General features: G+C 50.0%; 1 protein-coding gene across 6 annotated transcripts; it reads left to right on the forward strand.

The window, feature by feature from the left end:
* Positions 1–19,254: 19,254 nt before the first annotated feature.
* On the forward strand, positions 19,255–407,814 carry LOC138252618 (histone-lysine N-methyltransferase NSD2-like). 6 transcript variants are annotated; one of them, XM_069205757.1, is made up of 11 exons: positions 19,255–19,410; positions 50,365–50,489; positions 141,624–141,719; positions 143,064–143,132; positions 148,530–148,612; positions 150,565–150,834; positions 232,767–232,883; positions 269,781–269,922; positions 318,775–318,881; positions 376,243–376,435; positions 405,162–407,814. In XM_069205757.1, the coding sequence occupies exons 2-11, from the start codon at positions 50,408–50,410 to the stop codon at positions 405,413–405,415; spliced, it is 1,413 nt and encodes a 470-aa protein (XP_069061858.1). In that variant the 5' UTR covers positions 19,255–19,410; positions 50,365–50,407; the 3' UTR covers positions 405,416–407,814. The 6 variants fall into 6 exon arrangements, with proteins under 6 accessions (XP_069061858.1, XP_069061856.1, XP_069061854.1 ...); XM_069205755.1 differs by lacking the exon at positions 19,255–19,410 and adding an exon at positions 19,419–19,552; XM_069205753.1 differs by lacking the exon at positions 19,255–19,410 and adding an exon at positions 19,434–19,711.
* The last annotated feature ends 14,683 nt before the right edge of the window (positions 407,815–422,497 follow it).

Raw genomic sequence — 422,497 nt, forward strand, 5'->3', positions numbered from 1 at the left:
AAACATTGGCAGCGACGGGGTTAAACATTGGCAGCGAAGGGGTTAAACATTGGCAGCGACGGGGTTAAACACTGGCAGCGACGGGGTTAAACACTGGCAGCAAAGGGGTTAAACACTGGCAGCGACGGGGTTAAACACTGGCAGCGACGGGGTTAAACATTGGCAGCGACGGGGTTAAACATTGGCAGCGAAGGGGTTAAACATTGGCAGCGACGGGGTTAAACACTGGCAGCGACGGGGTTAAACATTGGCAGCGACGGGGTGAAACATTGGCAGCGACGGGGTTAAACATTGGCAGCGACGGGGTTAAACATTGGCAGCGACGGGGTTAAACACTGGCAGCGACGGGTGAAACATTGGCAGCGACTGGGTTAAACATTGGCAGCGACGGGGTTAAACACTGGCAGCGACGGGGTTAAACACTGGCAGCGACGGGGTTAAACACTGGCAGCGACGGGGTTAAACACTGGCAGCGACGGGTGAAACATTGGCAGCGACGGGGTTAAACATTGGCAGCGACGGGGGTTAAACACTGGCAGCGACGGGGTTAAACACTGGCAGCGACGGGGTTAAACACTGGCAGCGACGGGGTTAACATTGGCAGCGACGGGGTTAAACACTGGCAGCGACGGGGTTAAACACTGGCAGCGACGGGGTTAACATTGGCAGCGACGGGGTTAAACACTGGCAGCGACGGGGTTAAACATTGGCAGCGACGGGGTTAACATTGGCAGCGACGGGGTTAAACATTGGCAGCGACGGGGTTAAACATTGGCAGCGAAGGGGTTAAACACTGGCAGCGACGGGGTTAAACACTGGCAGCGACGGGGTTAAACACTGGCAGCGACGGGTGAAACATTGGCAGCGACGGGGTTAAACATTGGCAGCGACGGGGTTAAACACTGGCAGCGACGGGGTTAAACACTGGCAGCGACGGGGTTAAACACTGGCAGCGACGGGGTTAAACACTGGCAGCGACGGGGTTAACATTGGCAGCGACGGGGTTAAACACTGGCAGCGACGGGGTTAAACACTGGCAGCGACGGGGTTAACATTGGCAGCGACGGGGTTAAACACTGGCAGCGACGGGGTTAAACATTGGCAGCGACGGGGTTAACATTGGCAGCGAAGGGGTTAAACATTGGCAGCGAAGGGGTTAAACATTGGCAGCGACGGGGTGAAACATTGGCAGCGAAGGGGTTAAACATTGGCAGCGACGGGGTTAAACATTGGCAGCGAAGGGGTTAAACATTGGCAGCGAAGGGGTTAAACACTGGCAGCGACGGGGTTAAACACTGGCAGCGAAGGGGTTAAACACTGGCAGCGACGGGGTTAAACACTGGCAGCGACGGGTGAAACACTGGCAGCGACGGGTGAAACATTGGCAGCGACGGGGTTAAACACTGGCAGCGACGGGGTTAAACACTGGCAGCGACGGGGTTAAACACTGGCAGCGACGGGTGAAACATTGGCAGCGACGGGGTTAAACATTGGCAGCGACGGGGTTAAACACTGGCAGCGACGGGGTTAAACACTGGCAGCGACGGGGTTAAACATTGGCAGCGACGGGGTTAACATTGGCAGCGACGGGGTTAAACACTGGCAGCGACGGGGTTAAACACTGGCAGCGACGGGGTTAACATTGGCAGCGACGGGGTTAAACACTGGCAGCGAAGGGGTTAAACACTGGCAGCGACGGGGTTAAACACTGGCAGCGACGGGTGAAACATTGGCAGCGACGGGGTTAAACATTGGCAGCGACGGGGTTAAACACTGGCAGCGACGGGGTTAAACACTGGCAGCGACGGGGTTAAACACTGGCAGCGAAGGGGTTAACATTGGCAGCGACGGGGTTAAACACTGGCAGCGACGGGGTTAAACACTGGCAGCGACGGGGTTAACATTGGCAGCGACGGGGTTAAACACTGGCAGCGACGGGGTTAAACATTGGCAGCGACGGGGTTAACATTGGCAGCGAAGGGGTTAAACATTGGCAGCGAAGGGGTTAAACATTGGCAGCGACGGGGTTAAACACTGGCAGCGACGGGTGAAACATTGGCAGCGACGGGGTTAAACATTGGCAGCGACGGGGTGAAACATTGGCAGCGACGGGGTTAAACATTGGCAGCGAAGGGGTTAAACACTGGCAGCGACGGGGTTAAACAGTGGCAGCGACGGGTGAAACATTGGCAGCGACGGGGTTAAACATTGGCAGCGACGGGGTTAAACACTGGCAGCGACGGGGTTAAACACTGGCAGCGACGGGGTTAAACACTGGCAGCGACGGGGTTAAACACAGGCAGCGACGGGTGAAACATTGGCAGCGACGGGGAGCGACGGGGTTAAACATTGGCAGCGACGGGGTTAACATTGGCAGCGAAGGGGTTAAACATTGGCAGCGAAGGGGTGAAACATTGGCAGCGACGGGGTGAAACATTGGCAGCGAAGGGGTTAAACATTGGCAGCGAAGGGGTTAAACATTGGCAGCGAAGGGGTTAAACACTGGCAGCGACGGGGTTAAACACTGGCAGCGAAGGGGTTAAACACTGGCAGCGACGGGGTTAAACACTGGCAGCGACGGGTGAAACATTGGCAGCGACGGGGTTAAACACTGGCAGCGACGGGTGAAACATTGGCAGCGACGGGGTTAAACACTGGCAGCGACGGGGTTAAACACTGGCAGCGATGGGGTGAAACACTGGCAGCGAAGGGGTTAAACATTGGCAGCGACGGGGTTAAACACTGGCAGCGACGGGGTTAAACACTGGCAGCGAAGGGGTTAAACACTGGCAGCGAAGGGGTTAAACACTGGCAGCGACGGGGATAAACATTGGCAGCGACGGGGTTAAACATTGGCAGCGAAGGGGTTAAACATTGGCAGCGACGGGGTTAAACACTGGCAGCGACGGGGTTAAACACTGGCAGCGAAGGGGTTAAACACTGGCAGCGACGGGGTTAAACACTGGCAGCGACGGGGTTAAACATTGGCAGCGACGGGGTTAAACATTGGCAGCGAAGGGGTTAAACATTGGCAGCGACGGGGTTAAACACTGGCAGCGACGGGGTTAAACACTGGCATCGACGGGGTTAAACATTGGCAGCGACGGGGTGAAACATTGGCAGCGACGGGGTTAAACATTGGCAGCGACGGGGTTAAACATTGGCAGCGACGGGGTTAAACACTGGCAGCGACGGGTGAAACATTGGCAGCGACTGGGTTAAACATTGGCAGCGACGGGGTTAAACACTGGCAGCGACGGGGTTAAACACTGGCAGCGACGGGGTTAAACACTGGCAGCGACGGGGTTAAACACTGGCAGCGACGGGTGAAACATTGGCAGCGACGGGGTTAAACATTGGCAGCGACGGGGTTAAACACTGGCAGCGACGGGGTTAAACACTGGCAGCGACGGGGTTAACATTGGCAGCGACGGGGTTAAACACTGGCAGCGACGGGGTTAAACACTGGCAGCGACGGGGTTAACATTGGCAGCGACGGGGTTAAACACTGGCAGCGACGGGGTTAAACATTGGCAGCGACGGGGTTAACATTGGCAGCGACGGGGTTAAACATTGGCAGCGACGGGGTTAAACATTGGCAGCGAAGGGGTTAAACACTGGCAGCGACGGGGTTAAACACTGGCAGCGACGGGGTTAAACACTGGCAGCGACGGGTGAAACATTGGCAGCGACGGGGTTAAACATTGGCAGCGACGGGGTTAAACACTGGCAGCGACGGGGTTAAACACTGGCAGCGACGGGGTTAAACACTGGCAGCGACGGGGTTAACATTGGCAGCGACGGGGTTAAACACTGGCAGCGACGGGGTTAAACACTGGCAGCGACGGGGTTAACATTGGCAGCGACGGGGTTAAACACTGGCAGCGACGGGGTTAAACATTGGCAGCGACGGGGTTAACATTGGCAGCGAAGGGGTTAAACATTGGCAGCGAAGGGGTTAAACATTGGCAGCGACGGGGTGAAACATTGGCAGCGAAGGGGTTAAACATTGGCAGCGACGGGGGTTAAACATTGGCAGCGAAGGGGTTAAACATTGGCAGCGAAGGGGTTAAACACTGGCAGCGACGGGGTTAAACACTGGCAGCGAAGGGGTTAAACACTGGCAGCGACGGGGTTAAACACTGGCAGCGACGGGTGAAACATTGGCAGCGACGGGGTTAAACACTGGCAGCGACGGGGTTAAACACTGGCAGCGACGGGGTTAAACACTGGCAGCGACGGGTGAAACATTGGCAGCGACGGGGTTAAACACTGGCAGCGACGGGGTTAAACACTGGCAGCGACGGGGGTTAAACACTGGCAGCGACGGGGTTAAACATTGGCAGCGACGGGGTTAAACACTGGCAGCGACGGGGTTAACATTGGCAGCGACGGGGTTAAACACTGGCAGCGAAGGGGTTAAACACTGGCAGCGACGGGGTTAAACACTGGCAGCGACGGGGTGAAACATTGGCAGCGACGGGGTTAAACATTGGCAGCGACGGGGTTAAACACTGGCAGCGACGGGGTTAAACACTGGCAGCGACGGGGTTAAACACTGGCAGCGAAGGGGTTAACATTGGCAGCGACGGGGTTAAACACTGGCAGCGACGGGGTTAAACACTGGCAGCGACGGGGTTAACATTGGCAGCGACGGGGTTAAACACTGGCAGCGACGGGGTTAAACATTGGCAGCGACGGGGTTAACATTGGCAGCGAAGGGGTTAAACATTGGCAGCGAAGGGGTTAAACATTGGCAGCGACGGGGTTAAACACTGGCAGCGACGGGTGAAACATTGGCAGCGACGGGGTTAAACATTGGCAGCGACGGGGTGAAACATTGGCAGCGACGGGGTTAAACATTGGCAGCGAAGGGGTTAAACATTGGCAGCGAAGGGGTTAAACACTGGCAGCGACGGGGTTAAACATTGGCAGCGAAGGGGTTAAACATTGGCAGCGAAGGGGTTAAACACTGGCAGCGACGGGGTTAAACACTGGCAGCGAAGGGGTTAAACACTGGCAGCGACGGGGTTAAACACTGGCAGCGACGGGTGAAACATTGGCAGCGACGGGGTTAAACACTGGCAGCGACGGGGTTAAACACTGGCAGCGACGGGGTTAAACACTGGCAGCGACGGGTGAAACATTGGCAGCGACGGGGTTAAACATTGGCAGCGACGGGGTTAAACACTGGCAGCGACGGGGTTAAACACTGGCAGCGACGGGGTTAAACACTGGCAGCGAAGGGGGTTAAACATTGGCAGCGACAGGGTTAACATTGGCAGCGACGGGGTTAAACACTGGCAGCGACGGGGTTAAACACTGGCAGCGACGGGGTTAACATTGGCAGCGACGGGGTTTAAACACTGGCAGCGAAGGGGTTAAACACTGGCAGCGACGGGGTTAAACACTGGCAGCGACGGGTGAAACATTGGCAGCGACGGGGTTAAACATTGGCAGCGACGGGGTTAAACATTGGCAGCGAAGGGGTTAAACACTGGCAGCGACGGGGTTAAACACTGGCAGCGAAGGGGTTAACATTGGCAGCGACGGGATTAAACACTGGCAGCGACGGGGTTAACATTGGCAGCGACGGGGTTAAACACTGGGCAGCGACGGGGTTAAACACTGGCAGCGACGGGGTTAACATTGGCAGCGACGGGGTTAAACACTGGCAGCGACGGGGTTAACATTGGCAGTGACATTGGCAGCGACGGGGTTAACATTGGCAGCGAAGGGGTTAAACATTGGCAGCGAAGGGGTTAAACATTGGCAGCGACGGGGTTAAACACTGGCAGCGACGGGTGAAACATTGGCAGCGACGGGGTTAAACATTGGCAGCGACGGGGTGAAACATTGGCAGCGAAGGGGTTAAACACTGGCAGCGAAGGGGTTAAACACTGGCAGCGAAGGGGTTAAACATTGGCAGCGAAGGGGTTAAACATTGGCAGCGAAGGGGTTAAACACTGGCAGCGACGGGGTTAAACACTGGCAGCGACGGGGTTAAACACTGGCAGCGACGGGTTAAACACTGGCAGCGAAGGGGTTAAACACTGGCAGCGACGGGGTTAAACACTGGCAGCGACGGGGTTAAACACTGGCAGCGACGGGTTAAACACTGGCAGCGAAGGGGTTAAACACTGGCAGCGACGGGGTTAAACACTGGCAGCGAAGGGGTTTAAACACTGGCAGCGAAGGGGTTAAACACTGGCAGCGACGGGTGAAACATTGGCAGCGACGGGGTTAAACACTGGCAGCGACGGGGTTAAACACTGGCAGCGACGGGGTTAAACACTGGCAGCGACGGGTGAAACATTGGCAGCGACGGGGTTAAACATTGGCAGCGACGGGGTTAAACATTGGCAGCGACGGGGTTTAAACACTGGCAGCGACGGGGTTAAACACTGGCAGCGAAGGGGTTAAACATTGGCAGCGACAGGGTTAACATTGGCAGCGACGGGGTTAAACACTGGCAGCGACGGGGTTAAACACTGGCAGCGACGGGGTTAAACACTGGCAGCGACGGGGTTAAACACTGGCAGCGACGGGGTTAAACACTGGCAGCGACGGGGTTAAACATTGGCAGCGACGGGGTTAAACATTGGCAGCGAAGGGGTTAAACACTGGCAGCGACGGGGTTAAACACTGGCAGCGACGGGGTTAAACACTGGCAGCGACGGGGTTAAACACTGGCAGCGACGGGGTTAACATTGGCAGCGACGGGGTTAAACACTGGCAGCGACGGGGTTAAACACTGGCAGCGACGGGGTTAACATTGGCAGCGACGGGGGTTAAACACTGGCAGCGACGGGGTTAACATTGGCAGCGACGGGGTTAACATTGGCAGCGACGGGGTTAAACACTGGCAGCGACGGGGTTAAACATTGGCAGCGACGGGGTTAACATTGGCAGCGAAGGGGTTAAACATTGGCAGCGAAGGGGTTAAACATTGGCAGCGACGGGGTTAAACACTGGCAGCGACGGGTGAAACATTGGCAGCGACGGGGTGAAACATTGGCAGCGAAGGGGTTAAACATTGGCAGCGAAGGGGTTAAACATTGGCAGCGAAGGGGTTAAACACTGGCAGCGACGGGGTTAAACATTGGCAGCGACGGGGTTAAACACTGGCAGCGACGGGGTTAAACACTGGCAGCGACGGGGTTAAACACTGGCAGCGACGGGTTAAACACTGGCAGCGAAGGGGTTAAACACTGGCAGCGACGGGGTTAAACACTGGCAGCGAAGGGGTTAAACACTGGCAGCGACGGGGATAAACACTGGCAGCGAAGGGGTTAAACATTGGCAGCGACGGGGTTAAACACTGGCAGCGACGGGGTTAAACACTGGCAGCGACGGGTTAAACACTGGCAGCGAAGGGGTTAAACACTGGCGGCGACGGGGTTAAACACTGGCAGCGAAGGGGTTAAACACTGGCAGCGAAGGGGTTAAACACTGGCAGCGACGGGTGAAACATTGGCAGCGACGGGGTTAAACACTGGCAGCGACGGGGTTAAACACTGGCAGCGACGGGGTTAAACACTGGCAGCGACGGGTGAAACATTGGCAGCGACGGGGTTAAACATTGGCAGCGACGGGGTTAAACATTGGCAGCGACGGGGTTAAACACTGGCAGCGACGGGGTTAAACACTGGCAGCGAAGGGGTTAAACATTGGCAGCGACAGGGTTAACATTGGCAGCGACGGGGTTAAACACTGGCAGCGACGGGGTTAAACACTGGCAGCGACGGGGTTAACATTGGCAGCGACGGGGTTAAACACTGGCAGCGACGGGGTTAAACACTGGCAGCGACGGGGTTAAACACTGGCAGCGACGGGGTTAAACACTGGCAGCGACGGGTTAAACATTGGCAGCGACGGGGTTAAACATTGGCAGCGAAGGGGTTAAACATTGGCAGCGACGGGGTTAAACACTGGCAGCGACGGGGTTAAACACTGGCAGCGACGGGGTTAAACACTGGCAGCGACGGGGTTAACATTGGCAGCGACGGGGTTAAACACTGGCAGCGACGGGGTTAAACACTGGCAGCGACGGGGTTAACATTGGCAGCGACGGGGTTAAACACTGGCAGCGACGGGGTTAACATTGGCAGCGACGGGGTTAACATTGGCAGCGACGGGGTTAAACACTGGCAGCGACGGGGTTAAACATTGGCAGCGACGGGGTTAACATTGGCAGCGAAGGGGTTAAACATTGGCAGCGAAGGGGTTAAACATTGGCAGCGACGGGGTTAAACACTGGCAGCGACGGGTGAAACATTGGCAGCGACGGGGTTAAACACTGGCAGCGACGGGGTGAAACATTGGCAGCGAAGGGGTTAAACACTGGCAGCGAAGGGGTTAAACATTGGCAGCGAAGGGGTTAAACACTGGCAGCGACGGGGTTAAACATTGGCAGCGACGGGGTGAAACATTGGCAGCGAAGGGGTTAAACATTGGCAGCGAAGGGGTTAAACATTGGCAGCGAAGGGGTTAAACACTGGCAGCGACGGGGTTAAACATTGGCAGCGACGGGGTTAAACACTGGCAGCGACGGGGTTAAACACTGGCAGCGACGGGGTTAAACACTGGCAGCGACGGGTTAAACACTGGCAGCGAAGGGGTTAAACACTGGCAGCGACGGGGTTAAACACTGGCAGCGAAGGGGTTAAACACTGGCAGCGACGGGGATAAACACTGGCAGCGAAGGGGTTAAACATTGGCAGCGAAGGGGTTAAACACTGGCAGCGACGGGGTTAAACACTGGCAGCGAAGGGGTTAAACACTGGCAGCGACGGGGTTAAACACTGGCAGCGAAGGGGTTAAACACTGGCAGCGACGGGGTTAAACATTGGCAGCGAAGGGGTTAAACACTGGCAGCGAAGGGGTTAAACATTGGCAGCGAAGGGGTTAAACATTGGCAGCGAAGGGGTTAAACACTGGCAGCGAAGGGGTTAAACACTGGCAGCGACGGGGTTAAACACTGGCAGCGACGGGGTTAAACACTGGCAGCGACGGGGATAAACACTGGCAGCGACGGGGTTAAACACTGGCAGCGAAGGGGTTAAACACTGGCAGCGACGGGGTTAAACATTGGCAGCGACGGGGTTAAACATTGGCAGCGACGGGGTGAAACACTGGCAGCGACGGGGTGAAACACTGGCAGCGACGGGGTTAAACACTGGCAGCGAAGGGGTTAAACATTGGCAGCGACGGGGTTAAACACTGGCAGCGAAGGGGTTAAACACTGGCAGCGACGGGGTTAAACATTGGCAGCGAAGGGGTTAAACACTGGCAGCGACGGGGTTAAACACTGGCAGCGACGGGGTTAAACACTGGCAGCGACGGGGTGAAACACTGGCAGCGACGGGGTTAAACACTGGCAGCGACGGGGTTAAACATTGGCAGCGACGGGGTTAAACATTGGCAGCGACGGGGTGAAACACTGGCAGCGACGGGGTTAAACACTGGCAGCGACGGGGTTAAACATTGGCAGCGACGGGGTTTAACATTGGCAGCGAAGGGGTTAAACATTGGCAGCGAAGGGGTTAAACATTGGCAGCGAAGGGGTTAACATTGGCAGCGAAGGGGTTAAACATTGGCAGCGACGGGGTTAAACATTGGCAGTGAAGGGGTTAAACACTGGCAGCGACGGGGTGAAACACTGGCAGCGACGGGGTTAACATTGGCAGCGACGGGGTGAAACACTGGCAGCGACGGGGTGAAACATTGGCAGCGACGGGGTTAAACATTGGCAGCGACGGGGTTAAACATTGGCAGCGAAGGGGTTAAACACTGGCAGCGACGGGGTTAAACAGTGGCAGCGACGGGTGAAACATTGGCAGCGACGGGGTTAAACATTGGCAGCGACGGGGTTAAACACTGGCAGCGACGGGGTTAAACACTGGCAGCGACGGGGTTAAACACTGGCAGCGACGGGGTTAAACACAGGCAGCGACGGGTGAAACATTGGCAGCGACGGGGAGCGACGGGGTTAAACATTGGCAGCGACGGGGTTAACATTGGCAGCGAAGGGGTTAAACATTGGCAGCGAAGGGGTGAAACATTGGCAGCGACGGGGTGAAACATTGGCAGCGAAGGGGTTAAACATTGGCAGCGAAGGGGTTAAACATTGGCAGCGAAGGGGTTAAACACTGGCAGCGACGGGGTTAAACACTGGCAGCGAAGGGGTTAAACACTGGCAGCGACGGGGTTAAACACTGGCAGCGACGGGTGAAACATTGGCAGCGACGGGGTTAAACACTGGCAGCGACGGGTGAAACATTGGCAGCGACGGGGTTAAACACTGGCAGCGACGGGGTTAAACACTGGCAGCGATGGGGTGAAACACTGGCAGCGAAGGGGTTAAACATTGGCAGCGACGGGGTTAAACACTGGCAGCGACGGGGTTAAACACTGGCAGCGAAGGGGTTAAACACTGGCAGCGAAGGGGTTAAACACTGGCAGCGACGGGGATAAACATTGGCAGCGACGGGGTTAAACATTGGCAGCGAAGGGGTTAAACACTGGCAGCGACGGGGTTAAACACTGGCAGCGACGGGGTTAAACACTGGCAGCGAAGGGGTTAAACACTGGCAGCGACGGGGTTAAACACTGGCAGCGACGGGGTTAAACATTGGCAGCGACGGGGTTAAACATTGGCAGCGAAGGGGTTAAACATTGGCAGCGACGGGGTTAAACACTGGCAGCGACGGGGTTAAACACTGGCATCGACGGGGTTAAACATTGGCAGCGACGGGGTGAAACATTGGCAGCGACGGGGTTAAACATTGGCAGCGACGGGGTTAAACATTGGCAGCGACGGGGTTAAACACTGGCAGCGACGGGTGAAACATTGGCAGCGACTGGGTTAAACATTGGCAGCGACGGGGTTAAACACTGGCAGCGACGGGGTTAAACACTGGCAGCGACGGGGTTAAACACTGGCAGCGACGGGGTTAAACACTGGCAGCGACGGGTGAAACATTGGCAGCGACGGGGTTAAACATTGGCAGCGACGGGGTTAAACACTGGCAGCGACGGGGTTAAACACTGGCAGCGACGGGGTTAACATTGGCAGCGACGGGGTTAAACACTGGCAGCGACGGGGTTAAACACTGGCAGCGACGGGGTTAACATTGGCAGCGACGGGGTTAAACACTGGCAGCGACGGGGTTAAACATTGGCAGCGACGGGGTTAACATTGGCAGCGACGGGGTTAAACATTGGCAGCGACGGGGTTAAACATTGGCAGCGAAGGGGTTAAACACTGGCAGCGACGGGGTTAAACACTGGCAGCGACGGGGTTAAACACTGGCAGCGACGGGTGAAACATTGGCAGCGACGGGGTTAAACATTGGCAGCGACGGGGTTAAACACTGGCAGCGACGGGGTTAAACACTGGCAGCGACGGGGTTAAACACTGGCAGCGACGGGGTTAAACACTGGCAGCGACGGGGTTAACATTGGCAGCGACGGGGTTAAACACTGGCAGCGACGGGGTTAAACACTGGCAGCGACGGGGTTAACATTGGCAGCGACGGGGTTAAACACTGGCAGCGACGGGGTTAAACATTGGCAGCGACGGGGTTAACATTGGCAGCGAAGGGGTTAAACATTGGCAGCGAAGGGGTTAAACATTGGCAGCGACGGGGTGAAACATTGGCAGCGAAGGGGTTAAACATTGGCAGCGACGGGGTTAAACATTGGCAGCGAAGGGGTTAAACATTGGCAGCGACGGGGTTAAACACTGGCAGCGACGGGGTTAAACACTGGCAGCGACGGGGTTAAACACTGGCAGCGACGGGGTTAAACACTGGCAGCGACGGGTGAAACATTGGCAGCGACGGGGTTAAACACTGGCAGCGACGGGGTTAAACACTGGCAGCGACGGGGTTAAACACTGGCAGCGACGGGTGAAACATTGGCAGCGACGGGGTTAAACATTGGCAGCGACGGGGTTAAACACTGGCAGCGACGGGGTTAAACACTGGCAGCGACGGGGTTAAACATTGGCAGCGACGGGGTTAACATTGGCAGCGACGGGGTTAAACACTGGCAGCGACGGGGTTAAACACTGGCAGCGACGGGGTTAACATTGGCAGCGACGGGGTTAAACACTGGCAGCGAAGGGGTTAAACACTGGCAGCGACGGGGTTAAACACTGGCAGCGACGGGTGAAACATTGGCAGCGACGGGGTTAAACACTGGCAGCGACGGGGTTAAACACTGGCAGCGACGGGGTTAAACACTGGCAGCGACGGGGTTAAACACTGGCAGCGAAGGGGTTAACATTGGCAGCGACGGGGTTAAACACTGGCAGCGACGGGGTTAAACACTGGCAGCGACGGGGTTAACATTGGCAGCGACGGGGTTAAACACTGGCAGCGACGGGGTTAAACATTGGCAGCGACGGGGTTAACATTGGCAGCGAAGGGGTTAAACATTGGCAGCGAAGGGGTTAAACATTGGCAGCGACGGGGTTAAACACTGGCAGCGACGGGTGAAACATTGGCAGCGACGGGGTTAAACATTGGCAGCGACGGGGTTAAACATTGGCAGCGACGGGGTTAAACATTGGCAGCGAAGGGGTTAAACACTGGCAGCGACGGGGTTAAACATTGGCAGCGAAGGGGTTAAACATTGGCAGCGAAGGGGTTAAACACTGGCAGCGACGGGGTTAAACACTGGCAGCGAAGGGGTTAAACACTGGCAGCGACGGGGTTAAACACTGGCAGCGACGGGTGAAACATTGGCAGCGACGGGGTTAAACACTGGCAGCGACGGGGTTAAACACTGGCAGCGACGGGGTTAAACACTGGCAGCGACGGGTGAAACATTGGCAGCGACGGGGTTAAACATTGGCAGCGACGGGGTTAAACACTGGCAGCGACGGGGTTAAACACTGGCAGCGACGGGGTTAAACACTGGCAGCGAAGGGGTTAAACATTGGCAGCGACAGGGTTAACATTGGCAGCGACGGGGTTAAACACTGGCAGCGACGGGGTTAAACACTGGCAGCGACGGGGTTAACATTGGCAGCGACGGGGTTAAACACTGGCAGCGAAGGGGTTAAACACTGGCAGCGACGGGGTTAAACACTGGCAGCGACGGGTGAAACATTGGCAGCGACGGGGTTAAACATTGGCAGCGACGGGGTTAAACATTGGCAGCGAAGGGGTTAAACACTGGCAGCGACGGGGTTAAACACTGGCAGCGAAGGGGTTAACATTGGCAGCGACGGGGTTAAACACTGGCAGCGACGGGGTTAACATTGGCAGCGACGGGGTTAAACACTGGCAGCGACGGGGTTAAACACTGGCAGCGACGGGGTTAACATTGGCAGCGACGGGGTTAAACACTGGCAGCGACGGGGTTAACATTGGCAGCGACATTGGCAGCGACGGGGTTAACATTGGCAGCGAAGGGGTTAAACATTGGCAGCGAAGGGGTTAAACATTGGCAGCGACGGGGTTAAACACTGGCAGCGACGGGTGAAACATTGGCAGCGACGGGGTTAAACATTGGCAGCGACGGGGTGAAACATTGGCAGCGAAGGGGTTAAACACTGGCAGCGAAGGGGTTAAACACTGGCAGCGAAGGGGTTAAACATTGGCAGCGAAGGGGTTAAACATTGGCAGCGAAGGGGTTAAACACTGGCAGCGACGGGGTTAAACACTGGCAGCGACGGGGTTAAACACTGGCAGCGACGGGTTAAACACTGGCAGCGAAGGGGTTAAACACTGGCAGCGACGGGGTTAAACACTGGCAGCGACGGGGTTAAACACTGGCAGCGACGGGTTAAACACTGGCAGCGAAGGGGTTAAACACTGGCAGCGACGGGGTTAAACACTGGCAGCGAAGGGGTTAAACACTGGCAGCGAAGGGGTTAAACACTGGCAGCGACGGGTGAAACATTGGCAGCGACGGGGTTAAACACTGGCAGCGACGGGGTTAAACACTGGCAGCGACGGGGTTAAACACTGGCAGCGACGGGTGAAACATTGGCAGCGACGGGGTTAAACATTGGCAGCGACGGGGTTAAACATTGGCAGCGACGGGGTTAAACACTGGCAGCGACGGGGTTAAACACTGGCAGCGACAGGGTTAAACATTGGCAGCGACGGGGTTAACATTGGCAGCGACGGGGTTAAACACTGGCAGCGACGGGGTTAACATTGGCAGCGACGGGGTTAAACACTGGCAGCGACGGGGTTAAACACTGGCAGCGACGGGGTTAAACACTGGCAGCGACGGGGTTAAACATTGGCAGCGACGGGGTTAAACATTGGCAGCGAAGGGGTTAAACATTGGCAGCGACGGGGTTAAACACTGGCAGCGACGGGGTTAAACACTGGCAGCGACGGGGTTAAACACTGGCAGCGACGGGGTTAACATTGGCAGCGACGGGGTTAAACACTGGCAGCGACGGGGTTAAACACTGGCAGCGACGGGGTTAACATTGGCAGCGACGGGGTTAAACACTGGCAGCGACGGGGTTAACATTGGCAGCGACGGGGTTAACATTGGCAGCGACGGGGTTAAACACTGGCAGCGACGGGGTTAAACATTGGCAGCGACGGGGTTAACATTGGCAGCGAAGGGGTTAAACATTGGCAGCGAAGGGGTTAAACATTGGCAGCGACGGGGTTAAACACTGGCAGCGACGGGTGAAACATTGGCAGCGACGGGGTTAAACACTGGCAGCGACGGGGTGAAACATTGGCAGCGAAGGGGTTAAACACTGGCAGCGAAGGGGTTAAACATTGGCAGCGAAGGGGTTAAACACTGGCAGCGACGGGGTTAAACATTGGCAGCGACGGGGTGAAACATTGGCAGCGAAGGGGTTAAACATTGGCAGCGAAGGGGTTAAACATTGGCAGCGAAGGGGTTAAACACTGGCAGCGACGGGGTTAAACATTGGCAGCGACGGGGTTAAACACTGGCAGCGACGGGGTTAAACACTGGCAGCGACGGGGTTAAACACTGGCAGCGACGGGTTAAACACTGGCAGCGACGGGGTTAAACACTGGCAGCGAAGGGGTTAAACACTGGCAGCGACGGGGATAAACACTGGCAGCGAAGGGGTTAAACATTGGCAGCGAAGGGGTTAAACACTGGCAGCGACGGGGTTAAACACTGGCAGCGAAGGGGTTAAACACTGGCAGCGACGGGGTTAAACACTGGCAGCGAAGGGGTTAAACACTGGCAGCGACGGGGTTAAACACTGGCAGCGAAGGGGTTAAACACTGGCAGCGACGGGGTCAAACACTGGCAGCGAAGGGGTTAAACACTGGCAGCGACGGGTTAAACACTGGCAGCGACGGGGTTAAACACTGGCAGCGACGGGGTTAAACACTGGCAGCGACGGGGTTAACATTGGCAGCGACGGGGTTAAACACTGGCAGCGACGGGGTTAAACACTGGCAGCGACGGGGTTAAACATTGGCAGCGAAGGGGTTAAACATTGGGAGCGACGGGGTTAAACACTGGCAGCGACGGGGTTAACATTGGCAGCGACGGGGTTAAACACTGGCAGCGACGGGGTTAAACACTGGCAGCGACGGGGTTAACATTGGCAGCGACGGGGTTAAACACTGGCAGCGACGGGGTTAACATTGGCAGCGACGGGGTTAACATTGGCAGCGACGGGGTTAAACACTGGCAGCGACGGGGTTAAACATTGGCAGCGACGGGGTTAACATTGGCAGCGAAGGGGTTAAACATTGGCAGCGAAGGGGTTAAACATTGGCAGCGACGGGGTTAAACACTGGCAGCGACGGGTGAAACATTGGCAGCGACGGGGTTAAACATTGGCAGCGACGGGGTGAAACATTGGCAGCGAAGGGGTTAAACACTGGCAGCGAAGGGGTTAAACACTGGCAGCGACGGGGTTAAACATTGGCAGCGAAGGGGTTAAACATTGGCAGCGAAGGGGTTAAACACTGGCAGCGACGGGGTTAAACACTGGCAGCGACGGGGTTAAACACTGGCAGCGACGGGTTAAACACTGGCAGCGAAGGGGTTAAACACTGGCAGCGACGGGGTTAAACACTGGCAGCGACGGGGTTAAACACTGGCAGCGACGGGGTTAAACACTGGCAGCGAAGGGGTTAAACACTGGCAGCGACGGGGTTAAACACTGGCAGCGACGGGTTAAACACTGGCAGCGAAGGGGTTAAACACTGGCAGCGACGGGGTTAAACACTGGCAGCGAAGGGGTTAAACACTGGCAGCGACGGGGATAAACACTGGCAGCGAAGGGGTTAAACATTGGCAGCGAAGGGGTTAAACACTGGCAGCGACGGGGTTAAACACTGGCAGCGAAGGGGTTAAACACTGGCAGCGACGGGGTTAAACACTGGCAGCGAAGGGGTTAAACACTGGCAGCGACGGGGTTAAACACTGGCAGCGAAGGGGTTAAACACTGGCAGCGACGGGGTTAAACACTGGCAGCGAAGGGGTTAAACACTGGCAGCGACGGGTTAAACACTGGCAGCGACGGGGTTAAACACTGGCAGCGACGGGGTTAAACACTGGCAGCGACGGGGTTAACATTGGCAGCGACGGGGTTAAACACTGGCAGCGACGGGGTTAAACACTGGCAGCGACGGGGTTAAACATTGGCAGCGAAGGGGTTAAACATTGGGAGCGACGGGGTTAAACACTGGCAGCGACGGGGTTAACATTGGCAGCGACGGGGTTAAACACTGGCAGCGACGGGGTTAAACACTGGCAGCGACGGGGTTAACATTGGCAGCGACGGGGTTAAACACTGGCAGCGACGGGGTTAACATTGGCAGCGACGGGGTTAACATTGGCAGCGACGGGGTTAAACACTGGCAGCGACGGGGTTAAACATTGGCAGCGACGGGGTTAACATTGGCAGCGAAGGGGTTAAACATTGGCAGCGAAGGGGTTAAACATTGGCAGCGACGGGGTTAAACACTGGCAGCGACGGGTGAAACATTGGCAGCGACGGGGTTAAACATTGGCAGCGACGGGGTGAAACATTGGCAGCGAAGGGGTTAAACACTGGCAGCGAAGGGGTTAAACACTGGCAGCGACGGGGTTAAACATTGGCAGCGAAGGGGTTAAACATTGGCAGCGAAGGGGTTAAACACTGGCAGCGACGGGGTTAAACACTGGCAGCGACGGGTTAAACACTGGCAGCGAAGGGGTTAAACACTGGCAGCGACGGGGTTAAACACTGGCAGCGACGGGGTTAAACACTGGCAGCGACGGGTTAAACACTGGCAGCGAAGGGGTTAAACACTGGCAGCGACGGGGTTAAACACTGGCAGCGAAGGGGTTAAACACTGGCAGCGAAGGGGTTAAACACTGGCAGCGACGGGTGAAACATTGGCAGCGACGGGGTTAAACACTGGCAGCGACGGGGTTAAACACTGGCAGCGACGGGGTTAAACACTGGCAGCGACGGGTGAAACATTGGCAGCGACGGGGTTAAACACTGGCAGCGACGGGGTTAAACACTGGCAGCGACGGGGTTAAACACTGGCAGCGAAGGGGTTAAACATTGGCAGCGACAGGGTTAACATTGGCAGCGACGGGGTTAAACACTGGCAGCGACGGGGTTAAACACTGGCAGCGACGGGGTTAACATTGGCAGCGACGGGGTTAAACACTGGCAGCGAAGGGGTTAAACACTGGCAGCGACGGGTGAAACATTGGCAGCGACGGGGTTAAACATTGGCAGCGACGGGGTTAAACATTGGCAGCGAAGGGGTTAAACACTGGCAGCGACGGGGTTAAACACTGGCAGCGACGGGGTTAAACACTGGCAGCGAAGGGGTTAACATTGGCAGCGACGGGGTTAAACACTGGCAGCGACGGGGTTAACATTGGCAGCGACGGGGTTAAACACTGGCAGCGACGGGGTTAAACACTGGCAGCGACGGGGTTAACATTGGCAGCGACGGGGTTAAACACTGGCAGCGACGGGGTTAACATTGGCAGCGACGGGGTTAACATTGGCAGCGACGGGGTTAAACACTGGCAGCGACTGGGTTAAACATTGGCAGCGACGGGGTTAACATTGGCAGCGAAGGGGTTAAACATTGGCAGCGAAGGGGTTAAACATTGGCAGCGACGGGGTTAAACACTGGCAGCGACGGGTGAAACACTGGCAGCGACGGGGTTAAACACTGGCAGCGACGGGGTGAAACATTGGCAGCGAAGGGGTTAAACACTGGCAGCGAAGGGGTTAAACATTGGCAGCGAAGGGGTTAAACACTGGCAGCGACGGGGTTAAACATTGGCAGCGACGGGGTGAAACATTGGCAGCGAAGGGGTTAAACATTGGCAGCGAAGGGGTTAAACATTGGCAGCGAAGGGGTTAAACACTGGCAGCGACGGGGTTAAACATTGGCAGCGACGGGGTTAAACACTGGCAGCGACGGGGTTAAACACTGGCAGCGACGGGGTTAAACACTGGCAGCGACGGGTTAAACACTGGCAGCGAAGGGGTTAAACATTGGCAGCGACAGGGTTAACATTGGCAGCGACGGGGTTAAACACTGGCAGCGACGGGGTTAAACACTGGCAGCGACGGGGTTAAACACTGGCAGCGAAGGGGTTAAACACTGGCAGCGACGGGGTTAAACATTGGCAGCGAAGGGGTTAAACACTGGCAGCGACGGGGTTAAACATTGGCAGCGAAGGGGTTAAACACTGGCAGCGACGGGGTTAAACACTGGCAGCGAAGGGGTTAAACACTGGCAGCGACGGGGTTAAACACTGGCAGCGACGGGGTTAAACATTGACAGCGACGGGTGAAACATTGGCAGCGACGGGGTTAAACACTGGCAGCGACGGGGTTAAACACTGGCAGCGACGGGGTTAAACACTGGCAGCGACGGGTGAAACATTGGCAGCGACGGGGTTAAACATTGGCAGCGACGGGGTTAAACATTGGCAGCGACGGGGTTAAACACTGGCAGCGACGGGGTTAAACACTGGCAGCGAAGGGGTTAAACATTGGCAGCGACAGGGTTAACATTGGCAGCGACGGGGTTAAACACTGGCAGCGACGGGGTTAAACATTGGCAGCGAAGGGGTTAAACATTGGCAGCGACGGGGTTAAACACTGGCAGCGACGGGGTTAAACACTGGCAGCGACGGGGTTAAACACTGGCAGCGACGGGGTTAAACATTGGCAGCGACGGGGTTAAACACTGGCAGCGACGGGGTTAAACACTGGCAGCGACGGGGTTAAACATTGGCAGCGAAGGAATCTGTGCTGCTGTGAGCGCTCGCGCATGCGCAACATCGCGCTGGGGGAGCGGAGACGGGCACACGAGCTGAAACATTCAGGAAGGAGCTGACTGAACAAGCCCCCTCTGACGTAGGGGGTGCAGATTCGGAGGGGGGAGCGTCAAGTCAGAACACCGCCTGGTACGTAAAGATACGGACTGCCCCTAATGGAGACGTCTTCACTGGAGAGGGAGGTGTCATCACCAAGATGGCGTAGACCTCACTGGCCACGGTTGTGACCCTGTGGGAAAATGGCTCCTACGCTTACCCGTTCGGACGCCAGGTACGGAGTGGGCGCGTTCCCTCATCTAAAATGGCGGCTTTCAGTGCAGGGCGCAGCTGACTCCCGACTCAATATGGCGCAGACCCTTACCCAAGATGGCCGCCGCCGAGCTGGTATTCGCGAACGCGAAAGAAACAAAGAGCCGCGGCCGGGGCGCAGGTGAGAGGGGGCCGGGCGGGGAGGAGCGGAGCTGACGGTCGGGGTGCAGCCCCCGGGGGGGTCGGAGGAGGGTCTGCTCTTGTGCCGTGGGGGCCGGACAGGGGAGCTCCGCGGGACCCTCCCCTCAGTCCCCGGGGTCAGTGTACGGCGCCTCCTGCCGTCGGGGGGGGCAGGTGCCCCCCCCGGCTCGTGACCCCTGCGAGGGTTCCACACATGACGCGACCTCCTCGCGTCCCTCACGCGCCCCTGAAAGCGACGTCTTCACTGAAGACTGAGTGACGGCACTGAGCACACGAGAGATCTCATTCACTGAGTGACCCAGCGCCTCAGTCCCTGCTGTGCGGGGGCCGCGGGGAGAGGGGAGGAGCTCATTACACCGAGAGCAGAGGAGGCGAGAGGACGGTGCAGGGCAGTGGAGGGCGAGAGGACGGTGCAGGGCAGTGGAGGGTGAGAGGACGGGTGCAGGGCAGTGGAGGGTGAGAGGACGGTGCAGGGCAGTGGAGCGGGCGAGAGGACGGTGCAGGGCAGTGGAGGACGAGAGGACGGTGCAGGGCAGTGGAGGGTGAGAGGAGGCTGCAGGGCAGTGGAGGGTGAGAGGACGGTGCAGGGCAGTGGAGGGCGAGAGGACGGTGCAGGGCAGTGGAGGACGAGAGGACGGTGCAGGGCAGTGGAGGGTGAGAGGAGGCTGCAGGGCAGTGGAGGGTGAGAGGACGGTGCAGGGCAGTGGAGGGCGAGAGGACGGGTGCAGGGCAGTGGAGCGGGTGAGAGGACGGTGCAGGGCAGTGGAGGGCGAGAGGACGGTGCAGGGCAGTGGAGGGTGAGAGGACGGTGCAGGGCAGTGGAGGGTGAGAGGAGGCTGCAGGGCAGTGGAGGGCGAGAGGACGGTGCAGGGCAGTGGAGGACGAGAGGACGGTGCAGGGCAGCGGAGCGGGCGAGAGGACGGTGCAGGGCAGTGGAGCGGGCGAGAGGACGGTGCAGGGCAGTGGAGGGCGAGAGGACGGTGCAGGGCAGTGGAGCGGGCGAGAGGACGGTGCAGGGCAGCGGAGGGTGAGAGGACGGGTGCAGGGCAGTGGAGGGCGAGAGGACGGTGCAGGGCAGTGGAGGACGAGAGGACGGTGCAGGGCAGTGGAGGGTGAGAGGACGGTGCAGGGCAGTGGAGGGCGAGAGGACGGTGCAGGGCAGTGGAGGGCGAGAGGACGGTGCAGGGCAGTGGAGGGCGAGAGGACGGTGCAGGGCAGTGGAGCGGGCGAGAGGACGGTGCAGGGCAGTGGAGCGGGCGAGAGGACGGTGCAGGGCAGCGGAGCGGGCGAGAGGACGGTGCAGGGCAGTGGAGGGCGAGAGGACGGTGCAGGGCAGTGGAGCGGGCGAGAGGACGGTGCAGGGCAGCGGAGCGGGCGAGAGGACGGTGCAGGGCAGTGGAGGGTGAGAGGACGGTGCAGGGCAGTGGAGGGTGAGAGGACGGTGCAGGGCAGTGGAGGGTGAGAGGACGGTGCAGGGCAGTGGAGCGGGCGAGAGGACGGTGCAGGGCAGTGGAGGGCGAGAGGACGGTGCAGGGCAGTGGAGGGCGAGAGGAGGCTGCAGGGCAGTGGAGGGCGAGAGGACGGTGCAGGGCAGTGGAGGGCGAGAGGACGGTGCAGGGCAGTGGAGGGCGAGAGGACGGTGCAGGGCAGCGGAGCGGGCGAGAGGACGGTGCAGGGCAGCGGAGCGGGCGAGAGGACGGTGCAGGGCAGTGGAGCGGGCGAGAGGACGGTGCAGGGCAGCGGAGCGGGCGAGAGGACGGTGCAGGGCAGTGGAGCGGGCGAGAGGACGGTGCAGGGCAGTGGAGGGCGAGAGGACGGTGCAGGGCAGTGGAGGGCGAGAGGAGGCTGCAGGGCAGTGGAGGGCGAGAGGACGGTGCAGGGCAGTGGAGGGTGAGAGGACGGTGCAGGGCAGTGGAGGGTGAGAGGACGGTGCAGGGCAGTGGAGGGTGAGAGGACGGTGCAGGGCAGCGGAGCGGGCGAGAGGACGGTGCAGGGCAGTGGAGGGCGAGAGGAGGCTGCAGGGCAGTGGAGGGCGAGAGGAGGCTGCAGGGCAGTGGAGGGCGAGAGGAGGCTGCAGGGCAGTGGCGGGTGAGAGGACGGTGCAGGGCAGTGGAGGGTGAGAGGACGGTGCAGGGCAGCGGAGCGGGCGAGAGGACGGTGCAGGGCAGTGGAGGGCGAGAGGACGGTGCAGGGCAGTGGAGGGCGAGAGGACGGTGCAGGGCAGTGGAGCGGGCGAGAGGACGGTGCAGGGCAGTGGAGCGGGCGAGAGGACGGTGCAGGGCAGCGGAGCGGGCGAGAGGACGGTGCAGGGCAGTGGAGGGCGAGAGGACGGTGCAGGGCAGTGGAGCGGGCGAGAGGACGGTGCAGGGCAGCGGAGCGGGCGAGAGGACGGTGCAGGGCAGTGGAGGGTGAGAGGACGGTGCAGGGCAGTGGAGGGTGAGAGGACGGTGCAGGGCAGTGGAGCGGGCGAGAGGACGGTGCAGGGCAGTGGAGGGCGAGAGGACGGTGCAGGGCAGTGGAGGGCGAGAGGAGGCTGCAGGGCAGTGGAGGGCGAGAGGACGGTGCAGGGCAGTGGAGGGCGAGAGGACGGTGCAGGGCAGTGGAGGGCGAGAGGACGGTGCAGGGCAGTGGAGGGCGAGAGGACGGTGCAGGGCAGCGGAGCGGGCGAGAGGACGGTGCAGGGCAGTGGAGCGGGCGAGAGGACGGTGCAGGGCAGCGGAGCGGGCGAGAGGACGGTGCAGGGCAGTGGAGCGGGCGAGAGGACGGTGCAGGGCAGCGGAGCGGGCGAGAGGACGGTGCAGGGCAGCGGAGGGCGAGAGGACGGTGCAGGGCAGTGGAGGGTGAGAGGACGGTGCAGGGCAGTGGAGGGTGAGAGGACGGTGCAGGGCAGTGGAGGGTGAGAGGACGGTGCAGGGCAGCGGAGCGGGCGAGAGGACGGTGCAGGGCAGTGGAGGGCGAGAGGAGGCTGCAGGGCAGTGGAGGGCGAGAGGAGGCTGCAGGGCAGTGGAGGGCGAGAGGAGGCTGCAGGGCAGTGGCGGGTGAGAGGACGGTGCAGGGCAGTGGAGGGCGAGAGGACGGTGCAGGGCAGCGGAGCGGGCGAGAGGACGGTGCAGGGCAGCGGAGCGGGCGAGAGGACGGTGCAGGGCAGCGGAGCGGGCGAGAGGACGGTGCAGGGCAGCGGAGCGGGCGAGAGGACGGTGCAGGGCAGTGGAGCGGGCGAGAGGACGGTGCAGGGCAGCGGAGGGCGAGAGGACGGTGCAGGGCAGTGGAGGGCGAGAGGACGGTGCAGGGCAGTGGAGGGCGAGAGGACGGTGCAGGGCAGTGGAGGGTGAGAGGACGGTGCAGGGCAGTGGAGGGCGAGAGGACGGTGCAGGGCAGTGGAGCGGGCGAGAGGACGGTGCAGGGCAGTGGAGCGGGCGAGAGGACGGTGCAGGGCAGTGGAGGGTGAGAGGACGGTGCAGGGCAGTGGAGGGCGAGAGGACGGTGCAGGGCAGTGGAGGGCGAGAGGACGGTGCAGGGCAGTGGAGGGCGAGAGGACGGTGCAGGGCAGTGGAGGACGAGAGGACGGTGCAGGGCAGTGGAGGGTGAGAGGAGGCTGCAGGGCAGTGGAGGACGAGAGGACGGTGCAGGGCAGTGGAGCGGGCGAGAGGACGGTGCAGGGCAGTGGAGCGGGCGAGAGGACGGTGCAGGGCAGTGGAGCGGGCGAGAGGACGGTGCAGGGCAGTGGAGCGGGCGAGAGGACGGTGCAGGGCAGTGGAGCGGGCGAGAGGACGGTGCAGGGCAGTGGAGCGGGCGAGAGGACGGTGCAGGGCAGTGGAGGGTGAGAGGACGGTGCAGGGCAGTGGAGGGCGAGAGGACGGTGCAGGGCAGTGGAGGTGAGAGGACGGTGCAGGGCAGTGGAGGGCGAGAGGACGGTGCAGGGCAGTGGAGGACGAGAGGACGGTGCAGGGCAGTGGAGGACGAGAGGAGGCTGCAGGGCAGTGGAGGACGAGAGGACGGTGCAGGGCAGTGGAGCGGGCGAGAGGACGGTGCAGGGCAGTGGAGCGGGCGAGAGGACGGTGCAGGGCAGTGGAGCGGGCGAGAGGACGGTGCAGGGCAGTGGAGCGGGCGAGAGGACGGTGCAGGGCAGTGGAGGGTGAGAGGACGGTGCAGGGCAGTGGAGGACGAGAGGACGGTGCAGGGCAGTGGAGCGGGTGAGAGGACGGTGCAGGGCAGTGGAGGACGAGAGGACGGTGCAGGGCAGTGGAGCGGGTGAGAGGACGGTGCAGGGCAGTGGAGGGTGAGAGGACGGTGCAGGGCAGTGGAGAGGAGTAGAAGAGTGGAGCGGGCGAGAGGACGGGTACAGGGCTGTGGTGAGGGCAGAGCACTCTGAAAAGATAGACCATGACGAGAAGAGTCTCGACAGTGGAGAGGAGAAGAGCTGGGCAGTACGGGCAGTGTAAGATCGTTTGTTGACCTCTCCAGTTTCACTGCTCTCATACAGTAGCACTTCCTCACTATTAATAACTGCTAGGCAAGTGCAAATGCTTGTTTATTTGTGTGGGTCCATCAGCTGCCCATGCGCACTCTGAGATATCACTCAACTTTCAGTTTGTCAAGCGTTCAGTGTTATGGGGCCTGGAGCGGCACGTGGAGACGTGTCCACTGCCCACCACAGTCTGAGATGTTTATCAGCTTTCAGCCTGTCTCCTTGAGTTGTCAAGAGACTCTGGGAGGGCATGTGTGACCTCAGACATCCACCCTCTGTCATAGACTATCACCTGTCCATCCTGTGGCCACACACGTGCCCCCTGATGCGCAGGCGGGTATGTCATTGTGCCAGGGTGCAGGCTGGCACTTACTTGATGCCACCTCCCCTCCCGCAGCATTTGTGCCTAGCTCAGTGCCCGTGATGAGCTATACTGGAGCCTAGATGGTGCGGCGAGGCAGTGTCATGGAGGGGGACTGACACTCTGCCAGGGCAAGGGACAAGATGAGGATGGAGGGCTGGAATGGTTTCAAGGTTTAAAATGGAGAAAAAGATCAGAAGACCAGAGAAGCGATCATCAGTCAGTGGGTTGTGTCCAGGAGTCTTCTGATCTCGTTGTTTTTCTCTCCTTTGGAGGGGACATTGTCATCGGAATAAGGGAACCTTACTGAAATTATAATTCACAAGGATCACCACATAGTGTCATGAAATATGACGAGCCGTAATCGCTGTTCCTAAGATGTCGGTGGTCGCACAGGACCTGGGGCAGCAGTTCGAGTCCTCCTTGTGGACGTGGCCAGTACAGGCTGCCATGTCTCAGCTCCGATGGGTTGGCTTCTCTCTTGTCGGCAGATGCCCTCATCTCCTCCTGGGCAGCCGTGTTACACACCTGTACCTCTCAAGTGACCCAGGAAGAAAAGTCCTCTTGTGAATGAGGAGTTACACGTACGTTCAGGAAGATCCCCCAAGATCCGTTACGCAACTCTAAAAAAAAATGTGATTAAATGGGGTGAGTGACTACCTATCTCAAGGAATCATCTCACCCCCTGTCGGGGTGAACTCTTAAATTCACGAAATGTACTTGAGCTCAACCTGCTGGTAGCTTTGGCACAGCTGATAGTTTATATGTTTCCCGAAGTTAAGCCTATTTTTGCAGTATTAAAACAGTAATATAGCTGAGATACAATACAATAAAAATCGCAAACCTAATTACAAAAATAGAGTAACATTTTCTAAACAAAAAGAAAAACATCCAGTAAAGGAAACCGGAGATACAAATGTTTAAATAAAAATATCTCAATTGGACGCTGACCGAGATTGAGCGTGTGTCAGATACACCAATCGGATTTGTCCTGGTCAAAGATCTTACCGTGTGGCTTGAGTCCTTTATGCCGAAGTCCACCACAGGAATGCATTCTGAAGCCGCCAGGACCTCAGGAGACAAACCTAGAGATTCATAGGGTGTCAGAGAGGCCAACAGCCAGCCTGGGTCCAGCTGCCACTGGTCAGCTGAGGAGCTCCAGGAAAGACCTTTTGTCGCTTGTTACACCCCTGTAGCTTGACCCTTAGAGTTCACTTCTCTGTCCGAGGTACAGGAGAGAAGCTGCAGTCGCAGATTCAGTCTCTCACCTTCCGAAGGTCCAGCTTAACGTTCCATTTCTACAGGTCCAACCCTTAAATCCCCTGCTTGCCCTGTGGACAGTAAGGTCTACCTAGGAGTCACATAAATATGTAAAAGGAAGGTTTGAACCTGTCACAAGAGTTTGTTTTGACAGGTTGAATTTGCAGCTTTAAACGGCAGCAGCCAGGCTACAAACAGTCGAAGTCCAGGCATGTTTGCACTGAGCAGCGCAGTGGGTGCTGCAGTCCTCTAGTGACATTTAACTCGCAGGCTCTGGGTGGACGTAGAACCATTTTGTGCAACTTATATATGCCAGTTAGGGGTACGCAAATTTTACTGTGTTGAAAAGAGCTCAGGCACTTTGTCACTGGTTAGCAAGGGTTAATTGCACAGAGTTGTGCAGCCAGCAAAAACATAGGGTACAGTGAAAGGGGGCAGAATCCGGGGTGACCCTGCAGAAAGGACAAACTTCCTACACCGCCCCTGTAGGAAGTTGGCTCTGTATGTGCTATTTCAAAGTAAGGAATAGCATGCACAGAGTCCAAGGGTTCCCCTTAGAGGTAAAATAGTGGTAAAAAGAGATAATACTAATGCTCTATTTTGTGGTAGTGTGGTCGAGCAGTAGGCTTATCCAAGGAGTAGTGTTAAGCATTTGTTGTACATACACATAGACAATAAATGAGGTACACACACTCAGAGACAAATCCAGCCAATAGGTTTTGTTCTAGAAAAATATATTTTCTTAGTTTATTTTAAGAACCACAGGTTCAAATTTAACATGTAATATCTTGTTTGAAAGGTATTGCAGGTAAGTACTCTAGGAACTTTGAATCATTTCAATTGCATGTATACTTTTCAAGTTATTCACAAATGGCTATTTTAAAAGTGGACACTTTGTGCAATTTTCACAGTTCCTGGGGGAGGTAAGTTTTTGTTAGTTTTACCAGGTAAGTAAGACACTTACAGGGTTCAGTTCTTGGTCCAAGGTAGCCCACCGTTGGGGGTTCAGAGCAGCCCCAAAGTTACCACACCAGCAGCTCAGGGCCGGTCAGGTGCAGAGTTCAAAGTGGTGCCCAAAACGCATAGGCTTCAATGGAGAGAAGGGGGTGCCCCGGTTCCGGTCTGCTTGCAGGTAAGTACCCGCGTCTTCGGAGGGCAGACCAGGGGGGTTTTGTAGGGCACCGGGGGGGACACAAGCCCACACAGAAATTTCACCCTCAGCGGCGGCCGGGTGCAGTGTTAAAACAAGCGTCGGGTTCGCAATGGAAGTCAATGAGAGATCAAGGGATCTCTTCAGCGCTGTAGGCAGGCAAGGGGGGGGCTTCCTCGGGGAAACCTCCACTTGGGCAAGGGAGAGGGACTCCTGGGGGTCACTTCTGCAGTGAAAGTCCGGTCCTGGGGGCTGCGGGTGCAGGGTCTTTTCCAGGCGTCGGGACTTAGGTTTCAGAGAGTCGCGGTCAGGGGAAGCCTCGGGATTCCCTCTGCAGGCGGCGCTGTGGGGGCTCAGGGGGGACAGGTTTTGGTACTCACAGTCGTAGAGTAGTCCGGGGGTCCTCCCTGAGGTGTTGGTTCTCCACCAGCCGAGTCGGGGTCGCCGGGTGCAGTGTTGCAAGTCTCACGCTTCTTGCGGGGAGATTGCAGGGTCTTTAAAGCTGCTCCTTTGGATAAAGTTGCAGTCTTTTTGGAGCAGGTCCGCTGTCCTCTGGAGTTTCTTGTCGTCGTCGAAGCAGGGCAGTCCTCAGAGGATTCAGAGGTCGCTGGTCCCTTTGGAAGGCGTCGCTGGAGCAGAGTTCTTTGGAAGGCAGGAGACAGGCCGGTGAGTTTCTGGAGCCAAGGCAGTTGTTGTCTTCTGGTCTTCCTCTGCAGGGGTTTTCAGCTAGGCAGTCCTTCTTCTTGTTGTTGCAGGAATCTAAATCTTTAGGTTCAGGGAAGCCCTTAAATACTAAATTTAAGGGCGTGTTTAGGTCTGGGGGGTTAGTAGCCAATGGCTACTAGCCCTGAGGGTGGGTACACCCTCTTTGTGCCTCCTCCCAAGGGGAGGGGGTCACAATCCTAACCCTATTGGGGGAATCCTCCATCTGCAAGATGGAGGATTTCTAAAAGTTAGTCACCTCAGCTCAGGACACCTTAGGGGCTGTCCTGACTGGCCAGTGACTCCTCCTTGTTGCTTTCTTTGTTCCCTCCAGCCTTGCCGCCAAAAGTGGGGGCCGTGGCCGGAGGGGGCGGCCAACTCCACTAAGCTGGAGTGCCCTGCTGGGCTGTGACAAAGGGGTGAGCCTTTGAGGCTCACCGCCAGGTGTTACAGCTCCTGCCTGGGGGAGGTGTTAGCATCTCCACCCAGTGCAGGCTTTGTTACTGGCCTCAGAGTGACAAAGGCACTCTCCCCATGGGGCCAGCAACATGTCTCTGGTGTGGCAGGCTGCTGGAACTAGTCAGCCTACACAGACAGTCGGTTAAGTTTCAGGGGGCACCTCTAAGGTGCCCTCTGTGGTGTATTTTACAATAAAATGTACACTGGCATCAGTGTGCATTTATTGTGCTGAGAAGTTTGATACCAAACTTCCCAGTTTTCAGTGTAGCCATTATGGTGCTGTGGAGTTCGTGTTTGACAGACTCCCAGACCATATACTCTTATGGCTACCCTGCACTTACAATGTCTAAGGTTTGGCTTAGACACTGTAGGGGCACAGTGCTCATGAACTGGTGCCCTCACCTATGGTATAGTGCACCCTGCCTTAGGGCTGTAAGGCCTGCTAGAGGGGTGACTTATCTATACTGCATAGGCAGTGTGAGGTTGGCATGGCACCCTGAGGGGAGTGCCATGTCGACTTACTCGTTTTGTTCTCACTAGCACACACAGAAGTTGGCAAGCAGTGTGTCTGTGCTGAGTGAGGGGTCCCTAGGGTGGCATAAGACATGCTGCAGCCCTTAGAGACCTTCCCTGGCATCAGGGCCCTTGGTACCAGGGGTACCAGTTACAAGGGACTTACCTAGGTGCCAGGGTTGTGCCAATTGTAGAAACAATGGTACATTTTAGGTGAAAGAACACTGGTGCTGGGGCCTGGTTAGCAGGGTCCCAGCACACTTCTCAGTCAAGTCAGCATCAGTATCAGGCAAAAAGTGGGGGGGACTGCAACAGGGAGCCATTTCTTTACAAGGGGCATATTGCTCATGCAGCTATGCCCTCACCTGTGGTATAGTGCACCCTGCCTTAGGTAAGGCCTGCTAGAGGGGTGACTTACCTATGCCACAGGTAGCATTTTGTGGGCATGGCATCCTGAGGGGGATGGCATGTCGACTTTGCCTTTTTCTCCCCAACAACACACACAATCTACAATGGCAGTGTGCATGTGTTAGGTGAGGGGTCCCCACAACACATGCTGCAGCCCTTAGGGACCTTCCCTGGTCACAGGGCCCTTGGTACCACTGGTACCTTTTACAAGGGATTTATCTGTGTGACAATTGTGGAAACAATGGTACATTTTAAGTGAAAGAACACTGGTGCTGGGGCCTGGTTATCAGGATCCCAGCACACGTCTCAGTCAAGTCAGCATCAATATCGGGCAAAAAATGGGGGTAACTGCAACAAGGAGCCATTTTCCTACACCCAGTATAGATTTACAACTTAGGACAATTGTGAAAAACACATAGTTCATCACTTCATAGTTAGTCTGGTTGCTGTCAAAGTTGGAGGAGAGAGTGCAGGGGGCCTCAATGATTCCCATTTGGCTGATATTTTGTAAAACTCTCCAACTGAAACTTTGTATTTTAGCTGCACATAGCAAGTCAGGACATACACAGTAGATAGCAGTGAGGAGCAGGAGACCCATCGGAAGAGATGTCTGAATAACCTTCCCTCATTACAAAGGTTATTTCTATATGTAGCTCACTGTCAGCTCACAAGATGTTTCAAGGGTTCAGTCCCTGGTGTGAAGTAGACGGGCAACCAAGGTAGCGCTATTGTACAGCTGTCATCCTTGCCCATCTCTCCTGCCCCCTCCCCGAGTATGTATTCATGCAATTCACCTAAAGACACTTCTCAAGAGTAAAGCCTTATATCAGATCAAACAGTTAATCAGTGTCTCCAACCTGTGGTAGCAGACTGGCAAGGAACGTGTTTGTGTGATTCACCTATCAGCGGCTGTGAGAGGAGGTTTCAATAATAGTAATTCAGGGTCCCCTTAGGCAAGCGAAGAAAGCTTGCTTCAGGTGTCCCCGCATTAACCAGGGAGCAGAAGCAACTTGTGGGCCACATGGTGGCAGCCTCACTTGAGGATGTCCACTAGCCCCAGAGGCCTGTACGGAATAACCTTCTCCAAAATGATTTCCCCATCTGTGAAGCACAGTGGAGGGTCTAAGATCCTGACATCACCCCTTGATGATGCTCTGAGTGAAGCAGGTACCAATCATGCATGAATTACCAGGAAGTAGGCGACACATAATCTACTTCACTAAGTCTGAAGTGAAAGTCCTGTTGTGAAATACACACCTAGGAGACTTAACTGAATACATTTGTGTAAGTCTGTCTATATATTCACAGCCTTAAGGCTCGAGGACTTCCTCTTGACGACTGTGAGGCCCACACTCCAAGTGGCCTGTAACCCTCGCACTCTAGCCCCTGTGATGCATGACATTGACTGCATACTTCTAGCTCATATGAAAACATCCAGATCCATGTTACACTCATACTCATCACCCAAATTAAGTCTGCAGACTTCAGTACAGGTGTTGAAAGGTAGCCTCTTTCTAGCTTGGTTACCCCCGCGTCTGGCCTATTTGTCAGTGTGTTTCACTGTGTTCACTGGGATCCTGCTAACCAGGACCCCAGTGACTGTGCTCTCTCCTCTGAATTTGGTTACCACTAACTTTTTCTTCCCACAATCAGCATAGTGGTTCCTCCTTATAAGTCCCTAGTATATGGTACCTAGGTACAAAGGGCATTGGGGTTTCAGGTGAGCCCTATGGGCTGCATCAGTTATTCTGCCTCCCACAGGGAGCCCATACAAAGTGTTCTGCAGGCCTGCATTTTCCAGCCTGCGTGGAACTGGTGCATGCACCCGGTTTCAATACAGGTCACTACACTATGGTAGGCCCTCTTAGCCCAGATGGCAGGGTACAGGTACCTGTGTGTGAGGGCACCCCTTCACTTGCAAAGGTACCCCCTCAAACTCCAGCCCCATTTTACTGGACTTCGTGAGTGGGGGACGCCATTTTATATGTGTACTGGACATGGGTCACTACCTATGTCCAGCTACATAATGGTAACTCCAAACCTGGGCATGTTTGGTATCAAACATGTCAGAATAATACCCCAATACTGTTGTAAGCATTGGAAGTATGATTCCATGCACTCTGGGGGCTCCTGAGAGGACCCCAGCATTGCTACCACCAGTCTCACAAGGTTTGCCAGGCAGCCTGCGCTGCTGCTACCCCTCAGACAGGTTTCTGCCCTCCTGCTGCTTGAGCTGATCCAGCCCAAGAAAGGCAAAACAAAGGAGTCCCTTTGTGAGACCGAGGTAACACGGTCTCCCTTTGGAAATAGGTGTGACTGGCTTGGGAGGGGTAGCCTCCCCAAGCCACTGGTTTGCTTTTAAAGGGCACATTTGGTGCCCTCCATGCCTAAACCTGTCCACTCCAGTTCATGGACCTCCAGTCCCTGCTCTGGTGCGAAACTGGACAATGTAAAGGGGAGTGACCACCCTCCTATCCATCACCACCCAGGGTTGATGCCCAGAGCTCCTCCAGAAGGTCCCTGGGTTCTGCCATCTTGTTTCTAAGGATGGCAGGAACTCTGTGAGCATCTTAGTGGCCAGGCCAGCCAGGTGACGTCAGAGCCCCTTCCTGATAAGTGCTTACCTGGTTAAGTGACCAGTCCCCCTTTCAGGGCTATTTAGGGTTTCTCTTTTGGGTGGGTCCTCATATTCGGCTTGGAAGATTCCAGCAGGACTCTTCTGCAACCTACACTTCAACTTCTGGCCTCCGGAAGTGCGACTGGAACCTCCAGGACTTGACAAGCTGCTTCCAAGTAGAAAGAACTCTTCAGCAACATTGTTTCCAGGACTCCTGCCAGCTTTGCAAAATGTTATCGCCGTGCACCCTCAGAAGATTGCAACTCATCAGCCTGCACAAGAAGGAGTCTTCCTTGGAGTGAAGGAGTCACTCCCCTGCAACCGCAGGCACCTACGACAAGCGGTGACTGACTGCGTGGATCCCCTCACCTGCTGAGCTGCGTGGATCCTGCATCACAAGTGGTGGTCCAGAGTACTCCTCTAGGTCCTCCTTGCCAGCTATCCAACTTTGGTGGGTAAGCCTTTGCCTTCCCATGCAGGACAGCACCCCCATGCACTGCGTCTCTTGCAGCTGCCAAGGCTTGTTTGCATCTCCTCTAAGGGATCTTGAGGCGACGTGTAGCTCCAACCCCCAGCACTCCTTCCTGCAAAGCACAGCCTCCTGCGTAGTTCTGCTCCGGCGTGGGACCCAGTTTTGTAGTGCTGCGTGGGCTTCTTCTTTGCTTCTGTGTCCCCGTCCTGTGGGACTCCTGTGGGCGCTGCCTCTGATCCTGTGGACTCACTGCGATGCTGAGAGCCCTCTGTGACTCCCCCTGCTGGGTTGATTCCTCCTGGGCCTTGCTGGTCCCTGGCAGCACCTCTTTTCCACTAACCGTGAATTTGCCTTTGCCAAGGCTTGTTGGTGGAATTCCTGCACAGACACCCGTCTGCAATCTTCCTTCCAGCGTGGGACAACTTCTGCATCCATCTGGAACTCTTCACCGGCTCCAGGGCTGCAGTGCTGACCTGTTCTTCAGAACAGTCGACCAACTCCTGCATCCACAGCTGGGTGGGTAGTAGCTCCTACTCCTCCTGGACTCCACTGTGACTCTTGCACTTGGTCCCCTCCCTTCACAGGTCTTCTCCATCAGCAATCCACTTATTTTTTTATTTTTTATTTTTTTTGCAGTCTTGTCTGGGTGTCTTATTATTCTTCTTGTCCTCCTTTTGGGTGGTTTGGGGAAAGCCCAGTGTTTTACTCCAGCATTCCTGGTCGCTGGGGCATACTGCAGTACTTACCTTTGTGGTTCTCTAGTACTCCCAGCTCCCTTCTACATATTTTACTTAACTAGGTGGGGGTACCTTGTTCGCACTCAATTTTTCGTAGTATATGGTGTGTGCTCCCCCTAGGGTCACTATTTTTTCTTGCTATTTGCACTGTTTACTAACATTTTCTATGCCCATTTATGATTGCTAGTGTATATATTTAGTGTATTATTTACCTCCTAAGTGTGGGTCACCTGTCTTGTATTTTGTGGTGATTTGTGCCAAAAATAAGGTACCTTTTGTTTTTGTAACACTGTGTGGTTCCTTTCATGTGTGTGAGTACTGTGTGACTATAGTGGTATTGCATGAGCTTAGCATGTCTCCTAGTTAAGCCTTGGCTGCTCATCCACAGCTACCTCTAGACAGCCTGGCTTCTAGACACTGCGTACACTTAACTGAGAGGGGATACTAGGACCTGTATAAGGTGTAAGTACCATAGGTACCCACCACACACCAGGACAGCTTCCTACAACAGGAAACTGCTAAGGGGATGACTGGTTCAAATGTAAATTGTCTCAGATAGCTCAAACAAACCAGACACCCTTTGTAGGGTTTCCTCGGATGCAGGAGGCATTTATTGTTATTTTGGAGAGGTGTAGGGATTGAGCTGAAGGGGCTGAGTGTTTGGAATTAGGGCTGAGGTTGTTGATTGGGTTAAGCAGGGGCTGATTGTGCAGTGTTTGCCAGTAGGTATTGATGGCTCACTGATTGAACAGTGGTTGGCTGTAGTTATTAATCGGGTTCTGATTGTACAATATTTGGCTGTAGTTATTAATGGGGAGCTGATCCTGCAGTGTTTGTACTTATTAATGGGGAGCTGATCCTGCAGTGTTTGGTTGTACTTATGGGGCACTGATTGTGCAGTATTTGGCTGTAGTTATTAATGGGACGCTGATTGTGCAGTTTGTAGTTATTAATTGGACGGTGACTGTGCACTGTTTTGCTAAAGTTATTAATTGGGCACTGATTGTGCAATGGCTGGCTGTAGTTATTAGTAGGACACTGTGTAGTGGTTGGCTGTTTACAGTACCCCCCAGCGACCAGGAATGCAGGAGTAAAACGTTGGATTGCCCCAAAACCAACCCAAAGGATGAAAAGAAGAAAAAGACACCCAGAACAGCCTGCAAGGAACCAGCTGTGGATTACCGAAGATGGAGACCTGTGGAGAGAGCAGACCAAGTCCAGAAATGTCTTTGGAGTCCAGGGGGAGTAGGAGATAATACCCACCCAGAAGTACCTTCTGAAGTTGGTCGACGAAGAAGGAAGACAGGTCAGCACTGCAACACAGAAGCTGTAGAAGAGTTCATGATGCGTGCAAAAGATGTCCCACGCTGGAAGATGGATTGCAGAAGTGTGTCAGTGAAGGATTTCCACCAGCAAGCCTTGGCAAAGGCAAACTCACGGTTGAAGGAACAGAGGTGCTGCCGGGGACCAGCAAGGTCCAGGGGAAAACTAACCGGGAGTGAGAGTCACAGTGGACCCTCCACGTCACAGAAGGCCCACAAGAGCAGAGGCAGTACCCACAGGTGTCCCACAGGACGGACGCAGAAGTGGCTGAAGCATCCCATGCAGCACCACAGAAGATGCTCCCACGTCGCAGGAGGACCATGCAGAGGCCCAGAAGTTGCATGAGGGAGTGCTGGGGGCTGGAGCTACACGTTGCCTGAAGTTCCTGTTGGAGGTGAAGCAAACAAGCCTTGGCAGCTGCAAAGAACTCTGTGCACGGGGGTACTGTGTTGCGTGGAGTAGAAAGGACTTAACACCACCATAGTGTGACAGCTGGTAGAGAGGACCAAGGGGACAACTCTGGACCACCACCCATGATGCAGGATCCATGCCACTAAGGATGAGGGCAAACCCACACAGCTAGTCGTTGTTGCAGCCAGACACCCGCGGATGCCAGGGAGTGATGCCTTCACTGCAAGGGAGGTTCCTCCTTCTTCTGGTGCAAACTGAAGAGTTGCAGTCTTCTGAGCATGCACGGCCGGGGAAATGTTGCAAAGCTGACAGGAGCCGGAGAAACAAAGTTGCAGAAGAGTGTTCTTCAAAGTTAGCAGTGATGTCGGTTCCTGGAGGGTCCAGCCACAGCCAGTAGCCAAAAGTTGAAGTGGAGTTGCAGAGGAGTCCTGCTGGAGTCTTGCAAGCCGAATCTGAGGACCCACCCCAGAGGAAGACCCTATATAGCCCAAAGAGGGGGATTGGTCACCTAACCAGGTAACTATCTCTCAAGGGGTGCCTCTGACATCACCTGCCTGACCACTCAGATGGTCCTAGAGTTCCCTGCCAACCTTGGAATCAAGATGGCAGAACCCAGGGACCAACTGGAGGGGCTCTGGGCACCACCCGTGGGGTGGTGATGGACAGGAGAATGGTCACTTCCTTTTCTAATGTCCAGTTTTGTGCCAGAGCAAGGACTGGGGCTTCCTGAACCGGTGTGGACTGGTTTATGCATGGAGGGCACCATGTGCCCTTCAAAGCAAAACCAGTGTCTAGAGGAGGCTACCCCTCCCAAGCCAGCCACACCTATTTCCAAAGGGAGAGGATGTTACCTCCCTATCCCAAAGGAAATCCTTTGTTCTGCCTGTAGGAAGGTAGCCTCTTTCTAGCCTTGTTACCCCCACTTTTGGCCTGTTTGTGAGTATATGTCAGGGTGTTTTCACTGTCTCACTGGGATCCTGCCAGCCAGGGCCAGTGCTCATAGTGAAAACCCTATGTTGTCAGTGTGTTTGATATGTGTCACTGGGACCCTGCTAGTCAGGACCCCAGTGCTCATAGGTTTGGGACCTATATGTATGTGTTCCCTGTGTGGTGCCTAACTGTCTCACTGAGGCTCTGCTAACCAGAACCTCAGTGCTTATGCTCTCTCTGCTTTTAAAATTGTCACTGCAGGCTAGTGACTAATTTTACCATTTCTGATTGGCACACTGGAACACCCTTATAATTCCCTTGTATATGTTACCCAGGGTATTGGGGTTCCAGGCGATCCCTATGGGCTGCAGCATTTCTTTTGCCACACATAGGGAGCTCTGACAATTCTTACACAGGCCTGCCACTGCAGCCCGAGTGAAATAACGTCCACGTTATTTCACAGCCATTTTACACTGCACTTAAGTAACTTATAAGTCACTTATATGTCTAACCCTCACCTGGTGAAGGTTAGGTGCAAAGTTACTAAGTGTGAGGGCACCCTGGCACTAGCCAAGGTGCCCCCACATCGTTCAGGGCAATTTCCCTGAACTTTCCGAGTGCGGGGACATCATTACACGCGTGCACTACATATAGGTCAATACCTATATGTAGGGTCACAATGGTAACTCTGAACATGGCCATGTAACATGTCTAGGATCATGGAATTGTCACCCCAATACCATTCTGGTATAGGGGGGACAATTCCATGCATCCCCGGGTCTCTAGCACCGAACCCGGGTACTGCCAAACTAACTCTGGGGTTTTCTCTGCAGCTACCGCTGCTGCCAACCCTCAGACAGGTTTCTGCCCCCCTGGGGCCTGGGCAGCCCAGTCCCAGGAAGGCAGAACAAAGGACTTCCTCTGAGAGGGTGTGACACCCTCTCCCTTTGGAAATAAGTGTTAAGGGCCTGAGAGGATTAGCCTCGCCTGGCCTCTGGAAATGCTTTGAAGGGCACAGATGGTGCCCTCCTTGCATAAACCAGTCTACACCGGTTCAGGGATCCCCCAGCCCTGCTCTGGTGCGAAACTGGACAAAGGAAAGGGGAGTGACCACTCCCCTGACCTGCACCTCCCCTGGGAGGTGCCCAGAGCTCCTCCAGTGTGCTCCAGACCTCTGCCATCTTGAATGCAGAGGTGTGAGGGCACAATGGACTGCTCTGAGTGGCCAGTGCCAGCAGGTGACGTCAGAGACCCCTCCTGATAGGCTCTTACCTCTCTCTGTAGCCAGTCCTCCTCTGAGGGCTATTTAGGGTCTCTCCTGTGGGTTTCTCTTCAGATTCTGAATGCAAGAGCTCACCAGAGTACCTCTGCACTTCTCCTTTCGACTTCTGCCAAGGATCGACCGCTGACTGCTCCAGGACGCCTGCAAAACCGCAACAAAGTAGCAAGAAGACAACCACCAACATTGTAGCACCTAATCCTGCCGGCTTTCTCGACTGCTTCCTGGTGGTGCATGCCCTGGGGGCAGTCTGCCTTCACCCTGTACTGGAAGCCAAGAAGAAATCTCCTGTGGGTTGATGGAATCTTCCCCCTGCTACCGCAGGCACCAAACTTCTGCATCACTGGTCCTCTTGGTCCCCTCTCGTCTCGACGAGCATGGTCCCTTGAACACAGCAGCTGGATCCAAGTGACTCCCACAGTCCAGTGGTCCTTCTGCCTAAGTTTGGTGGAGGTAAGTCCTTGCCTCCCCACGCCAGACGACAATCCTGTGTACTGCGTGATCTGCAGCTGCTAGGGCTTCTGTGCACTCTTGCAAGGATTCCTTCGTGCGCAACCTAGCCCAGGTCCCCAGCACTCCGTCCTGCATTGCCCAAGTCGCTGAGTTGGACTCCGACGTCGTGGGACCCTCTTTTGCTGTTCTCAGTCGACCGTCGTCCTCAGATCTTCTAAGTGCCTGTTCAGTTGCTTCTGCGGGTGCTGCCTGCTTCTGCGTGGGCTCTCCGTCTTGCTGAGCGCCCCCTCTTTCTCCTCTTTGCAAGGGGCGACCTCCTGGTCCTTCCTGGGCCCTGGCAGCATCCAAAACCTTCAACCGTGACTCTTGTAGCTAGCAAGGCTTGTTTGCGGTCTTTCTACGTGGAAACAACTCTGCATCCTCCAGCACTTCGTGTGACATCTTCTGACCAAAGGAGAAGTTCCTGGCACCTTCCATTGTTGCAGAATCTTCGGCTTCTTCCACCCGGAGGCAGCCCTTTTGCACCTTCATCCGGGGTTTAGTGGGCTCCTGCCCCACCTGGACACTTTCGTGACTTTTGGACTTGGTCCCCTTCTTTTACAGGTCCTCAGGTCCAGGAATCAGTCTTCAGTGTGTTGCAGTCAGTTGTTGTTGTTGCAGAATCCCCTATCTCGACTTTACTGTCTTTCTGGGGTAGTAGGGTAACTTTACTCCTACTTTTCAGGATCTTGGCCCCCCATAGTGTTTTCTTACACTCCCAGTGACCCTCTACACACTACACTAGGCCTGGGGTCCATTCGTGGTTCGCATTCCACTTTTGGAGTGTATGGTTTGTTTTGCCCCTAGGCCTTTTGTCTCCTATTGCATTCTATTGTGTCCTACAGTGTTTGCTCTAACTTTCTAAGGGTTTTACTTACCTGATTTTGGTTTGTGTGTATATTTTGCGTATTTTACTTACCTCCTAAGGGAGTATATCCTCTGAGATACTTTTGGCATAATGTCACTAAAATAAAGTACCTTTATTTTTGGTAACTCGGAGTATTGTGTTTCTTATGATACAGTGCTATACGATATAAGTGGTATAGTAGGAGCTTTGCATGTCTACTAGTTCAGCCAAAGCTGTTCTGCTATATCTACCTCTATCAGCCTAAGCTGCTAGAACACCTCTAATCTACCCATAAGGGGTAACTGGACCTGGCACAGGGTGTACCCACTATAAGCCAGGCCAGCCTCCTACACTGCCTTCCTGGGCTTGATCAGATCAAGCAGCAGGAGGGCAGAAACCCATCTGAGGGGTGGCAGCAGCTGGGCTGCCCAGAAAACCGTGTAAGACTGGTGGTAGCAATGCTGGGGGTCCTCTAAGGAGTCCCCAGAGTGCATGGACTCATACTTCCAATACTTGCAACAGTATTGGGGTATGATTCTGACCCGTTTGATGCCAAACATGCCCAGGTTCGGAGTTACCATTATGTAGCTAGACGTAGGTAGTGGCCTATGTCCAGTACACATGTAAAATTATGTCACTCCATTCACGAAGTCCAGTAAAATGGTGCTGGAGTTTGTGGAGGTACCTCTGCTAGTGCAGGGGTGCCTGACACACTGGTACCTGCACCCTGCCCTCTGGGCTGAGAGAGTCTGCTATAGGGGTGACTTATAGTGACCTGGTGCAGTGACCTGTAGTGAAACCGGGTGCGTGCATCTGGTTCACGCACACAGCAATGGCAGGCCTGCAGAACCCTCTGCATGGGCTCCCTGTGAATGGCAGAATAACTGCTGCAGTCCATAGTGATCCCCTGGAACCCCAGTGTCCATGGTACCTAGGTACCATATACTAGGGACTTACATGGGGGACCAGTATACCAATTGTGGAAAGAAAAATGTACAATTTAGAGGAGAGAGCAAAACTGCTGGCAACAAACCTACATACCGCCATGACATACTGACAACAGGCAGAAAATGGAGGTAACCATGCCACGAAAGAGGGTACTTTCCTACAACCACTGATTGAGCAGTGTTTGGCTGTAGTTATTAATGGCGTGCGGATTGTGCAGTTGTAGGAAGTTGGCTCTGTATATACAATTTCAAAGTAAGAAATAGTGTGCACAGAGTCCAAGGGTTCCCCTTAGAGGTAAGATAGTGGCAAAATTAGATAATTCTAATGCTTTATTTTGTGGTAGTGTGGTCGAGCAGTAGGCTTATCAAAGGAGTAGTGTTAAGCATTTGTTGTACACTCACAGGCAATAAATGAGGAACACACACTCAAAGACTTACTCCAGGCTAATAGTTTTTTTGTATATTGAAAAATATATTTTCTTAGTTTATTTTATGAACCACAGGTTCAAGATTTACAGTAAATATTTTAAATGCAAGGTACTTCACTTAGATACTTTAGGAACTTTGAATAAAAGCAACATCATATACAGTCTTTGTGGGGGGGACACAAGTAGGCACACAAAACTCACCCTCCGCAGCACAGGGGCGGCCGGGTGCAGTGTGCAAAGCAGCCGTCGGGTTTCAGGTAGGAAACAATGGAGGGACCTGGGGGTCACTCTAGCGTGGCAGGCACGGGGGGCTTGTCGGGACAGCCACTATCTGGGCTAGGCAGAGGGTCGCCTGGGGGTCGCTCTTGCACTGAGGTTCGGTTCCTTCAGGTCCTGGAGGCTGCAGGGGGAACTGTGTTGGTTTACAGGCAGTCGCGGTAAGGGGAAGCCTCTGGATTCTCTCTGCAGGCGTTGCTGTGGGTGCTCAGGTGGGTCATCTCTGGTTACTCACGGGCTCGCAGTCGCCGAGGAGTCCTCCCTGTGGTGTTGGTTCTCTGAATCTCAAGCCGGGGGCGTCGGGTGCAGTTGTTGTCTTCCTCCTTCTCTGCAGGCTTGCAGGTCAGCAATCCTTGTTTCTTCAGGTTGCAGGATTCTGATTTCCTGGGTTCTGGGGTGCCCCTAAGTACTGAATTTAGGGGTGTGTTTAGGTCAGGAGGGCAGTAGACAATGGCTTCTGTCTTGGAGGGTGGCTACACCCCCTTTGTGCCTCCTCCCTGAGGGGAGGGGGGCACATCCCTAATCCTATTGGGGGAATCCTCCAAACGTAAGATGGAGAATTTTTAAAGGCAGGGGTCACCTCAGCTCAGGGCACCTTAGGAGCTATCCTGACTGGTGGGTGGCTCCTCCTTGTTTTTCTCACTATCTCCTCTGGACTTGCCGCAAAAAGTGGGGGCTGTGTCGAGGGGGCGGTCATCTCCACTAGCTGGAGTGCCCTGGAGCATTGTAATACGAAGCCTGAGCCTTTGAGGCTCACTGCTAGGTGTTACAGTTCCTGCAGGGGGGAGGTGTTAAGCATCTCCACCCAGTGCAGGCTTTGTTTCTGGTCTCATAGAACACAAAAGCTCTCACCCCAGGGGGCAGAAACTCGTCTCAGTGGCAGGGTGGCACTGACCAGTTAGTACTGCACTGAAGGATCAGGTAAATTACAGGGGACATCTTCAAAGAGGCCCTCTTTGTGCATTTTGTAATAAATCCAACACTGGCATAAGTGTGGGTTTATTATTCTGAGAAGTTTGATACCAAACTTCCCAGTATTCAGTGTAGCCATGATGGAGCTGTGGAGTTCGTTTTGACAAACTCCCAGACTATATACTTAATATGGCCACACTGTACTTACAATGTCTAAGAATAGACTTAGACACTGTAGGGGCATTTTGCTCATGCAGCTATGCCCTCACCTATGGTATAGTGCACCCTGCCTTAGGGCTGTAAGGCCTGCTAGAGGGGTGACTTACCTATGCCACAGGCAGCATTTTGTGTGCATGGCATCCTGAGGGGGATGCCATGTCGACTTTGCCTTTTCTCCCCACCAACACACAAAATCTGCAGTGGTAGTTTGCATGTGTTAGGTGAGGGGTCCCCTAGCGTGGCACAACATATGCTGCAGGCCTTAGGGACTTTCCCTGGTCACAGGGCCCTTTGTACCAGGGGTACCAGTTACAAGGGACTTACCTGGGTGCCAGGGTTGTGCCAATTGTGGAAACAATGGTACATTTTAGGTGAAAGAACACTGGTGCTGGGGCCTGGTTAGCAAGGTCCCGGCACACTTCAGTCAAGTCAGTATCAGGCAAAAAGTGGGGGGTAACTGCAACAGGGAGCCATTTTCCTACAGTGGGGCACTGATTGTGCAGTGTGTGGCTGTAGTTAATGGTTCACTAATTGTGCAATGTGTGGCTGTAGTTAATGGTTCACTGATTGTGCAGTGTGTGGCTGTAGTTAATGGTTCACTGATTGTGCAGTGTGTGGCTGTAGTTAATGATGGTTCGTTGATTTACAGTGTTTGGCAGTAGTTATTAATGGTTCACTGATTGTGCAGTGTGTGGCTGTAATTAATGGTTCACTGTAGGAAGTTGGCTCTGTATGTGCTATTTCAAAGTAAGGAATAGCATGCACAGAGTCCAAGGGTTCCCCTTAGAGGTAAAATAGTGGTAAAAATAGATAATACTAATGCTCTATTTTGTGGTAGTGTGGTCGAGCAGTAGGCTTATCCAAGGAGTAGTGTTAAGCATTTGTTGTACATACACATAGACAATAAATGAGGTACACACACTCAGAGACAAATCCAGCCAATAGGTTTTTATATAGAAAAATATCTTTTCTTAGTTTATTTTAAGAACCACAGGTTCAAATTCTACATGTAATATCTCATTCGAAAGGTATTGCAGGTAAGTACTTTAGGAACTTCAAATCATAAAAATTGCATGTATACTTTACAAGTTATTGACAAATAGCTGTTTTAAAAGTGGACACTTAGTGCAATTTTCACAGTTCCTGGGGGAGGTAAGTTTTTGTTAGTTTTACCAGGTAAGTAAGACACTTACAGGGCTTAGTTCTTGGTCCAAGGTAGCCCACCGTGGGGGGTTCAGAGCAACCCCAAAGTCACCACACCAGCAGCTCAGGGCCGGTCAGGTGCAGAGTTCGAAGTGGTGCCCAAAACACATAGGCTAGAATGGAGAGAAGGGGGTGCCCCGGTTCCGGTCTGCTTGCAGGTAAGTACCCGCGTCTTCGGAGGGCAGACCAGGGGGGTTTTGTAGGGCACCGGGGGGGACACAAGTCCACACAGAAATTTCACCCTCAGCGGCGCGGGGGCGGCCGGGTGCAGTGTAGAAACCAGCGTCGGGTTCGCAATGTTAGTCTATGAGAGATCTCGGGATCTCTTCAGCGCTGCAGGCAGGCAAGGGGGGGATTCCTCGGGGAAACCTCCACTTGGGCAAGGGAGAGGGACTCCTGGGGGTCACTTCTCCAGTGAAAGTCCGGTCCTTCAGGTCCTGGGGGCTGCGGGTGCAGGGTCTCTCCCAGGCGTCGGGACTTTAGGTTCAAAGAGTCGCGGTCAGGGGAAGCCTCGGGATTCCCTCTGCAGGCGGCGCTGTGGGGGCTCAGGGGGGACAGGTTTTGGTACTCACAGTATCAGAGTAGTCCTGGGGTCCCTCCTGAGGTGTTGGATCGCCACCAGCCGAGTCGGGGTCGCCGGGTGCAGTGTTGCAAGTCTCACGCTTCTTGCGGGGAGCTTGCAGGGTTCTTTAAAGCTGCTGGAAACAAAGTTGCAGCTTTTCTTGGAGCAGGTCCGCTGTCCTCGGGAGTTTCTTGTCTTTTCGAAGCAGGGGCAGTCCTCAGAGGATGTCGAGGTCGCTGGTCCCTTTGGAAGGCGTCGCTGGAGCAGGATCTTTGGAAGGCAGGAGACAGGCCGGTGAGTTTCTGGAGCCAAGGCAGTTGTCGTCTTCTGGTCTTCCGCTGCAGGGGTTTTCAGCTAGGCAGTCCTTCTTCTTGTAGTTGCAGGAATCTAATTTTCTAGGGTTCAGGGTAGCCCTTAAATACTAAATTTAAGGGCGTGTTTAGGTCTGGGGGGTTAGTAGCCAATGGCTACTAGCCCTGAGGGTGGGTACACCCTCTTTGTGCCTCCTCCCAAGGGGAGGGGGTCACATCCCTAATCCTATTGGGGGAATCCTCCTTCTACAAGATGGAGGATTTCTAAAAGTCAGAGTCACCTCAGCTCAGGACACCTTAGGGGCTGTCCTGACTGGCCAGTGACTCCTCCTTGTTTTTCTCATTATCTCTCCTGGACTTGCCGCCAAAAGTGGGGGCTGGGTCCAGGAGGCGGGCAACTCCACTAGCTGGAGTGCCCTGGGGCATTGTAACACGAAGCTTGAGCCTTTGAAGCTCACTGCTAGGGGTTACAGTTCCTGCAGGGGGGAGGTGTGAAGCACCTCCACCCAGAGCAGGCTTTGTTTCTGTCCTCAGAGAGCACAAAGGCTCTCACCGCATGAGGTCAGACACTCGTCTCTCAGCAGCAGGCTGGCACAGACCAGTCAGTCCTGCACTGAACAATTGGGTAAAATACAGGGGGTATCTCTAAGATGCCCTCTGTGTGCATTTTTTAATAAATCCAACACTGGCATCAGTGTGGGTTTATTATTCTGAGAAGTTTGATACTAAACTTCCCAGTATTCAGTGTAGCCATTATGGAGCTGTGGAGTTCGTTTTTGACAGACTCCCAGCCCATATACTCTTATGGCTACCCTGCACTTACAATGTCTAAGGTTTTGCTTAGACACTGTAGGGGCATAGTGCTCATGCACATATGCCCTCACCTGTGGTATAGTGCACCCTGCCTTAGGGCTGTAAGGCCTACTAGAGGGGTGACTTACCTATGCCACAGGCAGTGGGAGGTTGGCATGGCACCCTGAGGGGAGTGCCATGTTGACTTAGTCATTTTCTCCCCATCAGCACACACAAGCTGGCAAGCAGTGTGTCTGTGCTGAGTGAGGGGTCCCTAGGGTGGCATAAGACATGCTGCAGCCCTTAGAGACCTTCCCTGGCATCAGGGCCCTTGGTACCAGGGGTACCAGTTACAAGGGACTTACCTAGGTGCCAGGGTTGTGCCAATTGTGGAAACAATGGTACATTTTAGGTGAAAGAACACTGGTGCTGGGGCCTGGTTAGCAGGGTCCCAGCACACTTCTCAGTCAAGTCAGCATCAGTATCAGGCAAAAAGTGGGGGGTAACTGCAACAGGGAGCCATTTCTTTACACAAGCCCCCCCCAGCCCACAGGCCAGGAGACTCAGCCAAAGCTGGGAGAGTCTTCCTAGTCTGTCAGGCGAGGAAGAGTAGAGGAAATAGGCTGGTTTGTTGCAGGGCCTACTCTGCCTTACATCCTCCTGTTCAGGTCATTCCCTCTGGGGAACTGACCCACTTCCACAGTGATAGGACCTAGTCTGAACTGCCTCTTGTCTGTGCTTTTTATGTCTTCACCCATTCTCTCTATTTTGGGGTTAGAGGTATCCACCTCTGCTAATCTTATCTTAGCCAGGGTCACCCCTAGCTTACCCAAAGAGGTTACCCAGAGCTGGAGTAACCCCACCATGACCAACAGGGTCAGGGGGCCTAACTTGTTATTTGGCATGGGGTCAGACCACCATGCCAAGGATAGTGCAGCCATAAAGGCTAACACCCAGCAGAGGCCACTGACAGCTGTCAGTGCCCAGAACCACACCTTTAGCTCTTCACCTACAAGGGAAGGGGCTAAGTTACAGGCTTCTTTGGGTTCAGGGTGCCTGTCTGCTGTATTAGAGTGGGGGGTTACCACATCTTGTAGTAAACACCCTTCTTCCACTCTTTCTTCTGTTAGCTGAGGAGCCACCCACTCAGGCTTAACAGTTGCCTGACTAGCCAGGACTTCTTGTGGGTCAGGTTGGATTTTATCAGAGCCACTTTTGGAGTTCTCCCCCACTGGAGCAGAATCTCCTTGGCTTGCTGGAACCTTGGCTAAAGGTTGTCCACCTTTCCTACTCTGTTTCCTTTTCTTTTTCTTCTGGGGCCTACTTGCATTTACTGCAGAGGTAGGCACTCCAGACTCCTTGGGAGAGGACTGGCCCTGGACCAGTTCTTCTCTTAGGCTCTGACTAACCTCTGGGTAGTCATTTCCAAGGAGACAATCGAGGGGGAGGTCTGTACTGACTACCACCCTTCTCCAGCTAAAAGTTCCACCCACTTCTATGGGCACAAAAGCCACAGGCCTATTAGTGACCCTGTCTGGGCTAACTCTTACTCTGGCCATCTCACCTGGGATGTACTGGTTTGAGAACACCAGCCTGTCATGCACAATAGTGTGACTGGCACAAGTGTCTCTCAGGGCAGTGGCTGGGATTCCATTCACCTGTAGGTGGTGGAAGTGTCTACTTCCCTCTGGAATCTCCAACTCACCTGTTGGGCCCTTTTTCCAGTTGAAGGCTATGAAGACCTCCTCATCTGAGGAGTCATCCCCAATGGCTACACTGGTCACCCCTGGGATTTTGCTAGGGGGTTTGTTTTTGGGACAAGAAGTGTCCTTGGTGTGGTGCCCTGTCTGTTTACAGTTATGGCACCATGCCTTAGTGGCATCCCAGCTCTTACCCTGGTACCCACCTTGGTTTTGGGTTGTGTCTCTGGGCCCACCCACCTGGTCTGGTTTTTGGGGGCCTACAGGGGACTCTTTTTCTTTGTTTCTAGTGTCACCCACTTTCTCCTGGGGAGGCTTTGTAACCCCTTTCTTTTGGTCACCCCCAGTGGAAGTTTTGGTTACCCTAGTCTTGACCCAGTGGTCTGCCTTCTTTCCCAATTCTTGGGGAGAAATTGGACCTAGGTCTACCAGATACTGATGCAACTTTTCATTGAAGCAGTTACTTAAAATGTGTTCTTTCATAAACAAATTATAAAGCCCAACATAGTCATACACTACATTTCCAGTTACCCAACCATCCAGTGTTTTCACTGAGTAGTCAACATAATCAACCCAGGTCTGGCTCGAGGATTTTTGAGCCCCCCTGAATCTAATTCTATACTCCTCAGTGGAGAATCCAAAGCCCTCAATCAGGGTACCCTTCATGAGGTCATAGGATTCTGCATCTTTTCCAGAGAGTGTGAGGAGTCTATCCCTACACTTTCCAGTGAACATTTCCCAAAGGAGAGCACCCCAGTGAGATCTGTTCACTTTTCTGGTTACACAAGCCCTCTCAAAAGCTGTGAACCATTTGGTGATGTCATCACCATCTTCATATTTTGTTACAATCCCTTTGGGGATTTTTAGGATGTCAGGAGAATCTCTGACCCTATTTAAGTTGCTGCCACCATTGATGGGACCTAGGCCCATCTCTTTTCTTTCCCTTTCTATGGCTAGGAGCTGCTTTTCCAAAGCCAATCTTTTGACCATCCTGGCTAACAGGGGGTCATCTTCACTGAGAGCATCCTCCGTGATTTCAGAAATGCTGGACCCTCCTGTGAGGGAAGCAACATTTCTGACTATCATTTTTGGAGACAGGGCTTGAGAGGCCCTGGTCTCCCTATTTAGGACTGGAAGGGGGGAATTGCCCTCCAAGTCACTAATTTCTTCCTCTGTGAAGTCATCCTCAGAGGGGTTGGCTTTTTCAAACTCTGCCAACAGCTCCTGGAGCTGAATTTTGGTAGGTCTGGAGCCAATGGTTATTTTCTTTATATTACAGAGAGACCTTAGCTCCCTCATCTTAAGATGGAGGTAAGGTGTGGTGTCGAGTTCCACCACCTGCATCTCTGTATCAGACATTATTCTGCTAAGAGTTGGAATACTTTTTTAAGAATCTAAAACTGTTTCTAGAATCTAATTCAAACTTTTAACAAACTTTTAAACTCTAAAAGACAATGCTAAACAGGGACTTAACACACAAGGCCCTAGCAGGACTTTTAAGAATTTAGAAAAATTTCAAATTGCAAAAATGAATTTCTAATGACAATTTTGGAATTTGTCGTGTGATCAGGTATTGGCTGAGTAGTCCAGCAAATGCAAAGTCTTGTACCCCACCGCTGATCCACCAATGTAGGAAGTTGGCTCTGTATGTGCTATTTCAAAGTAAGGAATAGCATGCACAGAGTCCAAGGGTTCCCCTTAGAGGTAAAATAGTGGTAAAAATAGATAATACTAATGCTCTATTTTGTGGTAGTGTGGTCGAGCAGTAGGCTTATCCAAGGAGTAGTGTTAAGCATTTGTTGTACATACACATAGACAATAAATGAGGTACACACACTCAGAGACAAATCCAGCCAATAGGTTTTTATATAGAAAAATATCTTTTCTTAGTTTATTTTAAGAACCACAGGTTCAAATTCTACATGTAATATCTCATTCGAAAGGTATTGCAGGTAAGTACTTTAGGAACTTCAAATCATAAAAATTGCATGTATACTTTACAAGTTATTGACAAATAGCTGTTTTAAAAGTGGACACTTAGTGCAATTTTCACAGTTCCTGGGGGAGGTAAGTTTTTGTTAGTTTTACCAGGTAAGTAAGACACTTACAGGGCTTAGTTCTTGGTCCAAGGTAGCCCACCGTGGGGGGTTCAGAGCAACCCCAAAGTCACCACACCAGCAGCTCAGGGCCGGTCAGGTGCAGAGTTCGAAGTGGTGCCCAAAACACATAGGCTAGAATGGAGAGAAGGGGGTGCCCCGGTTCCGGTCTGCTTGCAGGTAAGTACCCGCGTCTTCGGAGGGCAGACCAGGGGGGTTTTGTAGGGCACCGGGGGGGACACAAGTCCACACAGAAATTTCACCCTCAGCGGCGCGGGGGCGGCCGGGTGCAGTGTAGAAACCAGCGTCGGGTTCGCAATGTTAGTCTATGAGAGATCTCGGGATCTCTTCAGCGCTGCAGGCAGGCAAGGGGGGGATTCCTCGGGGAAACCTCCACTTGGGCAAGGGAGAGGGACTCCTGGGGGTCACTTCTCCAGTGAAAGTCCGGTCCTTCAGGTCCTGGGGGCTGCGGGTGCAGGGTCTCTCCCAGGCGGTCAGGGGAAGCCTCGGGATTCCCTCTGCAGGCGGCGCTGTGGGGGCTCAGGGGGGACAGGTTTTGGTACTCACAGTATCAGAGTAGTCCTGGGGTCCCTCCTGAGGTGTTGGATCGCCACCAGCCGAGTCGGGGTCGCCGGGTGCAGTGTTGCAAGTCTCACGCTTCTTGCGGGGAGCTTGCAGGGTTCTTTAAAGCTGCTGGAAACAAAGTTGCAGCTTTTCTTGGAGCAGGTCCGCTGTCCTCGGGAGTTTCTTGTCTTTTCGAAGCAGGGGCAGTCCTCAGAGGATGTCGAGGTCGCTGGTCCCTTTGGAAGGCGTCGCTGGAGCAGGATCTTTGGAAGGCAGGAGACAGGCCGGTGAGTTTCTGGAGCCAAGGCAGTTGTCGTCTTCTGGTCTTCCGCTGCAGGGGTTTTCAGCTAGGCAGTCCTTCTTCTTGTAGTTGCAGGAATCTAATTTTCTAGGGTTCAGGGTAGCCCTTAAATACTAAATTTAAGGGCGTGTTTAGGTCTGGGGGGTTAGTAGCCAATGGCTACTAGCCCTGAGGGTGGGTACACCCTCTTTGTGCCTCCTCCCAAGGGGAGGGGGTCACATCCCTAATCCTATTGGGGGAATCCTCCTTCTACAAGATGGAGGATTTCTAAAAGTCAGAGTCACCTCAGCTCAGGACACCTTAGGGGCTGTCCTGACTGGCCAGTGACTCCTCCTTGTTTTTCTCATTATCTCTCCTGGACTTGCCGCCAAAAGTGGGGGCTGGGTCCAGGAGGCGGGCAACTCCACTAGCTGGAGTGCCCTGGGGCATTGTAACACGAAGCTTGAGCCTTTGAAGCTCACTGCTAGGGGTTACAGTTCCTGCAGGGGGGAGGTGTGAAGCACCTCCACCCAGAGCAGGCTTTGTTTCTGTCCTCAGAGAGCACAAAGGCTCTCACCGCATGAGGTCAGACACTCGTCTCTCAGCAGCAGGCTGGCACAGACCAGTCAGTCCTGCACTGAACAATTGGGTAAAATACAGGGGGTATCTCTAAGATGCCCTCTGTGTGCATTTTTTAATAAATCCAACACTGGCATCAGTGTGGGTTTATTATTCTGAGAAGTTTGATACTAAACTTCCCAGTATTCAGTGTAGCCATTATGGAGCTGTGGAGTTCGTTTTTGACAGACTCCCAGCCCATATACTCTTATGGCTACCCTGCACTTACAATGTCTAAGGTTTTGCTTAGACACTGTAGGGGCATAGTGCTCATGCACATATGCCATCACCTGTGGTATAGTGCACCCTGCCTTAGGGCTGTAAGGCCTACTAGAGGGGTGACTTACCTATGCCACAGGCAGTGGGAGGTTGGCATGGCACCCTGAGGGGAGTGCCATGTTGACTTAGTCATTTTCTCCCCATCAGCACACACAAGCTGGCAAGCAGTGTGTCTGTGCTGAGTGAGGGGTCCCTAGGGTGGCATAAGACATGCTGCAGCCCTTAGAGACCTTCCCTGGCATCAGGGCCCTTGGTACCAGGGGTACCAGTTACAAGGGACTTACCTAGGTGCCAGGGTTGTGCCAATTGTGGAAACAATGGTACATTTTAGGTGAAAGAACACTGGTGCTGGGGCCTGGTTAGCAGGGTCCCAGCACACTTCTCAGTCAAGTCAGCATCAGTATCAGGCAAAAAGTGGGGGGTAACTGCAACAGGGAGCCATTTCTTTACATTCACTATGCAGTGTTTGGCTGTAGTTAGATGGTTCACTGATTGTGCAGTGTGTGGCTATATTTAATGACGGTTCACTGATTGTGCAGTGTGTGGCTGTAGTTAATGATTCACTGTGCAGTGTTTGGCTGTAGTTACTGATGGTTCACTGATTGTGCAGTGTGTGGCTGTAGTTATTAATGGTTCACTGATTGTGCAGTGTTTGGCTGTAGTTATTAATGGTTCACTGATTGTGCAGTGTGTGGCTGTAGTTATTAGTGGTTCACTGATTGTGCAGTGTGTGGCTGTAGTTATTAGTGGTTCACTGATTGTGCAGTGTGTGGCTGTAGTTATTAGTGGTTCACTGATTGTGCAGTGTTTGGCTGTAGTTATTAGTGGTTCACTGATTGTGCAGTGTGTGGCTGTAGTTATTAGTGGTTCACTGATTGTGCAGTGTTTGGCTGTAGTTATTAATGGTGTCAGTGCTGCACTGATTATGGAGTGTGGTAGTAGAGGCTGCAGTCATTGATGCCGCTAACAAGTCTTTGAAGGTGCAATGGTTGGATCGAGGTATGTTTGTCGTTGCAGGTTCATGTGACTTTGGGCGCCGCGATCTCTTCTCAGCCACAAAATGGAACCTTTGAAAGAAAACCAAACGAGAACTTGTAAGAAACAAATGAAGAGCGACCGAGCCCTGAAGCTGCTGGTTAAAGGTTTGTTTGATTATTTCCATTGTATATGACTGGAGTGGGCAGTGTTGTAGTCGTGGAGGGAGGGGAAGGCACTGGTGTTCTTTGCACAGCTCTGTGCCGTTTGGAAATCCAACAAAGTCATGCCCTCGCAACCAAGTGTGCCCAGACTCCTATTTGTTTACTACAGAATTATTGACAGCTAGTCATAGGGAAACCCCCCTCCTAGGCAGGTATCCCGGCCCGAGCATTGAAAAGGATAAGATCATTCTTCCGGACTTTTTGTGTGTGTCGTCTCTCCATGAGACCCTCTCTTCTGGGCCCCCTCCCTGGGCTTATTATGCCTGTCCTGACCACCAGGTTTGCCTGCTCTTCCCGGGCCTGTTCTCCACCTGTCCCCGGACCTGTCGCACCTCTCCACCTGTCCCCGGACCTGTCGCACCTCTCCACCTGTCCCCGGACCTGTCGCACCTCTCCACCTCCTCTCTGTGGACCTGTCGCACCTCTCCACCTCCTCTCTGTGGACCTGTCGCACCTCTCCACCTCCTCTCTGTGGACCTGTCGCACCTCTCCACCTCCTCTCTGTGGACCTGTCGCACCTCTCCACCTCCTCTCTGTGGACCTGTCGCACCTCTCCACCTCCTCTCTGTGGACCTGTCGCACCTCTCCACCTCCTCTCTGTGGACCTGTCGCACCTCTCCACCTCCTCTCTGTGGACCTGTCGCACCTCTCCACCTCCTCTCTGTGGACCTGTCGCACCTCTCCACCTCCTCTCTGTGGACCTGTCGCACCTCTCCACCTCCTCTCTGTGGACCTGTCGCACCTCTCCACCTCCTCTCTGTGGACCTGTCGCACCTCTCCACCTCCTCTCTGTGGACCTGTCGCACCTCTCCACCTCCTCTCTGTGGACCTGTCGCACCTCTCCACCTCCTCTCCTCCACCCTCCTGTCCCCGGGCCTGTCGCACCTCTCCACCTCCTCTCCTCCACCCTCCTGTCCCCGGGCCTGTCGCACCTCTCCACCTCCTCCCCTCCACCCTCCTGTCCCCGGGCCTGTCGCACCCCTCCACCCTCCTGTCCCCGGGCCGGTCGCACCCCTCCACCCTCCTGTCCCCGGGCCGGTCGCACCCCTCCACCCTCCTGTCCCCGGGCCGGTCGCACCCCTCCACCCTCCTGTCCCCGGGCCGGTCGCACCCCTCCACCCTCCTGTCCCCGGGCCGGTCGCACCCCTCCACCCTCCTGTCCCCGGGCCGGTCGCACCCCTCCACCCTCCTGTCCCCGGGCCGGTCGCACCCCTCCACCCTCCTGTCCCCGGGCCGGTCGCACCCCTCCACCCTCCTGTCCCCGGGCCGGTCGCACCCCTCCACCCTCCTGTCCCCGGGCCGGTCGCACCCCTCCACCCTCCTGTCCCCGGGCCGGTCGCACCCCTCCACCCTCCTGTCCCCGGGCCGGTCGCACCCCTCCACCCTCCTGTCCCCGGGCCGGTCGCACCCCTCCACCCTCCTGTCCCCGGGCCGGTCGCACCCCTCCACCCTCCTGTCCCCGGGCCGGTCGCACCCCTCCACCCTCCTGTCCCCGGGCCGGTCGCACCCCTCCACCCGCCTGTCCCCGGGCCGGTCGCACCCCTCCACCCGCCTCCCCTCTCTGGACCGGTCGCACCCCTCCTCCCGCCTCCCCTCTCTGGACCGGTCGCACCCCTCCTCCCGCCTCCCCTCTCTGGACCGGTCGCACCCCTCCTCCCGCCTCCCCTCTCTGGACCGGTCGCACCCCTCCTCCCGCCTCCCCTCTCTGGACCGGTCGCACCCCTCCTCCCGCCTCCCCTCTCTGGACCGGTCGCACCCCTCCTCCCGCCTCCCCTCTCTGGACCGGTCGCACCCCTCCTCCCGCCTCCCCTCTCTGGACCGGTCGCACCCCTCCTCCCGCCTCCCCTCTCTGGACCGGTCGCACCCCTCCTCCCGCCTCCCCTCTCTGGACCGGTCGCACCCCTCCTCCCGCCTCCCCTCTCTGGACCGGTCGCACCCCTCCTCCCGCCTCCCCTCTCTGGACCGGTCGCACCCCTCCTCCCGCCTCCCCTCTCTGGACCGGTCGCACCCCTCCTCCCGCCTCCCCTCTCTGGACCGGTCGCACCCCTCCTCCCGCCTCCCCTCTCTGGACCGGTCGCACCCCTCCTCCCGCCTCCCCTCTCTGGACCGGTCGCACCCCTCCTCCCGCCTCCCCTCTCTGGACCGGTCGCACCCCTCCTCCCGCCTCCCCTCTCTGGACCGGTCGCACCCCTCCTCCCGCCTCCCCTCTCTGGACCGGTCGCACCCCTCCTCCCGCCTCCCCTCTCTGGACCGGTCGCACCCCTCCTCCCGCCTCCCCTCTCTGGACCGGTCGCACCCCTCCTCCCGCCTCCCCTCTCTGGACCGGTCGCACCCCTCCTCCCGCCTCCCCTCTCTGGACCTGTCGCACCTCTCCCGCCTCCTCTCTCTGGGCATGTGTAGGAGGCTGGACAGGCTTGTAGTGGGTACCAGAGGTACTTACACCTTGTGCCAGGTCCAGTTATCCCTTATTAGTGTAGAAGAGGTGTTTCTAGCAGCTTAGACTGATAGAAGGTAGATATAGCAGAGCAGCTTAGGCTGAACTAGGAGTCATGCAAAGCTCCAACTATACCACTGGTGCCATATGCACAATATCATAAGAAAACACAATACACAGATATACTAAAAATAAAGGTACTTTATTTTTATGACAATATGCCAAAGTATCTCAGTGAGTACCCTCAGTATGAGGATAGCAAATATACACAAGATATATGTACACAATACCAAAAATATGCAGTAATAGCAAAAGGAAGTAATGCAAGCAGTGTATAGTTACAATAGATTGCAATAGGAGCACATAGGGATAGGGGCAACACAAACCATATACTCCAGAAGTGGAATGGGAATAACGTATTGTAGGAAGTTGGCTCTGTATGTGCTATTTCAAAGAAAGGAATAGCATGCACAGAGTCCAAGGGTTCCCCTTAGAGGTAAAATAGTGGTAAAAAGAGATAATACTAATGCTCTATTTTGTGGTAGTGTGGTCGAGCAGTAGGCTTATCCAAGGAGTAGTGTTAAGCATTTGTTGTACATACACATAGACAATAAATGAGGTACACACACTCAGAGACAAATCCAGCCAATAGGTTTTGTTATAGAAAAATATCTTTTCTTAGTTTATTTTAAGAACCACAGGTTCAAATTTAACATGTAATATCTTGTTTGAAAGGTATTGCAGGTAAGTACATTAGGAACTTTGAATCATTTCAATTGCATGTATACTTTTCAAGTTATTCACAAATAGCTATTTCAAAAGTGGACACTTAGTGCAATTTTCACAGTTCCTGGGGGAGGTAAGTTTTTGTTAGTTTTACCAGGTAAGTAAGACACTTACAGGGTTCAGTTCTTGGTCCAAGGTAGCCCACCGTTGGGGGTTCAGAGCAACCCCAAAGTCACCACACCAGCAGCTCAGGGCCGGTCAGGTGCAGAGTTCAAAGTGGTGCCCAAAACGCATAGGCTTCAATGGAGAGAAGGGGGTGCCCCGGTTCCGGTCTGCTTGCAGGTAAGTACCCGCGTCTTCGGAGGGCAGACCAGGGGGGTTTTGTAGGGCACCGGGGGGGACACAAGCCCACACAGAAATTTCACCCTCAGCGGCGCAGGGGCGGCCGGGTGCAGTGTTAGAACAAGCGTCGGGTTCGCAATGTAAGTCAATGAGAGATCAAGGGATCTCTTCAGCGCTGCAGGCAGGCAAGGGGGGGCTTCCTCGGGGAAACCTCCACTTGGGCAAGGGAGAGGGACTCCTGGGGGTCACTTCTGCAGTGAAAGTCCGGTCCTTCAGGTCCTGGGGGCTGCGGGTGCAGGGTCTTTTCCAGGCGTCGGGACTTAGGTTTCAGAGAGTCGCGGTCAGGGGAAGCCTCGGGATTCCCTCTGCAGGCGGCGCTGTGGGGGCTCAGGGGGGACAGGTTTTGGTACACAGTCGTAGAGTAGTCCGGGGGTCCTCCCTGAGGTGTTGGTTCTCCACCAGCCGAGTCGGGGTCGCCGGGTGCAGTGTTGCAAGTCTCACGCTTCTTGCGGGGAGTTGCAGGGTTCTTTAAAGCTGTTTCTTGAAACAAAGTTGCAGTCTTTTTGGAGCAGGTCCGCTGTCCTCGGGAGTTTCTTGTCGTCGTCGAAGCAGGGCAGTCCTCAGAGGAGTCAGAGGTCGCTGGTCCCTTTGGAAGGCGTCGCTGGAGCAGAGTTCTTTGGAAGGCAGGAGACAGGCCGGTGAGTTTCTGGAGCCAAGGCAGTTGTTGTCTTCTGGTCTTCCTCTGCAGGGGTTTTCAGCTAGGCAGTCCTTCTTCTTGTTGTTGCAGGAATCTAATTTTCTAGGGTTCAGGGTAGCCCTTAAATACTAAATTTAAGGGCGTGTTTAGGTCTGGGGGGTTAGTAGCCAATGGCTACTAGCCCTGAGGGTGGGTACACCTTCTTTGTGCCTCCTCCCAAGGGGAGGGGGTCACAATCCTAACCCTATTGGGGGAATCCTCCATCTGCAAGATGGAGGATTTCTAAAAGTTAGAGTCACCTCAGCTCAGGACACCTTAGGGGCTGTCCTGACTGGCCAGTGACTCCTCCTTGTTGCTTTCTTTGTTCCCTCCAGCCTTGCCGCCAAAAGTGGGGGCCGTGGCCGGAGGGGGCGGGCAACTCCACTAAGCTGGAGTGCCCTGCTGGGCTGTGACAAAGGGGTGAGCCTTTGAGGCTCACCGCCAGGTGTTACAGCTCCTGCCTGGGGGAGGTGTTAGCATCTCCACCCAGTGCAGGCTTTGTTACTGGCCTCCGAGTGACAAAGGCACTCTCCCCATGGGGCCAGCAACATGTCTCTAGTGTGGCAGGCTGCTGGAACTAGTCAGCCTACACAGACAGTCGGTTAAGTTTCAGGGGGCACCTCTAAGGTGCCCTCTGTGGTGTATGTTACAATAAAATGTACACTGGCATCAGTGTGCATTTATTGTGCTGAGAAGTTTGATACCAAACTTCCCAGTTTTCAGTGTAGCCATTATGGTGCTGTGGAGTTCGTGTTTGACAAACTCCCAGACCATATACTCTTATGGCTACCCTGCACTTACAATGTCTAAGGTTTTGTTTAGACACTGTAGGGGTACCATGCTCATGCACTGGTACCCTCACCTATGGTATAGTGCACCCTGCCTTAGGGCTGTAAGGCCTGCTAGAGGGGTGACTGACCTATACTTGCATAGGCAGTGAGAGGCTGGCATGGCACCCTGAGGGGAGTGCCATGTCGACTTACTCGTTTTGTTCTCACTAGCACACACAAGCTGGCAAGCAGTGTGTCTGTGCTGAGTGAGAGGTCTCCAGGGTGGCATAAGACATGCTGCAGCCCTTAGAGACCTTCCTTGGCATCAGGGCCCTTGGTACTAGAAGTACCAGTTACAAGGGACTTATCTGGATGCCAGGGTCTGCCAATTGTGGATACAAAAGTACAGGTTAGGGAAAGAACACTGGTGCTGGGGCCTGGTTAGCAGGCCTCAGCACACTTTCAATTGTAAACATAGCATCAGCAAAGGCAAAAAGTCAGGGGGCAACCATGCCAAGGAGGCATTTCCTTACACAACCCCCCCCCCCCCAAACGAAAGAGGATGAGACTAACCTTTCCCAAGAGAGTCTTCATTTTCTAAGTGGAAGAACCTGGAAAGGCCATCTGCATTGGCATGGGCAGTCCCAGGTCTGTGTTCCACTATAAAGTCCATTCCCTGTAGGGAGATGGACCACCTCAACAGTTTAGGATTTTCACCTTTCATTTGCATCAGCCATTTGAGAGGTCTGTGGTCAGTTTGAACGAGGAAGTGAGTCCCAAAGAGGTATGGTCTCAGCTTCTTCAGGGACCAAACCACAGCAAAGGCCTCCCTCTCAATGGCACTCCAACGCTGCTCCCTGGGGAGTAACCTCCTGCTAATGAAAGCAACAGGCTGGTCAAGGCCATCATCATTTGTTTGGGACAAAACTGCCCCTATCCCATGTTCAGAGGCATCTGTCTGCACAATGAACTGCTTAGAATAATCTGGAGCTTTTAGAACTGGTGCTGCGCACATTGCTTGTTTCAGGGTGTCAAAGGCCTGTTGGCATTCCACAGTCCAGTTCACTTTCTTGGGCATTTTCTTGGAGGTGAGTTCGGTGAGGGCTGTCACAATGGATCCATATCCCTTCACAAACCTCCTGTAATACCCAGTTGTAAGGAAATGCCTCCTTGGCATGGTTGCCCCCTGACTTTTTGCCTTTGCTGATGCTATGTTTACAATTGAAAGTGTGCTGAGGCCTGCTAACCAGGCCCCAGCACCAGTGTTCTTTCCCTAACCTGTACTTTTGTATCCACAATTGGCAGACCCTGGCATCCAGATAAGTCCCTTGTAACTGGTACTTCTAGTACCAAGGGCCCTGATGCCAAGGAAGGTCTCTAAGGGCTGCAGCATGTCTTATGCCACCCTGGAGACCTCTCACTCAGCACAGACACCCTGCTTGCCAGCTTGTGTGTGCTAGTGAGGACAAAACGAGTAAGTCGACATGGCACTCCCCTCAGGGTGCCATGCCAGCCTCTCACTGCCTATGCAGTATAGGTAAGACACCCCTCTAGCAGGCCTTACAGCCCTAAGGCAGGGTGCACTATACCATGGGTGAGGGTACCAGTGCATGAGCATGGTACCCCTACAGTGTCTAAACAAAACCTTAGACATTGTAAGTGCAGGGTAGCCATAAGAGTATATGGTCTGGGAGTCTGTCAAACACGAACTCCACAGCACCATAATGGCTACACTGAAAACTGGGAAGTTTGGTATCAAACTTCTCAGCACAATAAATGCACACTGATGCCAGTGTACATTTTATTGAAAAATACACCACAGAGGGCACCTTAGAGGTGCCCCCTGAAACTTAACCGACTATCTGTGTAGGCTGACTAGTTTTAGCAGCCTGCCACAAACCGAGACATGTTGCTGGCCCCATGGGGAGAGTGCCTTTGTCACTCTGAGGCCAGTAACAAAGCCTGCACTGGGTGGAGATGCTAACACCTCTCCCAGGCAGGAATTGTCACACCTGGCGGTGAGCCTCAAAGGCTCACCTCCTTTGTGCCAACCCAGCAGGTCACTCCAGCTAGTGGAGTTGCCCGCCCCCTCCGGCCAGGCCCCACTTTTGGCGGCAAGGCCGGAGAAAATAATGAGAAAAACAAGGAGGAGTCACTGGCCAGTCAGGACAGCCCCTAAGGTGTCCTGAGCTGAAGTGACTCTAACTTTTAGAAATCCTCCATCTTGCAGATGGAGGATTCCCCCAATAGGGTTAGGATTGTGACCCCCTCCCCTTGGGAGGAGGCACAAAGAGGGTGTACCCACCCTCAGGGCTAGTAGCCATTGGCTACTAACCCCCCAGACCTAAACACGCCCTTAAATTTAGTATTTAAGGGCTACCCTGAACCCTAGAAAATTAGATTCCTGCAACTACAAGAAGAAGGACTGCCTAGCTGAAAACCCCTGCAGAGGAAGACCAGAAGACGACAACTGCCTTGGCTCCAGAAACTCACCGGCCTGTCTCCTGCCTTCCAAAGATCCTGCTCCAGCGACGCCTTCCAAAGGGACCAGCGACCTCGACATCCTCTGAGGACTGCCCCTGCTTCGAAAAGACAAGAAACTCCCGAGGACAGCGGACCTGCTCCAAGAAAAGCTGCAACTTTGTTTCCAGCAGCTTTAAAGAACCCTGCAAGCTCCCCGCAAGAAGCGTGAGACTTGCAACACTGCACCCGGCGACCCCGACTCGGCTGGTGGCGATCCAACACCTCAGGAGGGACCCCAGGACTACTCTGATACTGTGAGTACCAAAACCTGTCCCCCCTGAGCCCCCACCGCGCCGCCTGCAGAGGGAATCCCGAGGCTTCCCCTGACCGCGACTCTTTGAACCTAAAGTCCCGACGCCTGGGAGAGACCCTGCACCCGCAGCCCCCAGGACCTGAAGGACCGGACTTTCACTGGAGAAGTGACCCCCAGGAGTCCCTCTCCCTTGCCCAAGTGGAGGTTTCCCCGAGGAATCCCCCCCTTGCCTGCCTGCAGCGCTGAAGAGATCCCGAGATCTCTCATAGACTAACATTGCGAACCCGACGCTTGTTTCTACACTGCACCCGGCCGCCCCCGCGCCGCTGAGGGTGAAATTTCTGTGTGGACTTGTGTCCCCCCCGGTGCCCTACAAAACCCCCCTGGTCTGCCCTCCGAAGACGCGGGTACTTACCTGCAAGCAGACCGGAACCGGGGCACCCCCTTCTCTCCATTCTAGCCTATGTGTTTTGGGCACCACTTTGAACTCTGCACCTGACCGGCCCTGAGCTGCTGGTGTGGTGACTTTGGGGTTGCTCTGAACCCCCAACGGTGGGCTACCTTGGACCAAGAACTGAACCCTGTAAGTGTCTTACTTACCTGGTAAAACTAACCAAAACTTACCTCCCCTAGGAACTGTGAAAATTGCACTGTGTCCACTTTTAAAACAGCTATTTGTCAACAACTTGAAAAGTATACATGCAATTTTGATGATTTGAAGTTCCTAAAGTACTTACCTGCAATACCTTTCGAATGAGATATTACATGTAGAATTTGAACCTGTGGTTCTTAAAATAAACTAAGAAAATATATTTTTCTATAACAAAACCTATTGGCTGGATTTGTCTCTGAGTGTGTGTACCTCATTTATTGTCTATGTGTATGTACAACAAATGCTTAACACTACTCCTTGGATAAGCCTACTGCTCGACCACACTACCACAAAATAGAGCATTAGTATTATCTATTTTTACCACTATTTTACCTCTAAGGGGAACCCTTGGACTCTGTGCATGCTATTCCTTACTTTGAAATAGCACATACAGAGCCAACTTCCTACACCAGTCAAGCCAAGGAATGCCCTGACTTGAGTCTGGGTTTTTGGAGCTACCCAGTCCAGAATAGTCTGGATCTTGGGTTGGAGTGGCTGAACTTGGCCTCCACCTACAAGGTGTCCCAAGTAAACCACAGTTCCCTGCCCTATCTGGCATTTGGATGCCTTGATAGAGAGGCCTGCAGATTGCAGAGCCTTCAAAACCTTCTTCAGGTGGACCAGGTGATCCTGCCAGGTGGAGCTAAAGACAGCAATATCATCAAGATAAGCTGTGCTAAAGGACTCCAAGCCAGCAAGGACTTGATTTACCAACCTTTGGAAGGTGGCAGGGGCATTCTTTAAACCAAAGGGCATAACAGTAAACTGATAATGCCCATCAGGTGTGGAGAATGCTGTTTTCTCTTTTGCTCCAGGTGCCATTTTTATTTGCCAGTACCCTGCTGTCAAGTCAAAGGTACTTAAGAATTTGGCAGCACCTAATTTATCTATGAGCTCATCAGCTCTAGGAATTGGATGAGCATCTGTCTTGGTGACAGAATTGAGCCCTCTGTAGTCCACACAAAACCTCATCTCTTTCTTTCCATCTTTGGTGTGAGGTTTGGGGACTAAGACCACTGGGCTAGCCCAGGGGCTGTCAGAGCGCTCAATTACTCCCAATTCCAGCATCTTGTGGACTTCCACCTTAATGCTTTCCTTAACATGGTCAGACTGTCTAAAGATTTTGTTTTTGACAGGCATGCTGTCTCCTGTGTCCACATCATGGGTACACAGGTGTGTCTGACCAGGGGTTAGGGAGAAGAGTTCAGGAAACTGTTGTAGGACTCTCCTACAATCAGCTTGCTGTTGGCCAGAGAGGGTGTCTGAGTAGATCACTCCATCTACTGAGCCATCTTTTGGGTCTGATGACAGAAGATCAGGGAGAGGTTCACTCTCTGCCTCCTGATCCTCATCTGTTACCATCAACAGATTCACATCAGCCCTGTCATGGAAGAGCTTAAGGCGGTTCACATGGATCACCCTCTTGGGGCTCCTGCTTGTGCCCAGGTCCACCAGGTAGGTGACCTGACTCTTCCTTTCTAGCACTGGGTAAGGGCCACTCCATTTGTCCTGGAGTGCCCTGGGAGCCACAGGCTCCAGAACCCAGACTTTCTGCCCTGGTTGGAACTCAACCAGTGCAGCCTTTTGGTCATACCAAAACTTCTGGAGCTGTTGGCTGGCCTCAAGGTTTTTGGTTGCCTTTTCCATGTACTCTGCCATTCTAGAGCGAAGGCCAAGTACATAGTCCACTATGTCTTGTTTAGGCTCATGAAGAGGTCTCTCCCAGCCTTCTTTAACAAGAGCAAGTGGTCCCCTTACAGGGTGGCCAAACAGAAGTTCAAAGGGTGAGAATCCTACTCCCTTCTGTGGCACCTCTCTGTAAGCAAAAAGCAGACATGGCAAGAGGACATCCCATCTCCTTTTGAGTTTTTCTGGGAGCCCCATGATCATGCCTTTTAATGTCTTGTTGAATCTCTCAACTAAGCCATTAGTTTGTGGATGGTATGGTGTAGTGAATTTGTAAGTCACTCCACACTCATTCCACATGTGTTTTAGGTATGCTGACATGAAGTTGGTACCTCTGTCAGACACCACCTCCTTAGGGAAACCCACCCTGGTAAAGATACCAATGAGGGCCTTGGCTACTGCAGGGGCAGTAGTCGACCTAAGGGGAATAGCTTCAGGATACCTAGTAGCATGATCCACTACTACTAGGATGTACATATTTCCTGAGGCTGTGGGAGGTTCCAGTGGACCAACTATGTCCACACCCACTCTTTCAAAGGGGACCCCCACCACTGGAAGTGGAATGAGGGGGGCCTTTGGGTGCCCACCTGTCTTACCACTGGATTGACAGGTGGGGCAGGAGAGGCAAAACTCCTTAACCTTCTGGGACATATTGGGCCAGTAGAAGTGGTTGACTAACCTCTCCCACGTCTTGGTTTGTCCCAAATGCCCAGCAAGGGGAATATCATGGGCTAAGGTGAGAATAAACTCTCTGAACGACTGAGGCACTACCACTCTCCTAGTGGCACCAGGTTTGGGGTCTCTGGCCTCAGTGTACAGGAGTCCATCTTCCCAATAGACCCTATGTGTTCCATTTTTCTTGCCCTTGGACTCTTCAGCAGCTTGCTGCCTAAGGCCTTCAAGAGAGGGACAGGTTTCTTGTCCCTTACACAGCTCCTCCCTTGAGGGTCCCCCTGGGCCTAAGAGCTCAACCTGATAAGGTTCAAGTTCCAAAGGCTCAGTTCCCTCAGAGGGCAGAACTTCTTCCTGAGAAGAGAGGTTCTCTTTTTCTGACTGTGTTGCAGTTGGTTTCCCAACTGACTTTCCTTTTCTCTTGGTAGGCTGGGCCATTTTTCCAGACTCCAGCTCTACTTTTTCACCCTGTGCCTTGCATTGTGCTCTTGTTTTTACACACACCAGTTCAGGGATACCCAGCATGGCTGCATGGGTTTTTAGTTCTACCTCAGCCCATGCTGAGGACTCCAGGTCATTTCCAAGCAGACAGTCTACTGGGATGTTTGAGGAGACCACCACCTGTTTCAGGCCATTGACCCCTCCCCATTCTAAAGTTACCATTGCCATGGGATGTGCTTTAGTTTGATTGTCAGCGTTGGTGACTGTATAGGTTTTTCCAGTCAGGTATTGGCCAGGGGAAACCAGTTTCTCTGTCACCATGGTGACACTGGCACCTGTATCCCTCAGGCCCTCTACACTTGTCCCATTAATAAAGAGCTGCTGCCTGTATTTTTGCATGTTAGGCGGCCAGGCAGCTAGTGTGGCTAAATCCACCCCACCCTCAGAGACTAGAGTAGCTTCAGTGTGGACCCTGATTTGCTCTGGGCACACTGTTGATCCCACTTGGAGACTAGCCATACCAGTGTTACCTGGATTGGAGTTTGGAGTGGAACTTTTCTTGGGACAGGCCTGGTCTCCAGTTTGGTGTCCAGACTGACTACAGTTTCGACACCAGGCCTTTTTGGGATCAAAGTTTTTACCCTTGTACCCAGGATTGTTTTGTGAAGAGGCTCTGGGCCCACCCTCCTGTGCAGGTTTTTGGGGGCCTTTAGAAGACTCTTTACTATTTTTATTTTTGGCTGTCTCACCACCTTTCCCCTGGGGAGGTTTTGTGACCCCTTTCTTTTGGTCACCCCCTGTGGAAGTTTTGGACACCCTAGTCTTGACCCAATGGTCCGCCTTCTTTCCCATTTCTTGGGGAGAAATTGGTCCTAGGTCTACCAGATGCTGATGCAGTTTATCATTGAAACAATTACTTAACAGGTGTTCTTTCACAAATAAATTGTACAGCCCATCATAATTACTTACACCACTGCCTTGAATCCAACCATCTAGTGTTTTTACTGAGTAGTCTACAAAGTCAACCCAGGTCTGGCTCGAGGATTTTTGAGCCCCCCCTGAATCTAATCCTATACTCCTCAGTGGAGAATCCAAAGCCCTCAATCAGGGTACCCTTCATGAGGTCATAAGATTCTGCATCTTTTCCAGAGAGTGTGAGGAGTCTATCCCTACACTTTCCTGTGAACATTTCCCAAAGGAGAGCACCCCAGTGAGATCTGTTCACTTTTCTGGTTACACAAGCCCTCTCAAAAGCTGTGAACCATTTGGTGATGTCATCACCATCTTCATATTTAGTTACAATCCCTTTAGGGATTTTCAACATGTCAGGAGAATCTCTGACCCTATTTATGTTGCTGCCACCATTGATGGGTCCTAGGCCCATCTCTTGTCTTTCCCTCTCTATGGCTAGGATCTGTCTTTCCAAAGCCAATCTTTTGGCCATCCTGGCTAACTGGATGTCCTCTTCACTGGAGTTATCCTCAGTGATTTCAGAGTTGTTGGTCCCTCCTGTGAGGGAACCAGCATCTCTGACTATTATTTGTGGAGTCAGGGCTTGAGTAGCCCTGCTCTCCCTAAGTAGGACTGGAAGGGGGGAATTTCCCTCCAAGTCACTATCTTCATCCTCTGAGTTGCCACCCTCAGAGGGGTTGGCCTTTTCAAACTCTGCCAAAAGCTCCTGGAGCTGTACTTTGGTAGGTTTGGGGCCCATTGCTATTTTCTTTAGTTTACAGAGTGACCTTAGCTCTCTCATCTGTAGATGGAGGTAAGGTGTGGTGTCGAGTTCCACCACAGCCACATCTGTGCTAGACATTTTGCTTCTAAAAGTTGGAATACTTTTTAAGAATCTACAACTGGTTCTAGAATCTAATTCAAACTTTTACAAACTTTTAAACTCTAAAAGAAATGCTAAACAGGATCTAACACAAGGCCCTAGCAGGTCTTTTAAGAATTTAGAAAACTTTTCAAATTGCAAAAATCAATTTCTAATGACAATTTTGGAATTTGTCGTGTGATCAGGTATTGGCTGAGTAGTCCAGCAAATGCAAAGTCTTGTACCCCACCGCTGATCCACCAATGTAGGAAGTTGGCTCTGTATGTGCTATTTCAAAGTAAGGAATAGCATGCACAGAGTCTAAGGGTTCCCCTTAGAGGTAAAATAGTGGTAAAAAGAGATAATACTAATGCTCTATTTTGTGGTAGTGTGGTCGAGCAGTAGGCTTATCCAAGGAGTAGTGTTAAGCATTTGTTGTACATACACATAGACAATAAATGAGGTACACACACTCGGAGACAAATCCAGCCAATAGGTTTTGTTATAGAAAAATATCTTTTCTTAGTTTATTTTAAGAACCACAGGTTCAAATTTAACATGTAATATCTTGTTTGAAAGGTATTGCAGGTAAGTACATTAGGAACTTTGAATCATTTCAATTGCATGTATACTTTTCAAGTTATTCACAAATAGCTATTTCTAAAGTGGACACTTAGTGCAATTTTCACAGTTCCTGGGGGAGGTAAGTTTTTGTTAGTTTTACCAGGTAAGTAAGACACTTACAGGGTTCAGTTCTTGGTCCAAGGTAGCCCACCGTTGGGGGTTCAGAGCAACCCCAAAGTCACCACACCAGCAACTCAGGGCCGGTCAGGTGCAGAGTTCAAAGTGGTGCCCAAAACGCATAGGCTTCAATGGAGAGAAGGTGGTGCCCCGGTTCCGGTCTGCTTGCAGGTAAGTACCCGCGTCTTCGGAGGGCAGACCAGGGGGGTTTTGTAGGGCACCGGGGGACACACAAGCCCACACAGAAATTTCACCCTCAGCGGCCCGGGGGCGGCCGGGTGCAGTGTTAGAACAAGCTTCGGGTTCGCAATGTAAGTCAATGAGAGATCAAGGGATCTCTTCAGCGCTGCAGGCAGGCAAGGGGGGGCTTCCTCGGGGAAACCTCCACTTGGGCAAGGGAGAGGGACTCCTGGGGGTCACTTCTGCAGTGAAAGTCCGGTCCTGGGGGCTGCGGGTGCAGGGTCTTTTCCAGGCGTCGGGACTTAGGTTTCAGAGAGTCGCGGTCAGGGGAAGCCTCGGGATTCCCTCTGCAGGCGGCGCTGTGGGGGCTCAGGGGGGACAGGTTTTGGTACTCACAGTCGTAGAGTAGTCCGGGGGTCCTCCCTGAGGTGTTGGTTCTCCACCAGCCGAGTTGGGGTCGCCGGGTGCAGTGTTGCAAGTCTCACGCTTCTTGCGGGGAGTTGCAGGGTTCTTTAAAGCTGCTTCTTGAAACAAAGTTGCAGTCTTTTTGGAGCAGGTCCGCTGTCCTCGGGAGTTTCTTGTCGTCGTCGAAGCAGGGCAGTCCTCAGAGGAGTCAGAGGTCGCTGGTCCCTTTGGAAGGCGTCGCTGGAGCAGAGTTCTTTGGAAGGCAGGAGACAGGCCGGTGAGTTTCTGGAGCCAAGGCAGTTGTTGTCTTCTGGTCTTCCTCTGCAGGGGTTTTCAGCTAGGCAGTCCTTCTTCTTGTTGTTGCAGGAATCTAATTTTCTAGGGTTCAGGGTAGCCCTTAAATACTAAATTTAAGGGCGTGTTTAGGTCTGGGGGGGTTAGTAGCCAATGGCTACTAGCCCTGAGGGTGGGTACACCCTCTTTGTGCCTCCTCCCAAGGGGAGGGGGTCACAATCCTAACCCTATTGGGGGAATCCTCCATCTGCAAGATGGAGGATTTCTAAAAGTTAGTCACCTCAGCTCAGGACACCTTAGGGGCTGTCCTGACTGGCCAGTGACTCCTCCTTGTTGCTTTCTTTGTTCCCTCCAGCCTTGCCGCCAAAAGTGGGGGCCGTGGCCGGAGGGGGCGGGCAACTCCACTAAGCTGGAGTGCCCTGCTGGGCTGTGACAAAGGGGTGAGCCTTTGAGGCTCACCGCCAGGTGTTACAGCTCCTGCCTGGGGGAGGTGTTAGCATCTCCACCCAGTGCAGGCTTTGTTACTGGCCTCAGAGTGACAAAGGCACTCTCCCCATGGGGCCAGCAACATGTCTCTAGTGTGGCAGGCTGCTGGAACTAGTCAGCCTACACAGACAGTCGGTTAAGTTTCAGGGGGCACCTCTAAGGTGCCCTCTGTGGTGTATTTTACAATAAAATGTACACTGGCATCAGTGTGCATTTATTGTGCTGAGAAGTTTGATACCAAACTTCCCAGTTTTCAGTGTAGCCATTATGGTGCTGTGGAGTTCGTGTTTGACAAACTCCCAGACCATATACTCTTATGGCTACCCTGCACTTACAATGTCTAAGGTTTTGTTTAGACACTGTAGGGGTACCATGCTCATGCACTGGTACCCTCACCTATGGTATAGTGCACCCTGCCTTAGGGCTGTAAGGCCTGCTAGAGGGGTGACTGACCTATACTTGCATAGGCAGTGAGAGGCTGGCATGGCACCCTGAGGGGAGTGCCATGTCGACTTACTCGTTTTGTTCTCACTAGCACACACAAGCTGGCAAGCAGTGTGTCTGTGCTGAGTGAGAGGTCTCCAGGGTGGCATAAGACATGCTGCAGCCCTTAGAGACCTTCCTTGGCATCAGGGCCCTTGGTACTAGAAGTACCAGTTACAAGGGACTTATCTGGATGCCAGGGTCTGCCAATTGTGGATACAAAAGTACAGGTTAGGGAAAGAACACTGGTGCTGGGGCCTGGTTAGCAGGCCTCAGCACACTTTCAATTGTAAACATAGCATCAGCAAAGGCAAAAAGTCAGGGGGCAACCATGCCAAGGAGGCATTTCCTTACACAGAGACACTGACTGAGTTCAAGACTGATTTCTGACACATTTTCTAAAGGCTATGCAGGTGTGCAGAGTCCCAGATGTGAAGCTGATTTAAAAAAAAAAGAGGTCTGTACAGTTATATGGACTCAACTAACCAGGTTAGATTGAGAGCTTGTAGTTAGTAAAGCAAGTTTTATGAGCACTGACGGGAGCTGTAGAAACCCTTGCAATGTGAGGGTAAAGATACCACCAAGACGAGTCTTACCTCGATTGATGAGATTATGAAGAGAGCTGGGGCTGGTTCCTGAGGTGGGAGAAGTAGGGTTTCTGGTCCTAGTGATGTCCTGGCACGGATGGGTGCAGACCACCTTGCCTTTGGCTTGCTCGCTGTGCAGAAGCGTCCATTATGTACCCATCCTCAGAGGGTGTGTCTCTACAGAGCTGATTTGAAGTGCAGAAAGCAAGAAGTGGAAACATTGAAACCAAACTGGTGCTCCCTTGTCAGTGATACTACTAGGAAATTAATAAAAAAATAACACAAAACTGAGAAAGTTAAAAATAATAAACCTTAACACAGAGCAGCATGTCTTACGGGCGCTGCTAATGCCAAAGGTGGAGCCAGGCACCTCCGCAGCAAAGTACAAGTAAAGAAATGGAGGCTCATTGTTCCGGCTCAGAAACACTTACGGTATTACAGCAAACAAATCTTTAATGGGTGGAACGCTGGAGTTAATCTCAGGCCATGATGGTTGCTTCCAGCCCATCCTACCCCAGACATGAACCATCCACATGCAGACTCGCTCTAGTCCTGCTCCAGCTAGAAGAGTCCAGCCTGCTCGTCCAAGTCCAGCCCCTCTGGAGGGAAGAGGAGGGTTGAAGAGAGTGCGGTGGGCGGGGAGCAGAAGAACAGTTGGTTTCTTTTCCCTTGCTGTCATGTATGCCCCTCCCACCCCCCCTAATACCTCTACCCCTGGATAACGGTTGACAGGAAGTGCTGATGATTTTGGAATTTCTGCAGCAAATGAAAATTATAGATGAGTAAAAAGTGTTTTGTTATTTTATACTTCGCAGTGGCATCATAGATCACATGAGCTTTGTTCTTGTCGAATTGATGTCACTCAGAAATCCTAGATGACAAACTTCCCTGTTAGTCAAAGTTACCAATCTACAATAATGTTAATCTGTTTATTTATTTTGCCTCCAAAACATGTATATTTCACTCTGTTGGTGAAAAGCCCATTTTGAGTGACCGACCTTGAGTGTCTGTCATCAGGTTGGAAAGTTATTATGTACTCTGTCATGCCATCTACTGATTTTTTTTTTTTTCTACTACGTAGCCCCGTTCTAAATCCTTTTGATGGATGGTTGTGTAATGAGCGAAATGTCTGGGCGCAGTTTCCTGGCTTGTCTGGCGCTCTGGCTTCACAGGTGCTTCTACAGGTTATTCAGCTGCCTGTCCCTTAGGAATGGGCATTGGAGGAGGCGGAGCCGTCCTTTGAGGAGAGGGACAGAAGGGTGAGGTGTTGTAAGCGTCTTGCAAGAGTTTGCTTAAGACTGTAGTCTGTGACACGTCCAGCAGCACACAGGTGAGGCCAGCAGCAGTATATCCACAACTCACATACTTTTGCAGCACAAGTCTTTCCTGCATTCACATGCTGTACATTACTCTGCCATCTAGTGGTTGCCTGAAAGTCTCCTTGAAGACTCTTTGGCAACCACCAATAGGAAGAAAACAGCCCTGAGAAAACGTCGAAAAACAGAGGTCAAAAGACCAATGCAAGAAGACCATGTGGTCGAAGAATGCAGAAGGAGCATACCTTCTTTGTATTCTGCCCCAAGTACGCACCGAAGGACACACTCAAGGTCTGCAACATCAGCCGCGAGCGCAGAGTTCTTGCCCTAGACCATCAGGGCAAGGTAGAAGCAGAGGTGGACACACTACGCAATGGCATCGCCGCAGAGAAAGCAGGAGTCCTTAAAAGACCTGGCCTATCAAGCTATGCCAGAGACATCCTGGAGACAAAGGGCCAAGGGGAAGAGCTGGCAAGAATCACAGGAGAAAAGGTAATCCCTCGGAGCCCAAACACAGGCGAGCCGAAGACCTCGTACTCCAAGAATCTGGCATGGATTCAAAACTTTCAATGCCAGAGGACGGAGTGAAGCCCAAGTAGCCACAATGATCCAAGGCAAGTTACTCCAATGGAGTCAATTCCTTGAAACATACCTCGACCGAGGATCAACGGCATGGGAGGGAGATGGTGCAAACAAGCTTGATGCCATCCATGAAGACAGAAGCCATAGTGGCATCGAAGAGTCAATTGACATCTATGCTGAAGACCACAGAGGTGCACAACATCAAAAAGTTTACCAGCATAGACGTTGAAACCAACCGGCAAAGTGGAGCTCGACGTTCAAAGATCCATCAAAGGTCCATGATAATTAAGCAATCTACCCACCAGTCTTTTTTCAGCAACATAAAACTCAAGCTGGGAGAGCACATTTTAGGTTTTGCAGCTTGAAGAGGTTTCTGGATTCACATGCGACCCACCCACCTCCACCAGTAAAGGGGTATTTATAAACACAACTCAGGAGAATACTGTCAACCAGAGGAAGGAAAAATAATATGAACATGGTGGCTGCATCAGGGGATTTCCGGGCTGTAGGGAGCTGATCTGGTGTGAGGGGGACACCAATGGTGTTTGCATCTTATACCAGGTCCAGGCAACCCGTGTCTAGGAAGCCAGGGATCTTGTGGTAGCTGTGCTGAGCAGCCAGGACTTATCTGGGAAGAATGTAAAGCATTTTGAATACCACAGTAGTCACACAGCAACTTACCTCCCATGAAAGGAAGCACACAGTGTTATGAAAATAAAGACAGTTATAGGCAGACCCCCAACTGGAGGTATGTACTGTAGGAAGTTGGCTCTGTATGTGCTATTTCAAAGTAAGGAATAGCATGCACAGAGTCCAAGGGTTCCCCTTAGAGGTAAAATAGTGGTAAAAATAGATAATACTAATGCTCTATTTTGTGGTAGTGTGGTCGAGCAGTAGGCTTATCCAAGGAGTAGTGTTAAGCATTTGTTGTACATACACATAGACAATAAATGAGGTACACACACTCGGAGACAAATCCAGCCAATAGGTTTTGTTATAAAAAAATATATTTTCTTAGTTTATTTTAAGAACCACAGGTTCAAATTTAACATGTAATATCTTGTTTGAAAGGTATTGCAGGTAAGTACATTAGGAACTTTGAATCATTTCAATTGCATGTATACTTTTCAAGTTATTCACAAATAGTTACTTTAAAAGTGGACACTTAGTGCAATTTTCACAGTTCCTGGGGGAGGTAAGTGTAGGAAGTTGGCTCTGTATGTGCTATTTCAAAGTAAGGAATAGCATGCACAGAGTCCAAGGGTTCCCCTTAGAGGTAAAATAGTGGTAAAAATAGATAATACTAATGCTCTATTTTGTGGTAGTGTGGTCGAGCAGTAGGCTTATCCAAGGAGTAGTGTTAAGCATTTGTTGTACATACACATAGACAATAAATGAGGTACACACACTCAGAGACAAATCCAGCCAATAGGTTTTGTATAGAAAAATATCTTTTCTTAGTTTATTTTACGAACCACAGGTTCAAATTCTACATGTAATATCTCATTCGAAAGGTATTGCAGGTAAGTACTTTAGGAACTTTAAATCATAAAAATTGCATGTATACTTTTCAAGTTATTGACAAATAGCTGTTTTAAAAGTGGACACTTAGTGCAATTTTCACAGTTCCTGGGGGAGGTAAGTTTTTGTTAGTTTTACCAGGTAAGTACGACACTTACAGGGTTCAGTTCTTGGTCCAAGGTAGCCCACCGTTGGGGGTTCAGAGCAACCCCAAAGTCACCACACCAGCAGCTCAGGGCCGGTCAGGTGCAGAGTTCAAAGTGGTGCCCAAAACACATAGGCTAGAATGGAGAGAAGGGGGTGCCCCGGTTCTGGTCTGCTTGCAGGTAGGTACCCGCGTCTTCGGAGGGCAGACCAGGGGGGTTTTGTAGGGCACCGGGGGGGACACAAGCCCACACAGAAATTTCACCCTCAGCAGCGCGGGGGCGGCCTGGTGCAGTGTAGAAACAAGCGTCGGGTTCGTAAGGTTAGTCTATGAGAGATCTCGGGATCTCTTCAGCGCTGCAGGCAGGCAAGGGGGGGGGTTCCTCGGGGAAACCTCCACTTGGGCAAGGGAGAGGGACTCCTGGGGGTCACTTCTCCAGTGAAAGTCCGGTCCTTCAGGTCCTGGGGGCTGCGGGTGCAGGGTCTCTCCCAGGCGTCGGGACTTTGGATTCAAAGAGTCGCGGTCAGGGGAAGCCTCGGGATTCCCTCTGCAGGCGGCGCTGTGGGGGCTCAGGGGGGACAGGTTTTGGTACTCACAGTATCAGAGTAGTCCTGGGGTCCCTCCTGAGGTGTTGGGTCTCCACCAGCCGAGTCGGGGTCGCCGGGTGCAGTGTTGCAAGTCTCACGCTTCTTGCGGGGAGCTTGCAGGGTTCTTTCAAGGCTGCTGGAAACAAAGTTGCAGCCTTTCTTGGAGCAGGTCCGCTGTCCTCAGGAGTTTCTTGTCTTTTCGAAGCAGGGGCAGTCCTCAGAGGATGTCGAGGTCGCTGGTCCCTTTGGAAGGCGTCGCTGGAGCAGGATCTTTGGAAGGCAGGAGACAGGCCGGTGAGTTTCTGGAGCCAAGGCAGTTGTAGTCTTCTGGTCTTCCTCTGCAGGGGTTTTCAGCTAGGCAGTCCTTCTTCTTGTAGTTGCAGGAATCTAATTTTCTAGGGTTCAGGGTAGCCCTTAAATACTAAATTTAAGGGCGTGTTTAGGTCTGGGGGGTTAGTAGCCAATGGCTACTAGCCCTGAGGGTGGGTACACCCTCTTTGTGCCTCCTCCCAAGGGGAGGGGGTCACAATCCTAACCCTATTGGGGGAATCCTCCATCTGCAAGATGGAGGATTTCTAAAAGTCAGTCACCTCAGCTCAGGACACCTTAGGGGCTGTCCTGACTGGCCAGTGACTCCTCCTTGTTGCTTTCTTTGTTCCCTCCAGCCTTGCCGCCAAAAGTGGGGGCCGTGGCCGGAGGGGGCGGGCAACTCCACTAAGCTGGAGTGCCCTGCTGGGCTGTGACAAAGGGGTGAGCCTTTGAGGCTCACCGCCAGGTGTCACAGCTCCTGCCTGGGGGAGGTGTTAGCATCTCCACCCAGTGCAGGCTTTGTTACTGGCCTCAGAGTGACAAAGGCACTCTCCCCATGGGGCCAGCAACATGTCTCTAGTGTGGCAGGCTGCTGGAACTAGTCAGCCTACACAGACAGTCGGTTAAGTTTCAGGGGGCACCTCTAAGGTGCCCTCTGTGGTGTATTTTGCAATAAAATGTACACTGGCATCAGTGTGCATTTATTGTGCTGAGAAGTTTGATACCAAACTTCCCAGTTTTCAGTGTAGCCATTATGGTGCTGTGGAGTTCGTGTTTGACAGACTCCCAGACCATATACTCTTATGGCTACCCTGCACTTACAATGTCTAAGGTTTTGTTTAGACACTGTAGGGGTACCATGCTCATGCACTGGTACCCTCACCTATGGTATAGTGCACCCTGCCTTAGGGCTGTAAGGCCTGCTAGAGGGGTGTCTTACCTATACTGCATAGGCAGTGAGAGGCTGGCATGGCACCCTGAGGGGAGTGCCATGTCGACTTACTCGTTTTGTCCTCACTAGCACACACAAGCTGGCAAGCAGTGTGTCTGTGCTGAGTGAGAGGTCTCCAGGGTGGCATAAGACATGCTGCAGCCCTTAGAGACCTTCCTTGGCATCAGGGCCCTTGGTACTAGAAGTACCAGTTACAAGGGACTTATCTGGATGCCAGGGTCTGCCAATTGTGGATACAAAAGTACAGGTTAGGGAAAGAACACTGGTGCTGGGGCCTGGTTAGCAGGCCTCAGCACACTTTCAATTGTAAACATAGCATCAGCAAAGGCAAAAAGTCAGGGGGCAACCATGCCAAGGAGGCATTTCCTTACATGTACACACTATATATACACACACAGTAGGTACTAGAAATTAACATAGAAAAACAGCAAGCATTGGTAAAAAATAGCAGAAAATAGCTAGGGCTCTATGGGGGAGGGGGGTCAGACAGCATTCTACTATTTTAGTATGTGAAGTGAGGTTCCCCACCCAAGGGTGTGGAGTAGTTAGATGGGTGCCCTCACACACAGGGTCCTGCACCCTGCCCTTTGGCTCAAAGGGCTTACCATAGGAGTGACTTCCAGTGACCTGGTGCAGTTACCAGGGGTGAGAGGGTGCATGCACCGTTTCACGTAGGCTGCAATGGATGGTCTGCAGAGATAGTTTGCATGGGCTCCCATGGGTACATGCTGCAGCCCATGGGAGACCCTTGGTGTACGAATGCAGGAGTACCCGCTGGTGCGCGGCCGGTGAGCCGGCAGGAGTACCCGCTGGTGCGCGGCCGGTGAGCCGGCAGGAGTACCCGCTGGTGCGCGGCCGGTGAGCCGGCAGGAGTACCCGCTGGTGCGCGGCCGGTGAGCCGGCAGGAGTACCCGCTGGTGCGCGGCCGGTGAGCCGGCAGGAGTACCCGCTGGTGGCGGTCGGTGAGCCGGCAGAAGTAAGCTTTTTAATTGATATATTCTTCTATGTTGCTCCCAAAACGAATCCTAAACTCCAAGCCAGTCTTTGCAAAGACAAATATCTCCTTTAAGAACGAGCAGGTATAGAAAGTTGGGGGTGGTGAGGTGATTGGGTAAAGATTGATGTTAACATGGTGTGTGATAGGTTGGCTGGCTGAAAGGGGTCTCAGAGTGCCTTTCCTCAGAGGTCCAGGTCCCAGCAGGGTAGTCCATGCTTTCATATGCTCCTCGGAGTCCGGGTCCCAGCAGGATAGGCTGTTCTTTGACATGCTCCTCTGAGTACCTTTCATCAGAGGTCTAGGTTAAGCAGAGTAGTCTGCGCTTTCACATACTCCTTGGAGTACCAACTGTCGGGTTCAGGTCACATGCTTTGGCGGTCCGGGTACCAGCAGGGTAGTCTCTGCTTTCAAACACTACTCGGAGTACCTTTTCATCAGAGGTCCAAGTTAAGCAGAGTAGTCTGCGCTTTCACATACTCCTTGGAGTACCAACTGTCAGGGGTTCAGGTCACATGCTTTGGAGGTCCGGGTCCCAGAAGGGTAGTCTGTGCTTTTCAAATACTCCTCGGAGTACCTTTCTTCAGAGGTCCAGGACCCAGCAGCCTAGTCTTGGCTTTTGCATGCTCCTCAGAGTATCTTTCTTCAGAGGTCCGGGTCCCAGCAGGGTGGTCTATGCTTTCAAATACTCCTCAGAGTATCTTTCTTCAGAGGTCCGGGTCCCAGCAGGGTGGTCTATGCTTTCAAATACTCCTCCAGAGTATCTTTCTTCAGAGGTCCAGGTCCCATCAGGGTAGTCTGTGCTTTCACATTTCAGAAGCATTTGTTTGAGATCTCGGCGCACGCCACCTCCCTTCGGCTAGTAGTTTGGTGACTATGGAGACCAGTTTAGATAGATGGAGTCGCACACTTAAATCATCTGTTCCAGAATTGAGCTTCATATCCTTGTTCAAAAGAATTGTAATTTCCTGATCACTGATATCAAATGCAGTACAGAAATACTGCAAATCTGCAGGATTTGGGTTAAAAGTAGTTTTAGATACCAAGCAAGGCTTGTGTTCTGGCTTCCTAGAATCCTATTTCAAAGGAAATGTAAAGACAGTGACAAAATCGTCCCATTCACAGATTATCAACTACATCATTCCTGAGCTGATGCAGGGAGCACTGTGCGGTGTGCTGCAGGGAGCACTGTGCGGTGTGCTGCAGGGAGCACTGTGCGGTGTGCTGCAGGGAGCACTGTGCGGTGTGCTGCAGGGAGCACTGTGCGGTGTGCTGCAGGGAGCACTGTGCGGTGTGCTGCAGGGAGCACTGTGCGGTGCAATAGAGAAAGCTGGTGCTGTGTAATACAGTGTTGTGCTGTAGTACCAACCGTGGGGCTTCCTGCAAGCATAGTCCTAAAACTCTTAATGATGCATCCACACCAAAGTAACACACGTAGGATGAGTTGCGTCCTTTGTCTCTGCTGGAACTTGTCACAAATTATAAAGTCTAGAGCCTGTTCTTGTGTTCCATTTAGCTGAGTTTATGAAGAGTGCAGAAAAGCCCCTCCTCTTTCATCCATGATGTGGCCATGCACTGAACTGTCCAGTGTTCATGTCTTGTGCCTATCTCCTGCTCTTCCCATACAGGTGCCCAACACCTCCATGCACAGACTCCGAGCCCTGTCCCAGGAAGCCCTATGGACTACGTCCACCTCAGACACCCCAGCAGAGTCTGGCCTCGGGTGCCAAAGGGCCATGCTGTGGCGAGGCTGGTCATAGTGCCACCTGGTATGTAGCGTTTACTCTCTTTTGAGGTGGTACATATTAGAAACTCGTCACTGCAGTCAGGATCTAAAACAAAGCATGTCACTTCCAGGCTTTGCCGTACACATAGCTATTGAGTCTTCTATGAAGTGGGGTCAGCTACAACTATTGACGAAAATATCATGAAATAAAAAATGAAAAGAAGCTTAAAAGTAAAGTATGACCCCCAAGGTTTGCTCTCTTAGTACTAAGAACTGCCCAGGGTTCTTTAGTTTGGTGGGGTAAACTAATGGCCCACTTCGAGGGAGGGGAGTTTCCAGGAAATTGGCTTGAAGTAGGAGTTATGGTAAACAAAATAATATTTTTTAGTTACCTTTCTTTCCTCTGTTCCTGGCCCAAATGCACTCAGATTCCTGCCATCTGCTCCCATCCATGCAGACCTCATGTCAGTCTTTAGTTTCAACCTGTCCTCATTGTATTTGTGAAATGTCTTCTAGTGAATGGGTCTCGGGCAATAAAAGATTCATCTGAAGCATGTCCCTGGTGGAGACCTGTACACCCTGTATGTATGCGGCTACACAGCATTGTGTTAATAAGTAGTTATACGGCATTGGTCGCACCCAGGACCAGAATTCGGTAAAACTGTGGAAGAGCCCTTGTTGTGAAATTATTTTATGAATGTGCTCAAACTAATTACAGTGGTGAATTGTGTGTGACTTTCTATTTCCATAGTCCAGTGTGCTTTTTTCATAACTTGAGTATATTTCTGTTGAAATTTGTAAGGAAATGCCTCCTTGGCATGGTTGCCCCCTGACTTTTTGCCTTTGCTGATGCTATGTTTACAATTGAAAGTGTGCTGAGGCCTGCTAACCAGGCCCCAGCACCAGTGTTCTTTCCCTAACATGTACTTTTGTATCCACAATTGGCAGACCCTGGCATCCAGATAAGTCCCTTGTAACTGGTACTTCTAGTACCAAGGGCCCTGATGCCAAGGAAGGTCTCTAAGGGCTGCAGCATGTCTTATGCCACCCTGGAGACCTCTCACTCAGCACAGACACACTGCTTGCCAGCTTGTGTGTGCTAGTGAGAACAAAACGAGTAAGTCGACATGGCACTCCCCTCAGGGTGCCATGCCAGCCTCTCACTGCCTATGCAAGTATAGGTCAGCCACCCCTCTAGCAGGCCTTACAGCCCTAAGGCAGGGTCCACTATACCATAGGTGAGGGTACCAGTGCATGAGCATGGTACCCCTACAGTGTCTAAACAAAACCTTAGACATTGTAAGTGCAGGGTAGCCATAAGAGTATATGGTCTGGGAGTTTGTCAAACACGAACTCCACAGCACCATAATGGCTACACTGAAAACTGGGAAGTTTGGTATCAAACTTCTCAGCACAATAAATGCACACTGATGCCAGTGTACATTTTATTGCAAAATACACCCCAGAGGGCACCTTAGAGGTGCCCCCTGAAACTTAACCGACTGTCTGTGTAGGCTGACTAGTTCCAGCAGCCTGCCACACTAGAGACATGTTGCTGGCCTCATGGGGAGAGTGCCTTTGACACTCTGAGGCCAGTAACAAAGCCTGCACTGGGTGGAGATGCTAACACCTCCCCCAGGCAGGAGCTGTAACACCTGGCGGTGAGCCTCAAAGGCTCACCCCTTTGTCACAGCCCAGCAGGGCACTCCAGCTTAGTGGAGTTGCCCGCCCCCTCCGGCCACGGCCCCCACTTTTGGCGGCAAGGCTGGAGGGAACAAAGAAAGCAACAAGGAGGAGTCACTGGCCAGTCAGGACAGCCCCTAAGGTGTCCTGAGCTGAGGTGACTCTAACTTTTAGAAATCCTCCATCTTGCAGATGGAGGATTCCCCCAATAGGGTTAGGATTGTGACCCCCTCCCCTTGGGAGGAGGCACAAAGAGGGTGTACCCACCCTCAGGGCTAGTAGCCATTGGCTACTAACCCCCCAGACCTAAACACGCCCTTAAATTCAGTATTTAAGGGCTACCCTGAACCCTAGAAAATTAGATTCCTGCAACAACAAGAAGGACTGCCCAGCTGAAAACCCCTGCAGAGGAAGACCAGAAGACAACAACTGCCTTGGCTCCAGAAACTCACCGGCCTGTCTCCTGCCTTCCAAAGAACTCTGCTCCAGCGACGCCTTCCAAAGGGATCAGCGACCTCTGACTCCTCTGAGGACTGCCCTGCTTCGACAATGACAAGAAACTCCCGAGGACAGCGGACCTGCTCCAAAAAGACTGCAACTTTGTTTCAAGAAGCAGCTTTAAAGAACCCTGCAACTCCCCGCAAGAAGCGTGAGACTTGCAACACTGCACCCGGCGACCCCGACTCGGCTGGTGGAGAACCAACACCTCAGGGAGGACCCCCGGACTACTCTACGACTGTGAGTACCAAAACCTGTCCCCCCTGAGCCCCCACAGCGCCGCCTGCAGAGGGAATCCCGAGGCTTCCCCTGACCGCGACTCTCTGAAACCTAAGTCCCGACGCCAGGAAAAGACCCTGCACCCGCAGCCCCCAGGACCTGAAGGACCGGACTTTCGCTGCAGAAGTGACCCCCAGGAGTCCCTCTCCCTTGCCCAAGTGGAGGTTTCCCCGAGGAAGCCCCCCCCTTGCCTGCCTGCAGCGCTAAAGAGATCCCTTGATCTCTCATTGACTTACATTGTGAACCCGACGCTTGTTCTAACACTGCACCCGGCCGCCCCCGCGCCGCTGAGGGTGAAATTTCTGTGTGGGCTTGTGTCCCCCCCCGGTGCCCTACAAAACCCCCCTGGTCTGCCCTCCGAAGACGCGGGTACTTACCTGCAAGCAGACCGGAACCGGGGCACCCCCTTCTCTCCATTATAGCCTATGCGTTTTGGGCACCACTTTGAACTCTGCACCTGACCGGCCCTGAGCTGCTGGTGTGGTGACTTTGGGGTTGCTCTGAACCCCCAACGGTGGGCTACCTTGGACCAAGAACTGAACCCTGTAAGTGTCTTACTTACCTGGTAAAACTAACAAAAACTTACCTCCCCCAGGAACTGTGAAAATTGCACTGTGTCCACTTTTAAAATAGCTATTTGTGAATAACTTGAAAAGTATACATGCAATTGAAATGATTCAAAGTTCCTAATGTACTTACCTGCAATACCTTTCAAACAAGATATTACATGTTAAATTTGAACCTGTGGTTCTTAAAATAAACTAAGAAAATATATTTTTCTATAACAAAACCTATTGGCTGGATTTGTCTCCGAGTGTGTGTACCTCATTTATTGTCTGTGTATGTACAACAAATGCTTAACACTACTCCTTGGATAAGCCTACTGCTCAACCAAACTACCACAAAATAGAGCATTAGTATTATCTCTTTTTACCACTATTTTACCTCTAAGGGGAACCCTTGGACTCTGTGCATGCTATTCCTTACTTTGAAATAGCACATACAGAGCCAACTTCCTACATTGGTGGATCAGCGGTGGGGTTCAAGACTTTGCATTTGCTGGACTACTCAGCCAATACCTGATCACACGACAAATTCCAAAATTGTCATTAGAAATTGATTTTTGCAATTTGAAAAGTTTTCTAAATTCTTAAAAGACCTGCTAGGGCCTTGTGTTAGATCCTGTTTAGCATTTCTTTTAGAGTTTAAAAGTTTGTAAAAGTTTGAATTAGATTCTAGAACCAGTTGTAGATTCTTAAAAAGTATTCCAACTTTTAGAAGCAAAATGTCTAGCACAGATGTGACTGTGGTGGAACTCGACACCACACCTTACCTCCATCTACAGATGAGAGAGCTAAGGTCACACTGTAAACTAAAGAAAATAGCAATGGGCCCCAAACCTACCAAAATACAGCTCCAGGAGCTTTTGGCAGAGTTTGAAAAGGCCAACCCCTCTGAGGATGGCAACTCAGAGGATGAAGATAGTGACTTGGAGGGAAATTCCCCCCTACAGTCCTACTTAGGGAGAGCAGGGCTTCTCAAGCCCTGACTCCACAAATAATAGTCAGAGATGCTGGTTCCCTCACAGGAGGGACCAACAACTCTGAAATCACTGAGGATAACTCCAGTGAAGAGGACATCCAGTTAGCCAGGATGGCCAAAAGATTGGCTTTGGAAAGACAGATCCTAGCCATAGAGAGGGAAAGACAAGAGATGGGCCTAGGACCCATCAATGGTGGCAGCAACATAAATAGGGTCAGAGATTCTCCTGACATGTTGAAAATCCCTAAAGGGATTGTAACTAAATATGAAGATGGTGATGACATCACCAAATGGTTCACAGCTTTTGAGAGGGCTTGTGTAACCAGAAAAGTGAACAGATCTCACTGGGGTGCTCTCCTTTGGGAAATGTTCACAGGAAAGTGTAGGGATAGACTCCTCACACTCTCTGGAAAAGATGCAGAATCTTATGACCTCATGAAGGGTACCCTGATTGAGGGCTTTGGATTCTCCACTGAGGAGTATAGGATTAGATTCAGGGGGGCTCAGAAATCCTCGAGCCAGACCTGGGTTGACTTTGTAGACTACTCAGTAAAAACACTAGATGGTTGGATTCAAGGCAGTGGTGTAAGTAATTATGATGGGCTGTACAATTTATTTGTGAAAGAACACCTGTTAAGTAATTGTTTCAATGATAAACTGCATCAGCATCTGGTAGACCTAGGACCAATTTCTCCCCAAGAATTGGGAAAGAAGGCGGACCATTGGGTCAAGACTAGGGTGTCCAAAACTTCCACAGGGGGTGACCAAAAGAAAGGGGTCACAAAACCTCCCCAGGGGAAAGGTGGTGAGACAGCCAAAAATAAAAATAGTAAAGAGTCTTCTACAGGCCCCCAAAAACCTGCACAGGAGGGTGGGCCCAGAGCCTCTTCACAAAACAATCCTGGGTACAAGGGTAAAAACTTTGATCCCAAAAAGGCCTGGTGTCGAAACTGTAGTCAGTCTGGACACCAAACTGGAGACCAGGCCTGTCCCAAGAAAAGTTCCACTCCAAACTCCAATCCAGGTAACACTGGAATGGCTAGTGTAGGAAGTTGGCTCTGTATGCACTATTTCAAAGTGAGGAATAGTATGCACAGAGTCCAAGGGTTCCCCTTAGAGGTAAGATAGTGGCAAAAAGAGATAATACTAATGCTCTATTTTGTGGTAGTGTGGTCGAGCAGTAGGCTTATCCAAGGAGTAGTGTTAAGCATTTGTTGTACATACACACAGACAATAAATGAGGTACACACACTCAGAGACAAATCCAGCCAATAGGTTTTTATATAGAAAAATATCTTTTCTTAGTTTATTTTAAGAACCACAGGTTCAAATTCTACATGTAATATCTCATTCGAAAGGTATTGCAGGTAAGTACTTTAGGAACTTCAAATCATCAAAATTGCATGTATACTTTTCAAGTTATTCACAAATAGCTGTTTTAAAAGTGGACACTTAGTGCAATTTTCACAGTTCCTGGGGGAGGTAAGTTTTTGTTAGTTTTACCAGGTAAGTAAGACACTTACAGGGTTCAGTTCTTGGTCCAAGGTAGCCCACCGTTGGGGGTTCAGAGCAACCCCAAAGTCACCACACCAGCAGCTCAGGGCCGGTCAGGTGCAGAGTTCAAAGTGGTGCCCAAAACGCATAGGCTATAATGGAGAGAAGGGGGGTGCTCCGGTTCCGGTCTGCTTGCAGGTAAGTACCCGCGTCTTCGGAGGGCAGACCAGGGGGGTTTTGTAGGGCACCGAGGGGGACACAAGCCCACACAGAAATTTCACCCTCAGCAGCGCGGGGGCGGCCGGGTGCAGTGTAGAAACAAGCGTCGGGTTCGCAATGTTAGTCTATGAGAGATCTCGGGATCTCTTCAGCGCTGCAGGCAGGCAAGGGGGGGATTCCTCGGGGAAACCTCCACTTGGGCAAGGGAGAGGGACTCCTGGGGGTCACTTCTCCAGTGAAAGTCCGGTCCTTCAGGTCCTGGGGGCTGCGGGTGCAGGGTCTCTCCCAGGCGTCGGGACTTTAGGTTCAAAGAGTCGCGGTCAGGGGAAGCCTCGGGATTCCCTCTGCAGGCGGCGCTGTGGGGGCTCAGGGGGGACAGGTTTTGGTACTCACAGTATCAGAGTAGTCCTGGGGTCCCTCCTGAGGTGTTGGATCGCCACCAGCCGAGTCGGGGTCGCCGGGTGCAGTGTTGCAAGTCTCACGCTTCTTGCGGGGAGCTTGCAGGGTTCTTTAAAGCTGCTGGAAACAAAGTTGCAGCTTTTCTTGGAGCAGGTCCGCTGTCCTCGGGAGTTTCTTGTCTTTTCGAAGCAGGGGCAGTCCTCAGAGGATGTCGAGGTCGCTGGTCCCTTTGGAAGGCGTCGCTGGAGCAGGATCTTTGGAAGGCAGGAGACAGGCCGGTGAGTTTCTGGAGCCAAGGCAGTTGTCGTCTTCTGGTCTTCCTCTGCAGGGGTTTTCAGCTAGGCAGTCCTTCTTCTTGTAGTTGCAGGAATCTAATTTTCTAGGGTTCAGGGTAGCCCTTAAATACTAAATTTAAGGGCGTGTTTAGGTCTGGGGGGTTAGTAGCCAATGGCTACTAGCCCTGAGGGTGGGTACACCCTCTTTGTGCCTCCTCCCAGGGGGAGGGGGTCACAATCCTAACCCTATTGGGGGAATCCTCCATCTGCAAGATGGAGGATTTCTAAAAGTTAGAGTCACCTCAGCTCAGGACACCTTAGGGGCTGTCTTGACTGGCCAGTGACTCCTCCTTGTTTTTCTCATTATTTTCTCCGGCCTTGCCGCCAAAAGTGGGGCCTGGCCGGAGGGGGCGGGCAACTCCACTAGCTGGAGTGTCCTGCTGGGTTGGCACAAAGGAGGTGAGCCTTTGAGGCTCACCGCCAGGTGTGACAATTCCTGCCTGGGAGAGGTGTTAGCATCTCCACCCAGTGCAGGCTTTGTTACTGGCCTCAGAGTGACAAAGGCACTCTCCCCATGGGGCCAGCAACATGTCTCGGTTTGTGGCAGGCTGCTAAAACTAGTCAGCCTACACAGATAGTCGGTTAAGTTTCAGGGGGCACCTCTAAGGTGCCCTCTGGGGTGTGTTTTGCAATAAAATGTACACTGGCATCAGTGTGCATTTATTGTGCTGAGAAGTTTGATACCAAACTTCCCAGTTTTCAGTGTAGCCATTATGGTGCTGTGGAGTTCATGTTTGACAGACTCCCAGACCATATACTCTTATGGCTACCCTGCACTTACAATGTCTAAGGTTTTGTTTAGACACTGTAGGGGTACCATGCTCATGCACTGGTACCCTCACCTATGGTATAGTGCACCCTGCCTTAGGGCTGTAAGGCCTGCTAGAGGGGTGTCTTACCTATACTGCATAGGCAGTGAGAGGCTGGCATGGCACCCTGAGGGGAGTGCCATGTCGACTTACTCATTTTGTTCTCACTAGCACACACAGGCTTGTAAGCAGTGTGTCTGTGCTGAGTGAGGGGTCTCTAGGGTGGCATAAGACATGCTGCAGCCCTTAGAGACCTTCCTTGGCATCAGGGCCCTTGGTACTAGAAGTACCAGTTACCAGGGACTTATCTGAATGCCAGGGTGTGCCAATTGTGGATACAATGGTACATTTTAGGTGAAGGAACACTGGTGCTGGGGCCTGGTTAGCAGGGTCCCAGCACTCTTCTCAGTCAAGTCAGCATCAGTATCAGGCAAAAAGTGGGGGGTAACTGCAACAGGGAGCCATTTCTTTACACAAGCCCCCCCCAGCCCACGGGCCAGGAGACTCAGCCCAAGCTGGGAGAGTCTTCCTAGTCTGTCAGGCGAGGAAGAGTAGGAGAAATAGGCTGGTTAGTTGCAGGGCCTACTCTGCCTTACATCCTTCTGTTCAGGTCATTCCCTTTGGGGAACTGACCTACTTCCACAGTGATAGGACCTAGTCTGAATTGCCTCTTGTCTGCCTCTTCAATGTCTCCACCCATTCTTTCTATTTTGGTCTTAGAGGTATCCACCTCTGCTAACCTTATCTTGGCCAGGGTTACCCCTAGCTTACCCAGAGAGGTTACCCAGAGCTGGAGTAACCCCACCATGACCAATAGGGTCAGGGGGCCTAACTTGCTATTTGGCATGGGGTCAGACCACCATGCTAAGGATAGTGCAGCCATAAAGGCTAACACCCAGCAGAGGCCACTGACAGCTGTCAGTGCCCAGAACCACACCTTTAGCTCTTCACCTAAAAGGGAAGGGGCTAAGTTACAGGCCTCTTTGGGTTCAGGTTGCCTGTCTGCTGTATTAGAGTGGGGGGTTACCACATCTTGTAGTAAACACCCTTCTTCCACTCTTTCTTCTGTTAGCTGAGGAGCCACCCACTCAGGTTTAACAGTTGCCTGACTAGCCAGGACTTCTTGTGGGTCAGGTTGGACGTTATCAGGGCCATTTTTGGAGTTCTCCCCTACTGGAGCAGAATCTCCTTGGCTTGCTGTAACCTTGGCTAAAGGTTGTCCACCCTTCCTACTCTGTTTTCTTTTCTTCTTCTTCTGGGGCCTGCTTGCATTTACTGCAGAGGCAGGACTTCCAGAATCCTTGGGAGAGGACTGGCACTGGACCAGTTCCTCTCTTGGGCTCTGACTAACCTCTGGGTAGTCATTTCCAAGGAGACAATCAAGGGGGAGGTCTGTACTGACTACTACCCTTCTCCAGCTAAGAGTGCCACCCACTTCTATGGGCACTAAAGCCACAGGCCTCTTAGTGACCCTGTCTAGGCTAACTCTTACCCTGGCAGTCTCACCTGGGATGTACTGGTTTGAGAGCACCAGCCTGTCATGCACAATAGTGTGACTGGCACAAGTGTCTCTCAGGGCAGTGGTTTGGATTCCATTCACCAGTAGGTGGTGGAAGTGTCTACTTCCCTCTGGAATCTCCAACTCACCTGTTGGGCCCTGTTTCCAGTTGAAGGCTAGGAAGACCTCATCATCTGAGGAGTCATCTCCCATGGCTACACTGGTTACCCCAGGAATTTTGTTCTGGGGTTTGTTTTTGGGACAAGAAGTGTCCTTGGTGTGGTGCCCAGACTGTTTACAGTTGTGGCACCATGCCTTAGTTGCATCCCAGTTCTTACCCTGGTACCCACCTTTGTTTTGGGTTGTGTCTTGGGGCCCACCCACCTGTTCTGGTTTTTGGGGGCCTACAGAGGACTCTTTTTCTTTGTTTCTAGTGTTACCCACTTTCTCCTGGGGAGTTTTTGTAACCCCTTTCTTTTGGTCACCCCCAGTGGAAGTTTTGGTTACCCTAGTCTTGACCCAGTGGTCTGCCTTCTTTCCCAATTCTTGGGGAGAAATTGGACCTAGGTCTACCAGATACTGATGCAACTTTTCATTGAAGCAGTTACTTAAAATGTGTTCTTTCATAAACAAATTATAAAGCCCAACATAGTCACACACTTCATTTCCAGTTAACCAACCATCTAGTGTTTTTACTGAGTAGTCTACAAAATCAACCCAGGTCTGGCTCGAGGATTTTTGAGCCCCCCTGAATCTAATTCTATACTCCTCAGTGGAGAATCCAAAGCCCTCAATCAGGGTACCCTTCATGAGGTCATAAGATTCTGCATCTTTTCCAGAGAGTGTGAGGAGTCTATCCCTACACTTTCCAGTGAACATTTCCCAAAGGAGAGCACCCCAGTGAGATTTGTTCACTTTTCTGGTTACACAAGCCCTCTCAAAAGCTGTGAACCATTTGGTGATGTCATCACCATCTTCATATTTTGTTACAATCCCTTTGGGGATTTTTAGGATGTCAGGAGAATCTCTGACCCTATTTAAGTTGCTGCCACCATTGATGGGACCTAGGCCCATCTCTTTTCTTTCCCTTTCTATGGCTAGGAGCTGTCTCTCTAAAGCCAATCTTTTGGCCATCCTGGCTAACAGGAGGTCATCTTCACTGAGAGCATCCTCAGTGATTTCAGAAATGTGGGACCCTCCTGTGAGGGACTCACTAGTTCTGACTAACACAGTTGGAGACAGGACTTGAGGGGTCCTGTTCTCCCTATTTAGGACTGGAGGAGGGACATTGGCCTCCAAGTCACTCATTTCTTCCTCTGTGATGTCATCATCAGAGGGGTTGGCTTTTTCAAACTCTGCCAACAGCTCCTGGAGCTGAATTTTGGTAGGTCTGGAGCCAATGGTTATTTTCTTTATATTACAGAGAGACCTTAGCTCCCTCATCTTAAGATGGAGGTAAGGTGTGGTGTCGAGTTCCACCACATTCATCTCTGTATCAGACATTATTTTGCTAAAAGTTGGAAGACTTTTTAAAGAATCTAAAACTGTTTCTAGAATCTAATTTCAAACCTTTAACAAACTTTTAAACTCTAAAAGACAATGCTAAACAGGGACTTAACACACAAGGCCCTAGCAGGACTTTTAAGAATTTAGAAAAATTTCAAATTGCAAAAATGAATTTCTAATGACAATTTTGGAATTTGTCGTGTGATCAGGTATTGGCTGAGTAGTCCAGCAAATGCAAAGTCTTGTACCCCACCGCTGATCCACCAATGTAGGAAGTTGGCTCTGTATGCACTATTTCAAAGTGAGGAATAGTATGCACAGAGTCCAAGGGTTCCCCTTAGAGGTAAGATAGTGGCAAAAAGAGATAATACTAATGCTCTATTTTGTGGTAGTGTGGTCGAGCAGTAGGCTTATCCAAGGAGTAGTGTTAAGCATTTGTTGTACATACACACAGACAATAAATGAGGTACACACACTCAGAGACAAATCCAGCCAATAGGTTTTTATATAGAAAAATATCTTTTCTTAGTTTATTTTAAGAACCACAGGTTCAAATTCTACATGTAATATCTCATTCGAAAGGTATTGCAGGTAAGTACTTTAGGAACTTCAAATCATCAAAATTGCATGTATACTTTTCAAGTTATTCACAAATAGCTGTTTTAAAAGTGGACACTTAGTGCAATTTTCACAGTTCCTGGGGGAGGTAAGTTTTTGTTAGTTTTACCAGGTAAGTAAGACACTTACAGGGTTCAGTTCTTGGTCCAAGGTAGCCCACCGTTGGGGGTTCAGAGCAACCCCAAAGTCACCACACCAGCAGCTCAGGGCCGGTCAGGTGCAGAGTTCAAAGTGGTGCCCAAAACGCATAGGCTATAATGGAGAGAAGGGGGGTGCTCCGGTTCCGGTCTGCTTGCAGGTAAGTACCCGCGTCTTCGGAGGGCAGACCAGGGGGGTTTTGTAGGGCACCGAGGGGGACACAAGCCCACACAGAAATTTCACCCTCAGCAGCGCGGGGGCGGCCGGGTGCAGTGTAGAAACAAGCGTCGGGTTCGCAATGTTAGTCTATGAGAGATCTCGGGATCTCTTCAGCGCTGCAGGCAGGCAAGGGGGGGATTCCTCGGGGAAACCTCCACTTGGGCAAGGGAGAGGGACTCCTGGGGGTCACTTCTCCAGTGAAAGTCCGGTCCTTCAGGTCCTGGGGGCTGCGGGTGCAGGGTCTCTCCCAGGCGTCGGGACTTTAGGTTCAAAGAGTCGCGGTCAGGGGAAGCCTCGGGATTCCCTCTGCAGGCGGCGCTGTGGGGGCTCAGGGGGGACAGGTTTTGGTACTCACAGTATCAGAGTAGTCCTGGGGTCCCTCCTGAGGTGTTGGATCGCCACCAGCCGAGTCGGGGTCGCCGGGTGCAGTGTTGCAAGTCTCACGCTTCTTGCGGGGAGCTTGCAGGGTTCTTTAAAGCTGCTGGAAACAAAGTTGCAGCTTTTCTTGGAGCAGGTCCGCTGTCCTCGGGAGTTTCTTGTCTTTTCGAAGCAGGGGCAGTCCTCAGAGGATGTCGAGGTCACTGGTCCCTTTGGAAGGCGTCGCTGGAGCAGGATCTTTGGAAGGCAGGAGACAGGCCGGTGAGTTTCTGGAGCCAAGGCAGTTGTCGTCTTCTGGTCTTCCTCTGCAGGGGTTTTCAGCTAGGCAGTCCTTCTTCTTGTAGTTGCAGGAATCTAATTTTCTAGGGTTCAGGGTAGCCCTTAAATACTAAATTTAAGGGCGTGTTTAGGTCTGGGGGGTTAGTAGCCAATGGCTACTAGCCCTGAGGGTGGGTACACCCTCTTTGTGCCTCCTCCCAGGGGGAGGGGGTCACAATCCTAACCCTATTGGGGGAATCCTCCATCTGCAAGATGGAGGATTTCTAAAAGTTAGAGTCACCTCAGCTCAGGACACCTTAGGGGCTGTCTTGACTGGCCAGTGACTCCTCCTTGTTTTTCTCATTATTTTCTCCGGCCTTGCCGCCAAAAGTGGGGCCTGGCCGGAGGGGGCGGGCAACTCCACTAGCTGGAGTGTCCTGCTGGGTTGGCACAAAGGAGGTGAGCCTTTGAGGCTCACCGCCAGGTGTGACAATTCCTGCCTGGGAGAGGTGTTAGCATCTCCACCCAGTGCAGGCTTTGTTACTGGCCTCAGAGTGACAAAGGCACTCTCCCCATGGGGCCAGCAACATGTCTCGGTTTGTGGCAGGCTGCTAAAACTAGTCAGCCTACACAGATAGTCGGTTAAGTTTCAGGGGGCACCTCTAAGGTGCCCTCTGGGGTGTGTTTTGCAATAAAATGTACACTGGCATCAGTGTGCATTTATTGTGCTGAGAAGTTTGATACCAAACTTCCCAGTTTTCAGTGTAGCCATTATGGTGCTGTGGAGTTCGTGTTTGACAGACTCCCAGACCATATACTCTTATGGCTACCCTGCACTTACAATGTCTAAGGTTTTGTTTAGACACTGTAGGGGTACCATGCTCATGCACTGGTACCCTCACCTATGGTATAGTGCACCCTGCCTTAGGGCTGTAAGGCCTGCTAGAGGGGTGTCTTACCTATACTGCATAGGCAGTGAGAGGCTGGCATGGCACCCTGAGGGGAGTGCCATGTCGACTTACTCATTTTGTTCTCACTAGCACACACAGGCTTGTAAGCAGTGTGTCTGTGCTGAGTGAGGGGTCTCTAGGGTGGCATAAGACATGCTGCAGCCCTTAGAGACCTTCCTTGGCATCAGGGCCCTTGGTACTAGAAGTACCAGTTACCAGGGACTTATCTGAATGCCAGGGTGTGCCAATTGTGGATACAATGGTACATTTTAGGTGAAGGAACACTGGTGCTGGGGCCTGGTTAGCAGGGTCCCAGCACTCTTCTCAGTCAAGTCAGCATCAGTATCAGGCAAAAAGTGGGGGGTAACTGCAACAGGGAGCCATTTCTTTACAGCTAGTCTCCAAGTGGGATCAACAGTGTGCCCAGAGCAAATCAGGGTCCACACTGAAGCTACTCTAGTCTCTGAGGGTGGGGTGGATTTAGCCACACTAGCTGCCTGGCCGCCTAACATGCAAAAATACAGGCAGCAGCTCTTTATTAATGGGACAAGTGTAGAGGGCCTGAGGGATACAGGTGCCAGTGTCACCATGGTGACAGAGAAACTGTTTTCCCCTGGCCAATACCTGACTGGAAAAACTTATACAGCCACCAACGCTGACAATCAGACTAAAGCACATCCCATGGCAATGGTAACTTTAGAATGGGGAGGGGTCAATGGCCTGAAACAGGTGGTGGTCTCCTCAAACATCCCAGTAGACTGTCTGCTTGGAAATGACCTGGAGTCCTCAGCATGGGCTGAGGTAGAACTAAAAACCCATGCAGCCATGCTGGGTATCCCTGAACTGGTGTGTGTAAAAACAAGAGCACAATGCAAGGCACAGGGTGAAAAAGTAGAGCTGGAGTCTGGGAAAAATGGCCCAGCCTACCAAGAGAAAAGGAAAGTCAGTTGGGAAACCAACTGCAACACAGTCAGAAAAAGAGAACCTCTCTTCTCAGGAAGAAGTTCTGCCCTCTGAGGGAACTGAGCCTTTGGAGCTTGAACCTTATCAGGTTGAGCTCTTAGGCCCAGGGGGACCCTCAAGGGAAGAGCTGTGTAAGGGACAAGAAACCTGTCCCTCTCTTGAAGGCCTTAGGCAGCAAGCTGCTGAAGAGTCCAAGGGCAAGAAAAATGGAACACATAGGGTCTATTGGGAAGATGGACTCCTGTACACTGAGGCCAGAGACCCCAAACCTGGTGCCACTAGGAGAGTGGTAGTGCCTCAGTCGTTCAGAGAGTTTATTCTGACCTTAGCCCATGATATTCCCCTTGCTGGGCGTTTGGGACAAACCAAGACGTGGGAGAGGTTAGTCAACCACTTCTACTGGCCCAATATGTCCCAGAAGGTTAAGGAGTTTTGCCTCTCCTGCCCCACCTGTCAATCCAGTGGTAAGACAGGTGGGCACCCAAAGGCCCCCCTCATTCCACTTCCAGTGGTGGGGGTCCCCTTTGAAAGAGTGGGTGTGGACATAGTTGGTCCACTGGAACCTCCCACGGCCTCAGGAAATATGTACATCCTAGTAGTAGTGGATCATGCTACTAGGTATCCTGAAGCTATTCCCCTTAGGTCGACTACTGCCCCTGCAGTAGCCAAGGCCCTCATTGGTATTTTTACCAGAGTGGGTTTCCCTAAGGAGGTGGTGTCTGACAGAGGTACCAACTTCATGTCAGCATACCTAAAACACATGTGGAATGAGTGTGGAGTGACTTACAAATTCACTACACCATACCATCCACAAACTAATGGCTTAGTTGAGAGATTCAACAAGACATTAAAAGGCATGATCATGGGGCTCCCAGAAAAACTCAAAAGGAGATGGGATGTCCTCTTGCCATGTCTGCTTTTTGCTTACAGAGAGGTGCCACAGAAGGGAGTAGGATTCTCACCCTTTGAACTTCTGTTTGGTCACCCTGTAAGGGGACCACTTGCTCTTGTTAAAGAAGGCTGGGAGAGACCTCTTCATGAGCCTAAACAAGACATAGTGGACTATGTACTTGGCCTTCGCTCTAGAATGGCAGAGTACATGGAAAAGGCAACCAAAAACCTTGAGGCCAGCCAACAGCTCCAGAAGTTTTGGTATGACCAAAAGGCTGCAATGGTTGAGTTCCAACCAGGGCAGAAAGTCTGGGTTCTGGAGCCTGTGGCTCCCAGGGCACTCCAGGACAAATGGAGTGGCCCTTACCCAGTGCTAGAAAGGAAGAGTCAGGTCACCTACCTGGTGGACCTGGGCACAAGCAGGAGCCCCAAGAGGGTGATCCATGTGAACCGCCTTAAGCTCTTCCATGACAGGGCTGATGTAAATCTGTTGATGGTAACAGATGAGGATCAAGAGGCAGAGAGTGAACCTCTCCCTGATCTTCTGTCATCAGACCCAAAAGATGGCTCAGTAGATGGAGTGATCTACTCAGACACCCTCTCTGGCCAACAGCAAGCTGATTGTAGGAGAGTCCTACAGCAGTTTCCTGAACTCTTCTCCCTAACCCCTGGTCAGACACACCTGTGTACCCATGATGTGGACACAGGAGACAGCATGCCTGTCAAAAACAAAATTTTTAGACAGTCTGACCATGTTAAGGAAAGCATCAAGGTGGAAGTCCACAAGATGCTGGAATTGGGAGTAATTGAGCGCTCTGACAGCCCCTGGGCTAGCCCAGTGGTCTTAGTCCCCAAACCTCACACCAAAGATGGAAAGAAAGAGATGAGGTTTTGTGTGGACTACAGAGGGCTCAACTCTGTCACCAAGACAGACACCCATCCAATTCCTAGAGCTGATGAGCTCATAGACAAATTAGGTGCTGCCAAATTCTTAAGTACCTTTGACTTGACAGCAGGGTACTGGCAAATAAAAATGGCACCTGGAGCAAAAGAGAAAACAGCATTCTCAACACCTGATGGGCATTATCAGTTTACTGTTATGCCCTTTGGTTTAAAGAATGCCCCTGCCACCTTCCAAAGGTTGGTGAATCAAGTCCTTGCTGGCTTGGAGTCCTTTAGCACAGCTTATCTTGATGATATTGCTGTCTTTAGCTCCACCTGGCAGGATCACCTGGTCCACCTGAAGAAGGTTTTGAAGGCTCTGCAATCTGCAGGCCTCTCTATCAAGGCATCCAAATGCCAGATAGGGCAGGGAACTGTGGTTTACTTGGGCCACCTTGTAGGTGGAGGCCAAGTTCAGCCACTCCAACCCAAGATCCAGACTATTCTGGACTGGGTAGCTCCAAAATCCCAGACTCAAGTCAGGGCATTCCTTGGCTTGACTGGGTACTACAGGAGGTTTGTGAAGGGATATGGATCCATTGTGACAGCCCTCACTGAACTCACCTCCAAGAAAATGCCCAAGAAAGTGAACTGGACTGTGGAATGCCAACAGGCCTTTGACACCCTGAAACAAGCAATGTGCTCAGCACCAGTTCTAAAAGCTCCAGATTATTCTAAGCAGTTCATTGTGCAGACAGATGCCTCTGAACATGGGATAGGGGCAGTTTTGTCCCAAACAAATGATGATGGCCTTGACCAGCCTGTTGCTTTCATTAGCAGGAGGTTACTCCCCAGGGAGCAGCGTTGGAGTGCCATTGAGAGGGAGGCCTTTGCTGTAGTTTGGTCCCTGATGAAGCTGAGATCATACCTCTTTGGGACTCACTTCCTAGTTCAAACTGACCACAGACCTCTCAAATGGCTGATGCAAATGAAAGGTGAAAATCCCAAACTGTTGAGGTGGTCCATCTCCCTACAGGGAATGGACTTTATAGTGGAACACAGACCTGGGACTGCCCATGCCAATGCAGATGGCCTTTCCAGGTTCTTCCACTTAGAAAATGAAGACTCTCTTGGGAAAGGTTAGTCCCATCCTCTTTCGTTTGGGGGGGGGGTTGTGTAAGGAAATGCCTCCTTGGCATGGTTGCCCCCTGACTTTTTCCTTTGCTGATGCTATGTTTACAATTGAAAGTGTGCTGAGGCCTGCTAACCAGGCCCCAGCACCAGTGTTCTTTCCCTAACCTGTACTTTTGTATCCACAATTGGCAGACCCTGGCATCCAGATAAGTCCCTTGTAACTGGTACTTCTAGTACCAAGGGCCCTGATGCCAAGGAAGGTCTCTAAGGGCTGCAGCATGTCTTATGCCACCCTGGAGACCTCTCACTCAGCACAGACACACTGCTTGCCAGCTTGTGTGTGCTAGTGAGAACAAAACGAGTAAGTCGACATGGCACTCCCATCAGGGTGCCATGCCAGCCTCTCACTGCCTATGCAAGTATAGGTCAGCCACCCCTCTAGCAGGCCTTACAGCCCTAAGGCAGGGTGCACTATACCATAGGTGAGGGTACCAGTGCATGAGCATGGTACCCCTACAGTGTCTAAACAAAACCTTAGACATTGTAAGTGCAGGGTAGCCATAAGAGTATATGGTCTGGGAGTTTGTCAAACACGAACTCCACAGCATCATAATGGCTACACTGAAAACTGGGAAGTTTGGTATCAAACTTCTCAGCACAATAAATGCACACTGATGCCAGTGTACATTTTATTGTAAAATACACCACAGAGGGCCCCTTAGAGGTGCCCCCTGAAACTTAACCGACTGTCTGTGTAGGCTGACTAGTTCCAGCAGCCTGCCACACTAGAGACATGTTGCTGGCCCCATGGGGAGAGTGCCTTTGTCACTCTGAGGCCAGTAACAAAGCCTGCACTGGGTGGAGATGCTAACACCTCCCCCAGGCAGGAGCTTTAACACCTGGCGGTGAGCCTCAAAGGCTCACCCCTTTGTCACAGCCCAGCAGGGCACTCCAGCTTAGTGGAGTTGCCCGCCCCCTCCGGCCACGGCCCCCACTTTTGGCGGCAAGGCTGGAGGGAACAAAGAAAGCAACAAGGAGGAGTCACTGGCCAGTCAGGACAGCCCCTAAGGTGTCCTGAGCTGAGGTGACTCTAACTTTTAGAAATCCTCCATCTTGCAGATGGAGGATTCCCCCAATAGGGTTAGGATTGTGACCCCCTCCCCTTGGGAGGAGGCACAAAGAGGGTGTACCCACCCTCAGGGCTAGTAGCCATTGGCTACTAACCCCCCAGACCTAAACACGCCCTTAAATTCAGTATTTAAGGGCTACCCTGAACCCTAGAAAATTAGATTCCTGCAACAACAAGAAGAAGGACTGCCCAGCTGAAAACCCCTGCAGAGGAAGACCAGAAGACAACAACTGCCTTGGCTCCAGAAACTCACCGGCCTGTCTCCTGCCTTCCAAAGAACTCTGCTCCAGCGACGCCTTCCAAAGGGATCAGCGACCTCTGACTCCTCTGAGGACTGCCCTGCTTCGACAACGACAAGAAACTCCCGAGGACAGCGGACCTGCTCCAAAAAGACTGCAACTTTGTTTCAAGAAGCAGCTTTAAAGAACCCTGCAACTCCCCGCAAGAAGCGTGAGACTTGCAACACTGCACCCGGCGACCCCGACTCGGCTGGTGGAGAACCAACACCTCAGGGAGGACCCCCGGACTACTCTACGACTGTGAGTACCAAAACCTGTCCCCCCTGAGCCCCCACAGCGCCGCCTGCAGAGGGAATCCCGAGGCTTCCCCTGACCGCGACTCTCTGAAACCTAAGTCCCGACGCCTGGAAAAGACCCTGCACCCGCAGCCCCCAGGACCTGAAGGACCGGACTTTCACTGCAGAAGTGACCCCCAGGAGTCCCTCTCCCTTGCCCAAGTGGAGGTTTCCCCGAGGAAGCCCCCCCTTGCCTGCCTGCAGCGCTAAAGAGATCCCTTGATCTCTCATTGACTTACATTGCGATCCCGACGCTTGTTCTAACACTGCACCCGGCCGCCCCCCGCGCCGCTGAGGGTGAAATTTCTGTGTGGGCTTGTGTCCCCCCCGGTGCCCTACAAAACCCCCCTGGTCTGCCCTCCGAAGACGCGGGTACTTACCTGCAAGCAGACCGGAACCGGGGAACCCCCTTCTCTCCATTCTAGCCTATGCGTTTTGGGCACCACTTTGAACTCTGCACCTGACCGGCCCTGAGCTGCTGGTGTGGTGACTTTGGGGTTGCTCTGAACCCCCAACGGTGGGCTACCTTGGACCAATAACTGAACCCTGTAAGTGTCGTACTTACCTGGTAAAACTAACAAAAACTTACCTCCCCCAGGAACTGTGAAAATTGCACTGTCCACTTTTAAAGTAGCTATTTGTGAATAACTTGAAAAGTATACATGCAATTGAAATGATTCAAAGTTCCTAATGTACTTACCTGCAATACCTTTCAAACAAGATATTACATGTTAAATTTGAACCTGTGGTTCTTAAAATAAACTAAGAAAAGCTATTTTTCTATAACAAAACCTATTGGCTGGATTTGTCTCTGAGTGTGTGTACCTCATTTATTGTCTATGTGTATGTACAACAAATGCTTAACACTACTCCTTGGATAAGCCTACTGCTCGACCACACTACCACAAAATAGAGCATTAGTATTATCTCTTTTTACCACTATTTTACCTCTAAGGGGAACCCTTGGACTCTGTGCATGCTATTCCTTACTTTGAAATAGCACATACAGAGCCAACTTCCTACAAAATTCGAGTGTGTATTGCTCTGCAATGTCACTGTGGAAAGGCAAAAAAATAAATGCTGTGATTGTTGGGATGAAATGTTATGAAAAAAAGTGTGAAGACTTTATGGGGGCGATGACCCTCTGCTGCCTCTTGATATTCTCTGCATCTTTTAAAGTTGAATTTGGGAACATTTCATCCATGGCATAGTATAATCATATACTCTGCCCCTTGAATGGTTACGCCCATTGTAAGTGCGACCGATGCACTGATCAGTGTCCAGCACCCTGAAATACTTGGCCTGGTTTAAATCTGTAAAGCTTCACAGAGGTGTGGCAAGATTGGCCCACAGGCAATTTTCTTAAGTTTAGTGACTATAAACAGAGCTTATTGTATTTGGCAATGAAGGTGTATCTTTATTGTTTGAAATACTGACTTTTATCTTCAGATGACCCCCTTCAGCTAAGGTTGAAATCCTGTGGTTTGTATTGATTGCAGGAGGTTCTTTGAGACCCAAGTGACTGCTGTGAGTGGAAGTTTAATGCCCTCAAACCACTGCTCCCTTTGCGTTTTACCTCGAACAGTGACTTAGTGGTGGGAGTGGTGGTAATGACCCGTTTGGGTCACTGTAATGCCTTCTTCGCAAGGCTACCTTCAGACCCCCTGCACAGACTGCTGCACGTTCAGACATCGTTGTTCCTGTTGTCTGTAACATTCATAAAACAGATCTGTCTCACTGGCTCCTGGTGTCCACTCTTCAGTCTGGTCAAAACATAACTCTTGCTGCCTCCATATCCCTGCTGCAAGACCTCCTCCTGTTCGCCTCTTCAGCACAGACACCTGGGGGCCGACATGCTTTGAAAAAAACAAGGTTCACTCAAGTTTAGGCAGCCACTGTTTCTGGATGTAGAAACTCCACCTCTTGTCATAAAAAGCTGTAACTTCCTCCTAGGCTTCATCCTGAAACTGGGATGTTGGTTGGTTGGTTGATTGGTTGGGCATTAGGTAAGACCGGTAGCTATACCAGCACTATACTTGTAAAGCAGCAGATCATTGTGAACAGTGATGCAGTGAAAGTTCATCCCTGTGCAGTCATGAGTAGGATGAGACATGGTGTTTCTGGGGTGTGGAGCGGTTAATTACTTTGCTGCGATGTCTGTGCTTGAGAGCTCTGCCAGGTGAGCACCATGTCTGGTACAGTGTCGGCACATTGATATGTGCTTGCAAAGCATGGTGGAGAACTGATGTGAAGCATTCACTGGAGTCTGTGAAAGCACAATTCTGTGCAGCCGACATGCACTTTACAGGGGTATTCCCATAATCTACACATTTGACCATTCAAAAGTGGACAGTTTCATCTCAATCTGAACACTGAGCTAGGCACCCTATAGTGACCTGTTAATTTCTGGGGGTTGGGGGGGGGCTAGAAACAGAATGTTTGGTGGCATGTGTAGCTGCAGATACACATGCTGTGCATAGTCCGCCGTCTGGTGTTGGGTCGGAGTGTTACAAGTTGTTATTCTTCGAAAAAAGTCTTTTCGAGTCACGAGAGCGAGGGAGTCCTCCCACTTCGGTTCCATTGCGCATGGGCGTCGACTCCATCTTAGATTGGTTTTTTTCCGCCATCGGGTTCGGACGTGTTCCTTTTCGCTCCGTGTTTCGGGTCAGAAACAACGGAAAATTCGTCGGTATTGTTTCGTTCGGTATCGGGATAGTTAGGGCAAATCGACACCGAGCCTTAAAGAGCTCGGGTAACCCTTCGGGGTATTTTCGATCCCCCGTCGGGGCCTGGTCGGCCTGACCGCGTGCAACATCGAGACTGATGGAACGGACCCCGTTCCGATTCTGTCCTAAATGCCACAGTAAATATCCTTATACAGACCAACATTTGGTCTGTAACTTGTGCCTGTCCCCCGAGCACAAGGAAGAGTCGTGTGAGGCCTGTCGCGCGTTTCGGTCGAGAAAAACGCTCAGGGACCGAAGAGCCAGGAGGTTGCAGATGGCTTCCACGCCGACAGGACAACAAGGGTTCGAGGAGGAGGAGGAGGAAGAAGAAGAAACTTTCTCCATCCGCGAATCGGATTCCGAAGAATTCGACGTCGACGAGCAACCAACCGCGAGTAAGACGTCGAAAGAAAGATCACACGAAAAAACAGACAAAGCCCAGGGGACGCCACTGCCAACAGGCCATGGCATAACCCATAAAGTAGGTGACCGTCCATCGGCACCGAAAAAGGGCGAGCTGGTGCCGAAGTCGCCCGACTCAGGTCGAGACACAGGCACGCAACACTCTCGGGACCGAGAGAGTGGTGCAGAAAAGGCTCGACACAGAGACAGCAGCACCGAAGCTACTCGACACAGAGACAGCGGCACCGAAGCTACTCGACACAGAGACAGCGGCACCGAAGCTGCTCGGCACAGAGATAGCGGCACCGAAGATGGTCGGCACCGAGAGGCCAAGACACCGAAAAAGAGAAAGATCTCGTCGGAGCCGAAAACAACTAAAGACACGGTTTCGGTGCCAAAACACCCGGCAACCGAACCAAAAACCAGTTCCTACTCAGAGGAACAATCACTGTCCTCCCAACTAAAAAGACACCTGTAGGAAGTTGGCTCTGTATGTGCTATTTCAAAGTAAGGAATAGCATGCACAGAGTCCAAGGGTTCCCCTTAGAGGTAAAATAGTGGTAAAAAGAGATAATACTAATGCTCTATTTTGTGGTAGTGTGGTCGAGCAGTAGGCTTATCCAAGGAGTAGTGTTAAGCATTTGTTGTACATACACATAGACAATAAATGAGGTACACACACTCGGAGACAAATCCAGCCAATAGGTTTTGTTATAGAAAAATATATTTTCTTAGTTTATTTTAAGAACCACAGGTTCAAATTTAACATGTAATATCTTGTTTGAAAGGTATTGCAGGTAAGTACATTAGGAACTTTGAATCATGTCAATTGCATGTATACTTTTCAAGTTATTCACAAATAGCTACTTTAAAAGTGGACACTTAGTGCAATTTTCACAGTTCCTGGGGGAGGTAAGTTTTTGTTAGTTTTACCAGGTAAGTACGACACTTACAGGGTTCAGTTCTTGGTCCAAGGTAGCCCACCGTTGGGGGTTCAGAGCAACCCCAAAGTTACCACACCAGCAGCTCAGGGCCGGTCAGGTGCAGAGTTCAAAGTGGTGCCCAAAACGCATAGGCTATAATGGAGAGACGGGGGTGCCCCGGTTCCGGTCTGCCTGCAGGTAAGTACCCGCGTCTTCGGAGGGCAGACCAGGGGGGTTTTGTAGGGCACCGGGGGGGGACACAAGCCCACACAGAAATTTCACCCTCAGCGGGGCGGGGGCGGCCGGGTGCAGTGTTAGAACAAGCGTCGGGTTCGCAATGTTAGTCAATGAGAGATCAAGGGATCTCTTCAGCGCGGCAGGCAGGCAAGGGGGGGCTTCCTCGGGGAAACCTCCACTTGGGCAAGGGAGAGGGACTCCTGGGGGTCACTTCTGCAGTGAAAGTCCGGTCCTTCAGGTCCTGGGGGCTGCGGGTGCAGGGTCTTTTCCAGGCGTCGGGACTTAGGTTTCAGAGAGTCGCGGTCAGGGGAAGCCTCGGGATTCCCTCTGCAGGCGGCGCTGTGGGGGCTCAGGGGGGACAGTTTTTGGTACTCACAGTCGTAGAGTAGTCCGGGGGTCCTCCCTGAGGTGTTGGTTCTCCACCAGCCGAGTCGGGGTCGCCGGGTGCAGTGTTGCAAGTCTCACGCTTCTTGCGGGGAGTTGCAGGGTTCTTTAAAGCTGCTTCTTGAAACAAAGTTGCAGTCTTTTTGGAGCAGGTCCGCTGTCCTCGGGAGTTTCTTGTCGTCGTCGAAGCAGGGCAGTCCTCAGAGGATTCAGAGGTCGCTGGTCCCTTTGGAAGGCGTCGCTGGAGCAGAGTTCTTTGGAAGGCAGGAGACAGGCCGGTGAGTTTCTGGAGCCAAGGCAGTTGTAGTCTTCTGGTCTTCCTCTGCAGGGGTTTTCAGCTAGGCAGTCCTTCTTCTTGTTGTTGCAGGAATCTAATTTTCTAGGGTTCAGGGTAGCCCTTAAATACTAAATTTAAGGGCGTGTTTAGGTCTGGGGGGTTAGTAGCCAATGGCTACTAGCCCTGAGGGTGGGTACACCCTCTTTGTGCCTCCTCCCAAGGGGAGGGGGTCACAATCCTAACCCTATTGGGGGAATCCTCCATCTGCAAGAAGGAGGATTTCTAAAAGTTAGAGTCACCTCAGCTCAGGACACCTTAGGGGCTGTACTGACTGGCCAGTGACTCCTCCTTGTTGCTTTCTTTGTTCCCACCAGCCTTGCCGCCAAAAGTGGGGGCCGTGGCCGGAGGGGGCGGGCAACTCCACTAAGCTGGAGTGCCCTGCTGGGCTGTGACAAAGGGGTGAGCCTTTGAGGCTCACCGCCAGGTGTTAAAGCTCCTGCCTGGGGGAGGTGTTAGCATCTCCACCCAGTGCAGGCTTTGTTACTGGCCTCAGAGTGACAAAGGCACTCTCCCCATGGGGCCAGCAACATGTCTCTAGTGTGGCAGGCTGCTGGAACTAGTCAGCCTACACAGACAGTCGGTTAAGTTTCAGGGGGCACCTCTAAGGGGCCCTCTGTGGTGTATTTTACAATAAAATGTACACTGGCATCAGTGTGCATTTATTGTGCTGAGAAGTTTGATACCAAACTTCCCAGTTTTCAGTGTAGCCATTATGGTGCTGTGGAGTTCGTGTTTGACAAACTCCCAGACCATATACTCTTATGGCTACCCTGCACTTACAATGTCTAAGGTTTTGCTTAGACACTGTAGGGGTACCATGCTCATGCACTGGTACCCTCACCTATGGTATAGTGCACCCTGCCTTAGGGCTGTAAGGCCTGCTAGAGGGGTGACTGGCCTATACTTGCATAGGCAGTGAGAGGCTGGCATGGCACCCTGAGGGGAGTGCCATGTCGACTTACTCGTTTTGTCCTCACTAGCACACACAAGCTGGCAAGCAGTGTGTCTGTGCTGAGTGAGAGGTCTCCAGGGTGGCATAAGACATGCTGCAGCCCTTAGAGACCTTCCTTGGCATCAGGGCCCTTGGTACTAGAAGTACCAGTTACAAGGGACTTATCTGGATGGCAGGGTCTGCCAATTGTGGATACAAAAGTACAGGTTAGGGAAAGAACACTGGTGCTGGGGCCTGGTTAGCAGGCCTCAGCACACTTTCAATTGTAAACATAGCATCAGCAAAGGCAAAAAGTCAGGGGGCAACCATGCCAAGGAGGCATTTCCTTACACAACCCCCCCCCCCCCCCCCCCCCAAACGAAAGAGGATGAGACTAACCTTTCCCAAGAGAGTCTTCATTTTCTAAGTGGAAGAACCTGGAAAGGCCATCTGCATTGGCATGGGCAGTCCCAGGTCTGTGTTCCACTATAAAGTCCATTCCCTGTAGGGAGATGGACCACCTCAACAGTTTAGGATTTTCACCTTTCATTTGCATCAGCCATTTGAGAGGTCTGTGGTCAGTTTGAACTAGGAAGTGAGTCCCAAAGAGGTATGGTCTCAGCTTCTTCAGGGACCAAACCACAGCAAAGGCCTCCCTCTCAATGGCACTCCAACGCTGCTCCCTGGGGAGTAGCCTCCTGCTAATGAAAGCAACAGGCTGGTCAAGGCCATCATCATTTGTTTGGGACAAAACTGCCCCTATCCCATGTTCAGAGGCATCTGTCTGCACAATGAACTGCTTAGAATAATCTGGAGCTTTTAGAACTGGTGCTGAGCACATTGCTTGTTTCAGGGTGTCAAAGGCCTGTTGGCATTCCACAGTCCAGTTCACTTTCTTGGGCATTTTCTTGGAGGTGAGTTCAGTGAGGGCTGTCACAATGGATCCATATCCCTTCACAAACCTCCTGTAATACCCAGTCAAGCCAAGGAATGCCCTGACTTGAGTCTGGGTTTTTGGAGCTACCCAATCCAGAATAGTCTGGATCTTGGGTTGGAGTGGCTGAACTTGGCCTCCACCTACAAGGTGGCCCAAGTAAACCACAGTTCCCTGCCCTATCTGGCATTTGGATGCCTTGATAGAGAGGCCTGCAGATTGCAGAGCCTTCAAAACCTTCTTCAGGTGGACCAGGTGATCCTGCCAGGTGGAGCTAAAGACAGCAATATCATCAAGATAAGCTGTGCTAAAGGACTCCAAGCCAGCAAGGACTTGATTCACCAACCTTTGGAAGGTGGCAGGGGCATTCTTTAAACCAAAGGGCATAACAGTAAACTGATAATGCCCATCAGGTGTGGAGAATGCTGTTTTCTCTTTTGCTCCAGGTGCCATTTTTATTTGCCAGTACCCTGCTGTCAAGTCAAAGGTACTTAAGAATTTGGCAGCACCTAATTTATCTATGAGCTCATCAGCTCTAGGAATTGGATGAGCATCTGTCTTGGTGACAGAATTGAGCCCTCTGTAGTCCACACAAAACCTCATCTCTTTCTTTCCATCTTTGGTGTGAGGTTTGGGGACTAAGACCACTGGGCTAGCCCAGGGGCTGTCAGAGCGCTCAATTACTCCCAATTCCAGCATCTTGTGGACTTCCACCTTAATGCTTTCCTTAACATGGTCAGACTGTCTAAAGATTTTGTTTTTGACAGGCATGCTGTCTCCTGTGTCCACATCATGGGTACACAGGTGGGTCTGACCAGGGGTTAGGGAGAAGAGTTCAGGAAACTGTTGTAGGACTCTCCTACAATCAGCTTGCTGTTGGCCAGAGAGGGTGTCTGAGTAGATCACTCCATCTACTGAGCCATCTTTTGGGTCTGATGACAGAAGATCAGGTAGAGGTTCACTCTCTGCCTCCTGATCCTCATCTGTTACCATCAACAGATTCACATCAGCCCTGTCATGGAAGAGCTTAAGGCGGTTCACATGGATCACCCTCTTGGGGCTCCTGCTTGTGCCCAGGTCCACCAGGTAGGTGACCTGACTCTTCCTTTCTAGCACTGGGTAAGGGCCACTCCATTTGTCCTGGAGTGCCCTGGGAGCCACAGGCTCCAGAACCCAGACTTTCTGCCCTGGTTGGAACTCAACCAGTGCAGCCTTTTGGTCATACCAAAACTTCTGGAGCTGTTGGCTGGCCTCAAGGTTTTTGGTTGCCTTTTCCATGTACTCTGCCATTCTAGAGCGAAGGCCAAGTACATAGTCCACTATGTCTTGTTTAGGCTCATGAAGAGGTCTCTCCCAGCCTTCTTTAACAAGAGCAAGTGGTCCCCTTACAGGGTGGCCAAACAGAAGTTCAAAGGGTGAGAATCCTACTCCCTTCTGTGGCACCTCTCTGTAAGCAAAAAGCAGACATGGCAAGAGGACATCCCATCTCCTTTTGAGTTTTTCTGGGAGCCCCATGATCATGCCTTTTAATGTCTTGTTGAATCTCAACTAAGCCATTAGTTTGTGGATGGTATGGTGTAGTGAATTTGTAAGTCACTCCACACTCATTCCACATGTGTTTTAGGTATGCTGACATGAAGTTGGTACCTCTGTCAGACACCACCTCCTTAGGGAAACCCACTCTGGTAAAGATACCAATGAGGGCCTTGGCTACTGCAGGGGCAGTAGTCGACCTAAGGGGAATAGCTTCAGGATACCTAGTAGCATGATCCACTACTACTAGGATGTACATATTTCCTGAGGCTGTGGGAGGTTCCAGTGGACCAACTATGTCCACACCCACTCTTTCAAAGGGGACCCCCACCACTGGAAGTGGAATGAGGGGGGCCTTTGGGTGCCCACCTGTCTTACCACTGGATTGACAGGTGGGGCAGGAGAGGCAAAACTCCTTAACCTTCTGGGACATATTGGGCCAGTAGAAGTGGTTGACTAACCTCTCCCACGTCTTGGTTTGTCCCAAATGCCCAGCAAGGGGAATATCATGGGCTAAGGTCAGAATAAACTCTCTGAACGACTGAGGCACTACCACTCTCCTAGTGGCACCAGGTTTGGGGTCTCTGGCCTCAGTGTACAGGAGTCCATCTTCCCAATAGACCCTATGTGTTCCATTTTTCTTGCCCTTGGACTCTTCAGCAGCTTGCTGCCTAAGGCCTTCAAGAGAGGGACAGGTTTCTTGTCCCTTACACAGCTCCTCCCTTGAGGGTCCCCCTGGGCCTAAGAGCTCAACCTGATAAGGTTCAAGCTCCAAAGGCTCAGTTCCCTCAGAGGGCAGAACTTCTTCCTGAGAAGAGAGGTTCTCTTTTTCTGACTGTGTTGCAGTTGGTTTCCCAACTGACTTTCCTTTTCTCTTGGTAGGCTGGGCCATTTTTCCAGACTCCTGCTCTACTTTTTCACTCTGTGCCTTGCATTGTGCTCTTGTTTTTACACACACCAGTTCAGGGATACCCAGCATGGCTGCATGGGTTTTTAGTTCTACCTCAGCCCATGCTGAGGACTCCAGGTCATTTCCAAGCAGACAGTCTACTGGGATGTTTGAGGAGACCACCACCTGTTTCAGGCCATTGACCCCTCCCCATTCTAAAGTTACCATTGCCATGGGATGTGCTTTAGTCTGATTGTCAGCGTTGGTGACTGTATAGGTTTTTCCAGTCAGGTATTGGCCAGGGGAAACCAGTTTCTCTGTCACCATGGTGACACTGGCACCTGTATCCCTCAGGCCCTCTACACTTGTCCCATTAATAAAGAGCTGCTGCCTGTATTTTTGCATGTTAGGCGGCCAGGAAGCTAGTGTGGCTAAATCCACCCCACCCTCAGAGACTAGAGTAGCTTCAGTGTGGACCCTGATTTGCTCTGGGCACACTGTTGATCCCACTTGGAGACTAGCCATTCCAGTGTTACCTGGATTGGAGTTTGGAGTGGAACTTTTCTTGGGACAGGCCTTGTCTCCAGTTTGGTGTCCAGACTGACTACAGTTTTGACACCAGGCCTTTTTGGGATCAAAGTTTTTACCCTTGTACCCAGGATTGTTTTGTGAAGAGGCTCTGGGCCCACCCTCCTGTGCAGGTTTTTGGGGGCCTGTAGAAGACTCTTTACTATTTTTATTTTTGGCTGTCTCACCACCTTTCCCCTGGGGAGGTTTTGTGACCCCTTTCTTTTGGTCACCCCCTGTGGAAGTTTTGGACACCCTAGTCTTGACCCAATGGTCCGCCTTCTTTCCCAATTCTTGGGGAGAAATTGGTCCTAGGTCTACCAGATGCTGATGCAGTTTATCATTGAAACAATTACTTAACAGGTGTTCTTTCACAAATAAATTGTACAGCCCATCATAATTACTTACACCACTGCATTGAATCCAACCATCTAGTGTTTTTACTGAGTAGTCTACAAAGTCAACCCAGGTCTGGCTCGAGGATTTTTGAGCCCCCCTGAATCTAATCCTATACTCCTCAGTGGAGAATCCAAAGCCCTCAATCAGGGTACCCTTCATGAGGTCATAAGATTCTGCATCTTTTCCAGAGTGTGAGAGGAGTCTATCCCTACACTTTCCTGTGAACATTTCCCAAAGGAGAGCACCCCAGTGAGATCTGTTCACTTTTCTGGTTACACAAGCCCTCTCAAAAGCTGTGAACCATTTGGTGATGTCATCACCATCTTCATATTTAGTTACAATCCCTTTAGGGATTTTCAACATGTCAGGAGAATCTCTGACCCTATTTATGTTGCTGCCACCATTGATGGGTCCTAGGCCCATCTCTTGTCTTTCCCTCTCTATGGCTAGGATCTGTCTTTCCAAAGCCAATCTTTTGGCCATCCTGGCTAACTGGATGTCCTCTTCACTGGAGTTACCTTCAGTGATTTCAGAGTTGTTGGTCCCTCCTGTGAGGGAACCAGCATCTCTGACTATTATTTGTGGAGTCAGGGCTGGAGAAGCCCTGCTCTCCCTAAGTAGGACTGGAGGGGGGGAATTTTCCTCCAAGTCACTATCTTCATCCTCTGAGTTGCCATCCTCAGAGGGGTTGGCCTTTTCAAACTCTGCCAAAAGCTCCTGGAGCTGTACTTTGGTAGATTTGGGGCCCATTGCTATTTTCTTTAGTTTACAGAGTGACCTTAGCTCTCTCATCTGTAGATGGAGGTAAGGTGTGGTGTCGAGTTCCACCACATTCACATCTGTGCTAGACATTTTGCTTCTAAAAGTTGGAATACTTTTTAAGAAACTAAAACTGGTTCTAGAATCTAATTCAAACTTTTAACAAACTTTTAAACTCTAAAAGAAGTGCTAAACAGGATCTAACACAAGGCCCTAGCAGGTCTTTTAAGAATTTAGAAAACTTTTCAAATTGCAAAAATCAATTTCTAATGACAATTTTGGAATTTGTCGTGTGATCGGGTATTGGCTGAGTAGTCCAGCAAATGCAAAGTCTTGTACCCCACCGCTGATCCACCAATGTAGGAAGTTGGCTCTGTATGTGCTATTTCAAAGTAAGGAATAGCATGCACAGAGTCCAAGGGTTCCCCTTAGAGGTAAAATAGTGGTAAAAAGAGATAATACTAATGCTCTATTTTGTGGTAGTGTGGTCGAGCAGTAGGCTTATCCAAGGAGTAGTGTTAAGCATTTGTTGTACATACACATAGACAATAAATGAGGTACACACACTCAGAGACAAATCCAGCCAATAGGTTTTGTTATAGAAAAATATATTTTCTTAGTTTATTTTAAGAACCACAGGTTCAAATTTAACATGTAATATCTTGTTTGAAAGGTATTGCAGGTAAGTACATTAGGAACTTTGAATCATTTCAATTGCATGTATACTTTTCAAGTTATTCACAAATAGCTACTTTAAAAGTGGACACTTAGTGCAATTTTCACAGTTCCTGGGGGAGGTAAGTTTTTGTTAGTTTTACCAGGTAAGTACGACACTTACAGGGTTCAGTTCTTGGTCCAAGGTAGCCCACCGTTGGGGGTTCAGAGCAACCCCAAAGTTACCACACCAGCAGCTCAGGGCCGGTCAGGTGCAGAGTTCAAAGTGGTGCCCAAAACGCATAGGCTATAATGGAGAGAAGGGGGTGCCCCGGTTCCGGTCTGCCTGCAGGTAAGTACCCGCGTCTTCGGAGGGCAGACCAGGGGGGTTTTGTAGGGCACCGGGGGGGACACAAGCCCACACAGAAATTTCACCCTCAGCGGCGCGGGGGCGGCCGGGTGCAGTGTTAGAACAAGCGTCGGGTTCGCAATGTTAGTCAATGAGAGATCAAGGGATCTCTTCAGCGCGGCAGGCAGGCAAGGGGGGGCTTCCTCGGGGAAACCTCCACTTGGGCAAGGGAGAGGGACTCCTGGGGGTCACTTCTGCAGTGAAAGTCCGGTCCTTCAGGTCCTGGGGGCTGCGGGTGCAGGGTCTTTTCCAGGCGTCGGGACTTAGGTTTCAGAGAGTCGCGGTCAGGGGAAGCCTCGGGATTCCCTCTGCAGGCGGCGCTGTGGGGGTTCAGGGGGGACAGTTTTTGGTACTCAGTCGTAGAGTAGTCCGGGGGTCCTCCCTGAGGTGTTGGTTCTCCACCAGCCGAGTCGGGGTCGCCGGGTGCAGTGTTGCAAGTCTCACGCTTCTTGCGGGGAGTTGCAGGGTTCTTTAAAGCTGCTTCTTGAAACAAAGTTGCAGTCTTTTTGGAGCAGGTCCGCTGTCCTCAGGAGTTTCTTGTCGTCGTCGAAGCAGGGCAGTCCTCAGAGGATTCAGAGGTCGCTGGTCCCTTTGGAAGGCGTCGCTGGAGCAGAGTTCTTTGGAAGGCAGGAGACAGGCCGGTGAGTTTCTGGAGCCAAGGCAATTGTAGTCTTCTGGTCTTCCTCTGCAGGGGTTTTCAGCTAGGCAGTCCTTCTTCTTGTTGTTGCAGGAATCTCATTTTCTAGGGTTCAGGGTAGCCCTTAAATACTAAATTTAAGGGCGTGTTTAGGTCTGGGGGGTTAGTAGCCAATGGCTACTAGCCCTGAGGGTGGGTACACCCTCTTTGTGCCTCCTCCCAAGGGGAGGGGGACACAATCCTAACCCTATTGGGGGAATCCTCCATCTGCAAGATGGAGGATTTCTAAAAGTCAGAGTCACCTCAGCTCAGGACACCTTAGGGGCTGTCCTGACTGGCCAGTGACTCCTCCTTGTTGCTTTCTTTGTTCCCTCCAGCCTTGCCACCAAAAGTGGGGGCCGTGGCCGGAGGGGGCGGGCAACTCCACTAAGCTGGAGTGCCCTGCTGGGCTGTGACAAAGGGGTGAGCCTTTGAGGCTCACCGCCAGGTGTTACAGCTCCTGCCTGGGGGAGGTGTTAGCATCTCCACCCAGTGCAGGCTTTGTTACTGGCCTCAGAGTGTCAAAGGCACTCTCCCCATGGGGCCAGCAACATGTCTCTAGTGTGGCAGGCTGCTGGAACTAGTCAGCCTACACAGACAGTCGGTTAAGTTTCAGGGGGCACCTCTAAGGGGCCCTCTGTGGTGTATTTTACAATAAAATGTACACTGGCATCAGTGTGCATTTATTGTGCTGAGAAGTTTGATACCAAACTTCCCAGTTTTCAGTGTAGCCATTATGGTACTGTGGAGTTCGTGTTTGACAGACTCCCAGACCATATACTCTTATGGCTACCCTGCACTTACAATGTCTAAGGTTTTGCTTAGACACTGTAGGGGTACCATGCTCATGCACTGGTACCCTCACCTATGGTATAGTGCACCCTGCCTTAGGGCTGTAAGGCCTGCTAGAGGGGTGACTGGCCTATACTTGCATAGGCAGTGAGAGGCTGGCATGGCACCCTGAGGGGAGTGCCATGTCGACTTACTCGTTTTGTTCTCACTAGCACACACAAGCTGGCAAGCAGTGTGTCTGTGCTGAGTGAGAGGTCTCCAGGGTGGCATAAGACATGCTGCAGCCCTTAGAGACCTTCCTTGGCATCAGGGCCCTTGGTACTAGAAGTACCAGTTACAAGGGACTTATCTGGATGCCAGGGTCTGCCAATTGTGGATACAAAAGTACAGGTTAGGGAAAGAACACTGGTGCTGGGGCCTGGTTAGCAGGCCTCCGCACACTTTCAATTGTAAACATAGCATCAGCAAAGGCAAAAAGTCAGGGGGCAACCAAGCCAAGGAGGCATTTCCTTACCACACCGATTTGAGGAGGAATTACAAACTACAGAGGCAGATCACACGCAAAAGCAGATCTTTATCCAAAGGGGTACAGGGAAAATCAGCACTCTTCCCCCAATCAGAAGGAAAAGGAAACTTGACTTCCAACAAGACAAGCCACCACAAGCAAAGGTGGTAAAGAGGGTAACTCCACCACCCTTTCCACCACAGTCAACTCATGTATCACCGGCACAGACTCCACCACAATCACCAGCTCATACCACCATGAGCCAGGATGATCAGGAAGCATGGGACCTCTATGATGCTCCAGTATCGGACAATAGTCCAGAGTCGTACCCAACTAAACCCTCACCACCTGAGGACAGTACAGCATATGCACAGGTGGTAGCTAGGGCAGCCGAATTTCATAATGTATCTCTACATTCGGAGCCTATTGAGGATGACTTCCTCTTTAACACCCTGTCCTCCACCCACAGCCATTATCAAAGCCTTCCCATGCTCCCGGGAATGCTAAGGCACGCTAAACAGATTTTCAAGGAGCCTGTTAAAAGCAGAGCAATAACTCCAAGGGTGGAGAAAAAATACAAGGCACCGCCCACAGACCCTGCTTTTATTACATCACAACTGACACCAGATTCAATAGTCGTAGGAGCAGCTTGTAAAAGAGCCAACTCGCATACATCAGGGGACGCACCACCTCCGGACAAGGAGAGCCGCAAGTTTGATGCAGCTGGGAAAAGGGTTGCAGCACAAGCTGCAAATCAGTGGCGCATCGCCAACTCGCAAGCACTCCTAGCGCAATACGACAGGGCCCATTGGGACGAGATGCAGCATCTCATCGAGCACCTCCCCAAAGAATTCCAGAAACGAGCGAAACAAGTGGTTGAAGAGGGGCAAAATATCTCCAACAACCAAATACGTTCTTCTATGGATGCAGCAGATACAGCTGCAAGAACAATAAATACTGCTGTGACAATAAGGAGGCACGCATGGCTGCGCACATCTGGCTTCAAACCTGAGATACAACAGGCAGTGCTCAATATGCCGTTCAATGAACAGCAATTGTTTGGACCAGAAGTGGACACTGCAATTGAAAAATTAAAACAGGACACTGACACAGCCAAAGCCATGGGCGCACTCTATTCCCCGCAGGGCAGAGGCACATTTGGCACATTTCGCAAAACAACTTTCAGAGGAGGGTTTCGAGGTCAAGCCACAGAAGCCAGCACCTCACAAACAAGACCACCTACCTACCAGGGACAATATCAAAGGGGTGGCTTTCGAGGCCAATACAGAACCAAGAAACCGGGGAAAGTTTCAAAGTCCCAAAACCCCTCAAAATAAACAGTGACTCACAGGTCACACAACCCCTTCACACAACACCAGTGGGGGGAAGACTAAGCCAGTTCCACAAATCATGGGAGGAAATAACAACAGACACTTGGGTCTTAGCAATTATCCAACATGGTTTTTGCATAGAATTTCTCCAACTCCCTCCAAACGTCCCACCGAAAACACACAATATGTCAAAACAGCATATAGACCTTCTAGGACTAGAAGTTCAAGCATTACTGCAAAAAGACGCAATAGAATTAGTACCAAAAACACAAAAGAACACAGGAGTTTACTCACTGTACTTTCTAATACCGAAAAAGGACAAAAGTCTGAGACCAATATTAGATCTCAGAACACTAAACACCTACATCAAATCAGACCACTTTCACATGGTCACGTTACAAGATGTAATACCACTACTGAAACAGCAAGACTACATGACAACGTTAGATCTAAAAGACGCGTATTTCCATATACCGATACGTCCCTCGCACAGGAAATACCTAAGGTTCGTATTCAAAGGAATACATTACCAATTCAAAGTGTTGCCATTCGGAATAACAACAGCACCAAGAGTCTTTACAAAATGTCTAGCAGTAGTAGCTGCACATATCAGGAGGCAGCAAATACACGTGTTCCCGTACCTAGACGATTGGTTAATCAAAACCAACTCGCTAACAAAGTGTTCACACCACACAGATTATGTTATACAAACCCTTTACAAACTGGGTTTCTCCATCAACTATGCAAAGTCACACCTTTTGCCGTGTCAAACACAGCAATACTTAGGAGCGACAATCAACACAACAAAAGGGATAGCCACTCCAAGTCCACAAAGGGTTCAAAATTTTCACAAGGTGATACAAGCTATGTATCCAACACAAAAGATACACGCAAAGATGGTATTAAAACTCCTAGGCATGATGTCCTCATGCATAGCCATTGTCCCAAACGCAAGATTGCACATGCGGCCCTTACAACAGTGCCTAGCATCACAATGGTCACATGCACAGGGTCAACTTCTAGATCTGGTGTTGATAGACCGCCAAACATACATCTCGCTTCTATGGTGGAACAGTACAAATTTAAACAAAGGGCGGCCTTTCCAAGACCCAGTGCCACAATACGTGATAACAACAGATGCTTCCATGACAGGGTGGGGAGCACATCTCAATCAACACAGCATCCAAGGACAATGGGACGTACATCAAAGAAAGTTTCATATAAATCACCTGGAATTGTTAGCAGTATTTCTAGCGTTGAAAGCATTCCAGCCAATGATAACCCACAAATACATTCTTGTCAAAACAGACAACATGACGACAATGTATTATTTAAACAAACAGGGGGGAACACACTCGACACAGTTGTGTCTCCTAACACAAAAAATATGGCATTGGGCAATTCACAACCACATTCGCCTAATAGCACAGTTTATTCCAGGGATCCAGAACCAGCTAGCAGACAATCTCTCTCGGGATCACCAACAGGTCCACGAATGGGAAATTCACCCCCAAATCCTGAACACTTACTTCCAAATTTGGGGAACACCTCAAATAGATCTATTTGCAACAAAAGAAAACGCAAAATGCCAAAACTTCGCATCCAGGTACCCACACCGGCAATCTCAAGGCAATGCTCTATGGATGAATTGGTCAGGGATATTTGCGTACGCTTTTCCCCCTCTCCCTCTCCTTCCATATCTAGTAAACAGATTGAGCCAAAACAAACTCAAACTCATACTAATAGCACCAACATGGACAAGACAACCTTGGTATACCACACTACTAGACCTGTCAGTAGTACCTCATGTCAAACTACCCAACAGGCCAGATCTGTTAACACAACACAAACAACAGATCAGGCATCCAAACCCAGCATCACTGAATCTAGCAATTTGGCTCCTGAAATCCTAGAATTTGGACACTTAAACCTCACACAAGAGTGTATGGAGGTCATAAAACAAGCTAGAAGACCATCCACTAGACACTGCTATGCAAGAAAATTGAAAAGATTTGTTTGTTACTGCCATAATAATCAAGTCCAACCATTGCATGCATCTCCAAAAGATGTAGTAGGATATTTACTACATTTACAAAAATCAAATCTAGCTTTCTCTTCCATAAAAATACATCTCGCAGCAATATCTGCTTACCTGCAGATTACTCATTCAACTTCCCTATTTAGAATACCTGTCATTAAAGCGTTTATGGAGGGCCTAAAGAGAATTATACCACCAAGGACACCACCTGTTCCTTCATGGAACCTCAACATTGTCTTAACAAGGCTCATGGGTCCACCTTTCGAACCCATGCATTCTTGTGAAATGCAATACTTAACGTGGAAAGTTGCATTTCTCATCGCCATCACATCTCTAAGAAGAGTAAGTGAAATACAGGCGTTTACCATACAAGAACCATTTATTCAAATACACAAAAATAAGGTCGTTCTAAGAACAAATCCAAAATTCTTACCAAAGGTTATCTCACCGTTCCACTTAAACCAAACAGTGGAATTACCAGTGTTCTTCCCACAGCCAGATTCAATAGCTGAAAGAGCACTACATACATTAGACATCAAGAGAGCGCTAATGTACTACATTGACAGGACAAAAGAAATTAGGAAGACAAAACAACTATTTATTGCCTTCCAAAAACCTCATACAGGAAATCCAATTTCAAAACAAGGTATCGCCAGATGGATAGTAAAGTGCATCCAAACCTGCTATCTTAAAGCAAAGAGAGAACTGCCCATTACACCAAAGGCACACTCAACCAGAAAGAAAGGCGCTACCATGGCCTTCCTAGGGAATATTCCAATGCACGAAATATGTAAGGCAGCCACATGGTCTACGCCTCACACATTTACCAAGCACTACTGTGTAGACGTGCTATCTGCACAACAAGCCACAGTAGGTCAAGCCGTACTAAGAACTTTATTTCAGACTACTTCCACTCCTACAGGCTGAGCCACCGCTTTTGGGGAGATAACTGCTTACTAGTCTATGCACAGCATGTGTATCTGCAGCTACACATGCCACCGAACGGAAAATGTCACTTACCCAGTGTACATCTGTTCGTGGCATTAGTCGCTGCAGATTCACATGCGCCCACCCTCCTCCCCGGGAGCCTGTAGCCGGTTAGAAGTAGATCTTGAACATTTGTACATTTGTAAATATATTACATTAAACCTTCATTTTGTACATACGTATTCACTCCATTGCATGGGCACTATTATTAGCATACACAACTCCTACCTCACCCTCTGCGGGGAAAACAATCTAAGATGGAGTCGATGCCCATGCGCAATGGAACCGAAGTGGGAGGAGTCCCTCGGTCTCGTGACTCGAAAAGACTTCTTCGAAGAAAAACAACTTGTAACACTCCGACCCAACACCAGATGGCGGACTATGCACAGCATGTGAATCTGCAGCGACTAATGCCACGAACAGATGTACACTGGGTAAGTGACATTTTCCTTATCGGGCCCATTAGAATTACATCTCCTGGTGTTTCACAAAAATAAAGCATGCAAAACACTCTGAGAAAGCAATTAGAATCTTCGGATGAAACACAATGGGGAAAAATACAGGAATAGATGTGGAAACACAGACTTCTGTATGGTATTTCCCCAAATATTATCCACCTCCAGAATCACCAGGGCTCATTTAACGATAATTGCAAGGGAGGTGGGGGGAACACTTGGGATTCTGCTTGGATTCTAAGGAAGAATTGGACCTGAGCTTGGGAGTAATAAAGTCATGTAATGCCCTCTGTATTCACATAGTGCTTCTGCGGGTCTCCTGGTACCGTGCAGGTGTGTGTGGTGAGCCCTGGGAGCGTGGGGGCTGGGCTTACTCGATGACCCAGGTCTTAAACTGCTTGCAGAATTCAAGAAGAGAGGAGGTGGCTCTGATGTGTAGAGGGAGCTCGTGCCTCACTTTAGGAGTGATGTAAGCCAAGGGTCTGCGTTTGTGAATGTGAGGGACCCATTGTTGGTCTTGAATACGGTTGTTCAGGTTGGCGAGGCCTGTGTTGTGAAGTTTAAACTGGAGCTTCCTCAGCTGTGCTGTGATGTTAGACCACGCAGGAGGTCGAGGAGGAGTCGTCTGTCTGCTCTGTTATAGACTGGGGAAAGAAATTGTGGCCATTTCTTTATGAAAACAAAGTGCTCTTGTAGTTCAGAGCCCACAAAGTGATTTGCAAGTAGGGGTGAGCTAGGGAATAATTTGGATGGACTCCACAATCAACAAGAGAACAAGTCCTATGACATGAACAGATGTCTTTCTGTTCTTTGCTAAAAATCAGTGTTTGCTTCCAGGTGACGTGCAACAAGTCCCAGGGAGTGGTCTGGAACACCTCTGTTGCACTGGCTGGTCGGTCTTTTTGGTTGTTGAAATATACCTCTCTGTAGTATGGAATCAAACAATTTAGGAGTTAGGAGGCACTTGTCCACGAACGGCCTGGGTGTTAAATTCAACCTCTTGTTTGTTCAGGTAGCCCATACAGGATGGTCAGTCTGCAGGAAGCGATAGAGGGTCCCTGGGTTTAGTGGCTAGACCTGATTTGACAGTCATTGACAATAACAAGCTCTTCATCTAGCTGTGTTTGTGTCTTTGGCATTACATGACATGTTCATGTGTAATTTTTTATTTGACTTTGGGATTGGTGTACATTTGGTGCAACCCATCTTGAAACTACACACTGTTAGCGAAGCCACACAGATATTAATGAGGGTCAGGTATAGTTTAGTACCCAGTGATGTGCTACGGGTAATGATGGTAGGTGGGGGATGGTAGGCAGCCAGTTTTCTCCTTATGAAGGTAAACCATTTCACTGTTAATTTGAAAAACAATGGTTGAGTTTATCTAGTGGCGTTTTGTGTTTCTCAGTTTCATACACCACTGAGATGTAGCGAAGGATCTGTGCTCATGTCTGGCTGTGGCCCACATGATGTGCTGCTCTCTCTGGATGTTCATCAGTAAAAGGCAGTGAAGTCTCCATTTTTCGGTGTGAACTTAAACTGGACTGTAACCCAGTGAAGAGGTTATTCTGTTCCAGATTGGCACCTTTGCTTCCATGGAATGCAAGGATTAACAGAGAACCTTTAAGGCTGATTTAATTTAGTTGTGTCTGTGTTGGGTTAAACAAATGGTCTGCTTGGTTCTTTAATCATTGGAGCATCCTGTTTCCAAGTGATTATTGATGTACTAACCACTGAGTCTGTTTTGATGGGTGTCCATGTTGTACCCTTGAGACCATTGTACAAGTGAACATGGTGCAACGACAAGCTGAGCCATCCTCCTGTTTTTTCCTCTGTTGTGTTGGGTTGGCACACAACTCTCCGGTGAGGGTGTCCTGGTGCTGAGGCAGGAGCTGTGTGGGCTGAGACAGGGTTGGGGCTCGTTGAAGAGCTGCATGGGTGGCGCTGATGTGCAGGGACAGGTCATTTCAGGCTTTAGGAGTGAGGTAGTCGAAGGCACCACTGTCCGATCTCCTTCTGCCTATGTGGAAGGTGTGCCCCAGTAGGAGTCCGGCTGAGTGGAGGTGTCTGGTAGGTTTGTGGATGTCCATGGGATTGTTGAGGTACATAGGGCCAATGCTGTGTAAAGCTCTCTGTGTGCGTGAGAAGTTTGAGGAGCGCTTGTTTGAGGATTGGGAGCCAGTGGAGGTCTTTGAGGTGCAGGTGATGAGTGTGGGGTGTGAGCTTGAGGGTGAGCCTGGCTGCTGAGTTGTGTGGTCTGGGGACATCTGGCCATTTGAGGATTCGTTCCAGCATAATGTGCGTTGCCGCAGTCCCGCTTTCTGGTGAGGAGCTTGGGCGATGGTTCTGCAAATGTGGATGGGGCGCTATTTGAAAATTTTCTTGAACATCTTGAGTGTGTGGAAGTGGGAATCAAAGACTTTGTTCACTTTGCTGGCTGTGGTGAGCTGGTTGTAGATTACTGTTCCGAAGGTCTTTGTGTGGGTTGCAAGGTGGGGTGTGGGTCTGAGTTTGACACCAGGTGGAGTCCCATAACGAGGTGTCTTTGCTGAAGATTGCTACCTCCGTCATGTCTGTGTTGAGTTTGAGGCATTTGGTATTCATTCCACCTTGTGACTTTGGTCATTCACTTGAAGAAATTGGTCTGAGTCTTTAGTGTCTTGTCGAAGAGAGAGAGTATGAGCTGGGTATCGTAAGTATAGAACATGTTGATTCCATGGTCCTGGATGAGGCTGGCGAATGGGATTACTGCTTCTGTTCCAAGAGGTAGCAGTACAGTTGCTCAAAGCGTCTTGTTGAGGGTTTTTTGGAATGGAGAAGCAGCTCCAGGAAATGTATCATACCAGGATAGAAGACAATAAATCCTAACGTTTCTAGCTTGAGATCTGGGAAAAGACGCTGTTAAGGCTGTGACCAGCATCACCAGTATGGTGCTTTGCAGGTGTGAGAAACAAGATAATCTGTGTTGTCAGTCACTCCTTGTGCGTATTCATTCAGTGTCATTGCTGATCATGTTATCGAGGATACTGGATGTGGAACCCATGAGGGAACATAATAATTATTTTGTATGTGTCTATTACACTTGTATTGGAGCATTCGGTTTCTATGGTGTAAGGAAATGCCTCCTTGGCATGGTTGCCCCCTGACTTTTTGCCTTTGCTGATGCTATGTTTACAATTGAAAGTGTGCTGAGGCCTGCTAACCAGGCCCCAGCACCAGTGTTCTTTCCCTAACCTGTACTTTTGTATCCACAATTGGCAGACCCTGGCATCCAGATAAGTCCCTTGTAACTGGTACTTCTAGTACCAAGGGCCCTGATGCCAAGGAAGGTCTCTAAGGGCTGCAGCATGTCTTATGCCACCCTGGAGACCTCTCACTCAGCACAGACACACTGCTTGCCAGCTTGTGTGTGCTAGTGAGGACAAAACGAGTAAGTCGACATGGCACTCCCCTCAGGGTGCCATGCCAGCCTCTCACTGCCTATGCAGTATAGGTAAGACACCCCTCTAGCAGGCCTTACAGCCCTAAGGCAGGGTGCACTATACCATAGGTGAGGGTACCAGTGCATGAGCATGGTACCCCTACAGTGTCTAAACAAAACCTTAGACATTGTAAGTGCAGGGTAGCCATAAGAGTATATGGTCTGGGAGTCTGTCAAACACGAACTCCACAGCACCATAATGGCTACACTGAAAACTGGGAAGTTTGGTATCAAACTTCTCAGCACAATAAATGCACACTGATGCCAGTGTACATTTTATTGTAAAATACACCACAGAGGGCACCTTAGAGGTGCCCCCTGAAACTTAACCGACTATCTGTGTAGGCTGACTAGTTTTAGCAGCCTGCCACAAACCGAGACATGTTGCTGGCCCCATGGGGAGAGTGCCTTTGTCACTCTGAGGCCAGTAACAAAGCCTGCACTGGGTGGAGATGCTAACACCTCTCCCAGGCAGGAATTGTCACACCTGGCGGTGAGCCTCAAAGGCTCACCTCCTTTGTGCCAACCCAGCAGGACACTCCAGCTAGTGGAGTTGCCCGCCCCCTCCGGCCAGGCCCCACTTTTGGCGGCAAGGCCGGAGAAAATAATGAGAATAACAAGGAGGAGTCACTGGCCAGTCAGGACAGCCCCTAAGGTGTCCTGAGCTGAGGTGACTCTAACTTTTAGAAATCCTCCATCTTGCAGATGGAGGATTCCCCCAATAGGGTTAGGATTGTGACCCCCTCCCCTTGGGAGGAGGCACAAAGAGGGTGTACCCATCCTCAGGGCTAGTAGCCATTGGCTACTAACCCCCCAGACCTAAACACGCCCTTAAATTTAGTATTTAAGGGCTACCCTGAACCCTAGAAAATTGGATTCCTGCAACAAGAAGAAGGACTGCCCAGCTGAAAACCCCTGCAGCGGAAGACCAGAAGACGACAACTGCCTTGGCTCCAGAAACTCACCGGCCTGTCTCCTGCCTTCCAAAGATCCTGCTCCAGCGACGCCTTCCGAAGGGACCAGCGACCTCGACATCCTCTGAGGACTGCCCCTGCTTCGAAAAGACAAGAAACTCCCGAGGACAGCGGACCTGCTCCAAGAAAAGCTGCAACTTTGTTTCCAGCAGCTTTAAAGAACCCTGCAAGCTCCCCGCAAGAAGCGTGAGACTTGCAACACTGCACCCGGCGACCCCGACTCGGCTGGTGGCGATCCAACACCTCAGGAGGGACCCCAGGACTACTCTGATACTGTGAGTACCAAAACCTGTCCCCCCTGAGCCCCCACAGCGCCGCCTGCAGAGGGAATCCCGAGGCTTCCCCTGACCGCGACTCTTGGAATCCCAAGTCCCGACGCCTGGGAGAGACCCTGCACCCGCAGCCCCCAGGACCTGAAGGACCGGACTTTCACTGGAGAAGTGACCCCCAGGAGTCCCTCTCCCTTGCCCAAGTGGAGGTTTCCCCGAGGAATCCCCCCCTTGCCTGCCTGCAGCGCTGAAGAGATCCCGAGATCTCTCATAGACTAACATTGAAAACCCGACGCTTGTTTCTACACTGCACCCGGCCGCCCCCGCGCCGCTGAGGGTGAAATTTCTGTGTGGACTTGTGTCCCCCCCGGTGCCCTACAAAACCCCCCTGGTCTGCCCTCCGAAGACGCGGGTACTTACCTGCAAGCAGACCGGAACCGGGGCACCCCCTTCTCTCCATTCTAGCCTATGTGTTTTGGGCACCACTTTGAACTCTGCACCTGACCGGCCCTGAGCTGCTGGTGTGGTGACTTTGGGGTTGCTCTGAACCCCCAACGGTGGGCTACCTTGGACCAAGAACTGAACCCTGTAAGTGTCTTACTTACCTGGTAAAACTAACAAATACTTACCTCCCCTAGGAACTGTGAAAATTGCACTAAGTGTCCACTTTTAAAACAGCTATTTGTGAATAACTTGAAAAGTATACATGCAATTTTGATGATTTGAAGTTCCTAAAGTACTTACCTGCAATACCTTTCGAATGAGATATTACATGTGGAATTTGAACCTGTGGTTCTTAAAATAAACTAAGAAAAGATATTTTTCTATACAAAAACCTATTGGCTGGATTTGTCTCTGAGTGTGTGTACCTCATTTATTGTCTATGTACAACAAATGCTTAACACTACTCCTCGGATAAGCCTACTGCTCGACCACACTACCACAAAATAGAGCATTAGTATTATCTATTTTTACCACTATTTTACCTCTAAGGGGAACCCTTGGACTCTGTGCATGCTATTCCTTACTTTGAAATAGCACATACAGAGCCAACTTCCTACATTGGTGGATCAGCGGTGGGGTACAAGACTTTGCATTTGCTGGACTACTCAGCCAATACCTGATCACACGACAAATTCCAAAATTGTCATTAGAAATTGATTTTTGCAATTTGAAAAGTTTTCTAAATTCTTAAAAGACCTGCTAGGGCCTTGTGTTAGATCCTGTTTAGCATTTCTTTTAGAGTTTAAAAGTTTGTAAAAGTTTGAATTAGATTCTAGAACCAGTTGTAGATTCTTAAAAAGTATTCCAACTTTTAGAAGCAAAATGTCTAGCACAGATGTGACTGTGGTGGAACTCGACACCACACCTTACCTCCATCTTAAGATGAGGGAGCTAAGGTCACTCTGTAAAATAAAGAAAATAACAATGGGCCCCAAACCTACCAAAATACAGCTCCAGGAGCTTTTGGCAGAGTTTGAAAAGGCCAACCCCTCTGAGGATGGCAACTCAGAGGATGAAGATAGTGACTTGGAGGGAAATTCCCCCCCTCCAGTCCTACTTAGGGAGAGCAGGGCTTCTCAAGCCCTGACTCCACAAATAATAGTCAGGGATGCTGGTTCCCTCACAGGAGGGACCAACAACTCTGAAATCACTGAGGATAACTCCAGTGAAGAGGACATCCAGTTAGCCAGGATGGCCAAAAGGTTGGCTTTGGAAAGACAGATCCTAGCCATAGAGAGGGAAAGACAAGAGATGGGCCTAGGACCCATCAATGGTGGCAGCAACATAAATAGGGTCAGAGATTCTCCTGACATGTTGAAAATCCCCAAAGGGATTGTAACTAAATATGAAGATGGTGATGACATCACCAAATGGTTCACAGCTTTTGAGAGGGCTTGTGTAACCAGAAAAGTGAACAGATCTCACTGGGGTGCTCTCCTTTGGGAAATGTTCACAGGAAAGTGTAGGGATAGACTCCTCACACTCTCTGGACAAGATGCAGAATCTTATGACCTCATGAAGGGTACCCTGATTGAGGGCTTTGGATTCTCCACTGAGGAGTACAGGATTAGGTTCAGGGGGGCTCAAAAATCCTCGAGCCAGACCTGGGTTGACTTTGTTGACTACTCAGTGAAAACACTAGATGGTTGGATTCAAGGCAGTGGTGTAAGTAATTATGATGGGCTGTACAATTTATTTGTGAAAGAACACCTGTTAAGTAATTGTTTCAATGATAAACTGCATCAGCATCTGGTAGACCTAGGACCAATTTCTCCCCAAGAATTGGGAAAGAAGGCGGACCATTGGGTCAAGACAAGGGTGTCCAAGACTTCAACAGGGGGTGACCAAAAGAAAGGGGTCACAAAGACTCCCCAGCAGAAGGGTGATGAGACAACCAAAACTAAAAATAGTAAAGAGTCTTCTACAGGCCCCCAAAAACCTGCACAGGAGGGTGGGCCCAGAGCCTCTTCACAAAACAATGGGTACAAGGGTAAAAACTTTGATCCCAAAAAGGCCTGGTGTCATAGCTGTAAACAGCATGGACACCAAACTGGAGACAAGGCCTGTCCCAAGAAAGGTTCCACTCCAAACTCCCATCCAGGTAACACTGGTATGGCTAGTCTCCAAGTGGGATCAACAGTGTGCCCAGAGCAAATCAGGGTCCACACTGAAGCTACTCTAGTTTCTGAGGGTGGGGTGGATTTAGCCACACTAGCTGTCTGGCCGCCTAACATGCAAAAATACAGACAGCAACTCTTAATTAATGGGACTAGAATAGAGGGCCTGAGGGATACAGGTGCCAGTGTCACCATGGTGACAGAGAAACTGGTTTCCCCTGGCCAATACCTGACTGGAAAAACTTACACAGTCACCAACGCTGACAATCAGAGAAAAGTACATCCCATGGCAATGGTTACTTTAGAATGGGGAGGGGTCAATGGCCTGAAACAGGTGGTGGTCTCCTCAAATATCCCAGTGGACTGTCTGCTTGGAAATGACCTGGAGTCCTCAGCATGGGCTGAGGTAGAGCTAAAAACCCATGCAGCAATGCTGGGTATCCCTGAACTGGTGTGTGTGAAAACAAGAGCACAATGCAAGGCACAGGGTGAAAAAGTAGAGCTGGAGTCTGGAAAAATGGCCCAGCCTACCAAGAGAACAGGAAAGTCAGTTGGGAAACCAACTGCAACACAGCAAAAGAAAGGGAACCTCTCTTCTCAGGAAGAAGTTCTGCCCTCTGAGGGAACTGAGCCTTTGGGGCTTGAACCTTATCAGGTTGAGCTCTTAGGCCCAGGGGGACCCTCAAGGGAGGAGCTGTGTAAGGGACAAGAAACCTGTCCCTCTCTTGAAGGCCTTAGGCAGCAAGCTGCTGAAGAGTCCAAGGGCAAGAAAAATGGAACACATAGGGTCTATTGGGAAGATGGACTCCTGTACACTGAGGCCAGAGACCCCAAACCTGGTGCCACTAGGAGAGTGGTAGTGCCTCAGCTGTTCAGAGAGTTCATCCTAACATTGGCCCATGACATTCCCCTTGCTGGACATTTGGGACAAACCAAGACGTGGGAGAGGTTAGTCAACCACTTCTACTGGCCCAATATGTCCAACATGGTTAAGGAGTTTTGCCTCTCCTGCCCCACCTGTCAAGCCAGTGGTAAGACAGGTGGGCATCCAAAGGCCCCCCTCATTCCACTTCCAGTGGTGGGGGTTCCCTTTGAAAGAGTGGGTGTGGACATAGTTGGTCCACTGGAACCTCCCACAGCCTCAGGAAATATGTATATCCTGGTAGTAGTGGATCATGCTACCAGGTATCCTGAAGCTATTCCCCTTAGGTCAACTACTGCCCCTGCAGTAGCCAAGGCCCTCATTGGTATCTTTACCAGAGTGGGTTTCCCTAAGGAGGTGGTGTCTGACAGAGGTACCAACTTCATGTCAGCATACCTAAAGCACATGTGGAATGAGTGTGGAGTGACTTATAAATTCACTACACCTTACCATCCACAAACTAATGGCTTAGTTGAGAGATTCAACAAGACATTAAAAGGCATGATCATGGGGCTCCCAGAAAAACTCAAAAGGAGATGGGATGTCCTCCTGCCATGTCTGCTTTTCGCTTACAGGGAGGTACCACAGAAGGGAGTAGGGTTCTCACCCTTTGAACTTCTGTTTGGTCATCCTGTAAGGGGACCACTTGCCCTTGTTAAAGAAGGCTGGGAGAGACCTCTCCATGAGCCTAAACAGGACATAGTGGACTATGTACTTGGCCTTCGCTCTAGAATGGCAGAGTACATGGAAAAGGCAACCAAAAACCTTGAGGCCAGCCAACAGCTCCAGAAGTTTTGGTATGACCAAAAGGCTGCACTGGTTGAGTTCCAACCAGGGCAGAAAGTCTGGGTTCTGGAGCCTGTGGCTCCCAGGGCACTCCAGGACAAATGGAGTGGCCCTTACCCAGTACTAGAAAGGAAGAGTCAGGTCACCTACCTGGTGGACCTGGGCACAAGCAGGAGCCCCAAGAGGGTGATCCATGTGAACCGCCTTAAGCTCTTCCATGACAGGGCTGATGTGAATCTGTTGATGGTAACAGATGAGGATCAGGAGGCAGAGAGTGAACCTCTCCCTGATCTTCTGTCATCAGACCCAAAAGATGGTACAGTAGATGGAGTGATCTACTCAGACACCCTCTCTGGCCAACAGCAAGCTGATTGTAGGAGAGTCCTACAACAGTTTCCTGAACTCTTCTCCTTAACCCCTGGTCAGACACACCTGTGTACCCATGATGTGGACACAGGAGACAGCATGCCTGTCAAGAACAAAATCTTTAGACAGTCTGACCATGTTAAGGAAAGCATCAAGGTGGAAGTCCACAAGATGCTGGAATTGGGAGTCATTGAGCGCTCTGACAGCCCCTGGGCTAGCCCAGTGGTCTTAGTCCCCAAACCTCACACCACAGATGGAAAGAAAGAGATGAGGTTTTGTGTGGACTACAGAGGGCTCAATTCTGTCACCAAGACAGATGCTCATCCAATTCCAAGAGCTGATGAGCTCATTGATAAATTAGGTGCTGCCAAATTTCTAAGTACCTTTGACTTGACAGCAGGGTACTGGCAAATAAAAATGGCACCTGGAGCAAAAGAAAAGACAGCATTCTCCACACCTGATGGGCATTATCAGTTTACTGTTATGCCCTTTGGTTTAAAGAATGCCCCTGCCACCTTCCAAAGGTTGGTGAATCAAGTCCTTGCTGGCTTGGAGTCCTTTAGCACAGCTTATCTTGATGATATTGCTGTCTTTAGCTCCACCTGGCAGGATCACCTGGTCCACCTGAGGAAGGTTTTGAAGGCTCTGCAATCTGCAGGCCTCTCTATCAAGGCATCCAAATGCCAGATAGGGCAGGGAACTGTGGTTTACTTGGGACACCTTGTAGGTGGAGGCCAAGTTCAGCCACTCCAACCCAAGATCCAGACTATTCTGGACTGGGTAGCTCCAAAAACCCAGACTCAAGTCAGGGCATTCCTTGGCTTGACTGGGTACTACAGGAGGTTTGTGAAGGGATATGGATCCATTGTGACAGCCCTCACTGAGCTCACCTCCAAGAAAATGCCCAAGAAAGTGAACTGGACTGTGGACTGCCAACAGGCCTTTGACACCCTGAAACAGGCAATGTGCTCAGCACCAGTTCTCAAAGCTCCAGATTATTCTAAGCAGTTCATTGTGCAGACTGATGCCTCTGAACATGGGATAGGGGCAGTTTTGTCCCAAACAAATGATGATGGCCTTGACCAGCCTGTTGCTTTCATTAGCAGGAGGTTACTCCCCAGGGAGCAGCGTTGGAGTGCCATTGAGAGGGAGGCCTTTGCTGTGGTTTGGTCCCTGAAGAAGCTGAGACCATACCTCTTTGGGACTCACTTCCTAGTTCAAACTGACCACAGACCTCTCAAATGGCTGATGCAAATGAAAGGTGAAAATCCTAAACTGTTGAGGTGGTCCATCTCCCTACAGGGAATGGACTTTATAGTGGAACACAGACCTGGGACTGCCCATGCCAATGCAGATGGCCTTTCCAGGTTCTTCCACTTAGAAAATGAAGACTCTCTTGGGAAAGGTTAGTCTCATCCTCTTTCGTTTGGGGGGGGGTTGTGTAAGGAAATGCCTCCTTGGCATGGTTGCCCCCTGACTTTTTGCCTTTGCTGATGCTATGTTTACAATTGAAAGTGTGCTGAGGCCTGCTAACCAGGCCCCAGCACCAGTGTTCTTTCCCTAACCTGTACTTTTGTATCCACAATTGGCAGACCCTGGCATCCAGATAAGTCCCTTGTAACTGGTACTTCTAGTACCAAGGGCCCTGATGCCAAGGAAGGTCTCTAAGGGCTGCAGCATGTCTTATGCCATCCTGGAGACCTCTCACTCAGCACAGACACACTGCTTGCCAGCTTGTGTGTGCTAGTGAGGACAAAACGAGTAAGTCGACATGGCACTCCCCTCAGGGTGCCATGCCAGCCTCTCACTGCCTATGCAGTATAGGTAAGACACCCCTCTAGCAGGCCTTACAGCCCTAAGGCAGGGTGCACTATACCATAGGTGAGGGTACCAGTGCATGAGCATGGTACCCCTACAGTGTCTAAACAAAACCTTAGACATTGTAAGTGCAGGGTAGCCATAAGAGTATATGGTCTGGGAGTCTGTCAAACACGAACTCCACAGCACCATAATGGCTACACTGAAAACTGGGAAGTTTGGTATCAAACTTCTCAGCACAATAAATGCACACTGATGCCAGTGTACATTTTATTGTAAAATACACCACAGAGGGCACCTTAGAGGTGCCCCCTGAAACTTAACCGACTATCTGTGTAGGCTGACTAGTTTTAGCAGCCTGCTACAAACCGAGACATGTTGCTGGCCCCATGGGGAGAGTGCCTTTGTCACTCTGAGGCCAGTAACAAAGCCTGCACTGGGTGGAGATGCTAACACCTCTCCCAGGCAGGAATTGTCACACCTGGCGGTGAGCCTCAAAGGCTCACCTCCTTTGTGCCAACCCAGCAGGACACTCCAGCTAGTGGAGTTGCCCGCCCCCTCCGGCCAGGCCCCACTTTTGGCGGCAAGGCCGGAGAAAATAATGAGAATAACAAGGAGGAGTCACTGGCCAGTCAGGACAGCCCCTAAGGTGTCCTGAGCTGAGGTGACTCTAACTTTTAGAAATCCTCCATCTTGCAGATGGAGGATTCCCCCAATAGGGTTAGGATTGTGACCCCCTCCCCTTGGGAGGAGGCACAAAGAGGGTGTACCCATCCTCAGGGCTAGTAGCCATTGGCTACTAACCCCCCAGACCTAAACACGCCCTTAAATTTAGTATTTAAGGGCTACCCTGAACCCTAGAAAATTGGATTCCTGCAACAAGAAGAAGGACTGCCCAGCTGAAAACCCCTGCAGCGGAAGACCAGAAGACGACAACTGCCTTGGCTCCAGAAACTCACCGGCCTGTCTCCTGCCTTCCAAAGATCCTGCTCCAGCGACGCCTTCCGAAGGGACCAGCGACCTCGACATCCTCTGAGGACTGCCCCTGCTTCGAAAAGACAAGAAACTCCCGAGGACAGCGGACCTGCTCCAAGAAAAGCTGCAACTTTGTTTCCAGCAGCTTTAAAGAACCCTGCAAGCTCCCCGCAAGAAGCGTGAGACTTGCAACACTGCACCCGGCGACCCCGACTCGGCTGGTGGCGATCCAACACCTCAGGAGGGACCCCAGGACTACTCTGATACTGTGAGTACCAAAACCTGTCCCCCCTGAGCCCCCACAGCGCCGCCTGCAGAGGGAATCCCGAGGCTTCCCCTGACCGCGACTCTTGGAATCCCAAGTCCCGACGCCTGGGAGAGACCCTGCACCCGCAGCCCCCAGGACCTGAAGGACCGGACTTTCACTGGAGAAGTGACCCCCAGGAGTCCCTCTCCCTTGCCCAAGTGGAGGTTTCCCCGAGGAATCCCCCCCTTGCCTGCCTGCAGCGCTGAAGAGATCCCGAGATCTCTCATAGACTAACATTGAAAACCCGACGCTTGTTTCTACACTGCACCCGGCCGCCCCCGCGCCGCTGAGGGTGAAATTTCTGTGTGGACTTGTGTCCCCCCCGGTGCCCTACAAAACCCCCCTGGTCTGCCCTCCGAAGACGCGGGTACTTACCTGCAAGCAGACCGGAACCGGGGCACCCCCTTCTCTCCATTCTAGCCTATGTGTTTTGGGCACCACTTTGAACTCTGCACCTGACCGGCCCTGAGCTGCTGGTGTGGTGACTTTGGGGTTGCTCTGAACCCCCAACGGTGGGCTACCTTGGACCAAGAACTGAACCCTGTAAGTGTCTTACTTACCTGGTAAAACTAACAAATACTTACCTCCCCTAGGAACTGTGAAAATTGCACTAAGTGTCCACTTTTAAAACAGCTATTTGTGAATAACTTGAAAAGTATACATGCAATTTTGATGATTTGAAGTTCCTAAAGTACTTACCTGCAATACCTTTCGAATGAGATATTACATGTGGAATTTGAACCTGTGGTTCTTAAAATAAACTAAGAAAAGATATTTTTCTATACAAAAACCTATTGGCTGGATTTGTCTCTGAGTGTGTGTACCTCATTTATTGTCTATGTACAACAAATGCTTAACACTACTCCTCGGATAAGCCTACTGCTCGACCACACTACCACAAAATAGAGCATTAGTATTATCTATTTTTACCACTATTTTACCTCTAAGGGGAACCCTTGGACTCTGTGCATGCTATTCCTTACTTTGAAATAGCACATACAGAGCCAACTTCCTACATATGGCTTTCTGGAAAGTCCTTAAAGCTTGGCTGTCAAACCTGCTATGTAGCTCTCGGTGGTGGAGCTGTCTGTCCCTGCGCTCTCTCTTTCAGTTTGTTATAAGTTGCCATCCCTGCCTCGTCTTTGCTCCTTTGCTCTTTGTGCAGTTGTGGAGTTGGAGTTCTTGACAGTAGGCTGCATCTTGCAGCCAGTGATTGACCTCGGGCGTAGAACGCCGGTCTCAGGTAATAGGAACCCTATGTGTAAGGAAATGCCTCCTTGGCATGGTTACCCCCTGACTTTATGCCTTTTGCTGATGCTAAGTTATGAATGAAAGTGTGCTGGGACCCTGCTAACCAGGCCCCCAGCACCAGTGTTCTTTCCCTTAACTGTACCTTTGTCTCCACAATTGGCACAACCCTGGCACTTGGGTAAGTCCCTTGTAACTGGTACCCCTGGTACCAAGGGACCTGATGCCAGGGAAGGTCTCTAAGGGCTGCAGCATGACTTATGCCACCCTAGGGACCCCTCACTCAGCACATGCACACTGCTTCACAGCTTGTGTGTGCTGGTGAGGAGAAAATGACTAAGTCGACATGGCACTCCCCTCAGAGTGCCATGCCCACCTCACACTGCCTGTGGCATAGGTAAGTCACCCCTCTAGCAGGCCTTACAGCCCTAAGGCAGGGTGCACTATACCATAGGTGAGGGCATAAGTGCATGAGCACTATGCCCCTACAGTGTCTAAGCAAAACCTTAGATATTGTAAGTGCAGGGTAGACTTAAGAGTATATGGTCTGGGAGACTGTCAAACACAAACTCCACAGCACCATAATGGCTACAATGAAAACTGGGAAGGTTGGTATCAAACTCCTCAGCACAATAAATGCACTCTGATGCCAGTGTGCAATTTATTGTAAAATACACACAGAGGGCATCTTAGAGATGCCCCCTGAAAACATACCTGACTTCCAGTGTAGGCTGACTAGTTTTTGCCAGCCTGCCACCCACCAGACATGTTGCTGGCCACATGGGGAGAGTGCCTTTGTCATTCTGTGGCCAGGAACAAAGCCTGTACTGGGTGTAGGTGCTTCTCACCGCCCTCTGCAGGAACTGTAACACCTGGCGGTGAGCCTCAAAGGCTCACCCCCTTTGTTACATCACCCCAGGGCACTCCAGCTAGTGGAGTTGCCCGCCCCCCTCCGGCCACGGCCCCACTTTTGGCGGCAAGGTCGGAGGAGATAATGAGAAAAACAAGGAGGAGTCACCCACCAGTCAGGACAGCCCCTAGGGTGTCCTGAGCTGAGGTGACCCTTACTTTTAGAAATCCTCCATCTTGTAGGAGGAGGACTCTCCCAATAGGATTAGGGATGTGCCCCCCTCCCCACAGGGAGGAGGCACAAAGAGGGTGTAGCCATCCTCAAGGACAGTAGCCATTGGCTACTGCCCTCCCAGACCTAAACACACCCCTAGATTCAGTATTTAGGGGCCCCCGGAACCTAGGAAACTAGATTCCTGCAACCGAAAGAAGGAGGACTGCTGACCTGAAGCCCTGCAGTGAAGATGGAGACGACAACTGCTTTGGCCCCAGCCCTACCAGCCTGTCTCCCAACTTCGAAGAAAACTGCAACAGTGACGCATCCAACAGGGACCAGCGACCTCTGTAGCCTCAGAGGACTGCCCTGCAACCAAGGACCAACAAACTCCTGAGAACAGCGGCCCTATTCAACAATCTGCATATTTCTGCAACAAAGAAGCAACTTTAAAGACTTCACGTTTCCCGCCGGAAGCGTGAGACTTTCCACTCCGCACCTGACGCCCCCGGCTCGACCTGCAGAAAACCAACACCTCAGGGAGGACTCCCCGGCGACTGCGACCCCGTGTGTAACCAGAGACGACCCCCTCTGAGCCCCCACAGTGACGCCTGCAGAGGAAATCCAGAGGCTCCCCCTGACCGCGACTGCCTGTAACAAGGGACCAGACGCCTGGAACCAACACTGCACCCGCAGCCCCCAGGACCTGAAGGAACCAAACTCCAGTGCAGAAGCGACCCTCGGCCTAGCCCAGGTGGTGGCTACACCGAGGAGCACCCCCCCCCCCCCCCCCCCCCCAATGCCTGCCTGCATTGTTGAAGAGACCCCCGGGTCTCCTCATTGCTTTCTACACAAAGCCCAACGCCTGTTTGCACTCTGCACCTGGCTGCCCCTGTGCCGCTGAGGGTGTACTTTCTGTGCCTGCTTGTGTCCCCCCCCGGTGCTCTACAAAACCCCCCTGGTCTGCCCTCCGAGGACACTGGTACTTACCTGCTGGCAGACTGGAACCGGGGCACCCCTGTTTCCAATGAAGCCTGTGTGTTTTGGGCACCTCTTTGACCTCTGCACCTGACCGGCCCTGAGCTGCAGGTGTGGTAACTTTGGGGTTGCCTTGGACCCAACTTTAGACCCAACTTTGAATCCTGTAAGTGTTTTACTTACCTTTGATCTTAACAATTACTTACCTTCCACAGGAACTGTTGATTTTTGCACTTTTAAAATAACTTATTGCCCTTTTTGCCAAAACTGTACATGCTATTGTGTTTATTCAAAGTTCCTAGAATACCGAAGTGAAATACCTTTCATTTGAAGTATTACTTGTAAATCTTGAACCTGTGGTCCTTAAAATAAACTAAGAAAATATATTTTTCCATATAAAAACCTACTGGCCTGGAGTAAGTCTTTGAGTGTGTGTTCCTCATTTATTGCCTGTGTATGTACAACAAATGCTTAACACTACCCTATGATAAGCCTACTGCTCGACCACAGTACCACAAAATAGAGCATTAGAATTATCTCTTGTTGCCAATATCTTACCACTAAGGGGAATCCTTGGACTCTGTGCACACTTTCTTACTTTGAAATAGTATGTACAGAGCCAACTTCCTACACTATGTTTGGCCAGTAAAAGCAAGATTACAATGAGTAGGGATGTCTGATCAACAATCCTTTACATAATGGAGCAGAGCAACCATTGACTTCCGCAATGAGGGCACACAACCTGTAATCCTCCCAAACACGCTGGCCCATAAGTCCTCTGCATCAGTGCACTCCCAAGCGAATGGCAGGAAGGTGGCAGCAGGTGCACTGCATGGCAAACAGTGCACATCCTCCACCAAGCCTACTCTACACATATGGACAGCTCTACGATACACTCTATGCAAATATTTGAAATGTATTAACCTGAGCCTATAATTTGGGCAGCGTGCAATGGACTGTGTGCAACAGTATCACTGCTCCTCGCTGATGGGTGGGATCCCTGATCTGCAACCCATGGAGAGCAGGCAGTAGGAACATATATCGGAGCCCTCTGCTGCATTGTAGCATATAATCGAGTGATGAGTTTATGGGGAGAAGAGTTGGTGAGTACTGTCATGTGAAACAGGTGTGAAGCTGCAGGGAAGTGCTAACATAGCGCGAGCAGCTGCAAAAAGCTGGTGATGGGTAAATGCATCAAAGGGTGTGTGGGTCGGGTCGTCCAGGATGCACTGCGGTGATAGGAAGTGGTCTTCTCGGTATATCTCTCTAAACGTCTGACACTGGAGACGTCACAAGCATCCTCGTGCAGGAATTAGTGGGTGCCGTATAAGCTGCACGGCCAGTGTGCCCATTTTCCAGCTTCACACAGTGTTGCAGTCTGTCCCATGCCCATATGGCATTTTGCAGTATCATTCTCAATTTTAGGGTTCTTCAGAGGGTAGACATGATGCAGTACTCTCAAGAAAAGGCACTGTGCTCTGATACTCAGGAGCTGTATGGGGATGGAAAGGGGTGGGATGCAGCCAATAATGAGCAAACTGCACCTGTGCACAGTATAAGTAGAAATACAAGTTTGGAGCACATAAAGTGACCCGCTCAAAAGAGAGGGAGGCTTCCCATGCCACCTGGGGTTGTCCACCGGCCATTACCAAAGTAGGTTGGATCGGAGAAGTTGACGGAAGTTGGCGGTCCTCCAGCCACATCATGAGCCTGCTATAATTGGTCCCCCATAGTTCACTCATGTCCCGGCTAAGCACAACTCCCAGGTAGTGGACCACGGCCTCAGTCCATTGCAGAGGGTACTTTGTAACAAAGGATTGCGTGGCTGGAGTGAGTGGAAATGTGGTAGATGAGACCAATTAATGGTTATTCCAGTTACATTAATGGTTACATCTGCCAAGATGTATGATTTCCTGAATGATAGATGGGATGCTATTTACAGGGTGACTGATATACGGTGTAACATCATCTGCATACATGGATACTAGAATTCTCTGAGGGGTGAATGCAAGGCCGCGGTGGGAGTGGTAGTGCTACAAACAGGCAGCCAAATCTCCATCGCAACAGCAAATAGTATGGATGACAGAGGTCACATTCCCCTGAACACCACAAAGGGGGCAGTGATCGCTCCATTTGCAAGCGTGCAGTTGTTTGTGTATAGAGTAGTTGAATCATACGTAAGACGTTATTACTAAGTCCAATGCGGGCAAGAAGGTGAAAGCGGTATGGCCATTCTAAAGAGTTCAACGTCTTGGTGGCGCCAAGTATGATCACCACACCACCAACCTGAGGTCATCAGTGTGGAGAAGAGTGTAAGGAAATGCCTCCTTGGCATGGTTACTCCCTGACTTTTTGCCTTTGCTGATGCTAAGTTTTGATTTGAAAGAGTGCTGAGGCCTGCTAACCAGGCCCCAGCACCAGTGTTCTTTCCCTAACCTGTACTTTTGTTTCCACAATTGGCACACCCTGGCATCCAGGTAAGTCCCTTGTAACTGGTACTCCTGGTACCAAGGGCCCTGATGCCAGGGAAGGTCTCTAAGGGCTGCAGCATATCTTATGCCACCCTGGGGACCCCTCACTCAGCACAGACACACTGCTTGCCAGCTTGTGTGTGCTAGTGGGGATAAAACGACTAAGTCGACATGGCACTCCCCTCAGGGTGCCATGCCAACCTCACACTGCCTACAGGTATAGATAAGTCACCCCTCTAGCAGGCCTTACAGCCCTAAGGCAGGGTGCACTATACCATAGGTGAGGGCATAAGTGCATGAGCACTATGCCCCTACAGTGTCTAAGCAAAACCTTAAACATTGTAAGTGCAGGGTAGCCATAAGAGTATATGGTCTGGGAGTCTGTCATGCACGAACTCCACAGCACCATAATGGCTACACTGAAAACTGTGAAGTTTGGTATCAAACTTCTCAGCACAATAAACGCACACTGATGCCAATGTACATTTTATTGTAACATACACCCCAGAGGGCACCTTAGAGGTGCCCCCTGAAACGTTAACCGACTACCCGTGTAGGCTGACTGGTTTTAGCAGCCTACCACACACCAGACATGTTGCTGGCCACATGGGGAGAGTGCCTTTGTCACTCTGTGGCTAGTAACAAAGCCTGTACTGGGTGGAGGTGCTTCACACCTCCCCCTGCAGAAACTGTAACACCTGGCGGTGAGCCTCAAAGGCTCACCCCCTTTGTTACAGCACCCCAGGGCACTCCAGCTAGTGGAGTTGCCCGCCCCCTCCGGCCACGGCCCCACTTTTGGCGGCAAGGCCAGAGGAGATAATGAGAAAAACAAGGAGTCGTCACTGGCCAGTCAGGACAGCCCCTAAGGCGTCCTGAGCTGAGGTGGCTCTGACTTTTAGAAACCCTCCATCTTGCGGATGGAGGATTCCCCCAATAGGGATAGGAATGTGCCCCCCTCCCCTCAGGGAGGAGGCACAAAGAGGGTGTAGCCACCCTCAGGGCTAGTAGCCATTGGCTACTAACCCCCCAGACCTAAACACACCCCTACATTCAGTATTTAGGGGCTCCCCAGAACCTAGGAACTCAGATTCCTACAACCTAAGAAGAGGACTGCTGAGCTGAAAAACCCTGCAGAGAAGACGGAGACACCAGCTGCTTTGGCCCCGGCTCTACCGGCCTGTCACCCCACTTCTAAAGACACTGCTCCAGTGATGCTTTCCACAGGGACCAGCGACCGCTGAATCCTCAGAGGAATGCCCTGCATCTAGAAGGACCAAGAACTCCTGAGGACAGCAGCTCTGTTCACCAAAGACTGCAACTTTGCAACAAAGAAGCAACTTTGAAACAACTTGCGTTTCCCGCCGGAAGCGTGAGACTTGACACTATGCACCCGACACCCCCGGCTCGACTTGTGGAGACCAATCACTTCAGGGAGGACTCCCCGGCGACTGCAAGACTGTGAGTGGCCAGAGTTGCCGCCCCCACAGCAACTCCTGCTGAGGGAATCCCGAGGCTCCCCCTGACCGCAACTGCCTGCTTATAAGATCCGACGCCTGGTAAAGACTCTGCACCCGCAGCCCCCAGGGCCTGAAGGATCCGACCTCCAGTGCAGGAGCGACCCCTAGGTGGTGGCTACCCCGAGGAGCTTAGGGGACTTGTCTGGTTTCATGTTGCTGACACTTGAGCACCTCTCGGAGTGAGTGATTATACTCCACCCCAGGGACTCCTCATACATAGCCAAGAGATGGGGAGCGAATATTTGGGCATATTCTTTATAAAAAGTGAGTGTGAGCCCATCTAGACCCGGTGCTTTGTGTCCATGCATGAACCATGTCTTCAGTCATAAAGGGCACGTATGAGAATTGGCGGTGAGATTCATACCGCCTGAGTAGCTGTATGGCATAAAATAAGAGGTCAGGGCGACAGAATCATTTGGCAGTGAGGAGGAATACAGGCCAGCAAAGAACGTGCCCATTGTGTGTCTTGAGTAGGGTCCGGACTAGTTTGGACAGCCTGCTGGTCGTCGACATGATTGCTAGCCCAATGTTTGTGAAGTAGCCTGGCAGGTGTCCTCTCTCCATAATGCCGAGCAACCACCTTCTTGCAAAGATAGTGCTTCTCTCTGATCGCTGCCTCCCCAAATTGAGATCATTTACTTTTGAGCAGTGCTAATCTAGTCATGTCATTGGTATTAAAGAATCTGAGTTCTGGTGCTCAGATATTGGATTCTAATTGTGTGGAGGTCCTACGTAATGACTGAAGTTCTCTGGTCAGCTTAGCAGTGCATGACCTGCGGGTTACCACCTCCCACAGCATGGAAGGAGAATCCACTGACTGGGCTTTGTGGTCAAAGTAATCGAGAATGGTGGCCCTGTGGTGAGGTGGGGAAGTGTTTCAGAGGGGGAGGGGCAATTGGGGGAGGGAGTGAGGTATCAGGGCGGCGCAAATCTCCACAAATACGGGGGAGTGGTCTGACATTGTTCTGGGTGTGAACGAGTCGTAGTCCAGGTGACTACATCTTTGGTGACTAACCAATAGTCTATGCTTCACCTTGAGGTGATATTCTGTGCTGAAGAGATGTCTGAGTAATCAAATGTATGCAAGTTCATAGCCTGACAAGATTGCTTGTAATTGAGCAGCAGCCCCGTGGTGCGGGTGGCGCTGGATTTCTTCTTCTCTTCATCAACGATCATATGGAAGTCCCTGCACCAGATGACCATGCTGAGACCCATTGAGGTTATCAGGTGCCATATCTCTGTGAAAAAGCCACAGATATCTACATTCATTCCACAGACCGAAGTTAGATTTATAGGGGGCCCTGCAGGTGTCCTACTAAAATTACAAACCTGCCTTGTTTGTCACTTAACACCTTGTGTGTGTGCTTAGGCACCCCTTTCCAGAGGAGAATAACGATTCTACGCACATAATTAGAGTAAATGGTGACATGGGTCTCCCCAAACCTGACCGCCCGCCCACAATCTGCCATGGGCTGAATCAGCCAAATGAAGCTATTGGCGCAGGGATATATCAGTTTGATGTCACTTGAGGTAGGCAAGCACCAACCACGTTTTGTGTTAGTCATTGAACCCCCGTATATTTCAGGTAAGACACCTAATAGTGGCTACATGTTGCACTCAGGAAGTAAATGAACCAGCAGGAAAAGGAATAACATTTTGCTTGTGTGCAGCAACTAACAAACATTCCCCAGAACTCCCGCCCACTTCAACTCTCCTAAAGAACTAAGATCCAGAAGCCCTCCCACCCCCAGAAAAATGCTACCATACTCCAGTGACTTGTAAGGAATGATCCCGGGGGGTGCCAAGAGAATTTGGTATACTCCCCAGCCAGTGTACGGCTGGGTTGCCAGGGTGGGTAAAGAAGGAAAGTTCAGAAAAAAACTGATAAACCATGTTCACCCTTCCGGGAGAATAAGAGGCATGTGATGACCCAGGGGGCACCATCACCAATATATTCGGTCCCACAGTTAGTCATTACCGCTGATGCGGCCAGCACCTTAGGTCACACCCCCAGCATCCAAGGTGCCCAGGCCACGAGCGAATCTGGAGCAAGCCTTGTGGTCCGTGAAATAGGAGGATTTCCCATTGTGATTGATGCAGAGCTTGGTCAGACATAGCAGCAAATAGGTGGCGTCTGCTTTCTGTAGTGTACGCATAATAGACAAAAGTTCCCTACTTGTGGACTGCACCGCCAGGGTGAAGTCTGAGTACAGTGAGATAATGTTGCTTTGGTATTGGAGAGGCTAACGTTCTCTCACTAGATGCAGAATTCGGTGATGACCTTTCCTGTCTTAAATGCGGAGCGTGCACCCTGTTCCTTGGGGCTGCACCCTGCCTCTGGTGCCCCAGTGAGACCTACAGTGACCCAGCTCTTGAATTATAGGGAATGGTGTCCCAGTCCCTCTGATTCAAGAGCTGGGTCACTTTAGGCCTCGCTGGGGCATCAGGGGGGAGGGCACAGCGCCAGGCAATGGTGTGCATGTTTAACAATGGAGACAGGTCATCACCAAATAAGGCCCTCTACATGTTTTCAACATTTATTTCCATCTTATCCTAGCAGTCGATTCAGGAACTCTAACAATACACAAATCATTCCGTTGGGGGAATGCCTCAAGAGCCTCATTGTTTTGGTCGAGCGCGCAAGTGCTCTGACCTGTTGTAAGTATTGTGGGCTTTTAACCACACCCATCACTTTCATTCGTTCATGGGCTTGCCTTTCAGCAATCACTTGATGCCATTTGTAAATACGTTTGTCCCGCCTTGAGGCTATTTTTGTCACACCTTGCAGACTGCCCCTGTTACATGGATTATTGCACAATTGCCAACATACTTCAGCATAGGCAAACTTTTTTTTTTCTTTTATCTCTCCCCTTTCTGCTGCTTGACGGCCATGGTGCTCACAGCGCGAACAGGCACAACAGCCTGAACCCGGATCGGTGGCATTGAAGCGCTGGTCACATTGTTCACAGTTACCTAATCAGAGTCATTTCTTGTGGCCCTCCTCTTAAAACGCTTCAAATTGGCAAATTATTTACGTAAAACAGAAATCTGCAAAGCGAAAGCAACACTCCCGACACAGCAGGAGAGCCAATACTACAATATTCACTGCACTCTGGAAACTCACCCCATAATGCTTTGCAGGGCATTGCTTTTACAAAATATTTTTGCTCATAACTCGATCTGTGGTGGTCCCAGGGTAATGGAATCACCACCAAAGCGTTCAGCACGACTTTCTGTCTAGGTCATCGCTGGATCCCCACACTGTTAATGAGGACCCTAAAATAATAACCCCTCCCACCATTCATTATCTTTTTAAGCGATCTCATGGCTGGAACTTTTGTTTTACAGTTGGGAACAGCTTGTGTTTAAGGACCTTGTTTTTCATGTCATTGCTGTAGGCCTGCCGCCCCTGAAAACGTGCAGTGTGCTGCGCCCTCCAGGGGCTAAATGTATGGTTGCACTGCATCGCTTTTGTGTTGTTATGCCCTCTAGGCATAACTATATAGTTACGTGACCATGTTTCTTACAAATGCTACTTCTATTGCTCTGTCCTCTAGTGGCTGTTCTGAGCATTACAGTCCTATCAACATACTAAAATATTTGTGGCACGGGAACTTGCCACCTAATGCTTTGCATGTGTAAGCAAATGCTCCTTGACATGCTTACCCCCTGACTTTTTGCCTTTGCTGATGTTAAGTTTTGATTGAAAGTGTGCTGGGACCCTGCTAACCAGGCCCCAGCACCAGTGTTATTTCTCTAAACTGTACATTTGCTTCCACAATTGGCACAGACCTGGCACTCAGTTAAGTTCCTTCTAAATGGTACCCCTGGTACCAAGGGCCCTGATGCCAGGGAAGGTCTCGAAGGGCTGCAGCATGTCTTATGCCACCCTGGGGACCCCTCCCTCAGCACATGCACACTGCCTCACAGCTTGTGTGTGCTGGGGGGAGAAAAAGACTGTCGACATGGCACTCCCCTCAGAGTGCCATGCCAACCTCACACTGCCTGTGGCATAGGTAAGTCACCCCTCTAGCAGGCCTTCCAGCCCTAAGGCAGGTTGCACTATGCCACAGGCATGAGCACCATGTCCCTACAGTGTCTAATCAAAACCTTAGACATTTTAAGTGCAGGGTAGCCATAAGAGTATATGGTCTGTGAGTTTGACAAACACGAACTCCACAGTTCCATAATGGCTACACTAAAACCTGGGAAGTTTGGTATCAAACTTCTCAGCACAATAAATGCATACTGCTGCCAGTGTGGAATTCATCTTAGAGCTGCCCCCTGAATACCAATCCGACTTCTAGTGTAGGCTGACCAGTTTCTGCCAGCCTGCCACAACCAGACGATTTGCTGGCCACATGGGGGGAGTGCCTTTGTCACTCTGTGGCCAGGAACAAAGCCTGCACTGGGTGGAGGTGCTTCTCACCTCCCCCCTGCAGGAACTGTAACACCTGGCGGTGAGCCTCAAAGGCTCACCCCTTTTGTTACAGCCCCACAGGGCATCCCGGCTAGTGGAGATGCCTGCCCCTCCGGCCCCATTAGGTGCCCTGAGCTGAGGTGACCCCTGCCTTTAGAAATCCTCTCTTAGTTTTGGAGGATTCCCCTAATAGGATTAGGGATGTGCTCCCCCCTCCCCTCAGGGAGGAGGCACAAAGAGGGTGTAGCCACCCTACAGGACAGTAGCCATTGGCTATTGCCCTCCCAGACCTAAACACACCTCTAAATTTAGTATTTAGGGGCACCCAAGAACCCAGGAAATCAGATTCCTGCAACCTGAACTAAAGAAGGACTACTGACCCGCAAAGACGACGGAAGACAACTACTTTGGCCTCAGCCCTACTGGCCTGTCTCCAGACTCAAAAAAATGCAACAGCGACGCATCCAACAGGGACCAGCAACCTCTGAAGCCTCAGAGAACTGCCCTGAACCCCAGGACCAAGAAACTCCTGTGAGCAGCGGCTCTGCTCAACAAACAGCAACATTCTTGCAACTTTTCTACAATCTTCAAAAACCTCACTCTTCCCGCCGGAAGCGTGAGACTTCACACTCTGCACCCGACGCCCCCAGCTTGAGATCCAGAAAACCAACACCACAGGAAGGACTCCCAGGTGACTGCGCCCCCGTGAGTAGCCCGGGACGACCATCCTGGACCTCCACAGCGACGCCTGGAAGAGAATCCAGAGGCTCCCCCTGACCGCAACTGCCTGTAACAAGGGACCCGTCGCCTGGACCAAGCACAGCACCTGCAGCCCCCAGGACCTGAAGGAACCGAACTTCAGTGCAGGAGTGAGCCCCAGGCGACCCTCTACCTAGTCCAGGTGGTGGCTGGCCCGAGAAGCCCCCCTTGTGCCTACCTGCATCGCTAGAGTGACCCCCGGGGCCCTCCATTGTTTAATATACAAAACCAAATGCCTGCTTTGCACACTGCACCCGGCCGCCCCTGTACCGCTGAGGGTGTGTTTTGTGTGCCTACTTGTGTCCCCCTCAGTGCTCTACAAAACCCCCCTGGTCTGCCCCCAAGGACGCGTGTACTTACCTGCTGGCAAACTGGAACCAGAGCACCCCTGTTCTTCATAGGCGCCTATGTGTTTTGGGCTCCTCTTTGACCTCTGCACCTCACCGGCCCTGAGCTGCTGGTGTGGTAACTTTGGGGTTGCCTATGCCCCCGAACTGAGACTTGTAAGTGTTTTACTTACCTCCTAATCTAACCTTTACTTACCTCCCCCAGGAACTGTTGATTCTTGCATTGTGTCCACTTTGAAAATAGCTTATTGCCATTTTTACAAAGACTGTATATGATATTGCTTTCATTCAAAGTTCCTAAAGTATCTAAGTGAAGTACCTCGCGTTTAAAGTGTTTACTGCAAATCTTGAACCTGTGGTTCTTAAAATAAACTAAGAAAATATATTTTTCTATATAAAAACCTATTGGCCTGGAGTAAGTCTTTGAGTGTGTGTTCTTCATTTATTGCCTGGGTGTGTACAACAAATGCTTAACACTACCCTCTGATAAGCCTACTGCTCGACCACACTACCACAAAATAGAGGATTAGAATTATCTACTTTTGCCACTATCGTACCTCGAAGGGGAACCCTTGGACTCTGTGCACACTATCTCTTACTTTGAAATAGTATATACAGAGCCAACTTCCTCAGTTTCACTAAGGGTACAGTAAAGTACTCTGCACAAATAATCCACCACCCACCGGAATCAACAGCTGTCTGGGATGAGAACTGGGAAAGGAGTGCGTATTGACTGGCGTGACCACCATTTTGGCTTTCACGTTAGCTCTGAAGGCACAGAGTACGAACTTCTTTGTAATCATGTGCTTGAACTTGGGGCTGAAGGAAGCAGAACAGGCCGAGTCATCCCAAGGACCTGCAGTTCTCATCAAACAGGTCAAAAGTGTATGTGCTCAGTGCCGACCTCCCTGAAGGGGCTGACTGCCAGATATGGACTCTGAGACAGGAGGTTCTGCTCATGCTGACCCAAGACGGCATCCTGCGGTGGTTGGGCCTTCCTGGGTCTGGTCCAAGATTTGTGGGGGTAGAGAGGGTGATTCTGGGCCCTCTTGGGTCTGGTCCGAGATTTGTCGGAGTAGAGAGGGTGATTCTGGGCCCTCTTGGGTCTGGTCAAAGATGTCTGGGGGGTAGAGAGGGTGATTCTGGGACCTCTTGGTTCTGGTCCAAGATATCTGGGGGTAGAGAGGGTGCTTCTGGCCCTGCTGGGTCTGGTCATAGATGTTTGGGGGTGGAGAGGGGGCTTTTGCACCCTCCTAGACCTGGTTCAAGATGTCTAGGAGGTGCAGATGGGGCTGCTGGGCCCTCTTGGGTCTGGTCCAAGATGTTTGGGGGTGGAGAGGGGGCTGTTGGGCCCTCCTGGGTCTGGTCTAACATGTCTGGGGGTAGAGAGGGGGCCGTCAGGCTCCCCTGGGTCTTGTCTAAGATGCCTGGGGTTGGAGAATGGGCTGTCTGGCCCTCCTGGGTCTGGTCCAAGATGTCTGCGGCTGGAGACAGGGCTGTCAGGCACTTCTTGGTCTAGTCCAAGATGTCTAGGGGTTCATAGGGGACTGTTGGGCCCTCCTGGGTCTGGTCCCAGACATCTGGGGTTGGAGAATGGGTGCTGGGCCCACCTAGGTCTAATCCAAGATGCCTGGGGGTGGAAAGAGGGCTACTGGGCCCACCTGGGTCTGGTCCAAGATGTCTAGGAGTAGAGAGGGTGATTCTGGGCCCTCCTGGGTCTGGTCCAAGATGTCTGGGATGGAATGGGGGCCGTCAAGCTCCCCTGGGTCTGGTCCAAGATATCTGGGGGTGGGGACTGGGCTGGCGGGCCCTCCTGGGTCTGGTCCAAGATGTCTGGGGATGGAGACATGGCTGTCAGGTGCTTCTGGGTCTGGTCCAGGATGTTGGGTCCTCCTGGGTCTGGTTCAAGATGTCTGTGGGTGGAGAACGGGTGCTGAGCCCACCTGGATCTGGTCCAAGAGATCTGGGGGTAGTGGGGGTGCTTGTGCACCCTCCTGGGTCTGGTCCATGATGTCTGGGGGTGTAGAGGGGGCCGTTGGGCCCGCCTGGATCTGGTTCAAGATGTCTGGGGGTGAAGAGGATGATCCTGGGTCCTTCTGGGTTGGGTCCTGCTCTAGTCTCAGAGCAAGCATTATTCAGTCCTCTTCAATCTGAGGATCATATGTATGGTGCCAGGGACCCAAAATTCTGATCTGCTCACCTCCAAAGGGGGGGGGGGGCAAGTCAAACATGAGTCTTAGTACCTCCTACCACGATGGGAACTGCGTCCTGTGAATCCTGAATCCTGTGACTGCAGCAGTCACTGAGGGATTCGAATCTAGTGAAAACTGCAACCATGTACCAGGAGCAGCAGTCACTGAGGGATGAGAATCCAGTGAATACAGCACTCCCCAAGGGATAAGAATCCAGCAAAAACTATACCCATGTACCAGGAGCAGCAGTCCCAAGGGATAAGAATCCTGTGAACACTGCACCCATGTACCAGGAGCAGCAGTCCCGAGGGATAAGAATCCTGTGAACACTGCACCCATGTACCAGGAGCAGCAGTCCCGAGGGATAAGAATCCTGTGAACACTGCACCCATGTACCAGGAGCACCAGTCACTGAGGGATGAGAATCCTGTGAACACTGCACCCATGTACCAGGAGCAGCAGTCACTGAGGGATGGGAATCCAGTGAAAACTGCACCTGTGTACCAGGAGCAGCAGTCACTGAGGGATGAGAATACAGTGAATACAGCACTCCCCAAGGTATATGAATCCAGTGAAAACTGCACCCATGTACCAGGAGCAGCAGTCACTGAGGGATAAGAATACAGTGAACACTGCACCCATGTAGCAGTCAGCGAGGGATGAGAATCCAGTAAACGCTGGTACCCAGCCCTGGCAGCCCTCAGGGAGAAGTGTACTCTAGTACCAGGAGCAGTGGTCACTGAGGGATACTGCCCCACAGAGGCCGCAATGACCTCCTGGAGACAGTCAGAATCTTGGCTCCTGCTGGTTCCGCAGTCACATTCTCTTGTCTTGGACCAACTGTCACATCACATGGTCCTGAGAGCCCCAGAGAAGAGAGCAGTGACCACCGGCCGCACTCTGGGTCTGTGGGAGACCATCAGCCTTGGAAGACCCCTCTGTGCCAGGAGTTTGACCACTGAGGGTGGACCATGAGGGGGTGGTGTTTCTACCTCGGTGTTACCTCACTAGCTCAGAGGGTTCATGTCCGTGTCTGCAGGCGGGGTGTCTACACTGGTGGAAAAGCGACCGGTGTGTCCATTTGTTACCCCCCCCCCCCCCCTTTCGCTCCTCCCCATAATATCTATTTTTTTTGCTCGTCCTGAATGCTCATTCACTGATGAGATGATCACTCTGATAACTGCTGCAGTGTTTTTCTGTTCTCCTCTGCAAGAGCTCTACAAAGCGCCTGGGCTTCTAGGTGCTGTGACGTATGGATGTTGTTTGGTTTAGCAGTGTTTGAGTGGCCTGTCCAGTGTGAGCAACAATCTCGCTCCCCTGTCTAAAGGGGAAGGGTCTCTTTTAAATCCAGGGCAGTACTGAACCTCAGATCTCAGGGTCTGACCACTTCTGAGAGAGGAAGGGCTGCTGGATTTTCTATGTTGTAGCTGAACTTTGTGAACTACTTCTTGGGGAGGGCACTTTCTCAATGCCCACTTTTGGAGGAGGATATGTGCCCCCCCCCCCCAGGTCGGAGCAGCCTTAGTTTGAGGTAGGACCAGCTGAACTCTTTTGGTTTGTCCCCGTTATTTGTTTTCCTGTCAGTCGAGAGGCAGCCTTCCCACCTACAGACTCACTCAGAGCCATGTTCTCTCACACAGTGTCAATCTCAAGAGAATGTCTTCCCTCTCACACAAAGCTTCAGACTAATCACATTCTCCTCTCCCAGACACATCACAAACACAACATCCAGTGACCCTGTTTTACACCAGAGTCTCACACCAGTGACACAGCGGGCTTTGTAAACCAATCAACCACTTGCATCGCTGCTGATACAGCATTACTCTGTGAATTTTAAGGGTGTCACTTTGGAGAGTTGTGTATGACTTTGGTCTGATGGGAATTGAGTCACAAGGTTCTTATGTGATCACGTTAAGAGTATCTGTCCCTTTCTGTTTGAGCAGCAGCGGACTCTGTGTGGTCTCCGAAGTGGAAGAAGCGGGTTGAAAAGTCCCCTGATACACTGAAGGGTGTGTGGACCGTGCGGTTACTGCGACTTGGTGAGTACATGTCTCCTGCATCTTTATTCTGGTAATTCACAGGTCTGGCTTCAATTTCATTTGGTTGCACCACAACTCCTACTGCAGGGGCAGTGAAAGCAGCACATTTACAAGCAAGGGGCACACATCCATCCTACATGGATAAAAATGCTAATTTCCTTCCCTGATAAAGGGTTAACTGTCTTAATGTTTCTGTAGCACTTTCAAAGCTACTTGGAAAGCCAACATCTGTTCTAGAGAAGCTGAAACACAGTAATTAGTTTATAAACATGCTTTCCATTTTCTCAATTTGAGTATTGTTTAAGTGACATTAACGTTGCTATTTGTTCCGGTGTTTGTATCAACTGCTTTCACCACTGTTGTTGGTTTTCTGTGTGTGTGAAGCACTCGGGACATGCAGACAGTGTCATTGATGTGAAAACCCCTGTGAGATGAATGTAAAGGAGAGAATGTGTCATGTTCTGTACAGTAGGTGACATGTATTTCTGCTCAGTGTGGTTTCACAACCACTCTGTAATCGATGATGCATCTTTGGTGGCAATCTCCCATTTACAGACCCACTGTTTCATTTTACTCACTGTTGGAGAGCACTCGGTTCTTGGGCCGCTCAAGAAGTCCTCTGCCTTCACTTCTTCCCTGAGTCTGAGTTTGTGTGGCCAAAGGGGGGACTGTAAGGTAGTAAGCTGAGGATGAGTATGAGAGCTGTGCGTGAAACCGAACAGCTTGGTCTGCCAGGCTGAGGCCCTTGCTCTGTGAGAAAGTAAGGATCGCGTACTAAGAAAGTCAGCGTACTGGTTTGTAGGAGTAAATAGTCTTCCCCCATCTATGTTTCTCAAACTCCGACCTTTCTGTTTCTGCGCTTTCATTTCAGGGTTTCTTGTCTGTCAGTTGTGTAGCTTTGATTCTCATCAAATGAAAACAATCAGTCTAAAACAGGCTTTGCAACATTTTTAAGAGGTAAACCGGGAACTGGAGCAGTGTCCCTTGAAACGAAGACCAGATCACTCCATGTTACGACCGCAGCCCTTAACGACCAGACTCTGACAGAATCTGAAACCCTCCCCAATCTAGGCCAAAACATGAGGCTCAATTATTTGTCACTTTCTTGGTATTTGTAGTTTACATGCTTTTAAAGCCCCATTATGTGTGTTGCTTGAGAATTTCTAGCTGCAGCCCATACACTCTTTAAATATGAAATCTAGATTTGCGTTATTAGCACTGGGTCAACAGCTCAGACCAGCCAGGACTGTGCCTGAAAGGTGCCTTAGCACTTAAATAAGTGAGGGATGTGCAAGCAAGTGCAAACCTGCTTTCTGCATCTACTAATCCCAACTTCTCTTCTAGATCCGTCATTACTGAAGGAAAACCGGGTGAAGGTTACATCCACACGGCTGCGGAAGCATATAGCATTAGGTAAGTCTCTCCTGGGATACGCTGTTATCCATTCACATTGTTAATTACGGCACAGAAATGTTTAAAAACAATAAAATACAATTCAAACTGTGGGCATAGTCTCAGGATTCTTTCTGTCGCCAACCCTCATGTTCTTTACTGAGTACCCTTAGACTGTAAAACTTATTTCCTTTCAACTGTTTTTGCTTCGACAGATACTACTTTACTGTAATTCTTACATCTTTTGTAATCCAAGTATTTATTTTAATAAAGATTACCTTGGCAGCACAGAATATGGTCATGGTGGGTTCTCAGACTGCACAGCTGAGACATAAGTTTCTTTGCGTTTAATTAATGAGTTGATAAAACATGTGTGAATGCTTTCTTCCCAGAGCTTTGTGGAACACCGTTTAACTAGTGTACACCGTGTGTAAATATTCTTTCATAGATTGATGACTTTGAGGTATGCTGATGATAATCAGTCCTGTCACAATGCCCAGATTTATCACAGTAGGGCGAAAGGACATTGGGCTTGTACAGGTACCTTTGTACTTTACATTCTCTGCTCTCTGTAGGAAAGTAGCCTCTTTCGAGCTTGGTACCCCCACATTTGGCCTGTTTGTCAGTGTGTTTGACTGTGTTCACTGGGATCCTGCTAACTAGGACCCCAGTGACTGTGCTCTTTCCTCTAATTTGGTTACTGGTAATTTTTTATCCCCACAATTGTCATACTGGTGCCCCCATGTAAGTACATGGTACCTAGCGCTACCCAGGGCATTGGTGTTCCAGGGGATCCCTATGGACTGCAGCAGTTATTCTGCCACCCTTAGGGAGCCCATGCTAAGGGTTCTGCAGGACTGCCATTGCAGCCTGCGTGAAAAGGTGCAAGCACCCTTTCACAGCCATTTACACTGTACCAGGTCACTTATAAGTCACCTGTAGGAAGTTGGCTCTGCATATACTATATCAAAGTAAGAGATAGTGTGCAGAGAGTCCAAGGGTTCCCCTTATAGGTAAGATAGTGGCAAAAAGAGATAATTCTAATGCTCTATTTTGTGGTAGTGTGGTCGAGCAGTAGGCTTATCAGAGGGTAGTGTTAAGCATGTGTTGTACAAACACAGGCAATAAATGAGGAACACACACTCCAAGACTTACTCCAGGCCAATAGGTTTTTATATAGAAAAATATATTTTCTTAATTTATTTTTAGAACCACAAGTTCAAGATTTGAAGTAAATACATAAAATGCAAGGTAAGTTAGGAACTTTGAATTAGAGCAATAACATATACATTTTTTTTAAAGAATTGCAATAAGCCATTTTAAAAGTACACACTGTACAAAAATCAACAGTTCCTGGGGGAGGTAAGTATTGGTTAGATTGTGAGGTAAGTAAGACACTTACAAGTCTCAGTTCCTGGGCATAAGCAGCCCACCGTTGGGGGTTCAAGGCAACCCCAAAGTTACCACACCAGCAGCTCAGGGCCTGTCAGGTGCAGAGGTCAAAGAGGTGCCAGAACACATAGGCGCCTATAGAGAACATGGGTGCTCTGGTTCCAGTCTGCCAGCAGGTAACTACCTGCGTCCTCAGGGGGGCAGACCGGGGTTTTTTTTAGAGCACTGGGGGGGACGCAAGTAGGCACACAAAACACACCCTCCTCAGCACAGGGGCGGCCGGGTGCAGTGTGCAAAGCAGGCTTCGGGTTTTGAATAGGCTTCAATGGAAGGACTCAGGGGTCACTCTAGCTGTGCAGGTAAGCACAGTGGGGGGCTTCTTGGGACAGCCACCACCTGGGCTAGGCAGAGGGTCACCTGGGGGTCACTCCTCCACTGAGGTTCGGTTCCTTCAGGTCCTGGGGGCTGCGGCTGCTGTGCTTGGTCCAGGCGTCGGGTCCCTTGTTAGAGGCAGTCTCGGTCAGGGGGAGCCTCTGCATGCATCGCTGTGGAGGTCTGGGGGGGGGGGGGTGTGGGGGGTCGTCTCTGGCTACTCACGAGGTCGCAGTCGCCGGGGAGTCCTCCCTGTGGTGTTGGTTCTCTGGATCTCGAGCCGGGGATGTCGGGTGCAGAGTGTGAAGTCTCACGCTTCCGGCGGGAAGAGTGACTTCTTTAAAAGTTGCTTCTTTGTTGCAAAGAGGTTGTTGAGCAGAGCCGCTGCTCACGGGTGTTTCTTGGTCCTGGGGGTCAGGGCACTCCTCTGAGGCTTCAGAGGTCGCTGGTCCCTGTTGGATGCGTCGCTGGTTGCAGGTTTTCGACTCTGGAGACAGGCTGGTAGGGCTGGGCCAAAGCAGTTGTCGTCGTCCGTCTTCTCTGCAGGCTTGTAGGTCAGCAGTCCTTCTTTGTAGTTCAGGTTGCAGGAATCCAATTACCTGGGTTCAGGGTCACCCCTAAATACTCAATTTAGGGGTGTGTTTAGGTCTGGGGGGCAGTAGCCAATGGCTACTGTCCTGGAGGGTGCCTACACCCTCTTTGCGCCTCCTCCCTGTGGGGAGGGGGCACATCCCTAATCCTACTGGGGTAATCCTCCAAAATCAAGATGGAGGATTTCCAAAGGCAGGGGGTCACCTCAGCTCAGGACACCTTAGAGGCTGTCCTGACTGGTGGGTGGCTCCTCCTTGTTTTTCTCATTATCTCCCCTGGACTTGCCACCAAACGTGGGGGCTGTGTCAAAGGGGGCGGGCATCTCCACTAGCTGACGTGCCCTGGCCACTCCTCCGTCCACTTCAGAGTAGATTAAAGCTATAAAGGGCTCCATTTCGGACTCTAGCAGAAAATCCCAAGTTTCGGAGTCGAAAATTGGAAAGTCTGCTTCGGAGCTGAGACCTTGCACAACATTTTCGGTAACGAAAAACCACAAACTTCGGAACCGAAGAAGACATCATATACAGAGGAGCAAGGACTTTCCAAGAAATTATGATAAAGCCATAAAACCTCTGAGGAAGAGTTTGACATTGAGCCCATTTTACAAATTATGGATGAGACCATCCAGAATACACGTTCCTAAAAAAACTGGAAGGATTGTTTCTGCACCTCCTTTTAAAAACAAAAAGGAAGCTGGCTTTCCAAGAGGAACTGGACACTGCACAGCCACCAGCAAAGGTGCAAAAGGAGAAGCCAGTACCTCCTCATACTTCTCCTCCTCGTCCTCCACAGCTATCTGTCTCTCCCCGCAGCAGCCCTCCACCAATGCCCTCTCCAACGCACTCTTTTTATTCTCAAGAAGACATTGTAAATTCATGGGACCTTTATGATCCTGATCCCATCTCAGATAACGACCCAGATACTTACCCCTCTAAACCATCTCCACCTGAAGATACTACAGTATACAACCAGGTCATAGCCGCTTATCACGGGGTAACAATGCACTCAGAGCCGTTGGAAGAAGATTTTTTTATTTAATACATTATCTTCAACACATTCTAGGTACCAGTGCCTCCCAATGTTACTGGGCATGGTAAAACACGCAGACCACATTTTTTGTGAGCCTGTGAAATCTAGAATCATCACATCTAGAATAGAAAAGAAATATAAACCTGCAGCCTCTGACCCAGATTATATGATTCATCAGGTGCCTCCTGATTCAGTGGTGGTCAGTGCAGCACGAAAGAGGGTAAATAGCCAGTCCTCAGGCGATGCACCCCTCCTGATAAAGAGCAGAAAATGTGATGCTTCTCAGGCAGCAAATCAATGGAGAATTGCTAATTCACAAGCACTGCTAGCCCGCTATGATCGAGCTCACTTGGATGAGATGCAGGATATCACACAGCATCTCCCAGAAGAACACCAAAAGCGGGCACAACAAATGGTAGAGGAAGGGCAAGCCATCCGTAACAATCAGATAAGATCTGCCCTGGATGCTGCTGATGCAGCTGCAAGGAGCGTAAACACAGCCATCACATCAGAAGACCTGCATGTCTGCGCTCCTCGGGTTTTAAACCAGATATCCAGCAGGCTGTGCTGAACATGGCTCTTGAGAAAAAGCACCTCTTTGGCCCAGAAGTGGAGACTACAACTGAGAAACTACGAAAAGAATCTGATACAGCAAAAGCAATGGGGGGTCATTTCATAGGCCTCAGTTTCGAGGAGGTTTTTAGAGCACGATCCTCCGAGGCATCCACCTCACAAACAAAGCAACCATATCAAACCCAGTACCAGCAAGGTGGGTTCATAGGAACATACAGAGGCCAAAACTCTAGAAATAGAGGTAAATTCCAAACCTCTAAACAACCAACAACACAACCAAAGCAGTGACTTCCTTCCCTCTCTTCCACTCCACACATCTCCTGTGGGGGGAAGACTGCAGCAGTTCCACTCTCATTGGCAAAATATCACCACGGACAACTGGTTATTATCAACTATCCGCAATGGCTATTGCCTGGCATTGATAAACACCCTCCAAATATTCCGCCAAGATATCACAAGTTGTCCCCCTAACATACAGCTCTGTTACTACAAGAGGTTCAATCTCTACTACTCAAACAAGCAATAGAATTAGTTCCACAGTCCCAACAAGGAACAGGGGTACACTCACTATACTTCCTAATTCCTCAGAAAGATGGCACCCTCAGGCCCATATTAGACCTCAGGCCCCTCAATCTATACATCTTGTCAGAACATTTTCACATGGTAACTCTGCAAGATGTTATTCCAATGCTACAAAACCAAGATTTTTTGACTGCTCTAGACCTCAGATGCGTATTTCCACATACCCATCCACCCAGCTCACAGAAAATATCTCCGGTTTGTCATACAAGGAAAACACTACCAGTTCAAAGTGTTACCTTTTGGCATAACAGCTTCAAGGGTGTTCACAAAGTGTCTAGCGGTAGTAGCAGCAAACTTAAGAAGACAACACATCCATGCCTTTCCATATCTAGACGATTGGCTAATAAAATCAAACAATTCTACACAATGCCAAAAACATACACGTTGTGATAGAAACTTCGCACACACTTGGATTTTCTATAAACTACCAAAAGTCACACCCTCAACCAGCACAAGTACAACCGTATCTAGGTGCTATCCTAAGTACTCAACTAGCCCTAGCGTATCCAAACATCCGAAGGATACAAGCTTTCTAAAATGTAATACCACTCATACAGCCAAATCAACAATACACTGTAAGATTTATCATGAAGATTTTAGGAATGATGGCATCTTGCAAAGCGATAGATTATGCAAGATTAAACATGAGGCCCTTACAACAGTGCCTTGCACAACAAGGGTCACAGGCACACGGACAACTTCAGACCCTCGATTCCCTGAAAGTCACTGCAAAGGTTTAATAGTAATTGTTATTCAATCCTGTTTTTGTAATTCGAGTTTCACTGTTCCAGCTGACGGTAGTAACATTGCTCCCTAAGTATTGAGCCAAATGTGTCTGTTATGTATTATGTTTTAGTGTTTCCTCTCTATTTCCCACAGCACTGAAGGAAAGAGACGTTTATTTGCGACGTATAAAAAGCAGTAAAAATGACCTCAAGCCTCCACCTTACAAACACATAAAGGTACGCGTTTCTCACCACACGGGTGTATTTGTTGGTAAATTGTATTTAACATATGTGGATCACCGATTTTTACTGCAGTGCTCTGCTTGATGGTTCCTGAATCTCACAGCAGCCACCATGGACATCTACAGGCGTTCATAGCGGCCTGAGGGCAACGAGTCACGTGTGTTGTCAGGACCAGTTTTCAGGTCACGGACAAACCTTTACTGCTGGTGTCCTGGGTCCCTTAATGGTGGATTGTGGTTGGATTTACGCAGCACTTCTGGTCTCTTACACATGTATGGACAAGTTCCACGCTACTGTGTGGTTAGATGGATGAGTGTATGCGTGTATGCTGCGGCCTGTGAGTCAGTTGTGATTGTGAGATGTTTGTGGTGCCATGTGTTGCTCTGCTGGTAAGGTGCTTGTGTGTGAGCGCAGTGTGTTGTGCTCTCTTCTGTTTGGCACAGGCGGCTCACAAACAACTAATTACCTGAGCGATAGGTGTGCAGCTATTGTGCCGATGGCTGTGAACGTGTGTGTTCTCGTTTGGGTGGGTCTCCTCCAGAGGTCTGCCCCACCCCTCCTAGTGATGGCTAGTAACTCTGGATGCTCAGAACGTGTATGTGTAAGACGCGTTTACCCTACAGTGTGCTCCGGTACTGAATTAGCAGGTGTTTAAGCAGCTCAGTGTAGGTTAACAAGAGCCAAATGTGCATCCCGTTCCTGAAGTCCAGGTCTTCAGTATTTGTCTTTACAAAGTAAAAGCTTTGCTGCTTCTTGGAAGAAGGGGCGTCCAGTGATAGGTTTGTTTTTGCATGGATGGCCATCAGCTGAGGTGCAAGCGTACATGTTGTTGGGTTCCCTTCTGTGGATATCAAAGTAGCTTTACTTGAATGAAGGACAGGCCTTAGCTGAAGACGTCCCAGTGAGCTATTCAGAGCCCTGAAGGCTAAGCAGCTGGCAGTGTAAGGCGGTAAGATGGGGTCCTGTAGACGAAGATGTGGTCGTTTTCATGCTGCTTAGTTCTGTATTTTGTTTAGTCTTCGGAGCTCACTATATCGTGCTTGTTGGCATAGTTTGAGACGGGGCACGGGGAGCCTCTAGTGCCTGCGGAAAGCCTAGGTACAGGAAGATGTCCTGTAGGATTTACATGGGATCAAAGACAGGTCTTGGGCTATTTGGGAGGCAGAAGTCTGTGATCACTTCCAAGTTTTTTCACTTCAATCAAATTCTCTGGTGGTACCTAGAGTCGGCTGGTTTTGTGGTGGTAGATGCTGCGTTCTCCACATGCTTGAATCTCTTTTGAATGCGTTAATATAAAGGTGGGTTCTCAGCATCCACTGGTGGACGGCTCTGAGGCAGTGGTCTTGTCCTGAGACATGTAGGCATTCAGATTTACAGTTTTAAGAGAAGAGTGTTTTTGATGTAGTTTAAGCACATTGGGTACAAGGTCTTGATTAGTTCGGTGACTTGAAGTAGGTCAGCGTTTATGCTGAACAATGATTTGAGTAAAGGGATGATGTAGAATCTGTCCAGGGGGTATGAGGAGATCCAGTTAGTAATGCCAGGTTTCTCTAGACTGCCTTGAAGAAAATGTTGGTGGACTGCCTCTCCTACTGTGAACCTCGTTTATGGGTCAATCTATCTTCCAAAGAACAGAGATTAGTGCAGGTCGGGGGTCTTCTGCTTGTACACCATTCTTTGTGTTGATGTGTTGTGTATATGAGAACACCCCCCTCCACTGGGACTTGCCTCCATCACTCACTCACACACACACTCACACTCACACTCACACACACTCTTACATTAAGTGGACAACTTGATATGAAAAGCGGCATGGCATCCGTGTACAGGAAGTAGCTCTGAAACAAGTGATACCTAGCACCAGGTATTTATGAATCTGTGCATATAGTGAAATAAAATATGTAAATACTTAAAAACTAACAATAGTCTTTATTTTATTTCTGCAGCGAAATAGACGTTACGGTAATGTTCACCTCCCTCCAGTGGACATTTCCCAGATCCCAAAGTGTAACTGCGAGCCGACGTCTGAGAAACCCTGTGGGTTTGATTCCGAGTGCATAAACCGAATGTTGATGTACGAGTGTCATCCCCAAGTGTGTCCATCCGGCGAGCGCTGCCAGAACCGTAGCTTCTCAAACCTCCAGTATCCAGAGACCAAAGTTATCCGAACTGAAGGCAAAGGGTGGGGCCTGGTGGCCACCAGAGACATTCGGAAGGTATGTGCGTCAAGCTTGTGTGTGTCTGTTCCTTAACCCAAGGGTCTTTGAGTACTCAACCCAAAGAATCTGTAAAGTTGCATTGTTGAGTGTTAAGATGAGCCTCCTCTCCTCAGCCTGTTGAAACCAGGTGTAGGAAGTTGGCTCTGTATGTACTATTTCAAAGTAAAAAATAGCGTGCACAGAGTCCAAGGGTTCCCCTTAGAGGTAAGATAGTGGCAAAAAGAGATAATTCTAATGCTCTATTTTGTGGTAGTGTGGTCAAGCAGTAGGCTTATCAGAGGGTAGTGTTAAGCATTTGTTGTACACACAGGCAATAAATGAGGAACACACACTCAAAGACAATTCCAGGCCAATAAGTTTTTATATAGAAAAATATCTTTTCTTAGTTTAATTTAAGAACCACAGGTTCAAGATTTGCACTCTGCACCCGGCCGCCCCTGTGCCGCTGAGGGTGTACTTTCTGTGCCGCCTTGTGTCCCCCACCCGGTGCCCTACAAACCCCCCCTGAGTACGCGGGTACTTACCTGCTGGCAGACTGGAACCGGGGCACCCCTGTTCTCCATAGAAGCCTGTGTGTTTTGGGCACCGCTTTGACCTCTGCACCTGACCGGCCCTGAGCTGCTGGTGTGGTAACTTTGGGGTTGCTTTGAACCCCCAACGGTGGGCTACCTTGGACCCAACTTTGAGACTTGTAAGTGTTTTACTTAACTTCAAAACTAACCTTTACTTACCTCCCCCAGGAACTGTTGATTTTTGCACTGTCCACTTTGAAAATAGCTTATTGCCATTTTTACAAAGACTGTATGTGATATTGCTTTTATTCAAAGTTCCTAAAGTATCTAAGTGAAGTACCTTACATTTAAAGTATTACTTGTAAATCTTGAACTTGTGGTTCTTAAAAAAAAAAAAATATATATATATATATATATATATATTTTTTTTTTTTTCTGTATAAAAACCTATTGGCCTGGAGTAAGTCTTTGAGTGTGTGTTCCTCATTTCTTGCCTGTGTGTGTACAACAAATGCTTAACACTACCCTCTGATAAGCCTACTGTTCGACCACACTACCACAAAATAGAGCATTAGAATTATCTAATTTTGCCACTATCCTACCTCTAAGGGGAACCCTTGGACTCTGTGCATGCTATTTCTTACTTTGAAATAGTAGATACAGAGCCAACTTCCTACATAATATTACTCTGACTTTTTCAGCAAGCGACTCCAACATTAACCATAACCGCAGATGCCTCACATAGGGGTTGGGGGGCACTCATGGGCTCTCTGAAGGTACAGAGGGTTTGGTCCACCCAGGATGCAGTCTTAGCTCATCAGTTGGCTGGAATTAAAGACAGTTCAGCTGGCCCCGAAAGCATTCAAACAACACATTATGAGGACAGTTTTAGTCCAAACACAACACAACAGCAATGTTCTAATCAACAAACGGGGAGGGACTCAATCACCAGCTCTCTCAAAGTTGGCCCAGCAGATCTGGAGCTGGGCAGTCCACAAAAGTATAGCTATTCCAGCAATTCATTTTCCAGGGAAAGCGAACTGCGAGGCTGACAGTCTGAGCAGACAGGCCTCATGTTCACATGGGAACTAAACCAAAAAGTAGTACAAGACATTTTCAGAAGATTGGGGACGCCAACAGTGGATTTATTTGCGACTCCGGGGATTGCAAAATGTCAACTCTTTGCCTCCAGACAGCCACACCCATAATCTCTGGGGAATGCCCTTTCGATGAACTGGTCAGGGGTGTTTGCATGCGCGTCTCCACCAACAGCTTTATTGCACAGGGCGATCAGCAATGCAGGAGAAGCTGAATGGCGCTAATACTAATTCAGTTGGGCCAACCACCATGAAAAAGACAATGTTTGCTACCCATGGAAAGGGGAAGGTATTACATCCAGAACCAGAATATTTCACATTAACAGCGTGGCTCCTGAAGACTTGAAATTTAAACATTTGAAATTACAAGGAGACACAATGGCTGTCTTGAGAGAAGCCAGAAAACCGGGTACAAGGAAATGTTATTTGGCAAAATGGAAAAGATTCTCACTTTGGTGTGTAAATAAAAACTTAATCAAGAGGATAACAAGGCAGAAAATGGTATTACAAATCTAACCTATCTACTGCAGGAGGGGCTTATGTATCATCTGGCGGTGCGTAGGAACCTGGCCTGGTGTGTGGTGAGCACCTATGGTGTTATTAATGTAGGAAGCTTGTGTGGTGAGCTCCTGTGGGGTTATCACTATAGGAGGCTGGCCTGGTGTGTGGTGAGCTCCTATGGTGTTATTAATGTAGGAGGCTTGTGTGGTGAGCTCCTGTGGTGTTATCACTGTGGGAGGCTGGCCTGGTGTGTGGTGAGCTCCTATGGTGTTATCACTGTGGGAGGCTGGCCTGGTGTGTGGTGAGCTCCTATGGTGTTATTAATGTAGGAGGCTTGTGTGGTGAGCTCCTATGGTGTTATCACTGTGGGAGGCTGGCCTGGTGTGTGGTGAGCTCCTGTGGTGTTATCACTGTAGGAGGCTGGCCTGGTGTGTGGTGAGCTCCTATGGTGTTATTAATGTAGGAGGCTTGTGTGGTGAGCTCCTGTGGTGTTATCACTGTGGGAGGCTGGCCTGGTGTGTGGTGAGCTCCTATGGTGTTATCACTGTAGGAGGCTGGCCTGGTGTGTGGTGAGCTCCTATGGTGTTATCACTGTAGGAGGCTGGCCTGGTGTGTGGTGAGCTCCTGTGGTGTTATCACTGTGGGAGGCTGGCCTGGTGTGTGGTGAGCCCCTATGGTGTAATTGTAATTGTATGTTCGGTGGCATGTGTAGCTGCAGATACACATGCTGTGCATAGTCCGCCGTCTGGTGTTGGGTCGGAGTGTTACAAGTTGTTTTTCTTCGAAGAAGTCTTTTCGAGTCACGAGACCGAGGGACTCCTCCTCCTTGTTTCCATTGCGCATGGGCGTCGACTCCATCTTCGATTGTTTTTTTTTTCCGCCATCGGGTTCGGATGTGTTTCTTTTCGCTCCGGGTTTTGGGACGGAAAGATAGTCAAAACTTCGGAAAACTACGTCAGTATTGATTCGTTCGGTATCGGGTTAGATAGAATCGACACCGAATCGTGAAGAGCTCCGGTAGCCCTTCGGGGTAACTTCGACCCCCCGTCAGGGCCTGGTCGGCCCGACCGCGTGTAAAATCGACACCGATGGAACGGACCCCGTTCCGATTCTGTCCTAAATGCCACAGCAAATATCCGTATACAGACCAACATTTGGTCTGTAACTTGTGCCTGTCGCCCGAGCACAAGGAAGAGACGTGTGAGGCCTGTCGTGCGTTCCGGTCCCGAAAGACGCTCCGTGACCGAAGAGCCAGAAGGTTGCAAATGGCGTCCACGTCGACAGGACAACGTGGGTTCGAGGAACAAGGAGAAGAAGAGGAAGCCTTCTCCATCCATGAATCGGACTCGGAGGAGTTCGACGTCGAAGAAACCGTGAGTAAGACGTCGAAACAAGCACCACACGGGAAAAAAGACAAGGCCCAGGGGACGCCACTGCCAACAGGCCATGGCTCGACCCATAAAATAGGTGACCGTCCATCGGCACCGAAAAAGGGCGAACTGGTGCCGAGATCGTCCGACTCGGGTCGAGACACAGGCACGCAGCAATCTCGGGACCGAGAAAGTGCTGCCGAAAAGGGTCGACGCCGAGACAGCGGAACCGAAGCTGCTCGACGCAGAGACAGCGGCACCGAGGATGATCGACGCCGAGAAAGCTCGACTACAAAAAAGAGAATTCTCCTCGGAGCCGAAAACAAGCAAAGACACAGTTTTGGTGCCAAAACGCCCTGCAACCGAACCGACTGCCAGCTCGTATTCAGAGGAACAATCACTGTCCTCTCAAATGCGCAAACACAGATTTGAAGAAGAGTTACAATCCACTGACGTAGACCACACCCAGAAGCGGATCTTCATACAGAGTGGGACCACAACCAAAAGTGGTGAAGAAAGTAACTCCACCACCCTCTCCTCCACCTGTAACTAATACATCACCGGCACAAACTCCGTCACATTCACCAGCTCATACCACCATGAGCCAAGATGACCAGGACGCTTGGGACCTATATGACGCCCCAGTATCAGACAATAGTCCTGAGTCGTACCCTACCAAGCCCTCACCACCCGAGGACAGCACAGCGTATGCACAGGTGGTAGCTAGGGCAGCAGAGTTCCATAACGTGTCGTTACACTCAGAACCTGTTGAGGATGACTTTCTTTTCAACACCCTCTCCTCCACCCTTAGCACCTATCAAAGCCTGCCTATGCTCCCGGGAATGCTAAGGCACGCAAAACAGATCTTTAAAGATCCTGTCAAAAGCAGAGCGATAACTCCACGGGTGGAGAAAAAATATAAAGCACCGCCCACAGACCCTGCTTTTATCACATCACAACTGCCACCAGATTCAGTTGTAGTAGGGGCAGCTCGCAAGAGAGCCAACTCGCACACATCAGGCGACGCACCACCTCCGGACAAAGAGAGCCGCGAGTTCGACGCAGCTGGAAAAAGGGTTGCTGTACAAGCTGCAAACCAGTGGCGCATCGCGAACTCTCAGGCGCTCCTAGCACGATATGACAGAGCCCATTGGGATGAGATGCAGCATCTCATCGAGCATCTACCCAAAGAATTACAGAAACGGGCAAAACAAGTAGTTGAGGAGGGACAAAATATCTCTAATAACCAAATACGCTCCTCTATGGATGCAGCGGATACAGCTGCAAGAACAATAAATACCGCGGTAACAATAAGACGGCACGCATGGTTGCGCACATCCTGGTTTAAACCCGAGATACAACAGGCAGTGCTCAATATGCCGTTCAACGAACAACAATTGTTTGGACCCGATGTGGACACGGCAATTGAGAAATTGAAAAAGGACACTGACACAGCCAAGGCCATGGGCGCACTCTATTCCCCGCAGGGCAGAGGCACTCTTGGCACATTTCGCAGAACACCCTTCAGAGGGGGGTTTCGGGGTCAAGCCACACAAGCCAGCACCTCCAAGCCAGCACCTCACAATCAACACAGTCTACCTACCAGGGACAGTACCAAAGGGGAGGCTTTCGGGGCCAGTACAGAGGGGGACAATTCCCTAGAAACCGGGGAAAATTTCAAGGTCCCAAAACCCCTACAACCAAACAGTGACTCACAAGTCACTCAACCCCTTCACACAACACCAGTGGGGGGAAGACTAAGCCAATTTTACAAAGCTTGGGAGGAAATAACAGACACTTGGGTCTTAGCAATTATCCAACATGGTTATTGCATAGAATTTCTCCAAATCCCTCCAAATGTCCCACCAAAAACACAAAACATGTCAAAACAGCATTTAGACCTTCTGGAATTAGAAGTTCAGGCATTACTGCAAAAGGACGCAATAGAACTTGTACTACGTACACAAAGGAACACAGGAGTTTACTCACTGTACTTTCTAATACCAAAAAAAGACAAAACACTGAGACCAATCTTAGATCTCAGAACACTAAACATCTACATCAAATCGGAACACTTTCACATGACGTATTACCACTGCTAAAACAACAAGACTATATGACAACCTTAGATCTAAAGGACGCGTATTTCCACATACCGATACATCCCTCGCACAGGAAATACCTAAGGTTCGTATTCAAGGGAATACACTACCAATTCAAAGTGTTGCAGTTCGGTATAACAACCGCACCAAGAGTATTTACAAAATGCCTAGCAGTAGTAGCTGCACATAACAGAAGGCAGCAAATACATGTGTTCCCCTACCTAGATGATTGGCTAATCAAAACCAACTCCCTAACAAAGTGTTCACACCACACAGAGTATGTCATACAAACCCTCTACAAACTCGGTGTTCGATGGCATATGTTGCTGCAGATACACATGTTTGGCACAGTCCACTGCCTGGTTTTGGGCTCGGAGTATTACAAGTTGTTTTTCTTCGAAGAAGTCTTTTTGGTCACGGGACCGAAGGACTCCTCCCTCTTCGGCTCCATTGCGCATGGGCGTCGACTCCATCTTAGATTGTTTTTTTCCGCTGTCGGGTTCGGACGTATTCCTTTTCGCTCCGTGTTTCGGTTCGGAAAGTTAGTCAGAATCTCGGAAGAAAGCGTCGGTATTGTTCCGTTCGGTATCGGGATAATTAGGTACATCGACACCGATCATCGGAAGACTTTGGGGTAGCTTCGATTCCCCCATCGGGGCCTGGTCGGCCCGACCGCGTGCTACATCGAAGCCGATGGAACGGACCCCGTTCCGTTTCTGCCCAAAATGTCACAGTAAGTATCCTTATACAGATCAGCACTTGGTCTGTAACTTGTGCTTGTCCCCCGAGCACAAGGAGGATACCTGTGAGGCCTGTCGAGCCTTCCGGTCCAGAAAAACACTCCGGGACCGAAGAGCCAGGCGTCTACAAATGGCGTCCACGCCGACAAAACAACGTTTCGACGACTAAGAGGAAACATTCTCGGTTCCGGAATCAGAATCCGGAGACTCCGACGTCGAACAACAGCAACAAACTGTGAGTAAGACGTCGAAAAGTAAAACCATCGACAAAACTAAAGCCCAGGGGACGCCACTGCCAACAGGCCATGGCTCGACCCATAAAACAGGCGACCCGTCGAAGGCGCCGAAAAAGGGCACGCCCATAGCGAAGACACCCGACTCCGGTCGAGGGACCGCCATGGAGCAACCTCGGAGCCGAGAAAGCGGCTCCGAGAGACAAAGACAAGATACCGGCACCGAAAAACATCGGCACCGAGAATCCATGCCGAAAGGAACAAAAATTCTGTCGGTGCCGAAACCGAAAAAAGATTCTCTCTCGGCGCCGAAAAATACCACACCTTCATCCTACTCAAAGGAACAAGGAATAAGTGGCCAGATGCACAGATTTGGACAAGAGCTCCAAAGTGTAGAATCAGACTACACACAAAAGAGACTGTACATCCAGCAAGACACAGGGAAGATATCAACCCTTCCCCCAATAATGAGGAAAAGAAGGATCAGTCTCCTCAAGGATGACGCACAACCACAAGCCAAAGTGGTCAAAAAAGTCACGCCTCCGCCCTCTCCACTACAACAGGCATCGCCGGCACAAACACCGCCACAAATGCACTCACCAGCGTAAACTACCATAAGTCAAGATGATCAGGATCAAGACACTTGGGACCTATACGACACCCCAGTGCCGGACAATGATCCAGATTCATACCCCACAAAGCCGTCACCGCCAGAGGACAGTACCTCATACTCACAACTGGTGGCTAGGGCTGCAGAATTCCACAATGTCCAACTGCATTCAGATCCTATAGAGGATGATTTTTTATTTAACACCCTCTCGGCTACACATAGCCAATATCAATGTCTCCCAATGCTACCGGGGATGTTACGGCACGCAAAACAAATTTTTGAAGAGCCCGTAAAATCAAGAGCCATCATCCCAAGGGTGGATAAAAAATACAAACCACCACCCACAGATCCAGTGTTTATTACTTCGCAGTTACCACCTGACTCCGTAGTAGTAGGGGCAGCTCGCAAAAGAGCAAATTCCCATACATCTGGTGACGCCCCACCTCCGGACAAAGAAAGCAGAAAATTTGATGCGGCAGGGAAAAGAGTAGCATCACAGGCAGCCAACCAGTGGCGCATCGCAAATTCTCAAGCGCTGCTGGCCAGATATGACCGCGCTCACTGGGATGAGATGCAACTTCTCGTAGACCATCTTCCCCAAGAATACCAAAAAAGGGCGCAGCAAATAGTTGAAGAGGGACAAACGATCTCAAACAATCAAATCCGCTCTTCACTGGACGCAGCCGATACTGCAGCGAGAACAGTCAACACTGCTGTCGCCATAAGGAGACACGCTTGGCTCCGCACTTCAGGCTTCAAACCTGAAATCCAGCAGGCTGTCCTTAATATGCCTGTAAGGAAATGCCTCCTTGGCATGGTTGCCCCCTGACTTTTTGCCTTTGCTGATGCTATGTTTACAATTGAAAGTGTGCTGAGGCCTGCTAACCAGGCCCCAGCACCAGTGTTCTTTCCCTAACCTGTACTTTTGTATCCACAATTGGCAGACCCTGGCATCCAGATAAGTCCCTTGTAACTGGTACTTCTAGTACCAAGGGCCCTGATGCCAAGGAAGGTCTCTAAGGGATGCAGCATGTCTTATGCCACCCTGGAGACCTCTCACTCAGCACAGACACACTGCTTGCCAGCTTGTGTGTGCTAGTGAGGACAAAACGAGTAAGTCGACATGGCACTCCCCTCAGGGTGCCATGCCAGCCTCTCACTGCCTATGCAGTATAGGTAAGACACCCCTCTAGCAGGCCTTACAGCCCTAAGGCAGGGTGCACTATACCATAGGTGAGGGTACCAGTGCATGAGCATGGTACCCCTACAGTGTCTAAACAAAACCTTAGACATTGTAAGTGCAGGGTAGCCATAAGAGTATATGGTCTGGGAGTCTGTCCAACACGAACTCCACAGCACCATAATGGCTACACTGAAAACTGGGAAGTTTGGTATCAAACTTCTCAGAACAATAAATGCACACTGATGCCAGTGTACATTTTATTGTAAAATACACCACAGAGGGCACCTTAGAGGTGCCCCCTGAAACTTAACCGACTGTCTGTGTAGGCTGACTAGTTCCAGCAGCCTGCCACACCAGAGACATGTTGCTGGCCCCATGGGGAGAGTGCCTTTGTCACTCTGAGGCCAGTAACAAAGCCTGCACTGGGTGGAGATGCTAACACCTCCCCCAGGCAGGAGCTGTGACACCTGGCGGTGAGCCTCAAAGGCTCACCCCTTTGTCACAGCCCAGCAGGGCACTCCAGCTTAGTGGAGTTGCCCGCCCCCTCCGGCCACGGCTCCCACTTTTGGCGGCAAGGCTGGAGGGAACAAAGAAAGCAACAAGGAGGAGTCACTGGCCAGTCAGGACAGCCCCTAAGGTGTCCTGAGCTGAGGTGACTCTGACTTTTAGAAATCCTCCATCTTGCAGATGGAGGATTCCCCCAATAGGGTTAGGATTGTGACCCCCTCCCCTTGGGAGGAGGCACAAAGAGGGTGTACCCACCCTCAGGGCTAGTAGCCATTGGCTACTAACCCCCCAGACCTAAACACGCCCTTAAATTTAGTATTTAAGGGCTACCCTGAACCCTAGAAAATTAGATTCCTGCAACTACAAGAAGAAGGACTGCCTAGCTGAAAAACCCCTGCAGAGGAAGACCAGAAGACGACAACTGCCTTGGCTCCAGAAACTCACCGGCCTGTCTCCTGCCTTCCAAAGATCCTGCTCCAGCGACGCCTTCCAAAGGGACCAGCGACCTCGACATCCTCTGAGGACTGCCCCTGCTTCGAAAAGACAAGAAACTCCCGAGGACAGCGGACCTGCTCCAAGAAAAGCTGCAACTTTGTTTCCAGCAGCTTTAAAGAACCCTGCAAGCTCCCCGCAAGAAGCGTGAGACTTGCAACACTGCACCCGGCGACCCCGACTCGGCTGGTGGAGAACCGACACCTCAGGAGGGACCCCAGGACTACTCTGATACTGTGAGTACCAAAACCTGTCCCCCCTGAGCCCCCACAGCGCCGCCTGCAGAGGGAATCCCGAGGCTTCCCCTGACCGCGACTCTTTGAACCTAAAGTCCCGACGCCTGGGAGAGACCCTGCACCCGCAGCCCCCAGGACCTGAAGGACCGGACTTTCACTGGAGAAGTGACCCCCAGGAGTCCCTCTCCCTTGCCCAAGTGGAGGTTTCCCCGAGGAATCCCCCCCTTGCCTGCCTGCAGCGCTGAAGAGATCCCGAGATCTCTCATAGACTAACATTGCGAACCCGACGCCTGTTCCTACACTGCACCCGGCCGCCCCAGCGCTGCTGAGGGTGAAATCTCTGTGTGGACTTGTGTCCCCCCCGGTGCCCTACAAAACCCCCCTGGTCTGCCCTCCGAAGACGCGGGTACTTACCTGCAAACAGACCGGAACCGGGGCACCCCCTTCTCTCCATTCTAGCCTATGTGTTTTGGGCACCACTTTGAACTCTGCACCTGACCGGCCCTGAGCTGCTGGTGTGGTGACTTTGGGGTTGCTCTGAACCCCCAACGGTGGGCTACCTTGGACCAAGAACTGAACCCTGTAAGTGTCTTACTTACCTGGTAAAACTAACAAATACTTACCTCCCCTAGGAACTGTGAAAATTGCACTAAGTGTCCACTTTTAAAACAGCTATTTGTCAATAACTTGAAAAGTATACATGCAATTTTGATGATTTGAAGTTCCTAAAGTACTTACCTGCAATACCTTTCGAATGAGATATTACATGTGGAATTTGAACCTGTGGTTCTTAAAATAAACTAAGAAAAGATATTTTTCTATATAAAGACCTATTGGCTGGATTTGTCTCTGAGTGTGTGTACCTCATTTATTGTCTATGTGTATGTACAACAAATGCTTAACACTACTCCTTGGATAAGCCTACTGCTCGACCACACTACCACAAAATAGAGCATTAGTATTATCTATTTTTACCACTATTTTACCTCTAAGGGGAACCCTTGGACTCTGTGCATGCTATTCCTTACTTTGAAATAGCACATACAGAGCCAACTTCCTACATTGGTGGATCAGCGGTGGGGTACAAGACTTTGCATTTGCTGGACTACTCAGCCAATACCTGATCACACGACAAATTCCAAAATTGTCATTAGAAGTTGATTTTTGCAATTTGAAAAGTTTTCTAAATTCTTAAAAGACCTGCTAGGGCCTTGTGTTAGATCCTGATTAGCATTTCTTTTAGAGTTTAAAAGTTTGTAAAAGTTTGAATTAGATTCTAGAACCAGTTTTAGTTTCTTAAAAAGTATTCCAACTTTTAGAAGCATAATGTCTAGCACAGATGTGAATGTGGTGGAACTCGACACCACACCTTACCTCCATCTACAGATGAGAGAGCTAAGGTCACTCTGTAAACTAAAGAAAATAGCAATGGGCCCCAAACCTACCAAAGTACAGCTCCAGGAGCTTTTGGCAGAGTTTGAAAAGGCCAACCCCTCTGAGGATGGCAACTCAGAGGATGAAGATAGTGACTTGGAGGGAAATTCCCCCCCTCCAGTCCTACTTAGGGAGAGCAGGGCTTCTCAAGCCCTGACTCCACAAATAATAGTCAGAGATGCTGGTTCCCTCACAGGAGGGACCAACAACTCTGAAATCACTGAGGATAACTCCAGTGAAGAGGACATCCAGTTAGCCAGGATGGCCAAAAGATTGGCTTTGGAAAGACAGATCCTAGCCATAGAGAGGGAAAGACAAGAGATGGGCCTAGGACCCATCAATGGTGGCAGCAACATAAATAGGGTCAGAGATTCTCCTGACATGTTGAAAATCCCCAAAGGGATTGTAACTAAATATGAAGATGGTGATGACATCACCAAATGGTTCACAGCTTTTGAGAGGGCTTGTGTAACCAGAAAAGTGAACAGATCTCACTGGGGTGCTCTCCTTTGGGAAATGTTCACAGGAAAGTGTAGGGATAGACTCCTCACACTCTCTGGACAAGATGCAGAATCTTATGACCTCATGAAGGGTACCCTGATTGAGGGCTTTGGATTCTCCACTGAGGAGTACAGGATTAGGTTCAGGGGGGCTCAAAAATCCTCGAGCCAGACCTGGGTTGACTTTGTTGACTACTCAGTGAAAACACTAGATGGTTGGATTCAAGGCAGTGGTGTAAGTAATTATGATGGGCTGTACAATTTATTTGTGAAAGAACACCTGTTAAGTAATTGTTTCAATGATAAACTGCATCAGCATCTGGTAGACCTAGGACCAATTTCTCCCCAAGAATTGGGAAAGAAGGCGGACCATTGGGTCAAGACAAGGGTGTCCAAGACTTCAACAGGGGGTGACCAAAAGAAAGGGGTCACAAAGACTCCCCAGCAGAAGGGTGATGAGACAACCAAAACTAAAAATAGTAAAGAGTCTTCTACAGGCCCCCAAAAACCTGCACAGGAGGGTGGGCCCAGAGCCTCTTCACAAAACAATGGGTACAAGGGTAAAAACTTTGATCCCAAAAAGGCCTGGTGTCATAGCTGTAAACAGCATGGACACCAAACTGGAGACAAGGCCTGTCCCAAGAAAGGTTCCACTCCAAACTCCCATCCAGGTAACACTGGTATGGCTAGTCTCCAAGTGGGATCAACAGTGTGCCCAGAGCAAATCAGGGTCCACACTGAAGCTACTCTAGTTTCTGAGGGTGGGGTGGATTTAGCCACACTAGCTGTCTGGCCGCCTAACATGCAAAAATACAGACAGCAACTCTTAATTAATGGGACTAGAATAGAGGGCCTGAGGGATACAGGTGCCAGTGTCACCATGGTGACAGAGAAACTGGTTTCCCCTGGCCAATACCTGACTGGAAAAACTTACACAGTCACCAACGCTGACAATCAGAGAAAAGTACATCCCATGGCAATGGTTACTTTAGAATGGGGAGGGGTCAATGGCCTGAAACAGGTGGTGGTCTCCTCAAATATCCCAGTGGACTGTCTGCTTGGAAATGACCTGGAGTCCTCAGCATGGGCTGAGGTAGAACTAAAAACCCATGCAGCAATGCTGGGTATCCCTGAACTGGTGTGTGTGAAAACAAGAGCACAATGCAAGGCACAGGGTGAAAAAGTAGAGCTGGAGTCTGGAAAAATGGCCCAACCTACCAAGAGAACAGGAAAGTCAGTTGGGAAACCAACTGCAACACAGCAAAAGAAAGGGAACCTCTCTTCTCAGGAAGAAGTTCTGCCCTCTGGGGGAACTGAGCCTTTGGAGCTTGAACCTTATCAGGTTGAGCTCTTAGGCCCAGGGGGACCCTCAAGGGAGGAGCTGTGTAAGGGACAAGAAACCTGTCCCTCTCTTGAAGGCCTTAGGCAGCAAGCTGCTGAAGAGTCCAAAGGCAAGAAAAATGGAACACATAGGGTCTATTGGGAAGATGGGCTCCTGTACACTGAGGCCAGAGACCCCAAACCTGGTGCCACTAGGAGAGTGGTAGTGCCTCAGCTGTTCAGAGAGTTCATCCTAACATTGGCCCATGACATTCCCCTTGCTGGACATTTGGGACAAACCAAGACGTGGGAGAGGTTAGTCAACCACTTCTACTGGCCCAATATGTCCAACATGGTTAAGGAGTTTTGCCTCTCCTGCCCCACCTGTCAAGCCAGTGGTAAGACAGGTGGGCATCCAAAGGCCCCCCTCATTCCACTTCCTGTGGTGGGGGTGCCCTTTGAAAGAGTGGGTGTGGACATAGTTGGTCCACTGGAACCTCCCACAGCCTCAGGAAATATGTATATCCTGGTAGTAGTGGATCATGCTACCAGGTATCCTGAAGCTATTCCCCTTAGGTCGACTACTGCCCCTGCAGTAGCCAAGGCCCTCATTGGTATCTTTACCAGAGTGGGTTTCCCTAAGGAGGTGGTGTCTGACAGAGGTACCAACTTCATGTCAGCATACCTAAAGCACATGTGGAATGAGTGTGGAGTGACTTATAAATTCACTACACCTTACCATCCACAAACTAATGGCTTAGTTGAGAGATTCAACAAGACATTAAAGGGCATGATCATGGGGCTCCCAGAAAAACTCAAAAGGAGATGGGATGTCCTCCTGCCATGTCTGCTTTTCGCTTACAGGGAGGTACCACAGAAGGGAGTAGGGTTCTCACCCTTTGAACTTCTGTTTGGTCATCCTGTAAGGGGACCACTTGCCCTTGTTAAAGAAGGCTGGGAGAGACCTCTCCATGAGCCTAAACAGGACATAGTGGACTATGTACTTGGCCTTCGCTCTAGAATGGCAGAGTACATGGAAAAGGCAACCAAAAACCTTGAGGCCAGCCAACAACTCCAGAAGTTTTGGTATGACCAAAAGGCTGCACTGGTTGAGTTCCAACCAGGGCAGAAGGTCTGGGTTCTGGAGCCTGTGGCTCCCAGGGCACTCCAGGACAAATGGAGTGGCCCTTACCCAGTGCTAGAGAGGAAGAGTCAGGTCACCTACCTGGTGGACCTGGGCACAAGCAGGAGCCCCAAGAGGGTGATCCATGTGAACCGCCTTAAGCTCTTCCATGACAGGGCTGATGTGAATCTGTTAATGGTAACAGATGAGGATCAGGAGGCAGAGAGTGAACCTCTCCCTGATCTTCTGTCATCAGACCCAAAAGATGGCACAGTAGATGGAGTGATCTACTCAGACACCCTCTCTGGCCAACAGCAGGCTGATTGTAGGAGAGTCCTACAACAGTTTCCTGAGCTTTTCTCCCTAACCCCTGGTCAGACACACCTGTGTACCCATGATGTGGACACAGGAGACAGCATGCCTGTCAAGAACAAAATCTTTAGACAGTCTGACCATGTTAAGGAAAGCATCAAGGTGGAAGTCCACAAGATGCTGGAATTGGGAGTCATTGAGCGCTCTGACAGCCCCTGGGCTAGCCCAGTGGTCTTAGTCCCCAAACCTCACACCACAGATGGAAAGAAAGAGATGAGGTTTTGTGTGGACTACAGAGGGCTCAATTCTGTCACCAAGACAGATGCTCATCCAATTCCAAGAGCTGATGAGCTCATTGATAAATTAGGTGCTGCCAAATTTCTAAGTACCTTTGACTTAACAGCAGGGTACTGGCAAATAAAAATGGCACCTGGAGCAAAAGAAAAGACAGCATTCTCCACACCTGATGGGCATTATCAGTTTACTGTTATGCCCTTTGGTTTAAAGAATGCCCCTGCCACCTTCCAAAGGTTGGTGAATCAAGTCCTTGCTGGCTTGGAGTCCTTTAGCACAGCTTATCTTGATGATATTGCTGTCTTTAGCTCCACCTGGCAGGATCACCTGGTCCACCTGAGGAAGGTTTTGAAGGCTCTGCAATCTGCAGGCCTCTCTATCAAGGCATCCAAATGCCAGATAGGGCAGGGAACTGTGGTTTACTTGGGACACCTTGTAGGTGGAGGCCAAGTTCAGCCACTCCAACCCAAGATCCAGACCATTCTGGACTGGGTAGCTCCAAAAACCCAGACTCAAGTCAGGGCATTCCTTGGCTTGACTGGGTACTACAGGAGGTTTGTGAAGGGATATGGATCCATTGTGACAGCCCTCACTGAGCTCACCTCCAAGAAAATGCCCAAGAAAGTGAACTGGACTGTGGACTGCCAACAGGCCTTTGACACCCTGAAACAAGCAATGTGCTCAGCACCAGTTCTCAAAGCTCCAGATTATTCTAAGCAGTTCATTGTGCAGACTGATGCCTCTGAACATGGGATAGGGGCAGTTTTGTCCCAAACAAATGATGATGGCCTTGACCAGCCTGTTGCTTTCATTAGCAGGAGGTTACTCCCCAGGGAGCAGCGTTGGAGTGCCATTGAGAGGGAGGCCTTTGCTGTGGTTTGGTCCCTGAAGAAGCTGAGACCATACCTCTTTGGGACTCACTTCCTAGTTCAAACTGACCACAGACCTCTCAAATGGCTGATGCAAATGAAAGGTGAAAATCCTAAACTGTTGAGGTGGTCCATCTCCCTACAGGGAATGGACTTTATAGTGGAACACAGACCTGGGACTGCCCATGCCAATGCAGATGGCCTTTCCAGGTTCTTCCACTTAGAAAATGAAGACTCTCTTGGGAAAGGTTAGTCTCATCCTCTTTCGTTTGGGGGGGGGTTGTGTAAGGAAATGCCTCCTTGGCATGGTTGCCCCCTGACTTTTTGCCTTTGCTGATGCTATGTTTACAATTGAAAGTGTGCTGAGGCCTGCTAACCAGGCCCCAGCACCAGTGTTCTTTCCCTAACCTGTACTTTTGTATCCACAATTGGCAGACCCTGGCATCCAGATAAGTCCCTTGTAACTGGTACTTCTAGTACCAAGGGCCCTGATGCCAAGGAAGGTCTCTAAGGGATGCAGCATGTCTTATGCCACCCTGGAGACCTCTCACTCAGCACAGACACACTGCTTGCCAGCTTGTGTGTGCTAGTGAGGACAAAACGAGTAAGTCGACATGGCACTCCCCTCAGGGTGCCATGCCAGCCTCTCACTGCCTATGCAGTATAGGTAAGACACCCCTCTAGCAGGCCTTACAGCCCTAAGGCAGGGTGCACTATACCATAGGTGAGGGTACCAGTGCATGAGCATGGTACCCCTACAGTGTCTAAACAAAACCTTAGACATTGTAAGTGCAGGGTAGCCATAAGAGTATATGGTCTGGGAGTCTGTCCAACACGAACTCCACAGCACCATAATGGCTACACTGAAAACTGGGAAGTTTGGTATCAAACTTCTCAGAACAATAAATGCACACTGATGCCAGTGTACATTTTATTGTAAAATACACCACAGAGGGCACCTTAGAGGTGCCCCCTGAAACTTAACCGACTGTCTGTGTAGGCTGACTAGTTCCAGCAGCCTGCCACACCAGAGACATGTTGCTGGCCCCATGGGGAGAGTGCCTTTGTCACTCTGAGGCCAGTAACAAAGCCTGCACTGGGTGGAGATGCTAACACCTCCCCCAGGCAGGAGCTGTGACACCTGGCGGTGAGCCTCAAAGGCTCACCCCTTTGTCACAGCCCAGCAGGGCACTCCAGCTTAGTGGAGTTGCCCGCCCCCTCCGGCCACGGCTCCCACTTTTGGCGGCAAGGCTGGAGGGAACAAAGAAAGCAACAAGGAGGAGTCACTGGCCAGTCAGGACAGCCCCTAAGGTGTCCTGAGCTGAGGTGACTCTGACTTTTAGAAATCCTCCATCTTGCAGATGGAGGATTCCCCCAATAGGGTTAGGATTGTGACCCCCTCCCCTTGGGAGGAGGCACAAAGAGGGTGTACCCACCCTCAGGGCTAGTAGCCATTGGCTACTAACCCCCCAGACCTAAACACGCCCTTAAATTTAGTATTTAAGGGCTACCCTGAACCCTAGAAAATTAGATTCCTGCAACTACAAGAAGAAGGACTGCCTAGCTGAAAAACCCCTGCAGAGGAAGACCAGAAGACGACAACTGCCTTGGCTCCAGAAACTCACCGGCCTGTCTCCTGCCTTCCAAAGATCCTGCTCCAGCGACGCCTTCCAAAGGGACCAGCGACCTCGACATCCTCTGAGGACTGCCCCTGCTTCGAAAAGACAAGAAACTCCCGAGGACAGCGGACCTGCTCCAAGAAAAGCTGCAACTTTGTTTCCAGCAGCTTTAAAGAACCCTGCAAGCTCCCCGCAAGAAGCGTGAGACTTGCAACACTGCACCCGGCGACCCCGACTCGGCTGGTGGAGAACCGACACCTCAGGAGGGACCCCAGGACTACTCTGATACTGTGAGTACCAAAACCTGTCCCCCCTGAGCCCCCACAGCGCCGCCTGCAGAGGGAATCCCGAGGCTTCCCCTGACCGCGACTCTTTGAACCTAAAGTCCCGACGCCTGGGAGAGACCCTGCACCCGCAGCCCCCAGGACCTGAAGGACCGGACTTTCACTGGAGAAGTGACCCCCAGGAGTCCCTCTCCCTTGCCCAAGTGGAGGTTTCCCCGAGGAATCCCCCCCTTGCCTGCCTGCAGCGCTGAAGAGATCCCGAGATCTCTCATAGACTAACATTGCGAACCCGACGCCTGTTCCTACACTGCACCCGGCCGCCCCAGCGCTGCTGAGGGTGAAATCTCTGTGTGGACTTGTGTCCCCCCCGGTGCCCTACAAAACCCCCCTGGTCTGCCCTCCGAAGACGCGGGTACTTACCTGCAAACAGACCGGAACCGGGGCACCCCCTTCTCTCCATTCTAGCCTATGTGTTTTGGGCACCACTTTGAACTCTGCACCTGACCGGCCCTGAGCTGCTGGTGTGGTGACTTTGGGGTTGCTCTGAACCCCCAACGGTGGGCTACCTTGGACCAAGAACTGAACCCTGTAAGTGTCTTACTTACCTGGTAAAACTAACAAATACTTACCTCCCCTAGGAACTGTGAAAATTGCACTAAGTGTCCACTTTTAAAACAGCTATTTGTCAATAACTTGAAAAGTATACATGCAATTTTGATGATTTGAAGTTCCTAAAGTACTTACCTGCAATACCTTTCGAATGAGATATTACATGTGGAATTTGAACCTGTGGTTCTTAAAATAAACTAAGAAAAGATATTTTTCTATATAAAGACCTATTGGCTGGATTTGTCTCTGAGTGTGTGTACCTCATTTATTGTCTATGTGTATGTACAACAAATGCTTAACACTACTCCTTGGATAAGCCTACTGCTCGACCACACTACCACAAAATAGAGCATTAGTATTATCTATTTTTACCACTATTTTACCTCTAAGGGGAACCCTTGGACTCTGTGCATGCTATTCCTTACTTTGAAATAGCACATACAGAGCCAACTTCCTACAATGCCCTTCAACGAAAAACAACTTTTTGGCCCTGAAGTGGATACAGCCATTGAAAAACTTAAAAAGGACACAGACACGGCCAAGGCCATGGGCGCACTCTACTCCCCGCAGAGCAGAGGCTCTTTCAGAAAAACACCATTTAGAGGGGGGTTTCGTGGCCAACCCACAGACACCACCAGCCAACAAACAAGAACCACACCATATCAGGGTTCCTTCCAAAGGGGAGGTTTCAGGGGATATAGGGGGGGTCAATTCCCAAGGAGTAGGGGAAGATTCCAGACTCCAAAAACACCTCCACCTAAACAGTGACTTTCAAGTCACGCAACCCCTTCACTCAACACCAGTGAGGGGAAGACTAAGCCAATTCTACCAATCTTGGCAACAGATTACAACAGACAATTGGGTATTAGCAATAATCCAACATGGCTATTGCATAGAATTCCACAACTTCCCACCAAACATCCCCCCCAAAACACGCAAAATGTCACCACAACATTTAGAACTTTTAGGACTAGAAGTTCAAGCACTACTGCAAAAGGATGCAATAGAGTTAGTACCAGTACAACAAAAAAACACAGGAGTTTACTCCCTGTACTTTCTAATTCCAAAAAAAGACAAAACATTAAGACCAATATTAGATCTCAGGACACTAAATACCTACATCATATCGGACCATTTTCACATGGTCACACTACAAGACATCATTCCACTGCTCAAACAGCAAGATTACATGACCACATTAGACCTAAAGGATGCGTACTTTCATATACCAATACACCCTTCTCACAGAAAGTACCTACGGTTCGTATTCAAAGGAATACATTACCAATTCAAGGTGTTGCCATTCGGAATAACAACTGCACCAAGAGTGTTCACAATGTCTAGCAGTAGTAGCAGCACACATCAGGAGACAACAGATACATGTGTTCCCTTACCTAGACGATTGGCTAATCAAGACCAACACAGTAAAAAAATGCGCAAACGACACCACATTTGTCATACAAACCCTTCACAAACTGGGGTTTTCCATCAACTATACAAAATCACACCTAGAACCGTGTCAGACACAACAATATCTAGGAGCAACCATCAACACATCAAAGGGAATTGCCACTCCAAGTCCACAAAGAGTGCAGGCATTCCACAAGGTAATAAGTGCTATGTTTCCAAACCAAAAGATACAAGCAAAATTTGTGCTAAAACTTCTAGGCATGATGTCATCATGCATAGCCATTGTCCCAAACGCAAGACTACACATGCGACCCTTACAACAGTGTCTAGCATCACAATGGTCACAGGCACAGGGTCAACTTCAAGATCTGGTGTTGGTAGACCGCCAAACATACCTCTCGCTTCTATGGTGGAACAGCAAAAATTTAAACAAAGGGCGGACATTTCAGGACCCAGTGCCTCAATACGTTATAACAACAGATGCTTCCATGACAGGGTGGGGAGCACACCTCAATCACCACAGCATTGAAGGACAATGGGATATACACGAAACAAAATTTCATATCAATTACCTAGAACTGTTAGCAGTATTTCTAGCATTAAAAGCCTTCCAACCCATAATAACACACAAATACATTCTTGTCAAAACAGACAACATGACAACAATGTATTATTTAAACAAACAAGCAGGAACACACTCAACACAATTGTGCCTCCTAACACAAAAAATTTGGCAGTGGGCGATTCACAACAACATTCGCCTAATAGCACAATTTATTCCAGGAATACAAAACCAACTAGCAGACAACCTTTCGTGAGACCACCAACAAGTCCACGAATGGGAAATTCACCCCCAAGTTCTGAACAAGTACTTTCAAATTTGGGGAACACCCCAGATAGATTTGTTCGCAACAAAACAAAACTCAAAATGCCAAAACTTCGCATCCAGGTACCCACACCGCGAATCACAAGGCAATGCTCTATGGATGAGTTGGTCAGGGATATTTGCGTACGCTTTTCCCCCTCTCCCTCTCCTGCCATATCTAGTAAACAAGTTGAGTCAAAACCAACTCAAACTCATACTGATAGCACCCACATGGGCAAGACAACCTTGGTATACAACTCTACTAGACCTTTCACTAGTACCGCATGTCAAACTACCCAACAGGCCAGATCTGTTAACACAAAACAAACAACAGATCAGGCATCCAAACCCAGCATCATTGAATCTGGCAATTTGGCTCCTAAAATCCTAGAATTCGGACACTTAGACCTCACACAAGAATGCATGGAGGTCATAAAACAAGCTAGAAAACCTTCCACTAGACACTGCTATGCATCTAAGTGGAAAAGATTTGTTTACTACTGCCATGCCAATCAAATACAACCATTACATGCCTCTACTAAAGACATAGTAGGATACTTACTACATTTGCAAAAAGCAAATCTCGCTTTTTCATCTATAAAAATACACCTCGCAGCAATATCTGCTTACCTACAAACTACTCATTCATCGTCTCTATTTAGAATACCAGTTATTAAAGCATTCATGGAAGGGCTAAAAAGAATTATACCACCAAGAACACCACCAGTTCCTTCATGGAATCTTAACATCGTCTTAACAAGACTCATGGGTCCACCTTTCGAACCCATGCATTCCTGTGAAATGCAATATCTAACCTGGAAGGTCGCATTTCTCATTGCAATCACATCCCTCAGAAGAGTAAGTGAAATACAGGCATTTACCATACAAGAACCATTTATTCAAATACACAACAATAAAATAGTTCTAAGAACAAATCCAAAATTTCTGCCAAAGGTAATCTCACCATTCCATTTAAATCAAACAGTAGAATTGCCAGTGTTCTTCCCACAACCAAATTCTGTGGCTGAAAGGGCACTACATACATTAGACATCAAAAGAGCACTAATGTATTACATTGACAGAACAAAGCTAATCAGGAAAACAAAACAACTGTTCATAGCTTTTCAAAAACCACACATAGGAAATCCAATCTCTAAACAAGGCATTGCTAGATGGATAGTCAGATGTATTCAAACATGCTATCTTAAAGCCAAAAGAGAATTGCCTATTACACCAAAGGCACACTCAACCAGAAAGAAAGGTGCTACAATGGCCTTTCTAGGAAACATTCCTATGAGCGAAATATGTAAGGCTGCAACCTGGTCTACGCCTCATACGTTTACTAAACACTACTGTGTAGACGTACTAAATGCACAACAAGCTACAGTGGGCCAAGCTGTACTAAGAACATTATTCCAAACTACTTCAACTCCTACAGGCTAAACCACCGCTTTTAGGGGAGGTAACTGCTTTATAGTCTATGCCAAACATGTGTATCTGCAGCAACATATGCCATCGAACTGAAAATGTCACTTACCCAGTGTACATCTGTTCGTGGCATTAGTCGCTGCAGATTCACATGTACCCTCCCACCTCCCCGGGAAGCCTGTAGCCGTTTAGAAGTAGATCATAAATCTTAAACATCTGAACATTTGTAAATAATTATTATAAACTCTTAACGTACATACATATTCACTCCATTGCATGGGCACTATTTATACCAAACAACTCCATCCTCACCCTCTGCGGGGAAAACAATCTAAGATGGAGTCGACGCCCATGCGCAATGGAGCCGAAGAGGGAGGAGTCCTTCGGTCCCGTGACCAAAAAGACTTCTTCGAAGAAAAACAACTTGTAATACTCCGAGCCCAACACCAGGCAGCGGACTGTGCCAAACATGTGAATCTGCAGCGACTAATGCCACGAACAGATGTACACTGGGTAAGTGACATTTTCATTCTCCATCAACTATGCAAAATCACACATTCTGCCGTGCAAAACACAGCAATACTTAGGAGCGACAATCGACACAACAAAGGGGATAGCCACTCCAAGTCCACAAAGGGTTCAAAATTTTTACAAGGTTATACAAGCCATGTATCCGACACAAAAAATACATGCAAAGATGGTATTAAAACTCCTAGGCATGATGTCTTCATGCATAGCCATTGTCCCAAACGCAAGACTGCACATGAGGCCCTTACAACAGTGCCTAGCATCGCAATGGTCACAGCCACAGGGTCACCTTCTAGATCTGGTGTTGATAAACCGCCAAACATACATCTCGCTTCTATGGTGGAACAGTATAAATGTAAACAAAGGGCGGCCTTTCCAAGACCCAGTGCCACAATACGTGATAACAACAGATGCTTCCATGACAGGGTGGGGAGCACACCTCAATCAACTGAGCATCCAAGGACAATGGGACGTACATCAAACGAAGTTGCATATAAATCACCTCGAATTGTTAGCAGTATTCCTAGCGTTGAAAGCATTTCAACCCATCATAACCCACAAATACATTCTTGTCAAAACAGACAACATGACAACAATGTATTATCTAAACAAACAGGGGGGAACACACTCGACACAGCTGTGCCTCCTGGCACAAAAGATATGGCAATGGGCGATTCACAACCAAATTCGCCTAATAGCACAGTTTATTCCAGGGATCCAGAATCAACTAGCAGACAACCTCTCTCGAGATCACCAACAAGTCCACGAATGGGAGATTCACCCCCAAATTCTAAACACTTACTTCCACATTTGGGGAACACCTCAAATAGACATATTTGCAACAAAGGAGAACGCAAAATGCCAAAACTTCGCATCCAGGTACCCACACAGCCAGTCTCAAGGCAATGCTCTATGGATGAATTGGTCAGGGATATTTGCATACGCTTTTCCCCCTCTCCCTCTCCTTCCATATCTAGTAAACAAATTGAGTCAAAACAAACTCAAACTCATACTAATAGCACCAACATGGGCAAGACAACCCTGGTACACAACACTACTAGGCCTGTCAGTAGTACCCCATGTCAAGCTACCCAACAGGCCAGATCTGCTAACACAACACAAAGAACAGATCAGGCATCCAAACCCAGCATCGCTGAATCTAGCAATCTGGCTCCTGAAATCCTAGAATTCGGACATTTAAACCTCACCCAAGAATGTATGGAGGTCATAAAACAGGCTAGAAGGCCATCCACTAGACACTGCTATGCAAGTAAATGGAAAAGATTTGTTTGCTACTGCCATAATAATCAAGTTCAACCATTACATGCATCTCCAAAGGATGTAGTAGGATACTTACTACATTTGCAGAAATCAAATCTGGCCTTCTCTTCCATAAAGATACACCTCGCAGCAATATCTGCTTACCTGCAGATTACCCATTCAACTTCACTATTTAGGATACCTGTCATTAAAGCGTTTATGGAAGGCCTAAAAAGAATTATACCACCAAGAACACCACCTGTTCCTTCATGGAACCTCAACATCGTCTTAACAAGACTCATGGGTCCACCTTTCGAACCCATGCATTCTTGCGAAATGCAATATCTAACGTGGAAAGTTGCATTTCTCATTGCCATTACATCTCTAAGAAGAGTAAGTGATATTCAAGCGTTTACTATACAGGAACCTTTTATTCAAATACACAAAAATAAGGTAGTTCTAAGAACTAATCCTAAATTTTTACCAAAAGTTATTTCACCGTTCCACTTAAATCAAACAGTAGAACTACCAGTGTTCTTTCCACAGCCCGGCTCAGTAGCTGAAAGGGCACTACATACATTAGACATCAGAAGAGCACTAATGTACTACATTGACAGAACAAAACTAATTAGGAAAACAAAACAACTGTTTATTGCATTTCAAAAACCTCATACAGGAAACCCAATATCAAAACAGGGTATAGCCAGATGGATAGTTAAGTGTATCCAAACCTGCTACCTTAAAGCAAAAAGAGAGCTGCCCATTACACCAAAGGCACACTCAACCAGAAAGAAAGGCGCTACCATGGCCTTCCTAGGAAATATTCCAATGAACGAAATATGTAAGGCAGCCACATGGTCTACGCCTCACACATTCACTAAGCACTACTGTGTAGACGTGTTAACTGCACAACAAGCCACAGTAGGTCAAGCCGTACTAAGCACTTTATTTCAAACTACTTCCACTCCTACAGACTGAGCCACCGCTTTTGGGGAGATAACTGCTTACTAGTCTATGCACAGCATGTGTATCTGCAGCTACACATGCCACCGAACTGAAAATGTCACTTACCCAGTGTAGGAAGTTGGCTCTGTATGTGCTATTTCAAAGTAAGGAATAGCATGCACAGAGTCCAAGGGTTCCCCTTAGAGGTAAAATAGTGGTAAAAATAGATAATACTAATGCTCTATTTTGTGGTAGTGTGGTCGAGCAGTAGGCTTATCCAAGGAGTAGTGTTAAGCATTTGTTGTACATACACATAGACAATAAATGAGGTACACACACTCAGAGACAAATCAAGCCAATAGGTTTTGTTATAGAAAAATATCTTTTCTTAGTTTATTTTAAGAACCACAGGTTCAAATTTAACATGTAATATCTTGTTTGAAAGGTATTGCAGGTAAGTACATTAGGAACTTTGAATCATTTCAATTGCATGTATACTTTTCAAGTTATTGACAAATAGCTACTTTAAAAGTGGACACTTAGTGCAATTTTCACAGTTCCTGGGGGAGGTAAGTTTTTGTTAGTTTTACCAGGTAAGTAAGACACTTGCAGGGTTCAGTTCTTGGTCCAAGGTAGCCCACCGTTGGGGGTTCAGAGCAACCCCAAAGTCACCACACCAGCAGCTCAGGGCCGGTCAGGTGCAGAGTTCAAAGTGGTGCCCAAAACGCATAGGCTAGAATGGAGAGAAGGGGGTGCCCCGGTTCCGGTCTGCTTGCAGGTAAGTACCCGCGTCTTCGGAGGGCAGACCAGGGGGGTTTTGTAGGGCACCGGGGGGGACACAAGCCCACACAGAAATTTCACCCTCAGCAGCGCGGGGGCGGCCGGGTGCAGTGTAGAAACAAGCGTCGGGTTTGCAATGTTAGTCTATGAGAGATCAAGGAATCTCTTCAGCGCTGCAGGCAGGCAAGGGGGGGCTTCCTCGGGGAAACCTCCACTTGGACAAGGGAGAGGGACTCCTGGGGGTCACTTCTCCAGTGAAAGTCCGGTCCTTCAGGTCCTGGGGGCTGCGGGTGCAGGGTCTTTTCCAGGCGTCGGGACTTAGGTTTCAGAGTCGCGGTCAGGGGAAGCCTCGGGATTCCCTCTGCAGGCGGCGCTGTGGGGGCTCAGGGGGGACAGGTTTTGGTACTCAGTCGTAGAGTAGTCCGGGGGTCCTCCCTGAGGTGTTGGTTCTCCACCAGCCAAGTCGGGGTCGCCGGGTGCAGTGTTGCAAGTCTCACGCTTCTTGCGGGGAGATTGCAGGGTCTTTAAAGCTGCTCCTTGAAACAAAGTTGCAGTCTTTTTGGAGCAGGTCCGCTGTCCTCGGGAGTTTCTTGTCTTTTTCGAAGCAGGGCAGTCCTAAGAGGAGTCGGAGGTCGCTGGTCCCTTGGAAGGCGTCGCTGGAGCAGAGTTCTTTGGAACGCAGGAGACAGGCCGGTGAGTTTCTGGAGCCAAGGCAGTTGTCGTCTTCTGGTCTTCCTCTGCAGGGGTTTTCAGCTAGGCAGTCCTTCTTCTTGTAGTTGCAGGAATCTAATTTTCTAGGGTTCAGGGTAGCCCTTAAATACTAAATTTAAGGGCGTGTTTAGGTCTGGGGGGTTAGTAGCCAATGGCTACTAGCCCTGAGGGTGGGTACACCCTCTTTGTGCCTCCTCCCAAGGGGAGGGGGTCACAATCCTAACCCTATTGGGGGAATCCTCCATCTGCAAGATGGAGGATTTCTAAAAGTTAGTCACTTCAGCTCAGGACACCTTAGGGGCTGTCCTGACTGGCCAGTGACTCCTCCTTGTTGCTTTCTTTGTTCCCTCCAGCCTTGCCGCCAAAAGTGGGGGCCGTGGCCGGAGGGGGCGGGCAACTCCACTAAGCTGGAGTGCCCTGCTGGGCTGTGACAAAGGGGTGAGCCTTTGAGGCTCACCGCCAGGTGTGTCAGCTCCTGCCTGGGGGAGGTGTTAGCATCTCCACCCAGTGCAGGCTTTGTTACTGGCCTCAGAGTGACAAAGGCACTCTCCCCATGGGGCCAGCAACATGTCTCTAGTGTGGCAGGCTGCTGGAACTAGTCAGCCTACACAGACAGTCGGTTAAGTTTCAGGGGGCACCTCTAAGGTGCCCTCTGGGGTGTATTTTGCAATAAAATGTACACTGGCATCAGTGTGCATTTATTGTGCTGAGAAGTTTGATACCAAACTTCCCAGTTTTCAGTGTAGCCATTATGGTGCTGTGGAGTTCGTGTTTGACAAACTCCCAGACCATATACTCTTATGGCTACCCTGCACTTACAATGTCTAAGGTTTTGTTTAGACACTGTAGGGGTACCATGCTCATGCACTGGTACCCTCACCTATGGTATAGTGCACCCTGCCTTAGGGCTGTAAGGCCTGCTAGAGGGGTGACTGACCTATACTTGCATAGGCAGTGAGAGGCTGGCATGGCACCCTGAGGGGAGTGCCATGTCGACTTCCTCGTTTTGTTCTCACTAGCACACACAAGCTGGCAAGCAGTGTGTCTGTGCTGAGTGAGAGGTCTCCAGGGTGGCATAAGACATGCTGCAGCCCTTAGAGACCTTCCTTGGCATCAGGGCCCTTGGTACTAGAAGTACCAGTTACAAGGGACTTATCTGGATGCCAGGGTCTGCCAATTGTGGATACAAAAGTACAGGTTAGGGAAAGAACACTGGTGCTGGGGCCTGGTTAGCAGGCCTCAGCACACTTTCAATTGTAAACATAGCATCAGCAAAGGCAAAAAGTCAGGGGGCAACCATGCCAAGGAGGCATTTCCTTACACCCAGTGTACATCTGTTCGTGGCATTAGTCGCTGCAGATTCACATGCGCCCACACGCCTCCCAGGGAGCCTGTAGCCGTTTGGAAGTAATCCTCAACATTTGTAAATATATTACTTAAACTTTATTTTGTACATACTTATTCATTCCATTGCATGGGCACTATTACTAACATACACAACTCCTACCTCACCCTCTGCGGGGAAAAAAACTAAGATGGAGTCGACGCCCATGCGCAATGGAAACAAGGAGGAGGAGTCCCTCTGTCTCGTGACTCGAAAAGACTTCTTTGAAGAAAAACAACTTGTAACACTCCGACCCAACACCAGACGGCGGACTATGCACAGCATGTGAATCTGCAGCGACTAATGCCACGAACAGATGTACACTGGGTAAGTGACATTTTCATTATATAGCGCTTACTACCCCTGACGAGGCGTTGAAGCGCTTTTCGATGAGTAGCACGCTACTCTGGAACCCAACAAGAATTAGTGATGGATTAGTATAGTTTAATAATAAGTACAGTTTTAGTATTATTATGAGTTAATTTGAGCTGCGGATATGAGAGTTTATTAGTTAGATTGACTGGAGTAATGGAAGGGTGGTGGAGGAAAGAAATCCAGAAGTGTTAATTGGGAGTATATCCTTCATTTACTCAACCCAAAGGCTTGGGGTGAATAAAGGGGGGCGGAGGGGGAAGAGTATGTGGAAGGGTTAGGGAGAGCATAGTAGCAGGGTGAGATGAATGCAGGAGAATTTAGTAGGGTTGTGTGGGAGGTCACAGAGGTAGAGTGAGGTTTGGTGAGTTAGATGTGGAGGTGGTGGGAAAAGCTTAGGCAAAGATATTTAGGAGATGACAGTGGTAGAAGGGGTGAGTCAGTATGAGAATGGAGGATAGTTTGATAGAGACATGATATAAGAGTGATGAGTAGATAAGTGTGATAAGATGAGAGCAGGAATTCATAGATATCTAGTATAACAACCCAAAAAAAAAAAAAAAAAAAAAACAGGAGCCATGCAATGATCCACGAACATGCCAAGCACAGAAACAACATATACAAATACATACACATTTATATATATATATATATATACACATATACACACACACACACACATATGCACATACAATACATAATTAGAATCATGGGTAAAAAAAATACTTAGTCAGACAGGTTTAAAGAGTGTTTGTGTATTTTATTGTTATAACAATAGCAATACATATTTTCTAAAGAAACTATAAATAGAAATATACAAATAATCTGAACAAAAATATTTATCCACATAGACATATTCAGTTCATAGTTGTTTGAAAAAGGTGGTTATGAAGGAAAGAGCCAACTCTTGAGTAGTTTTCTGAAGACAAGAAAGTTATCTGTGGCCCTTATAGTTGGGGGTAATGAATTCCATAGTTTGGCTGCTTCGACGGAGAAGGATGTACCACCTATAGTCTTTTTCTTGTATGGTGGTGTTCTAAGGCGGGGTGCCAGTCTTGAGCGGAGGCTTCTTTGTTGGATGTATTTGGTAATTTTCTTTCTGATAAAAAGCGGTCCTGTTCCATGTATAGCTTTGTGGGTGATACAAAGCAGCTTGAAAGTGCATCTTCTGGCAACGGGTAACAAGTGTAGTGCTCTCAAGGCAAGGGAGATGTGGGCTTGCGGCTTTATATGTAGTAGTAGCCTGGCTGCGGAATTCTGGATACGTTGTAGTTTTTTCATAACAGATAGAGATGATCCATGGTAGAGGCTATTGACATAATCCAGTTTGGATAGTACAAGCGATATAGTAGCTTGCACCTTGTGTGGAAATCCGAGATGGGGGAAGATGCGTCGTAAAGTCTTTAAGGTGATGAAGCTTGTGCGTGCTAATTTGTCTACTTGGGCATTCATAGTTAGCTTGGAATCCATGGTGATTCCTAGGTTTTTAACTTCCTTGGATAATTGAGGAGGTGGTCAGAGATTGTCAGGCCAGACGCACAGAGGGTCATAATGTTTCCAGTCACCACATATGAGTATTTCTGTTTTGGAGGTGTTTAGTTTGAGATGGCTCCAGGTCATCCACTGATCAACGGCTCTGAGGCAACTGGAGATTTGTGAGTTTTCAATGTTTTTGGGGTCTTCTAATTTAAGTAGTATTTGTGTGTCATCTGCATAGTTGTAGCATGTGAGATGGAAATCATTGATCAGTTCTGGTAAAGATATCATGTAGATGTTGAAAAGCAAAGGTGAGATGATTGACCCTTGGGGGACCCCTGCTTTTATGAGGTAGGGTTCGGACGAGAAGGGGGGCGAGTGGATGATATTTGGTCTTTTTTGGAGATAGGAAGTAATCCAGTCGAAAGCAATCCCTTGTATGCCGGCTTCGTGGAGTCTTTGAGTTAGGGTGTCATGGTCAACCGTATCAAAGGCAGCTGAGAGGTCCAAGAGAAGTAGTGCAGCAACTCCATTTTGGTCGACTGTTTTTTTAAGATCATCCCAGATGGCCATGAGTGCCGATTCAGTGCTTCTTCCTGGGCGGAAGCTAGTCTGGAAGTCAGAAAGTATGGAATTGTCTTCAATGAATTGTGACATCTGGGCGAATGCTGCTCTTTCTATCAATTTGCCCAGGAAAGGTCCATTTGTGATTGGTCTGTAGTTGTTGGGGTCTTGCGGGTCTAGGTTTTTTTTTTTTTTAATAATGGTCGTATGTATGCCTTTTTCAGGTCTGCAGGAAAAGTTCCTGAAGTTAAAGAGTTGTTGATGATTCTTCTTACGGGTGTGGCAGCAGAAGTAGATAGCAGGATGTTCTTGAAGATTTGTGGTGGGCAAGGGTCAGAAGGGCAACCAGAAGGTCTGCTTGCTTTGACCAAATCCATAAATTCATCCTGGGATATTTGTTTGAAGGACTGTAGAGGTTGGGATGGTTTATTCTTAGAGGGTATTTTAGTAAAGGGGTTGGTGCTGATGGTTTTCTTCTGTTTTAAATAGGAGTCCAGTGTGTCTGCTTTGGTTGTGTAGTGAGTTGCCAATTTGTTTGTGAAATCTTGAGAGGTGGGATGACTTCTTTCCATGCATGTAGGTTTTCGAAATTCATTGAGAATTTTGTAAAGTTCCTTGGTTGTAGATTGAGCATTTTGAATTCTGTCAGAGTAGTATCTTTTTTTTAGTTTTTTTGATTGATGATTTGTAATCCTCTTAAGTTTGTGTAGCTGCAGTTTGTCTTGACTGTTGTTTGTTTTGAGCCAGGTCCGCTGCAACTTTCTGATTTGTTGCTTTATCTTGTTAAGTTCTGTGTTTCTCCAAGGTGTTGGTTTCCTTTTCTCGTGTTTAGTTTTTCTGAGTGGTATTAGGACATCAAAAGCTTCCTGTAGCCACTCATAAAGTTTTGGTACAGAATTAATAGTATCTAGATCTGTGTTTGCTGTTATTTGTGTTTCTAAGTGGTCCAAATTGAGTTTGCTCCATGGTCGATAGGTGTATGTATGTAAGTAGTTGTGGGGTGTGTTTATTTGTGGAGTTGTATGTCGGAAAGCTATCATATGGTGGTCTGACCAGGTGGTTGGTGTGAAGCTATGAATAGTAATGAGTTCAGGCTTAGCAAAAATGACATCTAGGATGTGACCAGCGATGTGTGTGGGATTGTGTACAATCTGATGTAGGTTCAATGCGAGTAGGCCAGTGGTGATAGCTTTTGGATGGGGCATATTGGGTTTGTCAAACCAAATGTTTAGATCCCCAAGAATGCGTAGATTGGAGTATAGTGTAATAAGGTTTGAGACTGTGTCAAGAAAAGCATCAGGGAAAGTGGAGTTGTTAGGTGGAGGTCTGTAAAGGAGGAGAAAGTTACAGGAGGAAGTTGGAGTAGGGTGGCATCTGGTAAGGAGGGCTTCACAACCTTGTATGGAGATGTTGTCTGTTTTACTGAGGTTTATTGCTTGTTTGAATATAATAGCTAGTCCACCTCCTCTCATGCCTATACGGTTTTGTGTGATGGTTTGATAGCCCGGAGGAAGGGCTTCGTGCAACACTGGTGCCATGTCATCTCCCAATCAGGATTCCGTAATGAATAGTAAGTCAGGTTGTGTGTCTGTGAGCAGGTCGTAGATGTGGTGCTTGTTTGTTGAGAGTGATCAATCATTTATGAGCTGGCAGTTTAGATAAGGTGTGTTACTGGTAGTGTTGTTTTGTTTAGTAGAAGTCTAAGTAGTGTAAGGTGAGCTTGAAGCAGGAGTGTTGCTAGTTGTGATATCTGTTTGAGGCTCACAATAGTTTTGCTTTTCAATGTAGTGTTCCTCTTCCAGCAGGTTAAGGAGGAATTTTGTTGGGTCTGTGTGTGTGGGTGGTGGACTTGGTGGCTGAGAGAACCATGAGGAGTGTAGTGTTTTTTGTAGGGTAGTGTTATTATGTAACAGACAAGGGGATGCGAGGTTGCTATGAGTGGCATGTTTTTTATTTTGTTTGCGTTTGTTTAGTGTGGATGGAGTATGGGTTAGGGGTGGTGGAGGAGCATGTGGATCATGATGTAAGGCTCTAAACTGTGCAATGGAGGAGATGCGAGTGAATGAAAGTTGCTGGGATGGGGTGCTTGAGGTAGGTGTGTGTGAAGGTTTGGGGGGGATAGGGGTGGAGATAGGATGGAAATTGTATCCTTTGTGTAGTCCTGGGGGTGGGAGTGGGTATGATGATGAGTGTAATGTAAGTTTGTGTTGCTTTGATGTGCTGATGTTTGTGGTCAGTATTGTTTTTGTGGAATAATGAGAGGGGCTATTGGTGTAGTTGTTTTTGGTGAGGGATTTGTATGTGAGTTAGTGTTGCTAAGTGGAATTTGAGTGTTAGATGGGGTGTTGATGTGTTTTGGAGGTGAATGTATGAAGTGTGTAAGATGTGATGGGTGTGTGTCAGGGAAGTAAGTATTAGTTGAGATGACTGGAAGGGGTAATATGTGTGGTGGAGTGAAATGTGAGGATTGTATGGTTGTGTGTAATTGGTGAGGAGAGGGGGAAGAGTGTTTGTAGATGTGTTTGAATGCAGGGTTTGGGCATTGTTATGATGACAGGTGGTCTGTGTGGAGCGAACAGTGGTTAGTGTTGGTTAATATCAGCAGAGTGTGTGTATCTGGGAAACTGAAGCTAAGAGAAATGTATGTTGTAGTTTTGTATTGTGTGGGTGGTGGCAGGTAGTGTTAGTGGGAGGGGACAAAGTAGTGTTTGCTGTGAGAATGAAGGTGTTTGACTGTAGTAGTTGTGGGGGGTATGTGTATATGTGTTGTATGTATGGTATTGTGTTGGGTGGTGGGGCAATGCAATCTGTCTGCGGTCAGTTTGTGATGCATGGTTTGGATGCCCTTGTAGAATAAGTGGTTGCATGTTGAGGGATGTTTAGGGGTTGACACCATTCATGGTTATATGTGAATTGGGCAGCATTTCTGTCCCTAGTCCCTACCTGTCCCAAACAGGCCCAAACAGACAACTGCCCTTATCCTGTCAGCCCTTTGCCGAGACGCCCTGAATCCTGGCCTTTTATAGCCCTAACGGCCAATAGGAAGCTGGTCCTAACCCTAGCCAATCCGATTTTAAACCCTGATTAGCCAACTAATGGGAGACCCAGCCCTAATCACCAGTCATAGCCCTATTTCTGACCACGAATCACAGCCCCCAGCCCTAAAAACCAGCAGCCAATCAGAATCCCAGCCCTATCCACCAATCACAGCCCTAGATCCAACAGCCAATCAGAATCTCAGCCCTATCCACCAATCACAGCCCTAGATCCAACAGCCAATCAGAATCTCAGCCCTATCTACCAATCACAGCCCTAGATCCAAAAGCCAATCAGAATCTCAGCCCTATCCACCAATCATAACTGCATATTTGGAGCTAGCAACCAATGAAACACCGTCTCCCAACAACCTATCACAACAGCATATGCAATAACCACAAGGAACTTATATAAGGAGCAAGTTAACTAAACTCCAGTCCCTGGGTGCAGGGGGAAAGGCAACTGCTGCTCTATTCAGTATCTCCTTGGATACAGACAGGCTGAATCCACACTTCCAAGCTAGCAGAGTCTACTTTCCAGGTAAGGGGGAGATTGTTTAAGAGACAAACACTGCAATAGTGTTGGGCGCACACTCTAAAATTTGGCTTTTTTTTAAAGGTAAAAATACAGGGGGGCAGACAGTTTTTAAGCACAACTTTAATCACACAAACTGATTAAAACAGTCTCCTAAAACCACACTCTGAGAGATGTAGGTAGCCTTTTTACCAAGAATAGGGGGGAAAAAAGGGGGGGGGGGGCGGCACAAACTAGCAAGGGAATTCACACAGTCACAGCAAAAACGATTTTGAGCTCCTGTGGGGTTATCAGTGTAGGAGACTGGCCTGGTGAGCACCTATGGTGTTATCACTGTAGGAGGCTAGCCTGCTGTGTGGTGAGAACCTGTGGTGTTATCGCTGTAGGAACCTGGCCTGCTGTGTGGTGAGCACCTATGGTGTTATCACTGTAGGAGGCTGGCCTGGTGAGCTCCTATGGTGTTATCGCCTTATACCAGGTATCCCCTCTTAGTGAAGTGCAGGCAGTGTCTAGAAGCCAGGCTCTCTAAAGGTAGCTGTGGATGAGAAGCCAGGCGTATCTAGGAGACATGCAAATGTCATGCAATGCCACTGTATTCACACTTAGTACTGACACACATGAAAGAAAACACTCAGTGTTACAAAAAGTAAGGTAATTTATTATGGTAATACAAATACTAGAACACTGAATAGCCAGTACCCCCAACTGGAGGTAAGTAAACACACTATTATATGTACGTTAGAAGTCTGCAATTAGCATAAAAAGCAATAGAAAACAGTGAAAGCATTATTAAGTACTGAAGGCCCTAGGGGGAGACCAAACCATAAACTAAGAAAATTGGAATGCCAAGGTCATTCCCCCATTCAAGGAATTGGAATCAGTAGAGGGGAGCTGGAGGAACTAAGAAATCCACAAGGTAAGTACCAGATTGCCCCCCACCGCGACCAGGACTGATAAGAGGTAACTACCTGGTTTTCCCCAAGTCCCCCCAAAAGGACTTCAGAAAAGGATTTCGCAAGACCCAAACAAGACTGCAAGAAACCGAAGGTGGATCCTGGTAGCGGAAGACCTGTAAAGGAAGGGGACCAAGTACAGTTCACTTTGGAGTGTTCAGTCGTGGCCCGAGACACAACCCACTCGGTGGATGCTGGACCAGGTCGATGGTGGACGAAGACAGTCAGTGGTGCAGCCCTGGAGCAGCTGAAGAGTTCCTGAAGTGATGCAGTCGACGTCCCATGCTGGAAGAAGGATTGCAGTCGGTCAGGGGTGTGGAAAAACCACCAACAAGCCTTGGCCAAGGCAAATGTCATGGAAGAATAAATGTTGGGTGTAAGGAAATGCCTCCTTGGCATGGTTGCCCCCTGACTTTTTGCCTTTGCTGATGCTATGTTTACAATTGAAAGTGTGCTGAGGCCTGCTAACCAGGCCCCAGCACCAGTGTTCTTTCCCTAACCTGTACTTTTGTATCCACAATTGGCAGACCCTGGCATCCAGATAAGTCCCTTGTAACTGGTACTTCTAGTACCAAGGGCCCGGATGCCAAGGAAGGTCTCTAAGGGCTGCAGCATGTCTTATGCCACCCTGGAGACCTCTCACTCAGCACAGACACACTGCTTGCCAGCTTGTGTGTGCTAGTGAGGACAAAACGAGTAAGTCGACATGGCACTCCCCTCAGGGTGCCATGCCAGCCTCTCACTGCCTATGCAGTATAGGTAAGACACCCCTCTAGCAGGCCTTACAGCCCTAAGGCAGGGTGCACTATACCATAGGTGAGGGTACCAGTGCATGAGCATGGTACCCCTACAGTGTCTAAACAAAACCTTAGACATTGTAAGTACAGGGTAGCCATAAGAGTATATGGTCTGGGAGTCTGTCAAACACGAACTCCACAGCACCATAATGGCTACACTGAAAACTGGGAAGTTTGGTATCAAACTTCTCAGCACAATAAATGCACACTGATGCCAGTGTACATTTTATTGTAAAATACACCACAGAGGGCACCTTAGAGGTGCCCCCTGAAACTTAACCGACTATCTGTGTAGGCTGACTAGTTTTAGCAGCCTGCCACAAACCGAGACATGTTGCTGGCCCCATGGGGAGAGTGCCTTTGTCACTCTGAGGCCAGTAACAAAGCCTGCACTGGGTGGAGATGCTAACACCTCTCCCAGGCAGGAATTGTCACACCTGGCGGTGAGCCTCAAAGGCTCACCTCCTTTGTGCCAACCCAGCAGGACACTCCAGCTAGTGGAGTTGCCCGCCCCCTCCGGCCAGGCCCCACTTTTGGCGGCAAGGCCGGAGAAAATAATGAGAATAACAAGGAGGAGTCACTGGCCAGTCAGGACAGCCCCTAAGGTGTCCTGAGCTGAGGTGACTCTAACTTTTAGAAATCCTCCATCTTGCAGATGGAGGATTCCCCCAATAGGGTTAGGATTGTGACCCCCTCCCCTTGGGAGGAGGCACAAAGAGGGTGTACCCACCCTCAGGGCTAGTAGCCATTGGCTACTAACCCCCCAGACCTAAACACGCCCTTAAATTTAGTATTTAAGGGCTACCCTGAACCCTAGAAAGTTAGATTCCTGCAACTACAAGAAGAAGGACTGCCCAGCTGAAAACCCCTGCAGCGGAAGACCAGAAGACGACAACTGCCTTGGCTCCAGAAACTCACCGGCCTGTCTCCTGCCTTCCAAAGATCCTGCTCCAGCGACGCCTTCCAAAGGGACCAGCGACCTCGACATCCTCTGAGGACTGCCCCTGCTTCGAAAAGACAAGAAACTCCCGAGGACAGCGGACCTGCTCCAAGAAAAGCTGCAACTTTGTTTCCAGCAGCTTTAAAGAACCCTGCAAGCTCCCCGCAAGAAGCGTGAGACTTGCAACACTGCACCCGGCGACCCCGACTCGGCTGGTGGCGATCCAACACCTCAGGAGGGACCCCAGGACTACTCTGATACTGTGAGTACCAAAACCTGTCCCCCCTGAGCCCCCACAGCGCCGCCTGCAGAGGGAATCCCGAGGCTTCCCCTGACCGCGACTCTTTGAACCTAAAGTCCCGACGCCTGGGAGAGACCCTGCACCCGCAGCCCCCAGGACCTGAAGGACCGGACTTTCACTGGGGAAGTGACCCCCAGGAGTCCCTCTCCCTTGCCCAAGTGGAGGTTTCCCCGAGGAATCCCCCCCTTGCCTGCCTGCAGCGCTGAAGAGATCCAGAGATCTCTCATAGACTAACATTGCGAACCCGACGCTTGTTTCTACACTGCACCCGGCCGCCCCCGCGCCGCTGAGGGTGAAATTTCTGTGTGGACCTGTGTCCCCCCCGGTGCCCTACAAAACCCCCCTGGTCTGCCCTCCGAAGACGCGGGTACCTACCTGCAAGCAGACCGGAACCGGGGCACCCCCTTCTCTCCATTCTAGTCTGTGTTTTGGGCACCACTTTGAACTCTGCACCTGACCGGCCCTGAGCTGCTGGTGTGGTGACTTTGGGGTTGCTCTGAACCCCCAACGGTGGGCTACCTTGGACCAAGAACTGAACCCTGTAAGTGTCTTACTTACCTGGTAAAACTAACCAAAACTTACCTCCCCTAGGAACTGTGGAAATTGCACTAAGTGTCCACTTTTAAAACAGCTATTTGTCAATAACTTGAAAAGTATACATGCAATTTTTATGATTTAAAGTTCCTAAAGTACTTACCTGCAATACCTTTCAAATGAGCTATTACATGTAGAATTTGAACCTGTGGTTCTTAAAATAAACTAAGAAAAGATATTTTTCTATATAAAAACCTATTGGCTGGATTTGTCTCTGAGTGTGTGTACCTCATTTATTGTCTATGTGTATGTACAACAAATGCTTAACACTACTCCTTGGATAAGCCTACTGCTCGACCACACTACCACAAAATAGAGCATTAGTATTATCTCTTTTTACCACTATTTTACCTCTAAGGGGAACCCTTGGACTCTGTGCATGCTATTCCTTACTTTGAAATAGCACATACAGAGCCAACTTCCTACATTGGTGGATCAGCGGTGGGGTACAAGACTTTGCATTTGCTGGACTACTCAGCCAATACCTGATCACACGACAAATTCCAAAATTGTCATTAGAAATTGATTTTTGCAATTTGAAAAGTTTTCTAAATTCTTAAAAGTCCTGCTAGGGCCTTGTGTGTTAAGTCCCTGTTTAGCATTTCTTTTAGAGTTTAAAAGTTTGTAAAAGTTTGAATTAGATTCTAGAACCAGTTGTAGATTCTTAAAAAGTATTCCAACTTTTAGAAGCAAAATGTCTAGCACAGATGTGACTGTGGTGGAACTCGACACCACACCTTACCTCCATCTTAAGATGAGGGAGCTAAGGTCACTCTGTAAAATAAAGAAAATAACAATGGGCCCCAAACCTACCAAAATACAGCTCCAGGAGCTTTTGGCAGAGTTTGAAAAGGCCAACCCCTCTGAGGGTGGCAACTCAGAGGAAGAGGATAGTGACTTGGAGGACAATTCCCCCCTACCAGTCCTATCTAGGGAGAACAGGGTCCCTCAAACCCTGACTCCAAAAATAATAGTCAGAGATGCTGGTTCCCTCACAGGAGAGACCAACACCTCTGAAATCACTGAGGATAGCCCCAGTGAAGAGGACATCCAGTTAGCCAGGATGGCCAAAAGATTGGCTTTGGAAAGACAGATCCTAGCCATAGAGAGGGAAAGACAAGAGATGGGCCTAGGACCCATCAATGGTGGCAGCAACATAAATAGGGTCAGAGATTCTCCTGACATGTTGAAAATCCCTAAAGGGATTGTAACTAAATATGAAGATGGTGATGACATCACCAAATGGTTCACAGCTTTTGAGAGGGCTTGTGTAACCAGAAAAGTGAACAGATCTCACTGGGGTGCTCTCCTTTGGGAAATGTTCACAGGAAAGTGTAGGGATAGACTCCTCACACTCTCTGGACAAGATGCAGAATCTTATGACCTCATGAAGGGTACCCTGATTGAGGGCTTTGGATTCTCCACTGAGGAGTACAGGATTAGGTTCAGGGGGGCTCAAAAATCCTCGAGCCAGACCTGGGTTGACTTTGTTGACTACTCAGTGAAAACACTAGATGGTTGGATTCAAGGCAGTGGTGTAAGTAATTATGATGGGCTGTACAATTTATTTGTGAAAGAACACCTGTTAAGTAATTGTTTCAATGATAAACTGCATCAGCATCTGGTAGACCTAGGACCAATTTCTCCCCAAGAATTGGGAAAGAAGGCGGACCATTGGGTCAAGACAAGGGTGTCCAAGACTTCAACAGGGGGTGACCAAAAGAAAGGGGTCACAAAGACTCCCCAGGGGAAGGGTGATGAGACAACCAAAACTAAAAATAGTCAAGAGTCTTCTACAGGCCCCCAAAAACCTGCACAGGAGGGTGGGCCCAGAGCCTCTTCACAAAACAATGGGTACAAGGGTAAAAACTTTGATCCCAAAAAGGCCTGGTGTCATAGCTGTAAACAGCATGGACACCAAACTGGAGACAAGGCCTGTCCCAAGAAAGGTTCCACTCCAAACTCCCATCCAGGTAACACTGGTATGGCTAGTCTCCAAGTGGGATCAACAGTGTGCCCAGAGCAAATCAGGGTCCACACTGAAGCTACTCTAGTTTCTGAGGGTGGGGTGGATTTAGCCACACTAGCTGTCTGGCCGCCTAACATGCAAAAATACAGACAGCAACTCTTAATTAATGGGACTAGAATAGAGGGCCTGAGGGATACAGGTGCCAGTGTCACCATGGTGACAGAGAAACTGGTTTCCCCTGGCCAATACCTGACTGGAAAAACTTACACAGTCACCAACGCTGACAATCAGAGAAAAGTACATCCCATGGCAATGGTTACTTTAGAATGGGGAGGGGTCAATGGCCTGAAACAGGTGGTGGTCTCCTCAAATATCCCAGTGGACTGTCTGCTTGGAAATGACCTGGAGTCCTCAGCATGGGCTGAGGTAGAACTAAAAACCCATGCAGCAATGCTGGGTATCCCTGAACTGGTGTGTGTGAAAACAAGAGCACAGTGCAAGGCACAGGGTGAACAAGTAGAGCTGGAGTCTGGAAGAATGGCCCAGCCTACCAAGAGAACAGGAAAGTCAGTTGGGAAACCAACTACAACACAGCAAAAGAAAGGGAACCTCTCTTCTCAGGAAGAAGTTCTGCCCTCTGAGGGAACTGAGCCTTTGGAGCTTGAACCTTATCAGGTTGAGCTCTTAGGCCCAGGGGGACCCTCAAGGGAGGAGCTGTGTAAGGGACAAGAAACCTGTCCCTCTCTTGAAGGCCTTAGGCAGCAAGCTGCTGAAGAGTCCAAAGGCAAGAAAAATGGAACGCATAGGGTCTATTGGGAAGATGGACTCCTGTACACTGAGGCCAGAGACCCCAAACCTGGTGCCACTAGGAGAGTGGTAGTGCCTCAGCTGTTCAGAGAGTTCATCCTAACATTGGCCCATGACATTCCCCTTGCTGGACATTTGGGACAAACCAAGACGTGGGAGAGGTTAGTCAACCACTTCTACTGGCCCAATATGTCCAACATGGTTAAGGAGTTTTGCCTCTCCTGCCCCACCTGTCAAGCCAGTGGTAAGACAGGTGGGCATCCAAAGGCCCCCCTCATTCCACTTCCAGTGGTGGGGGTTCCCTTTGAAAGAGTGGGTGTGGACATAGTTGGTCCACTGGAACCTCCCACAGCCTCAGGAAATATGTATATCCTGGTAGTAGTGGATCATGCTACCAGGTATCCTGAAGCTATTCCCCTTAGGTCGACTACTGCCCCTGCAGTAGCCAAGGCCCTCATTGGTATCTTTACCAGAGTGGGTTTCCCTAAGGAGGTGGTGTCTGACAGAGGTACCAACTTCATGTCAGCATACCTAAAGCACATGTGGAATGAGTGTGGGGTGACTTATAAATTCACTACACCATACCATCCACAAACTAATGGCTTAGTTGAGAGATTCAACAAGACATTAAAGGGCATGATCATGGGGCTCCCAGAAAAACTCAAAAGGAGATGGGATGTCCTCTTGCCATGCCTGCTTTTCGCTTACAGAGAGGTGCCACAGAAGGGAGTAGGATTCTCACCCTTTGAACTTCTGTTTGGTCATCCTGTAAGGGGACCACTTGCCCTTGTTAAAGAAGGCTGGGAGAGACCTCTCCATGAGCCTAAACAGGACATAGTGGACTATGTACTTGGCCTTCGCTCTAGAATGGCAGAGTACATGGAAAAGGCAACCAAAAACCTTGAGGCCAGCCAACAGCTCCAGAAGTTTTGGTATGACCAAAAGGCTGCACTGGTTGAGTTCCAACCAGGGCAGAAAGTCTGGGTTCTGGAGCCTGTGGCTCCCAGGGCACTCCAGGACAAATGGAGTGGCCTTTACCCAGTACTAGAGAGGAAGAGTCAGGTCACCTACTTGGTGGACCTGGGCACAAGCAGGAGCCCCAAGAGGGTGATCCATGTAAACCGCCTTAAGCTCTTCCACGACAGGGCTGATGTCAATCTGTTGATGGTAACAGATGAGGATCAGGAGGCAGAGAGTGAACCTCTCCCTGATCTTCTGTCATCAGACCCAAAAGATGGTACAGTAGATGGAGTGATCTACTCAGACACCCTCTCTGGCCAACAGCAAGCTGATTGTAGGAGAGTCCTACAACAGTTTCCTGAACTCTTCTCCTTAACCCCTGGTCAGACACACCTGTGTACCCATGATGTGGACACAGGAGACAGCATGCCTGTCAAGAACAAGATCTTTAGACAGTCTGACCATGTTAAGGAAAGCATCAAGGTGGAAGTCCACAAGATGCTGGAATTGGGAGTAATTGAGCGCTCTGACAGCCCCTGGGCTAGCCCAGTGGTCTTAGTCCCCAAACCTCACACCAAAGATGGAAAGAAAGAGATGAGGTTTTGTGTGGACTACAGAGGGCTCAATTCTGTCACCAAGACAGATGCCCATCCAATTCCAAGAGCTGATGAGCTCATTGATAAATTAGGTGCTGCCAAATTTCTAAGTACCTTTGACTTGACAGCAGGGTACTGGCAAATAAAAATGGCACCTGGAGCAAAAGAAAAGACAGCATTCTCCACACCTGATGGGCATTATCAGTTTACTGTTATGCCCTTTGGTTTAAAGAATGCCCCTGCCACCTTCCAAAGGTTGGTGAATCAAGTCCTTGCTGGCTTGGAGTCCTTTAGCACAGCTTATCTTGATGATATTGCTGTCTTTAGCTCCACCTGGCAGGATCACCTGGTCCACCTGAGGAAGGTTTTGAAGGCTCTGCAATCTGCAGGCCTCTCTATCAAGGCATCCAAATGCCAGATAGGGCAGGGAACTGTGGTTTACTTGGGACACCTTGTAGGTGGAGGCCAAGTCCAGCCACTCCAACCCAAGATCCAGACTATTCTGGACTGGGTAGCTCCAAAAACCCAGACTCAAGTCAGGGCATTCCTTGGCTTGACTGGGTATTACAGGAGGTTTGTGAAGGGATATGGATCCATTGTGACAGCCCTCACTGAACTCACCTCCAAGAAAATGCCCAAGAAAGTAAACTGGACTGTGGAATGCCAACAGGCCTTTGACACCCTGAAACAGGCAATGTGCTCAGCACCAGTTCTAAAAGCTCCAGATTATTCTAAGCAGTTCATTGTGCAGACTGATGCCTCTGAACATGGGATAGGGGCAGTTTTGTCCCAAACAAATGATGATGGCCTTGACCAGCCTGTTGCTTTCATTAGCAGGAGGTTACTCCCCAGGGAGCAGCGTTGGAGTGCCATTGAGAGGGAGGCCTTTGCTGTGGTTTGGTCCCTGAAGAAGCTGAGACCATACCTCTTTGGGACTCACTTCCTAGTTCAAACTGACCACAGACCTCTCAAATGGCTGATGCAAATGAAAGGTGAAAATCCTAAACTGTTGAGGTGGTCCATCTCCCTACAGGGAATGGACTTTATAGTGGAACACAGACCTGGGACTGCCCATGCCAATGCAGATGGCCTTTCCAGGTTCTTCCACTTAGAAAATGAAGACTCTCTTGGGAAAGGTTAGTCTCATCCTCTTTCGTTTGGGGGGGGGTTGTGTAAGGAAATGCCTCCTTGGCATGGTTGCCCCCTGACTTTTTGCCTTTGCTGATGCTATGTTTACAATTGAAAGTGTGCTGAGGCCTGCTAACCAGGCCCCAGCACCAGTGTTCTTTCCCTAACCTGTACTTTTGTATCCACAATTGGCAGACCCTGGCATCCAGATAAGTCCCTTGTAACTGGTACTTCTAGTACCAAGGGCCCGGATGCCAAGGAAGGTCTCTAAGGGCTGCAGCATGTCTTATGCCACCCTGGAGACCTCTCACTCAGCACAGACACACTGCTTGCCAGCTTGTGTGTGCTAGTGAGGACAAAACGAGTAAGTCGACATGGCACTCCCCTCAGGGTGCCATGCCAGCCTCTCACTGCCTATGCAGTATAGGTAAGACACCCCTCTAGCAGGCCTTACAGCCCTAAGGCAGGGTGCACTATACCATAGGTGAGGGTACCAGTGCATGAGCATGGTACCCCTACAGTGTCTAAACAAAACCTTAGACATTGTAAGTACAGGGTAGCCATAAGAGTATATGGTCTGGGAGTCTGTCAAACACGAACTCCACAGCACCATAATGGCTACACTGAAAACTGGGAAGTTTGGTATCAAACTTCTCAGCACAATAAATGCACACTGATGCCAGTGTACATTTTATTGTAAAATACACCACAGAGGGCACCTTAGAGGTGCCCCCTGAAACTTAACCGACTATCTGTGTAGGCTGACTAGTTTTAGCAGCCTGCCACAAACCGAGACATGTTGCTGGCCCCATGGGGAGAGTGCCTTTGTCACTCTGAGGCCAGTAACAAAGCCTGCACTGGGTGGAGATGCTAACACCTCTCCCAGGCAGGAATTGTCACACCTGGCGGTGAGCCTCAAAGGCTCACCTCCTTTGTGCCAACCCAGCAGGACACTCCAGCTAGTGGAGTTGCCCGCCCCCCTCCGGCCAGGCCCCACTTTTGGCGGCAAGGCCGGAGAAAATAATGAGAATAACAAGGAGGAGTCACTGGCCAGTCAGGACAGCCCCTAAGGTGTCCTGAGCTGAGGTGACTCTAACTTTTAGAAATCCTCCATCTTGCAGATGGAGGATTCCCCCAATAGGGTTAGGATTGTGACCCCCTCCCCTTGGGAGGAGGCACAAAGAGGGTGTACCCACCCTCAGGGCTAGTAGCCATTGGCTACTAACCCCCCAGACCTAAACACGCCCTTAAATTTAGTATTTAAGGGCTACCCTGAACCCTAGAAAGTTAGATTCCTGCAACTACAAGAAGAAGGACTGCCCAGCTGAAAACCCCTGCAGCGGAAGACCAGAAGACGACAACTGCCTTGGCTCCAGAAACTCACCGGCCTGTCTCCTGCCTTCCAAAGATCCTGCTCCAGCGACGCCTTCCAAAGGGACCAGCGACCTCGACATCCTCTGAGGACTGCCCCTGCTTCGAAAAGACAAGAAACTCCCGAGGACAGCGGACCTGCTCCAAGAAAAGCTGCAACTTTGTTTCCAGCAGCTTTAAAGAACCCTGCAAGCTCCCCGCAAGAAGCGTGAGACTTGCAACACTGCACCCGGCGACCCCGACTCGGCTGGTGGCGATCCAACACCTCAGGAGGGACCCCAGGACTACTCTGATACTGTGAGTACCAAAACCTGTCCCCCCTGAGCCCCCACAGCGCCGCCTGCAGAGGGAATCCCGAGGCTTCCCCTGACCGCGACTCTTTGAACCTAAAGTCCCGACGCCTGGGAGAGACCCTGCACCCGCAGCCCCCAGGACCTGAAGGACCGGACTTTCACTGGGGAAGTGACCCCCAGGAGTCCCTCTCCCTTGCCCAAGTGGAGGTTTCCCCGAGGAATCCCCCCCTTGCCTGCCTGCAGCGCTGAAGAGATCCAGAGATCTCTCATAGACTAACATTGCGAACCCGACGCTTGTTTCTACACTGCACCCGGCCGCCCCCGCGCCGCTGAGGGTGAAATTTCTGTGTGGACCTGTGTCCCCCCCGGTGCCCTACAAAACCCCCCTGGTCTGCCCTCCGAAGACGCGGGTACCTACCTGCAAGCAGACCGGAACCGGGGCACCCCCTTCTCTCCATTCTAGTCTATGTGTTTTGGGCACCACTTTGAACTCTGCACCTGACCGGCCCTGAGCTGCTGGTGTGGTGACTTTGGGGTTGCTCTGAACCCCCAACGGTGGGCTACCTTGGACCAAGAACTGAACCCTGTAAGTGTCTTACTTACCTGGTAAAACTAACCAAAACTTACCTCCCCTAGGAACTGTGGAAATTGCACTAAGTGTCCACTTTTAAAACAGCTATTTGTCAATAACTTGAAAAGTATACATGCAATTTTTATGATTTAAAGTTCCTAAAGTACTTACCTGCAATACCTTTCAAATGAGCTATTACATGTAGAATTTGAACCTGTGGTTCTTAAAATAAACTAAGAAAAGATATTTTTCTATATAAAAACCTATTGGCTGGATTTGTCTCTGAGTGTGTGTACCTCATTTATTGTCTATGTGTATGTACAACAAATGCTTAACACTACTCCTTGGATAAGCCTACTGCTCGACCACACTACCACAAAATAGAGCATTAGTATTATCTCTTTTTACCACTATTTTACCTCTAAGGGGAACCCTTGGACTCTGTGCATGCTATTCCTTACTTTGAAATAGCACATACAGAGCCAACTTCCTACATTGGGCTTCCGGGGACCAGCAGGGTCCAGGGGGACTCAACCTATGGAGGGGAGTCCCGGGTGACCCTCAGCAGTGAGGAGAGTCGCAGGAAGAGGAGGCAGCCCCCACAGGCGACCCAGTGGCAGCAAGCACAGGAGTCGAAGTGAGGCCCACGTAGCACACTTAAAAAGGAGTCCCACGTCGCTGGAGAAGCACGCAGAGGTGCCCTCACACACAGGTATCTAGGAAGGCCTACCATGGGGGTGACCTACCCATCACCTTTACGTGCAGCCTGCAATGGCAGGCCTGCAGAACCCTTTGCTTGAACTCCCTGTGGGTGACATAATACATGCTGCAGCCAATGGGAAACCCCTGGTACCCCAATGCCCTGGGTACCTAGGTACCATATACTAGGGACTTACATGGGTCATCAGTATGCCAGTTGTGGGGTGTACAAAGTCAGGAGCAACCAAATTTAGGGGGGGAGAGAGAGCACAGTCAGTGGGGTCCTGGTTAGCAGGATCCCAGTGAACCCAGTCAAAACACACTGACAGCTGGCAAAATGTTGGGGTAACCTTGCCAAAAAGAGGGTACTTTCCTACAAGTAGCATACACTAGAGCTCAGCTGGGTAAGTTTCTTCACATAACAAGTATTTAAAAGATTCCTAGAGCGAGAAAAAAGGTTAGCTCCTTCTAAAAAGGTTCCAGCACCTACTGGAAACTTAAATCTAGTGTGTTCACAATTCATGAATAAACCCTTTGAAGAATTGCACAAAGCTACTTTACGGACATTAACTTAAACTCAGTTTTTAGTGGCTATTACTTCGCTGTGTTGCAAGCACTCCCTATTCAAGAGCCTTACTTTCAAATTCACAAAGACAGAATTGTTGTGAGGACGGATCCTTCTATTTATTTTTTGCCAAAAAGTGGTTTCCCAATTCCATATCAATCAACCTATTCAAATATCTAGTTTCTTTGCAAAACCCTAAAACATATGCAGAAAGGAGCCTTCACACATTGGATGCTAGAAGTTGTGTCGTACTATGTTGAAAGAACAAAACACTTCATAAAATCTTTACAATTGTTTGTTTCATTCTCAAAGAACTGTCGGGGAAGCAGTATCAAAAAGTACTATTACACGGTGGATTGCACAACTGATTCCATCATGTCTCTCAAATGCAGGACAAACGTTATCTAGGGCGCCAGGGGCGCACTCAAGGAAAAAAGGAGCACCAGAAGCCTTTGTTGAATCAAATCAAATAAATTTCTTAAGCGCACTACTCACCCGGTATGGTCTCAAGGCGCTGGGAGGGGAGGAGGGGGTGGGGGGGGGGGTGCGTTAGCTGCTTGAAAAGCCATGTTTTTAGGTGCTTTCTGAAGGTAAGGAGGTCCTGGGTCTTCCGTAGGTTGGTGGGGAGGGAGTTCCAGGTTTTGGTGGCGAGGTGGGAGAAGGATCTGCGGCTGGAGGTGGTGCATTGGATGCGGGGGACTGTAGTGAGATCGGCGGAGCTGTTGAGTTGGTATGTGGAAGTTGACTCGTTCGTTGAGGTAGGTCGGTCCAGTGTCGTGGAGGGCTTTGTGAGCGTGGACAAGGATTTTGAAAATTATCCTTTTGTTGATGGGCAGCCAGTGTAGGGATCTGAGGTGGATGGATATGTGTTCGTGGCGAGGGAGGTTGAGGAAAAGATGTGCACCTGCGTTCTGGATTCACTGCAGTTTTCTTTGAAGCTTGGCTGTGGTCCCTGAGTAGAGGGATTTGCGGTAGTCCAGTCTGCTGCTTATGAGGGCGTGGGTGACTGTTGTTCTTGTTTCTAAAGGAATCCTGTAAGAAAATGGCTCCCTGTTGGAGTTACCCCCCACGTTTTGCCTGATACTGATGCTGACTTGACTGAGAAGTGTGCTGGGACCCTGCTAACCATGCCCCAGTGTAGGAGTATGGCCTGGCTTATAGTGGGTACCTTGTGGTACTTACACCTTGTGCCAGGTCCAGTTATCTCTTATTAGTAGATTAGTAGTGTTCTAGCAGCTTGGGCTGTTAGAGGTAGCTATAGCAGAGCAACTTAGGCTGAACTAGGAGACATGCAAAGCTCCTACTAAACCACTTATATCATATAGGTACTGTAGGAAGTTGGCTCTGTATGCACTATTTCAAAGTAAGGAATAGTATGCACAGAGTCCAAGGGTTCCCCTTAGAGGTAAGATAGTGGCAAAAAGAGATAATACTAATGCTCTATTTTGTGGTAGTGTGGTCGAGCAGTAGGCTTATCCAAGGAGTAGTGTTAAGCATTTGTTGTACATACACACAGGCAATAAATGAGGAACACACACTCAGAGACAAATCCAGCCAATAGGTTTTGTTATAGAAAAATATCTTTTCTTAGTTTATTTTAAGAACCACAGGTTCAAATTCTACATGTAATATCTCATTTGAAAGGTATTGCAGGTAAGTACTTTAGGAACTTTGAATAATTACAGTAGCATATATACTTTTCACATAAAATACAAATAGCTGTTTTAAAAGTGGACACAGTGCAATTTTCACAGTTCATGGGGGAGGTAAAGTATTGTTATTTCTGATGGATACAACTACCTGTGGATTCCTCACCTCATGAATACTCCCATGGCGCCAGCATTCGACGGAAATCTTCTTACTAGTCTCTGCACGTCGACGAGGTCGTCACTCTAGCCCACGCGACGCCGTCTGACGTCATACAGGCAATAAGAGGTCCTCGACGACGTGCGGACGTCAGTTCCCTTTTTTCTGTGCATTCGAAACGGTTATCTTCGAGGGAGCAACTGTTACTCTTGCGGTTACAGTGTATATCTTGCTGTGTAGTCTTTCGCTGTGGAAATAATGTCGCAGAGGAAGTCTGGATTTAAGCCTTGTCGTGAGTGTGGAGGCAAGATGTCGGTGACGGATCCTCATTCCGATTGCCTTTGGTGTTTGAGCTCCGACCACGACGTCTCGACTTGTGATTCATGTCAGCACATGAATCCGAAGGCCCTCAAGGAACGTGAGGCGAAGCTGTTTATGGCCAAGTCAAAGGGGAAACATCACAAGAAGTCTTCTTCCCCAAGACATCGGCGTCATCGAGACTCCCGGCGCCGTAGAGAATCTCGGCGTCATTCAAAGGAGACTCGTTCCAGGTCTCCGGATCGGCGCCGAAGGACATGGGAGGTCAGTCCCACGGTTACGCCGCATCCTTCGACGCCGTTGCCCTCTCCGGCGTCTCCAGCTTCACCTGGACAGACGTCGGTGATTGAGGTATTGGAGCCTCAAGTGTTTTCTCCGGCGCCGAGGCCGGCGTCGGGGTCGCCTCCGAGACAGGCACCCCAGTATCCGGCTTTTCCCACCCCTGGAGCCGATAGTTCCGCATTCTTGAATGCGATGTATGCCATCTTCCAACAGATGGCTCCAGGGGGTGCTCCGGCTGGGCCTTTGGCCTTTTCTTTGGGTGATCCTGCGCCTCTTCGGCCGGCACCCTTTATGCCCTTTCTCCCGTTTGGGAACGTGGGCTCGGCGCCACTGTCGGCGCCGGTGGCCGCTCCGGTGGCTTCAGAAGAATTGGCCCCGGGGATTTCCATCCCGTCGACGTCGGGATTACGGCCTGTGACTCCGGTGGGTCCATCTGCGGCAGTTGCTCTTCCGTCGGCGCCGAAGTTACCTGTGGCGCCGGATGCGGCGTCGGTGGCTTCTGAAGATCGGCGCCGATCTTCGACTTCGGGGGAGGCATTGTCGACTCCGCGTATTGAGCAACGACTTCATTCAAGGAGACGTGCTCTCCGTGTATTGGAAGAGCAGGAGTACCAACGAGCCCTAGAGGAAGGAGAGCTAGAGGACTCGGGTGATGGGCTGCGTGGACTGGAGTCGGCCAGTGGGCTGGACACTTCCCCTGAGTGGGACCTTTCGTCCCCGGGGGAATATACTGAGGAGGCTGCTTCCTTTCATGCAGTGGTACGGAAGGCAGCTAGTTTTTTGGACCTGCCTTTGCCGGTGGTGGAGGCAAAACAAAACCTTTTGACAGAGGTGTTACATCCGGCCTCAGCCGCGGCGGAGCCTCTGTTACCATTTAATGACGCTCTGCTGGATCCGGTGTTAGAGGTGTGGAAGAGGCCGGCATCTTCCCCAGCAGTTCACAGAGCCGTGGCCAGGAGGTATCGGACGGCTCCAAATGACCCTGGTTTCCTATCTAGGCACCCTACGCCGGAGAGCTTGGTGGTGCAGGCCTCCTGTTCGTCCAAGTCAGCGCCTGGTTCTTTTCCGACGGTGCCTGGGGACAGAGATTCAAAGAAGCTAGAGGCGCAGTCGAAGATTTTTTCATCCTGCAGTCTGGCGTTAAAAGCCACCAATGCAACCTGTATCCTGGGGAGGTATATTCATGCTCTGATGGATGACATTTCCTCTTCGTTTACAGAGCTTCCCCAGGGTCTTTTGGATCTTGTCTCAAATGCCCAGGCTGCTGCGACCCAAATTATCCAGACGGGACTGGATACCACCGACTCGGTAGCCAGGGCAATGGGCACAACTGTGGTGGCAAGGAGACAGGCCTGGCTCCGTAACTCGGGCTTTTCGGCAGATGTACAGTCCACATTGTTGGATCTCCCGTTTGGGGACAAACTGTTTGGGGCTAAGGCTGATTCGGCCTTGGAACGTTTTAAAGAAAGCAGGGCCACGGCTAAGTCGTTAGGGCTCCAAGCTCCTTCTTCCACGGCCTCTTCCAGATTCTTCAGGAGGTTTCGTGGATTTGGGCGTGGCTCTTCCTCCTCTTCCTTTCGGGGGAGATATCAGCAACCTGCTTCTTCCCATCCCTATAGATCTTTCAGGGGGAGAGGTAGGGTCCGCACCAGAGGAGCCTCTCAGCAGCACTCTGCCTCTTCCTCATCCTCTGGCGGGGTGCAGCAGGGGAAGCAGCCTTAGGCTTCCACCATTTCCCACTCACTCCTCTCCTGTAGGGGGAAGATTACAGCATTTTCTCACCAAATGGGAGACTGTTACGTCGGACACTTGGGTTCTCAGTGTTGTGGGAAAAGGCTACACCCTTCCCTTTCGGGAGTTCCCGCCCCTCATCCCGCCCCGCCCTTCGTATTGTTCAGAAGAACACCTCCTGTTGCTAGAACAGGAGGTGCAAGTCCTCCTTTCAAAGGGCGCGGTGGAGTTGGTCCCGGAGCAGGAAAGGGGTCGAGGAGTTTACTCAAGGTATTTCCTGATTCCCAAGAAGGATGGTCGTTTGAGACCAATTCTGGACCTGAGGATCTTGAATTGCTTCCTCAAGCAGGAAAAGTTCAAGATGCTGACCCTAGTACAGGTGCTTTTGGCGTTGAACATGGAAGACTGGATGGTGTCTGTCGACTTGCAGGATGCTTACTTTCATATCCCGATACTCAAGTCACACAGGAAGTATCTCCGGTTTGTGGTGGGATCGCAACACTATCAGTTTGCGGTCCTTCCGTTTGGTCTTACTTCAGCACCTCGAGTCTTCACGAAGGTGATGTCGGTGGTTGCGGCAGAACTCAGAAGGAAGGGGATAGCAGTATTCCCTTACTTGGACGACTGGTTGATCAAAGCCAAGTCCCCGGAGCTTGTGTCGCATCATCTGCAGTCAACAACCCAGTTGTTGTTCGACCTGGGTTTTTCGGTGAACGAGCCCAAATCTCACCTAGAGCCCTCTCAGCGCCTCCTGTTCATAGGGGCAGTACTGGATACAACATTGGGTCGGGCCTTTCCTCCGCCTCAGCGGATTCAAGATATTCAGGATTTGGTTCCAATGTTTCGAAATGGAGCGGTAGTTCCAGTCCTCAAGGTCCTTCGTCTGCTCGGTCTTTTTGCCTCCTGCATTCTGTTGGTCACGCATGCTCGCTGGCACATGAGGGCTCTTCAGTGGTGCCTCCGAAGGCAGTGGTCTCAACACAGAGGGGATCTAGAGGGTACTGTCAAGATCTCCAGAGATGCTGCTGTGGATTTGAAGTGGTGGATTGCAAGCAACAATCTTTCACAAGGAAAGCCGTTCCAGCAGTCGCCACCAGTGACCACAGTCATAACGGATGCTTCCACTCTAGGGTGGGGAGCTCATCTGGGGGATCTGGAGATCAAAGGTCTTTGGTCTCCAGAGGAACAGATGTTTCACATCAATCTGTTAGAGTTACGGGCTGTACGTCTGGCTCTCAAGGCCTTCCTCCCCAGTCGGTACAGGTCCTAACGGACAATACTACCACGATGTGGTACATAAATGTAGGAAGTTGGCTCTGTATGTGCTATTTCAAAGTAAGGAATAGCATGCACAGAGTCCAAGGGTTCCCCTTAGAGGTAAAATAGTGGTAAAAATAGATAATACTAATGCTCTATTTTGTGGTAGTGTGGTCGAGCAGTAGGCTTATCCAAGGAGTAGTGTTAAGCATTTGTTGTACATACACATAGACAATAAATGAGGTACACACACTCAGAGACAAATCCAGCCAATAGGTTTTTATATAGAAAAATATATTTTCTTAGTTTATTTTAAGAACCACAGGTTCAAATTCTACATGTAATATCTCATTCGAAAGGTATTGCAGGTAAGTACTTTAGGAACTTCAAATCATAAAAATTGCATGTATACTTTACAAGTTATTGACAAATAGCTGTTTTAAAAGTGGACACTTAGTGCAATTTTCACAGTTCCTGGGGGAGGTAAGTTTTTGTTAGTTTTACCAGGTAAGTAGGACACTTACAGGGTTCAGTTCTTGGTCCAAGGTAGCCCACCGTTGGGGGTTCAGAGCAACCCCAAAGTCACCACACCAGCAGCTCAGGGCCGGTCAGGTGCAGAGTTCAAAGTGGTGCCCAAAACACATAGGCTAGGATGGAGAGAAGGGGGTGCCCCGGTTCCGGTCTGCTTGCAGGTAAGTACCCGCGTCTTCGGAGGGCAGACCAGGGGGGTTTTGTAGGGCACCGGGGGGGACACAAGCCCACACAGAAATCTCACCCTCAGCAGCACGGGGGCGGCCGGGTGCAGTGTAGAAACAAGCGTCGGGTTCGCAATGTTTGTCTATGAGAGATCTCGGGATCTCTTCAGCGCTGCAGGCAGGCAAGGGGGGGATTCCTCGGGGAAACCTCCACTTGGGCAAGGGAGAGGGACTCCTGGGGGTCACTTCTCCAGTGAAAGTCCGGTCCTTCAGGTCCTGGGGGCTGCGGGTGCAGGGTCTCTCCCAGGCGTCGGGACTTTAGGTTCAAAGAGTCGCGGTCAGGGGAAGCCTCGGGATTCCCTCTGCAGGCGGCGCTGTGGGGGCTCAGGGGGGACAGGTTTTGGTACTCACAGTATCAGAGTAGTCCTGGGGTCCCTCTTGAGGTGTTGGATCGCCACCAGCCGAGTCGGGGTCGCCGGGTGCAGTGTTGCAAGTCTCACGCTTCTTGCGGGGAGCTTGCAGGGTTCTTTAAAGCTGCTGGAAACGAAGTTGCAGCTTTTCTTGGAGCAGGTCCGCTGTCCTCGGGAGTTTCTTGTCTTTTCGAAGCAGGGGCAGTCCTCAGAGGATGTCGAGGTCGCTGGTCCCTTTGGAAGGCGTCGCTGGAGCAGGATCTTTGGAAGGCAGGAGACAGGCCGGTGAGTTTCTGGAGCCAAGGCAGTCGTCGTCTTCTGGTCTTCCGCTGCAGGGGTTTTCAGCTAGGCAGTCCTTCTTCTTGTAGTTGCAGGAATCTAATTTTCTAGGGTTCAGGGCAGCCCTTAAATACTAAATTTAAGGGCGTGTTTAGGTCTGGGGGGTTAGTAGCCAATGGCTACTAGCCCTGAGGGTGGGTACACCCTCTTTGTGCCTCCTCCCAAGGGGAGGGGGTCACAATCCTAACCCTATTGGGGGAATCCTCCATCTGCAAGATGGAGGATTTCTAAAAGTTAGAGTCACCTCAGCTCAGGACACCTTAGGGGCTGTCCTGACTGGCCAGTGACTCCTCCTTGTTATTCTCATTATTTTCTCCGGCCTTGCCGCCAAAAGTGGGGCCTGGCCGGAGGGGGCGGGCAACTCCACTAGCTGGAGTGTCCTGCTGGGTTGGCACAAAGGAGGTGAGCCTTTGAGGCTCACCGCCAGGTGTGACAATTCCTGCCTGGGAGAGGTGTTAGCATCTCCACCCAGTGCAGGCTTTGTTACTGGCCTCAGAGTGACAAAGGCACTCTCCCCATGGGGCCAGCAACATGTCTCGGTTTGTGGCAGGCTGCTAAAACTAGTCAGCCTACACAGATAGTCGGTTAAGTTTCAGGGGGCACCTCTAAGGTGCCCTCTGTGGTGTATTTTACAATAAAATGTACACTGGCATCAGTGTGCATTTATTGTGCTGAGAAGTTTGATACCAAACTTCCCAGTTTTCAGTGTAGCCATTATGGGGCTGTGGAGTTCGTGTTTGACAAACTCCCAGACCATATACTCTTATGGCTACCCTGCACTTACAATGTCTAAGATTTTGTTTAGACACTGTAGGGGTACCATGCTCATGCACTGGTACCCTCACCTATGGTATAGTGCACCCTGCCTTAGGGCTGTAAGGCCTGCTAGAGGGGTGTCTTACCTATACTGCATAGGCAGTGAGAGGCTGGCATGGCACCCTGAGGGGAGTGCCATGTCGACTTACTCGTTTTGTCCTCACTAGCACACACAAGCTGGCAAGCAGTGTGTCTGTGCTGAGTGAGAGGTCTCCAGGGTGGCATAAGACATGCTGCAGCCCTTAGAGACCTTCCTTGGCATCAGGGCACTTGGTACTAGAAGTACCAGTTACAAGGGACTTATCTGGATGCCAGGGTCTGCCAATTGTGGATCCAAAAGTACAGGTTAGGGAAAGAACACTGGTGCTGGGGCCTGGTTAGCAGGCCTCAGCACACTTTCAATTGTAAACATAGCATCAGCAAAGGCAAAAAGTCAGGGGGCAACCATGCCAAGGAGGCATTTCCTTACAATAAACAAGCAGGGAGGAGTGGGGTCGTACCTTCTCTGCAGAGAAGCTCTTCGACTATGGTCCTGTGCAAAGGACCATCGGATTTGCTTGATAGCAAACCATCTGGCCGGAGTTTTGAACGTGCGTGCGGACAGTCTGTCGCCACTTCTCGGCAGACCACGAGTGGCGTCTCCATCCAGATCAAGTCCGTTTAATCTTCCAGAGGTGGGGGTTTCCTCTGGTAGATCTGTTCGCCACTCGAGAGAACGCGCATTGTCCGTTGTTCTGCAGCCTTCAGTATCCGATGCAGGGAGCGTTGGGGGACGCGTTTCAAATAACCTGGTGCGGCCAGTTGCTTTACGCGTTTCCTCCCATACCCTTGATTCCTCGAGTATTGAGGAAGATTCGCCAAGACCGGGCTCTAGTAATCTTAATAGCTCCGGATTGGCCAAGGAGGGTGTGGTACTCCGACCTTCTCCAACTCTCAATGTGCCCGCCGCTCCGTCTCCCTTTCAGGGCAGACCTCCTCTCGCAGTCGCAGGGGCAGGTTCTACACCCCAACCTCCAGAGTCTGCACCTACATGCCTGGAGATTGAACGGGGCAACCTGAGTTCCTTCTCTCTCACGCCTGAGGTAGTGGATGTTATATTAGCGGCCAGGCGACACTCCACTAAATCTATCTACGCTAATAGGTGGTCTAAATTTGTTGCGTGGTGTGGAGAGAGGCAGATTGATCCTTTGCATGCTCATCTATCGGACGTTTTGTCTTTTGCTCTATCTCTGGCGCAGAAAGGTTGTGCAGTGGCTACCATTAAGGGTTATTTATCGGCCTTGTCAGCCTTCATATGTCTTCCAGACCAACCATCTTTATTTAAATCCCCTATTGTTATCAGATTCTTGAAAGGTCTTCTAAATCAATATCCTCCAAAGCCATTCGTTATGCCGCAATGGGATTTGTCCTTGGTCCTGACTTTCCTTATGGGGTCCCCTTTTGAACCTATGCATTCTTGCCCCTTGAGGTATTTGGTTTTAAAAACAGTCTTCCTGATAGCTATAACATCAGCAAGGAGAGTGAGTGAGTTGCAGGCCTTATCAGTAAAGCCCCCTTATACAACTTTTTATGGGGATAAGGTGGTGTTGAGGACCAAGGCTGCTTTCCTCCCGAAGGTTGTTTCACCCTTCCATTTGGCTCAGGCAATTACTTTGTCCACGTTCTATCCTCCGCCTCATCCTTCCAAAGAGGAAGAAAGACTGCACCGTCTGGATCCAAAGAGAGCGTTGAGCTTCTTTATTGATAGAACAAAGGATTTCAGGCTGGAGGATCAGCTGTTTATTGGATACGTGGGCAAGAGGAGAGGAAAGGCAGTCCACAAGAGAACACTATCCAGGTGGGTTGTTCTTTGCATTAAAATATGTTACTCTTTGGCAAAGAAGGATCCTCCTGAGGGCATTAGAGCTCATTCCACCAGAGCTAAGTCGGCCACTTCGGCCTTGGCCAGGGGTGTTCCTGTGGTCGACATCTGCAAGGCCGCAACTTGGTCGTCCCTTCAAACTTTTGCAAAACATTACTGTTTGGATTCTGAGGTTAGAAGGGACGGCCATTTTGCACGGTCAGTGCTGCAGGATTTCTTGGTTTGACCATTTAGGCACCCACCGCCGGGCATGGTACTGCTTTGGGACTCTATTCATGAGGTGAGGAATCCACAGGTAGTTGTATCCATCAGAAGAACGAGTTACTTACCTTCGGTAACGACTTTTCTGGTGGATACATTAGCTACCTGTGGATTCCTCACGGTCCCACCCGCCTCCCCGTTGCCTTTCTGGTCTTGCCAAGTAATCCTTGAGTGCGCTCCTCTTGGTCTTTGAGGGTGCAATAGATGTGTATATAATATATATTTATATATATGTATATATGTATATATCTTTGTATATATACTTGGTGTGTGTATATATTTTAAAAGAGAAAGTTTTATATATATATTTATATAAAAAGATTTACAGTTATTCATACAATGTTGTGTGTTTTTGCAATATAATGGGATGTTGCCTTGCTCTTTCATTGCATTGCCTGGTTGTTCTCATGCACGTAAAAAATGATTGGTACTGACGTCCGCACGTCGTCGAGGACCTCTTATTGCCTGTATGACGTCAGACGGCGTCGCGTGGGCTAGAGTGACGACCTCGTCGACGTGCAGAGACTAGTAAGAAGATTTCCGTCGAATGCTGGCGCCATGGGAGTATTCATGAGGTGAGGAATCCACAGGTAGCTAATGTATCCACCAGAAAAGTCGTTACCGAAGGTAAGTAACTCGTTCTTTTAGCAGGTAAGTAAATCACTTACAGGTCTCAGTTTTGGGTCCAAGGTAGCCCACCGTTGGGGGTTCAGAGCAACCCCAAAGTTACCACACCAGCAGCTCAGGGCCGGTCAGGTGCAGAGGTCAAAGAGGTGCCCAAAACACATAGGCTTCAATGGAGAGAAGGGGGTGCCCCGGTTCCAGTCTGCCAGCAGGTAAGTACCCGCGTCTTCGGAGGGCAGACCAGGGGGGTTTTGTAGGGCACCGGGGGGGACACAAGTCCACACAGAAAGTACACCCTCAGCAGCGTGGGGGCGGCCGGGTGCAGTGTGCAAACAAGCGTTGGATTCTCTGTAGATTTCAATGGGAGACCAAGGGGTCTCTTCAGCGGTGCAGGCAGGCAAGGGGGGTCTCCTCGGGGTAGCCACCACCTGGGCAAGGGAGAGGGCCTCCTGGGGGTCACTCTGCACAGAAGTTCCGTTCCTTCAGGTGCTGGGGGCTGCGGGTGCAGGGTCTTTTCCAGCCGTCTGGACTTTAGGTTCAGGCAGTCGCGGTCAGGGGGAGCCTCGGGATTCCCTCTGTAGGCGTCGCTGTGGGGGCTCAGGGGGGACACCTTTGGTTACTCACGGACTCGGAGTCGCCGGAGGGTCTTCCCTGAGGTGTTGGTTCTCCACCAGTCGAGTCTGGGTCACCAGGTGCAGTGTTGCAAGTCTCACGCTTCTTGCGGGGAGTTGCAGGGGTCTTTAAATCTGCTCCTTTGAAACAAAGTTGCAGTTCTTTTGGAGCAGTGCCACTCTCCTCGGGAGTTTCTTGTCTTTCTTGAAGCATGGCAGTCCTCTGAGGATTCAGAGGTCGCTGGTCCTTTGGAAAGCGTCGCTGGAGCAGGTTTGTTTGGAAGGCAGGAGACAGGCCGGTAAGACTGGGGCCAAAGCAGTTGGTGTCTTCTGTTCTTCTTCTGCCGGGGTTTTTCAGCTCCGCAGTCCTCTTCTTCTTGTAGTTTCAGGAATCTAAATTGTTAGGTTCAGGGAAGCCCTTAAATACTAAATTTAAGGGCGTGTTTAGGTCTGGGGGGTTAGTAGCCAATGGCTACTAGCCCTGAGGGTGGGTACACCCTCTTTGTGCCTCCTCCCAAGGGGAGGGGGTCACATCCCTAATCCTATTGGGGAATCCTCCATCTGCAAGATGGAGGATTTCTAAAAGTTAGTCACTTCAGCTCAGGACACCTTAGGGGCTGTCCTGTCTGGCCAGTGACTCCTCCTTGTTATTCTCATTATTTCCCCCGGCCTTGCCGCCAAAAGTGGGGCCGTGGCCGGAGGGGGCGGGCAACTCCACTAGCTGTAGTGCCCTGTGGTGCTGGAACAAAGGAGGTGAGCCTTTGAGGCTCACCGCCAGGTGTTACAGCTCCTGCCTGGGGGAGGTGTTAGCATCTCCACCCAGTGCAGGCTTTGTTACTGGCCTCCGAGTGACAAAGGCACTCTCCCCATGGGGCCAGCAACATGTCTCGGTTGTGGCAGGCTGCTGGAACCAGTCAGCCTACACAGATAGTCGGTTAAGGCTTCCCAGAGGGCACCTTAGAGGTGCCCCCTGGTGTATTTTACAATACAATGTACACTGGCATCAGTGTGCTTTTATTGTGCTGAGAAGTTTGATACCAACCTTCCCAGTTTTCAGTGTAGCCATTATGGTGCTGTGGAGTTCGTGTAAAACAGACTCCCAGACCATATACTCTTATGGCTACCCTGCACTTACAATGTCTAAGGTTTTGCTTAGACACTGTAAGGGCACAGTGCTCATGCACTGGTGCCCTCACCTATGGTATAGTGCACCCTGCCTTAGGGCTGTAAGGCCTGCTAAAGGGGTGACTTATCTATACCTGCATAGGCAGTGAGAGGCTGGCATGGCACCCTGAGGGGAGTGCCATGTCGACTTACTCGTTTTGTTCTCACCAGCACACACAAGCTGGCAAGCAGTGTGTCTGTGCTGAGTGAGGGGTCTCCAGGGTGGCATAAGACATGCTGCAGCCCTTAGAGACCTTCCTTGGCATCAGGGCCCTTGGTACCAGGGGTACCATTTACAAGGGACTTATCTGGATGCCAGGGTGTGCCAATTGTGGATACAAAAGTACAGGTTAGGGAAAGAACACTGGTGCTGGGGCCTGGTTAGCAGGCCTCAGCACACTTTCAATTCAAAACATAGCATCAGCAAAGGCAAAAAGTCAGGGGGTAACCATGCCAAGGAGGCATTTCCTTACAGGTACTATATCACAAGAAACACAATACTCAGAGTTACCAAAAATAAAAGTACTTTGTAAGGAAATGCCTCCTTGGCATGGTTGCCCCCTGACTTTTTGCCTTTGCTGATGCTATGTTTACAATTGAAAGTGTGCTGAGGCCTGCTAACCAGGCCCCAGCACCAGTGTTCTTTCCCTAACCTGTACTTTTGTATCCACAATTGGCAGACCCTGGCATCCAGATAAGTCCCTTGTAACTGGTACTTCTAGTACCAAGGGCCCTGATGCCAAGGAAGGTCTCTAAGGGATGCAGCATGTCTTATGCCACCCTGGAGACCTCTCACTCAGCACAGACACACTGCTTGCCAGCTTGTGTGTGCTAGTGAGGACCAAACGAGTAAGTCGACATGGCACTCCCCTCAGGGTGCCATGCCAGCCTCTCACTGCCTATGCAGTATAGGTAAGACACCCCTCTAGCAGGCCTTACAGCCCTAAGGCAGGGTGCACTATACCATAGGTGAGGGTACCAGTGCATGAGCATGGTACCCCTACAGTGTCTAAACAAAACCTTAGACATTGTAAGTGCAGGGTAGCCATAAGAGTATATGGTCTGGGAGTCTGTCAAACACGAACTCCACAGCACCATAATGGCTACACTGAAAACTGGGAAGTTTGGTATCAAACTTCTCAACACAATAAATGCACACTGATGCCAGTGTACATTTTATTGTAAAATACACCACAGAGGGCACCTTAGAGGTGCCCCCTGAAACTTAACCGACTGTCTGTGTAGGCTGACTAGTTCCAGCAGCCTGCCACACCAGAGACATGTTGCTGGCCCCATGGGGAGAGTGCCTTTGTCACTCTGAGGCCAGTAACAAAGCCTGCACTGGGTGGAGATGCTAACACCTCCCCCCAGGCAGGAGCTGTGACACCTGGCGGTGAGCCTCAAAGGCTCACCCCTTTGTCACAGCCCAGCAGGGCACTCCAGCTTAGTGGAGTTGCCCGCCCCCTCCGGCCACGGCCCCCACTTTTGGCGGCAAGGCTGGAGGGAACAAAGAAAGCAACAAGGAGGAGTCACTGGCCAGTCAGGACAGCCCCTAAGGTGTCCTGAGCTGAGGTGACTCTGACTTTTAGAAATCCTCCATCTTGCAGATGGAGGATTCCCCCAATAGGGTTAGGATTGTGACCCCCTCCCCTTGGGAGGAGGCACAAAGAGGGTGTACCCACCCTCAGGGCTAGTAGCCATTGGCTACTAACCCCCCAGACCTAAACACGCCCTTAAATTTAGTATTTAAGGGCTACCCTGAACCCTAGAAAGTTAGATTCCTGCAACTACAAGAAGAAGGACTGCCTAGCTGAAAAACCCCTGCAGAGGAAGACCAGAAGACGACAACTGCCTTGGCTCCAGAAACTCACCGGCCTGTCTCCTGCCTTCCAAAGATCCTGCTCCAGCGACGCCTTCCAAAGGGACCAGCGACCTCGACATCCTCTGAGGACTGCCCCTGCTTCGAAAAGACAAGAAACTCCCGAGGACAGCGGACCTGCTCCAAGAAAGGCTGCAACTTTGTTTCCAGCAGCTTTAAAGAACCCTGCAAGCTCCCCGCAAAAGGCGTGAGACTTGCAACACTGCACCCGGCGACCCCGACTCGGCTGGTGGCGATCCAACACCTCAGGAGGGACCCCAGGACTACTCTAAGACTGTGAGTACAAAAACCTGTCCCCCCTGAGCCCCCACAGCGCCGCCTGCAGAGGGAATCCCGAGGCTTCCCCTGACCGCGACTCTTTGAATCCTAAGTCCCGACACCTGGGAGAGACCCTGCACCCGCAGCCCCCAGGACCTGAAGGACCGGACTTTCACTGGAGGAGTGACCCCCAGGAGTCCCTCTCCCTTGCCCAAGTGGAGGTTTCCCCGAGGAACCCCCCCCTTGCCTGCCTGCAGCGCTGAAGAGATCCCTAGATCTCCCATTGACTTCCATTACAAACCCGACGCTTGTTTCTACACTGCACCCGGCCGCCCCCGCGCTGCTGAGGGTGAAATTTCTGTGTGGACTTGTGTCCCCCCCGGTGCCCTACAAAACCCCCCTGGTCTGCCCTCCGAAGACGCGGGTACTTACCTGCAAGCAGACCGGAACCGGGGCACCCCCTTCTCTCCATTCTAGCCTATGTGTTTTGGGCACCACTTTGAACTCTGCACCTGACCGGCCCTGAGCTGCTGGTGTGGTGACTTTGGGGTTGCTCTGAACCCCCAACGGTGGGCTACCTTGGACCAAGAACTGAACCCTGTAAGTGTCTTACTTACCTGGTAAAACTAACAAATACTTACCTCCCCTAGGAACTGTGAAAATTGCACTAAGTGTCCACTTTTAAAACAGCTATTTGTGAATAACTTGAAAAGTATACATGCAATTTTGATGATTTGAAGTTCCTAAAGTACTTACCTGCAATACCTTTCGAATGAGCTATTACATGTAGAATTTGAACCTGTGGTTCTTAAAATAAACTAAGAAAAGATATTTTTCTATACAAAAACCTATTGGCTGGATTTGTCTCTGAGTGTGTGTACCTCATTTATTGTCTATGTGTATGTACAACAAATGCTTAACACTACTCCTTGGATAAGCCTACTGCTCGACCACACTACCACAAAATAAGAGCATTAGTATTATCTATTTTTACCACTATTTTACCTCTAAGGGGAACCCTTGGACTCTGTGCATGCTATTCCTTACTTTGAAATAGCACATACAGAGCCAACTTCCTACATTGGTGGATCAGCGGTGGGGTACAAGACTTTGCATTTGCTGGACTACTCAGCCAATACCTGATCACACGACAAATTCCAAAATTGTCATTAGAAATTGATTTTTGCAATTTGAAAAGTTTTCTAAATTCTTAAAAGACCTGCTAGGGCCTTGTGTTAGATCCTGTTTAGCATTTCTTTTAGAGTTTAAAAGTTTGTTAAAAGTTTGAATTAGATTCTAGAACCAGTTTTAGTTTCTTAAAAAGTATTCCAACTTTTAGAAGCATAATGTCTAGCACAGATGTGAATGTGGTGGAACTCGACACCACACCTTACCTCCATCTACAGATGAGAGAGCTAAGGTCACTCTGTAAACTAAAGAAAATAGCAATGGGCCCCAAACCTACCAAAGTACAGCTCCAGGAGCTTTTGGCAGAGTTTGAAAAGGCCAACCCCTCTGAGGATGGCAACTCAGAGGATGAAGATAGTGACTTGGAGGGAAATTCCCCCCCTCCAGTCCTACTTAGGGAGAGCAGGGCTTCTCAAGCCCTGACTCCACAAATAATAGTCAGAGATGCTGGTTCCCTCACAGGAGGGACCAACAACTCTGAAATCACTGAGGATAACTCCAGTGAAGAGGACATCCAGTTAGCCAGGATGGCCAAAAGATTGGCTTTGGAAAGACAGATCCTAGCCATAGAGAGGGAAAGACAAGAGATGGGCCTAGGACCCATCAATGGTGGCAGCAACATAAATAGGGTCAGAGATTCTCCTGACATGTTGAAAATCCCCAAAGGGATTGTAACTAAATATGAAGATGGTGATGACATCACCAAATGGTTCACAGCTTTTGAGAGGGCTTGTGTAACCAGAAAAGTGAACAGATCTCACTGGGGTGCTCTCCTTTGGGAAATGTTCACAGGAAAGTGTAGGGATAGACTCCTCACACTCTCTGGACAAGATGCAGAATCTTATGACCTCATGAAGGGTACCCTGATTGAGGGCTTTGGATTCTCCACTGAGGAGTACAGGATTAGGTTCAGGGGGGCTCAAAAATCCTCGAGCCAGACCTGGGTTGACTTTGTTGACTACTCAGTGAAAACACTAGATGGTTGGATTCAAGGCAGTGGTGTAAGTAATTATGATGGGCTGTACAATTTATTTGTGAAAGAACACCTGTTAAGTAATTGTTTCAATGATAAACTGCATCAGCATCTGGTAGACCTAGGACCAATTTCTCCCCAAGAATTGGGAAAGAAGGCGGACCATTGGGTCAAGACAAGGGTGTCCAAGACTTCAACAGGGGGTGACCAAAAGAAAGGGGTCACAAAGACTCCCCAGCAGAAGGGTGATGAGACAACCAAAACTAAAAATAGTAAAGAGTCTTCTACAGGCCCCCAAAAACCTGCACAGGAGGGTGGGCCCAGAGCCTCTTCACAAAACAATGGGTACAAGGGTAAAAACTTTGATCCCAAAAAGGCCTGGTGTCATAGCTGTAAACAGCATGGACACCAAACTGGAGACAAGGCCTGTCCCAAGAAAGGTTCCACTCCAAACTCCCATCCAGGTAACACTGGTATGGCTAGTCTCCAAGTGGGATCAACAGTGTGCCCAGAGCAAATCAGGGTCCACACTGAAGCTACTCTAGTTTCTGAGGGTGGGGTGGATTTAGCCACACTAGCTGTCTGGCCGCCTAACATGCAAAAATACAGACAGCAACTCTTAATTAATGGGACTAGAATAGAGGGCCTGAGGGATACAGGTGCCAGTGTCACCATGGTGACAGAGAAACTGGTTTCCCCTGGCCAATACCTGACTGGAAAAACTTACACAGTCACCAACGCTGACAATCAGAGAAAAGTACATCCCATGGCAATGGTTACTTTAGAATGGGGAGGGGTCAATGGCCTGAAACAGGTGGTGGTCTCCTCAAATATCCCAGTGGACTGTCTGCTTGGAAATGACCTGGAGTCCTCAGCATGGGCTGAGGTAGAGCTAAAAACCCATGCAGCAATGCTGGGTATCCCTGAGCTGGTGTGTGTGAAAACAAGAGCACAATGCAAGGCACAGGGTGAAAAAGTAGAGCTGGAGTCTGGAAAAATGGCCCAGCCTACCAAGAGAACAGGAAAGTCAGTTGGGAAACCAACTGCAACACAGCAAAAGAAAGGGAACCTCTCTTCTCAGGAAGAAGTTCTGCCCTCTGAGGGAACTGAGCCTTTGGAGCTTGAACCTTATCAGGTTGAGCTCTTAGGCCCAGGGGGACCCTCAAGGGAGGAGCTGTGTAAGGGACAAGAAACCTGTCCCTCTCTTGAAGGCCTTAGGCAGCAAGCTGCTGAAGAGTCCAAAGGCAAGAAAAATGGAACACATAGGGTCTATTGGGAAGATGGGCTCCTGTACACTGAGGCCAGAGACCCCAAACCTGGTGCCACTAGGAGAGTGGTAGTGCCTCAGCTGTTCAGAGAGTTCATCCTAACATTGGCCCATGACATTCCCCTTGCTGGACATTTGGGACAAACCAAGACGTGGGAGAGGTTAGTCAACCACTTCTACTGGCCCAATATGTCCAACATGGTTAAGGAGTTTTGCCTCTCCTGCCCCACCTGTCAAGCCAGTGGTAAGACAGGTGGGCATCCAAAGGCCCCCCTCATTCCACTTCCTGTGGTGGGGGTGCCCTTTGAAAGAGTGGGTGTGGACATAGTTGGTCCACTGGAACCTCCCACAGCCTCAGGAAATATGTATATCCTGGTAGTAGTGGATCATGCTACCAGGTATCCTGAAGCTATTCCCCTTAGGTCGACTACTGCCCCTGCAGTAGCCAAGGCCCTCATTGGTATCTTTACCAGAGTGGGTTTCCCTAAGGAGGTGGTGTCTGACAGAGGTACCAACTTCATGTCAGCATACCTAAAGCACATGTGGAATGAGTGTGGAGTGACTTATAAATTCACTACACCTTACCATCCACAAACTAATGGCTTAGTTGAGAGATTCAACAAGACATTAAAGGGCATGATCATGGGGCTCCCAGAAAAACTCAAAAGGAGATGGGATGTCCTCCTGCCATGTCTGCTTTTCGCTTACAGGGAGGTACCACAGAAGGGAGTAGGGTTCTCACCCTTTGAACTTCTGTTTGGTCATCCTGTAAGGGGACCACTTGCCCTTGTTAAAGAAGGCTGGGAGAGACCTCTCCATGAGCCTAAACAGGACATAGTGGACTATGTACTTGGCCTTCGCTCTAGAATGGCAGAGTACATGGAAAAGGCAACCAAAAACCTTGAGGCCAGCCAACAACTCCAGAAGTTTTGGTATGACCAAAAGGCTGCACTGGTTGAGTTCCAACCAGGGCAGAAAGTCTGGGTTCTGGAGCCTGTGGCTCCCAGGGCACTCCAGGACAAATGGAGTGGCCCTTACCCAGTGCTAGAGAGGAAGAGTCAGGTCACCTACCTGGTGGACCTGGGCACAAGCAGGAGCCCCAAGAGGGTGATCCATGTGAACCGCCTTAAGCTCTTCCATGACAGGGCTGATGTGAATCTGTTAATGGTAACAGATGAGGATCAGGAGGCAGAGAGTGAACCTCTCCCTGATCTTCTGTCATCAGACCCAAAAGATGGCACAGTAGATGGAGTGATCTACTCAGACACCCTCTCTGGCCAACAGCAGGCTGATTGTAGGAGAGTCCTACAACAGTTTCCTGAGCTTTTCTCCCTAACCCCTGGTCAGACACACCTGTGTACCCATGATGTGGACACAGGAGACAGCATGCCTGTCAAGAACAAAATCTTTAGACAGTCTGACCATGTTAAGGAAAGCATCAAGGTGGAAGTCCACAAGATGCTGGAATTGGGAGTCATTGAGCGCTCTGACAGCCCCTGGGCTAGCCCAGTGGTCTTAGTCCCCAAACCTCACACCACAGATGGAAAGAAAGAGATGAGGTTTTGTGTGGACTACAGAGGGCTCAATTCTGTCACCAAGACAGATGCTCATCCAATTCCAAGAGCTGATGAGCTCATTGATAAATTAGGTGCTGCCAAATTCCTAAGTACCTTTGACTTGACAGCAGGGTACTGGCAAATAAAAATGGCACCTGGAGCAAAAGAAAAGACAGCATTCTCCACACCTGATGGGCATTATCAGTTTACTGTTATGCCCTTTGGTTTAAAGAATGCCCCTGCCACCTTCCAAAGGTTGGTGAATCAAGTCCTTGCTGGCTTGGAGTCCTTTAGCACAGCTTATCTTGATGATATTGCTGTCTTTAGCTCCACCTGGCAGGATCACCTGGTCCACCTGAGGAAGGTTTTGAAGGCTCTGCAATCTGCAGGCCTCTCTATCAAGGCATCCAAATGCCAGATAGGGCAGGGAACTGTGGTTTACTTGGGCCACCTTGTAGGTGGAGGCCAAGTTCAGCCACTCCAACCCAAGATCCAGACCATTCTGGACTGGGTAGCTCCAAAAACCCAGACTCAAGTCAGGGCATTCCTTGGCTTGACTGGGTACTACAGGAGGTTTGTGAAGGGATATGGATCCATTGTGACAGCCCTCACTGAGCTCACCTCCAAGAAAATGCCCAAGAAAGTGAACTGGACTGTGGACTGCCAACAGGCCTTTGACACCCTGAAACAAGCAATGTGCTCAGCACCAGTTCTCAAAGCTCCAGATTATTCTAAGCAGTTCATTGTGCAGACTGATGCCTCTGAACATGGGATAGGGGCAGTTTTGTCCCAAACAAATGATGATGGCCTTGACCAGCCTGTTGCTTTCATTAGCAGGAGGTTACTCCCCAGGGAGCAGCGTTGGAGTGCCATTGAGAGGGAGGCCTTTGCTGTGGTTTGGTCCCTGAAGAAGCTGAGACCATACCTCTTTGGGACTCACTTCCTAGTTCAAACTGACCACAGACCTCTCAAATGGCTGATGCAAATGAAAGGTGAAAATCCTAAACTGTTGAGGTGGTCCATCTCCCTACAGGGAATGGACTTTATAGTGGAACACAGACCTGGGACTGCCCATGCCAATGCAGATGGCCTTTCCAGGTTCTTCCACTTAGAAAATGAAGACTCTCTTGGGAAAGGTTAGTCTCATCCTCTTTCGTTTGGGGGGGGGTTGTGTAAGGAAATGCCTCCTTGGCATGGTTGCCCCCTGACTTTTTGCCTTTGCTGATGCTATGTTTACAATTGAAAGTGTGCTGAGGCCTGCTAACCAGGCCCCAGCACCAGTGTTCTTTCCCTAACCTGTACTTTTGTATCCACAATTGGCAGACCCTGGCATCCAGATAAGTCCCTTGTAACTGGTACTTCTAGTACCAAGGGCCCTGATGCCAAGGAAGGTCTCTAAGGGATGCAGCATGTCTTATGCCACCCTGGAGACCTCTCACTCAGCACAGACACACTGCTTGCCAGCTTGTGTGTGCTAGTGAGGACCAAACGAGTAAGTCGACATGGCACTCCCCTCAGGGTGCCATGCCAGCCTCTCACTGCCTATGCAGTATAGGTAAGACACCCCTCTAGCAGGCCTTACAGCCCTAAGGCAGGGTGCACTATACCATAGGTGAGGGTACCAGTGCATGAGCATGGTACCCCTACAGTGTCTAAACAAAACCTTAGACATTGTAAGTGCAGGGTAGCCATAAGAGTATATGGTCTGGGAGTCTGTCAAACACGAACTCCACAGCACCATAATGGCTACACTGAAAACTGGGAAGTTTGGTATCAAACTTCTCAACACAATAAATGCACACTGATGCCAGTGTACATTTTATTGTAAAATACACCACAGAGGGCACCTTAGAGGTGCCCCCTGAAACTTAACCGACTGTCTGTGTAGGCTGACTAGTTCCAGCAGCCTGCCACACCAGAGACATGTTGCTGGCCCCATGGGGAGAGTGCCTTTGTCACTCTGAGGCCAGTAACAAAGCCTGCACTGGGTGGAGATGCTAACACCTCCCCCCAGGCAGGAGCTGTGACACCTGGCGGTGAGCCTCAAAGGCTCACCCCTTTGTCACAGCCCAGCAGGGCACTCCAGCTTAGTGGAGTTGCCCGCCCCCTCCGGCCACGGCCCCCACTTTTGGCGGCAAGGCTGGAGGGAACAAAGAAAGCAACAAGGAGGAGTCACTGGCCAGTCAGGACAGCCCCTAAGGTGTCCTGAGCTGAGGTGACTCTGACTTTTAGAAATCCTCCATCTTGCAGATGGAGGATTCCCCCAATAGGGTTAGGATTGTGACCCCCTCCCCTTGGGAGGAGGCACAAAGAGGGTGTACCCACCCTCAGGGCTAGTAGCCATTGGCTACTAACCCCCCAGACCTAAACACGCCCTTAAATTTAGTATTTAAGGGCTACCCTGAACCCTAGAAAGTTAGATTCCTGCAACTACAAGAAGAAGGACTGCCTAGCTGAAAAACCCCTGCAGAGGAAGACCAGAAGACGACAACTGCCTTGGCTCCAGAAACTCACCGGCCTGTCTCCTGCCTTCCAAAGATCCTGCTCCAGCGACGCCTTCCAAAGGGACCAGCGACCTCGACATCCTCTGAGGACTGCCCCTGCTTCGAAAAGACAAGAAACTCCCGAGGACAGCGGACCTGCTCCAAGAAAGGCTGCAACTTTGTTTCCAGCAGCTTTAAAGAACCCTGCAAGCTCCCCGCAAAAGGCGTGAGACTTGCAACACTGCACCCGGCGACCCCGACTCGGCTGGTGGCGATCCAACACCTCAGGAGGGACCCCAGGACTACTCTAAGACTGTGAGTACAAAAACCTGTCCCCCCTGAGCCCCCACAGCGCCGCCTGCAGAGGGAATCCCGAGGCTTCCCCTGACCGCGACTCTTTGAATCCTAAGTCCCGACACCTGGGAGAGACCCTGCACCCGCAGCCCCCAGGACCTGAAGGACCGGACTTTCACTGGAGGAGTGACCCCCAGGAGTCCCTCTCCCTTGCCCAAGTGGAGGTTTCCCCGAGGAACCCCCCCCTTGCCTGCCTGCAGCGCTGAAGAGATCCCTAGATCTCCCATTGACTTCCATTACAAACCCGACGCTTGTTTCTACACTGCACCCGGCCGCCCCCGCGCTGCTGAGGGTGAAATTTCTGTGTGGACTTGTGTCCCCCCCGGTGCCCTACAAAACCCCCCTGGTCTGCCCTCCGAAGACGCGGGTACTTACCTGCAAGCAGACCGGAACCGGGGCACCCCCTTCTCTCCATTCTAGCCTATGTGTTTTGGGCACCACTTTGAACTCTGCACCTGACCGGCCCTGAGCTGCTGGTGTGGTGACTTTGGGGTTGCTCTGAACCCCCAACGGTGGGCTACCTTGGACCAAGAACTGAACCCTGTAAGTGTCTTACTTACCTGGTAAAACTAACAAATACTTACCTCCCCTAGGAACTGTGAAAATTGCACTAAGTGTCCACTTTTAAAACAGCTATTTGTGAATAACTTGAAAAGTATACATGCAATTTTGATGATTTGAAGTTCCTAAAGTACTTACCTGCAATACCTTTCGAATGAGCTATTACATGTAGAATTTGAACCTGTGGTTCTTAAAATAAACTAAGAAAAGATATTTTTCTATACAAAAACCTATTGGCTGGATTTGTCTCTGAGTGTGTGTACCTCATTTATTGTCTATGTGTATGTACAACAAATGCTTAACACTACTCCTTGGATAAGCCTACTGCTCGACCACACTACCACAAAATAAGAGCATTAGTATTATCTATTTTTACCACTATTTTACCTCTAAGGGGAACCCTTGGACTCTGTGCATGCTATTCCTTACTTTGAAATAGCACATACAGAGCCAACTTCCTACATACTTTATTTTAGTGACAATATGCCAAAAGTATCTCAGAGGATACCCTCACTTAGGAGGTAAGTAATATACACAAATTATATGTACACAAACCCAAAACAGGTAAGTAACAGTAAGAAAAGTAGTGCAAACAATGTAGAATCACAATAGGATGCAATAGGTAGACATAGGTCTAGGGGCAACACAACCCATATACTCCAAAAGTGGAATGCTAATCACGAATGGACCCCAGACCTATGGGAGGCTGTAGAGGGTCGCTGGGACTGTGATAAAACAGTAAGGGTGTCCAAGATACCCCACCCCAAGACCCTGAAAAGTAGGAGTATAGTTACCCTACTACCCCAGAAAGACAGAATAGTTGTGATAGGGGATTCTGCAAGAACCACAAGCACCAGCAAAACACTAAAGACGGATTCCTGGACCTGAGGACCTGTAAAGGAAGGAGACCAAGTCCAAGAGTCACACAAGTGTCCAGGGGGGGCAGGAGCCCACTAAACCCCAGATGAAGGTGCAAAAGGGCTGCCTCTGGGTGGAATAAGCTGAAGATTCTGCAACGACGGATGGGGCCAGGAACTTCTCCTTTGGATGGAAGATGTCCCACAGCGTAGTGTTTCCACGCAGAAATACCGCAGTCAAGCCTTGCTAGCTGCAAGAGTCAGGGTTGAGGATTTTAGGTGCTGCTGGGGACCAGGAAGGACCAGGATGTCGCCCCTTGGAGGAGGAGACAGAGGGGGTGCTCAGCAACTCAGAGAGCCCCCGCAGAAGTACCGGAACAGGCACTTAAAAGATCTGAGAGCGGTCTACTCAGAGCCACAAAGGAGGGTCCCATGGCGTCGGAGTCCAACTCAGCGAGTTGGACAATGCAGGGCGGAGTGCTGGAGACCCCGTCTAGACTGTGCACAAAGGATTCCTTGGAAGAGTGCTCAGAAGCCAGAGCAGCGGCAGATCACGCAGTACACAGGATTCTTGGACTTGGTCCCCTTCCTTTACAGGTCTGACGTGGGGAGGCAAGGACTTACCTCCACCAAATTTGGACAGAAGGGCCACTGGACTGTGGGAGACACTTGGACCGAGCTCATGTGTTCCAGGGACCACACTCGTCAGGATGAGAGGGGACCCAGAGGACCAGTGATGTAGAAGTTTGGTGCCTGCAAGGGGAAGATTCTGTCGACCCACAGGAGATTTCTTCTTGGCTTCCAATGCAGGGTGAAGGCAGACAGCCCTCAGAGCATGCACCCCCAGGAAACAGTCGAGAAAGCCGGCAGGATGAGGCGCAACAATGTTGCTGGTAGTCGTCTTGCTACTTTGTTGTGGTTTTGCAGGCGTCCAGTAGCAGGCAGCAGTCGATCCTTGGCAGAAGTCGAAGAGGGAAGTGCAGAGGAACTCTGGTGAGCTCTTGCATTCCTTATCTGAGGAATAGCTCAGAGGAGAGACCCTAAATAGCCCACAGAGGAGGATTGGCTACTGAGATAGGTAAGCACCTATCAGGAGGGGTCTCTGACGTCACATGCTGGCACTGGCCACTCAGAGCTGTCCATTGTGCCCCAACACCTCTGTATCCAAGATGGCAGTGGTCAGACACACCGGAGGAGCTCTGGGCACCACCCCTGGGGTGGTGATGGACAGGGTATTGGTCACTCCCCTTTCCTTTGTCCAGTTTCATGCTAGAGCAGGGACTGGGGTTCCCTAAACCAGTGTATACTGGCTTATGCAAGGAGGGAAAAATCTGTGCCCTTTGTAGCATTTACAGAGTCTGGGAGAGGCTACCCCTCCCCAGCCTGTAACACCCATTTCCAAAGGGAGAGGGTGTAAACCCCTGCTCCAAGGAAATGCTTTGTTCTGCCTTCCTGGGACTGGGCTGCCCAGACCCCAGGAGGGCAGAACCCTGTTTGTGAGGTGGCAGCAGCTGTAGCTGCAGTGCAAGCCTAAGAGAGCTGGTTTGGCAGTACTGGGGGTCCATAGTGGAGCCCCCAGGATGCATGGAGTTGGCTCCCCAATTCCAGATTTGGAATGGGGGGACAATTCCATGATCTTAGACATGTTACATGGCCATATTCAGAGTTACCATTGTGAAACTACATATAGGTATTGACCTATATGTAGTGCATACGTATAATGGTGTCCCCGCACTCACAAAGTCTGGGGAAATGGGCCTGAACTATGTGGGAGCACCTTTGCTAGTGCCAGGGTGCCCTCACACTTAGTTGCTTTGCACCTAACCTTCAGCAAGTGAAGGTTAGAATTGTGGGTGACTTGTAAGTTACTTAAGTGCAGTGAAAATGGTTGTGAAATAACGTGTGCGTTATTTCACGTAGGCTGCAAAGGCAGGCCTGTGTAAGGGTTTGTCTGAGCTCCCTATGGATGGCAAAAGAAATGCAGCCCATATGGATCTCCTGGAACACCAATGCCCTGGTACCTAGGTACCATATACTAGGAATTTATAAGGAGGGGTCCAGTGTGCCAATTGAAATTGGTAAATGTAGTCACTAGCTTATAGTGACAAATTTAAAGGCAGAGCGAGCATAAGGACTGAGTGTAGGAAGTTGGCTCTGTATGTGCTATTTCAAAGTAAGGAATAGCATGCACAGAGTCCAAGGGTTCCCCTTAGAGGTAAAATAGTGGTAAAAATAGATAATACTAATGCTCTATTTTGTGGTAGTGTGGTCGAGCAGTAGGCTTACCCAAGGAGTAGTGTTAAGCATTTGTTGTACATACACATAGACAATAAATGAGGTACACACACTCAGAGACAAATCCAGCCAATAGGTTTTGTATAGAAAAATATCTTTTCTTAGTTTATTTTAAGAACCACAGGTTCAAATTTAACATGTAATATCTTGTTTGAAAGGTATTGCAGGTAAGTACATTAGGAACTTTGAATCATTTCAATTGCATGTATACTTTTCAAGTTATTCACAAATAGCTACTTTAAAAGTGGACACTTAGTGCAATTTTCACAGTTCCTGGGGGAGGTAAGTTTTTGTTAGTTTTACCAGGTAAGTAAGACACTTACAGGGTTCAGTTCTTGGTCCAAGGTAGCCCACCGTTGGGGGTTCAGAGCAACCCCAAAGTTACCACACCAGCAGCTCAGGGCCGGTCAGGTGCAGAGTTCAAAGTGGTGCCCAAAACGCATAGGCTTCAATGGAGAGAAGGGGGTGCCCCGGTTCCAGTCTGCCAGCAGGTAAGTACCCGCGTCTTCGGAGGGCAGACCAGGGGGGTTTTGTAGGGCACCGGGGGGGACACAAGCCCACACAGAAATTTCACCCTCAGCGGCGCGGGGGCGGCCGGGTGCAGTGTTAGAACAAGCGTCGGGTTCGCAATGTAAGTCAATGAGAGATCACGGGATCTCTTCAGCGCTGCAGGCAGGCAAGGGGGGGCTTCCTCGGGGAAACCTCCACTTGGGCAAGGGAGCGGGACTCCTGGGGGTCACTTCTGCAGTGAAAGTCCGGTCCTTCAGGTCCTGGGGGCTGCGGGTGCAGGGTCTTTTCCAGGCGTCGGGACTTAGGTTTCAGAGAGTCGCGGTCAGGGGAAGCCTCGGGATTCCCTCTGCAGGCGGCGCTGTGGGGGCTCAGGGGGGACAGGTTTTGGTACTCACAGTCGTAGAGTAGTCCGGGGGTCCTCCCTGAGGTGTTGGTTCTCCACCAGCTGAGTCGGGGTCGCCGGGTGCAGTGTTGCAAGTCTCACGCTTCTTGCGGGGAGTTGCAGGGTTCTTTAAAGCTGCTTCTTGAAACAAACTTGCAGTCTTTTTGGAGCAGGTCCGCTGTCCTCTGGAGTTTCTTGTCGTCGTCGAAGCAGGGCAGTCCTCAGAGGATTCAGAGGTCGCTGGTCCCTTTGGAAGGCGTCGCTGGAGCAGAGTTCTTTGGAAGGCAGGAGACAGGCCGGTGAGTTTCTGGAGCCAAGGCAGTTGTTGTCTTCTGGTCTTCCTCTGCAGGGGTTTTCAGCTGGGCAGTCCTTCTTCTTGTTGTTGCAGGAATCTAATTTTCTAGGGTTCAGGGTAGCCCTTAAATACTAAATTTAAGGGCGTGTTTAGGTCTGGGGGGTTAGTAGCCAATGGCTACTAGCCCTGAGGGTGGGTACACCCTCTTTGTGCCCCCTCCCAAGGGGAGGGGGTCACAATCCTAACCCTATTGGGGGAATCCTCCATCTGCAAGATGGATGATTTCTAAAAGTTAGTCACCTCAGCTCAGGACACCTTAGGGGCTGTCCTGACTGGCCAGTGACTCCTCCTTGTTGCTTTCTTTGTTCCCTCCAGCCTTGCCGCCAAAAGTGGGGGCCGTGGCCGGAGGGGGCGGGCAACTCCACTAAGCTGGAGTGTCCTGCTGGGCTGTGACAAAGGGGTGAGCCTTTGAGGCTCACCGCCAGGTGTCACAGCTCCTGCCTAGGGGAGGTGTTAGCATCTCCACCCAGTGCAGGCTTTGTTACTGGCCTCAGAGTGACAAAGGTACTCTCCCCATGGGGCCAGCAACATGTCTCTAGTGTGGCAGGCTGCTGGAACTAGTCAGCCTACACAGACAGTCGGTTAAGTTTCAGGGGGCACCTCTAAGGTGCCCTCTGGGGTGTATTTTGCAATAAAATGTACACTGGCATCAGTGTGCATTTATTGTGCTGAGAAGTTTGATACCAAACTTCCCAGTTTTCAGTGTAGCCATTATGGTGCTGTGGAGTTCGTGTTTGACAGACTCCCAGACCATATACTCTTATGGCTACCCTGCACTTACAATGTCTAAGGTTTTGTTTAGACACTGTAGGGGTACCATGCTCATGCACTGGTACCCTCACCTATGGTATAGTGCACCCTGCCTTAGGGCTGTAAGGCCTGCTAGAGGGGTGTCTTACCTATACTGCATAGGCAGTGAGAGGCTGGCATGGCACCCTGAGGGGAGTGCCATGTCGACTTACTCGTTTTGTCCTCACTAGCACACACAAGCTGGCAAGCAGTGTGTCTGTGCTGAGTGAGAGGTCTCCAGGGTGGCATAAGACATGCTACAGCCCTTAGAGACCTTCCTTGGCATCAGGGCCCTTGGTACTAGAAGTACCAGTTACAAGGGACTTATCTGGATGCCAGGGTCTGCCAATTGTGGATACAAAAGTACAGGTTAGGGAAAGAACACTGGTGCTGGGGCCTGGTTAGCAGGCCTCAGCACACTTTCAATTGTAAACATAGCATCAGCAAAGGCAAAAAGTCAGGGGGCAACCATGCCAAGGAGGCATTTCCTTACACTGAGGTTCTGATTAGCAGAGTCTCAGTGACACAGTTAGGCACTACACAGGCATACACATTCAGGCCACAAACTATAAGCACTGGGGTCCTGGCTAGCAGGATCCCAGTGAGACATCCAAAACATACTGACATACATGTAAAATTGGGGGTAACATGCCAAGAAAGATGGTACTTTCCTACAATGCGTGAAACATTTATGCTGTTGGGCGCTGTAGGACGTTGGCTCTGTATGCACCATTTCAAAGTGAGAAATAGCATGCACAGAGTCCAAGGGTTCCCCTTAGAGGTAAGATTGTGGCAAAAAGAGATAATTCTAATGCTCTATTTTGTGGTAGTGTGGTCGAGCAGTAGGCTTATCAGAGGGTAGTGTTAAGCATGTGTTGTACACACACAAGCAATAAATGAGGAACCCACACTCAAAGACAATTCCCGGCCAATAGGTTTTTGTATAGAAAAATATATTTTCTTAGTTTATTTTTAAGAACCACAGGTTCAAGATTTACAAACAATACTTTAAATGAAAGGTACTTCACTAGGAACATTGAATTAGCAAAATAGCATATACAGTTTTCACACAAATGGCATATAGCTATTTTAAAACTAGACACAGTGCAATTTTCAACAGTTCCTGGGGGAGGTAAGTGTTTGTTAGTTTTTGCAGGTAAGTAAACCACCTACGGGTTCAAAGTTGGGTCCAAGGTAGCCCACCGTTGGGGGTTCAGGGCAACCCCAAAGTTACCACACCAGCAGCTCAGGGCCAGTCAGATGCAGAGGTCAAAGTGGTGCCCAAAATGCATAGGCTTCAATGGAGAAGGGGGGTGCCCCGGTTCCAGTCTGCCAGCAGGTAAGTACCCGCGTCTTTGGAGGGCAGACCAGGGGGATTTTGTAGGGCACCGGGGGGGGGGGGGGGGGGGGGGGGAACACAAGTCATCACAAAAAATACACCCTCAGCAGCACGGTGGCGGCCAGGTGCAGTGTGCAAACAGGAGTCTGGTTCGCAATAGATTTCAATGGGAGACCAAGGGGTCTCTTCAGCGATGCAGGCAAGGGGGGGCTCCTCGGGGTAGCCACCACCTGGGCAAGGGAGAGGGCCACCTGGGGGTCACTCCTGCACTGGAGGTCGGATCCTTCAGGTCCTGGCGGCTGCAGATGCAGTGTTTGTACCAGGTGTCGGGTCTTTGAAGCAGGCAGTTGCGGTCAGGGGGAGCCTCTGGATTCCCTCTGCAGGTGTTGCTGTGGGGGCTCAGGGGGGTCAACTCTGGCTACTCACGGTCTTGCAGTTGCCGGGGACTCCTCCCTGAAGTGTTTCTTCTCCACAAGTCGAGCCGGGGGCGTCGGGTGCAGAGTGCAAAGTCTCACGCTTCCGGCGGGAAACGTGTGTTGTTTCAAAGTTGCTTCTTTGTTGCAAAGTTGCAGTCTTTGTGGAACAGAGCCGCTGTTCTCGGGAGTTCTTGGTCCTTCTTCCGGGGCTCGCTGGTCCCTGGGGAACGCGTCGCTGGAGCAGTGTCTTTAGAAGTGGGGAGACAGGCCAGTAGAGCTGGGGCCAAAGCAGTTGGTGTCTCTGTCTTCTCTGCAGGGCTTTCAGTTCAGCAGTCCTTCTTCGTCTTAGGTTGCAGGAATCTATCTTGCTGTGTTCTGGGAGCCCCTAAATACTCAATTTAGGGGTGTGTTTAGGTCTGGTGGGTTAGTAGCCAATGGCTACTAGCCCTGAGGGTGGCTACACCCTCTTTGTGCCTCCTCCCTGAGAGGAGGGGGGCACATTCCTATCCCTATTGGGGGAATCCTCCATCTGCAAGATGGAGGATTTCTAAAAGTCAGTCACCTCAGCTCAGGACACCTTAGGAGCTGTCCTGACTGGCCATTGACTCCTCCTTGTTTTTCTCATTATCTCCTCCGGCCTTGCTGCCAAAAGTGGGGCCGTGGCCGGAGGAGGTGGGCAACTCCACTAGCTGGAGTGCCCTGGGTTGCTGTAACAAAGGGGGTGAGCCTTTGAGGCTCACCGCCAGGTGTTACAGTTCCTGCAGGGGGAGGTGAGAAGCACCTCCACCCAGTACAGGCTTTGTTACTAGCCACAGAGTGACAAAGGCACTCTCCCCATGTGGCCAGCAACATGTCTGGTGTGTGGCAGGCTGCTAAAACCAGTCAGCCTACACGGGTAGTCTGTTAAGGTTTCAGGGGGCACCTCTGAGGTGCCCTCTGGCGTGTATGTTACAATAAAATGTACACTGGCATCAGTGCGCATTTATTGTGCTGAGAAGTTTGATACCAAACTTCACAGTTTTCAGTGTAGCCATTATGGTGCTCTGGAGTTCGTGCGTGACAGACTCCCAGACCATATACTCTTATGGCTACCCTGCACTTCCAATGTCTAAGGTTTTGCTTAGACACTGTAGGGGCATAGTGCTCATGCACTTATGCCCTCACCTATGGTATGGTGCACCCTGCCTTAGGGCTGTAAGGCCTGCTAGAGAGGTGACAGATCTATACCTATAGGCAGTGTGAGGTTGGCATGGCACCCTGAGGGGAGTGCCATGTCGACTTAGTCTTTTTATCCCCACTAGCACACACAAGCTAGCAAGCAGTGTGTCTGTGCTGCGTGAGGGGTCCCCAGGGTGGCATAAGACATGCTGCAGCCCTTAGAGACCTTTCCTGGCATCAGGGCCCTTGGTACCAGGGGTACCAGTTACAAGTGACTTACCCGGGTGCCAGGGTGTGCCAATTGTGGAAACACAAGTACTGGTTAGGGAAAGAACTCTTGTGCTGGGGCCTGATTAGCAGGCCTCAGCACACTTTCAAATCATAACTTGGCATCAGCAAAGGCAAAAAGTCAGGGGGTAACCATGCCAAGGAGGCATTTCCTTACAGGCGCTCTGCTAGCTCCGAGACGAATAGCCATACATGGGCTAAGAACTAGGTCGCCAGCTGGCAATGTGTGGGTTAAGGATATGATAGAATAGGCCAACGCAGAAAAAATTTAAATGAAAAGGGTATCACAAGATTAAAATTTTAACAGATGATTTGTTTGTTGGCAGAAAATGATCAGGTTACTGACTGATTCCCTCAGGCACCAGGCCACCGTGAGGGACTTGAAACGAGAAAAAGGGAATCCGTTCCCAGAGGGGTGGAAGTCTGACGAAGAATGGAGCAGCGTGAATGGGACTGCGGTACTGGCGTGCAGTGCTGGGGCTGCGGTACTGGCGTGCAGTGCTGGGGCTGCGGTACTGGCGTGCAGTGCTGGGGCTGCGGTACTGGCGTGCAGTGCTGGGGCTGCGGTACTGGCGTGCAGTGCTGGGGCTGCGACATTAGTGGTGTGCAGTGGTGGGACTGTGGTACTGGTGTGGCACTGCGATACTGCTGTGCTGGGACTGGGGTGCTGGCGCGGGCAGTGCTGGGACTGGGGTGCTGGCGCGGGCAGTGCTGGGACTGGGGTGCTGGCGGGCAGTGCTGGGACTGGGGTGCTGGCGGGCAGTGCTGGGACTGGGGTGCTGGCGGGCAGTGCTGGGACTGGGGTGCTGGCGGGCAGTGCTGGGACTGGGGTGCGGGCGGGCAGTGCTGGGACTGGGGTGCGGGCGGGCAGTGCTGGGACTGGGGTGCGGGCGGGCAGTGCTGGGACTGGGGTGCGGGCGGGCAGTGCTGGGACTGGGGTGCGGGCGGGCAGTGCTGGGACTGGGGTGCGGGCGGGCAGTGCTGGGACTGGGGTGCGGGCGGGCAGTGCTGGGACTGGGGTGCGGGCGGGCAGTGCTGGAACTGGGGTGCGGGCGGGCAGTGCTGGAACTGGGGTGCGGGCGGGCAGTGCTGGAACTGCGGTACAGTTGTGGGACTGTGGTGGTACTGCATGCTGTGATGGGACTGTGGCGGTACTGGTGTGCAGTTGTGGGACTGGGGTACTGGTGTCCAGTGATGGGACTGCAGCAGTACTGGCGTGCAGTGATGGGACTGGGGTACTGGTGTCCAGTGATGGGACTGGGGTACTGGTGTCCAGTGATGGGACTGGGGTACTGGCGCGTAGTGATGGGACTGCAGCGGTACTGGCGCGTAGTGATGGGACTGCAGCGGTACTGGCGCGTAGTGATGGGACTGCAGCGGTACTGGCGCGTAGTGATGGGACTGCAGCGGTACTGGCGCGTAGTGATGGGACTGCGGTACTGGCGCGCAGGGATGGTCCTCAGTACTGGGTCCATGACACCCTGGCTGTGAGATCTCTGACTAGTTGACAGTACTGGATGGGAATGATACTAAAATGTAAATGAAGGTGTTTCCTGGTAAAGGACTGAAATGCTGTGGCTGCAGCACATGCTGGTGTCCTAATGTTATCATGAAAATTGTACAGTTAGCCGCTATTTCAGTGTAAATTAATAAAATAAAAAAGAAATTAGAAAAAAGTAGGTTACTATGTGCTGCTCATTAGTCAAAGCCACCTGGCCCCCGCCCAGCCTTCATAGACTACGTCGTAGACATCGCTACCCAATTCCCCCACCCCGAGCCCTGGTGTCAGTTGACTACCTCCTCCTCAGCAACCTGAATTTCCAACTCGAGGACCGCAACGACCCAAACACCCCTGCTCTACTTGACAACCTTGCCACCCTCGACCTCAGGCAGCTGGTCTCCACACCCACACACATCACAGGACACACGCCATGACCTCAAGCAACTGGATCACCTTTCGAGACCATCTGCACCCCAGACTGGACCGACCCCCGCTCATACATTTCACAATCACTGCAACCAGCAGCCGCACCGGCCCCTCCAGGACCCCCACCATCCCTCCACACAGGAAATGGAATGAAATCACAAATGAGCAACTCAGCTAATCGTTCGCCAAATCTCTCCCTCCCCTCTCTGACGGTGCCAACACAGCAGCGTGCAGTGTCAAAGCATGGATCACTGAATGCACCAAAACTCTAGCCCCTCTCCGGCTGACATCGGCCAAAGGCGTACCTAAGAAAACCAACTGGTTTACCACTGAACTCCAAGAATCAAAGCGTATCCGCAGATGTTTAGAGGAAAAATGGAGGCACAGACAATCCAGCGAAAACCTTGCCTCATTAAGAGCCGCAACCGCCACCCACCAACAAAAAATCAAGAACGCAAGGAAGGACGCAACTCCTCCGCACACAACTCTAAGGAACCCTTCTCAGTCATCAGAGTTCACAGATCCCACTCCCCCTCCCCCTCCAAAGCCACCAGCATCCCACCATCACAGAACCTCTGCGACAAACTTGCCACTTTTTTCCACCACAAGATCCAGAACATCTTCGACTGCTTCCTCCCTGAAAGTCCTGGCACTGGAACCTGTGACCGACCCAGCCCCCCAGAACCCACCCAGCCCATCCACTGCTGGTCCACGCTCACTACAAAGGAAACAGTCAACATCATTAACAGCACCCACTCTGGAGACCCCATGGACTGCTACCCACACCACATATACATCAGAGCCAGCGCATCCTTTACCCCCAAGCTCTGTAACACAATCAACTGCTCCATCAGCACTGGCACCTTCCGCGAGGACTGGAAACACACGGAAATACACTCTCTCTTGAAGAAACCTTTGGCCAACCCATCAGAACTAAAGAATTTCCGGTCCGTCTCGCTGCTACCCTTCCCCACCAAACTAATGGAGAAAGCAATCAACGCACAACTATGATATTTCATAAAGGCCAACAATTCCCTGGAGAGCTCACAAGACAGCTTTCGCATCAATCGCAGCACGGAGACAGCACTCGTGGCAGCCACTGACGACATCTGATTACTCCTAGATAACGGCCACACTGCAGCACTCGTACTCCTCGACCTCTCAGCAGCATTCAACACGGTCTCCCACAGCACTCTGTGCACCAGACTCCAAGACACAGGAATCCACAGAAGAGCCCTGGAATGGATCCACTCCTTCCTCTCTGGGAGGACGCAGAGGGTCAGACTCCCGCCGTAAACTCACAGACTGCAAAGTCCCCCAAGCATCCTCACTGAATCCCACACTGTTCAACATATACATGGCTCCTCTTTCTGCCATAGCCAGAAGCCACAGTATGAACATCGTGTCATATGCGGATGACACACAGCTCATCATTTCCCTCACCGAAGACCCGGACATGGTCACAATGAACTTTCACTCAGGGATGAAAGCCGTCGCCACATGGATGACAGAAAACTGCCTCAAGCTCATCTCCATCAAGAAAGGAACACATCATCTTTGGAAATGCCACCTCAGCTTGGGACGGCTCCTGGTGGCCCACATCCCTCAGCGTCCCCCCTGCACGGACCGAGCACGCAACTTAGGAACCATCCTAGACTCCTCCCAATCAATGACCCGTCAGGTAAAGTCTGTTGTCTCCTCCTGCTGGCATACACTCTGCAAACTTCGGAAGACCTTCAGATGGATCCCAGCAGACTGTTACAGGACAGTCACCCACACCTTAGTAACTAGCAAGCTGGACTACGGCAACGCCCTCTACGCTGGCACCTCAACTAGGAACATCAGAAAACTTAAACTCATCCAGAACACTGCCGCCAGACTCATTCTTGACCTCCCACGCCAAGAACACATCTCCTAACACCTAAGGACCCTTGACTGGCTACCGGTTGAGAAGCAAATCACCTTCAAGCTTCTCATCCACACGTACAAGGCCATACACTAAGCAGGACCAGCCTACCTGAACCACTGCGTCTCCTTCCACACCCCCGCCAGATCCCTCCGGTCTGCCCAGATGGCCCTGGTCACCATCCTTGCGTCTGCAAAACCACCGCCAGAGGACGATCTTTGACCCTTTGACCTACACTGCAGCAAAGAGCCGGAACAACCTCCCCCTGCACCTTTAGACAAAGCCCTTCGCTCACCATCTTCAGGAAGAACCTCAAGATGTGGCTCTTCGGATGAGGCCCTATTCCCCCCCCCCTCCCCCCCCACCCTCACCCCCCCACCCTCACCCCCCCACCACCACCACCCAGTGCCTTGAGACCCTCACGGGTGAGTAGTCGTGCTTTACAAATATTGAGCGAGTGATTGATTGAGCTTTGTTGGATTCCTGTAGTCACTTTCCACAATCCACAGAGGCCTACGTGAATACTGCACTGTACTCAAGTGATTGTGTTCTAACTCTTGCGTCTCCTCGATTAGACGTGAACCTAGGGCTGTCCTTTCTAATGTAGACCTTTTCCATCTAAAGCTACTTGAGAACGTGGATTTATTGACTTGAAAAGGTGCGTACTTGGCAACAATCTCTACCAGAAGCATTAAAGTGCTTGCAGGCTTTTTTTTTTTTTTTTTTACATAAGTTTCTCCTCTTTTTCTGAAAATTCTTGCAAGCAATTTAAATGACATAACATGTCTTATTATTTTCCAACCAGAGTGTCGAGTATCCAGGCTGAGGAGTCTAAATGATTCAGGGCTTTAAAGTTCTGCCTGTGAAGGACATCTGTTCAGTTTCCCATCCTCTGTTCTGCTTGACGTGGTGCTGAAGGCTGGTCTTGCATGCTCTCGCCCTGGGTCATGGTGCTGTGGTTCTCACCCAGCTGGTGGTGAACGTGGAGGACACCTCTCTGTTCTGTTAGCTTCTCGTCCTCCAGCCTTGCACTCTAGCGATATTTGCAGATGATGTAGTTATTGACACACTGGCTGGACAGGTGCTTGCACACACTGATGGACACTCACGAATTATTCTAAAGTGACATCGTTTTTATTGGAAATTTGTTTGCAGTTGTGAAGGATCAGGAACAAGTTTTCATAGTGCCACGACAAGCAGAAAGTCACTGTTCTCTTAATTCCCTGCAGGGAGAGTTTGTAAACGAATACGTTGGGGAGGTTATAAACGAAGAGGAGTGCATGGCGCGGATAAAGCAGGCACAAGAGGAGAATGCCAGACACTTCTACATGCTGACTATTGACAAGGTAAGCCGCGCCATCTGGCTCTTACGGATTCGTGTACGTTCTGTGCTCTGCATTGCTCTGAGAAATGTTCTAATCTTCAAAACATAACAAAAAGAGCCCTCTCCTTCCCCAAATGATCCTAGCACGCACATGATCAGGGGACCACACTGCACCGCTAAACTGGGCATGAGCCGCACAATAGATGCCAACAGCTGCAAAAGTTTTCATTTCTGGGCATAGTCGTATAGCCTGGTCACTGAGACCAAGATACATTTTATTCCTAAGGTCAGTTACTAGAGTATGTTTAACGTTGCTTCTTCTATTTTATTTTACATAAAGTGTAACAGTGCGTCACAGCAGAATAATGACACAACACAAGTGCTAAATAGAGGTTCACAAGATGTGCTCCTATTTGTACCCCCGGAAGTGTACAGTAGTGCCGGGAATTCTATTCCAAGGCGTATGGACTTCATGAAAGGCCGTACACATAGAATGGACTCTAAGAAAGGCTGAGTGGGTGCAATGAATAAGGTCACATCTTCAAAATAGCGCCACCAACACTACCAACATCCTCCCAGTCGTGCTTCTCAGTGAGGATCTTTCAGGTTATCTTTTGATGACCAGGTGGGCTTAGAATGCAGGTCCTCAGCGTATCTTAGAGTCAATGCTCGGAGGCACTTAACATATCTTAGAGTCACTGCTCCGAGTCCGTGATAACCTGATAGAGGCTCTTACTGTTTCCCATAGTCACTGCTCCGAGCCTATCATAACCTGATACAGGCTGTAAGGAAATGCCTCCTTGGCATGGTTACCCCCTAACTTTTTACCTTTGCTGATGCTAACTTTTGATTGAAAGTGTGCTGGGACCCTGCTAACCAGGCTCCAGCACCAGTGTTCTTTCCCTAAACTGTACCTTTGCTTCCACAACTGGCACAGCCCTGGCATCTGATAAGTCCCTTGTAACTGGTACCCCTGGTACCAAGGGCCCTGATGCCAGGGAAGGTCTCTAAGGGCTGCAGCATGTCTTATGCCACCCTGGGAACCCCTCACCCAGCACATGCACACTGCCTCACAGCTTGTGTGTGCTTGTGGGGAGAAAATGACTAAGTCGACATGGCACTCCCCTCAGGGTGCCATGCCAACCTCACACTGCCTGTGGCATAGGTAAGTCACCCCTCTAGCAGGCCTTACAGCCCCAAGGCAGGGTGCACTATACCACAGGTGAGGGCATAGGTGCATAAGCACTATGTCCCTAGAGTGTCTAAGCAAAACCTTAGACATTGTAAGGAAATGCCTCCTTGGCATGGTTGCCCCCTGACTTTTTGCCTTTGCTGATGCTATGTTTACCATTGAAAGTGTGCTGAGGCCTGCTAACCAGGCCCCAGCACCAGTGTTCTTTCCCTAACCTGTACTTTTGTATCCACAATTGGCAGACCCTGGCATCCAGATAAGTCCCTTGTAACTGGTACTTCTAGTACCAAGGGCCCTGATGCCAAGGAAGGTCTCTAAGGGCTGCAGCATGTCTTATGCCACCCTGGAGACCTCTCACTCAGCACAGACACACTGCTTGCCAGCTTGTGTGTGCTAGTGAGAACAAAACGAGTAAGTCGACATGGCACTCCCCTCAGGGTGCCATGCCAGCCTCACTGCCTATGCAAGTATAGGTCAGTCACCCCTCTAGCAGGCCTTACAGCCCTAAGGCAGGGTGCACTATACCATAGGTGAGGGTACCAGTGCATGAGCATGGTACCCCTACAGTGTCTAAACAAAACCTTAGACATTGTAAGTGCAGGGTAGCCATAAGAGTATATGGTCTGGGAGTCTGTTTTGCACGAACTCCACAGCACCATAATGGCTACACTGAAAACTGGGAAGTTTGGTATCAAACTTCTCAGCACAATAAATGCACACTGATGCCAGTGTACATTTTATTGTAAAATACACCCCAGAGGGCACCTTAGAGGTGCCCCCTGAAACTTAACCGACTGTCTGTGTAGGCTGACTAGTTCCAGCAGCCTGCCACACTAGAGACATGTTGCTGGCCCCATGGGGAGAGTGCCTTTGTCACTCTGAGGCCAGTAACAAAGCCTGCACTGGGTGGAGATGCTAACACCTCCCCCAGGCAGGAGCTGTAACACCTGGCGGTGAGCCTCAAAGGCTCACCCCTTTGTCACAGCCCAGCAGGGCACTCCAGCTTAGTGGAGTTGCCCGCCCCCTCCGGCCACGGCCCCCACTTTTGGCGGCAAGGCTGGAGGGAACAAAGAAAGCAACAAGGAGGAGTCACTGGCCAGTCAGGACAGCCCCTAAGGTGTCCTGAGCTGAAGTGACTCTAACTTTTAGAAATCCTCCATCTTGCAGATGGAGGATTCCCCCAATAGGGTTAGGATTGTGACCCCCTCCCCTTGGGAGGAGGCACAAAGAGGGTGTACCCACCCTCAGGGCTAGTAGCCATTGGCTACTAACCCCCCAGACCTAAACACGCCCTTAAATTTAGTATTTAAGGGCTACCCTGAACCATAGAAAATTAGATTCCTGCAACAACAAGAAGAAGGACTGCCTAGCTGAAAACCCCTGCAGAGGAAGACCAGAAGACAACAACTGCCTTGGCTCCAGAAACTCACCGGCCTGTCTCCTGTCTTCCAAAGAACTCTGCTCCAGCGACGCCTTCCAAAGGGACCAGCGACCTCTGCATCCTCTGAGGACTGCCCTGCTTCGACGACGACAAGAAACTCCCGAGGACAGCGGACCTGCTCCAAAAAGACTGCAACTTTGTTTCAAGAAGCAGCTTTAAAGAACCCTGCAACTCCCCGCAAGAAGCGTGAGACTTGCAACACTGCACCCGGCGACCCCGACTCGGCTGGTGGAGAACCAACACCTCAGGGAGGACCCCCGGACTACTCTACGACTGTGAGTACCAAAACCTGTCCCCCCTGAGCCCCCACAGCGCCGCCTGCAGAGGGAATCCCGAGGCTTCCCCTGACCGCGACTCTCTGAAACCTAAGTCCCGACGCCTGGAAAAGACCCTGCACCCGCAGCCCCCAGGACCTGAAGGACCGGACTTTCACTGCAGAAGTGACCCCCAGGAGTCCCTCTCCCTTGCCCAAGTGGAGGTTTCCCCGAGGAAGCCCCCCCTTGCCTGCCTGCAGCGCTGAAGAGATCCCTTGATCTCTCATTGACTTCCATTGCGAACCCGACGCTTGTTCTAACACTGCACCCGGCCGCCCCCGCGCCGCTGAGGGTGAAATTTCTGTGTGGGCTTGTGTCCCCCCCGGTGCCCTACAAAACCCCCCTGGTCTGCCCTCCGAAGACGCGGGTACTTACCTGCTGGCAGACTGGAACCGGGGCACCCCCTTCTCTCCATTGAAGCCTATGCGTTTTGGGCACCACTTTGAACTCTGCACCTGACCGGCCCTGAGCTGCTGGTGTGGTAACTTTGGGGTTACTCTGAACCCCCAACGGTGGGCTACCTTGGACCAAGAACTGAACCCTGTAAGTGTCTTACTTACCTGGTAAAACTAACAAAAACTTACCTCCCCTAGGAACTGTGAAAATTGCACTAAGTGTCCACTTTTGAAATAGCTATTTGTGAATAACTTGAAAAGTATACATGCAATTGAAATGATTCAAAGTTCCTAATGTACTTACCTGTAATACCTTTCAAACAAGATATTACATGTTAAATTTGAACCTGTGGTTCTTAAAATAAACTAAGAAAAGATATTTTTCTATACAAAACCTATTGGCTGGATTTGTCTCTGAGTGTGTGTACCTCATTTATTGTCTATGTGTATGTACAACAAATGCTTAACACTACTCCTTGGATAAGCCTACTGCTCGACCACACTACCACAAAATAGAGCATTAGTATTATCTATTTTTACCACTATTTTACCTCTAAGGGGAACCCTTGGACTCTGTGCATGCTATTCCTTACTTTGAAATAGCACATACAGAGCCAACTTCCTACACAGGGTAGCCATAAGAGTATATGGTCTGGGAGTTTGTCAAACACGAACTCCACAGTTCCATAATGGCTACACTGAAAACTGGGAAGTTTGGTATCAAACTTCTCAGCACAATAAATGCACACTGATACCAGTTTATTGCAAAATACACCCAAAGGGCATCTTAGAGTTGCCCCCTGTAAGGAAATGGCTCCCTGTTGCAATTACCCCCCCCCCCCCCTTTTTGCCTGATGCTGACTTGACTGAAGTGTGCTGGGACCCTGCTAACCAGGCCCCAGCACCAGTGTTCTTTCACCTAAAATGTACCATTGTCTCCACAATTGGCCCAACCCTGGCATCCAGGTAAGTCCCTTGTAACTGGTACCCCTGGTACCAAGGGCCCTGATGCCAGGGAAGGTCTCTAAGGGCTGCAGCATGTCTTATGCCACCCTAGGGACCCCTCACTCAGCACAGACACGCTGCTTGCCAGCTTGTGTGTGCTGGTGGGGAGAAAATGACTAAGTCGACATGGCACTCCCCTCAGGGTGCCATGCCAACCTCACACTGCCTATGGCATAGGTAAGTCACCCCTCTAACAGGCCTTACAGCCCTAAGGCAGGGTGCACTGTACCACAGGTGAGGGTATAGGTGCATGAGCACTATGCCCCTACAGTGCCTAAGCAAAACCTTAGACATTGTAAGTGCAGGGTAGCCATAAGAGTATATGGTCTGGGAGTCTATCAAAAACGAACTCCACAGCTCCATAATGGCTACACTGAATACTTTGAGGAAGTTTGGTATCAAACTTCTCAGAATAATAAACCCACACTGATTCCAGTGTTGGATTTATTAAAACATGCACACAGAGGGCATCTTAGAGATGCCCCCTGTATTTTACCTAATTGTTCAGTGCAGGACTGACTGGCTTGTGCCAGCCTGCTGCTGAGAGACGAGTTTCTGACCCCATGCGGTGAGAGCCTTTGTGCTCTCTAAGGACAGAAACAAAAGCCTGCTCTGGGTGGAGGTGCTTCACACCTCCCCCCTGCAGGAACTGTAACACCTAGCATTGAGCCTCAAAGGCTCAGGCTTTGTGTTACAATGCCCCAGGGCACTCCAGCTAGTAGAGATGCCCGCCCCCTGCACACAGCCCCCACTTTTGGTGGCAAGTCCAGGAGAGATAATGAGAAAAACAAGGAGGAGTCACTGGCCAGTCAGGACAGCCCCTAAGGTGTCCTGAGGTGACTCTAACTTTTAGGAATCCTCCATCTTGCAGATGGAGGATTCCCCCAATAGGATTAGGGATGTGCCCCCCTCCCCTCAGGGAGGAGGCACAAAGAGGGTGTAGCCACCCTCAAGGACAGTAGCCATTGGCTACTGCCCTCCCAGACCTAAACACACCCCTAAATTCAGTATTTAGGGGCTCCCCAGAATCTAGGAACTCAGATTCCTGCAACCTAAGAAGAAGAGGACTGCTGAGCTGAAAAACCCTGCAGAGAAGACGGAGACACCAACTGCTTTGGCCCCAGTTCTACCGGCCTGTCTCCCCACTTCTAAAGACACTGCTCCAGTGACGCTTTCCCCAGGGACCAGTGACCTCTGAAGCCTCAGAGGACTGCCCTGCATCTAGAAGGACCAAGAACTCCCGAGGACAGCGGCTCTGTTCACCAAAGACTGCAACTTTGCAACAAAGAAGCAACTTTGAACCAACACGCGTTTCCCACCGGAAGCGTGAGACTTGGCACTCTGCACCCGACGCCCCCGGCTCGACTTGTGGAGAACAATCACTTCAGGGAGGACTCCCCGGCGACTACGAGACCGTGAGTAACCAGAGTTGACCCCCCTGAGCCCTCACAGCGACGCCTGCAGAGGGAATCCCGGGGCTCCCCCTGACCACGACTGCCTGCTTCAAAGACCTGACACCTGGCAAAGGCACTGCATCCGCAGCCTCCAGGACCTTGAAGGATTCAACCTCCAGTGCAGGAGCGAACCCCAGGTGGCTCTCTCCTTTGCCCAGGTGGTGGCTACCCCGAGGAGCCCCCCCCCCTGCCTGCATCGCTGAAGAGACCCCTTGTTCTCCCATTGATTTCTATTGCGAACCCGAAGCTTGTTTGCACACTGCACCCGGCCGCCCCCGTGCCGCTGAGGGAGTACTTGTTGTGTCGACTTGTGTCCATCACCCCCCCCGTGCCCTACAAAACCCCTCTGGTCTGCCCTCCGAAGACGTGGGTACTTACCTGCTGGCAGACTGGAACAGGTGTACCCCCTTCTCCATTGAAGCCTATGTGTTTTGGGCACCACTTTGACCTCTGCACCTGACTGGCCCTGAGCTGCTGGTGTGGTAACTTTGGGGTTGCTCTGAACCCCCAACGGTGGGCTACGTTGGACCCAAACTTGAACCCCGTAGGTGGTTTACTTACCTGCAAAAACTAACAAACTCTTACTTCCCCCATGAACTGTTGAAAATTGCACTAATTGTCTAGTTTTAAAATAGCTATATGTCATTTATGTGAAAACTGTATATGCTATTTTGCTAATTGAAAGTTCCTAAAGTACCTACCTGCAATACCTTTCATTTGAAGTATTACATGTAAATCTTGAACCTGTGGTTCTTAAAATAAACTAAGAAAATATATTTTTCTATACAAAAACCTATTGTCCTGGAATTGTCTGAGTTTGTGTTCCTCATTTATTGCTTGTGTATGTACAACAAATGCTTAACACTACTCCTTTGATAAGCCTACTGCTCGACCACACTACCACAAAATAGAGCATTAGAATTATCTCTTTTTGCCACTATCTAACCTCTAAGGGGAACCATTGGACTCTGTGCATACTATTCCTTACTTTGAAATAGTGCATACAGAGCCAACTTCCTACACCCCCTGAATACCAATCGACTTCTAGTGTAGGCTGACCAGTCCCTCCCAGCCTGCCACAAACCAGATATGTAGCTGGCCACATGGGGAAGAGTGCCTTTACTGCTTCACACCTCCCCCTGCAGGAACTGTAACACCGGACGGTGAGCCTCAAAGGCTCACCCCTTTTGTTACAGCTCCCCAAGGCATCCCAGCTAGTGGAGATGCGCCCCCCCCCCATTCCCCCCCCTCTGGCCACTGCCCCCACTTTTGGCAGCAAGGCTGGAGGAGATAATTAGAAAAACAAGGAGGAGTCACCCACCAGTCAGGACAGCCCCTAAGGTGCCCTGAGCTGAGGTGACCCCTGCCTTTAGAAATCCTCCATCTTAGTTTTGGAGGATTCCCCCTATAGGATTAGGGATGTGCCCCCCATCCCCACAGGGAGGAGGCACAAAGAGGGTGTAGCCACCCTCAAGGACAGTAGCCATTGGCTACTGCCCTCCCAGACCTGAACACACTCCAAAATTTAGTATTTAGGGGCACCCCAGATGCCAGGAAATCAGATTACTGCAACCTGAAGAAACAAGGAGGATTGTTGACCTACAAGCCTGCAGAGAAGTTGGACGACAATAACTGCTTTGGCCCCAGCCTTACCGGCCTGTCTCCTACTTCCAAAACCTGCAAACCGTACCGCATCCGACCGGGACCAGCAACCTCTGAAGCCTCAGCGGACTGCCCTGGACTAAAGGACCAAGAAACTCCAGTGAGCAGCGGCTCTGATGAAACCAGCAACTTGTTTGCAACAAAGAAGAAACTTTCAAAGACTTCACGTTTCCCGCCGGAAGAGTGAGACTTCACTCTGCACCCGACGCCCCGGGCTCAGGATCCAGAGAACAAACACCACAGGGGGGACTCCCCGGTGACTGCGAGCCCGTGAGTAGCCAGAGACGACCCCCCTGGGCCTCCACAGTGACGCCTGCAGAGAGACTCCAGAGGCTCCCCCTGACCGCGAATGCTTTTAACAAGGGACCCGACACCTGGAACCAGCACTGCACCCAGGCCCTGAAGGAACTGAACCTCAGCACAGGAGTGACCCCCAGGCGACCCTCTGCCTAGCCCAGGTGGTGGCTGTCCAGAGAAGCCCCCCCTGTGCCTGCCTGCACCCCTAGAGTGATCCACAGGTCCCTCCATTGATTCCTATCTGAAACCCGACGCCTGCTTTGCACACTGCACCTGGCTGCCCCTGTGCCGCTGGGTGTTTTTTGTGTGCCTACCTGCGTCCCCCCCCCCGCCAGTGCTCTACAAAACTCCCTTGGTCTGCCCCTCGAGGATGTGGGTACTTACCTGCTGGCAGACTGGAACCGGAGCGCCCCTGTTCTCCATAGGCACCTGTGTGTTTTGGGCACCTCTTTGACCTCTGTACGTGACCGGCCCTGAGCTGCTGGTGTGGTAACTTTTGGGGTTGCCTTGAACCCCCAATGGTGGGCTGCCTATGCCCAGGAACTGAGACTTGTAAGTGTCTTACTTACCTCACAAACTAACCTTTGCTTACTTCCACCAGCAACTGTTGATTTTTGCACTGTGCCCACTTTTAAAATAGCTTATTGTCATTTTAACAAAGACTGTATATGATATTGCTTTTATTCAGAGTTCCAAACCTACCTATGTAAAGTACCTCGCATTTTATGTTTGCTTCAAATCTTCAACCTCTGGTTCTTAAAATAAACTAAGAAAATATATTTTTCTATGTAAAAACCTATTGGCCTGGAGTAAGTCTTTGAGTGTGTGTTCCTCATTTATTGCCTGTGTGTGTACAACAAATGCTTAACACTACCCTCTGATAAGCCTACTGCTCGACCACACTACCAGCATTGGAATTATCTAATTTTGCCACTGTCTTACCTCTAAGGGGAACCCTTGGACTCTGTGCACACTATTTCTTACTTCTTTTCTCTCTTGAAATAGTATATACAGAGCCAACTTCCTACACAGTCTCTTACAGTATCCTGGAGTCACTGCTCCGAGTGTGTCATAACCTGATACAGGCTCTTACCGTATCCCGGAGTCACTGCTCCGAGTCTGACATAACCTGATACAGGCTCTTACCGTATCCTGGAGTCACTGCTCCGAGTCTGACATAACCTGATACAGGCTCTTACCGTATCCTGGAGTCTCTGCTCCGAGTGTATGATAATCTGATACAGGCTCTTACTGTATCCTGGAATCACCACTCCGAGTCTGTCATAAACTGATACAGGCTCTTACCGTATCCTGGAGTCACTGCTCAGTCTGTCATAACCTGATACAGGCTCTTACCGTATCCTGGAATCACTGCTCCGAGTGTGTCATAACCTGATACAGGCTCTTACCGTATCCCGGAGTCATTGTTTGAGAATGTTTAATGCAAGCAAAAGTGTAATTGTGTAGTGATTAAAAATATAGCCAGATACTAGCAGACCTATTGGGAGGATGCACTGAAACTCTTCTTAGCAAAGTGAAGTATCTCAAAGTTGGAAAAGGAACCAAAGGTTTCTTGTAATCTCTCCTTATTGGGCATGGTCCATTTCGCTATTAGATTTCTAAACGTTTTGCCTCTGGAGCCTGAAGAGTTACTGTAGAATTTGATCATGAACAGGGTGCTTCCACGTCCTTGGATGTGAACGATCACATTATTTACACAGGAGCATCGCGTGGACCTTTCATTGAAGCCCTGTTAATGCATCGCTCGTCTTGCCTTACCCTTCAAGCCTTCTCACGTCTCACAGAAAGCTATAACTGCCTATCGGTCTATCAGTAGTGACAGCTTGGCTCCCTAGTGTAGGAGGCTGGCCTGGCTTGTGGTGGGTACCAGAGGTACTTACACTCTGTACCAGGTCCAGTTATCCCTTATTAGTGTAGAAGAGGTGTTTCTAGCAGCTTAGGCTGATAGAAGGTAGCTATAGCAGAGCATCTTAGGCTGAACTAGGAGACATGCAAAGCTCCTACTATACCACTGGTGTCATATGCACAATATCATAAGAAAGCACAATACACAGATATACTAAAAATAAAGGTACTTTATTTTTATGACTGTAGGAAGTTGGCTCTGTATGTGCTATTTCAAAGTAAGGAATAGCATGCACAGAGTCCAAGGGTTCCCCTTAGAGGTAAAATAGTGGTAAAAATAGATAATACTAATGCTCTATTTTGTGGTAGTGTGGTCGAGCAGTAGGCTTATCCAAGGAGTAGTGTTAAGCATTTGTTGTACATACACATAGACAATAAATGAGGTACACACACTCAGAGACAAATCCAGCCAATAGGTTTTTATATAGAAAAATATATTTTCTTAGTTTATTTTAAGAACCACAGGTTCAAATTCTACATGTAATAGCTCATTCGAAAGGTATTGCCGGTAAGTACTTTAGGAACTTCAAATCATCAAAATTGCATGTATACTTTTCAAGTTATTCACAAATAGCTGTTTTAAAAGTGGACACTTAGTGCAATTTTCACAGTCCCTAGGGGAGGTAAGTATTTGTTAGTTTTACCAGGTAAGTAAGACACTTACAGGGTTCAGTTCTTGGTCCAAGGTAGCCCACCGTTGGGGGTTCAGAGCAACCCCAAAGTCACCACACCAGCAGCTCAGGGCCGGTCAGGTGCAGAGTTCAAAGTGGTGCCCAAAACACATAGGCTAGAATGGAGAGAAGGGGGTGCCCCGGTTCCGGTCTGCTTGCAGGTAAGTACCCGCGTCTTCGGAGGGCAGACCAGGGGGGTTTTGTAGGGCACCGGGGGGGACACAAGTCCACACAGAAATTTCACCCTCAGCGGCGCGGGGGCGGCCGGGTGCAGTGTAGAAACGAGCGTCGGGTTTTCAATGTTAGTCTATGAGAGATCTCGGGATCTCTTCAGCGCTGCAGGCAGGCAAGGGGGGGGATTCCTCGGGGAAACCTCCACTTGGGCAAGGGAGAGGGACTCCTGGGGGTCACTTCTCCAGTGAAAGTCCGGTCCTTCAGGTCCTGGGGGCTGCGGGTGCAGGGTCTCTCCCAGGCGTCGGGACTTGGGATTCCAAGAGTCGCGGTCAGGGGAAGCCTCGGGATTCCCTCTGCAGGCGGCGCTGTGGGGGCTCAGGGGGGACAGGTTTTGGTACTCACAGTATCAGAGTAGTCCTGGGGTCCCTCCTGAGGTGTCGGATCTCCACCAGCCGAGTCGGGGTCGCCGGGTGCAGTGTTGCAAGTCTCACGCTTCTTGCGGGGAGCTTGCAGGGTTCTTTAAAGTTGCTGGAAACAAAGTTGCAGCTTTTCTTGGAGCAGGTCCGCTGTCCTCGGGAGTTTCTTGTCTTTTCGAAGCAGGGGCAGTCCTCAGAGGATGTCGAGGTCGCTGGTCCCTTTGGAAGGCGTCGCTGGAGCAGGATCTTTGGAAGGCAGGAGACAGGCCGGTGAGTTTCTGGAGCCGAGGCAGTTGTCGTCTTCTGGTCTTCCTCTGCAGGGGTTTTCAGCTAGGCAGTCCTTCTTCTTGTAGTTGCAGGAATCTAATTTTCTAGGGTTCAGGGTAGCCCTTAAATACTAAATTTAAGGGCGTGTTTAGGTCTGGGGGGTTAGTAGCCAATGGCTACTAGCCCTGAGGGTGGGTACACCCTCTTTGTGCCTCCTCCCAAGGGGAGGGGGTCACAATCTTAACCCTATTGGGGGAATCCTCCATCTGCAAGATGGAGGATTTCTAAAAGTTAGTCACCTCAGCTCAGGACACCTTAGGGGCTGTCCTGACTGGCCAGTGACTCCTCCTTGTTATTCTCATTATTTTCTCCGGCCTTGCCGCCAAAAGTGGGGCCTGGCCGGAGGGGGCGGGCAACTCCACTAGCTGGAGTGTCCTGCTGGGTTGGCACAAAGGAGGTGAGCCTTTGAGGCTCACCGCCAGGTGTGACAATTCCTGCCTGGGAGAGGTGTTAGCATCTCCACCCAGTGCAGGCTTTGTTACTGGCCTCAGAGTGACAAAGGCACTCTCCCCATGGGGCCAGCAACATGTCTCGGTTTGTGGCAGGCTGCTAAAACTAGTCAGCCTACACAGATAGTCGGTTAAGTTTCAGGGGGCACCTCTAAGGTGCCCTCTGGGGTGTATTTTACAATAAAATGTACACTGGCATCAGTGTGCATTTATTGTGCTGAGAAGTTTGATACCAAACTTCCCAGTTTTCAGTGTAGCCATTATGGTGCTGTGGAGTTCGTGTTTGACAGACTCCCAGACCATATACTCTTATGGCTACCCTGCACTTACAATGCCTAAGGTTTTGTTTAGACACTGTAGGGGTACCATGCTCATGCACTGGTACCCTCACCTATGGTATAGTGCACCCTGCCTTAGGGCTGTAAGGCCTGCGAGAGGGGTGTCTTATCTATACTGCATAGGCAGTGAGAGGCTGGCATGGCACCCTGAGGGGAGTGCCATGTCGACTTACTCGTTTTGTCCTCACTAGCACACACAAGCTGGTAGGCAGTGTGTCTGTGCTGAGTGAGAGGTCTCCAGGGTGGCATAAGACATGCTGCAGCCCTTAGAGACCTTCCTTGGCATCAGGGCCCTTGGTACTAGAAGTACCAGTTACAAGGGACTTATCTGGATGCCAGGGTCTGCCAATTGTGGATACAAAAGTACAGGTTAGGGAAAGAACACTGGTGCTGGGGCCTGGTTAGCAGGCCTCAGCACACTTTCAATTGTAAACATAGCATCAGCAAAGGCAAAAAGTCAGGGGGCAACCATGCCAAGGAGGCATTTCCTTACACAACCCCCCCCCCCAAACGAAAGAGGATGAGACTAACCTTTCCCAAGAGAGTCTTCATTTTCTAAGTGGAAGAACCTGGAAAGGCCATCTGCATTGGCATGGGCAGTCCCAGGTCTGTGTTCCACTATAAAGTCCATTCCCTGTAGGGAGATGGACCACCTCAACAGTTTAGGATTTTCACCTTTCATTTGCATCAGCCATTTGAGAGGTCTGTGGTCAGTTTGAACTAGGAAGTGAGTCCCAAAGAGGTATGGTCTCAGCTTCTTCAGGGACCAAACCACAGCAAAGGCCTCCCTCTCAATGGCACTCCAACGCTGCTCCCTGGGGAGTAACCTCCTGCTAATGAAAGCAACAGGCTGGTCAAGGCCATCATCATTTGTTTGGGACAAAACTGCCCCTATCCCATGTTCAGAGGCATCAGTCTGCACAATGAACTGCTTAGAATAATCTGGAGCTTTGAGAACTGGTGCTGAGCACATTGCCTGTTTCAGGGTGTCAAAGGCCTGTTGGCAGTCCACAGTCCAGTTCACTTTCTTGGGCATTTTCTTGGAGGTGAGCTCAGTGAGGGCTGTCACAATGGATCCATATCCCTTCACAAACCTCCTGTAGTACCCAGTCAAGCCAAGGAATGCCCTGACTTGAGTCTGGGTTTTTGGAGCTACCCAGTCCAGAATAGTCTGGATCTTGGGTTGGAGTGGCTGAACTTGGCCTCCACCTACAAGGTGTCCCAAGTAAACCACAGTTCCCTGCCCTATCTGGCATTTGGATGCCTTGATAGAGAGGCCTGCAGATTGCAGAGCCTTCAAAACCTTCCTCAGGTGGACCAGGTGATCCTGCCAGGTGGAGCTAAAGACAGCAATATCATCAAGATAAGCTGTGCTAAAGGACTCCAAGCCAGCAAGGACTTGATTCACCAACCTTTGGAAGGTGGCAGGGGCATTCTTTAAACCAAAGGGCATAACAGTAAACTGATAATGCCCATCAGGTGTGGAGAATGCTGTCTTTTCTTTTGCTCCAGGTGCCATTTTTATTTGCCAGTACCCTGCTGTCAAGTCAAAGGTACTTAGAAATTTGGCAGCACCTAATTTATCAATGAGCTCATCAGCTCTTGGAATTGGATGAGCATCTGTCTTGGTGACAGAATTGAGCCCTCTGTAGTCCACACAAAACCTCATCTCTTTCTTTCCATCTGTGGTGTGAGGTTTGGGGACTAAGACCACTGGGCTAGCCCAGGGGCTGTCAGAGCGCTCAATGACTCCCAATTCCAGCATCTTGTGGACTTCCACCTTGATGCTTTCCTTAACATGGTCAGACTGTCTAAAGATTTTGTTCTTGACAGGCATGCTGTCTCCTGTGTCCACATCATGGGTACACAGGTGTGTCTGACCAGGGGTTAAGGAGAAGAGTTCAGGAAACTGTTGTAGGACTCTCCTACAATCAGCTTGCTGTTGGCCAGAGAGGGTGTCTGAGTAGATCACTCCATCTACTGTACCATCTTTTGGGTCTGATGACAGAAGATCAGGGAGAGGTTCACTCTCTGCCTCCTGATCCTCATCTGTTACCATCAACAGATTGACATCAGCCCTGTCGTGGAAGAGCTTAAGGCGGTTTACATGGATCACCCTTTTGGGGCTCCTGCTTGTGCCCAGGTCCACCAAGTAGGTGACCTGACTCTTCCTCTCTAGTACTGGGTAAGGGCCACTCCATTTCTCCTGGAGTGCCCTGGGAGCCACAGGCTCCAGAACCCAGACTTTCTGCCCTGGTTGGAACTCAACCAGTGCAGCCTTTTGGTCATACCAAAACTTCTGGAGCTGTTGGCTGGCCTCAAGGTTTTTGGTTGCCTTTTCCATGTACTCTGCCATTCTAGAGCGAAGGCCAAGTACATAGTCCACTATGTCCTGTTTAGGCTCATGGAGAGGTCTCTCCCAGCCTTCTTTAACAAGGGCAAGTGGTCCCCTTACAGGATGACCAAACAGAAGTTCAAAGGGTGAGAACCCTACTCCCTTCTGTGGTACCTCCCTGTAAGCGAAAAGCAGACATGGCAGGAGGACATCCCATCTCCTTTTGAGTTTTTCTGGGAGCCCCATGATCATGCCTTTTAATGTCTTGTTGAATCTCTCAACTAAGCCATTAGTTTGTGGATGGTAAGGTGTAGTGAATTTATAAGTCACTCCACACTCATTCCACATGTGCTTTAGGTATGCTGACATGAAGTTGGTACCTCTGTCAGACACCACCTCCTTAGGGAAACCCACTCTGGTAAAGATACCAATGAGGGCCTTGGCTACTGCAGGGGCAGTATTTGACCTAAGGGGAATAGCTTCAGGATACCTGGTAGCATGATCCACTACTACCAGGATATACATATTTCCTGAGGCTGTGGGAGGTTCCAGTGGACCAACTATGTCCACACCCACTCTTTCAAAGGGAACCCCCACCACTGGAAGTGGAATGAGGGGGGCCTTTGGATGCCCACCTGTCTTACCACTGGCTTGACAGGTGGGGCAGGAGAGGCAAAACTCCTTAACCATGTTGGACATATTGGGCCAGTAGAAGTGGTTGACTAACCTCTCCCACGTCTTGGTCTGTCCCAAATGTCCAGCAAGGGGAATGTCATGGGCCAATGTTAGGATGAACTCTCTGAACAGCTGAGGCACTACCACTCTCCTAGTGGCACCAGGTTTGGGGTCTCTGGCCTCAGTGTACAGGAGTCCATCTTCCCAATAGACCCTATGTGTTCCATTTTTCTTGCCCTTGGACTCTTCAGCAGCTTGCTGCCTAAGGCCTTCAAGAGAGGGACAGGTTTCTTGTCCCTTACACAGCTCCTCCCTTGAGGGTCCCCCTGGGCCTAAGAGCTCAACCTGATAAGGTTCAAGCCCCAAAGGCTCAGTTCCCTCAGAGGGCAGAACTTCTTCCTGAGAAGAGAGGTTCCCTTTCTTTTGCTGTGTTGCAGTTGGTTTCCCAACTGACTTTCCTGTTCTCTTGGTAGGCTGGGCCATTTTTCCAGACTCCAGCTCTACTTTTTCACCCTGTGCCTTGCATTGTGCTCTTGTTTTCACACACACCAGTTCAGGGATACCCAGCATTGCTGCATGGGTTTTTAGCTCTACCTCAGCCCATGCTGAGGACTCCAGGTCATTTCCAAGCAGACAGTCCACTGGGATATTTGAGGAGACCACCACCTGTTTCAGGCCATTGACCCCTCCCCATTCTAAAGTAACCATTGCCATGGGATGTACTTTTCTCTGATTGTCAGCGTTGGTGACTGTGTAAGTTTTTCCAGTCAGGTAGTGGCCAGGGGAAACCAGTTTCTCTGTCACCATGGTGACACTGGCACCTGTATCCCTCAGGCCCTCTATTCTAGTCCCATTAATTAAGAGTTGCTGTCTGTATTTTTGCATGTTAGGCGGCCAGACAGCTAGTGTGGCTAAATCCACCCCACCCTCAGAAACTAGAGTAGCTTCAGTGTGGACCCTGATTTGCTCTGGGCACACTGTTGATCCCACTTGGAGACTAGCCATACCAGTGTTACCTGGATGGGAGTTTGGAGTGGAACCTTTCTTGGGACAGGCCTTGTCTCCAGTTTGGTGTCCATGCTGTTTACAGCTATGACACCAGGCCTTTTTGGGATCAAAGTTTTTACCCTTGTACCCATTGTTTTGTGAAGAGGCTCTGGGCCCACCCTCCTGTGCAGGTTTTTGGGGGCCTGTAGAAGACTCTTTACTATTTTTAGTTTTGGTTGTCTCATCACCCTTCTGCTGGGGAGTCTTTGTGACCCCTTTCTTTTGGTCACCCCCTGTTGAAGTCTTGGACACCCTTGTCTTGACCCAATGGTCCGCCTTCTTTCCCAATTCTTGGGGAGAAATTGGTCCTAGGTCTACCAGATGCTGATGCAGTTTATCATTGAAACAATTACTTAACAGGTGTTCCTTCACAAATAAATTGTACAGCCCATCATAATTACTTACACCACTGCCTTGAATCCAACCATCTAGTGTTTTCACTGAGTAGTCAACAAAGTCAACCCAGGTCTGGCTCGAGGATTTTTGAGCCCCCCTGAACCTAATCCTGTACTCCTCAGTGGAGAATCCAAAGCCCTCAATCAGGGTACCCTTCATGAGGTCATAAGATTCTGCATCTTGTCCAGAGAGTGTGAGGAGTCTATCCCTACACTTTCCTGTGAACATTTCCCAAAGGAGAGCACCCCAGTGAGATCTGTTCACTTTTCTGGTTACACAAGCCCTCTCAAAAGCTGTGAACCATTTGGTGATGTCATCACCATCTTCATATTTAGTTACAATCCCTTTGGGGATTTTCAACATGTCAGGAGAATCTCTGACCCTATTTATGTTGCTGCCACCATTGATGGGTCCTAGGCCCATCTCTTGTCTTTCCCTCTCTATGGCTAGGATCTGTCTTTCCAAAGCCAACCTTTTGGCCATCCTGGCTAACTGGATGTCCTCTTCACTGGAGTTATCCTCCGTGATTTCAGAGTTGTTGGTCCCTCCTGTGAGGGAACCAGCATCCCTGACTATTATTTGTGGAGTCAGGGCTTGAGAAGCCCTGCTCTCCCTAAGTAGGACTGGAGGGGGGGAATTTCCCTCCAAGTCACTATCTTCATCCTCTGAGTTGCCATCCTCAGAGGGGTTGGCCTTTTCAAATTCTGCCAAAAGCTCCTGGAGCTGTACTTTGGTAGGTTTGGGGCCCATTGCTATTTTCTTTAGTTTACAGAGTGACCTTAGCTCTCTCATCTGTAGATGGAGGTAAGGTGTGGTGTCGAGTTCCACCACATTCACATCTGTGCTAGACATTATGCTTCTAAAAGTTGGAATACTTTTTAAGAAACTAAAACTGGTTCTAGAATCTAATTCAAACTTTTACAAACTTTTAAACTCTAAAAGAAATGCTAAACAGGATCTAACACAAGGCCCTAGCAGGTCTTTTAAGAATTTAGAAAACTTTTCAAATTGCAAAAATCAATTTCTAATGACAATTTTGGAATTTGTCGTGTGATCAGGTATTGGCTGAGTAGTCCAGCAAATGCAAAGTCTTGTACCCCACCGCTGATCCACCAATGTAGGAAGTTGGCTCTGTATGTGCTATTTCAAAGTAAGGAATAGCATGCACAGAGTCCAAGGGTTCCCCTTAGAGGTAAAATAGTGGTAAAAATAGATAATACTAATGCTCTATTTTGTGGTAGTGTGGTCGAGCAGTAGGCTTATCCAAGGAGTAGTGTTAAGCATTTGTTGTACATACACATAGACAATAAATGAGGTACACACACTCAGAGACAAATCCAGCCAATAGGTTTTTATATAGAAAAATATCTTTTCTTAGTTTATTTTAAGAACCACAGGTTCAAATTCTACATGTAATAGCTCATTCGAAAGGTATTGCCGGTAAGTACTTTAGGAACTTCAAATCATCAAAATTGCATGTATACTTTTCAAGTTATTCACAAATAGCTGTTTTAAAAGTGGACACTTAGTGCAATTTTCACAGTCCCTAGGGGAGGTAAGTATTTGTTAGTTTTACCAGGTAAGTAAGACACTTACAGGGTTCAGTTCTTGGTCCAAGGTAGCCCACCGTTGGGGGTTCAGAGCAACCCCAAAGTCACCACACCAGCAGCTCAGGGCCGGTCAGGTGCAGAGTTCAAAGTGGTGCCCAAAACACATAGGCTAGAATGGAGAGAAGGGGGTGCCCCGGTTCCGGTCTGCTTGCAGGTAAGTACCCGCGTCTTCGGAGGGCAGACCAGGGGGGTTTTGTAGGGCACCGGGGGGGACACAAGTCCACACAGAAATTTCACCCTCAGCGGCGCGGGGGCGGCCGGGTGCAGTGTAGAAACGAGCGTCGGGTTTTCAATGTTAGTCTATGAGAGATCTCGGGATCTCTTCAGCGCTGCAGGCAGGCAAGGGGGGGGATTCCTCGGGGAAACCTCCACTTGGGCAAGGGAGAGGGACTCCTGGGGGTCACTTCTCCAGTGAAAGTCCGGTCCTTCAGGTCCTGGGGGCTGCGGGTGCAGGGTCTCTCCCAGGCGTCGGGACTTGGGATTCCAAGAGTCGCGGTCAGGGGAAGCCTCGGGATTCCCTCTGCAGGCGGCGCTGTGGGGGCTCAGGGGGGACAGGTTTTGGTACTCACAGTATCAGAGTAGTCCTGGGGTCCCTCCTGAGGTGTCGGATCTCCACCAGCCGAGTCGGGGTCGCCGGGTGCAGTGTTGCAAGTCTCACGCTTCTTGCGGGGAGCTTGCAGGGTTCTTTAAAGTTGCTGGAAACAAAGTTGCAGCTTTTCTTGGAGCAGGTCCGCTGTCCTCGGGAGTTTCTTGTCTTTTCGAAGCAGGGGCAGTCCTCAGAGGATGTCGAGGTCGCTGGTCCCTTTGGAAGGCGTCGCTGGAGCAGGATCTTTGGAAGGCAGGAGACAAGCCGGTGAGTTTCTGGAGCCGAGGCAGTTGTCGTCTTCTGGTCTTCCTCTGCAGGGGTTTTCAGCTAGGCAGTCCTTCTTCTTGTAGTTGCAGGAATCTAATTTTCTAGGGTTCAGGGTAGCCCTTAAATACTAAATTTAAGGGCGTGTTTAGGTCTGGGGGGTTAGTAGCCAATGGCTACTAGCCCTGAGGGTGGGTACACCCTCTTTGTGCCTCCTCCCAAGGGGAGGGGGTCACAATCTTAACCCTATTGGGGGAATCCTCCATCTGCAAGATGGAGGATTTCTAAAAGTTAGAGTCACCTCAGCTCAGGACACCTTAGGGGCTGTCCTGACTGGCCAGTGACTCCTCCTTGTTATTCTCATTATTTTCTCCGGCCTTGCCGCCAAAAGTGGGGCCTGGCCGGAGGGGGCGGGCAACTCCACTAGCTGGAGTGTCCTGCTGGGTTGGCACAAAGGAGGTGAGCCTTTGAGGCTCACCGCCAGGTGTGACAATTCCTGCCTGGGAGAGGTGTTAGCATCTCCACCCAGTGCAGGCTTTGTTACTGGCCTCAGAGTGACAAAGGCACTCTCCCCATGGGGCCAGCAACATGTCTCGGTTTGTGGCAGGCTGCTAAAACTAGTCAGCCTACACAGATAGTCGGTTAAGTTTCAGGGGGCACCTCTAAGGTGCCCTCTGGGGTGTATTTTACAATAAAATGTACACTGGCATCAGTGTGCATTTATTGTGCTGAGAAGTTTGATACCAAACTTCCCAGTTTTCAGTGTAGCCATTATGGTGCTGTGGAGTTCGTGTTTGACAGACTCCCAGACCATATACTCTTATGGCTACCCTGCACTTACAATGCCTAAGGTTTTGTTTAGACACTGTAGGGGTACCATGCTCATGCACTGGTACCCTCACCTATGGTATAGTGCACCCTGCCTTAGGGCTGTAAGGCCTGCGAGAGGGGTGTCTTATCTATACTGCATAGGCAGTGAGAGGCTGGCATGGCACCCTGAGGGGAGTGCCATGTCGACTTACTCGTTTTGTCCTCACTAGCACACACAAGCTGGTAGGCAGTGTGTCTGTGCTGAGTGAGAGGTCTCCAGGGTGGCATAAGACATGCTGCAGCCCTTAGAGACCTTCCTTGGCATCAGGGCCCTTGGTACTAGAAGTACCAGTTACAAGGGACTTATCTGGATGCCAGGGTCTGCCAATTGTGGATACAAAAGTACAGGTTAGGGAAAGAACACTGGTGCTGGGGCCTGGTTAGCAGGCCTCAGCACACTTTCAATTGTAAACATAGCATCAGCAAAGGCAAAAAGTCAGGGGGCAACCATGCCAAGGAGGCATTTCCTTACAATGACAATATGCCAAAAGTATCTCAATGAGTACCCTCAGTATGAGGATGCCAAATATACACAAGATATATGTACACAATACCAAAAATATGCAGTAATAGCAAAAGCAAGTAATGCAAGCAATGTACAGTCACAATAGATTGCAATGAGAGCACATAGGTATAGGGGCAACACAAACCATATACTCCAAAAGTGGAATGCGAACTACGAATGGACCCCAAACCTATGTGAGCTTGTAGAGGGTCGCTGGGACTGTAAGAAAACAGTGAGGGTTAGAAAAATAGCCCACCCCAAGACCCTGAAAAGTAGGTGTAAAGTGCACCTAAGTTCCCCAGAGAGCACAGAAGTCGTGATAGGGGAATTCTGCAAGGAAGACCAACACCAGCAATGCAACAACGATGGATTTCCGGACGAGAGTACCTGTGGAACAAGGGGACCAAGTCCAAGAGTCGCGACAAAGTTGAGATTGGGCAGATGCCCATGAAGTGCCGGCTGAGGTTGCAAAGAGGCTGCCACCGGATGGTAGAAGCTGTGGATTCTGCAAGAACGAAGAGGACTAGGAACTTCCCCTTTGGAGGATAGATGTCCCACTTCGTGAAGAAGCTTGCAGAGGTGTTCCCACGCAGAAAGACCGCAAACAAGCCTTGCTAGCTGCAAAGGTCGCGGATAGGTTTTTTTTATGCTGCTGTGGCCCAGGAAGGGACCAGGATGTCGCCACTTGCGTGAGGAGACAGAGCAAGATAGGGAGCCATCACAGAAGCAGGCAGCACCCACAGAAGTGCCGGAAAAGGCACTACGAAGAGGAGTGAACCGGAGCTCACCCGAAGTCACAAAAGGAGATCCCACGACGCCGGAGGACAACTCAGGAGGTTGTGCACTGCAGGTTAGAGTGTTGGGGACCCAGGCTTAGCTGTGCACAAAGAAAATCCTGGAAGAGTGCACAGGAGCCGGAGCAGCTGCAAATCACGCGGTACCCAGCAATGCAGTCTAGCGTGGGGAGGCAAGGACTTACCTCCACCAAACTTGGACTGAAGAGTCACTGGACTGTGGGAGTCACTTGGACAGAGTTGCTGAGTTCCAGGAACCACGCTCGTTGTGCTGAGAGGGGACCCAGAGGACCGGTGATGCAGTTCTTTTGGTGCCTGCGGTTGCAGGGGGAGGATTCCGTCGTCCCACGGGAGATTTCTTTGGAGATTCTAGTGCAGAGAGGAGGCAGACTACCCCCACAGCATGCACCACCAGGAAAACAGTTGAGAAGGCGGCGGGATCAGCGATACAAGGTTGCAGTAGTCGTCTTTGCTACTTTGTTGCGGTTTTGCAGGCTTCCTGAGCAGTCAGCAGTCGATTCCTTGGCAGAAGGTGAAGAGAGAGATGCAGAGGAACTCTGATGAGCTCTTGCATTCGTTATCTAAAGAATTCCCCAAAGCAGAGACCCTAAATAGCCAGAAAAGGAGGTTTGGCTACCTAGGAAGGAGGATAGGCTAGCAACACAGGTAAGAGCCTATCAGAAGGAGTCTGACGTCACCTGCTGGCACTGGCCACTCAGAGCAGTCCAGTGTGCCAGCAGCACCTCTGTTTCCAAGATGGCAGAGGTCTGGAGCACACAGGAGGAGCTCTGGGCACCTCCCAGGGGAGGTGCAGGTCAGGGGTGTGGTCACTCCCCTTTCCTTTGTCCAGTTTCGCGCCAGAGCAGGGCTGGGGGATCCCTGAACCGGTGTAGACTGGCTTATGCAGAGATGGGCACCATCTGTGCCCATCAAAGCATTTCCAGAGGCTGGGGGAGGCTACTCCTCCCCAGCCCTGACACCTTTTTCCAAAGGGAGAGGGTGTGAAACCCTCTCTCTGAGGAAGTCCTTTGTTCTGCCTTCCTGGGCCAAGCCTGGCTGAACCCCAGGAGGGCAGAAACCTGTCTGAGGGGTTGGCAGCAGCTGCAGTGAAACCCCGGGAAAGACAGTTTGGCAGTACCCGGGTCTGTGCTAGAGACTCGGGGGATCATGGAATTGTCTCCCCAATGCCAGAATGGCATTGGGGTGACAATTCCATGATCTTAGACATGTTACATGGCCATGTTTGGAGTTACCATTGTGACGCTATACATAGGTAGTGACCTATGTATAGTGCACATGTGTAATGGTGTCCCCGCACTCACAAAGTCTGGGGAATTTGCCCTGAACGATGTGGGGGCACCTTGGCTAGTGCCAGGGTACCCACACACTAAGTAACTTAGCACCCAACCTTTACCAGGTAAAGGTTAGACATATAGGTGACTTATAAGTTACTTAAGTGCAGTGGTAAATGGCTGTGAAATAACGTGGACGTTATTGCACTCAGGCTGCAGTGGCAGGCCTGTGTAAGAATTGTCAGATCTCCCTATGGATGGCAAAAGAAATGCTGCAGCCCATAGGGATCTCCTGGAACCCCAATACCCTGGTGTAGGAAGTTGGCTCTGTATGTGCTATTTCAAAGTAAGGAATAGCATGCACAGAGTCCAAGGGTTCCCCTTAGAGGTAAAATAGTGGTAAAAAGAGATAATACTAATGCTCTATTTTGTGGTAGTGTGGTCGAGCAGTAGGCTTATCCAAGGAGTAGTGTTAAGCATTTGTTGTACATACACATAGACAATAAATGAGGTACACACACTCAGAGACAAATCCAGCCAATAGGTTTTGTTCTAGAAAAATATATTTTCTTAGTTTATTTTAAGAACCACAGGTTCAAATTTAACATGTAATATCTTGTTTGAAAGGTATTGCAGGTAAGTACATTAGGAACTTTGAATCATTTCAATTGCATGTATACTTTTCAAGTTATTCACAAATAGCTACTTTAAAAGTGGACACAGTGCAATTTTCACAGTTCCTGGGGGAGGTAAGTTTTTGTTAGTTTTACCAGGTAAGTAAGAAACTTACAGGGTTCAGTTCTTGGTCCAAGGTAGCCCACCGTTGGGGGTTCAGAGCAACCCCAAAGTTACCACACCAGCAGCTCAGGGCCGGTCAGGTGCAGAGTTCAAAGTGGTGCCCAAAACGCATAGGCTTCAATGGAGAGAAGGGGGTGCCCCGGTTCCGGTCTGCTTGCAGGTAAGTACCCGCGTCTTCGGAGGGCAGACCAGGGGGGTTTTGTAGGGCACCGGGGGGGGACACAAGCCCAGAAATTTCACCCTCAGCGGCGCGGGGGGCGGCCGGGTGCAGTGTTAGAACAAGCGTCGGGTTCGCAATGGAAGTCAATGAGAGATCAAGGGATCTCTTCAGCGCTGTAGGCAGGCAAGGGGGGGCTTCCTCGGGGGAAACCTCCACTTGGGCAAGGGAGAGGGACTCCTGGGGGTCACTTCTGCAGTGAAAGTCCGGTCCTTCAGGTCCTGGGGGCTGCGGGTGCAGGGTCTTTTCCAGGCGTCGGGACTTAGGTTTCAGAGAGTCGCGGTCAGGGGAAGCCTCGGGATTCCCTCTGCAGGCGGCGCTGTGGGGGCTCAGGGGGGACAGGTTTTGGTACTCACAGTCGTAGAGTAGTCCGGGGGTCCTCCCTGAGGTGTTGGTTCTCCACCAGCCGAGTCGGGGTCGCCGGGTGCAGTGTTGCAAGTCTCACGCTTCTTGCGGGGAGATTGCAGGGTCTTTAAAGCTGCTCCTTTGGATAAAGTTGCAGTCTTTTTGGAGCAGGTCCGCTGTCCTCGGGAGTTTCTTGTCGTCGTCGAAGCAGGGCAGTCCTCAGAGGATTCAGAGGTCGCTGGTCCCTTTGGAAGGCGTCGCTGGAGCAGAGTTCTTTGGAAGGCAGGAGACAGGCCGGTGAGTTTCTGGAGCCAAGGCAGTTGTTGTCTTCTGGTCTTCCTCTGCAGGGGTTTTCAGCTAGGCAGTCCTTCTTCTTGTTGTTGCAGGAATCTAAATCTTTAGGTTCAGGGAAGCCCTTAAATACTAAATTTAAGGGCGTGTTTAGGTCTGGGGGGTTAGTAGCCAATGGCTACTAGCCCTGAGGGTGGGTACACCCTCTTTGTGCCTCCTCCCAAGGGGGAGGGGGTCACAATCCTAACCCTATTGGGGGAATCCTCCATCTGCAAGATGGAGGATTTCTAAAAGTTAGTCACCTCAGCTCAGGACACCTTAGGGGCTGTCCTGACTGGCCAGTGACTCCTCCTTGTTATTCTCATTATTTTCTCCGGCCTTGCCGCCAAAAGTGGGGGCCGGGGCCGGAGGGGGCGGGCAACTCCACTAGCTGGAGTGTCCTGCGGTGCTGTGACAAAGGGGTGAGCCTTTGAGGCTCACCGCCAGGTGTTACAGCTCCTGCCTGGGGGAGGTGTTAGCATCTCCACCCAGTGCAGGCTTTGTTACTGGCCTCAGAGTGACAAAGGCACTCTCCCCATGAGGCCAGCAACATGTCTCTAGTGTGGCAGGCTGCTGGAACCAGTCAGCCTACACAGATAGTCGGTTAAGTTTCAGGGGGCACCTCTAAGGTGCCCTCTGTGGTGTATTTTACAATAAAATGTACACTGGCATCAGTGTGCATTTATTGTGCTGAGAAGTTTGATACCAAACTTCCCAGTTTTCAGTGTAGCCATTATGGTGCTGTGGAGTTCGTGTTTGACAAACTCCCAGACCATATACTCTTATGGCTACCCTGCACTTACAATGTCGAAGGTTTTGTTTAGACACTGTAGGGGTACCATGCTCATGCACTGGTACCCTCACCTATGGTATAGTGCACCCTGCCTTAGGGCTGTAAGGCCTGCTAGAGGGGTGACTGACCTATACTTGCATAGGCAGTGAGAGGCTGGCATGGCACCCTGAGGGAAGGGCCATGTCGACTTACTCGTTTTGTTCTCACTAGCACACACAAGCTGGCAAGCAGTGTGTCTGTGCTGAGTGAGAGGTCTCCAGGGTGGCATAAGACATGCTGCAGCCCTTAGAGACCTTCCTTGGCATCAGGGCCCTTGGTACTAGAAGTACCAGTTACAAGGGACTTATCTGGATGCCAGGGTCTGCCAATTGTGGATACAAAAGTACAGGTTAGGGAAAGAACACTGGTGCTGGGGCCTGGTTAGCAGGCCTCAGCACACTTTCAATTGTAAACATAGTATCAGCAAAGGCAAAAAGTCAGGGGGCAACCATGCCAAGGAGGCATTTCCTTACACAACCCCCCCCCCCCCCCCAAACGAAAGAGGATGAGACTAACCTTTCCCAAGAGAGTCTTCATTTTCTAAGTGGAAGAACCTGGAAAGGCCATCTGCATTGGCATGGGCAGTCCCAGGTCTGTGTTCCACTATAAAGTCCATTCCCTGTAGGGAGATGGACCACCTCAACAGTTTAGGATTTTCACCTTTCATTTGCATCAGCCATTTGAGAGGTCTGTGGTCAGTTTGAACTAGGAAGTGAGTCCCAAAGAGGTATGGTCTCAGCTTCTTCAGGGACCAAACCACAGCAAAGGCCTCCCTCTCAATGGCACTCCAACGCTGCTCCCTGGGGAGTAACCTCCTGCTAATGAAAGCAACAGGCTGGTCAAGGCCATCATCATTTGTTTGGGACAAAACTGCCCCTATCCCATGTTCAGAGGCATCTGTCTGCACAATGAACTGCTTAGAATAATCTGGAGCTTTTAGAACTGGTGCTGAGCACATTGCTTGTTTCAGGGTGTCAAAGGCCTGTTGGCATTCCACAGTCCAGTTCACTTTCTTGGGCATTTTCTTGGAGGTGAGTTCAGTGAGGGCTGTCACAATGGATCCATATCCCTTCACAAACCTCCTGTAATACCCAGTCAAGCCAAGGAATGCCCTGACTTGAGTCTGGGTTTTTGGAGCTACCCAGTCCAGAATAGTCTGGATCTTGGGTTGGAGTGGCTGAACTTGGCCTCCACCTACAAGGTGGCCCAAGTAAACCACAGTTCCCTGCCCTATCTGGCATTTGGATGCCTTGATAGAGAGGCCTGCAGATTGCAGAGCCTTCAAAACCTTCTTCAGGTGGACCAGGTGATCCTGCCAGGTGGAGCTAAAGACAGCAATATCGTCAAGATAAACTGTGCTAAAGGACTCCAAACCAGCAAGGACTTGATTCACCCACCTTTGGAAGGTGGCAGGGGCATTCTTTAAACCAAAGGGCATAACAGTAAACTGATAATGCCCATCAGGTGTGGAGAATGCTGTTTTCTCTTTGGCTCCAGGTGCCATTTTTATTTGCCAGTACCCTGCTGTCAAGTCAAAGGTACTTAAGAATTTGGCAGCACCTAATTTATCTATGAGCTCATCAGCTCTAGGAATTGGATGAGCATCTGTCTTGGTGACAGAATTGAGCCCTCTGTAGTCCACACAAAACCTCATCTCTTTCTTTCCATCTTTGGTGTGAGGTTTGGGGACTAAGACCACTGGGCTAGCCCAGGGGCTGTCAGAGCGCTCAATTACTCCCAATTCCAGCATCTTGTGGACTTCCACCTTGATGCTTTCCTTAACATGGTCAGACTGTCTAAAAATTTTGTTTTTGACAGGCATGCTGTCTCCTCTGTCCACATCATGGGTACACAGGTGTGTCTGACCAGGGGTTAGGGAGAAGAGTTCAGGAAACTGTTGTAGGACTCTCCTACAATCAGCTTGCTGTTGGCCAGAGAGGGTGTCTGAGTAGATCACTCCATCTACTAAGCCATCTTTTGGGTCTGATGATAGAAGATCAGGGAGAGGTTCACTCTCTGCCTCCTGATCCTCATCTGTTACCATCAACAGATTTACATCAGCCCTGTCATGGAAGAGCTTAAGGCGGTTCACATGGATCACCCTCTTGGGGCTCCTGCTTGTGCCCAGGTCCACCAGGTAGGTGACCTGACTCTTCCTTTCTAGCACTGGGTAAGGGCCACTCCATTTGTCCTGAAGTGCCATGGGAGCCACAGGCTCCAGAACCCAGACTTTCTGCCCTGGTTGTAACTCAACCATTGCAGCCTTTTGGTCATACCAAAACTTCTGGAGCTGTTGGCTGGCCTCAAGGTTTTTGCTTGCCTTTTCCATGTACTCTGCCATTCTAGAGCGAAGGCCAAGTACATAGTCCACTATGTCTTGTTTAGGCTCATGAAGAGGTCTCTCCCAGCCTTCTTTAACGAGAGCAAGTGGTCCCCTTACAGGGTGACCAAACAGAAGTTCAAAGGGTGAGAATCCTACTCCCTTCTGTGGCACCTCTCTGTAAGCGAAAAGCAGACATGGCAAGAGGACATCCCATCTCCTTTTGAGCTTTTCTGGGAGCCCCATGATCATGCCTTTTAATGTCTTGTTGAATCTTTCAACTAAGCCATTAGTTTGTGGATGGTATGGTGTAGTGAATTTATAAGTCACTCCACACTCATTCCACATGTGTTTTAGGTATGCTGACATGAAGTTGGTACCTCTGTCAGACACCACCTCCTTAGGGAAACCCACTCTGGTAAAGATACCAATGAGGGCCTTGGCTACTGCAGGGGCAGTAGTCGACCTAAGGGGAATAGCTTCAGGATACCTAGTAGCATGATCCACTACTACTAGGATGTACATATTTCCTGAGGCTGTGGGAGGTTCTAGTGGACCAACTATGTCCACACCCCACTCTTTCAAAGGGGACCCCCACCACTGGAAGTGGAATGAGGGGGGCCTTTGGGTGCCCACCTGTCTTACCACTGGTGTAGGAAGTTGGCTCTGTATGTGCTATTTCAAAGTAAGGAATAGCATGCACAGAGTCCAAGGGTTCCCCTTAGAGGTAAAATAGTGGTAAAAATAGATAATACTAATGCTCTATTTTGTGGTAGTGTGGTCGAGCAGTAGGCTTATCCAAGGAGTAGTGTTAAGCATTTGTTGTACATACACATAGACAATAAATGAGGTACACACACTCAGAGACAAATCCAGCCAATAGGTTTTTATATAGAAAAATATCTTTTCTTAGTTTATTTTAAGAACCACAGGTTCAAATTCTACATGTAATATCTCATTCGAAAGGTATTGCAGGTAAGTACTTTAGGAACTTCAAATCATAAAAATTGCATGTATACTTTACAAGTTATTGACAAATAGCTGTTTTAAAAGTGGACACTTAGTGCAATTTTCACAGTTCCTGGGGGAGGTAAGTTTTTGTTAGTTTTACCAGGTAAGTAGGACACTTACAGGGTTCAGTTCTTGGTCCAAGGTAGCCCACCGTTGGGGGTTCAGAGCAACCCCAAAGTCACCACACCAGCAGCTCAGGGCCGGTCAGGTGCAGAGTTCAAAGTGGTGCCCAAAACACATAGGCTAGGATGGAGAGAAGGGGGTGCCCCGGTTCCGGTCTGCTTGCAGGTAAGTACCCGCGTCTTCGGAGGGCAGACCAGGGGGGTTTTGTAGGGCACCGGGGGGGACACAAGCCCACACAGAAATCTCACCCTCAGCAGCACGGGGGCGGCCGGGTGCAGTGTAGAAACAAGCGTCGGGTTCGCAATGTTTGTCTATGAGAGATCTCGGGATCTCTTCAGCGCTGCAGGCAGGCAAGGGGGGGATTCCTCGGGGAAACCTCCACTTGGGCAAGGGAGAGGGACTCCTGGGGGTCACTTCTCCAGTGAAAGTCCGGTCCTTCAGGTCCTGGGGGCTGCGGGTGCAGGGTCTCTCCCAGGCGTCGGGACTTTAGGTTCAAAGAGTCGCGGTCAGGGGAAGCCTCGGGATTCCCTCTGCAGGCGGCGCTGTGGGGGCTCAGGGGGGACAGGTTTTGGTACTCACAGTATCAGAGTAGTCCTGGGGTCCCTCTTGAGGTGTTGGATCGCCACCAGCCGAGTCGGGGTCGCCGGGTGCAGTGTTGCAAGTCTCACGCTTCTTGCGGGGAGCTTGCAGGGTTCTTTAAAGCTGCTGGAAACGAAGTTGCAGCTTTTCTTGGAGCAGGTCCGCTGTCCTCGGGAGTTTCTTGTCTTTTCGAAGCAGGGGCAGTCCTCAGAGGATGTCGAGGTCGCTGGTCCCTTTGGAAGGCGTCGCTGGAGCAGGATCTTTGGAAGGCAGGAGACAGGCCGGTGAGTTTCTGGAGCCAAGGCAGTCGTCGTCTTCTGGTCTTCCGCTGCAGGGGTTTTCAGCTAGGCAGTCCTTCTTCTTGTAGTTGCAGGAATCTAATTTTCTAGGGTTCAGGGTAGCCCTTAAATACTAAATTTAAGGGCGTGTTTAGGTCTGGGGGGTTAGTAGCCAATGGCTACTAGCCCTGAGGGTGGGTACACCCTCTTTGTGCCTCCTCCCAAGGGGTGGGGGTCACAATCCTAACCCTATTGGGGGAATCCTCCATCTGCAAGATGGAGGATTTCTAAAAGTTAGAGTCACTTCAGCTCAGGACACCTTAGGGGCTGTCCTGACTGGCCAGTGACTCCTCCTTGTTTTTCTCATTATTTTCTCCGGCCTTGCCGCCAAAAGTGGGGCCTGGCCGGAGGAGGCGGGCAACTCCACTAGCTGGAGTGTCCTGCTGGGTTGGCACAAAGGAGGTGAGCCTTTGAGGCTCACCGCCAGGTGTGACAATTCCTGCCTGGGAGAGGTGTTAGCATCTCCACCCAGTGCAGGCTTTGTTACTGGCCTCAGAGTGACAAAGGCACTCTCCCCATGGGGCCAGCAACATGTCTCGGTTTGTGGCAGGCTGCTAAAACTAGTCAGCCTACACAGATAGTCGGTTAAGTTTCAGGGGGCACCTCTAAGGTGCCCTCTGTGGTGTATTTTTCAATAAAATGTACACTGGCATCAGTGTGCATTTATTGTGCTGAGAAGTTTGATACCAAACTTCCCAGTTTTCAGTGTAGCCATTATGGTGCTGTGGAGTTCGTGTTTGACAAACTCCCAGACCATATACTCTTATGGCTACCCTGCACTTACAATGTCTAAGGTTTTGTTTAGACACTGTAGGGGTACCATGCTCATGCACTGGTACCCTCACCCATGGTATAGTGCACCCTGCCTTAGGGCTGTAAGGCCTGCTAGAGGGGTGTCTTACCTATACTGCATAGGCAGTGAGAGGCTGGCATGGCACCCTGAGGGGAGTGCCATGTCGATTTACTCGTTTTGTCCTCACTAGCACACACAAGCTGGCAAGCAGGGTGTCTGTGCTGAGTGAGAGGTCTCCAGGGTGGCATAAGACATGCTGCAGCCCTTAGAGACCTTCCTTGGCATCAGGGCCCTTGGTACTAGAAGTACCAGTTACAAGGGACTTATCTGGATGCCAGGGTCTGCCAATTGTGGATACAAAAGTACAGGTTAGGGAAAGAACACTGGTGCTGGGGCCTGGTTAGCAGGCCTCAGCACACTTTCAATTGTAAACATAGCATCAGCAAAGGCAAAAAGTCAGGGGGCAACCATGCCAAGGAGGCATTTCCTTACAACTGGATTGACAGGTGGGGCAGGAGAGGCAAAACTCCTTAACCTTGTGGGACATATTGGGCCAGTAGAAGTGGTTGACTAACCTCTCCCACGTCTTGGTTTGTCCCAAATGCCCAGCAAGGGGAATATCATGGGCTAAGGTCAGAATAAACTCTCTGAACGACTGAGGCACTACCACTCTCCTAGTGGCACCAGGTTTGGGGTCTCTGGCCTCAGTGTACAGGAGTCCATCTTCCCAATAGACCCTATGTGTTCCATTTTTCTTGCCCTTGGACTCTTCAGCAGCTTGCTGCCTAAGGCCTTCAAAAGAGGGACAGGTTTCTTGTCCCTTACACAGCTCCTCCCTTGAGGGTCCCCCTGGGCCTAAGAGCTCAACCTGATAAGGTTCAAGCTCCAAAGGCTCAGTTCCCTCAGAGGGCAGAACTTCTTCCTGAGAAGAGAGGTTCTCTTTTTCTGACTGTGTTGCAGTTGGTTTCCCAACTGACTTTCCTTTTCTCTTGGTAGACTGGGCCATTTTTCCAGACTCCAGCTCTACTTTTTCACCCTGTGCCTTGCATTGTGCTCTTGTTTTTACACACACCAGTTCAGGGATATCCAGCATGGCTGCATGGGTTTTTAGTTCTACCTCAGCCCATGCTGAGGACTCCAGGTCATTTCCAAGCAGACAGTCTACTGGGATGTTTGAGGAGACCACCACCTGTTTCAGGCCATTGACCCCTCCCCATTCTAAAGTTGCCATGGGATGTGCTTTAGTCTGATTGTCAGCGTTGGTGACTGTATACGTTTTTCCAGTCAGGTATTGGCCAGGGGAAACCAGTTTCTCTGTCACCATGGTGATTCTGGCACCTGTATCCCTCAGGCCTTCTACACTTGTCCCATTAATAAAGAGCTGCTGCCTGTATTTTTGCATGTTAGGCGGCCAGGCAGCTAGTGTGGCTAAATCCACCCCACCCTCAGAGACTAGAGTAGCTTCAGTGTGGACCCTGATTTGCTCTGGGCACACTGTTGATCCCACTTGGAGACTAGCCATTCCAGTGTTACCTGGATTGGAGTTTGGAGTGGAACTTTTCTTGGGACAGGCCTTGTCTCCAGTTTGATGTCCTGACTGACTACAGTTTCGACACCAGGCCTTTTTGGGATCAAAGTTTTTACCCTTGTACCCAGGATTGTTTTGTGAAGAGGCTCTGGGCCCACCCTCCTGTGCAGGTTTTTGGGGGCCTGTAGAAGACTCTTTACTATTTTTATTTGTGGCTGTCTCACCACCCTTCCCCTGGGGAGGTTTTGTGACCCCTTTCTTTTGGTCACCCCCTGTGGAAGTTTTGGACACCCTTGTCTTGACCCAATGGTCCGCCTTCTTTCCCAATTCTTGGGGAGAAATTGGTCCTAGGTCTACCAGATGCTGATGCAGTTTATCATTGAAACAATTACTTAACAGGTGTTCTTTCACAAATAAATTGTACAGCCCATCATAATTACTTACACCACTGCCTTGAATCCAACCATCTAGTGTTTTTACTGAGTAGTCTACAAAGTCGACCCAGGTCTGGCTCGAGGTTTTTTGAGCCCCCCTGAATCTAATCCTATACTCAGTGGAGAATCCAAAGCCCTCAATCAGGGTATCCTTCATGAGGTCATAAGATTCTGCATCTTTTCCAGAGAGTGTGAGGAGTCTATCCCTACACTTTCCTGTGAACATTTCCCAAAGGAGAGCACCCCAGTGAGATTTGTTCACTTTTCTGGTTACACAAGCCCTCTCAAAAGCTGTGAACCATTTGGTGATGTCATCACCATCTTCATATTTAGTTACAATCCCTTTAGGGATTTTCAACATGTCAGGAGAATCTCTGACCCTATTTATGTTGCTGCCACCATTGATGGGTCCTAGGCCCATCTCTTGTCTTTCCCTCTCTATGGCTAGGATCTGTCTTTCCAAAGCCAATCTTTTGGCCATCCTGGCTAACTGGATGTCCTCTTCACTGGAGTTATCCTCAGTGATTTCAGAGTTGTTGGTCCCTCCTGTGAGGGAACCAGCATCTCTGACTATTATTTGTGGAGTCAGGGCTTGAGAAGCCCTGCTCTCCCTAAGTAGGACTGGAGGGGGGGAATTTCCCTCCAAGTCACTATCTTCATCCTCTGAGTTGCCATCCTCAGAGGGGTTGGCTTTTTCAAACTCTGCCAAAAGCTCCTGGAGCTGTACTTTGGTAGGTTTGGAGCCCATTGTTATTTTCTTTAGTTTACAGAGTGACCTTAGCGCTCTCATCTGTAGATGGAGGTAAGGTGTGGTGTCGAGTTCCACCACAGTCACATCTGTGCTAGACATTTTGCTTCTAAAAGTTGGAATACTTTTTAAGAATCTAAAACTGGTTCTAGAATCTAATTCAAACTTTTACCAAACTTTTAAACTCTAAAAGAAATGCTAAACAGGATCTAACACAAGGCCCTAGCAGGTCTTTTAAGAATTTAGAAAACTTTTCAAATTGCAAAAATCTATTTCTAATGACAATTTTGGAATTTGTCGTGTGATCAGGTATTGGCTGAGTAGTCTAGCAAATGCAAAGTCTTATACCCCACCGCTGATCCACCAATGTAGGAAGTTGGCTCTGTATGTGCTATTTCAAAGTAAGGAATAGCATGCACAGAGTCCAAGGGTTCCCCTTAGAGGTAAAATAGTGGTAAAAAGAGATAATACTAATGCTCTATTTTGTGGTAGTGTGGTCGAGCAGTAGGCTTATCCAAGGAGTAGTGTTAAGCATTTGTTGTACATACACATAGACAATAAATGAGGCACACACACTCAGAGACAAATCCAGCCAATAGGTTTTGTTATAGAAAAATCTTTTCTTAGTTTATTTTAAGAACCACAGGTTCAAATTTAACATGTAATATCTTGTTTGAAAGGTATTGCAGGTAAGTACTCTAGGAACTTTGAATCATTTCAATTGCATGTATACTTTTCAAGTTATTCACAAATAGCTATTTTAAAAGTGGACACGGTGCAATTTTCACAGTTCCTGGGGGAGGTAGGTTTTTGTTAGTTTTACCAGGTAAGTAAGACACTTACAGGGTTCAGTTCTTGGTCCAAGGTAGCCCACCGTTGGGGGTTCAGAGCAACCCCAAAGTTACCACACCAGCAGCTCAGGGCCGGTCAGGTGCAGAGTTCAAAGTGGTGCCCAAAACGCATAGGCTTCAATGGAGAGAAGGGGGTGCCCCGGTTCCGGTCTGCTTGCAGGTAAGTACCCGCGTCTTCGGAGGGCAGACCAGGGGGGTTTTGTAGGGCACCGGGGGGGACACAAGCCCACACAGAAATTTCACCCTCAGCGGCGCGGGGGCGGCCGGGTGCAGTGTTAGAACAAGCGTCGGGTTCGCAATGTAAGTCAATGAGAGATCAAGGGATCTCTTCAGCGCTGCAGGCAGGCAAGGGGGGGCTTCCTCGGGGAAACCTCCACTTGGGCAAGGGAGAGGGACTCCTGGGGGTCACTTCGGCAGTGAAAGTCCGGTCCTTCAGGTCCTGGGGGCTGCGGGTGCAGGGTCTTTTCCAGGCGTCGGGACTTAGGTTTCAGAGAGTCGCGGTCAGGGGAAGCCTCGGGATTCCCTCTGCAGGCGGCGCTGTGGGGGCTCAGGGGGGGACAGGTTTTGGTACTCAGTCGTAGAGTAGTCCGGGGGTCCTCCCTGAGGTGTTGGTTCTCCACCAGCCGAGTCGGGGTCGCCGGGTGCAGTGTTGCAAGTCTCACGCTTCTTGCGGGGAGTTGCAGGGTTCTTTAAAGCTGCTTCTTGAAACAAAGTTGCAGTCTTTTTGGAGCAGGTCCGCTGTCCTCGGGAGTTTCTTGTCGTCGTCGAAGCAGGGCAGTCCTCAGAGGATTCAGAGGTCGCTGGTCCCTTTGGAAGGCGTCGCTGGAGCAGAGTTCTTTGGAAGGCAGGAGACAGGCCGGTGAGTTTCTTGAGCCAAGGCAGTTGTTGTCTTCTGGTCTTCCTCTGCAGGGGTTTTCAGCTAGGCAGTCCTTCTTCTTGTTGTTGCAGGAATCTAATTTTCTAGGGTTCAGGGTAGCCCTTAAATACTAAATTTAAGGGCGTGTTTAGGTCTGGGGGGTTAGTAGCCAATGGCTACTAGCCCTGAGGGTGGGTACACCCTCTTTGTGCCTCCTCCCAAGGGGAGGGGGTCACAATCCTAACCCTATTGGGGGAATCCTCCATCTGCAAGATGGAGGATTTCTAAAAGTCAGAGTCACCTCAGCTCAGGACACCTTAGGGGCTGTCCTGACTGGCCAGTGACTCCTCCTTGTTATTCTCATTATTTTCTCCGGCCTTGCCGCCAAAAGTGGGGGCCGGGGCCGGAGGGGGCGGGCAACTCCACTAGCTGGAGTGTTGTGCGGTGCTGTGACAAAGGGGTGAGCCTTTGAGGCTCACCGCCAGGTGTTACAGCTCCTGCCTGGGGGAGGTGTTAGCATCTCCACCCAGTGCAGGCTTTGTTACTGGCCTCAGAGTGACAAAGGCACTCTCCCCATGAGGCCAGCAACATGTCTCTAGTGTGGCAGGCTGCTGGAACCAGTCAGCCTACACAGATAGTCGGTTAAGTTTCAGGGGGCACCTCTAAGGTGCCCTCTGTGGTGTATTTTACAATAAAATGTACACTGGCATTAGTGTGCATTTATTGTGCTGAGAAGTTTGATACCAAACTTCCCAGTTTTCAGTGTAGCCATTATGGTGCTGTGGAGTTCGTGTTTGACAAACTCCCAGACCATATACTCTTATGGCTACCCTGCACTTACAATGTCTAAGGTTTTGTTTAGACACTGTAGGGGTACCATGCTCATGCACTGGTACCCTCACCTATGGTATAGTGCACCCTGCCTTAGGGCTGTAAGGCCTGCTAGAGGGGTGACTGACCTATACTTGCATAGGCAGTGAGAGGCTGGCATGGCACCCTGAGGGGAGTGCCATGTCGACTTACTCGTTTTGTTCTCACTAGCACACACAAGCTGGCAAGCAGTGTGTCTGTGCTGAGTGAGAGGTCTCCAGGGTGGCATAAGACATGCTGCAGCCCTTAGAGACCTTCCTTGGCATCAGGGCCCTTGGTACTAGAAGTACCAGTTACAAGGGACTTATCTGGATGCCAGGGTCTGCCAATTGTGGATACAAAAGTACAGGTTAGGGAAAGAACACTGGTGCTGGGGCCTGGTTAGCAGGCCTCAGCACACTTTCAATTGTAAACATAGCATCAGCAAAGGCAAAAAGTCAGGGGGCAACCATGCCAAGGAGGCATTTCCTTACACCTGGGTACCTCAGTACCCTATACTAGGGAATTATAAGGGTGTTCCAGTATGCCAGTGTGAATTGGTGAAATTGGTCACTAGCGTGTTAGTGACAATTTGTAAAGAGAGAGCATAACCACTGAGGTTCTGGTTAGCAGAGCCTCAGTGAGACAGTTAGGCATCACACCGGGAACACATACATATAGGTCACAAACTTATGAGCACTGGGGCCTTGACTAGCAGGGTCCCAGTGACACATAACAAGCATACTGAAAACATAGAGTTTTCACTATGAGCACTGGGCCCTGGCTAGCAGGATCCAAGTGAGACAGCAAAAACACCCTGACATATACTCACAAACAGGCCAAAAGTGGGGCTAACAAGGCTATAAAGAGGCTACTTTCTCACACCTAGACACTCTGAGCCAGCACCAGATATGGGGCTGTCTCCAGTGACAGTTTTTCTGTGTTTAAGTGTAGCTGAGGGGAAGATACTGGTTGTGGAAGGATGAAAATCCAAATGGCGTCCTTTGAATGGGTTCTCACTCTAGGAGAACCGCCATCCACGGTGTCTACCTTTGCCATCCGTCTGACCCAGTTCACCACTGAGCTCCAGGTTAATGAAGACTGGCACCTTCAAGAGTGAACATGGTGCGTGCCAAGCATGCGGACTCCCTGGCACGCAGTGTGTGGCTCCAGTCCTATCAGTTGGGAATAGAAAACCTGAGAGTAGGAATACTGAGGTTCCGATAGAGGAATGTCTCGGACTCCGCTCTGGCGTCTTCTTGAGCGTTCACTGATGTTCTGTTTCTGGTCCCACGCCTACTGGCTGGCTTGGTTCCTGAGGTGAGTTGTGCAGATCTTTCTTTACCTCTATTGACACCTATAGAAAGCAGCAGTTTCATGGTTACTACATCTTAGTTGTCAGATATTAAGGAGAGGAAATGGTGCTCGACCGTAGAGCTGCTTTTTCCCCTAGTCTTTGCTCTTCATTTTTATTCTTGTACATTCTGGTTCCAGATCTCATCATTCACAAGTCGACTGTGTTTGTTTTTCAGGACCATATAATTGACGCCGGCCGCAAAGGGAATTATTCCCGCTTTATGAACCACAGCTGCCAGCCCAACTGCGAGACCCAGAAGTGGACGGTAAATGGGAGCACCCGGGTCGGCCTCTTTGCACTGTGTGATATTCCAGCTGGTAAGACCTTGTGACGTACTTTCTTTTAGTATGGGAACCTCCTGCATCTTAAAGAATTGCGTACTTCTACCATGTAGTGTTGGGCTCAGACATTTGCAAGTGCTTTTTGTTCCAAGAAATCTCTGTAGTCGTAAAATGTACTCTTCTGGGTGCATTTCAGATCGGCTCGGACTCTGTGATAGATTGTTTCAGACATGCTCTGTGCGAGCGCAGCTTCCGTCATTGTCAAGTTAGTGAGACGGCCAACAGATAAAGGACATTGAACCAATGCCAAGGACTGGCCTGCATATGAAGATCATGGCCAAGGCTTTCCGTATCTCTTCAGCCCCTGAGGACCACATCACCAATCTGCAGTCCCATGTTGAGGCAGACCACCGGCCCCAAGGGAGTCCGATGTCGAGGCGAAAGCACAGACCCTGAAAGAAGACAAGCCATCAGGGGCGGGTCCTCCATTAGGGCAGAGGAGCATCGTCCCCCCTCCAGCGGTTGAAGCTGCAAAACCTTTCAAGGATAGTTTGTTTATTATCCTTTTCTGTGAAAGGGGTGGGGCCACGTGGGTGACGTGCACTGAGGGGGAGTGCTCCCTTTCACTGCGCATGTGTGTTTGGCTGACATATGCGCACAGGGCTGTCTGCAGCCCAACAACACGGTTGCTGGGCTGGACTGAGCCTGCACAGGCTCCCAGTCTGTCTGGGAGCGCCCTGGCTGGCCGCTCCCAGCCAGTCCCTCGGGATTGGCCGTAGGGCAGGCTGTGCCTGAAGACAGCAGAGGAATGACGTGACGGAAGAGGTAAGCTTTTTTTTTTTTTTTTTCTCTCACACCCCTCCCCCCTCATTTAATGTTTCACACCACCCCTTCTCCCCTTCTGCACCCCGCAAACCACCACTGGAAGTCAAGACGGTTCTGGTTAGCTCTGGCGAAACCTGAGCCAAGCAAGCCTTCAGGTGTTGACCCCATCAGCCGTCAAGGCGGAGCTGCTCTGGGCAATCACCACACACAAAGCCCACACCTAAAGCTCCATCAGCACCAGTGCCCAAAGCTTAGTTGGAGCCAAAGGCCTCCTTGAAGTTGCAGATGAAGTCAACCTTGAAACTCTGAGACAAGGACATTGAGGCTGCGATCATTGGTAAGCTTTTACAGTAACTGGATACCAGACAAAAGTGCCTGTTCATTCATCCAGTGGCAGGTACAGTCATGGTGTAACCGCCTCCACGGCCGCCTCAGGAACCTCTTCCTCAAAAAAAAAAAAAAAAAAAAAAGGAAAACTGGTCTTTGAGGGGGGAACTTTTTTCCTGGGCTCCCTCCCCTGACTGGCACTGACGAGGGCAAGGACAGGGCCAGTATTCCTGTTCCTTCTCTGCTCAGCCTACCTTCACCACCACCTCCACCCCCCTCCTCCGCTGCCATCACCACCCCCTCCTGTACTGCACCCCTTAGCCACTGCCACCCCCACCCCCACCCCCTCTTCCACCACCACCCTCTGCAGCCACCACCCCCTCCGCAAGTCAGTGGAAGCCTCCGATTGTCCAGCTGCTGTCACTCCCTGTGGACCAGGCCAGTGGAACCCAGAGACGGATTCCAGACGTGGAGGACCTGAAAAGGAAGGGGACAGATTCCAGCACCTTTGGAGGCCCCTAGGTGGTGCATGTTGCAAAACCCACCCTACTTGAGGTACAGTTCCTGCAAGTCAGTGGAGGAAGAAATCTAGCTGCGGGGTCCAGGAGCTGCAGAGGATCCCAGGAGATGCCTACGAACTGTCCCTCGCCAGTCACCGGATTGCAGGAGGGTCAGTGACCAGCAAAACCACCACCAATGACTGGCAAACGCAAGCAGGAGCTGAAGAGGTATCTGCAGAGTTTCGGGAAACAGCAAGGTCCAGGAGACTCTACCCTTGAAGGGGAATCAGGGCAGGTCCTCAACACAGTAAGGCTAGCAGAAGTTGTTGGAGCTCCCACAAGTGACTCACAGGTGATGGACACAGAGTCACAAGGAGGCCTCAGCAGCACGCAAAACAGAAGTCCCACAGTGAAGGAATTGCAGGACAGGGGCTGATCTTCGAGTTGCAGAGTACTGGAGGCCCGCACTTCTTGTAGCCTGAAGGTCTCCTAGAGAAAAAGTGTAGGAAGCTGGCCTTGTGTGTGGTGGGTACCTTTGGTACTTGCACCTTATACTAGGTCCAGGTAATTCCTTCCCCCCCCCCCACCCCCGGCAGTGTCTACAAGCCAGGTTCTCTAGAGGAAGCTGTGGATGAGCACCCAAGGCTTATCTAGGAGACATGCAAAGCTCATGCAAAACCACTGTAGTCACGCAGCACTCTCACACATGAAAGAAAACTCATTTGTACAAAAATAAAGGTACTTTATGTTCGATGGCATCTGTCGCTGTAGATACACATGGTATGCATGAGCTCGCCATCTGGTGTTGGGTCGGAGTGTTACAAGTTGTTTTTCTTCGAAGAAGTGTTTTCGAGTCACGGGACCGAGTGACTCCTCCTTCTGTGCTCATTGCGCATGGGCGTCGACTCCATCTTCGATTGTTTTCTTTCCGCCATCGGGTTCGGACGTGTTCCTGTCGCTCCGGGTTTCGGAACGGAAAGATAGCTGAAAACGGAAGATTTTCGACGGTATCGTTGCGATCCGGTTCGAGATAGACACATGCGACGACGCATTGAACATCGAAGCGCTTCGGTGCCCTTCGGGGTAGATTTCGGCACCCCGTCGGGGCCTAGTCGGCCCGACCGCGTGGAGAACAACGCCGATGGAACGGACCCCGTTTCGATTCTGCCCCGAATGCCACAACAAATATCCTTATACGGACCTACACTCGGTCTGTAACCTGTGCCTGTCACCCGAGCACAGCGAAGAATCCTGTGAGGCCTGTCGGGCGTTCCGGTCCCGAAAAACTCTGCGCGACCGTCGAGCGAGAAGACTGCAGATGGCGTCCACGCCAAAGGAGCGTCGACAGTTCGAGACAGAAGAGGAACAGGAGGAATCCTTTTCCATCCAGGATTCAGACTCCGACGAGCTAGACTCTACAAAAACTGTAAGTAAGACGTCGAGATCAGAACTTAAAAAAGGAAAGAAGGCCCAGGGGACGCCACTGCCAACCGGCCATGGCTCCACCCAAATTCTCGGTGACCAACAATCGGCACCGAAAAAGGCCCATTCAGTGTCGAGATCGTCCGACTTCGGTCGAGACACCGGCACGCAGCCTCCTCGGGACCGAGAGAGTGCTAAACAGAAGCATCGACACCGAGAGTTCGGTGTCGACACGGATCGACGCCGAGACAGTGGCGCCGAAGACCATAGAGGCCAAGAATTTTCGGCACAGAAAAAGAGGAAGGTTACCTCGGAGCCGAAAAAACAATCAACAGGGTTTTCGGAGCCGAAAAAAGCGACATCAGACCCTGTTTCAGGCTCCTATACTGAAGAGCATTCTATGTCTTCACAAATGAAGAAACATAGATTTGAACAAGAACTGCAATCCACTGACGTGGATCACATGCAAAAGCGTATCTTTATTCAGCAGGGGACTGGGAAGATCAGTACCCTTCCACCTGTCAAACGAAAGAGAACGCTTCAGTTTACTCCTCAGCAACAAACAGCACGAAAGGTAACACCTCCTCCCTCGCCTCCACCTGTAACTCCGGCTTCGCCAACTTACACCCCGTCACATTCGCCAGCTCACACCGCCATGAGCCACGATGACCAAGATCAGGATGCGTGGGACTTGTACGACGCACCAGTGTCTGATAACAGCCCAGACACATACCCAACTAGGCCATCACCACCGGAAGACAGCACAGCCTACTCACAAGTGGTGGCTAGAGCAGCACTGTTCCATAATGTGGAACTACACTCGGAACAAGTAGAGGATGATTTTTTATTTAACACCCTCTCTTCAACCCACAGCTCCTACCAAAGCCTGCCGATGCTCCCAGGCATGCTACGCCATGCAAAGGACATTTTCAAGGAGCCAGTTAAAAGTAGGGCAGTGACGCCTAGGGTGGACAAAAAGTATAAGGCGCCTCCTACGGACCCTGTATTCATCACCTCTCAGCTGCCACCAGATTCTGTGGTGGTAGGGGCTGCCAGAAAACGGGCAAATTCACACACTTCTGGGGATGCACCTCCCCCAGATAAAGAAAGCAGGAAGTTCGATGCAGCCGGGAAGAGGGTTGCTGTCCAAGCAGCAAACCAGTGGCGCATCGCAAATTCACAAGCGCTGCTAGCGCGATACGACAGAGCCCACTGGGATGAGATGCAGCATCTCATTGAACATCTCCCAAAAGATCTGCAAAAAAGAGCAAAACAGGTTGTTGAGGAGGGTCAAAACATTTCAAACAATCAAATACGCTCCTCCATGGATGCAGCAGACACGGCCGCAAGGACCATTAATACGTTGGTTACCATCCGTAGGCACGCATGGCTCAGAACGTCTGGATTCAAGCCAGAAATTCAGCAGGCAGTGCTTAACATGCCAGTAAACGAAAAACTTCTGTTCGGTCCGGAGGTCGACACAGCCATAGAAAAGCTCAAGAAGGACACTGACACTGCCAAGGCCATGGGCGCACTCTACTCCCCGCAGAGCAGAGGATCTTATAACACCTTCTGCAAAACACCTTTTAGAGGAGGGTTTCGGGGTCAGGCCACACAAGCTAGCACCTCACAGTCCGCACCGCCCACCTACCAGGGACAGTACAGGGGAGGTTTTCAGGGCCAGTATAGAGGGGGGCAATTCCCTAGGAATAGAGGAAGATTTCAAAGCCCCAAAATCACTACCAACAAGCAGTGACTCACACGTCACTCACCCCTCCCACACAACACCAGTGGGGGGGAGGATACGTCAATATTACGAAGCATGGGACAAAATAACTACAGACACATGGGTCCTAGCAATTATCCAACATGGTTATTGCATAGAATTCCTGCAATTCCCTCCAGACATACCACCAAAATCACAAAATTTATCAAAATACCATTCACAGCTTCTAGAGATAGAAGTTCAAGCACTACTGCAAAAAAATGCAATAGAATTAGTACCAAGCACACAAATAAACACAGGAGTTTATTCACTGTACTTCTTGATACCAAAAAAGGACGAAACACTGAGACCAATTCTAGACCTCAGAGTAGTAAACACATTCATCAAATCAGACCACTTTCACATGGTCACACTACAAGAAGTGTTACCATTGCTCAAAAAACACAACTACATGACAACCCTAGACCTCAAGGACGCATATTTCCATATACCAATACATCAATCACACAGGAAATATCTAAGGTTTGTATTCAAAGGAATACATTACCAATTCAAAGTATTGCCTTTTGGTTTAACAACCGCTCCAAGAGTATTCACAAAATGCCTAGCAGTAGTCGCTGCACACATCAGAAGGCAGCAAATACATGTGTTCCCGTATCTAGACGACTGGCTAATCAAAACCAGTTCGCTCACACAATGCTCAAACCACACAAATCAAGTCATACAAACCCTCTACATACAAACTAGGGTTCACCGTCAACTTTGCAAAATCAAACATTCTGCCAAGCAAAGTACAGCAATATCTAGGAGCCATAATAGACACGACAAAAGGAGTAGCAACGCCAACTCCACAAAGGATCCACAATTTCAACAGTCATTCAACACATGTCTCCAAACCAAACAATACAAGCAAGAACAATACTACAGCTCCTAGGCATGATGTCCTCATGCATAGCCATTGTCCCAAACGCAAGACTGCACATGAGGCCCTTACAACAGTGCCTAGCCTCACAGTGGTCTCAAGCACAGGGTCACCTTCTAGATCTGGTGTTGCTAGACCGCCAAACTTACCTCTCGCTTCTATGGTGGAACAGTATAAATTTAAACATAGGGCGGCCTTTCCAAGACCCAGTGCCACAGTACGTAATAACAGATGCTTCCATGACAGGGTGGGGAGCACATCTCAATCAACACAACATAAGAGGACAATGGAACATACATCAAACAAAACTGCATATAAATCATCTAGAATTATTAGCAGTTTTTCAAGCACTAAAAGGTTTCCCACCAATCATAACCCACAAATACATCCTTGTCAAAACAGACAACATGACAACGATGTATTATCTAAACAAACAAGGAGGAACACATTCAACGCAGTTAAGCTTGTTAGCTCAAAAAATATGGAAGTGGGCAATCCACCATCAAATTGGTCTAATAGCACAGTTTATTCCGGGGATCCAGAATCAGCTGGCAGACAATCTCTCTCGAGATCACCAGCAAGTCCACGAATGGGAAATCCACCCACAGATTCTGAACACCTACTTCACACTCTGGGGAACACCACAAATATACTTATTTGCAACAAAAGAGAACGCAAAATGCCAAAACTTCGCGTCCAGATACCCACACAAGCAATCCCAAGGCAATGCCCTATGGATCAACTGGTCAGGAATATTTGCTTACGCTTTTCCTCCTCTCCCTCTCCTTCCTTACCTAGTAAACAAATTGAGTCAAAACAAACTCAAACTCATTTTAATAGCACCAACGTGGACAAGACAACCCTGGTACACAACACTGCTAGATCTGTCTGTAGTACCACACATCAAACTGCCCAACAAACCAGATCTGTTAACGCAACACAACCAACAGATCAGACACCCGGACCCAGCATCGCTGAATCTAGCAATCTGGCTCCTGAAATCCTAGAATTCGGACACTTACAACTTAGCCAAGAGTGTATGGAAGTCATAAAGCAGGCCAGAAGGCCATCCACTAGACACTGCTACGCAAGTAAGTGGAAAAGATTTGTTTGGTACTGCCATCATAATCAGATACAACCACTAGACGCAACTCCAAAACATATAGTAAATTACTTGCTCCATTTACAAAAAGCAAAGCTAGCCTTCTCTTCTATTAAAATACACCTTGCAGCAATATCTGCATACCTGCAAACTACCTATTCAACTTCCTTGTATAGGATACCAGTGTTCGATGGCATATGTTGCTGCAGATACACATGTGTGGCACAGTCCGCTGCCTGGTGTTGGGCTCGGAGTATTACAAGTTGTTTTTCTTCGAAGAAGTCTTTTTGGTCACGGGACCGAAGGACTCCTCCCTCCTCGGCTCCATTGCGCATGGGCGTCGACTCCATCTTAGATTGTTTTTTTCCGCTGTCGGGTTCGGACGTATTCCTTTTCGCTCCGTGTTTCGGTTCGGAAAGTTAGTCAGAATCTCGGAAGAAAGCGTCGGTATTGTTCCGTTCGGTATCGGAATAGTTAGGTACATCGACACCGATCATCGGAAGACTTTGGGGTAGTTTCGATCCCCCATCGGGGCCTGGTCGGCCCGACCGCGTGCGACATCGAAGCCGATGGAACGGACCCCGTTTCGTTTCTGCCCAAAATGTCACAGTAAGTATCCTTATACAGATCAGCACTTGGTCTGTAACTTGTGCTTGTCCCCCGAGCACAAGGAGGATACCTGTGAAGCCTGTCGAGCCTTCCGGTCCAGAAAAACACTCCGGGACCGAAGAGCCAGGCGTCAACAAATGGCGTCCACGTCGACAAAACAATGTTTCGACGAGGAAGAGGAAACATTCTCGGTTCCGGACTCAGAATCCGGAGACTCCGACGTCGAACAACAGCAACAAACTGTGAGTAAGACGTCGAAAAGTAAATCCATCGACAAACCGAAAGCCCAGGGGACGCCACTGCCAACAGGCCATGGCTCGACCCATAAAACAGGCGACCCGTCGAAGGCGGCGAAAAAGGGCACGCCCATAGCGAAGACACCCGACTCCAGTCGAGGGACCGCCATGGAGCAACCTCGGAGCCGAGAAAGCGGCTCCGAGAGACAAAAACAAGATACCGGCACCGAAAAACATCGGCACCGAGAATCCATGCCGAAAGGAACAAAAGTTCTGTCGGTGCCGAAACCGAAAAAAGATTCTCTCTCGGCGCCGAAAAATAACACACCTTCATCCTACTCAGAGGAACAAGGAATAAGTGGCCAAATGCACAGATTTGGACAAGAGCTCCAAAGTGTAGAATCGGACTACACACAAAAGAGACTGTACAACCAGCAAGACACAGGGAAGATATCAACCCTTCCCCCAATCATGAGGAAAAGAAGGATCGGACTTCCAAAGGATGACGCACAACCACAAGCCAAAGTGGTTAAAAAAGTCACGCCTCCGCCCTCTCCACCACAGGCATCGCCGGCACAAACACCGCCACAAATGCACTCACCAGCGCAAACTACCATAAGTCATGACGATCAGGATCAAGACGCTTGGGACCTGTATGACACCCCAGTGCCGGACAATGATCCCGAGTCATACCCCACAAAGCCGTCACCGCCAGAGGACAGTACCTCATACTCGCAACTGGTGGCTAGGGCAGCAGAATTCCACAATGTCCAACTGCATTCCGATCCTATAGAGGATGATTTTTTATTTAACACCCTCTCGGCTACACACAGCCAATATCAATGTCTCCCAATGCTACCAGGGATGTTACGGCACGCAAAACAAATTTTTGAAGAGCCCGTAAAATCAAGAGCCATCACCCCGAGGGTGGATAAGAAATACAAACCACCACCCACAGACCCAGTGTTTATTACTTCGCAGTTACCACCTGACTCCGTGGTAGTAGGGGCAGCTCGCAAGAGAGCAAATTCACATACATCTGGCAACGCCCCACCTCCGGACAAAGAAAGCCGAAAATTTGATGCGGCAGGGAAAAGAGTAGCATCACAGGCAGCCAACCAGTGGCGCATCGCAAATTCACAAGCGCTGTTGGCCAGATATGACCGCGCACACTGGGACGAGATGCAACTTCTCGTAGACCATCTTCCCCAGGAATACCAAAAAAGGGCGCAGCAAATAGTGGAAGAGGGACAAACGATCTCAAACAATCAAATCCGCTCTTCACTAGACGCAGCCGATACTGCAGCAAGAACAGTCAACACTGCTGTCACCATAAGGAGACACGCTTGGCTATGCACTTCAGGCTTCAAACCTGAAATCCAGCAGGCTGTCCTTAATATGCCCTTCAACGAGAAACAACTTTTTGGCTCTGAAGTGGATACAGCCATTGAAAAACTTAAAAAGGACACAGACACGGCCAAGGCCATGGGCGCACTCTACTCCCCGCAGAGCAGAGGCTCTTTCAGAAAAACTCCATTTAGAGGGGGGTTTCGTGGCCAACCCACAGACACCACCAGCCAACAAACAAGAACCACACCATATCAGGGTTCCTTCCAAAGGGGAGGTTTCAGGGGATATCGGGGGGTCAATTCCCAAGGAGTAGGGGAAGATTCCAGACTCCAAAAACACCTCCACCTAAACAGTGACTTTCAAGTCACGCAACCCCTTCACTCAACACCAGTGGGGGGAAGACTAAGCCAATTCTACCAATCTTGGCAACAGATTACAACAGACAATTGGGTATTAGCAATAATCCAACATGGCTATTGCATAGAATTCCACAACTTCCCACCAAACATCCCCCCCAAAACACGCAAAATGTCACCACAACATTTAGAACTTTTAGGACTAGAAGTTCAAGCACTACTGCAAAAGGATGCAATAGAGTTAGTACCAGTACAACAAAAAAAACACAGGAGTTTACTCCCTGTACTTTCTAATTCCAAAAAAAGACAAAACATTAAGACCAATATTAGATCTCAGGACACTAAATACCTACATCATATCGGACCATTTTCACATGGTCACACTACAAGACATAATTCCACTGCTCAAACAGCAAGATTACATGACCACATTAGACCTAAAGGATGCGTACTTTCATATACCAATACACCCTTCTCACAGAAAGTACCTACGGTTCGTATTCAAAGGAATACATTACCAATTCAAGGTGTTGCCATTCGGAATAACAACTGCACCAAGAGTGTTCACAAAATGTCTAGCGGTAGTAGCAGCACACATCAGGAGACAACAGATACATGTGTTCCCTTACCTAGACGATTGGCTAATCAAGACCAACACAGTAAAAAAATGCGCAAACGACACCACATTTGTCATACAAACCCTTCACAAACTGGGGTTTTCCATCAACTATACAAAATCACACCTAGAACCGTGTCAAACACAACAATATCTAGGAGCAACCATCAACACATCAAAAGGAATTGCCACTCCAAGTCCACAAAGAGTGCAGGCATTCCACAAGGTAATAAGTGCTATGTTTCCAAACCAAAAGATATTTGTGCTAAAACTTCTAGGCATGATGTCATCATGCATAGCCATTGTCCCAAACGCAAGACTACACATGCGACCCTTACAACAGTGTCTAGCATCACAATGGTCACAGGCACAGGGTCAACTTCAAAATCTGGTGTTGGTAGACCGCCAAACATACCTCTCGCTTCTATGGTGGAACAGCAAAAATTTAAACAAAGGGCGGACATTTCAGGACCCAGTGCCTCAATACGTTATAACAACAGATGCTTCCATGACAGGGTGGGGAGCACACCTCAATCACCACAGCATTCAAGGACAATGGGATATACACGAAACAAAATTTCATATCAATTACCTAGAACTGTTAGCAGTATTTCTAGCGTTAAGAGCCTTCCAACCCATAATAACACACAAATACATTCTTGTCAAAACAGACAACATGACAACAATGTATTATTTAAACAAACAAGGAGGAACACACTCAACACAATTGTGCCTCCTAACACAGAAAATTTGGCAGTGGGCGATTCACAACAACATTCGCCTAATAGCACAATTTATTCCAGGAATACAAAACCAACTAGCAGACAACCTTTCGCGAGACCACCAACAAGTCCACGAATGGGAAATTCACCCCCAAGTTCTGAACAAGTACTTTCAAATTTGGGGAACACCCCAGATAGATTTGTTCGCAACAAAAGAAAACTCAAAATGCCAAAACTTCGCATCCAGGTACCCACACCGCGAATCACAAGGCAATGCTCTATGGATGAGTTGGTCAGGGATATTTGCGTACGCTTTTCCCCCTCTCCCTCTCCTTCCATATCTAGTAAACAAGTTGAGTCAAAACCAACTCAAACTCATACTGATAGCACCCACATGGGCAAGACAACCTTGGTATACAACTCTACTAGACCTTTCACTAGTACCGCATGTCAAACTACCCAACAGGCCAGATCTGTTAACACAACACAAACAACAGATCAGGCATCCAAACCCAGCATCATTGAATCTGGCAATTTGGCTCCTGAAATCCTAGAATTCGGACACTTAGACCTCACACAAGAATGCATGGAGGTCATAAAACAAGCTAGAAAACCTTCCACTAGACACTGCTATGCATCTAAGTGGAAAAGATTTGTTTACTACTGCCATTCCAATCAAATACAACCATTACATGCCTCTACTAAAGACATAGTAGGATACTTACTACATTTGCAAAAAGCAAATCTCGCTTTTTCATCTATAAAAATACACCTCGCAGCAATATCTGCTTACCTACAAACTACTCATTCATCGTCTCTATTTAGAATACCAGTTATTAAAGCATTCATGGAAGGGCTAAAAAGAATTATACCACCAAGAACACCACCAGTTCCTTCATGGAATCTTAACATCGTCTTAACAAGACTCATGGGTCCACCTTTCGAACCCATGCATTCCTGTGAAATGCAATATCTAACCTGGAAGGTCGCATTTCTCATTGCAATCACATCCCTCAGAAGAGTAAGTGAAATACAGGCATTTACCATACAAGAACCATTTATTCAAATACACAACAATAAAATAGTTCTAAGAACAAATCCAAAATTTCTGCCAAAAGTAATCTCACCATTCCATTTAAATCAAACAGTAGAATTGCCAGTGTTCTTCCCACAACCAAATTCTGTGGCTGAAAGGGCACTACATACATTAGACATCAAAAGAGCACTAATGTATTACATTGACAGAACAAAGCTAATCAGGAAAACAAAACAACTGTTCATAGCTTTTCAAAAACCACACATAGGAAATCCAATCTCTAAACAAGGCATTGCTAGATGGATAGTCAGATGTATTCAAACATGCTATCTTAAAGCCAAAAGAGAATTGCCTATTACACCAAAGGCACACTCAACCAGAAAGAAAGGTGCTACAATGGCTTTTCTAGGAAACATTCCTATGAGCGAAATATGTAAGGCTGCAACCTGGTCTACGCCTCATACGTTTACTAAACACTACTGTGTAGACGTACACTAAATGCACAACAAGCTACAGTGGGCCAAGCTGTACTAAGAACATTATTCCAAACTACTTCAACTCCTACAGGCTAAACCACCGCTTTTAGGGGAGGTAACTGCTTTATAGTCTATGCCACACATGTGTATCTGCAGCAACATATGCCATCGAACTGAAAATGTCACTTACCCAGTGTACATCTGTTCGTGGCATTAGTCGCTGCAGATTCACATGTACCCTCCCACCTCCCCGGGAAGCCTGTAGCCGTTTAGAAGTAGATCATAAATCTTAAACATCTGAACATTTGTAAATAATTATTAGAAACTCTTAACGTACATACATATTCACTCCATTGCATGGGCACTATTTATACCAAACAACTCCATCCTCACCCTCTGCGGGGAAAACAATCTAAGAGGGAGTCGACGCCCATGCGCAATGGAGCCGAGGAGGGAGGAGTCCTTCGGTCCCGTGACCAAAAAGACTTCTTCGAAGAAAAACAACTTGTAATACTCCGAGCCCAACACCAGGCAGCGGACTGTGCCACACATGTGAATCTGCAGCGACTAATGCCACGAACAGATGTACACTGGGTAAGTGACATTTTCATATCAAAGCATTCATAGAAGGGCTTAAAAGAATTATACCACCAAGAACACCACCTGTTCCTTCATGGAACCTAAACGTGGTTCTAACAAGACTCATGGGCCCACCTTTCGAACCCATGCACTCTTGCGGAATACAATTCCTAACTTGGAAAGTTGCCTTTCTCATCGCCATTACATCTCTGAGAAGAGTAAGTGAAATTCAAGCGTTCACAACACAAGAGCCTTTTATACAAATACATAAAAATAAGGTCGTCCTACGACCTAATCCAAAATTTTTACCAAAAGTTATTTCACCATTCCATCTAAATCAAACGGTAGAACTACCAGTTTTTTTCCCACAGCCAGATTCTGTGGCTGAAAGAGCACTACATACATTAGATGTCAAAAGAGCATTAATGTACTACATTGACAGAACAAAAAACATCAGAAAAACTAAACAGCTATTTATTGCATTCCAAAAACCTCATGCAGGTAACCCAATATCAAAACAAGGTATAGCCAGATGGATAGTTAAATGCATCCAAATCTGCTACCTTAAAGCAAAAAGACAACTGCCCATTACTCCCAGGGCACATTCAACAAGGAAAAAAGGTGCTTCAATGGCCTTTTTAGGAAACATCCCAATGCAGGAAATATGTAAGGCAGCCACTTGGTCTACGCCTCACACATTCACCAAACACTACTGTATAGATGTGCTATCCGCACAACAAGCTACAGTAGGTCAAGCTGTATTAAGAACTCTATTTCAGACAACTTCTACTCCTACAGGCTAAACCACCGCTTATGGGGAACTAACTGCTTACTAGTCTATGCATACCATGTGTATCTACAGCGACAGATGCCATCGAACTGAAAATGTCACTTACCCAGTGTACATCTGTTCGTGGCATCAGTCGCTGAGATTCACATGGACCCACCCACCTCCCCGGAAGCCTGTAGCAGTTCAGAAGTTACCTTCAATTTTGTACATTTGTATATATATTATTTAATCCTTTAATAGGTACATACTTACATTTTTCATTGCGCGGGCACTATTACTATAGTACAACTCCTACCTCACCCTCTGCGGGGAAAACAATCGAAGATGGAGTCGACGCCCATGCGCAATGAGCAAAGAAGGAGGAGTCACTCGTCCCGTGACTCGAAAACACTTCTTCGAAGAAAAACAACTTGTAACACTCCGACCCAACACCAGATGGCGAGCTCATGCATACCATGTGAATCTCAGCGACTGATGCCACGAACAGATGTACACTGGGTAAGTGACATTTTCATTTTTAAACAAATTACCACAAAATACTAGAAAGGTAACCCACCCTTAGGAGGTAAGTAATACACTAAATATATACACTAGTAATCAGAAACAGACATAGAAAAGGTTAGAAAACAGTGCAAATAGCAATAACCAATAGTGACCCTGGGGGTCTAAAAAAAATTGAATGTAAACAAGGTAACCCCATCCAGGTAAGTAAAAGGTGTAGAGGGGAGCTGGGGGTATCAGAAAACCACAAATGTAATTAACAGAGTACCCCCCAGCAACCAGGAATGCTGAAGTAAAACACTGGATTTTCCCCAAACCTGTCCAAAAGGTGGAAAAGAAGAAAAAGACGACACCCGGACAAGACTGCAAGAAAACCAGCGGTGGATTCCTGAAGAAAGAGCTGTGAAGAGAGGGGACCAAGTCCAAGAGTCACAGTAGAGTCCAGGAGGAGTAGAGGCTACTACCCACCCAGCTGTGGATGCAGGAGTTGGTTGTCAGTGATGAACAGCTCAGCACTGCAGCCCTGGAGAAGAGTTCCTGATGGATGCAGATGAAGCCCCATGCTGGAGGGAACATTGCAGACTGGTGTGCTTGTGCAGGAAAAGAGGGGCTTCTGGGGACCAACAAGGCCCAGGAGGACTCAACCGGGGAAGGGGAATCGCAGGGGACCCTTAGCGTCACAGAGAGTCCACAGGAACAGAGGCAGCACCCACAGGAGTCCCACAGGATGGGGACAGGAGTGCAGGAGGATCAGTGACCAGCAAGGAGCCCATGCAGCACTACAAAAGTGGATCCCACGCCACAGGAGAATCATGTAGCAGGCTGTGCTTTGCAAGATGGAGTGCTGAGGGCTGGAGCTACATGTTGCCTGAAGACCCCTTGGAGGAGATGCAAACAAGCCTTGGCAGCTGCAAGAGACAGTGCACAGGGGTGCTGACCTGCTTGGGAAGGCAGAGGCTTACCTCCACCAAAGTTGGACAGCTGGCAGGGAGGACCAAGAGGTCTACTCCGCACCACCACCGTGATGCAGTTACAATGCAGCTCAGCAGGTGAGGGGATCGACGCAGCCGATTGTCGCTGCTCGTAGGTGCCTGCGTGACTCCTTCACTCCAAGGGTGATTCCTTCTTTTTGTGCAGGCTGAAGAGTTGCAGTCTTCTGGGGATGCACGGCCGGGGAAATGTTGCAAGTCTGGCAGGAGCCATGGAAACAAAGTTGCAAAAGCATCTTCTTCGTTTCACGCAGGCTGTAATTACATGCCTGCAGAACCCTTTGCATGGGCTCCCTATGGGTGGCAGAATAACTTGCTGTAGCCCATAGGGATACCCTGAGCTCGAATGCCCTGGGTACCTAGGTACCATATACTAGGGACTTACATGGGGAAACCAGTATGCCAATTGTGGGAAGAAAAAGGTACAATATAGAGAAGAGCAAAACTACTGGGGGTCCTGGTTAGCAGGAACCCAATAGACACAGTCAAACATACTGACAACAGGCAGAAAATGGGGGTAACCATGGCAAGAAAGAGGGTCCTTTCCTACAAAGAGTCAACAAACCTTGGCAAGTGCAACAGCCGCGTTGCACAGGGGTTTCAGTCCAGTGGCAGGAGCAGGGTTCTCAGTCTCCCAAGTTGGTCAAAAGACAAGCAGGACCCAGAGGAAGCCACAGACCCACTGTAGGAAGTTGGCTCTGTATGCACTATTTCAAAGTAAGGAATAGTACGCACAGAGTCCAAGGGTTCCCCTTAGAGGTAAGATAGTGGCAAAAAGATAATTCTAATGCTCTATTTTGTGGTAGTGTGGTCGAGCCGTAGGCTTATCAAAGGAGGTCGCTGGTCCCTTTGGAAGGCGTCGCTGGAGCAGAGTTCTTTGGAAGGCAGGAGAAAGGCCGGTGAGTTTCTGGAGCCAAGGCAGTTGTTGTCTTCTTGTCTTCCTCTGCAGGGGTTTTCAGCTAGGCAGTCCTTCTTCTTGTTGTTGCAGGAATCTAATTTCTAGGTTCAGGGAGAGCCCTTAAATACTAAATTTAAGGGCGTGTTTAGGTCTGGGGGGTTAGTAGCCAATGGCTACTAGCCCTGAGGGTGAGTACACCCTCTTTGTGCCTCCTCCCAAGGGGAGGGGGTCACATCCCTAATCCTATTGGGGGAATCCTCCATCTGCAAGATGGAGGATTTCTAAAAGTTAGTCACCTCAGCTCAGGACACCTTAGGGGCTGTCCTGACTGGCCAGTGACTCCTCCTTGTTGCTTTCTTTGTTCCCTCCAGCCTTGCCGCCAAAAGTGGGGGCCGTGGCCGGAGGGGGCGGGCAACTCCACTAAGCTGGAGTGCCCTGCTGGGCTGTGACAAAGGGGTGAGCCTTTGAGGCTCACCGCCAGGTGTTACAGCTCCTGCCTGGGGGAGGTGTTAGCATCTCCACCCAGTGCAGGCTTTGTTACTGGCCTCAGAGTGACAAAGGCACTCTCCCCATGGGGCCAGCAACATGTCTCTAGTGTGGCAGGCTGCTGGAACCAGTCAGCCTACACAGATAGTCGGTTAAGTTTCAGGGGGCACCTCTAAGGTGCCCTCTGTGGTGTATTTTACAATAAAATGTACACTGGCATCAGTGTGCATTTATTGTGCTGAGAAGTTTGATACCAAACTTCCCAGTTTTCAGTGTAGCCATTATGGTGCTGTGGAGTTCGTGTAAAACAGACTCCCAGACCATATACTCTTATGGCTACCCTGCACTTACAATGTCTAAGGTTTTGCTTAGACACTGTAGGGGCACAGTGCTCATGCACTGGTACCCTCACCTATGGTATAGTGCACCCTGCCTTAGGGCTGTAAGGCCTGCTAGAGGGGTGTCTTACCTATACTGCATAGGCAGTGAGAGGCTGGCATGGCACCCTGAGGGGAGTGCCATGTCGACTTACTCATTTTGTTCTCACTAGCACACACAAGCTGGTAAGCAGTGTGTCTGTGCTGAGTGAGGGGTCTCTTAGGGTGGCATAATACATGCTGCAGCCCTTAGAGACCTTCCCTGGCATCAGGGCCCTTGGTACCAGAGGTACCAGTTACAAGGGACTTATCTGGATGCCAGGGTGTGCCAATTGTGGAATCAAAAGTACAGGTTAGGGAAAGAACACTGGTGCTGGGGCCTGGTTAGCAGGCCTCAGCACACTTTCAATTCAAAACATAGCATCAGCAAAGGCAAAAAGTCAGGGGTTAACCATGCAAAGGAGGCATTTCCTTACACCCAGGAAATGCCAGCTGCGGGTGCAAAGAAGCTTCTACTGGACAGAAGCTGAGGTTTCTGCAGGAACGAAAAGGGCTAGAGACTTCCCCTTTGGTGGACGGATCCCTCTCGCCTTGGAGAGTCGTGCAGAAGTGTTTTCCCGCTGAAAGGACGCCAACAAGCCTTGCTAGTCGCAAATCGTGCGTTTGGCGTTTTTGGACGCTGCCGGGGCCCAGGAGGGACCAGGAGGTCGCAAATTGGACCTGAAGAGAGAGGGGACGTCGAGCAAGACAAAGAGCCCTCACTGAAGCAGGTAGCACCCGGAGAAGTGCCAGAAACAGGCACTACGAGGATGCGTGAAACGGTGCTCGCCGAAGTTGCACAAAGGAGTCCCACGTCACCGGAGACCAACTTAGAAAGTCGTGCAATGCAGGTTAGAGTGCCGTGGACCCAGGCTTGGCTGTGCACGAAGGATTTCCGCCGGAAGTGCACAGGGGCCGGAGTAGCTGCAAAGTCGCGGTTCCCAGCAATGCAGCCCAGCGAGGTGAGGCAAGGACTTACCTCCACCAAACTTGGACTGAAGAGTCACTGGACTGTGGGGGTCACTTGGACAGAGTCGCTGGATTCGAGGGACCTCGCTCGTCGTGCTGAGAGGAGACCCAAGGGACCGGTAATGCAGCTTTTTGGTGCCTGCGGTTGCAGGGGGAAGATTCCGTCGACCCACGGGAGATTTCTTCGGAGCTTCTGGTGCAGAGAGGAGGCAGACTACCCCCACAGCATGCACAAGCAGGAAAACAGTCGAACAGGCGGCAGGATCAGCGTTACAGAGTTGCAGTAGTCGTCTTTGCTACTATGTTGCAGGTTTGCAGGCTTCCAGCGCGGTCAGCAGTCGATTCCTTATCAGAAGGTGAAGAGGGAGATGCAGAGGAACTCGGATGAGCTCTTGCATTCGTTATCTAAAGTTTCCCCAGAGACAGAGACCCTAAATAGCCAGAAAAGAGGGTTTGGCTACCTAGGAGAGAGGATAGGCTACTAACACCTGAAGGAGCCTATCAGCAGGAGTCTCTGACGTCACCTGGTGGCACTGGCCACTCAGAGCAGTCCAGTGTGCCAGCAGCACCTCTGTTTCCAAGATGGCAGAGGTCTGGAGCACACTGGAGGAGCTCTGGACACCTCCCAGGGGAGGTGCAGGTCAGGGGAGTGGTCACTCCCCTTTCCTTTGTCCAGTTTCGCGCCAGAGCAGGGGCTAAGGGGTCCCTGAACCGGTGTAGACTGGCTTATGCAGAATTGGGCACATCTGTGCCCAACAAAGCATTTCCAGAGGCTGGGGGAGGCTACTCCTCCCCTGCCTTCACACCATTTTCCAAAGGGAGAGGGTGTCACCCTCTCTCAGAGGAAGTTCTTTGTTCTGCCATCCTGGGCCAGGCCTGGCTGGACCCCAGGAGGGCAGATGCCTGTCTGAGGGGTTGGCAGCAGCTGCAGTGAAACCCCAGGAAGGGCAGTTTGGCAGTACCAGGGTCTGTGCTACAGACCACTGGGATCATGGGATTGTGCCAACTATGCCAGGATGGCATAGAGGGGGCAATTCCATGATCATAGACATGTTACATGGCCATATTCGGAGTTACCATTGTGAAGCTACATATAGGTAGTGACCTATATGTAGTGCACGCGTGTAATGGTGTCCCCGCACTCACAAAGTTCAGGGAATTGGCTCTGAACAATGTGGGGGCACCTTGGCTAGTGCCAGGGTGCCCTCACACTAAGTAACTTTGCACCTAACCTTTACCAGGTAAAGGTTAGACATATAGGTGACTTATAAGTTACTTAAGTGCAGTGTAAAATGGCTGTGAAATAACGTGGACGTTATTTCACTCAGGCTGCAGTGGCAGGCCTGTGTAAGAATTGTCAGAGCTCCCTATGGGTGGCAAAAGAAATGCTGCAGCCCATAGGGATCTCCTGGAACCCCAATACCCTGGGTACCTCAGTACCATATACTAGGGAATTATAAGGGTGTTCCAGTAAGCCAATGTAAATTGGTAAAAATGGTCACTAGCCTGTTAGTGACAATTTGGAAAGAAATGAGAGAGCATAACCACTGAGGTTCTGATTAGCAGAGCCTCAGTGAGACAGTTAGTCACTACACAGGTAACACATTCAGGCACACTTATGAGCACTGGGGCCCTGGGTTACCAGGGTCCCAGTGACACATACAACTAAAACAACATATATACAGTGAAAAATGGGGGTAACATGCCAGGCAAGATGGTACTTTCCTACACAACCCCCCCCCCCCCCAAACGAAGGACAATAAGACTAGCCATTACCTGATGAGTCTTCATTGTCTAAGTGGAAATATCTGGAGAGTCCATCTGCATTGGAGTGGCTACTCCCAGGTCTATGTTCCACTGTATAGTCCATTCCCTGTAGGGATATGGACCACCTCAACAATTTAGGATTTTCACCTTTCATTTGTTTTAGCCAAAGTAGAGGTTTGTGGTCTGTCTGAACAATGAAGTGAGTGCCAAACAGGTATGGCCTCAACTTCTTCAGAGCCCAGACCATAGCAAAGGCCTCCCTCTCAATGGCAGACCAACGCTTTTCTCTAGGGGTCAACCTTCTACTAATAAAAGCAACAGGTTGATCCTGGCCCTCAGAATTAAGTTGTGATAGGACTGCCCCTACTCCTAATTCAGATGCATCAGTTTGGACATAGAATTTTTTAGAGTAACAAGGGCTTTTCAGGACAGGTGCAGAGCACATGGCCTGCTTCAGCTCCTCAAAAGCTTTCTGACAGTTTGCTGTCCATAATACCTTTTTAGGCATTTTCTTGGATGTGAGGTCATTAAGAGGGGCTGCAATGGAGCCATAGTTCTTAATGAACCTCCTGTAATACCCAGTGAGGCCTAGGAAGGCTCTCACCTGAGTCTGAGTGGTAGGGGGAACCCAATCAATAATTGTTTGGATTTTCCCCTGAAGTGGTGCAATCTGTTCCCCACCAACAAGGTGTCCCAGATAAACCACCTTACCCTGCCCTATCTGGCACTTTGAAGCCTTGATAGTGAGGCCTGCCTTTTGCAGGGCCTCCAAAACGTTCCATAGGTGGACCAGGTGATCATCCCAGCTGGAGCTAAAGACAGCTATATCGTCCAAATATGCTGCACTGAAAGCTTCCAGCCCTTGCAGGACTGTGTTCACCAACCTCTGAAAAGTGGCAGGTGCATTTTTCAAACCAAAAGGCATTACAGTAAACTGGTAATGTCCTCCAATGGTAGAAAATGCAGTCTTAGGTTTAGCATCTTCTGATAATTTGATCTGCCAATACCCTGCAGTCAAATCAAAAGTGCTTAGATACTTGGCAGATGCCAGTGTATCTATGAGCTCATCTGCCCTGGGTATAGGGTGAGCATCAGTTTTGGTTACCAAGTTGAGACCTCTATAGTCTACACAAAACCGCATTTCCTTCTTTCCATCTTTAGAATTGGGTTTTGGTACCAGTACCACAGGAGAAGCCCATGGACTGTCAGAGTGCTCAACCACTCCTAGTTCCAACATTTTCTGAACTTCTTGCTTTATGCAGTCCCTGACATGGTCAGGCTGCCTATAGATCTTACTTTTGACAGGTAAACTGTATCCAGTATCTATAGTGTGCTCACACCAAGAAGTGGTGCCTGGCACAGTAGAGAAGAGTTCTGAAAATTGTCCTAGGAGATTTATGCAATGGTCTTTCTGCTCAGCAGTAAGACAATCTGCCAAAACTACACCTTCCACAAGAGCATCTTGTTCTGTGGAAGAGAAGAGATCAGGTAGAGGATCACTGTCTTCTTCCTGTCCCTCATCAGTTGCCATGAGCAGGGTGAGATCAGCCCTGTCATAGTAGGGTTTCAGGCGGTTGACATGGAGCACCCTAAGGGGACTCCTGGCAGTGCCTAAGTCAACTAAATAGGTGACTTCTCCCTTCTTTTCAACAATTGTGTGGGGACCACTCCATTTATCTTGGAGTGCTCTTGGGGCCACAGGCTCCAAGACCCACACTTTCTGCCCTGGTTGGTACTGAACCAAAACAGCCTTCTGATCATGCCATTGCTTCTGGAGCTCTTGGCTGGCCTGAAGGTTTTTACTGGCCTTTTTCATGTACTCAGCCATCCTTGATCTGAGGCCAAGTACATAATCCACAATATCCTGCTTAGGAGCTTTTAAAGGTTGTTCCCAACCCTCCTTTACAAGTGTGAGTGGACCCCTAACAGGGTGTCCAAAAAGAAGTTCAAAGGGGCTGAAGCCCACTCCTTTCTGGGGTACCTCCCTGTAGGCAAAAAGGAGGCATGGTAGAAGGATATCCCATCTCCTGCGGAGTTTTTCAGGGAGACCCATAATCATGCCTTTGAGAGTTTTATTAAATCTCTCCACCAGTCCATTTGTTTGTGGATGATAGGGTGTTGTGAACTTGTACGTTACACCACACTCCTTCCACATGGCCTTTAAGTATGCAGACATGAAATTGCTTCCTCTGTCTGATACTACTTCCTTTGGGAAGCCCACCCTGGAAAATATTCCCAGGAGGGCCTTTGCCACTGCAGGTGCTGTAGTGGTCCTTAAAGGAATAGCTTCAGGATATCTTGTGGCATGGTCCACTACCACTAAGATAAACCTATTGCCTGAAGCATTAGGAGGGTCAAGGGGGCCAACTATGTCAACCCCTACCCTTTCAAAGGGAACCCCAACCACAGGCAGTGGGATAAGGGGTGCCTTTGGGGTGCCACCTGTCTTGCCACTGGCTTGACAGGTTTCACAGGACTTACAAAATTCCTTTGTGTCCTCAGACATCCTAGGCCAATGAAACAGGGGAACAAGCCTGTCCCAAGTTTTCATTTGTCCTAGATGCCCAGCTAAGGCAATGTCATGTGCCAGTGTTAGGAGGAACTTTCTGTACTCCTGAGGAATCACTAATCTCCTGGCAGATCCAGGTTTAGGATCCCTATGCTCAGTGTACAAGAGGTTGTCCTCCCAGTAAACTCTGTGAGAGTCACTGACATCCCCATTAGCCTGTTTGACAGCTTGCTGTCTGAGACCCTCTAATGTGGGACAGGTTTGCTGTGCCACACTCAGCTCCTCTCTGGCAGGCCCCCCTTCACCCAAAAGCTCAGCAGTGTCTGCTTCCAGCTCCTCTGGTGTAGGTCCTGCACAGGGAGGGAATTCTTCTTCCTCAGAAGTTGAATCCACTGTAGAGGGAGGGATAGTAGGAAGTGGTTTGCTTCTACTAGCCCTAGCTTTAGGGAGCACTTGGTTCATTGTTCCAGGATCCAAGCTTCCCTGTCCTTTTTGCTTTTTGGCCTGAGCCCTTGTCAAAGCAAAAATATGCCCTGGGATGCCCAGCATTGCTGCATGGGCCTCCAACTCCACATCTGACCAAGCTGATGTCTCCAAATCATTTCCTAGTAGACAGTATACAGGTAATTCTGAAGCTACCACAGCTTTCTTTGGACCAGTTACCCCCCCCCCCCAGTTGAGATTTACAACAGCCATGGGGGGGCTTTGTGTTATGTTGTGAGCATCGGTTACTTGGTACTGGTGTCCAAGTATGTGTTGTTCAGGGTGCACCAGTTTCTCAATCACCATTGTGACACTGGCACCTGTGTCCCTGTAGGCCTGGACCTCAACACCATTTATTAGGGTTAGTTGCTTGTACTTCTCCAAGTTATGGGGGCAAGCAACCAAAGTGGCTAAATCAATAGCCCCTTCAGTGACTAAAGTAGCCTCTGTGGTATCCCTAATCAGACCAGCCCCAACTAAATTACCAAAAGTGAGCCCAGCTACTCCCTTGGATTGGCTATTAGTAGGTTTGCTCCCACCACCACTGCTATTAGTAGGGACACTAGGTGTAGCAGTAGGGGTTGTAGTGGTAGGAGCAGTGGTGCCTTTCTTTGGACAACTGGGATCTGTTGTCCAATGGCCTTTTATTTTACATAAATAGCACCATGGTTTCTTTTCCTTGTTCTGATTAAAGGAGGATTTGGACCCACCACCCCCACCAGAGTGTTTTTGTGGGCCTGATGAAGACTCATTTTTAGATTTGTCCCCACCCTTGTCAGAAGACTTACCATCCTTCTTTTTGTTGCCATCTTTGTCACCCCCTGTATGAACTTTTCTGTTCACTCTTGTTCTGACCCATTTGTCTGCCTTCTTTCCCAATTCTTGGGGAGAGGTCAGATCAGAGTCCACCAAGTACTGGTGCAACAAATCAGACACACAATTATTAAGAATATGCTCTCTCAGGATTAAGTTATACAGGCTGTCATAATCAGTAACTTTACTGCCATGTAACCACCCCTCCAAGGCCTTCACTGAATGGTCAATGAAATCAACCCAGTCTTGTGAAGACTCCTTTTTGGTCTCTCTGAACTTTATCCTGTACTGTTCAGTGGTTAAGCCATAACCATCCAGGAGTGCATTCTTAAGAACTTGGAAATTATTAGCATCATTTTCTTTTACAGTAAGGAGCCTATCCCTACCTTTTCCACTAAATGATAGCCATAGGATAGCAGCCCACTGCCTTTGAGGGACATCCTGTACAACACAGGCCCTCTCAAGTGCAGCAAACCACTTGTTAATGTCATCCCCCTCCTTATAAGGGGGAACTATCTTGTGCAGATTCCTGGAATCATGCTCTTTTGCAGGATGACTACGGGGAATACTGCTGCTGCCACCATGGGTATCTAAACCCAACTTCTGTCTTTCCTTCTCTAATTCAAAAGACTGTCTATCCAAATCCAGCTGTTGCTTTTTAAGCTTCAGTCTGGTTTGTTCCACCCTCAACTTATTGAGTTCCCTCTCTAACATTCTGTCATCAGGGTTGGTGGGAGGGACATTCCTAGAAACAGAGCTATGATGGGAATGAACAGAAGGAGACCTGTCCCTTACAGAAGCCACCCTAACAGCTTGGTTAACAGAAACATTACTACCAGTATGTTGAGAATAAATGCTTTTGCTATGATGTGAGACAACACTATTTATATGGTGTGGCTCATCATCATTACCATCTATGCTAGATTGTCTAGTAATGGGCAGGCTAGGAAGTTTCTTTCCTGAATCTTTTCCTGGGGGAGTCCCTGAATCAGATTGAGAACTATTAGGTACTTTTTCAACAGATGAGGCACCTATGGCCTTATCCTGTTCTCTAAGCATGTTAAGTAACAGTTCCAAGGAAGGATTCTTCCCTACACTCAAACCTCTCTCTATACTGAGACTCCTTGCTCTTTTCCAGCTAAGGTTGTCATATGCAAGTTTGGACAGATCAACATTTTGGCCTGTGCCAGACATTTTTAGAGATAGTTAAAGTGATAGAAAAAGAGAAAAAAGTTTTCAGAACTTTTTGGAAAGACAGAGAAAAACTTTTTAAACTTTTAAGAACTTTTTGAAAGTTTAGAAGTACTTTTCAGCACTTAGAAAAGAGTGAAAAGAGGAAATGCAAAACTTTTTGGCTATGTGTATATACACTGACCTTGTTTTGTATATTTTTCTCTTATGAAAAGTACAATGACAAGAGTGGTAAGTAGTCTCAAGCACTTATCCCACCACTGCACAACCAATGTAGGAGGCTGGACTGGCTTGTAGTGAGTACCAAGGGGTACTTGCACCTTGCACCAGGCCCAGTTATCCCTTATTAGTGTATAGGGTGTCTAGCAGCTTAGGCTGATAGATAATGGTAGCTTAGCAGAGCAGCTTAGGCTGAACTAGGAGACGTGTGAAGCTACTACAGTACCACTTAGTGTCATATGCACAATATCATAAGAAAACACAATACACAGTTATACTAAAAATAAAGGTACTTTATTTTTATGACAATATGCCAAAGTATCTTAGAGTGTACCCTCAGTGAGAGGATAGGAAATATACACAAGATATATATACACAATAGCAAAAATATGCAGTATAGTCTTAGAAAACAGTGCAAACAATGTATAGTTACAATAGGATGCAATGGGGAAACATAGGGATAGGGGCAACACAAACCATATACTCCAAAAGTGGAATGCGAACCACGAATGGACCCCAAACCTATGTGACCTTGTAGAGGGTCGCTGGGACTATTAGAAAACAGTGAGAGTTAGAAAAATAACCCTCCCCAAGACCCTGAAAAGTGAGTGCAAAGTGCACCAAAGTTCCCCTAAGGACAAAGAAGTCGTGTTAGAGGAATAATGCAGGCAAGACACAAACCAGCAATGCAACAACTGTGGATTTCCAATCTAGGGTACCTGTGTGTAAAGAAATGGCTCCCTGTTGCAGTTACCCCCCACTTTTTGCCTGATACTGATGCTGACTTGACTGAGAAGTGTGCTGGGACCCTGCTAACCAGGCCCCAGCACCAGTGTTCCTTCACCTAAAAGGTACCATTGTATCCACAATTGGCACACCCTGGCATCCAGATAAGTCCCTTGTAACTGGTACCCCTGGTACCAAGGGCCCTGATGCCAAGAAAGGTCTCTAAGGGCTGCAGCATGTCTTATGCCACCCTAGAGACCCCTCACTCAGCACAGACACACTGCTTACAAGCCTGTGTGTGCTAGTGAGAACAAAATGAGTAAGACGACATGGCACTCCCCTCAGGGTGCCATGCCAGCCTCTCACTGCCTATGCAGTATAGGTAAGACACCCCTCTAGCAGGCCTTACAGCCCTAAGGCAGGGTGCACTATACCATAGGTGAGGGTACCAGTGCATGAGCACTGTGCCCCTACAGTGTCTAAACAAAACCTTAGACATTGTAAGTGCAGGGTAGCCATAAGAGTATATGGTCTGGGAGTCTGTTTTACACAAACTCCACAGCACCATAATGGCTACACTGGGAAGTTTGGTATCAAACTTCTCAGCACAATAAATGCACTCTGATGCCAGTGTACATTTTATTGTAAAATACACCCCAGAGGGCACCTTAGAGGTGCCCCCTGAAACTTAACCGACTATCTGTGTAGGCTGACTAGTTTTAGCAGCCTGCCATAAACCGAGACATGTTGCTGGCCCCATGGGGAGAGTGCCTTTGTCACTCTGAGGCCAGTAACAAAGCCTGCACTGGGTGGAGATGCTAACACCTCCCCCAGGCAGGAATTGTCACACCTGGCGGTGAGCCTCAAAGGCTCACCTCCTTTGTGCCAACCCAGCAGGACACTCCAGCTAGTGGAGTTGCCCGCCCCCTCCGGCCAGGCCCCACTTTTGGCGGCAAGGCCGGAGAAAATAATGAGAAAAACAAGGAGGAGTCACTGGCCAGTCAGGACAGCCCCTAAGGTGTCCTGAGCTGAAGTGACTCTAACTTTTAGAAATCCTCCATCTTGCAGATGGAGGATTCCCCCAATAGGGTTAGGATTGTGACCCCCTCCCCTTGGGAGGAGGCACAAAGAGGGTGTACCCACCCTCAGGGCTAGTAGCCATTGGCTACTAACCCCCCAGACCTAAACACGCCCTTAAATTTAGTATTTAAGGGCTACCCTGAACCCTAGAAAATTAGATTCCTGCAACTACAAGAAGGACTGCCCAGCTGAAAACCCCTGCAGCGGAAGACCAGAAGACGACAACTGCCTTGGCTCCAGAAACTCACCGGCCTGTCTCCTGCCTTCCAAAGATCCTGCTCCAGCGACGCCTTCCAAAGGGACCAGCGACCTCGACATCCTCTGAGGACTGCCCCTGCTTCGAAAAGACAAGAAACTCCCGAGGACAGCGGACCTGCTCCAAGAAAAGCTGCAACTTTGTTTCCAGCAGCTTTAAAGAACCCTGCAAGCTCCCCGCAAGAAGCGTGAGACTTGCAACACTGCACCCGGCGACCCCGACTCGGCTGGTGGCGATCCAACACCTCAGGAGGGACCCCAGGACTACTCTAAGACTGTGAGTACAAAAACCTGTCCCCCCTGTGCCCCCACAGCGCCGCCTGCAGAGGGAATCCCGAGGCTTCCCCTGACCGCGACTCTTTGAATCCTAAGTCCCGACACCTGGGAGAGACCCTGCACCCGCAGCCCCCAGGACCTGAAGGACCGGACTTTCACTGGAGGAGTGACCCCCAGGAGTCCCTCTCCCTTGATCAAGTGGAGGTTTCCCCGAGGAACCCCCCCCTTGCCTGCCTGCAGCGCTGAAGAGATCCCGAGATCTCTCATAGACTAACATTGCAAACCCGACGCTTGTTTCTACACTGCACCCGGCCGCCCCCGCGCCGCTGAGGGTGAAATTTCTGTGTGGGCTTGTGTCCCCCCCGGTGCCCTACAAAACCCCCCTGGTCTGCCCTCCGAAGACGCGGGTACTTACCTGCAAGCAGACCGGAACCGGGGCACCCCCTTCTCTCCATTCTAGCCTATGTGTTTTGGGCACCACTTTGAACTCTGCACCTGACCGGCCCTGAGCTGCTGGTGTGGTGACTTTGGGGTTGCTCTGAACCCCCAACGGTGGGCTACCTTGGACCAAGAACTGAACCCTGTAAGTGTCGTACTTACCTGGTAAAACTAACCAAAACTTACCTCCCCTAGGAACTGTGAAAATTGCACTAAGTGTCCACTTTTAAAACAGCTATTTGTGAATAACTTGAAAAGTATACATGCAATTTTGATGATTTGAAGTTCCTAAAGTACTTACCTGCAATACCTTTCGAATGAGATATTACATGTAGAATTTGAACCTGTGGTTCTTAAAATAAACTAAGAAAAGATATTTTTCTATACAAAAACCTATTGGCTGGATTTGTCTCTGAGTGTGTGTACCTCATTTATTGTCTATGTGTATGTACAACAAATGCTTAACACTACTCCTTGGATAAGCCTACTGCTCGACCACACTACCACAAAATAGAGCATTAGTATTATCTCTTTTTGCCACTATCTTACCTCTAAGGGGAACCCTTGGACTCTGTGCATGCTATTCCTTACTTTGAAATAGCACATACAGAGCCAACTTCCTACATTGGTGGATCAGCGGTGGGGTACAAGACTTTGCATTTGCTGGACTACTCAGCCAATACCTGATCACACGACAAATTCCAAAATTGTCATTAGAAATTCATTTTTGCAATTTGAAATTTTTCTAAATTCTTAAAAGTCCTGCTAGGGCCTTGTGTGTTAAGTCCCTGTTTAGCATTGTCTTTTAGAGTTTAAAAGTTTGTTAAAGGTTTGAAATTAGATTCTAGAAACAGTTTTAGATTCTTTAAAAAGTCTTCCAACTTTTAGCAAAATAATGTCTGATACAGAGATGAATGTGGTGGAACTCGACACCACACCTTACCTCCATCTTAAGATGAGGGAGCTAAGGTCTCTCTGTAATATAAAAAAAATAACCATTGGCTCCAGACCTACCAAAATTCAGCTCCAGGAGCTGTTGGCAGAGTTTGAAAAAGCCAACCCTTCTGAGGATGACTTCACAGAGGAAGAAATTAGTGACTTGGAGGGCAATTCCCCCCTTCCAGTCCTAAATAGGGAGACCAGGGCCTCTCAAGCCCTGTCTCCAAAAATGATAGTCAGAAATGTTGCTTCCCTCACAGGAGGGTCCAGCATTTCTGAAATCACTGAGGATGCTCTCAGTGAAGATGACCCCCTGTTAGCCAGGATGGTCAAAAGATTGGCTTTGGAAAAGCAGCTCCTAGCCATAGAAAGGGAAAGAAAAGAGATGGGCCTAGGTCCCATCGATGGTGGCAGCAACTTAAATAGGGTCAGAGATTCTCCTGACATCCTAAAAATCCCCAAAGGGATTGTAACAAAATATGAAGCTGGTGATGACATCACCAAATGGTTCACAGCTTTTGAGAGGGCTTGTGTAACCAGAAAAGTGAACAGATCTCACTGGGGTGCTCTCCTTTGGGAAATGTTCACTGGAAAGTGTAGGGATAGACTCCTCACACTCTCTGGAAAAGATGCAGAATCTTATGACCTCATGAAGGGTACCCTGATTGAGGGCTTTGGATTCTCCACTGAGGAGTATAGAATTAGATTCAGGGGGGCTCAAAAATCCTCGAGCCAGACCTGGGTTGATTTTGTAGACTACTCAGTAAAAACACTGGATGGTTGGTTAACTGGAAATGAAGTGTGTGACTATGTTGGGCTTTATAATTTGTTTATGAAAGAACACATTTTAAGTAACTGCTTCAATGAAAAGTTGCATCAGTATCTGGTAGACCTAGGTCCAATTTCTCCCCAAGAATTGGGAAAGAAGGCAGACCACTGGGTCAAGACTAGGGTAACCAAAACTTCCACTGGGGGTGACCAAAAGAAAGGGGTTACAAAAACTCCCCAGGAGAAAGTGGGTGACACTAGAAACAAAGAAAAAGAGTCCTCTGTAGGCCCCCAAAAACCAGAACAGGTGGGTGGGCCCCAAGACACAACCCAAAACAAAGGTGGGTACCAGGGTAAGAACTGGGATGCCACTAAGGCATGGTGCCACAACTGTAAACAGTCTGGGCACCACACCAAGGACACTTCTTGTCCCAAAAACAAACCCCAGAACAAAATTCCAGGGGTAACCAGTGTAGCCATGGGAGATGACTCCTCAGATGAGGAGGTCTTCCTAGCCTTCAACTGGAAACAGGGCCCAACAGGTGAGTTGGAGATTCCAGAGGGAAGTAGACACTTCCACCACCTACTGGTGAATGGAATCCCAACCACTGCCCTGAGAGACACTTGTGCCAGTCACACTATTGTGCATGACAGGCTGGTGCTCTCAAACCAGTACATCCCAGGTGAGACTGCCAGGGTAAGAGTTAGCCTAGACAGGGTCACTAAGAGGCCTGTGGCTTTAGTGCCCATAGAAGTGGGTGGCACTCTTAGCTGGAAAAGGGTAGTAGTCAGTACAGACCTCCCCCTTGATTGTCTCCTTGGAAATGACTACCCAGAGGTTAGTCAGAGCCCAAGAGAGAAACTGGTCCAGTGCCAGTCCTCTCCCAAGGATTCTGGAAGTCCTGCCTCTGCAGTAAATGCAAGCAGGCCCCAGAAGAAGAAGAAAAGAAAACAGAGTAGGAAGGGTGGACAACCTTTAGCCAAGGTTACAGCAAGCCAAGGAGATTCTGCTCCAGTAGGGGAGAACTCCAAAAATGGCCCTGATAAAGTCCAACCTGACCCACAAGAAGTCCTGGCTAGTCAGGCAACTGTTAAACCTGAGTGGGTGGCTCCTCAGCTAACAGAAGAAAGAGTGGAAGAAGGGTGTTTACTACAAGATGTGGTAACCCCCCACTCCAATACAGCAGACAGGCAACCTGAACCCAAAGAAGCCTGTAACTTAGCCCCTTCCCTTTTAGGTGAAGAGCTAAAGGTGTGGTTCTGGGCACTGACAGCTGTCAGTGGCCTCTGCTGGGTGTTAGCCTTTATGGCTCCACTATCCTTAGCATGGTGGTCTGACCCCATGCCAAATAGCAAGTTAGGCCCCCTGACCCTATTGGTCATGGTGGGGTTACTCCAGCTCTGGGTAACCTCTCTGGGTAAGCTAGGGGTGACCCTGGCCAAGATAAGGTTAGCAGAGGTGGACACCTCTAAGACCAAAATAGAAAGAATGGGTGGAGACATTGAAGAGGCAGACAAGAGGCAATTCAGACTAGGTCCTATTACTGTGGAAGTGGGTCAGTTCCCCAAAGGGAATGACCTGAACAGAAGGATGTAAGGCAGAGTAGGCCCTGCAACTAACCAGCCTATTTCTCCTACTCTTCCTCGCCTGGCAGACTAGGAAGACTCTCCCAGCTTGGGCTGAGTCTCCTGGCCTGTAGGCTGGGGGGGGCTTGTGTAAAGAAATGGCTCCCTGTTGCAGTTACCCCCCACTTTTTGCCTGATACTGATGCTGACTTGACTGAGAAGTGTGCTGGGACCCTGCTAACCAGGCCCCAGCACCAGTGTTCCTTCACCTAAAATGTACCATTGTATCCACAATTGGCACACCCTGGCATTCAGATAAGTCCCTTGTAACTGGTACCCCTGGTACCAAGGGCCCTGATGCCAGGGAAGGTCTCTAAGGGCTGCAGCATGTCTTATGCCACCCTGGAGACCTCTTACTCAGCACAGACACACTGCTTACAAGCCTGTGTGTGCTAGTGAGAACAAAATGAGTAAGACGACATGGCACTCCCCTCAGGGTGCCATGCCAGCCTCTCACTGCCTATGCAGTATAGGTAAGACACCCCTCTAGCAGGCCTTACAGCCCTAAGGCAGGGTGCACTATACCATAGGTGAGGGTACCAGTGCATGAGCACTGTGCCCCTACAGTGTCTAAACAAAACCTTAGACATTGTGTAAGGAAATGCCTCCTTGGCATGGTTGCCCCCTGACTTTTTGCCTTTGCTGATGCTATGTTTACAATTGAAAGTGTGCTGAGGCCTGCTAACCAGGCCCCAGCACCAGTGTTCTTTCCCTAACCTGTACTTTTGTATCCACAATTGGCAGACCCTGGCATCCAGATAAGTCCCTTGTAACTGGTACTTCTAGTACCAAGGGCCCTGATGCCAAGGAAGGTCTCTAAGGGCTGCAGCATGTCTTATGCCACCCTGGAGACCTCTCACTCAGCACAGACACACTGCTTGCCAGCTTGTGTGTGCTAGTGAGGACAAAACGAGTAAGTCGACATGGCACTCCCCTCAGGGTGCCATGCCAGCCTCTCACTGCCTATGCAGTATAGGTAAGACACCCCTCTAGCAGGCCTTACAGCCCTAAGGCAGGGTGCACTATACCATAGGTGAGGGCACCAGTGCATGAGCATGGTACCCCTACAGTGTCTAAACAAAACCTTAGACATTGTAAGTGCAGGGTAGCCATAAGAGTATATGGTCTGGGAGTCTGTTTTACACGAACTCCACAGCACCATAATGGCTACACTGAAAACTGGGAAGTTTGGTATCAAACTTCTCAGCACAATAAATGCACACTGATGCCAGTGTACATTTTATTGTAAAATACACCCCAGAGGGCACCTTAGAGGTGCCCCCTGAAACTTAACCGACTATCTGTGTAGGCTGACTAGTTTTAGCAGCCTGCCACAAACCGAGACATGTTGCTGGCCCCATGGGGAGAGTGCCTTTGTCACTCTGAGGCCAGTAACAAAGCCTGCACTGGGTGGAGATGCTAACACCTCTCCCAGGCAGGAATTGTCACACCTGGCGGTGAGCCTCAAAGGCTCACCTCCTTTGTGCCAACCCAGCAGGACACTCCAGCTAGTGGAGTTGCCCGCCCCCTCCGGCCAGGCCCCACTTTTGGCGGCAAGGCCGGAGAAAATAATGAGAAAAACAAGGAGGAGTCACTGGCCAGTCAGGACAGCCCCTAAGGTGTCCTGAGCTGAAGTGACTCTAACTTTTAGAAATCCTCCATCTTGCAGATGGAGGATTCCCCCAATAGGGTTAGGATTGTGACCCCCTCCCCTTGGGAGGAGGCACAAAGAGGGTGTACCCACCCTCAGGGCTAGTAGCCATTGGCTACTAACCCCCCAGACCTAAACACGCCCTTAAATTTAGTATTTAAGGGCTACCCTGAACCCTAGAAAATTAGATTCCTGCAACTACAAGAAGAAGGACTGCCCAGCTGAAAACCCCTGCAGCGGAAGACCAGAAGACGACAACTGCCTTGGCTCCAGAAACTCACCGGCCTGTCTCCTGCCTTCCAAAGATCCTGCTCCAGCGACGCCTTCCAAAGGGACCAGCGACCTCGACATCCTCTGAGGACTGCCCCTGCTTCGAAAAGACAAGAAACTCCCGAGGACAGCGGACCTGCTCCAAGAAAAGCTGCAACTTTGTTTCCAGCAGCTTTAAAGAACCCTGCAAGCTCCCCGCAAGAAGCGTGAGACTTGCAACACTGCACCCGGCGACCCCGACTCGGCTGGTGGCGATCCAACACCTCAGGAGGGACCCCAGGACTACTCTAAGACTGTGAGTACAAAAACCTGTCCCCCCTGAGCCCCCACAGCGCCGCCTGCAGAGGGAATCCCGAGGCTTCCCCTGACCGCGACTCTTTGAATCCTAAGTCCCGACACCTGGGAGAGACCCTGCACCCGCAGCCCCCAGGACCTGAAGGACCGGACTTTCACTGGAGGAGTGACCCCCAGGAGTCCCTCTCCCTTGATCAAGTGGAGGTTTCCCCGAGGAACCCCCCCCTTGCCTGCCTGCAGCTCTGAAGAGATCCCGAGATCTCTCATAGACTAACATTGCAAACCCGACGCTTGTTTCTACACTGCACCCGGCCGCCCCCGCGCCGCTGAGGGTGAAATTTCTGTGTGGGCTTGTGTCCCCCCCCGGTGCCCTACAAAACCCCCCTGGTCTGCCCTCCGAAGACGCGGGTACTTACCTGCAAGCAGACCGGAACCGGGGCACCCCCTTCTCTCCATTCTAGCCTATGTGTTTTGGGCACCACTTTGAACTCTGCACCTGACCGGCCCTGAGCTGCTGGTGTGGTGACTTTGGGGTTGCTCTGAACCCCCAACGGTGGGCTACCTTGGACCAAGAACTGAACCCTGTAAGTGTCGTACTTACCTGGTAAAACTAACCAAAACTTACCTCCCCTAGGAACTGTGAAAATTGCACTAAGTGTCCACTTTTAAAACAGCTATTTGTGAATAACTTGAAAAGTATACATGCAATTTTGATGATTTGAAGTTCCTAAAGTACTTACCTGCAATACCTTTCGAATGAGATATTACATGTAGAATTTGAACCTGTGGTTCTTAAAATAAACTAAGAAAAGATATTTTTCTATACAAAAACCTATTGGCTGGATTTGTCTCTGAGTGTGTGTACCTCATTTATTGTCTATGTGTATGTACAACAAATGCTTAACACTACTCCTTGGATAAGCCTACTGCTCGACCACACTACCACAAAATAGAGCATTAGTATTATCTCTTTTTGCCACTATCTTACCTCTAAGGGGAACCCTTGGACTCTGTGCATGCTATTCCTTACTTTGAAATAGCACATACAGAGCCAACTTCCTACACTGTGGAACAAGGGGACCAAGTCCAAAAGTCACAAGCAAGTCGGAGATGGGCAGATGCCCAGGAAATGCCAGCTGCGGGTGCAAAGAAGCTTCTACTGGACAGAAGAAGCTGAGGTTTCTGCAGGAACGAAAAGGGCTAAAGACTTCCCCTTTGGTGGACGGATCCCTCTCGCCTTGGAGAGTCGTGCAGAAGTGTTTTCCCACTGAAAGGACGCCAACAAGCCTTGCTAGTCGCAAATCGTGCGTTTGGCGTTTTTGGACGCTGCCGGGGCCCAGGAGGGACCAGGAGGTTGCAAATTGGACCTGAAGAGAGAGGGGACGTCGAGCAAGACAAAGAGCCCTCACTGAAGCAGGTAGCACCCGGAGAAGTGCCAGAAACAGGCACTACGAGGATGCGTGAAACGGTGCTCGCTGAAGTTGCACAAAGGAGTCCCACGTCGCCGGAGACCAACTTAGAAAGTCGTGCAATGCAGGTTAGAGTGCCGTGGACCCAGGCTTGGCTGTGCACGAAGGATTTCCGCCGGAAGTGCACAGGGGCCGGAGTAGCTGCAAAGTCGCGGTTCCCAGCAATGCAGCCCAGCGAGGTGAGGCAAGGACTTACCTCCACCAAACTTGGACTGAAGAGTCACTGGACTGTGGGGGTCACTTGGACAGAGTTGCTGGATTCGAGGGACCTCGCTCGTCGTGCTGAGAGGAGACCCAAGGGACCGGTAATGCAGCTTTTTGGTGCCTGCGGTTGCAGGGGGAAGATTCCGTCGACCCACGGGAGATTTCTTCGGAGCTTCTGGTGCAGAGAGGAGGCAGGCTACCCCCACAGCATGCACAAGCAGGAAAACAGTCGAGAAGGCGGCAGGATCAGCGTTACAGAGTTGCAGTAGTCGTCTTTGCTACTATGTTGCAGGTTTGCAGGCTTCCAGCGCGGTCAGCAGTCGATTCCTTATCAGAAGGTGAAGAGAGAGATGCAGAGGAACTCGGATGAGCTCTTGCATTCGTTATCTAAAGTTTCCCCAGAGACAGAGACCCTAAATAGCCAGAAAAGAGGGTTTGGCTACCTAGGAGAGAGGATAGGCTACTAACACCTGAAGGAGCCTATCAGCAGGAGTCTCTGACGTCACCTGGTGGCACTGGCCACTCAGAGCAGTCCAGTGTGCGAGCAGCACCTCTGTTTCCAAGATGGCAGAGGTCTGGAGCACACTGGAGGAGCTCTGGACACCTCCCAGGGGAGGTGCAGGTCAGGGGAGTGGTCACTCCCCTTTCCTTTGTCCAGTTTCGCGCCAGAGCAGGGGCTAAGGGGTCCCTGAACCGGTGTAGACTGGCTTATGCAGAATTGGGCACATCTGTGCCCAAGAAAGCATTTCCAGAGGCTGGGGGAGGCTACTCCTCCCCTGCCTTCACACCATTTTCCAAAGGGAGAGGGTGTCACACCCTCTCTGAGGAAGTTCTTTGTTCTGCCATCCTGGGCCAGGCCTGGCTGGACCCCAGGAGGGCAGCTGCCTGTCTGAGGGGTTGGCAGCAGCAGCAGCTGCAGTGAAACCCCAGGAAGGGCAGTTTGGCAGTACCAGGGTCTGTGCTACAGACCACTGGGATCATGGGATTGTGCCAACTATGCCAGGATGGCATAGAGGTGTCAATTCCATGATCATAGACATGTTACATGGCCATATTCGGAGTTATCATTGTGAAGCTACATATAGGTAGTGACCTATATGTAGTGCACGCGTGTAATGGTGTCCCCGCACTCACAAAGTTCAGGGAATTGGCTCTGAACAATGTGGGGGCACCTTGGCTAGTGCCAGGGTGCCCTCACACTAAGTAACTTTGCACCTAACCTTTACCAGGTAAAGGTTAGACATATAGGTGACTTATAAGTTACTTAAGTGCAGTGTAAAATGGCTGTGAAATAACGTGGACGTTATTTCACTCAGGCTGCAGTGGCAGGCCTGTGTAAGAATTGTCAGAGCTCCTTATGGGTGGCAAAAGAAATGCTGCAGCCCATAGGGATCTCCTGGAACCCCAATACCCTGGGTACCTCAGTACCATATACTAGGGAATTATAAGGGTGTTCCAGTAAGCCAATGTAAATTGGTAAAAATGGTCACTAGCCTGTTAGTGACAATTTGGAAAGAAATGAGAGAGCATAACCACTGAGGTTCTGATTAGCAGAGCCTCAGTGAGACAGTTAGTCACTACACAGGTAACACATTCAGGCACACTTATGAGCACTGGGGCCCTGGGTTACCAGGGTCCCAGTGACACATACAACTAAAACAACATATATACAGTGAAAAATGGGGGTAACATGCCAGGCAAGATGGTACTTTCCTACACTTTAGAAGTGGGGAGACAGGCCGGTAGAGCTGGGGCCAAAGCAGTTGCTGTCTCCGTCTTCTCTGCAGGGTTTTTCAGCTTAGCAGTCCTCTTCTTCTTAGGTTGCAGGAATCTGAGTTCATAGGTTCTGGGGAGCCCCTAAATACTGAATTTAGGGGTGTGTTTAGGTCTGGGGGGTTAGTAGCCAATGGCTACTAGCCCTGAGGGTGGCTACACCCTCTTTGTGCCTCCTCCCTGAGGGGAGGGGGGCACATTCCTATCCCTATTGGGGGAATCCTCCATCTGCAAGATGGAGTATTTCTAAAAGTCAGTCACCTCCGCTCAGGATGCCTTAGGGGCTGTCCTGACTGGCCAGTGACTCCTCCTTGTTTTTCTCATTATCTCCTCCGGCCTTGCCACCAAAAGTGGGGCTGTGGCTGGAGGGGGCGGGCAACTCCACTAGCTGGAATGCCCTGGGGTGCTGTAACAAATGGGGTGAGCCTTTGAGGCTCACTGCCAAGTGTTACAGTTCCTGCAGGGGGAGGTGATAAGCATCTCCACCCAGTACAGGCTTTGTTACTAGCCACAGAATGACAAAGGCACTCTCCCCATGTGGCCAGCAACATGTCTGGTGTGTTGCAGGCTGCTAAAACTATTCAGCCTACACGGATAGTCGGTTAAGGTTTCAGGGGGCACCTCTAAGGTGCCCTCTGGGGTGTAGGTTACAATAAAATGTACACTGGCATCAGTGTGCATTTAATGTGCTGAGAAGTTTGATACCAAACTTCCCAGTTTTCAGTGTAGCCATTATGGTGCTGTGGAGTTCGTGCATGACAGACTCCCAGACCATATACTCTTATGGCTACCCTGCACTTACAATGTCTAAGGTTTTGCTTAGACACTGTAGGGGCATAGTGCTCATGCACTTATGCCCTCACCTATGGTATAGTGCACCCTGCCTTAGGGCTGTAAGGCCTGCTAGAGGGGTGACTTATCTATGCCTGTAGGCAGTGTGAGGTTGGCATGGCACCCTGAGGGGAGTGCCATGTCGACTTAGTCTTTTTATCCCCACCAGCACACACGAGCTGGCAAGCAGTGTCTCTCTGCTGAGTGAGGGGTCCCCAGGGTGGCATAAGATATGCTGCAGCCCTTAGAGACCTTCCCTGGCATCAGGGCCCTTGGTACCAGGGGTACCAGTTACAAGGGACTTACCTGGATGCCAGGGTGTGCCAATTGTGGAAACAAAAGTACAGGTTAGGAAAAGAACACTGGTGCTGGGGCCTGGTTAGCAGGCCTCAGCACACTATCAAATCAAAACTTAGCATCAGCAAAGGCAAAAAGTCAGGGGGTAACCATGCCAAGGAGGCATTTCCTTACAATACCTCTTTGGTACTCTGTAGGAGGCTGGCCTGGCTTGTAGTGGGTACCAGAGGTACTTATACCTTGTGCCAGGTCCAGTTATCCCTTATTAGTGTAGAAGAGGTGTTTCTAGCAGCTTAGGCTGATAGAAGGTAGCTATGGCAAAGCAGCTTAGGCTGAACTAGGAGATATGTAAAGCTCCTACTATACCACTGGTGTCATATGCACAATATCATAAGACAACACAATACACAGAAGTACTAAAAATAAAGGTACTTTATTTTTATGACCATATTGTGAGAAAGTAGCCTCTTTCTAGCCTTGTTACCCCCACTTTGGGCCTGTTTGTGAGTGTATGTCAGGGTGTTTTCACTGTCTCACTGGTATCCTGCTTGCCAGGGCCCAGTGCTCATAGTGAAAACCCTATGTTTTCAGTATGTTTGTTATGTGTCACTGGGACCCTGCTAGTCAGGACCCCAGTGCTCATAAGTTTGTGACCTATAGGTATGTGTTCCCTGTGTGATGCCTAACTGTCTCACTGAGGCTCTGCTAACCAGAACCTCAGTGGTTATGCTCTCTCTTTACAAATTGTCACTAACAGGCTAGTGACCAATTTTACCAATTCATATTGGCTTGCTGGAACACCCTTATAATTCCCTAGTATATGGTACTGAGGTACCCAGGTTATTGGGGTTCCAGGAGATCCCTATGGACTGCAGCATTTCTTTTGCCACCCATAGGGAGCTCTGACAATTCTTACACAGGCCTGCCACTGCAGCCTGAGTGAAATAACGTCCACGTTATTTCACAGCCATTTTACACTGCACTTAAGTAACTTATAAGTCACCTATATGTCTAACCTTTACCTGGTAAAGGTTAGGTGCAAAGTTACTTAGTGTGAGGGCACCCTGGCACTAGCCAAGGTGCCCCCACATTGTTCAGGGCCAATTCCCCGGACTTTGTGAGTGCGGGGACACCATTACACGCGTGCACCACATATAGGTCACTACCTATATGTAGCTTCACAATGGTAACTCCGAATATGGCCATGTAACATGTCTATGATCATGGAATTGCCCCCTCTATACCATCCTGGCATAGTTGGCACAATCCCATGATCCCAGTGGTCTGTAGCACAGACCCTGGTACTGCCAAACTGCCCTTCCTGGGGTTTCACTGCAGCTGCTGCTGCTGCCAACCCCTCAGACAGGCATCTGCCCTCCTGGGGTCCAGCCAGGCCTGGCCCAGGATGGCAGAACAAAGGACTTCCTCTGAGAGAGGGTGTTACACCCTCTCCCTTTGGAAAATGGTGTGAAGGCAGGGAAGGAGTAGCCTCCCCCAGCCTCTGGAAATGCTTTCTTGGGCACAGATGTGCCCAATTCTGCATAAGCCAGTCTACACTGGTTCAGGGACCCCTTAGCCCTGCTCTGGCGCGAAACTGGACAAAGGAAAGTGGAGTGACCACTCCCCTGACCTGCACCTCCCCTGGGAGGTGTCCAGAGCTCCTCCAGTGTGCTCCAGACCTCTGCCATCTTGGAAACAGAGGTGCTGCTGGCACACTGGACTGCTCTGAGTGGCCAGTGCCACCAGGTGACGTCAGAGACTCCTTCTGATAGGCTCCTTCAGGTGTTAGTAGCCTATCCTCTCTCCTAGGTAGCCAAACCCTCTTTTCTGGCTATTTAGGGTCTCTGTCTCTGGGGAAACTTTAGATAACGAATGCAAGAGCTCATCCGAGTTCCTCTGCATCTCTCTCTTCACCTTCTGCCAAGGAATCGACTGCTGACCGCGCTGGAAGCCTGCAAAACTGCAACATAGTAGCAAAGACGACTACGGCAACTCTGTAACGCTGATCCTGCCGCCTTCTCGACTGTTTTCCTGGTGGTGCATGCTGTGGGGGTAGTCTGCCTCCTCTCTGCACTAGAAGCTCCGAAGAAATCTCCCGTGGGTCGACAGAATCTTCCCCCTGCAACCGCAGGCACCAAAAAGCTGCATTACCGGTCCCTTGGGTCTCCTCTCAGCACGACGAGCGAGGTCCCTCGAATCCAGCAACTCTGTCCAAGTGACCCCCACAGTCTAGTGACTCTTCAGTCCAAGTTTGGTGGAGGTAAGTCCTTGCCTCACCTCGCTAGACTGCATTGCTGGGAACCGCGACTTTCGCAGCTACTCCGGCCTCCGTGCACTTCCGGCGGAAATCCTTTGTGCACAGACCAGCCTGGGTCCACAGCACTCTAACCTGCATTGCACGACCTCCTAAGTTGTTCTCCGGCGACGTGGGACTTCTTTGTGTGACTTCGGGTGAGCACCGTTTCACGCATCCTCGTAGTGCCTGTTTCTGGCACTTCTCCGGGTGCTACCTGCTGCTAAGAGGGCTCCTTGTCTTGCTCGACGTCCCCTCTACCCCCTGGTCCAATTTGCGACCTCCTGGGCCACAGCAGCGTCCAAAAACGCTAACCGCACGATTTGCAGCTAGCAAGGCTTGTTGCCGTTCTTTCGGCGGGAAAACACTTCTGCACGACTCTACAAGGCGAGAGGGATCCGTCCTCCAAAGGGGAAGTCTCTAGCCCTTTGCATTCCTGCAGAAACCGCAGCTTCTTCTGTCCAGTAGAAGCTTCTTTGCACCCGTAGCTGGCATTTCCTGGGCATCTGCCCATCTCCGACTTGCTTGTGACTTTTGGACTTGGTCCCCTTGTTCCACAGGTACCCCAGATTGGAAATCCAGCGTTGTTGCATTGTTGGTTTGTGTCTTTCCTGCCTTATTCCCCTATCACAACCTCTTTGTCCTTTGGGGAACTTTAGTGCACTTTGCACTCACTTTTCAGGGTCTTGGGGAGGGTTATTTTTCTAACTCTCACTATTTTCTAATAGTCCCAGCGACCCTCTACAAGGTCACATAGGTTTGGGGTCCATTCGTGGTTCGCATTCCACTTTTGGAGTATATGGTTTGTGTTGCCCCTATCCCTATGTGTCCCCATTGCATCCTATTGTAACTATACATTGTTTGCACTGTTTTCTAAGACTATACTGCATATTTTTGCTATTGTGTATATATATCTTGTGTATATTTCCTATCCTCTCACTGAGGGTACACTCTAAGATCCTTTGGCATATTGTCATAAAAATAAAGTACCTTTATTTTTAGTATAACTGTGTATTGTGTTTTCTTATGATATTGTGCATATGACACTAGGTGGTACTGTAGTAGCTTCACACGTCTCCTAGTTCAGCCTAAGCTGCTCTGCTAAACTACCATTATCTATCAGCCTAAGCTGCTAGACACCCTATACACTAATAAGGGATAACTGGGCCTGGTGCAAGGTGCAAGTACCCCTTGGTACTCACTACAAGCCAGTCCAGCCTCCTACAAATATGCCAAAAGTATCTCAGTGAGTACCCTCAGTATGAGGATGCCAAATATTCACAAGATATATGTCCACAATACCAAAAATATGCAGTAATAGCAAAAGGAAGTAATGCAAGCAATGTAAGGTTACAATAGATTGCAATAGGAGCACATGGGTATAGGGGCAACACAAACCATATACTCCAAAAGAGGAATGCGAACCACGAATGGACCCCAAACCTATGTGAGCTTGTAGAGGGTTGCTGGGACTGTAAGAAAACAGTGAGGGTTAGAAAAATAGCCCACCCCAAGACCCTGTAAGGTAGGTGTAAAGTGCACCTACAACCCCCAGAGAGCTCAGAAGTCGTGATAGGGGGATTCTGCAAGGAAAACCAACACCAGCAATGCAACAACAGTGGATTTCCGGACCTGAGTGCCTGTAAGACAAGGGGACCAAGTCCAAGAGTCACAACAGTGTCGAGAGTGGGCAGGAGCCCAGGAAATGCCAGCTGAGGGTGCAAGGAAGCTGCCACCGGATGGAAGAAGCTTGGTGTAGGAAGTTGGCTCTGTATGCACTATTTCAAAGTAAGGAATAGTATGCACAGAGTCCAAGGGTTCCCCTTAGAGGTAAAATAGTGGTAAAAAGAGATAATACTAATGCTCTATTTTGTGGTAGTGTGGTCGAGCAGTAGGCTTATCAAAGGAGTAGTGTTAAGCATTTGTTGTACATACACATAGACAATAAATGAGGTACACACACTCAGAGACAAATCCAGCCAATAGGTTTTGTTATAGAAAAATATCCTTTCTTAGTTTATTTTAAGAACCACAGGTTCAAATTTTACATGTAATAGCTCATTTGAAGGGTATTGCAGGTAAGTACTCTAGGAACTTTGAATCATTACTTTAGCATGTATACTTTTGACATAAAACACAATAAGCGGTTTTAAAAGTGGACACAGTGCAATTTTCACAGTTCCTGGGGGAGGTAAGTTATTGTTAGTTTCAACAGGTAAGTAAGGCACTTACAGGTTTCAATTTTTGGTCCAAGGTAGCCCACCGTTGGGGGTTCAGAGCAACCCCAAAGTTATCACACCAGCAGCTCAGAGCCGGTCAGGTGCAAAGGTCAAAGAGGTGCCCAAAACACATAGGCTATAATGGAGAGAAGGGGGTGCCCCGGTTCCAGTCTGCCAGCAGGTAAGTACCCGCGTCTTCGGAGGGCAGACCAGGGGGGTTTTGTAGGGCACCGGGGGGGGACACAAAGTAGCACAGAAAGTACACCCTCAGCAGCGCGGGGGCGGCCGGGTGCAGTGTGCAAACACGCGTCGGGTTTCCTTCAGTTTTCAATGGGAGACCAAGGGGTCTCTTCAGCGATGCAGGCAGGCAAAGGGGGGGGCTCCTCGGGGTAGCCACCACCTGGGCAAGGGAGAGGGCCTCCTGGGGGTCACTCCTGCACAGAAGTTCCGTTTCTTTAGGGGCTGGGGGCTGCGGGTGCAGGGTCTTTTCCAGCCGTCGGGAAATGGAGTTCAGACAGTCGCGGTCAGGGGGAGCCTGGGGATTCCCTCTGCAGGCGTCGCTGTGGAGGCTCAGGGGGGACAACTTTGGTTACTCACAGTCGTAGAGTCGCCGGAGGGTCCTCCCTGAGTTGGTTGTTCTCCACCAGTCGAGTCGGGGTCGCCGGGTGCAGTGTTGCAAGTCTCACGCTTCTTGCGGGGAGTTGCAGGGGTCTTTAAATCTGCTCCTTGTAACAGTCGCAGTTCTTTTGGAGCAGTGCCGCTGTCCTCGGGAGTTTCTTGTCTTTTTCGAAGCAGGGCAGTCCTCAGAGGATTCAGAGGTCGCTGGTCCCTTGGAAAGCGTCGCTGGAGCAGGTTTCTTTGGAAGGCAGGAGACAGGCCGGTAAGTCTGGGGCCAAGGCAGTTGGTGTCTTCTGTTCTTCCTCTGCAGGGGTTTGTCAGCTCAGCAGTCCTTCTTCTTGTAGTTGCAGGAATCTAATTTCTAGGTTCAGGGAGAGCCCTTAAATACTAAATTTAAGGGCGTGTTTAGGTCTGGGGGGTTAGTAGCCAATGGCTACTAGCCCTGAGGGTGAGTACACCCTCTTTGTGCCTCCTCCCAAGGGGAGGGGGTCACATCCCTAATCCTATTGGGGGAATCCTCCATCTGCAAGATGGAGGATTTCTAAAAGTTAGTCACTTCAGCTCAGGACACCTTAGGGGCTGTCCTGACTGGCCAGTGACTCCTCCTTGTTGCTTTCTTTGTTTCCTCCAGCCTTGCCGGCAAAAGTGGGGGCTGTGGCCGGAGGGGGCGGGCAACTCCACTAAGCTGGAGTGCCCTGCGGTGCTGGAACAAAGGAGGTGAGCCTTTGAGGCTCACCGCCAGGTGTTACAGCTCCTGCCTGGGGGAGGTGTTAGCATCTCCACCCAGTGCAGGCTTTGTTACTGGCCTCAGAGTGACAAAGGCACTCTCCCCATGGGGCCAGCAACATGTCTCTAGTGTGGCAGGCTGCTGGAACCAGTCAGCCTACACAGATAGTCGGTTAAGTTTCAGGGGGCACCTCTAAGGTGCCCTCTGTGGTGTATTTTACAATAAAATGTACACTGGCTTCAGTGTGCATTTATTGTGCTGAGAAGTTTGATACCAAACTTCCCAGTTTTCAGTGTAGCTATTATGGTGCTGTGGAGTTCGTGTAAAACAGACTCCCAGACCATGTACTCTTATGGCTACCCTGCACTTACAATGTCTAAGGTTTTGCTTAGACACTGTAGGGGCACAGTGCTCATGCACTGGTACCCTCACCTATGGTATAGTGCACCCTGCCTTAGGGCTGTAAGGCCTGCTAGAGGGGTGTCTTACCTATACTGCATAGGCAGTGAGAGGCTGGCATGGCACCCTGAGGGGAGTGCCATGTCGACTTACTCATTTTGTTCTCACTAGCACCCACAAGCTGGTAAGCAGTGTGTCTGTGCTGAGTGAGGGGTCTCCAGGGTGGCATAATACATGCTGCAGCCCTTAGAGACCTTCCCTGGCATCAGGGCCCTTGGTACCAGAGGTACCAGTTACAAGGGACTTATCTGGATGCCAGGGTGTGCCAATTGTGGAATCAAAAGTACAGGTTAGGGAAAGAACACTGGTGCTGGGGCCTGGTTAGCAGGCCTCAGCACACTTTCAATTCAAAACATAGCATCAGCAAAGGCAAAAAGTCAGGGGGTAACCATGCCAAGGAGGCATTTCCTTACACTTGGTGTTTTGCAAGAACGAAGAGGACTAGGAACTTCCCCTTTGGAGGATGGATGTCCCACGTCATGAAGAAGCTTGCAGAGGTGTTCCCACGCAGAAAGACCACAAACAAGCCTTGCTAGGTGCAAGGGTCACGGTTAGGGTTTTTGGTTGCTGCTGTGGCCCAGGAGGGACCAGGATGTCGCCACTTGGATGAGGAGACAGAGGGGGGCGCCCAGCAGGTCAGGGAGCCCTCACAGAAACAGGCAGTACCCGCAGAAGTACCGGATCAGGCACTTAGAAGAGGAGTGAACCGGAGTCCACCCAAATTCAGAAAAGGGAGTCCCACGACGCCGAAGGACAACTCAGAAGGTTGTGCACTGCAGGTTAGAGTGTCGGGGACCCAGGCTTGGCTGTGCACAAAGAAAATCCTGGAAGAGTGCACAGGAGCCGGATCCGCTGCAAATCACGCGGTACCCAGCAATGCAGTCTAGCGTGGGGAGGCAAGGACTTACCTCCACCAAACTTGGACTGAAGAGTCACTGGACTGTGGGAGTCACTTGGACAGAGTTGCTGAGTTCCAGGGACCACGCTCGTCATGCTGAGGGGACCCAGAGGACTGGTGATGCAGTCTTTTGTTGCCTGCGGTTGCAGGGGGAAGATTCCATCGACCCACGGGAGATTTCTTCAGAGCTCCTGGTGTGAGAAGGAGTCCGGCTACCCCCAGAGCATGCACCACCAGGAAACAGTTGAGAAAGCCGGCAGGATGAAGCGATACAAGGTTGCAGTAGTAGTCTTTGCTACTTTGTTTTGGTTTTGCGGGCGTCCTGAGCAGTCAGCGGTCGATCCTTTGGCAGAAGGTGAAGAGGGAGATGCAGAGGAACTCTGATGAGCTCTTGCATTCGGTATCTGAAGAATTCCCCAAAGCAGAGACCCTAAATAGCCAGAAAAGGAGGTTTGGCTACCTAGGAAGGAGGATAGGCTAGCAACACAGGTAAAAGCCTATCCGAAGGAGTCTCTGACGTCACCTGCTGGCACTGGCCACTCAGAGCAGTCCATTGTGCCAGCAACACCTCTGTTTCCAAGATGGCAGAGGTGTGGGGCACACTGGAGGAGCTCTGGGCACCTCCCCTGGGAGGTGCAGGTCAGGGGAGTGATCACTCCCATTTCCTTTGTCGAGTTTCACGCCAGAGCAGGGCTGGGGGATCCCTAAACCAGTGTAGACTGGCTTATGCAGAGATGGGCAGCATCTGTGCCCATCAAAGCATTTCCAGAGGCTGAGGGAGGCTACTCCTCCCCAGCCTTTACACCTATTTCCAAAGGGAGAGGGTGTTACACCCTCTCTGAGGAAATCCTTTGTTCTGCCTTCCTGGGCCAGAGCTGCCTGGACCCCAGGAGGGCAGAAACCTGTCTGAGGGGTTGGCAGCAGCTGCAGTGGAGACCCCGGAAAGGCAGTTAGGCAGTACCCGGGTTCTGTGCTAGAGACCCGGGGGATCATGGAATTGTCTGGCATTGGGGTGACAATTCCATGATCTTAGACATGTTACATGGCCATGTTCGGAGTTACCATTGTGACGCTATACATAGGTAGTGACCTATGTATAGTGCACGCGTGTATTGGTGTCCCCGCACTCACAAAGTCCGGGGAATTTGCCCTGAACGATGTGGGGGCACCTTGGCTAGTGCCAGGGTGCCAACACACTAAGTAACTTTGCACCCAACCTTCACCAGGTGAAGGTTAGACATATAGGTGACTTATAAGTTACTTAAGTGCAGTGGTAAATGGCTGTGAAATAACGTGGACGTTGTTTCACGCAGGCTGCAGTGGCAGGCCTGTGTAAGAATTGTCAGAGCTCCCTATGGGTGGCAAAAGAAATGCTGCAGCCCACAGGGATCTCCTGGAACCCCAATACCCTGGGTACCTCAGTACTATATACTAGGGAATGATATGGGTGTACCAGTATGCCAAAGTGAATTGGTGAAATTGGTCACTAGCCTGTTAGTGACAATTTGGGAAGCAGAGAGAGCATAACCACTGAGGTTCTGGTTAGCAGAGCCTCAGTGAGACAGTTAGGCATCACACAGGGAACACATACATATAGGCCACAAACTTATGAGCACTGGGGTCCTGGCTAGCAGGATCCCAGTGACACATAACAACCACACTTACAACATAGGGTTTTCACTATGAACACTGGGCCCTGGCTAGCAGGATCCCAGTGAGACAGTGAAAACACCCTGACATATACTCACAAACAGGCCAAAAGTGGGGATAACAAGGCTAGAAAGAGGCCACTTGCGTTTGGGGGTGGGGGGGCGGGGTTGTGTGAGGAAATGCCTCCTTGGCATGGTTACCCCCTGACTTTTTGCCTTTGCTGATGCCAAGTTGTGATTTGAAAGTGTACTGGGACCCTGCTAACCAGGCCCCAGCACCAGTGTTCTTTCCTTAAACTGTAACTTGGTCTCCACAATTGGCACAACCCTGGCACTCAGGCAAGTCCCCTGTTATTGGTACCCCTGGTACCAAGGGCCCTGATGCCAAGGAAGGTCTCTAAGGGCTGCAGCATGTCTTATGCCACCCTGGGGACACCGCACTCAGCACATGCACACTTCCTCTCAGCTTGTGTGTGCTGATGGGGAGAAAATGACTAAGTCGACATGGCACTCCCCTCAGAGTGTCATGCCCACCTCACGCTGCCTATGGCATAGGTAAGTCACCCCTCTAGTAGGCCCTACAGCCCCAAAGCAGGGTGCACTATACCACAGGTGAGGGCATATGTGCATGAGCACTATGCCCCTACAGTGTCTAAGCAAAACCTTAGACATTGTAATTGCAGGGTAGCCATAAGAGTATATGGTCTGGGAGTCTGTCATACACCAACTCCACAGTTCCATAATGGCTACACTGAAAGCTGGGAAGTTTGGTATCAAATGTCTCAGCACAATAAATGCACCCTGATGCCAGTGTGCAATTTATTGTAACATACACCCAGAGGGCATCTTAGAGATGCCCCCTGAATACCTACCCGACTTCTACTGTAGGCTGACAAGTTTCTGCCAGCCCACCACACACCAGACAAGTTGCTGGCCACATGGGGAGAGTGCCTTTGTCACTCTGTGGCCAGGAACAAAGCCTGTACTGGGTGGAGGCGCTTCTCACCTCCCCCTGCAGGAACTGTAACACCGGACGGTGAGCCTCAAAGGCTCACCCCTTTTGTTACAGCGCCCCAGGGCATCCCAGCTAGTGGAGATGCCCAACCCTCCGGCCACTGCCCCCACTTTTGGCAGCAAGGGTGGAGGAGATAATGTGAAAAACAAGGAGTCGTCACCCACCAGTCAGGACAGCCCCTAAGGTGTCCTGAGCTGAGGTGACCCCTGCTTTTAGAAATCCTCCATCTTCAGTTTGGAGGATTCCCCCAATAGGATTAGGGATGTGCCCCCCTCCCCACAGGGAGGAGGCACAAAGAGGGTGTAGCCATCCTCAAGGATAGTAGCCATTGGCTACTGCCCTCCCCGACCTAAACACACCCCTAAATTCAGTATTTAGGGGCTCCCCAGATCCCAGGAAATCAGATTCCAGCAGCCTGAAGAAACCAGGACTGCTGACCTACAAGCCGGCAGAGAAGGAGGAAGACATCTGCTTTGGCCCCAGCCCTACTAGCCTGTCTCCAACTTCGAAAACCTGCTCCAGCGACACATCCAACAGGGACCAGCAACCTCTGAAGACTGCCCTGGACTAAAGGACCAAGAAACTCCTGTGAACAGCGGCCTTGTTCAAAACCATCTACTTCTTTGCAACAAAGAAGCAACTTTCAAAGACTGCACGTTTCGTGCCGGAAGTGTGAGACTTCTCACTCTGCAGCTGACGCCCCCGGCTCGAGATTCAGAGAACCAACACCTTAGGGAGGTGCCTCTATAGACATTGAACAGCTGTAGCTCTTGAGTTGGTAGTGTGCACGTCTCCATAGTGCGTGAGCAAGGGTTCTGCAGAGCAAGGTTCCATGGCTCCATAAAGCGAGGCTCCATAACGCGAGGCTTCTGCGGCGCGAGGCTCCATAACGCGAGGCTTCTGCGGCGCGAGGCTCCATAACACGAGGCTTCTGCGGCGCGACGCTCCATAACGCGAGGCATCTGCAGCGCGACTCTCCATAACGCGAGGCTTCTGCGGCGCGACTCTCCATAACGCGAGGCTTCATAACGCAAGGCTTCTGCAGCGTGAGGTTCCATAGCGCGAGCAGTGCTTCTGCAGTGCGAGTCTCCATTATGGGATCCAGAATTATACTGAATAAACCTTGGAGATGTTACACAGCCATATGTCTTTTCACTTTAATGTTTTTGTATTGAGACTAGTTTAAGTGGGAGATCATTGTTGGAAAGAGAACACTGATGTCGTCAATAAGTTTTTGAAAATGTGTAAATTAGGAATGTGTACTCTTGTTCCCTTTAGGAGTCGAGCTCACCTATAACTACAACCTGGAATGCATTGGCAACGATAAGACTGTTTGTAGGTGCGGTGCCTCCAATTGCAGCGGCTTCCTTGGAGACCGTCCAAAGGTGGGTGACAGTGACCGTTTGATACTTGTATCGTGATCATGCAGAAACGTTATGTTCGATGGCATCTGTCGCTGTAGATACGCATGTTCTGCAATAGCTCGCCATCTGGTGTTGGGCCGGAGTGTTACAAGTTGTTTTTCTTCGAAGAAGTCTTTCGAGTCACGGGACCGAGTGACTCCTCCTTTTGTCTCCATTGCGCATGGGCGTCGACTCCATCTTCGATTGTTTTTTTTCCGCCATCGGGTTCGGACGTGTTCCTGTCGCTCCGAGTTTCGGAACGGAAAATTAGCTAATTTCGGAAGATTTTCGTCGGTATTGTTGCGTTCGGGATCGGCGTACTTAGATTCCACACCGCATCGAAGATCGAAGAGCTCCGGTGCCCTTCGGGGTAGTTTTTCGATCCTCCGTCGGGGCCTGGTCGGCCCGACCGCGTGCTGAAGAACGCCGATGGAACGGACCCCGTTCCGTTTCTGCCCCAAATGCCACAATAAATACCCCTACACAGACCAACACTTGGTCTGCAACCTGTGCCTGTCACCTGAGCACAGCGAAGACACCTGCGAGGCCTGTCGTGCGTTCCGGTCCCGAAAAACACTCCGAGACCGTCGAGCCAGAAGACTTCAAATGGCGTCCGCACCGACAGCCCAACGGGAGTTCGAGGAACAGGAAGAAGAAGGTACCTTCTCGATCCAAGACTCAGACTCCGAAGGATTCGACGATACACAAACCGTGAGTAAGACGTCGAAAACCACACAAAGAAACATTTACAAGGCCCAGGGGACGCCACTGCCACCAGGCCATGGCTCGACCCATAAATTCGGTGACCGACCGTCGGCACCGAAAAAGGCCCAAACAGTGCAGAGATCGTCCGACTCCGGTCGAGACACCGGGACGCAGCCTTCTCGGGACCGAGAAAGTGCTGGAGACAAGCCTCGACACCGAGATGCCGGTGTGGACACGGCTCGACGCCGAGACAGCGGCACCGAAACAGATCGACGCAGAGAGGTTTCGGCCCCGAAAAGGAAAAAAGTCACCTCGGAGCCGAAAAAACACGCAGACAAAGTTTCGATGCCGAAACAAACTGCAAGCGACCCAGCTTCAGGCTCTTATACAGAAGAGCACTCGCTAACCTCCCAAATGCAAAAGCATAGGTTTGAGGAAGAGCTACAAGCAACTGATGTGGACCATACGCAAAAGCGTATCTTCATTCAGCAGGGGACAGGAAAAATAAGCACCCTTCCCCCCCATTAGGAGAAAGAGAAGGTTGGAGTTCCAGACGGAACAAGCACCACAACCAAAAGTGGTGAAAAGAGTTACACCACCACCCTCTCCTCCGCCCGTGATTAATGTTTCACCAGCACAAACTCCGTCACACTCCCCAGCTCACACCACCATGAGCCAGGGTGACCAAGATCAGGACGCATGGGACCTATACGACGCCCCAGTGTCAGATAACAGCCCGGAGGCATACCCTACAAAGCCATCTCCACCAGAAGACAGCACCGCGTACTCTCAGGTGGTGGCTAGAGCAGCACAATTTCACAACGTAAGCCTCCACTCAGAACAGGTCGAGGATGATTTCTTGTTCAACACACTCTCCTCCACCCACAGCTCCTACCAAAGCCTGCCTATGCTCCCTGGTATGCTCCGGCACGCAAAAGACATATTTAAGGAGCCGGTCAAAAGTAGGGCAATCACACCAAGGGTGGAAAAAAAGTATAAGCCGCCTCCTACGGACCCGGTTTTCATCACTACACAGCTGCCACCAGACTCTGTTGTTGTAGGAGCAGCTAGGAAAAGGGCCAACTCTCACACATCTGGAGATGCACCACCCCCAGATAAAGAAAGCCGCAAGTTCGATGCAGCTGGTAAAAGAGTCGCAGCACAAGCTGCAAACCAGTGGCGCATCGCAAACTCCCAGGCACTACTTGCGCGCTATGACAGAGCCCACTGGGACGAGATGCAACATCTCATTGAACATCTGCCCAAGGACTTCCAAAATAGGGCAAAACAAGTGGTTGAGGAGGGACAGACCATCTCCAACAACCAGATACGTTCCTCCATGGACGCTGCAGATACAGCTGCACGGACAATTAATACATCTGTAACTATCAGAAGGCATGCATGGCTCCGAACATCTGGATTTAAACCAGAGATTCAACAAGCAGTTCTCAATATGCCTTTTAATGAAAAAGAACTGTTCGGTCCAGAAGTGGACACAGCGATTGAGAAACTCAAAAAGGATACGGACACTGCCAAAGCCATGGGCGCACTCTACTCCCCGCAGAGCAGAGGGAATTACAGCACATTCCGTAAAACGCCCTTTCGAGGGGGGTTTCGGGGTCAAAGCACACAAGCCAGCACCTCACAAGCAACACCGTCCACTTACCAGGGACAGTATAGAGGAGGTTTTCGGGGACAATATAGAGGAGGGCAATTCCCTAGAAATAGAGGGAGATTTCAAAGCCCCAAAACCCCTACTACTAAACAATGACTCACATGTTACTCACCCCCTCCACACAACACCAGTGGGGGGAAGAATAGGTCATTATTACAAAGCATGGGAGGAAATCACTACAGACACTTGGGTTCTAGCAATTATCCAACATGGTTATTGCATAGAATTTCTACAATTCCCTCCAAACATACCACCAAAAGCACAAAATTTAACAACACACCATTCCAATCTCCTGGAGATAGAAGTGCAGGCACTATTGCAAAAGAATGCAATCGAATTAGTGCCAAACACACAAATAAACACAGGAGTTTACTCACTGTACTTTCTGATACCAAAGAAGGACAAAACGCTGAGACCAATCCTAGACCTCAGAGTAGTGAACACTTTCATCAAATCAGACCACTTCCACATGGTCACACTACAAGAAGTATTGCCATTGCTAAAACTGCAAGACTACATGGCAACTTTAGACCTCAAGGATGCTTATTTCCATATACCAATACACCCATCGCACAGGAAATACCTAAGGTTTGTATTCAAAGGAATACATTACCAATTCAAGGTACTGCCTTTCGGATTAACAACCGCACCAAGAGTCTTTACCAAATGTCTAGCAGTAGTCGCAGCACACATAAGAAGGCAGCAAATACATGTGTTCCCATATCTAGACGACTGGCTAATCAAGGCCCATTCGTTAATAGAGTGCTCAAATCACACAAATCATATCATACAAACCCTCTTCAAACTAGGGTTCACCGTCAATTTCACAAAATCCAAAATTCTGCCACGCAAGGTACAACAATACCTGGGAGCCATAATAGACACATCAAAAGGAGTAGCCACTCCAAGTCCACAAAGAATTCAAAATTTCAACACCATCATACAACGCATGTATCCAACACAAAAGATACAGGCAAAGATGGTATTACAACTCCTAGGCATGATGTCATCATGCATAGCCATTGTCCCAAACGCAAGACTGCACATGAGGCCCTTACAACAATGCCTAGCATCACAGTGGTCTCAAGCACAGGGTCACCTTCTAGATCTGGTGTTAATAGACCGCCAAACTTACCTCTCGCTTCTGTGGTGGAACAACATAAATTTAAACAAGGGGCGGCCTTTCCAAGACCCAGTGCCACAATACGTAATAACAGATGCTTCCATGACAGGGTGGGGAGCACACCTCGATCAACACAGCATACAAGGACAATGGAACGTTCATCAAACAAAACTGCATATAAATCACCTAGAACTTCTAGCAGTTTTTCAAGCACTAAAAGCTTTCCAACCAATAATAGTTCACAAATACATTCTCGTCAAAACAGACAACATGACAACAATGTATTATCTAAACAAGCAGGGAGGGACGCACTCCACGCAGTTAAGCCTGCTAGCACAAAAAATTTGGCATTGGGCAATTCACAACCAAATTCGCCTAATTGCACAGTTTATACCAGGGATACAAAATCAACTCGCAGACAATCTCTCTCGAGATCACCAACAGGTCCACGAATGGGAAATTCACCCCCAAATTCTGAACACTTATTTCAAACTCTGGGGAACACCTCAGATAGACTTGTTTGCGACAAGGGAGAACGCAAAATGCCAAAACTTCGCATCCAGATACCCACACAAACAATCCCAAGGCAATGCCCTATGGATGAACTGGTCAGGGATATTTGCTTACGCTTTTCCTCCTCTCCCTCTCCTTCCTTACCTGGTAAACAAACTCAGTCAAAGCAAACTCAAACTCATATTGATAGCACCAACTTGGGCAAGGCAACCCTGGTACACAACGCTGCTAGACCTATCAGTGGTACCCTGCATCAAATTGCCCAACAGGCCAAATCTGTTGACACAGCACAACCAAAAGATCAGACACCCAGATCCAGCATCGCTGAATCTAGCAATCTGGCTCCTGAAATCCTAGAATTCGGGCACTTACAACTTACCCAAGAATGTATGGAAGTCATAAAACAAGCAAGAAGGCCATCCACCAGGCACTGCTATGCAAGTAAATGGAAGAGGTTTGTTTGCTACTGCCATATTAATCAAATACAACCATTACACACAACTCCAGAACATGTAGTGGGTTACTTGCTTCACTTACAAAAATCTAACCTAGCTTTCTCTTCCATTAAGATTCACCTTGCAGCAATATCTGCATACCTGCAGACTACCTATTCAACTTCCCTATATAAAATACCAGTCATTAAAGCATTCATGGAGGGCCTTAGGAGAATTATACCACCAAGAACACTACCTGTTCCTTCATGGAACCTAAATGTTGTCCTAACTAGACTTATGGGTCCACCTTTTGAACCCATGCACTCCTCCGACATACAGTTCCTAACCTGGAAGGTGGCATTTCTCATCGCCATTACTTCCCTGAGAAGAGTAAGCGAGATTCAGGCGTTTACTATACAGGAACCTTTTATACAACTACACAAAAATAAAGTCGTCCTAAGGACCAATCCTAAATTTTTGCCAAAGGTTATTTCACCGTTCCATCTAAATCAAACAGTGGAACTTCCAGTGTTCTTTCCACAGCCAGATACCGTAGCTGAAAGGGCACTACATACATTAGATGTCAAAAGAGCATTGATGTATTACATTGACAGAACAAAGAACATCAGAAAGACTAAACAACTCTTTATTGCATTTCAAAAACCTCATGCAGGAAACCCAATTTCAAAACAAGGTATAGCCAGATGGATAGTTAAATGCATCCAAATCTGCTACCTTAAAGCTAAACGACAGCTGCCCATTACACCAAGGGCACACTCAACCAGAAAGAAAGGTGCTACCATGGCCTTTCTAGGAACCATCCCAATGCAAGAAATATGTAAGGCAGCCACATGGTCTACGCCTCACACATTCACCAAGCACTACTGTGTAGACGTGTTATCCGCACAACAAGCCACAGTAGGTCAAGCCGTATTAAGAACATTATTTCAGACTACTTCCACTCCTACAGGCTGATCCACCGCTTTTGGGGAAATAACTGCTTACTAGTCTATGCAGAACATGCGTATCTACAGCGACAGATGCCATCGAACTGAAAATGTCACTTACCCAGTGTACATCTGTTCGTGGCATCAGTCGCAGTAGATTCGCATGTGCCCACCCGCCTCCCCGGGAGCCTGTAGCAGTTTGGAAGTTACCTTCAATTATTTATATATGTATCATCTCAACCTTAAATAGGTGCATACTTAGTCACTCCATTGCATGGGCACTATTACTACAATTCAACTCCTACCTCACCCTCTGCGGGGGAAAAACAATCGAAGATGGAGTCGACGCCCATGCGCAATGGAGACAAAAGGAGGAGTCACTCGGTCCCGTGACTCGAAAGACTTCTTCGAAGAAAAACAACTTGTAACACTCCGGCCCAACACCAGATGGCGAGCTATTGCAGAACATGCGAATCTACTGCGACTGATGCCACGAACAGATGTACACTGGGTAAGTGACATTTTCATTAGTGGCCACAAGAGGGTCACAACTGCACCTTTAGGTCTCGGATGGCAGAAGTGTCAAGAAGAGATGACAACAGAGCAGAGTTTACTCTCAGTAGATGGAAGCCAGCACTCACTGAAATAGATGCACTTCATAAAATTAAATGACAAAATATGCACTTGTTTAAATTCATCACCATGATTTCATGTTACGAATACACAGGAAAGCAAAAGCACTGACAAAGCAAGCTGGTGAGATTTTTATTACTACAAAGATATGCCACGGAAATGAAAAGAAAAATACTGCCTAAACTTGGTAACATATGTTTGCAGTATCAATTTTACATAAAAAAAATAACAATCACCTACAATTTGAATAAAGCAGTAAGAGTCCATCCTAGCAGGCGTGTGCACTAAGAACAGGTACAGAAACTCTTCCTAGTGTTAGTCTACATCACTGATAAATATCATTCTTCGTGGCAGAAGAAAATGGTGCTCTTTATTTGGGATTATTGTAACTTCAAGGCTTAGTTTAAGCGCACAAGGCTGACTTAATGTGTAAAAAAAAAAAAAAAAAAAAGTTGAAGAATGGAAAGAAAAAAGCACTTGAAATGTAAAGTTTCGGGCCACTATCTTTGGCCCTGAAGTGCACTTCTTTTTAGGCGTTTGTTCAAACTGCCAACACCCACAGCACAAGGTGGCAGTGGATGAACTGGGCCCACCCGTTGCTCCACGCGGAACGCGACAGTGGGTGGAAGCAAAATGTGACTGACTTCCAAACACACCAGTGGAAGAATGGGGATGACACAGAGGGCCGGCCTATATGCGTAATTTGTGTTTATTATTTAGGTCTTTCTTCATTAGCCTGAGGGTTGTAAAACACCTAAAGCGGTCTCTAAGCAGCTCTTAATGATGTGTTTGAACAAAACAAGTGATCACAAAACGTATTAACAGAGATAAGTAGTAAATCAAACCAGTAACAGTTCATGTCTAGTATGTGAGCCAAATGGTTGTGGGGGTTTGTGTGTGTGGGCGGGGGTGGTAGAGGCATAACCACTATTGTTTCTGTCTACGTACATCTCAGACTTATTTTATACACTAACCTTTAGTAAAGTAATTAGGATCCAGATCATATGGCATCACTTCCTGGTATTCAGGGTCAAAAGTCATATGTCACTTCTGCTACCTCTACCATTCTGGTGAATCAAGATCCGTGACTCTTACAGGGGTTGGCCGTCACTAGTAAAGCTCATTCTGACGTCAGCACATGGGATGCTGTGCGACGTTCAACCCCTCTTGTAAACATCTGTATAGTGCCTAGAAATGTGGGCTCTTGACATGGAGGAGATCTTGTGCTGGGCGCGTCTCTGGTTTAAATCTAAGCTTGCAGTTTCCTTTTATAGCAAATAGCTGCAGTACTAACCTCATCCCTGAAAGATGCTGTGCAGGAGCGAGGCCGGAAAACCATAGATGCCACTCGCCAGAGCAGCAGGGCTGACCCTTTCATGGAGACCGCTCAACTCAAAGACATTTTATCTGCATTGCAACCGACATGGCACTTAATGAAGACACTTCCGTGCTCACTGGGAGTATTTAATACACTAATGTACCCAAGAATGAAACCTACTGCAAAGTCAGCTTGTCCCTTACCAACCATTCAGGGATCCAGTGGGTACATCAGCTTCCTGTGAAACAAAGCCCTCAGACGATTACGGGGCTCCTTCGTGTTGGGATCCGCATAAGACCTCTTGCTGTAAACAGGAAATTACCTGTGAGATGTAAAGTGGTATAACCCACCTGCCTCAAGCTTAGGATGGTGACTGTGGTAGAAAAAGTGGTTCGGAAATCCACTAAAAGAACAGTGGAGGAAAATGGCTCCCTGTTGCAGTTCCCCCCCACTTTTTGCCTGATATTGATGCTGACTTGACTGAGAAGTGTGGTGGGTCCCTGCTAACCGGGCACCAGCACCAGTGTTCTTTCGCTAAAAATGTACCATTGTTTCCACAATGGGCACACCCCTGGCACACAGATAAGTTACTTGTAAAAGGTTCCAGTGGAACCAAGGGTCCTGTGACCAGGGAAGGTCCCTAAGGGCTGCAGCATGTGTTGTGCCACCCTAAGGGGAACCTTCACCTAACACATGCACACTGCCATTGCAGATTGTGTGTGTAGGTGGGGGGAAAAAGGCAAAGTCCACATGGCATGAGTGTGTGCTCCTCATTTATTGCCTGTGTGTGTACAGCACATGCTTAACACTACCCTCTGATACGCCTACTGCTCGACCACACTACCACAAAATAGAGCATTAGAATGATCTGCTTTTGCCACTATCTTACCTCTAAGGGGAACCCTTGGACTCTGTGCATGCTATTTCTTACTTTGAAATAGTGCATACAGAGCCAACTTCCTACAAACAGCAAATCAGACTATTAAGGAACCTCAGTGGGTGCTTTGCTGTCCCCAAGTGAATCCACGTTTATTTGGCAAAACCGTTGTGAGCTAGAGAAGAGGCCACTATTGAGGGCACTGATACAATGTGTAGGAAGTTGGTAGAGCTGGGGCCAAAGCAGTTGGTGTCTCCGTCTTCTCTGCAGGGTTTTTCAGCTCAGCAGTCCTCTTCTTCTTAGGTTGCAGGAATCTGATTTCCTGGGTTCTGGGGAGCCCCTAAATACTGAATTTAGGGGTGTGTTTAGGTCTGGGAGGGCAGTAGCCAATGGCTACTGTCCTTGAGGGTGGCTACACCCTCTTTGTGCCTCCTCCCTGAGAGGAGGGGGGCACATCCCTAATCCTATTGGGGGAATCCTCCATCTGCAAGATGGAGGATTTCTAAACGTCAGAGTCACCTCAGCTCAGGACACCTTAGGGGCTGTCCTGACTGGCCAGTGACTCCTCCTTGTTTTTCTCATTATCTTTCCTGGACTTGCCGCCAAAAGTGGGGGCTGGGTCCAGGGGTCGGGCATCTCCACTAGCTGGAGTGCCCTGGGGCATTGTAACACGAAGCTTGAGCCTTTGAAGCTCACTGCTAGGTGTTACAGTTCCTGCAGGGGGGAGGTGTGAAGCACCTCCACCCAGAGCAGGCTTTGTTTCTGTCCTCAGAGAGCACAAAGGCCCTCACCACATGGGGTCAGAAACTCGTCTCTCAGCAGCAGGCTGGCACAGACCAGTCAGTCCTGCACTGAACAATTGGGTAAAATACAGGGGGCATCTCTAAGATGCACGTTGTGTGCATTTTTTAATAAATCCAACACTGGCATCAGTGTGGGTTTATTATTCTGAGAAGTTTGATACCAAACTTCCCAGTATTCAGTGTAGCCATTATGGAGCTGTGGAGTTCGTTTTTGACAGACTCCCAGCCCATATACTCTTATGGCTACCCTGCACTTACGATGTCTAAGGTTTTACTTAGACACTGTAGGGGCATAGTGCTCATGCACTTATGCCCTCACCTGTGGTATAGTGCACCCTGCCTTAGGGCTGTAAGGCCTGCTAGAGGGGTGTCTTACCTATACTGCATAGGCAGTGAGAGGCTGGCATGGCACCCTGAGGGGAGTGCCATGTCGACTTACTCGTTTTGTCCTCACTAGCACACACAAGCTGGCAAGCAGTGTGTCTGTGCTGAGTGAGGGGTCCCTAGGGTGGCATAAGACATGCTGCAGCCCTTAGAGACCTTCCTTGGCATCAGGGCCCTTGGTACTAGAAGTACCAGTTACAAGGGACTTACCTAGGTGCCAGGGTTGTGCCAATTGTGGAAACAATGGTACATTTTAGGTGAAAGAACACTGGTGCTGGGGCCTGGTTAGCAGGGTCCCAGCACACTTCTCAGTCAAGTCCGCATCAGTATCAGGCAAAAAGTGGGGGGTAACTGCAACAGGGAGCCATTTCTTTACAATATGCTATACCAAAGTAAGGTACAGTGTGCACACAGTCCAGGGGTTTCCAATTGGCTTCACAGAGGCTAAAATAGATAATACTAATGTTCTCTTTTGTGGTGGTGTGGTCGAGCAGTTAGGGTTATCAGAGGGTGGTGCAATGCATTTGTTGTACACACACAGACAATAGAAGAAGCACTCACTCAATGACTAACTCTAGACCAATGGTTTATGTATGAAAATAAATTAAATGAAAGGATCTTTGTTGCAGGTAAGTACAGTTTCAAGGATGTATCCCTTTCAAGTATCAAATGCACTTTGTTTGAAATGCACAGAAAAAAACGTTTTCAGGTAAGTAGCAGTTTTCAATTTCAAAAGAAGACACTTTATGCAATTTCTTATAGAAAGCGATGCAGTTCTAGGGGAGGAAACGTAACAATACAATTTGCAGGTAAGTACTCGATTTAAGATCCCAGTCTTTAGGGGTTAAGGTGTCCACGAGGCAGAGTTTAGGAAGACATCAAGGGAGCACCACCAACAATAAGGGGCCGGTCAGATGCAGAGGTCACCGTTTGTGTCTGGCTCCCAATCGAATCCTAGGGAGACTGGGGGCACTTAGAAACATTTTGTGGGTAATTACTTGCGACTTCAGGGCACATACCAGGGGTGTTTAAATCAGCACCGGGGGGAGTGGGGGAAAGGGGGTGGGCTGGGGGTGGGGGGCGGCACCGGTTACCACCAAATACACACCCTCAGCGGCACAGGGGCGGTCGGGAGCATGATGTACACACAGCATCGGGTGCTCAATGCTTTTCAATGAGGAAACCCCGGGGTCACAAAGATCCTGGAGGCTTGGTCCAGGGAGTCGACTAAAGAAAATCAACTACTGGACAGGTAAGTAGAGAGTCCATTGGATGTGGCTGGACCCTTGATTGGGTTCCCCAAGGCCAGGGGACTGCGGGTGCAGGGGTAGCTTTAGGCGCCGGGAAATCTTCATCGGATCCGGTCACGGTCAGAGGGGGTCCTCTGGATTTAGGCTGCAGGCATCATTGTGTTGGTCGGGGGGTCAACCCAGCGTGGACTTAAGGTCTGAATTGCCTGGGGGACCTTCTCTGGACCATTGGGCCACCTGGACACGGGCTGTGGGCGTCAAGTGCAGAGTGGGTAGGACTTGCGGATCAAAGGAGGTTCTGTAGTCCTTCTTGGAGGTTTCCTTGTGGACAGGGCTGATGTCCTCGGGAGATCATGGCCCTTGGGTAGGCAGGCAGTCCTCTGGGGGTTTGTAGAGGTTGCTGGGCCTGCAGGATGAGTCATCTTCTTGAAGCAGAAGTCTTAAAGCTGCAGACAGGTTGGTAGTACTGGGGCGAAGTCGGTTGTCGTCTGGAGTCTTCTCTGCTGGTGCAGCTCTTTAGTCCTTCTTGTCAGGTCACCAAGAAGAGCAAGGTTCAGGAGTACCCCTAAATACTAGATTTAGGGGGAAGAAAAACCACGGCACATCGCAAATTCGTAGAAGTGTCAATTTATTCTCCTGTGTTGTATCAGAAAAGACATAACCTGACCCAGTGAGACAAATGGGCGAGGTGTCAACAGGCCAATACAGTTCCCATGCTCGGAAAAACAGCCGACACGTGTTTCGTCAAAATGACTTTTTCAAGGCTGTGAACATAATGATATGAAGTTGAAATGCATCAATCACATGTATTACATGGATAATCGTCAATACAATGCCTGGTGTAAACTGGAATAGAGATGAAGATTGTGAATAAAGAGAAAGGCCCGATGCCACAAGTTAGTAGTATGCCATGTTCCAAACCGAGAACATAAAGGTGCCAAATGCAGGACAAAAGTGAAAGTAGAAAGAGAACAGTGATTAGTACAAAAAAATGTTTGCCAACAGTGTGCAGGTACCAACATCTAAGGTTTGTGGTGACAAGCAAAAAACAGTGGTAATGTATCCATAAAAAGTGAGTGAACAGTGATGCACCCAGCGTACCTAAAACTCCCAGAGCATTCGGTGTGAAATTAAGTTAAAAAGTGATAAGATTGTGGAATAGAGGAAAACGCATAAGCATGGGGATAAGGGAGGTAAACATACCTGTGGAAGTATCAAGCTATGTTATCAGGCTCCAATGGGCACTACAATTGTCAAATGGAGTAAGAGAGAGAAGGTCCAAAGACCATGATAAGCCTGAAAGGAGAGACACAAAAATGAGCCATAAATGAAGTGTGTTCAGGTGTAATATATAGGGTGAGCTCTAAAAAAACAGTCAAGGAGCAGACGCGGTTAGTTAACCCCTTCGCTGCCAGGCCTTTTCCCCCTCCTGTGCTGAGCCTTTTTTTGGCTATTTGGGGCAGTTTGCGCTTAGGCCCTCATAACTTTTTGTTCACATAAGCTACCCACGCCAAATTTGCGTCCTTTTTTTCCAACAGCCTAGGGATTCTAGAGGTACCCAGACTTTGTGGGTTCCCCAGAAGGAGGCCAAGAAATTAGCCAAAATACAGTAAAAATATCGTTTAAAAAAAAAAATGGAAAAAAGGGGCTGCAGAAGAAGGCTTGTAGTTTTATCCTTGAAAATGGCATCAACAAAGGGTTTGCGGTGCTAAAATCACCAGCTTTCAGGAACAGGCAGACTTGAATCAGAAAACCCAATTTTTCAACACAATTTTGGCATTTTACTGGGACATACCCCATTTTTACGATTTTGTGTGCTTTCAGCCTCCTTCCAGTCAGTGACAGAAATGGGCATGAAACCAATGCTGGATCCCAGAAAACGCAACATTTCTGAAAAGTAGACCACATTCTGATTTCAGCAAGGGGTAATTTGTGTAGATCCTACAAGGGTTTCCTACAGAAAATAACTGAAAAGAAAATATTGAAATTGAGGTGAAAAAATCTGCAATTTTTCTCTACGTTTTACTCTAACTTTTTCCTGCAATGTCAGATTTTTTAAAGCAATATACCGTTACGTCTGCTGGACTCTTCTGGTTGTGGGGATATATAGGGCTTGTAGGTTCATCAAGAACTCTAGGTACCCAGAGCCAATAAATGACCTGCACCCTGCAGTGGGTTTTCATTCTATACCGGGTATACAGCAATTAATTTGCTGAAATATAAAGAGTAAAAAATAGCTATCAAGAAAACCTTTGTATTTCCAAAACGGGCACAAGATAAGGTTTTGAGGAGCAGTGGTTATTTGCACATCTCTGAATTTCGGGGTGCCCATACTAGCATGTGAATTACAGGGCATTTCTCAAATAGACGTCTTTTTTACACTCACACTTATATTTGGAAGGAAAAAATGTAGAGAAAGACAAGGGGCAATAACACTTGTTTTGCTATTCTACGTTCCCCCAAGTCTCCCGATAAAAATGGTACCTCACTTGTGTGGGTAGGCCTAGCGCCCATAAAAGGAAATGGCCCAAAACACAACGTGGACACATCCCATTTTTTTTTTTTTTTTTTTTTTTTACAGAAAACAGGTGTTTTTTGCCAAGTGCCTACCTGTAGATTTTGGCCCCTAGTTCAGCCGGCACCTATGGAAACCTACCAAACCTGTGCATTTTTGAAAACTAGAGACCTAGGGGAATCAAGATGGGGTGACTTGTGGGGCTCTGACCAGGTTCTGTTACCCAGAATCCTTTGCAAACCTCAATTTGGCTAAAAAAAACAAATTTTCCTCATATTTCGGTGACAGAAAGTTCTGGAATCTGAGAGAAGCCACAATTGCTAAGTTTTGATTTGGAAGTGTGCTGAGGCCTGCTAACCAGGCCCCAGCACCAGTGTTCTTTCCCTAACCTGTACTTTGGTTTCCACAATTGGCACACCCTGGCATCCAGGTAATTCCCTTGTAACTGGTACCCCTGGTACCAAGGGCCCTGATGCCAAGGAAGGTCTCTAAGGGCTGCAGCATGTCTTATGCCACCCTGGGGACCCCTCACTCAGCACAGACACACTGCTTGCCAGCTTGTGTGCTAGTGGGGATAAAACGACTAAGTCGACATGGCACTCCCCTTAGGGTGCCATGCCAACCTCACACTGCCCACACTGGGGTATAGATAAATCACCCCTCTAGCAGGCCTTACAGCCCGAAGGCAGGGTGCACTATACCATAGGTGAGGGTATAATTGCATGAGCACTATGCCCCTACAGTGTCTAAGCAAAACCTTAGACATTGTAAGTGCAGGGTAGCCATAAGAGTATATGGTCTGGTAGTCTGTCATGCACAAACTCCACAGCACCATAATGGCTACACTGAAAACTGTGAAGTTTGGTATCAAACTTCTCAGCACATTAAATGCACACTGATGCCAGTGTACTTTTTATTGTAACATACACCCCAGAGGGCACCTTAGAGGTGCCCCCTGAAACCTTAACCTACTATCCGTGTAGGCTGACTAGTTTTAGCAGCCTGCCACACACCAGACATGTTGCTGGCCACATGGGGAGAGTGCCTTTGTCACTCTGTAGCTAGTAACAAAGCCTGTACTGGGCGGAGGTGCTTCACACCTCCCCCTGCAGGAACTGTAACACTTGGCGGTGAGCCTCAAAGGCTCACCCCCTTTGTTACAGCACCCCAGGGCACTCCAGCTAGTGGAGTTGCCTGCCCCCCTCCGGCCACAGCCCCGCTTTTGGTGGCAAGGCCGGAGGAGATAATGAGAAAAACAAGGAGGAGTCACTGGCCAGTCAGGACAGCCCCTAAGGTGTCCTGAGCTGAGGTGACTCTAACTTTTAGAAATCCTCCATCTTGCAGATGGAGGATTCCCCCAATAGGATTAGGGATGTGCCCCCCTCTCCCCTCAGGGAGGAGGCACAAAGAGGGTGTAGCCACCCTCAGGGCTAGTAGCCATTGGCTACTAACCCCCCAGACCTAAACACCCCCCTAAATTCAGTATTTAGGGGCTCCCCAGAACCTAGGAACTCGGATTCCTGCAATCTAAGAGGACTTCTAAGCTGAAAAACCCTGCAGAGAAGACTGAGACACCAACTGCTTTGGCCCCAGCTCTACCGGCCTGTCTCCCCACTTCTAAAGACACTGCTCCAGCGACGCTTTCCACAGGGACCAGCGACCTCTGAATCCTCAGAGGACTGCCCTCCATCTAGAAGTACCAAGAACTCCAGAGGACAGCGGCTCTGTTCACCAAAGACTGCAACTTTGCAACAAAGAAGCAACTTTGAAACAACTTGCGTTTCCCGCCGGAAGCGTGAGACTTGGCACTCTGCACCCGACGCCCCCGGCTCGACTTGTGGAGAACAATCACTTCAGGGAGGACTCCCCGGCGACTGTGAGACCGTTAGTAGCCAGAGTTGAGCCCTCACAGCGACGCCTGCAGAGGGAATCCAGAGGCTCCCCCTGACCGCGACTGCCTGCTTCTAAGATCCAACGCCTGGTAAAGACTCTGCACCCGCAGCCCCCAGGGCCTGAAGGATCCGACCTCCAGTGCAGGAGCGACCCCCAGGTGGCCCTCTCCCTTGCCCAGGTGGTGGCTACCCCGAGGAGCCCCCCCCCTTGCCTGCCTGCATTGCTGAAGAGACCCCTTGGTCTCCCATTGATTTCTATTACAAACCCGACGCCTGTTTGCACACTGCACCCGGCCGCCCCTGCGCCGCTGAGGGTGTACTTTCTGTGTGGACTTGTGTCCCCCCCCCCCCCCCCGGTGCCCTACAAAACACCCCTGGTCTGCCCTCCGAAGACGCGGGTACTTACCTGCTGGCAGACTGGAACCGGGGCACCCCCTTCTCCATTGAAGCCTATGCGTTTTGGGCACCACTTTGACCTCAGCACCTGACCGGCCCTGAGCTGCTGGTGTGGTAACTTTGGGGTTGCTCTGAACCCCCAACAGTGGGCTACCTTGGACCCAAACTTGAACCCCGTAGGTGGTTTACTTACCTGCAAAAACTAACAAACTCTTACTCCCCCCAGGAACTGTTGAAAATTGCACTGTCTAGTTTTAAAATAGCTATATGTGATTTATGTGAAAACTGTATAGGCTATTTTGCTAATTCAAAGTTCCTAAAGTACCTACCTGCAATACCTTTCATTTGAAGTATTACATGTCAATCTTGAACCTGTGGTTCTTAAAATAAACTAAGAAAAGATATTTTTCTATACAAAAACCTATTGGCCTGGAATTGTGTAGGAAGTTGGCTCTGTATGTGCTATTTCAAAGTAAGGAATAGCATGCACAGAGTCCAAGGGTTCCCCTTAGAGGTAAAATAGTGGTAAAAAGAGATAATACTAATGCTCTTTTTACCACTATTTTAGTGTCTACAGAGGCTGAACCTAGGAGTCTGTGTATGCATTTGTTGTACATACACATAGACCATAAATGAGGTACACACACTGAGACAAATCCAGCCAATAGGTTTTTATATAGAAAAATATCTTTTCTTAGTTTATTTTAAGAACCACAGGTTCAAATTCTACATGTAATATCTCATTCGAAAGGTATTGCAGGTAAGTACTTTAGGAACTTCAAATCATCAAAATTGCATGTATACTTTTCAAGTTATTCACAAATAGCTGTTTTAAAAGTGGACACTTAGTGCAATTTTCACAGTTCCTAGGGGAGGTAAGTATTTGTTAGGTTAACCAGGTAAGTAAGACACTTACAGGGCTTAGTTCTTGGTCCAAGGTAGCCCACCGTTGGGGGTTCAGAGCAACCCCAAAGTCACCACACCAGCAGCTCAGGGCCGGTCAGGTGCAGAGTTCAAAGTGGTGCCCAAAACGCATAGGCTAGAATGGAGAGAAGGGGGTGCCCCGGTTCCGGTCTGCTTGCAGGTAAGTACCCGCGTCTTCGGAGGGCAGACCAGGGGGGTTTTGTAGGGCACCGGGGGGGACACAAGCCCACACAGAAATTTCACCCTCAGCAGCGCGGGGGCGGCCGGGTGCAGTGTAGAAACAAGCGTCGGGTGTAAAGAAATGGCTCCCTGTTGCAGTTACCCCCCACTTTTTGCCTGATACTGATGCTGACTTGACTGAGAAGAGTGCTGGGACCCTGCTAACCAGGCCCCAGCACCAGTGTTCCTTCACCTAAAATGTACCATTGTATCCACAATTGGCACACCCTGGCATTCAGATAAGTCCCTTGTAACTGGTACTTCTAGTACCAAGGGCCCTGATGCCAAGGAAGGTCTCTAAGGGCTGCAGCATGTCTTATGCCACCCTAGAGACCCCTCACTCAGCACAGACACACTGCTTCCAAGCCTGTGTGTGCTGGTGAGAACAAAATGAGTAAGTCGACATGGCACTCCCCTCAGGGTGCCATGCCAGCCTCTCACTGCCTATGCAGTATAGGTAAGACACCCCTCTAGCAGGCCTTACAGCCCTAAGGCAGGGTGCACTATACCATAGGTGAGGGTACCAGTGCATGAGCATGGTACCCCTACAGTGTCTAAACAAAACCTTAGACATTGTAAGTGCAGGGTAGCCATAAGAGTATATGGTCTGGGAGTCTGTCAAACACGAACTCCACAGCACCATAATGGCTACACTGAAAACTGGGAAGTTTGGTATCAAACTTCTCAGCACAATAAATGCACACTGATGCCAGTGTACATTTTATTGTAAAATACACCACAGAGGGCACCTTAGAGGTGCCCCCTGAAACTTAACCGACTATCTGTGTAGGCTGACTAGTTCCAGCAGCCTGCCACACTAGAGACATGTTGCTGGCCCCATGGGGAGAGTGCCTTTGTCACTCTGAGGCCAGTAACAAAGCCTGCACTGGGTGGAGATGCTAACACCTCCCCCAGGCAGGAGCTGTAACACCTGGCGGTGAGCCTCAAAGGCTCACCCCTTTGTCACAGCCCAGCAGGGCACTCCAGCTTAGTGGAGTTGCCCGCCCCCTCCGGCCACGGCCCCCACTTTTGGCGGCAAGGCTGGAGGGAACAAAGAAAGCAACAAGGAGGAGTCACTGGCCAGTCAGGACAGCCCCTAAGGTGTCCTGAGCTGAGGTGACTCTAACTTTTAGAAATCCTCCATCTTGCAGATGGAGGATTCCCCCAATAGGGTTAGGATTGTGACCCCCTCCCCTTGGGAGGAGGCACAAAGAGGGTGTACCCACCCTCAGGGCTAGTAGCCATTGGCTACTAACCCCCCAGACCTAAACACGCCCTTAAATTTAGTATTTAAGGGCTACCCTGAACCCTAGAAAATTAGATTCCTGCAACTACAAGAAGAAGGACTGCCCAGCTGAAAACCCCTGCAGCGGAAGACCAGAAGACGACAACTGCCTTGGCTCCAGAAACTCACCGGCCTGTCTCCTGCCTTCCAAAGATCCTGCTCCAGCGACGCCTTCCAAAGGGACCAGCGACCTCGACATCCTCTGAGGACTGCCCCTGCTTCGAAAAGACAAGAAACTCCCGAGGACAGCGGACCTGCTCCAAGAAAAGCTGCAACTTTGTTTCCAGCAGCTTTAAAGAACCCTGCAAGCTCCCCGCAAGAAGCGTGAGACTTGCAACACTGCACCCGGCGACCCCGACTCGGCTGGTGGCGATACAACACCTCAGGAGGGACCCCAGGACTACTCTGATACTGTGAGTACCAAAACCTGTCCCCCCTGAGCCCCCACAGCGCCGCCTGCAGAGGGAATCCCGAGGCTTCCCCTGACCGCGACTCTTTGAACCTAAAGTCCCGACGCCTGGGAGAGACCCTGCACCCGCAGCCCCCAGGACCTGAAGGACCGGACTTTCACTGGAGAAGTGACCCCCAGGAGTCCCTCTCCCGTGCCCAAGTGGAGGTTTCCCCGAGGAATCCCCCCCTTGCCTGCCTGCAGCGCTGAAGAGATCCCGAGATCTCTCATAGACTAACATTGCGAACCCGACGCTTGTCTCTACACTGCACCCGGCCGCCCCCCGCGCCGCTGAGGGTGAAATTTCTGTGTGGGCTTGTGTCCCCCCCGGTGCCCTACAAAACCCCCCTGGTCTGCCCTCCGAAGACGCGGGTACTTACCTGCAAGCAGACCGGAACCGGGGCACCCCCTTCTCTCCATTCTAGCCTATGCGTTTTGGGCACCACTTTGAACTCTGCACCTGACCGGCCCCTGAGCTGCTGGTGTGGTGACTTTGGGGTTGCTCTGAACCCCCAACGGTGGGCTACCTTGGACCAAGAACTAAGCCCTGTAAGTGTCTTACTTACCTGGTAAAACTAACCAAAACTTACCTCCCCCTAGGAACTGTGAAAATTGCACTAAGTGTCCACTTTTAAAGCAGCTATTTGTCAATAACTTGTAAAGTATACATGCAATTTTTATGCTTTAAAGTTCCTAAAGTACTTACCTGCAATACCTTTCGAATGAGATATTACATGTAGAATTTGAACCTGTGGTTCTTAAAATAAACTAAGAAAAGATATTTTTCTATATAAAAACCTATTGGCTAGATTTGTCTCTGAGTGTGTGTACCTCATTTATTGTCTATGTGTATGTACAACAAATGCTTAACACTACTCCTTGGATAAGCCTACTGCTCGACCACACTACCACAAAATAGAGCATTAGTATTATCTATTTTTTACCACTATTTTACCTCTAAGGGGAACCCTTGGACTCTGTGCATGCTATTCCTTACTTTGAAATAGCACATACAGAGCCAACTTCCTACATTGGTGGATCAGCGGTGGGGTACAAGACTTTGCATTTGCTGGACTACTCAGCCAATACCTGATCACACGACAAATTCCAAAATTGTCATTAGAAATTGATTTTTGCAATTTGAAAAGTTTTCTAAATTCTTAAAAGACCTGCTAGGGCCTTGTGTTAGATCCTGTTTAGCATTTCTTTTAGAGTTTAAAAGTTTGTAAAAGTTTGAATTAGATTCTAGAACCAGTTGTAGATTCTTAAAAAGTATTCCAACTTTTAGAAGCAAAATGTCTAGCACAGATGTGACTGTGGTGGAACTCGACACCACACCTTACCTCCATCTTAAGATGAGGGAGCTAAGGTCACTCTGTAAAATAAAGAAAATAACAATGGGCCCCAAACCTACCAAAATACAGCTCCAGGAGCTTTTGGCAGAGTTTGAAAAGGCCAACCCCTCTGAGGGTAGCAACTCAGAGGAAGAGGATAGTGACTTGGAGGAAAATTCCCCCCTACCAGTCCTATCTAGGGAGAACAGGGTCCCTCAAACCCTGACTCAAAAAATAATAGTCAGAGATGCTGGTTCCCTCACAGGAGAGACCAACACCTCTGAAATCACTGAGGATAACTCCAGTGAAGATGACCCCCTGTTAGCCAGGATGGTCAAAAGATTGGCTTTGGAAAAGCAGCTCCTAGCCATAGAAAGGGAAAGAAAAGAGATGGGCCTAGGTCCCATCAATGGTGGCAGCAACTTAAATAGGGTCAGAGATTCTCCTGACATCCTAAAAATCCCAAAAGGGATTGTAACAAAATATGAAGATGGTGATGACATCACCAAATGGTTCACAGCTTTTGAGAGGGCTTGTGTAACCAGAAAAGTAAACAGATCTCACTGGGGTGCTCTCCTTTGGGAAATGTTCACTGGAAAGTGTAGGGATAGACTCCTCACACTCTCTGGAAAAGATGCAGAATCTTATGACCTCATGAAGGGTACCCTGATTGAGGGCTTTGGATTCTCCACTGAGGAGTATAGAATTAGATTCAGGGGGGCTCAAAAATCCTCGAGTCAGACCTGGGTTGATTTTGTAGACTACTCAGTAAAAACACTAGATGGTTGGTTAACTGGAAATGAAGTGTGTGACTATGTTGGGCTTTATAATTTGTTTATGAAAGAACACATTTTAAGTAACTGCTTCAATGAAAAGTTGCATCAGTATCTGGTAGACCTAGGTCCAATTTCTCCCCAAGAATTGGGAAAGAAGGCAGACCACTGGGTCAAGACTAGGGTAACCAAAACTTCCACTGGGGGTGACCAAAAGAAAGGGGTTACAAAAACTCCCCAGGAGAAAGTGGGTGACACTAGAAACAAAGAAAAAGAGTCCTCTGTAGGCCCCCAAAAACCAGAACAGGTGGGTGGGCCCCAAGACACAACCCAAAACAAAGGTGGGTACCAGGGTAAGAACTGGGATGCCACTAAGGCATGGTGCCACAACTGTAAACAGTCTGGGCACCACACCAAGGACACTTCTTGTCCCAAAAACAAACCCCAGAACAAAATTCCTGGGGTAACCAGTGTAGCCATGGGAGATGACTCCTCAGATGAGGAGGTCTTCCTAGCCTTCAACTGGAAACAGGGCCCAACAGGTGAGTTGGAGATTCCAGAGGGAAGTAGACACTTCCACCACCTACTGGTGAATGGAATCCCAACCACTGCCCTGAGAGACACTTGTGCCAGTCACACTATTGTGCATGACAGGCTGGTGCTCTCAAACCAGTACATCCCAGGTGAGACTGCCAGGGTAAGAGTTAGCCTAGACAGGGTCACTAAGAGGCCTGTGGCTTTAGTGCCCATAGAAGTGGGTGGCACTCTTAGCTGGAGAAGGGTAGTAGTCAGTACAGACCTCCCCCTTGATTGTCTCCTTGGAAATGACTACCCAGAGGTTAGTCAGAGCTCAAGAGAGGAACTGGTCCAGTGCCAGTCCTCTCCCAAGGATTCTGGAAGTCCTGCCTCTGCAGTAAATGCAAGCAGGCCCCAGAAGAAGAAGAAAAGAAAACAGAGTAGGAGGGGTGGACAACCTTTAGCCAAGGTTACAGCAAGCCAAGGAGATTCTGCTCCAGTAGGGGAGAACTCCAAAAATGGCCCTGATAAAGTCCAACCTGACCCACAAGAAGTCCTGGCTAGTCAGGCAACTGTTAAACCTGAGTGGGTGGCTCCTCAGCTAACAGAAGAAAGAGTGGAAGAAGGGTGTTTACTACAAGATGTGGTAACCCCCCACTCCAATACAGCAGACAGGCAACCTGAACCCAAAGAAGCCTGTAACTTAGCCCCTTCCCTTTTAGGTGAGGAGCTAAAGGTGTGGTTCTGGGCACTGACAGCTGTCAGTGGCCTCTGCTGGGTGTTAGCCTTTATGGCTGCACTATCCTTAGCATGGTGGTCTGACCCCATGCCAAATAGCAAGTTAGGCCCCCTGACCCTATTGGTCATGGTGGGGTTACTCCAGCTCTGGGTAACCTCTCTGGGTAAGCTAGGGGTAACCCTGGCCAAGATAAGGTTAGCAGAGGTGGATACCTCTAAGACCAAAATAGAAAGAATGGGTGGAGACATTGAAGAGGCAGACAAGAGGCAATTCAGACTAGGTCCTATCACTGTGGAAGTAGGTCAGTTCCCCAAAGGGAATGACCTGAACAGAAGGATGTAAGGCAGAGTAGGCCCTGCAACTAACCAGCCTATTTCTCCTACTCTTCCTCGCCTGACAGACTAGGAAGACTCTCCCAGCTTGGGCTGAGTCTCCTGGCCTGTGGGCTGGGGGGGGCTTGTGTAAAGAAATGGCTCCCTGTTGCAGTTACCCCCCACTTTTTGCCTGATACTGATGCTGACTTGACTGAGAAGAGTGCTGGGACCCTGCTAACCAGGCCCCAGCACCAGTGTTCCTTCACCTAAAATGTACCATTGTATCCACAATTGGCACACCCTGGCATTCAGATAAGTCCCTTGTAACTGGTACTTCTAGTACCAAGGGCCCTGATGCCAAGGAAGGTCTCTAAGGGCTGCAGCATGTCTTATGCCACCCTAGAGACCCCTCACTCAGCACAGACACACTGCTTCCAAGCCTGTGTGTGCTGGTGAGAACAAAATGAGTAAGTCGACATGGCACTCCCCTCAGGGTGCCATGCCAGCCTCTCACTGCCTATGCAGTATAGGTAAGACACCCCTCTAGCAGGCCTTACAGCCCTAAGGCAGGGTGCACTATACCATAGGTGAGGGTACCAGTGCATGAGCATGGTACCCCTACAGTGTCTAAACAAAACCTTAGACATTGTAAGTGCAGGGTAGCCATAAGAGTATATGGTCTGGGAGTCTGTCAAACACGAACTCCACAGCACCATAATGGCTACACTGAAAACTGGGAAGTTTGGTATCAAACTTCTCAGCACAATAAATGCACACTGATGCCAGTGTACATTTTATTGTAAAATACACCACAGAGGGCACCTTAGAGGTGCCCCCTGAAACTTAACCGACTATCTGTGTAGGCTGACTAGTTCCAGCAGCCTGCCACACTAGAGACATGTTGCTGGCCCCATGGGGAGAGTGCCTTTGTCACTCTGAGGCCAGTAACAAAGCCTGCACTGGGTGGAGATGCTAACACCTCCCCCAGGCAGGAGCTGTAACACCTGGCGGTGAGCCTCAAAGGCTCACCCCTTTGTCACAGCCCAGCAGGGCACTCCAGCTTAGTGGAGTTGCCCGCCCCCTCCGGCCACGGCCCCCACTTTTGGCGGCAAGGCTGGAGGGAACAAAGAAAGCAACAAGGAGGAGTCACTGGCCAGTCAGGACAGCCCCTAAGGTGTCCTGAGCTGAGGTGACTCTAACTTTTAGAAATCCTCCATCTTGCAGATGGAGGATTCCCCCAATAGGGTTAGGATTGTGACCCCCTCCCCTTGGGAGGAGGCACAAAGAGGGTGTACCCACCCTCAGGGCTAGTAGCCATTGGCTACTAACCCCCCAGACCTAAACACGCCCTTAAATTTAGTATTTAAGGGCTACCCTGAACCCTAGAAAATTAGATTCCTGCAACTACAAGAAGAAGGACTGCCCAGCTGAAAACCCCTGCAGCGGAAGACCAGAAGACGACAACTGCCTTGGCTCCAGAAACTCACCGGCCTGTCTCCTGCCTTCCAAAGATCCTGCTCCAGCGACGCCTTCCAAAGGGACCAGCGACCTCGACATCCTCTGAGGACTGCCCCTGCTTCGAAAAGACAAGAAACTCCCGAGGACAGCGGACCTGCTCCAAGAAAAGCTGCAACTTTGTTTCCAGCAGCTTTAAAGAACCCTGCAAGCTCCCCGCAAGAAGCGTGAGACTTGCAACACTGCACCCGGCGACCCCGACTCGGCTGGTGGCGATACAACACCTCAGGAGGGACCCCAGGACTACTCTGATACTGTGAGTACCAAAACCTGTCCCCCCTGAGCCCCCACAGCGCCGCCTGCAGAGGGAATCCCGAGGCTTCCCCTGACCGCGACTCTTTGAACCTAAAGTCCCGACGCCTGGGAGAGACCCTGCACCCGCAGCCCCCAGGACCTGAAGGACCGGACTTTCACTGGAGAAGTGACCCCCAGGAGTCCCTCTCCCGTGCCCAAGTGGAGGTTTCCCCGAGGAATCCCCCCCTTGCCTGCCTGCAGCGCTGAAGAGATCCCGAGATCTCTCATAGACTAACATTGCGAACCCGACGCTTGTCTCTACACTGCACCCGGCCGCCCCCGCGCCGCTGAGGGTGAAATTTCTGTGTGGGCTTGTGTCCCCCCCGGTGCCCTACAAAACCCCCCTGGTCTGCCCTCCGAAGACGCGGGTACTTACCTGCAAGCAGACCGGAACCGGGGCACCCCCTTCTCTCCATTCTAGCCTATGCGTTTTGGGCACCACTTTGAACTCTGCACCTGACCGGCCCTGAGCTGCTGGTGTGGTGACTTTGGGGTTGCTCTGAACCCCCAACGGTGGGCTACCTTGGACCAAGAACTAAGCCCTGTAAGTGTCTTACTTACCTGGTAAAACTAACCAAAACTTACCTCCCCCTAGGAACTGTGAAAATTGCACTAAGTGTCCACTTTTAAAGCAGCTATTTGTCAATAACTTGTAAAGTATACATGCAATTTTTATGCTTTAAAGTTCCTAAAGTACTTACCTGCAATACCTTTCGAATGAGATATTACATGTAGAATTTGAACCTGTGGTTCTTAAAATAAACTAAGAAAAGATATTTTTCTATATAAAAACCTATTGGCTAGATTTGTCTCTGAGTGTGTGTACCTCATTTATTGTCTATGTGTATGTACAACAAATGCTTAACACTACTCCTTGGATAAGCCTACTGCTCGACCACACTACCACAAAATAGAGCATTAGTATTATCTATTTTTTACCACTATTTTACCTCTAAGGGGAACCCTTGGACTCTGTGCATGCTATTCCTTACTTTGAAATAGCACATACAGAGCCAACTTCCTACATCGGGTTTGTAATGGAAGTCAATGGGAGATCTAGGGATCTCTTCAGCGCTGCAGGCAGGCAAGGGGGGGGTTCCTCGGGGAAACCTCCACTTGATCAAGGGAGAGGGACTCCTGGGGGTCACTCCTCCAGTGAAAGTCCGGTCCTTCAGGTCCTGGGGGCTGCGGGTGCAGGGTCTCTCCCAGGTGTCGGGACTTAGGATTCAAAGAGTCGCGGTCAGGGGAAGCCTCGGGATTCCCTCTGCAGGCGGCGCTGTGGGGGCTCAGGGGGGACAGGTTTTTGTACTCACAGTCTTAGAGTAGTCCTGGGGTCCCTCCTGAGGTGTTGGATCGCCACCAGCCGAGTCGGGGTCGCCGGGTGCAGTGTTGCAAGTCTCACGCTTCTTGCGGGGAGCTTGCAGGGTTCTTTCAAGGCTGCTGGAAACAAAGTTGCAGCCTTTCTTGGAGCAGGTCCGCTGTCCTCGGGAGTTTCTTGTCTTTTCGAAGCAGGGGCAGTCCTCAGAGGATGTCGAGGTCGCTGGTCCCTTTGGAAGGCGTCGCTGGAGCAGGATCTTTGGAAGGCAGGAGACAGGCCGGTGAGTTTCTGGAGCCAAGGCAGTTGTCGTCTTCTGGTCTTCCTCTGCAGGGGTTTTCAGCTAGGCAGTCCTTCTTCTTGTAGTTGCAGGAATCTAATTTTCTAGGGTTCAGGGTAGCCCTTAAATACTAAATTTAAGGGCGTGTTTAGGTCTGGGGGGTTAGTAGCCAATGGCTACTAGCCCTGAGGGTGGGTACACCCTCTTTGGGCCTCCTCCCAAGGGGAGGGGGTCACAATCCTAACCCTATTGGGGGAATCCTCCATCTGCAAGATGGAGGATTTCTAAAAGTTAGTCACTTCAGCTCAGGACACCTTAGGGGCTGTCCTGACTGGCCAGTGACTCCTCCTTGTTGCTTTCTTTGTTCCCTCCAGCCTTGCCGCCAAAAGTGGGGGCCGTGGCCGGAGGGGGCTGGCAACTCCACTAAGCTGGAGTGCCCTGCTGGGCTGTGACAAAGGGGTGAGCCTTTGAGGCTCACCGCCAGGTGTCACAGCTCCTGCCTGGGGGAGGTGTTAGCATCTCCACCCAGTGCAGGCTTTGTTACTGGCCTCAGAGTGACAAAGGCACTCTCCCCATGGGGCCAGCAACATGTCTCTGGTGTGGCAGGCTGCTGGAACTAGTCAGCCTACACAGACAGTCGGTTAAGTTTCAGGGGGCACCTCTAAGGTGCCCTCTGGGGTGTATTTTACAATAAAATGTACACTGCCATCAGTGTGCATTTATTGTGCTGAGAAGTTTGATACCAAACTTCCCAGTTTTCAGTGTAGCCATTATGGTGCTGTGGAGTTCGTGTTTGACAGACTCCCAGACCATATACTCTTATGGCTACCCTGCACTTACGATGTCTAAGGTTTTGTTTAGACACTGTAGGGGTACCATGCTCATGCACTGGTACCTTCACCTATGGTATAGTGCACCCTGCCTTAGGGCTGTAAGGCCTGCTAGAGGGGTGTCTTACCTATACTGCATAGGCAGTGAGAGGCTGGCATGGCACCCTGAGGGGAGTGCCATGTCGACTTACTCGTTTTGTCCTCACTAGCACACACAAGCTGGCAAGCAGTGTGTCTGTGCTGAGTGAGAGGTCTCCAGGGTGGCATAAGACATGCTGCAGCCCTTAGAGACCTTCCTTGGCATCAGGGCCCTTGGTACTAGAAGTACCAGTTACAAGGGACTTATCTGGATGCCAGGGTCTGCCAATTGTGGATACAAAAGTACAGGTTAGGGAAAGAACACTGGTGCTGGGGCCTGGTTAGCAGGCCTCAGCACACTTTCAATTGTAAACATAGCATCAGCAAAGGCAAAAAGTCAGGGGGCAACCATGCCAAGGAGGCATTTCCTTACACAACCCCCCCCCCAAACGAAAGAGGATGAGACTAACCTTTCCCAAGAGAGTCTTCATTTTCTAAGTGGAAGAACCTGGAAAGGCCATCTGCATTGGCATGGGCAGTCCCAGGTCTGTGTTCCACTATAAAGTCCATTCCCTGTAGGGAGATGGACCACCTCAACAGTTTAGGATTTTCACCTTTCATTTGCATCAGCCATTTGAGAGGTCTGTGGTCAGTTTGAACTAGGAAGTGAGTCCCAAAGAAGTATGGTCTCAGCTTCTTCAGGGACCAAACCACAGCAAAGGCCTCCCTCTCAATGGCACTCCAACGCTGCTCCCTGGGGAGTAACCTCCTGCTAATGAAAGCAACAGGCTGGTCAAGGCCATCATCATTTGTTTGGGACAAAACTGCCCCTATCCCATGTTCAGAGGCATCAGTCTGCACAATGAACTGCTTAGAATAATCTGGAGCTTTTAGAACTGGTGCTGAGCACATTGCCTGTTTCAGGGTGTCAAAGGCCTGTTGGCATTCCACAGTCCAGTTCACTTTCTTGGGCATTTTCTTGGAGGTGAGTTCAGTGAGGGCTGTCACAATGGACCCATATCCCTTCACAAACCTCCTGTAATACCCAGTCAAGCCAAGGAATGCCCTGACTTGAGTCTGGGTTTTTTGGAGCTACCCAGTCCAGAATAGTCTGGATCTTGGGTTGGAGTGGCTGAACTTGGCCTCCACCTACAAGGTGTCCCAAGTAAACCACAGTTCCCTGCCCTATCTGGCATTTGGATGCCTTGATAGAGAGGCCTGCAGATTGCAGAGCCTTCAAAACCTTCTTCAGGTGGACCAGGTGATCCTGCCAGGTGGAGCTAAAGACAGCAATATCATCAAGATAAGCTGTGCTAAAGGACTCCAAACCAGCAAGGACTTGATTCACCAACCTTTGGAAGGTGGCAGGGGCATTCTTTAAACCAAAGGGCATAACAGTAAACTGATAATGCCCATCAGGTGTGGAGAATGATGTTTTCTCTTTTGCTCCAGGTGCCATTTTTATTTGCCAGTACCCTGCTGTCAAGTCAAAGGTACTTAAGAATTTGGCAGCACCTAATTTATCTATGAGCTCATCAGCTCTTGGAATTGGATGAGCATCTGTCTTGGTGACAGAATTGAGCCCTCTGTAGTCCACACAAAACCTCATCTCTTTCTTTCCATCTTTGGTGTGAGGTTTGGGGACTAAGACCACTGGGCTAGCCCAGGGGCTGTCAGAGCGCTCAATTACTCCCAATTCCAGCATCTTGTGGACTTCCACCTTGATGCTTTCCTTAACATGGTCAGACTGTCTAAAGATTTTGTTTTTGACAGGCATGCTGTCTCCTGTGTCCACATCATGGGTACACAGGTGTGTCTGACCAGGGGTTAAGGAGAAGAGTTCAGGAAACTGTTGTAGGACTCTCCTACAATCAGCTTGCTGTTGGCCAGAGAGGGTGCTGAGTAGATCACTCCATCTACTGTGCCATCTTTTGGGTCTGATGACAGAAGATCAGGGAGAGGTTCACTCTCTGCCTCCTGATCCTCATCTGTTACCATCAACAGATTCACATCAGCCCTGTCATGGAAGAGCTTAAGGCGGTTCACATGGATCACCCTCTTGGGGCTCCTGCTTGTGCCCAGGTCCACCAGGTAGGTGACCTGACTCTTCCTTTCTAGCACTGGGTAAGGGCCACTCCATTTGTCCTGGAGTGCCCTGGGAGCCACAGGCTCCAGAACCCAGACTTTCTGCCCTGGTTGGAACTCAACCAGTGCAGCCTTTTGGTCATACCAAAACTTATGGAGCTGTTGGCTGGCCTCAAGGTTTTTGGTTGCCTTTTCCATGTACTCTGCCATTCTAGAGCGAAGGCCAAGTACATAGTCCACTATGTCCTGTTTAGGCTCATGGAGAGGTCTCTCCCAGCCTTCTTTAACAAGGGCAAGTGGTCCCCTTACAGGATGACCAAACAGAAGTTCAAAGGGTGAGAATCGTACTCCCTTCTGTGGCACCTCTCTGTAAGCGAAAAGCAGACATGGCAAGAGGACATCCCATCTCCTTTTGAGCTTTTCTGGGAGCCCCATGATCATGCCCTTTAATGTCTTGTTGAATCTCTCAACTAAGCCATTAGTTTGTGGATGGTAAGGTGTAGTGAATTTATAAGTCACTCCACACTCATTCCACATATGTTTCAGGTATGCTGACATGAAGTTGGTACCTCTGTCAGACACCACCTCCTTAGGGAAACCCACTCTGGTAAAGATACCAATGAGGGCCTTGGCTACTGCAGGGGCAGTAGTCGACCTAAGGGGAATAGCTTCAGGATACCTGGTAGCATGATCCACTACTACCAGGATATACATATTTCCTGAGGCTGTGGGAGGTTCTAGTGGACCAACTATGTCCACACCCACTCTTTCAAAGGGAACCCCCACCACTGGAAGTGGAATGAGGGGGGCCTTTGGATGCCCACCTGTCTTACCACTGGCTTGACAGGTGGGGCAGGAGAGGCAAAACTCCTTAACCATGTTGGACATATTGGGCCAGTAGAAGTGGTTGACTAACCTCTCCCACGTCTTGGTTTGTCCCAAATGTCCAGCAAGGGGAATGTCATGGGCCAATGTTAGGATGAACTTCCTGAACAGCTGAGGCACTACCACTCTCCTAGTGGCACCAGGTTTGGGGTCTCTGGCCTCAGTGTACAGGAGTCCATCTTCCCAATAGACCCTATGCGTTCCATTTTTCTTGCCTTTGGACTCTTCAGCAGCTTGCTGCCTAAGGCCTTCAAGAGAGGGACAGGTTTCTTGTCCCTTACACAGCTCCTCCCTTGAGGGTCCCCCTGGGCCTAAGAGCTCAACCTGATAAGGTTCAAGCTCCAAAGGCTCAGTTCCCTCAGAGGGCAGAACTTCTTCCTGAGAAGAGAGGTTCCCTTTCTTTTGCTGTGTTGCAGTTGGTTTCCCAACTGACTTTCCTGTTCTCTTGGTAGGCTGGGCCATTCTTCCAGACTCCAGCTCTACTTGTTCACCCTGTGCCTTGCATTGTGCTCTTGTTTTCACACACACCAGTTCAGGGATACCCAGCATTGCTGCATGGGTTTTTAGTTCTACCTCAGCCCATGCTGAGGACTCCAGGTCATTTCCAAGCAGACAGTCCACTGGGATATTTGAGGAGACCACCACCTGCTTCAGGCCATTGACCCCTCCCCATTCTAAAGTAACCATTGCCATGGGATGTACTTTTCTCTGATTGTCAGCGTTGGTGACTGTGTAAGTTTTTCCAGTCAGGTATTGGCCAGGGGAAACCAGTTTCTCTGTCACCATGGTGACACTGGCACCTGTATCCCTCAGGCCCTCTATTCTAGTCCCATTAATTAAGAGTTGCTGTCTGTATTTTTGCATGTTAGGCGGCCAGACAGCTAGTGTGGCTAAATCCACCCCACCCTCAGAAACTAGAGTAGCTTCAGTGTGGACCCTGATTTGCTCTGGGCACACTGTTGATCCCACTTGGAGACTAGCCATACCAGTGTTACCTGGATGGGAGTTTGGAGTGGAACCTTTCTTGGGACAGGCCTTGTCTCCAGTTTGGTGTCCATGCTGTTTACAGCTATGACACCAGGCCTTTTTGGGATCAAAGTTTTTACCCTTGTACCCATTGTTTTGTGAAGAGGCTCTGGGCCCACCCTCCTGTGCAGGTTTTTGGGGGCCTGTAGAAGACTCTTTACTATTTTTAGTTTTGGTTGTCTCATCACCCTTCCCCTGGGGAGTCTTTGTGACCCCTTTCTTTTGGTCACCCCCTGTTGAAGTCTTGGACACCCTTGTCTTGACCCAATGGTCCGCCTTCTTTCCCAATTCTTGGGGAGAAATTGGTCCTAGGTCTACCAGATGCTGATGCAGTTTATCATTGAAACAATTACTTAACAGGTGTTCTTTCACAAATAAATTGTACAGCCCATCATAATTACTTACACCACTGCCTTGAATCCAACCATCTAGTGTTTTCACTGAGTAGTCAACAAAGTCAACCCAGGTCTGGCTCGAGGATTTTTGAGCCCCCCTGAACCTAATCCTGTACTCCTCAGTGGAGAATCCAAAGCCCTCAATCAGGGTACCCTTCATGAGGTCATAAGATTCTGCATCTTTTCCAGAGAGTGTGAGGAGTCTATCCCTACACTTTCCAGTGAACATTTCCCAAAGGAGAGCACCCCAGTGAGACCTGTTCACTTTTCTGGTTACACAAGCCCTCTCAAAAGCTGTGAACCATTTGGTGATGTCATCACCATCTTCATATTTTGTCACAATCCCTTTGGGGATTTTTAACATGTCAGGAGAATCTCTGACCCTATTTATATTGCTGCCACCATTGATGGGTCCTAGGCCCATCTCTTGTCTTTCCCTTTCTATGGCTAGGAGCTGTCTCTCTAAAGCCAATCTTTTGGCCATCCTGGCTAACAGGAGGTCATCTTCACTGAGAGCATCCTCAGTGATTTCAGAAATGTGGGACCCTCCTGTGAGGGACTCACTATTTCTGACTAACACAGTTGGAGACAGGACTTGAGGGGTCCTGTTCTCCCTATTTAGGACTGGAGGAGGGACATTGGCCTCCAAGTCACTAATTTCTTCCTCTGTGATGTCATCATCAGAGGGGTTGGCTTTTTCAAACTCTGCCAACAGCTCCTGGAGCTGAATTTTGGTAGGTCTGGAGCCAATGGTTATTTTTTTGATATTACAGAGAGACCTTAGCTCCCTCATCTTAAGATGGAGGTAAGGTGTGGTGTCGAGTTCCACCACATTCATCTCTGTATCAGACATTATTTTGCTAAAAGTTGGAAGACTTTTTAAAGAATCTAAAACTGTTTCTAGAATCTAATTTCAAACTTTTAACAAACTTTTTAAACTCTAAAAGACAATGCTAAACAGGGACTTAACACACAAGGCCCTAGCAGGACTTTTAAGAATTTAGAAAAATTTCAAATTGCAAAAATCAATTTCTAATGACAATTTTGGAATTTGTCGTGTGATCAGGTATTGGCTGAGTAGTCCAGCAAATGCAAAGTCTTGTACCCCACCGCTGATCCACCAATGTAGGAAGTTGGCTCTGTATGTGCTATTTCAAAGTAAGGAATAGCATGCACAGAGTCCAAGGGTTCCCCTTAGAGGTAAAATAGTGGTAAAAATAGATAATACTAATGCTCTATTTTGTGGTAGTGTGGTCGAGCAGTAGGCTTATCCAAGGAGTAGTGTTAAGCATTTGTTGTACATACACATAGACAATAAATGAGGTACACACACTGAGACAAATCCAGCCAATAGGTTTTTATATAGAAAAATATCTTTTCTTAGTTTATTTTAAGAACCACAGGTTCAAATTCTACATGTAATATCTCATTCGAAAGGTATTGCAGGTAAGTACTTTAGGAACTTCAAATCATCAAAATTGCATGTATACTTTTCAAGTTATTCACAAATAGCTGTTTTAAAAGTGGACACTTAGTGCAATTTTCACAGTTCCTAGGGGAGGTAAGTATTTGTTAGGTTAACCAGGTAAGTAAGACACTTACAGGGCTTAGTTCTTGGTCCAAGGTAGCCCACCGTTGGGGGTTCAGAGCAACCCCAAAGTCACCACACCAGCAGCTCAGGGCCGGTCAGGTGCAGAGTTCAAAGTGGTGCCCAAAACGCATAGGCTAGAATGGAGAGAAGGGGGTGCCCCGGTTCCGGTCTGCTTGCAGGTAAGTACCCGCGTCTTCGGAGGGCAGACCAGGGGGGTTTTGTAGGGCACCGGGGGGGACACAAGCCCACACAGAAATTTCACCCTCAGCAGCGCGGGGGCGGCCGGGTGCAGTGTAGAAACAAGCGTCGGGTTTGTAATGGAAGTCAATGGGAGATCTAGGGATCTCTTCAGCGCTGCAGGCAGGCAAGGGGGGGGTTCCTCGGGGAAACCTCCACTTGATCAAGGGAGAGGGACTCCTGGGGGTCACTCCTCCAGTGAAAGTCCGGTCCTTCAGGTCCTGGGGGCTGCGGGTGCAGGGTCTCTCCCAGGTGTCGGGACTTAGGATTCAAAGAGTCGCGGTCAGGGGAAGCCTCGGGATTCCCTCTGCAGGCGGCGCTGTGGGGGCTCAGGGGGGACAGGTTTTTGTACTCACAGTCTTAGAGTAGTCCTGGGGTCCCTCCTGAGGTGTTGGATCGCCACCAGCCGAGTCGGGGTCGCCGGGTGCAGTGTTGCAAGTCTCACGCTTCTTGCGGGGAGCTTGCAGGGTTCTTTCAAGGCTGCTGGAAACAAAGTTGCAGCCTTTCTTGGAGCAGGTCCGCTGTCCTCGGGAGTTTCTTGTCTTTTCGAAGCAGGGGCAGTCCTCAGAGGATGTCGAGGTCGCTGGTCCCTTTGGAAGGCGTCGCTGGAGCAGGATCTTTGGAAGGCAGGAGACAGGCCGGTGAGTTTCTGGAGCCAAGGCAGTTGTCGTCTTCTGGTCTTCCTCTGCAGGGGTTTTCAGCTAGGCAGTCCTTCTTCTTGTAGTTGCAGGAATCTAATTTTCTAGGGTTCAGGGTAGCCCTTAAATACTAAATTTAAGGGCGTGTTTAGGTCTGGGGGGTTAGTAGCCAATGGCTACTAGCCCTGAGGGTGGGTACACCCTCTTTGGGCCTCCTCCCAAGGGGAGGGGGTCACAATCCTAACCCTATTGGGGGAATCCTCCATCTGCAAGATGGAGGATTTCTAAAAGTTAGAGTCACTTCAGCTCAGGACACCTTAGGGGCTGTCCTGACTGGCCAGTGACTCCTCCTTGTTGCTTTCTTTGTTCCCTCCAGCCTTGCCGCCAAAAGTGGGGGCCGTGGCCGGAGGGGGCTGGCAACTCCACTAAGCTGGAGTGCCCTGCTGGGCTGTGACAAAGGGGTGAGCCTTTGAGGCTCACCGCCAGGTGTCACAGCTCCTGCCTGGGGGAGGTGTTAGCATCTCCACCCAGTGCAGGCTTTGTTACTGGCCTCAGAGTGACAAAGGCACTCTCCCCATGGGGCCAGCAACATGTCTCTGGTGTGGCAGGCTGCTGGAACTAGTCAGCCTACACAGACAGTCGGTTAAGTTTCAGGGGGCACCTCTAAGGTGCCCTCTGGGGTGTATTTTACAATAAAATGTACACTGCCATCAGTGTGCATTTATTGTGCTGAGAAGTTTGATACCAAACTTCCCAGTTTTCAGTGTAGCCATTATGGTGCTGTGGAGTTCGTGTTTGACAGACTCCCAGACCATATACTCTTATGGCTACCCTGCACTTACGATGTCTAAGGTTTTGTTTAGACACTGTAGGGGTACCATGCTCATGCACTGGTACCCTCACCTATGGTATAGTGCACCCTGCCTTAGGGCTGTAAGGCCTGCTAGAGGGGTGTCTTACCTATACTGCATAGGCAGTGAGAGGCTGGCATGGCACCCTGAGGGGAGTGCCATGTCGACTTACTCGTTTTGTCCTCACTAGCACACACAAGCTGGCAAGCAGTGTGTCTGTGCTGAGTGAGAGGTCTCCAGGGTGGCATAAGACATGCTGTAGCCCTTAGAGACCTTCCTTGGCATCAGGGCCCTTGGTACTAGAAGTACCAGTTACAAGGGACTTATCTGGATGCCAGGGTCTGCCAATTGTGGATACAAAAGTACAGGTTAGGGAAAGAACACTGGTGCTGGGGCCTGGTTAGCAGGCCTCAGCACACTTTCAATGGTAAACATAGCATCAGCAAAGGCAAAAAGTCAGGGGGCAACCATGCCAAGGAGGCATTTCCTTACAGGCATGCTGTCTCCTGTGTCCACATCATGGATACACAGGTGGGTCTGACCAGGGGTTAGGGAGAAGAGTTCAGGAAACTGTTGTAGGACTCTCCTACAATCAGCTTGCTGTTGGCCAGAGAGGGTGTCTGAGTAGATCACTCCATCTACTGAGCCATCTTTTGGGTCTGATGACAGAAGATCAGGGAGAGGTTCACTCTCTGCCTCCTGATCCTCATCTGTTACCATCAACAGATTTACATCAGCCCTGTCATGGAAGAGCTTAAGGCGGTTCACATGGATCACCCTCTTGGGGCTCCTGCTTGTGCCCAGGTCCACCAGGTAGGTGACCTGACTCTTCCTTTCTAGCACTGGGTAAGGGCCACTCCATTTGTCCTGGAGTGCCCTGGGAGTCACAGGCTCCAGAACCCAGACTTTCTGCCCTGGTTGGAACTCAACCATTGCAGCCTTTTGGTCATACCAAAACTTCTGGAGCTGTTGGCTGGCCTCAAGGTTTTTGCTTGCCTTTTCCATGTACTCTGCCATTCTAGAGCGAAGGCCAAGTACATAGTCCACTATGTCCTGTTTAGGCTCATGAAGAGGTCTCTCCCAGCCTTCTTTAACAAGAGCAAGTGGTCCCCTTACAGGGTGACCAAACAGAAGTTCAAAGGGTGAGAATCCTACTCCCTTCTGTGGCACCTCTCTGTAAGCGAAAAGCAGACATGGCAAGGGGACATCCCATCTCCTTTTGAGCTTTTCTGGGAGCCCCATGATCATGCCTTTTAATGTCTTGTTGAATCTCTCAACTAAGCCATTAGTTTGTGGATGGTATGGTGTAGTGAATTTGTAAGTCACTCCACACTCATTCCACATGTGTTTTAGGTATGCTGACATGAAGTTGGTACCTCTGTCAGACACCACCTCCTTAGGGAAACCCACTCTGGTAAAGATACCAATGAGGGCCTTGGCTACTGCAGGGGCAGTAGTCGACCTAAGGGGAATAGCTTCAGGATACCTAGTAGCATGATCCACTACTACTAGGATGTACATATTTCCTGAGGCTGTGGGAGGTTCTAGTGGACCAACTATGTCCACACCCACTCTTTCAAAGGGGACCCCCACCACTGGAAGTGGAATGAGGGGGGCCTTTGGGTGCCCACCTGTCTTACCACTGGATTGACAGGTGGGGCAGGAGAGGCAAAACTCCTTAACCTTCTGGGACATATTGGGCCAGTAGAAGTGGTTGACTAACCTCTCCCACGTCTTGGTTTGTCCCAAATGCCCAGCAAGGGGGATATCATGGGCTAAGGTCAGAATAAACTCTCTGAAACACTGAGGCACTACCACTCTCCTAGTGGCACCAGGTTTGGGATCTCTTGCCTCAGTGTACAGGAGTCCATCTTCCCAATAGACCCTATGTGTTCCATTTTTCTTGCCTTTGGACTCTTCAGCAGCTTGCTGCCTAAGGCCTTCAAGAGAGGGACAGGTTTCTTGTCCCTTACACAGCTCCTCCCTTGAGGGTCCCCCTGGGCCTAAGAGCTCAACCTGATAAGGTTCAAGCTCCAAAGGCTCAGTTCCCTCAGAGGGCAGAACTTCTTCCTGAGAAGAGAGGTTCTCTTTTTCTGACTGTGTTGCAGTTGGTTTCCCAACTGGCTTTCCTTTTCTCTTGGTAGGCTGGGCCATTTTTCCAGACTCCAGCTCTACTTTTTCACCCTGTGCCTTGCATTGTGCTCTTGTTTTTACACACACCAGTTCAGGGATACCCAGCATGGCTGCATGGGTTTTTAGTTCTACCTCAGCCCATGCTGAGGACTCCAGGTCATTTCCAAGCAGACAGTCTACTGGGATGTTTGAGGAGACCACCACCTGTTTCAGGCCATTGACCCCTCCCCATTCTAAAGTTACCATTGCCATGGGATGTGCTTTAGTCTGATTGTCAGCGTTGGTGACTGTATAAGTTTTTCCAGTCAGGTATTGGCCAGGGGAAACCAGTTTCTCTGTCACCATGGTGACACTGGCACCTGTATCCCTCAGGCCCTCTACACTTGTCCCATAAATAAAGAGCTGCTGCCTGTATTTTTGCATGTTAGGCGGCCAGGCAGCTAGTGTGGCTAAATCCACCCCACCCTCAGAGACTAGAGTAGCTTCAGTGTGGACCCTGATTTGCTCTGGGCACACTGTTGATCCCACTTGGAGACTAGCCATTCCAGTGTTACCTGGATTGGAGTTTGGAGTGGAACTTTTCTTGGGACAGGCCTTGTCTCCAGTTTGGTGTCCAGACTGACTACAGTTTCGACACCAGGCCTTTTTGGGATCAAAGTTTTTACCCTTTTACCCAGGATTGTTTTGTGAAGAGGCTCTGGGCCCACCCTCCTGTGCAGGTTTTTGGGGGCCTGTAGAAGACTCTTTACTATTTTTATTTTTGGCTGTCTCACCACCTTTCCCCTGGGGAGGTTTTGTGACCCCTTTCTTTTGGTCACCCCCTGTGGAAGTTTTGGACACCCTTGTCTTGACCCAATGGTCCGCCTTCTTTCCCAATTCTTGGGGAGAAATTGGTCCTAGGTCTACCAGATGCTGATGCAGTTTATCATTGAAACAATTACTTAACAGGTGTTCTTTCACAAATAAATTGTACAGCCCATCATAATTACTTACACCACTGCCTTGAATCCAACCATCTAGTGTTTTTACTGAGTAGTCTACAAAGTCAACCCAGGTCTGGCTCGAGGTTTTTTTAGCCCCCCTATATCTAATCCTATACTCCTCAGTGGAGAATCCAAAGCCCTCAATCAGGGTACCCTTCATGAGGTCATAAGATTCTGCATCTTTTCCAGAGAGTGTGAGGAGTCTATCCCTACACTTTCCTGTGAACATTTCCCAAAGGAGAGCACCCCAGTGAGATTTGTTCACTTTTCTGGTTTCACAAGCCCTCTCAAAAGCTGTGAACCATTTGGTGATGTCATCACCATCTTCATATTTAGTTACAATCCCTTTAGGGATTTTCAACATGTCAGGAGAATCTCTGACCCTATTTATGTTGCTGCCACCATTGATGGGTCCTAGGCCCATGTAAGGAAATGCCTCCTTGGCATGGTTGCCCCCTGACTTTTTGCCTTTGCTGATGCTATGTTTACCATTGAAAGTGTGCTGAGGCCTGCTAACCAGGCCCCAGCACCAGTGTTCTTTCCCTAACCTGTACTTTTGTATCCACAATTGGCAGACCCTGGCATCCAGATAAGTCCCTTGTAACTGGTACTTCTAGTACCAAGGGCCCTGATGCCAAGGAAGGTCTCTAAGGGCTGCAGCATGTCTTATGCCACCCTGGAGACCTCTCACTCAGCACAGACACACTGCTTGCCAGCTTGTGTGTGCTAGTGAGGACAAAACGAGTAAGTCGACATGGCACTCCCCTCAGGGTGCCATGCCAGCCTCTCACTGCCTATGCAGTATAGGTAAGACACCCCTCTATCAGGCCTTACAGCCCTAAGGCAGGGTGCACTATACCATAGGTGAGGGTACCAGTGCATGAGCATGGTACCCCTACAGTGTCTAAACCAAACCTTGGACATTGTAAGTGCAGGGTAGCCATAAGAGTATATGGTCTGGGAGTCTGTCAAACACGAACTCCACAGCACCATAATGGCTACACTGAAAACTGGGAAGTTTGGTATCAAACTTCTCAGCACAACAAATGCACACTGATGCCAGTGTACATTTTATTACAAAATACACCCCAGAGGGCACCTTAGAGGTGCCCCCTGAAACTTAACCGACTATCTGTGTAGGCTGACTAGTTCCAGCAGCCTGCCACCCTAGAGACATGTTGCTGGCCCCATGGGGAGAGTGCCGTTGTCACTCTGAGGCCAGTAACAAAGCCTGCACTGGGTGGAGATGCTAACACCTCCCCCAGGCAGGAGCTGTAACACCTGGCGGTGAGCCTCAAAGGCTCACCCCTTTGTCACAGCACCGCAGGACACTCCAGCTAGTGGAGTTGCCCGCCCCCTCCGGCCCGGCCCCCACTTTTGGCAGCAAGGCCGGAGAAAATAATGAGAATAACAAGGAGGAGTCACTGGCCAGTCAGGACAGCCCCTAAGGTGTCCTGAGCTGAGGTGACTCTAACTTTTAGAGATCCTCCATCTTGCAGATGGAGGATTCCCCCAATAGGGTTAGGATTGTGACCCCCTCCCCTTGGGAGGAGGCACAAAGAGGGTGTACCCACCCTCAGGGCTAGTAGCCATTGGCTACTAACCCCCCAGACCTAAACACGCCCTTAAATTTTGTATTTAAGGGCTACCTTGAACCCTAGAAAATTAGATTCCTGCAACAACAAGAAGAAGGACTGCCTAGCTGAAAACCCCTGCAGAGGAAGACCAGAAGACAACAACTGCCTTGGCTCCAGAAACTCACCGGCCTGTCTCCTGCCTTCCAAAGAACTCTGCTCCAGCGACGCCTTCCAAAGGGACCAGCGACCTCGGAATCCTCTGAGGACTGCCCTGCTTCGACGACGACGAGAAACTCCCGAGGACAGCGGACCTGCTCCAAAAAGACTGCAACTTTGTTCCAAGAAGCAGCTTTAAAGAACCCTGCAACTCCCCGCAAGAAGCGTGAGACTTGCAACACTGCACCCGGCGACCCCGACTCGGCTGGTGGAGAACCAACACCTCAGGGAGGACCCCCGGACTACTCTACGACTGTGAGTACCAAAACCTGTCCCCCCTGAGCCCCCACAGCGCCGCCTGCAGAGGGAATCCCGAGGCTTCCCCTGACCGCGACTCTCTGAAACCTAAGTCCCGACGCCTGGAAAAGACCCTGCACCCGCAGCCCCCAGGACCTGAAGGACCGGACTTTCACTGCAGAAGTGACCCCCAGGAGTCCCTCTCCCTTGCCCAAGTGGAGGTTTCCCCGAGGAAGCCCCCCCTTGCCTGCCTGCAGCGCTGAAGAGATCCCTTGATCTCTCATTGACTTCCATTGCGAACCCGACGCTTGTTCTAACACTGCACCCGGCCGCCCCCGCGCCGCTGAGGGTGAAATTTCTGTGTGGGCTTGTGTCCCCCCCCCCCCGGTGCCCTACAAAACCCCCCTGGTCTGCCCTCCGAAGACGCGGGTACTTACCTGCTGGCAGACTGGAACCGGGGCACCCCCTTCTCTCCATTGAAGCCTATGCGTTTTGGGCACCACTTTGAACTCTGCACCTGACCGGCCCTGAGCTGCTGGTGTGGTAACTTTGGGGTTGCTCTGAACCCCCAACGGTGGGCTACCTTGGACCAAGAACTGAACCCTGTAAGTGTCGTACTTACCTGGTAAAACTAACAAAAACTTACCTCCCCCAGGAACTGTGAAAATTGCACTAAGTGTCCACTTTTAAAATAGCTATTTGTGAATAACTTGAAAAGTATACATGCAATTGAAATGATTCAAAGTTCCTAATGTACTTACCTGCAATACCTTTCAAACAAGATATTACATGTTAAATTTGAACCTGTGGTTCTTAAAATAAACTAAGAAAAGATATTTTTCTATAACAAAACCTATTGGCTGGATTTGTCTCTGAGTGTGTGTACCTCATTTATTGTCTATGTGTATGTACAACAAATGCTTAACACTACTCCTTGGATAAGCCTACTGCTCGACCACACTACCACAAAATAGAGCATTAGTATTATCTATTTTTACCACTATTTTACCTCTAAGGGGAACCCTTGGACTCTGTGCATGCTATTCCTTACTTTGAAATAGCACATACAGAGCCAACTTCCTACAGCCCATCTCTTGTCTTTCCCTCTCTATGGCTAGGATCTGTCTTTCCAAAGCCAATCTTTTGGCCATCCTGGCTAACTGGATGTCCTCTTCACTGGAGTTATCCTCAGTGATTTCAGAGTTGTTGGTCCCTCCTGTGAGGGAACCAGCATCTCTGACTATTATTTGTGGAGTCAGGGCTTGAGAAGCCCTGCTCTCCCTAAGTAGTACTGGAGGGGTGGAATTTCCCTCCAAGTCACTATCTTCATCCTCTGAGTTGCCATCCTCAGAGGGGTTGGCTTTTTCAAACTCTGCCAAAAGCTCCTGGAGCTGTACTTTGGTAGGTTTGGAGCCCATTGCTATTTTCTTTAGTTTACAGAGTGACCTTAGCTCTCTCATCTGTAGATGGAGGTAAGGTGTGGTGTCGAGTTCCACCACAGTCACATCTGTGCTAGACATTTTGCTTCTAAAAGTTGGAATACTTTTTAAGAATCTAAAACTGGTTCTAGAATCTAATTCAAACTTTTACCAAACTTTTAAACTCTAAAAGAAATGCTAAACAGGATCTAACACAAGGCCCTAGCAGGTCTTTTAAGAATTTAGAAAACTTTTCAAATTGCAAAAATCAATTTCTAATGACAATTTTGGAATTTGTCGTGTGATCAGGTATTGGCTGAGTAGTCCAGTGTAAGGAAATGCCTCCTTGGCATGGTTGCCCCCTGACTTTTTGCCTTTGCTGATGCTATGTTTACAATTGAAAGTGTGCTGAGGCCTGCTAACCAGGCCCCAGCACCAGTGTTCTTTCCCTAACCTGTACTTTTGTATCCACAATTGGCAGACCCTGGCATCCAGATAAGTCCCTTGTAACTGGTACTTCTAGTACCAAGGGCCCTGATGCCAAGGAAGATCTCTAAGGGCTGCAGCATGTCTTATGCCACCCTGGAGACCTCTCACTCAGCACAGACACACTGCTTGCCAGCTTGTGTGTGCTAGTGAGGACCAAACGAGTAAGTCGACATGGCACTCCCCTCAGGGTGCCATGCCAGCCTCTCACTGCCTATGCAGTATAGGTAAGACACCCCTCTAGCAGGCCTTACAGCCCTAAGGCAGGGTGCACTATACCATAGGTGAGGGTACCAGTGCATGAGCATGGTACCCCTACAGTGTCTAAACAAAACCTTAGACATTGTAAGTGCAGGGTAGCCATAAGAGTATATGGTCTGGGAGTCTGTCAAACACGAACTCCACAACACCATAATGGCTACACTGAAAACTGGGAAGTTTGGTATCAAACTTCTCAGCACAATAAATGCACACTGATGCCAGTGTACATTTTATTGTAAAATACACCACAGAGGGCACCTTAGAGGTGCCCCCTGAAACTTAACCGACTGTCTGTGTAGGCTGACTAGTTCCAGCAGCCTGCCACACCAGAGACATGTTGCTGGCCCCATGGGGAGAGTGCCTTTGTCACTCTGAGGCCAGTAACAAAGCCTGCACTGGGTGGAGATGCTAACACCTCCCCCAGGCAGGAGCTGTGACACCTGGCGGTGAGCCTCAAAGGCTCACCCCTTTGTCACAGCCCAGCAGGGCACTCCAGCTTAGTGGAGTTGCCCGCCCCCTCCGGCCACGGCCCCCACTTTTGGCGGCAAGGCTGGAGGGAACAAAGAAAGCCACAAGGAGGAGTCACTGGCCAGTCAGGACAGCCCCTAAGGTGTCCTGAGCTGAGGTGACTCTGACTTTTAGAAATCCTCCATCTTGCAGATGGAGGATTCCCCCAATAGGGTTAGGATTGTGACCCCCTCCCCTTGGGAGGAGGCACAAAGAGGGTGTACCCACCCTCAGGGCTAGTAGCCATTGGCTACTAACCCCCCAGACCTAAACACGCCCTTAAATTTAGTATTTAAGGGCTACCCTGAACCCTAGAAGATTAGATTCCTGCAACTACAAGAAGAAGGACTGCCTAGCTGAAAAACCCCTGCAGAGGAAGACCAGAAGACGACAACTGCCTTGGCTCCAGAAACTCACCGGCCTGTCTCCTGTCTTCCAAAGATCCTGCTCCAGTGACGCCTTCCAAAGGGACCAGCGACCTCGACATCCTCTGAGGACTGCCCCTGCTTCGAAAAGACAAGAAACTCCCGAGGACAGCGGACCTGCTCCAAGAAAGGCTGCAACTTTGTTTCCAGCAGCTTTAAAGAACCCTGCAAGCTCCCCGCAAAAGGCGTGAGACTTGCAACACTGCACCCGGCGACCCCGACTCGGCTGGTGGCGATCCAACACCTCAGGAGGGACCCCAGGACTACTCTAAGACTGTGAGTACAAAAACCTGTCCCCCCTGAGTCCCCACAGCGCCGCCTGCAGAGGGAATCCCGAGGCTTCCCCTGACCGCGACTCTTTGAAACCAAAGTCCCGACACCTGGGAGAGACCCTGCACCCGCAGCCCCCAGGACCTGAAGGACCGGACTTTCACTGGAGGAGTGACCCCCAGGAGTCCCTCTCCCTTGCCCAAGTGGAGGTTTCCCCGAGGAACCCCCCCCTTGCCTGCCTGCAGCGCTGAAGAGATCCCTAGATCTCCCATTGACTTCCATTACAAACCCGACGCTTGTTTCTACACTGCACCCGGCCGCCCCCGCGCTGCTGAGGGTGAAATTTCTGTGTGGACTTGTGTCCCCCCCGGTGCCCTACAAAACCCCCCTGGTCTACCCTCCGAAGACGCGGGTACTTACCTGCAAGCAGACCGGAACCGGGGCACCCCCTTCTCTCCATTCTAGCCTATGTGTTTTGGGCACCACTTTGAACTCTGCACCTGACCGGCCCTGAGCTGCTGGTGTGGTGACTTTGGGGTTGATCTGAACCCCCAACGGTGGGCTACCTTGGACCAAGAACTGAACCCTGTAAGTGTCTTACTTACCTGGTTAAACTAACAAATACTTACCTCCCCTAGGAACTGTGAAAATTGCACTAAGTGTCCACTTTTAAAACAGCTATTTGTGAATAACTCGAAAAGTATACATGCAATTTTGATGATTTGAAGTTCCTAAAGTACTTACCTGCAATACCTTTCGAATGAGCTATTACATGTAGAATTTGAACCTGTGGTTCTTAAAATAAACTAAGAAAAGATATTTTTCTATACAAAAACCTATTGGCTGGATTTGTCTCTGAGTGTGTGTACCTCATTTATTGTCTATGTGTATGTACAACAAATGCTTAACACTACTCCTTGGATAAGCCTACTGCTCGACCACACTACCACAAAATAGAGCATTAGTATTATCTATTTTTACCACTATTTTACCTCTAAGGGGAACCCTTGGACTCTGTGCATGCTATTCCTTACTTTGAAATAGCACATACAGAGCCAACTTCCTACATTGGTGGCAGCGGTGGGATACAAGACTTTGCATTTGCTGGACTACTCAGCCAATACCTGATCACACGACAAATTCCAAAATTGTCATTAGAAATTGATTTTTGCAATTTGAAAAGTTTTCTAAATTCTTAAAAGACCTGCTAGGGCCTTGTGTTAGATCCTGTTTAGCATTTCTTTTAGAGTTTAAAAGTTTGTAAAAGTTTGAATTAGATTCTAGAACCAGTTTTAGTTTCTTAAAAAGTATTCCAACTTTTAGAAGCATAATGTCTAGCACAGATGTGAATGTGGTGGAACTCGACACCACACCTTACCTCCATCTACAGATGAGAGAGCTAAGGTCACTCTGTAAACTAAAGAAAATAGCAATGGGCCCCAAACCTACCAAAGTACAGCTCCAGGAGCTTTTGGCAGAGTTTGAAAAGGCCAACCCCTCTGAGGATGGCAACTCAGAGGATGAAGATAGTGACTTGGAGGGAAATTCCCCCCCTCCAGTCCTACTTAGGGAGAGCAGGGCTTCTCAAGCCCTGACTCCACAAATAATAGTCAGAGATGCTGGTTCCCTCACAGGAGGGACCAACAACTCTGAAATCACTGAGGATAACTCCAGTGAAGAGGACATCCAGTTAGCCAGGATGGCCAAAAGATTGGCTTTGGAAAGACAGATCCTAGCCATAGAGAGGGAAAGACAAGAGATGGGCCTAGGACCCATCAATGGTGGCAGCAACATAAATAGGGTCAGAGATTCTCCTGACATGTTGAAAATCCCCAAAGGGATTGTAACTAAATATGAAGATGGTGATGACATCACCAAATGGTTCACAGCTTTTGAGAGGGCTTGTGTAACCAGAAAAGTGAACAGATCTCACTGGGGTGCCCTCCTTTGGGAAATGTTCACTGGAAAGTGTAGGGATAGACTCCTCACACTCTCTGGAAAAGATGCAGAATCTTATGACCTCATGAAGGGTACCCTGATTGAGGGCTTTGGATTCTCCACTGAGGAGTACAGGATTAGGTTCAGGGGGGCTCAAAAATCCTCGAGCCAGACCTGGGTTGACTTTGTTGACTACTCAGTGAAAACACTAGATGGTTGGATTCAAGGCAGTGGTGTAAATAATTATGATGGGCTGTACAATTTATTTGTGAAAGAACACCTGTTAAGTAATTGTTTCAATGATAAACTGCATCAGCATCTGGTAGACCTAGGACCAATTTCTCCCCAAGAATTGGGAAAGAAGGCGGACCATTGGGTCAAGACAAGGGTGTCCAAGACTTCAACAGGGGGTGACCAAAAGAAAGGGGTCACAAAGACTCCCCAGCAGAAGGGTGATGAGACAACCAAGACTAAAAATAGTAAAGAGTCTTCTACCGGCCCCCAAAAACCTGCACAGGAGGGTGGGCCCAGAGCCTCTTCACAAAACAATGGGTACAAGGGTAAAAACTTTGATCCCAAAAAGGCCTGGTGTCATAGCTGTAAACAGCATGGACACCAAACTGGAGACAAGGCCTGTCCCAAGAAAAGTTCCACTCCAAACTCCAATCCAGGTAACACTGGAATGGCTAGTCTCCAAGTGGGATCAACAGTGTGCCCAGAGCAAATCAGGGTCCACACTGAAGCTACTCTAGTTTCTGAGGGTGGGGTGGATTTAGCCACACTAGCTGTCTGGCCGCCTAACATGCAAAAATACAGACAGCAACTCTTAATTAATGGGACTAGAATAGAGGGCCTGAGGGATACAGGTGCCAGTGTCACCATGGTGACAAAGAAACTGGTTTCCCCTGGCCAATACCTGACTGGAAAAACTTACACAGTCACCAACGCTGACAATCAGAGAAAAGTACATCCCATGGCAATGGTTACTTTAGAATGGGGAGGGGTCAATGGCCTGAAGCAGGTGGTGGTCTCCTCAAATATCCCAGTGGACTGTCTGCTTGGAAATGACCTGGAGTCCTCAGCATGGGCTGAGGTAGAGCTAAAAACCCATGCAGCAATGCTGGGTATCCCTGAACTGGTGTGTGTGAAAACAAGAGCACAATGCAAGGCACAGGGTGAAAAAGTAGAGCTGGAGTCTGGAAAAATGGCCCAGCCTACCAAGAGAACAGGAAAGTCAGTTGGGAAACCAACTGCAACACAGCAAAAGAAAGGGAACCTCTCTTCTCAGGAAGAAGTTCTGCCCTCTGAGGGAACTGAGCCTTTGGAGCTTGAACCTTATCAGGTTGAGCTCTTAGGCCCAGGGGGACCCTCAAGGGAGGAGCTGTGTAAGGGACAAGAAACCTGTCCCTCTCTTGAAGGCCTTAGGCAGCAAGCTGCTGAAGAGTCCAAAGGCAAGAAAAATGGAACACATAGGGTCTATTGGGAAGATGGGCTCCTGTACACTGAGGCCAGAGACCCCAAACCTGGTGCCACTAGGAGAGTGGTAGTGCCTCAGCTGTTCAGAGAGTTCATCCTAACATTGGCCCATGACATTCCCCTTGCTGGACATTTGGGACAAACCAAGACGTGGGAGAGGTTAGTCAACCACTTCTACTGGCCCAATATGTCCCACATGGTTAAGGAGTTTTGCCTCTCCTGCCCCACCTGTCAAGCCAGTGGTAAGACAGGTGGGCATCCAAAGGCCCCCCTCATTCCACTTCCTGTGGTGGGGGTGCCCTTTGAAAGAGTGGGTGTGGACATAGTTGGTCCACTGGAACCTCCCACAGCCTCAGGAAATATGTATATCCTGGTAGTAGTGGATCATGCTACCAGGTATCCTGAAGCTATTCCCCTTAGGTCGACTACTGCCCCTGCAGTAGCCAAGGCCCTCATTGGTATCTTTACCAGAGTGGGTTTCCCTAAGGAGGTGGTGTCTGACAGAGGTACCAACTTCATGTCAGCATACCTAAAGCACATGTGGAATGAGTGTGGAGTGACTTATAAATTCACTACACCTTACCATCCACAAACTAATGGCTTAGTTGAGAGATTCAACAAGACATTAAAGGGCATGATCATGGGGCTCCCAGAAAAACTCAAAAGGAGATGGGATGTCCTCCTGCCATGTCTGCTTTTCGCTTACAGGGAGGTACCACAGAAGGGAGTAGGGTTCTCACCCTTTGAACTTCTGTTTGGTCATCCTGTAAGGGGACCACTTGCCCTTGTTAAAGAAGGCTGGGAGAGACCTCTCCATGAGCCTAAACAGGACATAGTGGACTATGTACTTGGCCTTCGCTCTAGAATGGCAGAGTACATGGAAAAGGCAACCAAAAACCTTGAGGCCAGCCAACAACTCCAGAAGTTTTGGTATGACCAAAAGGCTGCACTGGTTGAGTTCCAACCAGGGCAGAAAGTCTGGGTTCTGGAGCCTGTGGCTCCCAGGGCACTCCAGGACAAATGGAGTGGCCCTTACCCAGTGCTAGAGAGGAAGAGTCAGGTCACCTACCTGGTGGACCTGGGCACAAGCAGGAGCCCCAAGAGGGTGATCCATGTGAACCGCCTTAAGCTCTTCCATGACAGGGCTGATGTGAATCTGTTAATGGTAACAGATGAGGATCAGGAGGCAGAGAGTGAACCTCTCCCTGATCTTCTGTCATCAGACCCAAAAGATGGCACAGTAGATGGAGTGATCTACTCAGACACCCTCTCTGGCCAACAGCAGGCTGATTGTAGGAGAGTCCTACAACAGTTTCCTGAGCTTTTCTCCCTAACCCCTGGTCAGACACACCTGTGTACCCATGATGTGGACACAGGAGACAGCATGCCTGTCAAGAACAAAATCTTCAGACAGTCTGACCATGTTAAGGAAAGCATCAAGATGGAAGTCCACAAGATGCTGGAATTGGGAGTGATTGAGCGCTCTGACAGCCCCTGGGCTAGCCCAGTGGTCTTAGTCCCCAAACCTCACACCAAAGATGGAAAGAAAGAGATGAGGTTTTGTGTGGACTACAGAGGGCTCAACTCTGTCACCAAGACAGATGCCCATCCAATTCCAAGAGCTGATGAGCTCATTGATAAATTAGGTGCTGCCAAATTTCTAAGTACCTTTGACTTAACAGCAGGGTACTGGCAAATAAAAATGGCACCTGGAGCAAAAGAAAAGACAGCATTCTCCACACCTGATGGGCATTATCAGTTTACTGTTATGCCCTTTGGTTTAAAGAATGCCCCTGCCACCTTCCAAAGGTTGGTGAATCAAGTCCTTGCTGGCTTGGAGTCCTTTAGCACAGCTTATCTTGATGATATTGCTGTCTTTAGCTCCACCTGGCAGGATCACCTGGTCCACCTGAGGAAGGTTTTGAAGGCTCTGCAATCTGCAGGCCTCTCTATCAAGGCATCCAAATGCCAGATAGGGCAGGGAACTGTGGTTTACTTGGGACACCTTGTAGGTGGAGGCCAAGTTCAGCCACTCCAACCCAAGATCCAGACCATTCTGGACTGGGTAGCTCCAAAAACCCAGACTCAAGTCAGGGCATTCCTTGGCTTGACTGGGTACTACAGGAGGTTTGTGAAGGGATATGGATCCATTGTGACAGCCCTCACTGAGCTCACCTCCAAGAAAATGCCCAAGAAAGTGAACTGGACTGTGGACTGCCAACAGGCCTTTGACACCCTGAAACAAGCAATGTGCTCAGCACCAGTTCTCAAAGCTCCAGATTATTCTAAGCAGTTCATTGTGCAGACTGATGCCTCTGAACATGGGATAGGGGCAGTTTTGTCCCAAACAAATGATGATGGCCTTGACCAGCCTGTTGCTTTCATTAGCAGGAGGTTACTCCCCAGGGAGCAGCGTTGGAGTGCCATTGAGAGGGAGGCCTTTGCTGTGGTTTGGTCCCTGAAGAAGCTGAGACCATACCTCTTTGGGACTCACTTCCTAGTTCAAACTGACCACAGACCTCTCAAATGGCTGATGCAAATGAAAGGTGAAAATCCTAAACTGTTGAGGTGGTCCATCTCCCTACAGGGAATGGACTTTATAGTGGAACACAGACCTGGGACTGCCCATGCCAATGCAGATGGCCTTTCCAGGTTCTTCCACTTAGAAAATGAAGACTCTCTTGGGAAAGGTTAGTCTCATCCTCTTTCGTTTGGGGGGGGGTTGTGTAAGGAAATGCCTCCTTGGCATGGTTGCCCCCTGACTTTTTGCCTTTGCTGATGCTATGTTTACAATTGAAAGTGTGCTGAGGCCTGCTAACCAGGCCCCAGCACCAGTGTTCTTTCCCTAACCTGTACTTTTGTATCCACAATTGGCAGACCCTGGCATCCAGATAAGTCCCTTGTAACTGGTACTTCTAGTACCAAGGGCCCTGATGCCAAGGAAGATCTCTAAGGGCTGCAGCATGTCTTATGCCACCCTGGAGACCTCTCACTCAGCACAGACACACTGCTTGCCAGCTTGTGTGTGCTAGTGAGGACCAAACGAGTAAGTCGACATGGCACTCCCCTCAGGGTGCCATGCCAGCCTCTCACTGCCTATGCAGTATAGGTAAGACACCCCTCTAGCAGGCCTTACAGCCCTAAGGCAGGGTGCACTATACCATAGGTGAGGGTACCAGTGCATGAGCATGGTACCCCTACAGTGTCTAAACAAAACCTTAGACATTGTAAGTGCAGGGTAGCCATAAGAGTATATGGTCTGGGAGTCTGTCAAACACGAACTCCACAACACCATAATGGCTACACTGAAAACTGGGAAGTTTGGTATCAAACTTCTCAGCACAATAAATGCACACTGATGCCAGTGTACATTTTATTGTAAAATACACCACAGAGGGCACCTTAGAGGTGCCCCCTGAAACTTAACCGACTGTCTGTGTAGGCTGACTAGTTCCAGCAGCCTGCCACACCAGAGACATGTTGCTGGCCCCATGGGGAGAGTGCCTTTGTCACTCTGAGGCCAGTAACAAAGCCTGCACTGGGTGGAGATGCTAACACCTCCCCCAGGCAGGAGCTGTGACACCTGGCGGTGAGCCTCAAAGGCTCACCCCTTTGTCACAGCCCAGCAGGGCACTCCAGCTTAGTGGAGTTGCCCGCCCCCTCCGGCCACGGCCCCCACTTTTGGCGGCAAGGCTGGAGGGAACAAAGAAAGCCACAAGGAGGAGTCACTGGCCAGTCAGGACAGCCCCTAAGGTGTCCTGAGCTGAGGTGACTCTGACTTTTAGAAATCCTCCATCTTGCAGATGGAGGATTCCCCCAATAGGGTTAGGATTGTGACCCCCTCCCCTTGGGAGGAGGCACAAAGAGGGTGTACCCACCCTCAGGGCTAGTAGCCATTGGCTACTAACCCCCCAGACCTAAACACGCCCTTAAATTTAGTATTTAAGGGCTACCCTGAACCCTAGAAGATTAGATTCCTGCAACTACAAGAAGAAGGACTGCCTAGCTGAAAAACCCCTGCAGAGGAAGACCAGAAGACGACAACTGCCTTGGCTCCAGAAACTCACCGGCCTGTCTCCTGTCTTCCAAAGATCCTGCTCCAGTGACGCCTTCCAAAGGGACCAGCGACCTCGACATCCTCTGAGGACTGCCCCTGCTTCGAAAAGACAAGAAACTCCCGAGGACAGCGGACCTGCTCCAAGAAAGGCTGCAACTTTGTTTCCAGCAGCTTTAAAGAACCCTGCAAGCTCCCCGCAAAAGGCGTGAGACTTGCAACACTGCACCCGGCGACCCCGACTCGGCTGGTGGCGATCCAACACCTCAGGAGGGACCCCAGGACTACTCTAAGACTGTGAGTACAAAAACCTGTCCCCCCTGAGTCCCCACAGCGCCGCCTGCAGAGGGAATCCCGAGGCTTCCCCTGACCGCGACTCTTTGAAACCAAAGTCCCGACACCTGGGAGAGACCCTGCACCCGCAGCCCCCAGGACCTGAAGGACCGGACTTTCACTGGAGGAGTGACCCCCAGGAGTCCCTCTCCCTTGCCCAAGTGGAGGTTTCCCCGAGGAACCCCCCCCTTGCCTGCCTGCAGCGCTGAAGAGATCCCTAGATCTCCCATTGACTTCCATTACAAACCCGACGCTTGTTTCTACACTGCACCCGGCCGCCCCCGCGCTGCTGAGGGTGAAATTTCTGTGTGGACTTGTGTCCCCCCCGGTGCCCTACAAAACCCCCCTGGTCTACCCTCCGAAGACGCGGGTACTTACCTGCAAGCAGACCGGAACCGGGGCACCCCCTTCTCTCCATTCTAGCCTATGTGTTTTGGGCACCACTTTGAACTCTGCACCTGACCGGCCCTGAGCTGCTGGTGTGGTGACTTTGGGGTTGATCTGAACCCCCAACGGTGGGCTACCTTGGACCAAGAACTGAACCCTGTAAGTGTCTTACTTACCTGGTTAAACTAACAAATACTTACCTCCCCTAGGAACTGTGAAAATTGCACTAAGTGTCCACTTTTAAAACAGCTATTTGTGAATAACTCGAAAAGTATACATGCAATTTTGATGATTTGAAGTTCCTAAAGTACTTACCTGCAATACCTTTCGAATGAGCTATTACATGTAGAATTTGAACCTGTGGTTCTTAAAATAAACTAAGAAAAGATATTTTTCTATACAAAAACCTATTGGCTGGATTTGTCTCTGAGTGTGTGTACCTCATTTATTGTCTATGTGTATGTACAACAAATGCTTAACACTACTCCTTGGATAAGCCTACTGCTCGACCACACTACCACAAAATAGAGCATTAGTATTATCTATTTTTACCACTATTTTACCTCTAAGGGGAACCCTTGGACTCTGTGCATGCTATTCCTTACTTTGAAATAGCACATACAGAGCCAACTTCCTACATCCAGCAAATGCAAAGTCTTGTACCCCACCGCTGATCCACCAATGTAGGAAGTTGGCTCTGTATGTGCTATTTCAAAGTAAGGAATAGCATGCACAGAGTCCAAGGGTTCCCCTTAGAGGTAAAATAGTGGTAAAAAGAGATAATACTAATGCTCTATTTTGTGGTAGTGTGGTCGAGCAGTAGGCTTATCCAAGGAGTAGTGTTAAGCATTTGTTGTACATACACATAGACAATAAATGAGGTACACACACTCAGAAACAAATCCAGCCAATAGGTTTTGTTATAGAAAAATATCTTTTCTTAGTTTATTTTAAGAACCACAGGTTCAAATTTAACATGTAATATCTTGTTTGAAAGGTATTGCAGGTAAGTACATTAGGAACTTTGAACCATTTCAATTACATGTATACTTTTCAAGTTATTCACAAATAGCTATTTCAAAAGTGGACACTTAGTGCAATTTTCACAGTTCCTGGGGGAGGTAAGTTTTTGTTAGTTTTACCAGGTAAGTAAGACACTTACAGGGTTCAGTTCTTGGTCCAAGGTAGCCCACCGTTGGGGGTTCAGAGCAACCCCAAAGTTACCACACCAGCAGCTCAGGGCCGGTCAGGTGCAGAGTTCAAAGTGGTGCCCAAAACGCATAGGCTTTAATGGAGAGAAGGGGGTGCCCCGGTTCCGGTCTGCTTGCAGGTAAGTACCCGCGTCTTCGGAGGGCAGACCAGGGGGGTTTTGTAGGGCACCGGGGGGGACACAAGCCCACACAGAAATTTCACCCTCAGCGGCGCGGGGGCGGCCGGGTGCAGTGTTAGAACAAGCGTCGGGTTCGCAATGGAAGTCAATGAGAGATCAAGGGATCTCTTCAGCACTGCAGGCAGGCAAGGGGGGGCTTCCTCGGGGAAACCTCCACTTGGGCAAGGGAGAGGGACTCCTGTGGGTCACTTCTGCAGTGAAAGTCCGGTCCTTCAGGTCCTGGGGGCTGCGGGTGCAGGGTCTTTTCCAGGCGTTGGGACTTAGGTTTCAGAGAGTCGCGGTCAGGGGAAGCCTCGGGATTCCCTCTGCAGGCGGCGCTGTGGGGGCTCAGGGGGGACAGGTTTTGGTACTCACAGTCGTAGAGTAGTCCGGGGGTCCTCCCTGAGGTGTTGGTTCTCCACCAGCCGAGTCGGGGTCGCCGGGTGCAGTGTTGCAAGTCTCACGCTTCTTGCGAGGAGATTGCAGGGTCTTTAAAGCTGCTCCTTTGGATAAAGTTGCAGTCTTTTTGGAGCAGGTCCGCTGTCCTCTGGAGTTTCTTGTCGTCGTCGAAGCAGGGCAGTCCTCAGAGGATTCAGAGGTCGCTGGTCCCTTTGGAAGGCGTCTGTAAGGAAATGCCTCCTTGGCATGGTTGCCCCCTGACTTTTTGCCTTTGCTGATGCTATGTTTACAATTGAAAGTGTGCTGAGGCCTGCTAACCAGGCCCCAGCACCAGTGTTCTTTCCCTAACCTGTACTTTTGTATCCACAATTGGCAGACCCTGGCATCCAGATAAGTCCCTTGTAACTGGTACTTCTAGTACCAAGGGCCCTGATGCCAAGGAAGGTCTCTAAGGGCTGCAGCATGTCTTATGCCACCCTGGAGACCTCTCACTCAGCACAGACACCCTGCTTGCCAGCTTGTGTGTGCTAGTGAGGACAAAACGAGTAAGTCGACATGGCACTCCCCTCAGGGTGCCATGCCAGCCTCTCACTGCCTATGCAGTATAGGTAAGACACCCCTCTAGCAGGCCTTACAGCCCTAAGGCAGGGTGCACTATACCATAGGTGAGGGTACCAGTGCATGAGCATGGTACCCCTACAGTGTCTAAACAAAACCTTAGACATTGTAAGTGCAGGGTAGCCATAAGAGTATATGGTCTGGGAGTTTGTCAAACACGAACTCCACAGCACCATAATGGCTACACTGAAAACTGGGAAGTTTGGTATCAAACTTCTCAGCACAATAAATGCACACTGATGCCAGTGGACATTTTATTGTAAAATACACCCCAGAGGGCACCTTAGAGGTGCCCCCTGAAACTTAACCGACTATCTGTGTAGGCTGACTAGTTTTAGCAGCCTGCCACAAACCGAGACATGTTGCTGGCCCCATGGGGAGAGTGCCTTTGTCACTCTGAGGCCAGTAACAAAGCCTGCACTGGGTGGAGATGCTAACACCTCCCCCAGGCAGGAATTGTCACACCTGGCGGTGAGCCTCAAAGGCTCACCTCCTTTGTGCCAACCCAGCAGGACACTCCAGCTAGTGGAGTTGCCCGCCCCCTCCGGCCAGGCCCCACTTTTGGCGGCAAGGCCGGAGAAAATAATGAGAAAAACAAGGAGGAGTCACTGGCCAGTCAGGACAGCCCCTAAGGTGTCCTGAGCTGAAGTGACTCTAACTTTTAGAAATCCTCCATCTTGCAGATGGAGGATTCCCCCAATAGGGTTAGGATTGTGACCCCCTCCCCTTGGGAGGAGGCACAAAGAGGGTGTACCCACCCTCAGGGCTAGTAGCCATTGGCTACTAACCCCCCAGACCTAAACACGCCCTTAAATTTAGTATTTAAGGGCTACCCTGAACCCTAGAAAATTAGATTCCTGCAACTACAAGAAGAAGGACTGCCCAGCTGAAAACCCCTGCAGCGGAAGACCAGAAGACGACAACTGCCTTGGCTCCAGAAACTCACCGGCCTGTCTCCTGCCTTCCAAAGATCCTGCTCCAGCGACGCCTTCCAAAGGGACCAGCGACCTCGACATCCTCTGAGGACTGCCCCTGCTTCGAAAAGACAAGAAACTCCCGAGGACAGCGGACCTGCTCCAAGAAAGGCTGCAACTTTGTTTCCAGCAGCTTTAAAGAACCCTGCAAGCTCCCCGCAAGAAGCGTGAGACTTGCAACACTGCACCCGGCGACCCCGACTCGGCTGGTGGCGATCCAACACCTCAGGAGGGACCCCAGGACTACTCTAAGACTGTGAGTACAAAAACCTGTCCCCCCTGAGCCCCCACAGCGCCGCCTGCAGAGGGAATCCCGAGGCTTCCCCTGACCGCGACTCTTTGAATCCTAAGTCCCGACACCTGGGAGAGACCCTGCACCCGCAGCCCCCAGGACCTGAAGGACCGGACTTTCACTGGAGGAGTGACCCCCAGGAGTCCCTCTCCCTTGATCAAGTGGAGGTTTCCCCGAGGAACCCCCCCCTTGCCTGCCTGCAGCGCTGAAGAGATCCCGAGATCTCTCATAGACTAACATTGCAAACCCGACGCTTGTTTCTACACTGCACCCGGCCGCCCCCGCGCCGCTGAGGGTGAAATTTCTGTGTGGGCTTGTGTCCCCCCCGGTGCCCTACAAAACCCCCCTGGTCTGCCCTCCGAAGACGCGGGTACTTACCTGCAAGCAGACCGGAACCGGGGCACCCCCTTCTCTCCATTCTAGCCTATGTGTTTTGGGCACCACTTTGAACTCTGCACCTGACCGGCCCTGAGCTGCTGGTGTGGTGACTTTGGGGTTGCTCTGAACCCCCAACGGTGGGCTACCTTGGACCAAGAACTGAACCCTGTAAGTGTCGTACTTACCTGGTAAAACTAACCAAAACTTACCTCCCCTAGGAACTGTGAAAATTGCACTAAGTGTCCACTTTTAAAACAGCTATTTGTGAATAACTTGAAAAGTATACATGCAATTTTGATGATTTGAAGTTCCTAAAGTACTTACCTGCAATACCTTTCGAATGAGATATTACATGTAGAATTTGAACCTGTGGTTCTTAAAATAAACTAAGAAAAGATATTTTTCTATACAAAAACCTATTGGCTGGATTTGTCTCTGAGTGTGTGTACCTCATTTATTGTCTATGTGTATGTACAACAAATGCTTAACACTACTCCTTGGATAAGCCTACTGCTCGACCACACTACCACAAAATAGAGCATTAGTATTATCTCTTTTTGCCACTATCTTACCTCTAAGGGGAACCCTTGGACTCTGTGCATGCTATTCCTTACTTTGAAATAGCACATACAGAGCCAACATCCTACAGCGTCGCTGGAGCAGAGTTCTTTGGAAGGCAGGAGACAGGCCGGTGAGTTTCTGGAGCCAAGGCAGTTGTCTTCTGGTCTTCCTCTGCAGGGGTTTTCAGCTAGGCAGTCCTTCTTGTAGTTGCAGGAATCTAATTTCTAGGTTCAGGGAGAGCCCTTAAATACTAAATTTAAGGGCGTGTTTAGGTCTGGGGGGTTAGTAGCCAATGGCTACTAGCCTTGAAGGTGGGTACACCCTCTTTGTGCCTCCTCCCAAGGGGAGGGGGTCACATTCCTATCCCTATTGGGGGAATCCTCCTTCTACAAGATGGAGGATTTCTAAAAGTCAGAGTCACCTCAGCTCAGGACACCTTAGGGGCTGTCCTGACTGGCCAGTGACTCCTCCTTGTTGCTTTCTTTGTTCCCTCCAGCCTTGCCGCCAAAAGTGGGGGCCGTGGCCGGAGGGGGCAGGCAACTCCACTAAGCTGGAGTGCCCTGCTGGGCTGTGACAAAGGGGTGAGCCTTTGAGGCTCACCGCCAGGTGTTACAGCTCCTGCCTGGGGGAGGTGTTAGCATCTCCACCCAGTGCAGGCTTTGTTACTGGCCTCAGAGTGACAAAGGCACTCTCCCCATGGGGCCAGCAACATGTCTCTAGTGTGGCAGGCTGCTGGAACTAGTCAGCCTACACAGACAGTCGGTTAAGTTTCAGGGGGCACCTCTAAGGTGCCCTCTGGGGTGTATTTTGCAATAAAATGTACACTGGCATCAGTGTGCATTTATTGTGCTGAGAAGTTTGATACCAAACTTCCCAGTTTTCAGTGTAGCCATTATGGTGCTGTGGAGTTCGTGTTTGACAAACTCCCAGACCATATACTCTTATGGCTACCCTGCACTTACAATGTCTAAGGTTTTGTTTAGACACTGTAGGGGTACCATGCTCATGCACTGGTACCCTCACCTATGGTATAGTGCACCCTGCCTTAGGGCTGTAAGGCCTGCTAGAGGGGTGACTGACCTATACTTGCATAGGCAGTGAGAGGCTGGCATGGCACCCTGAGGGGAGTGCCATGTCGACTTACTCGTTTTGTTCTCACTAGCACACACAAGCTGGCAAGCAGTGTGTCTGTGCTGAGTGAGAGGTCTCCAGGGTGGCATAAGACATGCTGCAGCCCTTAGAGACCTTCCTTGGCATCAGGGCCCTTGGTACTAGAAGTACCAGTTACAAGGGACTTATCTGGATGCCAGGGTCTGCCAATTGTGGATCCAAAAGTACAGGTTAGGGAAAGAACACTGGTGCTGGGGCCTGGTTAGCAGGCCTCAGCACACTTTCAATTGTAAACATAGCATCAGCAAAGGCAAAAAGTCAGGGGGCAACCATGCCAAGGAGGCATTTCCTTACAAATTGTCTCTGAGTGTGTGTTCCTCATTTATTGCCTGTGTGTGTACAACAAATGCTTAACACTACTCCTTTGATAAGCCTACTGCTCGACCACACTACCACAAAATAGAGCATTGGAATTATCTCTTTTTGCCACTATCTCACCTCTAAGGGGAACCCTTGAACTCTGTGCATACTATTCCTTACTTTGAAATAGTGCATACAGAGCCAACGTCCTACAATGGTTGTCAGACCTTGGTGCGTGGGGCCCTCTCTCATTCTTGATTGACTTGAGGCACAGAGATCTACGTTAAAATTGCGTCCATTGTTTCTTTTTCTCAGCGCACAACCCTTTGCATGACTGCATCAAACTGTCTTCCGTGCGGGGGGGTCTCCTTTTTTCGCTGCCTTGCTTTGTTTCTGCTCCACCCTTTTTATGTGGGGCTGTTTTTGTTGCAGCCACCTTCCTAAATAGCCACAAGTAGTTTTAATAATTTTAGGTTCATAGCATGTTATTGCTGTGGGGCTGAAGGCTACTGCTTTTCCAACCTGCTTGTGGTTGTTTTTCCAGAGCACAACAAACTCCTCAGAAAAGAGCAAGAAGCACAAGAAACGGAAAAGAAAAGCAGGAGGTGATGGAAGAAAAGTCTCGGAAGATTACTGCTTCCGGTGCAATGATGGTGGCAAACTGGTGATTTGTGATCGCAAACTGTGCACCAAGGCATACCACCTCTCTTGCCTAGGTCTGGAAAAGCCCCCCTTTGGTAAGCACGGAGTCTGTGTAGATGTCTGCACGCGTGAACGTCCTTCTGTTGGGTAATGTTTTCTGTACATCCTCAGGCAGCTGTTGGGATCAACTGATAGCAAGAAATGCTTACTACAAAACCTTCTGCTTCTCATTAGCACAATCGGATTCTAACATTTAATCAACAACTTTTGCCTGTAATGTTATGTTTGATGGCGTGTGTGGCTGTAGATACACCCGCTGTAGGAAGTTGGCTCTGTATGTGCTATTTCAAAGTAAGGAATAGCATGCACAGAGTCCAAGGGTTCCCCTTAGAGGTAAAATAGTGGTAAAAATAGATAATACTAATGCTCTATTTTGTGGTAGTGTGGTCGAGCAGTAGGCTTATCCAAGGAGTAGTGTTAAGCATTTGTTGTACATACACATAGACAATAAATGAGGTACACACACTCAGAGACAAATCCAGCCAATAGGTTTTTGTATAGAAAAATATCTTTTCTTAGTTTATTTTAAGAACCACAGGTTCAAATTCTACATGTAATATCTCATTCGAAAGGTATTGCAGGTAAGTACTTTAGGAACTTCAAATCATCAAAATGGCATGTATACTTTTCAAGTTATTCACAAATAGCTGTTTTAAAAGTGGACACTTAGTGCAATTTTCACAGTTCCTAGGGGAGGTAAGTATTTGTTAGGTTAACCAGGTAAGTAAGACACTTACAGGGCTTAGTTCTTGGTCCAAGGTAGCCCACCGTTGGGGGTTCAGAGCAACCCCAAAGTTACCACACCAGCAGCTCAGGGCCGGTCAGGTGCAGAGTTCAAAGTGGTGCCCAAAACACATAGGCTAGAATGGAGAGAAGGGGGTGCCCCGGTTCCGGTCTGCTTGCAGGTAAGTACCCGCGTCTTCGGAGGGCAGACCAAGGGGGTTTTGTAGGGCACGGGGGGGACACAAGCCCACACAGAAATTTCACCCTCAGCGGCGCGGGGGCGGCCGGGTGCAGTGTAGAAACAGGCGTCGGGTTCGCAATGTTAGTCTATGAGAGATCTCGGGATCTCTTCAGCGCTGCAGGCAGGCAAGGGGGGGGTTCCTCGGGGAAACCTCCACTTGGGCAAGGGAGAGGGACTCCTGGGGGTCACTTCTCCAGTGAAAGTCCGGTCCTTCAGGTCCTGGGGGCTGCGGGTGCAGGGTCTCTCCCAGGCGTCGGGACTTTAGGTTCAAAGAGTCGCGGTCAGGGGAAGCCTCGGGATTCCCTCTGCAGGCGGCGCTGTGGGGGCTCAGGGGGGACAGGTTTTGGTACTCACAGTATCAGAGTAGTCCTGGGGTCCCTCCTGAGGTGTTGGGTCGCCACCAGCCGAGTCGGGGTCGCCGGGTGCAGTGTTGCAAGTCTCACGCTTCTTGCGGGGAGCTTGCAGGGTTCTTTAAAGTTGCTGGAAACAAAGTTGCAGCTTTTCTTGGAGCAGGTCCGCTGTCCTCGGGAGTTTCTTGTCTTTTCGAAGCAGGGGCAGTCCTCAGAGGATGTCGAGGTCGCTGGTCCCTTTGGAAGGCGTCGCTGGAGCAGGATCTTTGGAAGGCAGGAGACAGGCCGGTGAGTTTCTGGAGCCAAGGCAGTTGTCGTCTTCTGGTCTTCCGCTGCAGGGGTTTTCAGCTGGGCAGTCCTTCTTCTTGTAGTTGCAGGAATCTAATTTTCTAGGGTTCAGGGTAGCCCTTAAATACTAAATTTAAGGGCGTGTTTAGGTCTGGGGGGTTAGTAGCCAATGGCTACTAGCCCTGAGGGTGGGTACACCCTCTTTGTGCCTCCTCCCAAGGGGAGGGGGTCACAATCCTAACCCTATTGGGGGAATCCTCCATCTGCAAGATGGAGGATTTCTAAAAGTTAGAGTCACTTCAGCTCAGGACACCTTAGGGGCTGTCCTGACTGGCCAGGGACTCCTCCTTGTTTTTCTCATTATTTTCTCCGGCATTGCCGCCAAAAGTGGGGCCTGGCCGGAGGGGGCGGGCAACTCCACTAGCTGGAGTGTCCTGCTGGGTTGGCACAAAGGAGGTGAGCCTTTGAGGCTCACCGCCAGGTGTGACAATTCCTGCCTGGGGGAGGTGTTAGCATCTCCACCCAGTGCAGGCTTTGTTACTGGCCTCAGAGTGACAAAGGCACTCTCCCCATGGGGCCAGCAACATGTCTCGGTTTGTGGCAGGCTGCTAAAACTAGTCAGCCTACACAGATAGTCGGTTAAGTTTCAGGGGGCACCTCTAAGGTGCCCTCTGTGGTGTATTTTACAATAAAATGTACACTGGCATCAGTGTGCATTTATTGTGCTGAGAAGTTTGATACCAAACTTCCCAGTTTTCAGTGTAGCCATTATGGTGCTGTGGAGTTCGTGTTTGACAGACTCCCAGACCATATACTCTTATGGCTACCCTGCACTTACAATGTCTAAGGTTTTGTTTAGACACTGTAGGGGTACCATGCTCATGCACTGGTACCCTCACCTATGGTATAGTGCACCCTGCCTTAGGGCTGTAAGGCCTGCTAGAGGGGTGTCTTACCTATACTGCATAGGCAGTGAGAGGCTGGCATGGCACCCTGAGGGGAGTGCCATGTCGACTTACTCGTTTTGTCCTCACTAGCACACACAAGCTGGCAAGCAGTGTGTCTGTGCTGAGTGAGAGGTCTCCAGGGTGGCATAAGACATGCTGCAGCCCTTAGAGACCTTCCTTGGCATCAGGGCCCTTGGTACTAGAAGTACCAGTTACAAGGGACTTATCTGGATGCCAGGGTCTGCCAATTGTGGATACAAAAGTACAGGTTAGGGAAAGAACACTGGTGCTGGGGCCTGGTTAGCAGGCCTCAGCACACTTTCAATTGTAAACATAGCATCAGCAAAGGCAAAAAGTCAGGGGGCAACCATGCCAAGGAGGCATTTCCTTACACCCGCTCTATGTACTTCGGCCATCTAGTGTTGGGTCCGGAAGGTTGCAAATAGTTTTTCTTCAAAAAGTCTTTCAAGTCATGAGGTATAGTGACTCCTCTTGCTGGCACTGCGCATGGGCATCAACTCGATTGTCAGATTTTCTTGCGCCATTGGGTCCTTTCGTGCTTTCACTGAGCTCAGGTTCAAGACCATCTTAGGCCTCTTCCGCTTGGGAAACCTTTCCCAATTCATCAGTATTGTTCATCGAATGTGGTATTCTATTCCTTTGTGTTCCGGGACCAAAGAAACTTTAAATCGAGTCAACACGTTTCTATCGATGCCCTCAAGGCTGAGCCCTCCAGGTTACCATTTTCTCCATTCCATATCTGGGAGAATGAAATCCTAATGGAACAGACCTCTTTCTGTTTCTGTCCGAAGTGTCACTCGAAGTTTCTGCGGACTGATCCGCATGAGGTCTGCAACCTGTACCTGTCACCGGAACATAAGAAAACTACAACAGTGCCTGACAGTCTTTCTGGTTCAAAAAATACTCTACGAGATCGGAGTGCCTGCCACCAAGAAATACAGAGGCAAGAAGTTGAATAAACACCAGTCATTTTTGGACTTCAAGACACCATGTCAGACACTGATCAAGAACAGGAACTTCACAAGGCTTCAGCTTCTTAAGAGGAGGCTTTTTCCATCCAAGATTTGGACTCGGAAGCCGTCATAACTCTTGAGATGCAGGAAATTCCTCCAGGTCAACTAACTTTCAGTAAAAGTCCCCTTGCTTCGACTGAAAAGTCCACAAGCTTAGAAGCGAAGGCTAACAAGCCACCACTGCCCTCAGGAAATTGTAGGTATCGCAAAACTCATGCTGACTCCCGGCCATCGAGCCCGGCAGCAAAACCTAAACAAAAGCCTTCCTCTTTGATACCGAGCTGAACGCCATCAGCCTCTGCACCAAAAGCTTCCACATCCCATTATGCACTGACTGTTTCGGCACTGAAAAAAGTGCCTATCTGTGATCCAACAACTTCAGCACCGAGAGTTAAGAGCGACTCAGCAGCAACAAAACTGGGCATACATACAGCCTCGTAGTGGAGATCATCTCCCAAGCCTACTCTTCATAAGATGAAAAGAAATGCTCTATGGATGAATTTGTCAGGAATATTTGCCTATGCTTTTCCACCTCTTCCTCTCATTTCGTATCTGGTTCGAGAACTCGGGCAAACTTCTCTCACACGGATTCTAATGGCACCCACAGGGGCCAGACAACCATGTTTCACCACTGTTAGACCTATCAGTAGTGCCACATAAGACGCTTCTCATCCCAGATGTCTCACTCAGAACCAAGGTCAAATCAGAAACACACATCCCAAGGAGTTAAATCTTGCAATTTTATCCTGAAGTCATAGAATTTGATTATCTAAATCTTCCTCAAGAACCTATGGATATTTTTAAGGAAGCACATAAACCAAACCACTAGAGCCTGCTATGCAGCAAAATGGAAACTTTTTGTGCACTATTGCATTGCTCAATATTAGGATCCCTCTGCGTGTCAGTGCAAAATATCATTCTCTACTGTCTTCATTTACAGAAGGCAAACATAGCATACACTTCCATAAGATGACACTTGGCAGCCATTGCTGCTTACCTTCAGAACTGACTACATTCTACTCTTTTCAAATTCCTGTCATCAAAACTTTTATGGAAGGGTTCAAAAGAGTAATACTGCAAAGACTACCCACAGTGCCTTCTTGGAACCTTAATGTGGTCCTCGCTAGACTTAAAGGCCCACCCTTTGAACCACTACACCCATGTCCTTTGCAGTTTCTGACATGGAAATTGGCTTTTTTTATTTACAGTACCTATCCTGAGACGTGTCAGTGAGCTCCAGGCATTAACCTTACTGGAACACTTTTTACAAATAAACAGGGATGAAGTAATTCTTTGTACCAATGCAAAATATTTACCAAAAGTGGTATCTCAATTTCATCTCAATCAAATGATTGAATTGCCAGTCTTTTTTCCACAACCTGATTTTGTTGCTGAAAGAGCCCTCCATGCATTTAATTTAATAAGAGCATATATGTCCTACATAGATAGGACCAAATTCTTTAGGAAAACAAAACACATTTTAATTGCCTTTTCTCCATCCCATTCTCATTACCAGCAAGAGGAGGAGTCACTATACCTCATGACTCATAAGACTTTTCTAAGAAAAACAACTTGCAAACTTCCGGACCCAGCACTAGATGGCAGAGGTATGCAGAGCATGTGAATCTACTGCTCTACATGCCACAAACAGATGTTTCCTGTGTAAGTAAGATTTTCCTTTTTAGCAACTGCTCCTATCGAAGACATAGTTGCCTTTACTGTTGTTCACAAACCTGTTTGTTGAAAGCTGTGCTTGTACCAACGAAGCTTTGTGTGGCATGTCACTGAATGCCTGGGAGAAGCGCGAGCCCCCCTGCTGGCCACTGTTACTCAAAGAGCCTTTACCATGCAGTAACCAAAAATAGACGCGTTGAGCTTCAGTGGTGCACAGTCCTTTGCTCACAGTGAGAGGAACGCATGTACCACCTGGTAAATTGAGTATTTGCTACCTTATCTTGGCGCTGAGGACCTCCAAAGGTGTACGGATGTGTCTGGCGCGGTTTAATGTTTTGTTTTAATCTTTAGAGCTCTTGCCTCTTTAGGGTCGGCTGGTTCTTTCAAAGGTTATTTATACAATACAGGGGTGTGGAATTTATTAAAATATCTACTTGTCCAGGGGACAGGTTGCTTCTCAAATCTACTTGTCCTGTAAAAAGATCTACTTGTCCCTTTGGTGCCATGTAGTGTGGCGACAAATTATGGCAGCAATCTCATTATGTAAGAGCTCTGATAATAGCCTCTCTGATTATGCCAGGGCTACTACCTTAGTAGGGCTTGAATACTTGCAGTTTCAATCCCTACTGTAGCAATTTCCTTATTTTTCCACCTTTCTGCAGATCTGCATACTGGGGCTGGAGGAAGCAGTAAGCAATAGTTCCAGGGCTGAAATGCCTTTGAGTCTGCAAACCTACTAACCTGCATGTTTTAAAGATTTTCACCAGCTTCTCTCTAATATTTTCCCATAATAAGAAAGGTTGGACATTTACTCCTGACAATGGCAGAATTAGAACTTCTTCCAGGGTTGGGAAGAAAATGGCTGGAGGGAAAATGACCTTGCAAATGCTCAATAGATTTTCACATAAGCAAATCTACACATCGTATTTACCCATGCTAAAATACAGTTCACAAATATTTTATAGGGGTACGACATATACCATGGGTGCACTTTTGTGACTTTCTTTAAGAATTTGGGGCCACATGTCAGTAGGTTCAGATTTGCGACCCGCAAATTACGAGTCAGAGAGACTCGCAATTTGCGAGTCGCAAATCCGAATGTAGGATGGCACCATCTGTGATTCGCAAGGGCTTCGCAAATGCCCACCTCATGAATAATCATGAGGTGGGTCGCAATTTGCGACCCCCTTGCGAATGGCGGCCCTCACAGGGATGGTGGCCTGCTGGAGACAGCAGACCACCATGTCTGTGACTGCTTTTTAATAAAGCTGTTTTTTTTGTAATGCAGTCCGTTTTCCTTAAATGAAAACGAGATGCATTACAAAAACGAAAAATGAAACGTTTTCGTTTCATTTTTTCAGAGCAGGCAGTGTTCCGCAGGACCACTGCCTGCTCTGAAAAAATGTTTACAGTGACATTCACAATGGGGAAGGGGTCCCATGGGGAACCCTTCCCTTTAGCGAAAGTGTTAGCACCCATTTGAAATGGGTGAAAACTGCGATTGGTTTGCGCCCGTGTTCGCGGTCACAAAACAATCCTACATTGCACTGCGAGTCGCAATTAGGAAGGGAACACCCCTTCCTAATTGCGAGTCGCAAACCCGTTTTGCGATTCGGTAACCAGGTTACCGAATGGCAAAACTGGGTTTGTGCATCGCAATGTGCTTTTTGCACGCCGCAAACAGCGAAAGTCGCTGTTTGCGACATGCAAAAAGCTACCTACATGTGGGTCTTGGTCCCTAATTAGGTCTGGTGTTAACAAAACATTTTGTTTTTATTAAACTTCTATTTCTCTCTCTTTCGGCTGGCTTTACTGTGAGCGATCGTATTCTGCTCTTCCACAAGGAGCAAATTGGCACACAAAGTAGTTTTGTTCAGTGTCAGGAACTACAGTGGCAATCATTGACGTAACGAAACTGGAGGGTGCCCCTTTGCAAAGAACATGGAGGAGGAGCCCCGTCTCCAGACTCACTCAGGCCAGGTGCTGTGCTGAAGGGCCCCCCAGGAGGGCGGCTGCGAGGCCTTTGTTATGCCACTGGTGGCAATGTGTGCTTTTAGAGTTCAAAAACGTTTTTTTTTTTTTTTTTTGCCAGTGTTTGTTACAGTGTTGAGGGCCTGATAGCTCCCACAACAATAAAGTGTTACAAAAGCCATGTCAAAACAAGACACGCATTGATGAAACCAAAAGACTTATAAAAATATGTCAGATCAGTTGGCTTTGTCAGTGTTTGTTTATTTTCATGCTTGCCATAATCGTGTTGAAAATGGTTACACTGATTTTCCATTAGAAATATTTTTGGGAAATACTAGCATGCACCAACACATTTTACTAAATGACACTTCATTTGCATCTAATCAGAGAGCATTCTGGGAGCATTATACTTAGCCTCATAGCCTAAACTTTTCAAACGTGTATACACGTTTTTCTTTTTTGTACTGGAACCAACATCATTAGTGAAGTGTGACCTTAAAACATTTATTTACAGCACTCACCCTAATAATGAAGGATTTCAAATAATGAACCATAAATACAAGTTCCAACAGCATTATCTTTTGGAAACACATTACCTCAACTGCAGAGAGTTCCACTCTCTGTAAACAGGTAGCCAAAAGGTTTGTGCTGCAGAGGGTTGGGCCTACTTGCCCCAAGGACAAAGTAAACATAAAAACTTGTTGCCCTTGACCCCAAACCAGATGTCCCGGGCGTCGGGCGATAGGAATTCCACATCCCTGACAATATCAGATCTTGAGATCTTGGTAGCAAGAGTTGTGGCTGAAAGTTCCAGTGTGAAGGATGTTCCAGTTTACACCTTCGGGCATCCAAATGTCTTGGCTATAATAAGGACCGTTGTGGGTTTACTGTGTTTGACACATAAGCCACGTTCTCCTGTATAATCTACTGATTCCAGCTAAAAGAATGTTTCTAGCTCCGGCAGAGCAGGGCTCCTTCAAGCTCTGCGCAGTTTCAGGCCCTTTACAAAGTTTGCGTTGCTAATAGTTGTATTGAGATTCTAAACTGATACTAATAAGCTGCAGCCTTTGCCCAGATTGTATGAATTTGTGTTAAAATTACAAAATTGGGAAAAAGTGCCATGGAATGTGCCACATTATGGCACATGATTACCTATTCTTGGAGCATAAATAGGTCAACCCTGCTCTTTAATTTGACCCTATATTGTTGCATAATTTCAGTAGCGCTTGCTGTACCTTTCATGACACCCGTGTTTGTCAGAATGCACACCGATGGAGACCAGCAGAATATGAAAAGTGCAATTGAGACCGTCCAGGGGAGCAGCTCAGTCACAGTAGTAGTGGAATATAAGTAGTATTGTTTTCATTTGTGTGTTGCTTTAAAACTTACCGTACGTGTCACTGTGCGCAGTGCTTTGTTGCAAGAGGGCTATGCTTAATGTGAGCCTATCTGGGGAGCAAATTGGCGCAGAAGTGACCAAAGAGGTGTTTTCGTCAGGTCGTGGGTTGCAACGCTTAGAAGTGTGATGGAGTCAGAGGATCTTGAGAGATGGAAACCGCTCAGATTATAGTCGCTGGCTGCAGCTTCCCCGCTGGTCCAAGCCGAGTTCGTGGAGATCGCTGAAATCTTTCCTTCCACCAGCCGAGCTCTCAGTTACAGCCATTGGGACATACACTGTGTACAAACATCTGGGTTGGGTGGGGGAGCGGAGAGAGGACTGACCAGAGAAAAAAAGAGACCGGACAGAGCTCTGCCAGCATAGTCTGCCTTAATCCTGCTATACATAGGAGGGTCTCACCGCTTTGTTGTCCAGTTGTGTGTTCTAGGCTGAGGCTAGAACCTGCAGGGATGGCCTATACTGAAGTCCCCCAGGATGCCATCAGTATATGGCAGATTGCTCCATAAGATGGATGCGTGCTCTCTTTGATGTTGAGTACACTGCATGGGTGGATCCATTGGTCTGTGATGGTATAAACATGGCCTAAGGGTATGTTCCCTTCTATTCTAGTAACAGCAAGCTGCGCTTGATGTGTTTTCTCAGGACAGGTGAAAGGGAATAACTGATTTCCAGTCGGCCTTGGTGGAGCCCATTAGCGGAGGTTTGGATGCCACTGTCGTCCAGCCTTTACACAAGTCGGCCATAGAATTTTACATGTGTCCATGTACGATTGCTAATGCCATGGTCGTCCAGCCTGTGCTGATTACTTCCATGCATGCGTGAGTCCAGCTGCGGCGTCCCTTAACGTGTTGGACTCTTGGGCAGGGTGTTCTGCTTTGATCTTAAATGTTCTTTTGGGTGTTGGGAGGTTTAATTAGTTTCCATCTTCTCTTGAGAAGAGCCAGGTTAGTACTTCCTTCCTGAACTTTTGATGGTCTTTGATATGTCTCATCTGCGCTAGAAAGCAGTTTTTGAACGAAGAATGCTTTTCCACTAGTGGCCGTTTTCTTGTGGGAAGGAATGATGAGCCAATGTTTGATCGTTGAACACAATGTTCTGTTTTGAGCCCAGTGTCTGAATTTTCCTTGTGGGTACCACCGACCTGTTTCTCAGATGGTTCTGTGGACAGTGCACAGTTCCTTTAAGGTGGAGCATCTGTCTGCAGTCAGTGTGATGCTTGATGTACAGGTGCTGTGCTCCCTTGGGTGGCGGTGTAGTAGAAATCTTTGGATTCTTTGTGGTTTATAGTAGGAAGCGAGAAGCTACTAGGTACAAGTGATCTGCGTAGTCTAGCTCTGATGTTAGTTTTGACAATGGCCAGTAGATCTTCATGAAACGTCAGAAGGGGGAGAACGTGTCCTGCTAGTGATCCCTAGAAAGTGTAGTGTCCCATATGCCTTAGAAACCATGGTCACTTCGTGGCTTCTTATTGAAACTAATGTCACTGGTAAAACTAGTCTTTCTTTGGGTCAAATTGTCAGCAGCTCATTACCTTGTTCTTGGTGCAGCCCTGGCACTCGTCAAGTCTTCCTGTGTCTGTGCCTCGAGGGTTTTCCAGTTTTAGGGCAATTGTACCTCATTGCATGGCTATCAGGTTAGGTTAAAAGTTGAAAAGATCTGATCAGGTCCGGTGGGGCGAGGTAAAGGTTGAACTGGAGTGGTGAAAGAGACTTATGGGAAGCCACAGAGCAGAGGTATTGTTACCAGGCCTTGTCTATCCTGGATGTAGAAGGAGATTAATTTTAGGATATTGCTTCATATTCTGAACTATTTGCATCTTAGTAGAAGTGTTGAAAGGTAGGCAGTGCCAGTGGGCACTGAAAGGTCCAAAGATACAAGTGCTGCCAAGCTAATTGAGTCCGTTGTTACTTTAGCATAATGTCAGAGAGCTGTCGGTGCGGACTTTGTGCCTCTGCTTCGGCAGAACCCAGATTTTCTTGTCAACAAAGTGTGAAATCTTTGAGGGTGCTGCTTTTTCGGTCAGTATGAACTGATCTATAGTGGTTGGATTAGATGCCTGTCCGTTATTTTTCTTGACGACTGGTACGATAAGTGAGGTATTTAGTTTGACGGGACAAATCCTGTATCTGAAAAGCTTAGGGAATGTTCCTTGCCCTAGATCCAGCACAAATAGTTACGAGAATTCTTTAATAAATTCTTGCAAGGGCCGGATCTGCTGGAGATCTTTCGGGGTTGTTTCCTTTGATTAGGTGATTAAATTCAGTATTGATCAGCTGTGTGACTGGTCCAGGCACCCCCCCCCCCCCCCTTGAACTGCGTATTATGATGAGTGCTTTCTGATTTGATTTTCTGAGATAATCTTTTAGCTTCTTAATTTTGTAGCTAAGCTTGGACATTCATCTCAGAAGTGTGTGATTGTGGTGTCACGGAGATGGTTCATTTTGTGTTGGTGAACATTGCAAGAACCTGCACAGCCTCGGTCGTGCAATGGATTGTCCTTCAAGCAGTGCTGATGTGCATGCCAAGGTAAAGCGAAGAAGATTTCTAACCGTTCTTCTTGTTTACTGTCTCCGCTTTCCTTGCAGAGCACCAGATCCTGTTCTCAGTGTCTCTTTTCACTGGTCCGCGGTGGCCCTTTTCTTGTGTTTATTTCTAATGGATATCTTCAGTGCTATTAGTTTATTCAGTCCACTGGTAACGCAGTTGTGGAACCTGCCTTCGTCTGGGTCTTCTTTATGGAGTGAGGGTTTAATACTTCTGTTGTAAATAACATTCAGTTCGATGGCATCTGTCGCTGTAGATACGCATGTTTTGCAATAGCTCGCCATCTGGTGTTGGGCCGGAGTGTTACAAGTTGTTTTTCTTCGAAGAAGTCTTTCGAGTCACGGGACCGAGTGACTCCTCCTTTTGTCTCCATTGCGCATGGGCGTCGACTCCATCTTCGATTGTTTTTTTTCCGCCATCGGGTTCGGACGTGTTCCTGTCGCTCCGAGTTTCGGAACGGAAAGATAGCTAATTTCGGAAGGTTTTCGTCGGTATTGTTGCGTTCGGGATCGGCGTAGTTAGATTCAACACCGCATCGAAGATCGAAGAGCTCCGGTGCCCTTCGGGGTAGTTTTTCGATCCCCCGTCGGGGCCTGGTCGGCCCGACCGCGTGCTGAAGAACGCCGATGGAACGGACCCCGTTCAGTTTCTGCCCCAAATGCCACAATAAATACCCCTATACAGACCAACACTTGGTCTGTAACCTGTGCCTGTCACCTGAGCACAGTGAAGACACCTGTGAGGCCTGTCGTGCGTTCCGGTCCCGAAAAACACTCCGAGACCGTCGAGCCAGAAGACTTCAGATGGCGTCCGCGCCGACAGCCCACCGAGAGTTCGAGGCACAAGAAGAGGAAGGTGCCTTCTCGATCCAAGACTCAGATTCCGAAGGATTCGACGATACACAAACCGTGAGTAAGACGTCGAAAACCACACAGAGGAAGATTTACAAGGCCCAGGGGACGCCACTGCCATCAGGCCATGGCTCCACCCATAAATTCGGTGACCGACCGTCGGCACCGAAAAAGGCCCAAACAGTGCCGAGATCGTCCGACTCCGGTCGAGACACCGGCACGCAGCCGTCTCGGGACCGAGAAAGTGCTGGAGACAAGCCTCGACACCGAGATGCCGGTGTGGACACGGCTCGACGCCGAGACAGCGGCACCGAAGAAGATCGACGCCGAGAGGTTTCGGCCCCGAAAAAGAAAAAAGTCACCTCGGAGCCGAAAAAACACGCAGACAGGGTTTCGGTGCCGAAACAAACTGCAAGCGACCCAGCTTCAGGCTCTTATACAGAAGAGCACTCGCTAACCTCCCAAATGCAAAAGCATAGGTTTGAGGAAGAGCTACAATCAACTGATGTGGACCATACGCAAAAGCGTATTTTCATACAGCAGGGGACAGGAAAAATAAGCACCCTTCCCCCCCATTAGAAGAAAGAGAAGGTTGGAGTTCCAAACTGAACAGACACACAACCAAAAGTGGTGAAAAGAGTTACCCCACCACCCTCTCCTCCGCCCGTGATTAACGTCTCACCAGCACAAACTCCATCACACTCCCCAGCTCACACCACCATAAGCCAGGGTGACCAAGATCAAGACGCATGGGACCTATACGACGCCCCAGTGTCGGATAACAGTCCGGAGGCATACCCTACGAAGCCATCTCCACCAGAGGACAGCACCGCGTATTCTCAAGTGGTGGCTAGAGCAGCACAATTTCACAACGTAAGCCTCCACTCAGAACAGGTCGAGGATGATTTTTTATTCAACACACTCTCCTCCGCCCACAGCTCATACCAAAGCCTGCCTATGCTCCCTGGTATGCTCCGGCACGCAAAAGAAATCTTTAAGGAGCCGGTCAAAAGTAGGGCAATCACACCAAGGGTGGAAAAAAAGTATAAGGCGCCTCCTACAGACCCGGTTTTCATCACTACACAGCTGCCACCAGACTCTGTCGTTGTAAGAGCAGCTAGGAAAAGGGCCAACTCCCACACATCTGGAGATGCACCACCCCCAGATAAAGAAAGCCGCAAGTTCGATGCAGCTGGTAAGAGTCGCAGCACAAGCTGCAAACCAGTGGCGCATCGCGAACTCCCAGGCACTACTTGCGCGCTATGACAGAGCCCACTGGGACGAGATGCAACATCTCTTTGAACATCTGCCCAAGGACTTACAAAATAGGGCAAAACAAGTGGTTGAGGAGGGACAGACCATTTCCAACAACCAGATCCGCTCCTCCATGGACGCTGCAGATACAGCTGCACGGACAATTAATACATCTGTAACTATCAGACGGCATGCATGGCTCCGAACGTCTGGATTTAAACCAGAGATTCAACAAGCAGTTCTCAATATGCCTTTTAACGAAAAAGAACTGTTCGGTCCAGAAGTGGACACAGCGATTGAGAAACTCAAAAAAGATACGGACACTGCCAAAGCCATGGGCGCACTCTACTCCCCGCAGAGCAGAGGGAATTACAGCACATTCCGTAAAACACCCTTTCGAGGGGGGTTTCGGGGTCAGAGCACACAAGCCAGCACCTCACAAGCAACACCGTCCAGTTACCAGGGACAGTATAGAGGAGGTTTTCGGGGACAATATAGAGGAGGGCAATTCCCTAGGAATAGAGGAAGATTTCAGAGCCCCAAAACCCCTACTACTAAACAGTGACTCACATGTCACTTACCCCCTCCACACAACACCAGTGGGGGGAAGAATAAGTCATTATTACAAAGCATGGGAGGAAATCACTACAGACACTTGGGTTCTAGCAATTATCCAACATGGTTATTGCATAGAATTTCTACAATTCCCTCCAAACATACCACCAAAAGCACAAAATTTGACAACACACCATTCCAATCTCCTGGAGATAGAAGTGCAGGCACTATTGCAAAAGAATGCAATCGAATTAGTGCCAAACACACAAATAAACACAGGAGTTTACTCACTGTACTTTCTGATACCAAAGAAGGACAAAATGCTGAGACCAATCCTAGACCTCAGGGTAGTGAAAACTTTCATCAAATCAGACCACTTTCACATGGTCACACTACAAGAAGTATTGCCATTGCTAAAACTACACGACTACATGGCAACTTTAGACCTCAAGGATGCTTATTTCCATATACCAATACACCCATCGCACAGGAAATACCTAAGGTTTGTATTCAAGGGAATACATTACCAATTCAAGGTACTGCCTTTCGGATTAACAACCGCACCAAGAGTCTTTACCAAATGTCTAGCGGTAGTCGCTGCACACATAAGAAGGCAGCAAATACATGTGTTCCCATATCTAGACGACTGGCTAATCAAGGCCCATTCGTTAATAGAGTGCTCAAATCACACAAATCATATCATACAAACCCTCTTCAAACTAGGGTTCACCGTCAATTTCACAAAATCCAAAATTCTGCCGCGCAAGGTACAACAATACCTGGGAGCCATAATAGACACATCAAGAGGAGTAGCCACTCCAAGTCCACAAAGAATTCAAAATTTCAACACCATCATACAACGCATGTATCCAACACAAAGAATACAAGCAAAGATGATATTACAACTCCTAGGCATGATGTCTTCATGCATAGCCATTGTCCCAAACGCAAGACTGCACATGAGGCCCTTACAACAGTGCCTAGCATCACAATGGTCACAAGCACAGGGTCACCTTCTAGATCTGGTGTTAATAGACCGCCAAACTTACCTCTCGCTTCTGTGGTGGAACAACATAAATTTAAACAAAGGGCGGCCTTTCCAAGACCCAGTGCCACAATACGTAATAACAGATGCTTCCATGTCAGGGTGGGGAGCACACCTCGATCAACACAGCATACAAGGACAATGGAACGTTCATCAAACAAAACTGCATATAAATCACCTAGAACTTCTAGCAGTTTTTCAAGCACTAAAAGCTTTCCAACCAATAATAGTTCACAAATACATTCTCGTCAAAACAGACAACATGACAACAATGTATTATCTAAACAAGCAAGGGGGGACGCACTCCACGCAGTTAAGCCTGCTAGCACAAAAGATTTGGCGTTGGGCAATTCACAACCAAATTCACCTAATAGCACAATTTATACCAGGGATCCAAAATCAACTCGCAGACAATCTCTCTCGAGATCACCAACAGGTCCACGAATGGGAAATTCACCCCCAAATTCTGAACACTTATTTCAAACTCTGGGGAACACCTCAGATAGACTTGTTTGCGACAAAGGAGAACGCAAAATGCCAAAACTTCGCATCCAGATACCCACACAAACAGTCCCAAGGCAATGCCCTATGGATGAACTGGTCAGGGATATTTGCTTACGCTTTTCCTCCTCTCCCTCTCCTTCCTTACCTGGTAAACAAACTCAGTCAAAACAAACTCAAACTCATATTAATAGCACCAACTTGGGCAAGGCAACCCTGGTACACAACGCTGCTAGACCTATCAGTAGTACCCTGCATCAAATTGCCCAACAGGCCAGATCTGTTGACACAGCACAACCAAAAGATCAGACACCCAGATCCAGCATCGCTGAATCTAGCAATCTGGCTCCTGAAATCCTAGAATTCGGGCACTTACAACTTACCCAAGAATGTATGGAAGTCATAAAACAAGCCAGAAGGCCATCCACCAGGCACTGCTATGCAAGTAAATGGAAGAGGTTTGTTTGCTACTGCCATATTAATCAAATACAACTATTACACACAACTCCAGAACATGTAGTGGGTTACTTGCTTCACTTACAAAAATCTAACCTGGCTTTCTCTTCCATTAAAATACACCTTGCAGCAATATCTGCATACCTGCAGACTACCTATTCAACTTCCCTATATAAGATACCAGTCATTAAAGCATTCATGGAGGGCCTTAGGAGAATTATACCACCAAGAACACCACCTGTTCCTTCATGGAACCTAAATGTTGTCCTAACTAGACTTATGGGTCCACCTTTTGAACCCATGCACTCCTGCGACATACAGTTCCTAACCTGGAAGGTGGCATTTCTCATCGCCATTACTTCCCTAAGAAGAGTAAGCGAGATTCAGGCGTTTACAATACAGGAACCTTTTATACAACTACACAAGAATAAGGTCGTCCTAAGGACCAATCCTAAATTTTTGCCAAAGGTTATTTCACCGTTCCATCTAAATCAAACAGTGGAACTTCCAGTGTTCTTTCCACAGCCAGATACCGTAGCTGAAAGGGCACTACATACATTAGATGTGAAAAGAGCATTGATGTATTACATTGACAGAACAAAAAACATCAGAAAGACTAAACAACTATTTATTGCATTTCAAAAACCTCATGCAGGGAACCCAATATCAAAACAAGGTATAGCCAGATGGATAGTTAAATGCATCCAAATCTGCTACCTTAAAGCTAAACGACAGCTGCCCATTACACCAAGGGCACACTCAACCAGAAAGAAAGGTGCTACCATGGCCTTTCTAGGAACCATCCCAATGCAAGAAATATGTAAGGCTGCCACATGGTCTACGCCTCACACATTCACCAAGCACTACTGTGTAGACGTGTTATCCGCACAACAAGCCACAGTAGGTCAAGCCGTACTAAGAACTTTATTTCAAACTACTTCCACTCCTACAGGCTGAGCCACCGCTTTTGGGGAGATAACTGCTTACTAGTCTATGCACAGCATGTGTATCTACAGCGACAGATGCCATCGAACTGAAAATGTCACTTACCCAGTGTACATCTGTTCGTGGCATCAGTCGCAGTAGATTCGCATGTGCCCACCCGCCTCCCCGGGAGCCTGTAGCAGTTTGGAAGTTACCTTCAACTATTTATATATGTATCATCTCAACCTTAAATAGGTGCATACTTAGTCACTCCATTGCATGGGCACTATTACTACAATTCAACTCCTACCTCACCCTCTGCGGGGAAAAACAATCGAAGATGGAGTCGACGCCCATGCGCAATGGAGACAAAAGGAGGAGTCACTCGGTCCCGTGACTCGAAAGACTTCTTCGAAGAAAAACAACTTGTAACACTCCGGCCCAACACCAGATGGCGAGCTATTGCAAAACATGCGAATCTACTGCGACTGATGCCACGAACAGATGTACACTGGGTAAGTGACATTTTCATTGCTCTGGGTTGCCTCTGTTTTATTTAGTGAGAGGCCATCATTGACATAGCCAGCTATCATTGACATAGAAGCTGGTGGTTGCTGCCAGTTATGGGGGAAGTTCTGCTTACTGTGCAGGATTTATTACAAGCCGATGAAAGTTTAGGGTCTTGGTTTGATGTGGTTGGTTCTTGATTGTATTAAATTCTAGCAGGTAAACCACATTCCCGTCCCCTAAAATAGACAGGTTGGTGTGCTATAGTGCGGTCTGTGTTACTATATCAATCATGGCATCCTAGAAGCTCCCGTTTTTCAGAGGTGATCTATATATCCAGAGGAATGAAGAAGAAAAATCTGGGGTGCGGGAACACCGGTGTTTGATTAGGATAAAATCTTTAGTATTCATTGTTGTTTATTTTAGAGATTGCTGCTAGTCTCCTCCTGTCTTCTTAGTTTAGTTGCAGCAAATAAAATATTCAAAGGGAAAGGTCTTGTGGTAGAAACGTAGGGTGTCACTGCACCAAGTATGATTTATGAAAAGTAGGTTAAGTGATGAGTCTGAGATGAAGTCGAAGATGTTTTGATGATTCTTGTTCTCGGATCAGACATCGATGACAGTTTAGTTTCTGTGCCAGGGAAAAGTGGTGGGAGTCGCTTTACTGTGACTTAGGAAGATCGCATTGTGCGCCAGATAAAGCTGCCCTGCACAATTACTTCGACCTCTTATATCTTCTCAGATATTTGGCAAAGAAGCAGACGCTTCGACCAGAACCATCACCTCGGTCACATTCTTTGGCAAAGTATTCACATGCACAGGAGCGATTGAGTTGGATACGGCCGCTGGTGCGGTGAAATCTTTCACAGTGGCAAAGATTTCCTTGCTTCTGTTGGTACTGGCTTCGATGCAGTTTGCAAGAGCGCCACATTTGGTGGTCTGGATTGTAGTAAGCTGGGCACTGGTTGTAGTACTGCCCACTCTTTTTGCTTGGTGTTAGTATATTTTGGACTGTAGTGCACTGGGATCCTGCTAACCAGGACCCCAGGGCCAGTGCTCTGCCCCCTAAATTTAGATGTTGGTTATATTTCTCACACACAATTGGTCTCTAGTATATGGTACGTAGGTACCCAGGGTATTGGTACACTAGGGGTCCCCTATGGGCTGCAGCATGTATTATGCTACCCATAGAAGTCCATGTAAACTGTGTCTGTAGGTCTGCCATTGCAGCCTGCGTGGAATGGTGCATGCACCCTTTCACTGCCAAACTCTGACTGCACTTAGACATAAATCACCCCTATAGTAGGCCCTTCAGCCCAAGGGATGTGTGCATGTCTCCAAGTGTGATGCCACGCCTGCATGAGTAGGGTACCCCTACAGACCCCAGGTGGCCACTTAATTCTGCCATCTTGGAAATAAGATGGACATTGGGCCCTGGGAGCATCTGGTTGGTTAGGCCAGGTGGGAGACAACCCCCTCTGCTAGGTGGGTCACCAACCCCCTTTAGAGTTATTTAAGGGCTCCTTCGCGGGTGGGTCCTCAGATTCATCAAGCAAGACTGTCCAAGGAACTCTCTGCAAGACATCTGCCCCTGGCCTCTGGAACTGCTGCTGGTCTTCATTGGAACCGAACACGTTTGCTTCTGGTGCAAAGGCTCCCACTGAACCATTGTTTCTCCTGATACTGCACGAATTCGGCAACATGCAAGGCTGTGCAACCTCCAAGGTCACAAGAATGAAGGAATCGCCCTTGGAGTGAAGGAGTCACTCTCCTGCAACCTTAAGGCATCGTCAGACTGTTAGTGGGGTCTGCTGTCTCTGGACAACTGATGATCCTTCAACACAGTTGGTAAGTTTGTAGCCTCCTCTGGGTCCTGCTCGTCTTCTATCCAAGTTGGGAGACTGTATATCCTTACTCCTGCCATTGGACTGGCACCTTGTCCACCTCGACTGTTGCATTTGCCAAGGCTTGTTGACTCTTCTTCCGGGAGACCACTTGCCTCCAAGATGCCCCGGCCCCCAGCACTCTGCAAACTGAAGACCAACTCCTGTCGTGCAGCTCCTGTGACATGGGACTTCTGTTTTTCTGGGTTAGTGAGGCCTCCTTGTGTCTCCCAGTGTCCGGTACCTATGGGTGACTCCTGGGGGCTCCATCGACTTCTATTGTCCTTCCTGTGTGCTGAGGGCCAGCTCTGACTCCCCCTCCTGGGTAGAGTCACCTAGACCTTGCTGGTCCCCAAAACTTTGCAAACAGTTCTCCAGCTCCTACTTGCATTTGCCAGTGCTTTTTGGTGACCAGGCTGGTCACTAATTCTCCTATAATCCAGCGACCATCGATGGATAGCTCGTAGGCGACTCCTGGGATCTTTTGCTTTTCCTGGACGCTGCTGCTGGACTTCTTCCTCCACCGATCTGCAGGAACTTCACCGCTAGGAGGGTGGTCATTGCTACCTACACCATCTGATACCACCCAGGGTGCGGGACTCTGTCCCCTTCCTTTGCTGGTCCTCCGCAGCTGGACAATCAGAGTCCCTTCTCCCCGCTGCATCCAGGTCCCTGGTGTAGGTGCTCCTGTCTTCTAGGTATCCTGGGATGGGGGGGGGACTCTCCATCCATCCTTCCTCTTGTCTGCTGGTATCTTCAGGGTCCACTCGGAAGGGTCCTGAATTCCACAAACTCCAACCACTATTCTGTGTGTTAGTCTGTGGGACAATGGGTGGCTAACTGACTTACTCCTGGTTTCTGGGGGCACTTACTGTACTTACCCCTGGTGTTCCTAACTGCCCCCAGCATCTAGCTAACCACCACACGTAGCTTTGCTGGAGTCCCAAAACAGGCACGCACACAATACACCCTTGGCAGCACAGGGGCGGCCGGATGCAGTGTGCAAAGTAGGTATCGGTTTTAGATAGGAATCAATGGAGGGACCCGGGGGTAACTCTGGTGCAGGCAAGACACAGGGGTGCTTCTCGGGCCAGCCACCGAATGGGCAATGATGAGGGCTGTCTGCTGGTCACTCCTACACCAGTAGTTGGATTCTCTCGGGCCTGGGGGCTGCAGATGCAGTGCTTCTTCCAGGCATCGGGTTCTTTACTGGGCAGTTGTGTTCAGGGGGAGCCTCTGGATTCTCTCTGCAGATGTTGCCGTTGGGGTGCAGGGAGGTCGACTCAGGGTGTCCACGTCGTGGAAGTCACCTGGGGGTCCTCTCTGCAGTGTTGATTTCTCTGGACACGAGCTGGGGACGTCCGGTGCAGTGTTGGGGACTCACGCTTACAGATCCAGAGGGATCTTTAATGGAGTCCCATTAAAGATCGTTTCTTCTTGGATGTTCAGACACAGCCGCTGTCCACAGGAGTTTCTTGGTCCTTTGGGTTTCAGGGCAGTCCTCTGAGTCGGCAGAGGTCGCTGGTCCCGCTGGATGCGTTGCTGTTGCAGGTTTTTCTTTGTCTTGAGACAGGCCAGTAGGGCTTGGGGCCAAGTCAGTTGTCTCCGTCGTCTCTGTGTGGCTTTCAGGTCAGCAGTCCTTGTTCAGGTTGTCAGGAAATCTATTTCTAGTTTAGGGCTGGAGGGCAGTAGCCAATGGCTACTGTTCCTGACAGTGGCTACACCCTCCTTGTGCCTCCTCCCTGTGAAGAGGGGGGCACATCCCTAATCCTATTGGGGGAAATCCTCCAAGCAAGATGGAGGATTTTCTAAGGCAGGGGTCACCTCAGCTCAGGACACCTTAGGGGCTGTCCTGGCTGGAGGGTAACTCCTCCATGTTTTTCTCATTATCTCCTCCAGACTTGCCACCAGAAATGGGGGCTGTGTCCGGGGGACAGGCAACTCCACAAGCTGGGATGCCCTGGGGCACTGTAACACCAGGCTTGAGCCTTTGAGGCTCACCGCCAGGTGTTAGTTCCTGCAGGGGAAGGTGTGAAGCACCTCCACGCAAGACATGCATTGTTCCTGGTCACAGAGTGACAAAGGCTCTCACCCCATGGGGTCAGCAACTCGTCTGGTTGTGGCAGCTGGCAGAAACTGGCCAGCCTAGCACTAGTAGTTGGGCTGGTATGCAGGGGGCATCTCTAAGATGCACAGTGTGTGCATTTTTAAATAAATTCCACACTGGCATCAGTGTGGATTTATTGTGCTGAGAAGTTTGATACCAAACTTCCCAGTATTCAGTGTAGCCATTATGGAACTGTGGAGTTAGTGTTTGACAAACTCCCAGACCATATACTCTTTATGGCTACCCTGCACTTAGTGTCTATGAATTGGCCTATACACTGTAGGGGCATAGTGCTCATGCACATATTCCCTCACCTGTGGTATAGTGCACCCTGCCTTAGGGCTGTAAGGCCTGCTAGAGGGGTATTTATCGATGCCACATGCAGTGGGTTGGGGGCATGGCACCCTGAGGGGAGTGCCATGTCGACTAAGCCATTTTCTCCCCACCAGCACCCACAAGCTGTGAGGCAGTGTGCATGTGCTTAGTGAGGGGCCCCCAGGGTGGCATAATACATGATGCAGCCCTTAGAGACCTTACCTGGCCACAGGGCGCTTGGTACCAGGGGTATCAGTTACAAGGGGCTTATCTGAGTGCCAGGGCTGTGCCAATTGTGGAAGCAAATGTACAGTTTAGGGAAAGAACACTGGTGCTGGGGCCTGGTTAGCAGGGTCCCAGCACACTTTAAACCATAACTTAGCATCAACAAAAGGCAAAACGTTAGGGGGTAACCATGCCAACATTGGCATTTTCCCACACCTTAAACTGAGCAAGCCTCCTTCACTGATCATTTAGTGCAGATTTGAACATGCTCCTGTCTGCATTGTCATGGCTCAGGCTCCATTTTCGCTCCATTTGTTTGCAGTTGGGTGTGGGTTTCAACAATGTTGTACATGGTGTTTAAAAATAATTCGAGCCAGGCTGAAACAGTGTGTTCCAAATAGGGTGTACCACTGCAAGATGCATGTGGCATCTGTGGTTGTCCGTCCACACTCCCACCTCCCCAACGTTGGGGGCTTCCACATTTCTGGGAAGTTATGGAATACCAGGGCAATTGTTAAATATTAGGACTATCTGGGCCTACATTACAGATGGGGCATGTTTGTGCCAAGGTGCATCTTTGATTGAGGGCACAGGCACAGTGCGTCCTTATTACAATGAATGCACAGCCACCAGGGCAGCTGTAAATCTGCCCCTGCCCTGGGGGCAGAGCACTCATTGAAGTATGGAGTGGCAGCTTCCAAGCCACTCTGTTTCTCTGTGCAGGCCGCAACCCATCTGCACCTTAAAGTGAGGAGAGGGATCCCCCATCAGCACCTGAGCTTGTCTCCTCACAAGAGTAGGGAGTCTCCCTTCCACTTCTGACTGACTTATATAACTACTTGTTTGATCCATCGCAGCGTATTCGATACAGCTCCTCTTTACTTGTTCAAACAGCTTCAGCCATATTCTTCGATGGGAAGCAATGTTCTGCTGATCTTTCTCTTCTACAACCTGCACACCTCTTCAAAGCCAGGTCAGACGGGAAGGTTTTTACCTTCATAGCTCCTTCCTTTTGGAATGCTCTTCCTCTTAGCATCAGAGCTTCCATCTCTCATGTCCCCTTCAGAAATAAGCTGAAAACTGCTTCCCAGCACCTGGTCTCCTTTGTTGCCTTGTAGTGACTACCTTCCAAGTGCTGACAGGTCACTGAGTACCTGAGCATTGTACAAAACAACTTCAACATAGCAAGGTGTTCCTACTGTGTTCAAGTTCCTTTGCAGATGCAGAATTTCACTGGAGCCTCCCAGACTTTCCAGCCTGCTCAAGTGGGACATTTTGAACTTGTTGTTAACCAAGATTAGCAATAGAACTCTGATACCAATACCGCTAAGTACAGCAACTTGCGTTTCATGAAACCAATGGTGTATGTCTCTAGACCTAGAACATCAAACGTTACTACTGTCACCTACACGTCAGATCTAAAAAATGTATATGTATTTCAGTGCCACATGGGCACTGGTCACCCATTCCTAGGCCACCAGAATGACCTTTACTTTGTAGTATGTTATGTGCATTTGTATATCACTCTTTCACCTGTGAGAGTATCCTGCTGCTGTGCAGGTGTGTGTGGCTAGCCCTGGCAGTGGGATGAGGGAACTTATTGGCAGTGCCAGGTCTTCATATGGAATTCAAGAAGAGGAGATGGCTCTAATTTGTAGCTGAAGGTCGTCCATGCTTTAGGAGTGATGTAAGAGAAGGCTCAACTTCTGGTTCTACTTTTGTGAAAGCGAGGGACGTGTGCTAGTTTGAGCTCGTATGAGCAAAGGGGTCTGAAAGGTTGATGGAAGTGAATGTGGTTCATGTAGGCTGTGCCGTGTAGTGTTCGTATGTGCGGGTAAGTAGCGTGAACTGTGTGCACTTGTGTATTGGTAGTCCCCTGGGCTTCCTCAGGTGTGGTGTGTTGGGAGACCGGCGTGGGAGGGTGGAACGAGTGTGGCTGATGTGCTCTGGATGGGCTGCAGTCTTTGTGAGATGGTTGATAATCCTGGTGTAAAGAGTCCCGATAGTCCTAACGGCTAGTGATGAGGGCCTTATAGATCTTTATCAGCATCCTTAAAGTGTAGGAGCAGGATGCGGTGGTGGCGTTGACCTGGACAGAATGTCTAGCTTGTTATTGACGATCCTGAGATTTTTTGCATTTAGGCTGGTGGTGGGGTTGGATCCGAGGTCTGCTAGCGGCCAGGTGGATTCCCTTGGTGATGCATCCCTTCGAAAATCACCAATTCTTTCACATCAGTGGTCAGGTTGAGGCAGATGGAATTCTTCCGGGTAGTCACAAGAGGACAGTTTGTTTCAGGTGTTGGGGAATTTGTCCAAGAGGGACTTTATAAGTTGTTTGTCCTTGGAGTAGAAGAGGATGTTGATGTCTTATGTGGATGCCGTTGGCCACTGGGGTTATTTAGATGTTGAAAGGGGTGGGGCAGAGTGAGGAGCCTTGAGGTACACTACAGAGGTTTCTGGGCTTCAGAGGAGTAAGGTGGCTTATTGTCTGTTTGAATTCTGTCTAAGGGTGATCCAATCCATTTGGAGGTCGGTCTGTAGTTCACAAGCTTGGCTGGATGTGCTGAGAGCTTTAGCAGTATAGCGTTGACAGCTGTGTGTTTCTAGGCTTCTGGGAATGTGGCTCTGTCGATGGCGGTGTTGAGGATGTGGGTGAGGGCTTTGATGATAGCAGAGTCCTTTGTTGTATGTGTGGTGAGGGCATGGGTCTGTTAGGGCCTCAGAGTGGATTGGTTACATCATTGTAGCTGTTTCGTCTGTGATGGTTTGACAGTCTGGCTGCAAGGTTGCTGGGGTCAGGGTGAAGGTTGTAGTTATACATGACTGATTTTGTTGCGGAAAAAGTCTGAGAGTTGGTTGCACAGTTCTTGCGTTATGGTAATTGTGCTGGCGGTGGCTGTGAGTGAAGTGAAGTCTTTGATAATGGAGAAAATGTATTTGCTGTTTTTGGAGCGGTCTTTGATGCAGTTTGCTAGGTCCATCCGCTTGGTGTTCCGAATTAGGTGCTGGGATAGTGTAAAGAAATGGCTCCCTGTTGCAGTTACCCCCCACTTTTTGCCTGATACTGATGCTGACTTGACTGAGAAGTGTGCTGGGACCCTGCTAACCAGGCCCCAGCACCAGTGTTCCTTCACCTAAAATGTACCATTGTATCCACAATTGGCACACCCTGGCATTCAGATAAGTCCCTTGTAACTGGTACTTCTAGTACCAAGGGCCCTGATGCCAAGGAAGGTCTCTAAGGGCTGCAGCATGTCTTATGCCACCCTAGAGACCCCTCACTCAGCACAGACACACTGCTTACAAGCCTGTGTGTGCTAGTGAGAACAAAATGAGTAAGTCGACATGGCACTCCCCTCAGGGTGCCATGCCAGCCTCTCACTGCCTATGCAGTATAGGTAAGACACCCCTCTAGCAGGCCTTACAGCCCTAAGGCAGGGTGCACTATACCATAGGTGAGGGTACCAGTGCATGAGCACTGTGCCCCTACAGTGTCTAAACAAAACCTTAGACATTGTAAGTGCAGGGTAGCCATAAGAGTATATGGTCTGGGAGTCTGTTTTACACGAACTCCACAGCACCATAATGGCTACACTGAAAACTGGGAAGTTTGGTATCAAACTTCTCAGCACAATAAATGCACACTGATGCCAGTGTACATTTTAGTGTAAAATACACCACAGAGGGCACCTTAGAGGTGCCCCCTGAAACTTAACCAACTAGCTGTGTAGGCTGACTGGTTCCAGCAGCCTGCCACACTAGAGACATGTTGCTGGCCCCATGGGGAGAGTGCCTTTGTCACTCTGAGGCCAGTAACAAAGCCTGCACTGGGTGGAGATGCTAACACCTCCCCCAGGCAGGAGCTGTGACACCTGGCGGTGAGCCTCAAAGGCTCACCCCTTTGTCACAGCCCAGCAGGGCACTCCAGCTTAGTGGAGTTGCCCGCCCCCTCCGGCCACGGCCCCCACTTTTGGCGGCAAGGCTGGAGGGAACAAAGAAAGCAACAAGGAGGAGTCACTGGCCAGTCAGGACAGCCCCTAAGGTGTCCTGAGCTGAAGTGACTCTAACTTTTAGAAATCCTCCATCTTGCAGATGGAGGATTCCCCCAATAGGGTTAGGATTGTGACCCCCTCCCCTTGGGAGGAGGCACAAAGAGGGTGTACCCACCCTCAGGGCTAGTAGCCATTGGCTACTAACCCCCCAGACCTAAACACGCCCTTAAATTTAGTATTTAAGGGCTACCCTGAACCCTAGAAAATTAGATTCCTGCAACTACAAGAAGAAGGACTGCCTAGCTGAAAACCCCTGCAGAGGAAGACCAGAAGACGACAACTGCCTTGGCTCCAGAAACTCACCGGCCTGTCTCCTGCCTTCCAAAGATCCTGCTCCAGCGACGCCTTCCAAAGGGACCAGCGACCTCGACATCCTCTGAGGACTGCCCCTGCTTCGAAAAGACAAGAAACTCCCGAGGACAGCGGACCTGCTCCAAGAAAAGCTGCAACTTTGTTTCCAGCAGCTTTAAAGAACCCTGCAAGCTCCCCGCAAGAAGCGTGAGACTTGCAACACTGCACCCGGCGACCCCGACTCGGCTGGTGGCGATCCAACACCTCAGGAGGGACCCCAGGACTACTCTAAGACTGTGAGTACCAAGACCTGTCCCCCCTGAGCCCCCACAGCGCCGCCTGCAGAGGGAATCCCGAGGCTTCCCCTGACCGCGACTCTTTGAATCCTAAGTCCCGACGCCTGGGAGAGACCCTGCACCCGCAGCCCCCAGGACCTGAAGGACCGGACTTTCACTGGAGAAGTGACCCCCAGGAGTCCCTCTCCCTTGCCCAAGTGGAGGTTTCCCCAAGGAACCCCCCCCCTTGCCTGCCTGCAGCGCTGAAGAGATCCCTAGATCTCCCATTGACTTCCATTACAAACCCGACGCTTGTTTCTACACTGCACCCGGCCGCCCCCGCGCTGCTGAGGGTGAAATTTCTGTGTGGGCTTGTGTCCCCCCCGGTGCCCTACAAAACCCCCCTGGTCTGCCCTCCGAAGACGCGGGTACTTACCTGCAAGCAGACCGGAACCGGGGCACCCCCCTTCTCTCCATTCTAGCCTATGTGTTTTGGGCACCACTTTGAACTCTGCACCTGACCGGCCCTGAGCTGCTGGTGTGGTGACTTTGGGGTTGCTCTGAACCCCCAACGGTGGGCTACCTTGGACCAAGAACTAAGCCCTGTAAGTGTCTTACTTACCTGGTTAACCTAACAAATACTTACCTCCCCTAGGAACTGTGAAAATTGCACTAAGTGTCCACTTTTAAAACAGCTATTTGTGAATAACTTGAAAAGTATACATGCAATTTTGATGATTTGAAGTTCCTAAAGTACTTACCTGCAATACCTTTCGAATGAGATATTACATGTAGAATTTGAACCTGTGGTTCTTAAAATAAACTAAGAAAATATATTTTTCTATATAAAAACCTATTGGCTGGATTTGTCTCTGAGTGTGTGTACCTCATTTATTGTCTATGTGTATGTACAACAAATGCTTAACACTACTCCTTGGATAAGCCTACTGCTCGACCACACTACCACAAAATAGAGCATTAGTATTATCTATTTTTACCACTATTTTACCTCTAAGGGGAACCCTTGGGACTCTGTGCATGCTATTCCTTACTTTGAAATAGCACATACAGAGCCAACTTCCTACAGATAGTGTCAGTGAGATTTGAAGACTTGCTTGTGAATTCCTGGCTCATTGGTTATCTGGTGTTCTTCCATGTACCAGCTGGCCTGAGTTTTTGTTTTTGCTGTTTGGCTTTGCTTGCAAGGGGGCCAGAGTGTTGGTGCAGGCTTTGATCCAACGGCTTAAGTTTTTGATATCTGTCACTAGGTTACTGGTGTGCTTGGATTGGTTCTTGAAGAGGATGGGAGCCCAATCCTTCCATATTTCTAGCAACGGCGGGCCTGGCCTCCAGTGGTTGGTGTTAAGGCTCACTAGGGCATGTTTAGTCCAGGTGATGCTGTTTTTTTTAATCGTGATGTCGTTGGGTGTGGTGAAGATGGGGCCAAAATATGTCCTCCACCATGGGTGGGGTCTGATACGTGTTAGTTGGCTTAAGGTTTCCAAGACTTTTGAGGAGGGTGTCTCAGTTTGGGTCAAGGAGGTCCTCTAAGTGGAAGTTGTCTCCTAGGAGGATAAAGGTGCTGGAGTTGATGACTGGTGGTGCAACGAAGTCCGTGATGTTGCTGGTGAAATTGGCACGGGCCTCTGGTGGTCTGGAGGTGCCATACAAGGTGAAGTCACTGTAATGGCAGTTTGAGGGAGGAGTGCTTGTGTAGTTGGATTCAGTGACTGTGGAGGTGGTGCAGCTGAAGATGAGGGCGGTTCCTCCTTGTCTGTGTTGCCGGCATTGTCTGGCGATCTTATATCTAGCATGGATGGCAGTGCCGATGTCCGATGCTAGGGCCAGTCCTGTTACTGTGAAGAGGAGGAGGTCCTCGGCATGGACGGCCTGCAGGTCCCTGATCTCTGTGGTATGTTTGCTTAGGTACTGTTGAGGAGCATGCATCAGTGATGTGTGTGGGTGTAGGTTGGTTTAAACGTGCCTCCGTGGGTGGTGGTCTAGGTGCTGTTGGTGCCGTCGTGGTAGGTGTTGATGTGGGTGTGGTTGGTGCAGGAGGCGCAGGCCTCCTCTGTGTTGTACGGCAGTAGTGCAGCGATGGCGGCTGCAGTTGAGGGTTTGGAGAAATGTGACAAGGCAGTGATGTCAGGGGAGGTCCAGGGTTGCTGACAGTGGGTGCAGATGGGCTTGCCTTCGGCGTGTGCTTTGCGGCTGCCATTAAGTAGGTCCTGGGAGGTGGAAGGAGAGTGGGGCTTGCAGCAGGCAAGGAGTGGCAAGACTGGTTAGAGTGCTGTGGGAAGGAGCACTGGATCTCTTTGTGTGTGTTAACCTGTCTGCCTTTGTCTGCAGGGCGGTGGGAGTGCCCCTGGCACCACTGCGACGAGTGTGGGAAGCCCTCTACTCTCTTCTGCTACCTCTGCCCGGTCTCCTACTGTAAACAGCACCTTGACGTGGAGCCCTTCCTGTCGGCTCCCAATGGACTTGTCTGCTGCACAGATCATGAAAGTCATGTAGAAAATGAGCAAGAGGTGCAGACGGTCAGCCCTGTCGTGGACTTTGCAGACCAGGCCGAAAACCAGCTGGAGCCAGCAGTCGCGGACTGAGTCCCTGTGTGAACCCAGGAAGCATCCTGCACCTTCGGACCTCCAGACGGCCTTGAGAAAGGCCTCAGATTTACTCTTTGTACTGTAGATGTTACACTTTCAGGAACTAGGGCATTGTTGACTCTGGTCATCTGTAGCAAATGCTGCATCTGGACGGATAATCACTTGCGCCCAGAGTCACAGTATTAAACACTTTAAGGGGCTGTGACAAAAATCACTTTTTTAAATAGCCGCCATTTTTTATAATGTAAAATATTTTTCTAGAGTGTAAAAACTGCTGCATTGCGACGTGTGGTGCTATTTAGCAGCCAGTGTTAGAATTACTGTATTAAGACGTTTTATTGTTCCAGGCACTGGTTGGTGTGTTTTATATGGCATACGTTTTTTACTTTGCTATTGTGCCAGAATTTTCTTTTTTGTATGTGACCATTCTGTGTTTTTTTATTATTTAAAAAGTAGCATTTTGGACCTGTGAATAGTCACATTGACCAGTGTCTTACACGTGCGTACCTGGTAGCAGGTACTTTCCTGTTTAGCTGTGACTAACCTGCTGCCTCTTTTGCCCTTTGACCTTGCATAGCCCATCACTCCTCTCCCCCGCCCCCCTTTGCTCCCCCTACAAGCTATAACATTTGCACCTTGGCACACCCATGTTACAGCTCCCACCCTGCCCCCGTAAGTTGTCGGCATGGTTGAACTGGTCCCAGAATACAGTTTGTTACAATAGTTGTGCCCTCTGGCAGTCCAGACGCAGTAGGAATGCAAAGTGCAATAAGGGCGCGGCCAGGCTCTGAAGGGGCTATGAATGCTTCTGCGACATGTTGAGTTCGGAAGAGTAGCATCTCTGGCCCCCCTCCCCGAGTGCGTAGTGGTGTTCTCTTGTTTTCCTAGACTGAGGTCATCTAGCCAACTTGATGCGAATAGTGGTCTCTTGTCCATCAAATGACATCTACTGGGAACTGTCTGTGCAAGAGACACCTGGTACCCATTGCTGTCCAGTTCACACGCACATCTGGAAGACACTCCACTGTTCATGAGATGTCTGTTTTTGCCTAGTACAATTCCTTGTTAGACAGCGGTGCTAGATCAAAAACCAAAGGTTCCGAGATTTAGCATATTCCCTCGTTCCCATCTTGAGGAATGTCCTGGTTGTCACACCTCAGTCTTTTAGGAGTTCTGGTGCACATAATCTTGATAGGCCTGTAGGGTGTGACCATGGCATTGCCCAGTGTGCCAAGAGAAGTCAGTCCTGGTTACGGTGTCATCAGCACTGCCTTACCCTGTTGGACTGGCAGGGAGCCACAATCCCAGATTCTTGAAGGAGCAAAGGTTTCCATCCTACATCACTTGGAGGTTAGAGCAGTGAGGGAGCAGCTGTCACCCACTTCCAGCTCCTGTCTGACCTGCACTAGCCGGAAGCCCTAAACCACCCTTCACAGAGCAAAGGATGTCTTCCTGCAACACAAGGAGGTTGGAAGTAAGAAGCAGCAGCCACCCCGACTCCAGCTAATGCCTGTCCTGCACTAACCCAGGTTGTGCTTCCCAGCTGACTGCCATCGCTAGTCTTAAACCACAGCCTCCCCGAGTTCTCGAATAGTTAAGGTGGTCTTCTTGGACTCCTGTCTCACACAAATGTTACTTCATTATTCGTGCTTCAGGAATAGTTTGTCTAAACCTCCATCCAGTGCAGGGAGCAAGCTCATAGGTAACAGGGAAAGAGTCTAGTGTGGGCCCCTCCAAGGAGACCTGAGAAGGGAATCCTAGAGAGGGAATGCAGGAGGTGAACACGGAGTGGATGCACAAGGGGGGGGGGGAGGGGCAGGGGTATTGAAGAATCACAGTGTTTGTCAGTCGCTTTTTTAAAATGGTTTGTTCACGAGCCTCAGAGTATTCATGGGCTCCTGGGACTTGGTGCTTGTATGAAGCCTTTGGCCTGTGCAGAGTGAGAATTGACCTTTAAAGCCGTTCTTCGAAACTTGCCAGAGTATTGTTCTAGTTCTGTCTTAAACACTACCAGAGCAGTGTTACCTGTGGTGCCATTAGGTGTGGACATGGTCTCTTATTCCAGTGTCATATGTGGCCAAGTGTTTACTTTGTTGGGTTGCTTGGCAGAAGTTCTCTACATGGCTGCTGGCGAGTCCTTTTAAAGTACTGATTACATTCACAATTTGCTTCCAGCCTTACACGTTACTTTTGCCACGGTCAGATTTCATCCTTGATGTCAGCGGGCGCCGCTCATCTGAGTGGAGCTGGGGGAAGGTCTTATTCCCATGCTCACTGCCGGGTAAAGTGTGCACACTATGTGCCCGAGTAAGATGCATGCAATGAATTATGAGAAACAGGAAATGTGTATTGCTACTTGAAGTACATTTTAAAATAAAATGTCCTCTTTTTATTTTCGAAAATGTGTATTAAATTTGCACCTGTTCTAACTCATCTTTACTTTCAGATCTGTTGTAGGAGCAGCTGGGATTACATCTGTCTCCGGCACGCTTTAGCTGTACCAGGAGGGCTGAAACCATGTCAGATGTTCCTGACGTCTGCATAAATTGTATGATGTACCAAGGGTGGCTGTAGACACACATGCTCTGCATACTCCTGCCATCTAGTGTTGGGCTCAGATGTTTCAAGGCACTGGATGCCCTGTAACAGCACCATTCATTGCTAATGCGCATGGGCACCAACTCCCTTCTGAGGGTATTTTTCGCTGCCATTGGGTTTGGACGTGCACTGAACGGTCTGCCAAACGCTATGCATACCATGATCTTGCTTCAGGTGCTCACTCCCACGCTCGCTTGGAGATGGGCTTTGACACCTGTGGTCCACTTCTACTCATCTTTCTACTCTTTGATGCACTTTGGAGTCTGCTGCGCGACACTGGGTCCCCGCTCTGGGCACCTATGCCCTTTGAGGGCTCCGTGCCCCCTCTCATTCTTTGACACTGGAGATTGTGCAGGCATAGAGTGTGAAAGAGCCAAAGATTAGGGATGCTGGGGTGGTCAGCCTGAGGATACTTAAGTGGCATAGAGGGCATTTCCTGAAGAGTGTCCGTTCTGTCAGAACCCCCACGAAGCAGAGTGTGCCTTTTGTCTCACGTTCCATTGCAAGGAAACCCATCGATATTGGTGGGACAGGTGCTGGGCTCGCATCAGGATGCAGCGACCGCCAGTGGAAGACGCCCTGGAACCAGATCTGCTCAATGTTGAGAAAGAAGAGCACCGTGTATCCTCAGGCGTCCCACGTCACCAACTCAGCCTGGAGGTGATAGACGCCAGTGTCGCCGACGCTACGAAAACAGGATATCAAAGGGCTACACTCATGATAGTGAATAAGGTTGAAGCTGAAACTCACTGTAAGCCCAATAAAATGCCACGCCCCAAGGCAGAGCACCACTCTTGCAAGACTCTGGTTTCCAGTCCTGTGCACAAAAAACACCCACGTACAGTAGCCCAATGGTGGACAGCACTGAGAAAAGGCATTGGAGCTGAAACTGGATCTGATAACGGGTACAACCCTCATTGGCCTTCCAATCCCAAGAAACCCTCTAGCGCCGAAGGCCTCAACACCCTTCGATGCCGACAGCACCGTTTGTGCTTGCACCTCCTTTCACGTTGATATCCACATCAGCAACAAGCACTTCTTCCTTGGTCTCAAAAAGCTGCAGGGGGAATATGTGTAGGAAAGTACCATCTTGCCTGGCATGTTACCCCCATTTTTCACTGTATATATGTTGTTTTAGTTGTATGTGTCACTGGGACCCTGGTAACCCAGAGCCCCAGTGCTCATAAGTGTGCCCTGTATGTGTTACCTGTGTAGTGACTAACTGTCTCACTGAGGCTCTGCTAATCAGAACCTCAGTGGTTATGCTCTCTCATTTCTTTCCAAATTCTCACTAACAGGCTAGTGACAAATTTTACCAATTTACATTGGCTTACTGGAACACCCTTATAATTCCCTAGTATATGGTAATGAGGTACCCAGGGTATTGGGGTTCCAGGAGATCCCTATGGGCTGCAGCATTTCTTTTGCCACCCGTAGGGAGCCCTGACAATTCTTACACAGGCCTGCCACTGCAGCCTGAGTGAAATAACATCCACGTTATTTCACAGCCATTTTACACTGCACTTAAGTAACTTATAAGTCACCTATATGTCTAACCTTTACCTGGTAAAGGTTAGGTGCAAAGTTACTTAGTGTGAGAGCACTCTGGCACTAGCCAAGGTGCCCCCACATTGTTCACGGCCAATTCCCCGGACTTTGTGAGTGCGGGGACACCATTACACGCGTGCACTACATATAGGTCACTACCTATATGTAGCTTCACAATGGTAACTCCGAATATGGCCATGTAACATGTCTATGATCATGGAATTGCCCCCTCTATGCCATCCTGGCATAGTTGGCACAATCCCATGATCCCAGTGGTCTGTAGCACAGACCCTGGTACTGCCAAACTGCCCTTCCTGGGGTTTCACTGCAGCTGCTGCTGCTGCCAACCCCTCAGACAGGCAGCTGCCCTCCTGGGGTCCAGCCAGGCCTGGCCCAGGATGGCAGAACAAAGGACTTCCTCTGAGAGAGGGTGTTACACCCTCTCCCTTTGGAAAATGGTGTGAAGGCAGGGGAGGAGTAGCCTCCCCCAGCCTCTGGAAATGCTTTCTTGGGCACAGATGTGCCCAATTCTGCATAAGCCAGTCTACACCGGTTCAGGGGACCCCTTAGCCCTGCTCTGGCGCGAAACTGGACAAAGGAAAGGGGAGTGACCACTCCCCTGACCTGCACCTCCCCTGGGAGGTGTCCAGAGCTCCTCCAGTGTGCTCCAGACCTCTGCCATCTTGGAAACAGAGGTGCTGCTGGCACACTGGACTGCTCTGAGTGGCCAGTGCCACCAGGTGACGTCAGAGACTCCTTGTGATAGGCTCCTTCAGGTGTTGCTAGCCTATCCTCTCTCCTAAGTAGCCAAACCCTCTTTTCTGGCTATTTAGGGTCTCTGTCTCTGGGGAAACTTTAGATAACGAATGCAAGAGCTCATCCGAGTTCCTCTGCATCTCTCTCTTCACCTTCTGCCAAGGAATCGACTGCTGACCGCGCTGGAAGCCTGCAAACCTGCAACATAGTAGCAAAGACGACTACTGCAACTCTGTAATCCTGCCGCCTTCTCGACTGTTTTCCTGGTGGTGCATGCTGTGGGGGTAGTCTGCCTCCTCTCTGCACTAGAAGCTCCGAAGAAATCTCCCGTGGGTCGACGGAATCTTCCCCCTGCAACCGCAGGCACCAAAAAGCTGCATTACCGGTCCCTTGGGTCTCCTCTCAGCACGACGAGCGAGGTCCCTTGAACTCAGCAACTCTGTCCAAGTGACTCCCACAGTCCAGTGACCCTTCAGTCCAAGTTTGGTGGAGGTAAGTCCTTGCCTCCCCACGCTAGACTGCATTGCTGGGAACCACGTGTTTTGCAGCTACTCCGGCTCCTGTGCACTCTTTCAGGACTTCCTTTGTGCACAGCCAAGCCTGGGTCCCCGGCACTCTAACCTGCAGTGCACAACCTCCTGAGTTGTCCTCCGGCGTCATGGGACTCTCATTTGTGACTTCGGGTGAGCTCCGGTTCACTCCACTTCGTAGTGCCTGTTCCGGCACTTCTGCGGGAGCTGCTTACTTCTGAGTGGGCTCTTTGTCTTGCTGGACGCCCCCTGTGTCTCCTCACGCAATTGGCGACCTGGCAATTGGCCAGGGTGCCCACACACTAAGTAACTTAGCACCCAACCTTTACCAGGTAAAGGTTAGACATATAGGTGACTTATAAGTTACTTAAGTGCAGTGTAAAATGGCTGTGAAATAACGTGGACGTTATTTCACTCAGGCTGCAGTGGCAGGCCTGTGTAAGAATTGTCAGAGCTCCCTATGGGTGGCAAAAGAAATGCTGCAGCCCATAGGGATCTCCTGGAACCCCAATACCCTGGGTACCTCAGTACCATATACTAGGGATTTATAAGGGTGTTCCAGTATGCCAATGTAAATTGGTCACTAGCCTGTTAGTGACAATTTGAAAGAAATGAGAGAGCATAACCACTGAGGTTCTGGTTAGCAGAGCCTCAGTGAGACAGTTAGTCACTACACAGGTAACACATTCAGGCACACTTATGAGCACTGGGGCCCTGGTGAACAGGGTCCCAGTGACACATACAACTAAAACAACATATATACAGTGAAATATTGGGGTAACATGCCAGGCAAGATGGTACTTTCCTACCTCCCCGTCCTCCCCACCCCCACACCTGTAGAGGACCCCGGGAATAAAAAGCTGATTTGCATATGGCTGCATCCACACTGAAGTGGCATGGTTGGCAAAAGAATGATGGGTTGGAATGTTACCCTGAGTGATTGCGGTGATTAGACTTGTTGCAAGCATTCTTCCCTTCAACTATATTGTGTGGGAAAAATTTGCAAAGCAGATATTCGTTAGTCAGCTACATGGTCATCTTTACATACCTCCACAAAACATCGTTGTTTGGATATGCTAGTCTGTCAGCAGGTTAAAGTTGGTAAAGCAGTTCTTGGAAAGCTATTTCAGACATCTGCATCCTCCACTTTAAGGGAGGAATATTTTAAGGTCTATTCAGAGCATGTGCATCTGCACATGCTACGACCAGAAAATGTTACACTGTAATCTGTTTGTAGCGTGTAGTGCTGTGGATTCACTTGCACCCATCACCCCCACAGGAGTCAGTGTTGAGTGCCGATGTCCTTTACCCCTTAATAGTTACTCCTTACACACAGTATACGCATGGCCACTATACTGACACCACCTTACTTCTCCTTACCGGCTGTGCGGAAAACAATCTAAAAATGCAGTCGGTGCCATTGGGATTGTTAACTAACTGGGAAGTCACATGACATCCAGTGACTTGAAAGACGTCTTTGAACAAAGGCAACTCACAACGGCCGAGAGCAGCACTAAATGGCAGGAGTAAGCAGAGAATGTGAATCTACAGCACTTCACGCTACGAAGACATGCTTAGGTTCCAGCAGCAGGACTCGTACAACAGACTGTTTTAACTTTCAAGAAGTGAACTGAATCATCTGAATCTGCCGCTGCTCGTCCTTGAGTCTTGTATTATGCTGTTGGCAGAGAAGAATGTAACTCACTCCCATGACAATACTGTGTGTGGTTGTTGAATGTCAGAACTGCCATGAAGATCAGAGTATAGGGGCCGCAGTACAGTGAGTGCTCATTCCACCTGCCCGTCGGGGTGTTACTGTCACTGGAGCCAGTTTCTAGAGCAGGAACTGCTGTTTGAGTGATAACTGACTTTCTGTAGTCTCATCATCTTTTATTGGGAGGATCTATAAAACCATTGCTTGCAGTAGTAGTTTAGAGTGCAGGTCAGGTGCTCACGTGATTTTGGTCACCAGGTCTAAGTGCTACTGTTTGCTTTGTTTATTCTATTATTGTATTTTGTTGCTTTGATATGTTGTTATAGGTGCCAGGGAATGACCAGCTACAGGACCAAGCAATTCAAGCCTTAGTCCTCTCCCAGACAGACTCTCTCCTTTTGTTCATTCCACATCCAACTGTGTTTGGGTCCCTTGAAGGTGATACCCTTGAGTGGCAGCGAGCCTCAGCCTATCCTAGCAGAGTTCACATCCTTGGCCCTCCCTAGCTTTACAGCACTTTTCTCACCTTATGGTAAAAACAATCCCAGGAAACACTATTCCAGCAGTTTTCCAAGATGGCAGGACTACTGCTAATTCAGGAACTTGGTTACTCTCTCCCCCGCCCCAAATCTCCTCCCACAGGCTTGTCGATTAAAATGAGATAACTTGCTTTGAATACCAATGGAAAAACTCACCAAACTAGTCCTTTGCAAATTTCTGCCCAACCCCCCTCAACTCCTCCAGGACACATCAAGTTCAGGTTTACACTATAAATCTATATGTGATAGACACTTTTAACATGCAAATTCCTGACCTTTTTGAATACCACAAGTGCCAGACTGGATCTGGCAATGTTTTTTCAATGCTCCCAAGGGCCTCCATGTGGTGCCGCGTTGCGACACAAGGTCCTTTCATGCCACACAACTGAATACGGATCCAACTTTCAGTCTTCCGACTACTCTTAAACTCTATTCTGGAGTGTGGTATGGATACCTTCTCCCCTAAGGATGTCAGGATTCAAACCGTGCTGAAACTGTGAACAGTGGATGGTGTTCACTGACCCTTGTTGAGTCCATGGTGCTTAGGCTTCGGTCATGGCTTGATTTTGGCTTGATGTTGATAAATCTGCCCTCATGCCTCCAAATGTGAATCAGGAGGTGAAGCTCTCCACCATTGAATATATGAAGTGACCACTGTGGACCCAAGTCGCTGCCCAATCGCAGTCTCGGTCAAGCAGCCTGTCCTGTTCCTGCCTTCAGACTTCCAGTAAATTGAAAACATCCATTATGCACAAGAAAGCCAAGCAGGAAATTACCCCATCCCTTAAAATCGTGTGATCGTACCAATCCAGCATGCTCTGACTAAGGGAGGTGGAAGCAGATATGGGCACAGCACTTTCTAGAGGGAGGGCAGATGTACAGCTGGTCTTGTTGGGAGCTCAGTGGTGAATAGACCAACAGGTTGTGGCACGGCCTCCTAAGGTCTCTTTTCTCCTGGAGTCATGGATTCAGTTGTTTGGCTTTCTCTGGTCTGGGGGTGGCAGTTAAGTTGCTTCAAGGTGCAGTATTGGTGGTTGGGTCTGATTGGGCTCAGTTTTGGTCTGTGCCTCGGTATCTGCAGTCACAGGACACACTGTTTCCAGTACCTTCAGGCAGCAGCTCACTTCCAGTGGCTTATTTTGTATGTGCACATATTTGTTCGAGTGCTGTGGGGATGTCCACAAGTCTGTATGGGCACAGTTGGTGCTAGTGCCATGAGACTAAATAGGTATTTTCAGTGGCACAGTTAGCTTGGGTTTATCTGGGACAAGTACAATGCTTCAACAAGAATTTGAGTTTAGGCGCATATGGCAAGCACTGTGATTTATCAATAGTTTTTTCATCAGTGGCACTGACCTCTCGGGGACACTTTGTGGCAGCAAGTTTGGTGGGGTGACCTGCTTGGGCACACTTGCGACATGGGCCACGAATCCTCCTCCAAGGCAATGATGACAAGTTCTGAGCATGGAGCACGCCAGACACACTTCCATGACTCTGTTAGTGTGACCACTGCACTGAGGTCAACTAATTTTGCCCACACCAGTAGCAGTCTTCTCCTGCAGCATTACAGGACAAGGAACAGATCTTACTTCAGGTTAGCCGTCATGTGGTCTCTCCTTTCCTATGGAGAGATGCTTGTTGGGAAACACCAACCCTGGTTGCACAAAAGTCCTTTTGGTAATCTGTGGCTCACCTCCTCCTTGGTCGAAGTGAACACGGAACTGGAACTAGAGGAGTCAATACCTCCCTCGTTATGCAGACACAGCATCGTCCCAGAGTAATTACCAGAGGCTAAGATTAATTCAAGCATTTCATCCATCACTTCTTTGTATACTTCAGTGTGACACCCTTAGTTGGATGGGTGTGCCCATGCACACAGTGCCACTGGAACCAAGTTACACTTGCCTAATGAGCCCAAATGTGGGCAAAACTAGTCCTGGGTTGCTTATGTTCCAGTTCAGGGAGTACCTGGCATGTCAGTTTGGGCAGGATTTTTGCCAGGGGAGCAGGGTCAAGATGGATTTGCATATAGCTGGTCCCAACTGAGGTGGCATGGGATGTAAAATAACGATGGACTGGGATGCATCCTGGAGTAATAATTAGTGACTGAGATTAATTAAAACAGTCCATCCATCACTTGTTTGTATACTTCAGTGTGTCGCCCTAAGTCAGACGGATATGCCCAGACGTGGGTCCAGGGCTCATTGTGCCACTGGATTCAAGCTAGCCTGGCTGATGAGGGGTGATAGCCTGAAACCGGTCCCAGGAAGGACCTGGCCTGGCAGTTCTGGCTGGACTGTTCCCATGATGAGCAGGATCAAGACTGATTTGCATTTGGCTGGGTGCAAACCGAGGTGGCATGGTGAGCAAAAGAATGGATTGGGATGCAGCCCTGAGTAATTATCACTGGCTGAGGTTAATTCAAGCATTCCATCCATCACTTTTTGTATACATCTTTATGCTATTTGGTTAGGCACTCTATACCCGAGAGACTGAAGATAAAGGCATCTACAGATATAGTCAATCGAATTGCTTTTTCAACCAACCATTCCTTAAAAAAGGGGTACATTTACTTCTAGCTAAATGACTAGCTGCTCAAGGCCGGCTTGCTACAGTCAGTTGTAGACCACCTGTAGGAGGCTGGACTGGCTTGTAGTGAGTACCAAGGGGTACTTACACCTTGCACCAGGCCCAGGTATCCCTTATTAGTGTAGGAAGTTGGCTCTGTATGTGCTATTTCAAAGTAAGGAATAGCATGCACAGAGTCCAAGGGTTCCCCTTAGAGGTAAAATAGTGGTAAAAAGAGATAATACTAATGCTCTATTTTGTGGTAGTGTGGTCGAGCAGTAGGCTTATCCAAGGAGTAGTGTTAAGCATTTGTTGTACATACACATAGACAATAAATGAGGTACACACACTCAGAGACAAATCCAGCCAATAGGTTTTGTTATAGAAAAATATATTTTCTTAGTTTATTTTAAGAACCACAGGTTCAAATTTAACATGTAATATCTTGTTTGAAAGGTATTGCAGGTAAGTACATTAGGAACTTTGAATCATTTCAATTGCATGTATACTTTTCAAGTTATTCACAAATAGCTATTTCAAAAGTGGACACTTAGTGCAATTTTCACAGTTCCTGGGGGAGGTAAGTTTTTGTTAGTTTTACCAGGTAAGTAAGACACTTACAGGGTTCAGTTCTTGGTCCAAGGTAGCCCACCGTTGGGGGTTCAGAGCAACCCCAAAGTTACCACACCAGCAGCTCAGGGCCGGTCAGGTGCAGAGTTCAAAGTGGTGCCCAAAACGCATAGGCTTCAATGGAGAGAAGGGGTGCCCCGGTTCCAGTCTGCCAGCAGGTAAGTACCCGCGTCTTCGGAGGGCAGACCAGGGGGGTTTTGTAGGGCACCGGGGGGGACACAAGCCCACACAGAAATTTCACCCTCAGCGGCGCGGGGGCGGCCGGGTGCAGTGTTAGAACAAGCGTCGGGTTCGCAATGTAAGTCAATGAGAGATCAAGGGATCTCTTCAGCGCTGCAGGCAGGCAAGGGGGGACTTCCTCGGGGAAACCTCCACTTGGGCAAGGGAGAGGGACTCCTGGGGGTCACTTCTGCAGTGAAAGTCCGGTCCTTCAGGTCCTGGGGGCTGCGGGTGCAGGGTCTTTTCCAGGCGTCGGGACTTAGGTTGCAGAGAGTCGCGGTCAGGGGAAGCCTCGGGATTCCCTCTGCAGGCGGCGCTGTGGGGGCTCAGGGGGGACAGGTTTTGGTACTCACAGTCGTAGAGTAGTCCGGGGGTCCTCCCTGAGGTGTTGGTTCTCCACCAGCCGAGTCGGGGTCGCCAGGTGCAGTGTTGCAAGTCTCACGCTTCTTGCGGGGAGATTACAGGGTTCTTTAAAGCTGCTCCTTTGGATAAAGTTGCAGTCTTTTTGGAGCAGGTCCGCTTTCCTCTGGAGTTTCTTGTCGTCGTCGAAGCAGGGCAGTCCTCAGAGGATTCAGAGGTCGCTGGTCCCTTTGGAAGGCGTCGCTGGAGCAGAGTTCTTTGGAAGGCAGGAGACAGGCCGGTGAGTTTCTGGAGCCAAGGCAGTTGTTGTCTTCTGGTCTTCCTCTGCAGGGGTTTTCAGCTAGGCAGTCCTTCTTCTTGTTGTTGCAGGAATCTAATTTTCTAGGGTTCAGGGTAGCCCTTAAATACTAAATTTAAGGGCGTGTTTAGGTCTGGGGGGTTTGTAGCCAATGGCTACTAGCCCTGAGGGTGGGTACACCCTCTTTGTGCCTCCTCCCAAGGGGAGGGGGTCACAATCCTAACCCTATTGGGGGAATCCTCCATCTGCAAGATGGAGGATTTCTAAAAGTTAGAGTCACCTCAGCTCAGGACACCTTAGGGGCTGTCCTGACTGGCCAGTGACTCCTCCTTGTTATTCTCATTATTTTCTCCGGCCTTGCCGCCAAAAGTGGGGGCCGGGGCCGGAGGGGGCGGGCAACTCCACTAGCTGGAGTGTCCTGCGGTGCTGTGACAAAGGGGTGAGCCTTTGAGGCTCACCGCCAGGTGTTACAGCTCCTGCCTGGGGGAGGTGTTAGCATCTCCACTCAGTGCAGGCTTTGTTACTGGCCTCAGAGTGACAAAGGCACTCTCCCCATGGGGCCAGCAACATGTCTCTAGTGTGGCAGGCTGCTGGAACCAGTCAGCCTACACAGATAGTCGGTTAAGTTTCAGGGGGCACCTCTAAGGTGCCCTCTGTGGTGTATTTTACAATAAAATGTACACTGGCATCAGTGTGCATTTATTGTGCTGAGAAGTTTGATACCAAACTTCCCAGTTTTCAGTGTAGCCATTATGGTGCTGTGGAGTTCGTGTTTGACAAACTCCCAGACCATATACTCTTATGGCTACCCTGCACTTACAATGTCTAAGGTTTTGTTTAGACACTGTAGGGGTACCATGCTCATGCACTGGTACCCTCACCTATGGTATAGTGCACCCTGCCTTAGGGCTGTAAGGCCTGCTAGAGGGGTGACTGACCTATACTTGCATAGGCAGTGAGAGGCTGGCATGGCACCCTGAGGGGAGTGCCATGTCGACTTACTCGTTTTGTTCTCACTAGCATACTCAAGCTGGCAAGCAGTGTGTCTGTGCTGAGTGAGAGGTCTCCAGGGTGGCATAAGACATGCTGCAGCCCTTAGAGACCTTCCTTGGCATCAGGGCCCTTGGTACAAGAAGTACCAGTTACAAGGGACTTATCTGGATGCCAGGGTCTGCCAATTGTGGATACAAAAGTACAGGTTAGGGAAAGAACACTGGTGCTGGGGCCTGGTTAGCAGGCCTCAGCACACTTTCAATTGTAAACATAGCATCAGCAAAGGCAAAAAGTCAGGGGGTAACCATGCCAAGGAGGCATTTCCTTAAACAACCCCCCCCCCCCAAACGAAAGAGGATGAGACTAACCTTTCCCAAGAGAGTCTTCATTTTCTAAGTGGAAGAACCTGGAAAGGCCATCTGCATTGGCATGGGCAGTCCCAGGTCTGTGTTCCACTGTAAAGTCCATTCCCTGTAGGGAGATGGACCACCTCAACAGTTTAGGATTTTCACCTTTCATTTGCATCAGCCATTTGAGAGGTCTGTGGTCAGTTTGAACTAGGAAGTGAGTCCCAAAGAGGTATGGTCTCAGCTTCTTCAGGGACCAAACCACAGCAAAGGCCTCCCTCTCAATGGCACTCCCACGCTGCTCCCTGGGGAGTAACCTCCTGCTAATGAAAGCAACAGGCTGGTCAAGGCCATCATCATTTGTTTGGGACAAAACTGCCCCTATCCCATGTTCAGAGGCATCTGTCTACACAATGAACTGCTTAGAATAATCTGGAGCTTTTAGAACTGGTGCTGAGCACATTGCTTGTTTCAGGGTGTCAAAGGCCTGTTGGCATTCCACAGTCCAGTTCACTTTCTTGGGCATTTTCTTGGAGGTGAGTTCAGTGAGGGCTGTCACAATGGATCCATATCCCTTCACAAACCTCCTGTAATACCCAGTCAAGCCAAGGAATGCCCTGACTTGAGTCTGGGTTTTTGGAGCTACCCAGTCCAGAATAGTCTGGATCTTGGGTTGGAGTGGCTGAACTTGGCCTCCACCTACAAGGTGGCCCAAGTAAACCACAGTTCCCTGCCCTATCTGGCATTTGGATGCCTTGATAGAGAGGCCTGCAGATTGCAGAGCCTTCAAGACCTTCTTCAGGTGGACCAGGTGATCCTGCCAGGTGGAGCTAAAGACAGCAATATCATCAAGATAAGCTGTGCTAAAGGCCTCCAAACCAGCAAGGACTTGATTCACCAACCTTTGGAAGGTGGCAGGGGCATTCTTTAAACCAAAGGGCATAACAGTAAACTGATAATGCCCATCAGGTGTGGAGAATGCTGTTTTCTCTTTTGCTCCAGGTGCCATTTTTATTTGCCAGTACCCTGCTGTCAAGTCAAAGGTACTTAAGAATTTGGCAGCACCTAATTTGTCTATGAGCTCATCAGCTCTAGGAATTGGATGGGCGTCTGTCTTGGTGACAGAGTTGAGCCCTCTGTAGTCCACACAAAACCTCATCTCTTTCTTTCCATCCTTGGTGTGAGGTTTGGGGACTAAGACCACTGGGCTAGCCCAGGGGCTGTCAGAGCGCTCAATTACTCCCAATTCCAGCATCTTGTGGACTTCCACCTTGATGTTTTCCTTAACATGGTCAGACTGTCTAAAAATTTTGTTTTTGACAGGCATGCTGTCTCCTGTGTCCACATCATGGGTACACAGGTGTGTCTGACCAGGGGTTAAGGAGAAGAGTTCAGGAAACTGTTGTAGGACTCGCCTCAATCAGCTTGCTGTTGGCCAGAGAGGGTGTCTGAGTAGATCACTCCATCTACTGAGCCATCTTTTGGGTCTGATGACAGAAGATCAGGGAGAGGTTCACTCTCTGCCTCCTGATCCTCATCTGTTACCATCAACAGATTTACATCAGCCCTGTCATGGAAGAGCTTAAGGCGGTTCACATGGATCACCCTCTTGGGGCTCCTGCTTGTGCCCAGGTCCACCAGGTAGGTGACCTGACTCTTCCTTTCTAGCACTGGGTAAGGGCCACTCCATTTGTCCTGAAGTGCCCTGGGAGCCACAGGCTCCAGAACCCAGACTTTCTGCCCTGGTTGGAACTCAACCATTGCAGCCTTTTGGTCATACCAAAACTTCTGGAGCTGTTGGCTGGCCTCAAGGTTTTTGCTTGCCTTTTCCATGTACTCTGCCATTCTAGAGCGAAGGCCAAGTACATAGTCCACTATGTCTTGTTTAGGCTCATGAAGAGGTGTCTCCCAGCCTTCTTTAACAAGAGCAAGTGGTCCCCTTACAGGGTGACCAAACAGAAGTTCAAAGGGTGAGAATCCTACTCCCTTCTGTGGCACCTCTCTGTAAGCGAAAAGCAGACATGGCAAGAGGACATCTGTAAGGAAATGCCTCCTTGGCATGGTTGCCCCCTGACTTTTTGCCTTTGCTGATGCTATGTTTACAATTGAAAGTGTGCTGAGGCCTGCTAACCAGGCCCCAGCACCAGTGTTCTTTCCCTAACCTGTACTTTTGTATCCACAATTGGCAGACCCTGGCATCCAGATAAGTCCCTTGTAACTGGTACTTCTAGTACCAAGGGCCCTGATGCCAAGGAAGGTCTCTAAGGGCTGCAGCATGTCTTATGCCACCCTGGAGACCTCTCACTCAGCACAGACACACTGCTTGCCAGCTTGTGTGTGCTAGTGAGGACAAAACGAGTAAGTCGACATGGCACTCCCCTCAGGGTGCCATGCCAGCCTCTCACTGCCTATGCAGTATAGGTAAGACACCCCTCTAGCAGGCCTTACAGCCCTAAGGCAGGGTGCACTATACCATAGGTGAGGGTACCAGTGCATGAGCACTGTGCCCCTACAGTGTCTAAACAAAACCTTAGACATTGTAAGTGCAGGGTAGCCATAAGAGTATATGGTCTGGGAGTCTGCTTTACACGAACTCCACAGCACCATAATGGCTACACTGAAAACTGGGAAGTTTGGTATCAAACTTCTCAGCACAATAAATGCACACTGATGCCAGTGTACATTTTATTGTAAAATACACCACAGAGGGCACCTTAGAGGTGCCCCCTGAAACTTAACCGACTGTCTGTGTAGGCTGACTAGTTCCAGCAGCCTGCCACACCAGAGACATGTTGCTGGCCCCATGGGGAAAGTGCCTTTGTCACTCTGAGGCCAGTAACAAAGCCTGCACTGGGTGGAGATGCTAACACCTCCCCCAGGCAGGAGCTGTAACACCTGGCGGTGAGCCTCAAAGGCTCACCCCTTTGTCACAGCCCAGCAGGGCACTCCAGCTTAGTGGAGTTGCCCGCCCCCTCCGGCCACGGCCCCCACTTTTGGCGGCAAGGCTGGAGGGAACAAAGAAAGCAACAAGGAGGAGTCACTGGCCAGTCAGGACAGCCCCTAAGGTGTCCTGAGCTGAGGTGACTCTAACTTTTAGAAATCCTCCATCTTGCAGATGGAGGATTCCCCCAATAGGGTTAGGATTGTGACCCCCTCCCCTTGGGAGGAGGCACAAAGAGGGTGTACCCACCCTCAGGGCTAGTAGCCATTGGCTACTAACCCCCCAGACCTAAACACGCCCTTAAATTTAGTATTTAAGGGCTACCCTGAACCCTAGAAAATCAGATTCCTGCAACTACAAGAAGAAGGACTGCCTAGCTGAAAACCCCTGCAGAGGAAGACCAGAAGACGACAACTGCCTTGGCTCCAGAAACTCACCGGCCTGTCTCCTGCCTTCCAAAGATCCTGCTCCAGCGACGCCTTCCAAAGGGACCAGCGACCTCGACATCCTCTGAGGACTGCCCCTGCTTCGAAAAGACAAGAAACTCCCGAGGACAGCGGACCTGCTCCAAGAAAGGCTGCAACTTTGTTTCCAGCAGCCTTGAAAGAACCCTGCAAGCTCCCCGCAAGAAGCGTGAGACTTGCAACACTGCACCCGGCGACCCCGACTCGGCTGGTGGAGATCCAACACCTCAGGAGGGACCCCAGGACTACTCTGATACTGTGAGTACCAAAACCTGTCCCCCCTGAGCCCCCACAGCGCCGCCTGCAGAGGGAATCCCGAGGCTTCCCCTGACCGCGACTCTTTGAATCCTAAGTCCCGACGCCTGGGAGAGACCCTGCACCCGCAGCCCCCGGGACCTGAAGGACCGGACTTTCACTGGAGAAGTGACCCCCAGGAGTCCCTCTCCCTTGCCCAAGTGGAGGTTTCCCCGAGGAATCCCCCCCTTGCCTGCCTGCAGCGCTGAAGAGATCCCGAGATCTCTCATAGACTAACATTGCGAACCCGACGCCTGTTTCTACACTGCATCCGGCCGCC

This window comes from Pleurodeles waltl, chromosome 1_2 (genome assembly GCF_031143425.1).
Source record: "Pleurodeles waltl isolate 20211129_DDA chromosome 1_2, aPleWal1.hap1.20221129, whole genome shotgun sequence".
NCBI classification, from domain to species: Eukaryota; Metazoa; Chordata; class Amphibia; order Caudata; family Salamandridae; genus Pleurodeles; species Pleurodeles waltl.

Excerpts from the sequence above, each read along its gene's own strand:
- LOC138252618 (XM_069205757.1), top strand. The coding sequence starts at position 50,408 with ATGGAACCTTTGAAAGAAAACCAAACGAGAACTTGTAAGAAACAAATG. Across the intron at positions 318,882-376,242 it reads TCCTTGGAGACCGTCCAAAG|AGCACAACAAACTCCTCAGA; the intron begins GTGGGTGACAGT and ends TTGTTTTTCCAG. Across the intron at positions 376,436-405,161 it reads TCTGGAAAAGCCCCCCTTTG|GGCGGTGGGAGTGCCCCTGG; the intron begins GTAAGCACGGAG and ends CTTTGTCTGCAG.